This window comes from Perna viridis, chromosome 11 (genome assembly GCF_037379345.1).
Source record: "Perna viridis isolate PV_CMFRI_1.1 ecotype Kerala chromosome 11, ASM3737934v1, whole genome shotgun sequence".
Lineage (NCBI taxonomy): Eukaryota > Metazoa > Mollusca > Bivalvia > Mytilida > Mytilidae > Perna > Perna viridis.
The window spans coordinates 10,959,661-11,536,376 of NC_142455.1; the positions used below are offsets into that span (position 1 = coordinate 10,959,661).

Consider the following 576,716-nt stretch of genomic DNA (forward strand, 5'->3'; position numbering starts at 1 on the left):
TGAGCACTATTTAGTCGCCTTTTACGACAAGCTTAGCGCTGCTGCAGGCCTATTCTTTTAACACCCGGACCTGCACGGGGCGGGAAAAAAAGAGAAACATGCATGTAAAAAACAACAATCTGACAATATTATTTCACTCTAGGATGCTTTCTCTATTTGAAAATACCATTATTTGATCTCTGCATCACTGAATTTGCTCAGAAATTTTTCAATAGAATGTTAGAAAAAAGAAGTTTTTGACAGAATTATCTGCTCTTGAAATGTTCATTTTCATTGCGTTTCATTGGAATTATAACTCAATTTACCAAAGTATGGAAAATCTTGTCCTTTTTCCATGATTCTGATGATGCAAATACTGTCAAATTAAACTTGCAAAATGGTGTTTTTTTTCATACCATGTTTCACCCATTGCCTGATTCTAACAAAGACTGACACTTAAGTGTAAGAATACTTGTTGATGGAAGTAATCAGATTCACACTTAAATGGGTTTTTGGTGAGCAGTTAGTCACTAGGTTCTTGCCTTTTGCTTTGGCCCTATTTTATCCTTTTTCTCCATACTGTTTTTGTCTTTATTTGAATTCTCTTTTTGTAGCTTTGCTTTGCTATTTAAAAGTGAGATTTGAAAGTTAAATCATTGTTTTCTTTCTGTTTGAACATGGATTGCTGAACTTTTTTAGACTTGACACAGTGACTAAGAGGTTCATTACTTTTTTAATGGCCACTGTTACTAAAAATAGAGCATATGGGTCAATTTTCAGTATTTTGCAAGTAACTCAAAAACAGTTGGGTTTAGCTAAAATCTGGCTGGGAGTAAAATTGTTCATCATAATGGCATAGACCTATGCAAAAGTTTCAGAAAGATCCTTGATGAATGAATAAGTTGTGAGTCCTGAATTTCATATTTCCAACTTTGAAAATGTTCACCTCTGAAATAACTGGATGGATTGAAATAAAACTTAGCATGAATGTTATGTTAATTTGTTTTCCATCAGTACACTTTGAAAATTTATGTTTACAGAGTTTTACTTTGTTGTGGAATGTCATTCTCTATGCAGTTGAAATACTTTTCATAAATTCAGAAGGATTTACTTATACAGATTTTCCATATATTCTACTAACTTTGACTGCATACGTATTGTGAATATCTCCATAGTTCCTTGGTTAAAATTCAGAAAGTTAAGGATTTTACGGATCATTTCTATAGAAAACAGTGAAAAATATGGATTATCCTTATGCAGTTTAAACAGATCTGTAAATGGGTAAAAAGTCTGTTTTTTCCTGTATGTATGGACTTGATGAACCTGAGCTAAGGGGCAAATAAAGGCAGGGGGCGTGGCTTATGTGCGTCTACCCAAATATTGGCAAGGCACTATTTCATAAACAGGAAAAGTCTGGTGTACAAGTCAGTACAAAAATTAACGCATTAAAGATTTATGCATTGAAACCAGTCTAAACCAAACCCCATCTAGATTGGTGTTTGGTTTACTCAGGTTGAAAATATGTTTCATTGCCTAAGAGAACAAGTGAAGACAAATGCTCTGGACCTCGTCTTTTATTTGTCATCTCAACTCACAAAGAGCCATATTTCTGGAAGAATCAATATTGCAAAATACATTTAAACTGAAACAAAGTGTCTGGCTTAGATAGGTTTTCAGTTTATTCAGGGTTTGGTTTACGCATGTTTTTTGTTTATTCAGGGTTTGGTTTAGACAGATTTTTATATTTATTCAGGGTTTGGTTTTGACAAGTTTTCAGTTTATTCAGGGTTTGGTTTAGGCATGTTTTTTGTTTATTCAGTGACTGGTTTAGACAGGTTTCTGATTTATTCAGGGTTTGATTAAGAAAGGTTTTGGTTTATTCAGGTTTTGGTTTAGACAGATTTTCAGTTTATTCAGGGTTTGGTTTAGACATGTGTTTGGTTTATTCAGGGTTTGGTTTAGAATGTGTTGGGTTTATTCAGGGTATGGTTTAGACAGGTTTTCAGTTTATCCAGGGTTTGGTTTAGGCACGTTTTTTTTTTATTCAGTGACTGGTTAGACAAGTTTCTGGTTTATTCAGGGTTTTATTAAGACAGGTTTTTTGTTTATTCCGGGTTTGGTTTAGACATGGTTTTGGTTTATTCAGGGTTTGGTTTAGACAAATATTTTGGTTTATTCAGTGACTGGTTTAGACAGGCTTCTGGTTTATTCATGGTTTGGTTTAGACAGGTTTTTGGTTTATTCATGGTTTGGTTTAGACAAATATTTTGGTTTATTCAGTGACTGGTTTAGACAGGTTTCTGGTTTATTCTGGGTTTGGTTTAGACAAGTATTTTGGTTTATTCAGTGACTGGTTTAGATAGGTTTCTGGTTTATTAAGTGACCTGTTTAGACAGGTTTCTGGTTTATTCAGGGTTTGGTTTAGATAGGTTTCATTGTATTATGATCAACACTCATAAATTGTTCTCCAAAAATTTTCACCTTGACCTGCACCCTCCTAATAGGCTGTTCCATTTAATTTTTGAGGAGGGGGGTTGATGGTGGTTTCTAAGATGTTTGATTTCAAATTGTGTCATACACTTTATGTAAATTCTATGGTTTCAGTGGCAGAGCCATGAAGAGAGGTGGTTCTGGGGATGGGTAATGTCCTTTTATTGGAAATTTTTTGGTTAATTTCTTGTGAAATATGGGCAAAAATAAGCGAAAAATAGTCTTTAACCCTGGTTTCTTCTAGATCCTCTCTAGAACCTACCCTTTCAAAATTTCTGAATCTGCCCCAGTAATTATACCTCTTGAACTGTCCATGCTTCTCTAGTATGTTAAAATTTGCATGTACTTTTAACAAAGGGAGGTAATTGAGATAAATCTCTGAATTCCTGAAAATAACGCATGATTTTTTTTATTGTAGAAATTCCTTTCATCAGTCTTGCAATTTCATTATTAATGCTTCTGTCCAATTTCTTTTTGGAGAGTACAGATGAAAGAATTTGTAGAAATAATTACAAAAATGATTGGTTACAGAAATACCAAAAATGATGGGTATGCTAGGGTCTGTATCATGAGTAATTTTGAGAGTTGTGTTTTAAGGTGTATATCAATTCATTTTCTTTAAAAAGTTATTTAAAGTGCAACTTCATTCATCATAACTCTGTGTAATGTTAGGTTATGGTAAGAAAATATGTGTTATTTGGTTGATTGATTGATTGGTTGTGGTTGAAATGATCCATCGACACGGATACTGTATAAGTGCATTTTTTTATTCATTTGTTTTATGAAATTGCTTGCAGATAGAAATTCATAGGGGCAGGCATTATTGCATTAAATTTTGGTTTTTAGTAGAAACAAAAATATCAACACTTAGCAATTAATAAAGCTAATTTTTTTTAATTGTAAATCAACATATTTTCAAGGATGAACAAGAAAAATAATGTATGGCAGGTGTAAAATTTGGTGATTTTAGGGCCAAAATGTTTCTACCAAAAATGGCAGATGCTAAGTTGTGACTGAGTACTGAACCCAGACTATTTATTTTGGCATTTTTTTACATGTAGATAGACTGAAAGTTACATTGGATGCTGTAAATAGCCACAAGTACCTCTATTCACAATATAATACATATTTTAGGATTTGACCTGAAATGAACTGGCTGGGAAATTAGTTTGACAATAGCAAAAATAAGTATTAGAAAAATATATTAATAAACAGTATATACATTTTTTGTCATTTAAGAATTACCTGTTATAGTTTTTTGTTCTATGAAGAAATAACCTCAGTCATATGGTGCACACTTAATAACTTGCATAGCAGTTTATTTTCCAGTGTGGACCACAGGCATTGAGGTTATTTCAAATAGACCGAAAAAATATAACAATCATTCCATATAATTTAATCTTAGTATTAGATTTCAGCAAGTAAACTATTAAGTAGCAGTCTTTTTAAGAATCATGCAAATTCTTTATAATATGATACATCTAAAAAAGGCTACATATTTTTATTTTTGTTATTAAGTTGCTTTATAGGTTTATATGTTGAAATATATAATTATTCATTCCAATCTGACTGCTCTTAGGAGATATTCCACATGGAAAGTCCAATAGCTTCTATTGTATTTGAGTGCCATTTACAGAGTTATCTCCCTTTTGAATTCTACAGCACATTCCATGTAATTTTTATCTCCTATATATCAACAAGGGTTATATGAAAAACCTCATGTTACTTCCTGTTTACTATGATATTTTAAACATAATATCAAAAATAAAATTATGTAGGCTTTCCAACTATGAATCACATTTTGCATGATTCTAATGTGGAGTACTACTTAAAGTAACCCAGTGCTGAGTTCAGAATTAAGCTATTTTGACATCAAATAACTCTATTTGCTTGGGCAAAGAATTATGACATTTTTAGCATGACAAAGTTCAAGAGTGAAAAAAAAACAAAACAAAATGTATTGCATGGAGAACAGTCACTAAATCACTGCAAACAACCTAATTACCATTCCTATCTTTAAAAAAGAATTAATTTATAGGTCAAAGTGAATTGTGAAACTGGGCAATTTGAAATTTTTATTTCTTTGTATTCTGTTGAAAAGATCTATTCTCTTTGGAAATCTTGACAATTTTTATTAGATTGTGAACAGATTTATAACTTTTAAAATCACATCTATTAGATTACCAATCAGACTAGTAATTGCTTCCGATGGAACAAACTTGAAGCTAGCATCTCATATATTTTCCGGTAATGAAAACCTGTAAATATCCAATAAACTGTGACATGGGACTGAATAGCTAAGTAATTAAATTTTTCATTTCATTCGAATTTGTCTCTTTAGTGACAGTATTATGTTTAAATGAAAATTTTAAGCCTGAGATTTTTCATTTGGAATCAATCTGTCTTGTTATAACTCTTAGCTCTCAAAAAACAATGGTTAATTTTACAAAAAGTCGCAAGTGTAAAATTGATTGTAAATATTCAAGTACAATACAAATACTCTAATATTCTACAAAGTTGATGCTAGGTTTTGATCTGGGATGAGGTCACAATACTGTTTTCATTTATGATGTCGCATAACTTATCGATAATTTTGCAATTAATTGGTCACTGAACATTAAAAATTTACTTCAATTTCTCTTTTTGTAAGTATCAGTCTTTACAAAAATCAGACAGGAGGTGATTCATGCATGTCAAAAACCCACCAATTTCACATTTATTTCTCGTTCAGAAACAGCTACAGACCACACAACCAGTTATAGTTGCTTTTGAGATAAAATTTATATAGATTGTACATGAAATTAACACTTTGCAAGAGTTATCGTTCTTGATTTGGTTTGATTTGGTTGATTTTAGTGGAAGGTTAAAGTGTAATTTTCTCAAAAGTACAGAACTAAATACAGAAAGGACTATTGTCACATAAAAACATAGGATATGAAAACAAAAAAAAAGCATCATTTGTTCCGTGGATTTCTCTACACCATGAATCACCTTACCATAAGCAGTGTCTGAATTTTATATGGACTGGTACTTAATTATCGAAGAAATGCTCAGATATTATACTGTGAAAGTACTATTGTTCATGGGATACCAATTTTTGTAGGCCAAACCATAAAATTTGGTTCCCAGCGATTAGGAAATTCCCATTGATTTGTATACTGAAAACTTCAAAACCATGAATTCAAGAATCCACAAACTTGTGTTTCTTCCCTGAACCATGAAAATTGGTATCCACAGATTAAAGTACATTTACAGTATTCTAGCATGAAACATGTCCTCAGTGTTTTTTACAGATTTTCACTGTAAATTGGTTTTAAGATAAAATTCTGAATACAAATGTAAGTAAGCTCAAAATATAAAAACTAGAGAATCAATATGTTTAAGACTATTGCAAGATTCTGTTATTGTGCCCCATGATGCGTCTCGAGTGGACATGGAAATGCTGGGTGTCCATCTGTCGGGGTTTTCCACACTTTTTTTTTGTAATGCTCTTATCAAATAAGTTTGTTTTTGGTATGTAGCCTTATTATGAAGAGTTACATATTAAGTTCGACTTTAGTTATGGTTGAATGATTTTTTTTCCAAACTTGGTAGGATGTATTGTTATGAATTGTAGGATTGCTAACTATTTAAGCAAATTTTGTACACAGGCAAATATTTTTCATGTGAATTTATGTTAATCGAGCTTCACGTGAAATTAACATAATTTTCATGTGAAATTCACTAAACATGAATTTCAAGTGAACATTTCGTGTGAATTTCATGTGAAGGCTCCATTCATCCGAATTTCACATGAACTCTGTCACTTAGTTTATTTGCTCAATTCAGGTGAAAATCATGTGAAATTTGTGTGAAAATCATGTGAAATAATTTTGCCTGTGTAGGAGTTATGGGACTTTAAATCTTAAAAGAAGCAGAGTACTTTTGGCTTCAGTTAGCAATCTTGTTTCACTTCTTATTGCGTCAAAAATTATTAAATATACATGCCGTCTACATTCATACTCCATAGAAAGATAAAATGACTGAAAAATATATTTACCCTTTATTTCATTAGTTTATCAGGTAATTTTTTTTTCAATGAAGGTTATACCAACTCTATTCTGTGAAGTTAACTAATTTAATCATTGTAAATTGACATTAAATTTTTTTATGAGGCACCGCTACCTTGAAGAAGGGAGGGCTTATGAACTACGGAGCTTAATTTGCTATACTTATTTTTTTTGTCAGGTCATAATGGTGCTTAGCTATGGACAAGCTTGTGAGCGGAAATTTCAAAAAAAAAATATGAGGCAATTTTGGTCAACACTTGCTGTGTATCACTGTTAGTTATTATATGGGTAAGTTACATAGATATCCAAATCAATATAGGAATATTTAGGTATGTTTGATTATAAGCTGAAAAGCTGGAGGTATTTTATTATCATGCTATCTGTCTTGTTAGTCTGTTCATCTCAAGTTACTATCCTCAACTCTTGGAGTCTTCTTAAACCTATCCTCAACTCTTGGAGTCCTCTTAAACCTATCCTCTTGGAGTCTTCTTAAACCTATCCTCAACTCTTGGAGTCCTCTTAAACCTATCCTCTTGGAGCCTTCTTAAACCTATCCTCAACTCTTGGAGTCTTCTTAAACCTATTCTCAACTCTTGGAGTCTTCTTAAACCTATTCTCAACTCTTGGAGTCTTCTTAAACCTATCCTCTTGGAGTCTTCTTAAACCTATCCTCAACTCTTGGAGTCCTCTTAAACCTATCCTCTTGGAGCCTTCTTAAACCTATCCTCAACTCTTGGAGTCTTCTTAAACCTATCCTCTTGGAGTCTTCTTAAACCTATCCTCAACTCTTGGAGTCCTCTTAAACCTATCCTCTTGGAGTCTTCTTAAACCTATCCTCAACTCTTGGAGTCTTCTTAAACCTATCCTCTTGGAGCCTTCTTAAACCTATCCTCAACTTTTGGAGTCCTCTTAAACCTATCCTCTTGGAGCCTCCTTAAACCTATCCTCAACTCTTGGAGTCCTCTTAAACCTTTCCTCTTGGAGTCTTCTTAAACCTATCCTCAACTCTTGGAGTCTTCTTAAACCTATTCTCAACTCTTGGAGTCTTCTTAAACCTATCCTCTTGGAGTCTTCTTAAACCTATCCTCAACTCTTGGAGTTCTCTTAAACCTATCCTCTTGAAGCCTTCTTAAACCTATCCTCAACTCTTGGAGTCTTCTTAAACCTATCCTCTTGGAGTCTTCTTAAACCTAGCCTGAACTCTTGGAGTCCTCTTAAACCTATTCTCTTGGAGCCCTCTTAAACCTATCCTCAACTCTTGGAGTCTTCTTAAACCTATCCTCTTGGAGCCTTCTTAAACCTATCCTCAACTCTTGGAGTCCTCTTAAACCTATCCTCAACTCTTGGAGTCCTCTTAAACCTATCCTCTTGGAGTCTTCTTAAACCTATCCTCAACTCTTGGAGTCCTCTTAAACCTATCCTTTTGGAGCCTTCTTAAACCTATCCTCAACTCTTGGAGTCTTCTTAAACCTATCCTCAACTCTTGGAGTCCTCTTAAACCTATCCTTTTGGAGCCTTCTTAAACCTATCCTCTTGGAGTCTTCTTAAAGAGTAATCAAAGGAACCAAGGTTTTAGCGGAAATCAAAAGAATGTAATCCAGGGACAAAGACCAGACATGGAAAACAGACATACACAACAAAGAACATAAAGTAACTAAAATCATACATACAAAGTAACAAAAGCAAATGAGCAACTTGGATTCCACTAAAAACTACTGAATGGAATTGGATGAAACTTGCCCACATTCTTTTTTGGTTGATTCAGTCCAGTTCATAATTTTCATTTCCAAGTGAGTGGCTTGTGGTTTTCTATATGGTTTCTGGAGAGGAGAGTGGAGTCAAATGAACCTGGCAAATATGGCAGATATATAAATCCTGTATTTTTTACATGTACATGTACAATCATGACCAGAATAATGTTTGAATTGAAATCTTGGAAGTTTTATTTGATCACATAATCAAATACTGTGAAAATTGCCTTAAACTTTAAGTGAATACAAATTTACATAAATTTGATGGTGTTTTTCTCATATTAATGCATATGTAGATTTTACAATTACGTTTGTTAGAGGGCATAACTGCATTAACACCTGTTGTTTGAAGCCACATGGGATAAATATTCTAAGACTTCAAAGTTTCTTTTATATTGCTAACAAATATCCAGTATATGAACTAATCCTGCAACAGTAAATATGATCTGTCGTTGGTCACCAATCAGTTTCTCAATCAGTCACTGATCTGTAAAGTTGGTCTTTTAAACCTGTGATTACTTCCATTTTCCAACACGTGACGGCTGATCAGTTGATATATTTTACTAATTTCTTTGTTTTTGGTTTTTTATTTTTACACATGAATTTCATTACATTTCTTTTACATTTCTGTTTTTTCATAATCGACAATAAAATACTAATTATGGATTTGATATTTTAAATTCAAAAGAAATTTAGTGTTGCAATATATTGTATTAGTTTCAATAAAAACACTTAAATTAATATAAACTGATTATTAACATTTTTCAATCAGATCAGTTATCAATCAGTAAGCAATCAGTGGTCATCGATCTGTTAAATAATTGCACAAATCTTTTCATCGACTTTACCAGTAGTTAAGCTGAAATCTGGAGAAAATGTCCATGAGACAGATTTATTGATGTTCAAAAATATGCTAAGACTTGAAATGTTTAGGTAGTCATTTATGAAACATGAGGCTATGGGATTTTTTTTTATACCCCTTGGTTTTTGGGAGGTATAGAGCAATCATTGTGTCTGACTAATTATCTGTACATTGGTCTGTTCTACCGTCCATATTTATTTTTTAACAGACTCCTCTGCAACCACTTATCACTGCCACTTCATATATTGATAGAAGCTGTATATAAGTATGCCATATTTTCAATCTAAATTAAAGCTGATGTCACATTGATCACTGATCAGTTTCCAATCAGTCATCGATCCGTCAAAAGTATCCATTTAAACTGTGATCGTATCACATGCCACAGAGCGGTCATTTTATTCTACGGTTTTGTTGTTTTCTTTGTCAATTTTACACATATTTACATAATGTAATAGATTTAAACATCAGTTTATACTTTAATTTCACATTTCCTTTATTTTAAACAGATCATCCGTCATTTTACATGACAAAACTGCGATCAGATCGGTTACTGGTCATCGGTTGGTTTAAGTACTGTAGAAGTATGACTATCTATGACCTCAAATGGAGGAGGTTTAATTTAGAATATTTTGCAGACAGTTTTTCTAGTTTTTTTTTTAATATTCTTTTTCTTTTTTGTTATTTTCATAGACACCATTTTCCCTTGTAAAGTTATGAAAGAAAATCCAACTTTGTGAAAACTACTGCCACTGGGCTAGTGAAATGAAAAACTTAAAAGGAAGTGCATTTTTTACAACAAAAATTCATAATATATGGCACTGAGTATCTTTATAGAATATCCTTTGGAAAGAAGCCTTAAATTCTACACAAATAAAAATATATATCATGAATCCATATAAAAAGATATAACAAGTGAAAAAAAAATTAACATATTGTCAATTTTATTAAATTCACCTTAAAGACTGCAAATAAAATAGGTCTGTTAGAGACATAAATCTGTCATTACTTGTTACGTTCGTGTACAATTTTCAATTTCTTTAAGCAATTAAGCATATCTTCTCCTTCATTGGTAAAAAACTGGGGAAGATATTGGATTAGAAAACAAGATCTAGCCTTGTCTATATCCATTGATTGAAGCCTAAGTTCTCGATGTAACATACTTTTATTGTAGTTTTGGGACCTTTACGGAATAGGAATATTACTTATTGAATTTGAGAGGAGTCGTACTCGTGTGACGTATTACAACTTATCGACTGTATGCGTTAATTCTACCGTGAATTTTGTCAGGTAAGTCAGACTTGCTACCTTCCTTCGATGGTGAGAACATGCAATATATTAATTTTGTTCTCATGCAATTTTAAGCTATTTACCTGATTTTATGCTTGAAAATATCATTAACTGAAAAAAAGGTTTAGAAATTCAAGTTCAAAGTTCTCATGCATTTTTCAGGTAATTTCCTACCTGTTTATTATCAATGGTATAAAAGGATTCTGAAATTTCTAGTTTTAAATTGCTATGATTAATTGATGAAGAATGAAAAATAGGGATGTATGACATGAAAAAATGCTTTAAAGTTAAAACACTCAGTCGTATGCAACTTAAACTACATGCTGAACCATACATGGCCTTTCAGGTACAGAGTTTTCTTCTGAAGTATGGTTCAGTTCCCTTGTGAATGTTAATTAACAAGCATTTAAATGTATTTTGAAATGAAAGATTTTAAAGGGGCTTTAGTGTTTTTTTAGTTTGGTCAATTCTTACTGAAACTGGACTGGCCTGGAGTCAAGTTTACTTGCCCTTAATTGATATAATGAACAAAAAGAGGGTAAAAACTTACGTAAACCACTTCTGTTTGAATATGACAATTTTCTAGTGGTAGCCTAGTGGGGCTTTGCTTATTTTAACCCCATCAGCATATTAAATTCTGAGCAAATAAGAAACTAATGTTACTGGTTGTAACCACATTTATTTAAAATGGCAATATCGAAAATGAATTTTTTTCATGCCACAAAACTTCTAATCATACAATATCGAAAGTGAATTTTTTTGCTCAAAAGGAAATTCTAGCAGTGATAAATGCATTCACAACTTTAAGAATTTACAATATTAATCATCTTAAATGGGAAGAAAAAAAATTCATGATTGAAAGGCATTAAAAATATAAAATCAAATTTTCATTGCATGCTACCGTAGAATAATCTTCATTCAATAATCTGACATGCTTTACATGAATTGATTTTAAGCAATGGTGTAATGCTGCATAAATGCACTTGCTCAGGCAACCAGATATAAGTAGGGTAATATATTTTTACAAGAATTTTCACAACAATATGTTCAGTTTAAAAGAAGCTGAAGAGCTTAGGTTGAAGGTCTTTTATAGATTTGATATGTTGATATAAACGAAAAAAAAACTTTTCATGATATAGTTCAGAAATTTTGTTTTGTCAAAAAAAATACCAGTTATTTTGGTAATGTTTCGCAGAAATTGGAAAATTTAAGTCTTTTAATGTTTTCTAAAAAATATTCTAAAAGTAATAATCATATAACATGGTCTTATTATATTTTTCTTTTTTGGGAGGGGGAGGGGTTGCCTACCTGTATCTGTTTGTCATTCACATTTCAATGTTCACTTTATTCAAACCTTTTAAAAAGACAAAAATTATGACTATCAAAATCGTTTAAACAAGTAATTTTGAATTTATTTTGCTTTCTTGGTAAGAATCCAATGAAGAATCCATCTTCATGCTACCACCATACTTCTTTCGCACTCTTTTAACTAGTTTAGGCTGGCTGATGCTCTGATCTATATATATATATAAACAGCAGATTTACTTCATAGAATAGATACAAAAATCTCTGCTATCATAATAACGAGATTTATAGGGTCAAGCTATATACACATTTAGAATAATCTCATGGGCAACTCTCTAGAGACTTAGTTCAATATGTCAAACATCAGAATTATCCTTGGAACCGTTCAGTTGTTGCATTCAGCTGAGATCTGATTCCAAGGGAGAAAGGGGGTCAGAATAAACCATAGCAGATTAAGTCAAAGTTCATAAAATATATCTTTCATTAAATTGTAGGTTATATTTTAAGTGGGGTGTATATACATGTTTCTCCCATTCCAAGTTTGTTATTAAAATTCATGTGACTAATTAACCAATGGGTTGCAATAATAAATTTCTATGAGTGATGTCCTTTCATTTTACACTGTCCAAGTTTTCTACAGATTTCATGGGGAAATCCATTCTCCTTCAGTCTATCATTGATTTAAACTTTTTACCACTCTCTATGGAAAAATTTAGATTTTAACATGCTCATTAAAGCTCACGTTTTGAAAATCTAAATTTAACCATATGGGAGAAATCATTTATCTGAAGAAACTATATATGTATTTTGTTAAACTGTTTACAGTAATTACATTCCTTACATGTCTGTATATAAGGCTTCAAGTGTTCCCATTTGGCCATAGCTGTCAAATTTGATACATAAATTATTCCCATTTCACCTTAGTGAAATTTGGAGTGAACTAAGGTGAATTGGAACTTGTATGAACATGAAATTAAGTGCTATATACACATGTACATTATATAAGTAGATCTTTCATTAATGGCCTTTTCATTTTTTATTTTTTTATTTCAAGTTTTTTTTTTTTATTATTGATTGGATACTACATATATGGATAAGAACAAAATTCAAAATAAACATAATATGACTGAGAACTTTGATAAAAATTTGACTCAAAGAAGCACATCCCAATTTTTATAAGCATACAACAATGGAGGTTCATTTATGTACAACAAAGATTGAGCAAAATCCTAATAAAAGCTTGATTCCAGTAGAACAAAATTAACAGCAGACGACAGTTTCAGGCTGAGTTGAGCAACACAATATTGTGAAGGTTCATAGACAATATATAATAATTAGTGAAACTTCAAGATGTGTGATGCTGCATCTTCAAAATGAATGAAGTTCTTCTCACTGCAGTGAGTCTGACTGAAGCTGGCAAAAAGATCTGGTTGTGAGACTAGCATACATGTACCTCAAAGTTTAAATTGTTAAAGGAGTTTTAAAAACCAAACTGCAACATGCTACAAAGCTTTTAAGTTTAAGCAAGTTAACTTTCACTTAAATGATGTTTAGCTTAGCCGGGCTTTAGACGAAAGGGGACTTTAGATTTGCACTCCGTCTGTCTCTGTCATTATGGAAAAAAATTGAAGTTTTCCCACTGTTTTTTCTTAATGCTTACGGATATTGAGCGGATTTTTGGTATGTGAGTCTATCTTGATGAGTTACAGATCAAGTGTACATTTCATTGTGCTCCGCTGATTTTTATTTGAGTTATGGCCCTTAAACTTTGAAAAATTTAAGTTTTCCACATTTTTTTTCTAAATGCTTGCAGATATTTAGCTGATTTTGGTATGTGGTAATGAGTAACAGATCAAGTGTAGGTTTTGTTATGCTTCGCTGATTTTTGTCTGAATTATGGCCCACGAATTTACCAAAATTCAAGTTTTCCACAATTTTTTTCTAAATGATTGCAGACATTGAGCTGATTTTTGGTATATGAGTCTACCATCAAATTAACTTTTCGTTTGGCTTTGCTGATTTTTTCCAAAGTTTCAAAATCGAGGTCATTTCCTCAGTTGTCATTTATACTTGATGATCAAAGGTGGTATTTGGGTCAGTGATATAAACAGTCAATAGGGGACTATGTATTGTTTTGTAATACTCTCAGAATGCTTGTTTAATTATCAATTATGTATGCTCCCAAATAAATATGTTGACTTATTAATGTTAAATTTCCAAAAATAAAGTATATGAAGATAACACATTTACACATTTGTATTATAAGTACTTTGATAATAACGTCATTAGTTTCTATTCAATCCTATGCATATGCATGTACACTCATTAACTTTATTTTAATTAAAAATCATATTACATTTTAAATTCAATTTTTTGTTTTTTTTCCTTTAGACTCTGAATTGTATGCATACTTTAATAAACATGAAATACAAATGATACACATTTGATTGGTTTTTTTAAAAATAAAATTTTTATTCCAAAAAAGTTTGAAAAGTATTCAAATATTTTAAATTAGTGGCTTAAGGTGAAAATTCAACTTTATACTATTTTGCCTTAATCATTATAACAATACCTCATTAGTTTACAGTTTTGTATTGACAACAAAACAATATAAAAATTCTCATTTTCCCTTGGTACTTTTTTACCATTTTTTACCTGTAATTCACAGCTAAGGCAAAATGGGAACGCACCCTCTGTAATACCCTGTTTATTAGTCCCCTTCCAGCAACTTTCCCAAAAAGGAGACTTCGGTTTAGATTTCATGTGTCCATCCATCAGTCTAGGAAATCAGTTTTCCGTCATGCATGAAGATGTATATATTTTTATATTTGATACATTATTTACGATGACAAGTTATAGATTGTACAGGTCCATTGATTGTTTGCTATGTTATGGCCCTTGGACCTTGAAAATTCATGCAAAACTCAGTTTAGTGCACCTTTTTTCATCATGGTTGCAGAAATACAATTGATGTTTAGTACATTGCTTAACCCTGACAAGTTACAGTTCAAGTTTGAATTTCATTCTGGTCCATTGATATATTTATGAGTTAAGGTACATGTATGCAGACTCAGTTTTTCACACCTTCGCCAAATTATGCTTGAAGTTTGCATTCTGTCCTCTTCACCAGATTCTTCTTCTGGTATGGGACTTTGTATTGCCATGTAATACTCTCAGAATAATTATAGCTCCAAATTGATAATATTTTTTAGGCAGACTATCAACCATTTTACTAAGATTTATGTCTATTTTTAGTCTCATGATGAAGCTTAAGTGATTAATGGTATTTCAACTTCCAAAAAAAAAATTGAAATTCCATTTTTTTTTCTTTTTTATTCTCCTGAGTTGCTTGTACTGATATAATTGAATTGATTTAAATAAACCTTGGCATTTATCTATCTGATCTCTTGAATCGAGTCACAAGGGACGAGAATTAAAGTCTTTCAATCAATGATTCCATATTGTAAAAGCAGATTGAATCGTCAAAGTTTCTTCGTGCTAAGAATCCTTCCTTTGTAAGAATTAGAAGTGCAGTAAATTTTTAAAAGATTCCAGTTTATCATGTAAGGTTAGTTTGGTACGCTAGACAAACTTATTTATATCAATCAGTGGATTGAATTTGACAGGGCATGCACAGCTTCCGTGTAAATTTCAATTTATGTCGTTGAAATTACAGATTATTTTGAATTATTGACACTTTGTTATTTGGCTAACTGTGTTGTCAATAAATGTGTGTTTCTCATGATGTCATATTAGAATATAGTTCTTAGTTTGTTTTATTTTATTTGTAACAACCTTTCTGATTGGTTAGTTCTCTTCGAGCAAACTGGGTTATTTTGAATAATATGGCTTGGTACTATGACATCATCAGCGTCAATTGGTCTGCACTCAATGACTCAAATTCTAGTAAACAAAATAATGTTGATTATGAACAAAATATCAACATTGAGGTTGTTGTCCATTAGAAATTAAATGATCAGGTATGTTTCTAATTTTTACAAGTTATACTCAGTGACCTGGTTTGGGACAGTTTACTCTTTTTTAGACCACATTACTTCATATAACCTGTTTAAAAATTAGAAAAATCGTACAATATTCCAACTAAACAGGTTTTGGTTTTAAAATACTCCATTAATATGATTCATATCAGCCCTCTACCACTAAGATGACCAAGAAACCACTTAATCAGTATTTCTGAAAAATAAATTTAGCACAATGCTTTGGATGGTTTATTCCTTGAATGCCAACATCCTTTGATCTACAGACTATTTACCTGTAACATTTTGTTGTTTCTGTGCAAGGAATAGGTGTTAGTGGTAATCACAACAAAAGTACATGCTTATCAAAACGTCCATACTAATTAACAGATAGGTAAATCTCAGGTGACTTATTTCAGTTCATATTTCAGATACTTATTCCAGTTGTCAAAATCTTTTTTTCTTTTTGGCTGTTTCTACTTAAGCATTTTCTTCACAAAATCAGACATATACATGTATAGCACAATAGACTTTTGAATTAGTTTTGTAGTCCAATAACTTGAAGATATTTCAATCTATCATTCTACTTTATGTAGGAATACTAGTACTAGTTACTAAATATGAGGTTTTTGTTCAGTTTAATAAAATATTTGTAATTGCTAAATATATTCATATTAATTAATTGAAACGTTAGAATGATAAAGAATGAAATAAATCATAGTCTTCAATATTAAAGTTCAGAGGTTGAAATATTGTTTATTGATGTTAAATTTCTGAATTTCTTTAATATTTAGGTATATAACTTTTACATTTCTTTGAATAAAAGTAAAAAAAAATATTACAATTTTATTATATTTTTACAAATTTTTAATAATTTAATTTTATTATGTCCTTACATATTTTTAAAAATTTGCCTTTTTCCATATAAAAAAGGTATAAAATGTTCCATTTATCAACTTCACTAATTAATCTCAACAGTTAAATACTTATAAAAAAATTTAATTGTTATAAACACACCTATTGTTATAATATAAACATCTATTGAAATATTTTTGTTGGCATTCAAGGAATAGGTAACATATAAAATGTTGGCATTTGAGGAAGACACCCTTTGGACCATTAAATACAGGTCTGATTTAGTAATGATTTATTAATGAATTAATTTGAGATAAATACTGTAATCTGATTGGTTAAAATAATTTTGCTATATCTCAATGGATAGAAAAATTATTGACCCCCCCCTGTTCACTTAAATTCAGAGCTACTTTTCTCATGTTTAAAGATAAAAATATGTTTAAAAATTAATTTATAAGAATTGACTATGAAAAAAATTTTGTCTATTGAAAAATAACATAAATTTTCGATGTGCATATTTTGTTTATTGCACTTCGCTCAATAAATAATATGCACATGAAAAATTTATGTTATTTTTCAATAGACAAAATTGTTATCATAGCCAATTCTTAAATAATTGTGCAGGAGTTATGTCCCTTTTGAAATACAAAGAAACATCTGCAGATACCTTTCAAATTTTAAAATACAAAATATACCTTAATTTTACACCTCCTCACTGATTTAAGGAAGTATCAAGATGCTGGCAAATTTTGTTTAAAACTGTGGTTCATAGTAAAATAAGAAGGCTGGATTTACCTCCCCTGAATTTTTCAGTTTGTCTGGTAAATTACAGTAAATGAATTTGTTAGAACCAATAATTTTGTTTTTTTTTTGTGTAAGAAATCTGTTTTGTAAGTTGCATGCTTTAGACATGCTGTAGTAATTTAAATCAATGCAACAATATTATGAAATCAAATGATGTTTCCAATACTTTCGTGCATAGAACTTTGTATTTCATTGATTAAATGAAAAGATTGAAAATGTTTTAATTAAGAAAATATTAGGTTTTAGATTAGATTTACTCATTTCAATCATGATTTCTTTTCCTAAACCACGACTTTGTTTGAATCCATTGAGATATTGTAGGTGTTTACTTAAAAATATGATTTTAAAATCTTTAGCAGATGAACTGTGGGTCAATATGTGATTAAGTTATAGGGTTTGTAAGTCTCGATTTAATTTCATTTTCCTTACTGGAATTTTCGATTAAGAACGTGTTGAAATCCAAAGACCGATCTTCTTTTTATTGTTTACTTCGGGGATCTCAGGACGCTACATATCAGGGCAGAATCCTCTATTTGTTGCTTTTCTTAAAACTTTTTTCATGTAGAAATATATATTTGTAATTTTCATCGATATTTTTACATGGAAAAATGTTTAACTTTTAATTTTAAACTCACAGCTTTGTAAATGAAAAAGATTCCATGCAATTGAATGGAAGTTTAGGACCCATTCTCATGAAACCACAGAGTTACATGATGAGACTTGCATACCCTATTGCCCTTTCTTGGTTGGTGTCTATCATTGTCTTTTCTTTGTCCTCATTTGTTGTCTTGAAGTAAAAAAATTTCATACCTTATATTTTGGGCTTCAAAAACATCAAATGAGAAAGGCTAGTGACATAGGTTCATTTCAATTTGTTTTTACAGTTCAATCAAGTCCATTACAAATATGCTGTAAGTAAAAACTAATTGTGTCCATATGTTATTGCTGTTTTTTTTTATCAGAGATTATGTTTTATTTTATTTTTGCAAAATTACGGAAATTCTTGTGTTAGTCATATTTATTTAGGCCACTAATCTTCAATGATTTACTTTTTTTGCCCATCTGTCTGTCTGTCTTGCTTGCACAATTCAGTTATCAAGTTAAATCTTTGATAAATCTATTTGCTTGAGTAGAAAACTTGCATCTGAAGGAGAAATCCCAGTAGATCCCATAGTTTGACTTTGGTCTTGATTTCACATTCCAAAAAAGTTTCTCCTAACTCATATAGCTGTCCTAGTCCATGCCAAGTATATCCCATAGTTTGACCTTGAACTTTACCTGAACTAACCTTCACCTGACCTTGAAATCAGGCAGATGTTTCCAGGACCTTTTAATCAATGTTAATGACTTCTACAAGAGTTAAGATAAGATTTACCAAAGAAAAATTATCCCTTCATTACTAAGTTTAGACTGATAAACTAGAGTGTGGGATCTTAAGACATTAACAATGGAAGGGATCAATATTCTCACAAAAGTTGATACTTTTATTTGTTTGTAGGGACATACAGTGAAACTTGCCTTCACTGACACCATTAGAATGTTAAAAGAGAAGAAATAGTTATACCCCCTCAAACAAAGTTTTGGGGTATATGGGAATCACCCTGTCTGTCCATCTGTCTGTCTGTCCACATTTCTTGTAAGCGCAGCTCCTCCTTAACTGCTCAAGGGATTTTGATGAAATTTTATAGGAAGGTTTGGTATCATATGTAGATGTGCATTGAGGAATATAAAAGGGAGATACTCCAAATTAACTGTTTTACATGATAAAACCTCGTAAGCGAAACTTCTCCTAAACCACTCAAGGGATTTTGATGAAATTGTATAAAAAATTTTAAGTATCATATGAAGATGTACATGAAGAAAGTACAAGAATAAATGAATGCTTCACTAAATGCTCACTAAACACATGCCAAACGAATGCTCCTAGCGTGTGTTTAAATGCACAATAAACGAACGCTCCCAGCGTGTGTTTAAATGCACGATAGACAAACACTCCCGGCATGTTTCTAAACGCATGATAGACGAACACTCCTAGGGTGCATTTAAATGCACGATAGACAAACTCTCACAGCATGCATTCAAACGCACGATAGACGAACGATGAAAAATTATAATATTAATAAAATAGAAAATTGAATTAATGAAAATATATAAAATTAATAATAACAACTAATATAAAAACAACAATTGAATCGAGGAAATAATTAAAGTACAAAAATAAATGAATGCTTCTATCGTGTGTTTAAATGAACGCTCCTATCATGCGTTTAAACGAATGCTTGTATCGTTGTTTAAAAGAACGCTCCTAGCATGCGTTTAAATGAACACTTCTATTGTGCGTTCATCATGCATTTAAACGAACACAAAACGACGTGTAAAAGCACAATAATTGATGCACCAACGCTAAAATGGGAAACACGAACATTTCAAGGAGTGTAATAAAGCAAGGAAGCTGATATTGAAGGACCATAATTGGACTCCAGTTTGCACATGTTTCTGGTTTATTCAGGGTGCAGTTTAAACTTTGGATTAAACGTTTTTGTTCAACAAATTAATATATAAAATTAATAATAACAACTAATATAAAAACAACAATTGAATCGAGGAAATAATCAAAGTACAAAAATAAACGAATGCTTCAATCGTGTTTTTAAACGAACGCTCCTATCATGCGTTTAAACGAATGCTAGTATCGTTGTTTAAAAGAACGCTCCTAGCATTCGTTTAAATGAACACTTCTACTGTGTGTACATCATGTGTTTAAACGAACACAAAACGATGTGTAAAAGCACAATAAATGATGCACCAACGCTAAAATGGGAAACATGAACATTTCAAGGAGTGTAATAAAGCAAGGAAACTGATATTGAAGGACCATAATTGGACTCCAGTTTGCACATGTTTCTGGTTTATTCAGGGTGCAGTTTAAACTTTGGATTAAACGTTTTTGTTCAACAAATTAATTTTTATCATTAATTATTACATATTTTTTTTGCATTATTATTTACTCCCTTTTAATGTTTTGAGCTTTACTTTCAAATGGGGAAAATTGTGGAAAAGGTTTTTATAATTGCAATTTTTATGTCTTTCAACAAAGCGTCTTACCACAGTCTCACCTGTTAATCCATTGTTCTGCTACAAACATTTTTCTTGGCTTTTAAGCTCACCTGGCCGAAGGCCATGTGAACTACTGCCATCACTTGCGTCCGTCGTCGTCGTTAACAATTTTTCAAAGCTCTTCTCATCTGAAACTACTTGACCAATTGGAACCAAATTTGTTATGATTGTTTCTTGGGGTATCCTGCTTAGAACTGATGTGGGGATTTTTGACCCGTCGAAAAACATGGCCACTGTTACTTAAAATAGAACATTGGGGTCAGACAGTAGTTTTTTGCATATATCTCCAAAATCGTTAGGTTTAACTTAGTTCTGGCATGGGAGTAAAAGTGTTCAGCATGATGAGATCTATCTGCGATCAAATTTTCATTTTAATCTGTTACGCCATGTTGGAGTTATTGCCCTTTTTCAAAGTTTTATGCTATTTTGAATGTTATTTCTTTCAAAAATCTTCTCCTCTGACACTACTTGATCAATTGGAACCAAACTTGGTATGAATGTTTCTTGGGTTATTTTGAATAGAACTGATGTGGGGATTTTTAATCTGTTGAAGAACATGGCCACTGTTACTAAAAATAGAACATAGGGGTCAGGCAATAGTTTTTTGCATATATCTCCAAAATCGTTAGGTTTAACTTAGTTCTGGCATGGGAGTAAAAGTGTTCAGCATGATGAGATCTATCTGCGATCAAATTTTCATTTTAATCTATTAAGCCATGTTGGAGTTATTGCCCTTTTTCAAAGTTTTATGCTATTTTGAATGTTATTTCTTTCAAAAATCTTCTCCTCTGACACTACTTGATCAATTGGAACCAAACTTGGTATGAATGTTCCTTGGGGTATTTTGAATAGAACTGATGTGGGGATTTTTGATCTGTTGAAGAACATGGCCACTGTTACTAAAAATAGAACATATGGGTCAGGCAATAGTTTTTCGCATATATCTCCAAACCGTTAGGTTAAGCCCAATTCTGACTGGGTGAAAGTGTTCAGCATGATGAGATCTATCTGCGGTCAAATTTTCGTTTTAATCTGTTCAGCCACGTTAGAGTTTTTGCCCTTTTTCAAAGTTTTTTTGCCATTTTTAATGTTATTTCTTTCAAAAATCTTCTCCTCTGACACTACTTGACCAATTGGAACCAAACTCGGTATGAATGTTCCTTGGTCATGGAAATAAGATGTTGCATTATATTTATTATTTAAAATCAACATTTATTTCCTCTGTTGTCATACCAGTACAACTATTTTGAAATTCATCTCAATGGGGAACAGCTCTTTGGAGCTTTTCATGTACTAAATATAGATCTGTACAGTCACATATCTATTAATGCTATGAATAGCTAGGCTTACTAATAGGTAAGTTTAGCATACATTTTATTATGCTAAACCTTTTTGATACAAGATTAGAATTCATTGAGCTATTCACAATCTGTTATAAAAGATTTAGTTTATGTTATTTTATTATAGGATCTTGAGGTGAAGGATATTTGTACACTTGATTTAGATAGCTGGATAAAACATCTTGTGAGTTTAATCATAATTGAAATCTGCCTATATGGATTCAAGAATATCTTCAAAACTTGTGTTATCTGACCCCCAAATAATTACTGTAAGCTGCAAAACTGATCCCTAAATAATTTCTAGATAAGCATATCTAAATTGACCCACAAATGTTCTGAATACATGTACAAACAGACTACTCTCAAATGAACCACTAAGATATTCTGAATACCTGTCCAAATGAACCACTTAATATTCTGAATACCTGTCCAAATGGACCACTGAATAATCTAATTACCTGTAAAATTGTACCACTGAATAGTCTGAATACCTGTCCAAATGAAATACTGAATATTCTGAATACCGGTCCAAATGTACCACTGAATATTCTGAATACCTGTCCAAATGTATCAGTGAATATTCTGAATACCTATCCAAATGAACCACTGAATATTCTGACTACTTGTCCAAATGAACAACCAAATATTCTGAATACCTGTGCAATCAAACTACTGAATAGCACCAAATATTCTGAATACCTGTTAAACTGACCCCACAACATACCTGTCATGTTAACCTTTAGATATTCTGATTTATTACTTATTTAAAGTGACCCCTGATTTTTCCAGACATCAACATCTTAATTGACCCTTGTGATTCTTTAGGTTAGGTTAAACTGTGCATTACAAGAATTTTTCCCTGTCAATGATAATGTACCAGTAAACTTGAAGGTTGGCCTTGGTTAAATCCCATTTATTCATGCCTAGCAATTATTTCTTAATTGCATGCTTGCTCTTCTTTGATTAATTAATTTCAAAATGAGGAAAGCAAGAGTTTTATGTATGAAAATTCTTCCTTTATTGTTCTTTTTTCACAATGAATGGAGAATCTCAATAGAAACTCTTTTTTTGGAAATGAAATGAATTGCTGTTGTTAAGGCTCTATCTGGCAGCAATATAATCCTCCTAATTTTACATCCCCTATGGCTTTCCATAACATTAATGGTTGTATAAAATTACAAACAAGCTAATTTAATCTGTTTCTGCCAGTAAAAGCTACCATAATGAGAAAATTCACCATTTTCCACAAATTGAATTTATTTAAATCTTGGTGCTAAACAGTTCTTTCAAAGACAAAAAAATGAGAGTTGCATTACTCGTAATTGAGAGGGTTTTCCGAACTTGTAATTGGTAACTTATTAACACCGATACTGTCATAATGGAACCATCTTATGCCTTTCATCATTCGAAATTGTATTTCTATTGGGACTTGAATAATCTGACTGGGATTTTATATTTTGTCAATGACATGAAATGTTCTGTGTGCACATTTATGTTCATGGTTGCAAGTGAAGTATTTAGACATTCTGTTGTATAAATGTTTGAGGGTTAATTTTCAGAGTTTTGAAGTAGAATTTAAAGTGTTTCATAGTGTAAAAAGGTCACAGGTTCAATAAGAAATCTTTACAATCAACATTAATGAATGTGTTGAGTCAACCCATCTTGTACACACTCAATCCTTAAGTATATTAATATCCATGTTGATTTTAAGGTAATAGTTCAAAGGTCAAGGTTACAATGCCAAATTATTACCTTGCCGAGGATGTCACATATTATGTCCATGTTTAAAGTTTTTAGTGTTGACCTAGTAATTAAGTACATATCTGTGTAAAATTCAGGAACTGCCTATGGTAGGAGTGATTCATGGTATAAACATGATGCTTTTTCGTCTACATATGCTATATTTTCACGTAATAGTCACTTTCTGTATTCAGATCTGTATATTTGAGAAAAAAAATTTACATTCACCTCCCACTATAATCAACCAAATCAAACCAAATCAAGAACCATAACTCTTGGCAAATGAAAATTTCAGACACAATCTATTTAATTTTTATCTCAAAGTTATAAGGCTGGTTATGTGGTCTGAAACTCTTATGAATTAGAAATTGAAGTGAATTAGGTAGGTTTTTGACATGCATGCATCACCTCCTGTCTGATTTTTAGAAAGACTGCTACTTAAATATGTTACCAGGACCATAAAACGATACCTGCACTGTAAAAACAAAATGAAATTACATTTTTGACTTTAATTGATTCTTTTTTAAAGAATATACTTAAGAGCAACATCATTGTTCCATTAACACCAAGGATTGAAGTGGCTATAAAATATGTTTGTCCATATTTCTTGTTTCCGCTGTTTTTTTTTTATAAAAAATCCTTTTTGGATAACTTTGCACATATTTACATTGTTTTATGACCAATGAATGCTTTTAAATATGTGGACTATGACAATTTTAATTCGTAATTGTCCTGGATGACCTACATTAATTTCTATATTTAGATCAGTTTGAAATACATCAATGAACTGGTGCTTTATGGGTATTGAAAACCAAGTAATAGATATCACCTTTACTTTACAGGGCTGTTATAGGATTTCAAAGAGGGGGGTGACAAATATTTCAGTAAATTGCAAGTTTTACTGTTGTCTATTACACTATAAACAAATTTCAAAAACACCATACAATCAATGATGCTGATTTTATATCATTCAGTTTAAATGTTTCCTGGTTTTAAGCAAGAAAAAATGATGTAATAGTCATATACAGTGTATACTGTTTTTGAAACAGACAATTTTGCTAATTTTTTTTTTATAGGCAATTTAATGATATGTTGAGCTACCAGTTATTCTATTCTGTCACTCCAGGTTTAAGCTTTTATGATTTTGAAAGTATTTTACTGGTAGTAGTGACTAAAACAAATTACCTGTGTTTCCCTGAACCATTTAAATCTTAATTTTTTAGGTGCCGGCCCTGAAATATTTTTGGCCTAAGGCAAATAGCTTGAAGATTCTGAATGGCTATCTGTTTGATTTAATATTAATTAGATTGATTTATATTGTTGTTCAGATATGTGTTTTTTTTTCCATTTGTGAAATTTTATCCATCTTTCAAAGATGATGAGGCTGTATAAGTAGTTCAAAACCAGGTTTTCTTTTTATAATGGCCTGATATAATAACCACTGGACAATTTCACAAAATTTATAAATGTAAATATAGTGGTAAGTTTGACATCATAAAAGAAACGGTCACTGTGACATCATTACTTATGTTCAATTTTACACGTTTGACTATTTGAAAAATTAACCAATGCATTGTGTTAATAATTCCTCTACCCAGGTTGTGACATTTTAACAACTTTGCAGGTGTTTCTATAAAAGCAGAAGACACTTAACCTAACCACAGCACCTAGTCCATGCTTCATGTTTTTAATGGAGTCCAAGTTGCTCATATATTTTGTTTCTTTGTACAAATTATTTTTGTTATTTCATTTTCTTTGATATGCATGTCTATTTGTACAGTCCTTGAACCGATCCGCGCAACTATTTGATGGATTGACTGATTGATCACTGATGGATCGATGACCGATGACCAGTGATCGATCTGATCGCAGTTTTGTTATATAAAATGACGTAAGATCTGTTTGAAATAAAAGAAATGTAAAATAAATTGATGTTTAAATCTATTACATTTTGTAAATATGTGTAAAATTGACAAAGAAAACAACAAAAACCGTTAAATACAGTGAACGCTCTGTGGTCATGTGATGCGATCACCGGTTTAATGGATCGGTTTGATGGATTGATGACTGACCGGAAACTAATCAGTGATCAATGACCGATCACAATTTTTGTTGCAAGGATTGGTTCAGGTACTGTACCAAACCTAGGATTATTATGCTCTTTTAATTTAGATACTGTTAACATATTAATTTTTGCGGTTCCTAATTATGATTACAGTGTTAATCAATTTCACATATATTTTTCACATTTTAATGTCCACTGTTAAAATAGTGAAAATTAGTATACACGAAAGTTAAAACATCTACAGTATGTAGTACAGTAATAATAATACTGTCTCAATCAAACACTGAATAATCGGAAAACCTGACACTCTTTAAGTAGTAGTCTTTGTAAGAATCATGCAAATTCTGTAATATGTGATATACCTAAAAAAAGGCTACATATTTTTATTTTTGTAATGAAGTTGTTTTATGGGTCTATATGATTAAATGTATAATAATTCATTCCAATCTGTCTGCACTTAGGAGATAATCCACATTGAAAATCCAGCAGTTTCTATTGTATTTTAGTGTTACTCAAAGAGTGATGTTCCTTCATTTTGAATTCTACAGTACATTCATTCTGTATGATTTTTTTGCCTAAGAACATGGGTTATAAGAAAAGCCACATGTCAATTTTTGTTTATTATAACATTTAAAACAAAATATCAAAAATAAAAATATGCAGGCTTTCAAACCATGAATCACATTTTGCATGATTCTTATCTGGAGTGCTACTTAATGTCTTTTACTTTAGATATGATTTTTAGTATATTTTAAACCTGGGTAAACTGAACACCTGTCTAAATCAAACCAATTTTAAAGTCTAAAAGATGTTTAGTTTAAACAGGGTTTACTGTATATATTGCATAGACAAAATCTATTTAATATGCTTGACCGACTTTCCAATTTTTTCCATTGTCAATCATTTTGATTTTTTTACCTGGTTTAATATGCTTGACCGACTTTCCAATTTTTTCCATTGGCAACCATTTTGATTTCTTTACCAGGTTCAATACACTTGACCAACTTTTCACTTTGCCACTGGGAGTTATTTTTGTTTCTCAACAAGGAGAAAATCTATAGCCTTTTTTTTTAAATGAAGAATCGTTCTACATCATCCAATATTAATGTGTCATGGAGGCCTCGGTGTTATTAGATTTATAGTGATTCCATCAAATAAACCTGTGACCTAAACAATGGCGATACAGTCATTCAGTCTGATCGGAGCACCAATAAATCAGTTCCTAGTATATTATTGTTTAGTTGTTTGGTTAATAAAAATTGTCATGAACAGCCTGCATTGAGTTGGAGACTGTCAGTTTTTGGGTAATGAGTTATTCAGCTTGATGCTTTTATGGGTTTATACTCACAAGGAGAGCAGGCGGTACCAATCTGTATGTTTACCAGTGACTGATCTGTCCTGGCTTAAAAAAAATTTTGTAAAAGAGGGGATGATAGGTTCAAGTAAATTTTATAGCTATCATTGAAACAAATCCAAAATATACCATATAAAATTTTTCTTCAAATTTAAAATATTGATTCTACATTTTTTTTATTTTGTTAAAAAATCTTATTTTAGAAAGAAAAATAAGAAAATTCATGTCTAAATATAAATACATATAAAAATGGAAAACTTAGACAAATCAATTCTTGAAAAATTTAACCAATCAGTGGTTAGATTTAACAGAGCGATGACTGATCTCTGAGAAACTGATCAGTGACCCATGGCAGATCGCAATTATAGTTGCTCTGATTATTTGAGGTCCTGTGTATTGTAATACTTGTGTTAGTTATCTGTCTGTCCATCCACTGGTTTATCCTTCTTAGCACTTTTTAGTTCTGCAACCCCGTGTGGGTCTGGCTGTCAAAAGAATAGGCACGATGCATTGCTAAGCTTGTCGTAAAAGGCGACTAAATAGTGCTCAGAACCCTTGCTGAGGGCTAGGGTGCTCTGCCCACAGAGCAACTGGGTTATGTGCCCCAGGGTGGTTGAATGGGGTAACCCTGGCATGCTACATGCTAGGGCCGTCAGGCCATAATAAGGAAAACCTGACTGCAAACCATAGTGGTGCAACATGTTTGGAAAGATGCCACATTCCTCACGCATTAAAGAACCCTTATGTGGTATTCAATAGAAGAAGGAACCTTTGCACTCCACTGCAGGCGGCTAATTTTCTCAACAATACACTCTTTCCCTATTTTTAATGGAAATCGAAATTTCTCGACCCTGTTGTCCTTGTGTCCCATCTCATTTTTCATTTCATTATCATTTCATGTTCATTTTGTCATTCGTTTTATGTTCATGGCCGGTATGCAACTGATATACTGCTGTTTTGGCATTGAAACACCAACAATCAATCAATCATATTTCTGCATGATATACATGTATATTGATGCTGAATCCCTAAACCAAATTATAACCCAAGTTTTGGCAAAGCTTGTACTGCGAACCATTAAAAATTCAGATCAAGTTGAATTACCATGCAATTTGGATTTATTAATTTTATACAGAGGTGTGGTTTTTTTTTAATGTCAAACAAAATTTGAAATTCAGATACACTTTGACCACATGATCAATTTCTTGAGATTATTTGGGGGTTTTGAATAGGACAAATGAAAAAAAAGGATTCATTATGTGATATGAAAAAATATTCAGTAGGACCAGACTAATTTTGTTCTGACTTTTATTTTTTGTTTTTATAGGATTTCAGTGAAAATTTGCTATCTTTTATACCCTGTCGCACAAAGTGGCAAGGAATTGTGTGATACTCTCGGAAAAGTTTAGTGTCCGTCATTCCATCTGTCTTTCTATCCCCCGATGGTTTCTAGATGGTTACTGTAGAAGACATTACATGATCTTTAGCAAACTTTGTATAGTCATTGAGTAACATAAAATTCAGATCAGAATTAAATTTCAGTTTGATCAGATTATTTACACAAAAGGTATGACCATTTTAACTTGTTTTTATCACCAAATTGTTTTGCAACATTGTGGGGTATCATTTAATGTCCCTTTTGAGATGCCTTATTTTTAGAACTGTACTGAAATTAATCTATTTTACTCTCTCAATGTTAGATTTTTTTAGGCCATCCTTTACTTCATGATCTGTTCTGTTTATGCATATATAATCCTTTGGCTTTAATATTAAGCCAGTTATGTGAGACAAACGGCAATTTTTCCGTCATTACTATACAAAAACATATGGTATTGTATTAAAATATCATTGCCTGCTACCAATGATCAAAGCAGCACAGTTGACTTAAAGGGATATTAAAGCCAATATCATATTTATCGTAGAACCATTACAAGCAATCTTTAGACATTACGAAGTCTGTGAAATGAGCAGAATATTGGCAACATCCGTTAACCTTTGAAATGAACAGAGCGAATCAATAGTAAAATATCTTATTTAAATAAAGAGCGGAATTCTATTTGAATTTAGATTGTATTAGTGTCATCCTATTTCGCGGCAAATAATTATATTAAGTTATTTCTCTGTAATCATTTATCACCGATTACAGCAATGTTTGCACAGGGAACTGAACAACTTTATCCAATTTCTGTGTTTGTGATCGAAATACATCAATATCTTGTAATATGGTTAATTGTTTGTGTCAAAATAAACAAGACATGAAGATGTTTACAAGGTAAAATGGTGTAACTGTGGTAAAAAGTTCCGTTTTCTGTTCTTCAGAGTTTTCTTTGTTCAAGCTTTCTTAGTTTGGCTGCGGTTCTTTTGAGTTAACCTTTTGATTTTTATATGTGGAATATATAGCTCTTATATATACCCTTGAACAGCAATTTTGAAAATGTGTTCCTCATGACAATTTGTCTTATCCTTTTGTCTGTGTGTCTGTCTATCTGCTCTCTATTTTAATTAGATTTGGAATGATTTCAGTTATATAATTACTGCTTATAAAATAGACTAAAGATCAAATTTTCTTTTAATGAAATAGTAAAAAGTTTGTTTTTGAATAGAATTCCAAATCTGAATAGTTTGTACAACATTGAAAATATGACTGCTGCAAAATACCCTGGTTCACTATATGTTGTAAAGTTCATAAAAGTACATTTTGAAATTCCTACATGCACTGGGGTCTTACAGGTGCTTGAAAATTGTGGTAAGTAGTTTTAAATGAAAAATGGAAATCTAGGACTGGAAATTTGAGGAAGGTCCTTGAAATTTATTAAATTGTTAATAAAAGTAAAATTTATTTCATTGGTTTTGTTTATATCTTCAGGGGCGGATCCAGGATTTGAGTTTAGGGGGTGTTGATTGAATTAAATGCAGTGCAAAGCGAGGCAAAAAATATTATGGGGTGAAACTGGTGGTAAAATATTTCTTTTCTTACTGATTTAGGAGGGGTCGTAGGTCAGTCCTTTGGTCTGTGCCTAAGCTTGACTATCAACTTCCAAAAATATTTTTTTTTGAAACTGAATCTGAAATAATTTATTTTTTAAAACTGCTCACAATGACAGCATATAAAAAAATCTTATTTTAATTGAAACACTGAAAATGCTTGAAAGTCCTTATAAAAAAAAAGTTTTGGTGTTTGAACTCTGAAACATGGTCGTGAGGTCATTAAATGGCTAAGAACCCTTGAAACCGTTGTTTAAGGAAATGTTTACACTGAAGGAGAACAATCTTGTAAAATTTTTATATCTTTTAATTGCAATTAGAGGATACTAGTATGCTTTAGTATGTAACTTGTTTATGTCAGAATTTATTAGATTTTATGATGTTTACAAGACCTATTCTATGTAATAGTAATTAAAGTTTAATTATTTTTGTGCCATTTTTGTGGTACAAGATCTTAACTTTAAGTAAGCTCCATCTAAAAGTCATTCTGGAGGTGAATTTCCACTGCACTAAGTTGATTTTTAATCCTTTGCCACACATTTTTCAAGGGGACCTTTTTAACTGTTAAAAACAGTACAAAATTAGCAAGCAAAAAGGTAATCGTTTTGCACTTAATAAAATCATGAAAATATGTAATCCCCTAACAGAAGTTTTTCAGTTCATATTTTATTGTAATTATTCAATAATTGTTTTTAAGATAAAAGGTATTATTGCTGCAAAGTTATAAAATTTGTACAAGAAATAACCATAACTTTATATTTAGGTTAACTTTACATGTATGAATAAGTATTATACATGCATATATTTTATGTTGATGACAGATGGCTAGTCCATATATAGCTTTATTGGTTATTTATTGGTGTGAAAATCCTTTACATATTCAGTACTTTAACACCTGCCCTCATCTGTTGTTTTTTGTACTATTCCAACTAAGAATCATGCAGTAATTAAATTGATATTAAATGCATATGAATGTTGTAATGAATGTTGTTGTAGGACAGATTGGGCAGGGCAGGGATATGGTGAATGTAAGGTGGGTGGGATTGGAGGTGACAGGTGCTGGGAGTGGATACTATGGGAGGGAATTTAGAGTGGACTCACTGGGGGACTTGGGAATAGCAAGGGTAGGAATGGAGGTGATGGGGACAGGTGTTGGGAGTGGATATTATGGGAGGGAACGGGGAGTGGACAGAACAGGATATAATGTTAGGAATGGAGGTGAATGGAGCAGGTACTGGGAGAAAAGGTGACATGATTTTAACAAAAATTTGAATTTTTTTAAACAATGTATTTTAAATTTAGGGGAGCAAAGTTGGAATGGGGGTGGAGTACTGCAACTGCAACCCTATGTCTATCCCCACTGAAGTATTAGATGAATTACCTTCAGTAGATTATATTATCTTTGTATTGGACATTTGGAGTATTTATATTGACCATGTAGGTAATTCCAAAGAGCAGCTGTCAGAAAGAAGTGGGAAGGGCTAAAATTTTATTTTTTTTTAATTAAAGATGTCAGGATCCTGGATCGGAATCAAAGATAAAAATTCAAACATTAGATATATACACATCAGCTGAAATTTAAAAAGGAAACCAGGACAAAAATTAAAGTAATAAAAAAGGAATTAAAAAAAAACAACTAGGATGAAACTTTATCATAGCTCCCTCCCTTTAAATAAATATTAAGTAGTCATACCTGCTAACCCAGCTCTCACACAAGGAAATCAATTAAAAATTTAGAATCTCCCACATAATAAATATAAGATTTGTTAGGGGTTCTTGGTTAAAATTATTATATTTATTATGGAAAATACTTTATTATTGAATTTTTACAACAAGATTTTGCTTTTACACAGAAATTCCCCCACATGAAACTGAATGTTAATGTGGGAGAATCTTCATTAATTGTAAGTTCTAAAGGTTAACTGATGTGAGTAGTTGTTCCCTTGGAAATAAAATACTCTGATCTACTTTTATTTATTTTTCATTTACTCAGTAAGTAGACTATATGAACATTTGTACTGTTTATCTAAGGAAAACACTCACATCTTAGAAGTAAATATGATGTCATTGCCATACAACTGGTAGTAAACTAAATGGAACAAATAATTTCCTGTTTCTTTTCCCAACATCCAGACTTCCCCTAAGTAGTTACACCTAATCAATGTTATCAATAAAAAGTAATGATCCTTTATCAATTAATAAAACCACAGGTAAGACTTCAATCAAACCATAACCAGGTAAATACTCGTTATCTCACCTGTATATTGTAATCTAGCCGTCGACATTGGTGGTATGTCTTATTTACGATAAGTCGTGGGCCTATCTCTTTAAGTCCTGGTGGTGATGTGGCAATCGGAATCTTAAGGTCAGGAAACGATTGCGTGTATTTGTTCGGAATTTATTTAAACTTATTGATACCGTAAGTAGTTGAATTTTAAATAGAATTTCGTATTTTAAATTTGTGTTTTAAATGTTTTAAAGTTTAAATTTTGTCATTTTATAATTTTATTGGATTTTTGAAGTGTTATTGATTGTTTGGTTACGACAAAAACATAGTTTATTTTCCGCTAGTATTGGCTTGTATTGTAAAGAGGATTATTGATAGAGTGTTTCATTAGAAACCTAAACATCAAGTTGTTGACCTTTTGGCGTTTTTATCGACAGGAACATTAGTTTCCTTAATTCTTCACAGACAGTTTTAATACTTTTAAGTCTTACCATAGTCAATTTTTGTAAATCTTTCACAGTCATTTTTTTTTAAATTTGTGCAAGGCCTTTCATAGTCATTCTATTTTATTACATTCACAGTCATTTTATGTAGATAGGATCACATTTATGAAAATTGAAACATCAGTTTCAAAAATAGAATAGAGCTATGAAATTATGAAAACTTTGGAAAAAAACCTATTTTGTAGATAAAATATAGTTTTATGATGTAGCATATAAGGATTAAACTTTCAAAGAATATGTGATTTTAGTTGATTCTCATAAATGAGATAGAGCAATCTATGAGGTCTATGTGAACCTAATTTTTTGTTCAAAGAGGGTGTGATCTACTTTATACGGTGGCAGGATGGCCTACCTACATTGTGGTAGGTAGTGAGATTTAAATAGCCAGTTGATTTACTTGGTTAAAGAATTAATCCCTTAGCCAAGTCAAATAACTGGGTATTTAAATCTCGTTACCTACTACAACCCAGGTCTGTCAAATCATGCCCTCCCCCCCATTACCCCCACCTCCATTACCCCCACCCCCCTGGCTCCCATAAGAATATATAAGTATAGTAACATCTATCTACACTGAACTCTGAATAGATTAAAAATGAAGTTATTGTAATAATTTTTTACAATTCCAATGAATTTTTGTCCTATGTATTTACAAAATAATGCAGATTTAAGATATCAACAAAAATCCTGTGTTGACCAAACAACTGCCTAATGAACAAAACACTCAATGTTTTGTTTCAATAGGTTTCACTGTATTATAAGATATTTGTATTGATATATAAACAGGTAAGGATTGTAATAATGACTTACATATTCAGAGCTGATCTTCTCTATTTGTACTGTTAAGTGTGATTATGAATAAATACATTTTTTCTTGGAATTTGTATAAATATTTTAAGTAAGATTTACCCTTTTAATTAAAATTATTTCAATGCATTGCTCTCCTAAGAATTAATTAACATTGTCTGTCTGTCTGTGTGACTATTCACTAATTTGTAACAGTGATCTAAGCTCCTACTGGACTAAAATGTCTGAAATTTAGTCCATGGCCTACACTTAGTATCACTTGTTTTTTTTTAATCACTTTACCATTGGCAGTACCTGATTTTTGTGCAGACTGGTATTTAATTTCTAAAAATTTGACTTCCTTTGAAATGTGTCATTTAAATTTTTTGTGGTTGTTTGCGGATGTATGCTTATCATGACTAATTGTGCTTTTTTAGCTATTGCCATCACTTGGCGTCCATCGTCGTCCATTGTCGTCGTTAACAATTTTTCAAAACTCTTCTCCTCTGAAACTACTTGACCAATTGAAACCAAACTTGGTATGAATGTTCCTTGGGGTATCCTGCATAGAACTGGTATGGGAATTTTTTATCTGTCAAAAAACATGGCCGCTGTTACTAAAAATAGAAAAGACAGTAGTTTTTTCGCATAAATCTCCCAAACAGTTAGGTTTAGCCAAATTCCGACATGGGATAAAAGTTCAGCATGATGAAATCTATCTGTGGTCAAATTTTCATTTTAATCTATTAAGCCATGTTGGAGTTATTACTCTTTTTCAACGTTTTTTGCTATTTTTTGTGTTATTTCTTTCAAAAATCTTCTCCTCTGACACTACTTGACCAATTAGAACCAAGCTTGGTATGAATATTCCTTGGGGTATCTTGCAAGGAGCTGATGTGGGGTTTTTTGATCCGTGGAAAAACATGGCCACTGTTATTAAAAATAGAACATAGGGGTCAGACAATAGTTTTTCGCATATATCTCCAAAACCGTTAGGTTTAGCCAAATTCTTTCAATAGCTGAAATGATCCTTATTTTTAGGACTACAAAAGTCTTCAGGCATGAAATTTGTCAGATGCCTTCTTATAAGAGTTATTGCCCTTGACAGGGGAAAATGACAGGTGTTTTTTTTTACAGTTTTCAGCCAATGTCTTGAAAACTATGATAGATTTAGACTTTCATTTACTGAAATGATCCTTATGATGAGTCCTATCAAAGTTTTCTTGAGTCAAAATTGTTGGACAACTTCTTGTTTAATTTATTGCCCTTGAAAGGTAAAATTCAACCAGGTGAGTGATTCAGGCTCCTGGGAGCCTCTTGTTTATATCCAAGACTCTTGAAGGTACAAAATGGGTGTAACAGCTCCATCAGGAAACAGTAGATACAAATCTGTTTGCTATTTTCAGATATTACTAAAAACTTAAAGAAAACTAATGCATGGTTAATAATACATGTGACATGTACCTACATGTATTTGCTGGAGTATATGGCGCAACTATTTGGCTGTACCTTTGCATAATGTTTAGGGGCCAGCTGTAGCTTGCCCTGTGGTGTGAGGGTTTCCTCAGCATTCGTTGAAGACCCATGAGTGGCCTTGAGCTGACATTTTTCATCCTGATGAGGTTCTTGTTTTTTTTACATATTCACCATATCCATTTTGGTTTTATTGTAAACATTTATTGCTACTGTGCTGTGGAACTGATAATAGCCAGGTCACTAAGTGTACTTTGTAGATAAGAGATTCCCTTATGATTTACATAGTTGCATGTCAAATGATATGTAATTCCATGGAAGACGGCATGTTAGAATACATCAATTAACCCTTGCAGGTTGTAAAGTATTCATTTATTGTCTGTATATAAGTTTAAAAAAAAACAAGATGTTGTTACATCGATTAAAAATTTCCTACTATCATAATTCCATAACTTGGAAAAAAACATAGTAGATATACATCTGGGATAGACAGCCCTAGAACCAAATACAACTTTTTACGACAATTACATAACAAAAAGTGGTTAATGTTCTCTTTAGGCAATGCGACAATATCTAAGAAATTAAATCGTGGCCACTAGAGGCAACCACCAACATCTTGAAATAATCTGCTACGATCTTAGACTAATTCATCAAGAGACAATTGTTTAGGCAAGTATCTGAAATAGCTTCCACAATGAAAATGGATTTTTTATTTGATAAAAATTGAAGTTGTTGGTGTAAATTTGGAAAATACTGTTTTTTTTTTTATTAAAATAGAAAGACATGTATCTAGCAATTCTATTAAGGGTTGGAATTACAATTGTCAAGGAAATTTTAATAGAGCCCATATAATATACTGACAGTGCTAAATTGATTGTGAAAAGACCTTCTCATATTGGGATCTCACTTTATTTTTACAATAATCAAATGTGTATTTTAACTACAATCTTTCTCATGGACTTAGATATGCATAATAAAATTTTTGTATTCAATCTTGCCCTGGATTCTTATTGTACCTCCATGGATAAGGAAACGTTTCCTTGCCTATCCTTGATATACTGTTCTTTGTCTAGGGTCCTTATTGTGTCTTTATGGATCAGAGGGTAATTTCCTTGCCTATCCTTCATATAGGCCATTGCCTAGGTTCCTGTACTTTGTTGGATAGGAGAAAACTTTTTTGCCTATCATTTTTATATTACATTGCCCAGACTCTTTGTATCTCCTTTGGTTAGATTAACTTATTCTATCCCTTCTATCTTATGGTCCATTGCCTAGGCTCCTGTACTGTGTTTGATCAGAGAACTTGATGATGATTTTGGTTTTTAACGACCTTAAAAATACAGGCTCACGGTCGATGTTAGTGGTTAGTAGAACCAACTGGTGTTGGTGGCAGAGCCCCTGAACAAAGAACTCAGAGTATGTCCTGCTAGTGGCTGGGCTGTTGTGTTGATGCTGTGGGTCCGAGAGGGTTTCCCCACTCCAACTGTTTGGGAGTACATCAATGTGTAGAGAACTTTTCTTGCCCATCCTTTTTATAGTCCATTGCCTAGACTCCCTATTGTGCCTCCTTGGATTAACAAACTTTTCCTTATCATAAATTCTGTTATGCTCTTATCAGAGTGGGATGACATATTTATAGGTCTCTGATAGTAGCTGTATAGCTTTTCATTTCATTAAAAAACAATACATATAGATTTGAATGACTTTCAATCTTTATTTATGGGTGTTAGACACAGCTGTTTATTTAGATTGTAAAAAGGTTTTAAAAGTCCATTAAGGTTAATTTTTTATATAGATATGGACAGAGTTATTTACTTCACAATTAATTTTTGTCTTGAGAAAACATGAGGGAAAGCCTTTGGAAATTTGTTCTCGTCTTTCCTTTGTTATCAACTGTTTTTTTTGTGGTTGACTTAGAAATTTACAATTAGCTGCAAGTTATGATGTAATATTTATCATTATTTACCTGGGGCATATCCAGAGATTTTGAAAAAAACGGATTTCCAGAGAGAGAGTTCAAGACCCTGATTTGCTAATTTTTACCAAAAAAATTTTGCACAAAATTAACAAAATTTTTTCAACAAAAAGGAGTGGGGTTGGTATGCTCCTGGGAGCGCCCTGGATCATGCTTACAATCAATTACACAACAATAACTGTAAAAGAAATCAACTACTGCAGAAATTTAAGATATATAGCATATTCTTTCAGGAACTCTCTATTTTAGACCGCCCCCACTGCCCAAGAACCCCTTTGCAAGGTGTCCTTCTCGCAGTACCAATCCAGATTTGGATGCTATGCCTCTGAGAGGTATATTTCCATGTATAAAAAAAATGGTCCAGAGTATTTTGTTTGGTGCCATTTCCAAGAGTGTTCGGTTGAAGGATTACTTTATCAGTCCATGCATTATTCTGTTTTCTTCTGTTTCCTGCTAATTGGTTTTAGACACGCATGGATATCCCTCAAACAATGTTTACATCAAAATTATCATTGTCTGTCTGTCTGTTTGGATTTATGCTCATCAGTCCATCAATCAACTTAGTAAGAACTACTCCTCTAAAACTGTTAAATGAGATTTCCTTGAAACATTATATAAAAAATTGGTTATGTTTATATAGATGCTCATGATAATAAGGAAGATGATGCTTTTTTCAGGACTTAGATGTTAAGTTTAAGTGCTTGTAAGAATCTGGAAAAATCAGATTGATTGATTGATTGTTAACGTCCGAGCAGCAATATTTCAGCTATATTCAGACGTTGAACATGAAATGGATAATAAAATGAACATGAAAAATCAGAAACATGTATGTCAAAACCCCACCAATCTGACAGTAAAACACCGGTATCACTCAGTGATGCTTTTTCTATTTAAAAAAAAAAAAACATTATTTGATCTCTACATCATTGGATGTGCACAGAAATTTTTCAGCAGAATCTTAGAAAAATGAGGTTTTTGAATAAGTTATCTGCCCTTGAAATGTTAATTTTCAGTGCATTTCAATGAAATTGCAACTCAATGGTCCAGCATGATGTAGAAAATCTTGTCTGTTTTCCTTGATTCTGATTGTGCAAATAGTAAATTACACCAACAATATGATGTTTCACCTACTGCCTGATTCTTACAAGGACTTACACTTAAGTATTGTTTAAAGAGGATGGATACCATATTGTAATGACACTCATAAATAAATCTTTTTTTTTTGTGTGTTTTGTTTCAGATGTTAAATTTTATATCGTCAGTATGATTTTCTGAACATTCAGGATTCCAATGATTGTTCTGACTGAGTTACCTCCAAATCTGATCAAACGTTGGCTGATTTGGTAAAATGAGGCTTTTTAAAAGGCCTTAATATCCTCTTACAGAATTTATGGCCTTTAGGTAACATTTTATTATGTCTGGCAAATATTGATAATATTGACATAGCATCTGTAAACATTACTTTGAAGACAGTTAATTAAAAGAAGACTATTATTCTACAATGACACCCAAGTTTAGATAGAACATGACAGAAATTAGATCTGTCACCTAGTAGGAGACTTTTTTTATCAAGTTTGATATCTTGGTACACAGTCGTAGATAAAATGTGTCATTCATAGGAAAGTCTTATATCAAGTTAGTATTCAAGACACAACTTGGAGATTAAGTTTCGTTCCAAAGTTTTACATGTTTTTGTCAGCTTCGTTATTCAAAACACATATTAGAGATTAGGTCTCACTTCTTGGCGATGCATGTTTTTTTGTCATTTTCCTATTTAAACAGATCTTGGTGATTAAGTATCATTTAAAAAAAAATTGTTTGCTTGAAGTTTTTTTTGTCTTTTTTCAAATAAAATTAGGACTGTCAGTTGGGGAGGTGTTATTTCTTGAAGATATTTTTTTGTGGTACAATCAAAGGATTTAGTATCTTGATCTTTGGTACAACTAGATTTTTAATTAATTCAGAAATGTTTTTGCGGTGTGAATTATTTTTACTTTGATACAATGAACATGTTAAAGCTGAATTCTTTGGGACTAAAGGATTTGGTCGGTATAGACAGATTGTACAGGTTCAAAATTATTTGAAAGAGATTGAAATTTGTAGTGGTCTGTATACAAGACTTTCAATTTCTGAACCTTTAAATTCCTTTTTACCCAAAGGGGACAACATTTAAGTCTGAGGGGGGGGGGGTGGCACTATTTGTGGGGCTAGAATATTTATTTCTGGATTTTTGTGGGTCAGAATATTTGATTTCAACCACATCACAATTTCACTGTATGGTGTACCTGGACAAAAGGCAAGAAAGTATTTATTTACAAGGAGGTGTAGGCCAGAATATTTTTTTTGAAAACTGCTATGCACCACCCCCCCTCCCTCTGAATCAAATTTGTTTCCCCAAGTCCTGGTCCTTCAGTTTCTCACAATCATAGTTTATTGAGGACTTTTCATTTTCCTCAAACAGAACTTTGAATTGAAATTTAAAGACATTTTGAACTTATCACACTTGAAAGTTATTTTGAACCATGTGTTGAAATAGATACATGTATGAATAAACTTCTGGAAAAATCTGATTTGGACAGGTTTACAGTTTATTCTGAGGTCTGTCAAATTTTCTGCTGTCATTCTATACATCTGATTTTGGTTCCATTGCAAGATAACCACGCTGATTCTTGAAATAGATGAGGCAACATCAAAACATTATTCTTCGTTTCCTTTGCCTGCGAAATTGCTTTGACTCTCGCTAATTATAACCTATTATTTTTCTGTTCGCAATGAGTTTTTTTGTTAATGAAAGAAAATGTATGGTTTCTGAATCAGTGGTTTGGATAATGTAACTTTTTGACATGTATTTAGACTGGTAAAATTATTCCCTGATCTCCTAATTAAATATTGATAATCCATTATCAACGAACAGCCATGGACATCGTCAGGTTGATGGTTTGATGTGTGTATATTTCTTCGATCAGATCGGGAATTCTATCTTAGATATTGGTTTATTTGTTATCATTTTGTGTTAGGGTAAGTCATTGCCAACTTGACCACAATAAGGGATATTGGTCCATTCATTTTCATTTCAGGATGGGAAGTAAGACATTGCCAACTTGCCCAACATAAGGGATATTGGTCTATTCATTTTCATTTCAGGGTAGGGAATAAGACATTGCCAACTTGCCCAACCTAAGCTATATTGGTCCATTCATTATCATTTCTCTGTTAGGAGTAAGTCATTACCAAATTGCTAAACATAAGGTGTATTGGTCCAATCACAATCATTTAAGACTTAGGGGAAAGTCATTACCAACTTGCCCAACATCATGGATATTAGTCCATTCATTATCCTTTCAGTGCTAGGAGTAAGTCATTGCCAACTTGATCACAATAAGGGATATTGGTCCATTCATTTTCAATTCAGGGTAGGAGGTAAGACATTGCCAACTTGCCCAACATAATGGATATTGGTCCATTCTTTATCATTTCACTGTTAGGAGTAATTCATTGCCAACTTGCCCAACATAAGGGATATTGGTCCATTCATTAACATTTCAAGAATTAACATTCCAAAGTGTAATTTTAAGTTGCAGTTTTTGTAATAGTACAAATGTTACAATAATAAATGAAATGGCATTACATTTCTACAATAGATATTACTATTTGATCCCTTGTGCATGTTAATTTGATTTGACTAATCTATATCTTTAGCAGGGATTAATCTTTCCAAATACGTAAATGTTATATAACTAAAATTCTAAAGTCAGTCCATACACCATAATACTTCCACTGAAATAAATTATCAATTTCTAATGGTTTCTTTTTGTCCCTGGGTATTTTTAATTCAGATTTAAGATGTAACGCCCACAGGAGCAGTTCTGATTTGAGGAGTGAAACCATCAAAGTCTCTTTTCATAAGCCTCAACACTAATTTGTCATTTTTAACTGGCTTCCCAAGTCTCTACTTAACCTCTAACCTGAAGACATGATTATGCTTGTCGTCTGCCAGGCTCACAATATTTGAAATTGTGTTTTGGAATTTAAGGGCATGGTTTGGTTCAAAAAGAAAAAGGAAGACAGGACCTCATGATAAGATATGATTCAAAATGATAGCTCTGTAGAAATATTGTAAACATACTAATTTTTGCGGTATACTAATTTTCACTAATTTTGCAGTGGACAGGAAACAACAAAAATTGTACTTGCAAAATTGACTTTCAACACTATATAACACTAGTCATTTTTATGAAACTGAGAAAATTGATACCCGCTAATATGTCCACTTAATAGAATCCATGAAAATTAGCAACCACGAAAATTGATACCCACTAATATGTTCACTTGATAGAATCCATGAAATTTAGCAACCACGAAAATTTCATTTGTTTACAGTAGTCTGTTGAGACCAAGTCTGCCAGATTTATATAAAAAAAAACATAATTATTGAAAGTGTGGAAATTTATTGAGTATTTGTGAAAGTCATCTTGACATAAAAGTTTTCAAGGGCATAACTTAAAAACTGGTTTGCATTGTAATCATGGAAAGAGTTAACTGAATTTGTACTTTAATAGCACAGCTATTTACTAAATTCTCCTATGAAGAATTTTTTTTCACCGAGTGTATTTAATACCAACAAAACTACTATGGCTTTGAGAGATTTTCCGTCTGTTCATCCTCAGCCATCAGAGATTTGCTGTGTTGCTCTAAAACTCATTATAATGGTGGAATAATTGAATCATCTCAATGAAAGTCCAATCTGATATTTTTTATTTGACAATTTTTATTGGCATACAGCTAATATGAGAGAGTAGCCATCTTATTTATTGGAAGTGTTAGCTTTCAAAAATGTCTTAGTTGATATTTTTCATTTGTCAATTTCACTTCTTCAAGCTAATAAGGAAATTTGTCTTCTCACAAAAAGGGGTTATCTTTGTTAAAGTTATCGATATATCATATTCTTCTTGTCTGCTGCCATACATCAATTTCTTGTATTATTTTCAACATTTCTGCGGAAAGATGAACGGTTGATCCCTTTGAGTGTATTTGGTTACAGCTAGTTTTAGAATGAGAATCTTAAGGTGTTTAAGTATTGACCTAGCAATATTGTAAGAAGGAATATAAAAATTGGAATTGTATTTTGACAGTGAGTAATAGAGTTAACTTCAAGGGGGAGATTAAGGAGGTAGACCTAGGGTAAGGGACTTAACTCCTGAAATCAGTGATATGCTTTTATCATATTCAATTTCACCAAAGCTTATCAAGCTTTCATTTTAAATAGAATGGAATAAATCAAAGTCACTTTAATGTTTACATGAGGTTGGTGTAAAATGCTGAATACAAACATTCCAATGATTTGTAATGAGTTATGTCCCTTATCCTAGGTCTACCTCCTTTAGTAAGTAAAAATTCTGAGAAAATTTTGAACTATTTTGACATTTTTAATTTCAAAAACTTTGATTGGAGTTACTATTGAACTTAAGAATATTCTCAAACTTAAGTATTTTAAAAGTTTTGTGACAATGGTGCCAGATATATTTCTTTAAGTAATTCACTGGATGATTGACAAGAAGAGTTAAGTTGTTACAAGAGTGTCTGTTGAAGATCTGAGATTTCTCCCACAAGTGTGATAAATTCCATCATATAATGAGTGGAGTCCGTTTCTTTATTGTCCAGAAAACTGCCTACAGGGCTTCATTAGGTAATGGATTATCAATCACTGGAAAAGAACATCTGCCCCATTAAACTTTCTATTTCATTAGCTGTAAATATAACAGCATGAAAAAAAGGAATACAATGAAACTTATTTAAACTGAAATTTGAATAATCTAAAAACCTGTCCAAACCAGGCAATATTATTTTTAGAGTCTGTTTTGGTAAGGAATGGATCTGGTTAAGTAGTACTCCAGCTAAGAATCATGCAAAATGTGATTCATTGTTTGAAAGCCTATATATAGCTACTTATTTTTATTTTTGATATTTGTTTAAAATGTCATAGTAAACAGAAGGTAGCATGTGGCTGTTTATCTAACCCTTGTGCATATGAGATAAAATCATATATAATGTACTGTAGAATTCAAATTTAAGGGAGATAACTCTGTAATGACACTAAAATACAATAGAAACTATTGGCTTTTTGATTTGGATCATCTCATAGGAGCAGATAGATTGAAATGAATAACTATACATTTCATCATATAGACCTACAGTCCTTGAACCGATCCGCACAACGATTTGACGGATCGACGACTGTTGACTGATTGGTTGCTGACAGATCGAAGACCGAAGACCGATGACGGCGGACAGATCTGATCGCAATTTTGTTATACAAAATGACGTAAGATCTGTTATAAATAAAAGAAATGTAAAATAAAAGTATAAATTGATATTGAAATTTATTACATTATATAAATATGTGTACAATAGAAAAAAACCCAACAATTAGCGTAAAATACATTGACCACTCTGTGGTCACGTGATGCAATCACCAGTTAAATGGATCGGTTTTATGAAATGATGACTGACTGGAGACTGATTGTGATCGATTATTGATTGCAGTTTTTGTTTCACGGATCGGTTCAGGTACTTTATAAAGCAACTTAATACAAAAAATAAAAATATATAGCCTTTTTTTGAGGTATATCACATTTTACAGAATTTGCATGATTCTTACAAAGACTGCTACTTAAATATAACTTGAGTCTTGGTTAACCGTGCATCTTTCTAAATAGAACCAATTTTGAAGTCCACGGGAGTTTGGTTTAGACAGGTTTCACTGTATAGTCTAACCTGTGTAAACCAAAACCTATTTGTACTGAATTGTCAGTTATGTTTAATTTTAGCCACTTCACAATATATATCATTTTGAATTGTCAGTTGTTCAGCTTTCATTTTTGTTGGGAATCTTAAAGAAATTTGGTTTAGACAGGTTTCTATTTTAAGGAGGTAGACCTAGGGCAAGGGACATCACTCTTACAAATCATTGGAACATTTGTTTAAAGCATTTTACATCAATCTCATCTTTGAATCAAAATAACTCTGATTTATTTCATTCTATTTCAAATGAAAGCTTGATAGGCTTTGATTAAATTGAATATGATTCAAACATATCACTGATTTCAAGAGCTATGTCCCTTACTGTAGGCCTACCGCCTTAATCAGGGTTCAGCTCAGTTAGTTTTTAATGTCATCTTTCTTGTTCTGGAATATCTATACTAGGTTTTAACAAACTATCTACTGATGCATCTTTCAAAAAAAAAATCGTCTAAGGGAAACATATTGTGTTTGATGATCCGTCTTTCATTTTACATACATTTATATTACTGGAAACAGATGATAGATTTGTTTGGATCAAATGATGATAAGTTTTCATTATTTCAATTTACAAAGGATCTGTTATTATAGAAAATCTATATTTTAACACTTTAAAAACTTAGGTATTAAATGCTATTGGCAGCAGCTGGTATTGATCTTACTGTGCAGAGTTTTGATTTTTAAAAGCTGATTGAAAGGGTTTAATGAGAAATAAGAAAGGAGTCATGATACCTTTTAATTCTCTATGATTTCTAAAAATTTTACTTGGATAAAAAGGAAATTTTTATACTATAAAATTGCCCCTCCATCGTTCAGCCCAACCATATGTCTGTCTATCCACAAATTGTCATTTTTAAACTATACCACTGTCCAACCATTTGTGTCTCCATTTGTCTGCTGTCTGTCTGTCTGTCTGATTGTCTCTGTGTGTCTGTCTATTGGTGCGCATATTGCTATTGTTATATCATACCATTGTTCTTTCATCTTTGGTTCAACAATCTGTCTGTCTGTCTGTCTATCTATACTTTATGTCAAACTGAATTATGCCTTGAGAATTTTGGTAATTTTTTGTTTCATTGCTATATAAATAGGAGGAAGCATCCTTTCATTTTTAGTTGTTTTTTTTATAATATTTCTAGAATTATTGGCCTTTCAATGTCATGAAAGGTGGCACAGGGCTAATAATGGCTAATAATGGGCTATATCACAGCTTCATATGAAACAGAACTTAGTGCACCAATTACATGACTTTGACTTACATTGTGTAAACCACATGTAATTTACATGGATACTTCCATTTCATATTGGAATTCTACGCAGCTGTATTCTTAACCTGTCGTTCAACTTGCGGTTAAAACATCTCTCGATTCTAAAGATAAAGTGATATCTTATGACAATTATAGTGCTGTCAGGATGAGTTAGACTTGTTTAGCAACAGAATGTCAGATGCATCGGTCAGTCTCGGAAAACCAATTATTTTATATACGACCAGTTAATAGTATAGCTATCTGATGGAGTCTCCAGGAAATTCTTGTTTGTCGGCTACAGATTGGTTAATGAATTGATAATTAGCCCCTGTCATAGAAGAAATATATAACATATCTAGCTGATGGTATTTTTAGAGGAGTCTGATTTTGATAAAGGAGTTGTCTTCCGAGTTTTGGCATAGGGGTTTGGTGTGTGAGTTGATGAGATTGAAAGGTCATGGATTTGACCTCTTAAGTTAGTTGCTCTCATGTAAGAGAAATAATGTTGTGAAAGGCAATTTGATTAGTTTTTAATATAGGAGTTTTTTAAAATAATTTTTGCATGGAGGTTTGGTATGTGATTGGTTAAGGTCATTAGGTCATTGATGAACTACATATCCATGTAAATATCCATACATCTTCCATAAACAGAAGAAGGCAACTTTTGCCATAGTAGACTGCCTATTCTAGGAAAGTCAATTATCGCAAACATGACAAGTTAATGGTAAAGTCAGGAATGTATAGACTTTTATAGGATAGAATTGTAATGTGACAGTCAAATTTGACAGTGAACCGATCATTCAGTGATTTATTGGAATTTATGTTTTAATTATACAATGTACCTCTTGCAAACTAAGTCTTTTTTTGTTTTTATTTTTAAAAGGGAGCGGGGGTATGTGAATCATCATCTCTACCCATCTGCCATCAATATTGAATGTGCAACTTCTATTATCTGTTGAGTTGATTTTGATGAAAATTTATCTGAAGGTTTGTTAACATGAAGCTGGATTATTACAAAGGGAGATAATCCAACTCAAAGATTTCATTCTGGATTTTTATGTTCTTTGACATTGCTATTTTTAGAACTACATCAACATTTCAATGAACTTTGGTATGTTGGACATCACATGTGGATATCATTATGGTTTGATCCTAGAAAAATGTGAGATAATCAAACTTAAATTCTGTTTTGACACATATAAACACAACAAGTTCAATGGATGTAATGAAAACTTTATATAGAGGAATTACACTACTGCCCTATTTTTTAATGGAGATATTTAAATAGATTTACAAATGTACCAGTTTACATTGATTAAGTAAATAAACGTTTATCTTATCCTGCCAGTAGTTTTTGAGTGTTCATTTCCCATAGTGAAGAAACTATTCTTAGAAATCCAATTGTGACTGATATGAAAGGTGATGAAAGGTTAATAATGATGGTGTTAAGTATTAGATAGAGTCTTTCAAATATATAAAGTTATTTTATGGCTTAATTTGTGTATGGAAGTAAGGGCAATTTTGGCATAAAGGAATAAATGGAGGTTCTTAGGTCTATGGTTAAAGAAGAAGGAAACAAGGTGAAAGGTTAATTTTACATCACTGATTGAAATAAAAATGCTAAAAGTAAAAAAAAAAAAAAATATGACTTGGATATGATGATAAGTTACATAATTTTCAGTCTACTATGTATGTTTCATTTTTATACTGTGACACTTGAAGTGGCAAGGTATTATGTGATGCCCTCTGAAAGTTGCAGGTCCATCCACCTATCTGTCTGTTCCTGGACAGTTTCTAGATGATTATTTCAGATGTTATCGAAGGATTTTTTTCAAATTTTCCATGATTATTGAGTATCATGAAATATAGGCCAAGTTTGAATTTTAGTTTGATTAGATTATGTACGCGAAAGTTATGGCCATTTTTAGTACCATTCTGAGTAAGAATCAGGCAGTGGGTGGCACATCATACTTCTCAATTTGGTCTTTTTTGCCACAGATATATTCAATACATCTAGAAAACAACGGAGAAGCTATTTAAATTTATCCTGAAGCATCTGTAGCGTAAACATTTTTTGGCTGCTTATATAAAGGAAAAAGTATGGGAAAATTTTCCCGCCATTTTTTCATAGTGCATTTCAAATAAATTTGACCCATCAATATCTTAAAAAGGCAAATTTTACAAACGCTTTGATGGTTATATCTGGAGGGTATTGGGTATAAATACTTGGTCAATGCAATGAAATCTCTTGTGTTTTTTTTTTCTTCATGTGCCACACCTTATACACATTTTGCCTGATTCTTAGACGGAGAAGTACTTAAGATGTTTGTTCCTCCAAAGATGTTTTGCGTCTTGGCATGGGTATCATTTAATATCCGATTAGATGCCCTATTTTTCCTGTTGTTGCCTATAGTATCACTAGGGAATATTGAAATTGTATTGTGATGCTACATCATTTATTAAAGAAAAAAAAAAAAAGAAAAAAAAACACTTAAATATATTAGATATCCAGTGGTTTTGTTACTCTGAAATTTCCAAATATAAGCTGTTTCCCCAAGCAAAATTATTTTAAATTCATGCAAAATTCCACAAAATACCAGTTTACCACAGCCTTTTCCATTCCATATTAGCCATTCTTCTCAAATCCAGCATTTTTGAAAAATAGTAACAAAGTCACTATTTTCCTAAAAAAGAGAAAGCAAAAAATAAAAATAAAGAGAGAAATATAGAAACAAAATGACATATGTAGCTATAAATTATAGATAGAAATAAATCATGTTGACATATCTGACTCAGGTTATGTTGAAAGTCAACTTTTTAATAGGTTAATTTTCTAATTTTTTTTTTCAATGGGCGGAAAATGAATGGGATATGTCTGTCTTGTTTTTGGTTCCGAAAATTTTAAAATAAGTTAATGTCAACTGAAAGCAAGAAATGATGGATAACAATTGTAACTACTCTGCCATTTCCACTAGGCTTAAAAATGACTGTGGATGCAGAAAGGGGAGTTTCATCTGAAAAATTTGCTGGAATTGTACTCATAGGCATATTAAAGTTTTCCATCCGCCAGGTTGCGTTTAAAAAAATTAGTTAAATATCACTAGAAATAAAGAATAATTTCTCTGCCAACAATGTTTACGTGAAGACAGGAGCTTAAAATAAAAGTAATGGTGAAAAAATCAACCAATTTTACTATAATTTAGAATCAGATCAGACAAATTCCATACAGATTTTTTCAGCTAGTGCATCCAAGGTTTTTATATAAACACATTTTTTTTTGTTCCTTTTGAAATTCTGTTTTAAAAAAAGATTACAGGATTGCTAGGCTTATTTTTCCTGTTTGAGAAAAATAGATTGAGAGTAATTGGGCCATGTAAAAAAAAAAATCCAACTTTTCAATATTTAAAATTTTTTTTTTTGCATTGGCTATGAGAATCCCTGCCTGCATTTTTCTATCTGATTTCTGATATCTCTTACAGTTTTTGAGTTATTAAAGGTCCAAAGGGCCACATTCATAAAAAATTAACAGTTTTGTATTTGATGAGATTTTTGTCAAAGCAGTTTTTGTATCCATAATGTACTGTAAGTCCCCATGCTTAAGTCTGCCAAAAACTGATGTTGCATCCACACTTGCCCAAAGTGAACAAAGTTTGACATGCTGGGGTTATAGCATGCTGCACTCTGTGAAGCTCTTTATTCTTCTGTGTAATGATCATCAAGACTGAGTAATTAGATGAAGAATAAGAAATGTTTTATTATAGAGGAATGGCACTTGTATCAGTGATGTAGATGACATTTCTTTTAAGTACAGTAAAAACTAAGAGCAAAATCATGGTCTCATAAGACAGTTGGTCTTTATATACAGGTTGACAGGTGGTCACTAAGACAGGTTTGATCATAATGTGCTTCTAACAAAGGAAAACTTTCTTGTCTATAATTTAAAATCTAATGTGGTTTTACGTTAATTGAATTGAGTTTTAAATGTCAGCTTGCAGTTTTACATGTTAACAGTCCACCCCATCATCTTCAGAATGTCCTTTATACAAATATAGTTTTTTAATTTTTTTTTTTTTGAGAGGGGTGGGTGGGTGATGGATAAAAGAAAATATCAAAATTAACTGGACTAACTTGAATAGCAAGAAAATATTGTTGGATAGTATTTTGTGAATTAGATTATAATGCATGATGAGTATATGGTTGTTTATAAGTTTATGGGATTTATTTCTATTTTTGGCAGCTTTATAGTCACTTTTTTATTGATATTGTTAGTTATTGCAGTAACAAAGTCTGTAATATTATAATTTCATAACAATTTTAACAGCTGCTGCAGAAATCACTCAATAAAGCTATCATTAAGTTTCCTGGTTTATTGAATTGTAAATTAAAGGAGTTGAGAGTTTACACGTATAGACATGCTCCAGGGGCAGATACTGGAGTTTTGTTTGGCAGGATGTGCCACAGAAATCTTGCAGTAAAAAAATAATTTTCAACAGTTTTGCAATGAGTATTAGAAATATGTAGTCAAACAAGGTCACACCCCAGACACGCTGATCCTTAATTATACCTGCCCTGTCTGTTCGTCTGGCTGTCTGTCTGTCCATACTTCCTATACTCACCTCTTATCTGTAACTCCTACAGGAAAGTCACATTTTGAATTGATTGTAATGAAACTCATAGAATCTTTATTAGATTTTAAAAGATTAAAATTTTCTCAGTGGTAGTTACTTTTTGTGCCGTGAAATTCCTAATTTTGTCTCTAGATTAGCCCTAATATTTTTTTAATTTTTAGCCCTGAAATTAGCCCTCATTTTTTGCCAAAATGTGCTGTACAGTCTGTGTTTCTCAATCATGTTTTAGGTGTAGGTTTATTTCTATGAAGACTTGGTCACATCATGAATTTTTGTACACATGGGCTTTTTACCATATACATAACCATCTTTCCTTGCCAGAGCTGAACATGAATGCCTCTTCGATACATTGATTTTTAAAACAATGTTAGGAAAATTTGACTTAGATGACTAGTAAGGAGACTCTTACAGTTGACATATTTTGAGAAAAAATGAATTATGTATTAAAATAGCTTGATTGAGTTATATTTTCTAATACAAGTTAAAAAAAAACATGACCAAAAAGTAATGGTTTTCTTCACTGTATTTATTTTCATTGTAAAAGTGAAAAAAATGAATGGATTCAGTGTTGTCAAACATTGTGGGTCAGTCATCGAACATGCTGATTAAAATAGAAACATGGCCCTCAGGACAGTTTGACAACAATCGTACTATAAGTTACAGCGTAAGGCGTAAAGTACATATTAAATAAAGATAAAAATATGAACAAAGAAACAATATTCAGGAATAAACGAGTCTACATTTATGTCACCTTTGACAGGCTATGACTGAAAAGTAACTTCCGATTTTGCCTGTCGCAGTAATGGTATTCGTAGAACTACACTTGAATTACACCTCATCTCACCTTGTAAATGACAGTTGTCTAAATACACGATGTCATTCTTTATACGTACATAATTAACTAATTATAAGGTGATCGCTGTCATAATGAAATAAAAATGTGTTTATATATTTATATTTTTTAGGAATAAGTGTGACTAGTTCTCCACGTAATGTCACGGACTTAACCTAAATTTACCAGCTTGAGCAAGTTATCAGTGGAATTAGGACCTGAAATTGGAGTTAATTAAGCTATTATTTACGGACGTATCTTTTTCATCTCTAACATTGTCTAAATCGGGTAAGTTAAGCTGTCTTAATGTGATAATAAAGCAGAGTTTAGTCTTCATTGTGTAATGTCTGGCTTACTGTGTGTACTTGGAGTGTTTATTTATGGTGGTACATGTAGTGGGTTATTTTTAGCTCCATAAGGATCATTTGATTTTTCAGATGTGGGGAGGGGGAGGGGAGATGTGGGCATGCAATTTATTTGGAATAAAAATTTCTGGCCCTGGCTGTATGTGATAATAATGTAGAGTTTTAGGCATATGTGTATTGATACTTGCACTGTTAATGACTGGTGGTATTATGGTTGTTTTATTCAGTTGAAAACATACCATAATGCATGGCAGATAATGTTCTAGAGCCAAAACAGAATGTTATAGAAATCTTTAAAAAGGGGTTTATCTGCTTGACTTAATGAATTTATTTCACATTTTGAACAACTTAACAGTGTTATAGGACAGAGAGTAAATAAGCATATTGTAAACATGTTTGACAAGAGACATCATTCATAAAAAAAAAAAAAAAAAAAAATTATTATGAAGAATATCAGCTGTTTCAGCTTTTTTTGCTGTTTATAACAAATACACAGGTAACGTTCAGTGGATAGCAATGGTCTTCCCATGATTAAACTTTACATGTGGAAGTTCTTTGAATATATGGAAATCAAAATGTGTTGGTTGGTCAATTTTTTTGTTTCCTTTTGGAATTTCAGAAAGTTAGAACATTAAAATTGTGCTTGGGGCATATTTTGACTAAGCGATTTTGGGTGCTGTCTAATATCAGTCTCCAGTATCATAGTACTTAGGCATTTTTCACTACATACTTCTCAAGAATATCTGCCCATAATGTATGGATTTATTTCAAATTCGGCGCATGGCTCTATATAGATGGGGCATATATCGCAAGTGATTTTCATCGCTATCTAATATCAACTTACTGTAGGAGTTAGAGTACGCCTAAAACTTCATGTTCTCATAGTATTCTAAAACATTCTTTAATTTTACTACTTTTTAACGTTTGTGAAATTCTTAACGTAAAATTACCGTTGATTAATCACATTACATGGGAGTTTACACATTAAGTCATTATTTTACATTAATTACACATTCAGTCACTGTTTTACATTAATTTAACACTAATTGTGCATTTAAGTTTGAATTAACATTCACCTTAAGGTATATATATTGGTGGGATTTGTCAATGTTAATGGAAGGATATTGAGTACATCATTTTTATGTACAGTGAAACTTACCTTAACTGACCTTCCAACTTTGGTCATGCATGAAAGGTGGTCATAATGTCTCCCCACACTTTTGTCCAGAGATAATTGTGTTTTTCCTGTCCATATGTGCATCGGTACTTCTGTCTAGCTGTCTGTCTGTCTGTCTGTCTGTCACACTTTTGTATGTGTAACTCCTCGGAAACTACTGCACCAAATTTCATAAAACTTTGTAGTTGGCACATGATATGTTTATGTATTTGTGCATATTACTAGGATTTTTTATTCACTTAATTTTTGGGGGTTTTATATTCCTTTGAACCTTGGAATGGGATGACATATGTTTTTGCCTACAAAAATAATCTTTAATTTCTGTGAAAGAACTTTTATTAGTGGGTACCAATATTTGTGGTTTAGGGGAAAATTATCAGTTCGTAAGAGTAATCAAGGGAACCAAGGTTATAGCGGTAAACAAAAGAATGTAATCCAGGGACAAAGACCAGACATGGAAAACAGACATACACAACAAAGAACATAAAGTAACTAAAATCATACATACAAAGTAACAAAAGCAAATGAACAACTCGGACTCCACTAAAAACAAGGAGAATGGACCAGGTGCACCGGTAGGGTAAGCGTCCTCTGCTTCTCTAGAAACACCTGACGAGTTGCTCATAAAAAGTGAAGTCCGGGGGGAGGCAAACGAGGAAAGGAAAGCTATGACCCGTTCAATAAATCAGTTTTCATGGTGCTGACTCATGAAGTTTCGTTTCTATTGTTTAATGCCTTGATTGTATGGTAAGGAATTGATTTATCTGTGCTTTTTAAAAAAAAATATTTGATTTAAGTTTCAAACTTGCTTAATTGTAAAAAAGACAACAGACACAAGGAAGTTGGTGTGTCAATCAAGCTATTTGAGTTATTACGATGAATAAATTTCCGTTCTGCTCAATAGGCAAGGCAAATTCTTTACTGGTTTAATTTGATAAAAAAAAAAAACAGCCTTAATTCTGATTATAAAAACTTACGAAGATTTTTGTTGATGTTTTTTTTTAATTTTTTTTTTTAACTGTAAAGAATGACATTGTATATTCTTTGTCATTGTAATTTTATTAGCTAAGAACAGAATTAGCTTCTAACACAACTCTGATTGTTTTTTTTTTTTAATTTGAGTTTTGTTTTTCTACAGTCTATGGCTGCTTAGAAATCAAGATATAAAAAGTATGACATTCAGAGCTATTTGTTAACAGCTACAGTACCTGAACCGATCCATGCAACAAAAATTGCAATCTGTCATCGATCACCAATCAGTTCCTGATCTGTCAAAACGATCCGTCAAACCGATCCATTAAACTGGTGATCGCATCACATGACCTCAGAGAGATCAATATATTTTATGATTTCCGGTGTTTTCTTTGTCAGTTTTACACATATTTACATAATGCAACACATGTAAACAAACATCTATTTATTCTTTTATTTACATTTGTGTTATTTTTAACAGATCATCTGCCATTTAAAATAACAAAACTGTGATCAGATCGTTCACCGGTCATCGGTCATTGATCCATCAGCAATCAATCAATCAATCAATGGTCAAGGATCCGTCAAACTGATGTGCGGATCGGATCAAGGACTGTACATACAGTGAAAAAAGAGACAAAGAAAAAAACAGGAATAGTTTTTGATTTTGTAGAATATATCAAAGGTTTTTCTTTTCTTTTTGAGTGGATAGAATGAAGATGTTCAGGGTATAAATTGTGGTGAAAATCCCCCCCCCTCTCAAAAAAGAAAATTGAAAAATTGTGTGAATATATTTAATTTGTGTATGGTTGTTCTTTTTTTGTAGTGGGGGGTATTTCTTAACTCAATGAAGCTTATGTATGGTCATGATAGTTAACATTGTGCTGTAGTTGACACATCAGTTCCAATAATCCTGGAAACTTTACCACTTTTCACATCAGTTCCAATATTCCTGGAAACTTTACCACTTCTCATAGATAACATAACAGGATCTTAGAAAGATGATCCTCTGATAAATAGCAATAAATTTCAGTCTTAGCACCAGATTTTCTTATCTCCAATAATGTTTATTAGCTTTTTGTAACATGTTAGTTTTCTTATAGGAATTGTGAGTTATGAATTACTACTCAGATTTCTTGAATGGTACTAGCTCTGGTGATAGAGTTTAGATTGTCTGTCAGTCTGTCCATTCTTTGGTGCTTTCTTTTATGTATTCACATGTTGTTCAGAATTAAATTTTTCATGAAGAATAAGATGAATTTGTAATCAATCTTATAAATTTTAAGTGTCAGTCTCTGTAAGAATCAGGCAGTTGGTGAAACATGGTATGAAAAAAAAAACACTATTTGTATTTAGAAAGTTTTATTTGACTATTTACTCCATCAGAATCAGAAAGAAAGACAAGATTTTCCATGTCACTTTTGTAAATTGAGTTTTAATTTCATTGAAATGCACTGAAAATGAACATTTCAAGGGCAGATAAATCTGTCAAAACCCTCATTTTCTAACAATCTATTGAAACATTTCTGAGTAAATTCAGTGATGCAGAGATGAAATAATGGTCTTTTCAACATTCTTGAGTGAAATTATATATTGTCAGATCAGTGGGATTTTGACATGCATGTTTCTGATTTTTTTCCCATTTTGCCTGATTCTTACGAACATTCAAACTTAATTTGACTTTCATGGAAAAAATGTATGAATAAGATTTGACAAGGAGTCAGAATTACATATAAAAAGAAAGATTTATAAAGAATAACTAAATTAGTTGTATCTATTTCAGTTTTGTCTTCTTAGATAATGGAAGGATTTTAAAGGTGTTATTTTGACATGGAAATGAAAAAAAAAAATAGAAATTTTGTACTGCTATTTTCAAGATTACTTTATGTTTTCTACTTGTGAAAAGAAATAAAAATATACTGTACATGCAATGACAATGACAAACCTCATAACAGGAAGTTAATATTGCTTTAGTCTTAAAACAAATCCAGCTATACCGCATACCTATATAAGGCTTCCGTCCTTATATCAAGTGGCTGTGATAAGAAATTTCAGAGAAAATTAGCAAAAAAGGTTTAGGTTGACAAATAGAAAGATGAATTGACAGAAGCCATGTTCACTTAATACAATCCTCAGTTGGGGGTATAAAACTGGGAAAGAAATACCAACACATTTGGTCTTTACCATGAAAACAGGCAGTTTTTATAGCCGTAATTGACCTTTACGATATTACTGCATGTCATCACTTCATGTTTTAACTTCTTTATTGCTTCATCAATGCATTATTCATTCAGATCTTCTCAATAGCAGTGTGCAAGATGCTATTATTGACAACTTAGAGCCAATCCCATAGCGTAAGTACATATATATGTAAACATTTGGCAGGGAAAATTGATGAAAATGTTTTACATTTTTTGGGGTGTCATTATTAAAAACATAGAACCAATTCTAAATTTTAAGTACAAATAGTATGCAAAATGCAGGCAGTCATTATACTAAATATTTAAAGAATTTTTGTTCCTCAGCTTGACAAGTTAAGGTAATATTGTCTGTCTGTCTGTTTGTTTATTTGTTTGCTTGTCTTCAAATTTTCATAAATAGGGACAGAGTAATCAAGGAAACCAAGATCCAGTGAAAATTAAAAAAAAACACACACAAAGAATATTAAACAACCACAATAAAACCTACAAAGTAACAAAAAAAAATAATAAGCAACTCAGACTCCACTAAAAACTGGGAACATGGGATTTTGGCCCATAGTTTCTTAACATTTTCTTATAGCCCTTGCATTTTGGTAGATTGATTGTTAATAATGGTTTAACGTCATATGGCAGATATTGCATGCATATTGGGACAAGATCTATTGACTAATGATAGAAAAAGGCATTTCAAACTGCATGCAGAGTTTGAAATAGTAACCTGCTCACCAGCTATTATTTGACAGGTGTGGCTAATTTTAGCAAAAAATTATATAGCCGTATAGTGAATATATTAAAAAATTTTATTCAGGACTGGCTTGAATTTGAATGAGTTTCCTACTGTGCTCGTGAGCATTTAGAGCACATTGAAATGTAATGATGACTCACAGACTTTGCTTCATCCCACAGATAACTGCTTCTAATATCTTTGCATAAACAAATCTAGGATTTTTAGAATACAAAATACAAGCAGTGTAACAATCCAGCCACCACAGAGTTCCTGATTTGATAAGTGTATGAAAATACATATCGTTTTCATAGCATTTCACCATTAAAAATTGAGCTGAAAAGTTAAATAAATCACCTTCCTGTTTCTTTCATCTACATACTCTTCCATGATTGATATTTTTTTATCTTGTTACTAACTACTTCCCTGCTTCTTACATGCAGGGTAGATCTATGTAAGTATAGCATGGGAAAGAACTAACTGTCTTATGATGCTTCAATCTTCTCATTAATTCAGAACAATCTCAATTCTTTACTTTTATCGCAGAGAATGGAAAAGAATCTTGAATGACAATACATTTATATTTTGAGCCTATAGTATTATGATTGCCTCTACTATAGATAAAGAACAATTGACGCTATGAAGATGTTCCAATAATGCTAAAAATTCCAGATTTTCTTATTAATTCAGTCAATTTTATTGTGGAAGGAACAAAAGACTCTAGAATTGCTATACAATGATCTGTAAGAGTTTTAGCCTTGTAATTGCTATACTCAAGATAATGATTTATCCGATTTCTAAAGGATCAATTCTGGTACTTGAGACTTCCTGTTTCTTTCATCTACATACTCTTCCATGATTGATATTTTTTTATCTTTTAAATTAGAGGTTGCCATTACTATAGAACTTTTGGGAATTTTGAGTTTTAAGTGTGGCTGTCAGTATTTTGAAGTAGAAATTTCTGTCAATTTAAGGATACAGACCCATTGATATTAATTTTGCCTTCACAAGATCCAATCTTTAATTTAATGTGGTACTTTTTTCCTCTTTTCTTTTATATGGGCAATTAAAAAAATGAGATTTTTCTATTGCGTCAATTTAATTTTCACAAAACAGGTTAGGCAGTCTTGCATAGTTATGGTTTTTGTCTTGTCTTTTGGGTCTGGCTGTCTGTGGAATGAAGTAGAGATTAGTATCTCTTGTGGAGAATTGTCTGGGATATGGGAGTAAAAAAATATTTTTTTCATAATGTCTGCAATTTTAAGTGTAAGTGTTTATAAGAATCAGGCAGAATGGAAAAAATCAGAAACATGCATGTCAAAACCCCACCGATCTGACAATGTAATATCACTCAGAGATACTTTCTCTGTTTGAAAAGACCATTATTTGATATCTGCATCACTGGCTTTGTGCAGAATTTTTTTCAATAGAATCTTAGAGAAATGAGGTTCTTGACAGAGTTATCTGCCCTTGAAATGTTCATTGTCTGTGCATTTCAATGAAAATGAAACTCAAAGGTTCAGCATGATATGGAAAATCTACTTATTAATTTTTGGTACAACACTGTGTATGTCTTCAAATACTAGAACTCTATTTTTGTACTGATTTCCAAATTATATTTTTAAAATAGAGGAATGAATGAAGAGTTTCTATTTTTACATCATAACTATATTAAGAAAAAGCATTAAACAGATGATTTTACGTTGTAACACAGCATTTCAAAATCCTGGAAGTAAACAATAAAATGCAGATCGGTCTTCAGATTTCAATAAATTCTTCATTGGATATTCTGGTAAGGAAAATGAAACTATGAAATTAGAATGAGACTTACAGACATTTTTGGATAACTTACTTTTACTTGGCAACCTAACTGCAGAAAACAAACATGTTCTAATATGGTATTAATATTCTTGAAAATTTCAACAGTTAGACTACTGGCACCGGAAAGACAAAAACGATGATCTATTGCAGTGTTGGCACTATAAATGCCTTTGTTCCGGATAATTATTTATCAGGTTTTCCAAAAGATCAATTTCACTTTCTTAATCCTTTCCTTGTCTGTTGTCAAAGGAGAGAACAGTGATTGATATTATCAAATAGATTCTAAGATTGAGTCTGCCCTTCTTATGTTGTAGAGGATTTCACATGTCTTGAGGGTATGTCTGTCTGTCTGTCTGTATGTTAATGTATATGCTTTGTCCATGGGATAAAATGTGATTGATAACAATCTGGAATAAGATCTATCTTATTTGAGCTTTCTCTTGTCTTTTCTGTCTGGCTGTCTGTATGTCAGTCATGTTTGTTTACGACTTATTGTTTTTGACAAGTTTTGGTGTAGGTTTCATAGTTTTTGATGGATCGTGTCTGATTCATTCTATCTGTAGCAGATTTTGTAGCTTTTCTTTAGGGCTTGTATTCTGTCAAAAACTATGTCTGTACTTTTAATCTTTTAAGGAATTGATCAGTTGTTATTTAATGAGTCTGTCCTGTTTGTGACTTTTATTAGTGGGACGGTCTGGTGGTCATAGGTTGAATCTGACAACATTTTGTAAAATTGAGATTATATTAATCCTTTCTAACTGATATTGGTCTTTCTAAAATCCAGTAAAAGTTTGGAAAGATGGGCTGTTAAAATACATAGGTTGACAAAAGATTGATATGTAACTATCTAAGTTGTTTATCTGGAAATAGATAAAAGGAATGGATCTGGTTAAGTAGAAGTCTTTTTAAGAATCATGCAAATTCTGCAATATGTGATACACCCCCAAAAAGGCTACATATTTTTGTAATTAAGTTGTTTTATGGGTCTATATTATGAAATATGTAATTATTCATTCAGATCTGTCTACTCTTAGGAGATAATCAACATTGAAATCCAATAGATTCTGTTGTATTTGAGTGTCATTTACAGAGTTATCTCCCTTAATTTTGAAATCTACAGTGCATTCCATATAATTTTTATCACCTAAGAAGACAGGTTATATGAAAAAATGAATGTTGATTTCTGTTTACTAAGGCAATTCAAACAAAATATTAGAAATAAAAATATGTTGGCTATTTACCCGAGAATCACATTTTGCATGATTCTTAGCTGGAGTACTACTTAATAACAAATGCCTTCAGAGATCACCAAAAGGTCTTATAATGCAAGTGCACCTCTAAGTAAGCTCTGAAAGGCCCAAAAAAGTATTAAAATTCATGGTAACTGAACGAGGACACTTCTTCAAAACAAATTGAATATTTTACTTGCTGTAACGTTATGTCCTGTAAAATATGAAGGTATTGATCAGGGAAAAATGGAAGAATCATGTTGGTATTGTTGTAAATCTGTGACAGTGTCTGCACGAACAAACTAGACAGGATGTGACATTTTTTTTTATTAAACTGTCCTCGTATGTTTTTACTTCAGGTTTTTATTTCTATTATACGTAGAAATGTGCTTTTACTAGTTAGGTACATCATTTTTTTTCAGCATCAATGTAATAAATATTGGTAGCTGTTTTAGAAATTGATGGGTGACTTTTGCATTTCAATATTTCTTCAGAAACACAGGAAATGACTAGAATGAATTTTGTCAACTCCTATTACATTTGAACTTTAAATGTTTTTGAACTACTTAACTAGGTACATTTTTTGTTCTGGCATCCGTGTAATGAATACAGGTAGGTGGTTTTGATAATGGAAAAAAATGATGGTTGAAATTTTACGTTTTAATATACTTCTGAAAATGCAGGAAATTAATTTTGCATGATTTTGTTAAACTCCTTAAAAATATGTTTTTACTAGCTATACATGTTTTGTTCTGGTGTCCATGTAATGAATACAGATACTAGTAGACAGTTTCGATTAATTTAAAATTATGATTGATTTTTGCATATTTTTTTTTTCACAGCAAAGAATTCTGGAAATTTTAATCATGTATAAGCATAATGTATTTATGATATTAATACAACAAATATAAGAGAGAAGATAATTGATTTGTAAGCTTTTCAGTAATGTAAATTTTAAACATTTATTTGTCCATTAAGCTCTTTCATTACACTCTCATATTTACTGTTTTAGATTTAGGTTATACACTGATGTATTTGTTAAGTTTCAACATATTTATTCTTTTTCATGAATCAGGTTTTGTTTGGGCATGAATTTTGTTGCTTGAATTGACTGCAGTATCACAGAAACTTGAATCTACCCAAGATTATATCCCAGGAAAATAATGAAAATCAACTTCTGGATCTCAGGCCAAAGCTTATTTGAACACCTGAGACCTTTATTCCTTGAGTGAGGTGACAAGTTTTTTTTGTTTTTTTTTTTGGGGGGGGGGGATTTAGTTGCCTCAATGAGTATTAAGTAAGACTTGTTACAAAGAGTATTATAATTAACTTCAGATGATTGATTTGGACTTACCTGATGACTGAATGATCAATAACTGATGAAATGACATTAGTAGAGAGTGTTAGTAATCTTAACAATAAACAAGGAAATTTAAAAATTCTATTATTCTAAAGGTATTTGAATCTCAGTTTTTCAGTTAACTAGCATAGGCAATTCATCAGGTAATGGTCATTCTATCAAACAAAGACCAACTCTTTTCTGTGAATTTACCTATTTGATTCACTGTAATAAAGTGTACTATGTTAATCAAAGATGAAATGGTGATATTGTTTCTAAATCACTTCATATGGGCGTTTTCTCTCAGTTGGAGTCCATGATTGCTGTAGTATTCTCCCAAAATGTAGAAGATTTAATTGTCATCTCTTGAAATAATTGCATGTTTATTTCTGCTGAAATGAGGGAAATTGTATTAAGCATTGCTGTAAATCACCACTAATGAAGATTTTCATCAACCAATCGGTTGTTTTTGACTTCAGTTTTGTCTAATTGGAAAAATAATTATCCCTCGTTTGTCAGAGGAGTAAGGGGAAAATGGTGCTATTTATCTTTATACCATTACAGGGTGTGTTTTCTTGCACTTTAGGAACAAGAGATAATTAGTGGTCTTGAGTATTATACCACTGTTTTATCTCGCCAACTATAAAGAATGGACATTTAGTTCTACTAATCAATTTGATGGAAATTTCTTGTTATATACTATAGATGTACTTTTATTCGAGGATACAAATTTTTGTGGATTAGGGGGGAAACACAAGTTTATAGATTCTTGATTTTGTGGTTTTGAGGTTTTCAGTATACACATCCATGGACATATCATTTTCATAGAGAACCAAATTTTGTGGTTTTCCCTGCCCAAGAAAACCATGAAAATTGGTACCCCACGAAAAATAGGACTTTCACAGCATTTAGTATTAGTTAAACACATTTGTGATGCATCATGGTTGACTATTACATAAACATTAACTTATTTTGCCAATTATGCATAGAAGAAAAAATTGAGAAAATAAATTGCTATGAGTATTAATCCCGTCCTTTTGGAAATTATATATTAAACAGTGTGCAAGTCAGGGAAGATAGATTACAGCAAAACTGAATTGATGCAAAATTCTCCAAAATCCTTTTTATGATATTTTGAAAGTCAGAGACCTCTGACCCTCTGTTATTTGAAGACCTGCTCTAGCAACCATGTGAGGTCTTGAGTTGGCAATGGTGAGGCTTGAATTGGCCGTGTTGATGCATGAATTTGCAATGGTGAGGCCTGAATTGGCCATGTTGATGCACAAATTAGCAATGGTAAGGCCTGAATTTGTCATGGTGATGCATAAGTTTGCAATGGTGATACATCAGTAGTTTGGCTAGAGTTGATATTGGTGAGGCCAGAATGGCCATCAGTGAGACCAAAGTTGACATTGGTGAGGCCAGAGTTGATGTTGTTGATGCTGGATTTGACATATGTGAGGTATGATTTGACAGATGAGGCAAGAGTTGGCAATAGTAAGGCCACAGTATATTATCATTGATTAGCTGGAGTTGATATTGGTGAGGTCTGAGTTAGCAGTGACGTGAGACTAGAGTTGGGAAACAAGGCTGTAAAACACTTCTACTAGTTTTTGTTATTGAACTAGTATTAAGACAATGGATAGCAAAGAAAGCCATTAAATCGCTCTTGGAACCCTATATAAGGCTGGTTACATCAATAATTTAACTTTCTCTACAAAATAAACAATTAAAAACCTCTATTGCTAAAATGGCTTTGTTATTTCCGTTTTACAGCAGTCTAAAAAAATAAATTGATAGAAATGCATCCCATTTTACAGTTTGTGCATTTAGGTGAAACAATTCATATTGAAAGCTAATTACATACAGTCGTCTTTTCTTCCGATCATAAAAAAATGGGTGTTAGAAGAAAAGTAATTAATTTCAAACATCATGTTTAATTTGGCTTGTAACAAGAAAATTCATATTGATTTGATGTGTAAAGTGATATTTCTTGTCACAGGGTGATTAAATTTCTTGGTCAATTGATTGATGGGCAATATCATAATTTTTGTCTTGGTAAATTTAATAAGTTAGAGAATTGGACAGGCAACTTTTATACTGTGTTATCAAAGAGACAGCTCATCACAAAAAATGTCAGTTTTTCAAACAGACAATGCAATGTTATGGTTGCCACGTTTCTTTCAGAATTCTTACGTAACTGGACTTTTTACGTTTATTATGCATATGTTACTTTGCATGCTGTTTCCAGCACAGTTTAGCACTTTGAATTGAAATTTATGTGGAATTATCTGAATTTGATTGCATGTATCCTTTCTCGGTTAAATAGTTCTTAGTCACGCCAAGCCCTGTGTGCTTGATGGTCCCTGTTTTTTTTCCAGCTCTAAATGTTTTTCATCTAATTTGCATTTATCGTAATTTCATAGCAGTTCAGAAATTGGCACACAAAGCTGTTTTAACATGTTAAATAGTTTATAAAGTGATGGGGGAATTCCCACTTAATCAATAACACCAAGTGAAAAATAAAAAAAAAAAAACATGAGATGTTTTAAAAATACCAACAGGATAAAAATATGAGCAGTAATATTGTTGCCAACAAAACATTATGTAGATATTGTCCAGCTAGCCTTTAATTTGCTGGGGTTTATATGGGTATTTTGGAATTGCACAAAAATCAGGCATTTTGGGAAAAAAATTGACTAATTTGCCATTTGGGAATCAAAATTATGGAGGTTAAGTAAAAAAAAATTGTGAATATTGCAGGATTTTCATATAAATTTCTTTTAGGGAAAGGTCCTTATACAGGACCCTGCTAATTGCTAGAAAAATCCATGAGTTGGACTGGCCTTATTTTAAAGTTTGACTCACTCCCATACAATATTTTATTCAGAAGAGTTTGCAGTACTGAAGGTATGAATAATGGAAAATTACTCCCTAAAGAGTGGAAGTGCCTTAAATATTTCTCTTTCTTTAATATTTGAGAATCTAAAAAACTAACTTAGAAGTAGGCTGACAATAGTTCTGTTCACAAAGGTTCATATTAGCACTGGTCTGAGGTCCAGGAGTCTTCAATTCTGATGCAGGACACCATTTTCCTAGATCATGTACCTACCATATTTATGCTCACTCTAATTGAGGACCTTTCACTTTCTTATAGAGGACCTTTAATTAAGAATGCAAAAAAGTCCAAGACCTTTCACTCTTGATAGTTAATTTGAACTCATGTTTGCTTAATCTATTGAGAAACTAAAACTGAAATGGCTTGACAAAATTTTTCTATGCTCAAGCAGATGAGAAACTAACAATTGACGTAGACATGGCCTGACTGAGTAGCACTTTACTTCTAATTTTACTTTAATTGACAGCAATTGCATTTTTGGCACAATTCTTTCTTGTGGTAATGTACTGGATTTCAGCTCTGACTTACCTGCCATATATTGGGTACATTCTCAGTTTTCTGGCAATAGATTTAGAATTATAATGCTTATCTTTTTAACTACTCAGGTGTCTTAAAGATTGTTTTTAAAGTAACTTTTATATGCGCTACATGATATTATTTAAAGGGAGATAATTTATAATATTTGCTTTACTGTATGAATAACTTTTCTTCATAGGATGTATCAGGTCTTCATTAAGTGAAATGAAATTAGATTTTCTATCTTATTTACAGTTTAATCAAAGCTCATATGCCTTGACACAAGAGTTTGTGTATCATATTAAAGAATTAAAAAAAAGCTCATATGCCTTGACACAAGAGTTTGTGTATCATATTAAAGAATTAAAAAAAGCTCATATGCCTTGACACAAGAGTTTGTGTATTTAAAGTATGTGCAGAGATATGTTTACTTTTACAGATTTTTACAAATTACGACTGCAAGTTACACTCTACAGACTGTGATTCTTTCCATAGTACTTATGTTAAAAAATAACAAAACTGAGAATTTTTAGCTCACCTGGCCAAAGGCCAGGTTAGCTATTGCCATCACTTGGCTTCTGTCATCATTCATCGTCATCGTTAGTCGTCGTTGTTAACAATTTTACAAAACTCTTCTCTTCTGAAACTACTTGACCAATTTGAACCTTACTTGGTATGAATGTTTCTTGGGGTATCTTGCATAGAACTGATGTGTGATCTGTCGAAAAACATGGCTGTCATTACTAAAAATAGGACATAGGGGTCAGACAGTAGTTTTTTGCATATATCTCCAAAATCGTTAGGTTTAGCCAAATTTTGACAGGGTAAAAGTGTTCAACATGATGAGATCTATCTGCGGTCAAATTTTCATTTTAATCTATGAAGCCATGTTGGAGTTATTGCCCTTTTTCAATGTTTTTTACTATTTTTAATGTTATTTCTTTCGAAACTCTTCTCCTCTGACACCATTTGACCAATGGAGCCAAACTTGGTATGAATGTTTCTTGGGGTATAATGCATAGAACTGATTTGAGGATTTTTGATCCAATGAAGAACATGGCCACTGTTACTAAAAATAGAACAAAGGTGTCAGACAGTAGTTTTTTTGCATTTATCTCCAAAACCGTTTAGCTGAATTCTGATGGGCTAAAAGTATTTAACATGATGAGGTCTATCTGTGGTTAAAATTTGGTGAAAATCTGTTGACCTTTGTTGGAGTTATTGGCCTTTTTGGACGTTTTTTGCTGTTTTTAATATTATTATTTTAAAAAATCTCCTCCTCAGAAACTACTTTACAATTCAATGAAAGTTGTTATTTTTGTTTTAAAGGGCATCCTTAACAAAATGACAGTTTGGATTTTTGATCTGTTATAAAGCATGGCCGCTGTTACTAAAAGTTGAACATTGGGGTCAGACAGCAGATTTTTGCATATATCTCCAAAATCGTTAGGTTTAGCCAGTAGCTTTCTATTGCTGAAATGATCCTTATTATAAGGCTTACAAATGTGTGCAGTGAATCAAATGGAGTCAAAATTGTCTGACAACTCCTTGTTAGAGTTACTGCCCTTAAAAGGCTAAAATTTAACCAGTTGAGCGATTCAGGCTCTAGGGAGCCTCTTGTTTTAGATCACTTTCATAGAATACTGTCCAATGCTAGGATCATTATAAATCTGCATTTGTAAACAGGTGGCAAATGAGGTCAATTTCACTACAATTTAATTTCAGAAGAAACAAGCTTTCTGATGGATAAAGAATTGTGTCCATATTTTGTGATGTGTCGGTAAGGGTATGGTAATCTCAGGATGTAATGAAAATCTGAAATTTGAAGATCAACTTAATGATGCCCTAGATTGCTGACTCTTCCTCAAGGAACCTTACTGTGGTTTGATATCAGTTGAACTGTCATTGTATTATTAAGTCCTCCATGGGAAATTTATTTTTGATTGGGAATTAAAATTTATAAATTATATTTAAACACCATAAAATTTGTATCTTAAAAGATAAAAGTGATATTGGCAATGAATAGGAATCTTGTAGATGTATGAGTCTTAAACATGATTGTGTGGGAACATTGAACGCCCTCATAAGGTTGCTCCATTTCTATAATTAATAATATTGCTGATTGAATATCTTGAAGTCTAGTGCTGAGAATTTGTCCAGATGGCTTAACCAGTCAGATTTGGTTCACTTAAATGTTAAGTATATTTCGAACTACAGCTACACACATTTTATCTACACACCTCCATTGTCCTAGAAAATGACATTAGGTAACTTAATACAGGTATAAATACATTGCTTGGAAAATGATGAAAACAGCACTTTAACGAATGTCAGTGTCACAGTATTAAAACACACAGGATTTTTAAATTCATGTCAATCAGAATGTTCTGTATGTATGCCGGTATAATCCCAATGTCATTGAATGCATGAATTCTTTAAGTTTCTTAAAAAAAGGGAGATAACCATTTTATTTCTTTCTCTGGTGAGATGGGATTGTGAAGGTTCCTTTAGTTAATAAAAAAATCTCTTTTATGACTGTCAATGTCATAGTATTAGAATACACAGGATTCTTAAATTCATGTCAATCAGATTGTTCTGTACATGTACCTGTATAATCCCAATGTCACTGAATGCATGAAGTCTTTTAAATTTCAAAAAAGGGACATAACTATTTTATTTTATTTTTCTAGTGAGATGGGATTGTGAAAGTTCCCTTAGTTGATTGGTAATTAAATCATTTACAATGTATATTCAGATTTTTAAGTTAAAGGTATTGGTGTTTTTAATTGAAAAGAATTTCCTTGATATTATGTTCATTTTATTACAAATGTTACATGAATGAAATGTTTAATATATTTCAATATGCATCATTTGAAACACATGTTCAACATACCATAATTTGCAACATCTATATATGGTATTTTTGTATTGTTTTACTATATACACAAGACATGGTCAATAGTTTTTTTGCCTTATTTCTGTATATAATATTAAAAAATAAAAACAAATCCACACCCAAAAAATACAATGTACAAGAGTATGATGTTCTGTGTGCAACGTTTTATCGTGTTTGATCAGCAGGAACAGCCCTCTTATAACAGGAAGATTGTAATTGTCTCCAAATTAGGCCAATACAAAAAATTGTTTTAATGCAATTATAGCCAGTTCAATTAATGCAATTTTTTAGATGAATTTTTTGCATTGTATAATTACTTTGCAATTTGATATTGATTCTAATAATTTAACCTTGAAATCTTGTTGTTTAATGATATGTATATGTTTTTACGTGGTTTTTATGCATCACTGATTAAGGAGATAGAGTAAAACTGGTAAGGTTAGTTATTGAGTCTTAAGTGTCAGTCTCTGTAAGAATCTGTAAGATCAGGCTGTGGGTTCAAAATGCAATGGAAAAAACTTAAGTGCCATTTGTAATGATGTTTTCCCCTCAGAAAAGGGTCAATCAGAAGGTATGGATGTTATAAGTCATATTACTCTTGCTATAATGTAACAGTTGAGTATAGGATGGTCATAGTTTTGTTGTTTTTTTTTTGTAATTGTTAGTGCATTTAAAAGGTAGTTTGTGCCTTAATGTTCCAAATAGCCATTGGGCAGTGTACAAATGTATCTTTGGACTTGTTTTGAATCTTGAATTACTTGACACATGGCAAGTCTCATCTACATGCTCAAATTTATCTGTCTCAGTTTCTAAACATGTGAACAATTAAAAAGTTAACACAGCCTCACAGAGCTTGCAGCTATTTTGGCAACTGAAGTCCCGTTTTAGATTTTCTCTCAGCTCAGTACGGAAAAACAGTCTTGAAAATGGTGACAATCCCTTAAAAATTCCTGGAAATTCCTGAAATGTTTAGTTTTGAATGGAGTTGGAAACAGCATCCCTAATCTGACCAAGATCTTTTAATTAGTCAATGGTTTTTACAGATTTCACTGTACAATGTAGCCAATTGAGACGGGATCTGTAAATTTGATCTGATATCAGACACATTTAACAAGAGAGGTTGACAACTCCTAATTTAAACCTTCAAGCTGTTATGTAACACTTGAAACTATTTTTTTTTCATACATCATAATTGTCATGAGATTTATTTATATGAATTAAAGTATAAATTTTTAAAAATAGAAAATAATAGCGGTGTAAGCTATTTTACAATCAGTTGTAATGTTAACATCATACATGTCTTATTTTGTGTAGTAATTTAAGTACTTCTCTGTCTAAGAATCAGGCCAAATGTGTGTAATATGTGGCACATGAAGGAAAAAACAGAGATTTTGTTGCTTTTTCCAAGTATTTATATCTCATAATCTCCATAAATAACCATTGAAGTGATTGTAAAGTTTACCTTTTTAAGATTTTGATAAGTCAAATTTAGTTGAAATGCAGCTATGGAAAAATGGTGGGAAAATTTTCCCGCACTTTTTTCCTTATATAATCAGTCAAAAGAAATCAAAGTCACAGATATTTTACGATAAATTCAAATAGCTTTTTGGTTTTTTCTAGATGTATTGAATATATGTTAGTTAAAAAGACCAAATTGAGTATAATGATTTGCCACCCACTGCCTGATACTTACACAGATTTATACTTTAAATATTTCAACTGTATAATAATTCACTCAATAAATTGATGCACTAGCAGATAGAACATTAAAGTCCTTTTTTTAGCTTACCGTTGATCAACAGATACAAGTACATGTAGTGAAACACCTATTTCTTTATCATTATTACAACTACTCATCCCCCCCCCCCCAAAAAAAAATAAATTGCAACATTTTTTCAACCATATTATTTGTCTAAATTACCATACCTTACTTAAAATTCCTCCAAATTCCTTTGCTGAGATTTTATGCATATGCATATAGTAAAATAATTTTCATTTTTGAAGTAAAAAATACTTGACAATCCCATCCATATGAACTAAATACCTTACTTTGAAGTAACACAAAAATACCATTGCTTGGCCTAACACAGAATACATGTACATGTAGTCAGATAATTGTCTCTTTATTTATTGTGTTAGGTGTTAGTCATGTCAAACTGATGATGTTTATTTTCTAATTGAAATTGAAATTTATTTATAACCTAGGACTAATAAATAATTAACGAGACATAATATTATAATGTTGAGAGGCTTTGTATGTTTTTGCTTATTAATGATGGATATAATTCTGTGTGTAGACTCTCTTTGATACTGGAACTTAAGGAGTTTAAATCAGAGTACAAGTGGTTTTTTGAATGTAAGTACATGTATGCTTTGTTGTAGTCAATTTTTACACGCCTGTCTTTCTATATGGGCGTATTGTTATACCATTCTTTTTTGTGTCTTTGCCTTTTTGACTCTTTTCACCATAACTCAATTACACATCCACAAATTTTCATGAAACTCATTCTATTAATGCGAGTTCCATTTTGATATTTATGAATATCGAATTATAGTATTACATGCATGAACATTAGTCCCGTGGCAGATCCAGGGGAGGAGAGTTCAATGGATTAGAACCCTCCTCTTTTGTTGAAAATATTTGTTAATTTTGTACAAAATATGGGCAAAAAATGAATTTAAGATGGCCTGGAATTAACCCTTTAATAAATTTCTGGATTCACTCTATAGATAAAACTTGATTCTCAAGTGTGATTTGCATTAGTGAATTTTCAAAAGTCTCTATTTTCAAAGAGTAATTAAGGGAACCAAGATTATAGCGTAAATCAAAAGAATGTAATCCAGGGACAAAGACCAGATATGGAAAACAGACTAACACAACAAAGAACATATAATAAATAAAATAATATAAACAAAGTAACAAAAGTAAATGAGAAACTCGGACTCCACTGAAAATTTGGTGCATGGACAAGGTGTTATTGTTACTGAATGGAGTTATATAAGGGAGTGCAAATTTTTATCATCTGTTTGGAAATGTGAAATTTCAATCATGGCCTTTGGTTACCAAAAAAACTGTAAAATCTCATCTTTAAGTAAAAATTTTGTCAAGTTTTGTAGCATTGGCATGTATGAAGCTACAATAAGTTTAGTGTTAAAAGATTGCACAACTGAATTTCTAAGTAGGATGGAATGATATATGTTAAGCTGACACAATTACTTAAATACACTAAATTCCCCTTCTTGAGAAAGAAAATTCCAGCAATTTACACTTAAGGTTTATTAAAAAAGCTACAAAATTATACTAAACTATAAGTGAACAGAGTTGTCTCCCTTGTATGTTATGACTGTAACAGGTACTAGATTATTCCATGGGGTCAGATGTCTGGTTAGGACAAATGGAAACGTTTATTGTGTCTACCTCAATAACTATAGCCTAAATACATAATACCAAATACTCATAGATAATAGAGGTGGCCGAGTTCCATGTCCTCAGTAGCTAAAGCAAATCTGTTACCCCCCCTCCCACACACACACACACAATAGGGGGATACTCCTACAAAATTATTGAAAAATTAACAATCTCTCACATAAAAATGTAAGATTTATGGGATGTTTTTGGTTAAAATTACAATATTTCTGTGAAAATAGTAAAAATTTGACTTGGTACATCAAAAACTTGCTTTTATGTAAAAATTTCTCTCATGAGAAAGTGTTGGAGGAGAATCTCCCATATGAACTGTTTAAAAGGTTGACAGTTGTTCAAGATTTTTTTAAATTGATATTTGGTAGGCATATAATTTAAATATTTTGCTCTTCAAAGTTATTAGGGTATAGACAGAGAGGAAAGAAATTTCTTCTTTTATTCTGTAACATAGCAAGTACCATTTTTGGGGGGATTAAATAATTTCATACACAAAAATGGTACATTCTTCTAAATTTCTCTTCTAAATTTGGGGGTTTAAACAGGGGATGTTTGGAAGGGACAACCTAAAATAGTATTGTGACATCATAATTTACGATCAATTTCACACTTACAACTTTTTGTGAAATCCACGTCTGCTGCCATTTTGACAATAACACCAAAGTTTTATACACAGGAAAAAAAGGCAAAATATGTTTTCTGTATGATTAAAAAGAACCTGAAAACATATATTTTTGACAATGAATTAAGTACCAGTCCACATAAAATTCAGACACAGCCAATGGTAAAGTGATTCATGGTGAAGAAAAACCCACCAAACACATGATGCATTTACAGTTTAAATATGCTATACTTACACAATCTTTTCTGCATTCAGATCTGTGCTTTTAAGAAAATCATACTTCATCTCCCACTGTAACCAACCAAATGAAGCCAAATCAGGAAAGATAACTCTTCCAGAGTGCAAATTTCATGTACAATCTGTATAATTTTTATCTGAAAAGTGCAACAACCAGATGAAAAACTAAGACTGGTTATGTGATCAGTAACTGTTTCTGCACAAGAAACAAGACTGAGTTTGGTGGATTTTTAACATGCATGAGTCACTTCTTATTACTTCTAATTACTTCTTAATTCATGAAAAACAAGTAATTTCAAATCATATGGTATTTATATGTTTTCAGTAAGATTTCCAGCATGAAAACAGTATTGTTTTCATATGATGTTTTAAAACGTGGTTTCATGCGTTTTTTAAAAGCACTAAAACCTTTTTTACCATACTGGTCCAAAACATATGTTTCATTATCAGGGTTCTCCATGACCTCTTTTTGCATGGCGCTGCGCCATGTGTTTCTTTCCTTGTGCCATGAATTCAAAATGAGCACTATGTGTTCATTTGGTGTGCGCCATGTATTTGCATCATGCATTGCAAATCGGCACTGTATTTCCCGATTACTTTCAAATAAGCTTAATGATTTCTACTGTTTTTCTAAATGAATAAAATCTCGGCATTTATCTGACACAGAAAAGCAATCCTTAAGCAATCCTTTGCATAACTTTTTTGAAAGGGTGATAGATCAACTCCCAAAAGCTCTGAAAGATTGTTTAATGACACAGATTCGAATGAAAACAATGTTTGACTGTCAAAGTTCTTGTGGTTAAATTATAAAGAACTTGTTTTATGGTATAAACAAATTTCACTAGAGCTGTGGACCTGTGGTCAAGCCTACAGAAGAGAAAACTTTACCTTGGTATAATTGAGTTAAACAATACAGACAGAAAGATTTACCATTGTTGATTGTTAATTTCTGAGTTGTAGCTTGTGCTATATAATAGTACATGTCTCATTCAACCTTATCATACTTTCTTTGGCAGTTTATTTTCTGCATGACAGGACACGCGCCACAATGAAATTTTGTCCAACCGGAGAGTGAGCCATGTGTTCATTTTGATCCATGGAGAACCTGAGTATGTTTTAAAAAGAGTAATCAAGGGAACCAAGGTTATAGCGGTAATCAAAAGAATGTAATCCAGGGACAAAGACCAGACATGGAAAACAGACATACACAACAAAGAACATAAAGCAACAAAAATCATACATACAAAGTAACAAAAGCAAATGAGCAACTCTGACTCCACTAAAAACTGGGAGCATGGACCAGGTGCACTGGTAGGGTAAGCGTCCTTTGCTTTTCTAGAATCACCCGCCATATGAAAACATGTATTGAATTTTACTTGTATAAATCTGGTTAAAGCCTTTACTTAGGTTCATTTCAGCCATGTCACTATTTAATATCAAAGTATAGCACTTAGATAAAAAGTAGAGTTGGGAAGACAAGAATGGTTATATCACCACCTCCCATCTTTGGTATGCAAGTTTTATAAAATATTCATCTGTATCATAAGTTGCATTCATCATCCCTGTGTTAGCTATTAGTGGATTATTTTATCTTTTGACATGCACACCCGACAGGAAGACATTATGTTTCACATTGTATTTTGTGGAATTGAAATTTTCTACAAGGTATGCTTGATTGCTCTAAAAAGCAGTGTAAAATTAATGGGTTATTCAATACCCATAGAAAATTTTTCGATAAATCAGAATTATCAGAATAAACAGTAGAATACCTGGACTTAATGGCCTTGTAAATTTCATAGTAATTCAATAATCGTAAAAAACATCTCTATAAGATAAAAATAATTGAAGTTTACGGATACCTGCATGTTATGGATTAGAAAGAGGATTTTTAATCATTTCCTGGAAAATAAAAATTTTGGAGTACTCGGAGAACATGAAATAAACAAGAAATGTAATTGTAGAACTGGAACTAATTCCGATTGTGATTATGAAAGATGAAATTTGTTATTGTGCTATTACTTGTCTCTCTGGATGTGTAAAATTACTTGTAATCTATTAGGTAAACAATCTGGGAATTGGGTCCATATTAGTTATCTAATCTTGTGAATGAAATTGATTACTTGAAGGTAAACTCCATGTAAGAATCGGGCAGGTGGTGGTATACTAAAAACAATTTGTGGAATATTTTATTGGCAAAATTTATTCAACACATACTGAAAAAATTCTTGACAAATATAATACTGCTATGATAGTGTGGTGAAGAGTTAATTTTTGAATATTTCATATAGTAAAGAAAAAGAAAGAGGAGGATATTGCAAAAGAAAGAGGAGGATATTGCAGTGCAATAAAGTTTGTATGTCTTGTCACATGACCCTGTGAGTTTACAAGAAGGATCCCTATCTCCCATTCAGAAGCATTTAGAAAAAAGACAACGACTTTAACAAAGAAAACCTCTTTATGCATGAACATGGTGACAAGAATATAACACTTTATTGAATTTATGTTAAAATTAGTTTGGTAAATTTAATGCAAAATAGAAAATCTGATAGCTATTAATTAGAAGTAATAGACAAAATAATATGCGGTCCTTTCAACAGTAGAAATTATTTGAGAGAAACTTGCAAGTGCTACTTCAACCAGGATAGAATCTTTCTTCATCATTCAGCGACTGCATTTTAAAAGTATTCAATGGATTTTGGCGGTACAAATTTCAGTAATAATTATATTATTATTTTTTTTATTTTTACAACAGGACTTCCTGATTCTCATACTGAATTTTTGAATCATGGTTTGGCAAAAAAATTATATATATGTTTTAATATTGTGAGGAGTGAAATTAATTATTAGTGGTATCAGTATGATCTTTGTATTTATCCTCTGTTCTTTGTGTCTGATTGTCAGTTTGCGCTTTAATTAATCACACAAGGGTTAGCCTAGATTTCTGACAAATTTGCAAAGTACAGTGAAATCTGTGTATTGTGTAAACTGAACCTGTCTAGGGCATCAAAATGTGTGTTGTTTAGGCTGGTGTCCAGTTCATCAAGATTCAATAAACAGTTAAATTGATGTAGAGGACCTTTAAAAAGTGTCTGGTTTAAAAGATTTTCAGTTTATTCAGGGTTCAATTTAGACAGGTCTTACTGTAATATCAAAAGATTTCACTGTTTTAATGACTTATCTAGCATATAATGAGCATGCATATGGTGAACATGTCAAAGAGACAACCCCCCCCCCCCCATCAGGATGAAAAATGACAGCTCTGAGAAGGCCACCCATGGGTCTCCAATGAATGATGAGGGAACCCTCACACCACAGGGTAAGCTGCAGCTGGCCCCAAAACAAAAATATATATAGGTACAGTGATATAGTTGCTCCTATATACTTCAACAACATAAAAGTATACTGAAGTTTAAAACAAAACAATACACAGGCCAGAAATTCCTGACTCGGGACAGGTGCAAAAATTTGGCAGAGTTAAAGTTCTTTGTTGTGATCACAACCCTCCCCCTTTTAATCTGACGACTGTTGAATACATATTAGTATGTGTTACCTGCACTCTGTACAAAAATTATGATTTATGGTACCACTTATCTCATTTCTGCAAAGTGAAATTATTAGACAGAAATTATTATAATGGTTTATTAAGAGGCATAATCTGCTTTCTATTAGCAAGTTATGTACCAGAAAAAATAAAAGCATGATGCACTGAAAACAATTGTGAAATATGAACATGTACCTGGTATTTTGCAGAAATTGAGTATCTTGATATGATGGATAATATAAAAATAAACGTGTATACTTGCACTTTCATTCCTTTCGAACCTGTTTCCATACAAACTGTCTAATCTAACATTTCTTTGTTAAAAGGTACTGTGCCAGGTAAAACTGCTTTTATTGTGCAGTTTTGTCATTTTGATAATGAAGCAAGCTTGCTGCAACTTTGTTGGTAATAAGAAGTGTAATAAGTGTACCGGCATAAAATCAAGACTGTCGTAAGGCAAAAATATATCTTTTGATAGAAAATTTGAAATTCCTGGTAGCATTTGAAAAGCTCAATTCTAGTATTTAATCATTATAAACCTTAGAAACATAGGAAAAAAGTGTATCCTAATAATTGATCACATGTCTAAACTAAACCCATTTTGGATTGGAGAGTTCATTTTGTTAATACAGGCACATTGTATTAGCTTTACCTGAGGTTCAAAATACATTTATACTTTAATAAGTGTCTGGGTTAGACAAGTTTCAGGTTCAGTTTAATAAAGTTTTTTTAAAAATTTATTCAGGGTTTGCTTTAGACAGGTTTTTGGTTTATTCAGGGTTTGGTTTTAACTAGTTTTTTTTGTTTATATAGGGATTGGTTTAGACAGTTTTTTGTTAATTCAGGGTTTGGTTTAGACAGGTTTTTTTTTATTTATACAGGGTTTGGTTTAGACAGGTTTTTTTATTCTGGGTTTGGTATAGACAGGTTTTTGGTTTATTCAGGGTTTGGTTTAGACAGGTTTTTGTTTATTCAGGGTTTGGTTTAGATAGGTTTTTGGTTTATTCAGGGTTTGGTTTGGACATGTTTTTGGTTTATTCAGGGTTTGGTTTAGACAGGTTTGGGTTCATTCATGGTTCTTTAGACAGGTTTTGGTTTATTTGGGGGTTCTGTTAGACAGGTTTTTGGTTTATTCAGGGTTTGGTTTAGACAGGTTTTTGATTTATACGGGGTTTGGTTTAGAGAGGTTTTTTGTTTATTCAAGGTTTGGTTTAGACATGTTTTTGGTTTATTCAGGGGTTCTGTTTAGAAAGGTTTTTGGTTTATTTAGGAGTTCTGTTTACACAAGTTTTTTAGTTTTTTCAGGGGTTCCATTGAAACAGTTTTTTTTTTATTCAGGGTTCAGTTAAGACAAGTTTTACTGCACTTGTAAAGTACATTAGAAATTAGTGTGTAATTGACAACCGGAACTAGTCCAATTAGTGATTGATTTATCTATTGTGTTTTCAGTTCAGATGACAGATCTCATTGGGACTCATATTGCATGTAACTTTTCAGGTAAACTATCCATGTCATCAAACAGATTCAGTAACATTCTAAGTCATTAGATTTTATTATGCTAAAAATTATGTTCTTTTGTTAATATTTATGAAAATAATTACTGACTGTCTGTTTTTATTTGCTAGGACTTGTGTACCTATAAAGTAGATTAAGTTACCAAAAACAAAAAGATAAATTAAGTATAATTCAAAACTTGCCTTTTGGTCTTGTCAATGTGTCTGTGTCAATTGAGATCTGCAAATTTTAAGACTGTATTTTGATAGCACCCAGTGAATTTATTTTAAGTGTTATACGTTGTACTTTTCAAGTTTTATACATGTATAGCGAATTCGAAGATATAGTTTGGAATACCTTATTGATGACATGAGGTTCACACTATAGAGTTGTCTAACCATGCAGGATTTCGACAAGGGATTGAAGAAGGAGAAAACTAACCTATTGTTGTACATTGTACTGTTTGGATTTTGGCTATCTTTTCAAAAGGGATATTGAATGATTAATTATGGTTTAACATCCTATGGCAGATATTTCATGCATTTCATAACGAAAATGACTGACATTAGTGGAGTCTGAGTTGCTCATTTGCTTTTGTTACTTTGTATGTATGATTTTAGTTACTTTATGTTCTTTGTTGTGTATGTCTGTTTTCCATGTCTGGTCATTGTCCCTGGATTACATTCTTTTGATTACCGCTATAACCTGGATTCCCTTGATTACTCTTTTATACTTGTCTGACTCGCCCATTGCAGGATCTTTATTGTACAAGCTCACAGAAAAAGGATAAAAACAGAAATCATATAAAGAACCTATCTAAAGCTATAGTGTTTATATTTTCATGGATAGGGCATATTTCCTTCTTTTCTTTTCAAGAAACACCCACAGAGATGATTGAATTGAATCAATCCGTGCTCTTGATATAAAAAAAAATATCTTTAAAAGAGTTAAAAGCAATATATTAGTAACACCCAGGTATTACCATAAAAATAATTCAAGCTGTGATGTTGATTGATTGGATTGTTGTTATGGTAATGAGGCAGGTGGGACATGTAACATTACCGGTAATGAGGCTGGTGGGACATGTAACATTACCGGAAATGAGGCTGGTGGGACATGTAACATTATCAGTAATGAGGCTGGTGGGACATGTAACATTACCCATAATCTTTATAGCAAATAAACCAGGTTTGTTCATTGTATTGTTATATTAATGTAACATTACCTGTACTCTTTATAGCAAATAAACCAGGTTTGTTTATTGTATTGTTGTATCAGTTTCAGCTGGAAGGTGCCCTTGCTATTTGATAGGGTATGGTTTCATGGTCAATTTGCTGATAGCATAATCTATTGTTTGATTAATTGATAAGGTGTTTCAGCCTTTATCATATAATGATTTATGGAATATCATGGAATAAAAAGAAGATTAGGGTTTAATGACAAAAAATTTAATATCATTGTAAAACCTGTACTTTACAAATTTCAGACCTTGAAAAGACTTCCACATCTTTTCTAACAATGTCATTAACATGAAGTTAAGTGAACAGTCAAATCTGTCTTACCAACCATCCACATTCAGTGCTAACAGTGTCTTAAAGGACGATTATTATTAATTATAGTATTAATGTATGGCCTTTTCCATATTGGCCCTGGAACATGCCTGAGGTATTAATAATAGCCAAGGATGACTGTAATGGACCGAGGCAACACCGAGGGCCATTACAGCTATCTGAGGCCATTATTAATACCAAGGGCATGTTGCAGGGCCAATATGGAAAAGGCCATGCATTGATACTTTTATTAACCAACTTTATTTCAGACTCTATTATCAATACTTATGATTTCAAATTAATTAAAAAATAAGTTCATATCACAATGAATCAAATATTTATGAAATTAACTCATGAAGGTTTTGTTGTCTTTACCAATAACCCCCCCCCCCCAAAAAAAAAAAAAAAACATGACTTTTTTTTCAGACATCCATTTGGGTTGTTCCTGTCATCGTTCATGGGTTTATTGATACTGTCCTAGTATGTGACCCGGGAAATTTAAAAAAACAAACAAATAATTTGGCCATTTTTTTTTATGTAAAAACCGTGTTTTTAAGTGCATTTTTGTCTGGAATCAAGCTATTTTCAACTGTTGTTGGAACTCTTTTGACAGAGAGCACAAGGTAGGTGAGTAAAAAGAGAAAAAGATATGTACTTTCAAGGTTAATTTCAACACCTGGAATGGCTGGATTTGTGCAAAACAATGAGATTTGACTGCACATTTCATCTTTGAAAATCACTAAAACACGAAAGCTTTCGCCTTTTTTCTTTAGCATTTCTGTATAGAAAAGTATGTGCTCCCGCTTCAAGATTTCATTTTTATTGCCAATAATCCTCCCCCAAATCATAAATTTAAAGCTCAAAATTAAACATACCTAATGATGCAATGTACTTAGTCCCAGCACCATCTTTCAGTAACTTTCAATATCCTAATCTAATTAATCTAATTATTAGGTCACTCTTAATTAAAGTTGTCACTTATTTTGTATGTACGCCATTTGGATTTAGTTCATAATGGCCCCATATTGATGCCCTGTTTTGAAATTCGTAATGCATGGCTGTGATTTCATAATAACCAGCTGTAGGAATTTCCAGTTCGTAATGACTAGTTGTCGAAATTTTTGGTTCATAAAGGATGGGCATTTCTATACATATTGTAGTAAGTTGGTTAATAAAATATACTTATGTAGTGCATTCTATGTAGTATTACCCTGTATATAAAGCCCACCTGTCTTATATCACCATGATATTGCTCTCCCTTTGGAAGCTAGGTTCCTCAAAACAGGTACGACTGTACTTTAAGCTGATAATCAATATATATATGAAATGGATGTCTTGTCTTTTTATTGGAATGTTTCCTTATATATTTATACATTTATAATAGTTTTCTTAGATGGTGTGTTTTCTTCCTGTCTTTATGTTTTGGAGCCATAGTAATGACCAGTTGTCTCATCACTTTTACACTGAAGAGTTATAAGTCTCATGAGCTGACAAAGTTTTGACTAACTACAAAAAATTGATACCCACAAAGAAAGTACTTTCATATCAGAAACAGTGGCAGATCAGGGGATGGGTGTATGGGGTTGTCTGAGGATTGGTTTATCCACTCCCCAAAGGGAATAAAATATTGTTGGAAAATTATCTAACTTTCATTCAAAATTTTGGCAATATTAGCACAGATGGAATTTCCCTCTTTAAAATATCTGGTTTTGCCCTTGAGTAAATAGTGTTGAAAAATATAATACCAGTCACACAGTACAATAAAAACTTCGAAAATTTGATTTTACATAGATCGACTGTGCTAATAGATGTAAGATTGTTCCAATGAAATAAAAAACAAACAAAGAAATATGTAGTTCTGTGTTAATGTATGTGTTAATGTATGTATGTACTTTTCTGTAACATGATCTTAAAAACTTTTAAGTACTTAATTAACGAACACTTTAATATTGAAACATGTTGTCAAATATGCGTCTATTTTCGTATTAAAGGTACTTAATGTCATGAAAATTAATTAGGCCATGTGACAAAAATGTCACCTGTAAGAAACAAAGCAATGTGATAAAGCTTTGTTAAAAACAATATGAAGTTTCCGACCTTTTTTCTTCTTCTGATTTAATCGGCAACTTTTTGCATGATGGTAATTACATGTATGAATTATTAATTAGGTAGTTGTATGGATAGTGTTGTTCCCATTGATCTGTATGAAAACAATTAACCAACATTAATGTCTTATATCGATGGCAGAAGATTATGTCCTTAAACTGTGATTTTTCTGCCCCAAAAGACTAGAATTATTTTTAAAGACTGCTATTTGCATGTAACGTCACACTTTACTTGACCTGAGTATCCATGGGGACAAATCTGGATATAGAAGACCACATTGGCATGTAGTATTTTTATGTTTGTTACATTTGTAATAAATTCCACTAAATCAATGTAAAACATGTGATTTCTATTTCCAAAGAATTAACCCGGAAAACATTACCAAATCCCCAAAACTGTCCAAACCAAAAATCTATTGAAGACCCTTTGAATTGATTTTAATGCATTTTTAATCTATGTCAACTGAAAGCTGTCTAACCCAAGTAGTTCATGATCATGTGGTCTAAAGGGTTTTCGTTAGGACATCTTCACTGTGTATATGGAGCATCTAAGGAGGTAGATCTTGGGTAAGGGATATAACTCTTGAAATCAGTGATATGTTTGTATCATGTTCAATTTCCCCAAAGCTTCTCAAGCTTTTCTTTGAAGCAGCATAAAGTTAATTAGATGCTTACATAAGATTGACTGACTGTTGGGGTTTAACAGTCAGTCAATCTTATGTAAGCATCAAATTAACTTAGATTGACTTTATTCTGCTTCAAAGGAAAGTTTGAGAGGCTTTAAGTAAAATGCTGAATACAAACGTTCCAATAATTTTTAAGTTTCTTTCCAATAATTTTTAAGAGTTGTGTCCCTTACCCTGGGTCTACCTCCTTAAGAGAACAAACATTCTTATATTTATAATACTAAAATTAATATCCTCTGGAAACTATGTATACCAACAAAGTTTGTAGGGTTGTTGACCAAAAGTCTTGTTTATCGTGTAATTTATTTATGTTTGACATGGGTAACTCCCCTTCTGGCATATTTTCTTTCATAATGGTAATAAATAGCTGTTGAAAATTTAGTTTATCTAAAGCTGGCTGTGTTTATTTGTCTTATCAGAAATCTTTTGAAATTTTTAGGTGTATAGTAAAATTTTGGATTAATCATACAAATATTTTAGTTTACCTTTAAATTATACATCTATCTTTCAATTCTATATTGATATTCAAGCTTGGTAGTTTTCATAAATAGTTTTTCCATCAATTCAATAATAAGATTTACCTTGATTTTTTTTAAATCAGAATTAAGTACCTGAAATGCAATTTTCAGTACCCCTTTTTTTTCCATTTTCATCCTCATTTATCCCAAGTTCTAACACCAAGGCTAATCTTTTATAATTTCTTAAAACAAGTTTATCAGTACCCAATCTCACCTGGTTACAGGTCAATAGGTCACACTCACCTAAGTAAAGGTAGATATGGTTTACCTGTATGATTTCATGCTGGAGTGATTCAGGGTATTGATTGACAGGGAATCAATTGCACTGATACTTAGCTTGTACATTTCATTTGGAATACCTTTTCTTTATATAGCCATGTGCTAGTTGGTAAGTTGTTTCTATATTTAAATTTTATATCATTGTAATAACTTTTTATAATTTCTTATATTTTAAGTGTTACACTTTAAAAAAAATTAAGAGATACTCCCATGCTACTGTAGGTTTACATACAAAAGGTGTAGTTTTTACCCTGAAGCTTAAAACATGAATGTCTTCAAAGCACTTTGTTTTTGTGATTTTTATACATGTACATGGAAGTACTAAAAAACCTAAAAGATAAATTAAAATATCCTTATTTGAGTTGTTTACATGTAAGGTCAATAAAAGGGGGTATTTCCTTGTTTGAAATCAACGTGGATAATTGTCTAAAAATAGATTTTCAATTTAAACAGGATGTGAGTTTATGATATATTTGATAACTTGCTTGTATCAAGATTATTTGATCTGTGGGTCATTTATTTTCACCTGTCACTTCAAAGGTAAATTTTGATTTGTGTATTGAATCTCTGCACTTATACTTGATATTATAGCTTAAAAAACAATGTTTTCCAATTGTTGTTAATGACAAAGAAAAAATGAATGTCCCTGCCCTTTTTTCAACCTATTTATTGACAAGTATGGATTTAACCTTATCTAGTGAATGAAGGCAGGAAGGGCAAGTATCTTTTTCTCACAAAACAACAATTAATTTGCTTCCTCTTGGTGTTACAGAATTTTTTTACCTGCTAAATTCATGTCTGAGGTCAGACTCAGGTTGACATCCTGACAATCACTAATTGTAATTTTTTTAATTGCTAAAAAGAAAACATTGAATTTGACAGCTTTTACTAGTATTGTGACACTCTAGAAGTTAATGACTACAAATTCCATTTCATGTGGGAGTAAGATGCAAATTAATGGTAATATTAATATCTCAATCCAAAATGCAAGCCATAGCTAATATATGTTGCAATATGAATTTTACTATCTAAAGCTGGCTGTGTTTATTTAGATGATTCCTTCCATGAAATTTGTGTATTAAGTGTCTGGAATTGGCTTTCAAACATTGAAATATTTGGCAAAATAAAATTAATTAGTAGATTTTCGTCCCTTCCCACCCCTAAAATTTGACAAAAATAATGGATTTAGAACATAGAATGTACCTATACTTAAAATAGCACAAATTAGGCTAGCAAATATCTATTAACAACTAAAAACTGAAAAATAAAATCCTCCTATTTGCCCCATATTTATGAAGGTTGGATGAAAATCTTCCATTTGAGTTTTCTCGGCCTAAATCGCTCATTTTTAAAAGTTGCATTCAGTTATTATAACCGCAAGAGAATCTGAGTATTTGAGAGAACTATATTTATACCCTAACACATGCTACACTGCCCTTTGATGATATTTTGTTCTTTGATTTAGTACTACAAGTCAATGAATAATCTGTTTGACAAGGTAGTCTTTTGTAATTTTTTTTTTTGTTGGTTTTGGTAACATCTTGTAGGTTTAAGGCACAAGGTGTTGTAACAACTCAGGGTTTTATGTTGCCTATACATACATGTACATATAGTTGAAGGATTTGTTTGTTAATTTGTTGTTTGCTGAAGTTTCTCTTCTTACCTTCATTGCTACAAGTACTTGCATTTTCAAATACTCTCCTTTTTTTGTTTTTGTATTTCGTGTCTGTGTGTCTGTTTGTCTGTCCTTCATAACCTGTGTTATTTATCTGATTGTTATGAAACTTTCAAGTAATACATTGTAGTGTTCTAATGAGTGTAGTTCTGAACCCAACATTTCAAGGCCCCTCACATATGTGTACTTTGAAACTTTTTTTTTAATTCTTTGGTTTCAAATTTCATAAGAAATTTCATAAGTCATTTTTTACATTTTGTTTTTGTAGTCTTAACCTTGAAAACTCCAACATTTATATCTTATGAACAAAAGTTTTTTTTTATGGTAAAAATTGAAAGAATTGTAAGGTCAGAGGATATTCAAACTAAGGTGGGCAAGTTACATTTAGAAGTTTACCATTTATTTTTTTTTTTAGAAAGAATGAGAATTTGTTTTATACATATATATTTCATGTTCTTGTATGTCACAAATATCTCAGCTGTCACACTATAAATATTTAAAAGAAATCATGTAATGAACTATAACATGGTATTTAAACAAAGAAGATGATGGATAATATTTCAAATTTTTTTCAGGAATGCGCAATGAGGCAAATAAACCCCAAAATTATATGTCTGTCTCCCTACCTGCTCTGTTTTTATTTGCCTATCCTTAATTTGATGACTGTATTGGCTCTTGCTATACTAAGGCCTAGTTTGTTTCTCCATTAATTCAATGAAACATTTTTTTTTTAAATTTTAACAAATAAAATAATATCCTTGCCTGCCTACCCTGTTTATTTTATTGCTGGTACCAGGAAACATGACTATAATTTTTTCGGACTTACATTATAGTTGGGTCAAGCAAGTTTCTTTACAGGAGAATTCTTCAGCCTGACATGATTCAAGGGTTTTGTGACGTATTGGTCATTGCGGATGTTTTAACACGAACTGTGGTCGTACCTTATAAGAAATTTTTCTCATAATTTACCTCCCTAATAAAGGTCAGATGGTCGTTTCCATAACTAGCGTCAGACAAAATCTTAAAATGTCACTTTTTTTTTTAGTCAATCTTTATTGGAATTTCAGTACAGAAAGCTAACATTTCCAAGTCGTTTTCATGTCAATTTCATGTGAAAAATTAGAAACCTAGCGGCATTTCCATGTCAAAGTCTACAACACAGACGTAAATCCATTGTTTGCCATGTAAGGTTCAACTAATAACCAAACAATCGTTTATTTCTATAGACATTTTCACAGAGACCTGTCTAATTCTATAATATATTATTTCCCTTGCACTTTCCAAATACAATTTATCAGATCTTGTTTTTGCTGCAGAAACTTACAACTGTCTGCAGCATCTCAGATACAATTTGTGTTCAAATGCTATTAAGAATATGTGATGCATGGTTATACGTTGAAATACTGTTAGATTTTGGAAAGTTTATATAGCATTGATATTCTGAGAAATAAATTAAAACTATGATTGTACTTATCCTACCTCTAGTACGCAGAAAAAATTGTAACCCATCTTTCAGCAAAAATTAATTGTTTTATTTCTGTAATGTTATTTAACACTCACATTGATTGTTTTAAATCTTTAAATCCGTATTTGAGATTCTGAATCATAAAATTAAATTAATTCCCTTTCTACTTACCCGGAGTGAATGTTTTTGAGTTGGCCCATAACAGGCGAACAAACATGATTTAATTTAGGTTTTAGTGCATATTGAGAAAAGTAGTGTAAGTGTTTCATGCTGCTTTCCCATTCAGTAAGTAGGCTGTCTTTTGGAATCACCTTGTCTGTCCATCAGAGTTTACGTCACAAAAATTTTTACTCCCACTGGACAGATTAAGATATCACATATGGTATGTGACTTTATAGATGGGTCATACATTGTAAGCCATTTTGGCTGCTCTCTGATATCAACTTCATGTACAAGTGATGCTATAAATAGCACAACAATATGTGCAAATTCATGTTTTGATATGCCCTTAAGATTCATGCGACATCAACTTCAGACTCATGCGACATAAAGTTTCAGTTTGACAACTTTGTTTATATTTTGACCGAAGTACTTTAACCCTGCCACATTTTTTGTGCCTGTCCCAAGTCAGGAATTTCTGGCCATTGAATGTCTTGTTTCATTTTTACTATTACATTTGTAGTTTATTGTTATGTTAATTAAGTATATAGGGGCAATTCTTTTGCTGTATCTGTGTATAAGGATGTTTTGGGGCCAGCCGCAGCCTGTCCTTTGGTGTGAGGGTTTCCTTATTGTTCACTGAAAACCCATGGGTGGCCTTGGGCTGACATCTTCATCCTGGTGGGGTTGGTGTCTCTTTGACATATTCACCATACCTATTCTTGTTATATTTGGTAAAAAAGTATTTTTTTCTATTTTTCTCTTGTGTATAGAAGTTATCAATTGGCCATTGTAATGTTATGTGCTGAAACTTAATTTGCTAATCAAGGTACATAAATGCAGGCAATTTTAATGATTTTACAATTTGTTTCCTGAATAAGGTTTTTAAATCAAGCAACCCAAAATTGCAACTTGAACTTTAGTGATATGTATGCTCTTGGAAAAATACGAGAAAGCTTTTATTTATGGCATGTGGTCACATCATGATTTAAAGTGAAAATTAGAACAATGCAAAAATAATATCTTAATTTTCAGTTCTGTATCTATATAGCTATTCCCTTAAGTTATAATTCATTGCCGGAGTTGTGGAACTTTATGATCAATGAGATGTTATTGTGTTTGAGACAGTGCTTTTGGCTGTTTAACCTAGTAATGAAGAATTATTTTGTTTGTTCTATTTTTGGATCAAAGCTTAATTTTAAGACCACATTTACTTCATGTTATATGGTTCTTTAAGATGAAAATGTGTCTAGATTGTATAATCATTGTGGGGTTCAGCCAGTATAAATTGTAGTCTTCTGTGTAAAGGTTAATATGCTATTTCAAGCCTAAACTGTACCTTGAATTAACTGGCAACCAGTCTAAATCTGACATCCTTTGAGGATCCTTTTTGTCCTATGTCAATAAAACTGATTGCACTGAATATAGAGAAAGTCGAAAAAGGGAGAAAATGTTTAATAGTCAACAGCCCTACAAAACTGATGAAGTCCTTGGGATTTCAGTGAACAGTGAGAAATTTCCAACAAGCAGACACTCCTGAATGACAAATATACATGTATACTGGTTCAGTAAAATGGATATCACACAATAACCTACATATATAAAACAACCATGACAGTCTGACATTGCAAAAAGGGGATGCATTTACACCCAACATGCCCCTTTTGTAATTTATGATATATCAAACTCATAACCTAGTTAAGAAATTACCGCAAGTGCCAGAAGTTGTTCCAGTTTTCAAAAAGTTGCCCCTCCCAGGCCCTCCCCTGCACCCGCCTTACCAAAATTGCCATACAATCCTGACAACTGAAATTTACAGTAATTTTCAGGGGCGGATCCAGGATTTTAGATTGGGGGGGGGGGCACATTAAAAATTGTTTGAGGTTAAATTTTTGAATTATTCTTCTAGAATGGGTGCTATGTAGAAATCTTTTGTGGTAAAATTAGCAAGAAATTGAAGTTTCAACCTGAAACCGCTTAAATCTACTCATGACAACTCATGCTTTGCAAATTTTAAGGTGGGGGGGGGGGGGTTCACACGCCCGCCACACCCCCACCTGTATCCGCCCCTGATTTTAAGATGTTAATTATCAGTTAAGTAGTTAATTCCAATAGTACAATGTTCATTTGATATAAAAAAATTTAAGTTTGAAAAAGTGTCAGCTTTTGCCACCTTTTTCTTTTTTGATCCAGCTGTCTTTACAGTTTATTTTACAAATCTGTATTTAATCAAGATTATATTTCAATCATTGCATAGTTTTTTTAGAGTAATTGTCACATTTGTATAATATCAAATATCTATGTTTCAGGTCAAACAGTATAATTACCATAGTACTGTTAATCCTGTCTAAACCAAACCTCTATTGCTATGTATAATTTTTTGGTAAAGACAGAAGTTTGGTTTACACAGGTTCAAAAATTTTTATAAAGAGACTTTAACAAATGGTGGTTAGGACAGGTTCTGGGCTTATTCAGGGTTTGGTTTTGACAGGTTTTTTGATTTATTTGGGGTTTTGTCAAGACAGTTATTATGGGTTTATTTGGGGTCTGGTTTAGACAGGTTTTTGGTTAATTCAGGGTTAGGTTTAGACTGGTTTTAGAAACAACCAAGGTCTGGTTTAGACAGGTTTTTGGTTTATTCAGGGTTTGGTTTAGACAGGTTTTAGGATTAACCAGGGTTTGGTTTAGACAGGTTTCATTGTTATCGCTTGTTGTATTTGTCCCTTTTGGGGTAGATTGGAACTCAGAATTCCAGCTTCCATCCAAAACAACTTATATGCATGCAGTTGGTGTTGAAATTACACTTTTAGAAATACATTTCATTTTATTATTTCATATTTACCCTCTCTTCTTTTTTCTGAGACATTTGATTGACGTAAAAATAAACTAAAAGTCTTGGGAACACAGTTCATTTTTTTAGAACCACATTAGTATCTTTCTTTTTCGGTTATCACTAATACCCACATTAATTCCTGATGAATGTGATATATCAAGGTTTGAGATAAAAGGAACTGATACTACGGCTCAGGTGTTGTAAACAGATAAATCTTTGAAATGGTTTCAAAACAGTACATATTTTTATCCTTGGTGTGACCAAAGGTTGGAAATGTTTCTGAATTAATGGTGGTAAGAATTTGTGCATCAGTACCTGTAAATCAATGTATTTTTATTTCTTGGTTAATCACTGAATGGGCAATGCATAGAGAAAGTTGAGAAATGCATGAAATGTAAGAAAGGGAGAGCATCCATTTAATTTTGGTAGGGATGCTAGATAGAATTAACATTTTTTATCCTGGTCTTGTATTGATTTTGTGATTTTTTTATGATTTATTTTTTCACTCTAGGCTTTGCTAAAATATAGAAAAAACAAATACGGAAACATGGCCTTGCTGATAAAAAGTTATATAGAGTAATGAATTTATTATATATTTGCCTTACAATTTTGATTTTATTAGTTACCCATTGGCAACTTTGCCAAAGAGGTTTGTAGGTTTGCATGTTTTTTTGCCATGCTTGCAGATATCAGTTGATATTCAGTACATTGCTCAGCCTTGACAAGTTATGCAGTTTAAGTTACGGTCCTTGGGCTTTTGAAAATGAATGCAGACTCAGTTTTCTACATTTTTTCATTAATAAATCATGCATGAAGTTTGTGAACTGTTCTCTTCAACAGATTTTTCTTCCTACATGGGGTCTTTGCATTGCCATGCAATAACTTTCAGAATGATTGTTAAAAAAGTTGAAAAAAAAACCACAGATAATACTCCTTTTTAAAGTTGAAGTTTCCCTGATTAAACATTGGCAATCAATAGATCCAGGAAACTTATGGCTTAAATACTGTATAATTTATTATCAGTTTGGTTTTGTTATGTTATGTTATAAAAAGATGCCAATTTGCTTTAGGTATGTTTTATAATTTTGTCAATGAAAAATCTATAAGTATTTACTGTGGAATCTGTTCAAGGGAAGAGTAATCAAGGGAACCAAGTTCCAGCGCAAATCAAAAGAATGTAATCCAGGGACAAAGACCAGACATGGAAAACAGACATACACTACAAAGAACATAAACTAACTATAATGATATATAAAAAGTAACAAAAGTAAATGGGCAATTTGGACTCCACTAAAAAAGGGGAGCATGGACCAGGTGCATCGGTAGGGTAAGCATCCTCTGCTTTTCTAGAAACAAGCTGAGTTGCTAAAAAAAATCAAGTCCAGGGTAGACGAAAAAGGGAAGGAAAACTTAAGACACATTGAACAAATCGGTTCTCATGGTCCAGATAAATACACCATAATGATCCACTATTCATGATAACAACTATAAAACTTTGGTATAGGTGACTTCAATCTTGTGACAACATAATCCTGTTCCAGAAGCCTAATTGTAAGAAGTCTAGAAAGACACATTTAATTCTAGGGAGAGGGACTGGGTCTGAATTTGAATTTAAAATTTCAAAAAAGGTAAGGTTCCTGTAACCAAAAGATAATAGGATGGGGCTGGGTGTTGGTCAAAATTCTTATGTTACATGTACAGCTCCCACTGTTCTCCATTTCACTATTTTGAGCATTCATTCTGCTCCATTTTACTTGTCTTGGAAATTTTGTCCATGAGGGAAAAAGGTATATTTTTTAGCCTATCCCTCACTCTAAAAGTCAGAAAGTTTGTCCCTAATATGATAATCCAGTGTTCTAGAATCCTGTTCATTCAATTTTTTTTTCATTTCACAAGTATCAATACTTTCATTGATTAAATGCAATCTATTTAAGTCAGGAAATTCAGACAGTATTACTACGTTACATTGTTTTGTTGCAAAAAAATGTTGTAATAAATGCAGTTATTTCGCTGGTAATGTGTAAGTTTTATTTTCTTGATAAAAACTTGTTATTCTTTGGTAAATGTGGTGTTGCAATTTTAGCTCTGAATGATAATATGTTGGTTTACCAATAGATTGTTTAGATATTGACTTTAATTGCCATACGGTACGAGTGAAATTAATTTTATTAGGGCTTGCCGATATAGTGATATCCATATTCAAATAATATTACTATTCTGTTGTGTTAATTTGTTGTTTTCAAAATCGTTTATTTATACTGCTACTCAACAAGTTGATTGTATCTTGGAATCACCTTGTTCGTCATTTTGTCTGTCTGTACAAATTTTCGTTGGTATTATATTGGCTCCAAATACCAGTAGTTGGATTGATTTCATATTTTAAGTGTGTGACTTCATATAGATGGGGTATATGTTGTAAACTATTTTGGGTGCTGTCCAATATCTACTTCCTGTTTCATGGTACTTAACCATTATATGATAATGGAATGATAAAGAAAATTTTCATCACAAAAATCTCGGACCCAATTGATGGGTTGATTTCAAATTTGGTGTGTGGCTTCATATAGATGGGGTATATGTTGTAAACCATTTTGGATGCTGTCCAATATCTACTTCCTGTTTCATGGTACTTTACCATTATATGATAATGGAATGATAAAGAAAATTTTCGTCACAGAAATCTCTGACCCAATGGATGGGTTGATTTCAAATTTGGTGTGTGGCTTCATATAGATGGGGTATATGTTGTAAGCCATTTTGGGTGCTCTACAGTATCAACATGTTGTACAAGCGGTGGTATGCATAGCACAACAATGTGTGCAACTTTGTGTTTTTGTAAATGCAAGTAGTTATACTACCGTGGTCCGTGTGGAGCATTTAAGAGAAATAAAAAAATTTCTAAGTTTCACGAGAAGAGATGTCACAGTTTAACATTGCTATTTCCAAGACAAGCATTTATCATCCATGTGCTCATCAAAATTTTATTATTTAATGGAAATCTTTGGTTAGTGAATATGTTATAATGTACCTTTTAATACATAAAGTCTGCAATCTGTTGGATAATTGATCTTGGTGCCAGAAATTTTTGTACAAACGATGACAAAAATATGGTTGTGAGAATTACTAGCCAGCTATAATTAATTTAAAACAGTGTAGTCTTATAAGATGGTGTCTGTTCCATACCATCTAGTTCTGTTTATTTGTAATAAATTGCTGTACATTGGTTATGAGTTGCTTCTGTATCTGTTTTTTTCTGAATATTCTGTTGTGATTATTATGGTTTCCCTCTTAGATTGTATTTACTTCCATTTTCATATTTCTTTCTTTGAGAATTTTCTTCTTTCTATAGTTAATAAAATGTGTTGAAATTTTTTTTTAGTACAGTGAAACCTGTCTACACCAAAACCTTTTTTTTTTTTACGTCAGAATTTGTTTCTTTTAGACAGGTGTTTTGTTTGTCCATGTTAAGGTGGTAGACTGAGGGTAAGGGACATAACTCTTGAAATCAGTGATTTGTTTGTATCATATTCAATTTCTCCAAAGCCTTTCAAGCTTTTATTTTAAACAGAATGAAATTAGTCCAATTTACTTTGATGCTTACATGAGGTTGATGTAAAATGCTGAATACAACCATTCCAATGATTTGTAAGAGCTGTGTCTCTTACCCTTGGTCTACCTCCTTAAAAGTAGAATAAAACTGGACCTCAAAAAAGTGTCTGGACAAGAAGTATTTTTGGTTTATTCACGGTTTGGTTTACACAGGTTTCAATGTTATATTTTCATAAGTTTTAGTTATTTTAATTGCCAGCTTTCCTCATATTGTATAATGTCAAAGCCATGGATTGCAGATTAATCAACAAATACAGGAGGGAATTAAAAATGAATATGATCACTTATTTTTATGTCAAAAATTACAGAGAAAAATTTAATTCCATTAATTTTCATTTTTAACCACCATGAAGATTTTCTGTGTCTGGGATTATGATGCATTATGGGTATTAACACATGATTTTCTTCCTCAGAAAAACAAAATTCATCTTTTGCATGTGCATGAATTTTCAGCCATCTTTCAGGGGTCTTTATAAGGCCTCATTCCAAATGAGAATTTTTCAAAATCATGTAGATGTTGCAAAATTAAATTTTTTTTCCACCAAGTATAGATTCCCAAACTGTCATTTAGAGTGAAAATTCTTCCTAATATTATCCTAAAACTCTTATTCCCACTTTATCCTAAATAAAAAATCCATGATTTATCAGATACATAAAATGAATGTGCAATGTATTTGTGATTACCTTGGATCATTGAATTTTCAAGGTCAATGGTTGCATGTACCTGTATTTTAAACCAAGACATGTAGATATTTGTATCTGAAATAGGATGTGAGTTGTGAAAAGAGAAATTACTTGCTTTACTTGATTATTCTTTTTCAAAACATTTTGGAATTTCACACATACAAAACTAAATCTAGTTTATAACTTTCTCCAAATATTTTGGAATTTCACTATTATCAAACAGGTGTGTATTGTGCCATTATGATAACATTTATATTTGAAGATTTGAATCTTATTCAATTACAAAAATTATGATAAAGTGCAGAACTACAGTTCAAGTATTTCTTAGATATTAGAAAATGATTTGATCCCACACTTCAATGAATTCTTTGTACATGAATATTTGTCAGTCTGATTAGAAGGTTGTTTTATTTTTCTTTTTTTTTAACCAGTTCACAGGCCATTTCTAGTTTTGAGAATTTTAAAAGTTCTATCCATATTGACGATTTTAATGGATAGGATATTTACATGTATGCACAATCATATATTTAAACTGTCAGCAGTGTATTGTTACGACTAAAATGTTAAAAACACACAGTATATATGTTCTACTGGTATGTTTATTATTTAGGAATTACATGTACATGTATCTACATGTACAATTTTTTGTGGGCTTGGATTAGACAAAGTTAATAAAATTTTGCATTTTAATTTTTTTCAGACACTTAATGCCATGACATCATAGCTAACCTACTCATCTCTACAGTTGGTGCTAGAAATATAAACAATGGCCAGTTTCTTTCGGCGGAAACGAGGACTTATATTTAAATTTGTGATAGGCATTCCTATATTATGGTTTGCTGCTGTTTTACTTATGACATATCAGGGATCACAATCACATGACAGTCGTGTTGATACGGAGAAACGGAACTTTGATAGTCACATTGTTCAACCCCCACAACATGTTCCTGTCGCTGGGGATGTTGGAATACAAGCTCACGATCGTCAAATACATCAAGAGGAACAAAGAAGATTCGCTCAAAAAATGGAGGAGGAAAGGTTAGAAAAAGAGCGGGAAGAAAGAGAGAAAAGAAATATTGAATTGATAGAGAAGCAAAAACGAGAAGAAATTAAAAATAATCCAGTATTAAAATTTGAAGCTGCTGGACAAAAAGAAGAGCTTCCTGAGCGACCCTATGTTGATCCTGATGCACCAGGTATGTTATTATTATAACTGGAAAAGTTAATATCCAATTCGAAAAAAAGCTTTGAGATATTGGTATGTACCAGGTAAGTGAGATTTCCATTGACTTTTGAGAAATTTTGGTCAAAGTCACAGCATCCATAAAACTTTTAATTAATTTTTTTCATAAAATTGAGGTTTCTGGACAATCGCCCAAAGAGTTTATATCTGATACAAACCAAACTTTAGAATATTGTTACATACTAGAGAAGTAAGATCCCTGCTGATTTTGTGGTAATTTCTTTGAAGGTGAAGGTCACAATGACTGAAAAACTTTGTGGTTTCCTGATGATTTCTCTAAAAGTTTACCTCTGATCCAAACCAAATATTATGATATTGTTGCATGCCAGATAAGTGAGATACTTATTGATTTGGAAAAAGTTTTGATCAAGGTTAATGTCAAGTATGCCAAAAAAAATTTCAATTTTGCATAAAACTTAGGATTCCAGATGATAACTTAAAAAGATTACATCTGATTGAAACAGAGCTCTGGGATATTGTTACATACCAGATCACAGGTCACAGTTTTTTCTAAAAGAAACGATTCTCAAAATATTCACCTCTGATTAAAAAAAGTCACAGTAAAACTATTTCTTTCTCTAAAATGTGGATGCAATTCAGCTTGTGCAGCTTTCGTTAATAAATTTCATGATGAAATGTCTTTTAACACAACAATTGACAAGGAGATGGAAATTTTTATTATTCCATAGGTATTTGAATTTATGTCTGATAGAAAATACATGTAATGACATTTCTTCAGCTAATGGTCATTCAAAGAAATTAAAAGATGACAGACTCCATTCCCTGAAGTTTTCTCTTTTAATAGCTGTAATGTTTTTTTTCTCAATTTGTCTTGAGACAAACACTATTTGTATCCAGAAATCAGTGAAGTATATTTTTTTAAGGAGGTAGACCTTGGGTAAGGGACTTATCTCTTGAAATCAGTGATATGTTTGTATCATATTCAAATTCTTCAAGGCATATCAAGCTTTTCTTCAAAACAGAATGAAATCAGTCCAAGTTACTTTGATGCTTACAATCGTTCAAATGATTTGTAAGAGTTGTGTCCCTTACTCTAAGTCTACCTCCTTAAAACAAGATATAATAATATACTAGAATGTAACAAGATTGTAACTGGAGAATTAATGTAAAAAGATCATTTGTGGTGATGGAGTCGTGTCCTTTGACCTATTTTCTATAGTTACATGTAAATACATCCTATTACATCTTATGGTTTTCAAGGGCATAATATTACATGGGATGAAGTTGAATTGGAATCCAATGACTTTGTTTTTAACTAAATACTAAGAAGGGTAAGTGCTTGCAGGGTACCAGTATTCATATTTTCTTCCTTTGTTAGTCACAGCAAGTAAAAAATTAACTTCAGGAAATACAGTTGGTCTTCCTAGATTTAATGTAAATGGTCATTCACTAATGAAATATTTTATAGGTAGTTAATGGGACAATTATCACTGAAACTTTCTATCATTTCATAGGTACTTCAATCTAAGATTGATAAATACCCCCCCCCCCTCCCCTTGGTACCCCTCGGTAGTTACTTCTCAATTCTCTGCTGTTAGGAAGGTTATTTGATGGTTAGTTATCATTTAATTTAGGGAAGATCAACTTATTCCATGAAGTTAACTATTTTACTTGCTATAACTTTTATGTCTTAGTCAAACTGTGAATTTGAATTACCATTGCACTTAAATTTTCTGGTATTAAGGTTATCATAAAAAAATTCTTAGTTTCTCAACCAGCATTTATATTAGGAGCAGGTGTTTTATTATTTTTAATTTTTTTAATCAATTCAATAACTAGGTCGGTTGAGAATCTAGGAACTCTAAGTAAATGTATCAAACTAGTATTTATTCATGAATTTAAAACTTTTTGGTGCATAGATATTTTACAAAACTCTGAAGAAGGCTGAAATAGGCTTTATCTGTTGGCCAATCCTAAAATATGTTTAAATCAAATGTAACAAAACTACAAATATTGATATTCCTGAATAAAAGTACATACTAAGTACATGTATGTCAGATATTTTCCTATGCTTAACAAAACTAATTTTTCATCCCTAAAGTACAAATAACTAGCATGGCATCTGACTTTGTCTTACGATTTCAATCTATCGACAATAAAGTCATGGATGAAAAAAAAAAAACCGGAATCATTATCTAAGCTCAATCATTGTGAGTTTTTGGATCACATCACTTCAAAGAATGTTTGGCAGTTAACTCTGGAATTGAGCTGCTAATGATTACAGGATTGTTACTGTATCATGCAATGAAGTCTTACATCGTTCCGAGCTTTATTGCTGATGAAAGGTGATTTTTTAGTTATAAATATTTGAGGATCCATAGGTTGTCTTGTTAATTACATTTTTGATCGTGCATCTAATGAATCTTGTTCTAATACATTTTTAGTAGGAATGATTTGTTGGAAAATTCAAAAAATTGTGTTTTTCTTCTTTTTTGCTTTTTGTATATGTTGAATTTATTAATAAGTCAAATTTCTATACCTTCCATATTATTATTTTTGGCAAAGTCATTTTCACCATTTTAAGATGGTCAAATTGTATTTTGTCCATTACAAATGGTTGAATATTTTTCAGAATTTTGGTGGGAAGTCATTTGTTTTTTGCCCTGTTGTTCTGTCAGTCTGTCTGCCCATCACACTTTTGTAACATTTTATGAAAGTAGGTAGTTAGGTCAGATATATAGTTGTGCATATTACCGGGATCCACTGAATTTTGTTGGAGTTATACCCTTTGACCTTTGGAACTGGGGGTGGGGGAGCATATGTTTTTGAAGGCAATGAAGTAACTAAATTTGCAAAATGTATTGTCTACCAAAAAGTAAAAATTAAGCACTGAAGGAAGAGTATTCAAGGGAACCAATATTCTAGCAGAAATCAAAAGAATGTAGACATGTAAAACAGACACTCACAACAAAGAACATAAAGTAACCAAAATATATATATAAACTAATAAAAAGTAAATGAGCAACTTTGACTCCACTAAAAATTGGGAGCATGGATCAGTTTGGAAGTATAGAAACAAAAATCTTTTATGACAGTGATCACCTGGAAATGAAGCAGCCATCTTGCTTTCTTTTTTGAATTATAACAGAAACCTGACATATCTAATTTGTCTTCATTAGAGTGCAGGTAGCTGTCATCCGACATCATGTAGCAATGTCAATCTTTTGACAATAAAGTCTTGGTAAATACAGAATCATTATCTAGGCTTGATCGTTATGAGTTTTTGGATCACGTCACTTCAAAAGAATGCTCGGTAGTTAACATAGAATTGAGTTGGTAATGATCAGAGAATCATTAGGGTATTGCGCTATTATTCTTCCATTGTCTCCACCTCGTCACCTTTGAAAGAGAATTTTTTTTATCATTTGAAAGTACAACTCTTTTCACAAATCAGGCACAATGAGAACAATCTGAAACATGCAAGTCAAAAATATTACCAATCTGACAAATATGCTTTCAATCAAAGAAGTTTGCTTAATTTGAAGAGTACCGGTACTATTTGATTTCTGCATTTCTGAAGATGCTGTAACATTTTTCATTAGAATGTTTTAAAATTGAGGTTTTGACACAGTTATGTGCCCCTGAACATGGTGGTTGTATCACTTAATGTTCCTTTAATACCTTATTTTTTTCATCTATTCCTTCATTTAGAACTTTTAAGTTACAAACATGATAGTTTCTTTAAAGAGAAATGTTTATGAATTTATACCTTGTCAAACTAGATAAGTGACCCAAAAATAATTATCAAACTTGCTGATGAGTCACAGAAATAGGATGTTAAAATTGCAACTATTACAAGACAATTAAATATTTTTGGAAAGGTTCAATTGAAGGGTGATAACTAGATTTTCACTAATAAATTCAAGGCAGTAGCAAAAAGGAAAGTCCGCACAGCAAATGGCAGTGTCAGGGTAATACCTGGAAAGCTGGAAACTACCGCAATGGTCCTGACCGATAGAAATGGTTAAGTTTGAGACAATTAGCTTTAATGATACTTAAACAGTCTCTGTCATTAACTGTTTTTGAGAAAGCTATGATGGTATTGCAAATTTAACTTTTATAGTTTTCTTTCAAGTGGGGTGTTGAGATTTTTTCTAGACATACATGGTCTAATTAGGTTCAAGCTTATGACTTTTAATTTTTAAAAACATTTCCTCATCTCTTGGGATCTTTTAAGGCTTTTTGAACTGAATGAATAGTTCAGTTTAGCCTGGTTAGTTAACAGTTTTAAAAGGCAGGATTGAAAACAAACTGATTTGAAGAGAGTTTAGACGATTTCTGTTTTTGAAGAGTTTCAGGTGTATTCAGGGTTCGGTTCAGACAAATTTTACTGTATATTTAAACCTTTTCTCTGATGTAAAGTACCGCATAGTTCTTAAAATGGGTAGTAATTTCTATCGTAATCAATAGTCTCGTACCCAATAAATTCCTACCCAACGACATAAATCTTGTTTATAGCAATAGGAACGTGGATTGTAGTTTCCTTCATTAATTTGTTTGTCATGTTCAGCAGGGTTCACAGCCCTGGAAACTATTGTTCATTTCTAAATGATTGACTTGCTTTTGTCATTTCAAATGTTACTTTGTTTTCATCTTAATGAAGAAATCTCACATTTTGGAGTGAATGATGGAGTTTATTCCATTCGTCTCCTGGGAAAGTGAGAAGCAGCTCAAACATATTGGACATTACAAGGCCAATATGTTTGAGCTGCTGCTGTAACAGGCAAATTGGGCTGGTTTAAAGGATTTTGAAATTTCTCCATGCATTGTCCAGTAAATTTTTTTTTCCTAATCCATCAGAAATTTTGCAGGACATATTGTCCAAAAAATCTTTTGTTTAAAATATCCTATTGTTCTTGAAATAAAAAAAATGATTTGACACAACTTTTTCTACTTAGTGGAGGCAGTGGAGGGCAGCAGTTTATTTCTGTTACAATTTGTTTTCTACAATACATGAAAAAAAAACCAGCCGAAAAGAAAATAAAACATTCATACACATGTACTTAAAGAAAGTGAAAGTAATCTGAATGGAAAAAAAATTTAAGCTTATTATAGTTCATGTTCTGATTTAGAAAACTGTTAGAAAGCAAAAAAAGTCATTGAAGACAAGCTCCAATTCTTAAAGATAACATTTATTATTACAAGAATGATCTTGCCTTTAGTCGTGACTAGCATGATGCTCAGTGCTAAAGCACCCCCATTCATTCCCAAGATAATGAGATTGAGTCGTCAATATAATTGCATGAATTATCTCAATGATCTCAGATCAATATCCTTTTGTTCAGTTTTGTCAACTTCAGCGATCAGTTTAATTCTTTCTGTCACGACAAACTGCATTGATTTGTTGAAATGCAAGTGTAAACAAACCCAGCTCCGCAACAGGTGGTACCATGATTTGAAATAATTTGGAAGGTATTACTAAATTGGTTAATGAAATATTGTTATGATTTTGATCAATGATGTGTTTGATTTTCTTGAAAAATACAGCATGCAGCAGAAAATTATAATGTATGTTTAAACTGTACCCTCTATAATTCAAACACCTATTTAATACAAACAAATTCAAAATAGAATTCAAAACTTTATTGTATATCATTAAAACATCAGATTTCATTGAAACTTTATTAGTTGTTTATTGGTGTCTTTCCCATGCTTACACTAAGTACTTGAGATACAGTGTAATGGCTGGTTCAAGTTTAATTTTATATGAAAATAGTAAATTTTTTTTCAGATTTTGACTGCCATTTGTATTATGAATTTAAAAATATATGAAAACTAGCAGTCTGTTTCAGAAGAATGAAGAAAGTGAGGTCTTAAGGGCCAATCCCGACATGAACAGTATTTCTAGACATAAAAAGTCTACCAGTACAGCTGTTAATTTTAACACTTTTTTTCTTATGATCTACAATAAACATGTCCATACCGAAATCCTGAATAAACCAGTCGTAATCTGAACTCCTTTTAATTCTTCTTGACATTTATACTTAAAGGTGTTTCATATAGACATACTAAACTGGACGTTGGCTTATTTTGAAATCAATACTTTCCACTTTCATCTGTTTTGATCTTCAGTTGACAACACTGCTGGTGCCTTGCATGGAGAAGGATCTGTTCACCTTTCTTTTAAGTTTGTTTTGTGCTGTTAATTTTCTGTGTGTATATTTTAAGTTTTTAATTGTACAGTTTGTTCTTCAACTGTTGTTTTTCTGGTGTTCTTCACATTTTTTGTCCACGAAGTTCCCATGATTTCTATCTTTGTTATAACAACGCCTTTTTCTACTTAATGCGTTTCTTTTATTCATAGTATTTGGGTCACAAAAGTCTTATATGCAAGAGTAATCAAGGAACCAAAGTTCGAGCCATAATCTGGAGAATATATTCCTAAGATAAAGACTAGACAGGGAAACAAAAAAACACAATAATAAAAAATAACAATACAAAGAAATTAACAGTTAATGTTCAACCCGAACTCCACTAAAATCTTGGAGCATGGACCAGGTGCACCGTTAGGGTAAGCTTCCACTGCCTTTCTAGGACCACATACCATATTGCTCTTAAAATGTCATGCCCAGGGTAGAAGGAAGAGGAAAGGAAAACTATTTCATTGTGAACAATTCGGTTTGCATTCAACTTTCACAATTTTTATCACTTGTTGTAACTTGTAATGCCCTCAAGTCTCTTAATTGGGTTACTTTCATTGCATGTAAAACTTCTTTGAAATTGACAACTCTTTTGAAGATTTTTATATTGGATATAGGCCAATTTTGCATCCTAACCTATTATTGTGTCTTTTTAATTGACTGTCCTAATTCAGTAAGATAAAAACTATATCAGCTAATGGAATCTTACATTTTTATCAGAATGTTAAGCAATATCCTAAGACGTTAACTATTTTTGATGGGTGATAAATTTTCAAACTATTTATGATGATATTGCCCCATAAATTGTATTTTCCCCAATTATCCCAAGGTCACAAAGCCCCCAATAGAACATATTAGGTATTTAATATTGGAATTCTGCAACTTTTTTTTTTTTTTTTTTTCAAAAAAGAATCAGACATTAATTGGTTTTGATGTACATAGATTTAGGGACAGCTTCTCCAGCAATGGCAGTAGATATGCATCCAAAGAAACAACTCCACTAGAAGACCTTAATAATACCATTGCATCAATAAATATTTCTTAGAAAGAACACTACAATATTTATACTTTTCTATTTGTCACACTATATATATAGTATTACCAAACAATTTTAAATCTACGCAAAATCCTTCATTCACAATTTTCTCATTATTCTAATTCTGCACAGGCAAAGATTTGCAATCATCAGTCTATCATACTGAGCCTATTATAATGTACATTGACAATATTCATGGCATTTCCTGTGAACTATATATCTTATTGCCAAAGAGTCTGTACAAAATGTATTGTTTTTCACTTGGTATCTATTGTCCTCTGCACAGTTATAACATGCATTTTATCAATCAATTTATTGGTTAATGAATTTTGATCTTAGTATTGTTAGAATCGGTAACAGTGTTTGTGATAACTTCATTTGAGGATCCTTACAGATGTTGCATGCTGTCCTAAAGCCCAGTCAATGATATTGATGTTCCTTTTGTGAAAAGGTGTTAAAAGGTTAATGGAATCTGCACACTCTTGGTCTGCATGATAAATAAATCTGCCTCCCTCTGTCTTCTGCTGCATAGAGTAAAGGCTTCTTCTGTCTTCTGCTGCATTGAGTAAAGGCTCTCTCTGTCTTCTGTAGCATTGAGTAGAGACTGCTTCTGTCTTCTATTGCATTGAGTAAATGTTCCTTCTGTCTTCTGCTGCATTGAGTAAATGTTCCCTCTGTCTTCTGCTACATTGAGTAAATGTTCCCTCTGTCTTCTGGTGCATTGAGTGAAGTCTCCCTCTGTCATCTGCTGCATTGCGTAAAGGCTCCTTCTGTCTTCTGCTGCATTGAGTAAAATCTCCCTCTGTCTTCTGCTGCATTGAGAAAAGGCTGCTTCTGTCATCTGCTGCATTGAGTAAATGTTCCTTCTGTCTTCTGCTGCATTGAATAAAGTCTCCTTTATATCTTTTGCTGCCTGCAATTTGAGTAAAGAAGTTTCTCTTTCTTCTGCTGCACTGATTATTGAATGTATTCATTCTGCTGCATGAAGTAAAAGTCTCCTCAGTCTTATGGTGTATTGAGTATTTAAGTATAGGTACCAGTTTAATCGGTTACTGAATTCATTTTGCCCTTCAATACCTGTTCTTAATTTATTACACACAATAACCATATTTTCTGTCATTCTGTAGCAATTGAACACAAAAATATGATTGAGAGTTTTATTGGTATATTTATTACCATAAAAAAATCGTAAATTTTGTCTCTTGCTAACTGTGGTTAACAGCCATGGCAGTTTACTGCAATGTGATTTGTCTTCATTTAAAATGTTACAAATGGCAGAAAAAAAATCAAAATGAAGAATCGCTTCTATTCTACCATTAAAGATTGTATAAGAATTTATTAATATTGGGTCTGAAAGCTGGCCATTTATCAAAATATTCAATTATCAAATGCATTTTATCTTTTTTGTGTGAACTTGTTGACACTATTTGAAGTGCCAGAAGTGTAGAAGGTCCATTAGTTCTTGTTAACTTGGAATTTACTTATATCAATGTTATATATCGCTTTACAAATTTAAATATTGAATGGAGCTTCTTTGAAGAATAGAATAAATGTATAATTTATAGAATATATGTACAATAAAAATACAAACTTTGCTGGATGCTATATCCACGATTTTCTGGGACAAATATTTGTCTAGGTGTAAATTTTTGGGTTAGACAATTAAAAAGTCTAAACATATTGAATAAGGAAGTTGTAGCATGGGGATTAGATTTGCAGATGTTCTGTGACCCTTTGAAGGGAATATTACCCCATACAATTTCTTGTCATGTTTACAGCATGATCTTATTCTATAACATTTTATTATATAAAGCCCATGTTATTTAGGGCAACAGTTTTAAAAAACTTTGCAAACTTGCTGTTAAATTGTGTTATAGCAATTGTTTCTTTTACAAATGGTCTTTTATTGAGTCTTTTGTTGTTGTCATATTTATTTGTAGGTCCATGAAAGTTAAAAGCTTAGTCCTTAAAGCTGTACAATATTTGAGGCAATTCTTTGGTTGTTTTTGTAATTAGACCTGTAACATTATAAAAGCTGACAAATGTAGTGTCATCAAAGAAGACTATGAAGTGAAACCTGTCTAGACAGAACACTGAATTATCTTGAAAACCTCTCTTAACCAGGCACTTTTATAAGTTGTATATCAATTTTTAAATTCATTAATGAAATCCTGGAAATATGTACTTTGGGTTATGTTTGTGCCATATCAAGCTCCTTATAACCATCCTGAGATCTGCTGAAAAATATCAAGATATTCTGTAAGTCTGAAAGTCTATAGTATTTTGTATAAGTAGAGTTGTGACGGGTACATACATAAAAGAAATCCAGAAATTTGAACCACTGTAAAAATTCAAAAAAATAATAAAATTTGAGGCGGACCCTTTTTGAGTAGGGGTTGGCGGGGATCAGAATCTACAAATTGACTTGATGTGGCCTAATGGAATGTGTTTATGCAGGTTCCACTATAGTACAATTTAACAAAAAATCATGAATTTAATTCTATTCAAAAGTGGATGAATTGAAAAAAGTCAGAAAAAAGTTGGTGTGAAAATTTTCCTTATATTAATAACCTGTTTTTTTCTTTTTTAGGAGAGCAGGGTAAAGCTGTAGACATAGATAAAGAAAAACTTAGTCCCGAAGAGAGAAAGAAATTTGATGATGGATGGCAACGTAATGCCTTCAATGAGTATGCCAGTAATATGATTTCATTACACAGGAGCCTGCCAGATGTTCGAGATGAGGAGTATGTAGTTCTCATATATGTACTCTGATGTACACCCTATTTTCTCTAACTGTAACAATAAGTTTTTGAAGGGGTTTAATAGTCACCTTGTCTGTCTGTCTTTATGAAGCTTGTTATCATACATTGCCTTATTATACCCAGGCTCCAAAGGAGAGGGGTACACTGTTTTACCTTTCTGCTTCCAGTTGTGTCTGTTATAATTGTTTCTGTCACAGTTTTCTTAGCAACTACTAATTACAGCCACTTGAAATTTCAACGCAATCTTCCTGTAGGTATGCCGTATGGTGGGATCTGTTTTTTGAAAAAATTTGACAACTTCTTGTTAAACTAATACTTTGTTTATTTTTTTACTTTATATTTTGAAAGTTGAAAGATAGCAAGTCTACCTTTGGGCTGTTGCCTCTTTGAGCAACCACAATAAAAATCTGGCTCAGCATGTTGGACTTTAGCTGGTACAAAGCAGGGTCTGTGCTATGTTAAATGGTTCTTGCCCTGAAATGCAAGAAATATCTGCCATAAGTCGTTAAACTGTAATCAATCAATCAGTCAATATTCCTCTGTATGTAATATAATGGATGAGATTTTATTCCTTGAAAAGTGAGAGAAATGTGATTTTGCAGTGGATTAAATTTTTATATTTACCTTACCAGTGCACCTGATCCATGCTCCCATTTTTTTATGGAGCCTGGGTTGCTCATTTACGTTTGTTTCATTATCTTTGTTATTTTGATTATTTATCATTTTTTGTTTTGTGTGTCTATATTCCCTGTCTTTTCTTTTTCTTTGGAAAATGTACTTTTGAATTCTGTTCGAATCTTGTTTCCCTTGACTACTTATTTACAAATCTCTATTTTATCTGTTTTTTCAATTTTATTGTATATTTACTTCTGACTGCTGATTTTCACATATAAGTATAAGTCTTTGTAAGAATCAGGCAAGATGAGAAAAATGAGAAACATGCATGTCATAACCCCACCAATCTAACAATAAAATATCTCTCAAGCATGCTTTCTCTATTTGAAAAGACCATTAGTTGATCTCTGCATCAGAATAGAATAGAATAAAATCTTAGAAAAATGAGGTTTTAGACAGAGTTATCTGTCCTTGAAATGTTCATTTTCAGTGCATTTCAATGAAATTGTAACTCAATGGTCCAGCATGAGACAGAAAATCTTGTCTGTTTTCCTCGATTCTGATGGTGCAAATAGTCAAATTACATTACCATAATGATGGTTATTTTCATACCCACTGCCTGATTCTTATAGGGGCTGATACTTAACTACTGTAATGAGTTGACCACAGACAGTATGAAGTTTAGACCTTTAAGCAAAATATTTATTTTAGAATCCAAATTGAATGTCAAACTAAGCATTAACTTTGGCCTAAGAATATTTATCATTAAGGCATGTTTGAAGACCATATATTTTGATGGGCAATAAATAGTCTAGGAGAAATATCATGTCTGCTTTTCTAGATATTAAACCGGAAGATCGACCCATTAGGAATACTTTTAACAATGATATTTTACTTTGATTCTTTATTTTCATGCCTTTATTATTACATGAATAAGGCTGTAAGTACCAGTCTTTTTAAAATTGAGACATTGCCATTGGTAAAGCGATTCATGGTGTAGAAGAACCCACCAAACAAATGATGCTTTTTCAGTCTATATAAGCTTTCACATAGCAATAATCATATTTGTATTCTGCTACTTAAATCGAAAATAACGAGAGTTATAGAATACATTTGTTAGTGTCTATCACTTGCATGACTAAAAATCTGATTTTCAAAGAAATGGTAGGTGTGAATTGTCGAAGGAAAATAAAGGGAACCAAGATTTGAATGGTAATTAAAAAAAAAGTAATGTGAGGATAACAAATATTCAATGAAAATAGACTTACACAACAAAGAACATGAATTAACCAAAAGTTGATTTTTTATAAAAACTGGGAGAATGGACCAGGTGCATTGGTAGGGTAAGATTTTAAAAATATTCATTTTTGATGATTTGATAGATAAATAGACAATAATAGTGCATTGACTTGACATAAAGCTAATATACAGATGAGGTTTAGAACAGCAGGAAAATTTTGAGCTGTGCCAAGCCTAACTTGTAAATACTGTGAAAGTACTTTAATTTATGGACACTAATTTTCGTGGATCAGGAAAGAAACACAAGTTCTTGGATTCTTGAATTCGTGGTTTTGTAGTTTTCAGTACAAACATCATTGGAAACCTACTATTCATTGGAAACCAAATTTCGTGGTTGGACTACCCACGAAAACCACGAAAATTGGTACCCCACAAACAGTAGTACTTTCACAGTATATGGTCAGTGTATTTTGACTATCGGTACTTAGATATAACAGATGCAGTATGAATACGATAAAATGAGAAAGATTAAGAATTTCCTAATTATTTTTTGTTCTTCTCTTTTTATCAGTTTCTTGTTATATATTAGTAGTAAATGTGCACCTACTGGAACTTTGGAACCCATTTTTGAAATGATTTAGAAAACTTTGTGCCACTTCCATATGATGTGAGAGTACACATGTACTATTTTCATCAATATCATCCACCTACTTCTTGTTCATATTGCCACATCATAAGCTTGATACTGTGAAACCCATCTTCACTAAATCCTTTTTTTGGGAATGAAAGATATATTTGGTGTAGGAAGGGGTTTAGATTATTACAGGTTAAAAAAGTATTGGAATTGAAATGTAGGACTTCAGAAGGAATCTTAATGAGATTTATTTCTGGTTTTTTCAAGGTTGGGTTTTACTGTAATTTTGAACCATTATATCCTATATAGACACATTTCTTCTATAGTGTAACCTGTCTTAGTTGAACTTAGAATATACTGAAAATCTGCCGTAACCAGATACCTACATATCAGTGTAAGGATGTCTGCTGCTCATGTTCAACCTTTTTTTCCTCAGATTTTTTTACTCCAGGATTTATCCATTTTATAGCACTAATATATTCTTGCCCATTGACCCCCACTTTCCATTGCATAATTTCATTAAACATACCTTAAAATATTATTTGACAAGTTTTTATGAAATCCTTTAATCAACTGTTATGTATGGAAAATCTAGAGAAGTCTTTTTTCCTGCCAAAATTCATAAAAGCTTACATCTCAAAAACAAGCACACTAACCTATCATTTTATTCTACTTGTATTGATCTAGCATGACAAATCTTAAGATTTCACAGCCCTTTGAAATCCTTGTTATATTTAAGGAGATAGACCTAGGGTAAGGGACACTACTCTTACAAATCATAGGAACACTTGTAATTAGCATTTGACACCTATCTCATGTAAGCATCAAAGTAACTTGGATTTATGTCATTCTGTTTCAAATGAAAGCTCGATAGGCTTGTTAAAATTGAATATGACACCAACATATCATTATTTCAAGAGTTATGTCCCTTACCCTAGGTCTACCTTCTTAAGCAAAGCAGTGAACATCCTTAAATGCATTTTGAAACTGATAAACTGAATACCTATCTAAACCAAACAGATTCAGCAGTGGTTTGGTTAAGACAGGTTTAATTGTATTTTTTTTACAGTCCTTCATAATGAGATAGACCTAGGGTAAGGGACACAACTCTTACAAATCATTGGAGCCAAGGATGCTTACCCAACCAGTGCACCTAGTCCATGCTCCCAGATTTTAGTGGAGTCCGAGTTGCTCATTTGCTTTTGTTGCTTTGTATGTATTATTTTAGTTACTTTATGTTCTTTGTGGTGTATGTCTGTTTTCCATGTCTGGTCTTTAATTGTCCTTGTATTACATTCTTTTGATTTCTGCTAGAATATTAGTTCCCTTGATTACTCTTTCTTTATGATTATCTCTTTCAGGTGCAAGAGTATTAAGTACCGAGATGACTTACCTGACACTAGTGTGGTAGTGTGTTTCCATAATGAGGCTTGGAGTGTATTATTAAGAACCGTCCATAGTATTATAGACAGATCTCCACCACATTTACTGAAAGAGATTGTTCTTGTTGATGATTTTTCTGATATGGGTAAATAATGCATTGTGGGAAAGTTTGGAATTTTTCTTTATGGTAGACTGTGCCTGAACTACACTATCTTTTTTTGTGTGTGAAGGAAGATAATCTGCATTTAACTTTATATGAATGTTTATTTAATTTACTTACTGTAATGTTAGTCTAGTGATGCTTTAAGACAGTTTTTTTCCTAACAGACATAAAAAAAGGTCCTTATAGAAAATGATAAAATTTCGGAACACAATCATGAGGAGAGTAGCTGTCAGTTAATATAACATTGTTATAAATAAACCCTTTTGTTCTAATATTTAAAGCAGGTATGGTTGTTGCTTCTGTGAAATATAATACTTCCCAATTTATACAGGAAAGTGTTGCACCTACCTTACAGAATTCAGTACCAACTGTGCCTGCTGAGTAAACTTGCACAAAAGGGTCTATATTCGTATGCGTAAAGATGATGATAAAAATTTCATGCTTAACTATTTATACACCATTATGATTTTGCTCACAACATAAAAATGATAATTTTGGAATCAAGTTGTTGTACCTTAAAGCAGCTTACTAAATACAAATTAAATTGGTTGTCTGTTTTAAAGTTTTCAACAGTAGAAACTCAGGGTAAAAAACTTAATCAAGACAGATCAAAACTTTCTAGAAATATACACAATTCTGTTTTAATTTAAGTTTGGTTTAACTTTGGTGCTTTGATAATTTAATTATTTTAAATAATGTTTTTTTAGATCATTTAAAGAAACCATTAGAAGAATATGTTGCTAAACTGAAAAAGGTCAAGGTTGTCAGGACAAAGAAACGAGAAGGTCTGATCAGAGCTAGGTTGCTAGGTTACTCTGTTGCCACAGGAACAGTTCTGACCTATTTAGATTCACATTGTGAATGTGCAGAAGGTAGGTGTAATTGACATTTGTACTTCCAGGTCTTTTTGTCTTAGTGGAGGTCATCTCAAACAATATTTGCTATTATTTATATATTTATATCAACTTCGTCTTTTTTTAAGAACTTTTTTCCAAAATGTGTGGGTTATTGATTGACAGATTTTTGAAATAACACTTAGGCTTTTGGGATTAAAATAATAGCTTTTTTTTCTTTTTATTTGGGGGGTGGTAATATAATTTTAAACATTTATTTTGTTAGTTTACTTTTAAACATTTTTTATTGGAAAATTAAACCCCACCTATTTTTCATATTTAGTTACATATCAATTTAATAGCTCAATTCCTAATGGCTTCACTAATAACAATGTATTAAATTTCAGCAAATGTATTCTAGAAGGAGTACATTGAGAAATGAAATATCATTACAATCGTAGCCAGTATATAATGGCAACGTATTGATACACCCTACATGAGGCCTATTCTCAAATGTAGTACACATGTAATGAGATATTTCAAATTTACATTTTATTTTCAAAACAAGTCATCATTTTCAACTATTACCATTAAATCGTAGACATGCTGAAAGTTAGTTAGTGTCTTCATCTTTTGTTGAAAGCATATAATTATTATGTAGTAATTAAAATAAACTATATTAAGAATATACTTGCATTGTGGTCTGGTTTTAACATAATGTTTGACTTATAATAATTTTAAAGCTATAAGAAATAAAATCCTGCTAATGTTTTTCGCATACTGTTAAAATAATATTATTCTTGGGGTACCAATTTTTGTGGTTTTCATGGGTAGGTCAAACCACGAAACTTGGTTCCCAACGAATGGTAGATTCCCATTCATGTGTATATTGAAAACTTCAAAACCACGAATTCAACAATCAACAAAATTGTGTTTCTTCCTTGATCCACGAAAATTGGTATCCACGAATTAAAATACTTTCACAGTATTTGTAAAGTATGGCTCAATATCCTCAATATTCTCTCTTCATTATAAATATATATAACTCGATCATGTGTTCTCATCCCCGATAGTGGAAATATTAGTTTTATACTCTTTTATTTAAAGCTCTTAAGTAGTATGGTATAGTGCCATCTAAATAATGATATAAATAAGCCAGTATTTTGATCAGAAATTGTGTTAAAAAATGTCTCTCCTAAACAAAGAAAAACCAGAAAGATGATAAGAAAAAAAATTTAAAACATTAACTAATTGTTGTACAATCTTGAAGACTATATTTCTTATATCTATAAGTATTTTTAAATTCTTTATTTTAATCCGGATCATAATCCAATGCTCATTTAAGTTGGTCCTTTTTAGGCTGGCTCGAACCCTTACTCGAAAGAATCGCTGAAAATAAGGCTATTGTTGTATGCCCCGTCATCGACGTTATTGATGACGATTCCTTCCGATTTCAATATGGGAGTGCTAAGAGCACTAGTGTTGGTGGTTTCGATTGGAATTTACAATTCAACTGGCATAGCATTCCGGAACACGAAAGAGAAAGGCGACATTTTCAGGATTATGCCCCTGTCAGGTACTTCCTGTCACATGTCTTGTTAGGTCATTAACGAATTCAGTGTATGATTTGTCGAAGTTTAGTTTATAGAAGTGGTTAGCATGCCGTGTTCAGCTTACTTGTAAAAATAACACTTGCAATTTTTTGATATACTCATTTTCTTAGTTAATTGTCATTTACATCTGAACTTGTAGTTGGCCACAGTTCTAGTACATGTAATTAGAAACATGATATGCAGATGGCATGCAAATTAGCTGATTTTTATTATTATTTGTCAATGTTGAATATTGTATCCAAACGAAAAACACATCAAAAAGTCCAAGAATGTATTTCTTTATATAGTTGCTCATATTTTTTTAATCTGGAATGCTTTTTCATAAAGATGTCATTGATATTGTAAATCTTGCTTTGAGGGTTATGCAACCATGATCAATGCATATTTTTTTTACCCTTCATTTTCCTGCCAATTTGTCATTATTTTACTTATACTGCATACCTTCATTCTTTTTCTATCATGTTCCATTCATGTTGGTTCATCTCTGTAATCTTTCATTGTGATGAATAGGTATTTCCTATAGAACCAGCAAAGGTCAAAATCTAGGTCAACCAGACATGTTTATGGTGGTCTGAATTGCTTTTTTTTTTATGGCTGCAGACAGCCAGTTTTGAACTTTCTAACTGGGGTCAAAGTTCAAAGTCTCAAGGTCACTCTAGCTGATATATATTCCCTATTCCCAAAGTGTAAACATTTTTATTTCTTCCAAAGAAAATTATTTGTTTTCCTAATTTATCATATCTGAAAATTTTTTTTTATACATGTACCATATAAGAGTTTTTTTGGTTTTTTTTAGTGTGGAAAATTTTGCATTTTTCTTAAAAAACTGGGTGAGGTTTTTTTTTTGAATAATTGAGGTAATTTTTTGCGGCAGACTGAATTAACACGAAGGAAATTAAACTCTATTTTATCTTCATAAATATTATGTGTGATTTTATTTTCACTCTCCAGCTTTGACCGCAAATATAGCGAAGATAAAATCACAAAAATAACCACTTATATGGTAATCACATGTAAATGAATATACTTAACAGCAGAAAGTACCTGTTTCTATAAATAGGATGGCTGGAGCCTCTATTGGGTAGAATAGCAGAAGGCAAAGAGCATGTTGTAACTCCTGTAATTGACAACATCGGGGATGACGATCTTCAATACGTTTGGTTTAATGCCGATACTATGCATGTCGGAAAGTTCAGTTGGGAACTGACTTTTGACTGGATGCCTATTCCAGAGAAAACAAAACGAAATCTCCGAACAAAAGTGTCTCCAGTGGGGTAATTGAACCCGTAGGCTCCTTCCATAAAGATGTGTCCTGAAAACATGTGGGAGATTAAAGTTCATAGTTATTTACTTTTAATGGCAAAAAAGTAAAACCCAAGCATTTTTTAATAAATTATTCTTACAATTTTGTAGTAGTTTCAATGCTTTAATTTGATATAAATGTTGCCATTATTATTATTATTATTATTTCTTTTTAGTTTTTTAAATTAAATGTTTTTTTAGCTTTTCAAAGTCTTCTGTTAAAAAACATATGTGAAAATGTTAATGAATACTCTATGAACTTGATTGAAAAGCAACATTCAGGCTTTTTTTTTTTGTTTTAAAAAGATTTTTACAATTATAAGTGTAGATAAACACATTACTTCAGAATTTAAAACTTTAGAATGTACAATGTTCATTTCAAGTTCTCTGTACAGATTCTTTAATCTTCTACACAATGACTATAAGACAAATTCTCCCAAGCTAGATGCACAATAGCAAGGTCATATTTCTGCTATATTCTTTCGCAGGCCAGGAACACACTTTTTATAGTAGATTTATGCAAATCGTTCATTATGTTCTTTTTTTTCAAAGTCAGCTCTATGGTTGTCTGATTATAATATATACCCCCCTTCTTTCATGGTATCTGGTGGATGTGGAGTAGATTGTCCTTAGAGTGGCCAATATTTGCTTTTAGTGTAATTAGAAGACAGGTCTTTCATCTTTTTCAGTTTATTTCTTTTTTCTGTTGATTTCAATATCATTTTTTTTATCTTACTGATGACAATGAAAAAATTAGAATAGTGCATTAATTGAGCAGGCTGTGCTTGAATGGTTATACATGCTCACCCTGCAATGTATGAAATATTAAAAAAAAAAGTTTATCAATCAATCAATAGGATCAGATTTGAATGGAATTATAGCTTTTGTTAAAACTCCATGAAATTTAGTAACACACAGAAGTAGATAAGAAATTTATATTAAAAAAGGGGGTTCGAATTCAGAAATTTCTGAATGGTAGGTTGTGGACTATCATTTGCTCACTTTTGCCCAGATTTTATTCTAGAGTATCAAAATATTTGAAACAAAAGTTGGGAGGATGTTCTGACCCCTTAATGTGACCTTCTCCCTGCTATCAACACTGAAACATTCTGACTAGCTTTTTATCTATAAATTTCTAGGATGGCTTGTTCCTATGCTGGCTAGGATTGGTGAAAATAAACATCATGTTGTCACTCCTGTTATTGAAACCATAGATGAAGAGAAATTTACGATCAGAATGACTAAAAACAAAGATATACAAGTTGGAAAATTTGATTGGGGGCTCCTATTTAATTGGATGCCCATTCCGGCTAGTATTAGAAAGAATTTGACTTCAAATACCATGCCGATTAGGTTGGTTTTTCATTGAATGCTTTGGTGGTTTTTCGTATAATCATGTTTATCTGTGTTTGGTGGAGTAACATTGACTACATATATTTGGTGGCATTATTCTGATTACATGTATCTTGAGGAATAATCATGATTGTGCCTATATAATGGCATAATCATGATTATTATCTTTGTGTTGATTAAGCATGCAGGCATTCTATGAATTCAACGAACAAGAATGGAGTTGAAACTTAATCTTATTTTTTTTGGTGGTTTACTGGTTTTTTTTTATAATAATGCATGAACTATATCATGATTGACATGTGTTCAATTATTCTTGGTAATGAGGTTAAAATGTGATAAATGATTAATGATTTTTTTATTTATTTATTACTTTATTTATATTTTTTTGAGGAAAGAAGGTAAAAAGGTAAGAATCACAAGAATTCCAAAAGCCAAAGTAAGGAGTAAGATGGATGACCCACATCTTAAATGAGTAGATTATTGAGTATGGTTTCTAGAACTAGGTGACCACATTTACTTCCTTAAGTATGAGGTATCCAATTTCTATTAGAATTTCTAGCAAATAACAAAAAAGCTTCTTTAATTCCATCCTAATTTTAACAGGTTGGCTTGAGCCCATACTAGCTCGCATTGACCAAGACAAACGCCATGTCGTTACTCCAGTTATAGAGTCGATAATCGACGATAACCTCCGTTTCGATTCTACAAAACATAAAGACATTCAAGTTGGGCGATTTGACTGGAATCTAATTTTCAATTGGATGCCAGTCTCAGAACGAGACAAAAAGAAACTTGTTAATAAGACTATGCCGATCAGGTTTGTTTGTTGCCATGGTAACCACTTTGTGTATATATTGTAGTTTGAAATAGATGGCTATTACTCAGCCTAATAATACACTGAATCCTCTTTTCTAAACTTCAGCAAATTTAACAACTTCACTGGAAACCTCATGTTTTTTTTTGTTGCACCTAGAATAACAGCTTTTTTAACAATATGACTTTTTCTTCTGTCTATTTGTTGATTGGTCAGTAGAAGATTTCTCATGACCTTGTTACATTTTTATTGGTCTCTTAATCTTATTCTGTTATTTAAATCATCACATGACTTTTCTTTTGTCTTTTGATTGGTCACATGACATTTTCTAGACTCTCTGTTGTCACATGACTAATTTTGTCATTTGAGTGGAGTTGCTTGGTCATCTCTAACATTTTAGTAGTCATGTGGGTCTTTTCTTTCATTGATTGGTTATTGTAGATGTATTGTCTAGTTTTCTGTAGCTTAAGGGGATTCCCCCTGATTTGCATGATGCATTTCCATATGTTTCCTTAGGTTTTGTTCATGAGGCAGTTTTTTAGCGAGAGAAGGTTAGTTTTGATGTATATCTTGAAAGATCTCAAGAGAGTCAGTTTATATTTCAGTTATGCCACAATGCATAATTGATGAACATTTTTATCGGATTTACATTAAGAAATAAGACTTTAAAAAAAACAAAAAAACAAGGTGTTTATAGAATGTTGCAGCAACAGGACTGCATACTTTTTTCAGGAAGCTTCTTAATGGCAAATCCGTGAAGACATTTTTTATCCATCTTTGCATTATATTCATTTGAATGTTTAAATTCTTTCAAACCAGGCTGGCTTGAACCATTGTTATCAAGAATAGCAGAAGATCCTCACCATGTTGTGTACCCCCAAATTCCTCAGATTTCTGCTGAAACTTTAGAGTTTATAGCATTTGCTGCTAAAGATATCCAAGTTGGAAAATTTGATTGGCAGTTAATATTTCGGTGGATGGTCCCTCCAGAGCGTGTACAAAAAACACGTAAAAGAATGATTGACCCAGTTTGGTTTGTCTCATTTTGTCATAGTCCTTAGTAGTTGCTCGTAGTTGGTCCTGAAGGGGTTTTGAATAAGTATATTTACTTAAGGTGTTATTTTAATGTAGAATTATTTTGAAGTAATCTTACTAAGGGGGTTAGTCATGCTGACATGACTAAGGGATTACCCCCAATAGGCATGGCAGAATGACTAAACCCATTAGGAATTATTTTTTTTAACTTTTTTCTTCAATTCAAAATAATTCCATATTCAAATGATAAATTGTTATTTTCACTTTGGTGAAACCATGAGATGATGTTAAATGATAGCAGTTTTTCTAAAAATCAGACAGAAGGTGATTCATGCATGTAAAAAAACCCACTGAATTCAGTTTTATTTCTTGTTCAGAAACAATTACTGATCACATTACCATGCTTAGTTTTTTATTTAGTTTTTGTGCTTTTGAGATAAAATTTATATAGATTATACTTGAAATTGGAATTGTCCAAGAGTTATCTTTCTTGATTTGGTTTCATTTGGTTGATTTCTGTGGGAGATGAATGTATGATTGTCTAAAAAGTGCAGATCTGAATGCAGAAAAGATTGTTGTTATGTTAAAGTATATCACATCTAGACTAAAAAAGCATAGTATGTTTGGTGGGTTTTTCTTCACCATGAATCACTTAATCTAAATTCATGCCCGTTTCATCCTAGGATTGTAGGTACCTATAGTTCTATGTATGTTTATTAAAAAATTATAAATTCTGAATAAATACGTCTCCAGCTTTTGAAGTACTATTTCAAACAATGAAAGTCCTTTATTTTCATGGGTACAAATTTTCATGGTGTTTAAGATTCATTGGTTTTTTTTAACATTTTTGTTCTTCAAAGAAAATAAATATTTTTCATTTCCAACAACTGCCCCTTCAGGACCTTTAAAATTAAGATAGCCGATCACATAAATAGGCTTGGAATGCTTTACTCATGCCAGTTCAAATGTAGTTGTCTGCTATAGTTGTCTCTTTTCTTCAAAAACTCAAGTTTTTGTGGGAAATAATTTTTGCCTGTGCTCCAAAGAAGAGTTACACTGTTTAACCCTAGACATTTTGTTTGTCTGTCTGTCACACTTTTTTTTGTAACAATTTTCTCAGAAATTGGTTGTCACTGTGTATTTCCACACAAGTTTATTACGAGTGTCCCATATCATATGGAATTTGATTTCTGGCTTGGTATCACAAACTCCCTGTTTGACGAATTGATTTATATTCAACCACATACCCGATACTCAAGTGTTGCTATGGGATATCACGATTTGTTGTTGACTCACAAGATTTAATCATAATAGTGAAAATTTAGTTACTCAGTCCCTTATCTGAGTTGATTTGCCAAGAACATTCTCTAATTAACAAAATTTTGACACACTGAGAAAGTTGATATCCTGTGATGAAAATGTTTTGACATTATTACATAAAGATGAACCAGTCTATAGGCTGTCTTACCAGTCTGAAAAAAAAATGAAAAAAATAACCTCATTTAGGGTTTACTCAGTAGTAACCATCAAATTTAAGGAGTTATCTGACTTTGATTAAGCATTTTTTTTAATGTTTTATATGATATTAGTTTACAATCTAAGCCAAAGTGTTTACTTGCATCAATGTTTTTTTTATAAATACAAAAGATTTTGTAGTTTATATCAGAACTCGACAGTGAGTTACCTCCTTATGTCTTATGCAGCCACTGAAACAACAATCCAAGCTCTCTGCAATCTTTGCAAACACATATTGCTTTCATCAAGTCTAAATTCTTTTATATAGGTTGGCTTGAACCTCTGCTAGATAGAATTGCCGAGGACCCTCGTCATGTAGTTTATCCTCAGATTCCGCAAATTTCTGATGAGAATTTTAAATTTATTTCCCATAAGTCAAAAGATATCCAGATAGGAAAATTTGACTGGAATTTGATTTTCAAATGGATGGTACCACCAGCATACATACAGAAACTACGAAAATCTCCCGTTGATCCTGTTCGGTAAATCTGAATGCCATATTGTCGTGAACTAACACTGTAGTTGTCTTATTAATATCACCTCTCATGTGGGACTAAAGTCTATTTTCAGAGAATGCATATTTCATATATTTGTGTTTGAAGGGTATTGGTATTCCTAGTTTTGTATGAAGCATTGTAAAAAAAAAATACCCCCCCCCCCACCATATTTTGTGTATTTTTTGTACATTTGATGTCCTGCAGACAGCTGTAAACAGCCAAATGAGTCACATAATCATATAATTATCATATGATAATTTACATATGGTAGTCATAATGTTGATTATCATATTGAATCATATGATAATTTTGGCTTGGAAACATATGATAATCATATCGTATTGAAAAACACATGATAAACATATGTAAACTGAAACTTTTGGATTATCATATGTGGCACTATGAGCTGTGTAAAAGACAAATGTAAAGAAATCTGGAACAAGCCTTCATTACAATCTATTTAGATTAATCCTTTAATTTTGATGTACCTTTAATTGTTTAAACCTACTTTTCTTAAACCTTGTAACCAATGTTTCAAGCAAAATAAGAAAATATTTTCCTTGTCACAGAAGTCGCAATGCAGGGATTGTAATTAACTTTCACCAGCGGAGGGTTCTGGTATTTTCAAAATTGTCAAATCTATGGTCTGCATAAAAAAATCTTCTTAATGAAATGTCAGTTAAAAGGCTAAAGGTCCAGGACCCAGGAAAATGGAATATCAAAGGTCCGAAATCATTTAGGACCTCAGACCCCAGCCCCTCCTAGGCATGAATTCATTTGATTTATGTGTTTGCATATCATTATAACTCATGCAAATTTAGTTCACATGGAATTAACATGAGATAAGCTTTATGTGAAATTCACATGAAAGTAAGATGAAATTCATGTGATTTTCATATGATGTTTGGATGACATTTTATACCAGACAATAAATTCTTAATTCAAACAAATCTCAAATTACTCTTTCACAAAACTTAGATAATTTTCATGAAATTCATGTGAATTCACATGAAAATCATATGAACTTTTTTTCTGTAAATTTTTGTCAAAAGCGTGACATATCAATGTCTTATTATATTAGACTAACTCCTAATAATAAGCTGGGTAGCATAAAAATCAGTCATTCATTATTTTAAAAATTCAAAGTATGTAATTCCTTACCTCTGAAAATAGACTTGTAGTCATCTCACCTCCTAATGTTTTAATTTCACAGTCACTTAATGTCTGTCTATCTGTATGTCTCTCTTCTCTGTCTTCTTAACAACAAGAGAATTGCCCTCAGAGAATATGGCTTGGACCTGCTTAGATCTCCTTATCCAGTATCCACTACCATAATTTAATATTGTAGAATTTAGTGTATGTGACTTAAATGCTTAGTAATATGTGCAACACTAGCCACATCCTAGACAGCTTACATATGTATGTAACAGTAACCCTCATATAACACAAAAAAAACTTTATATGCATGGTGCATTTTCTTTTTAATATCTAATCGATAAACTCAATAAGTATTTTTCTGCATAAGCATTTTAATCATATAGTGTCATTGGATGTACTGGCACTAGCGGCACTTGCGTTAAGAATTTCTACGTGTGAAATATCTAATCCCTTTTCTTCTTCTGCTACAACATGAATACTTAATAGGCTTGAAACTCTGTTCTAATAAAACTAATATCCTATATTATTCCTCCTACGTGAACTAAAACAGTGTCTCAGTGACTCTGACTCGTGTCTTTCTACACCCCCCTTTTTTACAACCCACTGCTGCCTCTAACTACACAGAATAACTGTTCTCATTCCCTTGGTACTACATTTGTAAGCTGAAGACCTTCCAGAGGTAATAGCCCAGTATACAAGGATTGAGATTTTACTTTGGTCTACATTTGCAGTGTAAAATTTGAAATTGAACTTCAAGTACTTGGAGTGAGCAGATAAATTTCTCTTGGACTGTATTAAGATTTCCTTTAGTCTATGTATACAGTATGTAGATGTGGTCATTTTATGATACTAGATCTAAAGTGATAGGAACAAGTGAATGAACTAATTTCAAACCCTTATTATCGTACATTTTTTAAGTTGAAGCATTTATAAAAATGTTGTTTTTTTTTTGTTTTGTTTATTTATTTTGGGGGAAGGGGGAAGTGGGGATTTAATATTTTAAATCTTTATGATGAAGGGATTTTTCAGTATGACTGACTACTTGCATTTGTAAAAGTTTCATTTGTATCACACTCAATCCCTACTCCTTTTAGCTAGTTTTTTTAGCTCACCTGGCTAACAAGGCCATGTGAGCTTTTATCATCACTAGGCATCTGTCATCATCATCCTCCTTGTCTGTCGTCCATTGTTAACTTTTCTTTAAAAATCTTCTCTGAAACCATTTTTCAGAATTTGATAAATCTTAGTGACAATTATCTTTGGTATGTTTACTCCTAAATTTTTATCTGTTATGGTCCTTTGCCAAAAAAACATGGATGCTGTTACTAAAAATAGAACTTAGGGTATCACCATAAATTTTTGTATATACTCAAAAACCATAACAGATATCGTGGGCTCTTTTGCTTGAAGAGATCTATCTTCCTGAAAATTTCAAGATTATTGATTTATTAATTTTGGAGTGATTGTCCTTTCTTTGCTAATTTTATCTTTTTTAGCAGTTTTTGCTTATTATTGAGAAATGAAAGCAGATTGATGCTTAATGTAAAATGTATAGTACTTTGGGTACAAATTTTTAAAAAAATCTGTTGATCCTTCTTGGAGTTTTTGCCCTTGAAAGTGTTATTTTTTACGCATTTATCAGTTTTTACCTCCTATTTAGAAAATGGAAGTAGATTGATAATTAATGTAAATTGGTAACATGTTCAGTATTTCAAGATCTATTTTGGGTGCAAATTATAAAAAAAAAAAAAAAAAACTGTCAACACTTCTTTGAACTATGGCCCCAGAAAGTATCATTTGACCATTTTTCCTGTTTTTGCCTGTTGTCAAAGACACAATAGCAGATTGATGATTAATGTAAATATATATATATATATATATATATATATATATATATATATATATATATATTGGAAAAGATGTTCAGTATCATCTGTACAAATTTGGTAGAAAGCGTTTGATCATTTTTAGGTTTTGCATGCATCCGACTTTTTAGAGCTGTTAAACCAGGTGAGCAATTCTGGCTCTTAAGAGCCTCTTGTTTTATGTACCAGCTAGTCCAAATTGTTTTCTTTTCTTTTAACCTTGTGATCAAGAAATGATTTTAATGGGATATACTTATCACTAACTTGATTGGATGCAAATTTGTTCGTATCAAATTACAAGTGAATGGAATGGATGAGGTTCCCAGTGTCTAACTCATTTTGAAAAACCAAACATACATGTATTACCTGAAGATAAGTTTGATCTTACTTAAGTACCATTCTGTGTAAGAATCAGGCAATAGGTGGCACATCATATTTCTCAATTTGGTCTTTTTTTGCCACAAACATATTCAATACATCTAGAAAACAACTGAAAAGCTATTTAAATTTATCCTGAAGCATGTGTGACGTAAATATTTTTTTACTGCTTATATTAAGAAAATGTGCGGGAAAATTTTCCAGCCATTTTTCCTTAGTGCATTTCAACTAAATTTGACCTATCAATATCTTGAAATATTACCTTATTTTATAAACACTTTATTGGCTATTTCTGGAGGTTATCAGGTAGAAGTACTCGGTTAATGCAATAAAATCTCTGTATTTTTCCTTCATGTTCCATGCCTTATACACATTTTGCCTGATTCTTAAGATGGAGAAGTAGTTAACACTTCGTAAGTTCAGATTTGCTTTATTATATGGAATTTATGCTTTCAACAAATTTTCTATGATCCCTAAATTTTCGGGGATGGAAATCTTGCGTATGTGACTCCTTATTACTTAGTAGCCATGTACTGTTGTGGGTAGTCAATATTTTAAATACATTTTTTCATACTGTAAAAAAGTAGGTACATGTACCATGTAGTTTATACGTATACCAATCATGAAACCAAGGGTCTACTCAGTTAACAAACATATCCATCTTCGCTTTCCCAATTCTTTCATTGGGTTGAACTAGAATTTGTTATAATTTAACTTTATCTACATACACTTGGCAAGGTTTGAATACAACTAGATTTTTATGCTTAAGGTTAGGACTGTGTACCAAAATTTGGCTGTTCTGATTAGCGTGAAATCTACAAAAACAGCCAATTCTGCGTCAGAATTGAGCTTTGTGTCCATAGCTGCAAACTTTTAAAAATGGCTATGAGGGTTTTCACCTGTTATATAGTCCTCTGCAACAAAGAAAACAATTTTCTGGCTTTTGATGACAATAATAAATCTGATACATCTTTGGTCGTAAATTGAAGTTCATATTGCTCTTTGAAACCTCAGCTTTTAAATCTCATGTTGGGGAAATCCCCCACAAATAGTTTCATTTGGCAGGTACACAAATTGTGTAAGAAATTAATAGTATTTATGTATTCTAAGATCACAATCTTACTGGTGACTGGTGATTGGATTTAATCACCAACTTAATCAAGTTATTTCTTTTCTTGAGGATGGGACTGTGTACCATAAAATAGCTCTTTTCATGAAATATACGATCACATGATTTTGTCTTTCATGTGTTATCTATCAACTATTAACTATCAACTTCTTGTTTGTTGAAACAGTTTCTGGAAACTGGTTATGCTTTTTGCTTTTCCTGTTTAGAGCTTTTGCTTCTCTTGTGTCACTGGAGAAAGGAATTTGTCAATCATGTGACAGTCATAACATTTCTGTTTACAAGTTGATTATGTGCTTCGATTCTTATCTTATATCTGTCTTGCTATCTTACATACTGGTTCTGTTATACTGCTTAAGGTAAAGTTTCACAGTTGAATTTCTAGCATCTGGATCAAGGTCAAAATCTTAAACAAAGTCAAAGGTTATGGAGATATTTCCTTTTTTCTTTCCTGAACATGTTACAATACTATATTTACTGTAGAAAAACAAAATATATTTCAAAATATTTCTTATCATGAAAACTAATATTGATCTTTCTTTCTATAACCTTTAAATTCTTTTTATAGATATCAAACTATTTCTTATTCTTGATGGTAGTTTTCTTTTAGTTTACTTTCCTTTTCTTTCTAGTAGAACTTACACTTTTCTTATGCACATTATATAAGCTTATTAGCTTTTTGCCTTAAACATATTTAAGCTTGAGTGATTGCACTTCACATATATTAGTGCTTTATATTTCACGATTTTGTTTTTATTTTAGAGCTATTGTATTACTGTAAGCTTCTTCAGTTCAGTTTTTGTTTGCCATCTGTATTTTAGCTATATTTTTTATCTTTTTTGGCTGGCATGGTGTGTCTAACAGTATATTTTAGTTTTTTTTTTTTTAAGTACTGCTCAACTTAAGAATTAGGCAAGAACTTTCTTCATGCAGACTTCAATGTATTTAAAATCATTCCTTTTCCCTTTTAAGTACTGCTCAAATTAAGAATTAAGCAAAAACTTTCTTTACCCTACCTTAATTAATTATATTCTATAAATTATACTGTTTAAATGGTTAACAACTTTATGCTGCTATTTCATATGTGTTTGAATGAATTACTGAACACTAATTAATTGAAGAAGTAACTGTTACATTATAATGTATCGTGTAGATTTATTACTCTTAAGGATGAACTCTCGTCAATTCTTTTTTCTAAAGTCTAATTAGAACTGAGCTCATATGAATAAATTGTGTTTCACACAATATTTTTATAAATGTCTTTTTGCCAGGTTCTTACCTCATAGCAATACTTTTTACATTACACATTGCCTGGTTCTTACCAGTTAGCAGTATTCTTTAAATTGTATGTTGTATGTTATTCCTTGTAGCCATAACCTTCAGTAACTTAATTATAACTAGAGACTAGCTATTGTTTATTTTAATGAATGTATTTCCAAGTTAATAAGCACATGTTTATTACAGTCTAGACAGTTCTTCCTTAATGAAAGTATTTTTAATTTAATATGATATAATATAAACTCATGATAGGAAACCTGTCCTTAATTCTAATCAAACGTGCCTCGTTATTTATATAATTAGATAAATTTGTCTTCAAAAAGGTAATGTTTTCATTATTGAGTTCATAGGTCAATGTTTCTATATTGAATGGGTACATTTGATAGCTTACTGTAGTTTCAATGATTTATATTTATATTTATATTTTAGAGATATTGTAAATTACTCTGAAATAATTTTTTGTCATGACATTTTGTAGGTCACCAACTATGGCGGGTGGACTATTCTCAATAAGCAGAGAATATTTCACTCATCTCGGAACGTATGACCCTGGTATGGATATTTGGGGAGGAGAAAACTTGGAACTCTCATTCAGAGTAAGAGCTATTCAACAAAGTTCATACATTAATAACTGTTTAATACACCAACGATTTCCACTTTGATACACAATAACTCCAATCTAATTAGCATAAGTTTTTTTCGTGCATTATGATTGGTTAATCACCTACAGCCTACGCAATGACAGTTTTTAAAACAGTGTACATTCCATTTCTCCCATTCTTAGCTGATGATTTAAACTTTATGTGTCTTTTTAATCACCTGGTGGTTCTTAAATTTCTGCGAGAGATTTCCCGCCATTTTGTATTTCCAAGCTTTCTGCAGATTATATAGGAGAAACAGATTCTCTTCAGTGCTGTCTGGGATTACAAGATTTCACCTTTCTGGATAGCTAAAGTTAACTATATCATGTGGGGAAATCTTGAAATCCCCTTGAGACTGAAGTAGAACATATATGTATGCAACTCTTAAACAGACATGGCTACCATCCCTTTTACAAAGTAGAACTGATGAATGGCAGGAAACAGTATCATCTGTTTTATTCCATCCTATTCCATCCATTTTTGACATCAATATTCAAAACAACAATTTTGAAAGAATATTGTTATCAGTTGCACCTTTTAACCTTGAACATTGAAACTGACAACATTGTCACACTGTTCTTTGATTGTCGCCCTTTGCAATATAAATTTTGGGAGTAAATTTTACTGAATGAAAGTCACAAGAGTTTTGTGTTAGTGAGTGAAAGGTCCAATCCCACACGTCAATAAATTCTGGAAAAACAGTGTTTAATCTTATTGTGAAGTTTCTTTAGGTAACCTGGCTTTGATTGAAGGATTGTTTGGTTATTACAGGTGTGTGGTTTACACAGGTTCAAAATATAGTTACTGGTACGAGTGACATTAGAAGATGTTTGGTTAAGACAATTTTGACTTTATTCAGGACTCAGTACAGACTGATTTAACTTAAGTGTTACATGTACAGTCCCTGAACTGTAGTGGTACATGTGCAGTACCTGAACTGTAGGGTACCTGTACAGTCCCCTGAACTGCAGTGGTACATGTATAGTTCCTGAACTGTAGTGGTACATGTACAGTTCCTGAACTGTAAGTGGTACATGTACAGTCTCTGAACTGTAGTGGTACATGTACAGTCCCTGAACTGTAAGTGGTACATGTACAGTCCCTGAACTGTAGTGGTACATGTACAGTCCCTGAACCTATCTCTGCAACTGTCAAACGGATCAATGACTGCTGATTGAATGATCACTGACTAATCGATAACTGATGACCAGTGATCGATTTTATTGCAGTTTTGTAATGTAAATTGACAGATGGGTAAATTTCAGGATTTTCATTGAAACATATCATGTGTAATTCTATATTAAATTACTCTTTGAATTTAAAATCTTAAATCAATATTTTGTACTTCATTAAAAAAACAAATGTTAAATTTAACTCAGAAATGTTATCATTTAGTTTAATATTGGAAAATGAAAAACGTAAACAAGGAATCCATGAAGTATATCATACGATCAACAGGCACATGATGGAAAATGGACGTGATTACTGGTTAAAGAGATCAGTTTGTTGGATGGATGATTGATTTGAAACTGATTGATAACCAATGATAAATAGCATTTATAGTTGCTTGGATCAGTTCAAGGACTGTGTGTACTTAAAATACAGTATGTTGAAAATAAACGTTTTTTTTAAACAAGGCATTCAAACAAATGAAAATAAAATGCTTCTTTACAGCTTCCGCAAATGAATGTGTCCAAACTTAATACTGATTCAACTTATCCTTGCAGATATGGATGTGTGGAGGAACTTTAGAAATTATTCCATGCTCGCATGTTGGCCATATTTTCCGTAAGCGATCACCGTACAAGTGGCGAACAGGAGTGAATGTGGTGAAGAAAAATTCTATTCGTTTAGCTGAAGTCTGGATGGATGATTATAAAAATTATTATTATGAAAGATTTAATTATGATTTAGTAAGTAAACAAGGTGTCAAAAAAGTTAAAAACCTTTTTTAATTGGGCATTGTTGCAACATCCAAATTATGTCTGGTTCATGTAGTAAATTCTATACTTGATGGCTTTAAATTTGCTATGCACGTGCAAAAATGACTTAAAAAAATATCACAGATTACCATAACTTGACATAGTGAATTAGAATGGAAATACCTGCATTTCGTTTGAAGATTTATTGTTGTCAATTTGACAGTCGCATACACATAGAATTGTTTACTGACTTCATGCACTTATGCTTTGCCATTTAGTCATAATTTGGGACCGTCAGATCACTATTTATGCTAAGAAATCATTTGCCTTTACCTTTAACACAGCCATTATTTTTATTATTGCAATAACAACAGGTCAGATATTTTTCAAAGGTAAATGTATCCCAGTAATTTTCAAATTAATGTTTTAAAATGTTTCTTTTCTGTTATCAGGGTGATTATGGTGATGTCACTGAAAGAAAAGAATTGAGGAAGAGACTTAATTGTAAAAGTTTTGATTGGTTCGTCAAAAATATCTATCCTGACTTATTTGTTCCTGGAGAGGCTATAGCATCAGGGGAGGTAAGTCAGTGTGTTGCTGATGAAAAAAATGATTTAAAATTTCAATCTTCTAAATTTGTTGCCCTCTGTAACTGAAAAAACATCAGCCCATTTCTAGTTTTCACTGTAAGGCTTTGATCTTAGTATTATTCAAACCTAAAATTCGTGCAAGAGTCAGCGAGATTTGATTTTGCATACAAATATATTTTGGCTAGAAGCCCTTCAGAATGTCTCATTGATACTATTTTTTTCTTTAAATAATTGTTTTGCAGATATTTACATCTAAATTATTGTTTATATGCTGCAAAAATTTATACATCATTTTACATTCACACCAGACAAAAAAATATACACTGCAGGGATTATATAGTAGGTCTATTCACTGCTGAAATGTGTGAGAATCAAGCTAAAATGAAAAATAATGAATCATTCTCAGAAAAAAACACATGAATTTGACAATGTGGGCACATTGATTATGGTCTATTGAAGACAAATTGACAATTCTTTTGTCTTAGAAGTTTCAGAGAATTTAGAAAAGGAAGTTCAAAGTTACAATAGATTGATGGGGGGGAATAGTGAGTTATCTCCCTTTGATAATGAAATTACAATGCATATCATGTAATTTATACTTTGAATTACTGACCTTTAAAAAGATACGAATGCCATTTCTGTGTTACTGATAACATTTTGAAGAAGATTTCAGAAAAAGATATGTGTGTGTGTGTTTTTCCACTCTGATTCACCCAGTGTTAGATTCTTACAGAGAATACCACTATAGTACAGCTATGCTTTAGAATAAATATTGAATAGGGGATGAATTGCCTTCTGCATGACATTCACAGAACACATAGTTTAAATTTATCACATTCGTGACATAAATAGAAGAAGGAATCTATTAATATATTTCACTGAGTAATAATATGTTTCTAACCATTTAGCTATTGCCATCACTTGGCCTCGGTCATCATCATTATTTACAATTTTCAAAACTCTTCTCTGAAATTGCCAGACTAATCAGAGCTAAACTTGGTATGAATGTTCCTTAGCGTTTTCTAAATAAAACTGATGTGGGATTTTTGATCCATTGGAAAAAAATGGGCTCTGTTACTAAAATAGAGCATAGAGGTCAGAGGAGTTTTTTGCATATATCTCGAAAACTAAGGTTTAGCTAAAATCTGAAAAGTGTTCAGCATGATGAGATCTATTGGTGATAAAATTTTTGTGTTAATCTGTTAAGCCATGTTAGAGTTATTGCCCTGTTTCCAGGAGTTTTTTTTTTGCTATTTCCAATGATATTACTTTAGAAAATATTCTCCTCAGAAACTACCAGACAGGATTTAATAAAAATTGATATGATTGTTTCTTAGGTATGAGCATTAGTTATTTTTATCCAAGAAAAACTTGGCTGCTTTTACAAAAATAGAATGTTGCTTATGGAGCCAGGTAAGCCATTCAGGCTCTTTAGATCCTAATTAATACCTGGAAACCCTCCCAAATTAGGGGGAACTCCAAAATTTTTTTTGAAATGAAGAATTTCCTACATAAATGATTTGTTGGTTAAAATTGCAGTATTTTCTGTGAAAAATACTAAAAATTGAATATTTACATGAGAATTTTTTTTTAAAGTCTCGCACATGAGACAGTGTCAGTGGGGATAATCGCCCACACAAATTGTTTCAAAGGTAAACAGTTACGGTTTTTTAAAAATTTAAAGATATTGTAAAATGTGTTAACTTTGCCATTTGCAGACAAAAGAGAAAGTACCGGTAATATTTCTATGTTTATATATCTTAACAGGTACGAAGTAAAGCCAAACCTATGTGTGTGGATAGCTCTGTGGATTCCCACAACATGCATAAACCAGTCAATATGTGGCCTTGTCACAACCAAGGAGGGAATCAGGTTAGTGCTCATCTTTGGCCCCTTTATTGAAGGACGTAATACAATAAAAAAGTTTCTGCCTCTTACAGTTAGCAATTTTTGCATGTGTACACTGAGATCAAATCCAATTACATTTGCTAAATTTACACAAAAAACCAAGTTCTTTGTTTGTTTTTTTTTTCAATATATCCCAACCAACGAATGCCTGATAATTTAAATGATTTAAGACTGCTAGATGGGACTACTTGACTGATTTATTCATTTGATCTAAATCAATCAAATTGATTGACGTTATTTTCCAGTTTTTTAACATACGGGTAAGCTTTATTTTATTGTGCTGACGGAAAAGGCAACCATGTGTATTTTTAACTTAATCAAATTTTTATGAAAATTCTGGTAATTGAAGAGATTTAAGAAATTTGTAAAATGCCCTTTAAAATTTTGTCTTTGACAAGAAAATTATAACATTGCTAGATTAGTGCTTAGCAAATGTCGGTGGAAGATAAAAAAAATTCAACCCCCTGAACATCCCCTGGGGCAAAAAAATGCTTTTCCTAAATGGTTCTTGTTAAATCACTGTGTAAATACTTAAATATTTATTATGCAATACCTATACATCAATTTTGATATTATGTACCCCATAGACAATGAAAGTTAAACTAATTTGTTCAACTGTTTATTTGTCTATCTGTCTCATTGTCTATTCCATCTGTTTATTTGTCTATCTCTCTCGTTGTCTATTCCTCAATTCATTTACACAAAGTTTGTCACATTTTTCTCAGCTTCTACTGGGTAGAATGATTTTTGATATTCAGATGTGACATAATGAAATGTACATGATGTCTAGTTTTCACTCTTAGAATCACCCTGTCTGTCTGTCTGTTCATCTTAATTGTTCAAGTGTTACTCTTCATGGACCACTTAATGAATCTTGAATTATTAGGCATCATATGAAATATGCATGAAGAAATTGGTTGTTTGATGACTGCAAGGGGAGATAATCCTATTGTAAATGTGTATTCCATGTAACTTCTTAACTGCTCAGTGGATTTTGATGAAATTTTATCATATGCATATGTGCATGAATGATGAAGATGATGCAAGAGGAAATTATCCAGATTAAAGGTTTACATAGCCACATCTCAAAAACACAGTATCTTTCAAAATCGTTTATTTTTTTTTATTGAAATTTTACATAGAAATTATGTTCCTTTTGTATGAAGCTGTTAATTATTAGAAAATAATAACAAGGGAGGATAATCAAATTTAAGGGTTTGACATTACAGTAAGCATATTAATTTTCGCTATTTTTGCAGAGGACAGAAAAGTAGGAAAAATAGTACTTGTGAAATTGAATTTCATCTCTATATAACGCAAAAATGTTTTTGAAACCACATAAATCGAATATGTTTGATTAAAAAACTCTGCGAACATAAGCAACCATGAAAATTGATATGTTTGCAGTATTCAAGTCCAATTAACTCAGCCTTTAATTAATATGAAGCAGGTAATTCTCAGCCTAACAGTATTTCTATATCTGACTTCGGCTATTACACTATTATTTATCAGAACTGATTTTTTTTTCGCTTTTTAGAGGAATTCCACTATTTCAAATCTGGATTTTACTGTAACAATTCTTTTTTTACCGTATATTTACTTTTGATTTTGTCAATTTCTGGTTTGTTTGTAGACCTCGTAAAATCCTATTGTGTTGGTTTTTTCTCTTATAGTACTGGATGTTGAGTAAGAATGGAGAAATAAGAAGAGATGATGGGTGTCTGGACTACTCGGGAGGAGAAAGCGTTATTATCTACCCCTGTCATGGACAGAAAGGGAATCAGGAATGGAATTATAGAGAGGTAGGGTGTTATAAAACTGGAGTAGAAATGGGGGGTTATACATGTTAAAATTTGGCAGCAAGTGTAATTATCTCCCCTTGCCATGCACAGAAAGGAAATCAGAAATTGACTTATAGAGATGGTGTGTCGTACTCTGAGGTGATAAAGGGGATTCAAGTATAATTTTTCCCCTGCCATGAAAAGAAATGAAATCAAGATGATGATTAGGGATTTTTATGGTCTTGAATAGTTTTATTGATCTCTCACAACAACCAATTACAGGGATTCTGTTAGGTGTTGGGGGTAGTGGAAACCAGTCATTGGGATACCTGACTGAACAACTCAGAATCATCTGAATATAGCTGAAATATTGCTGCTCGGACGTTAAACCCCAACAAACAAACAAAACAAACAGATTTGTCTTATTAACAAATGGGCTGCCGTGTTGACACTCTAGCCTACTCCTACCCCATGTGGGTTCAAGAGCATTTTAACACTAACTTTTGGAATATAGTCATCTGTAGAGTGAGGAAATTAAGAACTGAGTTATAGAGAGATATAGTGCTTTTGAAAGTATAGGACCACCTAAGTTTCATGCAGAGGATGATAAGTGTGATTTTTGTAAACCCTCCTAAGTGTAAGTGTTTGTAAGAATCAGGCAAAATGGAGAAAAAATCAGAAACATGCATGTCAAAACCCCACCAATCTGACAATAGAATATCACTCAAGAATGTATCTCTATTTGGAAAGACCATTATTTGATCTCAGAATCATAGGATTTGCTCTGAAATTTTTCAATAGAATCTTTGAAAAATGAGGATTTTGACAGAGTTATTTGCCCTTGAAATGTTCATCTTCAGTGCATTTCAATGAAATTTTAACTCATTGATCCAGCATGATATGGAAAATCTTGTCTGTTTTCCTTGATTCTGATGGTGAAAATAGTCAAATTAAAGTATCAAAATGATGGGTTCTTTTCATACCATGTTTCACCCACTGCCTGATTCTTACAGGGACTGACACTTAGATAAAGTTTACTCAATTTCAATATGAGGGGTGACACTGGCAGATCAGGACATGCTTACCCTTCAGGAGCACCTGATGTCACTCCCGTGTTTTTGTGAGAGTTAATATTGCTAGTCTTTTATGTGTTTTGTTTCTGTTATCATCAGTTTTTGTGTGATCGATTTTATTCGGTTTGCTACATTGTGTATTTGGATTGTCTTAATGTTTCATGGGCTCATGTTAAAATAGGCCATTTTGGGGATTTTGACATACTGCTGAAAACTCTTCTTGGTATTTAAAGCAAAATGAATGATTTAAGTTTGTTAAGGTTGAAAAAGTAGTAAGTAATCCTGCCATAGATGAAAGAGGAATCAAATATATTATGGTCTAAAGCTAAAATATGAAAAATATTATTTGAGAATTCCAGAGAATTTATTTGATTTTCAGGGATTTACTGGTAAATTTAGATTTTAAAGGCAGGATAAACCTTAGAGCAGAAAATTCAAATTAAGCAAATTGTTTTTACAAAAAAACTTTTTGAGGAAAGGAAACAATTAAGATTGAAATTATGGCAATAAAAAATTAGCTTTTTAATCTTTTTCACTTCCTTAGAAAGCAATGTTAGTTACTTGAAAACATTTTACCCTTCACTTTCATTATGGAATGCAGAGTTTTCTGTCTGTCTACCTTATTTCTGGTGATATTATGATTTTGTTTCCAGCTGAAAGATTTTTACATGTTAATTCAAAAAATAAGATGCCATTTTAAAAATGTGTTGATGAATGAGAAAGGACGAAAAAAAAAGAATAAATCATTTAATGCCACATTTAAAAATTATGTTGATTTATGAGCAATAACAAATTATTGCCCTCTAAACAAAGAAAGAAATGTAGAATACGTTATGTAAGAGCATGATACGAAAGAATTTTTTTACCTTTATATTTCTTCTAAAAAGTCCTATTCTTGTTCAAACCAATCAATCCTTCATGCTGTTTATACTTTTAAAAATTACTGGTAAATTATTGCATTGAAGTTTACAATTAAAGTTTAGCCCACTATGTCATAATTATTTATTACTGATCTTTTAAAAATTGACTTATTTGGCTTTACAAAACACAGATTTAAAGATGTGTGTATTAACCTCTTCCTACACCTCAACCAACAAAAAATAACATATGCCTATACGTAACGCCATAATTCCTAGTGAAAAAAGAACAAGCATGTGTATCTATAGACCACGTTAAAATTCACCATTTACATCGAATCTAGTGGACTGGTTTACAATTTTACATACTAGACAAATAAAGGATTTCTGCTGACCCCCGTTGACCTTGATATAATTGAAGAAAAATATGGTTCTCACTGCCTCCATCCTTTTTCTGAAACATCCTGCTAAAATCAATTACTGTGATAGTGCTTTAATTTGTGGATACCAATTTTCATGGATCATCGAAGAAACACAAGTCTGTGGGTTCTTGAATTTGTGGTTTTGAAGTTTTCAGTATACACACCAATGGGAATGTAGACCTATCCACGAAATGCTTCAAAGGTCTTTAAACCACATCAGTGGTAAAACTTTGGAAAACGTATGAACAGCCTCAAAGGTGTGCAACAGTCTTATTTCTGATGTCAGAGATAAATTTTTTCCCATATTAACGTCACTACAGAATTTTGCTCTATAACAGTTGCCATTTACTGCTACACATATAGACTGCGTCTTTTAAAAAATATGAAGAAATTACTGGTAGTCCTATTAAAATTGAAGTAAAGCATGGACGCTCAATTTTATCACTGGCTGATCATTTATGTACATGGTTTAAAGGTGTGTCCGAGGTACAACATTACAACATTTTTGAATTTCTTAATTCTCTTTTTCAGGATAACACAGTATACCATTCTAATACAGGGAAATGTATGGAAGTTTCGTTAGATGGACAGAAATTATTAATGAAATCGTGTACTGGTATTGATAGACAGCTATGGCAGTGGAAGAGGAAGAAATAACGAAGGCCTAAAGTTAGAAATTTAACAAATTAATCATCGGCAAAAATCCAGTCACTCATCCTTATCATAATTCTTGACTTCCTGTCTGATGATATCTGCTCACTAGTAATTCATGCTTTGTGGGCTTAAAATTGCAGAAACATGTCTTAAACATTGTCTTCAATTTTATGTGAATTCAAACCATTGTTTGTTTTGAAGCATGGGTTAATGCTTGAGGTGGGTACTCCTTAAAGTCGTCCATTGACTTTTTTTTTTCACTGGATTTCAGACAACATTTAAACTTATATAACAGCCTCTCTTCAAAATCCTCCCCCTGCTGAACAATTTTTACATGTCTGCCAAATATGTGCCTGGCATAGTCTTGTGTTTTGTGGAAATATTTTTGCAGTGATATATTTCATTTGTAAAAAAATGCAGTACTGTTTACCTCTTTCTGTTCTTTTAGGTGCCATTTTTTTTATTTAACTATTATTTGGACTTTTGTGGTGAAATGACCTTGTATTTCTCCATCCACTTAAAGGTTATGATTTTGACCTTTAATATATAGCCTTGGGGTCAGCACACATTCTTTTAAGAAGGTAAACTGCTTTTCCATTGAAATGTGTGTGATAATATATTGGTAATTAAATGTATTTTACTCATTATAATCTTTGTATTTGCCAACTTGTGTACAAGTCTTGGTAAAAATATGGCAAGATCAGAAAATCTGAAATATATATGAAAAAAAGATATATGAAAGATCTGCTAGTATATTTCTCACAGTTGTCTTTAATCCTATTCAAAAGATAGAGTTAAAGTCTGTAATATCTGTAAAAGAAATGATAGTTCTACTAGTACATACATGTAGAATTACAGGCAGTTGTGCTCATTGACAGAGTTATCTGTCCCTGAAATATTCCTTTTCAGAAAAAAATCCTTGAAGTTTTTCATTTTGCCAGAAAATGTCATACAACAAGTGAATATGTTGACAACCAAGTTTTGCCTGATTTTTACAAGGACTAGTATAACTACTTTATGGTAACTTACCTTCTACAGACACATGAATGTGTTTGCTTATTTTTCTATGCAAGATGTAGATCATTTTATCAATATTCATTTAACTATGTTTTCATGAATTTTTGTGCTATTGAAAATTTGCACATTCCATCTTCGTATCTTTGAAATCGAGGTTAAAGCTTGTCTTTGCTTCTAAGAATATAGTCTAATTTATCTCTTTTGGCATTATCAAAATTGTGTTGTAAATGAATAGCACTTGCTTAAAAATTATTAATGGTATTTTACTGAAAATGTTTCTTTTGATGGGTAAATTTGTTAAATTTAAATGGCATTACATTTTAATCTCCACTTAATATCAATACACACTTTGGTTTCAATTTAAATCAAGTTTAGCTCATAAATGGAGCTTTAATCAGGCCTTGAACCACGTCCATTTGAAAAATACTTAACACTTATCATAGAATTTAACTTTCAGGTTTCTTTGACAATTTTTAAAGTGCAACAAATATGCATTATTTCTAGAAACTTAATATTTTCATATAATTTATTGCAAACCTTTTTAAAATACTGTGTTTTACATAGTTTGCTAAATTGACATATAACTAAATTTGATTGTAAACATTCGCAGTGCCGTTAAGCATATCTTTGATGCGATAGAAGTTGAGTCCTTTGAAACTTCCCTATAGCTACTATAGTTCTCTTAGAAGTAAGCTATTTTTATAAGTATAGGGTTCATAAGTCTCATTCTAGTTTCAGTTTGTCTTCCGGAATTTCCTATGTAGAACGTATTGAAATCTGAAGACGGATCTTTATTTTATTGTTTACTTCCAGGAAATTGAAACGCTGCATCACAATGCAAAATCTTCTGTTTCATGCTTTTCTCAACATTTTTATCATGTAAAAACTCAGTTGTCATTTTTTATCAGTATTTCGACACAAAAAGATATTTTGCTTTCAATATTGAACCAAATGATATGTTAATGACGAATCTCCATGCATTTGAATGGTAGACGAGGACCCATTTTCATGAAACTACGGAGTCACGTGACCAGACTTGCATACCCTATTGTCAAGTACTAGTGCAGAAGTCTGATAGTTACCTATATTGATGTTTGATCATTTTTAAGAGCTTGTGTTTTCCACAGATATGTACTAGAAAATCATGGAGATTATACAATATACTGTACACATATTAATTTTGGTGGATTCTGTCAAATGAACATATTCGTGGGTATCAGTTTTCTGTGTTTCAAAAAGTGATAAGCAATAAATAGTGTTAACAAAGCCATTTCATGGGTACTATTTTTCTCAGCTTTCTGTCCACTACGAAAATAGCGAAATTTAGTACACTGCAGAAATTGATATGTTCACAGAAATTACCACTGTCACCGTCAAGCTATTAGCCTTCAGCTTATGAAAAAAAAAATCTTCTTTAATTAAATCTTTGTTTTTTCTTTTTATTGTACATTTACTTAAAATGACAGCTACACTGTGATGTATATTTGTTTAACATTCCAAATGTTATATTTGTTGACTGATTTGCATAAATTAGCATATATTTACATATTTAAATATTATTTTCTGTCATACATGTGTTCAAGTGAGTATTTTATTGTTGGGCAAATTGAATTTGCTGATTGTTAAGGTCAGTCAAAGTTTAATTTTTGGTTCTCAGCCCCTTGTTCATTTTGAGGGTGCCTCATTACCCATACATTTGCCTGTAAATGAAATAAAAACCAGTCACCTCCATCATATTTTGATCTGGTCACGACTATGTAATAGTATTCTTAACCAGCTTTTGGGACACTATTCTCAATCAGTTTTCATGAAAATGGCCTGAGAACCTAAAACTATCTTTGAATGGCCGATAGTTGTTTTTACATTGTTGTTTGGTGTGTATATGATTTACTCTATATATCAATGATAGTTCAGTCTGTCGGTCTGTCCATCCTAATGGATAGGATTGTTGATCTAGGCACAATGTTGTGTGTCTTAAATGTACATTGTGTATTTCTTTTTGTGAAAAAAATGTACTCTTTAAGGTTTAATGAATACTTCTTGGTCAAAATTGTTTCTCATATACACATCAGGAAAGAACATTTAAGTAGCTTGCCATGTTTTAGACACATTGCTCTTTGGATTTCATGTAGAGGTTTCAATGCTTTTTTGTTAGATCTGAACCCTGCAATTTTAAATTTGAATGAGCAATAACTGATTCTGATTGGTTGGTAGTTTTAAGTAAAACTGATTCTGATTGGTTGGTAGTTTGAAATAAAACTGATTCTGATTAGTTGGTAGTTTAAAATAAAACTGATTCTGATTGGTCAAAGTAAAAGGTCTTTTACTTGGGTCTTCAGTGATATATTTATAGAAAAATAACTCATTTACAATAGCACAAAAGCCAAGTCCTCATGAAATTCAAACAGAGATGTATAATTGTTGGGTTTGTTTTGTTAATGTGCGTTGAGTGTTTCTTGTTCATAAAGAGGTTTTTGTTGTTGGTGTGTATGTTAGTGTGTCTTGTAGAAGAGAATTGATAAACTGTATATCATTTGTTGTGATATTGTTTTGGAAAAAGGGACCCATTCTACTTACAAAGTTACCTTTCTTGTTTCATTGACTTCATGGAGAAGTTTTTTATTCCATAAAATCATTTATTTATTGTATGTTTTGCACTTGTAAATTTTTTTCATAAAATTGATCATTGATTTAATCATCAGTATTTCATCGAGGGTATATTTTTTGGTGGTAGTTAAACATTAGTAATAGGCAAACTAGTCAATTGTTGACATTAGGCTTACATTTGCCATACATTTGGAATAGAATTGTGTTTGTAAACTTGATGTTTTGAGTGAATTTGGAAACATACAAATATTTTCATTTTGTGTAAGTTGGGATAGATTAAATTTTGCTGCGGTAGATGATTTATATAAAAATGATCATAACACATGTGATGTGTGATTGAAGCACCTGTGCAACATGTGATGTGTTGTATGTGATTGGAGCACATATGCTCATGTGAAATTAATGTGCTATTTATAACTAGTCTCATTTATGATGTGTGACTACCATTATATATTCCAAAAGTAAATTGGAAATTTTATCACATGGAACATCTGTTAGTTTGTTGTAGAATGATATATGACCTTCTTTTTTTAAACTTTGATCACATTTCAACAAATGTGACTTATCTCATGTGGCTAGCATGAATTTTAAAACATGTATCAAATGTGACTTCAATTGCAGATGTCAAAGGGGGATTTAATTTGTGTGTATATATAGTCATATTGATACAAAATGCAAGTAGTTTATAGTTGTTTAGAAATCCGAATATTGTTACAATGTTCTGTGAATGATTTAGCACCATAATTATTTAATTGCTATGTGGCCGATTTAGACGTTTTTGCTCATGTGTATTTTGTGATCATTATATTTATCGTTGGTTTGATAGGATTGTAGCCCAATATGGTTCTGTAGTATCTTCAATCCATTCCATTTTAGTGTCTATGAGCTTCTTTTACATTCCATTTCCAATTTTTGGCCAGTTTCAGTGATGGATCCAGAGAGGTGCAGGGGTTTGGCACTCAACTTTTTATTGGAAAGGTTGTCATTTCCATGTGTAAAATTGACAAGAAGTAGCAAATAATGTCCTAGCAACCCCTTTTTCTGATGAACCTCGGCTGGTACCCCTCCCTATCATAGTGTCTTAGTCTGGTTCAAAAGTTTGAGTTGACTTTATATATTGTACTTCACAACCTAAGAATGAGGTGAGGCATTTATACAGGGTAATTATTTCTGAAGAAATGTTTTTAATGGTACTTGTAACCAAGAGAAAAAAATCCTGGTTGTTTAGGAACATGTTTTATAAATTCTAAAATTGTTTTCTTATATTTTGTTTTAGAATTGAAACTAGATCCGTTGAATAATGTCACACATGTGCAATTACTGAATAATGAAAATGCAAGACTTGCCAAATTAAAATAATAAAAAAATTTTCAAAAATGTTCAGATCACCAACATAGCTTGATAACCTGTGGTATCTGGTTTCAATTTTTTATATAAAAACCCATTGATGTTAATTTTTTTTTCCATTTCTGTCTCCATAGTAGGGTATTGTGCCTGATTTTTATGTAGAGCTGTACAATTTATTGTCAACTCTAAAGATAACCTTCTGTTAAATATGTTACTTTTTTGTATGATGTCATTCATGATGGCCTTTTGTTGCTTAAAGTTGAAAATTATAGGGACCAAAAACTTAATCATGCAAAAAACATATTTTTTTTGGTGTAATATTAATGTGAAGAGTGGATGAATGTTACAATGACAAATTATGAACTAATAAACAAAATGATCTGTGCCTTGAAAATAAAATAATTCACAATGAGACTGTTTTTTTTGTTTATATTCCAGCCTTTTAAGACCGAACATATGGTATACCGTACATCTGTCGTTCACACAAATAATAATAATCCCCACATCAGTTCTGTGAAGAACACCCTAAGGAACATTCATACTAAGTTTGATTCTAATTGGTCTGGTAATGTCAGAGCAGATAGTTTTTGAAAGAAATGAAATTTGAAATACAAAAAAAAAAGTCAAAAAAGGGCAACAACTCCAACATGCCCCTTAACAGAATTACATGAAAGTTTGACCACTAATAGATCTTGCCATGCTTGACACTTTTACCCTATCAGAATTGAACTAAACCATACAATTTTGGAGATATATATGAAAAACTTCTGTCTGACCAAATGTTGTATTTTTAGTAATGGCACCACGTTTTTCAATGGATCAAAATTCCCACCATCATTTCTATGCAAAAACAGCCTATAAAGGAACATTTGTTCTAAATTTGGTACTAATTGGTAATGTAGTGTTGGAGGAAAAGAGTTTTAAGAAATTATTAATGATGATGGCAATAACTCAATAATAATTACCAATAATAAATGTGGACAAGACGGATGGACGGACGGACAGGGTGATTCCTATATACCAGGTAACCCCCAAACTTTGTTTACAGGGTGTATAGAAACACATAATTTTTTTAAACATCTTTCTGCATCGAAATTGCCAAATTTTACACCCAAAAAATAACCTGCCATAAGGTATGCTTAAATGCAGAATCAGAAACAATGAAAAAGGAATGACAGCTTCATATTTAAAAAAAATATGCCATCAAAACAAATATCCACCAAAATAAATCAATATTATGTATTACATGTAGCTCAAATGAATTCTTGATGAAGCAAAAACAAAAAAAACAAAAAAACAAAAACAAAAAATGTTGGGTAATTAAAAGCAAAGTTGAGACTGTATTAAAGATATATTTAGATCATCTGCTTCATATGTCATGTTTAGGCCATACTTTTTTATTTTGACGCATTCAAATAATCTCACAGCTGACGCTTCGCTTTAAAAATTTTTTTGGCCGATATTCAATCCATGTACCAAAACACTGGAAAGATAAAGGTTCAATGGAACAAAATACTGGACATTTTAATTGTATAAAACCACAGGCACTTGTTTCTATTATCAAATATGAATAAATTAATTTGAGATAAATACTGTAATCTGATTGGTTAAAATAATTTTGTTATATCTCAATGGATAAAAAAAATATTGACACGCCCCTATTCAGTTAAATTCAGAGCTACTTTTCTCATGTTTAAAGAGGAAAATATGTTTTAAAATTAATTCATAAGAATTGGCTATAATAAAAATTTCCTTTATTGAAAAATAACATAAATTTCCATGTGCATATTTTGTCTATTGCAGTTTGCGCAATAAACAATATGCACATGGAAACTTTATGTTATTTTTCAATAGACGAAATTTTTATTATTGCTAATTCTTTAATATTTCAAAATAATCGGCCATTGATAGAAACAGGCTAGAAAAAACAACGAACTTCCCATCATGCAGCTACATTATTTTTTCTAATAATCCAAAAGATGATTATTTGTTGTTTTTTTTTTTTAATGTGTTTTGTTCCTTGTTACTCCTTATCTAGTAGACATTACAACTTTAGAGTCAGTATTTCTTTTAAACATTGCAATTCATTCTTTAATTTCTGCACAGTACATTCGACTAGTGTCAATTAATCTTTGCAAGGTTCATGTCTGTCTTCTGTTATCTTTTCAGTTTAGTCAAAAGCACTTCATTCTTTCGACATTCCTGTAATAAAGAATTAAACCATGAGATACATGTTATTGGATACAAATGCTTTTCAATCCATTAAAATCAAGTATTCTGAGAATATTGCAAAACAATATATAGTCCCCTACTGGCTGTATATATAACTGACCCAAAGCCTACCTTGGATCATCAAGTATAAATGACTAACTTAGGAAATGACCATGATTTTGAAGCTGTGGAAAAAATCAGCATTGTGGAACAAAATGTAAACTTGATCTGTAACACATCAAGGAAGTCTCACATACCAAAAACAGCTCATTATCTGCAAGTTTTTAGAAAAAAGTGCGCAAAACTTCAATTTTTTTTCCAGACTGACAGATGGACTAACGGACAGAGTGTAAATGTGAAGTCCCCTTTTTTGGGTGTTCAAAGTCCAATAACTCTAAATTCTACATAAACACCCCAAGAAAGAGAGTTTCCTTCTGCACTGTCAAACCATGTACTTCAAAAAAAAGATAAAACCAATCAAAGCCCTTTTTGAATTACCAGATCTTATGTGTGGAAAAGTAGATGGACGGACAGCTATTTCCCATAAAATGCCTGTCTAAGAAAATGCATGTAAAGAAAAATAATGTCCTTAGTCATATTAGCCACTGAACTTCTATATACTGTGGATTCATTTAATTTCTGGGTATCACTTTTCACAGGTAGATGAAAAAAGATTTTTTGTGGGTCAATAAAATAATAAAAATGGATACATGTGTATTTCTGTATTTCCAGTGAATTGATAACTGAAACAAATCTTTTTTGTAATAGTGTTAAAGACAAATATTTTGAAAATCTCTTTCTGCGGATACATTATTCTCTTATTTTTTATAAGCACCTACTGAACTGCATATGAAATGACAAGTTTGTGTTAGATAAAATTCTGTACGCAGGCACTAAATGGATGTGGCCACAGATGAACGGAATGTTGTCGACCATGTTTCACAACAACAGCCATTCCGAATGAAAAATCCAGGTGCAATTGCAGTGTGACAGAGATAGTAAAACAACAATGATATGACGTTTCATAATTCAGATTCAAATAAGTACATATATACACTGATTAGTCGTTAAATTAAGCAATAATAGGGTGACGGGATGTCCATTCTTGATATGGCACATGTATGATGCCAATATTTAAAACATTTCAAATCTTTCTATCTGTGTTGACTTCATCTACAGAGATAATTGTTGGTTTAATTCTTGATTTCTTGGTTCCACATTGCCAGAATAACAGAAATAAATACCCACAAAGAAAGACAAACCACAGTACACATGATACAGTAAAACCTATCTACCCACAAAGAATGATAAATCACAGTACACATGATACAGTAAAACTTATCAACCCACAAATAGAGAAAAACTACAGTACACATGATACAGTAAAACCTATCCCCACAAATAGAGATAAACCACAGTACACATGATCCAGTAAAACCTATCTACAAATAAAGATAAACCACAGTACACATGATACAGTAAAACCTATCCAAATAAAGATACAGTACGCATGATCCAGTAAAACCTATCTACCCACAAATAAAGATAAACCACAGTACACATGATACAGTAAAACCTATCCAAATAAAGATAAACCACAGTACACATGATACAGTAAAACCTATCTATCCACAAATAAAGATAAACCACAGTACACACGATACAGTAAAACCTATCCCTACAAATAAAGAAAAACCACAGTACACATGATCCAGTAAAACCTATCTACCCACAAATAAAGATAAACCACAGTACACATGATACAGTAAAACCTATCAACAAATAAAGATAAACCACAGTACACATGATCCAGTAAAACCTATCTACCCACAGATAAAGACAAACCACAGTACACATGATCCAGTAAAACCTATCTACAAATAAAGATAAACCACAGTACACATGATACAGTAAAACCTATCAACAAATAAAGATAAACCACAGTACATATGATACAGTAAAACCTATCTAGCCACAAATAAAGATAAACCACAGTACATATGATACAGTAAAACCTATCTAGCCACAAATAAAGATAAACCACAGTACACATGATACAGTAAAACTTATATACTGAGAAATAAAGACAAACCACAGTACACATGATACAGTAAAACCTATCTACAAAACCTTTCCTTGACTGTCAAGATGTTCACATTACCCAGGTTCAAAATACATTTACATCAGTATGAAGGAAACTCAAAAAGTGTTTAGTTCGGACAGGTTTTGGGTTTACATAGATTTCATTGTAGTAATACAAACCTCTTTAAATTCTTTGACAGTTTTGAAGTACAGTCTTTGTTTTTCTATCAGGTCTAGATGTTGGTCATTTAGTCTATCTCTCTTCATCTTTTCTTCTTGTTTTCTTTTCTCCAACTTAAATGTTAAGATGTGTATTAATTGGGTGTTTAAATGAAGCATAAATGACTCCTACTGAAAACATACTTATTTCAGCTTTTTTTACGGTGGACAGAAAAAAAAACCAAAAAATTATTTTTAACACTATATAATGCTAATCAAGTTTTTGTAACTGTGAAAAATTGATACCTGCAGAATGTATTCACTTGACAAAAACTGAAAATTAGCAAGTGCAAAAATTAATACATTAACAGTAATGTTTTTCAGAATTTTCTCAACCTCACAACAAAAAAACAGAATTAAAATGATCACCTATGCTAACAAGAGTTGGCAAAATTTTAAATAGTAAAATATAATTGCATTGTTCCAGATTTATGAAAATTATATACATGTAACGGCTGTAAAAATTACATTCAGCAAAAAAGAAATACACTATAGAGATATGTTTCGAAATTAAACCACGAAACATTCTGCAGAAGATATGTTAGTCTGCTTTATTTAGCAATTAAACTCATATTTTTTAAAACAAAATAATTCCATATAATGTACAAGTTGATAAACTGGATTTTCTTTAAGAATTCCTGCATTTCTTAAAATGGTGGAAAGTTTCTCTTTTCGACTTCAGTACTTGAGAAGTTACACTATCACAAGATACCTTGGCTTTGTTCTGCTTGATTCCCTCCACAATCTGCTCAAACTGTTTAAGGAACTGTTCTTTAGAAGACTGGGATGACATAGCTCTGCAATAAGATAATCACATGTCACTAAAGCAATTGTAAGTTACAGCGCATGCAATGATAATGTTCATGTGATAGATTTGTTCTTTTCTTCAAGTTAAACTAGAAGAATAGGACATGTGATGGAACATAAATTGATTGATTGATTGATTGTTGGGGTTTAACACCCAACAGCAATATTTCAGCAACACATAATTTGAATCCTTGCCATGATGGACAAAATTTTTTTTGGCAAAAAAAAACTTAAATGGTAATGATTTTTGTGTAAATAACTCAAACAAACTGAACTTGAAATTTGATCTGTATTTTAAAATACTCAATAACTATACAAAGTTTGAAAACAATCCTTCCTTAAATTTTAAAGTAATAATCTGGAAACTATTGGAAGATGGACATGAAGATTTTCAGAGGGTATCATTTAATACTTTGCCACTTTGTGTGGCAAGGTATAAAACTGAGCAATGCTCATATAATTGATACCCTCAGTTCCCCATTTGATAACATGCATCTTTTGACCAAAGAGCTGGAAAATCAGAAGTGTCTATATTTGTATACACCAAGTTAAATAAAAAACCATCGATTCTACAGAGATATAAGATACTGTCTAAAAATATCAATTTACGATTCCTCACTAAATCGATGGTCTTTACAATGCAGGTCCTACACTTATAAATGCTATAGGAAACCACAAAAACAGACAGATCAAAAATTAATATAGGATGTGCACATAATTAAAAAATTCATTAAATTTCGTTGATTAGTGTAGGTGGAGTAATGGATAACAGAAGAGTACCTGTCTACATAATGAAAGAACAGACAGAAAAACAGATAGTGAAAAAGTACTTTAATTCATGGATTAGGGAAGGAACACAAGTTGTGGATCCTTGAATTCATGGTTTGGAGGTTTTAAGTGTTCACATCAATAGAAATCTCCTTTTCGTTTGGAATCAAAATTTGTGGTTTGGTTTACACATGAAATCCACAAAAATTGGTACCCCTATTACTACATAGTCCCACCTTCCAATCAGGGATATCATAAAGGTAGATGCTTATTAAGGCATTAGCTCATGACAAATTTAAGTATACATACTTTCCAAAATTATCATGAATGGAGTTCAGCAAGTTCACCTGAAATATATTAAAATAAAAGTTTATTTTGTTCTGAAAAAACTTTTCAACTGAGCTGTTATTGTAACAGTTTATTATAGGTCAATATGAGTTTTCACCATAATATTCTTGTACATGTACATATATGTGGTCCATTATAGATGCATTGGCATTCACTGGTGCCATGGAGCTTAATACCTATTTAGATTACAGGATTGTCTCCCTTAGTCAGTCGGCCATTTAAGTATCCTATTTTTTAAAGGGGCTTTTGTTCTTAAAACAAACTGGAAACTTTGTATTTAGGAAAAAACCTCCATAATTTCAAATTTATAGCCATTAGGTGTAGGACAGTTATTAATCTAAAATAGCACTATGACAATCCAAGAAAAATTGTTTTCAATCCTCTTTACATGTCACATTTGCAGGGAGAATTGGTATACTTTTTGTCAATGAAAACCGAATTGTTTTCAATATACTGTAAACCACAAATTTTTTGGGGCTATCTCTTTTTCATGATTTCTGTAATCAATCTGCTTTTGTACAATTGTTCCTCAAATTGTTTTCAATCCTCTTTACATATCACATTTGCAGGGAGAATCGGTATACTTTTTATCAATGAAAACTGAATTGTTTTCAATATACTGTAAACCACAAATTTTTTGGGGCTATCTCTTTTTCATGATTTCTGTAATCAATCTGCTTTTGTACAATCGTTCCTCAAATTGTTTTCAATTCTCTTACATATCACATTTGCAGGGAGAATCGGTATACTTTTTGTCAATGAAAACCGAATTGTTTTCCATATACTGTAAACCGCAAATTTTTTGGGGCTATCTCTTTTTCATGATTTCTGTGATCAATCTGCTTTTGTACTATCATTTCTCAAATTGTATTACAATGTTATTTAAAAAAATATTCGCAACAGTTTAAATTTCAGGTGATAGGTCTTTCCACGAAAAGTAGCGAAAATAAAACTGCCACAAAAATTCATGGTTTAGGGTATGTTAAAGAGCATCTACATACCTCTTTATCAAGATAGAGCTTGGTATCATCTAGTGTATTATATAGGGTGTAGAACTGTTTGGTCTCTTTGTGGGTGGCTGATACTGAAAAGAGAGGAAAAATGCATAGAAATACATCTCTCATCCATCAAATATAAGGTCTACATATCCATATCAGACATGCAAGTTGTTAAAATACCCAGGCTGGAAAGTGAATGAAAAGTCAGTATTAGTTTACCCAGAGAACTAGAGTACTCAAGTGTAGAAAAATTTTTGATCTACAGTACATGTATTTTTAAAAATGATTTCTTTTTCATTTCATCATAATTAAAAATCACCCCAAGATATATCATGTCCATGAAACAACGGAAAAAAGTTTATTCACAAGCATTTACATGTACTGGTACATTAGTTTTATACTGATCATTGCATGCAAGGCTAAAGATGAAAGTTCACTCAAACAGGAATATGTATCAGACAGGCCTGAAAAAATGGGTCAGGGAAGTGAATTCAAAGTGAAAGCAGCCTTTAAATTTGTTTAAAATTAAAATAAGCAATTCAAAAACATAGAAAAAATAAAAAGGAATTATTTACAGTATGTAGATTTGATATGCTGAATTATTTTTTTTTACATGGACAAAAAAAAATTAGCTATCTTACCTTGTCCCTTTAAGCTATTTCCCTTTCTTCAATGATTTTACAAATGTAAGAATATTAGGATAATTAATTGGAAAGAGTGAATAACCAAAATATTATCATGTGTGCTGAAGAACCCCTAGATTTAACGAGTGTGCGGAACTAGGCACAAGTGATCATATTTTGGTTATTCATGATAACCAATTGATTATCCTATTTATTATATAGATTTTCTTCATAATTTATCGATATGTTCAACATGTATTTTGAATTCTGTGAATTGGCCGACTGATATCAAAGTTGTGATGTTTTGTGCGGGAGAAAGTGTGAGAGTGAAATTACTGAATTTATTTCACAATGTGAATTATGGAAATTTATTACACTGGGAACATTTGATAAAACACTGCAATCTATGTAATAAAAATGTTTAAGTGCAATGCTCGGTTGAAGGCTGTGCCTAAATTATATTATTTTTTACAATGCACTTGATACAAAACAGCATGATATAATTCTGACTTACTCTGGCTGTAAAGTTCTATAAATCTTCTCTGATATTGACTCAGCTCTGCCCTTGATGGTACCTCATCAATCTTCCTCTGCAGCACAGCAATCTCTCTAGTCTTCCTGGCCTAGAAAAAAAAAGAATTTGCTCATTACCACTTTGTGTAAGTCCATATAAGAATCAGGTAGGTAGTGATACATCCAAACTTTAAATTCACCAAGCTTTTTGCTGAAATTCCTTCCATTCACATTGAAAATACTCAAGAAACATTAATAACATAGAAGAGGTAGTATGACAATGTTCAATAGTTTTTTAACAATTATATAGAAATTAAAAATAATCTTCATCTTCTGCTTTAAGGTGTATGGTATCTTTACCAATGCATATAAAATACTTTGTGGTGTCAATGTCAATATAGAATCTGCCTGACCTTTACACGTATTTGAACTATGACATACTACAACCTCTTCAGGAATGTCAAAATATGAAAAAAAAAACACATAAATTATTTTGGCAACATTTTCAAAATGCAAATTATTGTTTCAAAACATTCACTTGCATTTTGAGAGAATTTCTTTATACTGTGAAAGTACTCTAATTCATGGACACCAATTTTCGTGGATGAGGGAAGATACACAAGTTTGTGGATTCTTGAATTTGAGGTTTTCAGTAAACAAATCAATGAGAATCTCCTTTTCGTTGGGAACCAAATTTCATGGTGTGGCCAAACCATGAAAACCACTAAAATTGGTATCCCATGAACAATAGTACTTTCACAGCACCTACCAACAACAGTCTAATCTTGTGTAGCTTCTCTCTATCTGCTTCATACTGTTTATCTATCAGAGATGCTCTCTCCTGAAAATAAAAATTATAGAATAAAGTTTTGAGAAGGTACTCTTTTTATGGATGTCAATGAAAACTTATATTACATACAGTTATTTTTACAGATTAAATAAGAATTATCTCAGAATTTTGGATTTCAGGATTGCTATACCACAATGAGAATTGGTAATTCAGATCAATAAGATGACACTTCTACCATAGTCCAGAAAAGTACTTTTTTGTCACAGATGTAGAATTTCACAATAACTTATTTACAATCATCCGTGTAAAGTATCATTCCTAACAATTAATTCTTAAGGTTAAGAAAATTGCTATGATATAGAAATAAGTTTGATAACAGTTACCAGACATACTATCCTCTTAGTAAAAGCCCATTCTCCTCACACACAACAATTTCTTTACATTATGTTAATCCTCACACATTGCAATTTCTTCCCAATCACAGCCCTATCCCCTCACTTACAATTCTTTATTTTAAAACAAAGCCTACGACTTCATTTTTCATTTCAAAAGTATACTACCTTATCTCCTGAATCCTCTTCATCAGCTTGTGACTTGAGATCATCGATTTGAGCTTTCAGTCGAGTCATCTCTTCTTTACAATGGGCTTTGAATTCCTGTTCTTGCTTTTTCAAATTTTCATTCATGGCAACCAAAGATCTTAACGTCTGAAGAATGCTGAAATTTAACATTGAATGATATATATATTAAAAAAAAATGGTGCAGAAAAATTTCCAATTAACAAATTCAATAAAGCAATAATGTTGTTGGAAAATGTTTTTTTTTGGTTTGCCTTTAGGCCATCATAAAAAAATTACTAGATTCTCATCTAGCATTTTTCAAAATCAGGGGTGAGCCGGCAAATTTTACTTTTAATTTTTAATCAATTCAAGTGAAATACGCTGTCAATTTGAAAGAAATCGACTGAAATTGGGAAAAAAAAATAAAAATAAAATTTTTCCGGGAGCGTGAAAAAAGTGAGTCTCTAGAGGATGAGAATCTAGAATATTTGTTTATTTTGCCCTAAGAACTGTCACTTATTTTTCATTTATGATATTCTTTCATGTTCCTTTGATAAACAGCCAAATGATAGAAGCAAGTAAAAGCAAGGAAAACCTGATTAGAATGAGAAACAAGATATTCATGATCCCGGGACAAGGTCTAAAAAAGGACAGATAAACAAAACAAAAAAACAACACTAATTGCTTAGAAGAATACAGAGAGGAATAAATCAACAACCCAGACTCAACCTTAGTGGGAATATGATCCAGGAGCACTGGTAGAATAAGCATCCTGTTTTTCTTGAACCACCTGCCAAGTTTCACACTGAATGTCAAATCCAGATAAAAAGAAAGATGTATACTATGGTATTAAGAACAGATCTTTTCTCCTGTTAGGTAGAAATAGAAGTGCCATTGTTCTTAAATGAAACCTCTTCCAAAACATATTTAAAGTTTAAGCACGTACGTTCATACCAAGATTTTTAAAAGTGCTTTTTTTTAATTCATTAGTATTGTTTGTGACTTTTTCTTTGTCTGCTGTGTTCTTGATATTCACTGCATTGCTTTTCCAAGAATTTTTCTTCCTTTGACACTTCAATAGACACACATTTCTGTAGCTTTAACAATTCAATACCAGACACCATTGTTTAATATTAGGTGAAAATTCAACTTCTTAGAAGGATATTTTTTATACTGATTTCAAATTATCTTAACCCCATTTCATTAGTTATCATTTTCATCCATCCATTAATAATAGAAAAAAAAAGTACATGTAGTTCATATAAAGTGACACGAAGCTATGTGTAGTACGTATCGGATATGGTACATGATTAAAGCCTCTTTCTGATATTCATATTCTTACCTTTGGTTTTCCTCAGTTTCGATTTCGTTTAGTTTTTCCATCTCTTCATCAATTCTCCCACTTCTTGACTCAGCCTGTGATTGTTAACAACCAAAAAGTTATATCTTAAACCATAAATGTAAAATGGAATGAACTTGATTGATGTTTTCTATATTTTTAAGCTCTGACCAAATACATGTAGTCAAGCAAAGTAAAAAAAATCATACATAAAGATAGGACTTTGCTAAATCTCTGGGACATTAGAAAAAGACTAAGTTTTGTTTTGTAAAGGGACTGACTTGGCAAGTAAATGTTAACACAGTAATGTATTTCACATCTACATCTAACAAAATGTCTAACAAAAGAATAATATGATAATTGATTGGAAAGAGTGAATAACCAAAATATGATCACAAGTGCCGAAGAACGCCTAGATTTAACGAGCTTGGAGAACTTGTTCCGTGCACAAGTTAAATCTTTATGCATTTTTGGCATGAGTGATCGTATTTTGTTTATTTACGATTACCAACTGATTATCATATTTACTGTGAAAGTACTTTAATTCGTGAATACCAAATTTCGTGGATTACGAAAGAAACACAGGTTCGTGGATTCTTCAATTTGTGGTTTGAAGGTTTTCAATATACACATCAAAGGAAATCTTCTTTTCGTTAGGAACCAAAGTTCGTGGCTTGGCGTATCAATGAAATCCACGAAAATTGGTACCCTACGAACAATAGTACTTTCACCGTATTATATAGATTTCCTCTATTATTCTTTGCTATTTTCAAGATAAATTTTATATTTTGTGAACAGCAGATTAATATTTGTGTTTTGAAGTTTTGGTAGGAGAAAGTGTGAGAGTGAAATTACCAAATTCATTTCACAGTGCGAAACTATCGATTTTTTTTTTACACTGAGAACATTTGGTAAATCACTGCTATCCATTAATAATAACTTGTATTTTCTTCTTAGGGTGTCATTTCAATTTCAAAGCTAAATAGAAAAATACAAAGCATACTAATATAGCAAAATTTCAATAAGCTGTACATGTAAGTGTTTCAAGGAGTAACCTCTCATCTGCAGCATTTTGACGTTTGACATGTTTTCCATAATAAAGGGTATAGGGACTCCTTGGCAGAGGCATAGATGCCAACCCCTTCTTGATACAATTGGTAAAAAAGAATTGAAATGTCTATAATGTCAGTAATATTCATTAAAATTTATGCTGACATTCCAAATTTGTTTTGGATGCAACGTTAAGATATGTCTTAACTGAGATTAATAACATTTGTGAAACCCAAACCCACTGCATGATGAAAATCCCCAGTGCGTTTTTTTTTCAATGGTCTATGCAATGCCTTGAAAAAATAATCAGAATATGTTTTCTAAACCAAAAATGGCTCGAACTGTAAATGTTTAAAATCTGTTAGTAATAGACTGTTGACCCTAAAACCGTATATTCTACCAGAAATTCACGAAAAATTACAGACAAATCATAAAGGTTGGCATTTATGCAGAAGTCATGAAGTCATGATAAGATACATACCTCTTTGTATTTTGCTTGCGTTTCCAGATAGGTTTTGTGGAGCTCATCATGTTTGGTTTTAATCTGAAAAAAAATTTTTTAAGTACCAGTTGATATAAAAATCAAACACTGCCTATTGTAGAGGTGATTCTGTAGAAAAACCCACTGAGGTAACACTGCTTTTTTTCAGGCTACATATGCTATATTTTACATAATGATAGTCCTTTCTGTATTCAAATCTGCAATTTTCAATTTGCTTGAAACTTTCAAATTTTTTATATTCATTAAATTCTAATACAAACCTCATCCAGTTTAGTTTTTTGTTGTTCCATCTGTTTGTTCATGGCGGCCATGACGCGTTTGTGATGTTGTTCTCCACCAACCCTTTCTGTCTTCTCTATCTGCTCAATCTCAGATTGCTGAAAATATACAAAAAATTCTTACAAATAAATTATTTGATTCCATTGTATATAATCAAAGCCTATACAGAGGCTTAGCACATACCTCTTAGCCTCCCCACACACACACACAAAACACACAATTTGAGGAAGACTCCCACGATATGAGCCCTGTTTCCTTCAAAAAGTGGGTCTCCTGCATGAAAGGTAAAAAACTCCCCTTCCAAAGATTTCTAACACATTATATTTCCAGCATCCTTTCGTGAAAAGTCCTTTGAATAAAATTCTTGTTGCAGTTTCCACCTTTTCCATTATGCTTTTTTAAAAATATCTTATAGTTTTAACATAAATAACAACATCACAAAAAATCTCCCACATAAAATAGTGGAAGATCAACTGCATAACCACTCTCAGAGGTTCACAGGTGTGCTAACATCCACATATAATAAGATTTGACATATAGGATAATCCAAAAGTAACAATAAAACAATCTGTTTCTCTAGTCAACAATTTTGTAAATTTTGGATCAAAGTGATCTTTCAAAATATCTGGTAGGAAATCATATGAAGAAATAATTTTACAAAAAAGAAAGCAATTTTGTTCACTACTTGTAAAAAAAAAATGTGAAAAAAAATGAAGTAAAGAAATTGCATCACTATTCTTAATGAATTCAAATAATAAATTGTGGTTAGACTGAGACTTTACAAACTTACAAGATTCTTGAGGACAGGCAACATAAAAGTCAGGGCAACAATCACATACGGGCCATTTCAGTTCAAATTTTAGCTTCTTCCTGAGCTAATCGTCAACCCTGATCTTGTGCTTCTGGAAATTAATTTCTGATTGTACTAACCTTCTCAGCATATTCAGTATGGATTTGTTGAATCTGAGCGCTCTGCATGCCAACAATAGATCCTACAGCGCTAGCTGTAAGTTTTCCCTGCACATGCAAAAACAAAACCATGTCACTGAACATAAAACATGCAAATTTATGCAAAAAGAAATCCATTTTTTTCTGTTTTTTTTTTGTTTGTTTGTTTTTTTTTGCTTAGACAAAGCTGCATTGAAGATACTAGAAGTAAGAAGGGTGGTGCTTAAAGAGGGTATATTCATGTCAAGAAAACAGTTTACATCTGACCTTGACCTTTGACCTATAAACTTCTAGATTCTTTCAAGATATTCCAATAATGTATTATATGCAGGTATACCACTGTTGGACAATGGACAGTAAAACGTTTGTTGTTTTTTATCTCTGTTTCACTTGACATTTTTTATTCCGAGTTTAGCAAAATTTTAGGCTTGTTGTTTCATTAGAATAACCTTCAGGAATATATACTATTTTGTTTCAATACAATGCAAATAGCATAACATTGGAAATTACTTCATATACAAACTCAGAAAAATACATTCAGGATAAAAAACTCTAAATTCAACATGTACAAACACATATCAAAATTATCATCCACTAAATGCTAAAAAAGAATTTTTAACAAACCAATGCATAATGAAAAAATAAATTTATCACATTTGTAAATAATCAAACAAACAATTCTACAATGCTTAAGTAGCACTCCAGCTAAGGATCATGCAAAATGTGATTCATGGGTAAAAAGCCTACAAATTTTTATTTTTGATATTTTGTTTGAAATGCCATAGTAAACAGAAATTAACAGGTGGTTTTTCATATAACCCGTGCTCTTAGGAGATAAAAATTGTATAGAATGCACTGTAGATTTCAAAATTAAGGGAGATAACTCTGTAAATGACACTCAAATACAATAGAATCTACTGGATATTCAATGTTGATTATCTAAGAGCAGGCAGATTTGAATGAATAATTACACATTACATAGTATAGACCCATAAAACAACTTAATTACAAAAATAAAAATATGTAGCCTTTTTCAGGGTGTATCACATTTTTCAGATTTTGCATGATTCTTACAAAGACAGCTACTTAAGAATTAAAAGCATGATAGTTGGGACCAATAATTCTCATATGAGTCCCTTCTGAACAACCGAGATTTCTTACAAGAGTGTTGAGAAATTCTGTCCTTTGCATGACTATTAAAATGTGGGGAACTGAACTGTCAAAACAGTATTAGCACCAAAAATGATTGGAGGAACAATAATATGTTGACACCTATTGAAACGAACCTTTGAATAAATAGGAAACCTGCCTTAACAAGACATATTTTGAAGTTCCCTTCATGTCCATTCTTGTACATTCAGAACTTTATAATCCAAACACCTGTCTAAACAAGACATATTTTGAAGTTCCCTTTATATCAGTTCTTGTACATTCAGGACCTTATAATCCAAACATCTGTCTAAACAAGACATATTTTGAAGTTCCCTTTATGTCAATTCTTGTACATTCAGAACCTTATAATCCAAACATTTGTCTAAACAAGACATATTTTGAAGTTCCCTTTATGTCAGTTCTAGTACATTCAGAATCTTATAATCCAAACACCTGTCTAAACTGAACATATGCTTCATTCTGAAAGGGGTTCAGTTTAGTCAAGTTTCACTGTAATTATACAATATTGTTCTATATCGATCTTACCTCTTGAACTCCCATGGCTGACATTCCTGACATCAACATGGCTATTCTTTTCTGTAAATAAACAAACAAAATATATCAAAATAATTTTGATCTGGTGATACAATCACATTCCAAACTTCTACAATTCTAATGTGAACCCAACATACCAAAGTTCAATATGCAGAGTCTTAAATACCATACAGCGGGTAATATTTGTGAGGTGCTTATTTTAGTGTATTTTAGCTGTCCTTCTAAAAAGCGAAAATAGATTCCGTGAAAAAATTTACTCTGGACTCACATACTTTGTGTCCCACTAACGGTACCACCAAAATTGTTTGAATTAATGGCAAAATTTACACCTGCCATACCATAGTGCATATGAAATTCTAATGAATTTGGCTTATACTGAAACTCTCACATAAATTTAACATGCTATTTCTGTGATTTTCACAAGAAACTCACTTCACACACCATGGTTTCCATGTGAAAATTCCATTTACATGAATTTCATATGAACTGTGTAAAAAAAATATTCTTAATTCAAGTGAAAATCATGTGATATTCATGTTTTATACCTCTTCCTGAGCCTGTAGATCTTCTTCAGTTGTCTCCCCTCCCAGACCTGCTGCAACAGCTTTCTTCTTGGCACTTTTCTCATTATCCTTGAAAAAAGACAAATTAAAAACATATATAGTACATCAATACAGTTCTATGAAACAATTCTTAAAATCCTCAAAAAAAGACGTATACCAAATATGAGTTAATGAAATAGTATTTTGAAACAGGTTGGATGACAATAATTTAACAAATCTTGAACAGATGTAAGGTCAGACTGGTTTTAAAGTGAGCACAATGCAATTGCTGAAATAATACAAATTTCTCAAAGTTTCACCTGCTTGTTGGGGTGAAGATTCAACAGCCAAAGAATAATATAGCAATGTTTCCTACCTTTTCTTCTTGGTCTGATTTACTGACTCCATATCTCCTACAATAATAGACTCTTCATCAGATCATAGTGGTAAAATTTTAATTCACTTGAAAGTGAGAGCATGATTGGAACTTTTAACATAATAAAGTTGGGTCAAACCTGGTAAAAGTACTAAAAGAATTGTTGAAGTATGGTTATTAAATAGGGGTTATCTTCCTAGAAATCAACAAAATTTTGTACTTAAAAAAAAGTCTTAAAAATCAAGTTTCCATATATGTATTTCATTTAAAAATCATGCAGAGGTTGATTCACCACTAATTTGACATTTTACCCCAAGTAGTCTAAATATATTTAATAAATCAAAATGGTATTATTTATCTGAAACTTATGTGGATTCAGAACATATCAATATTTCAAATAGCTAAAATAAGGCTGGCAAATATCTGTTAAGAAATAATAAAATAAAATCCTCAAACCCGCCAAATATTTTTTGTGAAGGTTGGATGAGAATCCACCATTTACTTGGCCTAATCAATGCAATATTTGTTTCATCAGAAATGCTGTATATTACATGTATGTAACAAATGAAAAATGTTAAGATTCTGGTCAGAAGTTTTTTCTGTATTGTTTTGTAGTGGATTCTGACTAAATTGAAAAAAAAATATCTTTTAAACCTGACTTTCACAGGTATTTTTAACACTGAAAATGCAAATGCTTTCTTTTCTGCTTTATTCACTCAAAATATTTTGTGAAAAAGATATGCATGAATCACTTTTTATCTGCTTATGCATTATTTTTAAGTGGAGCTTAAGTTACAACTTCACCATCTTTCATTGTTGTATTTTTTACAGAGAAAACCATTAGTGATGGTGTTATATCATACCTGCCATACTCCAATAGTGTAGAATGGACTCTTGTTTCTTCATCTCTAAGATTCTCCGCATCTGGTCTACGGTATCTTCTCTGAGGTTTGTAGCTCTCCTATCAAGAAATATGTAAAGTGCAAAAACATAGGCATGTGAAAGATTTTTATAATTTACAATTGAGGGAAAATGGTTGAGTTATTGAGATTCTCAGGCACAAATTGTGTGAATTACAGGTCACACCTTTGCACCTTGAATACAGGTACATAGTATTGCACTATAACACATAATTTTCTTACTCCCAGCAACTAATCATCACTTTAACATCTGTGGACATGGCTGATTGGTGCAGAAGCAGTGACAAAAAATTCTTAGTCCTTCCATATTTTGCAACCTTGACAGGTGTAGAAGCAGTGACAACCAATTTTAAATCCTACTATATTTTGCAACCGTGTTTGGTATTTATCTACAAGCACCAGGAGGTGACAACCAATTTTAATTCCTTTGTATAACATTACCAGGTATCAACCAACAGGCTCTGTTAGCTTAGCATCACTTCACCAGGTATCAACCAACAGGCTTTTTTATCTTAGCATCACTTTACAAGATATCAACCAACAAGCACTGTTATCTTAGCATCACGCCACAACACCAAACCACAGAGTTTGTTTATTTACAGAAGGATATTAGTTTTGTAATTCCTTACCTTGACATTTGCAACTGAAGTGACTGACTTTTCCTTCATGTTATCAAACAAAACATCCTGCAATACAACATAGACAACTTCATAAGGGACAAAAGTCTTACAAATCATTTGAACGTTTGTATTCATCATTTTACATTAATCTCATGTAAGCATCAAAGTGACTTGGAGTGATTTCATTCTGTTTCAGAGAAAAGGTTGAAAGGCTTTGGTGAAATTGAATATGATACAAACATATCACTGATTTCATGAGTTATGTCCCTTACCCTAGGTCTACCTCCTTAAGAGGCTGTCCATGCAAAAATCAGGCAAATCCTATGAAATGAGTGGCACATCATTAACTTTTCCCACCAAATTTTTTTGTTCCAGTGTAATGTTTATATAAATATGTATACCAAATAGAATAATATTTTGTTTTGATCAACAATGGAGGGCACAAAAAAAATGATATTAATTCTTTAGCAAAGCAACCCAATTTTGAACAAAATGAAATGCTATTTCCCTTAATCAATGAATTTTGGTGCTTTTTATCAAATTTATACCTCTTTAATCTTTGCAGTTAATAACAAAAGCCAACATTCAACTTTGAGAAAGGATGCATTTGTGATATAAAATGGATACATTATTTGTGATAACAGAATTTTTCATACGCCATACACTGCATGGTTTTAGTATGGACATCCTCTTCATTCAATTACTAGATTTTCCTCAAACACAAAACTAAGGAGGCACAGGTATCATAATTTAATTTTTTTATTCTATAATTTCATGTGCAAGGATAGTTTTCCCAGAGATGATTTTACGAGGTCTACAAACAAAGCGGAAATTGGCAAAATCAGAAGTAAAAGAGAAATGTAACAGTACAATCCAGATTTAAAATAGCAGAATTCTGCCTGGTTTTTCACTAGAACTAGTTATAACTGTGATCCTTCATGTTAAAAATTGCTAAGTAGTAGCTTTAATAAACCTTAAATTTTACCAAATTGTAAACATGTAAAATATATAATTATCTACAGATAAAACATTGTTAATTTGCAGCTGGATCAGATTTAATTTGCAACTGTATCAGATAAAAAAACAATCTCTTAGTTGTTAATAAGCTGCAGCACAAACAATTGTGAACACAATGTTTTCAGTATAAATTACCATACCAATCACACACAGGACACAGACATGAACATTACAAAAACAAGAAATTGCAATTTTTGACTAATGCAGAACTTTGTAATAAATGTATTTTCAAAAAAAAGTATAGAACAAAAACCTCTGAGCAAAAATATAAAATCAAGAAAATAAAACCTCTGGAGTTTTGTGGTTCTTGTTGAACTGTGACTCTGCAAATGATCTGATATAGTCTCCCATTTCCTCTTTAGTTTCCACAGCTTTCTTCACCAACCACTGCATAACTGGGTAAATATGGATAAAATCTAAACCTTGGATCTGATGAGGCTCTATTCTGTGCGGGCATTTCATTTTTGGAAGTACTGCTACAATCTTTTCAGTTAGGGCACTGAAGATGTAATGTGGGTAAGAATTACTCTAGTCAATCAATGCAATAATGTAAATATGCTGAAAAATCTACACCACATCAATCCACAGTGCCATACAACTTTTATTTAAGGTAGTAACCTCATTTAAACCCTCTCAAGTATTAATAGAGGAAGAAGTCCTCATATAAGTAAACTATACGAATTTAACCTTTGACCTAAGAAGCACTGAGAACCTGATTTAAGTCTGACAGGAAGTTAACCTGAGGAAGGTATACTGGTAACCCAAATGTATAATATAAGTATGTGTACTAACATTCCAGTCAGCAACCAGTAGTGTGGAGTAAGGATCTTACTAGTTTCGTATCTTTAACCAGGAATTATATACATGTAAAGTCCCTGTTTTAACAAAGCAAAATGTTTTTACCTTAGAGCTTTAAGTTTTGTAAAGTTAAGAAGAAAAATAAATCCTATTTAACATAAAACTGTAAAAGGCATGATTATTCTTTAAAGAAAAGCCAATATTCAACTTTGACCTCTTACTGGTTACACCTGCATCATATTAAATACAAACTTACATTATTTTTTTACCTCTTTTCCTGACCTTTAAGTGAAAAGCAAAAGCTCTATGTAAGCCTTGTCATGAAGTTATCAAAAGTGAAAAATTATGATTGCTCCGTTTTTTTTCCTTTGCAAGGCATTAAAATTTGCATCTAAATTTGAATTTTTAATGCAATTTACATAGTGTACTTACATTTTTTGACCAATGGTGGAGTTCTCTTGAAATAACAGATCAACATCTACATCAAAATTACATGTGGTAATACACCATGTCATTCCACCTACAACCTGAAATACCAGTGTCATACAAAATAAAGTCACGTCATTCCACCTACAACCTGAAATACCAGTGTCATACAAAATGTAGTCACGTCATTCAACCTACAACCTGAAATACCAGTGTCATACAAAATGTAGTCATGTCATTCCACCTACAACCTGAAATACTAGTGTCATACAAAATGTAGTAACGTCATTCCACCTATGACCTGAAATACCAGTGTCATACAAAATGTAATCATGTCATTCCACCTACGACCTGAAATACCAGTGTCATACAAAGTGTATCCACGTCATTCCACCTACAACCAAAAATACCAGTGTCATACAAAATGTAGCCATTTCATTCCACCTACAATCTGAAATACCAGTGTCATGCAAAATGTAGTAACATCATTCCACATATGACCTGAAATACCAGTGTCATACAAAATGTAGTCACGTCATTCCAACTACGACCTGAAATACCAGTGTCATATAAAATGTAACCACGTCATTCCACCTACGACCAGAAATACCAGTGTCATACAAAATGTAGTCACTTCATTCCACCTACAACCTGAAATACCAGTGTCATACAAAATGTAGCCACGTCATTCCACCTACAACCTGAAATACCAGTGTCATATAAAATGTAGCCATGTCATTCCAATACGACCTGAAATACCAGTGTCATACAATATGTAGTCACGTTATTCCACCTACAACCTGAAATACCAGTGTCATACAAAATGTAGTCACGTCATTCCACCTACAACCTGAAATACCAGTGTCATACAAAATGTATCAATCATTAGCAAGAGTAATCGAGGGAAACATTCCAGTGGTAATCAAAAGTATATATTCCAAGGACAAAACTAGACAGGGACAACACACATACACAACAAAAAAATAAAATGAACAAAATAACAAAATTAAATAAGCAACCAAGACTCCATTAAAACCTGGAAGCATGGACCAAGTGCAAAAAGTTTTGTTTTTGAACTCTACTCTTTACCTTCAATGTACATTTAAAGAAGTAGAATGTTTAACGGCAACACGAACACTGATCATGTTAATAGGGAAAATTAGGGCTATTCCTCTGATGATAACTTAATACTTATTCATTCTATTGCATTTTTCTTGAAAATTAATAAAGAAACAACATTATTTTTTTCGAATATGTTTTTATATTACCATACATTTAAAAGCAGAAAGATATTTGATTTACAGTAATATGGATTTGATATTATTATTGATATAATAAATGTTTGAAACAGGAGAGCCCTATAGTAACAGCAATGTTTGAAACAGGAGAGCCCTATAGTAACAGCAATGTTTGAAACAGGAGAGCCCTATAGTAACAGCAATGTTTGAAACAGGAGAGCCCTATAGTAACAGCAATATTTGAAACAGGAGAGCCCTATAGTAACAGCAATATTTGGAACAGGAGAGCCCTCTAGTAACAGCAATGTATAAAAAAATATGGAAGAACTTTTTTTTTATATTGAACCAGTATACATTGTTCATTCAGATTTCTATGAACAGATTTTCATTTAATACAAAAATATTTACATCATGTAGAATATGTTTCAAAGCTACTAAAATCTACTGAATAATTTTACTTTGTCAAAAGGTGACAGTCCCTTGATTCTTGCTCTAAAGTAACCAGCAGCCAGTAGCAAGTCCAAAGTCTGTCCAAGCTTAACATCCTGTTCTTCATCCTCCCTAACATCAAACTGAAAAAGAAAAGTGTATTTTCCTATCACTTTCATACATGCATGTGTAAAGGCATCAAACTTTGCATAATGATTACGTAACTTAAAACTACATGTACTTAAGTTAAAAGTGTAACTTGAGTGACCAGGGCCTAATCTAGACATCAATGACTAGAAATTTTTGTAAATTTTGTTTGGAAAATAACAATATTGACATGTTTGTCTATGTTATCTATTACAAAAACTTCTCCCTGTCAAAAACAAATGGGAGAAGTGAGCACAAACAAGGAGAAGTTTTTGCTCATTTCTCCCTACATAGGCCCTGATGACTCTACTGAAATTAAAGACATCAATATTTCAAGCTCTGGAAATCAACTTGTCAACTATATTTAGTATACATGTGAGTATTTTTTTTCTAAACCCATAGGAATAAATCCAACAGATGATCTCTGTTCCTGTAGGCAGTTATAGTTTTAGGAGTTTAAGACCAAACAAATTCAATTTCCTGTGAACAGACCTCTCCCTTTTTCAACACCTCCAACCTTGAGGGCAACAAAGCCATACATGTTGCTCCATCATAACCCAGTATAAGGCTCATATTCAATAATTTTAGTAGCACTCCACATAAGAATCATGGAACATGTGATTCATGGTTGGAAAGCCTACATATTTTTATTTTTGATATTTTGTTTAAAATGTCATAATAAACAGAAAGTAACATGTGGCTTTTCATAAACATTTGTAAGTCTTGTTCATAGGATATAAAAATTATATAAAATGTACTGTACAATACAAAATTAAGGGAGATAACTCTGTAAATGACACTTAAATACAACAGAAACTATTGGATTTTCCATGTTGATTATCTCCTAACAGCAAACACATTGAAATGAATAACTATACATTTCATTATACAGACCTATAAAGCAACTTAATTACAAAAATAAAAATATGTAGCCTTTTTAGGTGTATCACATTTACAGAAGACTGCTACCTAAACTTCAAATGATCCTGTCATATGTTATATGTGTATACAATAAAAACTCCCTACAATGTACAATTTACCAGGTAACCTATCCTATTTATGTTCTTGATGGTGGCAGAAAATATTTGTTTTGGCCTAAGACATGTTAGACATCAAAAACAAAAGGTCATGCAACTACAAAAGTTCATGTGTATGACACTTGCACCCAACATTGTACTTTCAATGGATGTATCAAATAGGATAGGTAAACAAACAAAAGATGTGTCAGTGACTGATTCTAATAATAAAAAAACAGGTTCTCCAACTCACCATCACACCACTATGACCACAATATTTCTAATGTCAACAAAGTATGGTTTATGTTAGATGGTGATATATTAATATGAGATCTGTATCTGGTATAATGATTCCTGAATAAAACATTTTAGGTTGGGTTAACTGATTAAGCTTAAGGATTGATTTATGGCTAAGCTGGCATATTCGGACATTTTTAAGTGGTTGTATATTATAAGAGACATTTTGTATGCAATACAAAAATGTTAATTGAATTGTTGTGGTAAGCCTCAGGAATACGTATTTTGTTTTTGTATGCCTGTGCAGTAACCGGTCGAATCCAAAAGAAACAGGTTTTTCTTCAGTCCAGAATCAGTTCAACTGATAACATGCATTTTTCAGTATTTTTACACAACAAACACATTAAGCTAGACTCCAAAATTGGGCAATCAGATATATGTTCACTATATGATATAACCTCGGCCTCATTTCCATCAGCATCAAGTTGCTTCGGTAAATTTGAGCCCGTTCTTGGTCTTCCTGCAAAAATACTCCCACTAGCCGCCATTTTGACCAAGTCACATGACTTGATCATTCTATTTTTAATTTTTATTGTTTGAAAACCGAATGTTCCTAAACACGCCTTGTGCGATTGGTTTGCTAAAATTAGCATAAGATATCCCTTCACTGATTGGATAAATATTATGGTACCACACTCAGACGATTCGCTAACAGCTGATCAACAAAGTATGCCGACTTCACATTTCATATAAACTGTAAACAATCAAGTGATTCAATACACAAATCAGGAAAAGCAGCTGCTGATACAGAAGTTATTGGTAAAGTATAGATTTATAGCATTTTCTGTACCAATTTTATTAAAATCGTTGAATTTTAGAAAGATATTTTGTTTAAGGTTCAAGATGTTGCAAATTGTTCTTAGACTGAGGTTCAAGGTTTGGTAACGGTCAGTGTGCATATACAGTGCTGAGTTCGTGATATGGGAATGGCAGTGCCTTTATCGAATCATTTTATGTTGAAATGCACATCTGTCGCATGAACATTTTCGTTATCAGATTATTGCTGACTGAAGAAAGTTCGTATTTTTACACACGGTTACTAAGGTTTCAAAATACTGGTATTTTAATATGTGACTATCAGCCTTTTTTGGATAGAGTTTAAAATGCACTACAATAAGAGACTTTTACTTACTTTAACCTATGTACAGTCTTCACAACTAACTTTCCAGTTCACAGGTCTGCAATATATTTTTCAGAAATTTTTATATAGTGACTGTTGGCCTGTAGTAGTTAATTTTACAGGTCCACCTCCATTTTGACAAGCATTGGGCCTCAGTACTGCTTAATAGTGAAGACTGCATGTAAAATTAATGTGAACCCTTTATGCAACTTGCTTAGTTGCTTCAAGCTAGGAGATAATTCTGATTTTTAGTTGAACCAGTGCACTTAGATGCAGCAGGTGCATATAACTTTTGAACAACAGATATTCCTTGTCCATTTTCATATCGCTGGAATAACATTGTACATTGTAAGGTTTAAATACCTTTTTTTCATGCTTCTCTTGTCAGGTATGGTGAGTGCTGCTTTAGTTTTCATAAAAATGTTCTAGTCAACACTTTATTAGAATTAGGAATGCATATTTCTGAAAGTGGTTTTATGTATAAGTTATTGCTTGAGTGTTTCAAATGATCACAAAGTATATTTTGGTTATATTTATTTCAATAGAAATGGCACTAAGTACAATGAAAACCCGAGCAGCTGTGTTGTTTTGTGTTGGGACTTTCTTTTCCATCATACTGAACCTGTTGCAGAAACAGAGAGGAATACCAAATCTTCCAGTAGCTGTAGAATTTTATTTTAGTTATTTGTCATCAGATTGGTGGGTTCATCCTGTTGTTGGTATTGCTGCAGGTTTGTATCAAATACTTGTCTATGTACTGTAGTTGTATTTCAATGACACCTTAAAGGCATTTAAAATATACTATAACTGTAAGGTCCTGAAAATTGTTTGGTTTCCAAAAAATGTCATCTCTTTTCTACTGATTCTTAGATAGTTATGTGCGAGTCCATATTTTGCTGTTACAGTTCCATATTTAGTCAATTAAGTATAAGGAAAAATCTGTAAAATTAGTCATGTACAGAATGTAAATTGTTATACAATCTTATATGTACTTGTAGGTGGGGCATTGTACTAAGTAATTATGTAATGTTTATTTCCATTTTGTAAATATGATAACAGAAACACAGAAAAAGAGAATACAGATTTTTAGATAAAAAAAAATTATAACAAATCTCTCTCTCTCTAAAATGGTAGAATCATTATTTATACCTAAATTGAGATAGAAAGTGAACAGTTTGTGTACATCTATAAAAGAATTTTTTAAAAATATTTTTCAGCAATTATTGGACTTCTATATCCATTTTTTGATGAAAGACTTGGTGAGCCACTGAAGTTTAGAAGAGAGTGGTCCAGTGTTATGAGATGTGTTGCTGTATTTGTAGGAATTAATCATGCTAGTGCTGTATCCTTTTTAAATTAATGCGAGGTTGCAGTAACTGATAAGTTGTCCGTAAACAGTAGTTTTCTGTGAAGTTCCTTCCTGTTAAATGGACATTTGGTCGTGTGGGACATAAAAAAAACTGATTAATAGGTTGCCCATAAATAGCAGTTCAAAAATTTCAAACCATTTGACAGGATATTTTGCCCCTTCATTTGCAAGACTAAACTAAATACCATCTGAACGAAATTTTCAAAGTATTTTTTTTGGTGCACAGGCTGTGGGGCTGTTTAAAATCTTGGTTGCCATCAATCTATAATGAGTATTTCCTGATCAACTTTGCTGCAGTGTATACTCATATGTACATTGTAATTACTTCTATTTCTTCATGGATTTAGAACACAAACTTCTAAGGATCAATGAATGAACGTGTGATGCAGACACTTTTACACTGAGAGCACAAGATTGGAAACTTAAAAAAAATATGACATTGTCTGAAAGTGGCAAATGTAAGAATTTCATTAGAAATATACATTTTTTTTATCAAGAAATTAAGAACTGACCTCGTTTTTTTAGTAACCTTGTGGACATGTACAGTGTATATGTATATTGCAAGTTAAATTCCTTAACTTTTCCATAGAAATTAGATTTTGTAGATAATTTTCAGTTATCCCTGACATTAGCAGCCATGTCTATAGGTCTGTGGTGGCTATTCGACAGATCAGGCAGTGGCTTTGGATTAGGCGTTGCCATAGCAGTTGTTGCTACATTTATTACTCAGCTGGTTGTATATTGTGGTATTTATAGGTAAGGATTTCTTATGAGAATATTTCCCCCCAAAATATTATTAAAGATGTTCTCTGTAAATTACAGAAGTAGGAACCCATTGGATCCTTTTGTGTTAATGGTTGGGTAGTCAATAAGCTTGTGTAACATATACTTCCTTGAGTGGAACAAAATAATTTTTACTTGGAATTGTATATTAAGCATGTTCATTGACTACCCTGCAGTGCACACTAAAGGGTCTATCACATGAAGACACGCAAGCAATTTTCCAGGTTTTTTGTCTGATAAATATCCCCCAGTACTGAAATTTATACATTCCTTCAGAGTTCAGACATGATCTTTACCTTTAAGATAAAATATTAATTTAACCTTTTAAATAAATCTATTTTTTCATCCTAATGTTTCTTTATTTTTTTCAATTTTGTCAATTTCCTCTTTTTTGTTGGCTTTGTAAAGCCATGGCTGTCTCTCAAAAAGGGTTCAAACTTTAGAAAATTCAATGTAGTCATTTACATGTATACAGATTTTTAGAATTTCTTGAGCATATTTGTAATTCATCTATTGGCATATTCATGTATAAAATCCCTCTCTTGTGATGACAATTTATTAGACTTGTATTGTAAACCCAATGTGGCAATGGTCACATTATAACCTAGATAAAGTGTGTCCCACAAAATTCCGAGTAAACCATACCTTGTTAGTCTAAATAACAAAGATAAAGGTATTTCACACCTGTTTGTATAGACATGTAGAACATGTATTACTCAGTCAGATTATCTGTTCAAACAGAAAATAGATAACCTACTTCTATTGTCAACATAAACTGATATTGTTTGACACTTAGTCTACACCTTATGTCAGATTAAATCTTTTAAACTGTTTCTGATTGACAGATTCTACAAAAAACATCTTAGATGTAACTAGCATGTTCAAAGATTTTTATTGCCTTTCCATTGAAGTTGGCACTCAGTTTAAGATGTTTTGACATTACAATCAGAATTACAGAACTCTTTGAGATTTGGTTCAACAAATCAGTAATATTATGGGTCAAAATACATGTACATGTACTGGTACATTGTACATGTATTACAGGTGTAGGTACCAGTCTTCACAGTAAACATTTGATCTTTAGGCTTAAACCATATTTAGAAATTTTTTTACACGTCTATAGATATTGATACCATGTAAGTGAAATTTTCGCAGGCCAGCCAGCATTTTTAACTGCCCTACTAGTTAATCGTGAAAATTTGTTCTGCATTTAATACTCCTTCATTCAGATGTACCTGTATGCACAGTACATAGATACTTCAGAGTATATTGTATTATGGCTTACATGTACTATCAAATATTTCATCATTTGTTGACATCAGTCTGATTTGTTGATATGAAATATTATTTAGTGTAAATACTTTTTAAATGAGATTCTAGAATATGTACACTGTACATTGTACATGTAGGTTAATGCAAGATAATCTTGCAACCATGATATGTCGGTACATGTAGAGGAACCCCATGAAGTTACATGTGTTTTGTGAACCTTGTAATTTATGAAAATTATACTTGGCAGAATTGAAAACTAGGATGCAGTGTTCTAGGATTCCACTTTCCCTTCACTTTAGGCAAATGCAATTTTGTTGTGGGAAAGTTGTAAATTTGGCAAGTAGAAACTTGAATTTTTGAAGAATTTGTAAATTTCGGGAAGCAGACTTTTACTATGGATAATCTTTGGAGTTTTCCACTGGAAACCAAATATTTTCAAAAATTATAGAACACTGAGGTTGTCCTGAAATTAATGCATGTTGAAAATATATAAAATTTGGTTGTCCTTTGGGCAAGTAATATATAACTTACTAGAGGTGTCCCAATTGTTATTTTACCTGCCCTGAGCAAAAAGACAACCTTTAACGTCAGACCCTGTCATGTACTTAATATATTACAGTGCCTCTTGTTTGTAAAGTGAAGAATCATCATGAAAAAAAAATGATGAAGCTGTTTATTATATTTCTGATTAAGATTATTAGACTTTTTAAAATTTCCACCTGTTTTGTAAGTGGAAGGAAAACAAATCAATCTAGCCTTCTGGTAATACTGGCAGTACACTATCATTTTTATTGAAATAGTTGTGAAATGGTTCTATTTGTTGACAAAATTTTTATTTCAAGTACATGTATATCATGAAATGTATACCCATGTCCTTTTGGTTCTAAGCATATTTTTGTCAATCAGTATCAATATTTGATCTGCAACTGCTCACAGCCACTTGATATTTTGTTGTATTTAAATTTTAAATGTAAATCATAAGTCCTGCTTTTGGATATACATGTATTTATAGACTCTGGCGATATCAATGTAATTAAAAGCTGATCTTGGATCACTCAGTTTTCTGTTATTTCACATGCAACTTAACAGAAAACCAAAAGCAATGCAAGATCTGCTTTTTATTAGATTGGGGCAACATTGCTTAAAGAAAATTACATACAATTTGAATTATTTCATGTACATGTATCATTACTATGCAATGTCTTTCAAAACATCTCGCTATTTACAACATCTATTTCACTTATAATTATAGGTACACTAAAGCAGACTTCCTGTTTGTACGATCATGGATGCCTTGTATCTTCTTCTCAGGGGGTGTGACAATGGGAAATATTGGCCGACAGCTTGCTGTGGTAAGATATACATGTTTATGCACCCCTGCATTGAAAAGTTTTCAGATGTTTTTTGTCCAGTAAATGGTTCTACAAGTATAAACAAATATGTTAATGTATTTGCTCTTGTTGATGCTAAATTAATTTAAATAACAGTATGAAAATTGGAAGATAAAAATTCCATGTGTTCATGAAGCCTTGGAGTAAATTTTGAACCTAAAGAAAAAATACTGAATTGAAAAACATAGGTTGACTAGAGATGCTCCGATGATCAATTATTAAGAAAAATTAATTTCTTGATTTTTCAATTTCGGGCGATGATCTGTGAATTTAATCATACACCAACAAAGGTTTATGCATTTTGAACACATTTATTAAAGACATAAATATTCCTCTATTGATTCCAGTTTTGGTTAATAGTATCATCAGACAGGTGACTCCTATTATTCTGATTAATCAATTATGGATTTTTCATTTGATTCCCAACACTAAGGTTGGCATGTTGAAAAACTTAACCCTTTATGTTCCTGAACACTGAAAAAAATATCAGAAATTTTACTTTTCTTTTGCAGTCTGATGAAGAAAAGATGAAAACCGACTGAATACACTTATATCCAGAAATTCCTTCAATGAATTTACCGGTTATATTGCAGAAAAAGGATTTTTTTAAAACCTTTTTTGTTTGAGATGGTTTTGCCCTGGAGTGCAGTGTTCAGACACAAGTCGGGACTTGTGGAAATGGAATTTGGGTCAAAACCATATCATTTGCTATATTTTAGTTGATATAAATCATACTGGAACAGAAATGCAAAACATGTTATGCAGTCCAAGTTCAGGAACAAGTTTAAAAGCAGAGAAGTAACAGATCTAAAATCTAAGATCATCAGACTACCTTCTGGGCATTGTGAAAGAGGAAAAACTTACTATTGACCATGACTCGTTGAATAATGATCCTAATTTGTTAGTGTGTATTTTTTAAACTTGATATTATGTGGAATTTCCATTTATGCAGTATTTTCAGTTACTATAAATTTTGTCTCCCATCACCATACAGCCATTGATTGTGATATTTTGTCTATGCTTTGTGCTACTGGAAGCTGAAATTGAACAAGTACATTTATATGTTTCTGTAAGTATCAGAAGTTTTTTTCAGAAAAAGTGGTAACTATTTATAAAAAATTTAAAGCTCTGGAAGTGTAGTGGAAAAGTCTTTGTTATGTTACAGGGGTTTCATTATTTTATTTGCAATGCAGGTACCTTTGGTTGCATAGGAGGTACATTTCATCATTTTGTTTAATAAAAATGTATGAAATTTTTAAATTCTGGAGGTACATGTACCTTTTAGTAGTTTAGAAGGTATAAGTATCTGGTACCGCCTCTCAATGAAAGGCCTGACATTATGTTAAACTTGTGCCATATTTTACACTTATAACTATTAGGGCAGGGGAAACAAGAAAAATGGTACTGGTGACATGCATGTAGTGATTCAACATCGTGAAATATCAACTTAGAAATCATGACCATATTTGTCATGCCTTCTTGGTTGATTTAGCTATAATTTCACTAACCCGTATTATTAAAATGTACAAGAACCATGGTTTTGAGGATTCCTTAGATGGTTGACATTGAATTTAGTAGGAAGAAAAAAATGGAATGATTAGCATAAGGCAGTCATCATGGTAAACCAATTGTTTAAAGCCTGATCTGATTAAAAAAAAGCTTGAGGGTCTGCAAAAGTTACATCTGCAGGCCATAAATATCTAAAATGTTCTCCAAGATATAGTTTGGGACTTTAGATCATAATGTTAATTGTGTATACTGAAAGTACATCTTAATGTAGAAGTAGAAAACTAGAAAATACTGTATAATGGAAAACCATATTTGATTAAGAATTATGTTTATATAAATACACATGTTCAGATATTTTTTACTGTCTTCCAGACTTGATGAGATATTAAGTTAGTAAAACTTTTGTGTTATAATATTATGTCTTAGTCAAAACTGAAAAGAGTTTTGAGATATTAAAATAGTCAGAACAATTATTGTAGACTTGTACATATACATGTACATCTGTTTATTTTTTTAATTTGCAATACAGTGAAAATTAGCTCCTAAGCATATATGTATGTGATGTTTTTCCAATATTTTTAATTTTGATAAGTACTTTCTTAAATTCATGTGAACAGAAAACTGGACAAAAATAAGTAGGAACATCCGAATTGATTTAATTAAGACCATAATATATTTTTATTTTTCCTTCAAATATGGAACCATTTTTCAAAGAAATAGCAGTAAAAAACTGACATTTTTAAACCAGAAGTTACTAAAAAAAGATAATTGTGAATCAGGTTCCAACAAGACATGGCATATTTCCAGAAATTTTAGTTTGAGAATATTTTCAAAACATTTTGAAAATAAAAAAAAAATAATCAGTTTGGGTGAGGATGAGAATCTAGGATTTTTTTTATAATCGCCTTAACTGGAAGTTTTTTTTATTGATTATCACACTGGTCATTTAGTTTTGGTCTGACAAATTCCATGCTGATTTCACTCTCAAGTCTGTATTACAGTGAACTTATAAAACCATCTGTTTACACTACAGCTCTCATAAATACATGTACATGTATGCATTTTGATGAGAAAATCAGGATGACAAAATATCGGGGGCAAGATGGGAATGTAATCTAGAATTTGTTTATTGCATTAACTCACATTCTTTGAGGTGCTGGGTCATCTTTTAAGGCATTATTTAAGAATCTCAAAAAAAAAATAAAAATACCGAATAAGTATGCATGTACATGTTCAATAAAATAAATTTAAAAAACGAGTATCACTTCACTATTGCATATTATAAGATGGCTGCACCACTGGGTATAGTATTCATGACATAAATACATGTATTCCATTGATATTAGATTCATATTCATCTGTTGAAAGTGGGCTGAATTTAAGGGGAAAATGTTTTCATTATTTTTAGCTTTTGTTTTTTCATGATATATAACTAGTCATTTTCTTGCTCAAATACTGTGGAAAACTATACAGTTAAACAGTATTCCTAACATGTGTTTGCCCACTGTTTGCAAGTATAATAAAGAAATGTCAAACTGAAGAAAAAGCCCAGAAACTTTGCCTCCTAGAAAAGTTCTAATGATACATTGTACATTGTATTTCTTCAATGAATTTATTGACTTGATGGTGATATTATGATTTATGAATGTCTCAGTTTGGTAAACTAATTTTATTATGCAGTATTCCAAGACATAGAGGCATTAAATATCTAGAATGGTGATGAAATAGTAATTGATAAGTTATTATAGTCAGTTCTCATTTCAAGAGAATTTTATTTTGTTTTTGTGTATGTCTCATATTTCCTTCCATGACTGAAATGTAAATGGCATATTATAATGTCTTGGTGAGAGTGTGATTCAGTGCTTTGTGGTTTGGAAGAAGGAAGTTCCTCATTGAGAGTGTGCGAGGATTGGTGGGTATGTGTGCAAGGGAAAATGACTCATTGTTGATGTGTAAGGGAAAATAACTCATTTTTGTGTCTGTAGATTGTGTGTAGGAGTTAGAACAGCAGAGAAAAGGGAGAGAAAATGATGAAAACAAATGTTGAAGTATTTTTTATTCAGTTCAGTTTTAGTTAAATGATTTTTGATTCAGCCGATCCCAACAGAGTTTTATTATCTAGATTAAAAAATCATATTCTGACCAGAAAATTAATCTGTGTTTTAATGCTTCAACTTCTTTAACCATAGAAATTGTTATTGGTTGAAATACTTCAACAATTGTAAATTTGTGATAGTTTTCAAAACTCAAGGAGTGGAAAAGGATCAAAGAGAAATTCATCATTGTTTACATCATAATTTTATTGGGGGGACAGGGAACTTATACAATAAAATACGAAAACTAGAATCATTTTGTATTATTATTCATTTAATGACACAATAGAGTAAAGAATTACATTCATGTACCTCGTTACTGTTTACATGTAGCTTAATCATTCGATTTTAAAATCATAATACATATTTATATTGCAAGTGGATAAGGATCATATGGAGACATGCATGAAGAAGGATGAGGTCTCACCAACAACTTCTTATGTTTCCATTACTTTACATGTTAAAAGGTAATTTTCAAAGTTTCACTGTGAATTCCCATGACAAATGACCTCTTAAAATTGCATACCATTGGAAAGCCTGGAAAAAAGGGTTTTCAAAATCATTATGGTAGTGGTACGATGATCGGAGAAATTTTTCGCACTATTTGCTTGTATAAAAAATGCTGAAAAAAATCCACATTTTGATGTTTTCTTCTAAAACTGACAGTGTGAACTCACACATAAACACTATTCATACACTTTGTATTGTAAATATACAAATTATATAACTTTAAAGTACACATGATTTTCAGCTTTATATTACTACTTTTGATCAGCATTCACACAAGTTATGCACTTACAATGCATATATCAAGTGTCTGTGTGTTTTGGTACTACATAAGGGGGTTGCCACTTGACCCAGAAGTAGTGAGACCAAGTATTGGTATAGCCTTATTCTTGCAATAGGAGATGACCCCCAGCTTAATTGTTTTAATGTCCTGTACAGAGTGTATTCACTATTTCAAAGCTTTACACCTCTGCCAAACTCATCACTAAACCCTGCCTCGTAATGCAAAATTAGTATAGTGCAACTGAAATAACTTTGCCATTTTGTAATTAATAGCAGCCATACTTAGTGAAATATGGCAGAGTCTATAAGCTGTCAGAGTAATATTCTTTGACTTTGGTCAAACAGTTTGTAGTTCTTACAAAAAGTATAGTAGATACTACTGGTACATGCAACCACATCATGGAATGCAGGTCTATGTGTAGGTATACAGGCCATATAGGGCCTTTAAGTGCTTTCCAGAAAGAAAAAAAAGATTGATCTACTCTGATACAGCATTTACTATTAGATATGGTAAACAAGATGTTTTTTACTTACCATTAATGCGCTTTAAGTCTAACTGCAAGATGACTCATAAGTCACAGTTTAGACAACTGATATTTATTAAGTTAAAAAATGGCAAAATATTAAACCATATATCAAGGCTGAGTTGGCAATATGAAATTCAGTTTGGGACTTTGATGTAAGTACATCAATGTGCTGTGCCTTAATGACACCAATATTTTTTCTAGATGGGCACCAAATGTTTTAGGTTTGTAATACCTTAGCAGTGTGATTAGTCTGAGGAAACAATTTGATTTGAAAAAAAATAATTTTCAGTGGACAGATCTGAAATAACATGTGAAGAAAAACCTAAATAAAAAGGATCTGATTTCATTAAAAATTAATAAATTGGAGTAGAAAAGAATAGAATCAGGATAAAATCTAGACCAAGAAATACAGATAGAATTCTTCAGATATGTGACCAAATAAATTAAAAAAAAACCTTCATTCATTGCTCAATGTTCCTATGGAGAACTTGAAGGGTGTGACTTCTCAATCAAAGATATATACATGTACATTTTTGTATTAAGTTTTAGTTGATATTTTTAATAATATTTGTAATGCTTATTTCAGTACTTATTTTTTTTTATTTTTTCAGACGCAATCGTTATAGTTTCGCTTTTTAACCTTTGACCTTCAAGACGCTCTTCTATGGAAACGCAAGCCATCTGATCACAATTCTGTTTCCCGATTGGCCATATTCTAATAATTTAATGGCGTTCGAAATTGCATGCCATGTGTTATTTTCTTGAATGAAATGTAGAAAAATATATTTATTAAAAAGAACAAAATTTTCGTGTGTTGGCTATCCTTTTTTAAAGATAGTACTTTTTTTAAAATGCTAGATATTGATTATACATATCCTACTTTTCAAGTCTGTATAATAGTTTTGGTACGTGACAGTGTGTTGCTTTCCCTATTATGTTTGGTTATTAGTTAAATGATTGACTGTCGCTCTCTAACGTGTGGAGGTAAATTAATTTCGTCCTGTTCACCTCTCAGGTAGTTGTAAAAAATCTCAACTATATTTATATTTTTAAGGATGAAAATCTCTCCTAATCACTCAAATGTTTTGATATTTACAAGAACAGGTAACCAAAGAAATGAAAAGCAACACGATTTTCTGTGAAATCCACGCGATATCTCCATGACATAAACAAGTTAACAACCCTTCAAAACCGGCGTGGAAAAAACACGCCAATTTGTCTGCGTCATGATTTTTAGATCCTGGAGAAAATTTGATAAGTTGAGATTTATCTTTTATATTTGTATTGTTCACTTATTATTACAGCAATTTTAGTTGATAATTGCGATGCAAAAGGGATGAACATAGAGGTTGATTCTTAATTTTTTTTTGCAAATAATGTCAATAGTTTGACGAGGAGGCTGTCCCACACAGGTAGATTAAATATTGTGTCCAATAACCTCAGCGGTTGAATACTTCTTTAGTTCTGTTGGCAAGGGTCCTAACATAGTATGTTCTCTTAGTACAGTGTCAGGGGTCCCATTGTATCACAGTAATTGCTAGAACAAGTACATAAAAAATGCATGATTTCAGTGTTTACTGTACTTCACAAGGAACAAAGTGTAAACTTCAAAACCATATTTTTTCAAGTTTTTTTTTTTAATTAAAAGGAAAATAAGAGACCAAATTAAAATTTTATTTGTTGATTTTGGCCATTTTCTAATTTTTCTTGCGTCATTATAGGAAAACTGCTGTAATTTTAGATTGTACATATGTATATTACTGTGAAAGTACTTATGTTCATTGAGCACCAAATTTCATGTTTTTTTTTTTGGGGTATACCAGACTACAAAGTTTGGTTCTCAACAAATAAGAGATTCCCATTGATGTGTATACTGACAACATTCAAACCACAAATTGAAGAATACACAAACTTGTGTTTCTTCCCTGATCCATAAAGTAAAAGTACTTTTACAGTAACTTAATCACTTTTTTTAATAAAAGGGAACCAAGATTCAAGCAGAAATCAAAAGAATATATTCCAAGGATAAAGACCGGGAAAATAGGCACATACAACAAAGAATATGCAATAACCAAAAAGAAATAAGTACAAAAAAAACAAAAGTAGAAGAAACAACCTGGACTCAATAGGAGCATGTACCAGGTGCACCAGTAGAGTAAGCATCCTATGCTTTTTTTAAGAAACATTTGCAGAATTGCTCATAAAAATGTCATGTCCATGGTAGATGAAAGAGGAAAGGAAAACTATGACACAGTGAACAAACTGGTTCTCATAGTGATGGTACTGATAGATACACTATAACAATCAACAAGTTCATGATGATAAAACTTTAGTAGTGATTACCTCAGTCTTGTAGCAATATAATTAACTCTTTTCTAGAAGCCTAATTGTAAGAAGTTAAGTAGTGTAAATATTTACAAATTTTGCCTTTAGAAGTCATACATCTACATGTAAGTCTATACTTCAGCCCATCTGCTCTAAGTTACATGTACATAATATAGTGATACTACACACATACATGTATGTGCATGTAGAAAAAGTATTTTGATTAATATATGATAAGTTTCCTTGTAAATACCAGTATACATTTACAGATGCAATGAGGTTACTGGTACTGGGTGTTATAGTATTGATTGCTGTAGTAACAGCATCTAATCCACATGGTGCTGATGTAGAAGACAATGAATTTGCAGAGTTTGAGGAATTAGATGAAGGTTTGTAATATTGTTTGTAACCAGGTCAAGTTTGATAAATGTTTGAGTTTAATCCTCTCTACACAATATACTACTAAAGCATTCTAGCAGTATTTTAAAGGAAAGTCTTGAGTGAAATTTATTTCACCAACTGCTCCCTTTAAACTCTGACAATGAAAACCTTAAGTAATAATGAGATCATACATATATATCTGGGCTTAGGAAATCAACATGGACTAGTTCAAATCTGATTTGTACAACATTTGCTTATAAGCATGATAAATCAGCTTGCTTCGGTTATGCGAAGGTTTATCTAGGATACCTATAAAATTAGTCTATAAAATTCTAAGCAAATAAAGTTATTGTCCAAGGTAAAAATAACTCTTCAAATTTCAAAGAAGTTATGTACTTATAGAAAGCCTCTTTTTATCATTTCAATTGATACAAACATCATTGTCATTTGCACAAACTGTTGTAAATGTAAAATCTATTGTCACAACTTGCTCTCCCATACAATGTAGTGAAATTTTGCATACACAACTTTTTTTGTGAAATCAAACATGAACTGTTTTAATAGAAGCATCTTTTGACGGACACATATACACATATTATATACCACTGTCCCACTTTTAGTCTTTCAGTCCACATGGCATATGCTACATGTAACTTGAAGATTCTTTCGTTTTTTTTTTTTATCTTTAAGAACACATGTTTATCTCAAAGAAAGTAAGTCTTGTTTTTCTTAGTTTTTTTTTTTTTTTTTTTTTGAGAAAAAAAATTGCAATTAGAATTTTGTTGAAAATTAAACATAGACAAAAGGGAGACAGTTTTAACTTATTTGTTGTTTTGCTTCCCTTGTTATTTTATTACATTAATCTTTTGAATTTGGACTTTTTTATGTTACAGATGATGGTATGTTTGAGGATCCAAAAAATGTGGCCAGTGATACAAAGGAAAGCAATGCTAAACCAGAAACTACAGATGACGATGATGACGATTCTTCTGTAGAGGTTGGTTTAAAGTGAACATAACTACAGTTAGGGGAAAAAATTTACTTTAATTTCCTCACCAATTAAGTTTGGATGGGATTAATACTACATGTACTTGCACCTTTATCTATCTGTTAGACTCTTCAGTATTCTAGAAATCTTTTTAAGGTACAGTAATAGGTCAGAATTACATTGCAAGGGTTTGCCATGTTTTGTATTGCCCTTAGTAGTATAAAATATTGCCAAATAATTTGCTACTGTTGTGATATCTTTTAATATCTTATATGTAGTGAAACATGTTTATAAATTGGAACCTGATTTTTTATATAATTCCCTCTGCTACTGAGTGGTTTCTGTGTCCGTATACTTACTACATGTACAAATAACAGTGCTCCTTCATTTTGAATGAAACATTATCAGTGATTTAGCTAGCGCTTGCCATTTTCGCCATTGACGAATGATTTTCGAAAGTGGCCAATTTTTCTCCTGCACGATTCGTCACTTGATATTTCGCTCCCCCCAAAAAAAATATCGGTAAAAAAACTCTGATGTTCCCATGACCCCATAATTGACAACTTTATTACCTTTCCCAAGCCAATTAGGGTTTTACAATAAACAATCATGACCAATGTTTTGATTGCATCATCTTTGATCACACCTTGCTTGATCACCTGGTTGAGGCTAATTATCCCGACAAACAAATTAATTAACGGTAATGATTTGTTTGTTGAGCGCTGTGACACGTTCTCAAAGTACTCAAAGTGTCATCGTATGTATTTAAAATGGAAAGACGTTTGGATTTTTCAATCACAGTTCGAATCGCAACTATGTCCGCCATTACGAACTATTTTAGTTCGTCGTCACATGACAACGTACTAAAGGTCAAAAGTCTAAAAATAAGTCAGCTACTACAAATAGTTGCAGTGATCGACTATTAAAGTCAAAATTTAAACCAGAGTGGTCAAAGATATTTCCATGCATATACTACATAGATGGGGCGATGTACTGCCATGACTGCCAAGATGCTGGACTTACCAATACATTTTCTATTGGAAGCAACGCATTCCTAAAAGATAATATACAGAAGCACATCAACACTGCTGATCATAAACGGGCAGTTCAGTTCTTATATGGGTTCCTTTGATTTTAAGATAGCTTTCACTTTGTGGTGCATGGCTAAGGACAGGAGGTTTATGCATTACTGATCAAGTAAACAGTGCTTTACATTCTTAGACACATGCCAACAATAGTAGCTGTTGTATACAATTTTTAGATTTTTACACACGATATGTATGACACAGTAACAAAGTATTTTTTTGCATTTTTTATTCATGAATAGTTGCTAATGTAGAAACTGTATGTTGTTATATATTTTTTATTAATATAAATTATCTGTTATTTATATACCAGTGCTGACATAGAAATAAACATGTTATTATTTATAATATAGTTGTTATAAGTATATGTATATACATGCATGCTGATAAATTTGCGACGCGAAAAGAAAAAACAGTATTGAGATTTAGTCTTACGCAAAAGTGACTAATGGGTTGAAAATCCTGGCTAAATCCCTGCATTATACAATTATTTTGTACATGGTGTAGATCAGATGTGTACAACATATTTTCAAGGTTATTTTCAATTATTCCTTATATATTGAATCCTTGGTTTATTTGACAGACAGAAGATGAAGAGTTTGAACATTTCAACGATGAGGAGGAGTTTGTTGGTTTTGACAAAGACAGAGAAAGTGGCAAGCCAAAAGACAAAGTACCGGATCTCAATTTTCCTGATGTGAGTATAAATATAGTGTGGCTGCTCACAAACACATGGAAGACCAGATAAAAATAATTTATTTTTTATGAGGTCTTTTTTCATTTCTTTTTAGATGTTTCATCCTTCCTTTCATCCATATATCAGTGAAATAAGATCTATAAAGCACCTCTCTCACAACTGTTTTCTGGCTGTTATGAAAAAATATCACACTCTGAAGCAATAAAGAGTTAAAAAATATCACACTCTGAAGCAATAAAGAGTTAAAAAATATCTTCCTCTCTCATTGGGTCTTTGTGAAAAAATGTCCTGAAAACCCCATAAATTAACTTTGAATATCTAGATCCTATGTAATGTTAATAAACGTGTCTGAACTGCTTGGGCAATAATATCATGGATATTTTTGTTATATTTTTGCTTGGGCCACTGTTGTTTTTTATTTTTAGTTTTACGGACTCATTGACCATAATTTTTGCCATTTAAAAAAAAATTTCAAAAATTTGGATTAAATCCAGATTTTTTTTGTCCACTGTCCAAATTTGGTCTGAGTTGTACTTTCTCAGATTGCGATTGTCAATGCATTTGAATAGAACAGCATTTGGCAACTGCATAGTTGAAGAATTATGACACAGATCTATTGCAAATGGGCAACTGGGTTGGCTTGGTCCCTTTTGACCATGACATAATCGTAAAAAGAAATAAATTTATAAAAGAACATACCTTTTTTTGTCTTCCGACCCATGATGAACCATTCCAAAGTCTGTAAGAAAAGAAGAAAATAAAAATAAACCGTCGCTGATTTATTTTTTTTGTTGTTGCCTCCTCCTACCCTTCAATTTTTAGGAATAAGTCTGTAAAACTAAGAATAACAAAAAAACAGTGGTCTTGTAGATGTAGATTATTTTATTTTTATTATTTTTTATTTGACTAGTCTGTCCAAGTTAGAGTTTGAATGTCATAATGGAAAATTTCGTTACAAACTTTTACAAAACTGGACTTTGAATACACACAGGAATGTATACATAATTGAAATTGTATTTACTAATCACTTTGGAGAAAGTTTTAGTGTTTCATGATTGTGAAATTTCATATATTTTGCAGTTACCACATCCTCTGAGAACAAACTGGGACAGTTTTGTGATAGAAATCCTAATGCTAGCTGGTCTAGCTGTATATTTATTGAACTTCCTCCATGGAAAGAACAGCAACCACAAGCTTGCTCAAGCCTGGCTTAATTCCCATAAACAATTACTTGAGGAACAGTTTAGCATTGTGGGTAGGTCACAAAATGTAAATTAGGATTCCATTGTATGCTCTTATTGCAGATTTTTATGTAGGAAACAATGAGGTTCAGTATTCACATTTTTAAGAATCTTTCTTTGGATTCTCATAGATCAAATAACGAAAAATATTCTATGAGTAATCAACGGAAGCAAGATTATGGTGGTAATCAAAAGAATGTAATCCAGGGACAAAGACTATACATGGGAAACAGACATACACAACAAAAAACATAAAGTAACTAAAATCATACATACAAAGTAACAAAAGAAAATGAGCAACTTGGACTCCACTAAAAACTGGGAGCATGGACCAGATGCACCAGTAGGGTAAGCATCCTCTGGTTTTCTAGGAACACCCATCGAGTTGCTCATAAAAAGTCAATTCTGGATTAGTCGAAAGAGGAAAGGACACTGTAAAACATGGCGTAAATCAAGGATAAGAACATATGTGTGTTGGGCGTGATTAATTGCTGTGCCACCTATGATACTTAGATAGGGAAGTAAGTGTTCATCATTTCTCATATACAACTTACACAGGATTCAACCTGAATTTAAAATGACCATGATGACAATACTAGATTTATTTTCTTTTTAAATTCTTTCAAAAGGAATGTAAGAGAAAAATGTGAAGAATAAACTTTTTGTTGTTGTTTGCATTTTACAGTGTACTGATATTTTTATAATTAGTAATGAAATGTTAGATAAAAATACATGTATTACGAATTAATCCTGTTACTTTTTTGAGGGTGTACATTGAAAAGCAATGCCATTATTCGACATTCTAAAAAATGAGCTAATGTTGATTTTTTTCTTGTCAGAGAAAACTGCTTATTTTTTTAAAAACTCATCAGTATTGACCATGATGTCACTGATAAATAAAATTAATACATCCAGTATGATGAACAATTTGATAAAAAGCAAAATTGTACTGACAGCCATGCTGTTGATAATTTCCATCTAATCATCAAAACTGGAGTTCTTCTATATTAAGTAAAACACTTGGAAAACAAGATACAATGTATGACTATCAACTGTAAACTCAGCATTGTGTTCTTTGATAATTGCGACTTTGTCATTTCAGTTTTACATGGAATAAGGATTTTATTATTTTGAAAGAAAAAAATCTTGTTTTAAAATGTGTGCATTTATTATTACAGTTAAAATAAATAATGATAAAAGCATTGCATTAATTACTGAATTTTTTTTACATGTACCAGTTACAAACTGTTTTCATGCTACCATCCCTTTGCTCTCTATTGAACAGGTGATGATGGTACAAGTAAGGAAGCCCAATCTGGTACCTTTATCAAAGAGTCAGAGAATGTGTATGCTTTGTGGTGCAGTGGTAGATCATGTGTTGAGGGCATGCTGGTTGAGTTAAAACTCATCAAGAGACAAGATTTGATCAGCACAATAGCTGGCTTTATGAAACCTGTATCAGACCAAATTGTGAGTAGATTTAAAAGAGCTTGAAGACCATAATTCACACAAAAATGGTTCGGAGGTCTATACATTTGTTTTATCTTGAAAGAAATAAATGAGATACATTTATACAGAACAACGGCAGTTTTGAAGTTGAGGCAGAAAATATCACAGGGAGCTTGATAGGGCAAGATGTGATGTTCTGTCGAGAAGTTCAAAACTGATGTTATTCTCTTGATCGGCAATATCACCATTGATTTGATGTATTATTATTATTGCCATATTTTTTCTAATATCATGGCAGTTGTCTAAGGTAAGAAATTATCAAGTAGTAGGATTAATGGACAAATGATAAAGTTTCAGATATAAGAATATTCCAGGTCCAGTAGTCATATTCACAAAAAGTCATGAACTAATGTAAATCAGGACATTATTATTTATATCTACAGTGACATCATGACTAGGATCTGAAATTACTTCAAACAGCATTTTTGTGATGTGAAAACTTGACCTTTTATCATTTACAACGGATCTTTTTAAAGACCTTTGGTTTTAAATCTCAACTTTGACCTTACGAATACCTTTCTTTCAAAGAATTTAAATATCCTGGTTAACATGTCAAGCTGTAACTTGAAAAATGCTTGTTGTTCAATTAGTGTCAAACTTTACAAATGTGTTAAGATGGTCTAAAGGTCTGTATACATTTTGGAGAAAATTCTAGTTTAAGTCTCTGAGTAATGAGATTTTATGTTAAAAAAGAGAGTCAAGATTTTATTTCTCATCCCATATTTAGGAAATGCCATGTTGGATTTACTTCAGACTTTGCAGTGTTATTTGTTACATTTTGTTTGAAGGTCTGCATACATTTTGGAGTAATTACTTCAAAGTATTCACAGTTGTGTGTTGTAATTGTTTGAATGTGTGTATACATTTTGGAGAAATTCCTTTTTTTTATCTTTTGACTTTTTCATATTTTAGGAGATGCATTTTTTCACATGTTGCACTGTTAACTCCATCACTTGGACAGATGTTTTATATGGCACAGCTGTTTTTCTTATGTGTAAAACTTACTGTAGGACTTGCCTAATTCTTACATTGATCTGTATTTATCTTTTCAGATGATACAAATAGATATGGAACCCAAGGTGATGGACAAGTTTGTATTTGCTGTGGCCCTGAAAAGATCCTGTGCTAAGATTCATAAGGAGATGGTAGATCTTGTAAGTTTTGAAATAGGACAGACCTGCTACAAGTCTATCTTCATTATACACAAACATGACTTGGAAATTTATGTGTTATTCATCTCATTGTAATAGTATAAAGTATTTGATTGCTACATTTAGCAGCAAAGTGTATGCAATATATAAACTAATTTCAATTAATCTTTCTCGTCTGAATATAGCTGATATATTGCTGGTCGGACGTCGAACCTCAACAATCAATCAATCAATCGATAATTTTGAATATTAAGAGAAGTACTTGTATGGGATAGGGGTAGTATATTTTTATTTTGTCTGTCAGTTTGTTCCCCAGTTGATTTCACAAAAAAGTTATATTAAGTATAAGTCTTGTAAGAACTAGGCAAAATGGGAAAAATCAGAAACATGCATGTCAAAAAAACCATTGATCTGACAATATCATTTTACTCAAGGATGCTTTCTCTATTTGAAATGACCATTATTTAGTCTTTGCACCACTGTACTTGCTGAAGTTTCAATAGATTGTTAGAAAAATGAGAATTTTGCAAGAGTTATCTGCCCTTGAAATGTTTATTTTCAGTGCATTTCAATGAAATTATAACTCAATTTACCAAATGATATGGAAATTCTTGTCTTTTTCAAATATAATTCCTCCTGCCAAGAACCCTAGAAGTTCTATGCATTAGGTAAGGAGGTAGACCTTATTCCTGTGGTGCAAATAGTCAAATGGTGGTTTTCTTTCATACTATATTTCATCCACTGCCTGATTCTTACAGAGACTGACACCTAAGTGTAAAGCTGATTGTAGGTGATAACTGCTTAATAGAACATTGTAACATCATTTCTTACGATCTGTTTTATACTTACAATTTTTTGTGAAATATACCATTGGATTGGAAATTCCCCATTGGTCTGCAGTCTATAAAAAGATTATGTTGATCTGAATGACTTGAATTTTTGTTTTGTTTTGTTTTTTTTTTTCTCATTTGGTAATGCATTTTCTGTTAAAAAAACCTCTTCGGTGTATTTGAGCTACCTCATATTTTTATGAGTTACTAACCCTTGTATGAAGTTTTAACACAAGGTTTCTTACAACAAAAGGAAGGTTAGGAATGATTTTTACCGCCACAAACGAAATTTGGGGGTATTTAGAAACCACCCTGTCTGTCTTTCTGTCCACCTGTTTGTCTGTCCAATATTTCTTGCAAGTGCAACTCCTCCTAAACCCCTCATGTTAAGTAGAGATGAGATTTTACTGAAATATCATGGGAAGATAAGGTTTTACATTTGCCATTTGAATCCATTTGAAGCAGGGGTTTTTCTCTTTTTAAGCTTGCTCACTGTATTTCTAGTTATAATTTTTTTTCTTGAGGCTCTTCAAAAAAGTCAACAAAGGATCTTTTTGAGTAAATTTTCTCACAGGAAAAATTGCATTATACGTTTTCATATGTTTTAAAACATATGGAAATATATGTTTAGGACCAGTATGGTAAAAATATGTTTTTGTGCTTTTAAAAACACATGAAGTCATTTGATATTGAAAATCATATGAAAAACATACCATTTTCATATATGAAAGCCTATTGAAAACATATAAATACCATAAATTTTTCATTTGTTTTTTCATGAATAAATTAATTTGTCAGAAACATATGTTTCCATGGTGGTCCTCAATGTATGATAAACATGTGTTTTTCAGATGTTTTCAGAACATATGTTGCAATTTTTCCTATGTACATGTAGACTCTATTGGATGAAATTGGAAATAACCTTATTTTTTAAAAGTGAATAATAAAGTTTAAAGTAAATTTGTCTTTGATATATCTAGGTTACACATTGTGTAGTTTATTATTGGTTGTTGACTGTAACATTGTTTGTTTTTTGATTATAAAAAATATTTTGCAGAGTCAATATACAGAAAAGAAGAATGGTGAAAAATATGATTTAAACAGTTCATATCAAATACTTAGTGAAATTGGAGAAGCCTCTGCAGCTATTCTAGATAAAAAGGTACTGCAATAGTAGGAAAAAAACAGAAATTTTTATATATGGTTCGATGCACATTACAATAAACATGAGCTATGTAGAGCTTTTATACTGACTGGACAGGAAAGTCTTACAATAAACATCAGCTTTGTAGAGCTTTTATACCAATTGAACAGGAAAATTAATTGGAAAGAGTGAATAACCAAACTATGATTACAAGTGAAGGATTACACCAAGATTTAAGGACGTAGACTTGGGGTAAGGGACATAACTCTTGAAATCAGTGAGATGTTTGCATCATATTCAATTTCATCAAAGCCTGTCAAGCTCTCATTTGAAACAGAATGAAATAGATCCAAGTTACTTTGATGATTAGATGAGATTGATGTGAAATGCTTTACACAAACATTCCAGTGATTCGTAATAGTTATGTCCCTTACCCTAGGTCTACCTCCTTAACTAATGCACAGAACTTCAAGGGTTCTTGGATCATTTCAGGACTATATTCACCATATTGATTATCTTATTTATTACAATGATTTTATCAGTGATTTATTGCTTTTTTTTAAGAATAAGTTTTGAATTTTGTGATCAATGTGATATTTGTATATTTGTTTTGTGATTTTTTGGCTTGAGAAAGTCTGAAAGTGAAATTACAGAATTTATTTCATATGCGAATTTAATATAGAATTTATAATGATAGGGAGTTGTTTTTTGGAAATTTCTCAAGGTATGAGAAATTTCATATTCAAAGAGCTAATGTTGTAGACTCTGTTTCTTTCTTTCTTAAACATCATTAGGCATCTGTGTCATGGCAGAAATATTAGCTGTCTGTTTATGACATCAACAGTTGTTATGGGAGAACAACATTAGAAATGACCAAAGAGATTTTATAGACATTGTGATATAAGCACACAACAACTGATCGCCCCTTTCTCTTACAGCAAATCATGGCCTGAGAACTTGAATCTGTCTAGAGATGAGAACTATTTTTCTAAGACCAGTCAAGAAGTGTGAAAATTGATTGAAAATAAGAGAGCAAAATTTAATACATATATATAATAAACCAGTTTATTTTGTGGATACTTACATGTTTTATTATATTATAGCCAGCACTTTACAGTATTGTAGAACTGCCTAATTTTGGTCTTGTTATCTGATGCTTTGTAACATTTATCACTTTAAGAAATTGTCAAGCCTCTGTAAATCTATATATCTAGAAACAGCTCAAGCCAAGGCCTTCAGGATGCAGTAAATATTTTCTGGAAAAAAATTACCCACAGCAAATAGGGTTACCATAGAAACCATGCAAACATATGCGAAAATTTGCAAAAAAGTTAATAAATCAGTTTTTAAAATATCAAATTTCCCGCAAAATATCTTAAATTTTTATTTCATCCCCTTAAACTGTTCAAACTTTTTCCTTTGAAAACCCCTTCCTCATATGGGCATTGCCGGTTAGATTTTGAGCTATTTCACTTTGTAATTCACATATTAAATTTAGCATGGTAAAAAATTGACTTACTTTCACTTTCACAATGAAGTCAAATTGTCATTGAGAAAAGGCCCTTTCAACATTGAAAATATATAGAACATTGCAAAATACTTTTAAAAGTCCCCTGTTTTCAGAAAATGTTTTATCGACAATAGATTCTTCATTTTTAATCACCATAGCAACCACCGGTTTCCATTTATGTCATTTTTCATCCCTAGCCAAAAGTGCGAAACAAAACTAAACTGTGGAGTGCTGGCATAGAATAACAATTAAGGAGGTAGACCAGGGTAGGGGACATAACTAATGAAATCAGTGAAATGTTTGTTTCATATTCAATTTCGCCAAAGCCTATCAAGCTTTCATTTGAAACAGAATGAAATCAGTCCAAGTTACTTTGATTCTTACATAAGATTGATGTAAAATGCTGAATACAAACATTCTGATGATTTGTAAGTTGTGTCCCTTACCATAGGGCTACCTCCTTAATCTTCCGCTATTTAATTTCATGACTAACTCTTAAAAACATTTATTCTTTAAAAAGGCACTTAATTACCATATTGTTTGGTTTACTTTCTCTTTTAAATAGCAAAAATAAATTGCTTGCAAAATAAGTAAGTCTATAATGATTTTGATAAGTAACTTCTGTAAGTATTATGAAAAAGAAGAACCTTGTAATTCACTCTCAGATTTTTGGGAAGAAATACCTATTGGCATTCATGAAGACAAATGAATGCTTTAAAATAAAGAGCCTTAACTTTTTGGTGTTATTGTAATTGCACTTTAGTTTATTTTCATGATGTATGTAATTTTTAAATATTTTTTGTACTCATTAAGAAACTTCATTATTTTTTTTTCAGGTTACCCAGGCATTGAACAAATATGATGGACAAATAGAGTTTATCCACTTTTCTGATCAGTATTGTGGACCTAAGTCTCAGGAGTAAGTGTAGACCCTTTCATGCTAATTTTTTTTAGCAGGTTCATTTGGTACTTCCTTGAGGAACATGCTACACTTTCCCATAAAAATTTGGTTGTAACTTTTTGAGTTTAGCATTTTAATACTTCACAGAAGTACCACTGAGCCTGTTCTGTAAATTAGGGCTGTTCCAGTAAAAGTTTCCTGAAGGTTGTGGAAAGATACAATTCATAAGGGGTACCACCAGGAGAATTAATTTCATTTTTGCAATGCATTAAATTGTGTAAAATATCAGAAATACCCCAACTAAGGTTTAGATATTTAAGTGTCATTTCACCCCCTCCAGGGAAATTTCACTGGAAAAGCCCTGAGCCCTAATGAGTCTATCATTATGATCAAGTAAAACTTTTCAGACTAAATATAATAAATTGCCAAAAAATCCTACTGAAATCAGTTCTGTCTATCCAACCATTCAAACAAAAATTTAGCCAATTGATTGTAAATAGGAATTACATCTTCTTTCAATTTGTTTATTTATTTAAATGGCTCTTATACATGTACCAACTTCTTTGGGTGGGATGGCTGAGTGATTAAAGTGCTAGATTTGTAATATTTGAAGGTCAACTCTGCTCTCATTTTGTGCCACACATTTTCTAAGTTTCCAGGCACCTACCCTAATCTAAGGGGTTTCAACAATTTTCCAGCCTAATACATGTATATCATGTTTCTTTCCCATCAAGCCTTGTGACCATGCAAAAAAGCTCATATTAGCCAAATTATTGTACCTTTGGTTGAAAAGCTGTACAGAGTTTATGTGAATTTTTTGCTTGTTCACTGACGTTAGATAAAATTAACTATGGCATTGAATAATACTCTGCTCTGTTTGTGGAGAGTCCATGCTTGCTCAGGGAGACTATTTTATGTAAATGAGATTAGCTTATTCATTCAGAGTTGTAGTTGAATGTCAGCTAACAGGCATTTATCTTAGGAATGGAGTACAGGGAACAACAGGGAGGCAGAGGAGGTCTGAAGTAATTAAAATTCAGTGACAGGTTAATCCCGATTTTTAAAATGTGGAATAGGCAAATCCACATAAAAACACATACCTGTTACCAGAACATTTATAAGTATTCATTGAAATAGGATAGAACCACTCTTATTTCAATTTGTTGAGAAGTGAATGATATCAGAGTATTTGTATTCAATTTTTTTTTGTAATTTTGTAGTGAGAGCCAAACTGCCAAATTACCAGAAGTAAAACCAGTTCTAACTTTCTGTTTCAATGGTAAGTATCATTAGGGCCCTGCTATGAAAAGTGGTGGTCACTCTATAATGATTGCTCTGTCCTTTCTTCTGTTACAAATTTGTGTCTGGCTGTAACTTTTTTGTATTGATGGAGGCTTTTGATATTTTTCATGTGGGTAGATCACTTAATAATGATGTGTCACGCACCATAGATAGTGAGTGGCCTATGACTTTGAACTTTGACATGAAGGTCAAATTCCTTTTTTTTTTCTGTGACAAACTCATGTCCAGGCAGTAATTTTTTTGTCTTTCAATGTAGGCTTTTGATGTTTGCAATGTGGGTAGATCACCTAAAGACAATGTGTTGCGTATTGTGGATAGTGACCTATGAACTTAAACTTTGACCTCAAGGTCAAATTCCTGTGCGTTTTTTTTTGGTGATAAACTCATGTTTCAAATATATTTGACTCCATACATCTTCCTCAACTGGTATATATTTCTATTGAATATGAGTGCCACATTAAAAACTGAAAATTTTGAGCTGTTTAGCTATTCCCAAATCCATTTTGTATATATGGCTTAATTGCCATGGCAGGGCAGAGAGTTGGATTCCAAGTCAGTGATTTCCATTGACTTTTTACTTCCCGTTTTATGATGAGTAAGACAAACTGTCATTAAATGTTTTATGATGAGTAAAGAGTAAAAGTGACAACTGGTTGCCTGGGAGTCAGAATAATATTTCTGAGTGAGATGATATGCCTTATCTGCAGACTGTGGCTTCTATGAGCTAGCACAGTAAAATCCAGTTCAATCTCATTTGTTTATCATTTCATCTCAATTATCTCAGCTACTGCTTACCAAACTAATGTTAAATTTAAGTATACTCCCAATAAGGCCAAAAATATAAAAAAAATCCTAGATTCTCATCCCCTCCTGACCCAATTTTTTTTCACCTTCTCCGAAAATGTTTTATTATGATTTTTTCCCACTTTAGGCCAATTTCTTTAAAATTGGCAGCATTTTTCACTTAAATTGTTTATAATATTGAAAAAAAATAAAATTCATCCACCCAACCCTGAATTTTAAAAATGCTGGAAGAGAATCTAGGAATTTTTTATGATGGCCTAAATGAGTGCTTTATTGTGTATTGTAATCACCTTGACTATCTGTACATCTAACAAAATATTGTCTTAATTATCTTGACTCCCAATGAATGGATTTATTTAGAGTTAGAAATAGTGGCCTGCCGCCAGCCCGAGACTGGCCATTTTTTGGCAGGACTAGCTAATTTTAGCAAACATCTAGATAGCCATATTGTATAAGTGTTAAAAAATTGTATTCAGGACTGGCTAGAATTTGAGTGAGTTTCCTACCCTGATTTATTTCAAATTGGATATGGGCCTTTATATAGATATAGGGTATATTTTGTATGCACATTTGGTTGCTGTCTGGTATAAACTGCCTTTTTCATATGACTGCTGAGTTCGGGTATAGTGAACATGTCAACACACAGAAATTCATGTGTTAAGCTTATCTTAGAATTTTCAAAAAGTACCATAATACAATGTTTAAAAAAAAAAAGAGAGAGAACAATTATAGTTGATGTTTATCATGTTTACATTGAACAGTGCCTGGGAAGTCTAAATCTAAACCATCTGATATGGAAAATATGCTACCGCTACTTAAACTGGTATTCTATTGTGTGGAGAAAGTCAGCCGTCTTCAACTGGGCAAGGAGGTAAAGTCTTAACTATTTTATATCTAGGTTAAAAAATATAAAAAGGTAAAATTGCAATTATCTTGACTTGCGTATAGCTTAGTGATTTTTTTTTTTATTTTGAAACATATGAACACATATGTTTAAGACCAGCGTGGTAAAAATATGTTTCTTTGCTTTTAAAAATACATGAAATCAAATGTTTCCAAGAACCACTTTTTTCATATATGAAATTATATTGAATACATGAAAATGCTATATTATTTTTATTAAATTGTTTGTCATGAATTCTTATGTTAGAAACACATATTTCCCTCTTTAAATTTTTTAAATATGCTCCTTGAAACCCTAATGAAAAGTTTGCATACTGAAATACATCATATATCTGCCATAGGATGTTATACCACAATCATTTAGTCAATCTTTTACTATTTCAGGCTAGTGCTAAAGCTGCCAAGAAAAGACAGAAGGTTCAAGAAGTGTATGAGAAAGCCACCCACCAACAACGCCAAGAACAAGCTCAATTGAGGAGAGAGGAGAAGAGGAGACAAGAGAAGGAGAGGTTGATGAATGAGGAGGATCCCGATAAAGCAAGGAAGCTTGAGGTAGATAATAACTTACATTGAGTTAGAAAATTTGAGTTAGGGTCATAAGAGCTTAATTTAAGCTAAAAAGCTTTGTAGGGTACATAACAGCTGGAATTAGTCTAGGAAACTTGAGGTAGGGTTTATTAAACCTATTGTAAAACCAGGCATCTTGAGATAGGGTTAATGAGAACTTTCATTAGGCTAGAGAGCTTTAGTAAGGCAGCATTAATAACAGCTTATATCAAGCCAGAAAACTTGAGGAAATTCAGTAACAGCTGGTATTGAGGCAGGGATTGAATTTCTGAATTTTTTAACAAGTATAAATAATTTCTACTAGCAAAATTGAATTTCAACTTGCATTTAGCGAGTATTTCCCCTTAAATTCCATCACTGTGAGGTAGGGTCAATTAGAAACAAGGAGTGCCAACTTTGAGGTAGGTAGTTTAGGATAAGGTTTATTAAAATTACAAATGATTCAGATAAAGCTTACAAACCTGAGATACAAAGAAACTATGTATAATGATAATTCTGTAACATTAAAGTTTCTTCTGTAAGTAACGGTTACCATGTCATGTCATTCTGTGTGTTTCCTTTTTATGATATAAATCATTAGAAATATAGTCTGTGTTATATAGACAGAATTCCTAAAAATGCATCATGCACACATGCAGTAAACAATGAACTTTGATGTGAGAACAGATGTACTTGTAGAGAGTATTTTCTTGCAGGGCATAATCTAGGATTCAGTGAATAGGAGAAGTGACTTCTCCTTTCCTGGAATGATAGGGAGAAGTGAGTCTGGAATGGGGATAAATCATACTTTGCCAATAAAATATTTTATCGCATTGATAGGAAGTTGATATCTCAAGGAAATTCCTTGTAAGCTGTTCAAGACTAATGACTCAGTAGTTGAATTTCCAAGTTTCTTGCCAGGCTTGCAATCATTATATGTGTATTTTATTATTCACTCTGTAAAATTATTAAAATTGGAACCGTAATGTTTTCAATTGTTCTTACTGCCTGAGATTTTTCAATTGAAGCTTCTAACAATGAAAAATGAGGCGTCTCTGGCATTGATCTTCAATTCTTACTCTATTTACTCTTTACACTTCAGTACTTAGCAAAGACTAATTTTACATAATTTTGGACTCTTTTTTTTTAATAAACAATAAAATATATGTTTTAAATTTCAGGAGAGGGATAGCAGAAGAGAGGCTAAGAGGAAACAGCCAAAAATGAAGATGATGAAGGTCAAGGCCATGTAGAGGGAGATAATTGTGCATGACCCTCTCTAAAAAAATTATCATAGTTGACATAATAGTGCATTTGTAGATTCTATATAGTAGGCAGGAATTATTATGTTGACAAAGGCACTCTGTAGATATTTGAAGATTTTTATGCCATTTCCACCATTTTTTCTTTGTGTTATCTTACATATGTAAAAATTCACAATATTGTTTTGTTTTCACCTTTAAAATATTTTTCATGTTCATCTAATTTTCGAATTTCCACTATAACCAGCTGACCTTCCAAATAACTTCTCAGTAATTTCAAGAATATCTTTCGTGTTCATCTTTTTTTTTTTTTAGAATATTTGTTATGGTCAGTTGATTTAGAATATCTTTCATGTTCACTGTTCAAAAATCTTTCATATTCTTAGTTATTTTCAGACTATTTCAATGTTGGGCATACCTTCATTTTATTTGTTTATGTGTAGCATTTATCAATCATACAATCAGAATGGAAACATTAATATATGAACGGCACAAACCATTATGTTTTTGAGGGGGGGGGTTGACTTTTTTTTTTAGTGAGAATGATTTTTTTTCAGCAGCAGTAATTTTTGAAATAATAAATACCTTTTTTCTGTTTATGGCGAAAAATTTGAAAAAAAAAATATGCAAAAAAAATTCACAGTGCATCCCCTCACAATAAAATGGTTGGTGCTTTACAAAATGTATTTTTACATGTATTTTCCCCCTTCATCATGTGATTAAATGTTAAAAAGTCAATAAAACTAATAATCAAAATTCATTGCTTTGTTTTATCTATTTTGTTCTTCATTGAGGTAAAATGATTTATGTCTTCCATGGTTGTAACGGGTAACAGGGAATCAGGGTTCGATTCCGGATAGGGAGCATGAGAAACAGCTACCACATCCAAGGAAGGCAGAGGTGCGCAAATTACCCACTCCTGCTCAAGTCAGGAATTTCTGGCTTATTTATGTATTATTTCGTTTTCAGTTTCAGTTTACTTTATTTTGCTGGAGTATACAGGGGCAACTATTTCGTTGTACTTGTGTTATTTTGGGGCCAACTGCAGCCTGCCCTGTGGTGTGAGGATTTTCTTGTCGTTCATTGAAGACCTATAGGTGGCCGTGAGCTGACATTTTTCATCCTGGTGGGTTATTGTCTCATTGACATATATTAACCATTTCCGTTCTGGTTATATTTAAAACTTCCTCTGCATTACATAGAAATATTTTGTATGTCAGATTGTACAAACAAGTTAAATGAATAATTTGAATATAAAGAGTGGAAAAATGATAAAAGTCAAGACTTGTTTGAAGGAGAATAGATTTCTGCTGTACACGTGATACAATCAACTAAAATTATTAAATGATGGGAAATTGCATCCAAAAATTAAATTTCTTGCAAGCAACAAAAATGTCAATTAGAAATCAATTTCTTGCATAGAATGGGAACAATCTATTTTCATTCTAATCTTAAGATCGTATGTTCATCTCCGTATTGTGGTTGTTTTGTGCAAATCCATACTGAGACTTTGATACTTGCCAGTGTTGCATCTTGAATCTTCATGTACTCATACTGAAGACAATATTGAAATCGGCCAGACTGGAAGTGTTGCTTCTTGATTCTCCATGTAGTCACACTGAATACAGTGTTGAAATTGGCCAGTATTGCTTCTTGAATCTCCATGTACTCATACGGAAGACAATATCAAAATTGGCCAGTGTTGCTTCTTGAATCTCCATGCAGTCATACTGAAGTAAATGTCAAAATTGGCCAGTGTTTCTTCTTGAATCTTAATGTAGTCATACTACATTAATGTGTCAAAAACTTGTATTGTGTGCACACTTGCTACAAGTAAATAGTTCAAATTACTTCGATCGTATCATGCTACGTTGTCGGCGGAGCTTTTTATTTGGTTGTTACAACTAGGGACTTAAAATGGAAAAAAAATGTTTTTAAATGTAAAAACGATAGCATCGGTAAAAGCCTATTGATTTTGATATTTAAGTATAAGATATTGTAAGGTTTTAACCCTTACTTTTTAGAAATATAGATCAAAGCAAAAGCCGGTCCCGAGAGTACGCATATTAAATTTAAATATATAACATAAATATTTGTGTATGGATCTTTATGAAATTGTGTTACAAGGTTCATGAAAAAAGAGCATTCTATATTTAAAAAATAAATACTGGATGTTCATTTCCACTAACAGATGGGTGAATCTGTATAACAAGTGCTTATTACATTTTGGGAGTGAAACTACAAATTATATGTATTATGAACGTGTGTATGCAGTACAAAAATATGCGTATGAGTTTGCAGGTGACAGCTTTGAAAAAAAACGAAAATTTGCCATGATTTTTTTTAAATACCGTCCGAGGGGGGCCAGGGATTTTATGTTTTGACAGACTGCTTTTTTACGGGCTTCAGAAACGTGTTTTTTTTTTTCTTTTTCTACGCAAATTAATTATTTTGCAATATTCAGACTTGAAATACCGAACTTTTATTACATAGATTTTTTTTGTTGTTGAAAAAACTAGGATATGAAATAATCAATTAAAAAAGACAAATCTCGGTAAATGGTTTTGTGGCTTTGTTGTCGATAAGTTACAATATTGTCAGTTAAAATTAGATTTATTCAATTCAAAATCTTTCAGTATAATACAGCGGCGAAATAAGAGATTTCGGGGTTGGAACCCTTTTATGTTTGTTAGAAAATGAGCTAATTCAGTGTGAATTCCCACCTTTTCTTGGTCCGGCTCTGAAAATTACGCGGTACAAGTACACTTTCATGTAGTTTCAAAGGTCTACCAATAATCTAAATAAATGCTGCTTTTTTTTTAATCTTAGTAAATATCTTTCCATTTTTGTTTCAATAGAAAGAAATTATTTAATTTGGAAAAAAAGAGTTCACTTTGAACCAGTCGTCGCATGTTATGAAACAGTGGGTGTCAAGATTAACGATTTTGTGTCAAAGGTCATAACAGCACGGTGTCAATCATACTGTAATTAAATTTAATCCAAAGTTACCTAATCGAGTGAGATGGATTAACCACAATGATATTTCTGGATAATAATCCATCAATTTTTGAATAGGACATTAATTACAAACATGTTACGATTTGAATTAGCAGGTAATTAATGGACATTTGATGGGGAATATAAGTGGGTACCCGAGCTTGGGGTTTTCAGGGCGATGGGTACCATCACGAGAAGGAATATGGCTTGTCAAAGTAATTTCTGTGTAATGGTAAGTTTTTTTTGTTTTTTTTTTTAATAAATATCAAATATGAATAGTCATTCATTTGTAACATAAATATAATATGAAGTAAAAAAAATTAAAAGGGGGGGGGGTTCCGGTGGTATGACCACCTTTATTTTTTTGGTTTGTTTGTTGTTTTTATCTTATTAAAACGTGCAAAAAAGTTAGGCAAATATGAACAAACAATAGCCCAAAGCTTCCTTTTTTTCTAGGACCATCCCCTCTTTTTCTAAATCTCTGGAATCGTTCACATTCGAATCGGTACTCTGCTATAGTAAGTTTGTTGTTTTGTATCTTTTCGCCACTAGACGATATTAATGTAAACTACAGAGACAACATAATTGTTCTCAAAGACATAATGTTTTGATTTTACACCGCGTTAAGATTTCCTTCTTTTGTTACAGGATTTACGCAGAACGGCTGTGATGCAGTCGACCAGAGCTTATAGCATACTCAAACATGTATAACCAAGCTACATCTGAAGACTCTATAGCAAGAAGCGCAACAGAAAAGAGAAAATGGTAAGTCCATACCCATGATACTGTAATTCAGTTTTAATCCATTAATAAAATTTAGAAGTCAACAAGGAGGACAGAGCTAGTACAAAAATTGACATCTGAAGACCAAACACATGTCTAGGAATCTATCCATCAACGATATGCGAAATATACAAGTCCAAGATAAAAAAAAACCGCTATTATTCATTATTATTTTACTTTCAGCTTATGATGTCATTGTCGATATTAAAACAAAAATGACGGTGCAGTAATTCTTGTAAATCGGATACAGCAGACGACACTCCTACAATGTTGCGCATCGTACCCATATTTCGATATCGGCGAAAAACCAGTACCTAGCTGTGGCAGGTTCAAAGTGAACACATGTATGGAGAGATTGAAATATTAGCCAAACAAAAAAAAATTTGGATAGACGAAGGAGAGAAACAAAAAAACAAGTTAATGATAAGGTACCAAAAGTTCATGCACCGGACCTTTTTTTGTTGTGTTTCAATCGCCTAACAAAGACTCTTGTTATTGTTGACTTTATTCTTTTGTTGATGCCATTTATTTTATCGTTGAAGCTTTTACCCATATTTACAGTTTTGTTGCCATTTTCCCTTTGTATTATTTATCTGTGATATTTTATGAAAGTGTTTCTATGACATTTTCAAAAGCGTGTCTGTGATACTTTTAAAAGCGTTTCTGTGATACTTTTTATCCATTATCTGTTGTTGTCTTTTGCATTCCTTTTACTAATGTTAACTTTTTCTTTTGTTGCATCGCATTTATTGTTATTGTTAAACTTTTACAATCCTTCATCCTCCAACAAGCGTATCTATGATATTGGAATATGTTTAGTAGTTTATGGATTTTTATCCTTTTATATTATTCCCTTCTTGCGGAGCTCGGGATGCAGCCATATTTTATCCTGTTTTTGCAGAGTTACCTCCCGTAAAAGCAGGTGTAATTTCGAAGTCTCTCTAATCGCTGTTCGGATTCGGGTGCAGAAAAAAGAGGTATCTCGAATGAAAATGGAATCCCCAGCAGACAAACACAACGATGTTTCTAAAATTTACAGGGTGTTTCATTTTGTTGGAAGGTTACATGGGGATGATTTTCATTTGTATCCCGGGTAAAGAAAATTTATGGCTGGGTCAGTAGAACGAGAAATTCCCTTTTGACTTTCTAGATTTTCTAAAGTATCGACGATATTGGATGGAAAACCTTACGTGTTCCGAATAGACACCTGCTCCAAAGGGAGATATAAATGTTGACAAAATGTTGGTCCGCAAGTCGGGAATACTGTTACAAACTTTAAACTTCCCATCCTTAAGCGCCTCTGGGTTAAGCGTTCCTGTGATAGTTGTTACTATTAGCTTTTTTGTAATAGTTGATACTGTAAGCGTTCCTGTGATTGTTGTTAACATAAGCGTTTCTGTGATATTTGTTTACTCTTTTATGTTTTTGTTACATTTTAAAAAAACCTGTCCTTTGTGTTCCCATGATACACAAATTTAGTTGTTACCATATCAAGCGTTCCTGTGATAGTTGTAACTGCAAGCGTTTATGTGATAGTTGTTACCACAAGCGTTTCTGTGATAGTTGTTTACTTTTTATATGTTATTGTTACAATTCTGTTTAATTTCCGTCCTTGATCGTTCCTGTGATAGGTGTGACCACAGGCGTTTCTGTGATAGTTGTTACTGCAAGCGTTTCTGTGATAGCCGTTACTACAAGCGTTTCTGTGGTAGTTGTTACGGCAAGCTTTTCTGTGATAGTTACTGCAAGGGTTCCTGTGATAGTTGTTACTGCAAGCGTTTCTGTGATAGTTGTTACTGCAAGCTTTTCTGCGATAGTAATAGCGCTCATTTCTAAGAAATCTGTATATGATTAAATATATGTTAAAATATGTATGGTTTATGTAAAAGTTAATATCGTAAAAGAATAATTCAAGTGTGAATGTAAAGATGTGTAAATATGTTCATGTATATTAAATAAAAATGATATAATTGTCCACTTTTTTTCGATTTGTCTTATTTCATTTGAAAAAAAGCAGTTTTAATCAAGAGTTATGGCAAAACACATGGCTACACAGTAATACATACATTTACAAATGGTTCACTACATATTCCTTGTCACAATAGAACAGACGGTGATTTACACCAAAATTATTATTCGGATTTTTTTCTTGTTGAAATACATTCAACGCACAATCGAAGTAGTTGCGTATTCAAGTTGGCCGAGTAAAATTGAACAGCGAGTTGGAAATACTTATAAATATCGTACAAAAGTTTAAATTGACAACAAATGGGCAAAACGAACTCTCTCGAACCCCCTTTTCAAAATATTTGGATCCGTCCTTGCATAGCACTGGGATACATCAGGCATGTAAAATACTAGTATTTAATCAGTTATAGAAGGTAAAAATGGTTGGCAAATTTTTCAGACTATTTTAACCAATATTTTAATTAATTCAACTCTTTGTTCTGCATTGCAAAGTTTAAAGGTATTCGTATAAGCAATTACTTTCAACTTTTACTTTAAGCTCTGCTCGTTTCTGAGATGGAGTTGTACTTGAAATAAAACTATAAAATGTATTAATTTTCAGAGCAGTTGACACAAGAATATATGTAACCCATGCTATACGGTGCTGGCCATGAGCATAACTTCTTGTAGGTTTAAACTGGTCTGGAGCTGGTATGTCAGTTAACTGCTGGTAATCTTCTGTGCATTTGTGAAACCCATAATCAGTTTCTTTATTTCTGTTTTAATGAAGGACCCAGACCTTATTGAACTAATTTTTGGTTGTGTTTAATAGTGTGCTTTTCCCACATGCAGTGTCCAGATTAAAAATAAGTGGAGGATTGTAATCACGCCAAAGTACTTTAATCCCGCCACAATTTTGGGATTGTTGTCTCTGACATATTAACCATATCCATTCTCGTAATATCAAAATATTTAATATTAAAGGTGAAATTTTCTTCAGATCTTTGATTTCAAAAGATCTGTGTGCTCAAAATCTGAGTCGAATAAGCATTTTAGAGAATTCTCATTTTGAAGCTAGGTCAGTAAATATCCTCTCCGCCCTTCAAAAGCATCAAGTGCAAAATGTATATCAACCAATTGTACCACAAAAAATGAACATTTTTATCAAGCAAGGAAAAGAATAGGGAAACAACAACAAAAACAAACAAACAGACAATTTATGTCGAAAAGAAAGGAAAAAATCCGAAACAGAAAGTTCTGAGTATTTTGAATTTTGTTACTTACAGTTAATCGAAAAAAAACGTGTCTTTTTAAAAATTTTTCCCGTGTCTGTGCAGGAACTTGTGTACAAATTTAAGCACATAAATAAGCAGTCATTGTATCTATTAAAGGACGGTAATTCTGACAAACTGTTTTCCTTATTTAACTGCATGACCGTATTAAATTGTTTAATTGTTTGTTTTTTTTTTATCAAAGTCAATACTTTGAAAAGCAAAATTACAGTAGTTTAGTAATCTTGTTTTGGCACTCAGTCATAAAACAGTGCAATTACAGTCCGTCTCGGGTCAGCGTAAGGATACAACTTATACACAAAGAATGTCCGCCGTCTTCCCTAATCTCCTCCGCAAACCTTATAACCACTTCCTGAATTACCGCGTATCACTACGCTATTTTTTTTGGTTGCTTTGCTATCCTGCGTGCGAAAACTTTTCACCAAATACATAAGCACTATTTATTGTACCACGGAATAGTCCCATATTAAGGTCAAAATTGGTAGAAGAGGAGGGGGTTATTACTGAATATAACAAATTAATCGTGCCAAAAGCTTTGAAATAGCAATCCGATTACCACTGCATATGATATTTTGTTATTTAACTTCCACATAAATACCCTAGTAATCAAATATTTGAACATTCAACTTAACGAGTATCAATAGTTTAAGGTTAAATCGGACGTATTGTTTGCTTTGTAATTTGAACCAGTTAAAACAATGAGAAAAAAACATAACACAAATCGTGTGTCGCGTTTGACTCCATTTGAGTGATTTCAATTGAAAGCAGATACAACACCATTTAATAATTTGACATTGGTTGGAATAACGTGTTCACTTCCCAAAATGGTTCTCGATCTTCCAAAATGAGTTCGAATACTAGTAGTAAGTTTTAATGCTACCAATTAATTTAATATAAACCATCATTTCAACATAATCATACGGTATTTCGTCTATAAATATCATTTAGAAAATAAGAACGTTATTCCAAAATAAGTCCCATACACGAAAATCATTTTATTTAAGGGAAGTGTTTGTTTATGAGTCGATCATATGTTTTACACCTTTGGTGGATAAGCATATGAGTAGGCAGCATATTTTTACTCCCACTCAACGAGAGGGTATGTAGTTGTCATGGTGTTCGTCTGTACTACTTTTCTGTTGCACTTTTCCCTGTGATTCCTTATCTCAGCCACTCGCATGTATGTATAGGGTTTGTAAGTCTCGTTCTAGTTTCAGTTTTCCTCCCGGAATTTTAGATGTAGAACGTATTGAAATCCGAAGGCCGGTCCTGCATTTTATTGTTCACTTCCGGGAAATGAAAACACTGTATCACTATGCAAAATCTATCTTCTATTTCTACGCTTTTCTTAACATTTTTATTCAGTAGAACTAGATATTTGTCATATTTTATCAGTATTTTTTTTCACAAAAATATATTATTGAACTCAATGCTATGTTAATGACGAATCTCTATGCATTTGAATGGGAGATGAGGACCCATTTTCATGAAATCACGGAGTCACGTGACGAGACTTACTATTACAGGATATGACGTCAAGCTATGACGTCAACATTCTACGAAACTTGAACTATCGGGAAAGTTGATGACAATTCTACTTGCCCAAATTGAAATCTAAGTTGTCCCTAAGTAAATATATACTAATAAATGGAAATGATTGTCCTCAGAGCTTTTACTTGTCCTGTAGTTTTACTTGTCCAGTAGCTTTAATCACATATCTTTTTTTAGTTTGAATAGTGATGATACATGAATGTGCGTATGTTTTTTTCTTTAATTCTTTATACAATTTATGAATGGTTTACTTATGAGAATCATATTTGAAACATATGAGTATCATATAAGGCATATGTAAAACATAAAAAAACTATCAAGTTAACTAAATAATATATGATTATCATATTAAGGGCGGGTTCAGAAACTTTTAAAGGATGAGAGGGAGGAGTGACCCAGAAGGTCATATATATCGGGGAAGGGGTTCCAAGATATTGAATTTTTGCACAAAGTTTTCCAATAACAGTTCCTTACAACCCTAGTGGGCAATCGAAACTTCTTGGCCATTTCCGCTGCACTAAAAAGATAGAAAGGCTGAGGTGTTCCGATTGCCCTAGTGGGTACAAACTCTGGAACCCACTTCCGAGTCCACCGCAGAACTAATTAAATCTAAATGTGTTTTCAGAGACTGGTTTGAACTTGAAAACGAAACCAAGTCTGAGAAAAGGGAAGATTCATCCCGTGAGTAGCCATGAACCATTCCAAGAGCCAGCACTCAGCGAGGACAAGGTAAATTAAATTATAACCAATCATATGAGTTTTGATTTTTACGGTGTAAAATACACTGAAACCTGTCTAAATGCAAATAAAAGTATCCATTGACACCATTTAAACATGCACAAAACGTTGGTTTTTATTTTACAGAACTACGTGCAAGGTACATTTAGAAAATCTTCGTAGTTTTGTGACGTTTTATATTATTGAGTGTGGAGATACGGAAAATCGCGAAGCACAAGTTGAATATATGTTGTAGGACTTAATGCACGAGACTAATATAGTGCGACTACGCATATGAATTGTATGGTGTTTTTTAAGGCTATACTAGGAATAAAATTGCTCAGTGCAGTGCGTGATGGAAAAGTGAAGAATGCTATTGATCTGATCAAGAGAGATGCTGACACAACTAAAGCCGATGGGGTAAGTCTCCGGTGGCGGAACCAGAAAAGTGGGGTCCATATAGGGGTGGTTAGAAGCAATCATAGTCAATTTTCACCAAATAAAAACATTATACTGAAATCATAACTTATTATTAATTAAAATATAATTTGGCGACTTAAGTTAATTTCAGTGAAGAGTACAATGTACATAAAACATTTAAATGAAATTGGACCGATTTTTCGTCCTAAAAATGACTAGTTCTTGATGAACGAATTCGTGGGTGGGTCTAGAGTTGAATACCATTTCTTCGAAATATAATTACAGACATCAGGTAGCTATATTAGGAGGTTTGGAGTTGTCTTAAAGTAGATAATTCATATTACATGGATTATTCTTTTCTGCCATTTTGCAAAATCATACGGATATAATATTTTTTTTCAATTATCTACTTTTGTTTAAATGATGAAAAAAATAATGTGTTCAAAATAATTTCAAAGAATATTTTTCATAAACATTTGTACGGTAAAATTACTAAATAAATATGAACCGCAAAAAGTCCTTTCCAAAGGGAAATAATTGGCCGGAAAATAGTCTATAGAAATATAACAGAAGATTTAGATTTTTTTTAAAGATTACATAAAAGTGAGTACGGTGACCCATACTTTCTTCTTGAAATATGAAAGAATATCAGTTAATTATTCTTTATAAGAATTTATAAGAAATCTTATCGACCAGATTTTTAATAATACGCGAAATAGTGAAAATTTCCTACAGAATCCATATAAAATGTTAAAAAGGCCTTTTTTGAGGGTCAATTATCTCGAAATCAAATTTCGTGACCTATGTCTTTTAAAATAAAATTCCAAAGTTTGTTCATTCAAGGCCATTATCGAGAAAAAATAGGAAAATCTATCTACAAAAAATATAGGTATAATGTACATTGTCAGTTAAGTGTTGGTATTACTATAGAGCCAACGTCCGAAATGTATTCGGTCACCTTGAATAGGTCAAAGTTCTCTTTAACTTAGTTTTCTTTCTTAACTTCTTCTTTCTTTCTTTCTTTCAAGTTCTTGGTGAACTTTTGAAAGATACTGTGATTACGGTCACAGAAAAGGACTGATGGAATAGACACTCTTGGTAGCCCTTTAAGAGAAATTTATTTAATCAGATCCCAGCTTTTATAAGTTCTGTAGTAAATTGATTACCTCCTGTCAAGATGAAAGTTGTTTAGTCTACATTTTACAGGTAGGTTGGACCGCACTACACCATTCTGCAAGTCAGGGTTTTGTAGACCTTATCGTTCAACTAATGGAGCATGGCGCCACGATAGACGCCGTTGATAATGTAAGTACAGACCGTTGGTTATACAAGTATCAGTCTGAAAGAAACAAGACCGTATGTGAAATATGGTATAAAAAAAACCCCAAAGAATCAAAGGAAAAAGACAAAATTTACCATATCGATTTTGTAAACTGAGTTATAATTTCACTGAAATGCACTGAAAATGAACATTTCAAAGGTAGATAACTCTGTCGAAAACACAATTTTCTAACATTCTCTTGACAAATCTCTGGGCAAATCCAGTAATGAAGACATTAAACAGTAGTCTATTCCAAGGGAGAAAGGATGCTTGAGTGAAATAATATTGTCAATTCGGTGAGGTTTTGACATTCATGTTTCTAATTTTTCCCTATTTGCCTGATTCTTACAAAAACATACAGTTATTAATAAATGAAATGTGACACGCATTTGATTCGCGCATTAGAAGAATACGCTTTTTTCGCGTTGTAATTCGCTCTGTGTATTGATTTTTTATTCAAGTGCGAATTAGTTCCCACGCAAATGGTGTATCCAGTTCATATTCAATAGAAACTGAATAAATGCTTTTTCAACATTTTATTAAAAAAAAACTGCATTCAAGCGACCTTTGAATGCGTGTGTTTTTTTTTTCAAATGAATGCGAACACGAATGTGTCTTTAGTTATTGAAAGCATAATTATCACATATCCGAAAAAGATAAAATCTAACTGGTTCGCACATAAATTTTCATTTCGTGTGAACGGGTTCGAATTCGGATCTGAATCGTATTAAATAAGAGGAAAATCGCCACGGCTGGATTTATTGTTAAGTCAAAATTAAATAACTGAGACCTTATCAAAAATCACTAACAAGTCTCAATCAATGTGAAATCTATTTGTTCATGCACTTCGGTTTCGTTACAGTCAGAAGAAACGCCTTTACACAAAGCTTCCAGGAAAGGCCACACCGAGTCAATTATCGCGTTGATTGCTTTTGGAGCTACGCTTAAGACAGAGAATAGAGTAAGTATCGCCCTGCCATATGTAAACCATAATTTTAATATGGCATCACGATATAACCAATCAAAAACTGACTTGTCCATACAAAATAAGGTATCCACTCTTTCGATGCCTGAGAGACGCCACGATTAAATGGATCCATATTTATGAAAGTAATAAATTGTCATTTTAATTCCAGTTCGAACGTTGTATGTTTTTAGCGCTTCTTTTTGGGACTAGATATGACATTTTCCAAAAAATGTCTGAACAATATCGACGCGTCCTTTTCTTAATTTTGACCATATTTTATTGCAATTTGATTGCAATAAGAAATTAGAATAAAAACATAAACAAAACAAAAAACCAAAACAAAACAAAACAAAACAAAACAAAAACAAACCAAGAAACAAAAAAAAAAAAAAACAAACAAACAAACCAAAGAACAAAAAGGAAATAAAAACCAAAACAAAACAAAACAAACAAAAAAAACAACTACAATACACATCTCATCATTTCTGTTGTCTTATGAACGATGTCAAAATCGCCGTAATTACGTTTTTTACGATAAAATAGTAAAAATTTGACTTGAAATTCTGTACCATACATAAAGCTTGAGAAAGACAACAATAACTTTGAAGAGTCTATTTATGTTCTTGCCTTGTCTGTTCGATGAGGAATAAGTACTTAAACATTTACAAATTGCGGAAGTCGATTAGCGTCAGGTGGAGAATCTTTTTTTACTGGGCTAACTGGTTATGCATCGACTCAGCTAACTGGTTGTATCCACAAAGTTAACTGGATATATTCAATTAGCTAAGTCGATATTGTACAGTACTTATTGCCTGCAGTAACGGATGTTACGCCGAAGTAACACACGAGGTAGATATGATGAAGGTGATATATGGGGGCGATATATCGTTATGATATATCGTAGCTACCGATCACTTTTAGAGGGCGAAGCTAAAAAGGAAAGACCAAAATAACACAGAATGCTTACCCAATAGAACATTGTGATTTTTGTATGTATTAAGTATAATTTAACTAATTAGCTAAGTGGATATAACCAGTTAGTCAGTATATATATTAACCAGTTAGCAGTTGAATATAACTAGCCGTTATAACAAGTTAGTAACTGGATATAACCAGTAAGCTAAGAAGATATAACCAGTTAGCTAGCTCAATAAAACAAAAACAAAGCAAACAAAAACCAAAAAAACAAAAAAAAAACAAAACATCCTGACACTAATTGGTTACCATATGAAATAGTTGTTATAGAATCCAGAAAATAACTACAATTTTGTACGTTTACATTTTTTTCTTTAGAATGGACAAAATCCCTTAGAACTAGCGATTAAAGCCGAACAGGTTCAAGCTGTTGAAACTCTCTGCATGCTTGGAGCGGACGTCATGTTACAAGATTGGGTAGGCATGGATTCTTTAAGCTAGGTTTCTAGATTCCAAGGCCGTAAAATACATTTCAAAAGTATTATATAAAACTATGAAAAAACGAGCATGGGATTCCAGTCATAAAAAGCATGAACACGCTATACTATATTTAAGTGAAAGAAATAGTTTAATATTTCCATGGGTGGGTGCACCTGTAATGAATCAACCGTAAAATGACAATATGACAGTTTCAGTAAATACATACCATATCAGAAGCAAAAACCCTGTTTAGAATTTCCCTCGCCCTCCGAATACCATCACCTTAATATAAAAGTTGATCCTTTCATAATAGCCTTATTAAAGAGTAATCAAGGGAACCAATATTCTATCGGAAATCGAACGAATGCAATAAGGGACAAAGACCAGACATAGAAAACAGACAAGCACAACAAAGAACATACAATAACCAAAATAATACAAACAAATTAACATAAGTAAATGAGCAACTCGGACTTAACTAAAATCTTGGAGCATAGACCAGGTGCACCTGTAGGACAAGCGACCTCTGCCTTTCTAGAAACACCGGCCGAGTTGCTCATAAAAAAAGTCATGTCCAGGGTAGACGAAAGAAAGCTATGACACGTTGAACAAATCAGTTTTCATGGTGCAAACGGATACACCGTAACGATCCACAAGTTCATGATGACGACTATAAAACTTCTGTAGTGATGACTTCAATCTTGTAGAAACATAACCCTGTTCATGAAGCCTTAATTTAAGTAGTCTAGCGCGATACAAAAAGTCTGCGTAAATACAGCGATCTCTGTCAGGGGCGGATCCAGTATTTTAGATTAGGAGGGGTGCACACTTAAAATATTTTATAGGTTAAATTTTTGAAATATTCTTCTAGAATGGGTGCAATGTAAATATTATTTTGCGGTAAAATTAGCGAGAGATCAGAGTTTCAACCTAAAACCGTCTAAACCTACCCCTGACAACCCATGGTTTGCAAATATTAGGGGTGGGGTGGGCGCACGCCCGCCACGCCCCTGCCCGAATCCGCCCCTGTCTGTCATAACGTATGAGCTCTGATATGAAAACTCCATACGCAGGTGCTGAAGGGATGTTGCCACAGATGAAATGAAAGTTGACAATACGGAATAAAAATAACCGCGTTTGTCAGATGTAAAAAAACGAATAAAATGAGAAATGTTAGCATTTAGAATAGACTAGTGACAGGTATGTAGAGGGTAATCCAATCATGTCATCAGCAAAAATTATTGTTGAGCTTATGTATGCTGCGGTTTCTAGCTATTTTATTATTTCACTCCAATTTTCGTGTGAGAACCGATTCACTTTTTGTCATGTCTTGATTGATTAGTAAAATATTGTTGTCTCGATAGTTATATGAACATTTTAAGACGCTTGCTGGAGCTTTTAAATTGAAATCCATTTTTTTCCGGTGGAAAAATAGTTAAAAACACTACTCCCTTATTTTTATACTTCAATTATCTTTATGTATTTTCAGTCTTGGACGATGGGCGAGATGAACTCAGAACAGAAAAAGATCGTAGATATCCTACTGCATCAACATTCACGAGAAGCTGCTTACAGCTATGGGTCTGTTGTCAACTAGAATACTACCGTAATGTTTGTTATAGCACATGAATATATGATATGAAATGAATAATGCAAACTTCGACAAAACAAGTCAAAACGTGGTAGATACTTTAAGATTTAGTATGTGTCTCAAACTCAACGTTGTAGACTTTTAGCTTACCAATACTCATTTGCAATACACATGCTTGTTGTATTTTATGATTTTGAAGTTAAAGTATCCCATTTATTCTCCAAACGCAACTTTTTAAGTTGTCCAGTGCTACATAATCCCAAAAGTTTTTGAATTAACTGTGCTAAATTAATCCATCATCTCAAACTTGGACCAATCAGATTGGAATTGATGGTAGGAGTCCCGCGAGTTGGTAGTGACATCTGTGAGGCCGTATATGTTTGAACACAATTTTTTGAGAAATAAGTCTATGGTTTGCGAAATGCCAGAAATTCGTTATGGGACCAGGTCCAATTACTGCTTGAGTTTAACTTTAGATATAACCCATATCTAACAGGTTATTTTTGATGTATAATTATTTTACAGCTTCGTTATCTCTGAAACTGTCTATATAAAAGCCACTGGTGTCATATCACTAAAGGGGTTAGAAGTGGATATCATCGATGACGAACCAGCAGACGACAATTACTTCCTGTTCATGGGCAAAATGAAAGCGGAGTATTGTGAGGCAATGGAAAATTTGAAAAATCAGAATGATATCATCAGTGACATTTTTGAAATGCGCATGTGGGGAAAGACTAGGAAGTCACTGAAGCTTAAATTGCGCATTGACACAATGCTGAAAAAAAATGAAAGTTTGGTTTTGGTGTCTCCAGATGGAAATATTGGCCATGTTGAGAATGTTGAAATTTTTGAAGAGACTACAGATAACTCAAATCATGTAAGAAGTACATTTTTGTACTTATTTTTGGCATTTCACTAGTATACATGCAGTTAATTGGGATAGAATGTTTTGTCTAGAATAAGCAAGCAATTAAAAAACATCCTTCATGATTTTTGGTGTGATAATATGTTACCGGATGATATAAACATAACTTAAAATTCTAATATTTTTCAGTATGCTGTTGCAACGTTAATAATAAGCACTAAGAAAATCCCAGTGATCTTTTGCATGGGAGTAGAAGTCAAACCGGAAAAGTTTACCATCAACACTAAAGAGGATGTCACAGTTACTCCTCAAGCCGAACCCGATGCTGAAATCAACATTCCTAAAGGTTCATTCGATTCGGATGGCGAACTTTCGTTACAGGTAATTTTTTATATGTAATTTCAATTGAATATTTAACACTTACTAGCTGAACGCATTTAAGGAAGTAGACCTTAAGGGTAAGGGACACAACTCTTAAAAATCATTGGAACGTTTGTATTCACCATTTTACAACAATCTTATGTACGCATCTAATCAACTTGGATTCATTTTATTCTGCTTCAAACGGAAGCTTGAGAGGCTTTGGTTAAATTGAATATGATGCAAACATATTACTGATTTCATGAGTCATGTCCCTTACCCTAGGTCTACCTCCTTAAGAACAAATCTTCGAAAGAATCAGGCAAAACTATTAAATAGTCAATAAAGCATTAAATCACCGTCACTATTCTTGAAGTTGTAGTTTTGCTGAAATTGTTGAAAAAGTTGAAAATTGTTGTTTACAAACATTATCAACCATTCGACGTTCAAGCTGCAATACTTGGCATCCGTTATCAATCTGTTCACGACCTTTCCAATCCTATCCGCAGTCCTATAACCGCTTCCAGATTTACTACATATTATTCAGCTAAAGTATAGGCTCTTCTTTACTGAAGATGTCAACAATTCTCAAAGCATGGGCACTAACAGTATACTCATTTCAAATCCGCGAACTTGTTTCTGTCATACTGTACGAATTTACATAACGGGTTTTGTACCTAGTGTGATAGAGGTGTATGGCTTTGAATATTTACAAAAACTACCAGAGGTTAAAAAATATGAGAGACTTCAAAATCCAAGTCTTGAGTCAAAATACACGGACAGAAACGTGAAAACAACGAAGAAACATAAACGATTGACCGTAACCAAATGCTAGTAAACAGGATAAAAATATCATATACTAGGAAACAAGATATCACACACAAGAAACTAAAGCGCTTTCAATATGAACTCCCATCGGAAGTGAAAGCGAATCGTCCGAAAGGATATATCCATGCCCTTCTTCTCCAGCAGCACTCGTCACATTGCAAGTTACTTAAATTCTGTAAGAGTCTAGCTATAACAATGTAGCTCCCGGACACACTTTGTCATGAGGTCTAATCAAAACTTGCGAAACGATTCACAACTGGGCGATATATTTTAATTTGACAAAGTTTCGTTATGTAACGAATATTTGAAAATGTTCGAAAATAACCTAAAATAAAAAAAAAAATAAATGTCGAAAAGAAAAATACATAGAAAAATTAAACATTTGCTGAATGGTTGATCTTAAGCTTGATAATCACAAATTATAAATCACGTAAAATTAACTGATCAACATCAGCAACTTATTTTAAGATTTTTAATAGTAACAAAATGTATCTCTGTCTAATTTTAAACAGGGGTAGATCCAGGAATTTAGGTTAGGGGGCGTTAGTAGAATTGAAAGTCCACCGAAGCGAGGCAAGAAAAAAAAATTGCGGGTAAAATTGTGAAAATACCCCCCTTTTTTTTGGGGGGGGGGGTGCGTATGCCCGGCACGCCTGCCATTAGATCTGCACCTCTTAAAACCCTTACATAAAGATGATGTGATTAAACATTGCGATGGAAAAAATGTGTTTGCATCTTTGAGAGTCATGAGCACTAGCTCTTTTAGCCTCTCCTCTGTATGTCGAAAAAGCTGCGCCATTGTCGCTAGTAAGTGTCAAGTTTGATTGGTTTTGTTAAAACAGCGAATATACCCTCTGCAAAGGAGAATGGATATCTTGCCACGTTTGAAAGTGTACATCAAAGGCGAAGTACCGACTAAACATCATTTTTACTGTTGAAATTTAGGTAATGGACACTAAAGAAGTTAATGAAGAAGAAAACGCAGGGGACATTTTGATGACAAACGTCATCGATATCTCGATGTCAGATGGCCAACAACCGAAACAAGAAATTGGGCTAAAAATCCCCATACACCACAAAATGGATGAAGGTGATGAAATGGTTATACTTGCCACTTCAAAAGAGTCACCAAATGGCATAGAGGACTGGAAAATTTTGGAAGCGGAGATGGATGCATCTGGAAAGGCTGCAACATTCAAGATTAAACACTTTTCTATGTACGTATACAATGCTGCTTTTCAAAATATGTTAAGTGGAATATTTTTTATATATAAATTGAATTAAAGTTCGACAAATATGCCTCAATTTCACCACTAATTGCCTTCTGACTACAGACAAACCTGCAGGTGTATCAAAAAGAATTTTAAGGCATAGCATCCCCTAGATATTAAAAAGTTAGATCAAAATTAAAGTAAAATTATATCAAAAACTTGGTCAGACTTTTGCAGGGTTAATTTTTCAATTCTGCAGAGAACACCTGAGAATCACTTGACATGGTCTACTTACTTACGCTTACCCTAAAGGTGCACCTGGTCTATGCTCCCAGTTTTTTGTGGAGTCCGAGTTGCTCATTTGCTTTTGTTACTTTGTATGTATGATTTTAGTTACTTTATGCTCTTTGTTGTGTATGTCTGATGTCCATGTCTGGTCTTTGTCCCTGGATTACATTCTTTTAATTACCGCTATAACATGAGTTCCCTTGATAATTCTTACACAGTTTAAATCGTATATTGTGCATAGCCGGGTGTTTTGCTTCTATTGACCAGCATGTCAATGTGGATAGAGTTTACCATCAGTGCATGTGGAACATCTTAAAACATTATTCAGTCTTAGTTAATTTTCGCCCTCTCTGCAGAATTGATAAAATTAAAACAGCATAAGTCAGGCCTGTTTTTGATATAATTTTACATAAAATAAATGTAACTTTCTCATATCTAGGGGATGTTATGCCTTCAAATCTTCTAGATATACAGGATTGGCTGTAGTCAGAGGGACATACGTGGTGAAATTGAGGCCATATTTGTCGAAAGGTGAAAGATGAACCTTAAGTGTTTTTACGTGATCAGTACAAATGTATGCAGTGTTTCACGATAATTTGATTTTGACACTTAACTAAAATTTCCCGTACATTCATAGCTTTTAGAAATTAGCCATGCCAAGTACTAAACCCCGCATTTTAATGTAAACTAGATCGATTCACCAAAAAGGGTTGCCCAGATTATTATAAACAGTGTTGATTCGCGGTAACAATTCATATTCAGGTTATATTAAAATGCTTCCAATTATTGTTTTAGTTATGCTGGCTCATCTAAAGAAAAGATCAAGACAGATCTTATAGGCGTTGTTAGCGCTTTGGAAAGATCGGTAAATAGACAGAAAAAGATTGAATTTTTCCTGCTTACAAAATGGGTTAACGCAGACAATTTACTGGTCATAGTAGAAGGCACTACTCCACGCAAGATGGATACAAGAATACAAAACTGGGTGAAATTGGGCTACAACGAACAGTCATTGAAAAAAAGCAACGAATGTAATGCAAAAAATGGACAACGTTTCATCGTAAGTTTACTATTGTCATCATTCATCAAATATTTTGTTTTGTCATAATATGATTTTCTTGACACAAAAATTGTTCAATTTATGTCATGAAGCGATAATTTTGTTGCCTAGTGATCAACACCATCAGAACATTTTAGACATTTCATCATTTCTATTTATAAACAATATATTGTCCAGCTCAGGATATACAGAATTCACGAATTAAGGACAACTGCAAACACCCACATCCGACAAAAACAAATTCACATATACACATAGGTGCTACATAGGTTTTATTAAGGGGCCTCAGATAACCATAGGTATAGAAACATTGCGCGAAATCAACCGAACAGGAAAAGGGAACCAATAGAGTTCGCATATAACAAAAAACAACAACAACAAACAATTGAAAACAAAAACAAAACAAAGCGACGAAATACAAGAAAAACAAAACAAAAACAAAAACAAAACGTAAACAAAACATAAACAACAAATATCCCCTATAAAAAAACAAAAATAAACAATAAAAATAAAAAGCAAACACAAAATAAAACAAAACACATAAACATAGGCATAAACCAAAATTTTATTCCATATTTTATCATAAAATTGTGATTAAGTGTAGTTATTACTTTTTATTAGTTCACTTTCTCTGGAAATCTACAAGAAGTTTCAAGCGAAGAAAGTTTTGCCCTCATTTTTCAATCCAACCGTGACAACTTCCGAATCTTCAGCATGTGCTTGGAGGATGCAGACCGCCCGTACAGTGGCGTTGTTGACGTCTCCATGGAAACCACAGTAGAGCGAAGCATACTTGTGAAGAAGCCTGGGTTTTTTCCGTGCTGTGGCGGCCGCAAGTTTGTCGAGAAAGAGAAGTGTAACGAAGAAACTATTGTAGGAGTGATGAATTATGAGATTTTTAAACCACCCCCGGCAAGAAAGGGTAAAACATTTTTTTCTTATCATCGATTACATTGGAATCCTCTTCGTTTTCCGAACAGCAAAGATAATTTTTGGAAACAACGGAGATTGCAACATAACAATACATACTAAGATATGTAAATGTAATTACAAGAAATACCAATCAATGAGAGTAGACACCAAGTGCACATATAACCGAAATATCTTCAGAAACACACATTTAGTTGCAAATATAATGTCCGACCCGTAAAATTCAGAAGAAAACTGAGATGCCAATTCGGTCTTCATCTGTTGATAGGATCAGTTTGATCCTATTGAAAATCCGATTTTTCGTTGAAAAAATAACAAGAAAATAACATGTAATCCATTGTAAGCTCAACCATTATCGTCGATGATTTGGAAGTTTGGTTCGGTCAATACAGTGTTTGGTTTACCAAGGTTCAATATACAGGGACTTTAAAAAGTTTAGACAGATTTTCAGTTTATTCGTGGTTCAAATCAGGCAGGTTTCACTGTATTTGATATAGAAAATATTACTAGTAAGCTATGTATGAATCAAGTCATTTGTTATTACATATGTTTTGAAGTATAATTTATAAACAAAATATAACGAGAATAGGTATGGTGTATGATGTCAAGGAGAGAACAACCCCACTGGGATGAAAATATCAGCCTAAGGCTATCAGTTGGTCTCCAAAAAACGACCACGAAAGTATTGTTTATAAACAGGTGTTTGTATTAAAGTAATAGAACTATTTAAAAAGTGAAAACTACTATAGAACCTCTTTTTTTACAGGTAAAACGTCCGAGTCCTCGGCTTTGAGGTTGACGTAATTTTATTCCTACTGTAAATACTTTTTTAAATTATGATTTTTATGATGTAATTATTCACCTTGATCTTTAGATTGTCTGTTCTGTGCTGATTTTTAAACAACTCATTTGGAGAATATTTTTATCCTCCGATGAAGTGTTACCTGTTATTCCATGCTTGTGCATTTATATTGACTCTTACTAAGATATCAATATTTTTATTATGTTTTAGACACCAAGACAACAATAGAACCAGGTGGGTATCTTTTAAGTAAATCATATTGAATTCTTTGATTGTTACAAATTTACGATCTCTATTACAATCTAACAATTTTAAGGATTTTTACGGAGTAATTCCACATGAAACACATAAATTAATCCTTGAGTGTTTCGGGACACTGCTTTCATAACATTCATGTTTCGTTCTTATTGTCTTTGAGCATTTTGAATGTTGTGACGTCACACGAGTAGCATGGATACCATGCCACCTTGACAACAGGGAAAAGAAGCGATATGGAAAAAAGCAAACAAACGAACAAAGAAACAAAACAAAAATACAAAGATAAAACAAAACAAAACATAAAACAAAACAAAACAAAAACAAAACAAAACAAAAAAGAAATTAACTAATAACTTTATTTCAGGAAATAATTTGTTACCATTCAAATTTTACCGTTTACAGATGGTTCTACTCCGTAATGAAAGCTAGACATCTACTTATAACATTTGCTTAAAACATAACTAATTGCTTGAGAGGCTGCATCATGGACATTGGTCACATGTATTGGTTTTTGTTATATTTTACTAATGTATAATGTCGATTCTAAAAATTGTTCTTTTTTTCACTTTTCATAGAGAATCAAGTGTCACATCAAACGCTAAACAAACTTGGATTATTCAAGTACAAAGTAAAAAGTACTTCCAGACTCCGATGTATGTATTCGTAAATGTTCGTATAAAATAACATAGAAAGATCAAATTATTGCCCTTGTAAGCTCAACCTGAATAATGAACCCAATGATGATGGTAGTTGTTTTATTCTTAATGCATAAATTATTACCATTGTACATTGTGTTCATTACCATAAGCAAGTGATAAATTTCGAAAATATTATTTACGTATATCACAACTGGTCCGTTTTGCTCGTAACTGTAATGAAGTGAAAGATTTTAATGGACGCAACAGACTCATTACAGCTTATACATCCGGGATACCGATTATACAAACTTCTGAAGACTTTTACTGTTTTTTTTCTACCGGGACAAAAGTTTGATACAAAACTATAACAGCAACTGTAGCTTCTGAATTGAAAATGGTGTTGCCACGTTTTTTTTTATGGAATTATAGTCTATCAAGCAAATTCTTTCAAACAAAATCCAATGGATTTATCAACCTCCCTCAATAGATTTATTCGTAAAGGATGCGATTATAAATCACTGTCTTTTCTTTTGTTTTCACAAATACAGATATTTGGCTCCTAACTGCAACCCCACGCAAAAAAAGTCATTTTAAGTATCTCACTACATCTAATCTTACCTGTATAGTACTTGATGTTACTGTAGTGCCTGTTTATTCTATTTTCGGTAATTTGAGTGGTACAGTTACTTAACCGAAAAACTACTTTAGGTTTTAGTTACGGGTGTTTCTAGAAAAGCAGAGGACGCTTACCCTACCGGTGCATCTGGTCCATGCTCCCAGTTTTAGTGGAATTATAGTTGCTCATTTGCTTTTGTTACTTTGTATATACGATTTTAGTTATTTTATGTTCTTTGTAATGTATGTCTGTTTTCCATGTCTGGTCTTTGTCCCTGGATTGCATTCTTTCGATTACCGCTATAATCTTGGTTCTCTTGATTACTTTTTGATTTACGTTATAACCTTGGTTCCCTTGATTACTCTTTGATTACCACTATAACATTGGTTCCCTTGATTACTTTATAATTATAATTTTAAATTCCTAGTTTGTACAGTGTATGCTTCTTTATAACTCTCCTGGCCATAGGTCATCTGAGCTAGTGCCATTCCTTGGTGCCCGTCGTCGTCGTTAATAGTTTTCTTAAACTCTTCCCTGAAACTGCTGGACCAATAAGAAACACACATGCATTGTATATATATTTCTTGGTGTATTCTGTATAAAAGTGATGTAGGGACTTTTGATTCGTCGAAAAATGCGGCCACTTTTGCATCAGATGTCGGACGACTCCTGTTAATTTTTTGTTTTGCCCTTGAAAGCTGAAAATGGTGTTTTAGCAGTTTTAGCCAATATCTTGAAAACTATAATAAGTAATTGATGAGCTTATCCTTATGATATGTCCTACTTAAGACTTCATTTGAATCAAAATTGTCGGACAACTTCTTGTTAGAGTTATTGCTTTGAAAGGCAAAAAATTACCAGGTGAGCAATACAGGGTTTTTTAAATTAATTTACATATGTTCAGCTTCAGGTTACGAGATGTAAACACAACAGCTGGTATACTTGGAGCTTTAAATGGAAATTTACGAAAAACAAAAGCTATGTTTTTTTTTCACCTCCGATTGTCATAATTCATTCTTCATCAAGAGTATATGAATGGTTTAATGACACTCGAACAAGAACTACTTTGTCGCAGAGATGCACGTCGACAACAAGAAGGTCATCGAGTTACGAAAACGTACGACGATCAGTGATAATCTGTTTTGTTTATGACTTCATTGACATTTACAACGCAAGCACTTGTGTCCTCAGTTATTATTATATTATCATTTAATTGTGATAAAAAGGGAAAAAAAGTCTTAAAAAAATAGATGTTGAAGAGAAATTAATAACATTTCAAGATGTCATTTATAGATATACCATATTATGATCAAAAATGCAAACTGGTATGAAATGATTTTTTCCATTGATAGATCTGAAAAGGAGTTTTGTTTTAGATTTTAAGAATTTTGTGCCTTTGTATTAATCGGGCACCAGGTGATGCATTTAAAACAACGAACAGATTAATTCATTGATCATATATAATCAGCTTAGTTAAGGTACAAACTAGAAATTATTTGACAAGTTGACAAAGAGAATGCCCCCACTTCAAATATGAATCAGATATATAATCGGTAAGTTAAATTTTCTCCCTTTATAGACCCCCCCCCCCAAAAAAAAAAAAAAATAAATAAATAAATTCCTTCTTACACATCTTCATATGATTCCCGACCTTCCTATACAATTTAATCAAAATCCCTTGATCAGTTAAGGAGTTACTCTGACGATGGGTTAACATGTATAACCCTTTAGTTGAATCATCTCCCTTTATAGTCCTATGGCAGTAACTATACTCCTTCATGTACATCAACATATAATGCCTAGCCGTCCAATAAAACATTTTAGAAAATCTCTAGAGTGGTTTAGTAAAAGTTTTGCTGTGGACAGACAGACAGGCAGGCAGACAAGGTGATTTCTATATACCCCCTTAACTTTGTTTGCAAGGGGTATAACAATTAAGGGGTGATCTTTGTAGAGCGGATACACTTTAATAAAAGTGAAGACGCAAGAACGACCTCACAGAAAAATAAAAGACAAAATTTAGTTACAATAAAACTGAAATTAAAATTTCGATGAATAAAATGGCAGGCCAAATGTTTCGTTTAAAACAAATGCAAAATTAAAAAAAAAAAATCGGTGATTCATTATAAATTAAAGGAACGATTTTTCAGTTACTACTATATTTAATCCATATTATAGTAAAATAAAAAGAATTACAATATACAAAACATACTCGTAATTTATAAAAAATCATAACAAATTGATATTTTGACATATTTGGCAATGAATTTTTAAGCGTGTTTCATTTTAAAGTTTTCATTCCTGTAATAGAGTAGTAACAGATATTAACATTTGATAATTGTACAGATAAAGTAATAATGGACTGAGTTCGACATCGACATTCTCCCAAATTACATCTTATTTGCCTATATTATAACATCTACATTGCAAGTGGGTACACAGTGATAGTGGTGTGCGTCCGTCCTTCCGTTTCACGGGGGGGGGGACGCATTATTAATCCGTTTATCCTACCACACCACGAAATGGATTTAAATGAAACCTTCACATAATCTGTATTACATGTTATCATTGTGCATTTCCTATCTTAGATCCGAACCTATTTATTGGTTTCATAGAGCAAAACATGGACTTTGTCATTCGTTAAAATGGGGACAAGAGGGGACCCATCCCTTATTCCTTACTCCCCCATACCACTGAATGGCATTGGTTGAAATTTGCACAGATATAACATGTTCCTATTTAAAAATTTGACACGGGTCAATTTGGGGTTTTACAACAGCAAAACTTTTATTTTATGGAGACAAGTGGGGACCCATCTCTTATTCGTTACTTCTCCCATACCACAGAATGGAACTTTTCACAGAATCGTTTCTGCTTGGTCTCATTGTGCACCTCCTACTTATGATTTGACCCAAGTCAAATGGAGGTTAAAATGTGTATGTTATCAAATGGGGAGTGGGTATCAAGTAAGTGAGCCTTGCTCACAATTGTTTTAGTTATAATAAATAAAATTGTTATAGTATTATATGCTGATACTTCATTTTGTTGATTAAACTACATATTCACATTGTCTTGCATTTGTTCTGACCAACGTATTAGTTGAATTTAAGTTTAAAAATTAAAAAAAAAAAATTAATTATAAAAAAAAAGTTATAGCAATTTTACGATTCACATGTATTTACCCAGGGCATCGTCCGTTTCACTTTTCCTTGACAGATTCCTAAGCTTCAAACGGTGGGAGTACTTAGAAGCTTTGTTCTTAGGTTGTTCCGTGTTACTCCTTTGCAGGTTTGTCACTCATCTAATTATATTGTTATTTGCATTTCATGTTTTACTTACCATTTGCAAATGTTTATAAAAAAGAACTTACACACATCCCAAAGAGTAATCAAGGGAACCAAGGTTATAGCGGTAATCCAAAGAATGTAATCCAGGGACAAAGACCAGACATGGAAAACAGACATTCACAACAAAGAACATAAAGTAACTAAAATCATACATACAAAGTAACAAAAGTAAATGAGCAACTCGGACTCCACTAAAAACTGGGAGCATGGACCAGGTGCACCGGTAGGGTAAGCGTCCAAAAATGGGCATAAAATACAGTCATTATTATTGACATTATTGTTTTAATTTAAGTTCTTAAATCTTCCCTAACAAGATATAAATAATGTAGCTGTTGAAAAGCGTAACGTGAATGAACCATTTCTAATTTACTGACAGATGTTTGTAATGAAAACTTGTTAGAAGTGTCACCGTGCCTTTTCCTTCAATCAATGTCATCTTATCCGTTTTAACTCATTTTCCACAATCTTTTGCGACGGTTGGCATCTTGCAAGCTGTGTGAAACGGGAAAAAGAAAAAAAAGATGCCGGTAAATGCTATTTGGAAACGAATCGAATTGACACGTGTGTGTACGCAGAGATTTTGAAATTTCAAATTATTTATCTTCTGAAACGTTGATGTCGCAAAACACATTTCTTCATTAAATACATGTTATTGTAAGACAACTGCAGTTGCAGTTATCTTTACATATTTTAATACATAAACGTTATACTCGTTATCCGTCAGTTTATTTGCTAATTTTCAAACTCTTCATGTATTCAAGGAAAACGTTGGTATCTATGATAATTGTAAATACTTCTTTCAGCTTCTTTGTGCTGATTTGTAGTTTCTGTTTTCTGAAAGTTGTGTATGTTTCTTTACTGTATAATATCTGATATTGCTGTTATCCTTTAAACTTATCTCTTAGACATGAGACTAAGGAATACAAATCCTTCTGTTTTGTTGTGCCCAATTTGCACAAAATGTTTTCTAAAGGTTTTTAAGAATAAGAATATACTTGATACGTGTTAACAGCACATTGTTCACGACATCGTTTGACATTTGAATTTGATCCTGTTTTTGTTTATTTTTACTCACCTAAATATTAAAAAAACCAAAACATACAGTTATATATATGTAAATCAACATGACCAATAATTAAAAAATATATATTTCAAATATATAAAAATTTACTTCGAATCTTCAGACCATACTTCGTTTGATTTAAATAGTTAAATCACAAAGCAAATCATTAAAAATTCTTATCATCGAAGGTAAATAAGAATTCAACCTGTGCGTTCAAAATGTATGTCCAAAAATAGCTTTGCTTTCATTGGCAATAAATATTTCCATCGCTTTCGTGTCGTAAAAAGTAGATTGAAGACTGTTAAGGCCATTTTCTTTTGTCAGTAACTGACGGCGAAATTGACCATCAAGGGTGATAACCATTACATTAAATGTTTACCATTCATCGCCGATATGCCACAAGCCCATGAAGGAAGATCATACCTTTCCAATATTTGGTATTAATATTGGTGATTAACCTGCGTTTTAGGTCAATTAATGATACCTTCCAAGGCCCGAATGCACCACCTGACACGGCTACCTTACTTTCTTCTATAAGTTCTATATCGAAAGCAGCATGTGGCAGTTTAAGTTCCCATTCTGTTGTTCCGTCATCACTGATACACACTACTTTATCGTGAGGATAGAAATAATCCGCATACAATAATTTACCGTTTGGTAATAACGTTAAACCGCCGATATCTCTCCAATTTGTTGACATCTGATTCTTTAGGTGAAAAGTAATATAATCAACAGATGTCGGTGTTGTGATATGTAATAAGAATTGTGCTTGTTTTTCCTTTTTTTCGCATCAGGCTTACTTCGCATGGTGATTCCTCTACACATATTTGTCCTAGGTTTTGAACTTTTGACAAAAAGTCCGATACGTTGGCTTCGAAAGGTAAGATGTTTTGACTTCAAATTGTTGCTTTGAACGAATGATGCCAGAAACTTCTCACACGCATCTACTTCAACAACCATTTGCTTGGTGACTAAAAATGCCTGAAGGCTTGAGGCATGATCTTTTACTTTACATAGCATTTCTTGGTTGTTTATAATATTTCATTCTTTTTCTGATAATAAGTCTACAAACTGCTCGATATATTTAGATATTTCTATTATTTCGTGATGATAGCAGTTTCCACACAATGCCTCTTCACATTCCGGGCACCATACTTCTGCAGGTATTGATATGTGTCGATGTGTCAACATGGAAAAGCACTTGCCATGATAACAAATCTGAATTCTACATGAAAAAAAAAACAACAAAAAACAAAGTGGATAAAAATGCTTTCCCTTTTACCTTATCGTGCATTTTCTGGTCAATATCATAAGCGCACTTACAATCGCTATAAAATATTGACTCATGTCACCAGCTATGGATATGCGCGCTTTAAGATCAATTTGCAACTTATGACATTAAACAAAACAATGAATTGAAATTAGTTGAACTAACTTAATTATTGTACATTTATATAGAAAGATAAAATAAGATTTTTTAAAGAAATAAATAAACGTATTTAGTTCTTAATTTAAATATAAATACGTATAAACATGAATAAAACACCAAAAACGTCACATTCATCCAGACAATTAAAATGCAGAAATCGTTAATGGTGACCAGTGTTTTGTATAAAAGAAACTTCTTTGACGAAAACATCACTCCTTCATTAAGGTTGCGCTATTATGGAACGAAAAAATCGTTTTAATGATAACTTATTAATTGAATAAAGACCTATACTTTTTTATAAATAAGATAAGAGAGCAATGTTTACATAGCTACGATGTTAAACGACCACAAAGCCTAAACTGTCACTTACACAATAGCCATCATTGTATTTTTACTATAGAGTTTTTGTTTATATCCCAATTTAACCTGACGTAAGGTTCAAAATTTCTGCTTCATTTTAGGAGTAACCATATAAACACACACACACACACGCACATAAAAGCAGGTATATATCAAATCCGTTTTTATGAAATCTATGGACAACTTTTTCAGCAAAAACTTTTTTTTCTGTATACCATAAAATCACAAATACAAAATGGAACTAACATGTGTAAAGTCGATCGATCATTTCAATGTAATCAACTCTTGATTCTGCGACGACTTTGATAGCTTATCATGATAGCCTACTGGTTCCTTCTCAGAACATATTGGCAGTATTTGCTGATCGAATAGTCACCCATCAGATGATATCATTGAAAAAAAACTGCATTAACTTTTTGCCTCAACTATTTAGGGTTTGATATCTGCTGTTGTATCAAACTACTCTATACCTCTATACACGGACGCAATTTTATGGTCTTTTAAGTCGAATTAATTCAAACATATATGTAGAAGTCGCTTATCAATAAATATAGTTAAATGCTAAATGACTGCCCTAGATGAATGTTGATAAATGGTCGGATAAGTACATACAGAGGATGTCAAATAGATGTTGTTAATAGATATGATGAATATGTCAAAGAGACAACAACCACAACGGGATGAACAAATTCAACTCAAAGCCACTTCTATGAAAGACTAGGATACACTCATACCGCAGGACAGGTTGCAGCAGCTGGTCCCAAAAAATAACATTTTACACGGGTACAGCGAAATAATTGCCCTTATATACACCAGCAACGTAAAAGTAAACTGAATGCAAAACTTAACAAGGCATACTAAGGCCAGAGAGTGGGACAGGCACAAAAAAATGCGCTGGGATATAGTACTTTAACGTAATCTCAACCACCCCTTTTGAAGTCTGAGACGAACATAATGTTTACTGGAAACGAAAGCACGTTTAAAGTACAAAGAAAACATCATATATAGAAACATAATAAATGTGTTGACGGTTGAAATAATCATATATAAACAATCACCATTCAAATGAAAACATGGATTGTGTTACTTCGTATAACTAAGTATAAACTTACTTTATTGTAAGTTCAATTCACAACAAGGTGATTGGCCATAGTCGTTGCATACTTCGTATGTCACTACGTGAAATATTTTGTTTATCGTGTTAAAAAACCGTACTATCAACAACTTGCAAGATAAATAAACACACTATGGATAATTGTATTTTGTTGTCTCTGATCTAGTTAATCGGGCGATATCCCTTGGAATGTCCAGCTTTTATTATGCCTTTCATACCAAATATTGGAAAGTAGCAAATTCGTTATTTAGTATATTTTAATAATCACAGTATTGGACAATTTGTATACATTGTTTTTTTTTACATTTTTCATGATAATTATTAGGTTCACTGATTTGCCCTAACTTCTTCTATAGTTATCTTGATCAGCCACTGTGTCTGATACTATATTACTTTGGATCAAATATCCAGAAACAGATGCAAACCAATTAAGTGTTTTTAAACAATGATTAAAGAACCCGTTTAAACAGAGAACATTCATTTGATTTTCAAAAGGGGGTCGTTTTATTGCAGATATAGTATCGTTATTTCGGCTATGGCTACATTTTATCACACTTGTGTTTTCATAATTCTTTCATAATCAGCTAAGTTCAGATCAGATAGTTTCATAAAACTTTCATTGTACATTACATTTGTCTCCAAATTTAAAAGGTGTATATTTCGATTTAGTCATCATAAAAACAAATCGTTTGGCGCATAAAGGTTCATCATCCCTAACATTATAAAATATTAACATCACCATTGTATTATAAGAATGGTTAAAAGTCTGTTTCGTGTTACGTGATATATAAGCACTTACACTTGCATTGTAGCTTAAAGGTCATTTTGCATTCGTTTAAAATCATTTGACAGTAGTTTATTCCATCCACTGCCTCATTGAATGTTCCCAGATGAATTCCTCTGCATTCATCTAAGGATTTGCATTAAATGTTCTATGTCTATTATATGTTATATGCACATATTTCATCACCTGCGTTGATACATATTTGTAGTTTATTAGAGTGGCATTGTAACATGTATGTATGCATCATGAATTAATGTTACATAGCTGGATTTGCAAAATGTGCTACTAACCTCTTTTAAAACTTTTAACTTCTATACTCACAGCTGCCAAAGAGAGTCTGCAGTCCTACCACAACACTTGTTACTCCCGTAGTGGTATTCAGTATGGATCCTGAAAAATTCGAGAGATCTTCTAGAGACCCTCAATTCAAGATAATTATTAGAATATAATAGCATTAAAACCTTTGATTTTTCAACACTGTATACTTCTATTCTCCATACTCAGTTAAAATCCCGACGTAAACAATTATAAATCGTTGTTTCTCCAAAATAGATGGCACACCTGGATACAAATATATAGTTCTTGGTAAAGATTCCTCATACTTTGTAAGAAATACTTCCAAATAATCTTTCAAATATTCAGAAGAAGACGTTTTCAAAATGCTCGAATTTTTGATCGACAACATATTTGTCCAGTGTGGTGAACGCGTTTTTCCAATGGGAACAAATAGTGCTCCTCTACTTGCTGACCTTTTCCTTCACGCTTATGAGGCTGACTTTATAGGTTATATGATCCAAAAGAAAGAATATCGTTTAGCTATATCCTTTAATCAGTTTCCACTACATAGATGACGTATTATCTTTATAAATCCTAGTTCTGGGAATTCAATACATCGCATCTACCCCAAAGAACTTGAGATAAAGGATACTACAGACACAGTGAAGTCAGTCTCATATCTAGACTTAAACGTAGAAACCGATGGTAAAGGAAAGCTGTTGATGTCGGTCTTTTAAAGCAATTTTATACAAATGAAACTATTTAAGTTAAGTCCGGGTTGCGTAGCTGCATCTTACAACAAACGGAAAAAAACAAACAACAAAAAAAAAAAAAAAAAAGAAACAACAAAAAACAAAACAAAACAAAACAAAACAAAACGGGCCAGTTAAAAGGCTTTTTTTCAAACGCTTAAGATGATTCGGGCTTTATGCTCATTTAATATGGGTAGGCACTAAATTGGTCAAGATTTTACGCCTCGCTAATTCATGTTCTCATTATTCATTTTTGAATGAGTTTAACAGTTCTGTTTTAGTGTAGGAAATGTCGCCAACTTTTCTCGGTGCTTCATATACGTATAGATAATTCAAATTTATCATATAATCCTATAAGATAAAAATATGTTTGTCATAAAATATCATTAAACAATTTTATAATGTCTTTGCCACAAGTACTCTAGATATTTTTTTTACTTTGATCATGCATGAAATGGGGGAGTCTGCCTATGACTATCAAAATACAAAGTTGGTTTGAACTGCAACAGTCGTTGTGAAAAAAATTGATCGTTACGTAATATAGACCTAAACGACAAAGCTTAATATCTCAACTAATCAACACATTGAGTGAAAGTAGAATCATATCGCAGACTGAAATGCACTTGTTTTAAGAAGCAAATTTCATTTATAGATATCACATTCTTTTCTTTAGTACTAACTACAGCATGCCCGCGAAATCGCGATCGATTGAGCAAAGTGTGGGCACATACCTAATTTGATGAATCCAAACAAAATGAGTAACCGTTATCAAGGATCTACGATCATCTACCATACATCAATGGTGTACAGTTTTGTTCAAATTGCTTTAAGGGTTTAAGAGGAGTTGACCATTAACCTTTCTTACTTTGGTACTAATATTCAATATAAGTTTTATTGTATCAAAGTGAGTTTAATATTTGTTTCTTTTTATACTATGTGTGTGTTTTGTACCAACAACGCATACACAGCCAGCAGAACTTTATTATGTATAAAAACGTCGAGAAAATTGCATTTCCATGAACACCCAGCACAGATTTAAAATGTCTGTTTATCCCGCCTTCCCTTTACAATTAAATCAATATTTCTCCAAAGAGTGTATTGTTTGTATGATCAAAATTTTATTGGTGAAACTTAAACCAACAGTTCGCCTGTATCTTTTATTTCGTTTTAAAGAAAACATAACGCAATATGGATATGACGGTCAATTTTCATAACGCATTTAAAATGGATATCAAAGTCTAATTGAATACCTCAAAATTGATTTTTGTTCATTTAACATAACGATTCCGGCTTCATTTTTGACGTAGAAAAAGTGCATTGGCTTCTGAAGACCATCAACTTTTGACAGCAACTGTCGGCATTCTCAACAGTCAGGGGAGATAACTACTACACAATACGTTTTCCAACAAACAACAAAGACAAATCCATTTCTGACCATACCAGAAGGACATCACAAGATCTTATCGTTTTTCTAAATTATCTCATCTGTCATGTCATAACAAACAGCACTATGTTTATCGCGATCTGTGATGTGAATATTGTCTCTAAACGATATGATATAAGAATGTGATGATATTGCAACCGTTGGCGAATTAATTCTAGTCAATGAACCGTTCGAGAACTCCATGACCTGAATACCCTATTCTTTCATCTCCTAACACGTATGAAGGAATATCATATGTTTTGATGATTAATCTGGTTTCTTAGTCATTTAATGATGCTTTCCCACATCACTTTGTCCACTTGATACGGCTTCGTTACTGTCTTATATAAGTTATATTCCAAGCATCATGTGGCAATTTAAATTTCTATTCTTCTGTTCCGTCATTGCTGATACACACTACTTTACAGATATAATAATCTGCACACAATAGTTTACCATTTGATAATACCCCCTGATATTTCTCCAGTCTGTTGACATCTGATTTATTAGATGAAGAGTAATATCATCAGCAGATGTCGGTGATAGGTAATAAGAGCTGTGCTTGTTTTTCCTATTTTTTTCGCGTCAGGCCAATTTCGCATGGAGAGTAGTCCACTTGTATTTGTCCTAAGTCTCGAACGTTTGAAAAAAAGTTAGATACGTTAGCTTCGGAATGAAAGGTAAGATGTTTTGCTTTCAGATGTTTGCTCACAACGAGTGATGCCAGAAATTTTGTACACACATCTACCATTTGCTTAGAGACTGACAACACCTAAAAGTTTGAGGCGTGATCTTTTCTTTTCTATACATCTCTTGATTTTTTTTATATTTCTTCATAAAAAACACACAAACATAAAAAATAAAAAAAGCGGATATATGTCAAAGCCTGTTCATTAAATGAGTGGCTACTTAGTTAACCCCCCCCCCCCCCAAAAAAAAAAAACAAAACAAAAAACAAAAACAAAACAAAAAACAAAAAAAAAACAAAAAAAACAAAAAAAAAAATAAAAAAAAAATGCTAAAATGTGTACATCAATTCTATCTAACGGACTTTTGAATTCGTCGACAACTTCTATATTTTATAACGATAGCCTTGTCTGCTTGTCAAAACATATAAGAACAGTTTCAGGCTCGAACAGCCACCCATTTAACTCTCAGTTTCTTAAGATATCATTGATAGAAAAAAAGAAAGAAACGTTATTTTGTGACGTACTTTTTAAAACATTGAGGACAATATTTATTATACATCTTTAACTTTCGTATTTACACAAATGTGCCAATACGTATTGAGGTTGGTATGATAATATCTTCAGGAAATAGCATGGCAGGAAATGTTCCTTGTATTTCGGTCCTTATAAAATCTCTGTTTCTAAAAAGTTCAGAATGATATGAAAAAAAATGTATACATGTTCAAACCAAAGCATATTCTTCTTTACGGAAGTATTGCTGTTGCATCTGGATGAGAAAAAAGTTCATTTTAATAATAAGGGAATACCTCTTTGATTGAAAAAAACCTGAGTCGTTGTCTACCTTTTTTGATAAAATTGTCCCCACACTTTTGCCAAATATGTGTTTATTTGTTTAAACGACTAAATTCTAGATAATTTTAATTGGGTTAGATTGATGTCTGTGATTTCGTATTGTTCATAAAACACAAAACACAAAACACAAATCTTTAAACATAATTCCTTTTCATAAATTTATCAAAATTGAGTGTTGTTTTTCTCATAAATTATACTAATGGTCGACTGTATTTGTATCAAGCTAAAACATGGCATATTAGATCGAATAGTTTTTACTTCATATGTTTGGAATGCAAGCCATTTTATTAAGTGTTTCAAACAAACACACGGCTATCTGGTTGACAGTTTCATTGATGAGTGAAAGAAAAGTATTTTTTTTCTTTTTAAATTTGAACTTTTTTCATTTTCATAAACTGCAATCCATAACTCCAATTGGACAGTAAACCAATCCGTTGGGTTAGAGAGCAATCAAGGGAACCAAGGTTTTAGCGGTATTAAAAGAATGTAATTGAGGGACAAAGACCAGACATGGGAAACAGACATACACAACAAAGGACATTAAATGACTAAAATCATACATACAAAGTGACAAAAGCAAATGAGCAACTCTGACTCCACTAAAAACTGGGAACGTTGACCAGGTGCACCGGTAGGAAGTCATTCTCTTTTCCTTAAAATTAATAGAAAAACGAAGTTAACGTTGGGAATATTAAAAAAGGGCTATCAACAAATTGAGTTTTATGAAATAAGAATGCTATCCTAGGTGGTTATTGATGTATAGTATGTATAAACACATACACACACACTTATTTATTGAAAACGAAAGTACATTTTATCGCAAAGTGATGTAAGTAAAGCTTAGACTTAGCTATAATAGAAAAACGAAGTCAAAGTTTGGAATATAACAAAAGGCTATCAACAAATTGAGTTTTATTAAATGAGAATACTATCCTAGGTGGTTATTGATATATGGTTTGTTTCAGCACATACATAAACAGTCGTTTGCTGAAAACGAAAGTACATTTAATCACAAAGTAATACTTATACTCAGCTATATAATCTTTTGTGTTAAGGTTGAAAATAATTGGGTACTTGTATAAGTTATCACCATAAATGAATTGTGTATAAACCTTATTTGAATTTCAATACGCAACAAGATAGCCATTGACAATGGTCGGTTATCATATAGTCAGATGACTTGGTATGTGTCGTATATAGTTGTTAGATTACTATATATTTATAGATAGTAAGGTCAGTTAAATACCGTTTCATGAATAACATACAAGATAAACAAGTATATTAAGTAGAATTGTAATTGTTTTTTCTAGGATTCTGGTTCAAATTATATTTAGTATGCTGGTCAAAATGACTACCCTGCTCTACTTGTGATATTGAAAATATAATATATTCATATCAAACACGGGAAAAGGATGTTCCAATTTCTCATGAGGTTCTAAGCAAATATATTTTGTGGCATTGAAATATTCACAATATTGAAAAAGATACATTTCATTTTATGTTTTTCTCAATGAAAATTGGGGCCATGATTTGTGTCTTTCTCATTTTTGCTCATCCATCAAGATTTGTGTGCAGTATTTTAGTCACTACAAAAACCATGCACTTGTTTCCTGTCGAATTATTTTGGTTTGTTCAGCACTTTGCTATACGAGTACCAGTTTGTAAGTCAATAAAACGTTATGCATACATGTGTTTTTAATTTATTATTTGTAAAAAAAATAACAATTAATGTTTATTATGATCATGCTCTCTGTCCATTCATCTATTCCTAGTACTAATCTGCAATTCCTCTAAAACTACATAATATAATTGGTTAAAACCTTCACTTTATCACAAGATGCATACTTGGACGACCAAAGACAATGTCTATGTTTGCATCAGAAAGCCGAAAAAGTCATTCAGGAAGGAAGGAACAACATAAGGTCATCATGTGAAAAATAATTTGTGAAAAGTTCGTTAGATTTCAGGAGCTGCTTTAGATAAGTTACAGATTGACTGATGGTTACCTTTGTAGCAAAACAAACAAACAAAAATAAACAAAAAAATATATAAATAAATAAATAAATAAAAACAAACAAACAAACAAACAGAACACACAACTTTAAGGTACAAAACCCAATTACCAGAACTGGCCTTTTACACTTATTATTATTATAAATATTCAAGACTAAGTTTAAATGAATTTCCTACTCAAAAGGAGGCTGGTAATACGCGTGAATTTAAATTGTGAAAGCAAAATCTATTTTCCAACAATGCAAACTGGTTTTCATAAACAGGTTTAAGTTGTAAGTGTCATTAAATCCGTCAATGATTAAACATAAAGAATTGAAGAAGTAAATAATCTACGTTAACGCTCATCTAACCTACAACACCAAAATCCAGTCAGTTCAAAAACAAATCCTGCAATACAAAAAACAAATAAATGATTACGGTGAGCAAACTTTTATGGCAAACTTAAACTTGTACAATTATCTGATTGAGGACTGTGTTTGATTTTATAGTTAACCGTGTAGAACTATAGAAAAAATATTGATATAAAAATATGCACAAAACTGAAGTGTTTAATGGCATTGCTTTGAGAAACCGTTTAATAGAGATTACCCATTTGATAGTAAAAAAGGGATCTTAGTTTTTTTCAGGTTTTTCTTAGTAGTAATTCTGACGATGACTATATTTTATGTCACCTGTTTACTGTTTGTTTTATACATTAAATTAAAAATGCATTAATTAAAAAAAAATTAGTGATCTTACATCATCACATTTATTTGAATCCCGTTGCCATAGGAACACTGTCTTATACATACTTGCACATAAAACGTCAGGTCAGGTTTTGAATAATAACTTTCATTTAAAGAGAAAACATGAATTTTATTGACTGTTTCATTAATTCCCATAAACTGTTAAACGATCAATTTCGTTACCTAGGGTATATACATTGAATTTGTTTAAATACACGTTGAAAATATTTGTTTAACCGCTTGAACGTAAGTTATTATTTCAATGTAATATTTTAGTTCTTTTAAGGTCGATGAGTGACCGAAATTCTAGCAAAAATAAAAAAAAAAGTTATCCAGGAACAAGGACTCGACAAGGAAAACAGACACACAACAAAGAGCTGAAAATATCCAAAATAGTACATACAAAGTAACAAAAGTAAATAAGCAACTAGGAGTCCACTAAAAACTAGGAGAATGTTTCAGAAAATAATTGCAAGAAGTCTAGCGCTATACAAATAATCTGCGTAATTACGACAAGCTCTGGCATAAAGAGCAATGAAGGGAACCAAGACTCTAGCGGAAATCAAAAGAATGTAGTCCAGGGACAAAGACCAGTCTTGGAACACAGACACACACAACAAAGAACATAAATAACCAAAATAATACAAAGTAACAAAGGTAAATGAGCAACTCAGACTCCACTAAAAACATGGGTAAGCCCAGAGTTGCTCATAAAAAAGTCAAGTCCAGAAAGAATCTAGCTAAATGATGTTCTTTCTTTTAGAGCAGATCAGCTGTAATTCATAATCTTAAAAGTGAAGGAATAGGTCAGCAAGTATAGGAGCACAATTTGTTCCTATTGGAATGCCGACCGTTTGTTAAAAAACGCGTCCACCACATTGGACAAATATGACGTCGACAAAAGATTCTAGAATTTTGAAAACTACTTCCTAGGTATATTTGGAAGATGATTCGCAATTTAACAAACATTTTTTTCTTCATTTCAAAAGGACCACTATAGTTTCTTTACGAACACAGCTATTTTACGGTCTTGTCATCATTTATTTTCAATCAGATAACTGCTGGTAATCCCATGTTTCTTCATTTGTAACCTGTAATTAATTTCTTTATTTCTGTTGTAACAAGGCACTCAGACCTATATGGACAGATTTTCAGGTTTTTTATCGAGTAACCTTTTTCTTCAGTGGTAAGATTTTAAATGGAAAAGGTTTCAATCATGCCAACCCACTTTAACCCCGTCGCGTTTTTTGTGCCTTTTCAAAGTCATTCTGGCATCTGTATGTATTGCTTTTTTTCAGTTTGAGTTTACTTTTATGTTGCTGGAGTATATGGGGCAACTTTTTCGCTTAACCTGTGTATTCTGTGCTTTCAGGGTCAGCTGCAGTCTGCCATGTGCTTTAACGGTTTCCTCATAATTCATTGAAGATCCAAGGTGGTCCTGAGCTGATAATTTTCATTCCGGTGTCATTGTTGTCTTTTTGACTTATTTGCGCAACTTATGAATGAAAATTTTGCATTTTACTTCCTTTATTGATAAAGATTTTTTTAATAAAAACAATCGTAATAGATACAATGCTTTTGATTGTTTAATAAAATCCATCTATTCCAAGATTAGAAACTAATTAAGAGTGTTTGAACTGGAATCTTTTAGAACTTTTGTTCAACAACAAAACATGTCAACCATGAAAAGTTATTGGAAATTTCCCGCCAAAATTCATTCATACTCTACACTATAATAGATCAAAATTTATCAAAATTTATCTATATATAAATATATAATAAACATAATTCAAAAGGAAACAATATTTATTGATTTATTTGTAAGAAAAGTCTATTGATAAAAATGAGTAACGCATTAACGCCACTTGCTCTCGACATTTTATTAGTATTATTTTTTGAATCAATTCATTTAATGAAAAACATACCGTAAAGTCAATTGAAAGCATTATTTATCAAATATTATAAACAGAGTTCGAGCTTAGTTTACTCAGAACTTTATTTTATTCTAGTAGTCCCAACACAAAACTTCAATATAAAATGTTAGCATTTAAGATCTAAATGAATATCCGAAAATAGTTTTAATTCCATTTGCAATTAACATTTCAGACGTTTTCTTGTCGTAGAATATGGCCTGTGGATTATCAAGACCATCTTTTGTCAGCAGCTGTCGGCATTGTCGACCGTCTGGAGAGAACACTACTATATTACAAGTTCCACTGCCGACGACGTACACAAATCCATTCCCGTCAACATCGATACCAGAAGGACGTCTCAAGATGTTTTTGTCCTTAAATTTCCATATGTATTTTCCTTTCAAATCACAACAAACAACGATGCTTTTATCAAAATCTGTGTAGTAAATATTTTTTCCAAATAACGTGATGTAAGAATATGATGATATTTCACCCGTTGTTTTATTAATGTTAGTCAATAAACCGTTTGAGAGGTTAATGACCATAATGCCACTTTGTCTACAGGAACAGAAAAGTTTACCTTTCATCGCTGATATGCCGTACATCCGTGAAGGAAAAGCATACGTTTTGGTGATTAATCTGGTTTGTAAGTCAAGTACTGATAATTTCAATTGGCTGGACATTCCACATGACACGGCTACTTTACTTTCTTCTATAAGTTCTATATCAAAAGCATCATGTGGCAGGTCAAGTTTCCATTCTGTTATTCCGTTATTGCCGATACACACTACTTTATCCTTAGTGAAGGTTTGATCTGCATACAATAATCTACCGTTTGGTAATAACGTTAAACCCCTTATATCTCTCCCATTTGTTGATATCAGGTTTTTCAGGTGAAGAGTAATATCATGAAGAGACGTCGGTGTTGTGATATATAAGAACTGTGCTTGGTTTTCCTTTCTTCGCACCAGGGTTACTTCGCATGGTGATTCTTCTACAGATATTTGTCCTAGGTCTTGAACTTTTGACAAAAAGTCTGATATGTTAGTTTCTAAGTTGAAATTAAGATGTTTTGTTCTCAAAGCGTAATTCTCAACGAGTGATTTCAGAAATTTCTCACACTCATCTACTTCACTTACCATTTGCTTGGAGATTAAGAAGGTTTGAGGCGTGATCTTTTACTTTACTTAGTATCTCTTGGTTCTTTGTTATATTTCTCTCTTTTTCTGATAACTTGTCAACAAACTGGTTAATTTCAGGTAGCTGCCCTTCCTCGACATCGTTTAAAATTTTAATAATGTCTTCTTCGAGTTTATCTAGATGTTCGACAATTCTCTGTTTCATGTTTTCGATTTCGGTTTTAATTTTCATCTTTTCTGTAACAAGTCCTTGTATATTTTGTTCCCTGTCATCTTTTATTTTCTTGATATTTGAAGCAAGTTCATCAAATACATGTTCTATCTCAGTGAATGCATTTGATGACTTTGCATTGTGTATGACTTCTTCTAAAGCAACAATATCCTTGCACGTGCTATGGTTCCCTAAGGTACATTTAAAGCAGCAGAGGCACTCATGAACCTTACAGTACGTTAAGAACTTCTGTCCATGGTTTCCACAATACTGTTTTATTTCATGGACAGAAGACGGGAGTTCGACATATTTAGATATTGGTACTGTTTCATGTTTCTTTAAATCTTAGACAGACCATGATGCTGGTAGCAATTTCCACACAATTCCTCTTCACATTCCGGGCACCAAACTTCTGCATGTATTAACATGTGTCGTTGTTCACATAAACTACAACAAGGGACATCACTTGCCATGGTAACAAATCTGAGTCCTACCTGAAAAGACAAATTGGATAAGTATGCTTTCCCTTTTACCATATCATGCAATCTTGTTACCTTGTCGATATCATAAGCGGCCTTAGAATCGCTAATATATAGATTCTAGTCACCTGCAACGGTATGCACAATGTGTGAGTAATTTGCAGCTTATGAAATTAAATCAAAACTTATTTGAAAGAAATATTTATTTTTTTTAATTTTCAATTAGCCAATCAAAATGCAGAAGACGTTACTGATGACCCGGGGTTATATTTCAGAGAGAATTGTGGGAAGAAAATTTTACTTATTCATTAAGTTTGTGCTATTTTGAACAAATAGACATAGTTTTAAATGCTTAATACATATTCACCTTTTAAAATTGTCTAACAATTAAATGCTTGAATAATGTCAAAAACATATTTTTTTCGAATAAGTTATTGGGAAAATGTTTCCTAACCTACCACGATACACGACACTTGCCCTTACATTAACACAATGACCATCTCTTTATTTTTACTATATAATTTTGTTTTATATCCCAATATAGTGTTAAGTAACATTCACAGTTCTTGCTACATTTTCGGTTGACTAGCAAAGTAACACACACACACAAAACTCCAAAGCAGATATTAATCGAAGCCTTTTTTTTTAAATGTGTGGCAACTTGTAAGCAAGTATTTTTTTCCGTTTATATAAAAACACAAATACAAAATGAAACTAAAATGTGCAAAGTCGGTCGATCGTTCCAATTAAAATAAACTCTTGATGCCACCGACGACTGCAACATTATATCATGATAGCCTACTTAACATTATGTTATTGATAATGCATTGTTTATTCATACGGCGTTGCATTTTAGATATGCAGATTAATTACGGCTATCAGTAAATTTAGAAAATTTTTATACTAAATCTTGACTTGGTCAAAATGAGTCAAGATACTTTTCAAACTATGGTATAAACGTGCATTTATTATATATTTGAAAAGTCATTTGATCGATTAGTTTTTATTGTCCAGGGTAAATCAACACGACACTAAAAACATATATACCAGACAACTGAAAGCTGTAAAAGATGAAAAAAACAGAAACAGAGATCGTTCATTGTCCTTCATCAATAAGTATTTGTCTATTTCCAAATTCATATAATACGTAATTGGAAAAGTATGTCTTTATTGGTAATGCCCTTGTCGGAGTCAAAACGAAACAAATATTGGGATCGTGTCATTGATTAAAGATACAATTTTGCTAACAAAAAATGTCTTGAAAGGTCTCTTTTTACAGTATAAGATGCAAAAGGCAACAAAATAAAATGGTGAATTATAAACTTACTGTGTATGAGGGTAGGGGTCTTGTGACCTACGTTTATCGTATATATGGATGATTTAATGGTATGATTAACAATATGTTAGGTGTGAATCGGTACTAGTATTTTTCAATTTTGATTGGAAGGATTTGTCGAACGCATCTTTTTCCAAAAGAAATTGAATGTATATAAAAACGAATATTATTCAGACTTATATAAAAGAACGACCACGTTAAACGTTATATCATTAAAAGTTTTGTTTTGTATTGCATGTTGTTTAAATAGAAAAATATCTTTACACATTTCAATATTGTCTGACTATACTGAAATATTTTGATAAAAAAATAAATGATTTTATTTACTATATGCATACGATTTCCTATTTAGGAGAATGCTCATGGTCGAAAGTTTTTTTTATCATAAGAGTGGGGTTGAAATTGAATCTCATAGCAAGTACAACTCAGTGTCTTGAGTCATCTTGAGATGTCTTGAGACGCGTCTAAAGAAATGCTTTGGGACATATTGGGATAACTTCAGATCAAATTCATGTGAATTTTAAGACACATTGAAACACATCTCGTAACCAAATTTTCATGTTTAAAAAAGTCCTTATACATGTTGATGCGATTACTTAAATATTTTAAGGCACAGTATCGGTGAACATGTCACATTATATACTGTCCGCCAAAAGTTAAGCATCACCTACTTTTCTGGATCTGGTACTTGTTTCTATTCCATAAAATGTTTAGATTTCATACCGTTAGGAAAGATGAACCGATGGTTTGACATTTGTTTTTTATCAAATTTTCAAAATTCAGATTTGAATTTCAGTGACCGAATAATGTACGCAAACATTAGTGCAAAAATCAACAACACAAAAGGCTATTTAAAGTTTCACTTCAACATGATATGTTTTAGTTTTCACAAAATCACAGTCAAACAATACGTCCTGAAGTCAAAGATTAATACATTTACCGCTGTTTGGCGTATTTTTCATCAATATCGGGTATAACCTCCACGTTTCCGGTGTAAATGTTCGACACGCCGCTTCTGTTTCAATAATATCCACGGGAGTGATGATATGGCTTCTTGTAAAATTGATCTGTCAGCAGTAGCATGACTATCAAAACGTTTTTCACATTACCACCCAGGAGGTCATCGCAGTATTGCCGACCATTCAATGTACCGTCAATGATCTGTAGAAGAAGGTAGTATGAAAAATTAATACATCAATATCATAAATCATACATAATAAATAGTCAATGACATTATGATGAAAACCATTTCTATTTACTTAAGTCAGCCGAACGGAAAACCGGGCAGCACTTAAAATGGCGTTTGTTACCCCTTAACGAACCCCAGCCCCCAATTTTTGGTAGCTAGAAAAAGAATATATTCGTTCTGTAAAAGCTGTTTTGTTTGTTCTGAATATCTACAAAAATGGGTAGGGATAATTGAAACGGGTTGCTAGGGTGATGGACAACAAACATAATATCAATTTTTGACCCTGTTGGCAAGAATAAGAAGGCTAAGAGATCAACATACTTTAAAGCATTTTTCACCAAATATCAAAAACAGTTTCCACTTAGAGCTATATACATGTACATTTGTAGGTAGAATTCATATACATCAATAGCCTTTACTTGAAAATTGCATTTATTTTTTTTTATTTAGGAGTTGCAAAATTTGCACGACCGCCCCAACCACGAATCAAATGGTCATCCACAATTGATAAAAAATGTACATCTTGAACAATAGTGACTAGCTAGCTCCCCATTACGTTTCCCTACCCTTATATTACATGTATTTAAGTTGCAGACAAATAGATTTTCGTTACTGCCATTTACCTTGTAAATGTTGTAAATACATGTACATACATGTGTAGACACGGACTTTTCTTGACAGGAACATTGAACGCTCCTTGGTAGTGATTGTAAATAATGTTAATGCACCATTAAAATGCTTTTGAAATCAATGAAAGTTGATAAAGTCAAACACATTTTTAAAAATTCAGGATTTCATGTTTACCATATTATTAAATACGTTAAAAGTTACATTTTGTCGGGGAAAGAGGTCATCTCAACATTCAAGCTACCTGAACCAAACTTATTTGTGAAAGCAATGAACAATGTGTGCAAAACACAAGTTTGCACAGATAACAAAGATAGACGGACGGGCAGGGGCGTAAAAGGACATGCTCATTTATGTAATGATGTACACTAATTACACTCCAAGAAGAACCGAAAAAAAATTTGTTCTTTTGATTTGTTCTTTGCACATTCACATTTTTTAAAGCAGACAATGTAACATTGACATTTAGCATATACACATGTCTGACAATCGGAAAGAGTAATCAAGGTAACCAAGGTTATAGCGGTTATCAAAAGAATGTAATCCAGGGACAAAGATCAGACATGGAAAACAGACATACACAACAAAGAACATAAAGTAACTAAAATCATATATACAAAGTGACAAAAGCAAATGAGCAACTCGGACTCCACTAAAAACTGGGAGCATGGACCAGGTGCACCGGTAGGGTAAGCGTCCTCTGCTTTTATAGAAACACTCGCCGAGTTGCTCATTAAAAGTTAAGTCCGGGGTAGACAAACAAGGATGAACTGTTTACATTTCTTGAAGATTTATTACTCATTCCTTCTAACAAAAATGCCTCAGATCATATGACCTTTAACACATATCTGTACTGACAAGGGATCTTAAATATTCCCTGCTATTACATTTACACTGACACTTCCTGTCCGTCCTACAAATGTCATATGGTTTGGGTATGCTCCACTGGATAGCATAGCAAAGTCCAAGACCGTGCCTGCCATCTCGACCGCATCTACCTAATTTCCTAGCACATCAAAAGAAGGAAAGGTAGCAATCTCTACAAAATCCGAAATTTCATGTTAGGGTTATTTACCCCATTCGACATGCTACAGTGGCTACAGGCACACGCACAGTACTGCAGTTGAAGACAAATTGTTCCATTATTCTAGTTTGTGGTAGTTCGCCTGTGTGGGCAGGCTACATCTATACGGTTCTGAATTATAATATCTCAATTGTATGCTCATGACTTCAATGCAGAATGCATCCACATATACAAAGTTTCTCATAATGAATAGGAATTTACATAGATAATAATTTTGGGGTAATTTTCATTTAAAGCTGTACAAATCTATGACATCTTATGATGTTCGGATTTTTTTACATAGAAAACTGCTAGGACTGTTATAAAAGAATCAAAAAGATGTACTTGAATTTCTTAATAAAGGTGGCATATTATAAAAAAAAGTACTATTTGTCTTAAACATGGCATTCACTCATATTTGGTCTTCTAAGACGTATTTTTTTCTTGATGTATGTCTACAAATCAAATCTGTAATAAATTGTTAAATATAAGGTATTGAGAATTATTTACGCCTTTAAAAGACATACACATACGTTTTATGTATATGTATTGTTTAGCAGTAATATAGGATACCAATTATTGGAAGACAACTACAAAATTACTTGTACATGGTTTAAGGCTCTATACTTTATATGCACTACTTCATTTATATAGGTAACAGATACATGTATCAAGCTTGTATTAAGGGAATGCTATCTATGCTAATGCATTTCGTTTCTTTTTACTAGGAAATAACTGATACCACAGATCGAAATAACATAATCAAAACTACTAGCAGCATACTTTATCATGTATATTGTTTATTGCAAAATAAAAACTTTCCGAAATAGGTGGGTCAAAATGTTTTCAAGAAGATTCAGTCAATGCGTTTATATAATATATAATATATTTACCTATCCGATAAAGTAGCTTTTGAAGATTGAAGTCGAAGGCCAAGACATTTCGAAGGCCAAGACATTTGTCAATATCTTTTCTCTCATCAGTGGTCATAGTGGCAGTTAAGACCAAAACATGGGTTTCAATTAAGCTTTGAAGAAGACCTACCCTGTCATAATCTAGTCTGAAGTCTAGGCCCTGTTAATCAACAAAATTAATAAATCTTAACAGTTCTATTTAAAAAGAGATGGACATATATATTTATCAGTTACAGAAATGAACTTGCACACCAAGAAACCGGAAACAAGGAATGTGTAAAATAGTCAATATACTGACAAGAAGTAAAGAAAAACAAACATAAACACTCATCACATCTTGATTCAGAATGACATCTGACATTCAGTTTCGAGGTAAAATAGTCAATGTTAAATTGGGTGTACTAAAATGGACTCCACTAGACTTAATTATGGCTTCTTTATTTTTAGAGTAATCCGACACTTACTAGAATGTGTCTTTCTTTGAGAATGCAATTTAAAGCGCTATTACCTTTATTTTTTATGAATTGGCCAACTTATCCTCTTGCAAATCCTTGAAGTATGAAGTACATATCTTCTTACATGTTCCCATATTCCTTTTAAAATAAGAAATATATATATATACTCTTTCTTTGCAAAAGCAACCATTTGATTTTTATTGTGGGGTGGGGGGGGGTGGGGCTAGGATTTATCCTGCCTTTTTAATTTGAGAAAATTTAGGTTAAGTTCCTGCCTTTTTATTTTGCTCTGCCCCGGATCGTTGTGTTGGTAGTTCCCATTGAACTTTTTGAATTTGTTAAACACCATTTCATAATTTGGAATTTTAAAAATTATATAATGAAAAGAAAAAAAAACAATATTTGAGGGTAGTACCCCAAAAAGAAATTTTAGCCTGAAATGAACATAAAGAAAATGTCCTCGATATGTACATTATTTGTCCATAAAAATCACAGAGCAACATACAAATACTGTTTATTCGATTACAAGTAAAATTATATATCTGTGATTGAAACTTAACAGTTCAGATTTATTTTTTTAATGAAGTAGATGTTCTGCTCCAAACAGGACATTGATGGCATGAAACCACTTTTGTTCCAAACCACATATAAAATGTCGAGAATTGTTGAATTTCCGCAACTCATTGAGAACCTGACGAAACGTTTAAATTAGTGTCAAAATAAATTACAAACAATATGAATACCAGTATATACTAACCGATTTCAAATAATCAAACATTTTGTCTGTGTGTTAGCATCCTTAGATTCACTGACTCATACGTTACAGGATGTCAATTGTCGTTAATGAATCAACAGCGAAATATAAACACACGAGACAGAAAAGTAGATGATTATTTTTTCCTCATTTAATTACTTAATTACAACACATTTTAAAGCGGAGGGATGCATCAATCTATTTTCGTGATTTGGACAGATCTAGTTGTGCAGGATGCAAACAGCAGTTCCTAATGGAAATGATTCTCACTATAAATACTTTTTAATTATAGTTATGCAGAAAAATCTTTCGGTTGTTGTGACCAGATTTATTCAGTCAGCCTCATATCTTGACCTATATTTGTACGATTTAATGGTAAACTTTTAACTCTCAACTTTAGCTTTTTTTACCGTTTTTATACTTGAATTTACCTGATGAAAAGCGAGTTGTGTAAGACATCATTGCACATTGCTCTATGAACCACAGGTCCGGGGTGTAATGCACTTTTCTCAGAGCGAGGGTCAAAAGAGGATCTGCAGTCCTACCATAACACCTGTTAGTCCCGTAGTGTTATTAATTCAATTTGGATTTTGAAAAATTAGAAAGATCTTTTGAAGACAATCACTTGAAGACTATGATCTGAATATAATAGCATTAAAACCTGTTTTTTCACCACTGTATACTTTTATTGCCCATACTCAGTTAAAATCCCGATTTAAATACGTTACATATCGTTGTTTTTCTGAAAAAGATGGTACACCTAGACACAAACATATAGTTCTTGGTAGAAATTCCTCATACTTTGTAAGAAATAATTCCAAATCATCTTCCAGATATACAGAGGAAGATGTTTACGATATGCTGGAATTTTTAATCGACAACATATTTTTCCAGTTTGGTGGACGTGTTTTGCAACAAACGATCGGCATTCCAATGGGAACATATTGTGCTCCTTTACTTGCTGACCTGATCTGATCCAAAAGAAAAAAAATCGTTTGGCAAGACCCTTTAATCTCAGTTTCCGCTATATAGATGATGTATTATCTTTAAACAATTCTAATTTCGGGAACTTGATACATCGCATCTACCCCAATGAACTTGAGATAAACGATACAACAGACACTGTGAAGTCAGCCTCATATCTTGACCTATACTTAGAAATCGATAGTAAAGGAAAATTATTGACCAAACTTTGCGACAAACGTGATGACTTTTCATTCAGAATTATCAACTTTCCTTCATCTGTGGAAACATCCGTTCAGCACCTGCGTATGGAGTGTTCATATCACAACTCATATGTTATGCCAGAGCTTGCCGAAACTACGAAGACTTTTTGTATCGCGCTAGAACTCTAACAAATAGACTTCTGGAACAGGATTATGTTTCTACAAGATTAAAGTCATCACTACAGAAGTTTTATGGTCGTCATCATGAACTCGTGGATCGTTATGGTGTACACAACTGCACTATGAAAACTGATTTATTCAACGGGTCATAATTTTCCTTTCCTCGTTTGTCTACCCCGGACTTGACTTTTTATGAGCAACTGGGCATGTGTTTCCTGAAAAAGTAGAGGACGCTTATCCTATCGGTGCACCTGGTCAATGCTCCTAGTTTGCTTATGTTACTTTGTATGTATGACTTTAGTTATTTTATGTTCTTTGTTGGGTATGTCTATTCTCCTTGTCTGGTCTTTGTCACTGGATTGCATTCTTTGGATTACTGCTATAACCTTTGTTGAACAGCAAAATGTCAATTTTGAAGCGAGAAATATGAACTTGGGAGTGAGATATGTCAACTTTGACGTGAAAAGTGTCAAGTTTTAAACTGATAAAGAAGTCACAACAGTACCAGTTTTTTATACAGACACTAGTAAGTAATGGGCATTCTACATGATACATGTCTATAAAGAAGATATAAATTGTACCTAAGCGGACTTGAACTGAAAGTGTTATTGTACATATGTATCATGTGAGTACATGTAATTACTTAATTAACGACAACACAAAGATAGCAGTAAACAAACATAAACGATAATACATTTTATCGCATGCTTACTAGGGTACACTTTTTTTTAGAATCTGAGTTTTTTAAAAACTATAATTGTCTTTTTTGTTGTCTAAGAGCTAATGTGATGTGGGTATTTATACAAATACGTACCTGTTTATTTAAAGCTTCATATAGGAAATTAAAGAATTATCTGACCTGAATCCGTATGTATAATATTTTTCTTTTCCATTTTTACAGGGATGTATCGGTTGCATTTGTTCAACTTTCAAAATGTACTTTTTAGCTTCTTAGTTGCTTTCATCTCTTTTCATATTTATTCATGTCCAGACAAAATCAATATTTTTAAAGTTCTGTTGAAAACGACGGAAGTTATAAAAATCAAACTATTAACAAGTTGGTGTGTAAACAGAGATATATTGTCAATTTGCAGATGTAAAAGTTCTTGTTCCGATGTCTCAGCCATCGTTACCTCAATACATAATATTATATAAGGCTATGCCTATGATATGTGCATTCAAACTACGTTTAAGCTGTACACATTCAATTTGGGTTACCTTTTTGATTTTTCAAATTGTTGGCTGTAGATTACCTGTTAAAAAACCCATTTAGATAAATAATTATTACTAAATAGTATCCATCGAAGTATAAAAAGACAAACCAATGCCTTCTCACTTGCAAAGCGTCTACCTCCGTGTCGACATTTCCACGCCTCCGTCAAAATATTTTTTTTAACCATTTATAGTTCTTACATTCTAAAAAATAGGACGTTGTTGACGCTAAGTTCATAATATAATCTTGACGTTTGTTTTGTACAAATCAACCGAAGTACAGATATAATGAGGTGCCTGGCGTGGTGATATCAGTGATGATGCCGTTTAGGATAGTATACTAATATTATTATTTACGTTGTATAAACACAACCAAAAACACAAGGTCCATGTTCTAATTTGTTGATGAGTGCAAGCTTATTTGCATTATTGCAACTGCTTCTCTTCCATCAAACTTACAAATAAGCATATAATATATAAAAAAGCATTTTTAAAGAGAAATTCCTGCAAAGTCCTTAAAAATATTCAAAGGGTGGATGTGAGAATGCATATTTGGTACGTTTTTAGAACTAATGTCCATATTGTCAAAATTATGATAGTAAGACTTTTTTCAAAATTTTGAAAAAAAAAATTACGTAAAATTCTGCCGATTGTCTTTCAGAAAAAAAAAGAAGAAAATAGAAAACACACGTCCTATTAGTGTGCTCTTGGTCGTGGATAATCTCTTTTTGGAATTCGGCAATTGAGAAAGAGATTATGCTGTGGACTAAGTCTATTACATGTTAAGTCTTTGCATATTTGGTTTTCATGGTATCTTTATGACTTATTTCATTTAAAAAATATCAAATGAAAAAAAAACAAAAAAAACAAAAAACAAAAATCCCAACCAACCGACCCTACAGAATTTTAGAATAGTGCTCAAAAAAGCAACATTATCTTTTTTCGGACTTGAAAATTTCTCATCAATCGACTGACATGCATTAAAAGCTGTCTTACATGCACTGGAAAGTGTTGATTTTATCCCCAAATGTATTTTACTGGGTCACGATTCAGCAAATGCTGCTGTAGGCTATACAACGCTGTAAATAGCGTGCATACTACTGTTTGAATCACTAGGTCATGGATCGACCTTAAATCACGTAATAATGCATTAATTTTTATGAATTTAATGAATGAACGTGGTCACATGGCAACTAATTTCCCCGAATACACAATAACCCACATTCACGGGTTTGACTATGCCCGGGGACTGTGTAAACGCTTTGATGTACATCGTCCATGAGAGACCCCAAATGATGGACAAGGACGTTAAGAAACACCTTAGTCCGTCATGTGTTATACATATGAGTGCAAACTAGGTCTATCAGTATTGAGTATATATGTTAGCACGAAAACGAAAATTAAACCAAGTATAGGAACAGTCAGCCGATTGTCAGCGTCACTAATATCGTGCAAATGGTTGGCTAACACTGTGTTACGAAAGATTTTTTGGAGATTTAAGTGCTTAATATCCACAACGACAGTCGAATTATCTCCTGGAAGCAACGATGTTCTAGCTTTATAATGCAAGAAATGAAGGATGTAACAGATATACAGAAAGTGCTATCATTTTCAACTTTATTGTTATAGTGTTATTTAATTACTAAAATATTTTGTTCAAAATGTCTGCTTTAACTGATAATTTGCAGTCACTTTTTTATTTATCATTTGCAAATGTTTGGAAAAAAGAACTTGAACATCCCAACAAGACATGAAATACAAAGTCACTATTATTGACATTATTGTTAAAATTCAAATTCTTAAATATTTCGCAACCAGAGATAAAAAAATGCATTTGTTGAAAAGTGTAGCTTTCATGAATGAACCATTTCTAATTTACTGGTAGATGTTTGTAATGAATATTCTAGAAAGTTAGAAGTAAGAGACCACACATTGTCTCGCCACATTACACTGTCAAAACTTTATCTTCAATCCATGTAATGTTTTACCTTTTTACCTCATTTGCCACAATCCTTTGCGATGGTTGACATCTTAGTATTTTAACTTGTTTTGTCCATCTTCGGACAGTTATAATGATGTCTGAAACTTTTATTCTAAAAGTACGTAAATCCAATTGCTAATGCATATATATGGAAATTGAATAAATAATACTATGAATTCGATCTTTGAGAAGTGTTTGATATCGAATAATTACATTATTACATTTTTCCCGTCATCAGCAAGCTGTGTGAAACGGAAAAAGGATAGATCTGGTGTGTAAAATGCTGTCTTGGAGATAAAACACATCAACATGTGCACTATTGAAGTTACGAAATTGGTCTAGAGAATTACATAACTATGTGTCCTTATCGGAATAGGTTTTGTTGTTAATTTTCCAGTAGTAAACATGATTTATTAGTAAGTAGTTTTAAAGAAAACGTGTGCTATTTGTAAATGAATCGAAATGAAAGATGATTGTACACAGAGGTTTTGTAATTTCAAATTGTTCTTCTTCGGAAACGTTGATGTCGCAAGATAGATATCATCATTAAAAACCTGTTATTGTAAGACAACTGCAGTTATCTCTACATATTTTAATACTGAAACGTTTACACGTTATCAGTCAGTTTATTTTCTCAAACAGATCGTGTATTCAAGGAAAACATTGGTATCTATAATTATTTGAACTGATTTGTACTTTCTGTTTTCTGAAGGTTGTCTACGTTGTTTATAATGTCTGATAATGCTTTTTACCATTGTTATCCTTTAAGCTTATCTCATGGAAATGAGACTTAGGAATAATAATCCTTCTGTTTTGTTATGACCATTTTGTACAATGGTTTTTTGAATGTTTTAAGAATATGCTTGATTGAGATTGTACGAGTTTACAGCACATTATTCACGACAACGTATTGACGTTTGAATTTGATCCTATGTTTTTTGGTTTTGTTTTTCATATAATCATATTTCAAATATATAAAAAAAATCTTGAATCCTCCTCAGACTACACTTCGTTTAATTAAAATAGTTAAATAAAAAACGCAAATCATTACAAATACTAATCATCGGTAAATAAGATTTTCTCCTGTCCGATTAAAATGTTCATAGCTTTGCTTTCATTAGCAATATATATATCCATCGCTTTCCTGTCGTAAGAAAAGCTTGCAGGCTATTAAGACCATTATCTATTGTCAGCAACGGTCGGCCAAGTTGACCGTCAAGGGAGATAACCATTACCTTAAACGTTTCCGAACCGACGGCAAAGACAAACCCATTTCCATCTACATCGATAACGGAAGGAGATCTCAAGATTGCTTCATCTTTAAATTCCCATGTTTTTTTCGTCTCATATCAAATTAAACAACAATGTTTTTATCGCGATCTGTGTAATAAATATTATCTCTAAACGATTTGATGTAAGAATGTGATGATATTTCACCCGCTGGTGAATTAATACTAGCTAATGAACCGCTCGAGAGGCCAACCTGAATTTCACTTTGTCTACAGGAACATACAATATTACCATTCATCCCCGATATGCCACAAGACCATGAAGGAAGATCATATTTGTTGGTGATTAAGGTGCGTTCTTGGTCAAATATTGATACCTTCCAACGCGGAATGCACCACCTGACACGGCTACCGTACTTTCTTCTATAAGTTCTATATCGAAAGCAGCATGTGGCAGTTTTAATTCCCATTCTGTTGTTCCGTCATCACTGATACACACTACTTTATCGTGAGGATAGAAATAATCCGCATACAATAATTTACTGTTTGGTAATAACGTTAAACCGCCGATATATCTCCCATTTGTTGACATCTAAGGAAACAATGCCTTTACACGTGCTGTGGTTCCCTAAGGTACATTTCAGACAGCAGGGACACTCATAAAACTTACAGTTCGTTACGAACTTCTATTAGTCCATGGGCTGGGAGGGTCCACCGTGCACCCCCCACTCATCAACTTCATGGTATTTTTTTGGTATATTATACCTTTCATTACCAAATTAATTTGTTGCCAAAGAATATTCTCGGATTCTTTTTTCAGTAGAAGCCTATATTTGTACTCAAATGGGTCAAAAAGCCAAGATGTTTGTGACTCAAATGTTTCGGCGTCTAAGCCTTTCTGGGATAGCATGTGTAACAAAACTAAACAATATTAGACATCATCCTATAGCTGAATGTTGCAGCTTTACAATAGTACCAGGAAAGTCTGGGTAAAACTTAGGGTTATGTGGTGAAATGAAAAAAATGTACCCATACCCAGCCGAAAAATCGCTTAAATTGATATATTTTTCAATGTCAAAACTGCTAAAGTATTAATGCTTCAGTAAAAATGGCTTATTTGGTATTTTCTGTTTACTTCTATTACAATTTATACTTCAGAGGTTCTTTTGATGAATTTTGGCGATTTTCGTTGTCAGAATTTATCGAAAAAATGCAAAAAATGAAATGTTGGATTTTTCGTTCAAAAATCACATAAATGTGACCTTTAGAACTTTTTTTCAACAACAAAACATGTCAACCATGAAAAGTTATTAGAAATTTCCCGACAAAATTCATCCATACTCTACACTATAACAGATCAAACATTTATCTATATATAAATATATAATACATATAATTCAACGGGAAAGAATATTTATTGATTTATTTGTAAAAAAAAGTCTATTGATAAAAATGAGTAACACTTTAACGCCACTTACTCTCGACATTATATTAGTATTAGTTTTTGAATCAATTTATTTAATGAAAAACATAAAGTACAGTCAATTAAAAGCATCCGGGACTTTTCATTTATCAAATATTATAAAAATAGATCAAGCTTAGTTTATTCGGAACTATATTTTATTCTAGTAGTTGCAACACAAACAAACTTCAATATTAAATGTCAGCATTTAAGATCTAAATGAATATCTGAAAATAGTTTTATTTCCATTTGCAATTAACATTTCAAACATTTTATTGTCGTAGAATATGGCCTGCGGACTACCAACACCATCTTCTTCTGTCAGCAACTGTCGGCATTGTCGACCGTCTGGAGAGAACACTACTATATGACAAGTTCCCCTGTCGACGACGTACACAAATCCATTCCCGTCAACATCGATAGCAGAAGGACATTTCAAGATATTTTCGTCTTTAAATGCCCATATGCACTTTCCTTTTAAATCACAACAAATAACGATACTTTTATCGCAATCTGTGTAGTAAATGTTTTCTCTAAATACCTTGACGTAAGAATATGATGATATTTCACCCGTTGGTGAATTAATTTTAGTCAATAAACCGTTTGAGAGGTTAATGACCAGAATGCCACTATGTCTACAGGAACAGACAAGGTTACCTTTCATCGCTGATATGCCGTACACCCGTGAAGGAAAATCATGCGTTTTGGTGATTAATCTGGTTTGTAAGTCAATTACTGATACTTTCATTTGGTTGGACATTCCACTTGACACGGCTACTTTACTTTCTTCTATAAGTTCTATATCAAAAGCATCATGTGGCAGGTCAAGTTTCCATTCTGTTATTCCGTTATTGCTGATACACACTACTTTATCCGTAGTGAAGTGCTGATCTGCATACAATAATCTACCGTTTGGTAATAACGTTAAACCCCTTATATCTCTCCCATTTGTTGATATCTGATTCTGCAGGTGAAGAGTAATATCATCAACAGATGTCGGTGTTGTGCTAAGTGATAAGAGCTGTGTTTTTTTTCGCGTCAGGCCAATTTCGCATGGTGATGCTTCCACATGTATTTGTCCTAGGTCTTGAACTTTTGACAAAAAGTCTGATACGCTACTTTCGAAGTTGAAGGTAAGATGTTTTGTTTTCAAATCGTTATTTTCAATGAGTGATATCAGAGAATTCTCACACTCATCTACTTCACTTACCATTCGCTTGGTGACTAAAAATGCCTGAAGGTTTGAGGCGTGATCTTTTACTTTACTAAGCTTCTCTTGGTTGTTTGCTATATTTCTTTCTTTTTCTGATAACTTATCAACAAATTGGTTAATTTCAGTTACCTGCCCTTTCTCGACATCGTTTAAAATTTTAATAATGTCTACTTCGAGTTTATCTAGATGTTCGACAATTCTCTGTTTCATGTTTTCGATTTCGGTTTTAATTTTCATCTTTTCTGTGGCAAGTCCTTGTATATTTTGTTCCTTGTCATCTTTTATTTTCTTGATATTTGAAGCAAGTTCATCCAATACATGTTCTAACTCAGTGAATGCATTTGATGTCTTTGCATTGTGTATGACTTCAACTAAAGCAACAATATCATTACACGTGCTATGGTTCCCTAAGGTACATTTAAAGCAGCAGGGGCACTCATGAATCTTACAGTACGTTAAGAACTTTTCTCCATGGTTTCCACAATACTGTTTTATTTCATGGACGGAAGACGGGAGTTCGACATATTTAGATATTGGTTTTGTTTCGTGTTTCTTTAAAATCTTAGACAGACCATGATGCTGATAGCAATTCCCACACAATACCTCATCACATTCCTGGCACCAAACTTCTGCAGGTGTTAATATGTGTCGTTGTTCACATAAACTACAACAAGGGACATCACTTGCCATGGTAACAAATCTGAGTCCTACCTGAAAAGACAAATGGATAAGAATGCCTTCTTACCTGGCCGATATCACATGCGGCCTTAGAATCGCTAAAAATATAGATTCTAGTCACCTGCAACCGGTATACTTAATGTGTGAGTAATTTGCAGCTTATGAAATTAAATCAAAAGTTATTTGAAAGAAATTTATCTTTTTTTAATTTCAATATTGATAAGTATAACGATGAATAAATTAAAAAAAAACACGCCGCATTCATTCAGCCAATCAATAGACAGAAGACGTTACTGATGACCCGGGGTTATATTTCAGAGAGACTTGTGGGAAGAAAATTTCACTCAGACATTAAGTTTATGCTATTATGGAACAAATAAACATAGTTTTAAATGCTTAATACATATTCACCTTTTAGAGGTGTCTATTAATTAAATGCTTGAATAATGTCCAAAAGATATTTTTTCGAATAAGTTATTAGGAAAATGTTTCCTATCCTACCACGATACACGACACTTGCCCTTATATTAAGATAATGACCATCTCTTTATTTTTATTATATAATTTTGTTTTATATCCCAATATAGTGTTAAGTAACATTCACAGTTCTTGCTACATTTTCGGATGACCAGCTAAGTAACACACACACACACACACACACACACACACACACACACACACACACATTTGATCGATTAGTATTTATTGTCCAGGGTAAATTTTTGATATCGAAAATCAAAACGAAACTAAAAACATATATGCCAGACAACTGAAAGCTGTACAAAATGAGAAACAGAAACAGAGATCGTTCAAAGTTCTTCATGAATAAGTATGTATTTGTCTATTTCCAAATTCATATAATAAGTAATTGGAAAAGTATGTCTTCATTGGTAATGCCCTTGTCGGAGTCAAAACGAAACTAAAACAAATATTGGGATCGTGCCACTGATTAAAGATACAATTTTGCTAACAAAAATGTCTTGAAAGGTCTCTTTTTACAGTAGAAGATGCAAAAGGCAACAAAATAAAACGGTGAATTATAAACTTACTGTGTTTGAAGGTAAACATGGTAGTAGGCATATGACCTACGTTTATCGTATATATGGATGATTTAGTTGTATGATTAACAATATGTTAGGTGTGAATCGGTACTAGTATTTTTCAATTTTGATTGCAAGGATTTGTCGAACGCATCTTTTTCCAAAAGAAATTGAATGTATATAAAAACGAATATTAAGATAACTTTATTCAGACTTATATAAAAGAACGACCACGCTAAACGTTATATTGTTAAAAGTTTTATTTTGTAATGCATGTTGTTTAAATAGAAAAATATCTTTACACGTTTAAATGTCTGACTATACTGAAATATTTTGATAAAAAAATAAATGATTTTATTTACTAAATGCATACGATTTCCTATTTAGGAGAATGCTCATGGTCGAAAGTTTTTTTTATCATAAGAGTGGTGTTGAAATTGAATCTCATAGCAAATACAACCGAGCGTCTTGAGTCATCTTGAGAAATCTTGAGACGCGTCTAAAGACATGCTTTGGGACATCTTGAGATAACTTCAGATCAAATTTACTTGTCTTTAAGACACATTGAAACACATCTCGTAACCAAATTTTCATGTTTAAAAAAGTCCTTATACATGTTTATCCGATTACTTAAATATTTTAAGACACTGTATCGGTGAACAAGTCACATTATATACTGTCCGCCAAAAGTTAAGCATCACCTATTTTCGTGGATCTGGTATTTGTTTCTATTTCATAAAATATTTAGACCTTATACCGTTAGGAAAGATGAACCGATGGTTTGACATTTGTTTTTTGGAAGTTTCAAAATTCAGATTTGAATTTCAGTGATCGAATAATGTACACAAACATTAGTGCAAAACTCAACAACACAAAAGGCGATTTAAAGTTTCAGTTCAACATGACATGTGTTAGTTTTCACAAAATCACAGTCAGACAAAAAGTCATGAAGTCAAAGATTAATACATTTACCGTCGTGTTGCGTATTTTTCATTAATATCGGGTATATCCTCCACGTTTCCGGTGTAAATGTTCGACACGCCGCTTCTGTCTCAATAAATTCCACGGGCCTAATGAATTGACTTCTTGTAACATTGATCTTTCAGCAAGAGCATGATTATCAAAATATTTTTCACATTACCACCCAGGAGATCATCGCAGTATTGCCGACCATTCAATGTACCGTCAATGATCTGAAGAGGAAGCTAATATGAAAAATTAAAACATCAATATCATACATAATAAATAGTCAATGACAATATGATGATAACCCACAAGATTTCTATATACTCAAGGCGAACAAAAAACCGGGCTGCACTTAAAATGATGTTTGTTACCCCTTAACGGACCCCGGTCCCGACTTTTGGTAGCTAGAAAAAGAATATATATGTTCTGTAAAAACCATTTTGTTTGTCCTGAATATCTAAAAAAAAATGGGTAGGGATAATTGAAACGGATTGCTAGGGTGAGGGACAAAAAACTTAATATCAATTTTTGGCCCTGTTGGTAAGAATTAGAATGCTAAGAGACCAATATACTTAAAAGTTTTTTTCACCAAATATCAAAAACAGTTTCCTCTTAGAGCCATATACATGTACATTTGTAGGTAGAATTCATGTGCATTAGTACCCTTTATTTGAAAATTGCATGCATCTTTTTTATTTAGGAGTTGCAAAGTTTCCACGACAGCCCCAACCACCAATCAAATGGTCATCCACTATTGATAAAAAATGTACATCTTGAACAATGGTGACTAGCTAGCTCCCCATTAAGTTTCCCTACCCTTATATTACATATTGTATTTAAGTTGCAGACAATAGATTTTCGTAACTGCCATTTACATTGTAAATGTTGTTAATACATGTACATACATGTGTAGACACGGACTTTTCTTGACAGGAACATTGAACGCTCCTTGGTAGTGATTGTAAATAATGTTAATGCACCATTAAAATGCTTTTGAAATCAATGAAAGTTGTTAGTTTTGACATGAAAAGGGCAAAAACATTCTTGAAAACTCAGGATTTGATGTTTACCATATTATTAAATACCGTGTTCATTTATGTAATGTTCCACACTAATTACACTCCAAGAAGAACTGAACAATTTGTTCTTTGGATTTACTCTTCGAACATTCACATTTTTTGAAGCATACAATGTAACATACACATTAGCACATGTCTTACAATCGGAAGAACCGTTTACATTTCTTGAAGGTTTATTACTCATTCCTTCTAACAAAAATGCCGCAAAAAAAAAAAACAACAAAAAAAACAAAAAAAAAAAACAAAAAAAAAAACACAGTACCGCAGTTGAAGACAAATTGTTCCATTATTCTAGTTTTTGGTACTTCGCCTGTGTGGGCTTTGCTACATCTATACGGTTCTGAATTATAATATCTCAATTGTATGATGATGACTTCAATTCAGAATGCATCCACATATACAAAGTTTCTTATAATGAATAGGAATTTACATAGATAATAATTTTGGGGCAATTTTCCTTTACAGCTGTACAAATCTATGACATCTTATGATGTTCGGATATTTTTACACAGAAAAATGCTAGGTCTGTAATAAAAGAATCAAAAAGATGTACATGAATTTCTCAATAAAGGGAGCATATTATTAGCAAGTACTATATGTCTTAAACATGGCATCCACTCATATTTGGTCTTTTAACATATATTTTTTATTTATGTATGTCTATGAATCAAATCTATAATAATTTTTTACATATAAGATAGTTAGCAGTATTTACACCTTTAAAAGACATACACATTCGTTTTATGTATATGTATTATTTAGCAGTAATATAGGATACCAATTATTGGAAGACAACTAAAAAATTAAAATACACATGTACTTGTACATGGTTTAAGGCTCTGTACTTTATATGCCCCAATTCATTTATATAGGTAACAGATACATACATCAATCTTGTATTTAGGAAACGCTATCTATGCTGATACATTTCTTTTCTTTTTACTAGGAAATAACTGATACCACAGATCGAAATAACATAATCAAAACTACTAGCAGCATACTTTATCATGTACATTGTTTATTGCAAAATAAAAACTTTCCAAAATAGGTGGGTCAAAATGTTTTCAAGAAGATTCAGTCAATGCGTTTATATAATATATAATATATTTACCTATCCGATAAAGTAGCTTTTGAAGATTGAAGTCGAAGGCCAAGACATTTCGAAGGCCAAGACATTTGTCAATATCGTTTCTCTTATCAGTGGTCATAGTGGCAGTTAAGACCAAAACATGGGTTTCAATTAAGCTTTGAAGAAGACCTGCCCTGTCATAATCTAGTCTGAAGTCTAGGCCCTGTTAATCAACAAAATTAATAAATCTTAACAGTTCTATTTAAAAAGAGATGGACATATATATTCATCAATTACAGAAATGAACTTGCACACCAAGAAACCGGAAACAAGGAATGTGTAAAATAGTCAATATACTGACAAGAAGTAAAGAAAAACAAACATGAACACTCATCACATCTTGATTCAGAATGACATCTGACATTAAGTCTCGAGGTAAAATAGTCAATGTTAAATTTGATGAATTAAAATGGACTCAACTAGACTTAATTATGGCTTCTATATTTTTAGGGTAATCCGACACTTACTAGAATGTTATGCCTTTCTTTATGAATGCAATTTAAAGCGCTATTACCTTTATTTTTATGGATTGGCCAACTTGTCCTTTTGCAAATCCTTGAAGTATGAAGTATATTTCTTATATATCTACTTACATGTTCCTATATTCCTTTTAAAATAAGAAAAAAATATATATACTCTTTCTTTGCAAAAGTTAAAATTAGGGAGCAACCATTTGATTTTTATTATGGGGTGGTCTAGGATTTATCCTGCCTTTTAAATTTGAGAAAATTGAGTTTAGTGTCTGCATTTTTTTTTCTTTTGCTCTGCCCCGGATCGTTGTGTTGGTAGTTCCCATTGAACATTTTGATTTTGTTAAACACCATGTCATAATTTGGGATTTTAAAAATTATATAATTAAAAGAAAATATAAAAATATAAAAAAAAAAACAATATTTGAGAGTAGTACCCGAAAAAAGAAATTTTAGCTTGAAATGAACATAAAGAATGTCCCCAATATGTACATTATGTGTCCATAGGACAAACATCACAGAGCAACATACAAATACTTTTTATTCTATTACAAGTAAAATTATATATCTGTGACTGAAACTTAGCAGTTCAGATTTATTTTTTTAATGAAGAAAATGTGCTGCTCCAAACAGGACATTGATGGGCATGAAACCACTTTAAACATATAAATTGTAGAGAATTGTTGAATTTCCTCAACTCATTGCGTTGAGAACCTGACGAAACGTTTAAATTGGTGTCAAATTAAATTACAAACAACATGAATACCGTATATACTAACCGATTTTAAATAATCAAACATTTTGTCTGTGTGTTAACATCCTTAGATTCCCCGACTCATACGTTACCGGATATCAATTGTCGGTAATGAATCAACAGCGAAATATAAATACACGTGACAGAAAGTTTGATGGTTATCTTTTCCCATTTAATTACTTAATTTACAACACATTTTAAAGCGGAGGGATGCATAAATTTATTTTCGTGATTTGGACAGATCTAGTTGTGCAGGATGCAAACAGCAGTTTCTAATGGAAATGATTTTCACCATAAATACTTTTTAATTATAGTTATGCAGAAATATCTTTCGTTTGAAATGTTGTTTGTTGTGACCAGATTTATTCAGTCAGCCTCATAGCTTGACCTACACTTGTACGATTTAATGGTAAATTTTTAACTCTAAACTCTCACAGTTCCGGGGCTGTAATGCACTTTTCTCAGAGCGAGGGTCAAAGAGGATCTGCAGTCCTACCATAACACCTGTTAGTCCTGTAGCGGTATTTATTCAATTTGGATCTTGAAAAATTAGAAAGATCGTTTGGAGACAATCACTTGAAGACTATGCTCTGAATATAATAGCACTAAAACCTGATTTTTCAACACTGTATACTTTTATTGCCCATACTCAGTTAAAATCCCGATTTAAATACATTATACATCGTTGTTTTTCTAAAAAAGATGGTACACCTAGTCACAAACATATGGTTCTTGGTAGAAATTCCTCATACTTTGAAAGAAATAATTCCAAATCATCTTCCAAATATACAGAGAAAGATGTTTACGATATGCTGGAATTTTTAATTAACATATCTGTCCAGTTTGGTTGACGTGTTTTTCAACAAACGAACGGCATTCCAATGGGAACATATTGTGCTCCTTTACTTGCTGACCTGATCTGATCCAAAAGGAAAAATATCGTTAGGCTAGATCCTTTAATCTCAGTTTCCGCTATATAGATGACGTATTATTTTTAAACAATCCTAATTTCGGAAAATTGATACATCGCATCTACCCCAATGAACTTGAGATAAACGATACAACAGACACTGTGAAGTCAGCCTCATATCTTGACCTATACTTAGAAATCGATAGTAAAGGAAAACTATTGACCAAAATTTGCGACAAACGTGATAACATTTCATTCAGAATTGTCAACTTTCCTTCATCTGTGGAAACATCCGTTCAGCACCTGCGTATGGAGTGTTCATATCACAACTCATACGTTATGCCAGAGCTTGCCGAAACTATGCAGACTGTTTGTATCGCGCTAGAACTCTAACAAATAGGCTTCTGGAACAGGATTATGTTGCTACAAGATTAAAGTCATCACTACAGAAGTTTTATGGTCGTCATCATGAACTCTAGGATCGTTATGGTGTACACAACTGCACCATGACAACTGATTTATTCAACGGGTCAAAGTTTTCCTTTCCTCGTTTGTCTACCCCGGACTTGACTTTTTATGAGCAACTGGGCGTGTGTTTCCTGAAAAAGTAGAGGACGCTTATCCTACCGGTGCATCTGGTCCATGCTCCCAGTTTGCTTGTGTTACTTTGTATGTATGGCTTTAGTTATTTTATGTTCTTTGTTGGGTATATCTATTTTCCTTGTCTGGTCTATGTCACTGGATTGCATTCTTTGGATTACTGTTATAACCTTTGTTGAACAGCAAAATGTCAATTTTGAAGTGAGAAATATCAACTTGGGAGTGAGATATGTCAACTTTGACGTGAAAAGTGTCAAGTTTTAAACTGATAAAGAAGTCATAACAGTACCAGTTTTTCATACAGACACTAGTAAGTAATGGGCTCTCTACATGATACTTTGTCTGTAAAGAAGATATAAATTGTACAAAAATCAAACTATTAACAAGTTGGTGTGTAAACAGAGATATATTGTCAAGCCGGGAACCATTAATTCAAAACACAAACATTATTTACAAAAAGAAAAATAAAAAGGAAACAAAATTGAAAGGAAGGTAAGAAAATTATCTTTTTGTGTTGTAATAGCTATAAACAAACCTTGAACTAATATCATGGAGGTACATACGACTATGATATTATATTGAAAAGCGACTTATGGGACGTATATTTTATCAACACAAATGTTATCTACGCTAATAAACCAAAACTACAGTTCTTTGATCAAACTTCTTAATAAAATGAACAAGAATTTTGCACATGTTGTTTCAGCCTTCATTACCTTAATACATAATACTATGTAAGGCTATGACTATGATGTGTGCATTCAACCTACGTTTAAGCTGTACACATTCAATTTTGGGTTACCTTTTTGATTTTTTGGCTGTAGATTACCTTCTAAAAACCCATTTAGATAAATAAATTAATACTAAATAGTATCCATCGAAGTATAAAAAGACAAACCAGTGCCTTCTCACTTGCAAAGCGTCTACCTCCGTGTCGATATTTCGACACCTCCGTCAGAATATTTTTTTAACCATTTATAGTTCTTACATTCTAAAAAATAGGACGTTGCTGACGCTAAGTTCATAATATAATCTTAACGTTTATTTTGTACAAATCAACCGAAGTACAGATATAATGAGATGCCTGGCGTGGTGATATCAGTGTTTAGGATAGTATACTAATATTATTATTTACGTTGTATAAACACAACCAAAAACACAAGGTCCATGTTCCCATTGACACATAGTCTCTTTTGAAATGCAAGTTTATACAAAGCTGATCAAGTGAAATTCATTATGTTATGCTTACATAACATGAAAAAAATCACGAACATGCTTTACCGGGACAGTGTTTTAATATTTCTAATTTGTTAATGAGTGCAAGCTTATTTTGCATTATTGCAACTGCTTCTCTTCCATCAAACTTACATATAAGCATATAATATATAAAAAGCATTTTTAAAGAGAATTTCCTGCAAATTCCTAAAAAAATATTCAAAATGGTGGATGTGAGAATGCATATTTGGTACGTTTTTAGAACTAATGTCCAGACTGTCAAAATTATGATAGTAAGACTTTTTCCAAGATTTTGAAAAAAAAAAAATTACGTAAAATTCTGCCGATTGTCTTTTAGAAAAAAAAGAAGAAAATAGAAAACACACGTCCTGATAGTGTGCTCTTGGTCGTGGATAATCTCTTTTTGGAATTCGGCAATTGAGAAAAAAAGTACTAATGCGCTGAATGTCGAACGAGATTATGCTGTGGACTAAGTCTATTACATGTTAAGTATTTGCATATTTGGTTTTCATGGTATCTTTATGACTTATATCATTTAAAAAATATGAAATGAAAAAAAAATCCCTACCAACCGTCCCAACATAATTTTAGAATAGTGCTCGGAAACGCAACATTATCTTTTTTTCGGACTTGGAAATTTCTCATCAATCGACTGACATGCATTAAAAGCTGTCTTACATGCACTGGAAAGTGTTGATTTTATCCCCAAATGTATTTTGCTCGGTCAAGATTCAGCAAATGCTGCTGTAGGCTATACAACCTGTAAAAAGCGTGCATACTACAGTTTGAATCACTAGGTCATGGATCGACTTCAAATCACGTACTTATGCATTAATTTTCATGAATTTAATGAATGAACGTGGTCACATGGCAACTAATTTCCTCGAATACACAATAACCCACATTCACGGGTTTGACTATGCCCGGGGACTGTGTAAACGCTTTGATGTACATCGTCCATGAGAGATCCCAAATGATGGATAAGGACGTTAAGAAACACCTCAGTCCGTCATGTGTTATACATATGAGTGCAAACTAGGTCTATCAGTATAGAGTATATATGTTAGCACGAAAACGAAAATTAAACCAAGTATAGGAGCAGTCAGCTGATTGTCAGCGTCACTAATATCGTGCAAATGATTGGCTAACACTGTGTTACGAAAGATTTTTTGGAGATTTTAGTGCTTAATATCCACAACGACAGTCGAATTATCTCCTGGAAGCAACGATGTGCTAGCTTTATAATGTAAGAAATGAAGGATGTAACGGGTATACAGAAAGTGCTATCATTTTCAACTTTATTGTTATAGTGTTATTTAATTACTAAAATATTTTGTTCAAAATGTCTGCTTTAACTGATAATTTGCAGTCACTTTTTTACTTATAATTTAAAAATGTTTGGAAAAAAGAACTTGAACATCCCAACAAGACATGAAATACAAAGTCACTATTATTGACATTATTGTTAAAATTCAAATTCTTAAATATTTCGCAACCAGAGATAAAAAAATGCATTTGTTGAAAAGTGTAGCTTTCATGAATGAACCATTTCTAATTTACTGGTAGATGTTTGTAATGAATATTCTAGAAAGTTAGAAGTAAGAGACCACACATTGTCTCGCCACACTATACTGCCAAAACTTTATCTTCAATAGGTTTTGTTGTCAATTTTCCAGTAGTAAACATGATTTATTAGTAAGTAGTTAAAAATAAAACGTGTGCTATTTATAAACGAATCGAAATGACAGGTGATTGTACACAGAGGTTTTGTAATTTCAAATTGTTCGTCTTCGGAAACTTTGATGTCGCAAAACACATATTATCATTAAAAACCTGTTATTGTAAGACAACTGCAGTTATCTCTACATATTTTAATATGTAAATTTTGTATGTGTATATATAATGTACTTCAATGCGTACATTGTACATCAGAACTTATATTGTAAGCTTAAATCATTTACTGTTCATCAAACTGTTGCAATACGTTCACAAAATGTGGAAATCGGTCAAAAATATGCGAATAGGCGCAATAACAATTATTTAAAAAATAACAAATAACGATTTGAATGATAAAATATATTTGTTTGTATATATTGTATAACTGCTTTCAATTTCGTAGGATGACATTTATAAATCAGATGCTCCACAATGTTAATCATCACTGTATACATTTTGTGATCGTCACCATGAACTAATTGAATGTTATAAGGTAATAATTTACTCCAATGGAACATATTTGTACACCGTGTCATAGTTTTTCATTCCTGTTTTGTATATCTGGAGATTATTATGAACAACATTTTTTAAGCTATGGACACTTGCTCTACTGGTGCACAGGATAAATGCTTCCAGTTGTTAATCCAGTTCGGGTTGTTCGTTCACATTTTGTTTCTTGGTACGTGCTTATTTGATTTTTTTCATGTTCTTTGTTGTGACTTCTACAATCGTTATATATGGGTTTGGTTTGCAGTAAATGACGTTTGTTATTGCTGTTAAAAATCTGGATCAGAAGAACAACGGATAAAATAACACCGAAAAACATAACGAAAAATTGATTTGGTCTTGACAAGACAGCATAACATGTAACATGTATATACATTGTATCAGTCTTAAAAAATCAAAAGTACAATCAATGCGACTATATAAGTTCGTTTCCATCTTTTTTTCATCAGATAAAGTAACGATACAGACTACTGAAAGTTTAGTATCATAGTTTTATTCATGAAGTTCCATTGTTCATTTAAAAGGTTATTTAAACCTATACATTAGATGAATCGGAACGATAATAGATCAACGAAAGTTTTGTTCAAATATTAACCTTGAAACAAAAAAACATTTCTTCTTTAATCGAATTGAAAATAGTTTTGGAAAGTACAATGAAAATGGTTTTGAATTTTTGAATGGTATTGAATTTTAGTATGTCTACAGAAATGTTAATTCGTTAACTGATATTTCGTTATCCATTCACGATAAAATAAGTTTAACTCATTGATTATATCAACAAAACTTCAAATAATAGGTATGTGTTGACATCTGCTCTTCACATATTATCATCATAGGTGAAATGTCTTATTTTTGTTGGTTGTATGAAATCAATATATATATATATATATATATATATATATATATACTTTCTACATTGAAACTTTTTTTCTTCGTGAACAATGCACTTTGTAAATAATTGATTTTAACAACTGTCTAATACAGAGAGTTTATAAAAGTCATATTATAATAACCTGCTTTGTAAAGCGTCTGCATGGTGTTAAATATTAATAAAACGACATCGCAAGAAGTAAAATACAATAAATAGAACAGCTATGATTATAGTCGTTACGTGTGAAACTCTATAGGAACGAGACAATATTCCGCAGTCATTCCACTGATTAACTTCCATTGTTGGTGTGGTCATTACCATATACGCCAATATACACTTCAATAAATAATTGCATAGCTATGTGATGACGTTTATTTTATTTAAAATATGGTGTATTTTTTCAACAGTACAGATGACAGCAATACGCGTTTTCAGTATGGATATAGTTGTTAATATAATTCGGACTTAATGTTTTAAAAATTTTCCCATTAATATAAAATAAAACAACAAAACATAAACTATTGTTTCTCACCATGCTGAATATTTTTGTGTATTTAGATATTCTACTTGGGGCCCCGATTTTTAAAATGACCACTCTAAGGCCAAGAAAGTGCAATATTAGACTTCCAACCATCTAGTCCGAATTTCCTCTTTTTTATATAGATATTGACATATCGGGTTGGGTCAGAACGATGTGCCATACAAAAAGTTGGAGATTCAGTGGTACCATGGAGTACCGCCCTTCAACTGGTTCTAACAACTTTCAAGTTGAAATCATGCATGTCACACTAACATGTAGTTCGATTCCGGATGTTTTTTTCCTGATACGATATTTGCTACAAAAATTGCATTTTTGTAATGAAATTTTGATCAACTTCCACGAGAGACCCTGTTTTATTGACATTTTGAATCGTAATACATGTGAGGCGAGAGTAGGCAGAGATTGTTACTTTTGGAACGGAACGGTAGCGGACACGAATTTTTTCAGAGGAATTATGAAATATTCTGTTAGATACAGCTTTTAGGAATTGTGTCTGCTTCGTTCCGAACGAATGGTAACAAGCTCTGTCAACTTTCTTATAGCACCACATCGCAAGTATTATTTGAGTTAGTTTATGTTCTATGTTGTGTTTGTCTGTTTTCCATTTCTTGTTTTTGTCTCTTCATTACACTCTTTTGCTTTTCCCTAAAATTTTGGTTCTGTTAATTAATCTTTAAAGCAAATCTAAACGAAACGAAATGAAGTGAAAAGAAACGGAACAATCTGTTAGAAAATGAACTGAAATCGAAACGAAATGAACTGAAATCTAAAAAAAGAAATTAACTGAAATAGAAACGAAACGAAACCAATCGAAACAAAACAAAATAAATCGAAATAGACATTAAATGAAACAAATGTCCAATTATTATGCAACTGGCATATACACAGTTTTTAGTGACGTTACTGTCTACTTCATTGTAAATAATATTGCATTAGTACATATAATGCTATACATTTTTGTTTATATTTCTGTCATTTCTAATGGTTGTATTGACATTACTTTTCCTATGGCTCCAATCTGGGCATACAATAAAAGCACATGTCGTGATCAAGTCTCATACTCAGTGATAAAACTCTAACTGCAGTCAACAACCAGTGTTTGCTTTAGATTTACTCATTAGTGATATTTGGCACGGACACACAAATTTAAATAATTGGAAGATACAACGGTCAATTTAATGTGGGAATACTCATTTGCTCCTGCATGAATTGATTAGGTAGATTTGTATTGTTGATACACGCTAATACAAATTTAAACTAGAAATCTAGAATAAATGCATGCGTTTGTAAATTGTTGAGAAAAAAGTGTACTGTTTGTTTATGCAAAAACTAATTGAAAAAACAGTGATTATTTATTATCACAATTATTTGAACCATGTATAGGAACACTGTCTTATACATGTCAGGTTTGGAATTTGATTGGAACTAGAAAATGTACTATAACATACTTTGGAGACAGATGCAGCCTGCTCTGTGGTGTGAAGATTTTCTCGTCTTTCATTGAAAATCAATGGGTGGCCTTTCGGCTGACAAGTTCATCTAGATGAGTTTGTTTTCTCTTTGACATATACACCATATTTTGTTTTCTCTTTGACATATACACCACCTCTATCCTCGTTATATTCAGTTGATTTTATCTTTAAGGTCTCATAAGCTGTTTCACCATCAATTTCTTTTTCTATATGTGCTTTGCATTTATTTTAAACGGGTAAAATAAAGAGATTATTTCATGTTTTTAATATAATATCTCAGCCTAACAATCAACAACAGATTGTGTACTCCATCTTCAAAGTTGATGGCGAATATCACAATATCTTGAGGAATACAGCTGTCGAAAGGTCTTATAAATAGTTACGTTAAATGGCGAGATTGTGATTTTATCATTAAACAAAAACTTGATAAAACTGTATTGTTTACTTTGCATACATTTCTATACAATTGATCTAAATACTTATATCATATGTCAAATTGATTTCTGGATTTATTTTAAGTCCAGTGATTTCAAGGGCATTGTTGTTAGCAGTTATACTGCGGCTCAATAGTTTGTTCTACCGTGTGTTCAAATATTGTAATTTATACATGTAAGCTATGCATATTACTTCCATTATTGATCGAGAATATGTTTTTACATATACCCGGAAAAAGAAAAATTTCTCTGTCAAGTTGTATATGTGTTGTTTAGATTGTTTAAATCATATTCGTCCAGAGATAAGCAACTAGATAAGTTTTATTGCTACAAGAACAGTCTTTTTCTATTTCCTGTTATTTATGGTCTTTAACATATTATAAATTCCCACAAATATAGGTATTATGTCTTGGTGTATAGCTCCGCCACACAAAGATATATTTTTGCAATCTTTGGCACAAAAATGTTTTAACGGGAACCTTTCAAATTGAATAACACACTTGCCCCACTTGTTCATGACATAACACAAGTTTATTACTGTTTTTTTTAGTGTTTATTACTGTTTCATTGTATATATCTATATATTGTAAATCAATTCATTTCATGACAAACATATTGTGTTGTAAATCACATGAAGTTTATTGGATACGAATAGAGACAACACAAAAAAGAAACATCAATATAGAATGCTAGCATTTAAGACCTAGATGAATACTTGAAAATGGTTCCCTTCTGATTTGCAATTAATGTTTCACACGTTTTCATCGTGTCGTAGAATATAACTCGTGGACTATCAGAAGCATCTTCCTCTAGCCAGCAATTGTCGGAAGTGTCGACCGTCTGGAGCGAGCACTACTACATTACAAGTTTCCAAGGCAGCGACATATACACATCCATTCCCGTCCACCTCGATACCATAAGGACATCTCAAGATTGTTTCGTATTTAGATTTCCATATCTTTTTTTCCTTACAAATCACAACAAACAACAATGTTTTTAACGAGATGAGTGAAGTAAATATTGTCTCTATAAAATATAATGTAAGACAAAGTTAACATTGCACCCGTTGGTAAATTAATTTCTGTCAATAAACCGTTTTAGAGGTTAATGACCTGAATACCACTTTGTCTACAGGAACAGACTAGTTCACCTTTCATTCCTGATATGCTTTGCATGCATGAAGGAAGAAGTCCACATGTCTTGGTGATTAATCTGATATCATCTGGTCAACAAATGATATTTTCCCATGCGTCTGGTATGTACCACCTGACACCCCTAAATTAGATTCTTCTATGAGTTGTATATCAAAAGCCTCATGTGGCAGGTTCAGTGCCCATTCAGTTTTCTGTAATTGCTTATACACACTATGGAAATAGAGTAATATCATCAAGAAATGTCGGTGCTGTGATAGGTAATACGAGCTGTGCTTGTTTTTCCTTTTTTCGCGTCAGGCCAATTTGGCATGGTGATTCTTCAACATGCATTCGTCCCAGGTCTTGAACTTGGACAAAATGTCAGATATTTTTGCGTCAAAACTGAAGATAATATGTTTTGCCTTCATTTTGTTATTCCCAACGGCAGTTCGACATATTTAGATATTGGAATAGTTTCGTGATTTTTTGATAGCATTGTCAGACAATGATGCTGGTGGCAATTTCCACACAATGCCTTTTCACTTTGCGGACACCATACTTCTGCAGGTATTGAAATATGTCGATGCTCATATATATACAACAAGTGACAGAACTGTCTATGGTAACAACGGTAGGCAAACCTGAAAGAACATTATAGGATTAAAATTCTTAGCTTACTTTTTAAACTATGACAGATAACTCTTTTTTTATTCGCTTCCATGTTTTAATATCTATTTTACTTTTCCATAGAATTAGTAAAGACTAAGATAGAAACTTAAAATTATTTTTATGAAGAAATGATAAGCGGATTGTTTCTTATGCGACCATGTTGCTCAACAGTAAAACTTGCCTGTGAAAAGAAACACAGATAAACAGGTCATCAACACACACATACACATTCATAAACAAATAAAATAACAAAACATATGTTTCGAAACTTATTCATATTCATGTGTGGTTACATTGTACTTTGTTAAAAAAGATTTTTCTTAAAGCACACAAAAACAAAATAAAACTAAAATATTTGAATCGACTGTTAAACCATTCATATTGCATAAACTTTTGATTCCGTCGACGACTTCTGTATTTGATAGTGATAGCCTATTTATGCTTGTAAAACATATAAGCAATATTTCCGGCTCAAACAGTCACCTTGTAAACTCTCAGTTTCTTATGAAAGTATTGATACACATTGGAAAGAAATGTTATTTTGTGATGTAATTTTGAAAACAATGAAGACATTACTCGTCGTAAATCTTGAACTATCATGTTAACATGAAATATGCTAATAAGTCGTTTTGGTCGGTAAAATATTATTTTCACTAAATAAGTAACCGTTACCTTTCCTAGTAAATCGGTTCATTTAAAATCATAGTTTTAGCAATTACAGAAGGATATTGAGAACAAAATATAAACATGTTCAACAAAAGCTTAAAGTTTTTTGGTACCGGAGGTAGAAGAAGTCTTTACGGACAAATCGATTACAACGTAATATTTTGACCACATATATTTATACAACATTGATGATGCAACCAAATAAAAAAAATATTCATTTTAATGGAACACCTCTGGGATTAACTACTATGCAAAATATGTGTTGTTTCGTATGAAATGCATATTTCATGATTTTTTTTCTTTGGTTAGATTAATATCTATAATTACATTTTGTGCATGTATTTGGGTAAATTGACGTCAAGAATAAATAAACACAAACATGTAAACACTATTCTTATGCATAAATTTATCAAGCTTGAGTTTTCTTTCTTGTCAGCATGAAGGGTCGACATGCATCTGCCTTTGTATCAAGCTACGCAGTGCATGCACATGTTTGCAAGGAATATAAAGTAGAATAGTCTTTTTTCATACATACGGAAACTATTTTATTCTTCTTTGAAACTTAAACTATTTTCCCTTCGGTTAGAAACTAAATGGTTTGAAATAAGTAATTAAAAAGTATGCATTATGTATTAGTTCATATATTGTAGCTCCAATAAATCAAATATTTGAATTTGAAGTCTACTGCAATTCAGTGCACAGTCAATTAGTCTGTCGGATTGGAAAGTAGGCTCTTTGGCCTGATTAACTAAAACCATATACATGGGCAGATGACTAAGTATATGACATATTAGTATTTACTTATCTTAGAAAGAAATTGGTAAATACTGTACTATGACTAACATACAAGATAAAAAACCATGTTATGCAGAATCGTATTGACTTTGATTCTTGTTGTAAGCCGATCGAAGGGACCTTGACCAACATTCTTATGATATTAAATATTGCTCAAGAAATTTCACTCACAACGTTACTTGGCATTGGTATATTTACAGTTTTGAAGAGTTTATGTAACATGTTTTATGCGAAATATTTGAGGGCATGACTGCCCCTTTCCCTTTTCTGTTCACCGATTATTGTTTGTGGGTAGTATTAGATTCACTACAAAAAAGCATGCACCCAAGTCATGTTGGATTTCTGACTGTGCCTGTTCTATACTTCACTATACGCGAACCCGTTTTCAATGTAGTGTTTGTTAACATTCACAGTTCACACACACACAAACACACATAATTAAAAGCTGGTAAATATAAAATACTTTTTTTCTGATACTTTGTCAGCAAACACTTTTTTACCCTCTGTATACCAAAAAAAAAAACATAAATAGATAATGAAACAAACATATGTAAGGGCGATCTAGGGCGATCTATCATTTCAATTTAAATACATTATTGATTCCGCCGACGACTTCAATAGTTTATCGTGATAGCCTACTAGTACCTTCTAAAAACATATTTCCTGATCGAATAGTCACAACCATATTTTGTCATTGAAAAAGGCATTAATGGCATAAAAATATTTTACTGTCTTGTTTACATGGAACATGCCAATACATCTTATTTCTTTGGCAAGAAAACATTGTCATAAAAAAATATGGCCTTGCATTATATACATAATGTACAACATAAAGAATAAAATACACATTAAAAGAAAGAACAATTTTAAATGGATAATATTAACGTGTATGATAGAAATTCACTACATAATGTCAAGTTATTGGTCGACATGTTAAGGTAATTATCTAAGTATGTCATTTTAAAACATTCAATTGTAGAACAGTTTCTTATGCTCGATTGTAAATTATTCCATAACAAGCTACCTGACATAGCAAAGGATCTTTTAAAATATTCGTTTCGAGCTTTTGGTATATATAATAAATTTCATTCGCTCTGTCTGTTTCTAGAGCTCACCTCATGTACATATTTAAAAGCATAAAGATATCCAGGTGTTAACTGATGACGTGACTTGAACACCAAACTAGTTTTTCTGTAAATAAAATAATCAGGCATTGGAATCCACCTCAATAAATTAAATACACTAGATGGTGTCATAATATTACGCATATTCAAAATTATACATGCAGCTTTTTTTCTGTAGTTACAAAATCTTATCTATATTTGCCACATTTTTGGAATTAGACCATACAGTGCTACAATAATTACAATGAGAAAAAATGACAGAGTTGTGTACCTTTAAAAGCGCTTCAGGTGACATAAAGCTTTTTAAACGTTTTAAAACACCAATTTTTCTAGATATCTTTCTGGTAAAACAAAACATTATGATAAGACCAAGATAAATAAAAATCAATATTAATACCTAAAAATTTGGAATGCTTAACACTTTCTAATAAATATTGTCTATATTAATATAAATTTTGCGATGTTATGCTAATTTCTGTTGAGTACCAATAAGCATTAATTGAATCTTTTTAAGGTTCATTGTAAGTTTATTACATTGCATCCGTTTGATTGAGTTTACAAGATTTTTTTTAGTTTTTTTTTCAATAACAGCAATACATTTATCATCAACATCTTGAGATGTATTGTCAGCATCTATAGATGCATGAGAATGAACCAAACATTCAGGATAATCGTTTACAAATAGAATAAATAAATAAATTAAGGCACAAAAATAATGATATTAAACTTCGGACCATCATGCATTTCAACTTTGGCTATCGGTCCGTGATTGGCATTTTAAATTTTATTGATTTTTTTTCTGTGTGAGAACTCTGCATGAATGTTCTTTCAAAAATATAAACTCAATCTATAAATTTACCAAAATTAAATGTTGTTTGGATTATTGCCCTAATTATTTATAGGCGAGCACCGAACAAGAGCTTTCGATGTTTTTAATGCACCTATCCAACACATACTGTATATTTTTGGAAAGGTCTTTAATCGTACTTTGAAAATTACTTGGTCGTAAATAGGAAGTGGTCACAATTTTGGGGGATTCCGTGTAAAACGATCGGCAATATTTTTCTTGCTTTATAAACATAACAAAAACTTTTTTAATCACAAGAACATATTTATCTATTTTTTTGTTAACCTCAGATCGTGGTTGATTTGCCCTTTAATGCTTGATATGCCGTTTTTTAACGGCAAAACGCGGGAAAAGGTGCTTAAGCGTTAACTTAAAGATATTACATTCGAATAATCTTGTTTTTATATTCAATGAAAAAGTAGAGGAGCTTTGATGTTTTGATCCGTTAAAGTATTAGTTTGTCCGTCTGTCCTTCTTTCGGTGAGTCCGTCAGTCATAACGTATGATGGCCTAGGTAATGTCTCCGTTTTTTACCGATTTACTTGAAATTTAATGAATGATTAGTAGCAATAATATCTTAGACATTTTTCACATACTTAGAAAATAAGCAATATTTTATTTGGATACACACATGTACAGAACTCATTTTTTCTAAAGTGTGTAAATGTTTGAGGGTTCGGTATTGTGAGCGTGCTCGCTTTATCTTTAAATTGGCCCATTTTAGTAAATATATAACTATGAATATCTTTATTGGAAGCTAAAACAACGCAAGACAAGAAAGGTCTAGGCCACTGGCAAAATAGGTGTCAGACAGTAAGTTTCGCATATATCTAAAAAAAACCGTTAGGTTTAGCCAATTCTTGACATGGGTAAAAGTGTGCAGCAAGATGAGATCTATCTGTGGTAAAATTTTCATTTTTGTCTGTTAAGCCATGTTGGAGTTATTGCCCTCTTTCGACTTATTTTAGCTATTTTTAATGGTTTTTTTTCTTGCAAAATGATTGAAACCAAGCTTGGTATGAATGTTCCTTGGGGTATCATGCATTGAACTGGTATTGGAATTATTGATCGCCGTTACTAAAAATAGAACATAGGTGTCAGACAGTAGTTTTTCTCATAAGGTTTCCAAAACCATTAGGTTTAACCAATCTCGTTTAATTGCCTTTATACGGCAATCAAAATCTTTAGGGATCAAAATTGTCAGGCGACTCCTTGTAAGAGTTATTGCCCTTAAATGTTTTTTTTACAGTTTTCAGCCAATATCTTAAAAACAAATTGAAATATAGAAAGAAACGTTCAATTGCTAAAATGATCCTTATGATAAGTCCAATCAAAATCATCTTGAGTCAAATTTTTGGACAACTCCTTTTAAAATTCACTGCCCTTGAAAGACATACTTTAACAAGGTGAGCGATTGAGGCTCCCGGGAGCCTCTTGTTACACTGTATATACTATGGCCAAATACACTGTTTTTGTAGTCATTTAACCCCTATTTATTGTTAGGGGAAGGGTTTTAGAATGAACATAATTTTAATTTTGTTCCAACGTTTCACTTATTTCGGTTGATTTCTCTGAAATCAATAGTTGATAGCAATTTATATGGTTCCTGTGTGCAATCGGAACGTGTTTTTCTTCCATAAATGTATTTGGACGGATCGAATTTGACAAGAATTTAAAGAAAAAAGGATATTGGGATAATTTGTTCTTCCCTGCTAATGCTACAATAACTCTTAAAAAGGCACAGGCATCTCATATAAACATTATCATTGTGTACATTTATTGAATGATTTTATTTTCAAGGGAGAGTGTCTGACTAACTTTTATCGTCAGAGGGCACAATTGTGTATTTTCAAAAATATGAATACTCATACAAATTTGTTCACTGCATTCCCTAATAACAAAAACAGCAAATATAAAAATAACAATCATGTATATTGCGAATTTCGATATGTCGTTTCAAGGAGTAACCACTCATCAGCAGCATTTGTATTATAGAATAATAATACAGTTAGCAATTTCAAACCACAGGTTTTGATGGTAAAAGAAAAGGTTTAATTTCAACTTTTACTAATATATAAGCTTTGTATAGTTCCAAATAATTGCAAATGACCATTAACTTTTGTACAAATAACCTTTGAACAGATATGACTAACTGACTGGCGTGGAGTAATCCGTTAACAATAAGATAATAATGTTAATACAATGTTAACCTTTTCTCATTATATTATATCAACACAATCTAAAGTGCAAGTTTGTGTTGAAGATTCCCCCCTTCTAACTTACCTGGACAAAAGATCAATATGTCTTATTGTCATCACTTTGCTTCGTCTTATTGTTGTTAATGTTCCTTTAAAAACCTTTTCTCCAAAAACATTGTATGGATTATAACAAAGTGTTTGCACTAACATCCTTTAGGAATTTACTTAAAAGTTGTGTCGATAACCCAGATCAAGCTTTGCACACAGCAGCCGTATAAACCACCAGGGTTCAGTCACCTCTTTATAGATATTTCATAAGAACTACCGAAAAAATACTTAAAAACTAACGTGGTTTTTTTTTCAGCTTAAAAAGTATTAAAATTATCCTTTTCATAGAAGAGGTATGACGACTCCTTATTGAAGTTTTAGACTTAATAATTTGATAAAAAAAGGATGATTTTGTGGTGTTAAGCTTATATCGTAATAACCGTGATAGATACAAATTAATGATCCCTAGGGCTATTAAAGTATCCAAGAGTTCAAAATGTTATATTAATCGATTCCTTATTATAATTATCATAGATAGAGAAACAAATATTCTTAGTATGCTTAGTAAATCAGATTCTCTAAAGCCTACGTTTAATATTACTAGTGAAGTAAAACTGTATGCAAAAAAGAGACAACTTTTCGCTTGAACTACAATTGTATACCTACTATATAATTACGCCAAAACTAAAAGATTAAGTCAAATATATTCTTCAAATATCTTAATTGTTTATATGATAGGAATTTGAATTTCGTCTACAGTACTTGTTCTGGTTATGCATTTTTTCCAATTTTGCACGCATTGCAATGTACATATACAGTGATGTATACATATTTTTCTTTGTCATCAATGTTATATATATTTCTTTGTAAACCTAGGTTTGGAAAAAAAAACATTTTTCATGTTTTGAAATTCTGAGGCAATATGCGTACGGGAAGAGACATGCTTCACGTTTCGTAAAACGTAAACTTAAATTGCATTTATCACTATTGGACATAAATTTAGAACGAATTTGTTATTTGTACTTACACTCGACACAAAACGTTCCAGTGAGTTGGAAATAACCAAAGGAAAAATAAATAAAATAAATAAAATAAATAAATGAACAACGTGAGAAATACGTGGTATATCTATAACGTTAATATATTTTAAAATTGTTTTAAAAAATATTTTTAAATTGTTGGTATTTTTAGAACTCAAAATCTATATCTATGGAGTAAGATATGATTCCGACATACTTTGAAAAGTGTATATTCTTAAAGCTATTGAGCGTACTGGTGTATAACAAGAAAAATATGTTTATGTTCATTTTCGTAATTACAGTTTTGATCGTTTGTGTAAAAGTAGTTAAGATTTTTTTTTATTTATCATATTGTATTCCTGATATGCATAACTAAACCAGAGTGAAGATACGTCAGGTGAACCTTTAACAATGAATTAATGAGGTTATCTCATTGTTTTTATCAACACAACTTCAAATCTAAGGTACGTGTTCACAATGATAAACCCCCCACTTTTTAGAACACAAATATAGAAAAGGTTATTTAAGTTAAATTGGTTGTATGATATTAAAATTCAAGGATGTTCACCGAGTCATAGTTTTCATGTCCTCTTTTACTAGCCTCTGAAAAATGACAATAATTTATCAATGTAATGAACTTGTTTAAAATATTAACAATACGGCATTTAAATGGACACATATTGAGATCTGCTACTATAGCTGAATATAGCCGGGGGCTAGGGCGCTCTGCCCACAGAGCAACTGAGATGTGTGCCCCAGGTGGTGGAATGGGGTACCCCTGGCGTGTTACATGCTGGGGTCTTCAGGCTATAATACGGAAAATCTGACCGCAAACCATAGTGGTGCACCGTGTTGGGAAAGATGTTATGTTCCTCGCACGTTTAAGAACCCTACTGTGTGTTCTCCCGGAATAGGAACCATAGGGCTCCGTCACAGGAGGCTAAATTGCCCGACCCTACCCAATCAAATTTTGTCGACCCCATTGTCCTTGTGTCCCATCCCTTTTTCATTTCACCATCATTTCATGTTCATTTTATCATCAATTTCATGTTCATCGTCTGAATATAGCTGAAATATTGCTGCTTGGACGTTAAACCCCAACAAACAAACAAAACAATAACCCAATACACTTAGATGATTACATATCCAGACTAAAAAGAGACTAAAATAACACACACATACACACACACAGCAATCGCACGGATATATTTTCAATGACTTTCTAGTGTTTAAAGGATGTAAAAATGATATGTTCAACATATTTTTAATAATTTTGACCAAAAACAATACATGGTAAAACTAAAATATTAACTATAAAAACCCTTTTCAAGGAAAGGTTACTGGTGTGAAAATTCTTTTAAAATGGAGATAATTCTCGGGAAAATGTTCCATTGAAATATATCGGGATATCTAGTTTTTTTAATACTAAGTGACGTAAGAAGGATTCTCTAGAGGATCCATGTAAATTATTGTAAAATAAATGTCTTTTTCGAGTCTCAATTTTCTTGAAATCAAGTTTGTTTACCTCTTTTTTACATTACTATTACATGTATGAAGTATGTTCATTCAAGGTCATCTTCATTTATATATTTATAGGGGAATTATTAGGTACTATATGACTTAATATGTCAAATATTCTGTTGAAAATAAACTTTTATTTCTTATGAGACACTTGTGGTGATATTGCCGGTCACAGAGAAACACATAAATGTCGGATCCCATGAAACATTTTTACTCAAATGTCACATTCGGAAGAATATTAGTGATGGATGTATACTTTCCTGTACATTTATGTCTGAAAGTGCTGCAAATAGTTGTCAAAGCTCAAGTTTATACCTGAAAATAATGTTACACGAATTTGCAATCAATAGTTCGTTTGCTTGTTTGTCGCAGGAAAGCGCCTGTGCATTTTCAAGGCCATCTTTTTTCGTCAGCAACTGTCGACATTTTCGACCGTCAGGGGAGATAACAACTACATTACACGTCCTTTTTCCAATGACGTAGACAAATCCATTCCCATCTATATCAATGCAAGAAGGAGCCTTCAAAACAGCTTGGTCACGAAATTTCCAAATAATTTTTCCCTTTAAATCACAACAAACGACGAAGTGTTTGCCCAAATCTGTGTAGTAAATTTTATCTTGAAAACTTGTAAAATAAGAGAATGCTGACATATCTCCAGTTGGTGCATTTATTTTAGTCAATACACTGCTCGAAAGATCAATAACCTGAATTCCTAGATCTAGACAAGAACATAAAAGTTTATTTTGTTTCATTGCTGTGCCAAAAACGAATGAAGGCAAATGGTATGCTCTTGTAAATGATCTAATTTGTAGGTCAAATATTGAAACAATCTGCGGATACCCAGCTCCGACAGAGACTGCTGCCTGCCGATCTCTTTATTGTTTAAATCCTTTAAAATTGTATCTTTAAGGTCGTCAAGATGCTCGATTAGTCTTTTTTCATGTTTTTGATTTGGTTTGTAATTGTTTTCTTTTTCGATACAACTTCTCGTAAATTGGTGATCCGGTCACCTTTTATTTTCTTGATATTTAAAGCTAGCATGTTTAATTTCGGGAAATGCGCTTGATGCTTTTGCGTTTTGTATGACATCTACCAAGCAAACATTATCTTTACATGTGTTATGGTTATCAAGAGTGCATTTCCTACAACATGGGCAGTCATGTTTTTTTACAAGAGTTGTTAAACTTTTCTCCATGAATTTCACAATATCGTTTTATCGCTTGAACGAATGGTGGCAATTTAACGTACTCAGTTATTGGTACTGTTTCGTGATCCTTTGATGACCTTGACAAACTATGATGGTGGTAGCAGTTACCACATAATGCCTCTTTACATTCTTGACACCACACCTCAGCGATTATCAAAATTTGTACATGATCACATATATTGCAATGAGGGACAGAACATGCCATTGTGAAAACAGAACGTTGACCAAACCTACGGGAAAAATAAAATATATTTATAGGTGTTAGTTTACCAAAAGTGTAAGTTTAAAAATGACCATCCATAGTGCATATGTCCAAAATGAACATGTAAATCTCGAACGGAAATTTGGACCATTCTCTTGATGAACATTTTTTTGTTTTAGAACCAAGAGAGGAAAATGCAATAGTATCATAGCAAAGGCGACGAAATTTTCTGCTCGTAACAATTCATTTAACACAACGTAAGAGCTGTAGATATTTGAACTGTCCCATTTTTATTTGAAATTTAATGACACAAGGTTTCTTTCCTGAAATTCATACTTGAAGACGGCAGAGATATTTTAATTGGCATCATTCCACTTGAAGAAATACCCACAGGAAAATACTTAAGGTATATTCAACCACTAATTGCGATGACCGATAAAAAAACAATATTTGAAGTTTTCCATATCTTATCTCACTTATGAACAACAATTTATGTAAGATATCCAGTTTTGTTTTTACGAAACCTGATATTTCAATTCAGTATGCTTTATTTTTATCAGAAAATGGCATGTTCAGTAGACAAAAACTAAACTTAACATGAACAAACCTATTTTTAGTTCATTTATCATTTCAATGTTTTTGCTCTATTAGTAATTATCTTTCTTGGGTTTTAAAAGGGACTATTTACATCAGGTATAAGCTAGCGGATAAATTATTTCCGGATTAGAGTTGTATGTAATATTGATTATCAAAGTTAATTTCAACAACCTGTTTCTCACACGTTATTGCGACAAATAATCAATCCTGTTACATTCCGGTAAAATCAATTGTAAATACAAAAAAATAAATAAAAATGAACCCATTAATTAATGATATTAATTAAGACAAAGGAAAACAATCAAGAGAATCATGATTCACATGTCAATCAACGGAATATAAACCATAGATAATGACTAGACAGATAAGATAAATACACACAACAAAAAAACACGACATAACTAAAATTACAGGTTGATGCAAAAAAAAGAAATGAGCAACATGGACTCCATTAAAAACCTGGACTGTCTGTTATCAATGTTGATTTGATTTAAGTTCGTCAAAGGAGGTTATATATCAATATATGATGAATAACATGGAACACGTGATTAGGTGACTAACGTGACGTATATCGTATAATGCATAACATAAATCCTTGATCAGCACTTTCTAAGCTGTCAATATGTTCTAGTCTTTCGAACGTTTTTAATGTAAGTAATTTGGTTTTGATGAAGTATTCCCTTTAAAATACATCCTTATGCATATTTAATCGCCTTCACTTTGTAAGGACCTTAATAAGTTTGATACCTTACAAAGCAAAGGTATCAAGTATAATAACATCACATTATTTTCTTAAATATCAATATTGTATCAAAGCAAATTTATTTCTTGTTTCTGATTATTCTTAACGTTTTTTGTTTTTGTTTTTTTAGTAACAAAAAGCACACACTCAGCTGGGAAAACTTTGTTATGCATAAAGAACGTAGAGAAAGTTGCAATTTCATGAACAGCCAACACAGAATTAAAATGTTCGTTTACCTCATCTCCTTTTTACATTAGACTCAATGTTTCTGCAATGAGTGTATTTTTGCCAGATCGAAATTTCATTGATGAAACCAACAGTAGCAATGTGAAGTTGGTTACTTATTCGACATTCGTTTGATATTCATTTGACATTCGTTTAACATTCGTTTGACATTCATTTGATATTAATTTGACATTCGATTGACATTAAACTCAATTTCAATAATAATTTCGATATAAAAAGTAATTTCATAGTGGGCGGTCAGGGTCGTATTGACATAAAACACCTATATTCGCAACGACTTTTGCCCCCCTTAACCCGAAGTGTATCAAACAGCCACTATATAGGAGTTGTAGTGCTCGAATAGGGCAACAATAGACACCCAATTGATACTCGATTCCTAGAGATTGAAGTGTCTCACCGTGGCCCAAAATTTGGCGGTCGGGGCGATTTTGACACAAAACTTGCATATTTAAACTTTGCAACGACTTTTACCTCCATTAACTCGAAGTGTTTCAAACAGACACTATATAGGGATTGTAGTGCTTGAATACGGGAACAATCGACCAAATCGATACTCGATTCCTAGAGATTGAAGTCTCTCATCGGAGCTGAAAATATGGCGGTCAGGCCGTTTTGACACAAAACTTGAATATTAATATATGCATCGAGTTTACACCCCCCTTAACCCGACGTGTATCAAACAGTCACTATATAGGGGTTGTAGTGCGCGAATAGGGCAATAATCGACACTAATCGATACTCGATTTCTAGAGATTGAAGTCTCTCACCGGGGCTCAAATATTGCCGCTCGTGGCGATTTTGACACAAAACTTGCATATTTATATTTCCAACGACTTTTACCTCCCTTAACCCGAAGTGTATCAGACAGCCACTATATAGGGGTTGTAGTACAATAAATATAGATTATTAATAAGTTATTTGACCGGATCCCAGTGTTGTAAATTATGTCTTGACCCGTCATTGACTCTTATATCTTAGCTATCCACTTTAGTCAAAGTTACCACTAGAAATTATTGTCAAAGTGTTTGTAAAATTTGCCTTTTTAAGTTATTGATAGGTCAAATTCAGTTAAAATACACTATGGAAAAATGGCAGGAAAATTTCCTGCATTCTTTCCCTATAAAAGCATTTAAAAATATCTCCGTCACAGATGCTTCATGATTTAAAACTTAAATAGATTTTTGTTTTCTGGATGTACTGAATCTATTTTAGACACATGTGACTACATTGGAGGAAATGATGGGCCACTCATTGCCTGGTTTTTACACAGAATGGTACTTAATACTTTCGGGGATTTGCTTTTGAAAAAAATATGTCAATTTAAGCGATTCCGGCGGGGTAGGGGTACATTTTTTTTTCATTGAACCCCAAAACACTAGAGGCTGCAATAAACTTACTTGGTACCATTGTAAAGTTAAGACATTAGGCTACATATTGATACATATATTCGTTTACCTTGTACAGACATGCATCTCAGGAAGGCTTGGACGTTGATCCGATTTCGAAGATTCAGATGTCAAGTTACATGTGTACTTTGGAAATTCAGTTTCAAACGTCTTTTTTTCACTAAAGGTAGACTCAACTTTTACTTCACATTAAAGTTGAATGGGGCTTCAGGATTTTTGTCACTTGACACATCAAAACATATTTTATTCGAACTCTTCATTTTTTTTTACTTGAATTTTTAAATGCTTTGTGAGCAGTGAATGTATTACAATTATTGTTACTACCATAACATGTTGTTCGTAACTTCATAAATGTAGTATCCATTGCCTTAGAATTTAGCATTTCACATATAGTCCATGTGCTGGGAGGGTCCACTATGCACCACCCCATCCAACTCATCAACTTTATGTCGATTATCAGGTACATTTATATCTTCCATTACCAAATCAGATTGCCTGTCGAAGAATATTTTTGATATAAGCCTTTATTTGTACCCACTGGGTCAAAATACCATGATTTTATGACTCAATTGTTCGAGGGCCATAGTCTCCATTGGGCAGCTTGCGGGAAGAAAGATACGTATAGGTATTGTCATGTACCCCAATGTCTCAGTTTATAAGGTTATCAAAACAATTGAGGTAACAATAAGGGTCTTAGAGTAAAATAAAAAATGTACCCCTTCCCCACAGAAAAATCACTTAAATTGAAATATTTTTCAATGACAAAACAGTAATAGTATTTATATTTCAGGGAAAAAATGGCTAATTAGGTATGTTCCGCTAAGTATTATCTGAGCAAATTCAATCTCTAGGAATCGAGTATTGTTGCTCTATTCGAGTACTACAACCCCTATATAGAGGATGTTTCGGGTTAAGGGGTTAAAAGTCGTCGCAAATATAAATGTGCAAGTTTTGTGTCAAAATCGCCCCGACCGCCAACATTTGAGCCCCGATGGGAGACTTCAATCTCTAGGAATTGAGTATCGATTGGGTTTCGGTTGTCGCCCTATTCAAGAACCCTATATAGTGGCTATTTGATACACTTCGGGTTAAGTCGTTGCGAGTATACAAGTGTTATATCAAAACGGCCCTCAACGCCAAATCTTTTAACTGAAATTACTTTTTATATCGAAATTGAACGCTATTGAAATCGAATTTAATGTCAATCGAATGTCAAATGAATATCTAACAAATATCAAACGAATAGCGAATAAGTAACCAACTTCACATTGCTACCAACAGTTCGTCTTTATCTTTAACTTCGTTTTAAAGATAAAGTCAAAACGTTTTAGATGGATATCGTAGTCTTATTGAATATTTGAAAATTGATTGCTGTTCATTTGCAATAAAGATTTCTGCTTTAGTTTTGTCGTAGAGAAGGGTTTTCGAACTCTGAAAACCATTAACTTCCGACAGCAACTGTCGGCATTGTCGACCGTCTGGATAGATCACTACTACATTAAAGTTTTCCACCCGACAACGTACACAAATCCATTACCGTCAACATATATACCAAAAGTACGTCTTAATATATTTTCCGCCTGAAATTTCCAAATTTTCTTTCCCGTTATGTCACAACAAACGGCAATATGACTATCGCGATCTGCGAAGTAAATATTGTCTCTAAACGATGCGATGTAAGACTCTGGTGATATTTCACCCATTGGGGAAACAATTTTGTTCGATGAACCGTTTGAGATGTCAATAACGTGAATATCCTTTCCCCTACAGGAACAGACACGTCTACCTTTCATCGCTGATATGCCGTACACGTATAAAGGACAATGATTTGTTTTGGTGATTAATCTGGTTTCTTAGTCAATTAATGATACCCATCTATGTATGTATCCTCTACCTGACACGGCTACCTTCCTTTTTCTATAAGTTATATATCAAAAGCCAAATGCGGTTGGTCAGGTTTCCATTTTGTTGTCCCGTCATTGCTGATACACTCTACTTGACAGTTAGGAAGGGTATCATATGCATACGACAATTCACTTTTTGATAATAACGTTAAACCCCTGATATCTCTCCCATTTGTTGAAATCTGGGTGAAGGGTTAAATTATCAACAAATATTGGTGTTGTGATAGGTAATATGAGCTGTGCTTGTTTTTCCTTTTTTCGCGTCAGGCCAATTTCGCTTGGTGAATCTTCTACACAAACTTGTCCTAGATTGTGAATGTTTGACAAAAAGTCCGATACGTTAGCTTCGAAATTGAAGGTAAGGTGTTTTGACTTCAAATTGTTGCTCTGAGCGAGTGATGCTAGAAACTTCTGACACGCATCTATTCAACAACCATTTGCTTGGTGAGGCATGATCTTTTACTTTACATAGCAATCGTGGTTGTTTATAACAATTCTTTCTTTTTCTGATAACTTGTCTACAAACTGTTTAATGTTGTTGATCTGCTCTTCTTCGACATTGTTTAAACTTTCAGTGATGGTTTCTTCGAGTTTGTCTACATGTTCAACAATCCTCTTTTTAATGTTCTCAATTTCAGTTTTAATTTTCATCTTTTCTGTTAAAAATTCTTGTATATTTTTTTTTCTTATCATTTTCTATTTTCTTGATATTTGAAGCAAGCTCCTCCAATAATGTTCTCTCTCAGCAGAAGCATTTGATGTCTTTGTGTTGTGTATGACTTCATCTAAGGAACCAATGTCTTTACACATACTATGGTTCCCTAAGGTACATTTTAGACAGCAGGGACACTCACTCGTGAACCTCACAGTACTCTACTAACTTCTCTCCATGGCTTTCACAATACTGATTTATTGTATTAACGGAACACATATTTAGACATTTTTATTGTTTCGTGTTTATTTGATATGTTAGATAGGCCATGATGCTGATAGCAGTTTCCACACAACGCCTCTTCACATTCCGAACACTATATTTCTGCAGGTATTGATATGTGTCGATGTTCACATAAACTACAACAAGGAACAACACTTGCCATGGTAACAAATCTGAATCCTACCTGAAAAAAAAACAAGTGGATAAAATTGCTTTCTCTTTTACCTTATCGTGTATTTTCGGGTCAATATCATAAGCGCACTTACAATCGCTATAAAGTATTGACTCATGTCACCAGCGATGGATATGCGCGCATTATTATTAATTTGCAAATTATGACATTAAACAAAACAATGAATTGAATTGAGTTGAACTAACTTGATTATTGTACATTCATATAGAAAGATAACATCAGTTTTTGAAACAAATATATCAACGTATTTAGTTCTTAATTTGAATACTAATACGTATAAAGATGAAAAAACACAAAAAAAAACGTCATATTAATTCAGACAATTAAAATGCAGAAATCGTTAATGGTAACCCGGGGTTTTGTATGAGAGAAAATTGTGTGACAAAAATATCACTCCTTCATTAAGGAACATATAAAAATCGTTTTAAATGATAACTTATTACTTAAATAAGGCTCTTTGCTTTTTTATAAATAAGATATGAGAGCAATGTTTACTTAGCTACGATGTTAAGACGACTGCAAAGCCTAAACTGTCACTAACACGATAGCCAGCATTATATTTTAACTATAGAGTTTTTGTTGTTATATCCCAATTTAGACTGACGTAAGATTCAAAATTTCTGTTTCATTTTAGTAGTAACCATGCAAATACACACACACACACACACACGCAGGTATATATCAAAGCCTTTTTATTAAATGTATGGGTACTTTGGTCAGCAAAAACTTATTTTCTGTATACCATAAATAACCAATACAAAGTAGAACTTAAATGTGTAATGTCGATCGATCGTTTCAATGTAATCAACTCTTGATTCTGCGACGACTTTGATAGTTTATCATGATAGCCTACTGGTTCCTTCTCAGAACATATTGACAACATTTGCTGATCGAATAGTCACCCATCATATGATATCATTGAAAAACTGCATTAATAACATAACTTATTTGAAATAATTTTGGAGATTTTGAAAAAAATCAAACAAAAAAAAAAAAAACACAACAAACAAAACAAAACAAACAAACAAACAGAAAACTAATCTAAACTAAACTAAACGAACCAAACATAAATCAACAAAAACACAAACTTCTGTTTCTCACCATGCTGAATCTATTTGTGCATTTACATATTCTATTTGGGGGCCTGATTTTAAAATTGACCACACTAAGGCCCGAAAAGTCCAATCTTAGACCATCATGCATTTCAATTTTGGGTACCGGTCTGTGATTTAACTAAAATGTTGTTTTGATTTTTGCCCCAACTATTTAGGGTTTGATATCTGCGTTTGTACCAAACTATGCTATACACGGACGCAATTGTATGGTCTATTAAGTCGAATTAATTCAACCATACATGTAGAAGTAGCTTATCAATTAGTATAGTTAAATGCTAGATGACTGCCCTAGGTGAATGTTGATATAATAGTCTGATAAGTACATACAGAGGATGTCAAATAGATATTGCTAATAGATATGATGAATATGTCAAAGAGACAACAACCACACTGGAATGAAAAAAAATCAACTCAAGGCCACTTCTATGAACAACTAGGATACACTCATACCACAGGACGAGTTGCAGCATCTGGTCCCAAAAATAACATTTTACACGGGTACAGCGAAATAGATGCCCTGATATACACCAGCAACGTAAACTGAACGCAAAACCAAACAAGGCATACAGAGGCCAGAGAGTGAGACAGGCACAAAAAATGCCCGGGGTTAAAGTAATTTAATGTAATCTCAGAACTCTTCCCTTTTTAAGTCTGAGACGAACATAATGTTTACAAAAAAACGGAAGCATGTTTAAAGCACAAAGAAAACATTATATATAGAAACATAACCACTTGTGTTGACGGTTGAAAATAATCATGTATAAACAATCACCATTCAAATGAATATATAGATTGTGTTACTTCGTATAAACTTACCTTATTGTAAGTTCAATTGGCCATAGTCGTTGCATACTTAGTATGTCACTATGTGAAATATTTTGTTTATCGAGTTAAAAACCTTACTCTCAATAACTTGCAAGATAAATAAACCTACTATGGATAATTGTATTTTTTGTCTCTGATCTAGTTAATCGGCCGATTTCCCTTTTATTATGCCTTTTCTATCAAATATTGGAAAGTACCAAATTCGTTATTTAGAATATTTTAAAAATCACAGTATTGAAAAATTGGTATACATTGTTTTTTTCCACATTTTTCATGACAATTGTTAGGTTCACTGTTTGCCGTACCTTCTTCTATAGTTACCTTGATCATCCACTGTGTCTGATACTATATTACTTTGAGCCCGTTGATTAATTAATTGTAGTCAATGAACTACTCGAGAACTCCATGACCTGCATGCCTTATTCTCTACAGGAACAGGTAAATTTACCTTTCATCGCCTAACACGTATGACGGACTATCACATTTTTGGAGATTAATATGGTTTCTTAGTCATCTAATGATACTTTCCAACATCACTTTTGTCGACTTGATGCGGGTTCCTTACTGTCTTCTATAAGTTATATATTCCAAGCATCATATGGCAGTTTAAGTTTCCATTCTTCTGTTCCGTCATTGCTGATACACACTACTTTGCAGCTATAATGATCCGCAAGCATCAGTTTAGCGTTTGATTATACGTTAAATCCCTTATATTTCTCCCGACTGTTGATATCCGATTCATTAGATGAAGCGTAATATCACCAACGTCACGCCAATTTCCAAGAAAAGTAAACATTTTTTTCTTTTTAAACCGAAACTATTTTCATTTCGTTACGTACACGTGGTTTGAAATAAGTATGCACTGCAGTATTGCATGTTTTGCTGCTTTAATAAATCAAAATATTTGATTTTGAAGTAACCTGCAATCCATCACTCCAACTGGACAGAAAACCAGTCAGTCGGGTTAGAAAGTAAATCTCCTTTACTTAAAATTACTAGAAAAACGAAGTCAAAGTTTGGAATATGAAAAAGGGACTATCAACAAATTTAGTTTTATGAAATAAGAATACTGTCCTAGGTGATTATTGATAAATTGTTTGTATAAGTGTATAAGCACATACACAGCTGTTTGCTGAAAATGAAAGTACGAGTTAGTCAAAGTTTGGAATCTGAAAAATGGACTATCAGCAAATTTAGTTTTATGAAATAAGAATACTGTCCTAGGTGATTATTGATATATTGTTTGTATAAGCACATACACAGTTGTTGGCAGAAAACGAAAGCACAAGTTGGTCAAAGTTTGGAATATGAAAAATGGACTATCAGCAAATTAAGTTTTTTGAAATATTGAATACTGTTCTAGGTGGTTATTGATATATTGTTTGTATAAGCACATACACAGTTGTTTGCTGAAAACGAAAGTACGAGTTGGTCATTTTCTTTTGTTACTTTGTATGTATGATTTTAGTGTTACTTCATGTTCTTTTTTGTGTATGTCTGCTTTCAATGTCTGGTGTTCGTCCCTGGATTACATTCTTTGTTTCTTTGATTACATTTTCATAATACTACTGATCCGAAAGAAGTAATTTCGTTCAGGAAGATCCTTTATCTCAGTGTTTGCTATATAGATGACGTATTGTCTTTAAAGAGTAATCAAGGGAACCAAGGTCATAACGGTAATCAAAAGAATGTAATCCAGGGACAAAGACCAGACATGGAAAACAGACATACACAACAAAGAACATAAAGTAACTAAAATCATACATACAAAGTAACAAAAGTAAATGAGCAACTCGGACTCCACTAAAAACTGGGAGCATGGACCAGGTGCACCGGTAGGGTAAGCGTTCTCTGCTTTTCTAGAAACACCCGCCGAGTTGCTCATAAAAAGTCCGGGGTAGACAACCGAGGAAAGGAAAACCATGACCCGTTGAATAAATCAGTTTTCTTGGTGCTGATGTATACACCATAACGATCCACGAGTTCATGATGACGACGATAAAACTTCTGTAGTGATGGCTTCAATCTTCTTGTAGCAACATAACCCTGTTCCAGAAGCCTATTTGTTAGAGTTCTAGCGCGAAACAAAAAGTCTGCGTAGTCCCGGCAAGCTCTGGCATAACGTATGAGTTGTGATATGAACACTCCATACGCAGGAGCCGAAGGGATGTTGCCACAGATGAAAGGAAAGTCATCACGTTTGTCGTAAAGTTTGGTCAATAGTTTTCCTTTACCATCGATTTCAAAATGTAGGTCAAGATATGAGGCTGACTTCACAGTGTCTGTAGTATCTTTTATCAATCCTATTTTTGGGATTTTGATACATCGCATCTAACCCAAAGATCTTGATATAAAGGATATTACAGACACTGTTAGGTCAGGATCATATCTTGACCTACACTAAGAAATCGATGGTAAAGGTAAATTATTGACTAAATTTAACGACAAACGTGATAACGTTTCATTCAGAATTGTCAACTATCCTTTCATATGTGGCAACATCCCTTCAGAAGCTGCGTGTCGAGTATTCACATCACAAATCGTACGTTATGCCAGAGCTTGCCGAAACTACGCAGCCTCTTTTGTATCGCCCTAGACTTCTAACAAATAAGCTGTTGGAACAGAGTTATGTTGCTACAAGATTGAAGTCATCACTACAGAAGTTTTATCGTCGTCATCATGAACTCGTGGATCGCTACAGTGTATCCATCTGCGCCATGAAAACTGATTTGTTTAATGTGTCATAGTTTTCCTTTCCTCGTTTATCTACCCCGGATTTGACTTTTTATTAGTTGTTAGATTACTATATATTTATAGATAGTAAGGTCAGTTAAATACCATTTCATGAATCACATACAAGATAAACAAGTATATTATGTAGAATTGTAATTGTTTTTTTCAGATTCTGGTTCAAATAATAGTTATTATGCCTGCCTTTCTTTTGATATTGAAAATATGATATATTTATATTAAACACCGGAATGGGATGTTTCATTTTGTTCAAAATGTTTACGAATACAGATATTTTACGGTCTTGTCAACATTTACTTTCAATCATTATACTAGTAATCCCTTGTTCGTTCATTTGTGTAACCTATAATTAATTATTTCTGTTTTGACAAGGGACATATTTGGACAGATTTTTAGGCTTTTTATCGAGTAACCTTTTCCTACAGCTGTGATATTTTACAGGGTGATGGTTTTGAAAACAGCAATGTTCTCAACAACAAAACATCTCAATCATGGAAAGTTATTGGAAATTTCTCGCCAAAGTTCATCCATACAGATCAAAATTTATATATAAATATATAATAAATATAACTCAAAGGGAAACAATGTTTATTCATTTATTAGTCAGAACAGTCTATTGATAAAAATGAGTAACGCACTAGCTCTCTACATCATATTACTTGAAATTTATTTTTAATTTTAATTTATTACTGGCTGTTTTCCATGGAACGTATGTATGTATTTTTGACCAATTTATTTAATGAAAAACATACTGTACAGTCAATTTAAAAAATCCGGAACTTTTAAAGAATCATTTATCAAATATCATAAACAGAGTTCAAGGTTAGTTTACTCGGAACTTTATTTTATTATAGTAGTTGCAACACAAACAAACAAACTTCAATATTAACTTTAGCATTTAAGATCTAAATGAATAACTGAAAATAGTTTTACTTCCATTTGCTATTAACATTTTAGACGTTTCCTTGTCGTAGACTATGGCATGTGGCCTTTCAAGACCATCTTCTTTTGTCAGCAGCTGTCGGCATTGTCGACCGTTTGTAGAGATTACTACAACATTACAAGTTTCCTTACCGACGACGTACACAAATCCATTCATGTCAACGTCGATACCAGAAGGACATCTCAAGATTGTTTCGTCTTTAAATTCCCACATTTTCTTTCCTTTCAAATCACAACAAACAACGATGCTTTTATCAAAATCTGTGTAGTAAATGTTTGCTCCAAATAACTTGATGTAAGAATATGATGATATTTCACCCGTTGGTGAATTAATTTTAGTCAATAAACCGTTTGAGAGGTTAATGACCAGAATGCCACTTTGTCGACAGGAACAGACAAGTTTACCTTTCATCGCTGATATGCCGTACACCCGTGAAGGACAATCATACGTTTTGGTGATTAACCTGGTTTGTAAGTCAATTACTGATACTTTCATTTGGTTGGACATTCCACTTGACACGGCTACTTTACTTTCTTCTATAAGTTCTATATCAAAAGCATCATGTGGCAGGTCAAGTTTCCATTTTGTTATTCCATTATTGTTGATACACACTACTTTATCCTTAGTGAAGTGCTGATCTGCATACACCAATCTACCGTTTGGAAATAACGTTAAACCCCTTATATCTCTCCCATTTGTTAATATCCGATTGTGCAGGTAAAGAGTAATATCATCAGCAAATGTTCGTGCTGTGATAGGTAATAAGAGCTGTGCTTGTTTTTCTTTTTTTCGCGCCAGGCCAACTTTGCATGGTGATTCTTCCACATGTATTTGTACTTGAAATTTTGACAAAAAGTCTGATACGTTAGTTTCTAAGTTGAAAGTAAGATGTTTTGTTTTCAAATTGTTATTCTCAACGAGTGATTTCAGAGATTTCTCACACTCATCTACTTCACTTACCATTCGCTTGGTGACTAAAAATGCCTGAAGGTTTGAACCGTGATCTTTTACTTTACTAAGCAGCTCTTGGTTGTTTGCTATATTTCTTTCTTTTACTGATAACTTGTCCACAAACTGGTTAATTTCAGTTAGCTGCCATTTCTCGACATCGTTTAATCTTTTAATAATGTCTTCTTCGAGTTTATCTAGATGTTCGACAATACTCTGTTTCATGTTTTCGATTTCGGTTTTAATTTTCATCTTTTCTGTAACAAGTGTTTGTATATTTTGTTTTCTGTCATCTTTTATTTCCTTGATATTTGAAGCGAGTTCATCCAATATTTGTTCTATCTCAGTGAATGCATTTGATGTCTTTGCATTGTGTATGACTTCATCTAAAGCAACACTATCCTTACACGTGCTATGGTTCCCTAAGGTACATTTAAAGCAGCAGGGGCACTCATGAACTTTACAGTACGTTAAGAACTGCTCCCCATGGTTTCCACAATACTGTTTTATTTCATGGACGAAAGACGGAAGTTCGACATATTTAGATATTGGTATTGTTTCATGTTTTTTTAAAGTCCTCGACAGACAATGATTCTGGTAGCAATTCCCACACAATGCCTCTTCACATTCCGGGCACCAAACTTCTGCAGATATTAGCATGTGTCGTTGTTCACATAAACTACAAAAAGGGACATCACTTGCCATGGTAACAAATCTGAGTCTTACCTGAAAAGACAAATTGAATAAGAATGCCTTCCCTTTAACCATATGCATTCTTGGTACCTGGTTGATATCATAAGCGGCCTTAGAATCGCTAACAATATAGATTCTAGTCACCTGCAACGGGTATGCACAATGTGTGAGTAATTTGCAGCTTATGAAGTTAAATCAAAAGTTATTTGAAAAAAACATTTATTTTTTTTAATTTGAATATTGATAAGTATAAAGATGAACAAATTCCAAAAAAAGTCACATCAATTCAGCCAATCAAAAGGGAGAAGACGTTACTGATGACCCGGGGTTATATTTCAGAGAGACTTGTGGGAAGAAAATTTTACTCAGATATTAAGTTTGTGCTAATATGGAACAAATAAACATAGTTTTAAATGCTTAATATATATTCACCTTTTAAAAGTGTCTAACAATTAAAGGCTTGAATAATGTCCAGAACATATTTTTTCCAATAAGTTATAAGGAAAATGTTTCCTAAGCTACCACGATACACGACGCTTGCCCTTACACTAACACAATGACCATCTCCTTATTTTTACTAGATAATTTTTGTTTTATATCCCAATATAGTGTTCAGTAACATTCACAGTTCTTGCTACATTTTGGGTTGTCCAGTAACACACACGCTTACAAAACTCTAAAGCAGATATTTATCGAAGCCTTTTTTTTTAATGTATGGCAACTTTTGTTTATGACAAGTATTTTTTCGGTGTACATAAAAGACACAAATACAAAATGAAACTTAAATGTGTAAAGTCGGTCGATCGTTTCAATAACAAAAAACTCTTGATGCTACCGACGACTGTAATATTATATCATGATAGCCTACTTAACGTCATGTTATTGATAATGAATTGTTTATTCATACAATGTTGCGTTTTAGATGTGAAGATCAATTACGGCTTTCAATAAATTTAGAAATTTTTTTATACTAAATCTTGACTTGAGCAAAATGAGTCATGCTTTTCAAACTATGGCATAAACGTGCATTTATTATATGTCTGAAAGTCATTTGATTGATTAGTAATTATTGTCCAGGGTAAATTTTTGATATCGAAAATCAAAACGAAACTAAAAACATATATACCAGACAACTGAAAGCTGTAAAAATTGAGAAACAGAAACAGAGATCATTCAAAGTCCTTCATCAATAAGTATGTATTTGTCTATTTCCAAATTCATATAATAAGTAATTGGAAAAGTATCTCTTCATTAGTAATGCCCTTGTCGGAGTCAAAACGAAACTAAAACAAGTATTGGGATCGTGCCATTGAGTAAAGATACAATTTTGCTAACAAAAATGTCTTGAAAGGTCTCTTTTTACAGTACAAGATGCAAAAGGCAACAAAATAAAACGGTGAATTATAAACTTACTGTGTTTGAAGATAATCATGGTAGTAGGCATATGACCTACGTTTATCGTATATATGGATGATTAAGTTGTATGATTAACAATATGCTAGGTGTGAATCGGTACTAATATTTTTCAATTTTGATTGGAAGGATTTGTCGAACACATCTTTTTCCAAAAGAAATTGAATGTATATAAAAACGAATATTAAGATAACTTTATTCAGACTTATATAAAAGAACGACCACGTTAAACGTTATATCATTAAAAGTTTTATTTTGTAATGCATGTTATTTAAATAGAAAATTATCTTTACACGTTTCAATATTGTCTGACTATACTGAAATATTTTGATAAAAAATAAATGATTTTATTTACTATATGCATACGATTTCCTATTAAGAAGAAAACTCATGGTCGAAAGTTTTTTTTATCATAAGAGTGGGGTTGAAATTGAATCTCATAGCAAATACAACTCAGTGTCTTGAGTCATCTTGAGATGTCTGGAGACTCGTTAATACTAAATGTCTTCAGACGCATCTAAAGATGCGTCTTATAGACCCGTCTTCAAGACATGCTTTGGGACATCTTGACATAACTTCAGATCAAATTCATTTGTCTTTCAACAACACAAAAGGTGATTTAAAGTTTCAGTTCAACATGAAATGTTTTAGTTTTCACAAAATCACAGTCAGACATTAAGTCCTGAAGTCAAAGATTAATACATTTATCGCCGTTTGGCTTATTTTTCATCAATATCAGGTATAACCTCCACGTTTCCGGTGTAAATATTCGACACGCCGCTTCTATCTAAATAAATTCACGGGCCTGATGAATTGACTTCTTGTAACGTTGATCTGTCAGCAAGAGCATGATTATCAAAATTTTTTTCACATTACCACCCAAGAGGTCATCGCAGTATTGCCGACCATTCAATGTACCGTCAATGATCTGTAGAGGAAGCTAGTATGAAAAATTAAAACATCAATATCATAAATCATACATAACAAATAGTCAATGACATTATGATGGAAACCCACAAGATTTCTATTTACTAAAAAAACCGGGCCGCACTTAAAATGACGTTTGTTACGCCTTAACGGACCCCAGCTCCAGACTTTAGGTAGCTAGAAAAAGAATATATTTGTCTGTAAAATCCATTTTGTTTGTTCTGAATATCTAAAACAATGGGTAGGATTAAATAAAACTGGTTGCTATGGCGAGAGACAACAAAATTAATTTCAATTTTTGGCCCTGTTGACAAGAACAAGAATGCTAAGAGACCAACATACTTAAAGCATTTTTCACCAAATATCAAAAACAGTTTCCTCTTAGAGGAATATACAAGTACATTTGTAGGTAGAATTCATGTACATTAATAACCTTTACTTGAAAATTGCATGTATTTTTTTTATTTAGGAGTTGCAAAATTTGCACGACCGCCCCAACCACCAATCAAATGGTCATCCACTATTGATACAAAATGTACATCTTGAACAATGGTGAAGAGCTAGCTCCCCATTATATTACATGTATTTAAGTTGCAGACAAATAGATTTTCGTTTCTGCCATTTACTTTGTAAATTTTGTTAAAACATGTACATACATGTGTAGACACGGACTTCACTTGACAAGAACACTGAACGCTCCTTGGTAGTGATTGTAAATAATGTTAATGCACCATTAAAATGCTTTTGAAATCAATGAAAGTTGATAGTTTTGACATGAAAAGGGCAAACACATTCTTGAAAACTCAGGACTTCATGTTTACCATACTATTAAATACCGGCTGGGAAAAGAGGTCACCTTCAACATTCAAGCCACCTAAACCAAACTTACTTTTGGAAGCAATGAACAGTATGTGCCAAACACAAGTTTGCACGGATAACATGGATAGACGGACTGGCAGGGGCGTAAAAGGACATGTTCATTTATGTAATGTTATACACTAATTACACTTCAAAAAGAACTGAACAATTTGTTCTTTGGATTTGTTCTTCGAACATTCACATTTGTAAAGCATACAATGTAACATTGATATTTTGCACATACACATGTCTGATAATCGGAAGAACCGTGTACATTTCTTGTAGGTTTATTACTCATTCCTTCTAACAAAAATGCCTTAGATCATATGACCTTTAACACATATCTGTATTCACAAGGAATCTTAAATATTCCATGCTATTACATTTACATTGACAGTTCCTGTCCGTCCTACAAATGTCACATGGTTTTGGTATGCTCCACTGGATAGCATAGCAAAGTCCAAGACCGTGCCTGCCATCTCGACCGCATCTACCTAAGTTCCTGGCACATCAAAAGAAATTTGGTGTTAGGGTTATTTACCCCATTCCACATATACAGTGGCTACAAGCATACGCACAGTACTGCAGTTGAAGACAAATTATTCCAGTTATTCTAGTTTATGGTACTTCGCCTGTGTGGGCATGCTACATCTATACGGTTCTGAATTATAATATCTCAATTGTATGCTCATGTCTTCAATGCAGAATGCATCCACATATACAAAGTTTCTCATAATGAATATGAATTTACATAGATAATAATTTTGGGGCAATTTTCCTTCAAAGCTGTACAAATCTATGACATATTATGATGTTCGGATTTTTTACACAGAAAAAATGCTAGGTCTGTAATAAAAGAATCAAAAAAAGATGTACATGAATTTCTTGATAAAGGTGGCATATTATAAGCAAGTACTGTTTGTCTTAAACATGGCATTCACTCATATTTGGTCTTTTAACATGTATTTTTTCTTTATGTATAGTCTACGAATCAAATCTATAATAAATTGTTAAATATAAGATAGTGAGAAGTATTTACACCTTTAAAAGACATACACATTCGTTTTATGGATATGTATTGTTTAGTAGTAATATAGGATACCAATTATTGGAAGACAACTACAAAATTACTTGTACATGGTTTAAGGCTCTATACTTTATATGCCCTACTTCATTTATATAGGTAACAGATACATGTATCAAGCTTGTATTTAGGGAATGCTATCTATGCTAATACATTTCTTTTCTTTTTACTAGGAAATAACTGATACCACAGATCGAAATAACATAATCAAAACTACTATCAGCATAACTTATCATGTACATTGTTTATTGCAATATAAAAGCTTTTCAAAATAGGTGGGTCAAAATGTTTTCAAGAAGATTCAGTCAATCCATTTGCATTCATTGAACAAGTAGTGCATCTACAGTCATGTGATATCTAACGGCATATCTATATAATATATTTACCTATCCGATAAAGTAGCTTTTGAAGATTGAAGTCGAAGGCCAAGACATTTCGAAGGCCAATATATTTGTCAATATCTTTTCTCTTATCAGTGGTCATAGTGGCAGTTACGACGTGGGTTTCAATTAAGCTTTGAAGAAGACCTACCCTGTCATAATCTAGGCCCTGTTAATCAACAAAATTAATAACTCTTAACAGTTCTATTTAAAAAGAGATGGACATATATATTTATCAATTACAGAAATGAACTTGCACACCAAGAAACCGGAAACAAGGAATGTGTAAAATAGTCAATATACTGATAAGAAGTAAAGAAAAACAAATATGAACACTCATCACATCTTGATTCAGAATGGCATCTGGCATTAAGTTTCGAGGTAAAATAGTCAATGTTAAATTTGATAAATTAAAATTGACTCCACTAGACTTAATTATGGCTTCTATATTTTTAGGGTAATCCGACACTTACTAGAATGCTATGCCTTTCTTTATGAAAGCAATTTAAAGCGCTATTACCTTTATTTTTATGAATTGGCCAACTTGTCCTTTTGCAAATCCTTGAAGTATGAAGTATATTTCTTATATATCTTCTTACATGTTCCCGTATTCCTTTTAAAATAAGAAAAATATATATATACTCTTTCTTTGCAAATGTTAAAATTAGGGAGCAACAATTTGATTTTTATTGTGGGGAGTGGGGGGGAGCTAGGATTTATCCTGCCTTTTTAATTTGAGAAAATTGAGGTTAAGTTCTTGCCTTTTTTACTTTTGCTCTGACCCGGATCGTTGTGTTGGTAGTTCCCATTGAACTTTTTGATTTTGTTAAACACCATTACATAATTTGGGATTTTAAAAATTATATAATGAAAAAAACAAAAAACAATATTTGAGGGGAGTACCCCAAAAATAAATTTTAGCCTGAAATGAACATAAAGAAAATGTCCTCGATATGTACATTATGTGTTCATAGGACAAAAATCACAGAGCAACATACAAATAATTTTTATTCGATTACAAGTAAAATTATATATCTGCGACTGAAACTTAACAGTTCAGATTTATTTTTTAAATGAAGTAAATGTGCTGCTTCAAACAGGACAATGATGGGCATGAAACCACTTTAAACATATAAATTGTCGAGAATTGTTGAACTTCCGCAACTTATTGCGTGGAGAACCTGACGAAACGTTTAAATTGGTGTCAAATTAAATTACAAACAATATAAATATCCGTATATATCAACCGATTTTAAATAAGCAAACATTTTGTCTGTGTGTTAACATCCTTAGATTCACCGACTTATACGTTACCGGATGTCAATTATCGTTAATGAATCAACAGCGAAATATAAATAAATTAGATGATTATTTTTTTCCCATTTAATTACTTAATTTACAACACATTTTAAAGCGGAGGGATGCATCAATCTATTTTCGAGATTTGGACAGATCTGGTTGTGCAGGATGCAAACAGCAGTTTCTAATGGAAATTATTTTCACCATAAATACTATTTAGTTATAGTAATGCAGAAATATATCTCGGTTGAAATGTTGTTTGTTGTGACCAGGTTTATTCAGTCGGCCTCAAATCTTGACCTATACTTGTAGGATTTAATGGTAAACTTTTAACTCTCAACTTTAGCTTTTTTACCGTTTTTATACTTGAATTTACCTGATCAAAAGCGAGTTGTGTAAGACATCATTGCACACTGCTCTATGAACCACAGTTCCGGGGCTGTAACGCACTTTTCTCAGAGCGAGGGTCAAAGAGGATCTGCAGTCCTACCATAACACCTGTTAGTCCTGTAGCGGTATTAATTCAGTTTGGATCTTGAAAAATTAGAAAGATCGTTTGGAGACAATCACTTTAAGACTATGATCTGAATATAATAGCATTAAAACCTGATTTTTCAACACTGTATACTTTTCTTGCCGATACTCAGTTAAAATCCCGATTTAAATACCTTATACACCGTTGTTTTTCTGAAAAAGATGGTACACCTAGTCACAAACATATAGTTTTTGGTAGAAATTCCTCATACTTTGTAAGAAATAATTCCAAATCATCTTCCAAACATACAGAGAAAGATGTTTACGATATGCTGGAATTTTTAATCGACAACATATTTGTCCAGTTTGGTGGACGTGTTTTTCAACAAACGATCGGCATTCCAATGGGAACATATTGTGCTCGTTTACTTGTTGACCTGATCTGATCCAAAAGGAAAAATATCGTTTGGCTAGATCCTTTAATCTCAGTTTTCGCTATATAGATGACATCTATTATCTTTAAACAATCCTAATTTCGGGAACTTGATGCATCGCATCTACCCCAATGAACTTGAGATAAACGATACAACAGACACTGTGAAGTCAGCATCATATCTTGACCTATACGTAGAAATCGATGGTAAAGGATCAAACTTTGCGAAAAACGTGATAACTTTTCATTCAGAATTGTCAACTTTCCTTCATCTGTGGAAACATCCGTTCAGCACCTGCGTATGGAGTGTTCATATCACAACTCATACGTTATGCCAGAGCTTGTCGAAACTACGAAGACTTTTTGTATCGCGCTAGAACTCTAACAAATAGACTTCTGGAACAGGGTTATGTTGCTACAAGATTGAAGTCATCACTACAGAACATTTTGGTCTCATCATGAACTCGTTGATCTCGTTTTTCTACCCCGGACTTGACTTTTTATGAGCAACTGGGCGGGTGTTACTATAAAAGCAGAGGGCGCTTACTCAACGGTGCACCTGGTCCATGCTCCCAGTTTTGAGTGGAGTCCGAGTTGCTCATTTGCTTTTGTTACTTTGTATGTATGATTTTAGTTACTTTGTGTTATTTGTTGTGTACGTCTGTTTTCCTTGTCTGGTCTTTGTCCCTGGATTGCATTATTTTGATTACTGCTATAACCTTAGTTGAACAGCAAAATGTCAATTTTGAAGTGAGAAATATCAACTTAGGAGTGAGATATATCAAGTTTGACGTGAAAAGTGTCAATGTTATCTACACTAATAAACCAGAATTACAGTTGTTTGATCATACTTCTTAATAGAATGAATAGTAATTTTGCAATTGTAAAAGTTAGAGACAACACAACGTCTTCAATGCATTTCATTTTAACCCTTTTTACTCATTTTCCACAGTCCTTTGCGGCAGTTGTAATCTTGGTCTTTTACCTTTTTTCATGTCTAATATAGGGCTGTTATCGTGATGTCTGAAATTTTTATTCTCTGAGTACGTAAAATTAAGTAGCACGCCAGATAAGGATCATGCAAAATGGGATTCACGAGTAAAAAGCCTACATATTTTTTATTTTTGATATTTTGATTGAAATGTCATAGTAAACAGAAATAAACATGTGGTTTTTCATATAATAAAATTTAATAAAATTTATTCAATTTTAAGATAAAGGAGTATTTTTGTACGTACGTGATACCATCTTATTGCGCCAAATATGAAAAGAAAGTAATTTTTATGTAAAAAAATGTCCATACCTGCTGTATATAGATCATGAGAACACATTTGCCTTGTTCCAGGAGAATAAAAATACCAAAATTTCATGAAGTATTGGTTAAAAAGTACTCTTTTTTAAAATAATTTTAAGCTAATGCGATACCATCTTATTTATCTAAAAAAGAAAAACAAACATTGCATTGTTGATAAGGGAAGCGTCCATTTTTATTACACATGGTACATTGCGAAAACATTCTGACTGGACTGGGAGTATGAACAAATTGAAATTTCATAAAATTCGGGTAATATATACTCACTTTTGAGATTAGAGAGGATTTTATGCTTATGCGATACCATCTTATTGCTCCAAATATGAAAAGAAAATAATTATTATGTGAAAAATGTTCATATTTATTGTATATGGATCATTGGGAACACATTTTTCTTGTTCTAGGAGAACAAAAATACGAAAATTTCATAAAATATTGGTAAAAAGTACTCTCTTTTTTTAAAATAATTAAGCTTTTTCAACCAATGCAATACCATCTTTACATAACATTACATTGTTGATATGAAAAATGTCCATTTTATTATGCATGGTGCATTGCAAAAACATTTTCACTGCTCTGGGAGATTGAAATATTGAAATTTCTTAAAATTCGGGTAATATATACTCAATTTTTATTCTCAAAAGACAAACTATTACCATTAGAAAATGATTGCCATGAAATCATAAATTGTTATAGTTCGGGAAATTTTTCCCCGATCATTCCGGAAGGCCATTCAAATATTTATAGTATTTTATCATATATCAAATAATGTTCGAATGTTTGAAATCAATTAATCCCTACAAGTTTTGATTCCTGACAAAATATTGTCTTTTCAATGTAAAAGGAATATTGATTTTGGCATAGAAAACGAAATTACAACGATATTCCGTAAAATTGATCAACCATAGGAGCTATTTTTATCATCCAATCAGAATACAGAACTGTTGCACGAAGAACGTTGCACGATACACGAAGAACGAAGCACGAAATGCACACACGAAAGGCACACGCACACGAAGCCCACGCTGCACAATACATAATCCCACAAAACACGCACACGAAGCACGCTAAAATGGGAATGTTACATGTTTCAGGAGGTGTTAGTATCGCCAAATACGAAACAATAAAATAGAACCTTAAACTGACATGATATAGATGATATGCTTATAATATAGGACATATAGGAGAAAATATAGTAGCCGTGTCAAATGAAACAATCGGAATGAAAGTATCTTTAATTAACATAAAACAAGATCAATCACCAGAACATCTCACCTTCTTGCTTTTGTATACGGCATGTCGGTGATAGAAGGCAAGCTTTAGGTTCCAGTAAATTAAAGATTTCAGATTTCTAAAAGGCTAGGAAGGCAACTGTAGGTATTTTTGCGGGTTAGTCTGATTTGCTATGGTTTTTACGGGACATTGCTCGCGACATTGTTTTGACGTTTGAATTTTATCCTTTTTTCACCTATCTAAATATTTTTAAAAGTCGGTTAAAAGCAAAATAAATAGTTATATACATGTAAATCAATGCGACCAATACCTTTTTTTTAAAATTCATATTACAAATATATAAATATTTACTTCGAATCTTATTCAGACAATACACCGTTTGATTCAAATAGTCAAGCTGATGCCTTTACAACAATTATAGATACCAATAATTTCCTTGAATACATGGACAGTTTAAGAAATTCGCAAATAAACTGATTGACACAGTGTAAAACTACTTAATTGAAATATGTAGAGAATACTGCAGTTGTCAGGTGTCTAAAAATAGTAGGTTTTTCATGCAGAGATGTACAACAAAACCTATTTCGATAAAATCACATGGATATATATTTCTCTAGACCAATTTCTTAACTTCGTTAGTGCACATTTCGATGTGTTTAATCTACAAGTTAACATTTCCCATATCCATATCTATCTTTTCCCCGTCTCAATCAGCTTGCTGATTCCGGAGAAAATGTAATAATGTAATTATTTGATATCAAATACTTCTCAAAGATCAAATTCATCCGATTATTTATTATAAAAAATATGGTATTGCATTTGTAAAAAAACTTCTCTATTATCTAAAAGTTGAGTAAATCGTACCCTAATTTTATGAAATTTCAATATTTTCATACTCATAGACTGATGAAAATGTTTTTGGAATGTACCATGTATAATAAAAATGGACATTTTTCATATCTACAATGCATTATTTTCTTTTTTATATCAATAAAATGGTATCCCATAAGTTAAAATAGCTAACTTATTTTAAAATAGAGTGTTTTTTACCAATACTTTATGAAATTTGGTTTTTTTCTTCTCCTGGAGCAAGGAAAATGGGTTCACAATAATCCATATACAACTAATATGGACATTTTTTACACATAAACATAGTTCTAGTTTTATGGTCGTTATCATGAACTCGTGGATCATTATGGTGTATCCATCTGCACCATGAAAACTGATTTATTCAACGGGTCATAGTTTTCCTTTCCTTTCCTCGTTTGTCTACCCCGGACTTGACTTTTTATGAGCAACTCGGCGGGTGTTTCTAGAAAAGCAGAGAACGCTTACCCTACCGGTGCACTTGGTCCATGCTCCCAGTTTTTAGTGGAGTCCGAGTTGCTCATTTGCTTTTGTTACTTTCTATGTATGATTTAAGTTACATGATTGTACGGTAAAACACTTTATCATCTAAATTTTTCTTAGAACCTTTCTCCCATTTAAAAAAAAAACTTTCAACATTTTCATACAATGACGATATTTTCGCAATATATGATCTATAACAAAAATTAACGTGATTTTATATCAAAACATTTATAGACATTTAGAAATTGTGTAAATCGAATGTGTTTATCAAAGCATAATACATTAATGTACAAATTAAGCTCAAAACTTAAAGCAGCTATTTTCAATATATTTATACACTTTGTTTATATTCCGTCATTTCGTTTGGTTGTATGAACATTAGTTTTCCTATGATATCAATCTGGGCATACAATAAAAGCACATGTCGTGATAGAGTCTCATACAACTCTTGCTGCAGTCAACAAACAGTGTTCAATTTAGATATTCTCAAAACGATATTTGGTACGGACACACAACGACAAAACGTTTGGGAAAAAACCTCATAACTAAGAAAAATAACATGTGGTATAGCTGTATTTTATCATTTTGTGTTCGTGAACAGTATATTTTTGTAAACAGTCATATATCTCTATAAATGATTTATTTGTGTAATTTGTATATGAATAAAAGTTAGTTTTATCAATTTCAGTGCTTGTACTCTTGTATGTTACTCTTTCACAGTACATTCGTAGTCTGCTATGTTCTCTTTACTCAGATATTCCTACTCCGTTTTTGTTCCTTATTGGTCAGTTCACTTTTTGGCGGGAATTTCTTATCTGGGCAGTTGATTCTACGTTTTGAGTGTGTGAAGAAGCCATGTTGGAATTTTATATATTTATGGTATATTTCTATTCATTTTGAGGTTTGTTTCTTATTAACAATTTAGTATTTATAACATTCAACCCTATCTCAGAGTTAGTAATCTTTGTGGAGAAAGTTGGTGATTGGGTTTGAATGCTTTGTTTGATTGATTCGAGAGTTACATAAATCTTATATAAACTGGAGATTTAAATAATTGTCACTTAATAACTTTATTATAACAGTTAGATTTACATACATTTGATTACACCTAGCATAATTTTGGTGGAATGTATGAGTGAGTAATACATCATTTACATCTTAAAAAACTTAATACTGATTTACACTGTTAAAAATGTAAATATAAGGGATATAACTATTATCACTATATTTATACAGAGTAATGCATCTAATCTAAATGACCTGAATATTTATGATAATAAATATTGGTACTTCAGGTTTATATAATTTTGATGAAATGGAACTGAGGGTCATAGGAGACACAGCATTTACACAAACACGTGAGGTATGTTATGTCCGTAGTATTTTATGTCTATTTGTTGCTTAACGTGTTAAACGCTTTACTTGTTACTGCAGAAACATGCCTTTGTCTGTATTCACATATTGCTATTTTTAGTTATTGGAATAATTCACAGATTTACATTAGTGAGAATTGATTAATATGTGTAATTAACAAATGCATGTATTATACATTGTATTATTTACATGATCTACACATTTTGAATTAGAGTTTAAAGTGGGATATATATGTACTAGAGACTCACCAGAAATTAGTTTTAGAATATATGGAAAACATTGTTATTTTTTTCCTATTATGATCATCTTAAATAATTTATAATTCGCGTATTGATCATGCTGTGTATTTACAATGGTTATTTATTATTACAGGGTATTTTTCATTGTTTCCTATGATTCTGATGTATATGATGCTTAATAAACAATCAGAACCTACTACCTGGGATTTTGTTTTAAATGGTAACCAAAGCACTATTACAGAATGGCGCCCAACGTAAGAAAAAAAAACGATGGTAACAGTAGATTAACTCAGAAAATTTTGATATTTTTTCTTCTCTTTTGGTTAATGGTCAGCAAAGTGGATCTATACTTTGAATTTTCAGTTACTTTACCTAGCACTCACCTGTAATAAGGTGGTAGTATATAAAACACATTGTTTTGTTGAATACTTCCTTGTGTGTTCTATCGATTATTGAACTTTGCATACATGTAGTTCGGTGCGACTCCCCTCAACCCCACTACCATACACACTTGAGGTCAAGGTCAACCGGAAGTTAGTGGTTAGGCACTTTCTGTTTATTTTTATTATTATTATTTATTTTTTTCCTTACTTTGATTTAATAATAGTCTTTCTTTATTCACACCAGGACTTATTCAAGATACTTTTCTTTTTATTTATCTAGTAACACTTGTAGTCATAGGTCATATTTGACTTATGTGACAGTTGTGTACATGTTTTGTATTAGAACTTTGTGTTTATTTTGTTTGTACATGTATATATTTGTCATGTTTTGTCTTGTATGTGTTGTATTGGTTTACTTGAATGTTTTATGTTGAATTGTGCATGCACTTGTACATGAGTGTATTGAACATAATCTAAATGTTATAAAAGTTAAATATTCAAGTTAAACTTTTGATAAATTTAGAATTTACATAGGTACTTAGAAGGGTGCAATGGTGATTGAGTACAATTCCTTATAACACTTTGTCATCTACTAATATACCTGGCCATACCAACCTAATACCTTATACCTGTGCACTTTGTTTGACTTACATCTTTACTATCTGGTCGGTTTTTGTTTTTTTTGTTTGGTTTGGTCTAGGGGAGGTAACTCTTGTTGCTTGGACAAAGGTCAGTTACTATCAGCTGTTGCTTGTGTTGTCTATCAATAGGTTTATCTTTTCCATACTATCTCTTAAAGTAGTAAGGTTGTTCACCACTTTTATTCTATATTACAGTACTTATAATATTTTTGTATTCTTTTGAGACGGATTTGTGAACATAAAAAGCTTTACAATCCAAATCCAAGTCTATGTTTTATATCCTGAAGGTAGGTTATTAGCATATACTTGTACTTGACGTAATTTTTTATTATTGCAGGCAGGATTTGCGTATTTTAAGTATTATTTTTTCCCTCCTTTATTTAAAAGAAAAGTATTTATTGTACACTTCTAGGTTTTTTTTTCTCTTGCCAATTTATTTTGTAGTTAAGAATTAAGGTTTTTGAAGCATTTATTCATCATATATCATCATGTCAGAAGAGGATGATATTTCAGCAGATGATTGTGCGTTTCGTAAGTTTTTGAAGCAAGAGATCAAGTCAACACCAAAAGGAGATGTTCAAGGTATCAAGGATTGGATGCGCAGTTATTTAGCGTCAACTGGTGAACTACAACAAAAGCCAGAACACTCAAACGAGACTTCTAAAACCAACAAGGCAAGGACAATATACCCAGTATGACAGATCCACCCAGAATATTCAAGTTCTCGGGAAACAACAACACAGGAGAGACTTCATATGAACTGTGGCTCTATGAGGTTTGTGGACTACAGTATGACAAACTGTATGACCCAGAGAACATTAACTATGCTGTAAAAATATCGCTAAAGGGTGGTGCTGGAATGATAGCTTTGCATCTTTGACCAAATGCATTTTTACCAGAGATTATACATAAGCTTGACAGTGTTTATGGAGCCGTAGAAAGTAAACACGATTTATTTGCCACCTTCTATCAAGCGAGACAAGAAGAATCAATCATCCGCAAAGCGGTATATAAACAGAAGACAGTACAGAAGAGAGATACCAACAGTATGCTACATTCTATGTTAAGGGTAGGACTCAAACCAGAACTGAAAGGCGTATCGGGACACAAGTACGATTCCATCAAAGATTTAAACGAACTTCGCATAGCACTAAGACAGACAGAGAGATATCATGAGGACAGAAAAAAAAAACTACAAAGAAGCCCCACTCCAGCCAGAGCATTCACAACATCTGCCGAAGATGAGAACCCAGTGAGAATGTTGAATTAAAAGGAATGATACAGCAATTGATCAAACGCTTTGATAAATTGGAAGGGACATACATTGATAATAGACAGAATAAATATTATAGAGAAAACTACAATCAACAACCACAACGTCAGGGAAGGCAATGGAGACGTGGATTTCAACACCAATCAGCATCAACTTCATCAACTGATACAGATAAGGCAAATATATTATGTTACAGGTGCGGCCAAGGAGGACACAAGAAGATAGGATGTGCCAACCCACCCAACAGTCACAAGGATTTAAACAGTCAGAAGCCAATGAAGCAGGGCCGCCAATAGGCTTGAATAGGGTAATAACAGGTCCTACATAAGAAAAGAAAAGTCCGTACCACTTGGACTATTTGGACAGCCGACAGAGACCGAACTAAATGGACAAACTGTTAAAACACTTCTTGATACTGGATCAACTGTATCTACCATCAGCAACAGTTATTACATCACTCAAATGAAAGAAACAAAACTTCAGAATATCAACAGCTTGCTAGATATAGAATGTACTGGAGGACAACAGCTACCATACAGTGGATTTATAGAGGCAGAATTACAACTACTGAATCAGGACACCACCTATTCATGTGTACTACTTGTTGTACCTGGAAGTCATTATAACACACACGTACCACTTCTACTTGGCACCAACGTACTGCAGATAATCAATCACACTAAGAGAATGAGAATTGACCCTTAACAACAACACCTTAGGAGTAGTAGAGAACGCTTCAAGGACTCCTGTGACTATCATGCCAAATACCAATACACAATTTCCTGCGTTCAGAACGTCAACCTAATTGGAAAGATTCAGAAGTAGAACCAGGACTTATTGATTATCAATATGGTTGCATAGGAACCATCTTCCTATAAGTTGCCAATGTGACAACCAGAACTATTAAAATTCCACCGAAAGCAGTCTTATGTGATTTACAACCAGTTACCATCGAACATCAGAAAGATATTTTAACAGCTTCTTCAATACCTGTCCTTGAACAGGTGAAGATTACTGAAAGTGATTTGACAGATAATCAACTTAACGCTGGAGTCTCATCAAGGAGTATGCGGACATATTTGCCAAAGATGATGGAGATATTGGACACACTTCAGACAATTTCTTGACTTTGTTGGGTATTATCGTAGGATTTTCCAAGATCAGCCGAACTTTGACTGAGTTAATGCCTACACCATGAACCGACAAATCCAAGGCAAAACAGCAGAAACTATGGAATTGGGGTAATGAGCAAGACAAAGCACTTGAGAAGCTAAAGCATCACCTATCGACAGCACCTGTGTATTTTTCATTGTTTCCTATGATTCTGATATATATGATGCTTAATAAACAATCAGAACCTACTACCTGGGATTGTGTTTTATATGGCAACCGAAGTACTATTACAAACACTTTAATTAGGTAGATTTTTACTGTTGAATCACAGGAGATTTAAAGTAGAAATGCATGTGTTTGTAAATGATGTAGAAAATAGTTTACTCTTCTGTTTATACAAATAACTTATTGAAAGAAAGTGAGTGATTATACATTATCACATTTATCACATTTATTTGAACTCCTGTATATGAATACAGTCTTATAGAGGTGAGGTTCGGAGTTTGACTTGAACTAACACATGTATCAAAACACGTTTTGGGGCCTGCTGCAGCCTGCCCTGTGGTATTTTAATAGTGTAAAAATAAAGTGATTATTTCATGTATAATGAAATATCTCACCTTTACAATCAAAAACAGATTATTTACTCTTTCATGTTTAAGGGGAACACCACAGTGTATTGATGAATACCCTTTTTTACCGTCTTACCAACATTTACTTTAAATGGCGAAATTGTGGTTTTATCATTCAAAACTATTCTATGTTGTTTACTTTGCATATATTTTGATACAAGTATGTTTTAATATTTTGATCATATGTCAAATTTATTTCTGTATTTGTTTTGAGACCAATTGTCGTAAGAAGTTATACTTCAGCTCGATATTTTGTTCTACTGTATGTTCTGCAGTTTATACATGTAAGGTATGTAGTATACTTCCATTATTGATTGAGAATGTCTTTACATATACCCGGAAAAAGAAGAATTTCTATGCCAAGTTGTATGTGTTTTCTTCATTGTACATTAAGATTCATCCAGAGATAAGCAAACTAGATATGTTTTATTGCCGAAAAATCAGTCGTTATTCTATTTACTGTCATTTATGACATGTAATAAATCCCAACAAATATATTTGCTACGTTTTTGAGTATAGCTTCGCCACACAACGATATTCCTACAATCTTTGAATGAGAATTTTTTAACTGGAGCCTACAGAATGCCTAATAAACAATGTTCTCGACAACAAAAATGTGAACGCAAGGTAGGTTTTATAGATAAATTGTATTTACTGACAACATTTAATTTAATTCTACCATAAAAAAAGTTATTGCAAATTTCCCGCCAAAAATCATGCAAATCTTTACAATATAACAGGTCATGATTTATCCCGTAATATACATATTTTAAGGGAAACAATATTTATTACTACTTTGTAACAGAAATATATTGATTCAATTGAATACCACACTAGTGCCACTTGTTCGCGACATTAACAAAGTTATTTTTTTATTTTAATATGAATTTATTACTGTTTATTCTATATTGTACCCATCTTTATATCTTAAACCGATTTATTTAACGGATAAGATAATGTGAAGTATCAAATTGACTTATAAAACAAAAGAATCATCTATCAAAAATATAAACAATTCGAGCTTTCTTTAATCTGAACTTTATTGAAAAAAAGCAAACATCAATATAAAATATAAAATGAAAGCATCTAAGACCTAAGTGAATATTTTTTACGACTTTTTCTTGTCGTAGAATATGGCTCGTGGCCTTTCAAGAGAATTTTTAGCCAGCAACTGTCGGCATTGTTGTCCGTCTGGAGAGATGACTATTACAGTATACGTATCCCAGCTGACGACGTATACAAATCCATTCCCGTCTAAATCGATACCAAAAAGAACATCTCAAGATTGGTTCATCTTTAAATTCCCATATTTTCTTTCCATTCATGTCACAACAGACGACAATATTTTTATCGCTATCTGTATATTAAATATTGCCTCCAAACGACGTGATGTAAGAAGTTGAAAATATGTCACCCGTTGGTGAATTAATTCTAGTCAATGAAACCCTCTGGAGGTCAATGACCTGAATGTCCTTACTTCTACCATTCATCGCTGATATGCCGTACACGTATAAAGGAAGATAATATCTTTTGGTAATTATTCTGGTTTCTAAGTCAATTAATGATACTTTCCTAGACAAGGGTCCTCCACATGACACGGCTACCATACTTTCTTCTATAAGTTCTATATCAAAAGTATCATGTGACATGTTAAGTTCCCATTCAGTTGTCCCGTCATTGCTAATACACTCAACTTTACCGATTAAAGGATAATAATCTGTATACAATAATTTACCGTTTGATAATATCGTTATCTCTTCCATTTGTTGATATCTGATTCTTCAGTTTAAGAGTAATATCATCATCAGATGTCGGTGTTGTAATAGGTACTATGAGCTGGGCTTGTTTTTCTTTTTTTTTCGCGTCAGAACAATTTTGCATGGTGATTCTTCCACATGTATTTGTCCTAGGTCTTGGACTTTTGACAAAAAGTCCGATATGCTACTTTCGAAGTTGAAGGTAAGATGTTTTGCCTGTAATTTGTTGCTCTCAACGAGTGATATCAGAAACTTCTCAAATACATCTACTTCACCTGCCATTTGTTTGGTGACTAAAATGCCTGAAGGTTTGAGGCGTGACCGTTTACTTTACCAAGGATCTCTTGGCTGTTTACTATATTTCTTATTTTTCTGATAACATTTCTACAAACTTGTTAATTTTGGTAATCTGCCCTTTCTCGACATCGTTCAAGTGTTTGATAATGGTTTCTTCGAGTGTAATTTAATGTTCGACAATGATCCTTTTCATGTTCTCAATTTCGGTTTTAATTTTGATATTTTCTGTAGCAAGTTCTTGTATATTTATTTCCTTGTCAGGTTTTATTTTCCTGATATTTGAAGCCAGCTCCTCAAATGTATGTTCTATTCAGTAAAAGTATTTGATGTCTTTGCATTGTGAATGACTTCACCTAGAGAAACAATGTCTTTACACGTGTTATGGTTTCCAATTATACATTTAACACAACATGGACACTCATGAACCTTACAGTACGTTGAGAACTTCTCTTCATGGTTTTCACAAACCTGTTTTATTTCCTAAACAGAAGACGGCAGTTCAACATACTTGTTTATTGGTATTGTTTCGTGATTTTTTGAAAGCCTTGATAGACCATGATGCTGGAAGAAATTTTCACACATGGCCTCTTCACATTCTGGGCACCATACTTCTACAGGTATTGTTGTTTGTCGATGCTCACACATAGTACAACAAGGAACAGCACTTGCCATAGTAACAACATTAGTAAAACCTGAAATATTATAGCTTAAATATACTTAGCTTTTTTAAACTATGATAAAGTGCTATTTTTTTCGCCTCTAAAGTTTTACCTTTTCATCAAAAAGACTTTGATTAATCTAAAACTTATCTTTGTAAAGAAACTATAAGGAAATCGTTTCTTGTGCGACCATGTTTGCTGAAAGCAAAATTTGCCCCATAATGTATATAGTCGAAATAGAGCCCTCTTTTGATTTGTGTCTCGTGTAATTTGATTTCAAATCCACAATAAGGCGTTAGGAAATATGAATTGTTCCTACTCTGAGAAAGAAACACAGACAAACAGGAAATCAACATACCATACGCCCCCCCCCCACACCTACACATTCATACACAAAAACAAAACGTATATTTGGAAACCTAGACATATTCATGCAATGTGTGGTTACTTTGTTATTAAAACCTTTGTTTCTGCACACAAACACAAAAAACAACATAAAATTGAAATATAAAAATTCGATTCTTATTCGATTTTATCAAACAAACTTTTGATTCCGTCGACGACTTCTATTTGTTTATCTTGATAGCCTGTTTGTGCTTGTTCAAGGTAGAACGGTACTATTTATTTCCTATAAGCGACAATATTGAAACTTTTGAAAAATTCACACCTTTATATCTTCATTTCTAAAATGCGATCAAAGACATAATAAAACCGTCTCGATTTTTTTTTGTATTTTAAGCAGATGATGTTTGGAGTCAAATTTCCCCCTCTTCCCGCGAATGGCACATAATTTTAAGAAATCATAATATTTATATAAAATGGTTTTCAAAAATATAATGCAATATATTTTAAAAGTATAATAATGTTAGAGCCTGAAATTAATAAAATTTTGGGCATCAGCACAATTTGTCCGATTACAGTGTCCGGAAGTATTTACTTAAGTAGGATATACAAAAGGCAAACCTAAAATAATGAGAAATAGTACCGTTCTACCTAAATCATATTAACAATATTTTCAAAATCATTGAACGCAATTTGGAATAATCATTATTTTGTCCCGTTATTTTAATACACTGAGGACATTACTTATTGCAAATCTTTAATTCATGCTATGTGTGGTTACTTTGTTAGCGAAACCTTTTTTCTGTGTATTACACAAACACAAAAACAAAATAAATCTAAAATAAGTGAATCCGACCATTATTATAAAACAAATTATGATTCCTATTCATTTGAAATATGCCAATAAATCGTTCTTGTCGGTAAAATAATGAATCCGACCATTATTATAAAACAAATTATGATTCCTATTCATTTGAAATATGCCAATAAATCGTTCTTGTCGGTAAAATAATATCTTCACTTAATAACATGACATGAAACTTTCCTAGTATTTTTGTCCTTTCAAAATTCTAGTTTCTAGCAATTCCGAAAGGATATTCAAAACATTGTTTTTACATGTTCAAACACAAGCGAAACGTATTTGTTGTCGAAGGTAGAAGAAGTCTCTACGGACAAATCTAGCAAACAAAATAATTTGACCACAAATATCTTTGCAGCATTGTTGTCGCTACCGAATAAAAAATATTAATCTAAGAATTTACTGCTCCGATCATCAGAATCGTGATTGACCTTATTTAATAAAATCATCCCCACACTTTTGCAAATATGTTTTGGTTAATTTGAAATGATTATTTTTTGACAATTTTTTGTTGGGTTAGAATAATGTCCTAAACTACCCTTTGTACATGTATTAGGGTCCTTTGGTGTACTGAATTTGATGTAAAATTTCTTTTATGTAAAGGTCGTACATATCTGTATTGAAAAAAGAACATAAATTCCTATTCATAAATTTATCAAAATATCAAACTTGAATGTTGTTTCTTGCCCAAATACAGGGCATCTACGTTTATATCAAGCTACACAATTCATGCATCCGTTTGCATGGCATATTAAATAGAATCGTCTTGTTCACTTCGGTAAGAAACTAAATGGTTAGAAATAAAGTATTCAAAAGTATGCACTGAAGTATTACATACATTGCAGCTCCAATAAATCAAATATTTGAATTAAAAGTTGACTGCAATTCATTCCTACAATTCGCCAGCATATATATATGGTTGTATAAGTACATTCACAAAAACGAACTGCTTTCCGATTCTCACCTGTATTGAACGTTGAGAATAATTGAGTATATGTACTAGTAATCCCTATGAATGAGTTGTATTCCTTTGTATAAATTTACCTTATTTAAAATTCAAACACAAACTATAATGTTGGTGAGTTTTCACACAGTGCCTCATCTCATTCTGTTCCTAATACTTCCGCTGCAATAGAAAAATGTCGATGTTCATATACATTACAATATGGAGTTGTACTCGGCAATGAAAAACTTTGTGTTAATTAAAACTTAAAGTCACATACTTGACTTTACTAAGCTTATTTCATAACTAAAGAAAAAATCCTTAAACATGTCAACTTGATACATTTTTAAACAATTAAAGCGAGTTGTTTTCTATAAACTATTTCTATATCTGAATTTGTTTACATATAGACTTTGTCTGATGATAAGGAGACACTGTTGGAATCGTTAAAAAATCCTTCGAACAATTAGAATTTGGCATTTGTGAAAGTTGTTCCACTTTTTTTTACATACATGTTTCAATATCAATATATCAGGCTAAACGATGTTATTTCTTTTGGATTAGATAAGCCATAACGTATGCCTAATTAGAGTGATAGGATAGGTCAGCGAGTATCGGAGCATAATGTGTCGCACCTGGAATGCTGACCGGTTGATGGAAAAAACGTCTGAATAGTATATTGTCGATAAAAAATATCCAACATTTTGAATACTTCTTCGATATATTTGAATGATGATTTGGAATTATTAAGAATAAGGTATCTCTACTAAGTACTGCGCATCTACATCTAGATGTACCGTCTTTTCTGGAGTAACTACGATGAGTCAGTCTTAACTGAGCATTGAGAATAGTAGGATAAAGGGTTTAAAAATCAGTCTTGATCTTATTGTATGCTGATACTACTCTACCGCTGAGGGTTTCTAGAAAATCTGTCGAATCCACTTTGAAATTCTACTACTACAGGAGTAATATGTACCGTGGTAGGACTGAAAATATCTTTGACAACTGTGGATACGTAAGTTAAAAGATTTTAACATTTCTCAGGTCCAGGTATGAAGCGTTGTGTGGATTATAAGGAGATAAGAGATCCTGTATATGGACGGTAGATCACAATAAAGTAGTCAATGGTTGGCTTCATCAGGATCTTTGATAATTGGTGTATGCTTATTTTTTTATTTTAATTTTTCCTTCTGTTAAGATTAATTTAATTTGTTTTGATTTGACTTTTATCTCAAACATGGCATGATTAATAATTGTAAAAGTTATCTATAGATAGGCTAAAAAGATCTACATTTTTTCAAGCTTTTCATTACTTTAACACAACTCTACACTAAATCCAAATCACTTTATTAACAGCTTTTGACTATATGAAGTCTACAATTCGTTTTGCTTTGCTTTGTCTTGCTTATGTAAATAGTTAAACATTTTTTAAACTTGCCTTACCTTTTGGCCAGAATCAATGGATGTACTTGGTAAGAATCAAAGTATGCATTTTTCTTGTTTTAATCGTGTATAGTTACTGTTTGCTGCAAATAAAAGTTAAAACCAACATCGGTTAAATCTAAAGATAAAGCTAAATACTGATAACTTACAGCCCAGTTTCTTCTGTTTTATACACTGATTATACATTAGCTTCTGTAGATCGAAATATATATTCATTTGTTCACTCCTTAAGCGAACAAAATAGCTTTTACAATTTTTACTGTTTAATAATTAACACTGGACATTTGACGACCTTGACTTATTGTTTGTGATAATGAATTGTTTACTTATACAGTGTTGCATTTCTAGATGCAAATAAATTTAGCAGCTCTTTAAACTGAATCTTGGCCTGGCCAAGATTCTTTTTAAACTATGGTACAAACGTACATTTTTTTTTAAATCTGAAAAATCTTTTAATCGATTAGCATTAAATGCCCAGTATAAATTTTGAAAAACGAAACTCCAAATATATATATATATATATATATATATATTATACAACATTAAGCTGTTAGAATAAAAAAAAATATAACGAAACAGAGATCTTACAGACCCCTTTATCGATGAGTATTCAATTGTCTTTTTCCAAACTCATAGGATATATTGGAAAGGTATGAATTCAAAAGGCATATGGTCATTAGAAATGAACCTGTTGGAGTCAAAACGAAACTTTGAAAAATATTTAAATCATGCTATTTGACAAAGAAACAACTGTGTTAACAATAAAGTCTTATATTAAAACTACCTACAGCACAAGGTACATAAGACAACACATAAAAATGGCTAGTTTTTAACTTACTGTATAAAGGTAAACATAGAAGTGGTCATGTGACTTACGGTTATCGTATATATATATATAGATAATTGAACTTCAGTATGTAAGTTGTAAACCGATACTAGTATTTTTTAATGTTGACAATATGAATTTGTTTTGTAAGAGAACGTTATAAAAGTATATAAAAACGTTTATTTTATCTTTAATAAATCCTGTATAAAACGCGGGTATGTTAAAGAGTTTTCTTGTACATCTGGCTGACGTCTGATCACGTATACAATACGTGACGTTTCTAGTTTTTTTTCCGGAATTAACCAAAATCTTTGTAAATAACACATAAGAATATTTTAAGTATAAAGTGTAGTCCTTAGTTCTTTTAATCTATAATATTAACGATTGAATAAACCCTCATCTTTATGAAGAATTACAATAAAACTGACAGCATTTTTTGTACCGATTTTGAGCTTGAAACATCAGAGCACCTGTAGTAAACGAATGAGACGTCATGTTTGCATTTACCGAGACATTACACTTTAATCACCGACAAATTCTAAAGTCACACATGATACCAGTAAAACATGTATCCAAATTTTGGAAAGTTGTATCTAAAATACTCTTTTTGTTTGGATATAAGACGGTTGTAATTATGTGCGGGACCGGCTGTGCAGGGGTTCATTCTTCACTGACCTACTAACATACATTGAGCAACTGTTATCAGTTTCAAAAATCTTCATCTGCCGAAATGTGTATTGAAATGATAAATATATTACAATCCGATGGCAAATGAGTAAATTGATACTTGTTAATGTCTGTTTATATAATCTTCTTTTAATAGTTTTAATCAAATTGTAAAGTACTTCTTTTAAACAGACATTATCTAAAACAGGATGCACATTTTGTTTCTTTTCAATAATATTCAAAGACATATCTAATTGTTGTAATATGTTTAATTGATGAAATTTTGCATTTCAACCCGTGTGGCTTTTTAAATGACTTACCAGTAATTTAATTGCCTGAAAGATATGTTAATTTGAATTTTACTGTCTTAACAGAGATGTTTCCCAACTCCAAGCTTCAAAACCATGAAAAGCAGGACTAACCTTACTTATGGTTGATATTTCTATCACTTTGGTGACAGAATGGAGTCTCGAGTATAGAATATTACCAACCTTCAACAGTTTTCAACTGTGAGTGACAAGAAATTTGACATTTTATTTGTAAATAAATATTCCCTGGAACTTAGATGCATGATTTAATTTTGATTTCAAGACCAGTCAGCAAAGTTAACAGAAGTAAGTATTTACTTGCCATAATTCATGTGTACATTATACGTGTACATTGAAATTGGATGTATAAGTGAAATACAAGTAGTTATGTGTTCAATGGAAAGTGCATTGGAAAATAGTTTTGTGCCAAATTGTGTTTTTACTGCATTCTAATGACATATAAATGTTCATTATCATTGCGCATAGTTCGCAACATTACCTAAATGTAAGTAATGATAAATACCTCCAAATTGATATTTTAGATTTCGTTGAGCAGGTAGAAAATAGAATGTGTACGTTGACACAACATGAACAACACCTAAACACAAAATAAAAAAAGACATGAAATAGAGAATTACATTGTAATATATTCCGAACTAACTTTTAATATCAGTCTGTATCATACATTTAGATGGAAAAATACGTGTTAGTATACATTGTATCGTAATAAGTGACCGTTTTATTACAATATCTTTTACCTTATATAGCATATCCTTTATCACACCACTAGACCTAAATTGCACACTTGAAGTATGGTTATAATATAAAGAACATGGTATAGTTTTTTTCCCCACTGTTTCAGATTTTGGTGCTGCAAAAGTTAGTAAAACCTCATATAAATTTGTCAAGAAGTCAGATGTCTGATTGAATTGAATGTATCAGTAAATGCTTTAATCGTGAATGTGTACTTACGCTTAATTTTATTTTTAATTCGATGGAAATATCAAAAGCATTGCACATAAGTTGTATTTTAAACATGGCGCTTATACGGTCGTGGGAGTTACATTTTCGGTGTATTTAGACCTCAAAATTTCCAAATAGTCGGTAAGTGATTGTAAATAACTATCGGGCTTACTTTTGCACATTCCTATAGTAGACCTACAAATATTCAAAAAAGCCACTTTCTATTATCATAACTTTTGATCAACATGTCAAACATATATTGTAATATATCATATTCAATATTGTACGAATAAACTGGAGTATTTTTACGAGGTTATTGTTGTGGTGAGATTCATTTACAATAAAACATAATGTTATCATTTTGGTTATGTCAATATAACTTCAAATGTAATATTCATGTCCGATGACTATCAAAATTTAAAAAAAGGTTTGAACAACAACAGTAATTGATTGCTATGTTTATAAGACATTTAACGTCAAAGCCTGCTGTAATTTAAATATCTCAATTAATCAGCAAATTGAATTAGAAAAATAAAATAAACTGGACTGCATTTGTTTATTTCAAAAATCGAATTTCATTTAATAAAGACATCACATTATTTTCTTAGGTACTAATGTTTCATACATAAGTCATTGTATCAAAGTCATTTTATTTCTTGTTTCTTATTATTTAAGCTTTTTTTAACAAACAGTACACAGTCAGCTGGCAAACTTTGTCATAAATAAAACGTAGAGAAAGTTGCAAACAGTACACAGTCAGCTGGCAAACTTTGTCATAAATAAAACGTAGAGAAAGTTGCAAACATAGATTAAAAATGTCCGTTTATCTCATCTTGTTTTTTTTACATTTAACTCAATGTTTCTTTAATGAGTGTGTTTTCTTGTTAGATCGAATTTAATTGATGAAACATAAACCAACACTTCGCATTCATCTTTAATTTCGTTTTAAACAAGTACAAGTTGTAGTCCAAACGCATTTAAGATGGATATCAAAGTCTAATTGAATATCTGAAAATTGTCTTCCGTTCATTCGCAATAAAAATTTCTCCCTCAGTTTTGTTGTAGAAAAGGACTTTTGGATTCTGAAGACCATCATTTTTTGAAAGCAACTGTCTGCATTGTCGACCGTCTGGGGAGAACACTACTAAATTACAAGTTTTCTCGCCAACGACGTACACAAATCCATTTACGTCAACATCGATACCAGAAGGACATCTCAAGATTGGCTTATCTTTAAATTCCCATATTTTCTTTCCATTCATGTCACAACAGACGACAATATTTTTTCTGCTATCTGTATAGTAAATATTGCCACTACACGATTTGATGTAAGAATTTGAAGATATTGCACCCGTTGGTGAATAAATTCTAGTCAGTGAACCCCTCTGGAGGTCAATGACCTGAATGTCCTTATTTCTACATGAACAAACAAGTTTATCATTCATTGCTGATATGCCGTACACCCATGAAGGAAGATCATATGTTTTGGTAATTATTCTGGTTTCTAAGTCAATTAATGATACTGTTAAAGAGAAGTTTCCTCCACATGACACGGCTACCTTACTGTCTTCTATAAGTTCTATATCAAAAATTTTATTTGACATTTCACGTTTCCATTCGATAGTTCCGTCATTGCTGATACACACTACACTACTATCCGCATACAATAATTTACCGTTTGTTAATACCGTTAATCCGCTGATATTTCTTCCATTTGTTGATATCTGATTCTTCAGTTGAAAAGTAATATCATCAATAGATGTCGGTGTTGTGAAAGGTGATAAGAGCTGTGCTTGTTTTTCCTTCTTTCGCGTCAGGCCAATTTCGCATGGTGAGTCTTCCACATGTATTTGTCCTAGGTCTTGAACTTTTGACAAAAAGTCAGATACGTTAGTTGCGAAGTTGAAGGATAGATGTTTTGTCTTCCAATTGTTGCTCTCAACGAGTGATGTCAGAAACTGTTCACACTTATCTACTTCACCCACCATTTGTTTGGTGACTAAAAATGCCTGAAGGTTTGAAGCGTGATCTTTTACTTTTCTAAGCATTTCTTGGTTGTTTACTATATTTCTTTCTTTTTCTGATAACATGTCTACAGACTGGTTAATTTTGATAATCTGCTCTTCCTCGACATCGTTTAAATTTTTAATTATGGCTTCTCCGAGTTTATCTAGATGTTGAACAATGCTCTTTTTCATGTTCTCAATTTCTGTTTTAATTTTCATCTTTTCTGTAACAAGTTCTTGTATATTTTTGTTCTTGTGAGTTTTTATTTTCTTTATATTTAAAGCAAGCTCATCCAATACATGTTCTATCTCAGTAAAAGCAACTGATGTCTTTGCATTGTGTATGACTTCATCTAAAGAAACAATATCTTTACACGTGCTGTGGTTTCCAATTGTACATTTAACACAACAGGGGCACTCGTGAACCTTACAGTACGTAACGAACTTTTCTCCATGGTTTTCACAAAACTGTGTTATTGCATGGACGGAAGACGGCAGCTTGACATATTCAGATATTGGTATTGTTTCATGTTTCTTTGAAATCTTGGATACGCTATGATGCTGGTAGCAGTTTTCACACAATGCTTCTTCACATTCTGGGCACCATACTTCTGCAAGTATTGATATGTGTAGATGTTCACATAAACTACAACAAGGGACAGCACTTGCCATTGTAACACATCTAAATCCAATCTGAAAAGACAAATTGGAAAAGAATGCTTTCACTTTTACCTTAGCATGCATTCTTGTTTCCTGATCGATATCATAAGCGGCCTTAGAATCGCTAAAAACATATATTAAAGTAACCAGCGATGGATATGCACAATTTATGAGTAATTTGCAGTTGATGAAAGCAAATAGATAAAATAAGTTATTTAAAAGAAAAAAATAAACATATTTGTTATAATAAAGTTACATATATAGAATGGAAATTTTGATCTGATTCTCACTTAGGTTCAAAATGGGTCGGACATGCATAAACTATTTTGATATCTTGTATACATGCTCCATATGTCTTGAAAAAGAAATAACTTAATGCTCATAAGTCTGTATTATGTCATTAAAGTGATCCTATATAACATTTTCTCATCACATATTCTTACCAAACATACATTTATTTGGTTAATAGCCCATTAATTTGGGTCAACCTTTGAGTCTTTCATAGTTTATTTCACACTCATATTTCACCAAATGCATCAAAAATTTTTCCTGAGGAGTATATATTTTAAATCTGCATACCAAGAACTATCATTTAAGTACGAAACATTAGTGGGGTATTCAGTAACTTCCTCAAAAAGAGTATACACATCTTTCCTGTAATCTGCAACATTGCATAGGAGTTATCTCCATTTTCAACACTTCCCATAACAACATATCAACAACAATGTGGTAAGGCAACCTTCATCAATTTTGTTTTCCTGTGTTACTTTGGAAAAAGACTTCACTTGGGGCAATTAAAAGCTGTATTTTCAATTTTGTGAACACATCTGTGTGATGGTGCTTCTGTGTAAAGGCTTTCTTGTATGAAAAGGGACATGCAGTGCTTCTGTAAGCACTCCTGCCAGCCGTGGGTCTGATATTCAGCCAAAACCAAAGGTCAAAAGAATATACAATATGTTACATTTACTATGAACAAATCAGGGCTAAAATCGAGAAGAAAATCTGTAAAATGTGGAATAACGCCACAATGCATTTTCAAGGAATATGCAGTTGAAACAAAGGCAGTGATGCATCTATCAAGGAAAGTCATGTCCAAATCCACAGTAGGAATGGCGTAATTTCACGTATGGACACTAAGTATTTGACACAGGCAAAATTAGATAGATGTTGCCGGAATGCTTGGTCATTAGATAATGAGTGAAAAAGGGGTCCCTGAGGCTACAAAAATATATTCTTCCTAATACCACAGGCAGAAAGGGTAAGAGTAAATCAAGGGAACTAAGGTTCTAGCGGAAATCAAAAGAAAGCAATCCAGGGACAAAATCCAGACATGGAAAACAGATATGCAAAACAAAAAAAAACATTAAGTAACTAAAATAATATATAAAAAGCAAGAAAAGCAAAGTCGAACTCCACTAAAAATTGGGAACATGGACCAGGTGCACAGGGTTGGTGGGCGTCCTATAATAGACTAGGTCAGATAATATAAATGTAAAAAAGGGTGGTCTAGGCTTTCTGCCAAATAACATGTTATTAATGTACTTTATTTTTTTATAGCTGTACCCACACTTCATTGTATACATGCAGTAAAGAAAACAATATTGTATATATAATTTCTATATAATTGACATATGGATATAAAGGGTAGAAGAATAAAGTCACTCTATAAAATAAAATATCATTTATTCCTTTTATCTGTAATTTGTTATTTATTAAAAAAAAATGATGCTGCTTATCCCAAACATGTTAAAGATATTACCCAAAGGCATTACTTAAACGGGGACTATTTTATCGGATGACTACCGATCGTCATGGCTTGTGATACATTCCAGTTAAAAGTTCGCACCTTTCTATAACAGGGAAAGGTTGGCAAGCCGAAAGATTAATTTGTTAACATCTTTTGTGCATTATTATCAGGGTAGTTTAAGTATTGTATAAGTTCAACAATGGTGAGTTACAATTTTGCCACCTCTCTCAAAATAAAGTATCTCATGTGTAATTAAAAATTGGTCGAAGTACAAAGGACGTTAAACATTGTCAGTTATCTTGTAACCATCCATGCACTATATTTTATTTTTATACAATACTTGAAGTAATTTTTTACAAGATAATATTAAAATCAGCCACATAACTCGCAAGACCATAATGGTTCTTTCCACATTATATTTTTTAACATGATAGCAGATGATGAACATGTTCGTGTATGAATGCAGCAAATCTTCATTGTGTCTTCAGAAAAGTATACCGTATTGCTTTATTATAGCATTTCCGGATAAATGATAATGTGAATTGTTTTACATGTACCAAAGTTTCCTTTGTATTTGTTTACATAAATATTATTTACTGCAACGGCTGGAAGTACAAATTTGGCGGTTGTTGCAACGTCACAGTATACAGCAAATACATTTCTGAAATCTTAAGCATATCGACTGAGGAACAACAATTAAATACTGAACACAGATCAACTACATTTCAGTTACTTTGATTATAGACTGATTGAACACTACCTTATGAAGATCATAACACTTAATGTATTTTGTACTAATGATTAAAAATGCTGTACAATTTGGTAACACCGGGCGTTTAGAGATATTGAACTACTGCTTGTGATTAAATTACATTAAAACAGCATTGCATTTTCTGATATTTTCTGCGATAGCTTTTAGCATGTTGAATCTTTACTCAGTCATTTTAAGCCTAACTTCAAACTAGGTTATTTAATTAAATTGTGTACTAAAATAAACATCTGACAAACCTTTTCATCGATCAACATTCAATGACCGGTGTAAATTGTGATATTGAAAACTGAAAGTGGAAATTGAATAAAAAAATATACATGACAAATTAGGCTGTTCAGAATGAAATATTGATATCTTTCATACATTTCATCGATGAGTATTAATCTGTCTATGTCAAATTTTGTATGATAGAATGGGATAGATATTTTTTCACGACACATGCACCTGCTGAAAATATGATAAAAAACTAGAGGAATCATAATAGCGTTCAAATATAAACATGTGATAACAACGTGTTTGAAGAGATCCCTATTTATGACACAAAATGTGATAGACAACAAATTAAATAGATGTGTTCTATACTTACTGTGTTAAAGGCCCGGGTTTAAGGTAAACAGTGGTAATGGTCGTTTGACTCACGTGACGTTTACCGTATATATATATACATAACTGAACTCCACGATGAACAATGTATTAGTTGTGAATCGGTACTAGTATTTTTCAAAGTTATTAATAAGGATTTGATGATCGTAAAAGAAATTACATAATAATTTTCCGTTGGTTGAAACGCATAGAAAAACGTTATTCGTGAATAGTTCAAAGATTCAAACGGTAACTAAACGTATATATTCCAAGGAAAAGGAAGACTAGACAGAGATGATAGACTCACACAACAAAGAACATGAAAAAATTAAATAAGCACGTACAAAGAAACAAAATGTGAACGAACAACTCGATTAACAACTAGAAGCATTTACCAGGTGCACCAGTACAGCAACTGTCTACTGCTTAAAAAATGTTGTTCATACAATGTTATATCCAGTTATACAAAACAGGGACGAAAAAAAATATGACAAGGGAAAACCTATGTTCCAATTGGTGCAAATGAATATCTTATAAAGATCCATGAGTTCTTGGTGACGATCACAAATTTCATAAAGCGATGTAATATATTGTGTAGCATCTGATTTATAAATGTCTTTTTACATACTTGGAAGCAGTTATAAAATATATACAAACAAATATGTTTTATTATTCAAATCGTTATTTGTTATGTTTTGAATAATTGTTATTGCGCCTATTCGTATTTTTGACCGATTTCCACATTTTGTGAACGTATTGCAATAGTTTGTTGAACAGTAAATGATTTAAGCTTACAATATAAGTTCTGATGTACAATGTACGTATTGAAGTACATTATATATATACATATAAAATACGTGTTTAAGACTGTTAGAAACTTACATATTTATTCGTAGTGCTGTTGCTTTGGCAATCTCAATTTTGAATAAAAAAATACTAGTTTTATATATTGTGCATTTCGATATGTTGTACACGTGTTTCAAGGAGTAACTTCTCATCAGCAGCATTAAAATCAAATTTGTAGGAAGATCATAGTCAAAATATTAGTCGTATACAAGAAGTACTCATAACCAAAACTATCGAAAGAGGAAGCCAAATCCACACCGAGAGGTTCTACCATATGCGATGAAAAGAATGAAGCCTCCATGTTTTACGTATTCTAAAATTTGGAATACTGCTAAATTTCATAAATAGGGTACATAAAATATGATATCATTCGGGGTTGGTGAATATCCTCGGGGACCTCAGGTCCACCAGCAGTGGTATCGACTCGGTCGTCCTTAAATTAAAAAAAAAATACCAGTTTTATATATTGTAAATTTCGATATGCTGTACACCTTTTTCAAGGAGTATGTAGGAAGGTCATAGTGAATGTTTTAGTTTTATTAGTTACTGATCACATTACCTGTCTTTGTTTGTTGTGCTTTTGATGAAAATTCTATAGATTGTACATGACATTGGCACTTATTATTCTTGACATGGTTGATTTTTATGGTAAATAAATGTATGATTTTATAAAACGTGCAGATCTGACTATAGAAATGATTATTGTTATTATAGATATACCATATATAGACTGAAACGCATCATTTGTTTGATTTTTTTTCTACACCATGCATCACTTTGGCATTTGCAGTGGCTGAATTTAATGTGGACTGGAACTGAAAACGTCAGGGTTGACGAAAGACAAACTTGCAAGACAGAAAGCAATATGAAAACATTCTGTCCTTATTTTGTGCCGTGAACATGTTTTGCATTAATTCCGTACCAAAAAAAATTAAATTGGAAATAAATCACAACATAATCCGTTCATGGGGTTATTAGAAAATCATGACCAAAATGAGTTATTCGGTAAACATCAAATGACCATTTCAAATATTTCTATAAACAGACCGTATTGGTCATGTACATATTGAAGGCGAAAGTAATTATACTAGCAAAATATACATAGAAATGAATAAATGTGTTATGAACCACTGCACATACATAAATACAATAATAGAGTTTGAAAATATTTTTTTCATTGTTACTGGGAATAAAACCAGTTAATGTCAACTAATCCCATTATATTTAGTCATTTAATTGTCTATATAGTTAAACCGTAAGTACTTTTTTAGAAAAAAAAACGCGTATCAGTATGATACGTTTACGGGTGTATTGAATTCTTTTTAAAACAGGTAGTTTCTATTATCTTAGTGGCAGTAAAATTCCCAAAAGCAAATATATATTGCATAACAAAAATGTGTAGCTATATCAGTTTTTACAGCTTGTAGATCAGTAGCGCAGATTTCAGTGGTTTCAGGAAGTCTATCAAAACACGGTTCGATCATTATCACGGTCTTAGTCAATATCGCTGTCCTGTGGGCAGTCTAAATATCTCGATATTGATCAGTTTATCGACAACTATTAAATCGATATTTAATCTTCTATAAATATCGCAGTTGCTGAGCAGTTACCAATTTGAACTATCGTGACAGACTGTACACTTCTGTAATTCAGACATTGATTTTTATTTAAGGGTCATATGTTGTTTTTTCTTCTAAGTATCTTTTTTTGCAATATTTTCTTAAAATAGATTTTCGTCAAATTTCTTTGTCACCTCATCGAAAGTATTTTTTCTTTTTTAGGTTTTTGTAAAGATAAGTGCATTCACAGAAACACCACAAATACATTTTTTTTATTTTCAATTTGAACAATTATTTTTACCTTCGAAATAGGTGCAATTACATTTGGAAAATATACACACAGTGCAAAGTAGGGTATACATTACCATTATCCCGTTGTAAGAAATCGTTGAGTGTTATTATAAAATGGCGTGACGTATTATAGACATTAATTTTATTTATTTGTTCGCTCCTTATGATTTGTTTAACGTACCTGTCCGACTTTACACGTAGTGGCAGGCTTACAGCTTTGTGTATATCTATATGAAAGAAGAACAAAAGCAAGAATCTTTTGGCTTTGTGGTACACTAAATTAAATAAAAATACATCAAAGGAATGCATAATTACGTGTTTTTGTTTGCATTTGTATAGCATACATCATGTGTTGTTGATTTATCAGATATTTTATCACGAGCATTAACAGACAAATCAATCCATTTGTATGAGATTGTCAATTAATCGAACAAAATTGTGATAAATGGAACTGTGTTTACAACTTGATTTATACGAGGCGCGAATTTCAATTCTGGAACAATTAAATGCAAAAATAAATCATTATAAACATATTTCTGAATCGTACTAAATGGCAGAATGTTTGTGTTAACCTTAATGTAAATAATGATTAATATCTCCACATTGATATTTTAAAGTTCGTTGAGTAGGCAGAAAATAAAATATGTACGTTGACACAACATCTAAACTCAAATAAAAAAGACAAAAATAGAGTATTACATTGTAATACATTTCGAACTAATTTTCAAAATCATATATTCAGATTGAAATATACATGTTTGTATACATTGTATCATTATAAGTGATCGTTTAAACCCAATATCTTTTACCCTATATCGCATACCCTGTATAAAACCACTAGTCCTATGCTGCACATGCTCAAAACACACTCGAAGTATTGTTATACATGTTATATAAAGAACATGATATAGTTTTTTTTTGTTTTGTTTTGTTTTCCATTGTTTGAGATATTGGTGCTGCAGTAGTTAGTAAAACCTTATTTAAATTTGTCAAGAGGTCAGATGTCTGATTAAATTGAATGTATCAGTAAATGCTTTAGTGATGAAATTGTACAAAAAATATTTTTTTTATTCGTTGGAAATGTCACATGTATCAAAAACATTGCAAATAAGGTAAATAAACATGTCGATTTTAAGGTCGTGGGTGTTACATTTTCTGTGTATTTAGACCTCAAAATTTACATATAGTCGATAAGTGATTGTAAATATCTATCCAGCTTTCCTTTCTACATTCCTGTAGTAGACTATAAATATTCAAAACAGCCACTTTCTATCATTAAACTTTTTTGGTCAACATGCCAAACATGTGTTGTAATTTATCATATTAAATATTAAAGTTAAACTTATAAGCTGGAGTATTTTTACGAAGTGATTGTTGTGAGATTCGTTTACAATAAATTATTTATCTTAGTTTGGTTATGGCAATGTAACTTCAAATGTAATGCACATGTCCGATGACTATAAAAATATTTAAAAAAAGTTTGAACAGCAACAGCCGTTGTGAAAATAATTGATCACTACGTTTATAAAACATTAAATGCCAAAGCCTAATATATTTTAAATATCTTATTTATTCAGCAAATTGAATTAGAATAATATAGTAATCTGGACTGCACTTGTTTGTTTCTTATTTGTGTGTGAAATCTGTTATTCCGTCATTGCTAATACACACTACTCTACCATTCAAATAGTAATAATCCGCATACAATAATTTACCATTTGGTAATAACGTTAAACCGGTGATATTTCTTCCATTTGTTGATATTTGATTCTTTAGATTAAGAGTAATATCACCAACAGATGTCGATTCTGTGATAGGTAATAAGAACTTCTCTCCTTGGTTTTTGTAGCATGGACGGTAGACGGCAATTCTACATATTTAGATATTGGTATTGTTTCATGTTTCTTTGATATCTTGGATAGGCCATGATGCTGGTAGCAGTTCCCACACAATGCCTCTTCCCATTCTGGGCACCATACTTCTGCAGGTATTAATATGTGTCGATGTTCACATAAACTACAACAAGGAACAGCACTTGCCATGGTGACAAAGTTGAATCCTACCTGAAAAGACAAATTGGATGAGAATGCTTTCTTTGTTACCTTATCAAGTATTCTAGGTGTTCCTGGTCCATATCACAAGCGGCCGAAGAATCGGTATAAATATAGATGCTAGTCACCAGCGATGAATATGAGTTTGATGAAAATGATTTTTTTTTGTAATTTGCAGCTCATGAAATAAAACGAAAAAAAAAGCAAGGATTTGAAACTAAACTAGTTAATTCAATTATTGAACATTTGTATCGCATAATAAATAGATTATTTGAAAGAAATATATGTCTTTTTAAAATAATTTTTGAATATTAATATGATAGTATAAAGATGAATAAATTACCAAATTTGTCCTATTCATTGATCCAATCAAAAGGCAGAAGACGTTTCTGGCGACCCGGGGTTATATTTGAGAGAACCTTGTGGAACAAAAATATCACTCGGGAATTAAGGTTGTGCAATAATGAAACTAATAAAAATCGTTTTAAATGCTAATTAGATACATATTTATTTTTTTTAAATATCGAATAATCAAATACTTGAATACAGTCTTAAACTTATCTTTTGGATAAGTTATGAGGGCAATGTTTCCTAAGTTACCATGTTACACGACCTCAAAGCCTACCCTTGTACTAACACAATGCCACCACTACATTTCACCATGTATTTATTATATCCCAATGAAGTATTTAATCAGTTCTTGCTTCATTATAGGAATCATCAGCAAAATGACACACACACGCACGGTAAGAGAGAGAGAGAGAGAGAGAGAGAGAGAGAGAGAGAGAGAGGGAGAGAGAGAGAGAGAGGGGGGGAGGGAGAGAATAAAAAAGCGGGTATATATCAATGTATTCTCATAAAATTAATGCCACCTTTGTTAGCAAAACTTTTTTTCTGTTTATAATAAAAACACAAATACAGAAATGGAATTAAAATGTTTAAAATTGATCGATCGTTTCAATTAAAATAAACTATTGATTTCTCCGACGACTTCAATAGTTTATGACAATAGCCTACTAGTACTAGTGCCTTCTCAAAACATATGGGCACAATTTCCGGTTCCAATAATCACCATTACATGATATCATTGAAAACTATATTATGTTACATACTTGGTAATACAAGCAAAAGTGTTTATATATGTTAGAGTTGAATAAGCACCATTGCTGTGCGTATTTAATTATGGTAAGGCATAAGTGACCAATAATGACGCTTTAAATGTGTAACTGAGGGGTATCAAACATTAAAGTAGAGTTAATCAAGCTGCTGGGCGATCCAGTGTAGTGAAATGGTAAATTGTGTCATAGATTTAATCTTCACTGGAATTGCTCTTCATTAACGGCCTTTAGAATCTGTCTTTATCTAGTTACGCACGATATCTTGTGACCCATTAATGTCACGACGACTGTTTCATGTCCTGTTACTACAGATCTAAGCTGACGGAATACATACAAAGCAACAGATACGTTCAGAAAAGGAAAACAGAGGGAATGAAGGTTTCTTTCTGTCCTCTTCTCTTCAAAAGTTTGGTTAAGAACGAATAGCCATCTGAAAACCACGTGTATGGGAGTAATTTCGAGCATGCCTAACACGCATGACTTAGGTGTGTTTTATTCGAAATCTATAAGGCCATGTGGAATGTAAATTTAGAATTGACTGAAAATGACATGTATCGATTGAACATACAGCGTAATAGTAATACGCAAACTCATTTTGCAAAAATTAATTTAATCATTGAATACACTTGGTTATACATGTACCAGGAAAATCTTTTATATTTGGAAAAGTTCGTTTAATTAAATAAGCACCATTGATACACACAGATAGTTGTGTGTATAGAATTATGGTAAGCCATAAGTGATCAATAATAACAAATTCGTTTTTTACCTGTACTTTTGTCGTGACATTTATTAAATCAACAAACATTTAAACAAGATTAAACCAACAACCAACATTTATTCAACTTTCAACCAACACGTCAATCATTTAAATGGTGATACTTATGATGTGTAATTGAGGACTATCCAACAGTAAAGTATAGTTAATCAAGCTGCTAGGCTTTTTTTCAAATTTCAATTTGTAGACATCAACAATTTACATTTAAAGCCAATTCAAGTATACATTAGAATTGTCAACATCTACCATTGACATTTAAGTAGCATGCAAACTCTGAAAAATGTGATACACCCTAAAAAAGTCTACATATTTTTATTTTTGTAATTAAGTTGTTTTATGGGTCTTTACTATGAAATATGGAATTATTCATTCAAATCTACCTGCTCTTAGGAGATAATCAACATTACATATCCAGTAGATTCTATTGTATTTGAGCGTCATTTACAGAATTATCTCCCTTAATTTTGAAATCTACAGTGTATTCTATACAATATTTATCTCCTAAGACCACGGGTTATATGAAAAACCACATGTTAATTTCTGCTTACTATGACATTTCAAACAAAATATCAAATATAAAAATATGTAGGCTTTTTACCCATGAATCACATTTTGCATGATCCTTAGCTGGAGTTCTACTTAAAAGCAAAGATCAATCAACAACAATCAACATTAGTTTTTCAATTTCCAATGTATTCATATATCAACAACAACATCAATGTATCTGAACTGAACTATATATCTGACTGGTATTTTAAAGGTAATCCGGTTCAATCACCTATCAACATGTTCACTATTCGTACATCATTTGAAGCCTTACTGTTTTCACAATGATTATCCAATTACACGGTGCACCAAACAATTTGAAAAATGTTTCAATTGCACCTTGAATTTGGTTCAAGAAAATGTCATTCCCAATATATTACAAATGAACTCCATCATCAATGAACGGTCCTCAAAATTGGGATATCGACTAACATTGCCTGAAAATTTCAATATATACGACCGCATGCCTCTATTGATTCTCTTCCTTGTAGTTCCAATAAAATCTCGATAAAATGCTATGACATATCAAACAAGCTCCATGAATCATATTTGATAAAATTGCTATTGTGAGTTTAATGTGATGAAGTAACTGTCTACAAGGAGTTTGACCAATATCATTCCCACCACAATGAATGACTACTGCAAGCCACAAAGTCTAATTATGCTTTACATGATATCGATTATCTCATCCCTGATTTTCCAAATCATATATACTTTACACCTATTTTATCAAAACATAATTAGAACCAGAAGGTCTCATTTAAGCCAGATGTCCAGCTCGAACTATTGTTGATGAGCCAACCATCCATATATCTTTGAATTGACCTAAAATATTACATCGAATTTATCCTTATGCAACTACTATTTGCAGATGCCTGTAAACGGCCCTTCTCTTTCATTACATTTTCATCAAAACCATCTGCAAAGTATTAAGTAGCTACCCCAATACGCGCCCCGTGCAGGTCCGGGTGTTAAAAGAATAGGCCTGCAGCAGCGCTAAGCTTGTCGTAAAAGGCGACTAAATAGTGCTCAGAACCTACAGAGCAACTGGGATGTGTGCCCCAGGTGGTGGAATGGGGTACCCCTGGCGTGTTACATGCTCGGGTTGTCAGGCTATAATACGGCAAACCTGACCGCAAACCATAGTGGTGCACCGTGTTGGGAAAGATGCCACGTTCCTCGCACGTTAAAGAACCCTACTATGGTATTCGCCCGGAGTAGGAACCATAGGGCTCCGCCACAGGAGGTTAAATTGCCCGACCCTACCCACCTCTCCCTATTTCCAGTGGCAATCAAAATTTCTCGACCCCATTGTCCTTGTGTCCCATCCCTTTTTCATTTCATCATTTCATGTTCATTTTATCATCAATTTCATGTTCATCGTCTGAATATAGCTGAAATATTGCTGCTCGGACGTTAAACCCCAACAAACAAAAAAACCCAATACGCAGGGAGTGTGTGTGATAACCACACGGGATTAAAAACATAAACGGCAATCACCTCTTTAATATTGCCGAAAATTGATAATTAGTCAAGCATTGACAGCCTGCTGACAGAATTACGCATCGTCCATGCATATGTCCCTTACTAATAAGTAATTTCGTATTAGTTCAGTGGGACAAATGTTAGCATTTGCAACTGAATCTATAATTAAAGTCACTGATCCACTATAAAAGGCGTCTTGAAAAAGCTTAGAATCAGAGCAAGACTGACAAATCATCCCTAACGAATGTAGTATTGTAGTATATTATCTCTGGCCATAGGTTTTCTACGGTCATGCCTTTTATCTAGTCTTTGCACTCCGTTGATCATCTTTTCAATAACAATTTTGTATTGTCCAGTAGTCCATGTGATTTTTGATAGCTACTTATGCCCGAAATGTTGGTCTTAACAATAGAATGTACATATCTTTTTGGGAACATTTAAAGCTATATAATTTATCAAATTAATCACAGAACATTGACATTCTTCAAAATGATGTTTTCGTTTGAATTTCTTTCAAAAAAATGAATATAATATTAATTTGTGTTCCATGTGCTAATTACATTTGACGCTCCTATCAATTATTGTACATAGGGTCTAAACATTCCAAAGTCCCGTTGCTACTACTGTGGGATTCGTTTCGGCCTGCAGTACCACCTCTCTAAATTTCTGAAAACTTTGACGAGATATTTAATCAGCAATTAGGTTTCGATGTTTAGCTTTGATATGAAAATTGCAAAATAATGACAAATAAACAATATACTTAAGAAGGGATATAACACACTTTGATTAAGATGTACAAGAGTTTCAGAATTGATACTACCCAGGTAGCACGAACCTTTTCCGAAATATTCTATTTAGACTTTATTGGTAGTTTGCTAAATAATTTTCAGCGGAACATTTTGAAATCGTTTTTAAAACATTTTGATTTTTTTTTCTTCAAAATGTTCTGATAAAGTTTTTGAAATATTTTACCGTTTAAGTTTGAAAAAAGTTTTCAGAAATGTTTATTGGAATGTTTTTGAAATGTTTAAATAACATGTCACTGTAATGTTTTTGGATCTATTTTTTAAACTTGATTTGGATATGTTATAAAAAATGTTTTGTTATATGTTACGAAATAAATATTTTTTTATATTTTTTTCATAACATTCCTGTAAAACATGTTAAAACATTTCCAGATATGGTTTGGATAAGGTTTTCTAAAATGTTCAATAAATAGTTGTAGAAATGTAAGAAAAATATTTTAATATATTATTTTTTAAAAACGGTTTAAAACGAATTTAGAAAATGTTTCTAAACAATTTTTAATTACATAATTAAAATTAAAAAAAAAACAATTTTCTCAAAAATATCAAATATAGAATAAAAAATTAATAGGCCATGAAATTGAAATTCTTATAATCTGGCACTTTAAGACAATAGAGGCTATATGTAATTACATCAGTATTTACAAAGTAAAAAACACATTCATTATACATGTAATACTAGTCTTCTTAATTTGTAATGCATATTTGATTTACTATTAATTCATCCCAGTTTGCTGTTCATTGTCTTTCAATTAACCAACATCGATGACATATAGGTGATGGCATCTCCACAGAAATAATAAGATAATAGTGTAAATTGTGTGTCACATGCTGCTATTGAAATAGTTTAGAGCAAATCTTTATCAGTGTGCGTATAATCTTACACAAGTGCGCAAGGAGCACTCATTATTTTGATTGATTGATTGAGTGTTGGGATTTAACGCCCGAGCGCAGCAATACTTCAGCTATATTCAGGCGATGAACATGAAATGACGATGATGAAATGAAAAAATGGATGGGCCACAAGGATAATAGCGTCGAATAATTTTGATTGCAACAAGATAAAAGGGAGGGATGGACAGGGTTGGGCAATTTAGCCTCATGTGGTGGAGCGCAAAAGTTCCTACTCCTATCGAATACCATAGCAGGGTTCTTTAATGTGCGAGGAATGTGACATCTTTCCCAACATGGTGCACCACTATGGTTTGCAGTCAGATTTTCCGTATTATAGCCTGACAACCCCAGCATGTAACACGCCAGGGTTACCCCCATTCTATCACCTGGAGCACACATCCAAGTTGCTCTGTTGGCAGAGCGCCTAGCCCCCGGCACTATTTAGTCACCTTTTACAACAAGCTTAGCGCTGCTGCAGGCTTATTCTTTTGACGCCCGGACCTGCACGGCCCGTTATTTTGAAGAACTGGATATGTCCAACAAGATACAAGTACATTTCTTTGTTATTAGAAAGTTAAAAACTGTATGCCAAAGTACTTTGAATTAATACTAGTCTGTGTAACCTTATTTCATAAATATAGCTTGTCATTTTACAATTGCCAAGTCACTAGACAACAAACCGCTGTAATGACCCGAAAATTTGTACTGCTCTGGAAAATTAACGTGTTTCTCCGTTTCCGGTTTTGTATAATATTGATTCAGTTGCATATCCGGAATGACAAAGTAAATATCAAAATTTATATCAAACAATTAGGTGTTGACCCCACACGGAGTAAATTTTTAACTTTTGATTATTTTCAAAATAGATAGATAAGTGTCTCAGTGAATAATTTGATATGTTTATATGCCGAACTTTGTGCAAATAGGTGTATTTTGAGCGTCACAAAGAACGTCTCAGATACCAACCCGGTCACTAGTTTTGCCAATGTTTACATTTAAACTTTACGTTAATTCCTGACCACAGTTGATACTTTTGAGGTATATATAAAAGAGGACATCTATCTTCTGAATGGTCTCAGTCTTGTATTCTTTGCCCATAGGCTTATTTAGTTTACCTTAAATTTTCATGATTTTTTTAAAAACTAGACAAGGAGTTTCAATCTAACTTTTGACCATGTTTTTCAATTAAGGAAAGGTCAAAATAATAAGGGGGGAGTTTGGATCAAGCTAATAAAGTTTACAGATTTGATTATAATGATTTTAATGCTTGTCATTTTTACTTTATTTCTTTATAAGAAATGCACATGATCTCTATCTTTTGCAAGGAATAAGGATTACAAAAGAAGCTCATACCTAATGATTTGATGTTCCCAATGAACCAAGATGATTACTTTCTTTTTAAGGTTAGTTTTATGTAGTGATGAGAATATAATTGGACCATGACAAATGATCATGGCATTTGTTAGTCTTTTCGTGTGTCTATTCATTCATTTGACCGCAATATACAATAACTGTTTTACATAAATGAGTAGCAGATCCAGCTACTCCGAAAAAGGGTGGAGAAATAAAGCCTTTGAGTGGGATCACTATTGGTTGTATCATTAATTTTCTCTAAAATCAAAATATTTTCTTTAAAATATGATGGTGGCCACCTCTTAGATCTAGCTCTGCTTTTGCTGAACTTCAATAAAGTTTTAATTATAGACCACATGTATGAAGTTTGGTTCCATGAATATCCACTTCCTGTTAGAAGAGGACATACATTTTTAAGGTGTACATAGCTCTGCTCACCACAATTTCAGCTTAAAAACTCAATTCATGGTTTTTCAAATAAAATCGTGATACAAAACAGCATGTTTTAATCTAGCAGGCAATAGTATTTCCATGATTGACACATACACGTGTTGCAAAACAAATCGAGTAATATGTAACTAATAGTATGTATAATTTTTTTCCTTCATTTTAATTCTATCTACTGTAGATATGTATATCGTGATTATACCATAAATCCTGTACATCTTTTTTTCAGGAAACCAAAGAACAGTAATTGATGCTGCTTGAGATGCCTGAAGATGAATAAGTGAGCTAACAAAACCTATCTTTGATATTTAGGTTAGTTTGTTGATACAGCTATGAAATATGAAGAACTCTACAAATGTCTTATCTCATGTTAAAACTGTTGTATGTGTTTGCGATTTTTGCATTAAAAATATTCATAATTTAGATTGTTCTAAAGAAAATGTCATTGAAAAACATTATAATAAACTTATAGTTGAAAACTTTATTATTATTCTACAAACATATATTTTAACGTTTTAAAAACATTTCTAAAAAATGTCTTTTTAAGGAAACGTTATAATAATATTACAGTGAATGGTTATTGAAAACGTTATTATAACTTTTCTACAACCATACATTTTTACGTTTTAAAAACATTTCTAAAAAATGTTTTCAGTCTTTTCAAGGAAGCGTTTCTAAAACATTTTTACTACGTAATTCAAAACTACTTTCTTGCCAAACAGCTCGTTTCCCCACAGATAGATTGCTTACGCTACTACTATAAGTTCTAGATATGTTTTAACTTTCAATTTTTCAGTTCATTTCCAAAATATGGCTAATCTTAGTAACATTATTATTTTGTTGAAATATGCGCCATATCCGAGACCGTCAACACCAGCGCTATCGGTAAACAGTTGTAATACCTAACTAGACACCTACTCTTTATCAGGAATGTAAGATATGCCGTTATATATAGTGCAGAGAAATGTCCATATTGAAATATCACTTTGCATTTCTTTAGTGATTCGTATAAAATGATAAGGTTTCTTTACTTATTCACAAGCTAAAAATAAATGCCTGCTAAGGAGAGTCCTAGTTCAAAATGCAAGAGAACCATATAAAGATTGTAGCATTTTCAGATTAACCTTTTCCCATTGTCTAATTGTCTACTTTATTTCGAGGAATATGAATTTGCATAAATTCAGTATCATCGCCTAAACATAAATAAACGAACTTTATGCACGGACCTTCTGTTTTGTCCCCGCTATGGGTACACATAACTTTCCACATTCAAAAGTATCCGTGAGGTGTTTACAATTACTTTGTACCTTTCACACGACCAAATAAAAAATCTTCGAAATAATGATCGAGATCCTTAAATCTTTTTACTCTACAGCCCAATGTACAAAAGTTGAGAAGGTTACAAATGTGCTGTTTACATACATTTTTATTCATAAAAGTTTAAATAGCCTTGTAATTGGTTTCATTGATGTGGATTTTTATAAGTTATGTTTAGAATTTGATAATTTTAGATTTGTTCTTCTTTTTGACCTTGGGTGCGCTCATTTACTAATCATTATACTTGTATCTTTGACTATTTCCTGTTTCCTGTTTTACGATGATTGTGTACCACAATAGCATTGTACCAAATCAAAGATAATCAAAGTTTTTATCACATTACACTCTTCCCTATATTGTATTATTATTATTATTATTATTATTATTATTTTTGACTTATTGCTTAAATGTGTGTTTTGATCAATTTTATTTTGTCAATTATTATATGGAAGGTTACTTTTTTCTCTTTGTAGCTTTGTACCGCCTTGTGTTATTTCTACATATCTACACAATCATGTCAACTTCAGAATGAATGTTATTATGAACATAGTGTTATTTGTGGATATTATACAAAATGGTCATCTATCTGTCAGTCAACTGGCGGATAAACAAAATGTGAGCAACTTATCGAACATCCCATAGAAAGCATTCGATTCATTTAATTTGAATGGGGATTTGTTAAGAACAAAAAAAAATTTGTCCTCTCGTTGACAATATTTTTTTATAATACAATTTGCAAAAAAGCACTTGTAACAGTAAAATACTAGTACTTGCAGGGAATGGTTTGAAATATAATATGCTGATGATAAAGGCTAAACCAACGTCGTCTCTGCCTTGGAAGAAGTTGATATCAGGATTAATCTCAAAGACAAGATAAATATTTTTAAATTATTCATCATTTAGTCAGCATTTTGCTTCCTACATTTTTACAGTGCATTTAATGAATTTTACAGTAGAATCAAGGGATGGAATGTAGTATATGCAGGGGATATCATAGGGGAAGGGAAAGGAAACAGAGAAATATGCCACAAGAAAATGGCGATTATTTCATCTCGGAAAAGCTTTGAGTTCTTTAAAAATGCCGGATAAATATAGAAAGTAACGCTGTGTTCTCGCTAACGAGATGTTCATTTCATTGGCTGTAAACTTAGCCGAAACATAACGAATATTGTAATTAGCCACGTGCATAACAGCTTTGTTTTTTTAGGTTAAACCTCTAGATTCGGCATCCTCAATATAATAATTTACAAATAATATTCAAACCGTAGACATTTATTTGAAAATTTAAACAAAGCAAGTACATATATCCAGGGGGTCATTTTTTCTGTAAGTGGAAAAGGGGGTTCAGAGGGTTGGGTCATTTTTGTGCACATGGATTTCAAGGGGGCTCCAAATTTTTAGTTAAGCAGAGCATGACACCAGTCAAATTAAAACATATTTTACCACCATTAAACATTTTATTTCATTGTCACATGCATGATCTCTGGTAAAATGAAGTTCACACATCAACATAACCATCAGGACCTAAAACATTTACAGTTATTAAATCAAATTGGTCCGACTTATTTACTGACGATTCCTTACCAATATCTTGAATCTGTAGAGCTGTGTCTGATTCTGCTTGATTTTGATCAGGCTTTTCCAAAGTATCAAGTTTTGGAATTGAAGACTTGACTTTTTTATTTTAAGAATTCTTTAAGATTCAAATGCTTTTGCTTCAAAGAGTAATCAATGGAACTACGATTATAACGGTAATAAGAAGAATGTTATCCAGAGACATAGACCAGACATGGGAGACAGACGTACAAAGAACATGAAATTTTGTTAAAGTCAAATATACAAATTAACAAAAGCAAATGAGCAACTATGACTCCACTAAAAACTTGGAGCATGGATGGACCAGGTGCGCCAGTAGGGTAAGCGTCATCTGCTTTTCTGGAAACCCGCCGAGTTGCTCATAAAAAGTCAAGTCCGGGGTAGACCAAAGAGGAAAGGAAAATTATGACACGTTGAACAAATCAGTTTTCATGGCGCAGATGGATACGCCGTAGCGATCCACAAGTTCATGATGACAACCACAACATAAAACATCTATAGTGATGACTTCAATCTTTATAGCAACACAACTCTGTTCCAGAAGTTTATTTGTTAGAATTCTAGCGCGATACAAAAACTGCGTAGTTTCGGCAAGCTCTGGCATAATGTAGGAGTTGTTATATGAACTCCATACTATAATGTTTAATAGAGGGGGTATCACATTTAAAAAAAAAAGTTTTTTAAGGGGGATAAGAAAATATGGGGGGGGTCGAGAAAATTTTATATGATTTCAAAATTAGCAGTCCCCCCTCCCAGGTAAATAATGATATTTCCGGAACCATGGCCGTGATGTAAACACGCTTTCAGGTCAGGCATAGAAATTCGTTCTTTTAAGACATTTGGCTGCCTAGCCCATACATAATTTCATATCAAATTGACTCTCAACACCATGAATTGAAGTACCAGCTATAGAATCAAACATTTTTGCTGAACATTATTATATATTTCAACATTTAATGTACCAGTACTGTGTATCACGCCTCCGAACCGTGACCTTGAGTGATTTACCTGTCGAGTTGGCCATATTTATAAACACAATCGTAAACAAAACAAAATACAAATTAAAATGTCCAACACGGAATCAGACAAAGCCAGATTCGAAGCCCTGAAAAACCTTTATAAAGGAAAGGACCTAGCCGATTGCTTTGCCAATCTACATATGACAATAAACAATGAGGTCGAACAAGTAAAAAATGATCTAAAAATAACAAACGAAAGAGTAGATAACCTGGACTCTGGAATATTAATGGTGAACGACCAGATCAGAGAAATTCTTGAGGTTTCGATTCCAAATCTTGAGCAAAAGATCGCCGAGGAGGCCAACGAAAGGCTCCGTTTGGAAATGTGGGGTCGGAAATGGAACTTGGTTATCGGCGGAATTCCCGGAAATCTGCAGGAGGATCCCAGAGCTACCGAATATAAAGTTCGAATGTTTTTCGAGGGGCCGTTGAAAATACCCAAGGAGGATGTTAAAGCTCTGTTATTACAGGCAACGCATAGGCTACCTGGAGGAGATGACGAAAATAGACGTAGGGTCATTGTCCGTTTCGACAACCTACATGATCGGGATGACATTCTTTCTGCCGCAATGTCACCCAAGAAGGGATCGGGTTACAGTGTAGTTCCGGATGTCCCACCGTCCGTTGGAACACTGCGGTACAATCTTCTTAGGCAGTGACGTGAGATGGCACCAGACGAGCAAAAGAGAACATTTCTAGTATACATGAGGGAACCGCCCTTTGTCATGTTAAAACAAAAAACAAAAACAAAGAAATAAATAAACTGTGTTTGATTTGAAAATAATCCAAACTTTATTTTATCATTTAACAGGAGCTTATTTGATATTTGTATGTGTTTTTATTGTTGTAGTTGTATATTGTTATTTAATAATGAATGTGTAAAATAATTGAAAATGGTTATCTTGGGTCCATCTAGAGGTGTCAAACTTTTGTTAAATGTCCCGACTACAAAGCGTGGCTAATTTGCATACAAAATTGGTAGTTAATACGCATGCGTAACCAACGTCCCAGATATTGATACACACTACAAAGCAGCCGGACATGGATGAAAACAAACTTATAAATGTCGGTAAAAAATAGTAGAAAACGATTGCTAGAACAGCATTACTGTGTGCAAATCAAACAAAACTAATTTTACTAAAGCGTACACTTTGCAATACGAATGTCATAAAAAGGTCTGTTTAATCTTAACATGTATTTTGTCAACCCAGCTCTTCTGTTGACATTTTTGTTTCTGTTCTTAATATTCAATCAACGGTACGAGACTTCTTGATGGACACATGTATTTTTAACCGAGTCTTAATACAAGAACATTCAAAGATTTACTACGTTATAATTATCCTCCCATTGTCATTATTATGGAGGCTAATATTTTCTTTCATTTAAGGGGGGGGGGGGTATTTGTGAAAATCATGTACTGTACAACACAAACTATAGGTGGCCTAAAAGACTATTTAAGTAATGCGAATTTGATGTGCTGCATAAACTCATGGTAATAATCACATCCATGCGAAGGAAGGCTGCATTTGGGGGACATAATATTGGGGATAAAATTGATCAAGGTGTGACTGTTTTGCTTGTCAAGTTACTGAATATGTTTTAGATATTTTTTTGCTGGTCGGACTGAAATACTTTTTCTTTTTAATATTTATTTGGCAATATATCCACTTTTTTACGATAATGGTTAAGATAAGTATTGGGAGTTTGAACTGTCGGGGTTTATCATCTGATAAGGTTAAGAGACAAGATATTTTTCAAAAATGTAGACAAAAATATGACATAGCTTTACTGGTTGACACGCATTGTAAAAAAGAATTAGAGACATATTGGAAGTCTGAATGGGGTTATGACGCAAAGTTTTGCTCTCATACAACCAACAGTAGAGGTGTTGCTATTCTTTTTCAGAACTCTTTTCAGTATGAAATTCTGAAAGAATTGCATGACGAGTCCGGTAATTTTCTGATTATTTCTATAAAAGTTCATGATTTAAAATTTACCTTAGCCGTAGTTTATGGTCCTAACAGTGACAACCCTACTTTTATTGATAATTTACAGCAAAAGATAGAATCATTTGGAAACTCATCTGTCATTGTTGGAGGTGACTGGAATGTTCCTCAAAATTATGCCATGGACACAATTAATTATGTTAACAAAAATAACCCTAAATCTCAGGAAAAAATACATCATATGATGGAAGAGTTAGACTTGGTAGACACATTTCGTGAATTACACCAAGATATAAAAAGGTTCTCATGGTGAGGCCCAAATAAAAATCATGCCCATTTAGATTATTTTTTATCTTCGTCAGATTTTCAAGCCATTATTACTGAGTCAGAAATCAGTGTAGCATATCGGTCTGATCACTCCCCCATCCATATTACTATTAACTTTAACGATAACCCTAGGGGAAAGGGAACATGGAAATTCAATAATTCATTTCTTTACGACAGGGATTATATCGACCTAATAAAAAAATCTATTAATGACCTTATTAATCAATATAAAATTGATGATAATGATGATTTATATGAATCTGCATTCAGTATTGATGATCAGCTTATATGGGAAACGTTAAAGATGTCGATAAGGGGTAAAACAATTTCATACTCCTCATTTAAGAAAAAAGAAAGAGACAAAAGAGAGACCACTCTAGAAAACGAACTAGCGAAATTGAATGAAAATTTTGCACAAAATAAAGAATTAATTAAGCAAAAAGATCAAGAATTAAAAGCTATGCGTGAAGAAAAAATTAAGGGAATTATCATGAGAACAAAAGCAAAATGGAATGTTGAAGGTGACAGAAGTACAAAATATTTCTGTAACCTTGAAAAAAGACATTTCACAGAAAAAACTGTACCTAAACTTATAATGGAAGACGAGTCTGAAATAACTAACCAGACAGAAATTCTCAAAGCACAAAAATCTTTCTATGAAAATCTGTAATCGAGTAGGAATACTAAAATATCGGATAGACATTCTGTTTTTTTCGATTCAAATAATCCTTTCATTTCTAAACTTAATCCTGAGGATACTGAATCTTTAGAAGGTAATATATCTTCTGCGGAAATGCTCTTTGCACTCAAAAATATGAAAAATGGAAAATCGCCAGGTATAGACGGATATACGGCAGAATTTTATAAATTTTTCTGGTCTGACTTAAAGTTCTTTATAATTAGATCATTCAATCAAGCATATGCTAGAGGTGGTCTCTCTGTGTCCCAATGACAAGGAGTAATTACATGCCTCCCAAAAGAAGGCAAATCTAAATTTTATTTAAAAAAAAATTGGCGTCCAATCTCATTATTAAATGTAGACTACAAGATTTGTGCCTCAACTATTGCATTTAGAATAAAAAAAGTCTTACCTAAGATTATTTCTGACACTCAGATGGGGTTTATGAAAGGTAGATATATTGGGGAGTGCACCAGGCTGATATGTGATATTATTGAAAAATGCGAGGAAAATGAAATTCCAGGTCTTTTAATGCTCTTAGATTTTGAAAAGGCTTTTGACTCTGTAGAATGGAACTTTATAGAAAAATCCTTGGAGTTTCAAGGCTTTGGTCCATCTATTATCCACTGGTTTAAAACATTTTACAGAAATTCAGAAAGCTGTATCCTTAATAATGGACACCTCTCAAAACGTTTTAAAATTGAAAGAGGCGTACGACAAGGAGATCCGCTATCACCATATCTTTTTATTTTGTCTGTTGAGTTACTCAGTGCTGCCATTAAATTTGATCCGCAAATTAAAGGGATAAGTGTAAACAATTCAGAATTTTTAATCAGTCAATACGCCGACGACTCGTCTTTGATTCTTGATGATGATTTACAGTCTGTTAATAAGGCATTAGATTTAATTGAGCTTTACTCTACTTATTCTGGGTTGAGAGCTAACTTTGATAAAACACAAGCTGTATGGATAGGGGCTCGAAGGGGCTGTGGAATGGAGCTTCCGACAAAAACTACTGTAAAATGGAATCACTCTGGTTGTTTTAAGTTACTTGGGATTCAGTATTCTCTTTCAAAACAAGAGAAATATATTGATAACTTCACTCAAAATATCACTAAGATAAAGAAACTTTTAACAGATTGATCATTAAGAAATATATCACTAGTAAGAAAAATTACAGTCATAAAATCCATGGCTTTACCCGTTTTAGTGCAATCATTTACAGTTCTTCCTGATCCACCGGGGCACATTATTAAGGAAATTCAAGACATATTCTTTAACTTTCTTTGGAATAGTCAAGTTGATAAAGTTAAGCGAACCACGGTTGTGGGAGTTTACGATGAGGGAGGGCTAAAGATGCCTCATATCCTGTCTTTCATGCATGCTTTAAAAGTTTCTTGGATTAAGAAAATCTTGGATCCAAATAATGCTGCCCCATGGAAAGTCCTACTGGCTGATATTTTAAACAATCATGGCCAAGAAAAGTTTTGGTTTTATACTAAAAGTGCACTAAACAATTTTTCAAATAGATTAAATCCATTCTGGAGAGATGTTGTTAATATATGGGCATCTATTAAAGAAGATCCATCCACAGCCCCTGAGCATATAATTTTTCAACCACTTTGGAATAATAGCAATATTAAGATTGGTGGACGACCCATACCTTTTTCTCGTTTTGCTAAACCAGAACTATTTTTTGTAAATGATATGATAAAAGAAGCTGGAATGTTTCTAACCCCACAAGAATTACAAGAAAAATATGATATAGCACTTAACTTTTTAGAATATCACAGTTTGGTGCATGCTATCCCACAAAGGTGGAGAAATTATTTAATTGATAATAGAGTCGAAAGACTTGAAAATATCACAAATAAATATATATCTCTAATTCGTGTCAACCAGAAAGTTGTGAGACCTTTTTATAATATTCTTTTGGAAAGATGTTTTGAATCACCTAAAAAATCTCAAAACAAATGGATTAGAGATCTGGGACTAGTGGAGGATGAAAACTTTGAAATTTACTATGACATTCCATTTAAAACCCTACTTAGCACAAAACTGCAATCATTTCAATATAAAATAAATTTAAGAATTTTATATACAAATAGTCTTCTTTTGAAATGCAAACTCTCTGAGACAGAGCTATGTAGCTACTGTTTTGAGACAAAAGAATCCTTAATTCATTTATTCTTTGAATGTAATATAGTGCGCACTCTTTGGCTCCAGCTTAGGGATGAATTGAGATCAAAATGTAATATTACAATGGATATCACTCCAATATCATACACATTAGGTTATCCCCCTTTTTATGAAAATTGTGAAATATTGAATACGTGCCTCATAATCATTAGATATTACATTTATTTTTGTAGAATCAAAAAAGAAATAATGAATTGGACAAAATGTTTGGAGACCTTAAAATATTTTAGAGATATTGATCTAAAATCATTATATCTATGTTCAAACCGACAGTCTCTATTCACCAAGTTAAAATGGCAATCTATAGACAATCTTTTCAGTCCGATGAGTGAATTTTTACAAGTCATATGTTGTTGAATGAAAAAATAGTATAAAACCAGTTTACCATATATACTTTATGTAACATACATGTTTTTTCTCATACACTTTTTTTTTTGTGTTAATACCATAAAATGTCACTTTTGATCATAATAAAATATATTTGACAAAAAATAATGATAAATTTCTATATCCATTTGAATCGTAAGGGAAAAAAAAGGGGCTATATAGTCAAATTTTGTTTCCTGGATCTTTTTATGTAATATTCAAACCAGAACCTTTTTTTTTCGCCTATTGCATCTTTGTATTTATATAAAATCATATATCATTGTCCTGCCTTTCTATTTCAAATGTAATTCTAGCCCCGACCCCACTCATAAAAATCAACATGGTTACGGAGGCGTATTCAGGTGGGGGAGTGGCGGGCGTGCAAGGCAATTTGCAAAGCATGGGTTGTCTGGGGTAGATCTAGGCAGTTTCAAGTTGAAACTTTAAATTTCTCTCTAATTTTACCACAAAAGATATCTCGTCACCTCGCTCGGCTCGGCAGAATTTTTACTGTGCGCCTCTATCTAAAATCCTAGATCCGTTTCTGTTACTTCTACAAGGTAAGCGGTTGGAATTCCGTTCCTCTATACCCCAGGATGGCATCAAGTCAGAAAATAGCTTGCCAGACAACCTCTAGCATTGCTGGAGTACAACATGGTTTGCTACATAAGCATTGTTTTGCTTTTTATATATATATTTCTTTATTGCTTTTATGGAGAATATTAAAATAGTTTCATGCTAAATGGTTAAAGCAAAATATGATGAAAGCTATTTACAGGTTAGTGAACAGGGGCGGCTCCAGACACTTTGAAAAGGAAGGGTGCAAGCCAATGTGATGGTGATGCTAAGACATTATTTTCCATGTTTTGTCAATTTTACAGATGAAAATGACTAATTTTCTGGTAAAAAGGAGGGGTGCCAACCCCCTCTGATCAATGAACAGGTATTACCAGCACAGTATAATTATCATTCGATAAGATGTCCTAATAATCAGGTACATCATGAACTTATGGTATAATTATCCTCACCTCAACATCTCTCTTAACTAATGAACAAAAAAAATCACAATTTACCGGTCTGTAGAGTTTATACAAGGAAACCATGAATTCAGATCAATTCAATGTAAATTATAGGTACAAGTACATGGCATGATTATGATTAGCTCAAAATTCAACAATAAATCCTTCTTTTTCAAAATTTTTAATGTCTGTGAATGTTTAAATTTTATTCTATTTACCCATGGAACTTGTTTATTTTTTCATTGATTGGTTGTGGTTTCAATGCATATTGCAATAATTTTTTGCATTTCAGGACAAGAATGTTTTACTGTATGAAGTGATTCTGCTTTATACTACTCTACTATTATTACATTTTGAGGCGGTTTCATAGTGCTACCTCACAGAAGCAACAGTTGCTTAGCCAAATAGTTGTTACACAAAATTACTTGTTTGAGAAGCAGTGAAAGATTTAACACTCACTAGTCATAAGTAGAAAACTTAAATACATGTACCATTTATGTTTGCCAATGAGATAGTCGTACAAAAAACCAAGCAAGTAACGATTAAGCTTCTACAAGTGAAATCACCACATGGTTATCAATAATGGGCAAACCACATACCATTAAGCAATCTATAAAAAGGCCCAAAAACAAATAGTGTAAAACTATTTACAAAAGACCATAACCAACCTAATCTACAGAAAACAATTAAGTAATTTTTTAGGTCAGTTGATAGAGTGACAGCTTACAGTGCAAGGGATTCTAGGTTGATGGCTGTTATTGTATACATGTATGAAAGTGACTTACTTTTGAAGCACAACATATTTAAACCTTGTACATTTGTATAAGAAATATGATTTTGAAAATCTTTATTTTCAAACTTCAGCTTCATATCGGCTTTCATTACAGTGCAAGCAGAGATTTGAACAGTATTGAAGATCATCTAAATTCTACATGTATGAATTCTTTTCAGTCATATATATGCCATGGATGACCTGGAAGTATAAAAATCAGTAATAAATATACATAATACTCATATTCAAAGTTACTGTGATTCATGATTCCTGTATTGATGTAGACCTCTATTTAAGTGAACCTTATATTATATGGCTCATTGGATGTTTTTTCTTCAAACAAAACATCCCATAGGTTAAAATATTATGTTTATGTAACAACCTTCATTTAAGTGTCATGGGAACTGTAGTGCTACATTTTACGCGAAAAACACATATGGGATCTATCTACATTATACATGTAGAAATAATACAAATACATTTCTAAAATAAATTGACTAATGAGAGTTTATAGTGAATAATCAAAAGACTTTGAAAGTGGGGGTCCAAGCTATTAATTTCCTCATTTTTGCAAAACATTTCCACATTACTTCCAACATTTTTCAACAAAAGAGGTGGTTCTTACCTTTGGAACACCCCAAATCAATATTATTTTTTTTCTCCAAAAAACAAGGCATAAAATATTGTATACAGAACCTCAAATACCTACACAATCTATTATCATACTTCATTTGAACAGAGCGTCCTGTTATGTATGACTTGTCTGGTAACTTGTATCATTGGTAGGTGAACATGACGGCTGCATCCAAACTTTTCTGGAAAATATCAAAATATATTTCCTTTTATTATGGAAAGAGATACTGAAAATCAACATGAATAGACTTTTATCATACTATCATGACTATGGTATAATTGTACATGTTCATGACAACATACTGCGCAAAAGAAATCTGATGACTGATAAAACTAGTTTCTTATCCTTAGTTACAGATATACAATGTAAGTCAACAGCTTGTATTTATGGATCTATTAAAAAAGTAAAATAAATAGCACGATAAACTTCTTAAAAAAATGAAAATTGTGTCTTATATAAGGTCATACAAATGTATATGTTAATGTTTAGATTAATTTCCAAATCTTATAATTCATGTAGTTTATCTGCAGTCCTACCACAACACTTGTTACTCCCGTAGTGGTATTAATTCAATGTGGATCCTGAAAAATTCGAAAGATCGTTTGGAGAAAATCAGTTCAAGACTATTATCTGAATATAATAGCATTAAAACCTATGATTTTTCAACACTGTATACTTCTATTCCCCATACTCAGTTACAATCCCGACTTAAAAACATTATACATCGTTGTTTTTCCAAAAAAGATGTTACACCTAGATATAAATATATAGTTTTTGGTAGAGATCCCTCATACTTTGTAAGAAATAATTCCAAATCATCCTCCAAATATACAGAAGAAGATGTTTACAAAATGCTTGAATTTTTAATTCAGTGTGGTGGACGTGTTTTTCAACAAAGGTCGGCATTCCAATGGGAACAAATTGTGCTCCTTTACTTGCTGACCTATTTCTTCACTCTTATGAGGCTGACTTTATAGCTGATTTGATCAGAATGAAAAAATATCGTTTGGCTAGATCCTTCAATCTCAGTTTCCGCTATATAGATGACGTATTATCTTTAAACAATCCTATTTTCGGGGATTTGATACATCGCATCTACCCAAAAGAACTTGAGATAAAGGATACTACAGACACTGTGAAGTCAGCCTCATATCTTGACCTACACTTAGAAATCGATGGTAAAGAAAAACTATTGACCAAACTTTACGACAAACGTGATGACTTTTCATTCAGAATGGTCAACTTTCCTTTCATCTGTGGCAACATCCCTTCGCCTCCTGCGTATGGAGTGTTCATATCACAACTCATACGTTATGCCAGAGCTTGCCGAAACTATGCAGACTTTTTTGTATCGCACTAGAACTCTAACAAATAGGCTTCTGGAAGAGGGTTATGTTGCTACAAGATTGAAGTCATCACTACAGAAGTTTTATGGTCGTCATCATGAACTCGTGGATCGTTATGATGTATCCATCAACATCATGAAAACTGATTTATTCAACGGTTCATTTTTTACCTTTCCTCGTTTGTCTACCCCGGACTTGACTTTTTATGAGCAACTCGGCGGTTGTTTCTAGAAAAGCAGAGGACGCTTAACCTACCGGTGCACCTGGTCCATGCTCCCAGTTTTTAGTGGAGTCCGAGTTGCTCATTTACTTTTGTTACTTTGTATGTATGATTTTAGTTACTTTATGTTCTTTGTTGTGTGTGTCTGTTTTCCATGTCTGGTCTTTGTCCCTGGATTATATTCTTTTGATTACCGCTATAACCTTGGTTCCCTTGATTACTATTTTATCCCAAGTTATGTATGGAATGTTCTCATATGACTTACATGTACAATACCATGGAACATTAAATATTATTTTTGATTGCTCTTGGTCAACTATTCAGCAATGCTTGTTTCACTAGAGTTTCCTTGACCTTGTACATGAATTTATTTTTGTTCTCAAAAATGAAATATGGGGTACTGTATACACAAATAACAGATTCTTGTAAGGTTTTATTTGTGTTACCCTATAATCAAGTAACTGTACAACTCATCATGTTCAACAAGTTTGTATCATAGACTGTTTCATTTAAATGAAAATCAACAGTCATTGACTCAACGACAACTATTCATGTCTGTATAAAAATGTTTGTATGGACTATGGAACATGTATACAGTACACGTATAAGGCTTTAGAAAATATTTTGTATACCATATCTCCTGTAATTTGAACTGCACTCATTTACTTAGATTACTGCATATGATTTAAACAAATTATAATTAACAAATACATGGAATATGAAAAACACTTAAGTTATTTATCATAATTTTTCATTATTGTAACTGTGTTCGAGCTGAATAAAATATTTGTATTTTCATCATGGCGGCACTGTAAACAATAATGAATGCATATCATTAATGTTCGTTTTGCAAATCAATTTTTTGATATATAAAAACAAAAAAAATATAGCAAACAATTGAAATAAAAACAAACTGTCATGTTCGAAATGAAAAAATATACTCAAATAAAACATTAATTTAGCGACAAATATGCCGAAGTTCGTAAGCAAGCTGCTGATAAAACAACACAATGGAGAAAATTTTAAATAGTTTGGTGTTTTTTTTTGTAGAAGGTTTGGAATTATTTTAAACTACGAATTTCAGGTTCATTTGTATTCACCTTAATGTGTCACTTACTTTTTGATGGAATATATGTCCATATGTGAGTACACGAAACTTAAATTCAGACGACCCCCAATCTGACAGCATGGTTTTTCACAAAATACCGTTCGGAAGTCTGATTGTAGTTCAAAAGTAATGTAAAAGTCCGAGAATTCCGAACATCTGTTTCCATGGGATGGTATATGGTACATGTACACGGTATACGGTTAGAAATGAGAGACACTCGCGTACCTTATAATATCTGAAATTTTGAGCATGTGTTTTACAAAACTGGATTAATGTGTGAACAGAAGACTGGAGAGTGTATTACTCTGATATTGGTATCATTTCATGGTATTTTGAAAGCCAAGATGTGCCATGATCTTGATGTCGGTTTTCGCACAATGCCTCTACACATTCTGGCACGATACATTTACTGTTTTTGATATGGGTTATGTTCAAATATACTTACATAATATCTAATGTTGTGGTCAAACTGTCATTTGACTATATAACGTATGTAAAATGACGGTTTCGGCCAAGCATTGCCGGAAATAATAACGCTGGCAAGGTAAGATTAAAATGTAATTCACAAAAACTGAATGTGTTTCAGAGGACCACAGCGAGTTAACATGAACAAATAACCTATATCTACGTAAAATAATGCACATGACGTCATGACACGATTTCGTTGATTTGGAAATGCGGTTCTATTTTCAATCTCTAATTGTAAATGTTCCTTTATGTTTTATTTATATGATGAAATAATTGTATTTTATTGTGAAAAATACAAATGTTATATGGTGAGCAAAATATTACGTTTTCCTGATGAGCTCCTCACAAACAAAATAACTTTTTGTCATATTAGAAAGCAGATAATTTCTGGATGTCGGGCTTTATGCTTATTATGATATGGGTATGCACTTTATTTGTCAAGATTTTACACCTCGCTGATGCATATTCTTATTATTCATTTTTTAATAAGTTTTACAGTTCTTTGGTTTTGAGTACTTCTTGTATACCACTAATGTTTTGATAATGATCTCCTACATATTTTCTTTTAATAGTCCTTAAAACACGTGTACAACATATCGAAATTTACAATATACATAACTTGTATTTTTTGTATTTTCGGACCAATTGGCCGATACCGCTGTTGGTGGACCTGAGGTCCCCGAGGGTATTCAGGTTACAGACCACCAATTCAACCAATGAGCATTTGGAACGTACGCGAAAATAGTCCTACGCAGAAATTACCCCTGTTCCTCATAGTGCTGTGAAAAAAGTTCTCATCTTATTTAAAAAATTTAAACAGTTTCTGAAAGGAAAAATATTTCTGTACATTTTATAGGTGAATTTTGCTTCTTGTGATGTGAAGCCTAACCTCCATAATGATTTTTAAATATACCCCTATCTTGTGAAAACACTGGGATTTCCCATGCTATTTATAGACCCTTCACTTCCGGTGACCAGTACTGCACTGCAAGTCTGCTAACCCCACATGCCATTCTGAGGATTGTGAGCTGACATATGTAGAATCATGCCGATATACAGTCCTCTGCAGGTTAAAGTTAAGGTAAAGTCCAGAGAAGCCATTGAATATTGTGAAATTAGCATAGAAGCCTATGGAAAGTGGAATTAGTGGTTTTTAGCCTTAAGCTAAAGCCATGGCAAAATGAAAAGTTTCTTGAAATAGCTTTAAACTACTTGAAGATCTTGTTAACTTTGCCATGAGAGGAATACACTACAAAAATCCTTCAAAATATGCATTTTTTTAAGTTATAGGTCCAAATTATGGAAAATTGGTCTTTTTGGCTGATTTTTATGTCCTACCTTGTAAAAGTGGAGAAAATTTAGTAAAAATATCAAATATTAAACTTTGAGGGCTATATTTACCTAAATATGGTGGTAATAAGCACTTGAAATCAAGTTTTGTGTAGATTTGAGCAAAAATTAGGTTAGAAATGAGGAAAAACTCACTTTCATTACTGCGGTTAAGGCCATATAAGCATTCCCCTTTGAAAACATGGAAAATCCATTATTGAGCACTTTTTTGCTTTAGGTGCCCTTTACTGGTCATATTTTAATGTGAAAACACTGTATTTACAAATTTAAAGCCAAATATATCACCTTTTGTGAAAATTTAAAGATTTAGGATTTTTGACATGTGATCAAGAAAAAGGGGGAGGCATGTCAGAAATAAATTTTTAAAAATAGACCAATTTCTCAGAAAATGATTACTTTTAAAACTATCTCTTCATTAATATTGTTAAAAAACAAGTTGTGATTGATATTTTTTATTTGAAAAGTCAGAAAAAGTTCTTTGCAAATATTTAATGCATTTAAGTATGGTAGAATATTGTCACTTTTTTGCTCACACAACTTGGTTACCCTATATTTAAAAATCAAATATTTAAAAAAATGCTGGTCACATTTCACTGAAACTTTGCAAATGCATTCAGTATGTGTGTAGGAAGATACCTGTATAGTTATTTATTTTTTCTAAGACAAAAAGTGACTCTTTAGGTTACAGACCACCAATTCAACCAATGAGCATTTGGAACGTACGCGAAAATAGTCCTACGCAGAAATTACCCCTGTTCCTCATAGTGCTGTGAAAAAAGTTCTCATCTTATTTAAAAAATTTAAACAGTTTCTGAAAGGAAAAATATTTCTGTACATTTTATAGGTGAATTTTGCTTCTTGTGATGTGAAGCCTAACCTCCATAATGATTTTTAAATATACCCCTATCTTGTGAAAACACTGGGATTTCCCATGCTATTTATAGACCCTTCACTTCCGGTGACCAGTACTGCACTGCAAGTCTGCTAACCCCACATGCCATTCTGAGGATTGTGAGCTGACATATGTAGAATCATGCTGATATACAGTCCTCTGCAGATTAAAGTTAAGGTAAAGTCCAGAGAAGCCATTGAATATTGTGAAATTAGCATAGAAGCCTATGGAAAGTGGAATTAGTGGTTTTTAGCCTGAATTCACCAACCCAGTAGACAGACTTGTCTGACCCCGAATTATATCATATTTTATCTACCCTTTTTATGAAATCTTACAGTATTCTAAATTTAAATATACTTAAAACACTGAAGCTTCATTCCTTGAATTTCATATCATAGAACCTCTCGGTGATGAATCCTCTTTCGACAGTTTTGGTTTGAGTACTTCTTGTATGCCACTAATATTTTGACTATGATCTTCCTATATATTTGATTTTAATGCAGCTGATGAGAGGACACATGTAAACAAAGATTCAATGAATAATTTTGTTTGTTAAAAGGTGTCATATTGAATGTATTGAGAGCATAGAATACAAATTATGTTATTCATTAAAAACGGAAAATTTAAAAGATAAGTAAATGAATAAAAGTCTGAATTATATCATATATTTTTATAGAAAAAAAACGAAATAAACTTATCCGTGAATCAATTAACGGATCATCGGTCACGTGATGAAAAATCAACTGTTTAACGGATCAGTTTGACGGATCGATAACTGATCGAAAGCTGATCAGTGATCGATGAACAATCGCAATTATAGCAGCACGGATCAGTTCAGATATCCTACCTACATGAATGCATTAATTTAAAGCGGGAATACTTTACAATGACTTTTCTAACCACATGTACATTGGTGTGCATTTGAGAATTGGTGCATGTGTTTTGAGTCTTGATTTTTTTAAAAATAAAATGGAAATAGTTTTCTCTTTGTAGTACACTAAAACTTTATTAAAACGTGAGTGATCATGCTTTACGACATCTGTTTGCACCCCTATGACATTGGAATATAGAGAAAACAAAGAAAAACGTCAGGTCAGAGTTAGAATAATAATTTTGATTTGAACCAAAACGTGTATTAAACTAAATTTCATCATTTTACACGCTCAAATTTCGCTACCTAAGATATGTGCATTGCCTTTGTTTTAATCGCTTGAAAATAATGACATTTTTCAGGTATTTAACAGAATATTTTAGGCCTTTTAAGGTATAACAATAAAGGACCGATTTTATACTTCATTTTAAAGTTTAAAGGGATCACCAAAGTTTCATAGGGCAAAACATTATTCAATATACAAAAATACCAATCATAAATTTTGAAATTTCGAAATGCTGAATAAATCATTAGAATCAAATATAAAGGAAAATCTGAATTCCAAACTTAACTGTAAGCAAGAAGTATTCAAAACCAAAGATATCGAAATAGGACACCAATTCCCTCACCAAGAGTTTCTATAATGTACATTAAAAGAAATGACGCCTTTTGGCTTTAGGTTATTTGAAATTTGTAATACCGCAAATTTTTATATAAAGAAAAAGATCTGGTGTACTCCGGAATACGGTCTTATCAGCATTTATTTTCAATTTTGAGATAGTGTTTTTATCCATGAAAATTAATTCCCATAAACTGTGTTGTAGTTTTATATTTTGTGGTCAGTTTTGATACAGATATTTTGTATATTTATATGATATGACTAACTTATGTTTTAATCTGTGGCCAGTGATTTCTAGGTCAGTGTAGTTACCAGTTATACTTTATCTCTGTGGTTTGTACTTCTTTATTTTCAAATACTGCAGTTTATACATGAAAATTATGTAGTTAACTTTCATTATTGATAGAGAATGTTTTACATATGCCAAAAAAAATCTATGTCAAGTTGTATGTATTTTCTTGATTGTTTTTTTTTTTAATTCATCCAGAGATAAGCATCAAGATAGGTTTTATTGCATACAAATCAGTCCTTTTTCATTTCTTGTTATTTGTCGCCTTTGACATATACCTTCCCACAAATATATGTGTTATGTTTTTGAGTATAGCTACACAAAAATATTAATACAGATCTTTGACAAAAGACTGTTATAACTTAAACCTTTCGTAATGCCTAAAAAACAACGTTCTCAACAACAACAAACAAAAATGTGAACGCTAGTTAGGTTTTATAGCTAGGTATACCCTATTTACTGACAATTTTTAGTTAATTTTACCATAAAAATTTATTGCAAGTTTTCCGCAAAAATATTTTCATTATAACAGGTCATAATTTATCTCAAAATATACTTATTTCAAAGGGAAACAATTAATATTCGTTTATAATTTGTAACAGAAATATATTGATCAAACCGAATAACACACTTGCGCCACTTGTTCACGACATCAAATAAGTTGAGTTTTGGTTTTTAACTTGAATTTATTAATTTTTTTTTTTTTCAACGTACTCATCTATTTTATTGAATTGATAACATAGTGTGTAGTAAATCAAATGTACTTTTAAAACAAAATAATCATTTATCAAATATATTTACAATGTTGGACCTTATTTTAGTCTGAATGTTTATTTGATACAAAAACAAAACAAAACAAAAAAAAAATTAAAAAAAACACAAACAAACAAAACAAAAAAAAACCAACCAAACAAACAAACAAACCAAAAAAGAGAATCATCTTTTGTCTGTAACTGTCGGCATTGTTGACCGTCTGGAGAGATCACTACTACATTACGAGTATCCCGGGCAACCACATATACAAATCCATTCCCGTCAACATCGATACCAAAAGGATATATCAAAATCTTTTCGTCTTTAAATTCCCATGTTTTTTTTTCTTTCATATCACAATAAATGACAATATTATAATCGCTATGTGTGTAGTAAATATTGTCTCTATAAGATGTAATGTAAAAACCTAGTGATATTGTACCCACGGGTGAATTAATTCTAGTTAATGAACGCTCGATATGTCAATGACCTAAATGCCCTTTTCTCGACAAGAACACACAAGTTTAACTTTCATTGCAGTGATGCCATACACGTATGGAGAAAGATCATAGGTTTTGGTAATTAATCTGGTTTCTAAGTCAATTAATAATACTTTCCCACACCGGATTCCTCCACTTGACACAGCTACCTTAGTTTTTTCTGTAAGTTCCATATCAAAAGCAGTATGTTTTTAACTGCTATATCTTTGTTAAAAGCACGATTACCTATGTTTTTAGAAGATGTTTACAATGCCTTTATACTGCAGACCATTCCATTAAAATTTCACGAAATTCCTAACGTCAGAACTGGTTAGTGTGATTTGTCTTTAAAGCAAATGGACATTCTTAACATTCCAAATTTCACACTGAAACACTAAATGAAGAAGATCACACATAGAGATAACTATTATTTACACTTCCAGTTAATTATTTATATTCCCTGGGTCGAATAAAGTAGTATAATTGATATACAATCCAAAAAAGATTTGAAAAGTACACATTTGTATAGCATTTGGGTTTTTTTTCCTTACTAACAATGCCTTTATACATTAAAACCTTTCCAATAGTCTTTTACATATTGTTTATATTCCTGGCATTTCTTTTGGGTGTATGAACATTACTTTTCCTATGGCTCCAATCTGGGTATACAATATAATCACGTGATAGAGTCTAGTATTTGCTATAGACGTACTCGTTAACAATATGTGGTACAGTCCCAATAAGATTTCATAACGTTTGCGTTTTTCTTAACAAACTTACAATGACACTATACGTTCAAAACTTAAAACAGCTATTTTCAATATACTTTTACATTTTGTTTATATTCTGTCATTTCCGTTGGTTGTATGAACATTAGTTTTCCTATGGCTTCAATCAATAAATTCACGTGTCGTGGTAGAGTCTTATACACAGTAATACAACTCTTGCTGCAGTCAGCAACCAGTGTTCGCTTTAGATATTCTCATAACGATATTTGGTACGGACACACAACGACAAAAATTTTGGAAAAAAAACCTTATTACTAAGAAAAATAACAATTCAATTCTCATTTGCACCAACATGATTTATCAATTAGGTAGATTTTTATTGTTGAATCACAAGAAATTTAACGTAGAAATGCATGTGTTTGTAAATGATATAGGAAATAGTTTACTGTTCTCTTTATACAAATAACTTATTAAAAGAAAGTGAGTGATTATACATTATCACAGTTATTTGAACTACTGTATAAGAATACTGTCTTATACAGGTGAGGTTTAGAATTTGATTTGAACTAAAACATGTATCAAAACACGTTTTGGGGTCAGCTGCAGCCTGCCGTTTGATATTTTAATAATGTAAAAATAAGTGATTATTTCATGTATTTTAACAAAATATCTCAGCCTAACAATGAAGAACAGTTTTTTTACTCCATCTTCAAAGTTTAAGGGGAACAGCACAGTTTCTTGAGGAATACTCCTCTTTTACCGTCTTACCAACATTTACTTTAAATGGTGAAATTGTGGTTTAATCATTCAAAACTGTTCTATGTTGTTTACTTTGCATATATTTTTATACAAATATATTAAATACTTATATCATATGCCAAATTTTTTTCTGCATTTATGTTGAGGCCAATTGTAGTAAGAAGTCATACTGCAGCTGGATATTTTGTTCTTCTGTATGTTCAAATATTAATGCATGTATGGTATGCAGTTCACTTCCATTATTGATCGAGAATGTGTTTACATATACCTGAAATATGAAGAATTTCTATGAATCCCTGTATAGAAACACTGTCTTATACAGGTCAGGTTTGGAATTTGATTTGAATAAAAACATGTATTAAAACATGTTTTGAGGCCAGCTGCAGCCTGTCCTGTGGTATGATGATTTCCTCGTCGTTCATTGAAAACAAATGGATGGCCTTTGGCTGACATTTTCTTCTCCGTGGATTGAGGCCAGTGATTCCAATATTTCATTGTTGTTAGCAGTTATACTGCAGCTCGATAGTTTGTACTTCTGTATGTTCAAATACTGCAGTTGATATATATAAAATATGTATTGTAGTTCCATTATTGACAGAGAATGTTTTAACATATACCCGAATAAATAATTCTATGTCAAATTGTATGTGTGTTCTTGATTATGATCAAATTCATCTAGAGATAAGCAAAATAGATATTTTGTATTGCCGCACAATCAGTCGTTTTACCATTTTCTGTCATTTATGGCCTTTGACATATAATAAATCCCCACAAATATAGGTAACATGTTGTTTTTGATTATTCCTTCGCCACACAACCATTGTCATGCAATTTTTGAAAGAGAATGTTTTAACTTGAGCTTTCAGAATACCTAATAAACAATGTTCTTGACAACAAAACAAATATGTGAACGCAAGCTAGGTTTTATAGGCAAATTGTATTTACTAATAACCTTTAGTTTAATTCTACCATAAAAAAGTTATTACAAATTTCCCGCCAAAATTCATGCAAATCTTTACACTATAACAAGTCATAATTTATCCCATAATATACATTTTTCAACGGGAAACAATATTCATTACTAATTTGTAACAGAAAAATATCGATTGAACTGGATAACACACTAACGTCACATGTTCACATCAACTAATTAAAATTTTGATTTTTAATTTGAATTTATTACTGTTTGTTTTATATGGTACCCATCTTTATATATATAAAATCGATTTGTTTAATGGATAATATAATGGGAAGTAAATCAGATTGACTTTTAAAACAAAAGAATCATTTATCAAATATATACACAATATTTGAGGCTTCTTTAATCTGAACTTAATTGGATATCACAAGTTACAACAAACACACACACACACACACAAACATCAATATAAAATGATAGCATCTACGACCTAAATGAATATTTGAAAATGGTTTCCTTGTTATTTGCCATTATTATTTCCGACGTTTTCTTGTCGTAGAATATTGTTTGTGGATTATCAAGAGAATCGTCAACTGTCGACATTACACGTATCCCAACTAACGACATATACAAATCCATTCCCGTCTACATCGATACCTGAAGGATATCTCAAGATGTTTTTGTCTTGACATATCCAAATTTTCTTTCCTGTCATGTCACAACAAATGACAATACTTTTATCGCGATCTGTGTAGTAAATATTGTCTCTAAACAATGTGATGTAAGACTGTGATGACATTCCACCCGTTTGTGAATTAATTTTAGTCAATGTACCGTTTGAGAGGTCAATGACCTGAATGCCGCGCCTTCCTCTACAGGAATAGAAAAGTTTACCTTTCATTACTGATATGCCGTATACCCACGAAGGAAACTCATATGTTTTGATGTTTAATCTGGTTTGTAAGTCAATTACTGATACTTTCTTTTGGTCGGACGCTCCACTTGACACGGCTACTTTACTGTCTCCTATTAGAATGTGACAGGTTAAGTACCCATTCTGTTGTTCCGTCATTGCTGATACACACTACTTTACATTCTCGATAGTGAAATTCAGTATACAATAATTTCCCGTTTGGTAATGACGTTAAACCTCTGATTAATTTTCCATTGGTTGATATCTGATTCTTTAGGCGAAGATTAATATCATCAACAGATGTCGGTGTTGTGATAAGTGATAAGAGCTGTGCTTGTTTTTCCTTCTTTCGCGTCAGGCCAATTTCGCATGGTGAGTCTTCCACATGTATTTGTCCTAGGTCTTGAACTTTTGACAAAAAGTTCCATATTTTAGTTTCGAAGTTGAATGTTAGATGTTCTGTCTTCAAATTGTTGCTCTCAAAGAGAGATGTCAGGAATTTCTCACACTCATCTACTTCACCTACCATTTGCTTGGTGACTAAAAATACCTGAAGGTTTGAGGCGTGATCTTTTACTTTACTAAGCATCCGTTGGTTGTTTACGATATTTCTTTCTTTTTCCGATAACATGCCAACTAATTGGTTAATTTTGGAAATATGCCCTTTCTCGACATCGTTTAAGTTTTTGATAATGGTTTCTTCGAGTGTATCGAAATGTTCGACAATGATCCTTTTCATTTTCGCAATTTCGATTTAATTTCCATCTTTTCTGTAACAAGTTCTTGTATATTTTTTCCTTGTCATCTTTTATTTTCTTGATATTTAAAGCAGGCTCCTTCAATACGTGTTCAAATTCAGTAAAAGCATTTGATGTCTTTGCATTGTGTATGACTTCATCTAAGGGGAGAATGGCCTTACACGTGCTATGGTTCCCTAAGGTACATTTCAGACAGCAGGGACATTCATGAACCTTGCAGTATGTTAACAAATTCTCTCCATGGTTTTCACAAAACTGTAATTGCATGGACGAAAGACAGCAGTTCGACATATTTAGATATTGGTATTGTTTCATGTTTCTTTACAATCCTTGACAGACCATGATGCTGGTAACAGTTCCCACACAATGCTTCTTCACATTCTGGGCACCATACTTCTGCAGGTATTGATATGTGTCGATGTTCACATAAAGTACAACAAGGGACGGCACTTGCCATGGTAGCAAATCTGAATCGTACCTGAAAGGAAAAATTGGATAGAATTGCCTTTTCTTCATCTTTATCGTGTTTTCTTGATTTCTGGTCGATATCATAAGCAGTCTTAGAATCGCAAAAACATAGATTGCAGTGCCAACGATGGATATGCATTGTTTATGAGTAATTTGCAGCTTGTGAAATAAAGTAAAAAAAGGAATTGCATTAACTTAATTATTGTTCATTTGTACATTCAGCTAATCAAAAGGCAGAAAACGATTCGTGTGACACCTGAGGTTTATTTGAGGGAAACGTGTGGAACGAGAACATTACTCGGGCATTTAGATTGCATTATCATGGAACTAATAAAATCGTTTACATGCTGATGTAATATATATTCATTTTTTGTAGAGAATCGAATAATAAAATACTTAAATAAAGTATAAAACTTTTATTTCGAATACGATATGGGGGCAATGTTTCCTAAGCTACCATTCTACACTACTGCAAAGCCTGCCCTTACAGTAACACAATACGTATCTCAACATTTTTACCATGTAATTTCGTTTTATATCCCAATGTAGCGTTAGGTAACATGTACAAATCATCATCACAGACACACAAGTTATTTATATCAAAGCCCTTTTCATGAAATGTACGACAACTTTGTCAGCAATTTTTTTTTCTGAATACCATAAAAAAAACGCAAAAAAAGAACGAGTTCAATAGTTTATCATAATGACTTTCTAGTACCTTTTAGAAAGATATTAGCACCCATCATATGATATCATTGAAAACTGCATTAATGGCCTAACTTATAACCTAATTTAGTTAAAACTCCCCACACTTTCGTAAATATGTCGGTTTGTTTAAAAACATTTTCTTCATTAGGTGTATATTTTTACTACATGTATTTGGGTTCATTAATATAAAACTGCATTAATGACAAAACGTATTTTAAGTATTTCACTATACTTTTTACATAAATTATGTCATCAACTCTTTTTTTTTTTTGGTAAAAAACAATTTTATTAAATAACAGAACATGAACTTTTTCCTAGCGATTTGGTCATTTCAAATCCTCGTTTTTTACAATTTGAAAAAAATTAAATATATTATAAGTACATGTTTAAACCAACACCGGAATTGCTAGGTTTCGAAGGCAAAAGAAGTGTCCTCGATACCAATTTCACTGTCTTAGTAATTATATGTTGTGAATGACCTTTTTTTAAAAAAAAATTCTTCCCACACTTTTGCAGATATATGTAGGTTCGTTTAAAATGCACTGTCTTATATAAATGTTTTATACTTTAATTTTCATAAAATTTTAAGATTTTATCCTCAAAAAATTAGAAAAGTTGGATAATTGGGAAGTCCCCGTTTTATTCATTGTATAGTTAAAAATAAAACAAATGTGAAATTTAAGTTGTAAGTTTCAGTTATTAATATAGTGAACACAAAATGTCAGTCTTGATATATCTGTCGAACAGAGATACCAAAGTTTCCAATACCAAAATTTCAGAGAATCAAAAGCAGCAAAAACCTGGAGATTAAAAGCTGCCAGGCTATGTGCACAACAGATTTGCACCTGTAAATGACGACCGATTCAAACAAAGCCATGATGAGCCGTCAGACAGAAATGTCCTCTTGCAGAAAATCAGAGACAGTTGCAAGAGAAATGCAGAAAAACAGCCTGTAACATTTTATCAGTTTTGAAACATCTTTAGTTTTACAAGTTTGAAATACATTGTGAAATAAATATATAAATTATGAAAATATATTATGTAAACACATACATGTACTTTTATCAGGTAGTGATTTTTATTATGATTTATTATTCTATCCATTTCAACTTTGTCAGCATTTTTTTTCCATATACATTGAACCATTAGAACACAAAAACAAAATGGAACTAAAATATGTAAAGTCGATCAATCAATTCGTTAAAAAATAAACTCTTGATTCCGTTGACGATTGTTTATCATCTAAGCCTACTAGTACCTTCTCAAAACATATAGGCAATATTTCCTGATCGAATGGTCACCCTTCATATGATGTCATTGAAAACTTCATTAACGACAAAACTTATTTGAAATAATTTTGGAAAATGTAAATCAAAACAACAAAACAAAAAACACAAAAAAAAAAAAAACCCAAAAAAAACCCACAAAAAAACAATAATAACACAAAAACAACAAAACAAACCACAAAAACACAAAACTTGTTGAATCTATTTGGCCCTAAAAGTCCAATATTAGACTGGCAACCTTCACGTTTTTCAATTTTAGGCTTTTCTAGTTCGTGATTGGCAAATGCACTTTTAACAAATATTGTCGTTTTCATTCATTATGAGAAACCTACATGTATGTTATTTTAGATATATAGACACCAATTCCAACTGATAAAATCAAACTTAAATGTTATTTTGATTCTAGCCCCAATTTTGTAGTCACTGTGTTCGATATCTACTTTTGTATCAAACTACGCTATGCATATAAACATTTGAAAGGTTCATTAAATCGAATTAATTCAAACATACATGATATATGGTCAGATAAGTACATACAAATAAGGATGGCCAATTCATATAGAGAAATAGAGAATGGTTATGGTAAATATTTTAAAAAGACACCAACCACATAGGGATGAAAATGTTAGCCACTTATGGGTTTTAATGAACAGCGAGGAAACACTCACACAACAAGCTGGACCGTAAATAACATTTTACACGGGTACATCGAAATAGTTTCCCTATAGAATCCAGCAACTTGAACGTAAAAATAAAACAAGACATAGAGGCCAGATAGTGAGACAGACACAAACAATGGGGCGGGGTTAAATTACATTTAAACACAAAGAAAACATGTATTTAAGTACATATTAATCACTTGTGTTGAAGGTTGAAAATGATCATCTTTCAATTAAATAGATGAATTAATATTGTGTTACTCCGTGTAAATTTACCTTACTGTAAGTTCAATTCGCAACAAGGAGATGTGCCATAGTAGCAGTTCATAGTAGTCTCATATATGGTCAGGTGACTTGGTATGTCACTATGTGACGTATTTAGTTCATTGATTTAAATGCCGTACTATCAATAACATGCATTATTAACCAACTACCCAAAATACATTGAAATATCTCAAAAACTGACCAATTGATATGAATTCAAACCGGGCATCTACTGTGAAAGTACTTTAATTCGTGGATACCAATTTTCGTGGATTAGGGAAGAAACACAAATTCGTGGATACTTGAATACGTGGTTTGAATGTTTTCATTGTACACATCAATGGGAATCTCTTATTCGTTGGGAACCAAATTTCGTGGTTTGGTCTACCCACGAAAACCACGAAAATTGGTACCCCAATAACAATAATACTTTCACAGTATATATTTTTTATATGAAAAAAGAGGGCCAATATGGATCAAACCAGGGCCAATACGGCATCAGAACTTCCGGTCGTTTGACACCGCCATTTTGAGTAATAATTGGATTTAATTAACTTGGATCACCAGGACTAAAAGCTGCAGAAACACAAAAAAATCTTCCATTTTATACAAAAATGATATTTAAGACTGAATAATGCAAATAAACCTACATGTTCTTGGTAAAACACGAAAACAACTGTTCTACAAATCATCTAGTTGAGTTGGTCAATAAATTGTCAATAAATATGTAATTTCATATTGGCCCTGTCATAGGTTTCGGTCAATCATATTGGCCCTGTCATAGGTTTCGGTCAATCATATTGGCCCTGTCATAGGTTCGGTTTATTTACATATAATATAAAGTACCAGCAGAGGAAAGTTGTATTTTGTTGTAATCGGTCAATTTGTTGTTCCTGATCTAATTATTTTTTTATATATTATAAATCGGAAAGTAGCCATTTCGTCATTTAATATTTTTTTTAAATTTACATAATCGAAAAAAGATGTATGCATTTTTTTGCCATTGTTCATGAGAAAATTGGGTACCCGAATTGCCCTCTCTTCTTTCATACTTATCTGGATCAGTCACTGTGTCTGATACTCTATTACTTTGATCATATATCCAAAAATAGATGCACAAGACTCAAGCGTTTTAGGCGTTGGTTTGAGAATCCGTTTAAACAGAAAACAAGGGGCTCGCTTTTATTCCAGATATAGTATTTTTATTTCAGCTATGATTATATTGTATGAAACCTGTCTTCCATAACCCTTTCACAGTTTTACTCTCATCTCAATGGGTACATGTAAAATGCAGAACAACATCGAATCGAAACGAACGAAAGGTTTCGGACAGCCTCTATGGAAATTCTTCATCAGCAATGTAATGAAATTACTTACTTACTTACTTACTGCCCTTTACGCCACTGGCATGTAGGGCAGCAACGAAGTTCCTCCACTCTTGTCTATCATTGGCAAGTTTCTGTAATGTGCCCCAAGTCTTCTTATGTTCTTTGACTTTTGCTTCAATGGTGCGTCTCCAGGTGATCTTTGGGCGTCCTCTCCTGCGTTTTCCTTTATATGGAATTAATATTAGGTTTGTTGGGTTTTTTGAACCCTAACAGTCCAACTTTTCTTATTACAGTTATCCGATATCAAATACATGTACGTAAAACGCTCATATTAGAACTCCGAAACATCAATTGGTCTCTTCCATGTCGGTACTATTTTTGCCGTACTAGAATAGTGGAAGAACGGTACAGGACTGCAGATGCTTTGGAATTTTCCCCATATTTTTCTTTTTTTATTTATTCCTTAATTAGCTCGCCAACCTTTTATCATCTGCACAAGTCTTTTTATTACTAAAATCTCTGGTTCAGTCTTCTGTTAATAATCCACGTCTCGCGGGATGTATATAGTGATAACTGTGTCTGCCTATTAACAACCATTGACTATAGTTTCCTCAGCAATCTCTCATCACATCCGATTGATATTTTGACAGAAGCCTTATACTATATTGTAGTGTTATATTTTCAGACAAAAGCAAACACCAGCCTATTGTTTGATTTTTTTCAGTTGTTTTTGTTGTTTGTTCACAATTTGACCATTTGGTTACTTAAATTGGGAGCAGGGATCCTTTTGTAAAATTCATAGTTTAAACAATGTGCATAGTTACGTCTCCCAAAAAATAAATTAGCCGTTCGTTGTGCCCTGATTCGTGTCTGACGCTTATAGTTATAACAATTCCAACATTCTCCAGCTGAATCATAGACAGAGGAGCCTGGTTTATATTGTAGGTTGTACATTTGTAGATTGGAAAATGTTTTTTAAGCATAACGCCTAGTAAATAAGCGAAAATTACTGTTTAGCCTGCAAATAGGCTTTCTACTATTCAAATAAACTTTGTCGTAAAACACAACAATAGTGTTCGAATAACGCAAAACTTTATTCCGCAACTGCGTAATAAAGTCTCCTGATTACCTATTCCGTTATGAGCAACATCAAAAACAAGAATCAGGCAATTAGTTTAAAGGTGCCCCCGCCGACCGACGCGCTCATAAGATTGCTGAAGAAAATGAATTATTTTAAACAAATTTCGCATGTTTTATTTAGAGAATGTGGTTGCAGGATAAAAACAATACATGAACATTGCAAATATTAATTTATATTTATTTGTACTCGTTTCGAAAAAGTCATATTAGCTCGAGACACCCTCGGACTGTTCCAAAACCTCGTCAAATAAATTTGACATTTTCCGCCAATATAAATGTATTGTATATACACAGTTGTGAACACAATAATCTTCATGCACAATAATCTATCCAATGTAAAGAGAACTCAATGGAATAAAACTAACGCAAAACCTACAGAACCGAATAGCCATACATTCTTTGGTCCGTCGATTTCATTGAAAAAGAACAAAGAAAGCACTATACACTTTTAATTCTTAAACGTACAGGTACAATGCAAAGTACATGACTCTTTGTTTTATGGTAGCTTCCTTGATCTTATTTAAGATAAGACAAGAGGATCGATACACAATTTTACGTAAGTTGTATCATAACTTCAATATTTATTATCTTTATATGTATGCGTTGCTATTAGCAATATAACTATAGATACTTCAGGTTGAAATAAAACAGGGGACTTTCAAAGTTATTATCTTTCTCAATTTATTTCTCAAATAAAGATACCAAATTTGAAAAGGGGGGATATCAAATATTTTTATTTTTAATGTGTTGTTATAAAAGACGGCTTCTGAGTCCCAAGAGTGTTTTATGTAAAGTCATATAATTCTGGTGACGAGAAAAAATAAATATATGGAATGAACTTTCATTTTTATCTACTTCTAACTCGTATTTTGCAACAAACTCTGATATTCGTCCCAGATATTGTTCATAGAACGTTTTATCTATAAAAAAAGCAGTGTTTACTCCATACCTGTCAAAACAATGTCTAAAACAACCTTACTTCAAGTATAAAAAATATATATATGACACTTTTGACCTGATTCATATATTGCATTATTCTTTGGCGTAGAGCTACGTTATTACTTATATCAAAATTGTTATCCTTGCATGGACCACTGCGCCTGCGCCTGTTTTCTATTTTACGGTTTTTACCGTGATGTTGCCATTCATTATATGGACTTTACTTTTATCAGTTCGGTAATTTTGTCAAATCGACAAAAAAAGTTAATGAGCAAGTTTTGATTGAAGAAAAATTGGGGGGGCGTGGGCCGGGAAGGGAGGGGGTAGAAATGATCATTTCACCCCAAAAAATCTGAATATATTTTGCGACGGGAAACAACATTTACACGTTTCTGTTTACATGTACATAATGCATGTGTTGCTTTGTTGTGTAGAAAGACAAGGGCAGATCTAAGATTTCAGGTTTGGGGGTGCGTAAATAAAATATTTTAGGGGTGGGGAGAGGAATTGTAAAAACAATCAAAATTTCAAGCAAAATATATTTTTCCCGGATTTCAGGGGCACGCACGACCTTGGATCCGTGCCTGAAAGAAGTCATATTAGAACAGTTAATTGTTTACAAAAGTAAATAAGCTAGGTTATCATTCTGTGCATGAAAATTCAACCTCCATTAATTCAAATCAGGATTTCAATTTTCTGTTTAATGTTGTACACAGCAAAGACCTCGGCATCATTCTGTTTAAGAGTTGATATGAGACATTATGGAAAATGAGAATGAAAATGTATCATCTCCTGATGACGCTGTAAGTTTTTTTGTGGATTTTTTTTAAAATAAGAAATATGGAAATTGTAATTTATCATAAACTTATACACATAACATTTGTGAAGAGTGTGCAATAACAAAATTGTCTTTAAGTTTCAGCGGAACGCATTTCATAACAATCCTGCGCTTAGTTACAATAAAAAGGCAAATACTCGATAAGACTGTACTATGGTATGGCCTCTTACACTTGAAAATTTTAAACTACTCAATTTTCAAAAGTCCAACTGTCTAAAGGGAGTATAATCTCTAGAACGGTACAACGTTTTTTTTTTCAAATGAATCATATAGCTTGAAAAAAAAACTAAAAAATTCAAAATAACATACATGTATCAGCCACAAATAAATATTTCCTTTACTTCAGCTTAAACTAGGTTATCAACTGCTATGGTTAGTGAAAAAGAAAAACAAAAAAGATGCAGAAAAGTTGCTAGATGGAGATGCTAACATCGATGTTAGTTGCAAAGATGAGGTAATATTCTTAGAACAGAACATATAATAATGAAACATAGACTAAAATACAAATCATATAAACAATTAATATTCCGGTACAAGTGTACCAAGGAGTAACCTCTCAACAGCTGCATAAAAAAACAAATACTTAAGTTCAATACTCGATGATTAATCATGTACAAAATATACTCAAACGAAGAATAAAAGTCAAAATAGAAAGTCAAATTCAACGCCGACGAGTTCCAGCGGCGGATCTAGGGGTTGGGTGTAGAGGGTTGGATAAATTTTCATGTTCATGTGTAAAATTGACAGAAAATGGTAAATAATATCTTAGCACTCCTTTTTCTGAGGAACACCCGGCTGGCACCTCTCTTTTTGAAAGTGTCTGGATCCGCCTTGAGTTCAACCACAATATGTCAAAGGACCTATGATGACAACATGTACACAGGCAAAATTATTTCACGTGATTTTTACACGAATTTCACATGATTTACGCCTGAATTGAGCAAATAAACTAATTGACAGAGTTCATGTGAAATTCGGGTGAAAGGAGCCTTCACGTGAAATTCACACGAAATATTCACATGAAATTCGTGTTTAGTGAATTTCTCATGAAAACCATGTTAATTTCATTTGAATTTCACATGAATTTCATGTGAAGCTCGATTAACATGAATTTCACGTGAAAAATATTTACCTGTGTAGCCCTATGTTTAATACACATTTTATAAATGTAACTGAAGGGATTAGCCTCCGGCCACGTGTCCGTGTTGTCTTTATCCAATAAAACCAAGTCTTCTTTGCACATTTGCATTTTTTCCGGTTTTGGCTAGCTCATGTTTAATATCACTTGAAACAAATAATATATTTTTGTTTTAATTGTATTTAAGGAGGTAGGGTAAGGGACAAATCATTGGAACGTTTGTATTCACCATTTTACATTAATCTGATGTAAGCACCACAGTAACTTAGATTGATTTCATTCTGTTTCAAAGGAAGCTTGGAAGGCTTTGGTGAAATTGAATATGATACAAACATATCCCTGATTTCAAGAGTTATGTCCCTTACCATAGGTCCACATCCTTAAGACAGAACAGAAAAACAAATATTATGAAGTTCCAAAAAGGTTTGAAAATGTATTTTCCAGCCGTAATGTAAATACATGTAGATAAGTAGCGACCACAAAGTGCATGAATTACATTTTACCTTATTACTGTTCTTGTCTGGGCTTCTAGCCCTAGTGTTGTTCAAAGTTTTTTTCATATTTATTAAGTCTGTGGATCGTCGGATTTTTAGCTTTATTTTTTACTCCGAGGAAGCAACTTTTTGATTTTTATTGGGGGATAGGATGAAATTCATATCCTGCCTTTTTTAATTTGAGATAATAAAGGTCCTGCCATGTCCTACCTTTTCTTCTCCCGGCCTGTCATGTCTTTTTATTTCCTGAAAAAATCTGTCCTGCTTTTTTATTTCAATAGTCATCCTAGCCTCCATCCCACCTAATACAAATCAAATTGTAGTTCCCTTAGCATAGTTTACGATCATAAGGTTGTAGTTAAACTAGTCCATGTCAACGACCTATGTGTACTATTTTTAGAATAGGGATACACGTTTTAGCTGAAATATTGCTGCTCGGACGTTAAACCCTAACAATCAATCAATCACGTTTTACAACATTTTTCTTATAACAAGTTGTAAATAAACAATTGTAATAGTAAAATAATGCTGTTGAGAGAAAAAAAGAGTGCATGAGTGTTTATAGATGTCCCCAAACCATGAATTCACTTATGAATGTTGTTTATTTCAGGCTGGTTGGTTTGCTATTCATTATGCTGCTGCCGAAGGCTACACGGACGTCGTCACTGCTTTGGTAGAAATGGGTGTCAGGATCAATCTCAAAGACAGGGTAAAGATTTATACATGATAAATCTTTTAACGAACTTCACAGATTCAATGAATGTTTTTCGGAATCGATTTTTGGAATACCGAAATAATGCCCCCCAAAAAAACCTTTATGTTGCTTTAATATGGCTATCTGAGTATAAAATAGATATTATTGGACCAATATCGGAGATAAATTCGTTAATTACGGTCATATCCGTAGACATGGAGATTTTAACACCTTCCGTATCTTGAATATCGAATACACTTAAAGGCTTACACATGTACTGTGGTACATGTGGCGTATACAAAAATATATCTCCACGGATATCAACAAAGGAAAATGTGTAGCTCATCAATCAAATTGCAGGATTGCCTGGTATATTTCATTCCAATAGAATTTTACATTATTTCATATTAGAGAAGAATAGGCTCTTCTTATTTTTTAAAACATGGCCATGTGCGTTAAAATGACAGGAGAGTATAATAATGTGATAATGCCCGGGACATTATCACACGATCATGACCTCTTTAGATTCTTCAATGAAATAAACACAATTATATAATTTCTTATGTAGAGGGCATTAATCGATAAACTGACTGCCCTGGGGAAGTCATATTGCTTTCAACATTGATAATGCCCTCGACTGCGGCTCAGGGCACTATCAACTTGTGAGGGCAATATCACTGTTTCGTGGGTTGTTAATGTATCATCAATTGATAATGACCTCTTTATAAGCAACAATTGTGTAAATCCATAAAGTGTATCTCTCATTGGACATTGCAAACAACAAAAAACCAGTGTAGTTGAAGTTCAGCCGAGAAAACACATTTTCATAAGCTGTCCAATCAGGAAAATATACTATTCTTGCTGGTAGTGATGACCTTCACCGAAATACAGCAAGTAAGTTGCACAATACTCAAACACATGGTACAGTAAAAAATAGTGATACACTGAGCCAGAAAAAAAATCCGTTGACAGGTCTTTGGAAAAAGGTGTAAACGATTATCCTGTGCATTTAATGTTCCGGAAATTGGCATTTCTTTTCCAAGAAAAAAGTGATGATTCCGGTAAAAATAAAGTATTAATTAACGTGAGAATAATTGAGGAATATAACACGTTGAACAAAGTACACAGCAATATATTCACCATTGTGTTTTGTTCAATAAAGTAGTCCATCTTCTTCTTTTCATAGTGCGTCTAGTGTATTGTAGATGCACAAAATGTATAAGATCAGACCCTTTTTCAAATAAGAATATTAAATAAAAAAATGTATCTCACATATATTCAAATATTTATAATTCACTACCAGGTAAATTTCCGGAAAAGTAATAAATACAAACTCTGGAAACGTATTATTGCAACTTTGAAAAATTCGCGGAAACGAAATACGCTCGTGCATGAATGATGTATAACTATACACTTGCTAAAACATCCAAAACCGACTGTCCACTTGATATTGCTGATAACAAGAATGACGGTACTTTCAAACAGGCACACAACATAATATCTAAACACGTAGTAGATTATACATGTAAGTATTAATAAGTATTTGTTGAAACTACATTTTAAAATCCCCAGTCTTTGCAATTACATGTACCTTCATACTTATTGCCATTTTCTGTAATAGCGTATCTATTTATTTTCTTTTTAGAATGGTGAGACCCCTCTACACAAATGCTCAAGAAGAGGCCATATAATGTGTATTCTGTATTTAATCGGTCATGGGGCCAATATATCGAAATGCGACAACGTAAGAATAATTCATATTCAATGTAAACAGCTTACATGTCTTATTTGAGAGTCAAGTGGCTTGCAAAATATATATATCATATAGATCGAACATGATATGATAGTCATATGGTTCGGTTTACATATGATTGATGATAGTCATATGGTTTGGTTTACATACATGTATGATTGTTGCATACTTCAGGCGCGGACTGGCGTACCCCCACCCCTAATCGGTTTCACCCATAATATTTTTTGCCTTTCTTTGCACGGCATTTAATTCAATTAACGACCCCCTAAACTCATCCACCCCTGTAATTTGCATGCATGTATATGTATGATAATTACATGTCTTTTTATAGGTATATGTATGTTTCACCGTATATATTAGCAAACTAAAATTAATACATGGGAAACATATGTTAACAACATGTATCCTATGATTAGGATATGATTTACATATGACAATCATGAATCGAGCACCATATGATAATCAAATGTTGCACATGTGGCTGTGATACTGTTTCTCCGTTTTTGTATTGCATTTTTTCTCGAAAAGCTACAAAGGCGAAATGCGTTGGTGGAGTATGTATGGACTATATTATAAAATTGTCGTCAGTGAAAATACGATTTTAATACTTAAAAATTACAGTTACATGTAGAAGTACATTTATGTTTTAGTTATTACTGCTTCTTAAATTTGTTGTTTTGTGTTTTGAAATAAAGATCAGGTTTATGACACATGTCACGTCAGATGTACTAGTAGCATTTTAGACAATTGTTCAATGTTGGATAAGAGAGTATACTATCATACTCCCATTCAACAGGTTAGTGTTATACTGGAATCACCTTGTCGGTCCATCATTCCGTAAGTTCGAATTTCGTTACGATTATAAAGTCTACTTCATTAGTAAGTCAATCGATTTGGAACTTTATAGATATAGCACATACTTGAAACCAACAGCGGTTGTTCTCTGATCGTCGCAAAAATCTGGACATCCGTTAATGAGAATTTTTGTTTTAATTTGAGATAGTAGCTTCATATTAATTATTATATAGATATAGATAGCAGTGATTTACCGAATGTTCTCAATGTAAACATAATCGATAATTCACACTGTGAAATAAATTCGGTAATTTCACTCTTGCACTTTCTTCCGCCAAAACGTCACAACAAGAATATCAATCCGCCGTTCAAAAAATTTTTAATTCATGTTGAAAATAGCAACAAATAATGGAGGAAATCTATATAATGAATAGGATACTCAATAGGTTATCGTGAATTACCAAAATAAGATCACTCGTCTCAAGAACGCATGAAGATTTAACTCGTACGCGAAACAAGTTCCGCGCACTTGTTCTTCGGTACATGTACTAGTGATCATCATTTGGTTATTCACTCTTTCTAATTAATTATTCTATTATTATTTATTTATACTATAAAAATGTAGGCAGATTTTTTAGCGATTGGTCATCTTTTTACTTAGCCAAACTTGGATATTATTAGCAGTAGAAAATCAGTTAAATATGAACAATGAAAATGGACGTGGCATAAATGAATCTTACCGTACTCTTGTATTTAGTTTTCTGATCCCCTGTAATGTGGAAGGTTGCCTGATATCAACTTCCTGTTTGGGGGTATAATTTTTTTTAGCGCATGCAAGTAAAACAGTTTGAATTTAGGATCCACATTCTTTTAAGATCTAGAATTCAGGTATTTGTTAAAAGTTCGATTTTAAGGGTTTAACGAACCGGAAACTGTATTCAAAGTATTAATATCAAAACATATGTCTTCACAGCAAGGTCAGACTCCGTTAGAAATAGCAGTCAAATCTAATAAACTAGAGGTCGTACAACTTTTCATGAAGCTTGGTGCTGAACCAACATTACAAGACTGGGTAAGATATTATCCAAGATACTATAATTTTTTTTCTTGCATTAATATTCTGGTAGATGGTAATGCGCATTAAGAGTAATATTTGACGTAAAAGGAAACGAAAAAATATTTCGTTTTCCTGCACCGAATCTACCATAAATATGTGGAACACTTTTAGCTACCTAAATACATTTGTGGGCAGTTTTATTTTATTTTTTCTAGCGTAGACATGCTTGCGACATATATATAAGTACTTTCTCAAAATAAAATGTTTTTACATACTTAAACCGTTTAAAAGCTAAGAATCAAGACAAGAGGTACTAAATACATTTTGCAGTTTGTCTTGCACTAGAAGTTGTATACTTCTGTCTTTGAAAAACAAATTAAGGAAATCGGTCTGAATCTACATCGATATAGTACTCATAGGGTAAATTTGCCATGTAGAATACCTGTTACAAATCCGCCATATTCAGTGCTTTATCCCGCCTTTGCATGGAAGTTATTACAGAGCACCGTCAACAACTTGCAGATTTGTAATAAGAAGAGCTCGTGCATTGTAATTTGTTTATATCCTTTATAGCAGAAGCTATAATCTAGCGGAGTGATGCGTAATAAGTCAGAGACCGATTCCAGGTCTTCGGAGGAGGTTGAGCCTGATTGCTCTGAACTTCTTGAATGGAGATTCAAACAAAAACATTGTTTTTACATCTTCCTAGGGTAGAAACTTCTCTGCCGTCTTCACTGTAGAATCATAATTAAGAAATAATATTCATTTTTGATGGTGTTACTTTATATTATTACGTAGTAAGCGGGAGATCTTAAACAATTAGCAAACCTGGCAGCTGTGGAAAAATAATCTTATATTCTTAGTATTGTATCAGCATCTTGTGTCTCTGATAAAAGAGAAGTCAGAGTCAATTAACGAATTTGACATATTTATTTTATTTCTTGAAAATGGTATAGAGATAGCCTCACAGTTGTTTACATGTTTCGGTTGACCAAACATACGCACCTTATGAATGTTATTCTGCAATATTGTGTATTAACCCCAAACAGCTTACTATAAGATAAAGGATAATACAGACAATGTGAAATCACCCTCATATTTTGAACTACGCTTACAGGTCAATGGAAATAAAGGAAAAGAATTGACCAAACTATACGACAAACGCGATGGTTTTTCATTCTGTATTGTCAATTTTCCATTCATCTGTGGCAATTCTCTACAGCACCTGGGAAAGAAATTTTCAAATCACACTTACCTCATACGTTATGCTAGATCTTCCCGTAACTATGCAGACATTTTGAACCGTGTTAGACTTCTTAACAACTAGGCTTCTTAAAATTGAACAGAGTTATGTTGCTACAATATTGAAGTCATCACTACAGAATTTTAATGGTCGTCATCATGAACTCGTGGATCGTTATGATGTATACATCTGCACCACGCGAGTCGATTTCATCTCCATGTCATAGTTGTCCATTCTTCCTTCGTCTACCCCAGCGTGGAGCGTCTTAATTCGTTTTGTTTTGTGGATTAGTTGAAGATATAAATTGCGTTTCTTTTTTTTTTCTTCTTTTTCAGGCTTGGGCCATGGATGAATTAGATGCATCACAGAATGAAATAGTTGACTTGCTTATAAATCAACATAACAAAATGCCAGGATTCAAATACGGGTAAGGGATCGATCATTCAATTCATTCCGAAGGGTCCAACAAATGTTTTGCATGACACGAAGTACATAATGTTTTATATACTTTATCGGGAATTATTATGTATTGAAGTTTGAGGACATTGTATAAAAACTTTGTATATCAGTATTTGTACCTTGACGTTCACTTGTTTTTGATTAGCATAGTAACACGTGGCCTAAAATATGTTTAGATATATGTTAAAGGCTAAAAACATTTGAGGTATATGGCAGTTTATATGATAAAAAAGACTTAAGAAAATGGTTAATTTGTTTTCTCTCAATTCCCAGTTTCCGTTGAGTATTCATATAATAAGATAATTAATTGGAAAGAGTGAATAACCAAAATATTATCACGAGTGCCAAAGTTCGCCTAGATTTAACGAGTGTGCGGAACTTGTTCCGCGCACAAGATAAATCCTCAATCGTTGTTGACACGAGTGATAATGTTTTGGCTATTCATGATAACCAATTGATTATATAGATTTTCTTCGTAATTTATCGATATTTTAAACATGCATTTTAAATTCTGTGATTAGCGGATTGATATCAAAGTTGTGACGTTTTGGCGGGAGAAAGTCTGGGAGTGAAATTATGAAATTTATTTCACAGTGTGAATTACCGAAATTTATTACGCTGGGAACATTTGATAAAGCACTGCAATTTATATGATAATTTGTTTTCGTTAAATTTATTTAACCTAGTTTAAGACAAGTGTTTAAAAGTGTTTAAATTTTCAGGTCGATTCTCCAGACTCTGCTGTACATGGAAGAACAGGCTGTTGAGTTAGATAATTTTGGTGTGAGAATAATCCTGGACTCAACGTCACCACTGTTTTATATACATGTCTGCAGAATGACTACAGAATATTCAGATATAATGGAAAATTTAAAGGAAGAACAAGAGACGTTTAGTGACAGTTACGAACTCACAATGTGGGGACATGCAAAAGCTTTGGGAATGGAAATGGAACTAAAAGTAACTGGCATCACAGAATGTAGCGAAAAAATGTTCGCGGTAACTTTAGAAGGGAAGGCAGTGAATGTTGTTAAGTGGGAAAAAATTGAGGATGAAGATATTGATGGCGGAGGGGTATGTATCGTATGTTCTGTCAGTCACGAGGAAATCAAGGTCTCTATTTAAGCTAATATATTTTACACGAATCGTTTATATAATGGAGTTGTCTGATAATTTAATAAGGACGTTTTTGTCGAATGCGTTATGAAATACCAATTTCCGTCTCCCTGTTCACACATTAAAAAGCAAACATCCAATGTCATAATGGAAAAGCATGTCATGGGGTGCGATACTTCAATTTCATAACCCCACAAACGTATGCAAATTAAAATTATCCTTTTCGTGTTTATAAATGAATAAGCATGCATACATGTACTTCTGTATGTTCTTTAATATTCGGAAAAAGAAGCAAGATGCCCTCTAAAACTTAAAAACATTATTACCATCAAACAACATTTCAAACAAACAAACAAAAAAAGAAACTTTGTTTTAAAATAGATTTAATGAAAGAAATGCCGTCAAACTATGCAGAATTTTTTTTCATGTGTATTCATTTCAGCACACAATTGTCACGGTTAAATTCCAACTTGAAGAAAAGAAAATAGCCAGATTTGCAATAGTAAAACAAACAACACCGGAAGTGTTTACCGTGTCAAGTGAGCAGACGACAATTAAATTGCAAATGGAGCCAGACACTTCAATAGATATACCAAAGGGAACATTTGAAAAACCGAGTGAAATTGCAGTAAATGTGAGTAAATGTTTTATTGATCCCCACAGGATCAGAATTTTTAAAAACAATTATCATTCTTCTTTTGTAGGGAAATATTTAAACGCTTTTCCTTTTTACTCCGTTGTTCTGTCATCTCGAGTCTAAGGAATTTAATAATATTTTAGTTGATGCAAGAGAATAAAATAAAAAGCACATCCTAATTGATAACGAACAAACAACAATAACGGCCGCAAACAGACAAATTTCCTCTTATATCAGAGCCATTAAATATCAATTTTAGAAAACCACATGAGGTTTGGCTGTATACAGGATCTACACCGATGACATTTGTTTAAGTTACATTCATTTTGAAATTTAATCGTAATGATGAAATATGAATAAACGTGCAATATTAATCTAAGATTTCATGTATAAGCCAACAGGCATGTAGTTTGGACAATAGCGACCTAAGTTGTACATTTATGACCATATTTGGCAAGATTCAACAGAATTGCCGAATTATTATTTAGGACAAAACCGTGCACCACTGGTAATAGTAGCTGATCTAACGAAAACATAAGGAACGGATCGGAGTTCTGGCTGTATTGTATATGTTAGATAGATTGCAGAAAATTCAAATTCACTTTCAATAAATTAGTTTATACTAAATTTTCAGATTAATCTCGAAAATGAAACTCGAAATGAAGTACATGTATAAAATAACTAGAATCGTACAATGCAAAATGTGAAAATGAAATCAACAGCATTATGAGGGGTTATCAAGTCAAATTTACTTTTTCAAACATGTAAATGATTCTTTTTTTAAATCTAAAGACAATATTCATGTAGTAGAAATACATATAGCAATGGAAATAAAACGACTTGCCGTGTCAAATATCATTAATACTGTGAAACCTGTCTAAACCAAACACCATTTGGATTTTGCCAAGGTTCAAAATACATTTAAAATTATACATGAAAGGTTAATACAGGTTTTACTGTATATTCAAAAGGTTGTAGAAACTAAGGATGTAAACAAAGAGGAGGAGGAAGGTCAAGCCATTCTCATGACAAATGTCCTTGAATTGACCTTGGCAAACAAACAACAACCAAAGGAACCGATTCGTATAGTCGTTCCCGTTCATAGCGATGAAATTGCGTCAGAAGGAGACATGGTAGTTTTGGCGTCACTAGTGGAACAACCGGAAGAAGAGAGCGACTGGGAGGTCAAAGATGCAACAAGGAACCCGGATGGAAAAACTGCTTTCTTTTACGTTGACCATTTTTCTTTGTAAGTATGGCATTGGGGCAGAAAAGAAATGAATGTAATCCACTTTGCTTTTGTAAAAAATATCTCAAGTTATTATTTTTTTCAATTTCGTAAGGTTTAGAATTGAAGCATGTCTTCAAATCTGGCATAATCGTTGAACAGGAGCCAAAAAAGTATAACTAAATATGATATACCGATGTACCGATGTCTGTGAGCCCTTCCCTCAAGAAGTCTCACGCCTGGCGACTCAAATATTAAAAAAATTACCAACTTTTAAAAACAATGTTAAGTTTGTCTTAATTAAAGGAATTCTCCAATTTTCATTGTTTTCAATTTGTCTTGTCAGAAATATGTGACTTTTAACTTTAAAAATAGGGGAGGGGTATATCATAATTATTTTGCTTTAGTGCTGTCATTTCATTCTTTTTTTTTACCTGATTGGCAGTTATTCCATAGCTATGAAGGCAAAAATTATAAAAGACAAAGCGGAAGTGGTGGATGCGTTAGATAGGTCAATTAACAGAAAAAAGAGAGTTGTTATATTTCTGATGACGAAGTGGGTAAATAAGATATCTTCTGAGTTGGTTGTTGAGTTTTCTGGAGTACGATACGTCGAAAATAGGGTATCATACTGGTTTGAAGCCGGATATGACGTGAATACGCTTGAAAAGAGTGACGCATATCCCATACAAGTTGGACAGACTTTTAAAGTATGTTTGTTGATGTTGTTCCGTTTCCTTCCATTCAACCATTTGATCACTCACCTTGTCAACAGGTCTAGAGCTATTGCCCAGTTTTTTTTGTTTGTTTTTTTTTTGTTTGTTTTTGGTTTTTTTTGTTAAACTAGACATCCAATGTTATTTTTAAACATGGGTGTATAATTGAGACCCCAGTTTGATAAGAGACGAAACTATAAAAAATATCTTTAAACGCAAACGAATGCATCTTGAAAACGCTAATACATAAAAAGAAATTTGAAATTATTTATAATACACGAGTTTAAGAAAAAGCATCGGCTAAGGGGATGAGTTTTCATTAAAATTTACTAATTTATCCCTGTACTTACAAAAAAAGTTTTCACTAAAAAAATTGCATGTACACTAAACAATTTTTCGCAAAACACAGGCTTCTAGTCCAAGAAAGAAGTAACTGAAAGGAGAATGACAATATTTGAGAATTTCATTGAAAATTAATAATTAGTATCAATTTTATTAGCCATTCAATGAGTAGCCTATAACAACAGCAATTTAACTACACTTGTAAAAGTTTAAAAAAAAAAGTTTTTTTTTTGTTTTTTTTTAATTTAACGGACCTCCTGTTACCTTTGTAATCACCTGAGAGACCCAATTATAAAAGATTTTGGACAATCAAACTATGTTGAAAATAACAGTTTGAGAAAAATGTAAGTTTCCCGCAGATTGTAATATTCTGTGATAAATAAAGAACGTGATATTGTGTACTTGCCGTTATTACAGATCAAATTCCACGGCAATCTAGTAGACACTTCTGGTGAAGAATTTCATGAAATGACATTCCAAAGCAATCGAAATAATTATCATGTGTTTAATATTGGAATAAATGACAGTGAGGAGCCTCTGGAGGGCAAGCTGGAAGTTTTAGAAATACGAGAGGAAATGGTTACAAGAAAGGAACCAGACGTGGTAAAACAGAAGGGATTTTTATGCAAAAACCAAAAGGTAGAACGCAAGCCGATGACAGATACAAAAGAAACCATAGAAATCACGGAAAGCATTTTTAATTTGAAAGTTGAGCTCCATGAGGAGATAGGTATGTGAAAAATATAAAGCTTTTGTGGAAATTTAGTTCCACTATCAATGAATTTGGCCTTAATGAAGTAAAGAAGATCATATGGTCCTCAATTGCACATTCAAAACCTTAAAGCGTGCATAAACCGACGCATCATTTTTAAATCTAGATAAACACTAAGTCTAATGCCTTGGGAATCGACGGCTGTACAGTGAAATTTCAAAATGAATGATTTTGTGTCTCTCATTATGTTGTGTGCTGCCGTCTGTAATCGCATACTTATCGTTAAAATATGTTTCTTCTGTTTGAAAACGAAATGTGGTAATCAAAATACTTCCGTATGTATATGTACATATACCGCAAGTTTGTTCAACCCAAAAATCCCGAAAATCAGCTTTCTGTGATAGTAATTCTTTTTATAGGAAATAAAATCATTACATTTTATTTGTTGTAGAAGAGCCAGAGGACGTCATCCAGTCAGGTAGGTAATTGACAGATGGAAGGACCAGTTTAGCTCAGTTTAATTAAGATAAGACTGTTAAGTGATCCAGCATATGTTTTGTCTGTAAATAGCTAATATAAATGAAAGATTACCCAATACATTTCCGAGTACATGAAGGATTCATTGCCCCTACATGTGATGAGAATTCATTTTAGGGCTTCAAAATTCATATCACCTTAAAAAACTAAATACCATGAGCAACGTTACACCTTCTTAAAGAATTGTATGGAAGTCCGCCTAGCGATTTAGATGATTTGCACTTACATAAAAAAATATTGACAAACGAATGGACGGACGGACATACAAACGGACAACATACATACCTTTAGCTATTCCTATATTCTCCAAAACTGTATTTGTGTGGGTATCGTATTTGATTCATAAACATTTACGAAGTCGAGGCTGATTTGTCACTTTTTTGGTTCACGTAACGTCACATGACTGTTGAATGTTCTTCCGGTTCAATTTTGTTTGCCTTAAAACATAACATGTTTCGGAAGAATGTTAGCTTACGTGTCCCTATAGAGAATCTTGAATTTGTGGACCCATCAGAGAAATACTAGTATATCGTCATGTTACCTGTTTAGCTATGTAGGTGTATATATATTGTAAGTATTCATGGCGTCATAAGGACCGCCCCTTTTCGGTGAGAAGTGAAAGCCAATGCCTAAGGGATTATTTTTTTTCTTCAATTTAGTATTATTTGATATATATATATATATATAAAGTCTAAAGGAATCTGCCAACCAGCAAACTTAATGGGTATCGGATCGTCCAGTCATGACGATGCAGCACAAACAAAAATAATTATATAAATCTAAAGGATTGTACAACGATACCGATAAAGATGTTAACACACTATAATAAAGTATATAATGGGCAAAATTTTCAGTCAACAAATGACCTTCTTCAGTGCCTTAAATAAACTGAGTGTGTATGAAAGTACATGGTCTGTAAACACAACTCACTACCTAATCAGGTGAATACCTGTGACGTATTTTTTTTTTTTTTTTTTTTTTACCGACAGTAACAAAGATCTTGAACATTGTGCTATAGACACACGTTGTGTGTTCATCTTGAATACTGAACTATAAAACTAAAAATATTTACAAACACTGTTATAAGAAACTATACAAAATAGGAAGAACTTAATGTTTTTTGTTAATTCCGTGTGGGTGTAAAAAACGGAGTTCTTTTATCCAAAATCCCTCCCGCTTCACTCTCTGTAGATCGTTCCAGATCGTGTTTTGTTCCACGATGAAGATTTTCATTTTGTTGAAATCATCGAGGCAGTGGTTAGGTAATCTGAAGTGTTGACTGACTGGGAGTAAAGGCTTTTTTGTTAGGTCGCTCCTGTGTCCGTTCAAGCGCTTGTGAAAAGGCTGTTTAGATTCACCAACATATTGAAGGCCACAAATGGGACAGTGGAGCAAATATATTACATTAGCACTCTTGTAGTGCACGTTGCAAAATATTTTGTAGCATTTCCCCGTGACTGTGCTGGTGAATGATGACGAGTGGTGCATTTGGTTGCAACATTTACACCTTTTGTCACCACAGGAGCGACTCTCGCCTGGAGTCAAGTTGGGCTTAGATATTTCAGCCCTCACAAGTAGACTACGCAAACTGTCTGGCTGTCTGAAAGCAATCATAGGTGGTTCGGGAAAGACTTTGGATAATGTTGAGTTTCTCTCGACAGAGGCCCAGTGCTCACGAATGGTGTTGTGGCTGTTTTTAAGGCAGGGGTGGTATGTTAGAACACAAGGGGTTCTTTTACATTTTTTCTTTGCCTTGTATTGTAACAGACTACTTCTTGGGATATTGTGAATTTTTTTGAACCCTTCTTTGATGGTCTTGATCGTTGTACAATCCTTTAGACTTACATATATTGGCCAAATGTACCGCATGACTGTATGTTTTGAAAGGTGCAAAAGATAACTTGGCTTCTGAAACTTAAAACAATGGACATCAAACTCTTGACTTTTAAGGTTTATTCACAAAGAGCATAACTTAAAATAAGGTTTGTGTTGGAAGCAATGGGATTTTTCTAACGAATGAATTCCTTTTAAGTGGATCGAAAAGATAGCATTTCTCAATTCTTGACAGAAATAGCAGGAGGAATCGCGTAAGGACTTGATTATTTGTAACATTTCAATATTTTCTTTTTCACGGTTTCTTAAGCTTTTTACAACGAATCTGACCAAACACTTCTCTATTAAGCAAAAGTTGTGTTAAGTGTGGCATATGAAAAAAAACGAAAAAAAAAAGCAGAGATTCTATTGAATAATCCAAGGATTTATACCTCATAACCTCCAGAAATTACGGTCAAAGTGTAAAGTTTGCCTTTTTAAGATATTGATAAATCAAATGTAGTTCAAATGCCCTAACCACTCTATATAAGCAGTCACAAAATATCTATCTCACAGATGCTTCTGAATATCTTTTAGGCAAAAAAGACCAAATTGAGAATAATGATGTGCCAAGAGTTACCCGATTCTTACACAGAATGATACTTATAAAAAAAGCAGAGGCTTTTAACGGATGATTAATGCATTTTTTTTTAATCCCAAATATTTTTATTGCAAATTCTTCTGTAGGCCACATAGAAACTTTATTAGGAAATATAAGTGCAAATAAAAGCAGTCCACTACAGATAATTTAACTTAAAATTTAGTAATGTTGTACTACAGAAATAATACGGGAACATTTCCCGCCAGCATTTTTTTCAATGTAACCAATCAAAAATATTTTAAGATGTATAGGAAATCCTAAATATGATTTTTTTGGAAATCTTCAGTAGGCCTCATAGAAACTATTAAAAAAAAGTGTAAATGAAAGTTGTTCACTGGAGATATGAACACTTTGCTTCTGGATACGATCTACAACAGAAAAAGTACAGGAAAACTTCCCAATAGAATTTTCACACTATAACCGGTCAAAAAATATTTCACGATAAGTAGCAAATTCAAGGATATGAACATCGGAAGAGTTGTTTAAGGACATCACAAATGTATATACAATTTTATTGATTGGCTTAAGATATGACGAACAACTCCCAGCCTGAGTTTTAGGCAGAACCATACTTAAATGGTTATAAATGACAATAGGTTGGAGATGGAGAGATTCAGTTGTAACATTGAGTTACTTGGCTCTTTTAAGTCCTTGAACAGATCCACGCAATGATTTGACGGATCGATGACCTTTGATTGATTGATCGCTGACGGATCATTGACCAATGACCGGTGACCGATCTGATTGCAGTTTTGTTATGTAAAATGACGTAAGATCTGTTTTAAATAAAAGAAATGTAAAATAAAAGTATAAATTGATGTTTAAATCTATTACATTATATAAATATGTTTACAATTGACAAAGAAAACAACAAATCCGTATAAAAAAAATTACCTGCTCAGTGGTCACGTGATGGATCGGTTTGACGGATCGATGACTGACCGGAAACTGATCGATGATCGATGACCGATCGCAATTTTTGTTGCACGGATCGGTTCAGGTACTGTAGGAGTGAACATTTTGATATCATTTGATATATTGAAGTAAAACCATCAGCTCCAATATTCCATCTTTAAGCACTTGTTCATAGGACTGGGGTTGTTTATAATTAAAATAATAAAAAGACAGGATGATCCAGGAAAAAAATGTAACAGGGGGTCCACACTGTTAAAAGATGGGGTGTATGCATATAATGTGCTAATTTTACTTTATAAACATAATTTTACAAAAAAATAGGAGTTACTTACTGAACAAGCTTGTCATGGTAAAACCAACACTTTAGAAGTTCAATCATTTTATCTAATCGTCATCTTTATTATCACTTTGTAATTTTTTGTTTCAGATGAAGATGAACACAAACCTGATGAACAAGAACATCGTATGTTTTTTTGAGTTTTCTTTTATTAAAACATATAATCTAATCATATTAAGCAAATGCCATAAAATGACACTTTTTGAAACACTACTCCACTGGCCATGAAATGCTTTAATCATTTATGTTATAAAAAGTAACACATAAGTCATACTTGAACCGAAATGGCGAAATGGCCAAGTATTTTATATGCTTAAAATAATGATTAACTAGTACTAATTGGGAGATAGACTTACTTTTGCATTACAATAATGTTCCACTGAAAAATTGTTTTTAAATAATCTTCGTTTTTTTTGTTGAAAAAAAACAAAATTGTAAAAAATTAAATTACCATTTCAAAATTAACACTTTTTATAGGTCATTCGGTATATAAACATCTGTCACGGTTTGTAAACAAAAAACAAATAGGTGACTAAATAAAGTATCGTCTACCCGTCTACTTCCAGAAAAGCACTTTTGTTTTACTTTGTATGTATTATTGTGGTTAATTTATGTATTTTGTGTGTGTCTGTTTTCTATGTCTGGTCTTTATTCCTGGATTACATTATTTTGATTTCCGCCGTTAGAAACTTGGTTCCCTTGATTACCTTTTATACAATAGTGAATAGTACCTTACGAATCTGCGAGACTTGCGTTAGGTATTCGTTCCGAACGTGTTTGCCACATGCTTCAAGAAACTCAATATTTAGTTATTCAATGGCTTGATATACAGGCTTTTATACTTGAAATTTTTCCGAAAATAAATGTTATTATGACAAGTGGTTTTCATTTGTTTTGCAGAATTTACAAGTTTCGGCTCCAATTTTATGATTTACATGAATGAACAGCAAATATATGTCGTCAAATAACTTAAGTAGCCGTCTTTATAAGAATCATGCAAAATCTAAAAGGTGTGATACACTCCAAAAAAGGCTACATCTTTTTATTTTTGTAATTAAGTTGTTTTATGGGTCTATACTATGAAATGTGTAATTCTTTCTTCAAATCTGCCTGCTCTTGAGAGATAATCCACATTGAAAATCCAGTAGATTCTATTGTATTTGAGTTATTTCCCTTAATTTTGAAATCTACAGTGCATTCTATATAATTTTTATCTCCTAAGAGCATGGGTAATGAAAAACTACACGTAACTTTAAGTTTACTATGACATTTCAAAGAAAATATTAAAAAAAAAATATGTAGACTTTCCCACCATGAATCACATTTTGCATGATTCTTATGTGGAGTGCTACTTAAGTATATCAAACTTCTATATGAATTTACCAGCTAAGATTTTAAACCAAACAAATTTGTTTACAAAATATAAATAAATAAACAATAAAAACTTACAAAAACTTACAATTTTTTTTTATATTTTAAATTAGAAATAAAACATAATATTACATTAAGTGCATAAATAAATTCAAAATTTTTAACAGATAACCTTATTAGCTATTAATTTGACCTTTACGAATTAGTATTTGTTTGTATTCATTTGGGTCATGATATAAGATAAATTGATATTATTGGAGAAGGCATTCCCTTGCATAATGCATACAACAAAGAGAATTTGTAAATGTCATACATGAATGTTCTATTTACAATTTTAGGAAAGAAGTTTCAAAATTTGACAAAGACCATTATGAAAGGTGGAAAGCCTATCAACGTTCTAGCAATCAAGACCAGCCAAAAACGTCGGTCACGTGTGCAATAGAGTATGGGGACATGCTGAACATACTGAAAATCTTGATATCACAAATAATTCGCCGTGTCATGCAACGACTTTTACATTTGTACATTTTTTTTTTGCCGTAATTATCATGCTTTAGTTGAGACAGCGCGTGCATTCCCGTTTGTTTAGATTACTTATACATTTGATATTTCGTTCGGGTGACCATGCACACGTCAATCCGTCTTCACTAATTGAGCGTACAGTTGGAATTCTTGATGAATACTCAATTATCGAAGTTATATATAACTTACCATTTCTTATGTTCTTAAAGGAATAGACGTGTTGTTTATGGACGGATTAGTTTTCATTACTTACACATACTCAATTACCTTGACATTGGTTATATTGTCATGCAGATTCCAATTTACTACGTGCAACTCCGTCTTAAAACCAGGCAGAATCTTATGTTTGGTGATTCATGCATTTCCATATCCCAAATATGTTTTATTGAAAATCCTTCAGTATGCGTAGAAGCTGTACTAAAATATAAAAATGCATATTAAAGTTTACATCTGGAGATATTAACATTTAAACTTTGGTTACGTTCTACTACAGAAAAGTACGGGAAAATTAACTGCCAGAATTTTTAAAACCAGTCAAAAAATATTTCTTGATATGTAGAAGATCTAAGGAAATGAACATCGGAATAATTATTTTGTTTGAAGACGTAACAAATGTAATTGAACAATTTCATTAATTATCTTAAGATAGTATGAATTATACCCTGCCTGTTTACAAAATCATACTTGTTATTCATTGTTCATCATGATCATATTTCCTATAAAATTGTTAGATAAAATATAAAATCAACATATACAAAGTCCATGAATGAACAATACTGTTTTAATCGTTTAAATTGATACCGTAACATTTGAATACTTTGGCAATAATCACGTGTAAGCTTTTGTAAGAATCAGGTAAAATGAGAAAAATCAAAAATATACATGTCAAAAACCCACCAATCTGACCACATAATTCCACACAATGATGCTTTCTCTATTGAGACCATTATTTGATCTCTGCATCACTGTCTTTGCTCAGAATTTTTTCAATAGAATGTTAGAAAAATTAGGTTTTTGACAGAGTTATCTGCCCTTGAAATGTTCATTTTCAGTGCATTTCAATGATATCATAACTCAATGCACCAACATGATGTGCAAAATCTGGTCTTTTTTCCGAGAATCTGATGGTGTAAATAGTTAAAGTTAACTTTCAAAATGGTTGTTCTTTTCACACCATGTTTCACCCAATGCCTGATTCGTACAAAGATTTGCATTTAATGTATAAAATCTACATTCACTAAATTCAAACAAACTGTTGTTTGGTCCATACTACTCTCCGTTTTGTAATTAATATTCTTTTTATTTACTTCGAAATGTTTTAGATTTCTATCCCTTCAATTTTTTAGACATTGCAGCAGCGCTAGGCTTGTAGTAAAAGCCGACTAAGTAGTGATCAGAACCACAGCCTGCCCACAGAGCAACTGGGTTGTGTGCCCCAGGTGGTGAAATGGTGTACCCCTGGCGTGTTACATGCTGGGATTGTCAGGCTATAATACGGAAAACCTGATCGCAAACCATAGTGGTGCACCGTGTTGGGAAAGACGCCACGTTCCTCGCACGTTACAAAACGCTACTGTGGTATTCCCCAAGAGTAAAAACCATAGGGCTCCGCCAGAGGAGGCTAAATTGCCCGACCCTACCCACCTCTCCCTATTTCCTGTGGCAATAAAAATTTCTCGACCCCATTGTTCATGTCAAGTTTGATTAATTTCACGTGAACAGTATTTGGCTGTACATAATCCTACCATGGTCCTTTAATAACGGAAACTTAGCCTTTTTGTATTTAAGCAATATACCATTTGAAAATAGGCTCATTCACACGATTCATGCACTCGTCTTTTGTCACTTAAGTGTCAGTTTTTGTAAGAATCAGGTTAAATGTAATAAGGTCGGAAACATTCATTTAAGAAACCTAAAGATCTGACAACATTATTTCACTCAAGGATGCTTCCTCTACTGGGCAAGACAAATGTTTGATTGCTGCATATCCGATTTGCTCAGAACCTTTTCAATGACATATTGGAAGAGTAATCAAGGGAACAAAGGTTATAGCGGTAATCAAAAGAATATAATCCAGGGACAAAGACCAGACATGGAAAACAGACATACACAACAAAGAACATGAAGTAACTAAAATCATACATACAAAGTAACAAAAGCAAATGAGCAACTCGGACTGCACTAAAAACTGGGAGTATGGACCAGGTGCACCGGTAGGGTAAGCGTCCTCTGCTTTTCTAGAAACACCCGCCCAGTTGTTCATAAAAAGCCAAGTCCGGGGTTGACAAACGAGGAAAGGAAAACTATTACCCGTTGAATAAATCAGTTTGCATGGTGCTGATGGATACACCATAACGATCCACGAGTTCATGATGACGACCATAAAACTTCTGTAGTGATGACTTCAATCTTGTAGCAACATAACCCTGTTGTTCCAGAGGCCTATTAGAGTTCTAGCGCGATACAAAAAGTCTGCGTAGTTTCGGCAAGCTCTGGCATAACGTATGAGTTGTGATATGAACACTCCATACGCAGGAGCCGAAGGGATGTTGCCACAGATGAAAGGAAAATTGAAAAATTGGAAAAAATGATATTTTGAAAGAGTTATCTGCCCTTGGAATGTTCATTTCAGTGCATTTCATTGAAATTATAACTTAATTGACCAAATGATATGGAAATTTGTACCATTTTCTTTGATTCTCTTTGGTGCAAAAAGTCCAATTTTTCATACTTTTCTTCACCCACTGCTTTTTTCGAACAGAGACTGACAGTTAATTCAGATAAATTTGTTCATAACAAAGTATGCTAATGTAAAAGAAATAAACCTTCAGAAACCTGTAACGTTGTCGACACTTCGCTCGCCAATAAAAAAAAACAAAACTGAGAAAATAGTCCAACTTTTGTATTCAACTGATTCTCACGAACATATAACACGAAGCAATTGAAGACCTGGCTTAACCTTATAAGGTTGCATTGTGACCAGACTTGGTCGATAAGAAGTATGTACAAAGTTTTTGAATTTCCTTGTATGGACAACACGGTGGGTGTCTTCAGAAAAGCAGAAGACACTCCCCCTTCCGGTTCACATGGTCCATGCTCCCAGTTTTTAGTGGAGTCCGAGTTATTCATTTACTTGAGTTACTTTGTGTGTATTATTTTGTTGTTTTTTTTCCTTGTACTATGTGTTTGTTTTCCGTGTCCGGTCTTTCTCCTTGGATAACATTGTGTTGATTTCCGCTAGAATCTTGGTTTTCTTCATTACACTTGTAACTGCGTATTGGATTATGGTGTCGACATCTATTGTATTTGACTTTGTGACAGACGGATAGCAGTAGCAGTTATAATTATACAAGATCTTTTCTGCTGCTTACTAGTTGCGAGTAGCGCTTGCATAACATGGGTGAAAATTATCTTCGTACACGTATTGACAATTCATTTCCTCAATCGCGATAATAATATTCAAACGTATATTTCTTACTTAATGACCTAAAGCTCAAGGTGACTTTAAACACAATTTGAATAATGATATGCTTCATTTGCAGATTCGTTCTTTAACATTTGCCTTTAACGTTCACTGTCTGCTTATTTTAGCATTAATGAGGGGTTTTCTTGAGAAAATTTACAGTTTTGCATGAGAAAAAGGTACTGTATATTAAGTGGGGTGTAATGGTTCCCATGGTTTTGCATCTAATAAATAAATGCAGAATATACCTGAATCAGCAATAGATATTATACGAAAAGGGAAATAAACATGCATGGGTCCAAAGGAATGCTCAAAATCGTTGATATAGTACTTATGACTGTGATACTCAATACGCATGTTAATTACTGTTATAAAGAAAACGTGTGGTTTGTCAGCGAGAACAGGAGCAATATTTTGGATGGTGATTCGAACATTTCAAACGGCGTTCGATCTGTTCGATCTTTAATGGAGTGTGCCCTAATTATTGCAAGCGATCCGAGGTACAGGAGTGCAAGTTATATCCATAGTGGGAAGAAATTCTAAATATAAAGATGATAGTGTGGTAATATCAGGATATTTACAAGATAGGATTCAATTAAAGTAAAACATATATGCAGAATAGCTAGATCATGGTCTTACATATGCTTTGTTAGTGGACATAGTTGTTTAGACGTAAACGTGTACAAAAACGTTTAAAATTTACATTATAGCAGGTTTTGGATATATAACTTGTAATTGTAACACCATTGAATTGTCATTACAGTGAAGGAAAGACACAATCTAATCATTTCCCTGATATGTTACGTTTAAACAATTTTTATGACTGATATTGGTCCATAGTTGTGACAAAACGAAGACAATGCGATGTGGTGCACCTTTTTAGAAATCCTTACAGAATTCAATAGTTTCTCTGAACCAAAACTGTTTATTTGAAAGGAAACAAAACGTAGAACATATAAACGTAGAGCCTGGGGATTTTAAAAACGCCGAATATAATTACATTTATTATAGAGTGATCAAGGGAAGCGTGATTCTAGCAGAATCCCAGACTTGGAAAACAGGCACACACAACAAAGAAGATAAATTAACCAAAATAATACATACAAAGTAACAGAAGTATTGAGTAACTTGCACTCCACTAAAAATGGAATCGTGGACCTGGTGCACCGGTAGGGTAAGCGTCCACTGCTTGTCTAGAAACACCCATAAAGAGTCAAATATTAATTCAAAACTACTAAAATACTGTAAACCAGGGTATAGCACCGTCCGTTTTCGCCTTCTTTTTTTCGCGGAATCTGCGATCAATATACTTTCGTAAAAATAAACGACCGTTCCCCAAACCTTATTAGGGACTTACCGCAAATTAAATAGCGAACATTCACGGTTTACAGTACGCCATTCGCGTGTACGCGTGTACAGATATAATTAAATCAATATATATATATCCGTTGCATTGTAAATGTTTAGACACCAAACATTCAACAACTCATCAAATGTCGTCATATTGCGATACATATATATATACATTTCTTATACTGTGTACCAATACTGAAACTATTGCTTTTATTTTTATCTTTGTTTTTGTTTTTGTTTTGTTTTGTCTATTCCAGGCCTGTTGGAGAGTTCGACTAAAACACAGGCACAAACCACCACAACGAATCAGGGAAATTTTGCAGCTCCAGGCTTGTAAATGAAAACGAAATCATCAGTGTAAACAGCCTCTAAATGATGATGTCTTTATAATGATCGAAGAATTAATGAATGTTTGCTTGCTCTTTCTGTTTCTCCCTGCAGAAATTCATATACCACTGAAATGTATATTTGTATATAATATATTATATTTACAGTGCTTGTAATTATGAAGTTCAGGAGAGAGGGTTGGTCTTATATTGAGTAAATGAAAAGAAAAGATGAACTTCCTTGTGTAGCTATCTGGACTACTGAAAATGAGATTCAAACTTAATTTTAATCCTTTGACATTTTAAAAATAAATGTCTGTTATAAAGCTTAAATCTCCTTCTCGATCTCCAGTTCCCTAAGTTTTATATCCGAAAAAGTCATTTATACCTGGATAGTAAAACTTTATCTCTTGATTGTTATCAGGTTACAGACCACCAATTCAACCAATGAGCATTTGGAACGTACGCAAAAATAGTCCTACGCAGAAATTACCCCTGTTCCTCATAGTGCTGTGAAAAAAGTTCTCATCTCATTTAAAAAATTTAAACAGTTTCTGAAAGGAAAAACATTTCTGTACATTTTATAGGTGCATTTTGCTTCTTGTGATGTGAAGCCTAATCTCCATAATGATTTCTAAATATACCCCTATCTTGTGAAAACACTGGGATTTCCCATGCTATTTATAGACACTTCACTTCCGGTGATCAGTACTGCACTACAAGTCTGCTAACCCCACATGCCATTCTGAGGATTGTGAGCTGACATATGTAGAATCATGCTGATATATAGTCATCTGCAGGTTAAAGTTAAGGTAAAGTCCAGAGAAGCCATTGAATATTGTGAAATTAGCATAGAAGCCTATGGGAAGTGGAATTAGTGGTTTTTAGCCTGTCATTGTATGCGTTGTAAAGACACACTTTGCTACTTTGCTAAAACTATACTTTCTATTCAAATAAAGAAAAACCATCATGTCGGGTACTTCTCCGATGTGTTCGTTTAAAAAAGATTATGTTAGGGATTTACACTTTCGAAAGATTGTCTAAAATTGAGGTTTGTATACGTTTTATCATTTTTTCATTCAATTTAGTCAGCTAGAAAAACAAGAGTATTTAAAGTAAGTCCCATTTCGTGGTTATTGGCACTTACTTTAATACTTGAGTGCATACTGTAGCAGTAAAGCTGTCATCAACCTTACATTAACTTATCACTTACTACTGATGCAAAAGAGATGGCCAAAAACTCCATTGCAAGAAACGAAAGATTAAAGCGATTATAAATATGACCGAGAATAAGAGCCTTAAACTATCCGCAAGAAATGACCTATTTCTCACAGTTCTTCGGATTTGGACTAAATTTAATTACAAACATCTGTAGTAAATTTGAAGAACCTTCACCTATCCGTCAGAAATTATATTTCTCTAACAGTTCATAGAGCTCTACGTATTCATAAACCCATTGCCGGTTGCCTGTGCTTAATTCTCTGAAGAACGCATGGATACGATTGAATATAATTTGATAGTTATTCCATTCGGAAAACAAAATTTGAGTAATTATATTTTCTAAACAATGTTAGTTATTGTAAAAAAACAAAGTTACGACTAACACAAAAAGTTAATTTATTATCAAATGTTCATGATTGTTTTCTCCTGTACACGTAAGTTAGTAAGTCGTTTCATATTGATGTACATTTTTAGACATTTACTCCGAATCTAATTTCAATGTGAAACCAAATGCCTTCATCCAACTCCAGTACATTGTAGCAAAGAAGTTAATTTCGGAGAGCATCAAGTTCGATAAGCTGTCAATTGTGGCTGGCTTTGAGATTAAGTAAAAATATCCATCTTTGAGATAGAAGCTTCATATTGTAAATCAAATTTTACGATGACGAATGATTACAGTGGAACATACCCATAATGTAGGAGCTTATTTGACAATATGACAAAAAAAGTCGAAATCACCACGGTTGTCATTTGTAAGAAGTTCAAATGTCCTGTTCCCTATGTATAGGTCAAGGTCAAGTTATGAAGCATAAGGTTGTAATATTGTATTTGGAATTTATCAGATGTAAGTACAAGTATAAGAGGTAAAACATCATTTAATTTGAAGGAATCTGTTTATGGAGGGTGGACACTTTCTTCTATTTTTTTTCATTGTTTAATCCTAAAGTTTAAGCTTTAGCCCACACTATAGAACTTGGTTTAACCCACAATTATCATAAGTTAATAGTAATATTGTTCAGATTGTACCTTCAGTTTTTGCAATAAAAGCCGAATGGTTTTTTTTTTACAAAACTTTCGATGAATCACGTGGAATTCGTTGAGTACCAAAATAATTTTTAAAAGAAATTGTCGCTGAAAAAGTAACATTCGATAAATTTCGTAGAATTCAAATTCTGTGGTCATTTCGAATCAGCACAAATTAAATTTCCCTATAATGATTTTAAAATTCATTATCAGCAGTTAGATGCCTTTATCCAATCAACGAAGAGGAATTTCCAAGAATTAGTAATACTTCGTTAGTTTATTAAAATTGTTATTGTCAATGTAAAATACCTTCACAGTGATGCGTGTATATACATGTATTATGTTTTTCCTCTCTAAATGTGTGTGTTTGATGTCACAGACTTTAAGCTCAGTTGTCACTAATCCAATCAATGAACTGGTATTTACCTTGAGCTATTCCGGTTTTACAAGGTCAGAGGTCACTGTTAACTCGCTGTAAGGAAATAGACACATGTTAACGATTACTTTAATTTATTACATTATTCGGACAAATTCTTTCGTTATTAAAATATTCAATCATAAAAACGTTCTCATCCCCCCAAAAAAAATCACATACACACACACTTGAGTCAAATAAACATGTGTTCCACAGGATGGTCGAAAGTGATTCTTACGTGTAGGTGAACACGAAACTAAGTTTTGTTCGGTCAATTAAAGAAACGTATTGATGATATATGAAAATAGCATTTAGTGGCATTTATTTTCAATTCTTCCGGCATGAATTTGGTTTTTAATAATTACAGATGGAAATACGCTTTATTTTACTCGTTATTAACTATATGTCTCATTTGAGAAATAAATATAGCTGGAAAGCAGTTTTATTCTCATTTCAGCATAACATTTAACAAATATAATCGGTAAATGTTTTATTGCCTGCATTTGATGCATTGGGTATTTAACTTTGCAATGCATTTTGAACATTTTTATCACACAGTGAAAACAATACATGTTATTGTTATTTCGATACATGTACGTGTATTTGTGAAAACACAAATTGTTTCAAATGAAATTGTTTCCAATTTTACATGTAAATATAAATTAAATTGAAAACACTGGTTGTATCAAATGAACGTCATTGAAATAAAAATTACAAATGGCATAAATTATATTTACCTACAAAACTGAAACACTTGTACAGCTCGTCCTATTCACAAGTACATCATCGGGGGAAATCATAGGCAAAAGGGAAGGAAATAAAGAAACATGCCGTAAGAAAAAGGCAATTATTTCCACTCGGAACAGCTCGAGATTAGATAAAAATGTCCTAAAAAAATACAAAATTTACAGAGAATATTACGATAGATGTTCATTTCAATTTGTCTGCTCTTAAAAGATAATCAACATGGAAAATCCAACAGTTTCTTTTGTATTTTAGTTGTCATTTACAAAAGTATCATCCTTAATTTTGAATTCTACTGTACCTTCTACATATTATTTATCTCCTCAGAGCACGGGTTATATGAAAAGCCACATTTTAATGTCTGTTAACTGTAATATTTTAATCAAAATATCAAAAATAAAAATATGCAGGCTTTTGAACCATGTATCACATGTTGCATGATTCTTAGCTGGAGTGCTGCTTAAAGTAAAATATGACCTGGATTTGTTCTTTCGCCAGTTGAAAAAAAATATTAGGTTATCTGTTTATCGCTGTTTTGCTGAAGTGTTAGGTATTTGTTTCCTTTCATTTTCAGTTTTCATTACCGAAATATGTAAGATTTATAAGTACTGCAAAGTTTCCTTTTTCGGCGGAGTGATACGTGACGTCTCGTATGTTGTGCACTAATTTTCATATTCACTCGACTGGCATGAGATTTATTGTATACCAAGATTGAAGGGATTTTTAACCAAAAAAAGCGATAATTGTAAGGTTTTCTCAACCTTTTCATTGTATTTTTTTGAAAGTACACAGTACAGAACAGTACAATACAGTACAGTGTATACAGTGCTAATATCAAATGTTCACTAATACAGTAATTTTTTTTTATAATATTTGAAACCGTGATGTAGATTTATTTTACGTAATTATGATGATTGTTGTGACATTCACATTCTGAAGTTCAAACAGCTTTTAATTATTTGATAAGATGCCTAATTAAAATGTTGCATCATGAGCTTATGATATGATTAATTTTTGTGATTTTATTGTCTATTTCTAGCATTTCAGGCCAAAAATGTTTTACTAATTGAAAAGATCCTGCTTTGTACTGTGCCTGGCCTGGATTTTATCATTTGTCTTTTTTATTTCTTGCATTACTATTTGAATGCTTTGTGTATGTTTATTCTTTTTGGTTGTATGAAGTTTGCTGCATCCAGTCAGAGTTATCTTTCTGTATAGGTAATTACCATTACCTGTTTCAAGTCAGGAATTTCTGGCCTCTGTATGCATTATTTCGCGTTCACTTTCAGTTTACTTTTATGTTACTGGAGTATATATTTCGCTATATATGTTTATAATGTTGTTTTGGGGTCGGTTACAGCCTTTCCAGTCATATGAAGGTTTCCTCGTCATTCATTAAAGACCCATGGGTGGCCTTGAGCTGACATTTTTCATCCCGGTGTGGTTGTTGTTCTTTGATTTTTTCACCATTTCGGTTTCCGTTAAACAGTTGTAGTCTTCGTAAAATGCTTTAAAAATATGACTGCTTAATTCAAAATGTGCTTTTACAAGTATCACCACTAATTTACTTTGCTTTCCCAGTTTTAGATACTATTGCAAACAAGTTACCATTTTTCAAATCTTTAATTTTACTTTTTAAAACGTGCGTAAAAGGAAAAAAAATACCTGAGAATGGATTTCGCGTCTCACATATTCATCCTTTTAACTTATCTGCTACTTTTACAATAACATTTATTTACCATGAATAAGATTGTGTCCGTTTTGATATAGCTTTTCGGTATGTATCGATTATTTTGAATAACAATCTGGAATCTTAAACAAGGCAGAACGAGAAGAATAATGTAAAAACATGCTGGCTCTCGTACATCAAATGTCTGCATGTATCGTTTTTTTCAACAAATAATAATTAGGATTGGTGCTCAGCTCATTTACTTAGGCGTGGTGACAGTAATAATTGTTATTTTATGTTTTGAAATTTTAAAACTTACACATATATGCTACATAATGCATGCAGCATATAAAATACTATTGTGAATACGAATGTGATATATTTTTAATATCAACAAAAAATAGCATAATATACGTTCCTCTGTCTTAAAAGAGCCAAATAGCTAGTTGCGTAATATTTTCATTTAGTATTCTAGTGCATAGTATATAATTTGTTCTGTATAAAAATTATTCTATTGATGAGAAGATGAACAAAGATTCATAAAAGAGTCGTCGTCAACTCTATGAAGAAACTTATGTTCTGTTTTCGTCCAGTTGAGTGCATAGTACGGTGCGTACGATTTGTTGTAGCACGGCGCGTTAGCCTGTATATCCTGATTTTAGTCTACAATTTAATGTTTGTGCATCATGTTGGTTGCGACATTCAAAATCTCTTGAGCAATTCCAATTTGATAATCATTTACTATGAAGTATTCCTCGCGCACGGTCATGTGAAGATTTCTGAAAGCCATCTCCTTGCCCCGGTTCTGTTTTAAGCGGTGGTTACATAGAAAGTCTAGGAAAAAAATGAACACTGTCGGGGGTATAATGACACACCCTTTCTCACTGAATTCATTCTGAAAAAAGTGACTTAGTTCGGTTGGCATCAGGTTTGGCGTAAAAAATTCCACGCTACTTATGGAACAATGTTGAATAATCTTTGAAAAATATCTGTCTTTCGAAATAAGTCTCTGAACACTCTCTGGAATGCTTATATAATGACGCATACTCAACAATATCTTTTCTTGTGTACATTTATTTATACAATTATCAATAATATATTGACATCTGTGGTAAAGTTTAAGTTGATAAAACATCGAGGCCAGAAAACACCAGCCGCTGACACAGTCAGTCTTAGTTTTTATCAAAATATCTGGTAATAATGATTTACACATATGATAGATTTGTCTGTTTTCATATAGTAAATTGAAGTCTCTATATTTCAATATACCATATGCCAGTAAAATTACTATAAATCGTGTCATGATAATAGGGGTATATTTAATTATGCGGTGAACATTTACATTGCGTTCATTTATTCCTTTTGACATACACATCACCTTTATAATTGGTAAAGATGATGTTGTTGAAGCTGTTAATGATAAATCAAATTTAAGTTTCAAACTGAATTCCAAAAACGTCTTTGTATGAAGTAACACATCCCAACCTCTACTGTAGACATCGTGTAATGTATTTAACAGTGCAGCTTGTTCATTATCATCAAATCTCTCCTCAAAGAAGTTTATCTCGGGAATAAAGTAATGCATACAGATGCTATACTGACAGCAATAAATCAACCGCTTCACACATGACAAATAACACTGAATGATATTTTTTGCTGTCCAGAATTCAGTTTCCTTTTCTTCTGACAACCAGAACATGATTGTCTTAATGAAATATGAACATAACAGTTCACCATGTAAAATCTTTATAATATCCGATAAAATAGTCTTCATCATTGCATAACATAAGAACTGGACGTGGGTAAAGGAATGAATTAATTGTTTCTCAGCAATTGAAAACGAAATCCTCCATTCAATGTTCTCATATTTCGACGTTTTATATCCAACTGGTACAAACAAAACGCCATATCTTGTGATATTACTAATGAGGTCTGCACTTGGCCAGGGTCCTCTAGATCTACTGGCCCATCGTTGTGCAGTAGAAATCCATTCTTTACAACGTAAGCAATGAAGGTATTCTGCTTCATAATCACCTTGTTTATACATCAAACATGGCCCATGAATAATTTCGCATTTTCGCTTTCGATATCCACGAAGCAAAGCACTTGATAAGTAAGGTACTCCTCCATCGTTTGTGCTTACTTCATTTAAAAATAAACTCAGATCACTATTACACGTTGCTCCTACATCGACAATTCTTAGCCTGGTAAAACCTAGTTTAGTATAATTTGCATCCATTATAATGCTGATTTTGTCATCTAATGGATCTTTACAAGGCATCTTTTCATAAACTCTGAAATATTTTAAAATGAACATTAAATCATAATCACTACCCTTTAACTCCAATCCTTCGGCTCTACTTCCACTTGGAATAATCTGGAAATCGTCATTGTATACACAAATCTCAACAGCAGAGTAAAGTTTCTGTCGTAACTGCACCACATCCTTTGACCCGAATACTTTACAGAGAATGTCGTATGGATGCATTGTAGTTACAGTTCGTTTCTCAGACGAGACGATAGAACATGGATTCTAAAATTAATATGATAAAAAATATAACTTCCACATTGGGGCTACAGCCTGTAAGATGGTTAGATAGTCCCAACTACCAGGACAAGTTTAGAAAAATAAATAAGTGTATAAACAGAAATGCCAAACAAATGTATTGCAAATTTCAATATGATGTACATGCGTTTCAAACATCAGCAGCAGTAGAATGAAATACATGGGAAGATCTAAATAAAAAAAAACAATCGTATACAAGAAGTACTTAAGACCAAAATTGAAGAATTTGGAAGTCAAATTCATCACCAAGAAGATCTAACAAGTGCAATAGAAGGAATGAAACCTCGGTGCTTTAGGTATCTTAAAATTCTGTAATAAGTATGCTAAAAAAAATATCATATAAATCGGGGTCAGACAAGGCTGACTACTATGTTGTTTGTTAAAAAGTAATAGTTTATCTATAAACATATGTCGCGGTCTCACCCATTCAAGTGTTTCGAAATAACAATATCTAGCATCACTATTAGTTACCATGTTATTTATTTCTTACAACCAAGTCAGACCAGTAAAGATGTACAGAAATATATAAAATAATTTCCGCAATAGATTGTTTATTTTTTTTTAATGGACAATGAGTTTTAACCATTGATCAACTAAAAAGAAATGACTATGATTTTATATTATAATTTGAATGGTCATAAACCTTCTAGCTGATTGGTTCTCTTTTGGCGACATATATTATTTTGTACAAAATATATTGGTACTGGAACGTCATAATTGATTTGTCCGCTTTCCATGATTCACATAATCCCAAATTAAATAAGGTTTAGATTAAAGATCATATCTTTAATTGACTTGGAATAGGTTAGAAATTAAAGTATAAGAATTCTTTATAGTTTTAGACCAAGTTGTGTTTTCATTGCCTCCTTTGGGTAAGTTTATGCTGGTTCAAAACACGAAATGTAAACTAGTCCTCATTAAATTATTTGCATAAGCTTGTCAATTTTAAAATCCTAAAGTAAACAAACAAAATCATTTACATAAATGTTTAATAATTGAATCTGTACAAACACAATACATAAACAATTCGAATAGGAGGTTTCAAATGTGAACTAGAAAGAGAGAATATCTTCATACAAAGTATAGACTACAGAATTAAACACACACACACACACACACACACACACACACACACATATATATATGTATATATATATGAAAGTAAGGACACAAGACAACACACAACCAACTATATCACTTCTAGCATGAAAAACCGAAAGTGACATCAAGTGCTCTAGAAAGGTAAGCATGCCTGCTTTTTTATTGAAAATTTCAAACCTGCATTTTTCTTTCAAAGTAGTTCTCTAATCAAGATGTGTACATCTTATATAAAATATACACGACTTAAGACCACCCTCCAAGTACAAGATAACCAGACAAGCCAGGATAAGTGTTGAATCAAATATTGTACCTGTCCGTTTGTAAATAACTAATGAGTAACAACAAAATAACTCACCTTACTCCCAGGATAATGAAGTGTTTATACATATTTTTATCAAAGACGGAAATTTATAAAAGTACGTTTTCCGTTTTAAGTTTCCATTGTGTAACATCTAACTACGTAAAGTGTTATCGTCGGTTTCACTTTGTTTTCTTGAAATTCAAATTTTCTGTATAAGTAAATATATGTATATGAAATATAATAGGAAGTACGATCAGCATATAATGTTGATACAAAGATGTATATACAAATATGATCAAGTCTAAATTACATCCTGACTCTCAAATCGATGCGAGGCTGCTCACGCAGCAAGATACTAACCCTTTAGGCGCTCGGATATCTATGGAACACCGTTTTCCATTTTCACCATCGAGCAATATCATGGTGTTTCACAAATGTGACTGAAACGTACTACTTGGAGAAGAAAATGCAATGCAACGATAAATTTACTAGCGTTAGAACATTTTATAAGTATAAAAGCTTGTTTATTCAAATACATGTATATAAAAAAATTCTTCGTACTATTAGAATACATGCAACTTACAATTGTTTAAATGTGAGTGAAAGAAAAATAAAATTTCATTTGCAAATGGATCTTGTAAGTCAATGAATTTATATGAGAATATCTTATCATTCATACTCATATGCTTTCTTGCAAAAATAACTGAATGAAACACAATTTTTGCCATGATTGAAAAAGAGGACACAACTGATAAAAACTTAATGAACGTAGAAAAACAAATATTAAGTACTTCTCCATCTAAGAATCAGGCAAAATGTGTATAAGGTGTGGCACATGAAGGGAAAAAACACAGAGAGTGTATTGCACCAACCAAGTATTTATACTCGATAACCTCCAAAACTAACCACCAAAGTGTAAAATTTGCCTCGTTAAGATATCGATAGATCAAATTTAGTTGAAATGCACTATGGAAAAATGGGGGTAAATTTTCCCGCACTTTTTCCTTATATAAGCAATAAAAACATATATACATCACAGATGCTTCAGGATAAATTTAAATAGGTTTTCAGTTGTTTTCTAGATGTATTGAATATATTTGTGGCAAAAGGGACCAAATTGAGAAATATGTTGTGCCACCCATTGCCTGATTTTACACAGAATGGTACTTAAATCATTAATGTGATGCATAAACAAACAACATAACCTTAATATTTATTTTGATATTCCATCGAGAGTGTTTATCGCGAATGAATCATCGTGTCACAGATACTGGTATGGAACGCCATAACTGTCTTTTTTTTTAGAAAATGGCCTACCTTTATCCCTTGCTGCAACTACCGTCAAATAGCATGTACAAACTCGTCAAAGAAGTAATGCATGTTGATGTTTTTAGCCAAACTTATATTCCTAGTAAAAGTTCCAAACTTATCACCCTATGATTTTGCTGTTAAGCATTGGAATAAATATAGTAAGCAGTATATACCTTTAGCACATGAAACAAAGCGCACTAATGACTTCAAACATACACTCAAGTCAACATCAAAATTCTAGTGAATTAAATCTATATTGAAATACTATTAATTGGAAATCTTCTTGTTTTATATTATACCTTTTAGCTGGAATAATTTAAATTCTTATTGTATATTTCTTTCAGATAACACATTTTGTCTATATGAATATGCAGTTACATACTCTAAGAATACAACAAACAATCGACTCATCTTGTCTCGACACGTCTCATCTCGCGTCGAGTTTTGCTTTATTTATATTTGCCTAAATAATTATGATTCCTAAACTACATGTAGGGAGCATATCATTCGTTATTGAATGTTTATCTATGTTATGACGACAAAACGTATTTTCAGTTTTTTCAATGAATATGATTATCTTACAAAAAGAGCAACATCCCTAAAGTGGATATGGGATCATACAGTGATCAGTTTGTGCGATCTTCCAAATCAGATATCATTAATCCATTTCTTCAATATTTCTTTCATCACAAAAGGAAAAACATACCTACATCATAGTGTATTTCTGATATAATAACAATACATCGATAGGCTTCAAAAATTGACAATAATATACGAAATTAACACTCAAAAGACAGTCATGACAGGTAATTACAGAATATCTCAGCCGCAACACACAACACAAAAAATAACAAAGAATAAAGATGAAAACACGAAGTATTAGCAGCTACTGAACAAGCTTGGTTGTATATAAACATACGTTTATGCGATATCTACTGTTCACTGTATAGATAGTAGTGATTTACGGAATATAGAAATTGTCGATAATTTATATTGTAATTCCAGTCTCGGATTTTCTCACGACGAAACGTCACAAAACCTTGCAACACCTATATCAATCCGCTGTTCATATTTTTTTTTTAAATTAATGTTTAAAATTGTAACGAATAATGGACGAAATGTATAAAATAAATAGAATGAGTAATCAAGGGAACCAAGGTTATAGCGGTAATCGAAAGAATGTAGTCCAGGGACAAAGACCAGACATGGAAAACAGGCATACACAACACAGAACATAAAGTAACCAATATCATACATACAAATAACAACTGCAAATGAGCAACTCAGACTCCACTATAACCTGGGCGCATGCTTTTCTAGAAACACCCGCCGAGTTAATCATTTAGAATAATCATTTGGTAATCGTGATTAACCAAAATGTGATGAACGGAACAAGTTCCACATACTCGTTATATCTGCACTCGTGATCAAAGTTTGATTGGACACACTTTCCATTTAATTGGCAGGTCATACAACGACAAATACAAAAAAAGAAACAAAAAAAAAAAAAAAAAAAAGAAAGAAAGAACGACAACGACAAAAAAGGGGTGGGGAGAGCAAACATATCCCTAGACAAATGTTTCGATCGATTGGTTACAAATAAGTGGTTACCGATAAAAACCGACAACAAACAAAAGTTTTTAAGTAAATGCATGCTGGTGTCGGTATAAAATACCGCGAGCTCCTTTGATTTTTACTCCATAGGCTTCCACTTTATGATACAAATATGTTCCAATCTATGACAAGATATTCTATTTTCGTTATCTATTTCAATCGGTGGAGTGTTAATAGCGAAATGGTACAATTCTACTAACTAGGAGTCGACCGATAATGTAAGTTTTATCCTTGCAACATTTTGTACATATTTCTAAGTTTCACATATATACGTCATCCCTTATTTGCTTTATCTTTTCTCCCACCATTGTATTTCTGTTTTTACTGTAGACTACTTTTTTTGTCTTTAATTTGTGGATTAATGTTTTTCGACATGTGTTTTCATTTTAGGAATGTTTATGCATCGAGATATTTTGGACCATCATTATGTTATTGTCCAATGGCGTGTTCGTTTACACGGTATGACCTTACAATAACATCTTTTGACTACCGTTCAATTTTTTTCAACATTCTATTGGGAAAAGCGGATAACGATATCGAAGACAACACGTAAATAAATACTTTATTTTTAAACCCTTTGCACAACCCATTCTTTTTCTATAAGTTTCCCATTTCATCATTATAAATGTACGTTATAGAAAATAGTTCAATGTAATACACGTGTTTTAAAAGAAGAGCTTTAAATGAATATGAACTTACCTTTAACACCAAACATCGTTACTAAACCTATTCTTCATTGTCCTGTTGCAATTAAATTATCTATTTCAAATCTCCATTCCTTCATTACAATATGACTGATCAAAATTCAATAATGACAAATTTACACATGTATAAACACTTTTATCAAAACAAAAAAACACAATATATACAAATGTTTTTCTCTTATTTAAAATCCATCCCCGTCATACAACGTTCTGCAATACACGATAAACCATGTGAAGCTTACTCACAAATGTAATTCAGTAATAACTGCGTCTAAAAATCGAAAGAGTAATCATTGGAAACAGGATTCTAGTGGAAATCAAAAGAATGTAATCCAGGGACAAAGACCTGACATGGAAAACGGACAAACACAACAAAAAACAAAAAGTAACTAAAATAATAAATACAAAGTAACAAAAATAAAAGAGCAACTCGGACTCCACTAAAATCTGGGAGAATGGACCAGATGCACCGGTAGGGTAAGCCTCCTCTGCTCTTTTAGAAACACCCGCTTAGTTTCTCATTTACAAATGAACTCCGGGGTAGACGAAAGGAAAACTATGACACGTTGAACAAATCATTTTAATGGTGCAGATAGATAAATCGTAACGATCCACGAGTTCATGATGACGACCATAAAACTTTCGTAGTGATGACTACAATCTTGTAGCAACAAAACCCTGCTCCATAAGCCTAATTAAGAAGTCTAGTGAGTTACAAAAGTCTGCTTAGTTACGACAAGCTCTGGCATAACGTTTGAGATGAGATATGAAAACTCCGTACACAGATGCTAAAGGGATCTTGCCACAGATGAAAGGAAAGTTGACATTTCTGAATGAAAAATCATCACGTTTGTCGTAAAGTTTGGTCAACAGTTTTCATTTACCTTCGATCTCAGGTCAAGACATGAGGCTTCTTCACCTTGTCTGTAGTATGCTTTACCTCAAGTTCTTTGGGGGTAGATACGATGCATCAAATCCCCGAAACTATGATTGTTTAACGATAATACGTCATCTATTTTAAAAATAACCGTGTCCATATTCTTATCCAAAATCACATAATGACTAGGAAGTTCGAAGGTTGGACAAATGTATAACATTTTAAGAAAAAATGTGTCCATATTCTTATCCTAGCAAAGCTCAATACCAATGCCTTTCGAAATGAGTTGCATGTGTTTAATTAGATAAACTGTAAAGATAAAACGTGTCAATATTTTAAGAATAAATGTGTCAAGGTGTACCATCTTTTTTTGGAGAAGCAACAAATGCTACCGGCGTTTCCTCTTTCTGTTAATATTAAAGTCAATAAATAAACTATAGTATTGCACTTGGGTGCAGAAGGTTACTACATTGATCGTTATTGGCTATCAATCTGCACCATGAGAACCGTCTTTTTTTCAACGTGTCTTAGTTTTCTTTTTGACTTTCGTCTACCCCGGACGTGATATTTTATTTGCAACTCGGAGGGTGTTTCTAGAAAAGGAAAGGATGTTTACCCTACCATGCACTTTGTCCATATTCAAAGTTTTTGTTCGGGGTGTACATTTTATTTTGTTTCTATGTACGTGTTATTTTGGCCATTCAATGTTCTTTCTTGTGTCTATTTTCTCTGTCTCGTCTTAGTCCTTGGAATTTATTCTATTAGTTACTGTTCAAATCTTTGTTCCCTTGCTTACTCCTTCGAATTTGCACAAAAATAATTCTTTCATTATACTTTATTTCATTATTATTCAGTTCAAATACATATCCGTGCTTTTCATATATAAACCACCGTCTTCAAAACTCGATATTGTCAATTTACAAAAAAAAAATAAATAAATAAAAAAAAAAACAAAACAAAGAAACAGAAAAACGTTCTGTTTGCAAACACAACTAATAAACAAATTATGGGTTTCTCTTACACAGGAGGGACTACATAGAGGTAAACCTTTACTTTGACCAGTTAACTACAACTGTATCGAAACAGATAACAAGGTACTCGTCAGTGGACGATGTTTTAGGTAAATGAGTATATATATTAATCCTAAGCGAAATCTATATTTTATATAGCCTAGCTGGCCGAGTGGTCTAGGGCGCTGTGCAGGTGGTGTTGCCATAGATGTCACAGCGGTACGAGTTCGAGTCCCGCGGATGGAACGACCAAAATCAAACATTTGCACAAAGTCCAGCGCCCTAGACCACTCGGCCAGATAGTTTCAACACCAATTCACTTCAATATAAAGAAAAAACACGTCATCCAGGCCTTTGAAATGAAGTCAATTACATATAAAATAGTAGAATCAAACCAAAGTCTTTGCCAAATTCGTCAATAAAAATTCAAATTTAATGACACACAGTTTGTTTGTAAAGTAATGAATTAAATTACAATTACTGTGGTAATATAATTAAATTACAATTACTATGGTAATATAATTAAATTACAATTACTATGGTGATATAATTAATTACTTTCAATCACTTTTGCTGCATAAAAGATAAGTAAAAATAAAATACATTTATACAAAAATCTGATCGAAATTGTCCAGAAGATAAGAAATCAAATTGACTTGAAGTTGTATGAATTCAAAACTAAGCTATTCAGTGATTATATTTTTTTTCTTTATTTCATACTCTATGTTAATTGTAATCAATCTATTGGTTGATATGAACTTATACCTTCTGATTCTTAAAATCAATGTGCGACTAGCTAGCTTCAAACTTCGTTCTCTTTTTGATTACAAGTAGCGAATTTTGTCTGCATTTTGTGTAAAGGGGAAATATCAAGGAGTTCGACATATCGGTTCAACTTGTGAAATACAAATCTTTTAAAAATACACAAACAATATAGATATGTATTATCAAAGTTTTGTTTAATGTTGCTAGGTTGCTTACTATCCTTGTAAAATTGGCAATGTGTCGTTAAGTCTTCAGATTTAGTTTAATAGACAATTGCACTTGCTGGACTGGAATAAGAGAAGTGCGAACAATGTATGTACGAAATTGATAAAACAATACAAAACATCTGCCAAGCGATTATTTTTGTATCACTTTTTCGCCGATTACGCTGCACAGTCATGTACCATATATGAGAATCATATGGTTTGTAAAATATGTATCATACAAATCTATCATTATATGATAATCATAAGTTATTATATGTTTCAAAGCCAAAATTAAAGTGTGATACATAAAAATACATTTAATCGAGTCTAGTAGCATTTGCATTGGTGTGCATATTTTCAATTCTTCCGGCATGAATTTGGTTTTTAATAATACCCTTCATTTTACTCGTTGTTAACTCGATATCTTATTAGGAAAATAAAATATAGCTGGAAAGCAGTTTTATTCTCATTTCAGCATAACATTTAACAAATATAATCCGTTAATGTTTTATTGCCTGCATTTGATGTATTGGGTATTTAACTTAGGATTGTTATATTTTATTGTTATTTCGATACATGTACTTGTATTTGTGAAAACACAAATTGTTTCAAATGAAATTGTTTTTACAATTTTACGTGTAAATAGAAATTGAAATGAAAACACTGGTTGTATCAATTGAACGTCATTGAAATGAAAATTACAAATGGCATAAATTATATTGACCTACAAAACTGAAACACTTGTACAGCTCATCCCAAATACAGGAAACCATAGGCAAAAGGGAAGGAAATAAAGAAACATGCCGTAAGAAAAAGGCAATTATTTCCACTTGGAACAGCTCGAGGTTAAATAAAAATGTCCTAAAAAAATAAAATTTACAGAGAATATTACGATACTTTCCAAATAGAGTTTTTTTCCATGTTAATTAATTAAGTAGCAGTCTTTGTAAGAATCCTAAAAAATCTGTACAATTTGACACATCTCAAACAAGAGGCTCCCAGGAGCCTGAATCGCTCACCTTCTTGAATGTTGCCTTTCAAAGGCAAAAAATTAAACAAGAAGTTGTCCAACAATTTTGATTAAAGACGTCTTTAGTAGGACTATCACAAGATCTTTCCAACAATTGAAAGTTTCTTTTAATCTACTATAGTTTTCAAGATATTGACTGAAAAACTATCAAAAAAAGGGAATTGTAGTTCTAATAATATGGATCATTTCAACTATTGAAAGAATTTGGATAAACCTAACGGTTAAGGAGATATATGTGAAAATCTACTGTCTGACCCCTATGTTCTATTTTTAGTAACGGCGGCCGTGTTTTGACGAATTAAAAATCCCCACCTCAGTTCTATGCAGGATACCCCAAGGAACATTCATACCAAGTTTGGTTCTAATTAGTCAAGTAGTTTCAGAGGAGAAGAGTTTTGTATAATTGTTAAATACGACGACGGTCGACGACGAAGGACAACGACGACGGACGCCAAGTGATGGCAATAGCTCACATCGCCTTTGGCCAGGTGAGCTAAAAAAGGCTACTTATTTTTATTATTGTTATTACATATAAGTTGCTTTATTGGTCTATATGATGAAATGTATAGATGTATATGTCAATCTGTCTGCTCTTTAAAGATTATCATTATGGAAAACAATTTCTGTTGTATTTTAGCCTCTGGTGGCCACCTTATTTAATAAAATGGAGCCCAAAGTGGATTTTGTTAAAGAGGCTCCTAGGTTTGGTGAAAATTGGTCTGACGGTTTTCATATAGTTGGGCAAAATAAAAAAAGTTGGTGGACAACAGACGGCCGACACAAAGTGATGGCATATGCTCACTGTGACCTCGGTCTAGGTAAGCTAAAAGTGTTTTGAGTATTAGTAGATTTTAAACTTATTTTGCTTCGTTTGATTTTAAATCAGCTGAAATACAATGCCATTCGTCAGCCTAAACAGTACTCATGGGAATATCATCTTAATGGCTGTGAGATTTATGTGGGGTCCCAGATAAAAAAATGTGTTTGTGCTACTGGAGTTGAATTGCCCATTTCAAATGTCAGGATTCGTGGAGATTCATTAGCCTATGAATATAAGTGGTGTTCTATGAAATTTCTGACCCCCCCCCCCTGTTCTCCCTGTAAGTAAATGTATTACAGGTTTAATATTTTATTTAGTGTTTATGTTCTTTGTAACTTGTTTTATCGTTGTTTTTTTCTTTCTTCTTTAAATCACGTTCAAATGTGACACAACGCTAAACAATGCGGTACAATAGTAGTATATTTTATTTATATACATTATTTTCTTTCATTTACATCATTAAGACATTTCTACTGACAAACAAATAATCTTTTCAGCACTTATAAGTGGGGAACCACTCAAAATACACTTTCATTAAGCAACTTTTAACCCTCATCTTAAATATTTGGGAGATCTCAAAATACGCTTATTACATGTGATGATATGGTTGACAAAATGAAGTTCAGGAATGAAAAAATAAAATGAGAAAAGTTGATGCTTAAAAATAGCTGACATTATATCACCAACAAAAATAGTTTCATCATGACATTGGTGATGAATAAATTGACATAGCGTCACGTGAATTTCGACTCTACAGTAGCGAGAGAGGAAATTCTTCGTGTTTAAAATCAACGAATGGTAATGCTACAATGTACTGACCAGTGAAAAATGAAGCTCTGTGTACATGTAAAGAACATTATAGTAGCTTTGCTTTACTAATCTTTGTTGCAGGTCAAAAGGGTTTGTAAGTCTCGTCCTAGATTCACTTTCCTTACCAGATTGTTTTTATGTAGAATGTAATTAACTCCGAAGACGGATCTGCATTTTATTGCTTACCCCCGGGATCTCAGATCGTTTCATTACAATGCAAAATCTTCTATTTATTGCTTTTTTGACACATTTATCATGTGAAAATATATATTTGTCATTCATTTGTATCGGTGTTTTTACACAGAAAGATGTTTTACTTTTAATTCGGAACTCAATGCTCTATAGGTTTCAATGCATTTGAATCGTAGATTAGGATCCATCCTAGTGAATCCACGTAGTCACGTGACGAGAATTACATACCCTATATGAAGTAGTACACACCAAATTTAATATGTATAACCAATTGCCAACTAAACTTTCTACATTAAACTATCATTTCAACATTATAAAAATAATTATTTATCATCCCTGCTTCTATAAACAGATTAAAGTTTTCTTTTTTATACCAAAGGACATATTTATTGAGCAACCAGGATTTTAAAACTTGTGGATTCTGGAAATGATTTCAAATAAAAAAACGTAAATATCTTACAAAGAAAGAACTATAACTTTGCCGAAATTTAAAGAAATAAATGACAAAACGTTCGTGTAATTGTTCAATTCGTACAAATAATGAAATAAAATAAAATCAAACATCTTTACAATAACTGATACACATATACACTTGTGCCCCCTTTTTCCAGGCATTAATTCCATAACTCACAAATGTAAAAAATCGACACATATGAAAATGAAATTGAGCTTCTTTCTATGAAGAAAAAAAATATTATACCAAACTATGTCAAATACAAAATAAAGAATTTTTTTGAATTATTGTACGACGTGTTGACTGAAGTATATAAAATCACTTTCATACACCACTATAAAACTCATATGGTCGCTCCCTAAAGATGTCCTTTTTACAAATTGTGGAAATGCAGAAAAACAAAATTACTATTCATTGTATCACATTGATTTGAGCAAACTGCATGTACGTAAAAAATATAAAGATTTTCTTAAAATTCTAGAGAAAAGAAAATACTTCTATTATATTTACACCATTGTAACTAAAATATTGTTTAAAACCTGAGTAAATGCAGCATTTAAAGTAACAACAATTCATTAGAATTATCTACAATTTAGAAACAAAACAGCGTAAAAGTATAAGACTTTAAAAGTATAAATAAGAATGCTTTTAAAATTTTAAGGGAAAACATTAAAGTATATACAGTTTTTTCTGTTTCATAATTACTGCGATCCTGTCCTTCAACAAAATACTCATTTGACCACAACCTGACTCTTAATGATTAAATTAAGTTTTAAAAAATTTTCTTAAAACATTTTTGTTTTAAACTTGTATTGGCTCAGTGACGAGATTAAGCCCTATTAAGCCCTAATTTTTGTGTGTGTTTTGTATCTTTTATCCTATTGTAATGACTTTGATACAGTCTAACGTGTTCACTGTACCTAGACATCCGGGGCAAATTGTGCGAGTCTCGTTCTACTTTCATTTTCCTTATCTAAATTTGCTATGTGGAACGTATTGAAATTCAAAGACTAATCTGCATTTTTTACTTTCTAGATCCTGAAACGTTGCAATACAATGCAACGTTTCTTTTCTTAACAATTTTAACATGCAGAAATATGTATTGGTCATTTTTATCGGAATTTTATACCAAAAGAAGTTTACTTTTAATACTTAACTCATTGCCCTGAAACTGAAAAAATCTCCATGGATTTGAATGGTAGACAAGGAACCATTCTCGTGCAACCACGTTACTGACGAGACTAACACATACCCTGCTAATGCCACAAAACTTAAGACATGCTTAAAACTTTCTTAACTCTGTGACGTTTTCAAATCTCATAACTTTTGGTTTGACTTAAAAATACTCTTTATCATTTAATAAGTTTTTCGTGGCACAGTCTATTTGATGTAACTTTGCAATTAGAGTTGCCTGACATACAGAATTTCTGGCAGTGCAAACAGTTTCAAGACAGAAAATATCACAGCGTTAGGGCGAGATGTGATGTTCTGTCGAAACTTTGAAAACTGACATTGTGGTGTTAATTTACGATGTCACCGTTAATGTCACGTGACAATATCATTGGAAATTACCAGTTATTTCTAGTATCACAACATTAGCCTGCGATAACAAATTTTCAGGAAGTAGAAACAAAATGATATAGTTACCGACAAAAGTATATCATCAATTTAATCAATTTTCTTAGTCACAACTGAAATATAAGGATTTTTTCCAGTATAAATTTTTGCAAAGACCAAATCTAAAATATTTGTCAAAGCTTTCTTTGAATTTGTCAGAAATGAAAATGATCTATAATTATCTCACTTAATTTGGAACTTTAGAATCGTCAAGTCTAAAGATTTCATCATTTATAAAAAAATTTATGGGACCCCATAGAAATTTAAATAAAACCTAACAAAGGACAAGATTAGTTTCATACAGATTGTAAACACAGGATAATATTGCAACGTTCAATGTTAGGGTAACATGAATTTACAGGTTCAGATAATGGTTCACTGATGGGCCCCAAGTATACATTTTAATCGAAATTCTATAATTCAAGCTAGTTTGTATTATAGAAAAAAACGGATATGGTTAAACGTTACAAATGCAACAGTGTATAACCTTAATACAAAATAGTAAATACTTTCAGAGACCAACAAAAGGTCTTCAACAAAACTGCAATGGGCGATAAGTTTTGAATTTACAGTACTGTTTATTCTTTTACTCTTGTTTAAAATAATGAGGTATAAAATTAATGTTCTAATTATTCCATAATTGGAATTCCATATATCTGTTTCGGAATTGGAGCTTTGCAACTAGAACTTACTTCTTGAAAGTCATAAAAACAAGAACGACAAATTGTACTTTGGGAGTAGTTTAAAGAGTTGCAGAGGTAATAATTAGAATGAGACGGTTAAAGGTCATGAAAAGCTCTGGAATGTAAACAAAAAAAACAAAAAAAAAAAACGAAACAATGAAAATGCAGGCAGAAATCTTCAACATAAAAAATACCAAGACACATATTAACATGAATAAGATTAAGGTCTTGATAAACTCAACAAAATACCAAATACTCTTCAGTTTTTAAGGAGGTAGACGTAGGGTAAGGGAAGTTACTCTTCAAATCAGTGATATGTTTGCATTGTAATTAATTTCACCAAAGCCTATCAAGCATTCAACTGAAACAGAATGAAATAAATCCAAGTTACTTAGATGGTTAAATGATATTTATGTTAAATGGTTTATACAATTGGTTCGTAGGATTTATGCCCCTTTTCCTAGGTCTACCTCCTTTAGGTAGGCAGCTAAAAGGGTAAAAAGGGTATGCTTGGCATTTCATACCCAGAGTTACACATATATACAGCTTTTTGATGTGGTAGCTTATATTTCGCACATGCAAAATTTTCTACAGCTGAAAATTTTTATGTGTGTTTAATTTTCTAAAATTTTTGTCAAAAGGGAAATTAAGATACTTAACTTTAAGCTATCACTTATAACAAATACAGAAAGAATAGAGGTTGAGAAGTAACACAAAGAATTTCAGAATAAATTTTTACAAACTTATTTTTATTGAGTTATTAACATCGAGAAAAAATTGGATACTTCACACTTAACTGTAAGTGCCTACCACAGTGTCGTAGTATTATAAACCATTGGGGTCAAATGAAAGCTTCAGTTATATTTTTAAAAAGAAAACCCTTCAGCAATAGACCCTTTGTGTTCAGTTGATGAGCTTGCTCAATATACACTTCCGCAAGGTAGGGTTCCGATAGAACAAAAGAATCTTCCTCACGGAAATGTATATTGAGCATGCTTCGCACATGCTTATTGACTGTCCCAATATTGGCACAAAAGAGTCTATTTTTCAAAACGTTAGTTAGGCTTCACCAAAATATCATTCTATTGGTGCCAACTCACAGTCCTTGAACCGATCCATGCAACGATTTGACAGATCGATGACCGTTGACTGATTGATCGCTGACGGATCAACGACTGATGACTGGTGACCAATCTGATCAAAGTTTTGTTATGTCAAATAACGCAAGATCTGTTTTAGATAAAAGAAATGTAAAATAAAAGTATAAATTGATGTTTAAATCTATTACATTATGTAAATATATGTGAAATTGACAAAGTAAACAACAAAAGCATTAAAATATATTGACCGCTCTGCGGTTTCGTGATGCGATCATCAGTTAAATGGATCAGTTTGACGGATCGATGACCGACCGGAAACTGATAAGTGATCAATGACCGATTGCAATTTTTGTTGCACGGATCGGTTAAGGTACTGTACTTTATATTATGTTATTTTCAATATCAAAGTTTTTATTTGAGTATATGTGAACTTAAAGATAAAATATAGAATCAAAAACCTGTAAGGACACAGGTACCGTGGATAGAAAATTTATACACTGAAGAACAGCATCATGTACACTAATTAACATGTGGTGTGTTTTTATTTACACATTAATTAAATTTCTGAGACACATTTCAAGACAATAAATAATTTTGATAAAAAGCAAATGCCAACAAACTAATGCTTGAACCATACTAGTAGCAAGGCAACACTAAATACAGAAGTATGGTAGCTAATTTCAGGGAATAGAGTTTGTCCTCCTTTGATTAAGAATAACAGACAGTTTAAATCTCCCTGTAAAATTTCCATTTCTTAACCTAATGACATCATCTGGTGATAGTCCTTTAATCAAGGGAAGACCAACTATATTTCCTGAATTTGGCAAGTTATTCGTGGCCATTTTTAAAGTTTTATGTATAATATGTGCTTGTGAAAATATGGTTCCTGGATGAATAATAATCTTTCATATCCACTCTTCTACTTATATTTAAAAGAATACCTGCAGCAATAAAAATATCACTGTCAATTTAAAATTCTAAACATTGAAACCGTCTATATACAAAGGCAAATAACTCTATCCCTGAAATTCAGAGTAACATATGTCGTTTCTAACAATACAAAAATCAAATACATTTAAAACACATAAAATAGATATAACAATTTCTACAGCTATATTCTTCTTGCACCAAATTGTCCATACAACAATTACACATCATGAACAACATCTTAATAAAAATCTACACATGATAACACCCACCTGCCCAATTTTGTGCATTAAGACATCTAACTCAGAAAATAGAAAAATAATGAAAATGTGTGGTTCCTTCCATCATGACCCATATTCTACAACAATTGATCAAAATGTCCTTAAGCATTTCTGTGATATTTAAATTTAAGTCAGTCTGGACAGATGTACAGACATACAGACAGTTACATTCCATAATTTACATATCAAAAGACAGGAATCAATAAATATATCTTTAACCCTATTATCTAAAAGTTAGGCCAACTTAAAAAAAAATCATAGTTTTAAGCCTTTCATGTTATCATCTCTTTTTAGGGTGTTTCATTATGCTCATGTCTAGTTGTTAACAATGTAAAGTTCAGGTCACCCTTATCCCTCCTTTGGGGCAAAAAGAACATATCCCTCCCAATTGATTATCACTAAAATATTTTTACCTTAAAACCAAAAAATTTCTTTTGAATGTTGTGTAAGGGCAAATCTACAGTACTATCAGTCTACATACATGTACATGTACTAAATATGTACATTCCATTCTGTGTTTTTGACAATTATATAATGCATACCAAAGGGAATACAAAATGCCTGAAAAAACATTAAATATATGCAGTCACACATGACATCACCTGTATAAAAAAAAAAGGTTAGATAATGTGACCTTTCTCGAGAAGTGGCCTTGGAGTGTAAATGACATAAAATTTCTTTATTTGTATAAGGTTACAATGATTATAAAACACCTATCCAAACCAGACATCTCTAAGTCACTTTCAAAATATTTATAATCTTTAATTTGTCTTTTCAAAGAAAAGAAGAGGGCAAAAAAGTTATTCTGTTCGCTAAATTCAACTGAACTAAAAACAAACTGAATTTACACCTCATACATACATACATACATATGATTACTTCTGTTTTATTTTTAACTGTAACTGTACAGAACCTTGAACATTGTAAATACTTCAATGAATAAATATGTCATTTTTCATTATATATAAAATAAAACATCATAATGTTTGGTGGTAGACCTAGGCTTAGGGACATAACTCTTGAAATCAGTTAAATATTTGTACCGCGTTCAATTTTCTTGAAGTCTGTCAAGCATTCCTTCGAAATTGAATAAAATCAATCTTAGTAACGTAAATGCTTACATGAGATTTATATACAATGGTTACAACAAACATACCAATGATTTCTAAGAGTTATGCCCCTTTGCCTAGATGTACCTCCTAAAATAATATTAGCACTAGTAACATATATATATGAAGATTTGTTGTAAAATAACTATCATTGTAAAACTTAGCACTTTAGATAAATAATTCAGTGAAAAATTAGAATCATAACAATCAATAGATAAAGCAATCAAAATTTGTATCCCTAAAATAAGGTATATTAAATTCTGCAAAAATTAAAAATTAAATTTGTTGAGGTAAAAATTGGTCAAATTTATCTTTTTATTTAGGAAACCCTTGCAGTTTTTACTTCAATAAAAATAATTTTGGAAATTGTATCAGCTAAAATATTTAATATCCAGATGAGATATCAAAATTGTATTTTTTTAGATTTTAAATCTATATGAAGTTAAATAATTTTTGTTTAATTTCATTTGTTAATTAATAATCAATATCAAATCCTTTCTACAAATAAAATAAACATTTTAAAAATCACATCAAAATTAAAGTTGAGTTTTGGGGCATGGTCCCCTTCCGTCCCTAATAACTCAAAAACCGTAAGAAATATCTGATTGAAAAAATGCACTCTCCAAAATTGCAACACAAATTAACAAGAGGCTTCCAGGAGCCGAATTGCTCACCTGGTTTAGGAGATATCAGCGAAAAACTACTGTCCGACCCCTATGTTCTATTTTTAGTAACGGTGGCCATGTTTTTTAACTTCAAAAATCCCCACATCAGAACTAATTTTCACTACCAAACTTAAACATGTAGGTTTTCATGTATACTGTGTAAATCTTAAAAATAATAGCACTATCAAAAAGCACAAGGCAAGAAAAATTCATTTTCGAAGTAATCCCTGAATTTTCTAACTAATTTCAACAAGGATTCTTTACCTAGATATGTTAATCTGTAGCACTATAAAATAACAAAATGAATCAAATCTATTTTCATAAAAATAACAGGAGTTATTCCCCTTATACCATTCACACACAACAAATATACTCTGAGCAACTTTAAATACAGTGGCATTACTGTGAGGCATGGCTTGACCATGGCAGCGATTGCTGGCAAAATAGGACCCATATACATGTATGATTAAAAAAAAAACATATTATCTTTTGATGGATAAATATAGACCCATTTTAAAAATGCAAAATCCTACATTTGTTTCATGTTTTGCTTCAATTAAGTACAACCATAGCATAAAGCCAATTTCACAAAAAAGCAATATTTGTAGCTTTTTTCTAATGCAAGTTGTTTAGCTAACACAGTAAAATCTATCTAAACCAAACCTAGAATATAAACAAAATCTTTCTAATCCAGAAACTTTTTGAAACGTTTTATATCAGTTCAAATGTCTTTAGAATCTTGTTAAACAAAACATCTGTCAAATGGGACAAATTTTACAGTCTCAGAAAGGGTTTGGTAAAGGCAGGATACACTGTACTCTAAAACTGAATCTTTATTTTACATCTACTTTTACCTTATATCAATATACATGTAATATTACCTGAACATTTAAGTGTAAGTGTTTGTAAGAATCATGCAAAATGGGAAAAATCTTAAAACCCCACCGATCTGACAATAAAAAATCACTCAAGGATGCTTTCTCTCTTTGAAAAGACCATTATGTGATCTCTGCGTCATTGGATTTGCTCAGAAATTTTTCAGTAGAATCTTAGAAAAATGAAATTTTTGACAGCGTTATCTGTCCTTGAAATGTTCATTTTCAGTGCATGTCAATGGCCCAGCATGATATAAAAATCTTGTCCGTTTTCCTTGATTCTGATGGTGAAAATATTCAAATTAAATTATCAAAATGGTGAATTTTTTTATACCATGTTTCACCCACATCCTGATTCTTACAGGGACTGACACTTAATAATATTGGACAACCAACTAAAAAGTCATAATATTTAAACATCAGTTGATTAACAAGAATCATTAGCACTGAATATCCAGAAAGAAAAGATATTTTAAAAAAAAGCCGAGCTTAAGCCAATATTATGCCCTTTAAACTTTGATTAAAAATAGTAAAAATATAAATTTTTCATGTAAGAGTTTTTTTTTAAGGCTTCAATAAGTATCCATTGTCCAAATCTTGAATCGTTTTCTATCAAACTCAAAATTTGAAATCCATTTGCAATAAAAACAGAATTCAAATGCCAGCAAAGATGTCAATGTTGTTTTACACCATCAAGAACAAGTTTGCTCACAGTTGCCATGGTAACAACAAAACAATTAGTTACACATCTTCGTCTTGTATATAAATATCTTTAACAACACTAGGCATATTCTCTTCTTGAATCGGTAAAACAGTCAACATTTTAGAGTGCTCGACACTAATGTTCCGGAGGTCCATCAATAAAAGGAGGTATTTCGCTAAGGCACAACCTCCGCGGAATCGCTTCTTAGATTCATATTCGTTCAATGCTTCAACATACATTTTTTGTATTTCTTCCACAAGATCTCTGTCGTGAATCCCCACTCTGTCAGCTGAAATGAAAAATAAACAGATTTTAAATGAATATATCCAAAAAAATCTGATTCTCATGGTTTGTAGTTTTTCTACAAAATATTGAAGATGTGCACATCCCATTATGGAAAAATTTTACAACGACCTGAAGATGGGGCATATCGAGACATCTTTTTAGTCAAACATTACCCATAGTATGTCTGAATTTCCCTCATCATCATATATAATCTAGCACAAAAATATCTTAAATACGTACATAAGCAAATTTAAAAGAAAATATGTGTGGGTTACAAATAACGTGAAGTATGTATTAATGATACAATAAACTGGCCAAAATGGCTTGGTTCAATTAGTAAAAATTCATATTAAATATCTGTCTAATTCATCCATAATATGTGATGTGCATATTCAATGTGAATATAAACACTGTGCTAAGTTTGAATAAACTTTTTGAGTTACAGACTACACAAAATAAATATCCCATAACAAAACAGCTACTAGACCTGATTTCACCGTTGCCTGGGAGACACATGTAAAAAACACCGTAACTAAAATAAAAAAGATTAAACTTCTTTTACTCCTGAAAATTATCCTAAATCCTCCTAATGCACTTAACTAAGGACCGCTAGAGACAGATCTAATCAACTATATATGTAATGGAACAAAATGTCAGGCCATGACAGTCATATAGTTTGATTTACCAAATGTCAACTATAAAAGATACCTCATGGAACTATCCTAATTTTTTACTGTAAACATAAAGCATTGATTTAGTTATAATGACATTTTAAGTAGTAGCCTAAGTAAGAAACATGCAAATTCTGTAAAATGTGATATACCTAAAAAAAGGCTACATATTTAATATTTGTTATTAAGTTGCTTAAAGGTCTTTATGATGAAATGTATAATTATTCATTCCAATCTGTCTGCTCTAAGGAGATAATCCGCATGGAAAATCCAACAGTTTCTATTGTATTTTAGTGTCATTTATGGAGTTATCTCCCATAAATTGAAATTCTATAGTATATTCTATGTAATTTTTATCTCCTATGAACAAGGGTTTATTTTTTCATGTTACTTTCTGTTTACTATAACATTTTCAACGAAATATCAAAAATAAAAATGTGTAGGCTTTCCAACCATGAATCACATTTTGCATGATTCTTATGTGGAGTGCTACTTAAATAATAAATGGATATAAATTGCATATACAACACAGTAATCAATCCTCAAGGGTAATCCTGAAACTTAAACTGAGTATTGTTAATATAGAAAATCTGATATAGCATGAATTTATGTAGAAATTACACATTATCTTTCGGTAAATCAGAAGAGAGGACATTTTTTTATTGCCTACATCTGCCAATCAATTCCCAACAAGGCCTAAAAATAGGCAAATTTAAAAACATTGTTGGAATACTGTTTATTAAAAGGTAATAGTACCAGAATTTTTTACAGTGCATCCAATGATGATGTTCAGGAGAAAGAATTGACCTTTCTTGGATTAAATGACCTGATGAATTTTCTTAGAAAGCTGGATGGGCAATGGACTTTATATCATTCAACAGCTGGTATTTGAATTGTGTTTGAATCACAATCCTCCAGTTCACAACCTAAGGACGTTCATTAGTGATTTTCACTGAATCAAGACCAACTCTATTTCCTGAACATCATCATTGTATGTGCTGTAATTCAAATTAGTATAATTACTATCCTTTCAGTTCTAACAGAACATACAAAAACATTTTCATTTATTTAGGTGCATGAAATTCAACAAGACATTGCAGGTGTTGTTTTGTGTTATCTCTTTACTTCTTTATCTTTAGTTAGGTACACCTAAGGTAAGGGACACAACCCTTACAAATCATTGGAACGTTTGTATTCAACATTTTACATCAATGTCGTGTATGCATCAAAGTAACTTGGATTGATTTCATTCTGTGACAAATGTAAGCTTAATACACTTTGGTGAAATTGAATACGATATAAACATATCACTGACATCATGAGTTATGTCCCTTACCCTAAGTCTAAACTCCTTACATGTAATCCATTTTACTCTGTTTGCAATATTGTATATGTAGATTGTTTTTATTTGTTGTTTTCCCATTCTGGTTTTGATTGAACTGAATTGCTCCATTATTGATGCTTTGGTACTTTCTTTGAGCCAGTATCTAGGTATATCCCATTAGTACAAACTCCAGAATATATGAAGTTTAATCATACAGCAACCATGCTAACAGTGTTTGTCACACCTATATAAAGCCACATATAAAGTGTGAAACTAATCCATCCATAGGGAGCCCATATTATTACGACAAATTGAACAAATGGATGGACGAGTTATTCCACTATAACACCAACTTATTGAATATCAGTCTTTATAAAAATCAGACAGGAGGTGATTCATGCACGTCAAAAATCCACCAAGTTCAATTTTATTTCTTGTTCAGAAATAGTTACTGATTACATAACCAGTCCTAGTCTTTCATTTGTTTGTTGCGCTTTTGAGACAAAAATAATATAGATTGTACATGAAATTGGCACTTAGTAACAGTTATCGTTTTTGATTTTAGTGGGAGATAAATGTATGATTTTCTAAAAAGTGCAGATTTTAATGCAGAAATGATTATCTTCATTTGAAAATATAGCACATGTAGACTGAAAACTCATTGTTTGTTTGGTGGGTTTTTCTACACCATGAATCACTTAACCATTGGCAGTGTCTGAATTTTATGTGGACTGGTATTTAAGTGGGGATACTTACGGGAAAATATTGCAACAGCTGTAAATAATGCATACTCAGCATTATCAGAGCCAATCTTTGCTAAATCTTCACATAATTTAAAAACTAATTCTGTGTATTCCTGTGGCTGTCCAGCAGCGATCATATTCTCCATTGTCAATGGTGTTCCATTGGCCAGAACAATGGCTTTTGACGTAGGTTCGTAACAACGGCTGGCACGGATAGCCATTACTTCACTAGAGGCACACTAAAATACACAAAAATCATATTCACAGTGAAACCGATCTTACGTGACCTTCAAAGGGAGAGTTTAGTCCTGGGTACGTTTTAATAAAAAAAATTCTCAAATTGAGATTTTCCTAAAATCCTTGAATTGTCCTCAATTGTTCAATTTCAAGTGATCTGCTTGGTTGAAATTTGAGTTAAAGAAGGATTAATGGAAAATCTCAATTTAAGATTTTTTTTATAAAGCCAGCCTCTGGTCACATAAGAAAATAATATGTATGTTTAGTTACATTCTAAAAGAAAAATAGGGTATGTAGGTGGACATGTTCATTTTTTTGGGGGGCACAGGTCAAAACCCAATTGATCTGACAAAAACATATCCCTCAAGGATGATTTCTCTACTTGAAAAGATCGTTATTTGATTTCTGCTTCATTGGATTTGATCAGAAATTTTTCGACAAAATTTTAGAAAAATGAGGTTTCTGACCGAGTTATCTGCCCATGAAATGTTTAATTTCACAGCATTTCAATGATACTGTAACTCAATGATCCAGCATGATATGGAAAATCTGTTTTCCTTGATTCTGATGGTGCAAATAGTCAAATTACACTATCAAAATGATGGGTTTTTTTCATACCATGCTTCATCTACTGCCTGATTCTTACAGGGACTGACACTTAACTTGTCAGATTAAATCAGGTTAAAAATACATCAAACTTGATTTATAGGTATTTAAAATTTTCAAGAGTGTCTGGTTTAGACAGGTATTTGGATTTTTCATGGATTGGTTTACACAGGTTTAACTTTACAATTCTTTCCCATGTGTTATAGTTTTATCTGATCAGTGACAATTGAATAATTTCTTTTACATAAGCGGCAGGACGATAAGATCATTTCCATCCGTGGGGAATCTAATGATAGTTTTCCTGGGTTTTCCTTTGTATCAGCTGATCATAAATACTTGTTTTTTATTGCTTTGATGGCTAAATCCATGAGTTTTATCTGATATTTGATAATAGGGGGTGCTATGTACTTTATATCACACACGGAAGCTGATGGGCTATTATTGATCTATATTTCGCTTTTTATTCTGCTTGTGTGAATATCATTATGTAATTAGTGTTACATGTACTTTATAAACTATCAATCTTAATAAATATCTGGCAGAGAAATAAATCTTCAGTATGCGGTGTTCTTCCCATGAACTTGAAATAAGGCAGTGGGCAGTGGCTTAGCACAGCTTTTTTCCCCAAAAAACTTATGTTGCACAACTTGTTGTGCTTAGTATACCCCATTCTTTCAGAGTTGAGATGAATGTGACGAAATTAAAATTTCAACAGACAGTATTATGGACATGGGATGGACTGACAATACTCCAATAAAACAGTCAGTTTTGATATCACTATATGTTGATGCATTCTTATTAGAATACATTTCAGATTTCACAGTGCTAAAAATAGTAAGTGCTACAAATTTGTCCAGGGAAGAACACAAAGTACTGATGTGTAGAAAACTCCTCACCATCAGATATACATTTGCTGAACAATCATGAGTAGAAAAGCAGATGCGGATCCAAGGATGAGCATGACAATTGTATGCTCCTTAAGGAGGTAAACCTAGGGTAAGGGACACAACTCTTACAAATCGTTAAAACATTTGCACTTACCATCAATTCCATGTAAGCATCAAAGTAACTTGGACTGATTTCATCCAGTTTCAAAGAAAAGCTTGAAAGGATTTGGTGAAATTGAATATGATACAAACATATCACAGATTTAAAGAGTTATATCCCTTACTCTAGGTCTACCTGCTTAAAATTGAAAAAAAAAATTGTCTGCATGAAATCTTGATTTTGGCAAAATGTTGCTGCCTTGCTTTTGCTCAACACATATACCCCCCCGCTTGGTAACAAGAGGTAGTAATTTTACTGTTCCAATATGAACAGTTTATCAAACAGAATCACATTTGATTGCCATATGAACCTACTGCATCAGAATTTAATCTTGTTCAATGATGAACCCCCAAGAAAACCTTTACTTTATTTAGCCAATGAGAATCTGTGAAGAAAAAGACGTGAAATATGAGTATGACATTGTTTTCAGGGTCATGGTCATCAGTAAAGAAAGTGACCACAAGACAAACAAAACAATCAAGGCCTTTTGAAGTAATTTATAAAAATGTAACGCTTGATAATTATAGAAAATAATAATGAAGATGGTTGCTTCCTTTTGGAAAAAGAGTAATTAAGGAAACCAAGATATGAGCGAAAATCAAAATAATATATTCTTATTAGGATAAAAACTAAACAGGGAAAAACTGAAAAACACAACAAAGAACCTAAAGTAACTAAATTAATTCACACAAAGAAACCAAAGTAAATGAGCTACCCAGACTCCAGTAAAAACTTTGAGCATGGACAAGATGTGCCGGTAGGGTAAAACTACCCTTATACATTACCTTGAGCAATATAATCTGATCATCTTTTGACAATCTGTCAAACCCAGGTAAACTTTTCGCAAATTCGACTATTAAATGAGTTATCAATACAGTCATCCTCGCTAAACTTCCGAGGACATTATCTCCAGACTCTACGTTGTTTGTTGGCTCTATTTTCTGAAGGAAAAAAAAAAGATGAAAAATATTACATTTGGTAAAAATGTTGTACATGTGCAAGGTTTTAACTGTTAATAAATTTTGAATACTATTGGTTTTATGCCTTTTGAGTTTCAGATTACACAAAGTAGGTACCCTCCAAGTGTGGTGAACAGAGATACAGACGGATGGATGGAGTTGACTTAAAACGAGTCTGCTTTCCCTATTGTTGAAGAAGGTAACAGAAACAGAAAAGAATCTAAATATGGCTGTGTCTGCATCTACACAATGTTACAACATATGAAAGCAACTGCATTGAATGCAAGTGAATAAAACAATTTCAGACCTAGAGCTCAAAATTGGTCAGATCCAATTATAAGATTAATGGTGATAGGAGTCATGGGAGAACATGACTACATTATGTTAGTATGTTCTTTGGATATCCTGATTCAATCTCCTGCACAGAGATAATATGTTATGTGCGATTTCAAGCCTTACACCTCTGCCAAACAGCTACAGAAATACCCTTTTTTCTTACATTCTCCCTTAGTTGTGAAACAGAAAAGGACCAATTTGTAAATACATTTATCAGGGTTTTCCATCAAGCGCAAATTCAGTGACATGTAACATGGTAAAAGCACAATTTTTTACATAGTAATATTTCCCAAAAATCAAAGGGAGCCACATGGAAGTCAAACAGTTTTCATTTGTTATACAGGGGACCAGCTTGTAAGACACTGTTGAGAAATTTTTATTTGGTTCTCTTTCTACTGTAAATTTTGCCTGATTCTTACAAAAACTTGTTGAGAAAATGTTATGAATATGAGCAAAAAGATTCAGGTATTGCAAGTGAGAAACTCAGAAGAATATTATTGCTACATGACTTATGACATCATCAACACATATATCACAGTTACATACATTCTGACCAACATTTCAACATTTCAGGAGTTTATGCAGGCATGTGACAAGCATAATAAACCTATTTTAAGTAACTGTCTTTGTAAGAATAATGCAAAATCTGAAAAATGTGATACACCCCAAAAAAGGCTACGTATTTTTATTTTTGTAATTAAGTTGTTTTATGGGTCTATACTATGAAATGTGTTAATTATTTATTCAAATCTGCCTGCTCTTAGGAGATAATCGACATTGAAAACACAGTAGATTCTATTGTATTTGAGCATCATTTACAGAGTTATCTCCCTTAATTTTGAAATCTACATTGCATTCTACATAATTTTTATCTCTTAAGAGCACGGGTTATATGAAAACCACATGTTTATTTCTGTTTACTATGACATTTCAAACAAAATATCAAAAATAAAAATATGTAGGCTTTTTACCCATGAATCACATTTTGCATGATCTTTAGCTGGAGTGCTACTTAATATGAATAGTGAAACCTGTCGAAACAAAACCACTTTTTGACTTAAGGAGGTAGACCTAGGGTAAGGGATATAAATTTTGAAATCATTGATATGTTTTTATCATATTCAGTTTTACCAAAGCCTGTCAAGCTTTCATTTGAAACAGAATGTAAGGATATAAATTATGAAATCATTGATATGTTTTTATCATACTCAGTTTTACCAAAGCCTGTCAAGCTTTCATTTGAAACAGAATGTAATCAGTTTAAGTTACTTTGATGCTTACATTGGATTGATGTAATATGCTGAAAACAAACGTTCGAATGATTTGTAAGAGTTGTGTCCCTTACCCTAGGTCTACTTCCTTAAGGGTTTATTTGGTTAAGGTAGGTGTTTGGATTACACAGTTTCCAAAGAATTTGTTTGGTTAAGGATTACACAGGTTCAAAATGTAATGGAATTGATATGAAGATATAAGATGTGTGGTTTACACAGGTTTCTAATTTTTCAAGAGTTATATTGGGGCAGATTTCACTGTATTTTTAGAGTGCTGTGTGATTTCATAACCAAATAATTCCAAGAGAAAACAGAAAATATTGATCTTGTGATTCAGATTCTTCAAAAAATTTCAACCTGAAAAAAGGTTTGCAGCTGCAAAAAACACCAAAACTGACTATTGTATGCCAGACTTATAATCAGTGTAGCACTAATTCTGATGGGAAAGCAATTCTCTGAAATTTTATGCACATTTACTGAAAATGCACAGCTTTTAAGAGAAAAGCATAAAGAGCTCATGTTCAAATTATTTTTTTTATACTTTGATAGACATCAAAAGATAATTTTAGTAGAGTTTTATAAGTTTTCCATGGTGTGTGTATCCTATGCATGATTTAGAAAATAAAGTTCTTTACAGTGTATTTAATCTAGAAAATGCTACATTTTCGTTAATCATTTTTTACAAATAGACTCAGTTTTTAACATGTTACCCATATAAACAGTTGGTCATAATATCAAACTGAAAGCAAAAGGAAAAAATATTTTGCCTCTCTTATATACCATGTTTCACTTACTGCCTGATTCTTACAGAGGCTGACACTTAAATAAATGATCTTTCTTTCATTTCTAGTCTTTGTAATGATGCAAACAAAGCTGCATATCTTCTGCGACACTAAAATGGTCAACATGAACCGCACTTTAAGCTAAGAGCTAAAACTAAATTTACTTATATTTAAATACTGATCCAAGTAAAAACCAGGTAATTACAAGTGATATAGCAATAATGGAAATTTGTTATTTCTCTGATGTATCAAACACACCCCAAGACAAAGCTTTTTGATTACAATGTTTTGTTTTAACGAGATCAAACCAAAAGCCTGGCTTTTAGTAGACACTTTATGTACCAGTCCATATAAAATTCAGACACTGCCAATAGTAAGGCATGGTGTAGAAAAATCCATGGAGCAAGTGATGCCTTTTCAGTCTACATGTGCTGTTTTTTAATGTGACAATAGTCCTTTCTGTATTTAGATCTGTACTTTTGAGAAAACTGCACTTTAACTTCCCACTAAAATCAACCAAATCAAGAAAGATAACTCTTGCAAAGTGATAATTTCATGTACAATCTAAATATATTTTATCTCAAAAGTGCAACACCCAAATGAAAAACTAAGACTGGTTATGTGATCTATAAAGATTTCTGAACAACAAATAAACTGAAGTTGGTGGGTATTTGACATGCATTGAATCACCTCCTGTCTGATTTTTATAAAAACTGCTACTTATAAAGTCACTACATATCAGAATTAATGCATTTTAAACCTGTGTAAACTGAAAACATGTCTAAACCAAACAAATGCTACAGTCTATAATGGGGTTCTGCGCAGTTTGGACAGGTTTCACAATTTCTTACACCTGTCAACCGTTTCACAAAGCTTACATAAAATGTATGTGCATGTAAGTCCCATTGGTTGGTAAAGGATTTATTTGGAAGTAAGTCTTATGAGTACTTTGTGAAAGAGTCACCAGCTGTCTAGAAATGAAAAGTGTCAACTAGTCTAGGAAATGCATAAATGTCCTAACAAGTTAAAGTTCAGCAAAAAAAGTGAAGTCTCATCACTTGCCTACATTTTACATGGACCTGTATTTTAAGATTTCTCCTTGTTTATTAATAACAAAATTGTATTTGTTTCAAGCTTAAAGCTACAATAAACTCTAGACGTTTGACATAACACGAGGTTAAACATGGTTCATGAAATGACCGCAAGTCTGCTACGGCTGGGGTTACATATATGATTGGATGTACTACATGTCTATCGAGGCTATGATTACACAAAATATGTCCTCAGGCTTATTCATTTTTTGTGTAACCCTATTGAACTTAAAATACTAGTTGGTTGAATACTGTGGTCCAATACACAACCCTGTATCAAATAGAGTGATATTAAAACATGTGTACTGCATACATGTGTATACATTAAACTTAAGACTCTGACAAACAGACACACAGACAATCACTTTATGCCCTCAAACTGTCTAGCAAAGATATAAAAAAAAAATTGTTATTCATCATTTTAAATATTTATTTATTTTGCTTGTCAAATTATTACACAATCATACTTTATCTACCATTATTTATTTCTAAGGTGTATCCAGAAAAAAAAACTGAATTCAAATGAGAGTCAAGGCTAACATTTGCTTATTTTTGCTAATTTTTCTCACAAAATTAACAAATGTATATCGAAAAAGAGCTTAAAGGTTGAGGGGAGGGGTCCAATTCCACATGGTTCCACCACTCACACATTTTAAAATAAACAGTTCTTGATGATCAGCTTCATAATGAGTAAACCTTTTAATAAGAGGTCTTGGTAGCCTTTGAGGATCCTAACTTTTATAATCTTCAAGCTTAATTTAAATGCTTGACCAATCAGGCAGTTAACTCTATCTAAACTAAGTTAATGTGTATATTGTGGATATGGTGACCTGAGGCAAAACCTGAGGTCAATATTAGTTTCACTTCAATTATTTTCTTTTGCCCAAAGGTTATTTAATTTTTTTAACAAAAACATCAGGAAGAAGCAACCTTCATGTGAAAACCAGTACCATAGTCTAAAACAAATATGGACTAAATGTCCATAAAATAATGACCCTACCAAAAACTTTTAACAAGAAGCCAATACTGCTATCAAAATTCTAACAAAGTTTGTCTAACCTTGGAGATGTAAATATTTGACAAGAGTGCTCAAACATATCAGATTGTTTAAGGTTAAATGAGGTCAATCTGAGGTCAAATTGTTTTTTTTTTTTTTTGGTTGATATAATATATACCCACCCCAAGGTCGCTATACAGAACATAATTTATGACTATTTGATTAAGTTAGAGTTCTTACCCACATTATTTTTCAAGATTTAAGGTGTGCCAAAAAATCTAATTTAATTTAATTAAAAAAAAAAAACATAAGAATACATTTGAAGAAAAATATGGCCCATTACTGATAGACAAATGACACAAAGACAAGTAATTAATTCTATATAAAAACAGAAAAAAGTGAAGTCACTGGAGAAGGATTCCAAGAGAAATTCAAACAACAATGAAAAATTAATCTATCCCCCCCCCCAAAGAAAAATGGAAAAAATTCTTTTGTTATCAGGTTTCAGACTGTAAAAACATTTTTCAACATTTCACATAAAATATAATATCAACACTATTTTAATCCCTTCCTACATAGAAAACTTCTGAAAAAAATATAAGAATTTGTCATTTACCACACTATTTCATTAGCAGTCAAAACTGTGTATAAGCAATTAACCGATTTCTTATCAACCCCGCTGAGAGCCCCATTTTTTACCTGTGATTACTTATGATATACTGGCTGATATTAAGCTATGAACTCTTTATGACCCCTCTAAAACTATACAAATATTTGTGTTCATTTAAAGGTAACAAGTAGCCAAAAAAGATTTTAAGCTTCCTGAACATCTGTTTTGAATTAATTTGACCTTTTGCTATTCTAATCAGAGGAAAAAATTTCTCACATTGATAAGAGGGGAAAAAAATCAACATTTTAAAGAAAAGGCCACAGATGAATTAAATTGTTTAATGTATAATGAGAAGTAAATATTTACATAACCATATATACAAACACTTTACTCTGCTATCATATTATTTACTATATAGATTGAAAATACACTGAACTATTCATTACAGAGCAGAATATCAAATATCAAGCACTGAGGGAGTTGAAAATTGACTGCCATGACTGGCTGTTTTATTTATTTATTTTTTAAAATATAGAAGGATCAATCTTTTCAGTAAATTAAATAATATGAATAACCACATTTTAATCACAGGCAAAAACATGTCACATGAAATTAAAGATTGACCTCAACTGACATTTGTCAAGGATGCCAATAGACCATTATGCAGTCTTGTATAATATTAGAGGCACAAATAATAACCTAAAAGTCTATTTAAGTTGACCTCATTGTGACCCTAGTTGACCTAAGCATGACCTCAGCTAACCATTTTTCAATCTTGAGCACAGGCTAGTTTCATACATATGGCAGAGAACAATTTGCCAAAGGGCAAATTAAAAGAGAAAATACATACACAAACCTAAGGTGGCATTAGTTGCCTCAAAATAACTTCAGTCTTCATAGCAACATCATAAGGTGACATGATTAACTAAAAATTAAGTTAATTTGGCCTTAATAAATAACTTTAAATAACCCCAGTAGATAATTATGCAATCTTATTTAGATACCAGTCAAGGGTTAGTATTTAAAGTTCAAATGTAACAATTAACTAAAAATCCACTTAGGTTGGCCTCAATGTGACCTCAATTGACCTTTAAGCAAGTTAATGGTAAGCCCAGTTAAGTCAAATATTTACATAAACATCCTTACTGTCCTAATAGTTAAGGATTGACAAGTAGTCATTGTGAAGGTCTTGAGATATCTTATAAAGAGGAAGATGTCACTTTGGTATTTTATATTCTTTTATACAGAGTTGTGTCATATTATTTTCAAGATAATAATGGGTTTCATTTGGAGTATAGAGAACAATTTGCCATTGGGCAAAGTAAGAAGGTCATTGGCCCACTCATATGGGCTAGTGTTTACATTGCACAACTGAATGAAAAATTTACTATTTTTTTTTTAAATGTTAGAGGGATCAGTTTCAAAATGGGCGAGATAAATCATCATAACATAAATAGACAAAAAAAAAATACCTAGGCATCAACAATGGGACATAATCAAATTCGTCAAAATCCAAGTTCATTGTCTGAACCTGAAAAAAGGAATCAAAAAGGAGTAGAAAACCATATAAAATAAAATAAATTTAAAAACTGAAGATAAGGAAATATGAATGTATGAATATAATACAAACAGAAATTCTTAAATCAAGAATAGCCTACCTAAGATGTTTTAAAGGCAAATAAGAATTTTGATACAAGCCTTGCCAATTTCTAATGATTTCCCATTCTCAGAAGTGTCACTTTACAAGCATCTATAATCTGGGGGTTAAATTTTCAATATTATAAAAATTCAGAAACAGCATTGAAAAAATAAACCTTTTCCAATTTTTGTGCATTCTATTTAAAACCTGCTTATTCCATATTATTTTCTCATAAATCTGAAGTGGTGGTAATTTATCTAAAATTAAGTTACCACTCCTACCCCCCCCCCAAAAAAAAAATAAAAAATAAATAAAATCTGCACCAAATGAAAAGATTGATTGAGATATTCCCATCCAACCCTGTAACAATATACATGTAGGTAAACTTGGGTAATAACATATTTAATTTTAATTTTCTGAATCTAACAACACAAATTTAGACAATATGTTAAAAAAAATAAAAACCAATTTAATTTCACAATAAAAGGAAACTATATGTAGAGTGAAACATATCTATACCAAACCCTGAGTAATCCAACACCTGTTTACAGCAGACACTTTTAACAGTACTCTTATATCAATTCAAATGTACTTTGAACTTTTGTAAACTAAACACCTGTTTAAACCAAACCAATTTTAATGTCCAAAATGGGTTCTTTTTAGACAGATTTCACTGTACAACATTATAAAAAATTGTAGTCATTATGCAGTCATATTGTCAATTTATCTAAGCGGAGAAGACAAGAATGCCACTTGTAGCAATGATCATAATTACCTGCCCGTGAAGAATATGAATACCAATTGGCAGTTTTATTGAGCTACCATTCAAATTATATTACATAATAGCTTATAATAGCCTTAATAAGAAACAACACCTCTTAAAAGAACTTGTAAAAAAAAAAAACGGAATCGATTTTCTAATTTTCCGATACTGGGTCGGATTAACCTGCAGTTGATTTCTAACTCTTCCAGCAGCTAGTACATTGCCGTGAATGATTGAAAAGGCATTATAAATAACATAAATGCAGAAGTCTGATTAGGCTAAAATCGATTTTTGCCCGTTGAAAATAGTATTACTGAGACATTGTATTAATTTCTTATTATGGTATTGGAGAGAAGCACACAATCAAAACTTGTAAAGAAATGATAATTTATTCAGTTCAAGGAAAATAACAAAGGAAAGAAATGGGAACCCTACAATGACACCCTTTGGTTGAAACAATTATCTTCGAGATTCCTAAAAAATTTGCCAATATTCACCTGGAAGACAAAGCCAAATATAAGTCACATGTATAAGGAAAGTGGTTTAAGTGGCCAAAAGTAACATGCTTTCAAGAGAAAAATTATTTCAGATAACTTTGCTGAAATATATAAGTTGCTCAACAAGAAAGGTATGCATGTACTAATTAAAATCACTACATAAAATTTTCAGATAAAACAGGATTTCAGATTTTAAGATTGGATGTCAGATTTGGCAGGTTCACCTGTAACCTGATTACACAGGTTAAAAACTTCATACCCAATACCATAGGGGCATTCATCAGATTGTTGCTTTATTCAGGGCTCAGTAAAAAGATATTATAATACAACACAAATAATTAAAGTTGTCCAAATAAATCTATGATATTGAGAAAGATGATTTCTCTTATTTTGCTTCAATTTTCATACCGCTTGACCGATGTGGAAAAAAAAGTTCTCATCACTAGTGACTTTTTTGTTCTCAGAGTTCAATTGGCTTAGACATTGATTGTCTTGGACTCCATCTTGAATCGCCTCCATTGCCATTGTAGTTATATTTCAGTTAAATGAGATAATTTTGGTGTTTTCTTACCTATATAAGAATATGAAGGGATTCGTGAAGATTTGAAGTGAAAAAACCTTTGAAATAATCTGGTTTCTTTTGTTTGGAATGTTTGCGTTTGTGTGACGTCAACATGTTTCCTACGAATCAGAATCATAATGTTTTGTGCACTTTTCATTTTTGGGTATTTTTGACGTTTTTAGGGTATTAGAGAAACAGAATCTACACTCAAGGCTTGTTGATTATGAATTTCTCACATCTCATGAAATAAATTTTATAGTTTGAATAGCTCGGCAAGCTTCGCGATCAAAACTATAAAATTTATTTCTCTCAATGTGAGAAATTCCATAATCAACTCGTTACTGCCGTAGATTCTATATATCTCTCAGGATGTACCTACTATCAAAGTACTATTGTTAGTTAGGTACCAATTTTTGTGGTTTTTGTGGATAGGCTAAACCACAATATTTGGTTCCCAAAGAAAAGGAAATTTCCAATGAGGGTTATAATACTGAAAATCTCAAAACCATGAATCCAAGAATTCACGAATTTGTGTTTCTTTCCTGACCCACGGCAATCAGTACCCACAAACTAAAGTGCTTTCACAGTATTTGATTTCCAGGGAAAGACCACGATAATTTATTCCTGGAATGTTTTTTGAATTTGTGATATATGACAAAATTTTTGAACATGTACTTTATCATGGTATATTTTTAAAATAACATCACTTATTCAAACCAAAATTTCATATTTAACCCTACCACCCCTATAAAATAGAAAATGGTATAATCTTTACAGATTATCACTACAACTGTTACATTGACCTTTGTGCACTTGATGCATAAATCATGTTATGAGCCCAATTATTCAAAGAAAGATATTTTCTTTTTTGTAGCATTACACTTGAAAAAAAAAAATGGTATACAATAAAAAATGGATGGGATGCAGGGACGGTTCAAGGATTTTAGAATTGAGAGCCCAATGCCAACTGAAGCAAGGCAAGAATTCTTTTGTTTTTTGTTTTTTGTTTTTTGTTTGGGTGGGGGGGAGGGGTGATGGTAGCGAATAATATGAAAAAGTTCAAGATCTAAAAATACTATCTTTTTTTTCAAATTTTATGGATAGGTTCAACACATCTTCCCTTGGATCCATACTTGGAACAGGTTGCCTGCCTTTTCAGTTAGAAAGTGTGCAAAGGAAGGAGTTTGGTTAGAACAATTTTCAGAGCTTTAAAATCAATAAAGTCATCTCGGTATTGAACCTGCCTAAACCAAACAAATGCATTCATACAAAAGCGGTTCAGTTTAAACAGTTTTCATAGTATTAAGTAGCACTCCAGCTAAGAATCATGCAAAATGTGATTCAAGGGTAAAAAGCCTATATTTTTATTTTTGATATTTTGTTTGAAATGCCTAAGTAAAAAGAAATAAACATTCAGTTTTTCATATAACTTGTGTTCTTAGGAGATAAAAATTATATAGAATGCACTGTAGATTTCAAAATTAAGGGAAATAAATCTGTATAAATGACGCTCAAATACAATAGAATATATTGGATTTTCAATATCCCCTCAGAGCAGGCAGATATGAATGAATAATTACACATTTCATAGTATAGATCCATAAAACAACTTAATTACAAAAAATAAAAATATGTAGCCTTTTTTGGAGTGAATCACATTTTTCAGATTTTGCATGATTCTTACAAAGACAGCTACTTAACATCTTATTTTAACAAAGTAATCAGTACAAGCCAATAAAAAAATTATAGATATTTCCAATAATGATGATTAATTCACTGTCAAGAAAACAAAGCATTCTAGTTAATCATAGTCTCATAGTAGACTATATTTCATATTGAGATCACCTAAAACTCATGTTAATTTTATAATTATTTCACATTAAATTCATGTGAAATTCAAAGTCAATATGAAATTGTTGGATTAGGAACTCTGTTCATCTAAAATTCATGTTAACTTCCTACAAAGTGAATGTGAAATTATGTTAATAAAAATATATAAAATAACAAGGGAAGAGTACCACTTACTATTGCATTGTTCACTTTATCTTCATCTGGGAATTCATATTTATCCTGAAGGCGGACTATTCTATTAATCAGTGCATGTGTATTTTCTGAAATGTTTTCTATTGGACGATCACTAATAACGGCAAATGGTGACAAAGTTGTAGAATATTTTATATCCCGTTTTTCAAATTCACAACTTGGTCGGCTTTCTAGAGAGTCTGTTTCCTGAGCAACTGGAGGAGGCTTTTCCATTTTTTTCTGTTTGGCTTTCCGTCGAGCATCTCTAGCTTTGCACTGTTCATCAGATAGCAGACCTTTAAAAAAGTTTCAATGAAAACTTTTAGTTACAGTCAGCACAAGTGTACAAAATGCTTTAATCTTTCACAGAATATTCAATTTTTTAAAGAGCAGAGTTGCTCATGACTTGTAGTATTTTTTTTTCTTTCAGTTTCAAAATGCTTCTGTAATTTTTTTTATTTTCACTTTTCTCTGTGCTTTTAAGGTAAATTGTGCATGCATTATGCTACAACAAAAATCCACTAAGATCAGCAAGTATTTGCTATAAACTACCAGCAAATTTTGAAAGTTGATTTGAAGTTTCAAAATGATACAAGTTTTTACATGACCATATTATGTCACCAAGTACTTGTACAGAGAGCCAGAAAGTGTGATTCCTCTATAACCCCACTTCCCCCCAAAAAATTTCCTTTCCAGGAGGTATGATAATTCATTTGGTGTAAATAACTAGCAGTTTGAAATCAGAAAACATTAATCAGAAATTGAGGATTTTTTTCTTTAAATAAACAGAGTTATAAGCAGATTTATCAGTAAGTACAGTTATGAAAAATTACTTCTTTAACTTTTACAGCCTACTCAACAAAATCTGACATCTACAATATCCTTTCATTCAAGATATCGTTTGTCTACCCTGGACTTGACTTTTTATGAGCAACTCGGCCAGTGTTTCTAGAAAAGCAGAGGATGCTTACCCTACCGGTGCACCTGGTCCATGCTCCCAGTTTTTAGTGGAGTCCAAGTTGCTCATTTGCTTTTGTTACTTTGTATGTTTGATTTTAGTTACTTTATGTTCTTTGTTGTATATGTCTGTTTTCCATGTCTGGTCTTTGTCCCTGGATTACTGCTATAATCTTGATTCCCTTGATCACTCATTCATGACACAGTGACATGGTTCTAAGCTAACAGCATTCCGCAACAATAAAGCAATTTCAATTTACAACAAAACTAAATTATATTCTCATTAAAGCTGAACATTTTAGATATTGTTCAAACAAGGAGGAATATTAAAGAGCAGGTGCACATTCTATTTGATTAAGAGGTTAAAAACTTGATAAAGTAGCAACTTAAGATAATTTAGTAATTTTTATTCTATTTGTTCAATAGAGTAATAAAAGAAACCAAGGTTATAGCGGCAATCAAAAGAACGTAATCCAGGGACAAAGACCAGACATGGAAAACAGACATACACAACAAAGTACATAAAGTAACTAAAATCATACATACAAAGTAACAAAATCAAATGAGCAACTCGGACTCCACTAAAAACTGGGAGCATGGACCAGGTGCAATGATTTTTGAAGTTGTTTTCCATCCATGGAAGAATGAAGAATACAGTACTGCAAATGTAATTCCTCGTGTGCTAATAATTACACCCATCATTCTCACAGAATGAAACAATAAAGACAGGAGTGAATCTGCCTTATTTTTTGGCAATAAGATTAATAAATGAATTACAAGTGAACAATTCAGGAAAAGATAACTCTGTTAAAAAGCACCTTTTAGACATACTTCTAATATTTACAGTAATATGAAACAATTTCATGTAATTTTCAATTAATTAAGAAAATTCTTATGTATTTCAATTCATCATATTGTAAAACATGCTGTTTTTAAGTTTTGAGGTCTATTTTTAGACAAAACAGTGACAAGTGAGTTCCTGACATTTTTCTTCTTATACTATATTGAAAAACACCATCGTTGTGAAGTTTAGAGGTATATTTCCAGACAAAATAGTGATTAAGTGAGTTCCTGCCATTTTTTATCTTATGCATAACATATGCACCATATTGTAAAACACCACTGGTGTGAAGTTTTGAGGTATATTTCCAGAGAGAAAAGTGATTTAGTGAATTCCTGACATCTTTCTATTTATGCACAACACATGCAATGACCTAATAATTAAACTAATTCAGAACTTTTTGTGCATGTACATTGTCATTTTCAATTAAGAAAATGTAAATCAGCCTTCCAAAGGTGTACATCCTAAAGTCATAGTGGAATCATTGAGATGAAACATGTCTCTTTTTTAAAATTTTCAGATGACATTCATTAATCATTGTAGTTACTTTTGCTAAAGTATATTAGCCCTCATTTTCACTATAAACTAGATCAGAATACGGTCCTTGCTCTGCAGTAAAACATTACATTTCTTTGAATGGATATGGAAGGTATGGTTATAATGACTTAAGTTCAATATACATTTTTTTATTACCCCAAATTTTTTTTTTAACTTTAAATCAGGAGGATCATACAGTTAAGAACATATGTAACATCTAACATGTAATTGTCAAAGATATAGATCACTGTAGAAATTTTTTTGGTGATGGTAAACTTTTCTGGCCTTGTTTTGGCCCCTAATTATTTCAAAAATTTTATGAGGCCTACAAACAAAGCAGATATTGGCAAAAGTGGAAGTAAATTTATCGTAAAAAAAGAATCGAACGGTAAAATCCGGATTTGAAAAAGCGGAATTCTGCTAAAAAGCGGAACAAAATCATCCCTGTTATTTAATTCAAGCCACAACCCCAAAAATCAACCCTAATGTTCCTTTTGAGGCACATACATGGCACCATTTATCAAAACTAAAGTAGCAATCCCGTTTAAAGAGAGATGTGTCAACAAATTATTACTGAAGGATGGACATTGTCTTTAGCAGTCACTATGCTTTCAGGCACAAAATTTGAAACTTTTAAACTATTAAAGAAGCATAACATTTAGGTTTTTAAACACATACATTCCTGTTTCATTCCAACTTCTCGACATCGTTTTAATCGACAGGCCTGACATTTCCGTCTCATCCACATGTCCATTTCACAATTCCCTCCGTATTTACATGTGTAGTTAGCTCCCCTTGTAATACTTCTGCGGAAAAATCCTGAAAGTAATTAAGCAAAATCGAGAATATCAACAAAATATCATTTGGATGTTTTCAAAACAGCTACAGTATTTTCTACTTTTCTCAAGTTACCATGGCAACAACAGCAAAAGCAAATATTTTGTTTTCCTTTTTTCATCTGTTTGATTATTTTTTTCGTGTCTTCCACATTGCTATGTTTCTTTTATTTTTAATGATGCTATGTTTTCTTCTTTTTTTCTTTTTTTTTCATCTCAAAAGAATTTCTTTGCTGCTTTGTGCAATTTCATTTCATTGCAATAACAGTAACCTTTGAAGAACTATTCTTGGTAAAAATCAGGCAGTGGGTGAATCATGGTTGAAAAAGACACACAAGATATTTCATGAAATCTGATTCAAAATAACATCTAAAATGCAGAAAATTTATTTCTTTTTTAAGTGTCCGTAATTTCAGGTATAAATTATATGAAATGCATTGAAATTTCATCATCAAAAGGAGATAACTCACTTTCCCCCATCATTCTATTGAAACTCTGAACTCACTTTTCTGCAACTTCTTACACTGCTAAGAAGAATGAATTGTACATTCATCTTCACTGGACCATTAAACTATACGTCTAATTCTTCATTTTTTACTTAATATAATTTTTTTTCAATTTGGCCTGATTCTTAGATTCCAGCACTTCATTACAAGCTATGATATGACTGTTTTGAAGGTAAAGTGATTTTATTACTCTTTTAGAGCTTATTTTATAAGCTGTGATTACACTTGTTAAAGAACTTTAGGTGTTCTTTGAATGAATTTATTGTTTCAAATTTAGGAAACAGACTGTTAAATTTGTTGGGTTCACTATATCCATTCTCTTTTCTATAGACCCAAGCTACACATTCATGACAACAGCAGTTCTAATTATTTTTCAACATGCTTTTTTTTTTTATCAAATAATCTTTTAAAGGATGATACCATTGCCCCAGTGACACCAATGTCTTAGTTTTTATTTTGAACAAGAAAGACACAAAATACAAAGCAATTATGGGTTAATTTCCAATAGACAAAGATCAGAAGCATACAAAGATAAATTTTTGTGTTTGGGGACCAAAATTTTTGGTTTCAGAAAATTTTCATAAAAAAAGATACTAAGCTGATTTTTGATCTTACTTCAGTCAAATTTCAGGGGAATCAGTTGACTAAAGACAAAAAAATGGTATGACCTGATGTCGTCTGCTGATAAAAGCATGTATTACCAATGGGTACCCTATACATAGCCTTGAAAGGACAGACATGAAATACATGTATACATAGCCTGTTTCTAGATCACCTGCGATGTCACATTCTTTCAGGTTAACCTGCCCTAAACATCTGATGGCTCAGAATGTTCAAAGAAAATCAATCATTGAAAAAAAAAATGGACATGAAGTAGCAGAAAAAGTAAACTTACAAATTCAAAAGGCAAACAATTAAATTTTGTCTCATCATATACTTTCGATAGAACTAAAATCTTTAAAGAGGAAGTCCGTGCAAAAACCAGGCAGTGGGTGGCATGACAAATTTTGATTTTAAAAATATTTACCCATTTCATATAAAAATTTGCACCCTTTTTTAAAGTTCAAAGTTTGTTTTTGATTAACAATGAAAGAGAAATAAATTACATAGAAAGCATTGAAATTCACTTAAAAAAGGGAGATAACTCTTTAACTTAAGCAAATTTTTGGTTGCTTTGTTAGGGAACTGTAAAATCATTTTATGAGTCATCCATTGCCGATTCAAAACAAATTTGATACTTTATGACATACATAACTTTGGTATATACCTTACACTGGAACAAAAAATTCAGTGAGATAAAATTTATCCTGTGCCACTCATAACACAGTATCTGCCTGATTTTTACAAAGAATAATTAAGGGAACCAAGATTCTAGCAGAAAACAAAAGAATGCAATCCAAGGACAAAGACAAGACATGGAAAACAGACAAACACAACAAAGAACATAAAAAAAACAAAATAATATATACAAAGTAACAAAAGTAAATGAGCATCTCTGACTCCACTAAAACTTGGGAGCATGGCCCAGGTGCACCAGTAGAGTAAGTGTCCTCTGCTTTTCAAAAAAGTCCAGGGTAAATGAAAGAGGAAAGGCAAACTATAACACATTGAAATAATCAGTTTTCATGGTGAGTGATGAATTCAATCTTGTATTAACACAACCCTGTTCCAGAAGCCTAATTGTAAGAAGTCTGGCGCGATACAAAAAGTCTGAGTAGTTACCGCAAGCTCTGGGATAACATATAAGTTGTGATGTGAAAGTTGCATATGCAGATGCCGAAGGGATGTTGTCACAGATGAAAGGAAAGTTGACAATACAGAATGAAAAATCATCACATTTGTCGCAGAGTTTGGTCAATAGTTTTGTCAATAGATTGGTCAATAGATTGATCAATAGTTTGGTCAATAGTTCGGTCAAAAAACAAAGTTGTAATAGGAAAGGTAAATTAGACAGATTTAAGTGTCAGTCCCTGTAAGAATCAGGCAGTAGATTAAACATGGTATAAAAAAACATAATTTTGATAGTGTAATTTGACTATTTGCACCATCAGAATCAAGGAAAACAGACCAGATTTTCCATATCATGCTGGACCACTGAGTTGCAATTTCATAGAAATGAACTGAAAATGAACATGTCAAGGGCAGATAACTCTGTCGAAAAACATCATTTTTCTAAGATTCTATAGAAAAATTTCTGCACAAAACTAGTGATGCAGAGATCAAATAATGGTCTTTTCAAACAGAGAAAGTATGCCTGAATGATATTACAATGTCAGATCAGTGGGGTTTTGACATGCATGTTTCTGCCTTTTCCCATCAAGGAAAAGGAGCATATTTTTTCACTAATCGGTATGTTTGCTTAAACCATTTTACATAAATCCCATCTAAGAATTTAAATGATTTAAGTTTATTTCATGTTATTACAGTTATTATCTTCAAAGGAATTTTTGATCCCTGCATAAAAATCTTTATTTACATTCCAGTGAGTCCAGAAAACAAATTATCTAATATGAGTGGCCTCAGACTTTTATAAATCCCTGTGACCACTGCAGCATGCGAATTTCAAATTCCTTTTTCAATGCCTGCACAAAAGCCTGTTGCCACTACTGCATATTTACCTGATTTTTCATTTATCAATATTGCTGTGTGCAAAAAAGTTGAATTGATATTCTTTTCCACAGCTGTTTAATTTTAATCACAGCAGGTAATTCCATTCCATCATTCATTCACATCAATAAATTTTCTTCTTTTGATGAATTTCACTAATCAAATATCAGTGAAAGGCTGACTGTATCATAGACAAGTTGTGAAAGCAGTACTATACGTTAATGCTACACAAATTTGTATATTAATGCAGGCACCAAACAACTGCCATGATTAGAAAAAGAGTCTAAGAACCAGAGTAAAAAAGGTCATTGGAAAAAGAATAATTAGTCCAAAACAAAATTACTGCAAAACATATTTCCCTCTCCCCTCAAATGAAGATGCAGCCCCACTGGGCCAAGAAAAAAAATCTAAAGCCTACCTTTGCAACCCTCACAACTGAGGGCATTGTAATGATACCCTGATGCTCGATCCCCACAAATTCGACAAAGTTCCTCCTCAATGCTTTTTCCCGGTACGCCATTGCCTTTTAATTTCTTCTTTGCGTCACCATACGTGCTTGAGGATACAACTCGTTCCGAGGTAGGGCCATATTGGCTGTAATCGTTGTTATCCATGATAAGGGGCCCCATTGGACTGAGGACTGATCCATCTATGGAGGTTTGAGGGTTTCTCTGGTCATTAATGTCATCATGTAATACTAAAAAAAAATGGAACATTCCAAATTAGCAAAAAACAAAACATTTAAAATGCACTCATACAGTAGCTAAGGATGCATTTGTAAAGATATACAATACTCAAGAGAAACTAACCCATATTTGTCATCATTGTTAAATGTGTACCATGATTTCATCATGAAGACACAATGTGAAGTTAAGGCTGTTTTAGCAGTTTCCTTGAACTGTGATTTTTTTAAAACTTAAATAAACATAAAAAGTCTTGCTAATCAAAATGTTGACAAACTTTCAAATGAAACTTTCTATAAGTTGTCTTCTTAAGCATCAGCTTAGAGTTAAAATAAACTTAGTCTTCAGTTTTAATGAAACAGAAGGCTTAAGGTATTTAAGGAGGCAGACCTAAGGACATAACTCTTGAAATCAGTGATATGTTTGTATCATATTCAATTTCACCAAAGCCTAACAAGCTTTCGTTTGAAAGAACATAAAATCTAAGTTACTTTGATGCTTACATGAGATTGATGTAAAATCCTGAATACAAATGTTCCCATGACTTGTAAGAGTTGTGTCCCTTACCCTAGGTCTACCTCCTTAATATGCATGTAGCATTCTTCCTTGGATCTCTATCCTTTACATCAGTAGCTTACTCTCTGCTTTATAATTTGTTCTTTTTAAAGACTTATTTCTTTGTATCTTAATCCAACATGCCCCCTTCAATACCCACCCCATTTCCACAAATTCAACAGTATTATCAATATCACCATTTTTTTAACAAGCTCTTTTTTTTTTAATTTCAGACTTTGTTTTCAAAAAGGTTATGACTGGGTTTCAATGATAATTTTTTTTATGCATAAGTATAATAATTAGGCAAGCCTCAACAAGGCAGACCTGATGTCTGTCCATCTGAGGACTTGATGCAAGCTCGACCAGAGATGTACAATGGTACCCAAGAGTTTTTTTTACAATGTACTCAAATGTTTATTTTAGGTCTGTCAATCCACGTCTTCACATGACACCATTTTCATGACGTAACAAATGAAAAACTTAACGATTAAGTGGTGTTCTATATAGAAGAGCCAGTTCTCTGGTCTGATTGCTCTAATAATAAGGTTATATTCTAAAGACAGCATAGCAATTAATAAATATCTTAAGAGTTCTTGGTCAACTTAATAATTTATTTTTGAACAAAATATTGACACTTATAATAAATAAACAAGTTTCTTCTGGCTTTTAATTTACAAGACTCAACTATTAGATATGATTTTAGGAAGAAGACCTAGGATAAGGGACACAACTCTTATAAATCATTGGAACGTTTGCATTTTACATCAATGTCATGTAAACATCAAAGTAACTTGGACTTATTTCATTCTGTTTCAAATGAAAGCTTGATAGGCTTTGGTGAAATTGAATATAATACAAACATATCACTGATTTCATGAGTTATGTCCTTTACTCTAGGTCTACCTCCTTAAATAACATAATAATGACAAGGTCAAATTGCATTGAAACTCAAAAGGAGTAGCAATACTAAGCCTTTTTCCAGTCCTATTATACAACATGTTTTCAAACTCATGACTAAACATTTGACATTTCACGTATCTAATTCAACTATGCACATATCATATGTTGCCGAAGAGAATCTTAAGATACCGCACACTGAAAATACCGAAAAGTCAGAAATTTGGTAAATTTCTTGCAATACCCTTTAAGATTGGTCTGAAATTTGCCAATTTCAACCTTCCCAACAACGAAAAATTTGAAAACAAAATTTTACACAACAGAAAACACTTCACAAAACTTCCTTTTAAATCAAACTGATTAATGCTTTCAAAATTTTAGCGAAGAGGATAATCAAAAACCATCAGGCCAAAAACAATAATACGTCCGTTTCGTGCCACCCTACCTATCCAGGTATTTTGTGCCTACCCTAAACATTGTATGGCCGTTTTGGCTCAAGCACTATTAAAGTCTAGATTGTGTACCCATTAACTCACATTAAAATGTTTTTGAAACATAAAATAATTTCCCTTCTCACCTATCTACCCAATTTTTTGTTGCTAGTAGTGGGAAAACAGACTATTATTATTTTTGGCCTTATAGGTATCAATTTTTATACCGATATACAATTATCATTTTCGTCTTTAAAAAAGTAAAAATTTGATAATTGAGCTATATGTTGCCAATGTTATTGAAACTACAACATCTTAATACTATCAATTTTTCCTTTTGAAATCTAAAATTTTCAAATTTATTTATAATAATTGCTAAATTTAATGAGAAATTATATTATAGTTATAATCATTTTTTTATTCACTTTCCAGTTTATCAGGAAATCATTTAAATAATAAAAAAAAAAAAAAACAAGATCTGAAGTACTGAAGGAGTTGGTAGTTTTCTAGGGGGATTTTTGTCAATCATATAACTTTTAGCCAATTTGAATTGTTCCTTTGTAATATGATGTCTCGATTTTTTTATCTATTTTTATCTTGTTTTTTTTTCACTTTTTTGTGAGGGAGATAAACTTGCCCTGGTTAAATATATTCCTTTTAATCTGTATACAATAATGAAAGCATGGATACAAATTTTATCTTTTTTCTAAATAAATAACCTTCCTAAATCATAGTTGTTGCTGTTGAAAACCAGTTCAGATTTTTTTTTAAATATATATATATATCATTTTCCAATTAAATATTTAAAAAAAAAAACAAAAATTGGTGATATATATTCTTATAAACTTCTGGTTTGATTAAAAAGAGAAAAAGAAAATATATACACTTTAAATTACAGAAATTAAAAATAAAAAAAAATCATTTGATACTTCACATGACAATTGTAGTTTTAATTGTTACAAGGCCATGGAATTTCAGGAAAAGTAACAGAAAATTTATAAATGAGAAAAATGAAATATTTCCTTTTTCTTGCATCCTAAACAGAATAACTATGTTTTGATTATCTTTTAAATAGGACATTTTTGTCTGCTTATCCCTTAGGCCATAATAAAAAAAATATTCTAGATCCTCATCCTCATCCCTTCCTGACCAAATTTATTCACCCTCCCCAAAAAATTTTATCGTGATTTTTGTCCCCAATTTTTGTCCATTTCTTTCAAATTGATAAAAAATATTTAAAAAAATAAAAAATCACTCACCCATCCTCAGATTTTTAGAAATGTTTGATGAGAATTTAATCTTGTCTTGTTCATAAAAAAAAAACAAAAAAAAAAACAAATAGGCCTGGCCCCTCAATTCAGTTTTTACAAAATGACAATTTTTTTTTTGATTTTCTTCTAAAATAGCATTCCATAACAATTCAAATAAATTGATTTTCAATGTCCATCCTGATATGTTATCTATCATATCACCAAGGACAAATTAGCATAATTAATCATTTACCTGCCTCTGTTAAAAACTGGGCAAAATCAACTTCGCCCTGGGCAGGCCAGTAGACCTGTGACGCATCTTCCATGCCAAACATCCTTCGGTTAATATGCATTCCGGTCATTTAAGGACACAGACTAAGTTAAAATGCCGCATACACAACAAAAAAGACGTTATCTGTTTAAAAAATAATCTGTTATGTAAAAAAAAGTTAAAAAAGAACAGATTTTTGATTTCAGCATTCAAATCCTGTATCCCTGAGCCTGTAGTAGTATCACACTTAATTCATCCGTGAAATTTGACTAATATCCAAAGCTTAGAAAAAAAATAATAAATCCTTCCTACAGGAAATCCTTGTTGAATACTGACCCTTGAATTTTTTCGAATTTTCCAAAGTCTTACTAAATGGCACAAATTTATTTAAAAACTTTCCTTCAAATTTTGGGTTTGTGTCTCTTTTTGATGAGTCAAGATTTTTTGTAACTGTTGATCCAACAATTTTATTATTCAATATTAGAACAGTAATTTTTTTTTTTCCAAAATAAGATTACTTGTATAATCCATACACCTGTGAAAATTCCAAATGAAGAAATCTTATAGGTTTCTCAAACTCCTTTAAAATAACTTTTTCCACTTATAAAAACTTGTACATGTACGATAAATATCTGAAGAAATATATAAAACAATTGTTGACAGACATTAGTATCTAATTCATCTTCAACTTAAATTTCCAAGATACTTTTCACATGGTCTAATTCAATACACTAAAAGACGCCCACACTGTTCAACTATTAGTTCCATATACAGATCCAGAAAGAATTTTCACTTTAGCATCCAAGGAACAAAGAAATTAAAAAAAATCCAAATGAAAATTGAGAATTAAAAATTTACTATTACTAAGCCACAGTCTAGATGCAATGGCTATGCGCATGAACAAATGAAATAAAACCTAGAATTATCAATATTTTCAATACATGTTGGTCATACATGTACCATATTCTGACCAACATTCATTATACATGAGATTTCGATTTGCACAATAACAGTAATCGTATATCTATATAAATAATCACTGAACTCTTCTTGACTTAATAATCAATACTGAGCAAACGTTTGGCCAGAAAGTGACCTCTTAGTTGTACTAACGAGACATGTATGTCTCGACCATACAGGTAAAAACTGACCAGTCTGATACAAGCTAGTCATTTAAACTATTGCGTTAAGTAATCTTTCGTCAAAACAATCAGTCGAGCGAAAAATTTTGTATTGTTGATTCATTTACCCTCCATTTACGGATACTTTTAAACATGGATTAAAATGGTCTGAGCAGGTTGATTGACCGTAAGTTTAGCCAGTAATGCAGACTGTAAGTTATTATACATGTACTGAGCAGCAAATGACGTCAGGTTAAGTGGTGGTCAACCAGAGATCGTTGACACTTACAGCTGACCAGGTGAAGGTGTTGATTTTGTATTAAATACTTGGCTACTGCTTCCTGATAAACCAAAGATACATTTACAAGCATTTAAACAATTACAGATAAGCAAAATGGTCTATCAGGAGTGCCAGAACCAGCTACAAAAACATTAAAAAAAATGCACCATCCTCGCCCATTGGTATCTCTAAAAAAACATCAACGATTTGCTCTTTAGCCATCTGATATACAGATAAGACTGATAAACATTTCATGGGTATGTGTCACCTTTTCAACCTTCTTTGTGGAGATCGCCCCTATTCTATAAATCAGTAACTGAGCAAGGAAGTGCCATGATATAAGTAACAAAATTTATTCACTTCACAGTGGAAAAAATGATTGATTTGACATTAAGTCAACCAGTCTTCTGACCATCTGTATTCAGCAAAAACTTGTCTTATAAGTTTTTCCTTTATAGTACATTTGTACATCATATGTACAAAAATAATCACCTGACTCGTGCAAACACAATTTTACTCTCTATAAGAAGTTTTTTTTCAGTTAAAGTCTGACTGCCAAAAAGGAGATAGACGTAGGGTAAGGGACATAACTCTTTAAAATCAGTGATATGTTTGTATCATATTCAATTTCACCATCAAGCTTTCATTTGAAACAGACCGAAATCAGTCCAAATTACTTAGATGCTGACATGAAAATGATGTAAAATGCTTAACACAAACGTTCTAATGATTTGTAAAAGTTGCATCCCTTACCCTAGGTCTACATCCTTAAGGATAAAGAACAGGGACTACTCGAAGATAGGGGTGAAATTCTTTGAGGAATGATCAAACATGATTTCACCAAACCAACAAAAAAGCATAAATTGACAAAATTGGAAATAATTTTGCAGTTAAAAAAGAAACTTAAGGGTAAAATCTAGATGTGTAATATCTTAATTGGAAAAAAATAATGTCTGAAATGATCATACTTAAATTGCAGTTTTTTATTTATTTATTTATTTTTTTTTTTTTTTGGAGGGGGGAGGGAATGCAGGGTCTGCCAGTAGGTTTGCTGAAATAATATGATTTTAGGTCATGTTTTCAAATTGCTGTTGTCTTGACCAACAGGAATATACAATACCTTATAAAACACATGGTGTGTGTCTGCCTCAAAAGATAAAAAATAATCCTATCCTAACTGCAATTGTTGTTTTCATTTGAAAGATTTTGAAAGATTCATATTTTGAATGTATATGGGACATTGGTGAAGCTGATGCTACGTCTCTGTTAAAATATCTGATAGCATTATTGAGTTACGGTTTGACTTGTGGAAGGAAAACAATAACACATCAGTCCAAAGATGAGCGTATAGATAGTCAAAGTCTCTGCGTGTTCATAAATTTTGTACTAACAAAAAAGCCAACCAGAGCCTTAAGAAATTGCAATTTAACAGAATCAGATGGCAGTATAAAATGTATGATAATCTTTCATTTCCTCTTATTGTGCCTTTAAACTCTCTGTAATAGTTTTCATTTACAAGAAAACATACAATAAAATACATACTATCCCCTTAGCGCAAAAATTACTTTGTTTCCATTAAAATGGAGTTTTATGCATGCGCCATTTTTAATTTCATCCTGCAAGTTATTCTTTTAAAAATACAGCATTATTAAAGAACATGATATGCCAATCCCAAAATATGTGACAAATGTGACCAATCTCAATAGCAGACGACATGATTTTCACAAAGCCAACAAAAAATGCAAACACTGCTGTGATTGGAAGTAAAAATATGGCAGAAAAAACACAGAATGTAAAATCTGGATTTGAAGAAACAGATTTTAGTTTTAATGCATAAAAAAATCATGTCTGCACTAAAAACTGGGAGCATCAAGACCATCTACACTGGTAAGATAAGCATCCTCTGCTTTCTATAAACGCCTGCAGAATTGCTCATAAAATGTCATGTCCAAGGAAGACAAAAGAGGAAAAGAAAGCTGAAATGGTAAACAAAAATTTTTTTTTATTAGAATTTTCATAACTATCTTTGAAGTTTTAAGAAACAAATTATTATGCTTTTGCCAATATTAAGACAGATGGCCTATGCCATGAACCTTTAAAATTACTGTCAGAGCAACCAGTACTTAAATTAGTCAATTAGTCACTTAGTTTTAATTGCAATACACCCCCCCCCCCTTGAGTAACCCACCAAATGGTACCTTACTCCTAATTGACATGCATATGTTTATACTTTTATACATCATATGCACCAATTCACAATGTACATGAAAATGCTAAACTATGTAAAACTCAAGTTTCACATTTGCTAATGAAGTGACAATTTTCATTTTATAACATAAGAAAGGCCTTTACTGATAGCCTCTAAGATCAATGACCTGATGAAGGGACTTTAACATTTACTTTCAGTCCTTTAACACCCTCTCCCTGCTAAATAAAGGATGATTTTGAAAAATATTATTCCCAGAAAATTAGCAACATCAGACCAATGCCATGGTTGAAGTAAGGTCTATGATTCATACAAACATGTGGAATGAAAAAAAAATACTTAAACAATATTTCTGACCAACATTTTGACAGATATATCAAATCTCAAAATCACTGGCTACTTGAACAATAAACTCTAGTGATATCATATCAATTTTCACAATTTATTAATTTTTAGCAATTTCACAGTGGACAGTAAATGGCAAAATTGATTTGTTTTTACACTATATAATGCTTATCATTTCGCAATTTTCGCAGAAGAGAGAAAAGCATGAAAAATAGTACCAGCGAAAATGGTTTTTTACACTATGTAACACTATTCATTCTATTTTAAACCATGAAAAATGAGACCAACAAATAACAACACTTGAGAAAAATTAGAAAACAGCAAAAATTAATGCATTTACAGTAATACATACATGTGTATCTTTTCTTTCAAGAGAAAATCTTTAAAAATAGCTAACAATAAAAATATGAGTAAAAACATAGCTTAACAGCCCTTCAGACAAAACAAAACAAACAAGAAGACACCAAGTTTACTGACTAGGTGCTAATAACCTACATACTAACTAATACTTTCAGTCTATAATATAGTAACCTTAAGTAAATGAGAAATACAACTGGGCTTACAGTATACTGTTTAGAGGATTAAACTGACATCTAGCAAGGGAATTTTCATATAGTTCCAGCAAAAAGTAGGAATACCTTAATATCAAAGGAGGTAGTATTAATAATGGCCTCGGATTGCTGTAATGGCTCATGGTGTTGCCTCGGTCCATTTGGCCATTATTAATACCTCAGGCATATTACAGGGTCAATATGGAAAAGGTCATACATAAATACTATAGTATTGGTTCAGTTTTATCCAAAATAATGTGAGTAACAACTAGAAATATTGAGAACAATCTCACAAAGATTCAATTAAAGTTTTAAACATTTAGAGTTCATTTTCTGTCATTTCTAATTATATTAGTAATAATACTCCTTCAAACAAATCAATATATGATGCCCAACCTTCCCATAAAATTTCATCAAAATCCCTTTCAATAGATTAAAAAGCATTGTGCTTACAAGAAATGTAAACAGACAGACAGACAGACAGACAGACAGGGTGATTTACATTGCCAAGGGTATAATAATTCTGCTTAAAGGAATTCCAAAATTCCCTTGTTAAATAATTGTGGTTGTTTTATTTTAATTTAAATCAGAAGAAAAAAAAAAGAAAAAAATTATTGATGTATGCCTATTGACCGCTTTATAATAGGAAAAAATATACTCTCTAGTAAAAAAGAATGTGCATTTAAGTTCTAATCTATCAGTATGAAGAAATATGGATTTTGTAACAGCTTATAATTCTTAATGAACAATTTCATAAAATAAACACTTCATATTCCGAAACACCATACAATAGTTCAAAGCAGAAATAAATATTTTTTCTTCTATTCTTAACAACAAATGTAAGCATGTAATAAAAAAAAACAATAATAAGTAATTGACATTTTCCATGAGTAATTCTGAGGCCCTGAAACATATGTCACAAATAGATCTGTTTAATTATCTAAAGTTAGGCCAAATAAGATTAAACCTCTGTCTCCCATTACCTGACCTTTACCTGACCGGCTCATACCTTGAAACCCCCCCCCCCCCCTTACTGACTTATTTTCTAGTTAACAAACAAAAAATACCACCTAACCAAATGACCCAACATTTTACAGATGGTAGTAAATTTTCTGTTCCCACAAAATCTCGGTGGTTAATCAGATGTTTTTGAAGTTGTTTTCTATGAAATTTGGGAAAAATAAATACATAAAATAAAATTCAGACCTACCAACCTATTTTCTGAAATTTAACAGGAAACACAGGTATAATTTTACTTGGCCTTAGGTCTGAAAAATTATTGTGTAAGACATGTTACTACCAATTGCCCCTGCCCTGCCCAAAAATAGATGATGTAGCCATAAAAGGTAAGTGTTTTTTTTTTATATATTTAATAATGTAATTTTAAGTTGTCTATGTTTGCAACATATAGCCATGCATCTAGTTATATATAAGGTTAACCACGTTACTCATATAACTCCTACAAAACTCAGTCAAGTCCAAATTAATTCCTGAGGAAAATTAAAAAATACTGACAGTTGCAACTCTCAGTATCACATACCCATGTTTTAAAGGAGTAACCTATTTTTAACTGACAGCTGCAACTTTCAGTATCACATACCCATGTTTTAAAGGAGTAACCTATTTTCAACTGACAGTTGCAACTTTCAGTATCACAAACCCATGTTTTAAAGAAGTAACCTATTTTCAACTGACAGTTGCAACTTTCAGTATCACATACCCATGTTTTAAAGGAGTAACCTATTTTCAACTGACAGTTGCAACTTTCCGTATCACATACCCATGTTTTAAAGGAGTAACCTATTTTCAACTGGCAGTTGCAACTTTCGGTATCACATACCCATGTTTTAAAGGAGTAACCTATTTTCAACTGACAGTTGCAACTTTCAGTATCACAAATCCATGTTTTAAAGGAGTAACCTATTTTCAACTGACAGTTGCAACTTTCAGTATCACATACCCATGTTTTAAAGGAGTAACCTATTTCCAACTGACAGTTGCAACTTTCAGTATCACAAATCCATGTTTTAAAGGAGTAACCTATTTTCAACTGACAGTTGCAACTTTCAGTATCACAAATCCATGTTTTAAAGGAGTAACCTATTTTCAACTGACAGTTGCAACTTTCAGTATCACATACCCATGTTTTAAAGGAGTAACCTATTTTCAGCAACAACAGATATTGAAATAGGAAGCCATTAGTCCAGCACCAGGTTCAGTCATGTGCAATACACAAAGAAGCCTCAGGTTTTTTGTAAGATAACCAAGTAGACATTGTATCCAACCATTCTTCAAAATTTCAGCAAAATCCAATCATCCATCTCTGGAAAACTGCCCCATTAAGTACAAGTGATAAACAGGCAGACAGACACAGATCATTACTAAGTCCCTCCATCACAGTAAAGGGATAGGAGGCAAAAACATGTTTTTCCTTCAACAGAAATATATAAAATCTGGCAATCACGCACATGAAAAAATATCGATACATACTACACCTATCCCCTTTTGGTGTTAAATATTTTAAAAATAAAAATTAGAAAAGCAATAAAATATGAAAATGAGTTTTTTTTTTTAATGGAGGTCAAACATTTTACCAATAAAACCCTCACAATTTTTTATTATCAAAGAAAAAAGAGACAGACAGACTTGCAGACAGACAAAAATGATGAAAAAATAGCACTTTCAGTATCACATACCCATGTTTTAAAGGAGTAACCTATTTTCAACTGACAGTTGCAACTTTCAGTATCACATACCCATATTTTAAAGGAGTAACCTATTTTCAACTGACAGTTGCAACTTTCAGTATCACAAACCTATGTTTTAAAGGAGTAACCTATTTTCAACTGACAGTTGCAACTTTCCGTATCACATACCCATGTTTTAAAGGAGTAACCTATTTTCAACTGCCAGTTGCAACTTTCAGTATCACAAACCTATGTTTTAAAGGAGTAACCTATTTTCAACTGACAGTTGCAACTTTCCGTATCACATACCCATGTTTTAAAGGAGTAACCTATTTTCAACTGGCAGTTGCAACTTTCGGTATCACATACCCATGTTTTAAAGGAGTAACCTATTTTCAACTGACAGTTGCAACTTTCAGTATCACAAATCCATGTTTTAAAGGAGTAACCTATTTTCAACTGACAGTTGCAACTTTCAGTATCACATACCCATGTTTTAAAGGAGTAACCTATTTCCAACTGACAGTTGCAACTTTCAGTATCACAAATCCATGTTTTAAAGGAGTAACCTATTTTCAACTGACAGTTGCAACTTTCAGTATCACATACCCATGTTTTAAAGGAGTAACCTATTTTCAGCAACAACAGATATTGAAATAGGAAGCCATTAGTCCAGCACCAGGTTCAGTCATGTGCAATACACAAAGAAGCCTCAGGTTTTTTGTAAGATAACCAAGTAGACATTGTATCCAACCATTCTTCAAAATTTCAGCAAAATCCAATCATCCATCTCTGGAAAACTGCCCCATTAAGTACAAGTGATAAACAGGCAGACAGACACAGATCATTACTAAGTCCCTCCATCACAGTAAAGGGATAGGAGGCAAAAACATGTTTTTCCTTCAACAGAAATATATAAAATCTGGCAATCACGCACATGAAAAAATATCGATACATACTACACCTATCCCCTTTTGGTGTTAAATATTTTAAAAATAAAAATTAGAAAAGCAATAAAATATGAAAATGAGTTTTTTTTTTTAATGGAGGTCAAACATTTTACCAATAAAACCCTCACAATTTTTTATTATCAAAGAAAAAAGAGACAGACAGACAAAAATGATGAAAAAATAGCACAAAATAATCTTCGTAGTACATTACCACATCTATGGAGTAATGAAAATCAGGGCGACATTTAATTTTTAATTTTTACATTTGACCATCCTCAAGTACATGTACATGTTACAAGAAACTTATAACCTTCAAATGTCTGTGTACATATTTCATATGAATTTAAAACATTTCCTGTTAAAACCACAAAAATAGAGTTCTATATCTTGATAAATTTCTTCAATTCTAAGAAAGTTACCAACATAACAGACAATTATACATGAAGGAGACACAGTGGTGGATCAATAAATTTCAAAATGGGGGATGGGGGAGGGGGGGGGTCCTCACTAGCCTAAGACAGGGCCTGCTCCTGTGATTTCAAGTGATTTTCCTAATAACTATAATTTTAAGCATAAAGTGGGGTAGGCCTCATGACACCTCTTGGGTTTGCTAAACATGTATGATAATAGGACCCTTAGATATATGATGTTTCAATAAACAATTGTCTGTTTATGAATGTATATTTAACCAATCAATTCATCATATTTAGAAATGTAGACAGGAAATAAATAACTGGTCAATTTCATATCAATATCAGCTTAACTTCACTATCACTTATCAATTTCAATGAAAATCAATGAAGGAACCCTATCATGAATCAAGAAGGAACTACAAATTGACTTTTTCTAATTAAACTGAATAGCCCCCTAATTCTCCAGAGTAAATACTTGGGTAGGTATTAAATTTCAATCACAGCCATTTTAACACTGTTATTTTGTCTAAGTTAGACTCATTAATATATCTAATGATAAAAACAGAAACATGTTATAGTCAGAAAGTTCATGGCCTCAGCTGTTCTAAAAATAGAACACACTTTAGGCATGTTTAGTAATGAGGATGGGGCTCAGTAAAGGGAAATTTATAGACATCCGTGCAAGTAATTTTAAAAAAAAAATTTTTATTATTGTAATCTAAATAAGATTGTCACTTATAATTTGGGCCTTCTTAACTTCTGAGAATAATTTAAAACTAGAAACAAAATATTCCGAAATTACTTGACAAGTTTGACAAGAACTTGTCAGATGAAAACACAGAACTGAGATTTTAAGTTAGAAGAGTGTCACTTCCTCAAGACTTGTTGAAGCTTTCTGTGTCAAAATTGCCATTTGCTGTATTATAAAAAAACTCACTTTTGGAATTTAAATTATTTGATCTTTGACCTTCTCACTTACTTGGTACACAACAGGACAATTGTACTTGATCACCACAACAAGTCAAATGGCATACTCTAAAAGTTTGCCTGGGCTTGCCTTGATTTTGATCTATGCCAAATTCAACCATTTTAACAGAACAAAATAGTTTTTACCGAAAAAATGAATGGAAATCTCATACAAACAGACAATATTTATAAGTAAAATTTGTTGATGATAGTCAATTTACATATACTAAACTGAATCATTTAAAACTATCAAAAAGTCACTTGAAAACCCCATTCCACTTTAAGGCTCCACAACAGAACAACACTCCTTAAAATACAAGGTGCCCTGGACAGACATCTCCAATCACAATTCTAAGTTGCTGTAGCCTTACACATATGTCTTTATATAAAAGAGGTAAAGTTAAATCCTTTTAAGTTGTAAGGACATTTCTTCAATAGTTCACAGCCAGGAAAAAAAAGGGTGCTTTTTACATTTGTTTTTTTTTCCAAAGCAACAAATAAAATTCTTGTTAAGGAACATGTAATCTAAATGAAACAAGAAAATTACTTTAAGATGGCCTGACATCAAATTATTTATTCTATTTATTTTTCAGGCTCTGAGAATTCACACATTGTTTTTTTTATTTGTATGGTGAAAGCAAAAGTATATCAAGGAGATTTCCTGAAGGCCAGATCAATTGTTCTTAACCTATGATATATATTTTTTTCTGATGGATATAATTAACAGTTGATGCCTAAGTGTAATCTGTAATCTGTATGATCTAGATGAGGGACATGACATGAAAATACATATCATAATCAGGGATGAGAGAGAGGACAGTTGTTTTTTATCAGCAATAAGGGATCAACTCATAAACAGGGATAAAGGGAAGTCAATCCCTGAACAGGGACTTGGCGGGACTTGGAAGTACTAGCTTAAAGATAAAGATAAAGGGGAGTCAATCCCTGAACAGGGACTTGGAAGAACTAGCTTAAAATAAAGATGAAAGGGAGTCAATCCCTGAACAGTGATTTGGAGGTACTAGCTTAAAGATAGAGATAAACGGGAGTCAGTTAATAAACTAAGTTAAAGTAGAATCAACTCATCAACTAGGTAAAAAGGGAGTCCACCTTTAAACTGGGACACAGGGACAACTTAAAGCAGAGGTATAAAGGGAGGCAACTCATTCACAGGGATAGGGAGACAGCTAAAAAGCCTGCTGAGGATGATGCAGATAGTCATGAACACACTGACAGGGATAATGGGACATCACTCAAAAACAGGAATAAGGGGACATTATACAAGAGGAGATTTTTCTAACAATATAGAAGATGTATAGTTCCACCTGTCAAAGGGGATAACAAATAGGGTAATCACACTGATAAATTCTAGATACATTGGCAGATACTGAAATTCTAAAAAAAAAGAAAAAAAGGGGGGGCATTGACTGCCCAAAGAGGACGACCACTCCAGTGACTATGAAGGGTTTGGATCTGTCTCTATGAGATCAACACAGTAAAAAAAAATCACTGCTTCATGAAATGAATTCATATGCTTCCTGCCATGGAAATGGCATGACAGTGATTGTAATTAAATTTGAATATTTTCGTATTGTTTGTAAAAATCAATTTACATTGCTATATTTACACCTCTGTATTTATTTTATAAAGTGAGAAACACAATTTTCTATTGATTGAAATCAAACAATGTTAAAAATTTATGAAATCAGAAAGCAGACTGTTGTGGTATGTTGATCAGACAGACATACAGACAGACAGGCAGGGAATGTAAAAAATCTATATATTCAGAAGCCTTAGACCTTGTCATCCCATTTAACCCTCATTTTTGAATGGCAGTAGCACAAAAATTAAATCAAAATATTTTCATTACTAGACTATAAATCACACTGAATATAAAAGTTCAAACTTCAAGCAACACTGACAAACTTCCTTTCAGCCGTAATGAAATTATATTTACCAATATTTTGCCAAGATCCAATTTAAAGATAAATCATTTGAACAGGGTAGACAAAAACGATGACTTCTCTGGAATAGGGCTGTTTTTAATAAAAGAATGTATTTAAATCACCTTCTCAAGGACATATCAAAATGGTATAAAGTCAAAGTATTGGATATAAACTGTGTTTAAATCAGTTATCCATAACTTATGAGTAAATCTTATGATTATGGTAAAGAACTTCCAAAAAAAGTGGCTGAATCAAAAATGGGTGAATAAAAATGGAAGATAAATGGAAAATGGGGAGAAAAGTAAATTTTATCAAAGGAAAGCATGCATAAACCTAATATTTGAAACCTACAAAATTCGTACTTGAGACAGATACACTTCATGTGCACAAATATTATACAAATCATCCTGAAACACAGAAACTTTATTGGATTAAATGAGAGTCTTTGGAAGAGTAATCAAGGGAACCAAAATTATAGCGGTATCAAAAGAATGTAATCCAGGGACAAAGACCAGACATGGAAAACAGACATACACAACAAAGAACATAAAGTAACTTAAATCATACACACAAAGCAACGAATGCAAACTCGGACTCCACTAAAAAGTGGAAGCATGGACCAGGTGCACCGGTTGGGTAAGCGTCCTCTGTTTTTCTAGAAACACCCGCCGAGTTGCTCATAAAAAGTCAAGTCCATGGTAGACAAATACACAGGTTACAAAACAGTGCAGCTTATCAAAAATCTTTTTTTCCTAGAAGAAGCTGATTTACCATAAAATAAAAAAAATCATCTATGATAAACATTCATTTGTTACACACACGAAATTAAGAGTCCTGCCAATATGAACAAGCAATTAGCAAAGAGTTTACTTTTCATTTAAAAAAGCTTAATAGGACTAAGTTGCCAACTCAAAAAGTGCTTAGTAACATTTCAGCTAGTTTCAACATCTTGCTTGCAAACTTTCTTGGCAACAGGCCTGCTGAAACTACATGTAATTATACTGCCATGTACCAAATAAGAAACCACTCTGAGCAGAGAGGGCTGTGGAATTTTACCCTGGATCAAAATTTTCCCTGCTTTTTTTTTTTTTTTTTTTTTTTGCATTTTACATTATTTTGTTTAAGATTTTAACATTACTTTTCAAGTTTTGTTGCAGATAGTTAAAAAGACAACAAAAGATCTTCGACTTGACAAAAACTTTGACAGCAGAATTTTGCCTGAATCAACCATGAAAATGCCTGGCATAGCCTGGCATTTTCTCTTAAATCTAAGCATCAAAATTAATATATCTGTTTTATTTTCAGTCAATGGAAACATCCATATTATGCCAGGTGTCAATTCAAAAGTTTCAAAAACAACTGATCAATTAAAAATCTTTAACAAAACTGTTTCTCAATATTTCCTTATAAAATATTAAAATTATCAAAACTTTACCTCAAAAGAAACTTATAAAAATTTTAATCATTTTTATACACTTTTACAAACGATAAGCAATATAGCCCTCAATCACTATCATATCAGTATTTTGTTTCATCTTACAATATAAATTCAGAATCATTAATATCTATGTAATATGTATATAATTTCTTGGAAAAAGAGTTAAATCTGTGACAACTTTGAATGAACCAATCAAAACAATTCAATATCAGAACCAAAACAGGAAGTGCAAAAAATCAATGTAAATTGACCCAGAATGCTGTATTGTCACTTTCATGTAATTTATGCACTCCTAGAGGAAGCAATCCAATTGGAAGCTTTTCTTTATTTGTTTGCTTAACACTCTAAACACAAGTAAATGCTGTGTTTCTTTATGCTAATTGAAAGAGTCAAGTGCATCCCGCTCAGTAATTCTAGCTGACAAAACTGCTTACCTTGTCAGAAAACAAGATGCACGAAGATACTGAAAATAATTTCATGCAATTTTTAAACCTAAAATATACGCTGAAAAATCATCAAGGATTTGCTTCTGTAAACTGATGATCACTCAGCTTATCAAATGTTTTTTAGAATCTATTTTAAGCACTGTATGATATCAACAAAAAGGACTGCTGCACTTAACCAGGAAGTAAAAATACTCAAATCCAATTAAACTGATATTTTGCAATGGCAGCATAGCTGCAAATACTTTATCATCTTGTATCATTTATTGTTTCAGATCAAGACTCAAATAAAATAGATTGATTGCATGACTTCTTGTGAAAACATTTAATAATATTGCTGAAGTTTTCACAGACGATTTGTTTTATTGGTGAAACTGAATATCAATAATTTCTTAAATTTCTCCAATTGAACAAGCCTGACAAGTTTCGTAACATTCTGACAAGTGATATTTAAATGTAAGATGTGGAATAAGATTCTTCAACCAAGTGAGAAATAGGATAGAGGAGCTTCTATCTTACTGAAGAATAATTGATTATAAATGAAGACAAAAAAGTGAATGCCAAAAATGATGATGACAAAGAGGAATACATCATGATACCATTATACATCGCAAAATGTTTTTGCAGTCATAAAAAAAAGACACAGATACATCTAATTAAAATTATGAAGCCACATAATCAACAAATCTATACTTTGTAGTGTGTACTTAATCTATGTTATTTTTGTCATAGGTGGATCAGATGGGTATTACCTTTGGGGGTCAGTAATCCAACCCAATATTGTTGAAAAGTTGGGTTAATTATGTAAAAAAAAAAACTTGGTAATCACTGGAACCCTCCTTCCAGAAGTGCAAAATGACAAAAAAATAAACAATAATGAATATAGAAAAACAGGAATATAACACTGGCCATGACAAGTTCCATTGACAATTGAAAAATTAGTACCCTCTTATGTTATTAATTAAAATCACAACCATCTAAATGCAAAGGTATCAATTTCTACATATTCATCATCCATGTACTTTGCTCAGTGGCTATAACAAGGCTCTGCGTCTATTTCTATTCCTCTGTTATGAATGGCTACAGAAATGATACAAATCATTTGAAAGCCTTTTTGACAAATCCTCATTCATTTTGCCAAAATCCCTATTGTGATGTTACAGTTATATAATCTATGTGCACATGAACCAGTCATAAATCCCATAAGAAGGAGCTTCTATAAATCATCAGTTTATAGTTTGATTATACTTAGATAGATGCCGTGACAAGGAGGATGAAGTAAAAGTGCATACTGATTCAGATATTAGCAACACTACCATATCCAGGGTAAGGGTTCCTGCGGTTGAACTTTCCCCCTATTTTGTTGGAAAATTAAGTGCAATTGGCGTAAATCGACCAATATGTGAAATAGCCTGCTTTTCAAAACAATGGATCTGCCTCTAGGCAAAATGGAATCATTAAACTGCATGGTATCAAGATCAGACCATCGGTACCAAATCTCCACTTTTTCACCTGGTCCATGCTCCCAGTTTTTAGTGGAGTCCAAGTTGCTCATTTGCTTTTGTTACTTTGTATGTATGATTTTAGTTACTTTATGTTCTTTGTTGTGCATGTCTGTTTTCCATGTCTGGTCTGTGTCCCTGGATTGCATTCTTTTGATTACCACTATAACCTTGGTTCCCTTGATAACTCTTTCAAAAGGAGGATATTTTTATTCTGTTTAAGCGGATTTAGTTTTCACACTAGTAGTCTGCAAGTGACCTCAATGAGAGATCAACATGCAACATGTTAAACCAGAAGTTAAATTATCTCCTGTTTCATACACATCTAAATATGATGTAGAGACAACTGTTTTGCTATACCTGTGTATAATATTGTTTTTGAGGGTTTACCTGGTACTTGTTTCTTATTGAAGACCCATAGGTGGCCTTGGGCTGACTTTTTTCATCCAGGTGGGGTGGTCTTTTCGACATATTCACTGTATCCATTCTCCTTATATAACCAAAATACAGAGTAACTTTGAAATCCAATGAGCAGTTTAGCAAGACTGAATCATGAGCTGCATTTACAAAGTATTTTGGCAAAGGAACTGACATACAGACAAAAGATTCCTATGTACCCATAAATTTTGTTCGTAGGGAGTATAATTGAATGTAAAGAAGCAAATAGCTAAACAATAGTGGAATAAATTCTTCTCATGCTCAAGGGATTCTCAAACCATCTCAAAGACAATACACAGTAAGCCGACACAAGTCACAATTCAATTTCAAAGAATTTGATGGAACACTTCTATGGAAAACTATATGCATCCAACCATTTTAACCCAGACTCAACTATACAGTTAATCATTCCCAGCATATTTGCAATATTTGCAATTTAAGTTCTGTCTCATGAAAGAATTAATGAACGATTAATTGCTGTTTTTTTTTCATGACAGAAAGTCGTTACTAATGCCAGTTTCTGGTAGACTAATCATTTAGAAGTGTAAGAAATTATGTAATATAGCAAAACAGGATCACAATTTATAGGCCTACTTAAACTTGAGAAGACTGATGGTGTACAAGGGAATTATACATTGAACGAAAAATAGAACCTCATATATATAGTAATTTATAGTTTCATGAAAGCAATTTAAAGAGACAAACTGTTTAAAAGCAATTAGAACAGAATGGTAATTCTAAAGTAACATTCTTTGTAACAAAGAAATTCATTGGATGATGGTGTCAATTCCACGACGACTGTCTCAAACTTTTTATGCAGGCACAGATTTATCTTTAAAGATATTTTACTTTCACAGATATACTGGATAGTTGAATTAGAATGGAGATAAATGCATTGTATTTGAAGATTGTCGTTGACAATCTAGATTTGGCGATGGCAAGTATCCAGATGTGTCTAACTTGATATACCTGGTGTTAATGGAAACCTACCTGCCTAAAGATTTTACTTAATGTCTGTAACATGAAAATCACAATTTCTTGTGGTCACATGACCATAAAAGGAAATCACAAGAAATCTTTGTGGTCACATGACCATAAAAAGAAATCACAAGAACACCTTGTGGTCACATGACCATAAAAGGAAATCAAAAGAATTTATTGTGGTCACATGACTATAAAAGACAACTTGGCATATTTCAATCTGGCCATAACATGCTATGAGAAAATATGGAACTAAATGTGTTGTCATGCTAGGCATACTCCCATTTGTGCACGAAACTGATATCAGAAACCAACCAAGCCACACACTTAATTTAATTTTTGAGACAGAAATTTTCTCTGTAATTCCATACAGTGAAAAATGGGAAAGTTCCACAAAACAGGACAGCACCCATATTTGCTGACAACTGATGCACTATCTATATAAAGCCACACACAAAATTTGAAATATCCAAACATTGGGAGTGGAGATATTTGCGAAAAATTCGGAAGGATGGACAAGGTGATTGCAAAATACTGTAAGTGAGGGTATAAAAATACACATTATTTTACAAATGTGAAGCTTAGTTCCAGCACAAAAGTGATAATAATTGCATTTTGCTTGACCGGTCAACTTATTGTGAGATAAGAATTTTCCCAATCATGTGCATAATGGACAATGATTGAAATAAAGAACTGTGAGTAAAACCTGTCTATGCCAAACCAGCCAAATAATCCAAACCAAATACCGGTGTCAACTAAACCCTGAACGATCTAAAAACCTGTCTGAACCAAACCCTTAACAATCCAAAAACCTGTTGAAACCAGACTCATTTATCAATTTAAAAGTATTTTCCAGCTCAATAAACCAATTATAAAGTCCAAACAGGGTTCTGTTTGGACAGGCTTCATTGTAATATGGATTGTCAATATTTTGTTTTCTCTGAATAAACCTTGCTATATGGCAGCACATCAAGGATAGATTTGTCAACAAATGCAGAGATGAGAACATGGCAAAATAACCAGCCAGCTGAGAAGAATGCACTGTAAAAGAATGACCAGTTGTTAGATTTATTCATCAATTGTGCATTTAATTGGATCATGTCTTATGGCAGATATTTCTTGCATTTCAGCAAGTTCCGAAAAGCTGCAAACTTACGATTCCTCAATTACTAATCCCTGCAGAGAGGCTTTTCAAAATTATCGGACATTGTACAGGTCATATGTTGTTTGACAATCAGATAATGTAGCGTAAACTTTCACTTTTTCCTGACTTTGCAAGATTCTTGCATTTTCTAGCAGAGCTTAATGCAGCCTCTAAAGTAAATTTCAAACATCAGACCCAGTTCAGTGTGGTATTTCAGCACTAGCAAAGGCTGAATTGTTGACCAGTTCAATCATCAATATACTTTACCGACTCACAGAGACAGATTCTAAAAGTGCGGTATAAGAAGGAAGCATCCTATTAAAATAAAATACATGTACCCGGTACATGTACAGGTAGAATATATCCAAAACAATGAAATATCCCTATTTGTAAAATAATTCTTTAATTTCCCTTTGTTATGGCAGACAGGCCTAGACTGACAAGCAGGAGTAATATTATACCTTAATTTAAAATGGTACTAAACCATTCCTCTTAAATGGACAGTAAAATAATCCACTTGCCCAAGTTTTTGAAATCCAGAGGTCCAACTGTTAATGAATGTCATAGCTAAGGCCACAGAAATTTAGTTCATAGATTCACAACCCCACCTGTCTAATTTCAAAAGGCCTGGCACCAACTTCTTTTTTGTTTATACAGGTAAAATTTCTGAAATTTTTAATGTTTGTATCAAGTCAGGCAATAACAATCAACTAAAAGTCAAAACTAAGTTTAAAATTGTTACAAGCCTGGTGTATGTTATCTGAATCTAGTTGACAGATCTATAGAGTTTTAATCCATATAATAGTATATCTATAATGCATGTTTTAAAACATATGCTAGCTAACTCTTCTATGAATTTATTCAGATTTTACAGTTCCTGAACTTCCCCTCCTTTCTTTTAAGTTGTTGACGGATGAGAATCTAAAAATTATCTTGATGTGGCCTAACATATAGTCCCTACACAGATTTGTTATGTAACAAAGCTTAAAGAGATATGATATACTATGGATAAGCCTACAACAAAATGATAGTTAATGCCAAGGTTTGAACCATTAGCAAAGAAAATCCTTTAAAATATCACCAAATACAGTGTGCATTTGGATAAAATGCCAACACCAAGACCGAATTATGTCTTAATCCAATAAGATAAGTCTTTCAATTAATGTTTGTCCATATCTGTACAGAGAAGGGGGTGTCAAACCAGAATTTCAGGTTAGAGGGTACATACACTGAATGAGACGGATGGAGGGAGTTCTGAAAAATCTTGGGTTTATAATCACGACAAAATCAAAGTTTTCAGGAAATTTAGAATTTTAAGTATGAGCAGGGATTGAAAAGAAAAATGCTTAACAGAGTGAAGACTGAAATTATATCATAGAAGCATGGAGACAGTTGAACCCTAACAAACATGTTTAAACCTGTCACATACTGTATGTGCCTGTCCCAAGCCAAGAACCTGTAGTCCAATGGTCCAAGAACCTGTAGTCCAGTGGTTGTCATTGTTTTTTATGTTTTACATTTTTTCAATAGATTAGGTCAATTCTCATCATTTTTAATTTCACTTCAATAAATTGGGGCCTTTTACAACTTTCTTTATGCAATACAGGGACACAGACCCGACATGGAAAACAGACACGCACAACAAAGAACACACAGTAACCAAAATCATTGAAACTTGGACTCCACTAAAAAGTGGGAGCATGGACCAGGTGAAAAAGTGGAGATTTGGTACTGATGGTCTGATCTTGATACCATGCAGTTTAATGATTCCATTTTGCCCATCATTGAAATGTGACCTGTAGAAGTTTCAATTGATCATTGCTCGACTTTGGTGGATGACTCTGTCTCATTGGCAATCATACAACATCCCCTTTTTTATATAGGCAAAATTTCAAGCAAAATTCATATTTTTCAAATTTAAATGGCTTTGAATGTTGGTTAAAACCTCAATTGAATGACAAAGAAACAGGCAACACTCAAGTTTGACTTACTTTGAAATTATTGTAAAAGACCTTTAATTCTCTTCTATGATAGTTTCATATATTTGAAGGTACTGTGGGTGGGAATGCTCTCATCTGTCTGTCTGTGTATGTGGTTGTGTGTGTACATTTGTATGTGTGTGTGTGTGCATCCATACCTGTTCACTGACACGCAAAACTTCATCCATGGTAAAAAATTAAGATACATATAGAATGCTTCTTAATTACAGGTGCACAACCAGTTTTTAGACAAGGATCAGGAGATGTCTTTCTTTCAGTTCAGCTGTGAATAATACACACTTCTGCATTTATAAACATCCAAGCCATTTTCAAGTGCAGGAGAGGTTGAGAGATTCAACCCCTTGTGTTGAAGGAGTTTCCCCCTAATTGGCATGAAGTACCTGTGACAGATGGACAGACACAAATCTCACATACCAGAACTTGAGTTGCTCAGTTGTGTTGCAGTGGTTTTAAAAAATACATAAAAGTGATCTTACCAACATCTTCAGAGAAGTCACCAGTGAGCTGTAACCCTATCATTCATGCATGAAACAGTTCAACACACTGTTATAGCAAATAATATAGTTGATTTCAGGGGATAAAGTTGGCCGGCCTTTAAATGAATGACCATTATCTGATGAAATATGTATTAGGTAGCTAACTGAACAATTAACCAGGAGTTTTAAATTTTCAATGAAACTTTTTTGAAAATACCTATAAAATCAAAGAGAGTATATATTAACTGTCAAGTTTACTACCTGATGTATATCATAAGGTAACAGTCATGGACAATTCTATTCCCTGAAGTTAACTATTACACTTACTGTAAATTATTTCAATTTAAGTATCTTTTTGACTTTTACCTCTACATTATCTGACACTCAATCTTTTTAGTGTGCATTATATATGAGTACTTTGGACTTGACAATCATTTATATAGTATACGGAAATAAAATCGGATTTCAGAGCTACCACTATTTCCCATACGTGTACAAAAATGCTTTGATGTTGTATGTAAGCATTTTATATATAATGAGATCTTACAAACTCAATTTTTTTATGCATTTTTTTTTTCATTTAAGCACCTAAATACTTAAGTTACGGAACACAGGCTAAAGGATATTGTCAAGTTAACATTAACAATAGTATAATAATCCATAAGGCAGGTGTAACCTGTAAGAGGATGAAATTGAATATATAGATATATTTAAAAATCTTCTTATCACTATTTTCTCCATCTTGTGGCTTGATGTTTTTTCTCACTTCTTGTCACTAATTAATGACACTAGCATTACTTAGTGTTCCTACTTCAGACTTCCTGGTTAAAAGTGAGAAAGGTCTACTCTTATTGCACATTTTAAACAAAAAAATGTAATACGAAAATACTGAACTTCGTGTAGAAACTCTGGAAGCGCGATGCCAAACATTTGTTTTTCAATCATTATTAAAATACATGACAAAAAAGACACACACAAAAAAATATGTTGCTATTTTTTCTGAGTAGCAAAATAATTATACTAAATAATATTTGGTTCATTTTTACAGAAAAGTTCCCCAAGATCAGAGATCTTTTTGTTTGCAAGGGGTGTGTCCCTACCATTGGACGGTGGAAATCATAAAATCCACCTGACCTGTAAGGTATTTTACATATGTTGTAGACAGTTGAGAAGTAATGTACAAAACAAAATCAATGATAAAAAGCCATGGTCAAAATAAGGAGGTAGGTATAGATTGAAGGGCTAAATGATCAAATCTACCTTGAATTTAAAGAGATAGACCTAGGGTAAGGGACAAAACTCTCACAAGTCATTGGAATGCTTGTATTCAGCATTTTACATCAATCTCATGAAAGCACCAAAGCAACTTGGATTGATTTCATTCTGTTTCATAAAAAGGTTTATTGAGACAAAAGTGGGTCATGCTCATCTATCAACCTGTATAATTTTTTTTTATGAACACAAAAATTTGGTGGTTAACAAATATAAGCTGCTGCACTACAGTATACGGAACTAAAGTCCAAATTTCTGTATTAATAGTACAGCAACTCAATCTGCACCAAAAACTGGAACTTCCGAATCAAGGATGAACAAGAAGAAGCTAAACCATGGAGGCATACTGGTAGATTGCTCCCAAACATTTTAAAAATCCAGGAAGGCATTTTTGAAACATAAGAAGTCTTCTAGTGAATACTTTATAATAAAGATTAACTAAAAAAATGTCTTCAAACTAGGTTGTACTATAAAATTTTATAAATTCCATAATATTATACATGTTCATTGAGTCCCTTCATGGAAAAAAATACAATAAATCATTCAAGGTGGGAACTACCGGTAGAGTTAAAAGTTTAAAAGTATTGAAGCCTTATGGGAAACCAAGTGTCATATATACATTGATAATTTGAAGCAAGCCTTGTATAAACAACGGATTGCTTTTCAGTCTTCGGTAAGAACAACTTCCTGTTTGACGACAGAAAGGGTTCAGTGTAGTCATGTTTCGCTATGTTCGACATTTTATATATTTTAAGACTACTACTAAGTGGATCTTTCTGCATGTTTAACAGCATTAACCCCTGAAGGCAGATTGGAATTAATTTTTGATAGATATAGCCTCAACTATTTAGGCATTATTTTCTTTTTTAACAGGTTTTTTACTTTTTTAGAAGGTCATGTAATTTTTAAGTGATGGAAAATGTGTAATCTAATGAAAAGTATTTTCAGATAAAGATCTTGTTTTTTTTCCATACAAGTATGTGAAGATTCTGTTATAACCAGCATACAATATTACCTACAGGACCTGGAAGCCTCATTCTAGTTTCGTTTTCTTTACCTGAATTTCTGATGTAGAACATATTGAAATTCAAAGACTGGTCTGCATTTTATTGTTTACTTCCGGGATCTCGAAGCTCTGTATTACAATACAAAATCTTCTATTTTACACTTTTTCTTTACATTTTTTGTTGAAGTAGATATTTGTCTTTTTTATTGGAATTTTTACACAAAAATATGTTTTGCTTTTATATACTGAATCCAACGCTAAGAAAATGACAAATCTCTATGCATTTGAATGGTAGACTAGGACCCACTCTCGTGAAACCACGGAGTCACATGACCAGACTTACAAACCCTATAATGGACTAAAATAATACTTCATGGTGGAAAAAAACAAGGAAAATTGAAATGAATATCTTCAAAAAATTTATTTTACTTTTACAAAAATTTTAATACCATGATAATATTGTTTCATAATTTTTAGAAATGCTTTGAACCAATTTATCTTTTAGCTTTTGCAAAAATGAAGATTAATGGTTCAAAGAAGAAAAAGTATTGAGAGTTGAAAATAAATAAATAAATAAAATAGCTAATATAGTTCTTTTATCCCAGCAAAATTTTTTTTCTTAGAAAAATAGTCCCATGCCCTGAAAATATGTGGTCAATTTAGAAAAGATAGAGAAAGCCAACTGAAACAAGTAAAATGGATCCTCAATTCTAACATTACTCTTCACACAAGCCATTACACCAATGAATTATATCACCTCAAGACTTGATCCTCTGCATGACTTCAGAATAAATATCTTTAAGTTCATATACTGAAAAATAAAAACTCTCCAGGCCATTGCAAACAATATTTACAATATCTTTATTTTATATTTCATTACTAAATGTCTTATAGAAAGTTTTGCAGTGCTTTCATTTTTAAATTCAAATTAAAATTCAATGCGAGTCTCAAAATCAATTTAAAACCTGTCCTTGTACATAAAATTCATTAAAATGCTTGTCATGTAAAAAGGCATACTTCTTAGCATCAGTTTAATGAATAAATCCATCAATTTATCAATAAAATGAATGTGATATGCACTTACACACATAAAGATAAGTAATCTTGCCAAGTTTCATTACATTCTGTTAGATTTATTTTTTTTAATTATGTAACCATGGCATGAAGATAAACCAAATTTTTAACACTAGATGTATTTTCCATCAACACCATGAAAAACTAACACTATTTTCATGTATCATTAGAAATTCCAACTATCTGAAAACTGATTTGAGAGAATCTGGAATATGTGGATCCAGGATGAGGGAGCTGGTCCCTCTTTATACTTGACAAGTTTGGCTGATTATGTAGAAAAAAATTGGTTATTCACCTTTTAACTAGTTAGCCCCCCTCCCCTTTTCAGAACTTCTGGATCCATCATTCTCTAAATGTTGAATTGAATGTGACAGTGCAACACAAATGACAATTATAGAAATGTCTAATTCTAACAGACTGTACCATTATGGACTATAAATCCAAAATCTTAAAAAAATTGATTTAAAACCATAGTTCAGTATATTATATCACACAATATAATCTGCGAGCAATACCTAGACAACTCCTTTCAAACAAATCATCAAAAGGGAAGTTGTTCTCACCTAAGCATGCAATCTAATTCCAAACCTTAAAGATTAATCATGGAAACCAAGGTGATAGCAGTAATCAAAAGAATGTAATCCAGGGACAAAGACCAGACATCGAAAATAGACATACACAACAAAGAACATAAAGTAACTAAAATCATACATACAAAGTAACAAAAGCAAATGAGCAACTCGGACTCCACTAAAAACTGGGAGCATGGACCAGGTGCAACGGTAGGGTAAGCATCCTCTGCTTTTCTAGAAACACCTGCCGAGTAGATCATAAAAAAGTTGTCCATGGTTAAAAACAGACAGACATTCTGACAGAAAAGGGTGAAGACAACAGTTTATCCTTTATCTTTCAAGTGATGGTTCAACAAGCTAGACCACTCCATGTCTGGACCTACACAGCATGGCAGCTGTGATTTATAGTTGCTGAGGCAAAATGCGATGAACAATGTGTTATGGACAGATATACAGAAATGCAGAACATAATCCCTATAAAAATTTGAGAATCATAATGTCATGATAATATGCAAAACTACACAAGATGTCCTTGCTACACACCAAATTTTATGAAATTAACAAGCTGATATCTTATTGCGTTACAGATAGAGAGATGAATGGATTTATGGAGTGGCTACACAGTTGAAAATATTTATTCATTGTTATTTCATTATTTTTTTAAATCAAGGAAGCAGAATTATTTACATCTATCATGACATACACACATACATGTAGAACAAGAATTATACAGATCCATCATGACATACATTCATACATGTACAACAAAACCAGGTCAACATCTGCATGGGTTTAGAAAAAATCCTCCAAAATAAGCATTTATGTGGCAGAGACATAATTATAAATTGATTGACAATAAGATTGCAACATAAGAAAAATCATGTCATGCGCTACCAATGTGATATGACATAATATCACAATCTTGCTTAACCAGTCACATGAATATCAGAAGTTACTCAAACATTAGGGACTTTTTACCCTATCAACAGGGCCTAATTTAGACATCAACAAGGAAAAGTTTTAGTAAATTCTGTTTGAAAAATAACATTGAAATTTTTGTCTATGTAACCTATTACAAAAACTCCTCCCTGTCAGAGACAAATCGGAGAAGTGAGCACAAACAAAGGAGTTTTTGCTCATTTCTCCCTCTAGATTAGTCCCTGCATCAATATGTAATTTATGGACCTATTAGAATTATATTACCTCAGACTGCCTCCTCAATTAATTTTTACCAGTACCTTTCTACGGAACAAAAGTCCTATCAGTACTACATTGTTCATACCAACTTCATAGGTTCTAAAATCTAGCCAACAAAAAAGTGAAAATTCACAAAGGCAGAAGGAAGCATATAGTAAAAAAGACATGTAGTCAAATTCAGACCTGAAAAAGCAGCTAGAATTCACCCAAAAAGCAGAAGAAAATCACGTCTATACCGTCACTGTACCTTAATACAAGATGTATGGTAGCAGTATTGTACCGCAATACAAGACATTTGGTACTGGTATTGCACCGTAATACAAGATGTTTGGTACCGGTATTGTACCATAATACAAGATGTTTGGTACTGGTATTGTACCATAATACAAGAAATTTGGTACCGATATTGTACCGCAATACAAGACATTTGGTACTGGTATCGTAAAAAGTCCCCTTCATTTTATGAGTCAATGATGTCATTTCAAAATGTGAAATATCCCAAGTTGAAACAGCCAACAAAAGAACACTGTGAAAGCACTATTTTTCATGGAGTATCAATTTTCGTGGTTTTCGTGGGTAGGCCAAATCACGAAATATGTTTATCAACAAAAAGGAGATTTTCATTGATGTGTATACTGTAAACCTAAAAACCACAAACTGAAGAATCCATGAACTTGTGTTTCTTCCTGAATCCACGAAAATTGGTATCCACAATTAAATGTTCTTTCACAATATTATACCACCAATATCTCAGACACAATGACTGTACTTTTTGTTTCTATTCAAAGTTAATCAGGTTGCACTTTCCATTGCAGTTAGTGCAATCAGGTTGATGAGACTTTAATGAATCTTTCAAACAAATAACAAGAGAACCCTTTGAACAAATATGACAACTTAGCACAACAACATACAACAACTGCAAAACAGTGAATATTGAGTTGAAATGTCCCGAAGTGATGTCAATACAACTGTTTCTACAACACTTTTAAGCAACCCTGTAAAACATGGTTTACATGGATTATTTAATCTAGGCCATATCACTTCCTGTGAAATGAGCTGACGGGGTAAATATTTTAGCACTATGTCATGTAGATCAGAGTTATTACAGTTAAACACAGGTCTTTTTAAGAAGCAGGCAAAATTAGAAAAATCTTAATCATGCCTGTTAAATACTCTCCATCTGATAATATACTTTTTACTCTACAAATTTTCTTTTTTTGAAATTATCACTATTTTGATCTCAGCATCATTGGAAATGCTTTTGAGTAGAAATTAGGGAATTCTTTTTTTAAGCAGAATTGATGCAACAACTGTTCATTTTCTCTCACATACAGTGAATTAAAGAAAAAATAGGAGAAACTAAAGACAAACCTGCAGACATTAATAAAAATATAAAAGACATTAAGATTTCATGGTCATCTTCATTCAATTCGCTTTTGTGTTTCACACCAATGCTTGCTTAAATACACAATACCAATCATATTTATTGCAAATTTCGTTATTCTGTACAGATGTTACAAAGAGTAACATCTCATCTGCAGCATTAGAATCAAAGATATAGGAAGATCTATATCCAAAAATTACTTGTACACAAGAAGTACTCAAAACCCAAACTACTGAAATAGGAAGCCATGTCCATCACCTAGAGGTTCCTCCAAGCGCAGTGCAGTACAAGGAATGAAGCCTCAGTGTTTTTAAGGAATCGATTACCTTGTTCAGTAATGATTTGAAGAATTATACAATAAAAAGTCAAATGTTATCTTAAGCAAAGTCAAAAGCTTAAGATTTAATTATAAAAAGAATAGGTATGATGTATATGTTAAAGAGACAACAACCCCATTGGGATGAAAATGTCAGCCAAAGGCCATCCATTGGTCTTCAATGAACTGCAAGAAAATCATAATACCACAGGGCAGGCTGCAGCTGGCCCTTAAACATCAATATACTCAAGTAGAGCAAGAGTCATCCATGTCCATGTACACTCAAGTAACATAAAAAATAAACTAAAGGTGAAAATGAAACAAGGCATACTGTGACCAGAAATTCCTGACTTGGGACAGGCGCAAAATATATGGTAGGGTTAAAGTACTTTAACATGATCATAGCCCTCCCTTTTAAAATCTGGCAACTTTGGAAAAAATATTACACAATTAAACACACCTAGTATTAAGGTCAAAAACGTCTGAGTCCCTTGTTACAACAGAAATAAAGAAACTGAAAAAAAATTACACAAATGTACAAACTAAGGACTACTAGCAGTTAACTGAAATGCCAGCTCCAGACCAGTTTAAACCTACAAAAAGTTATGTCGCCATTGAATGTAAAATCAATTCAAATTCTTCCCCTGTGGTGTTGAGAATCACAGTATATCATAAGTCATACAATAAGGAAATAATCCATGTCATGCCAAGAACTGTTTTAAAATATAGTATTTTAATTTCTATGTATAGACCCCTATGAGCAAATCAATGTTAAATACCAAAAAATGCTATCCACAATATCATAGCTGTATGCCTTACAAAAGAACCTAGTAATCACTCAATGTGACCTAACTTCTTGCTTCATCTCTTTGAATACTTTTAAGCTTTGGGGCTAGATAGAGAGTGTCCATGAGGCTGTCATCTGCAAGTACTATTAAATTACAAAATTTATTTTTTTGCCAATTTCACAATTCTAAAATAAACAAAAGATCTTTTTTTTTGGTTGAATTTGAATTCTTGTGTTTTAGGCTTTGGCAACTTTCTGTCAATTTGAATCACAGATTAACAACTACATGGAAAAGATACAAAAAAAAATATAACTCATGTCATTTTGAATTCAAAATTAATGCATATAATTGATAGCTTAAATAAATCTGTTTTTTCTTGTTGTTATTATTTTTATACAGAAAACATGCAAAAGTCATGAGGGGCCTATAACTTATAGCCAGAATAAATGTATTGAATAATTCATCAAGCGGTGACCCAGATACAGTCACCCTAAAATATCTTACATGTACATGTATGCAGATCATTTAGTTAGTTGGCCCTCGGCTTTCTTAATGTAAAAAGCCATTACAGAAATGATCTTTCTTGTTGTAATATCAACTCTAATGTTTTAGTTTGAATTTTTTTTACCTTTAAATTCAATCATGGCAAACATCTGGAAATTTCGCTTAGAAAAGACTCCCTATCCATTTTTTGTTTTTGTTTGTTCTGTTCTTACTTCATTTTTTTTAGTATAGATATCAGACAAATTCCCAAAGAAACCAAAGTTAAAGGAGAAATCATTTGCTAGTTCTAATTTATGCTCAACTCCACTTTTTACTCAGAGGTAAGAAAATATACCTCCATTCCTTCAAAGAGGTAAAGTAAATACCTCCATTCCTACAGAGAGGTTAGGTAAATACCTCCATTCCTACACAGAGGTAAGGTAAATATCTGACTTTTAACAGAGGGGTTAGGAACCCTGCTGGGTCCGATTACCTCACAGAGTAGGTAAAGTTCATCAGCAAGAAATCTTGCTTTCAGGAAACATTTTTTTAACTCAAAGAGATCACAAAGAAATGATAGTCCATTGATTGATTGATTGATTGATTGTTGGGGTTTAACGCCCGAGCAGCAATATTTCAGCTATATTCAGGCTATGAACATGAAATGGATGATAAAATGAACGTGAATGATGATGAAATAAAACAAGGGATGGGACACAAGGACAATAAGGTCGACAAATTTTGGTTGCCACTAGAAAAACGGGAGTTGGGTAGGGTCTCCTGTGGCGGATCACAAAGGTTCCTACTCCTATCGAATACCACAGCAGGGTTCTTTAACATGCGAGAAACGTGACGTCTTTCCCAACACGGTGCACCACTATGGTTTGCGGTCAGGTTTTCCGTATTATAGCCTGACAACCCCAGTGTGTAACACGCCAGGGGTACCCCATTCCACCACCTGGGGCACACATACCAGTTGCTCTGTGGGCAGAGCACCTAGCCCCCGGCTAGGTTTCTGAGCACTATTTAGTCGCCTTTTACGACAAGCTTAGTGCTACTGCAGGCCTATTCTTTTGACACCCGGACCTGCACCAGGCAATGATAGTCGAGGAATTCATAAATTCATAGAAACTAGTAAAGGGAGGGGACTGAGATGTGCCTGCAAAAACATCATTGTAACATTCTATCCCTAGATAGATACCTTTCACATACCATATCATCACCAAACTTTCAGGTTACATGATGATTGAAGGCTTATATAAAATCAAAGGAAAAAATATTTATTGTAATGGAAAGGAAACCATTTAAAAGTGTCAAAATAAAAAGGAATGGAGGAAATACTGATAAGCACATCAATAAGGGGACCAGGAAAGATATCATTCTTTTAAGACAATGCAAATTTGACAACCATCAAATCGTGGGATTATGACCAATCACATCACTGGTTATATTAATACTGGAAAGTATCATATAAAACAAATGCATCATAGAATTGATGTACATATTACTTCCCCTCCCTTTTTTGTCATTACCGCATGATTCAAAACAAACTAACAGTATACCCTTAAAAACAACCAGCTTCATTTTTTTTTTTTTTTAAAGGCATAAAAGATCATCATAAAATAAAGGACTAACAGAATATTATTTTTTTGTGTGTGTACCCCCCTTTTTTGCACAATGATGTACAAATAAATAAATATATTTAATCCTTGTAACCACCTTAGCTAGGTGTGACTGCACTTAATACCTTTCTCCTGTGTGCGTTTCAAACTATCCAGGTCTGTATATATAATTTCGTCTTCGTTACTACTATGTGACAGTTGAGGCGGATCTTCAATCCACACCATATTTCCACTTTTACACATTACACACCGACATACATCCAATTGGACATTATTCGGATATCCAAGTTTACGAATTTAAATTCATTCACCAGCCTTTTCAACTTTTCAATGTATTAAATCCAATTGGAAATTAGAAATCAGTCATGCATGGTAATCACATCCATAAACCGCGACTAGAAACATAAATTTACATTCCAAATCATCCACAATTGATGTTTTTTCTCCTCAAAAAACATAAAATATCAATTTCAAACAATGCACCAAGTTTGCACAGTCTCATTATATAATGAAACGATCCTAGCAAAAAAAAAAAACAAAACCAAAATACCAAGTGATGAATTAATGTATTTATGTAAAAGTACACCAATGTCACATGGAGAAATGAGTTAACAACATATAACCATTTCCTCATAAAACAAGATTGTGCGATAATATAGCTAAGTCAGTCCTACTCCAAAGCTTACAAATGAACGAGATTTGTCAATAAGAAAAAATGTCATCAACAATTTATCAATATCTTCAAGGTTCCCATGTGTAACAAAATCTAAATAATAAACTCAGGGTTCAAGGTCAGGCATAAAATGGCTTCTCTGATATGCAAAGTTGCATTTGGGGTATCCATTGGGGGAATTTGGGGAGTTTTTTTTGGAAATAATATGCAATAATTTGAACACAGGTTATGACATGAAATAAACTTATGGTAAAAAAAAGTAAAATTGGTTCTCGCATCGATTGACTGATTTATAATGTGTCTATTTATTATTAATGGAGAATGTCATTTAAAGACTTGAACTGTATAGCTACACACCAGTACTAGCATTACATTACTGCTATTTAACATACAGTGTATGTAATGTACCACTTTTAACTGCAATTTCTGCATTTTTAATATCTTTTCAATAGCAAGACACCAAGATCAGAGTGTCGATCATAAAATTTAATTTATTCTTCAAAATCCAATTAAACTCTCTTTCTACTACAACTGTCAGCAGATACATTTATAAAAGCATAAGAAGTGCATGTGAACTTTAAAGACAAACTAATTACTAATAGTTTGACATTTAAATTTATTCAGTACCATGCCTTTAATGAAGAATTTCTTGTTGGTTAAAATGTACCAACATGGCAATGTCACAGTGCTAACTGGGAGAAAAATTAAAGGTAAAAACTAGAAAATTAGTTGAAAGGAAAAGGGGGGGGGGTCATCTATTTTTCTAAAAAAAAATATGTTTTTTTCAAAAATTGAAATATATATATGCTTTCTTGGAAAAGGAAAAGGGGGAGAAAAAAAAGTGGCACAAAAGCTTCACCATCTTTACTCCAACTCAGGAACGAAAAATGGCCTATAAACAGCCTTAAGAAAAATGGTAAGGGAATAAGTTTTACAGGAAGTGATTCATTACAAATAGTCAATGAAAAGGCTGTACAGTAAAATAAATTTAAAATATTATTATTTTATTTGGCAGTTCTTCAGATGGAAAAAACTTAGCTGTACACAGGTTCACTCAGGTCCCTAAGTGTTACTTTATCCTGCCAGGTAAGCTGACCAGATTTAATATATTTTATATCTAAGTCATTTGAACTCCTTGAACTTAAGATGAAACAAACAGGAAATATAAGTTTACTTAGAATAACTGAGTAATCAAGTAATAGAACAGAATACTCAACAAAATCTGTCAAAACTGACAAAGGGAAAGAACTCCCAGATTACCACTTTCCAATTAAAATCACATTTACAGGGAATAATTTCCATCTATAAATGTGGTCAAGTAACGTGTCACATTTCTGATAATTCCCTGACCGATGGCGACCTTACGACCGTTTACCCTTTGGTCTAAATATGATCAGTTCCTATATAAATATTGATTAGGTAAAACTATAAGTAGCATTTAAAGTTCTGGATAATAGCTTAGGTCAGGCTAAAGTTTAGTCATATATTACAAGTAATACTGATACATGTATTTAACTGTACTTCTAAGAGAGACATGGGCAGAGGTCAATACAAGAAGTTATTCAGAATTCCACCAAATTTGTACCAAATATTACATAAATGTTGGGTCACATTTTTTTTTCAATAATGAGAATGATGATTTTGGCACATTAAATAGATGAAAATAAATAAAAACTACCTAATTTCAGCACCATTGAACATCTCTAATGAAAACAGGACAGATGGCAAACAAATATAACAATATAAAAATAAGGAGAAAAATTCATATTTTTATACACAACCAAAATAAACAAACCAAATCATATTACAGGTACTAAAGTACTTATAATAGCAGGTAAAATGGTCAATCTTATTATGAAAATGAATTATCTACTGGTAAGTAGAGTAATGCTTAGTTCAGTTTAAAATGTGTATTATTGTTGATCTAATTTGCTTAATACAATTCATTTTTCTACTGCAACAGGGTTAAAAATCTTGTTATGACAAGGTTCACTTATTTTGATAGGGATATATTTGCTATAATATAAACAATGCACTAATTTTTGTTTTTCACAAAATCACATAAAAATAGTTTATATGTATAACACCAGTTGGTTTTATAATTTCATCAAATCTTAGCATAAAACAATATTAACATTACCCCCCTTTTTTTCAGCATTCAACACCCTCCCCTTTAAAACATTCTATAATACATGTACCTGTAATTGCCCCTTCTCTTTTTAAACCACAATACAATATAACATTTGACCATCTTTATTTCTTTGTATTTTACAAACATCCTGCCCCCACAATTTAAGAATTTTGTCATTAAAACTGACCCTCCCGCTTTTGATCACAAAGCAATACTTACATTTACCCATGACTCTAGAGTAGTGACCTGACCCTAAAAAAGAGTTATAGTGTTGGCCATGCATGGTTGTCGTGGTAACAATGGTATCGTCATGCTGACCCTCCCGCTTTTGATCACAAAGCAATACTTACATTTACCCATGACCCTAGAGTAGTGACCTGACCCTAAAAAAGAGTCATAGTGTTGGCCATGCATGGTTGTCGTGGTAACAATGGTATCGTCATGCTGGAGTAACGAAGATGGATAATGATGACGGTGGTTGTTCCCGTGGTACAACTGATGTCAACTGATTCCCTGTAAGAAAAAGAGGTAACAGCAAATGGATTAATCTATGACTATCTAATAGTTAATATGGAGTTTTGGGAATATTTCATTTATTAAATGTTAAGTTTTCATTTCACAGATATGGTTTTACTAAGTAAACAAATAAAATCAGGAATTAAAAACAAATCAGTGGTACATTTTGACTCAAGAAGACTTTGGTAGGACTTATCATAAGGATCATTTCACTAAGTGAAAGTTTCTTTATATCTACCATAGTATTCAAGATATTGACAGATGGCAGAAAACTATAAAAAAGAAAACAAAAAACAAAAAACATCATTTTTTCACCTTCAAGGGCAATAACTCTTACAAGGAGTCATCTGACAACTTTTATCCCTGGAGACTTTTGTAGGCCTTATAATAAGGATCATTACAGCAACTGAAAGAATTTAGCTACACCTAACAGTTTTGGAGATAAAAAAAAATACTGTCAGACCCTCATGTACTATTTTTAGTAACGGCAGCCATGTTTTAGGACTGATAAAAAATCCCAACATCAGTTCTATGCTGGATACCCCAAGGAACATTCATACCAAGTTTGGTTCCACTTGGTAAAGTAGTGTCAGAGGAGAACAGTTTTGAAAAATGGTTAAAGATGATGCATGATGACAACGGACACCAAATAATGTTAATAGGTCACTTGGTTTTCGGCCAGGTGAGCTAAAAAAAAAAAAAAGAAACATAAGAATAAAACTGGATTAAAAACTCAGAAAAAAAAATCAAGACATTTCAAAATTATAAGTTTTTTCATGCACTGTTTTCACACTATATATCAAGTCTGTTGCCTCCCCTAAAACCTACATTTTGACCCCTATCAGTCAGTGAAAAATGCATTCTCCACTGTTTTGAGTTTCAGTTCTGTAGTGAGTACGTTTATGTATTTCATGCTCAGGAGTACAGCAATTTAGGTGGTTTGAATGCACTAAACATCTTTCCCATTCGAAAACCTGGTTTAGGCAATAGAATAGGTTTACAGAATGCCAGTTTCCAAAAATAGCATGTACAGGTACATGTAGTTTTAGGAAGTTGGTTAACATGTGTACAAAGTGTCAAGTTAATGTGACCCCATGACCCCATGTAATACATAAGAGAAGAATATACCAAACACATTGATATGAAATTGTGAAAAAGGGGGGGGGGGCGCACAGGTTAGAAAGACAGGGACCATGGGTTATTGGACCCTTCTGACAGAAAATGGCTCCTACACATAAAAAAATTTATATGATTTGTTTACAAATGGACCCTTAAAATTTTGAAAATCTTTAAAAAAACCTGAAAATGACTAAAATTTTCTCTATCATTCAATATGGTGAAAAATGTCGAAGTCATGTATAAGAAATGTATAGAAGCCCCACTTTGCTCCATGCCTGAAATTGGCCAATCATGGCTTGATACTGAGAAAAATGGTAAAAGCATTCAACAGATCAACCTTTGTGTGTAAAACAAGTTTAAACCATTGTCTTTTCAATTAGTCAGGCATTTTATAAAAAATTTGCATGCATCCTCTAAGAGATTTGGAAAAATATACATGACACAATATAGAATTGTTTAGTTTTACTCAATAACTGATTTTTTCCACTTAATCTTCCTGACTAATATAAATCCCAAACAAAATAAAAAACACATGCTGAAAAAAAAAATGAAAGAATTGATCTGCCTACCTACATGTACAATAACTTGTTCCAGAAGGCATTATAAAAAACACATTTTATTTTTGTATAGCCTACGAGAATTGAAACACAAAAAAATCCAGAAATCTGTATGACAAGAAGTAAACACAGTAAATACGATATCCATTATTAGGTACATTTTTCTCAATGTGAATAAATAAAGACAACTGAAATGGCAAATGAGATAGAAATAAATCAAGCAAGATTTCCTTTGCTAGACATGCAAACTACATGTTAGGTAACGGTGCATCAAGATTTATCGACCATAGTTTGCATATATGAAATGAAACTACTTGTTTCATGTAAATTTTTTTCACCTTAGGATAACAAGACAACCTTGAACATTCATACTGAACTATGAATTTCAGTGCGGAGTTGCTGTTTATTTCATTATTTTTGAAAAGATCATTGTCAATAGGAGAGACATGGGGAATTAGATATGATACTATTGGGAGCAGACAACATTCATCAATTGGTCGTCTGCTGAAGTGCAAAGTTTGTATTAATGCTGTACATTTAATAAAGGCTGCATATGAGGTTCAAATAAGGTGCTGTCATTAGTAATGACACTACTGCATATGTGCATTTCAGCATGGATTCAGGCATGCATGTACAAAGCCCCCCTTCCCCCACCTCAAAAAAAGAAATTGGAAAAAAAGGTTTATTGCAAGAAATCTAGATCTTTCCTCATTGTACCTCCAAAAATTTCAAAAATTCTTGGCTAGCTTCCACTCAGCAAATTATTTTATAAACCCTTCCCCCCTACATGAAATCCTGGATCTGCCCCTACCTGCTACAAACAGAGGTTACATAAAAAAGGGAGGTCGTATTTAACAAAAAGAGACTAAGCATTCAAAATCATTGAATAGAAGGACTTTTGTAAATGGTACATGTTAGATGTTAAGGGAAGGACTAAATGGAAAATTTTATGGAACCAAAATATTTACTGTCACCTTTGCAAGGGCAAAAATATCAATTTTTCACATACACATGAAATTGAATTATATACATGTAAAAGCATATGTCCAAGTAAACTCAAATGCTAGATTTCAATCTGAAGTATAGAAGCGTTCTAAATCCATAGCTACATCAGTTTCAGAAAAAAAACACCAAGAAATGAAAGATTTGTGTTTCAATACTAGAAACTGAGGTGAAACAAATCCTGATTTTGAAATTCCTGCCCCACTTTTCTGACAATTTTTTATGGGCAGGTGTGGAATGAGAATCTACCAATCAAATTTTTTGGGGTCAGGAAGAATTGGAAAGATCAAATTTTTTTTTTTCTCAAATCTTCAAGATCAAAATATCTATTGTGAAAGTACCACTGTTCGTAGGGTACCAATTTTCATGGTTTTCTTAAGTAGGCAAAACCATGAAATTTGGTTCCCAACATAAAGGAAATTTCCGTTGATGTGTATAGTGAAAACTTCAAAACCACAAATTCCATCAATCCACGAACTTGGGTTTCCTCCCTAATCCACAAAAATTGGTGTCCATGAATTAAAGTATTTTCACAGTATTTTCAAAAAGGTCTGAGTCTGATTTTAGAGTTTTTCAGTGCTTGAGCCAAAATGGCCATAAAATGTTTATGGTAGAAACAAAAAATAAGGGTAGGGTAGCAGGAGACAGACCTATTATTTCTTTTTGGCCTTATATTATATTACAAATGAAATAATAAAGGACCACAACTCCACAATGCAATTTTCACCAAAATAGAACATTACATATATTATAAGCAATGCTTATTCCTTTCAAGCAGCTGATGATGTATCCATATCCCTTATATTGTATGTTGTCATATCAAATCCAGGGAAACATCAAACAAATTTGGGCTTAAATGACAACAAGTACTACCTTTAAAAAAAGACAGCCAACACAGCAAAATTTTCTTCTTTTTATTTCTTAAGTAGCATTCCAGCTAAGAATCATGCAAAAAGTGATACATGGGTGAAAAGCCTACATATTTTTATTTTTGACATTTTGTTTAAAATGCTTCAGTAAACAGAAATTATCATTTGGTTTTTCTTATAACCAGTGCTCATAGGAGATAAAAATTGTATAGAATGCACTGTAAAATTCAAAATTAAGGGAGATAACTCTGTAAATGACACCCAAATACAATAGAATCTATTAGATTTTCAATGTTGATTATCTCCTAAGAGCAGGCAGATTTGAACGAAGAATTACACATTTCATAGTATAGACCCATAAAACGAACTTAATTACAAAAATAAATATATGTAGCCTTTTTTGGGGTGTATCACATTTTTCAGATTTGCATGATTCTTACAAAGACAGCTACTTAAGCTTCTACATTTTTTTCAAGAAAATAACATATTACATGCAATTACAAATTTTCGATACAGTTTTTTCGAATGCCACTAAGTTATCAATTTTTGACCAATCGGGAAACAGGATTGTGATCAGGTGACTTGCGTTTCCATAGAAGAGAAGGGCAAAAAACAAAACTATACCGACTGTGTAGGAAATAAAACTAATGAAAAAACAAAAGACCTAAAAATGCTCAAACACCGCCCACATCATATAACAATGACTGTTGAGCAGGTTCAGTTACTATAATTAAAATCACATCTGGGTGTACAAATTAAAGCCTCTTAATGTGGGAAAGCAAAATAATGATCAGCAGGACTGCAAGGCAAATGATAAAACACAGTAGTAGGATATTTTGTTCAATTCAAGCAGAATTTACAACCATCTTTTTCCATCAATCTGGTCATACTCTCATAAATAAAACTGATTTGGTATCATGGCCAGACTCATATTTCAATAAAGACCATCTTTTTTATAAATGAGTTATTTACATGAAGAATCAAATTTCAATCACTATCTATCTAAATAAAGAAAATCTCTATTTTTTTTCAAATGAGAAGCTGATGGGGAAAATATTACCCAGATTAATTAAGAATGTAGGGTTCATATAAAAAATGCTAAAAAAACTACTTCTGAACTTGCATGAGAAAATGCTTTCATTCTCTCTAAAAAAAAAATATACCCTCATCCCTTCAGAGGAATATGGTCTGATGCTTAAAACCTTTCGTTCCTTTCTTCCAAATAATATCCATTCCATCTTGAACACTATATTTAAGTATATACCATAAGAATCCTGATTTCGTTTGTTAAACAAACAGGATGTATTTTCTAAAAAATGTAAACATGTTGTTTGAAAAGGAAAACTAGTTAAAACTAAGGTCAGTTTGAGTTCATCAAGAATACACATTAAAAAAGTTAAATCTTATCTCCAAATCAAGTTGGAATTTTTTATCATTTCTAAAGAATCTCTAAGTTTGCCTTAAGTTGTACCTTATGTTGTGCCACACATACCCCCGGCCAAACCTTTATAGTGAAAAATAGAAAGTCCTCAAAACAGGAAGTTGATAGGGCAGCAATCATAATCACTAACAATATATGTCCCCTCTACATAAAGCCACATACCAAATTTTTAATCAATCCATCAACTAAAGGTTGAGAAAATTGCAACAAAAATAAGATGGACAGAATTATGGACAGATCAATAAACTAAAAGATTAAGACAGGGATTCCAATATACCACCCACTCATTGTGTGGGCATAATAACCATAAACATATTTTAAATGGTCAATAAACAAAGCTGAAATTAGAAAAATCGGAAGTAAATATACAATAAAAAAAAGAATTGTAACTGTAAAACTCTGATCGGAAATAGCGGAATTCCGCTTAAAAGCAGAAAAAATCATCTTTGCCTACAGGTCTCCATCATTAAGCCAAACAAAAAGCATAATTTTTATCTAAAAGTACAAAGAAACAGGACAGACATACAGTGTTATTCCATTTATATATATCCATCATCAAGGGCAAAGATTTAGCATGACCCAAATCAACTTTCAGTCTTAGCATGCTAAGCTCAATCCATGCTGTTGCAAGCTTATACAACATTTGTTCATCAGTTAATTATTATCTATAAGACACCTTGCCTTACATAGCAGAGGTCAAGATTAGGTCATGCAAGTCACCATAAGGTCATGGAGAGAAAAGAGCTGAACACATATGGTAACATCTCTTTAGGTATGTGCCCTGCAAGATAATGGAAAAGTTTCCTCAAATCCTTCCACAACTTAAAAATCAACCAACCAGATCACTAGAAATTGAAGACTTGAAGCAATACTTCCTATTTGAGAAAATTCTAAACTTGAGACTTCTTTAAAAGGGAAGATAACTCTGATTTCTGAAAAGGGAAAATGCAGTCGTTTTTCTACAATATAAACTACAGACTTGACTTCAATACACAGCATCACATAAACAGTTCATAAAATGTTACTTTTAGGAAACACTATTAAATGGGAGGTAAATCCAAAATTAACAAAATTGCTACATGCAGCCATATGTTCACATAAAAAACGTTAAAACATAAGTAACATACAAGGTATGATCTTAACATTTTATGAACCTTGTACCGGTACTATCATGCAAGTTGATGACAATTCTACTTGCCCAAATTTAAATCTAGGTTGTAAACAAGTTAATGAATTTTGAAAAATTAATAAGATCTGGTTATCGTCCAGGCAATTATAATTTGAATTTTTAATTGTCCGAAAGTAAGTTTCACTTGTCCAGGCAATAGGACAACCTTTAACGTCATAATTCCTGTTAATTTTTTAGAATTAAAGTCACTGTGCAATATGCTCAACTATATACTGTAAAAATCCAGCACAATAGGGACAAAGTCAGTATAGTGTCCTCAAATGATTTGTATCCATAGTGTTCCTATAGTGTAGTGTTAAGTACAAATTGAACAATATTCCATGATAACTCCTGTAAAGCAGATCAACTACATCTGGTGACTAACAATCTTACAAAATCTGAACAATTTCCTAGGAGTTGTGTCCACTCACCAATGAACACACTCACAGAAGTCCCCTTCAGCTTTTTGGCGAGTGCCCAAAAAAGTGCTGGTAATACAATTAATGCCTTTGCAGATGCATATACTTTTGTCATTTTTAACCTAAAAATTGAAATAAATATGAATCTTTTCCAATAAAAGAGTGGGGTCTAATTCCCAGTACCCTCCCCTTAATATACCATTCCATGAAATCACAAGATCACAACAACAACAAAAAAACAAATCTGTAAAAAGTGAATTTAATTAAACAATTAAACAGCAATTTCTACTTTTCTATGTGATTTTCTGATACAGTTCACTTGCATGAAAAAAATAAATAAATAAACAAGTAAACTTCGCCAAAACAAAACTGAGTTTGACCTTTAATTTTTTTTTTTTTTTACATTGACTTGCAAGATGTCATTAATGTTGTAATAGCTTTAGAGCCATTGGTGCGAAATGTTACAAACTGACCAAGAATTTAGCTAAAGAGGATAAAAAATGAACTTAAGTATACACCACCCCTGAGGATAAGACAAAAACAAGGTCATAAACTTCACTTGAACCTGTTCTATCTTAGGCATCCGTAAAATGGTAAAATCTCTGATACTGAAATTATTTAAATTGCCAGGAATTGACAAATCTTGCAATCCACTTCAATTTCCACTCTTAATGCAATCAGGATTTTGACAAAAATCAAAAAAACAAAAAAGAACATTTTTCCATAAATTTAAATATTCATAATTCATCAGACTTCAAAAAAGCATTTGTAAAATTCCAATTGGAATTATCATTAACAATGGACAGCTGTTCCTCATGATGTAGTGACAAAATTAAAAAAAAAAAAAAACACTCACTAATTCAATTTTTTTTTATGCATTTTATTCACATTCACTTTTACTTTATAAACATATTACAGGAATATTTTCTATAAATTTAACTGTACAGCACTAAATCAGGTAGAACTAGAAACTGTATACCCATAATTTTTTTATAGAATATGTATGTAAAAACATTTTTTTTTCTTCAAATAATGAATGTTTTGTTGTAATGCTTTTTTTTTTGCCATTTCTGTTTTTTTTTTAACAACTCAAATTAGGGCTCAGTACAATAACTGCAGCCAGGGGTTTAAATTCACCATTATATCCAGTAGATCAAATATCCAACAAAATGTTAAATATTTGTTGAAACAAATCAAATGAAAAAAACACAAACCAATAAAAATTTAATTTAACCAGGAAAATTCTTATTTTCAGTCCTTTCCAGAAATGTTTTTAAATTTTTTTCTTTTTTGGTCATCAGATATCAAGATCAAAATAATAACAAAATTTATGGAAGACGGACAAACAAGCATGCAATATATTCAAGCAAATTATTCTTGCTTTAAAAAAAAATCTTCATAAATGTAGTAAATTGCCCAAATGGTAAGTGCATAAAAATGTATGACCTACATAGTCAGGGCAATATATTCAACCACTTTAATCTATACTTCAATATTCAACTACATTTACGATATAAATTTCATTCTTCTTCTAATCTTTCAGGCAAAACTAAGTTTGACCCCTCTAACCTTACAAAAGCCAACCTAATTCTAACTAAGTAAACTTACTCATGTTTGAAAACTTCCAAAAATTAAGTCAAACAATTCGACCACATTAAAGTGCTGTTGACCACATGCAATTCACAGCTCAGTCATGCCTGACCATGTACAATACAAAACCAAGGCCAATGGCCCCAATCATTTATGTGCTGTTTATCACCCATTATCAAACTGAAATCGCCCAGCAGGTAAAATACAGTTTGTGTTTTATCAAGTTGCTGAACAAATTAGCCAATTTTCCAGTTATTATTCTTTCATTTTATGATATTTTACTTCAATCTTAGTACTTAACCAATAAAAAGCTAAGATTTATCATCTTTAGTATTCATATTTGAAAGTGAGGCTTTTCATAAGAACAGTTTTGCTTGAGATGCCATGAAGCAGGTAATTTTTGAAGGTTGCTTATTTTGGCGTAATTTAGTGGTCTGCCTAAAAAGGGACAAAATAAATTTTGCAAAATTAAGTACTTTGAACGCCTCAAAGCATCCACCAAAAAAGAAAAGCCAAAATGTTTCCTATACCTTTATGCCTTAAAATCATGAAAATTAACACCTGCCAAAATAACCTATCATACCATAAATTGAGCATGTGCCTCTCCCTGGTAACTTTAAAAAATTCATAATTTTTGCCTCGTCCCTTTTTTACTTTCAGACTAGAAAATCTTCTTGTTGCAGCCTGGTCATCTTGAAATACAAGAAATGTCAGGATTTTTAAGGAAGAAAAATTGTACCCTGTCATGTATAATCAAGTTGTCAATTTCACAAAACACTGTAAGTGCAAAATTGATTGTAAGTTCTGACAGAACAAAAAGAAAATATGACATAACACTGAAACTTACAATATGATTGATTATACTGAGTCAAAAGGCATAGTAGAGAAAAAGATCACAGTTCCAGATGTCCTGATTTTAAATGGTCCTTGGCAACTTTGACCCTTGCTAAAGGTTCAAACTGATGGTGATGTGTAAAACATTGAATTGAATTAAAATCGAGTGCACTCAATCAGTAAGCCATCAGGTTGTAATGATGCAACAGAGGTGAGTTTGATCTTGTGATTTGAAATCCAAAGCACTCACCAGTAGACAAGCAAGTTGCAACCAACAGTGCACCAACTAATGGTCAACTGCAACTATTGGGCCACCATAACTCAACTCCACCAGCAACTGGACAACTGCCAACCCAAGTACACTCACCACTTAGCAATTGCCACCCAAATTCACTCACCACTGGGCAAATACCATTACCAGCACACTAAACACAAGGCAACCGCCATCCTCAATTCAGAATTTAGCATTTTTTTCTAGGAAATCAATTTAACAACAACAGCCAAATTTACAAGTTTTATTTTTTTGCTTAGGATAAATTATTTTGAAAAGACCGTATAAAGGGAATGGAGATTCAAGTATCCTCATTTCCTTGCCAAAATTTCAGCCCCAAACAAATTCAGGTCAATAGTTTTACAATAGTAGACTAATAACACACAGGGACCATAGTTCTTATAAACAACTTATATTTTACACAATACATTCAGTACATTGATACAAATTAAATTAATTTATTTCCAAAGCAGCCTCGGGTCATTCCAATTCATTTTGTGTAATGGACTATTAATGGCGAGCCGACAAAGACTGCTACATTATTTATCAAGGCAATTAACGCACCTCACATGACCAAACACGGGTCAATGCCACAGACGGACAAATACATGCATTGTCAATTGATTCACATGAGAGAGTGTGAGCCAATCGTTCACAAATCCCAATTTTAACAGGATTATGACTAAGTGTGAATTTTTGACAGCTAGAGGCTCCGGGAGCTTACTCCGGTCAATGGCATTCAAAGGGCACTTACATGGTTTACTGAATTAAATTTAATGGCACAGTCATAGAATATGTAATCCATAAAGACTGAACTAGAGTTTTAATCCCAATTAAATTTACTACAGAGCTTCAGTTGCTAAAAATATAATTCTGTTTAAAAATAAAAGCAAAGCATACAAAATATGGAGTAAATTAAGGTAGACTATACCTAAAATTCATCCTACTTCTAAGCTAGTTTTAAGTACCATTCTGTGTAAGAATCAGGCAATTGGTGGCACATCATATTTCTCAATTTGATTTTTTGACTACTTATATTAGGAAAAAGTGCAGGAAAATTTTTCCACCATTCTCTCATAGTGCATTTCAACTAAATTTGACCTATCAATATCTTAAAAAGGCAAATTTTAGTAGACTTTGATGGGTATTTCTAGAGGTAATTTTATCAGGTATAAACAATTGTTTAATGCAATAAAATCTGTGTTTTTTTCCCTTCATGTGCCACATTTTATACGTATTTACCTGATTCTTAGACAGAGAAGTACATAAACACATCCCAGAAGGAACACAAGTTTCTAAGAATAAAGGAAGGATGGTATCAGGAGCAGGTTTATGTCAAAAGATAGCACTGTCATCTTATCTCATTGTCTACTTAAGAAAAGTTTAATTGTCAAATATTTTCCTGTATTAATTTTACAACACTGTATACCAGAAGACTTGTGCAATCTCCATATTTTCAGTGATATAGAAAGCCCATTTTTAAAAATGAAGCTTTCAAATATTTTGGGAAGAATTAATGGTATTGTAGAATGAAGTTCTCAGAGCTAAACTGTCATTTCAGGAAACTTTTCAAATATTTCAAGATATTAAAGGGCAGTCTTTACAGTCTGAATTTCATATAACATGCCCCTACATTTCATCTGAAAAGAATTTTATGTAGATACATTGGTTTGAAAGCAAAATTTCAGCAACCCCACTACTTTTTTTTACCAGCATTGGCTGGTGGGCTCGTCCCAATTTTGAACACTGAGAGGGATGTCCATATAATGGTATTTAAGGCAAAATAAACCCATAGCTTGGAAGTACTGAGAGCCTGATTTAGTCTGACAGAAAGTCACATTTTTGGGAGCTTCCCATAAAAAATTCTGTATTTCATATCTTCTCCACTAAAAAGTGTTTATTATTTAGTCTTCATTAATGATCAAATTTCAGATACCTATTTTTCGTTTCCCACATGCCATAAAAGTAGGCCTTTCTAGCCACAAAATCCAATACCAACTCTAAAGTTATATGTGTCTCACTAATTATAGCAACAAGAAATGTCAAAAACCATTTATAAAAGGCGACAAGAGGTAAAAATTGAGAAAAGAAGATTTTTAAATATATGTATATATTCAACTTAGTCCTCTTACATGTTATAGCGGTATCAGGGAAAACAACATTTGGGATGGTTTTCTGTCTAGAAAAAGCAACAGGGGGGGGGGGGGAATAGTGACAAGATTTTTAAATATATCTATATATTCAACAATGTCATTTTACAAGTTACACCTGCCTCATATTAGTGTTAAGAAAAACAACCTTCAACATGGTTTTGAAACAAACGCCTTCATCATTCAGCAAGTCATTACCCCATCTTAACACACTAGTTATAACAACAATTATGTCCAGTTGCAACTAGAAATACTTGAAATAGCAACAGTGAGTAATATGTTGATATTACCACAGATAAAACTGATAGCTATCCCATAGGTCAATAGCCAATGAATGGGTGTTATATAACAAAGTATGACCTTAGAAACTACCCACAATAATATGAATAATTGGCTTGGATTCAATTTCTGTCCATCATAATTATTGAGATCAGAACTTTTGACATCTGATTGGCATGAAATAGACAAAGTCAAAAGGTTGAAATGGACATCTTTGTAAATAACACTGTGTCAATCAAAATGGAACCTTAGAATTGTTAAAAGATAAAAAAAGATTCCGAAAAAGTATACTTAGGGTAGACTTTGGCTGAAGTTTAATTGATGTTTCTCAACCATGAAAAAAAGATATAAGGTTGAAAGTGACATCTTATTGTAATCAGATTGGCCTTGCAAATAATTTCAGGCAGCTAACATTAAGCTGTCTATTATGGAGAAAGGATTTTGTAGGTTCAAATCTCTTTATTGTAGAAAAGTTACATAATTATGTGGTAAAATCCAAAAGCTTCGCCAAATCCCACTTTTCAATATAATTTTGGACAGAACCCACCTATTCCCAACCTGGGATGAGACTTCAAAATTCAGGAAATTTCAGGTATCTGACAACAGCTAAGTCTATTTTTTATATTAGTGCCTAAATCACAATAAGCACATTCCCAATTTTTTTCTGTGTTTCAAGTCATATGACAGAGAAAATAAGAGAAAAAAATAAAAATAGGGCATCAATGGAACATTTAGTGATACTCTGAGCCACCAAATGGTGAAAAAGGGGAATGGCAACATGTTCAAAATGGCTGAACTGAAAAACTGCATGTTAAATTTCACTGAAAATTTACCCTAACCTGTATTCTATGGTAATTAACAAATATGTAAAGTTTAAAGAAAATTCATTGATCCATTCTGGAAACACAGATGGAAGGATGCACAACTTTTCAGAGGGTATCACTTTATGTGTTGGGTAAAAAAAATGAATGGAAGTTTTCTTTCAGATTAGACAAACACTGTACCAAAAATAATTATAATTTTTTCTAAGTTTTTGTCATTGTAATGTTGATTGAGGGACAGACAGCCAGGCAGCAGTACAGATCTATTCATGTTAAACTTCATAAGAAACTTATAATTGGTGCTGTTAAAATAATTTAGTTATCTATTTCAAAAGTTCTCCTCAACCCAATAAGCATATTTTGAGACAAAAGATACTTGAAGAAGAAAAAAAAATGTAGAATAATTTTGTTGAATTCTAGCTTTTAAAAATTATTTATCAGGCAAACAGAGCCTGTATTTGTAGTAAATTTTAGGTTAGAACATAATTATCAGCAATGTTTGAACCAATTATTTCTGTCATTCAGGCTAAATTCAACTTGTATAACAATTAAGTGTCAGTCTTGTAAGAATCAGGCAGTGGGCGAAACAACCCAACATTTTGATAATATAATTTAACTATTTGCACAATCAAAATCAAGGATTAAGGACAAGATTTTCTATATCATGCTGGACCATTGAGTTACAAATTCATTGAAATGCAGAGATCAAATAGTGGTCTTTTCAAATTGTCAGGTTGGTGGGGTTTTGACATGCATGTTTCTGATTATTTCCATTTTGCCTTATTCGTACAAACACTTACACTTAAGACAAAAAAATGAAACACTCAAAATAGAAGAATACAATGATGGAAGAACATAAGGAATGCTAGTTACAGTGCAAGATATACCCCCCACTCGTACAGGAAGTTTATATCAGACAGAACCCAAAATCACTTACAAAGTATGCCTCATCTACATGTATATAAGGCCACAAATCAAATTAGAAATTAATCCATTATTAAAACTGAGATAATTGCAAGGAAATTAAGGCAGATGAACGGATGGTAAATACTAGAAGAATCTGCACCATCATGTTGTATAAAAATCAAGGCTATCAACTAATTAAATGATTAAGTCAATAGAGGTTAGTCAAGTAATTAATTGATCAAAATAAGGAATCCTTTTAACCACTTATTTTTCTTTTTGTGACTAGAAAAAAATCAATCAGTTAATGAGTTTGGTCAAAAGAATTTTAAAACAGATACTGTGAAAGTTCTATTGTTCGTTTGGTACCAATTTTCATGGTTTTTGTGGGTAGGTTAAACCACGAAATTTGGTTCCCAATGAAAAGCAGATTCCCACTGATGTGTGTACTGAAAATACAAAAAACCACGAATCCACTAACTTGTGTATTTTCCCTAATCTATGAAAATTGGTATCCATGAATTAAAGTACTTTCACAGTAGCAATGTCAACTGGTTCTCATAAGTTTGCTCTTTAACTGCTCAATGTTCATAAATGGTGAAATATTAGGAAGTTAGAATGTATTTTTTTCCTACTGCTACATACATGATATAAGACTCTTCTTTTTCTTCAAAATTTGGAGTTTAATAAAGGTCAATCACTAATCCCATATACATGTTCCTTTTTCCATATCAAGTTTTATTCCAAAATTTAATAGTGAATCCAGCTAATTTTTTTTCCCTTAGTAATTAAGTTTCATGAACTGTCCATCCATCTTATCATCATGTAAATCAAATTTTCTGATTTTTTTTTTTACTTCAAAATACTTTAAGACAATGAAGGGACACACACACACAATCTACCATGATTAGTTCAAATATTTTTCAAAGGTAACCATGGAGTATAAAATTTCTTTGTAACTCCTACCTTTAAAATACCAGTATTCGGAGAAAAAAAAACAACTCTAATACTATTTATTTAAAAGTTTTAGATATTAACATCTGCCGGTGGTTAGACCCATACAATTTTTTTTTATTAATAACAAATTTTCATTTATTTCAAGTATTAGTGAACTTTAACATTTTTTCTCCTCCTCCAATAATATTTCATTTAGGGCAGGAATATGCATTGCAATGTAATACTCTAAAGTAAGAAAACTTAGGTTTTCTATTTGTTTTGTTTTTTTGTTTTTAATGAAATAAGAATTTAACAAAACCTTGACCTACAACTCAAAATATTTGTTTTAACGGAGTTACAAACTTCAAAAATTAACCATTGACAAAAAGCATGATAATCGTACAATAAAGACCTTACAAAAAGCATGATAATTGTACAATGAAGACGTCACATTTTAATGTCTAATTTTGCTATTAGATTCTGCAATAAATCTTGAAATTAAGACATGAAACTGTTAAAATGGCTTAAAATTAGCCATAAAGGTGCCAAATTTCTTTTTTTTTTTTTTGGGGGGGGGAGGGGAGGGTTCCAGCTCTTGAATGTCTTTTAAAATTTTGTAGTTGAATTTTATAAGTATTCATTCTTTTACAACAAAGGTGCTAAATACTACCTAAAAATAATTACTTTGTAAATGTTACTTTCTGTCAAAAAATATAAATGTAAGCATATTTAATATACAGTGTATTACATGCATGAGTAAAAAATCTTTCCTTATACCTTATCATACATTTTTTTATCAGACACAATACCTACTTGGCTAATCGAGGATAAAAACTTCAATCATATATATTTCAGCTTGAGGATATGAGATTTAAGGATAAGTTATTTGTCTTTTTAATTGTTTTTGATCTATATAATTTTTTGTGCCTTTGCGTGTAAACTTTTTTTCTTCAAAATTATTAACATATTTAACATATCATATTTAAATAATATATAAATCAATAGTTACATTAAAAATACAATATCTAACAATTTTCAGTTCCAGTTTCTCAGATTACTGGTACAACCATTTTTTTTACTATTACTATCATATGTTTGTTATAGAAATATCTCTTAATTAACAGAATTAAAATTTTTCAACACATTTAATAGTTTGGCAATTAAAAAACATAAAAATGAAACATATGCCACATTCTTCTAAGGCTTAGACTATTTTTGTCCATGTGTTGTTATAGAATGTTTAGATCCTTAAACATGTGCTTTGCCATATCATAATTAATTAATAATAATAATAACAAATAAATAAAAACGACATAAACTTACCCATCATCATTCTAATTAAAGCTATTCCAAAAGTACAAACTAATTAAATCCTCTGTAAGAAGGTCAGATGGCTTGGTCAATCAACTAAATTTCCAATAAACTGTTATCACAATATACATGTATGACAAATGACCAGTCAATGACATACAAAAACAATTAGCACCAATAACAATAAATTTCACAAATACAGTTAAGCACTAAATTATTGTCCATTGTATAAGTGGACGAAACTTCAGGCCAGACCAACGATCGTAGGGTTATTCATCTTTTAGTGACCATTTCCCATATTGACCAAATCTTACCTGTATAAAGATTGGTCAAGCTCAAAGGTGTGTACACACACAAAGGGGTTACTAGGTCAAACTATAGTGTAAACCTTGGTCAATTTCTATAACATGGGGTCACGATCAGGTCACAGGCTTTTGTATGGACATCATCATGTAGATTAATATGAGCTTGTACTTTTTGGTGAAGGTCACACTTGAGTACTCAAAGATATACAAGTATAGTTTTATAATGCTAAGATAATTAGCAGGTATTTGTATTAGAGAAAATATACATGTACGTTCAATATTTTAATGTTAGAAATACAAAAACATACAAATTTAAATTTTGTATACTTGAACTTAAAACTTTATGTAATATACTATATATCATTTAAAATAAGATTAAGTAACTACATGTATAAATATGATGACAATAAAATTACTTGTGAAAAAAAAAACCTATAGGCAATGTACTTATATTATAAGAGGAATAATTGGCAGGTATTTATATTAGAGAGAAAATACATGTATGTGTACTGATACAAAAACAAATTAATAAGTTGATATACATGAATTTCAAACCTTAGTGTAATATGTACCCTTTAAATATAAGATTAATGAACTATGTGTATAAAAATGACAAAGTCAATATTTGTGAATAAAACTTTGGAAATCTTGAGTTATAAACCTATATCAGATGTACTTTTATTTATAAGTGGAATTGAAATAAAAATCACATGTTGGAATGCTGAAGCTGAATTTGTAAGGACATATACACAAGCCATCATAATTTCTATGCACACTTTTGAGATTACAGGGTCTGTGAGTCTCGATTTAGTTTCATTTTCCTTACTGGATTTTCTAATGTAGAATGTATTGACATCCGAAGACCGGTCTGCATTTTATTGTTTTCCCAAGGGACCTTGAAACCCTGTATTACAATGCAAAATCTTCTATTTTATGTTTTTTCTTAACTTTTTTACCATGTTGAAGTAGATAATTGTCATTTTTTTTTTGGTATTTTTACACGAAAATATGTTTTGCTTTTATATACTAAAGCCAACACTCTGAAAATGACAAATCTCTATAGATTTGAAAGGTAGATAAGGACTCATTCTGGTGAAACCATAGAGTCAAATTATGAGACTTACAAACCCTATAGAAAGGTTTCTACATGTATATGAGTATGTGGCACCAGTGATGAGGTTTTGAGTCAGAGCTCCTCTGCAAATTTTGTGATGTCCATGCAATTATTATATACCAGTATATATTGCATCTATCCTCATTTCTATACTTTATTCAACATCAAGTTTTATCACAAAAAGAATGAATCAAATGCTCTATAAGGCATTACAGTAACTGTGGTGGGGACAATGAAAGAGTTTGTGTCTGTAATTCATAAATACATCAACTATTTCATACAACAACTATTTCATCTGAACTTCTCTACCTATATGTACTTTGAGCACCATTTCACTTTTTGTAAGAGAATTGTCAATTTCTGGAGAAAGGAAAGTAATTAGCACTTTTTATAAGGTAGATATAAGAGTTATGTAAGCATAGAAGCACCTTATTAGCTATTTTATTGAAAATATTTTTAAAGTACATGTAATTTTAATGATAAAAAATATCCAGCATTATGCAAATGTGTTCTTTTAAAATAAAAACTTAAAAGAAAACCTGTAAATATAGGTAAGCTTTCACAAAGTGCTGTTCTTTCATACATGTTTAATGAACTTGAATCATTTATTTATTTGACAAAATTTTGTAAACATTATGAATAAACTTCACGCCAAAGTACATGCATGAATAATTTTGATCAATTTTTATGTTTTTTTTTCATTATATTACCAGTATCCTGGATATCAATGGCCATAAATCATTAAACACATTTACTAAGCATTGAGAATTAAGGAAATCATCCATTTAAAAATTTCATCATTAAAAAAAATCATAATTTTAAAAAGGATTTTATTACAGATAAATAACCTTTATTTTCAGATTTTGTCATTTGCCTTTAGGGTGTAGAATAAAAAAATCAGAACACAAAACTCTAAACTCCTTAATGAAAGATTGATAAAGTGATTTTTTAAATCATGTCCCTGGATTGCATTCTTTTGATTACCGCTATAACCTTGGTTCCCTTGATTCCTCTTAAATTGATCCATGTAAATTGCACCACACAGTGTTCTAGGATTCCTATTTCCCGTTACCCAGGGCAAGTGAAAATTGGGCCAGGGAAAGTTTGGTACTTAGATACACTTTCCCGTGGCAAGTTGAAAACTTCATATGCTCTAAGGATTTGTTTGTTAGGAAAGCAGTCATTGCCTGTGGGAAAGTTGATTTTATATGGATTTTTCCTGAGGAAACCTCAATTTCTGAAAAATCCTAGAACACTGCCATAGAATTTTATTTATTTGCTTCATTTAATATTATTATACAAATAGTCATGAATTTTCAAATGTTTCCTGTTTAAAAAAAATCAATAAATCACATTATTACCTAATTATAAGGTTTTATCTTGTTTATTAAATATACACATATTTATCTCTATTTTCAAAATTTATTCAGGACAGGGCGATCTATTGCACTGTCAATGTACTATTGCACGGTGCAATAGTCTCCTTGAGGAGTCTATTGCACTGACCCCATAATAACCTTTATCTAAGCTTATTGATTGGTTGAACTTTTTTTAAGCGCTTCATTGAATTGGAATTTACACACAAAAAACTTGTGTGTAAAAATGTAAATGTGACTCTCGTCTGCCAATTTGTAATCATGGAGCAGTCAATTTCCTATTCCTGGTCAAACAGTTGTCTCTTTGACATATTCCCCATTTCCATTCTTTACTATATCTCATAGACAAATTAGGTAATAAAAAAGTTATTAAATGGGTTGGATGTAATAGACCAGAACATTTGTCCTTTGGTACTGAGAATGATCAAGTGTTCTATTGCAATAGAACACTTGATCATTCTCAGCACCTCAGGACAAATATTTTGGTCTATTGCATCCAACCCATTTAATAACTGTATACTGTGAAATAAATTCGGTAATTTCACCTTCAGACCTTCTCCTGCCAAAACATCTGAACATGAACATCAACCTGCCAATCACAAAGTTTAATATTTATCTTGAAAAATAGCAATAAATATAGAGACAATATAGACAATAAACAGAATGATCAATTGGATATCTTGAATGGCTATAAAATGTTTGCTTGTGCTGAGTATGCATCGCACACTGTTAAATCTAGGTGTCCATCAGCACTCATGGTCATATTTTGATTATTCATTATTTCCATAGTTTTCCTTTCCTCTTTCATCTACCCCAGACTTGACTTTTTAAGAGCAACTCGGTGGGTGTTTCTAGAAAAGCAGAAGAGGCTTACCCAACCGATGCACCTGGTCAATGCTCACAGGTTTTAGTCCAAGTCTGAGTTGCTCATTTACTTTTGTTACTTTGTATGTATTATTTTAGTTACTTTATTTTTTTTGTTGTGTTTGTCTGTTTTCCATGTCTGGTCTTTGTCTCTGGATTACATTCTTTTGATTTCTGCTAGAATCTTGGTTCCCTTGATTACTCTTCCAATTAATTATCCTATTATTATTTAATCTAAACAAAGAGGCGGGTAAAGCATAAAAGTTCTATATATTTCAGACAGAACTGTGAATAGAGTGACAATACAATGTCTTCTGTGGCAAATTAAGTCAAATGAATTGGCCTTGTGATTATCTGAACTTGTAATATGGAAGTTTCAACAGTACTTAACAGGATTTTTAAAAAAAATCACCAAAATTTTTTTTTTTTAAATTGGTAAAAAAAATCCAAAATAACAACAACAGATGCATACAATAGTTTTTAAATTGTTTGGTATTTAATATTGATTTTCAGTCATACTATAAGAATCAAGCAGTGGGTGAAACATGATACGACAAAACCCACCATTTTGAAAATTAAATTTCATTTGACTATTTACACCATCAGAATCGAGGAAAAAAGAAAAGATTGTCCGTACCTTTTTGGTAAATTGAGTTATATTTTCATTAAAATCCACTGAAAACGTACATTTCAAGGGCAGATAACTCTGTCAAAACCCTCATTTTTCTAACATGCTATTGACAAATTTCTGAAATCCAGTGATGCAGAGAACAAATAAAGGTCTTTTCAAAGAGAGATAGCATTTTTTGAATGAAATTATATTGTCAGGCCAGTGGGCTTTTGATATGCAAGTTTCTGATTTTTCCCATTTTGCGTGATTCTTACAAAAACTTACACTTAAGAAAAGAAATATTCATACAGAGAGCATTTTTGATCAATTTAAATGGTAAAAGTGATTTTGGCATATAAATATAATATATTGCTCAATTAATTTAAGCACTGATGGAGAAAAAAATCTTAAAATTGACTAATTGTGTAGAAAAAAAACATTTCAATCAACAAAGGCAGTCTTTATATACCAATTTGAAAACATTTTGTATTAATTCATAAACCACCAACCTTAGACCAAATTGCCTCAAGACAAATTGCATGTGGGAGTTACTACTCAATTATTTCTGAATGCATAACAGTCCACAAAACAAACCCAGGATTGTAGACTGAGGCCAGTAAGGTTGTTACATGAGCTGGCTGAATTCCAAAAACTTACCCTGGGACTGTAGACTGAGGCCAATAAGGTTGTTGTATGAGCTGGTTGAATTGAAAAAACTAACCCTGTGACTGTAGAATGAGATTAGTAAAATATTGTGTGAGCTGGCTGAATTAAAAAAAAAACTTCTTGGTCAACTAAATCATAATCCACAAAAGAAACCCTGGGACTGTACACTGATCAAGGCCAGTTAAGTTTTGAGCTAGCTGAATTCCATAAACTAGACCTGGGACTGTAGTCTCAGGCCAGTAAGGTTGTTGTATGAAAAGGCTGAATTCCAAAAACTTATCCTGGGACTGTAGACTGAGGCCAGTAAAACATTGTGTGAGCTGGCTGAATTAAAAAAAAAACTGCTTGGTCAACTAAATCATAATCCACAGAACAAACCCTGGGACTGTAGACTGATTGAGGCCAGAAAAGTTTAGAGCTGGCTGAATGCCAAAACATGCCATTCCCACTGTTTAAGTAAGGATAGAGCCTCTACTCCTATCATTAACCTTAACTTTTAACTTTGTTACAGCGAGTAATATAGTTCTATCCAATGGAGGGAAGACCAACACTATTTCCTGAAGTTAACTATTTTACTGGCTGTAATTCCCCTGATAATCACCAATAACTGCATATGTTATATGTGATAACTATGATGTCCACATCTGGTTCTCTACAATTTGGTCATCCTATATACCTCTGAGAGATGGCTAAACAATTGTGGTATTACACCATCAAGGAAGTGATATACAAAAGTGAAATAAAAATATTTGCCATATAGCAATTGGTCATGGTTGGATTGTGACACACTGTATATAAAATTTGATTGCTCAGAAGCACGGATGCAATGTTCCATATGTTATTCTCCCATAGCAACTTTTTGTTCCTCCAGAAATGGAAAATCATTAGAGTTCAGCCACGATGGAGGCTAACACTCAAGCAGCCAAATCACAGAGAGTAAAATGCTTCACATAGGGCAGCTTGATATGATCACAGAGATCGAACCCTGAACGGTCAGGGCAAGTATGAACACACCATAAAACATGATACAACTTTGAATTTTGATTATGATTAGACAATCGACACAGAATAAAAATTTGACCAGAATTAGAGTGGTCTTTTTTATAATGACCCCTTATTCCTAAATGGTTCCAGCCACCACATCAAAGAAATTCATTTCCTTTTGATAAATTATCATCCAGAAATCAGAAAAAATGCTTGTTTCTGCCCCAATTATGGCCCCTATTTCTTTATCAGTTCAAACCATAACCCCTAAATTTAATCATAGGTCTTATTTGTGGTATTGTGCCTCAATAGCACTATTTAAAAGAGATCTATTTACTCCTTTTCAAATCATTGTCTGGATCATTAACAGGAGAATTGTTTCTGGCCCCTTTTAGGTTCATAATTCCAACTAATTTCAATTCATAACCAGCAAAATCAATCCAAGCCTTCCTCTTGTAGTATGATATATAGTACAATTTCAAAGAGATCCAATCATAAATAGTCAAATTATTGTCTGGACATCAGAAACATCCTGGATTCTAGCCCCATTCAGTGTTTCCTCAATTCCTAGGATATGATATTTTTTGCCTGATTTTGGTCCCTACTTCCATTTTATGAATACTTCAAACTATTTTAGTTTACTAAAGTTTGGTTACAAGAGAGTTAAACCATGAGAAACCCATCATTTAAAAAAATGATTGATTGATTGTTGGGGTTAAACACCAGAGCTGCAATACTTCAGCTATATTCAGGCATTTAAAATGGAGTATTTTGCAAACAAAAGATCATTTAATGGAAATCTAAGTATTCTACAACCAAAATACTATAAGAGTGTCTGATACTCACTGGAGATTTAATTCTGATAGACTGTCTAGAGGAGAATGAGCAAAATTGAGACGAAGTTTACTCTGTTCACAATGACTTTTCATGAATGATTAGAAATATGAGTACTTGTACCTCAGTAGACAGGAAAACTCTTAAAGGCTGATAATTTTAGCACCAAATGCTAATATTGTAATATATAGATTAAGTAAAATTTTCTTTCATTTCAGAGTAATTTACTTATGCAACCCACGTCTTTTCTCAGGAAATGACTGTAAACTAACAAAAACTTGTGCTAGAAAAACTGTGAAACCGGCAATGAAACTGTAAAACCTGTATTAAGGGACCGACACAGTGTAAACAGATTTAACAAATATAATATGAAAGAAGCTACCCAAGGAATATAAGTCCATACCAATCCCTAATTAGTCTGAGAATGCTTGGTCTGATCAATTCTTAGTCCCACGTGTCAACTTTTGTTCATGATGTTATAGAGTAAACTGAAATAGTTTTGTTTATTTAAGTACAGCTCTACCTAAAAAACAGACAGAAGCCTAATGATAAGTGATTTATGCATTTCTTAATCCAAAATATTTTTGATTGGGAATCCTTCCCTTGACCTCACAGAAACTGTTTTTCGGAAATAAAAGTGAATATTAAAGCTTCCAACTGGAGATATTAAAAAACTTTCAAATTTGGGTATGAGTATCAGAAAAATTTTCTTCCAGAATTTTTACACTATAACAATTATATCATGATATATAGCAGACCCATAAAAACATGAACATACACAGTCGGAAGAGTTGTTTTTCGGACCAACAAATGTATTTGAACAGTTTCATTGATTATTTTGAGAAATGATGAATCACCCCCTGCCTGTTTTTTAGGCAGAACCATACTTTAAAGTTGTGCAGTATTACAGAGAGAAGAACAAATTTGATCAGTAAATCAAAAGTAAGTGATGAATTGTTTAGGGAGGCGAAAAAGATACATTCAATAAGAAACATACTGCCATACGATTTGATTGTATATCCAGTTTGATAAAAAGGATAATAGAGCATTACATATTGTGGGGAATATGTCAAACTAAATTATTGAATATTGAAAACTCCTAATGACTTCAATGAACGTTTATTGCCATCTGAATCTAATTTCTGCCCAAGCTGATGTCACGCTAACGGCAACGTTGACAATGGGATGTACAAAAATGTGGATGTTATTTTCCCGCAATAATTAGAACAAATCATAATTATAAGAATCTCGACAAATATATTAGATGTTTTCATTGGGGGTCAGTACCAGATGACATGAAAGTTCATTCCATTAACACTTCCAATGTAAATCCCTATTTTGTTCAAATTTCTTGAATTTTCTTTTTACTTTTTCTGTTGAAAAAAAAACCCCAAAAAATGGCAAATTCAACTATAGTGATAAAAAGACATATTTTAAAGAAAAAAACAACAAGCAAGCAGGTGAAAAAAAAAAAAACCAAGGGACCTAATACCAAATGGAACAATAAAAACACAACAGACAAAGACTACCTTATAAATCAATCAAAAAAAAATTAAAAGTACACACCATGACACAGATAGGAAACCAAAAACCTGGGATTAGCTAAGACACTCAATAAGGGTGACCAGTTTCAGCTTTAAGTAGGACAAACAGTAGTATGTGTAAAATGAGGCAGGTGTAACCTGTAAGAAGATGAAATCGAATATACAGATATATCTGAAAAAATCTTGTTGTCGTCCATATTTCCCCATTCATTGCTTTTTCTAGGCATCTTGATGGTTCTTGTCTCTTCTTGACTCTTCATGACACCCCTTGTTATTAATAAGCGAGACCAGTATGACATAGTGTTCGTACTTTGATCTTTCAAGCTTACGTCAGAAAGGCTTACTCTTATTGCATGTCGGAAACAAATTAAAAAAATACCTGAATTTTAAAAATATTTAAGATTATATAATAAATACTTTCCAGTGAAGAAGTTACAGAATTTAGTACAGGAAGCCACAAAAGATGTTACTTCCTGTCAGACTGAAACCAGGCTCTCAGCGCTTACATGTTATGACCTACATTTGCATTAATACTGCGTTAAGGACTTCATCATCTATTAGCAACTAAATCAAGAAGTAAACCAATATTTTTCAGTCACCATAATATTCAAAGGCATCCAGTACAATAGCCTTGCCGCCTACACAATAAAGTCAATTTTCAAATACTTTAAATAGAACGCCGACTTGTCAAATGAAATGCATTCATTAGCACAAGCTTAAGAAGAGGGAGATTAGCTAGAAAATAAATCCTTTATAATTGTTATGCAAAAGGAAAAGAAAATAGCTTGTTTTATATGAAACAGGGAGTTAAACCCTGAATAAACCAACCAACCTCTTAACTTGACCTGAATAAACCATTCATTTTTCTCATATATCAACCCTGAATATAAAAGCTGTAAATTAAGTGTTAGTCCCTGTAAGAATCAGGCAGTAGGTGAAAAAACCCATCATTTGATAGCGTAATTTGACTATCTGCTCCACCAGAATCAAGGATAATAAACAAGATTTTCCATATCATGCTGGACCATTGAGTTATAATTTCATTGAAATGCATTAAAAATGAACATTTCAAGGGCAGATAACTCTGTCAAAAACCTAACATTTTTCTGAGCAAAGCAAGTGATGCAGAGATCAATTTATAGTATTTTCAAATAGAGAAGGTAATCTTGAGTGATATTTTATTGTCAGATCAGTGGGGTTTTGACATGCATGTTTCTGATTTTTCCCATTTTGCCTCATTCTCACAAAAATTTACACTTAAAAAATTATCTTGAAAATAAGTAATCTGTCAAAAACTAACCTTGAAGAAACCTGTCATCTGTTGGATGAAAACATATAGAAACCAGTCATCTTATTGTACTAAACAATTAACAAGCCAGTAATCTGTCAGTAATTAATCTTCAAGAAACCAGTCATCAGTCAGAACCAACTTCTCAAGAAACCTTTCATTTGTCAGAACCAACTTCTCACAAAACCAGTCATTTGTCAGAACAAACCAGTAATATGTCATAGCATAGTTTTCCTTTCCTTGTTTGTCTACCCAGGACTTGACTTTTTATGAGCAACTCTGCGGGTGTTTCTAGAAAAGCAGAGGACACACCCTAACGTCGCTCCTGGTCCATGCTCCCAGTTTTAAGTGGAGTCCGAGTTGCTCATTTGCTTTTGTTACTTTGTATGTATGATTCTAGTTATTTTGTGTTCTTTGTTGTGTATGTCTGTTTTCCATGTCTGGTCTTTTTCCCTGGATTACATTCTTTTGATTACCGCTATAACCTTGGTTCCCTTGATTACTCTATCAATGAATAAAAATGTCCAATCTCTCAGAACTATATTCTGAATAAACCATTTTTTGTCAGAACTCAAAACAATAAATTCAATAATTTATTCATTAGAACTTAACCCTGAATAAAAATGTCATCAGTCAGATCCATCTTTAAGGAAATCAGTCATCTATCAGAACCAATCGCTAATGAAACCAGTCATCTATCAGAACCAATCTCTAATGAAACCAGGCATCTCTCAGAACCAATCTCTAATGAAACCAGTCATCTATCAGAACCAATCTCTAATGAAACCAGTCATCTATCAGAACCAATCTCTAATGAAACCAGTCATTTATCAGAACCAATCTCTAATGAAACCAGTCATCTGTCAGAACTAAATCCTGAACAACAATGTCATCTTCATAAGTTAACATTGCAGAAACTAGTCATTTGTCAAAACTTAATACTAAATATTCCACCCATAAGCCCCAACTAACTTAATCTTAAATTAACTGGTCATTAAAAAGTTTTGTCAGGATAAAAAGATTGTTTTATATAAGGCAAAACAAATAATAGTCCAGTTTCCTGCTACCTAACTGACCTTATTTTTGTCACCATCTCTAATGATTTTCTCGGAATTGTTAAAAAATCAAATTTTCTAAGTTCTATTTTCAACATTTCCACTGTTTTTCATCTTCCAGTTTCAGCATTTATACCTATGATAACATGGCCATAGGGCAGTACTTAAATTAAAGACCTAATAAGGCCATGTTGCCCATCCATGTTGTCATCAAATGGAAATAACCCATATTTATAAAGAAAATGAGTTGGTTAAAAAAAAGATAAAAGAAATTGTGTCAATAAAATCATATTACTGCAGAAAAGCAAACACATTATGAACAAAAATGTCAAAGAAATAATTTTTTTTCATGGAATTTTTTCGACCTATTGACCCAGTTTTTTTTCTGGCTGGTAGCAGGAAACAAGATTATTTCTTGATTGGCCTAAGTAGATCAATAAATTCAGGATGATTTCTATCCATTACTTTGCCATAGCTACAAGAAGTAAAGGCTTCAACATGCTTGCAATAGAAACCAACTAAACTAAGTCCCTCCCCCTTTTATTTTAAGGCTTTATTATTGTTTAGGTCCTGGCTACTCCACTGCATTAGCCTAAATGTCTGTTCAAGTTTTTTTTTATGGTTTCACACCAGGATTAACCTAAAATAAAGGATACTAACAAAATAACAAAACTGAAAAATGTCAATGTGAACTTGTTCTACAATTTAATGAAAGCTCCGCATCACCTACTATATAAAGAAGTTATAATAAGTAGCACTCTCAATAAGAATCATGCAAAATGTGATTCATGATTGGAAAGCCTACCTATTTTTATTTTTGATGAATTCTTCTAGTAAACAGAAATTAACTTGTGGCTTTTTATACAACTTTTTTTCTTAGGAGATAAAAATTATATAAAATGCACTGAAGAATTCATCAATAAGGGAGATAACTCTCTAAATATAACTAAAACACGATAGGAACTATTGGATTTTCAATGTGGATAAACTCCTCAGAGCTGACAGGTTGGAATGAATAATTATACATTTCATCATATAGACCTATAGAGCAATTTAATTAGAAAAATAAAAATATGTAGCCTCTTAAGGGGGTGTATTACATTTTACAGAATTTGCATGATTCTTACAAAGACTTCTACTTAATTGTTGGTGTTAAAAAGCAAGGTTTCAATAGCACAAGTTTGTTAGCCTACTAACAAACTAAGTTTGTTAGCATGTAAATTCAAAAGAAGGTGGGGTGGAGGGCTACTAGTGAGAACATAGGTAGTACCTAACAGACTAGTATATGTACTGTTATTCAACCTAATCAAACCTCTGTGATTGTAAACCAAAAGCAGTAGGAGCATACAGGCAGGTATGAAATTGGCAGAAGCCACCATATCAATAAGTAATCTGCATGGGAAATTTTAGAAAAAAAATGGATTTTACATCGCAGATATACTGAAACCACCTCTCCACATTCTGACAAGCTGTTTTTGACTGGCCACATAAATACCAATTTGGGTGTTACACCTCTGGTCAGCACTGAATTAGGCCTAACTCAATCAGTGTGCCAAACCCTCAAAGATTTAAGGATGAAGAAAGGATAATAAATATTCTTAAATGTACGAAAAAAAAACTTGTACTTTTACATCATGAAGAAATAAATGAATAAAACCAATTCATTGGTACCAGTATTACTGTAATGATGTAATGATTAATTCATTAAATCTATTTCAGAGGACGTTTTATTGAATTACATCATAAGAATCCATTACGAGATTTTTATTACAGCAGGAAAATCACTTTGCAACATCTTTTCTCATTACATGTTGAATAGTAATAGCTGAGAAACCGATTAGTTAAAATGAATCTTGTTTTATCAAAAACCATGTCATTATTAAGTTTTATGGCTAAATTCCCAATTTGGATTTTGAAAAGTAAGAATATATCTGTCAACTTATTGGAAGAGTAATCAAGGAAACCAAGACTCCAGCAGAAATCAAAAGAATGTAATCAAGGGACAAAGACCAGACATGAAAAACAGACATACACTACAAAGAACATAAAGTAACTAAAATCATACATACAAAGTAACAAAAGAAAATGAGCAACTCAGACTCCATTAAAAACTGGGAGCATGGACAAGGTGCACCGGCAGGGTAAGCATCCTTTAAACATTAAAGACACAAAGTTCAAGCTCCAGATTTTAGTACTTCATTTAATTTGTTAGGACAAGTTTTTTTTAAACTAGGAACACAATGACCAAATGTCACAAAAATAACTTCTAGCTTCAAGTTGATTAAAATAATGTATAATATATTAATCCCTCACCAACCAAACCCCCACCCACCAATTACAAAATATTAACAAATGGCTGTCAAATTGACAACCCCTATGCTTTGGTTCAAGGGGAGATAAAAACTGTAAACATCATAGTAAATCTATTGCTTTTGAGAAAGGAAGGTCAAGACCTTTGTAGATTTCTGAACAAAAGTCCGTATGATGTAAAATAAAGGTCATCATTAGAATTTAAATGTAATGTATTGAAGGTCCAGGACTTATGCTATTTAAAAGTTACTGAGTCAAAAATGGAAACCAGTTGCAGATCCAGGAGGGGTGCAAGGGGTTGACAACCCTCCTTTTTATTGTAAAATTTGTCATTTTCATGTGTAAAATTGACAAAAAATGGCAAATAATGCCCTAGCACTCCCCTTTTTCTAAGAAATCCTGGCTGGCATTCCTCCTTTTCAAGGCATCTGGATCCGCCCCTGAGGTCCTACATCTCGAACCTACACTAATTGGACCCCCTGAATTTATACTAAATTGGACATGGAAGTCCTGCTTTTATAGTTTTATTGACCCCATGTATTGTTCTGGTCAGACAATTACCTTACAGGGACACTACATCATTATTATAGATAAATCATGAGGCTCAAGAGGAGTGAACCTAATGACCAATGGATAACATCAAAATTATACGGTATATGAAATTCAATCTTCAAATTTAGGCTTAAGGTCAAGACTTGATCATGCAGCAAAAAATAGGCATTTGGGGATTTTTTTTTCTGTATTTGTGCCTAAAAATAAAGGCTGATAAATTAGACAAATAATCAAGGCCATGCCGTTTGAAATTAGAACCATTTACAGATCTGTGACAGCCAAATGTATGTGTCACATACCGGTACTGTATGATGATCTTATGGTGCTCCATTTATATGATAATCATATGATAATCATATGATAATCATAGGGTTATCATATGATAATCATAGGGTTATCATATGATAATCACATGATAATTTACATATGATAGTCATATGATTATCAAATGATTTTGGCTTGGAAACATATGATAATTATATGTTTGTGAAAAACATACATAACTGCAATATATGATTATCATATCAAGCTTGATTCATATGATAATCATGTGTTAATTAAAAAAAAACCATCAGGTTTGATTCATATTCAGAAATCATGTGATACTTTTGGCAGTATACTTTCACTGCTTCTACATCAGATTATCTCCCCTTCTAAGTAGCATGTGGATGGACAAATAGACAGATAACATTTTCGTAATTCACATATTTTCAAACTTAGTTTAAAAACATGGGGTATCCAGATCCTTTAAATGTCCAAATTAATTCTATATATATCATTACAGTATACGCTCCTTAGCTTAATATATAGAGTTTGCAAAAGTAAGAGGTAGGAAGTAATTTTCAACCACTACAACCACTATTCAAACTTTGCACTGAAATATGGACAGGGATCAGCCACAATCAACAGGATTCTTGGAACCTCTGAAACCCCAGAATGTCAGAAACTAGCTAAATTTAACTCATGTTGAGAAAATTCAGTATATGACTTGGCCTGAAACAAATTAAAAAAGGTATTGAAATTAACTTCTTGAAAAAGTTGTGGTCAGGAAAGCTGATCTGATATCAGATCTAATATGACATTGGTAATCACGTTGGAAAAACCAAAACTTTCATGCCACTCTAAAGTTCCAGACCCCCATAATTACAATGTGATTTAACTGTAATATAATGGTGAAAATGTCAGAAATACACAGCCTGTAGTAATTAAAAGTACCAGATGTATGGTGTGTATGACCATCAGACATAGGATCGTCACAAAAATAAAACCACATATAGGCTAAAAAATTAGAGGATTAAATGCTATTATGCATAGGCTCACCTAAGTAGCATGCATAGAGTGATAAGTCTACATTCAAATAATGTAAATACATTTACTGGTAGTATCGTAAGAGGATTCAAGCACAGCCCCAAAAAGTCGGCCCCTCTCCTACTCCACCCCCACCCCCTTGTGATAAAAAAGTTTGGTTTATTCTACAAAAAAAAACTGAAATCAGTTGACCACCCATACCCCCATTTCAAGTTCCAGGATCCACAACTTCAAGTATGTCAAATTGGTTCTTCATGTGAGAAATAAATTGTAATCATTTGATTGAAAAAAAATTACAAGAATTACTGACTGGGTTTATATTTCAAGCATTTCAGGGTGTGAATGATCACCAATCAAACAGACCCTTGCAATGTATTAGTCTGACATGTAGAGCTGGATTTTTATTGTGCTGGCTCACAGAACTAACAGCCCACAGGTTTATAGCATGACTAATCAAAAAGACCCTGCTACACTATAGTGTATGTACAGTATTAGTCTGACATGCAGAGCTGGATTTTTACTGTGCTAGCTCACAGAACCAACAGCCCACAGGTTTATAGCATACCATCCTACTCTGATACATTATTCTGACTTTCAACCAACCAGTTGTCCATCTATGACCTGAATCACTGTGTGCTTGGCAGAGAAGGAGTGACTACCAATAAACAATTATCAGCAACTTCATTACTTTTTCAATTGTTCTTACTTCGTGATACTTTCTATATCAGGCTACTCTCCTGATATTTAAAAAATAACCAGCAATATCCAAAGACAACATTATGTCAAATTGAATATCACATCACCAATTAATAAAATAATGTCAGTTTTGAACGTCTTGACAGAATATCACATATCATCCTACCAGGCTCCCAGTGATATTTTTTGTCTTGTTTTCAATACTTCCATTATTCAGAATGTCTCTGGTGTGACTTGGCCAGTGATCAAACCCACTTTCTACCAAACTTGAGAAGAGCATGCTACTCTGAGTTCAGAGAGGCAGTAATGAAGGAGGTTTTGAAGGAGAAGAATCATTTCTGAAGGTACAAACAAATAATCAAAATGCCGAGGCACTAGTCAAGGAAGACCTCAAACACCGGAATATAAAAAAATATACATGTATAAAAATGGGTCAAAAATAGAACTGACCAAGTTGCCATAAATGCTGTTTGTACTGTTAATGCATTCCATGATATGAAAAACCATACAGAAGTTGTATATACCAAACATCCAGTGGCTGTAATTTGTAGTTGCGGAGGAAATGAGGAAAATATGAAAATAATTTCCCTACCACCCAACTGACATTCTATCAGCTGATCTGAACTAGTACAATCCAGCCAAGAAAACAGCAGCAATATCAAACCGATAACATGTGAAATATAAATGATACAACAAAAATGTACTAAAAAAATACACACAGAAAAAACAGCAAAACTTCACCAAAAACCAGACAGTTGATGGTTAATTGTTACTTTTAAAATGATCTTTAAGTAAAAGAGGGGATACTTATCATTAGAATTTAACTTAGCTGTGTTTTGACGTCTTTCATTACAACCTAGACACATTTCCTATTGGTGTTTTCATCTTACCATACTTTAAAAAATATGACTTCCTGCAGATTTTAGGCTTTTTAAAAAGTTGATCACCCTTTATTGACTTTGCACGATTCTTAGGTGAAGCTGTAAAGCGGTACTTATACAATATGTCTGATATAGTGAAATCTATTTGAATTTCTTTAGGGCTTTTGATTTAGTTTTGTTGAGGCAGGTGTTGGGCTGATAATACATTATTTATAAATGCGTTTTTTTTCTTCATGAACCAGTTTTACAACCTATATTTGTAATTATGGACAAAGGAAGGCCATACAGTTCAAGACAACATAACCCAGGGGTAGCTGTTCAATGAACACTTCCTAGTCGAAAGAACATGTCATGACCAGGTGTTATGAAGTTGGCTAGAAGCATAGTTTGTACAAGTTAAAAAAAAGACCCAAATTGTAGATTATTTCAGAGTTAAAGCTACATGGAGCTGCTACAGGTAGTTAAATGTTTGCCACTCCCCATTTCCCCTGTTTCCTGATAGTAGTCTAAGTGTGTTTTTCCTTCCTCCCCATCCTATCAAAATTTCTGTTTCAAATTAAACTTGATTTGGTGCTAATTATAACCATAAACTATTTATAACTTGACATTAAATCATTAAAAATCTGTTTGGTAATCTACTAATGAGAATAAATTTCTTCAATCTTTAATTTACAAAATACTGATATACCATATAGGCTGTATTTTCGTGGGTGCAAAATTCTGCGATTAGCTCTATCAATAAGGGTATTGATTTTCACGTCTTCATTTTTTGCATCATCAGATTTAATGGAATGAAAGTTATATGTAAAATATATATGGACTTTTTGATGAATTAGACAGGCTTTTATTTTTTTTTTTTGTGATTCCTTGAACCTCGTGTAAAAATTTAAAAAATTGTGAAATTTCCCCTCTTAGGGCAGTAAGCATCTAATTTATCAGTTACTCCGGATTTTGATAAATATGTTAATGTGGCATGAATCTGATATAAAAATGTATATAAAAAAAACATTCAGAAAAGCTGTACTATGTCATGGTAATGACTGGAAAGCATCTTTTTTTAGTGGAATGTATTTAACACATAACACAATGGATATTCTAAATCAGGAACATGTATCCATTATATCTAAAAGAAGTCTGTTAAAAACAGATAAAAATTCCTATGCAAAATCACTCTATCTATAATTCTAAAAAATGTCTTAATCAATAGTAATCAGTTTGAAACTTGTTTGGCTTTGACAAGGTTCACAGTAATATGGCGCTATGAATAATGACATAAAATGACCATGTCACACATCTGAATCTGTGGAATCAGTTTTTAAAGCAAGGAGAGAAAAAGTTCCACTAGATACAAACTGATATTCCAGAGCCATTTGCAAAAAAAAAAATGTGTAATTAATTCATCTTTCTAAACCAAACCTATTCACAAATTAAAAAGTGCCAGTTTTAGAAAAGTTTCACCAGATATATGAAATTCCTGTGCCATTTAGACTTGTGTAATCTAAGCACCACTGTCTAACGCAAACAAATCATCTATTCTTACGTGCCTGGTTTAGACAGGTTTCACAGTGATTAAGATAAAGCATGTATGATAATTAAATATTATCAATGACATGACAGGAAGGCTTCACAATACAATATTTCATAAAATAAGGCAAGTGTGTGTGAAATGACCAATATGGGTAATCAACTTAATGGACATTGCTATGTGTGCAGAAATAAGTGGTAAACTCTGTTATACATCAAGATACTGACAGGCAAACTTCGCCCTCTAATTGTGATTTCCAGTAAAGAATTTTATGTTATTTGTTTTAGTACATTAGCACTTGCTCAATAAAAGTACTGGTTATCAAAGCAGTCTTAGTCTTAACAACTAATCAATCAGGTGAAATGCCAAACATGCACTCCCTTGTCATGAAAAAAAATTGTCATGTGCCAGGCCCTGTCTGATTACATTGTGGACACTCTCTTGAATGTATTTGGGACCTTGGTAAACCAAACAACTGTCTAAACAAAACATGTCTAAACTGAACATCTGTCTAAACCAAACACATGTCTAAACTGAACATCTGTCTAAACCAAACACATGTCTAAATCAAACACCTGTCTAAACAAAACATCTGTCTAAACTGAACACCTGTCTAAACTGAACACCTCTCTAAACTGAACACCCCTCTACACCAAACATCTGTCTAAACCGAACTTATGTCTAAACTGAACACCTGTCTAAACTGAATACATGTCTTAACCAAACACATGTCTTAACCAAACACCTGTCTAAACTGAACACATGTCTTAACCAAACACCTGTGTAAACTGAACACATGTCTTAACCAAACACCTGTCTAAACCAAACACATATCTAAATCAAACACCTGTCTAAACAAAACATCTGTCTAAACTGAACACCTGTCTAAACTGAACACCTCTCTAAACTGAACACCTATCTACACCAAACATCTGTCTAAACTGAATATATGTCTAAACTGAACACGTCTTAACCAAACACCTGTCTAAACTTAACGCTTGTCTAAACCAAACATGTCTAAATCAAACAACTGTCTAAACTGAACACATGTCTTAACCAAACACCTGTGCAAACACCTGTCTAAACAAAACCAATTTTAAAGTCTAATAGGGATTCAGTTATGGCATGTGTTACTGTAAACATTTACATGCTGGGCAGTCTCACCAGTACTGCCAAATCCATGATTAATGTTTCTAATCTTCAACAAGATTCTGGTGTTTTTAGTTACTTCAAACTTCTGCCAATAACCAGGATTCAAATAGTGATGGACATGTGATAATTTCAAGTTATATTAATATGGCCATCAGGGAGATAAATTGTATTGAAAACAGCTAGAGTTGAGTAAATGATACTATCTCTATATGTATCTCAAAAGCAACAAAAGGTTACAGGCATTGTTTTACAAAGAATATGCCCACTCATGATCTGAAAAATGTGAAAACCAATATGGCAACAGGAAGCAGATTGGCTGAAAGAGTAATCAAGGAAACCAAGGTTAAAGCGGTAATCAAAAGAATGCAATCCAGGAACAGACATGGAAAACAGACATACACAACAAAGAACATAAAGTAACTAAAATCATACATACAAAGTAATAAAAACAAATGAGCAACTTGGACTCCACTAAAAACTGGGAGCATGGACCAGGTGCACTGGTAAGGTAAGCGTTCTCTGCTTTTCTAGAAACACCTGCGGAGTTGCTCATAAAATGTCAAGTCCGGGGCAGACAAACGAGGAAAGAAAAACTATGACCCATTGAATAAATCAGTTTTCATGGTGCAGATGGATACACCATAACGATCTACGAGTTCATGATGACGACAATAAAACTTCTGTGGTGATGACTTCAATCTTGTGGCAACATAACCCTGTTCCAGAAGCCTATTTGTTAGAGTTTTAGCACGATACAAAAAGTCTGCGTAGTTTTGGCAAGCTCTGGCATAACATAAGAGTTGTGATATGAACACTCCATACACAGGTGCTAAAGGGATGTTGCCACAGATGAAAGGAAAGTTGACAATTCTGAATGAAAAGTCATCACGTTTGTTGTAAAGTTTGGTCAACAGTTTTCCTTTACCATCAATTTCTAAGTGTAGGTCAAGATATGAGGCTGACCTTAAGTGTCTGTAGTATCCTTTATCTCAAGTTCTTTGGGGTAGATGCGATGTATCAAATCCCCAAAATTAGGATTGTTTAAAGATAATACGTTATCTATATAGCGGAAACTGAGATTAAAGGATCTAGCCAAACGATATTCTTTCTTTCGGATCAAATCAGCTATAAGGTCAGCCTCATAAGAGTGAAGGAATAGGTCAGCTAGTAAAGGAGCACAATTTGTTCTCATTGGAATGCCGACCATTTGTTGAAAAACATGTCCACCACACTGGACAAATATTTTGTTGATTAAAAATTCCAGCATTTTGTAAACATCTTAACTAAAAATCAGAAAAAAGAGACAAAGGGCCAAAATAAAAAATTAGCTAGTCTGTCATTGTCTGACCTAACTACAAAAACCTTCCAAATGAAAATTTTTAATGATGGAATATGGATTTTTTTTACTTTTTTTTCTGGTTTCCAGATTTTAAGTAGTACCTTTTTCTGTCACTTCAAAAGTTGTTATCATCTTATTACTAAGTGTAAGTATAGAAATTATGAAACTTACTAGTAATGGTAGTAGTACTCTAATATACATCTTAAAATTGATCTTTTGAAAATAAAAAAAAAACTACTAACATGTCAGCAGTGGGATGATTCAAATAAGTCAAAATGAAAAAAACATTGCCTAAACGCGAACACATCCAACAGAGACAAATTACATACACAATATACGGAACCAAAATCAAAAATATTACACATAAAAACTTAAAATAATGGAAGAGTAATCAAGGGAACCGAGGTTATAGCGGTAATCAAAAGAACACAATCCAGGGACAAAGACCAGACATGGAAAACAGACATACACAACAAAGAACATAAAGTAACTAAAATCATACATACAAACTAACAAAAGCAAATGAGCAACTCAGACTCCACTCAAACTGGGAGCATGGACCAGGTGCACCGGTAGGGAAACCATGCTTCACAAAAAAAAGTAAAGCACATGTAATATGAACACCCACAAAACACTGGCAGTGACACAAGGTACTATGGAAGGGTAAGCATGTCCTGCTTTGCTGGGTTTACCATTTGGAAATAAACTGATTTGGAGAAAAAAATTACTTTTTCTTCATACTGACCCAATCTTTTATTTGAGCACTTGGGCTAAGGCTGACCATATTTTTAAGTCTGAACCAGCATGATTCATTTGCCACAGCCATACAAAAATACCCAATTTTTTTCAAGTTGAAGCTGCCAAATTAGTTTTACAGACAGACAGATATACAGACAAGGTGATATATAAAATAATAGTTACTTCCAATTTTGACATTGACAGTATCATGTTTATCATCATGACAAGCGAATCTATCAGTTGGACTAAACACTGTTAATGTGCAATGTCCTTTTCATTCAAATCTATAGAAGATAACCTTGATATGTCAATCACTCCAAATGTTTTAAGGGATATTTTATATTTTCGCAAATCTTATCAAGAATGAGAGATAAAAAAATATCTGTCATCATGATCAAAGAAAAAAAGAACAGGTTATCGATAAGGTGATAGCAGTTTAAGCCCCATACAATTAACATGAAGTTACAGGCTGATGTCGTGCTTGGTATACCCCCGGCCATAAAAACATATAGTGGAAGGAGTAATCAAGGGAACCAAGGTTATAGCGGTAATAAAAAAATGTAATCCAGGGACAAAGACCAGACATAGAAAACAGACATGCACAACAAAGAACATTAAGTAACTAAAATCATACATACAAAGTAACAAAATTAAATGAGCAACACGGACTCCACTAAAAACTGGGAGCATGGACCAGGTGCACCGGTAGGGTAAGCATCCTCTGCTTTTCTAGAAACACCTGCCGAGTTGCTCATAAAAAGTCAAGTCCGGAGTAGACAAACGAGGGAAGGAAAACTATGACCCGTTGAATAAATCAGTTCTCATAGGTGCTGATGGATACACCATAACGATCCACGAGTTCATGATAACGACCATAAAACTTCTGTAGTGATGACTTCAATCTTATAGCAACATAACCTTGTTCCAGAAGCCTATTTGTGAGAGTTCTAGCACGATACAAAAAGTCCGTGTACTTTCAGCAAGCTCTGGCATAACGTATGAGCTGTGATATGAAAATGGGAAAGTCCCACGAAGACAGAAGTTTATATCTGACACCAATCACAATCACTTACAACATATGCCCCATTTATATAAAGCCACATACCATGCAAATTTGAACTCAATCCATCCATCCATGGGGAGTTGAGATAAGTATGATGAAATTCAAAATAGACAGAATGATTTAAACAAATGGACAGAATGAGAAGGTGATTCCCTCTAACTGATTGAGGGTATAATTTCATTCCCCATATAAGGATACACTGACTTCCATTAAACTTTGGACTGCCAACAATTCAGAAACCAACTCATTATTATTATTGCCGGACTACAAAGTTGCCTTACATTAGTCAAACAGAGGTAAGTCACCTGACTAATCTATTCAATAACGTATCCCAGAAATGGCAGATTTAATCATTACAAACCTGATTTTGTCCTCTGACACATCCATCTGTCATGTCTTGTGGTTATGTAAGGTACTTTTAAAATTCTCTGAATCCTTATCTTACCAATCTCTTTTGCTCTAAAAATACAAAATTAAACAGTAGTATAGTAAATTATCATTGTTACATGTATATATGACCTAGAAAAAAGGGTCTGTAGGGAAAAGGATGTTGACATTTACTGTCAAACCTGGATTCAGCATTATTTCATTTCGGAAAAGAATAAGCTATTCTTACTGGTTAAAACATAGTCATGTAGTATAAGAATAATGCCCTGTTCACATTCTTTAATACGTGTAGTTGCTTATGTAGAGGACTTTATTGAAAAATTGATTGCCCATGGGAAGTGATATTGGCATAAATGTTTCAGGCAAAATCACTGTCCCGTGGGCATTCAATTTACCATGATAATGCCCTATATATAAGCAATTATTCATAATTAACATGTCTTAAAGGACTGTGATTAAAGTGCCCTGCCGTGATGTAGTGCCTTCTCTACCAATATTATAGTATTATTGCGCAAGGTTTTACATATTGGCTTAGTTATTGGTACAAGGCTAGCCATATTGGACTGAGGCATAGTCGAAGTACATTATGACTAGCCGAGGACCAATAACTCAGCCAATATGGAAAACCTTACTCAATGTACCTTTATTGACTTACTCCAATAAGTCAATTGGCCTAGGCTAATATTAATCTTAACAAGCCCAATGTGACATATTGGACTGGTAAAAGCCGTATAGGATGGCTAAATCTCGTATTTGACAGGTAAGTGGTATAGGATGGCTAAATCCTGTATTGGCGTACTTTTGTATTTTGTATTGTATTAGCAGTTTTGATCATATTTAGGCAAATATTTCATCGTTAGTCAATAATACCTTGTACATACAGACCAACCAGTTTTATATGACCATATCATTGCTCTACCTTGAAAGGTATGACAGTACATCATCAATAAGAAGGCCATCACTCTGACAGACAGGAAGTTTTTATTTGAATAAGACAAAAGTCCAATAATCAGAACAACTTACATTGCAAAAGCCCCAGGAAAAGCTAATACTAATTTACAAGTCATTTCTACCAATCATTCTCAAGTTAATATTGCCTAAATTTTATAGAACACTAAAGGCACAGGCAGGCTCAAAACTTCCAATCTTGATACCTTAAATATGTTGCAAAAGAAAAAAAATTCATATTTTTTAAAGTGTCGTAGAACTTCAATGCAGTGTTATAGGATTCCTATTACCTGGGGCAAGTGAAATTTGGGTCAGGGAAAGTTAGGTAATTTGTTACACTTTCCCGTGGCAAGTTGAAAACTTCATATGCTGTAGGGATTTGTTTTGTTAGGAAAGCAGTCATTGACTGTGGGAAAGTTGATTTTATATGGATTTTTCCCGAGGAAACCTCAATTTCTGAAAAAATCTTAGAACAATGTAATGACAAACTGAATATTTTTGATTACATGGAAAATGGGTTTACCTGAATGACTTTGGACGCTGCATTATCCAGCAGTCTAAGATTCTACGATTATCATTTCAGTGGAAAAAATATCAATTTTCAAACATCTAATTACATTGACAGATTTTCATTTGTAACTTTTGTATCATCCACATTTAATAAACTTCATAATATGGATACCAGCAATCTATTTCATCCAATAAATTCAAAGTCCATTTTTAAGCTAGATGTCATAATTCGGGACTGTTATACAAAATAAACTGTAACAAAAACTTCTTTCTTAAACTCCCAAAATAAGATATACATATAAAGTGTAAAAATATAAACTTCAACTGGTACAAATAAATAATATATATTGATAAACATGTAAGACTCAGAAGTGCGATGGGGATGCCAAAGTGTGATGGTCTCGCTGATCTGCGATGGTCAATGCTGAAGTATGTTGGATGTCTCGAAATTTTACATGCACAAGTGCACACAATGTTATAGAGAAAACTAACTAACTGAAAGGAGAGTAACGAAGGTAGCTAGTATATTGTTGACTGTATAAACAATAGCAGCATGCATCATTACTAATTTGAGTGTTAAAAGTACATGCATTTAATACAGTATCAAAACTTAAAAGATACATTACAATACTCAAGGTCATTCGAGAAACATAAACTGTAGCTATGCGTTACAAAAAATAGCAGATCCTGAAAGTCTTATTTCATGCATAATGAAAACTATAAAAGATATAATTAAAAGATTTACCAGGACAACTTTGTTATCGTATTAAAAATCTAAAAAAAATGTTGCCTTTTTACAACTTTGATATCATGGATTTTTACCTTTAGACAAAAGTAAGACATGCTTTCACAACGAATCATGAAGCGTATTCTATGGTTGGAAGGCGAAATAGAAACTGCAATATATGAGTTAAGAGAGTATTAGAATGTCAAAATTCTGGTGGACCAGACGAGCACGTTTCTCTTCATATTACGTACAGTCCATTAATCCATCTAGACCTCTGTAGCATCAATCATTCTTTGATAACCTGAGCCACAGTGTATAGGATGACACACCCTCTTATACTACATTACATTCATATTTGCAAATTCTACAGGTACTGTTGATCAGTTTTTTATGTAGTACATGTAGTTTATACACTAATACAGAAGTTTTAAAGCTATCCATAGCCATTTTATAGCTAAGCTAGTCAAGAAATATTTTCATTTTAAAGAGTACTCGCCATTCTAAGAGACTGCCAGTTTTATCAATTTTCAACTGGGTGTAGGAAAAAAATCATTAATTTTGTTTTTATAATATCCTTGATAGTTGGAAGTATGAACGAAATGCTATTGGTGGTCAACAATCATGTCTAACCATTGCAGTTCAGCGTGATCGTAAACACACTTTGGCGTACTACCATTGCACTTCCATATGACCATCGTACCTCCACGTCCCATCGCGGTTCCAAGTCTTACAAATGTATGCCCGATTTTTAAATTGAGTTATCTCCCTTTAAAGGAAAATACTGTATATAATGTATTTTTTAATTTTGTTGACAAAATACTTAAGAGACTCAGTCCGTGTAGAAACAGATAGAACCTATGATATAGGTGGCACAGGGATAATTTCGTCACAATAACTTCTTTGTTCCAATGAGATGACAAGAGAAACCATGATTAACATAAGACTGGCAGAATATATGTTCTAAGTAACTAAATTATGAACAGATCAAAGAGTTATTTCCCTTTATTTTTAATTGTTTAGTGCTTTCAATGTCATTTCTTTTATTCTTTTTTCAGGAAATTGCAAACCAACATCCAAATTTTAGAAAACAGGAGTTTGTGACCACAAATAGATGACAATATTTTGAAAACAAAATTTAGCATGTGCCTTTTACTGTCTACCAGGGTTTTCCATTGATTTTCTTTTGACTGATATGTATCTATAGGAATGTACAAAGATAAAAAAATATATACTTAAAACTAGGAGATGAACTTGGGTGCTCTGGAAGGGTAAACAATTTCTGCTTCTTGTCCCCTTCGAAGTTGCTTTACATACAAATATACATAGACGATAGTGAAACCTGTCTAAACCAAACCCAATGCACCAAGTTTAGACAGGTATTTGGTTTAGTGAGGTTCAAAGTTCACTTAACCTTACACAAAGTGATTAAAATAACTGTTTGGTGTAGACAGGTGTTCAGTTTTTTCAGGGTTTGGTTTGAACAGGTTTCACTTTACCACCACAAACCACAAAGAAAGACAAATGAACTAGAGTTTATTATCTGAAAAGCAAGACATGTAAAAATTCAAATCAAGCTTTAAAAAAGTTCATTCAATAGGTAATATGTAAGCTGATCATAGTTTTTAGATTGTGTTTTAATTAATCCTTTTTGGAGGCTGTAAACAATATTTTGAATTCTATAGCACCAATTATACTCAATAAAGCCTTAAGCCAACCATTATTTCAATATGTTTCCAAAATCCACTGTATCTGATTGTACTGTATTGACGATTACTGTAGTCCAGGTAAACATTCGTAATGATATACATCAACTTCAAAATCCAGAAACTGTTACCAGTAAGAAATCCAGGGGTGAGAGTGGTTGTTCCTGGGGATGGAAACCTCCACTTTGTTGGAAAAATTTAATTTGTTGTGAAAATTTGAGCAAATATGGGCAGATTGTTCCCGGTAACCTCTCCTTTCTATATTTCAGGATCAGAACCCCCCCCCTTTTTTTATATCAATTTCAGGATCTGCTCCTTTTATTGCAATGTTTTTATTATTATGAAACATGTGACTGACTTAAATATGCAATAACTACAATCTCTTTATTTCTATTTATAAACACTAAATACTTTCATTTTCGTGCACAAATACTGTGCAAATGTATGTACTAGAATTTGAACTTAGGCACAATGTTTTTTCAGTCTGTACCCATATGATTGTGCCCTAGGCACTAAAAACTAAAACTAGTCTGTCAAATAAAGATAGATATTCAAGTCAAGAAAGTATTGTTGTTCATTAGATTGGTACATTTCTATAGATTTCTGAAACAACCATAGTATACCTGCAGGTATCCACAACAGGATTTCTGACGATACTATATATACCAGGCATTGGTCATTCTTTACTTTAATCTCTTTAAGAGTTTACAATATTGAAGTGGCAATTTTTTTCATAACTGCAACAACTTCAATCACCTTTATGGGTAAAATTACATAATTATATATATTAATATACAAAATAAATTTGTTTTATATCAAAACTGTAATGTACCTGAGTTACTAAGCTTTAAGAAATTGTATTGTAGGGGTAATGATCCACTAGGGCAATAGTGCAACATTATCTTTATATTTACAAAATGGATATGGATACTAGATCCGATTCCTCACTCAGGTAAACAAGAAGTTAAAATTGGAAACATGACAGCTAGAATTTTTTTTTCACAATCACAAACCATTTAATCTGCAGCATAGAACAGTTTAGTTTGCTTAAGTAGCTGTCTTTATAAGAATCATGCAAAATCTGAATAATGTGATACACCCCAAAAAAGACTACATATTTTTATTTTTGTAATTAAGTTGTTTTATGGGTCTATTCTTTGAAATGTGTAATTATTCATTCAAATCTGCCTGCTCTTAGGGGATATACAAAATTGAAAATCCAGTAGATTCTATTGTATTTGAGTGTCATTTACAGAGTTATCTCCCTTAATTTTGAAATCTACAGTGCATTCTATATAATTTTTGAAGGATAGTCATTACATTAGTATGTTACTTACATGTAATTTTTCTGAAATATAATATACAAGACCTTTTTGTTAAAATTGCGATACAAATCTGATCATCAGCAAAGAATCATGATATGCATCAGATTGAGGCAGAGTGGAAACATTACACCCCTTCTGTATCACCTAAAAAATTTTGCTAAATAGACCTTTTTCAAATTCCAGACTTCTAAATTTTGAGCAAAGGGCAGTAACTTTCCAATCCGACAGACTGGTTTACTGTTCAATTGGAGCAATTGACAGCAGTAGACTTAAAATTCAAAATATTTGACTTAGCTGTGGTAAGTACTTAGATTATTTTAAATAATTTAGTTCAAACCATTTAGTTACTTACCAACATGAAAATAGTTAAAGTTCAGGATTCAAAGAGAAATGTTTAATGTTCTTCCTTTTCCCAATCAGACTTCCAACCAGGTTGTCGTGTGTTGGTAGGTTATGTCCCTTTGAAAAACTTTCTAAAATAGCTTGCATTCTGTAAATATGAAAAAGAGCATTGCTAGACAAATTTCTTTGCTATTTATACTAAATATTTTTAATAATGTACTTGCCATAAACTAGAAAACTGTTAGCAAGCTCACAATGAGAATACTACATAAAAATCCTTGGAGTAGTGAAGGTGTAGTTGCACTTAACAGGTTTTACCATGTAAAACTCTTAATCTACATATAATACCCATAATTCCTGTAAAATTTTATCAAAATCTCTTGAGCAGTTTAGGAGGAGTTGCAATTACAAGGTTTTAGCATGTAAAACCCTCAATTTGAATTATTTTCTTCGGAATCCTCAAGCAGTAATTATGTTCCTTCATGCACATCTACAAATGAAGCCCAACTTTCCTATAAAATCCTTTGAGTGGTTTAGGAAGAGTTGTGCTTACAAGGTTGTTACATGTAAAACCCATAATTTGGATTATCTACCAGTGGATTCCTCCAGCAATTATTATGTTCCTTCATGCAGATATCAAACCCAACCTTCAGACAGACAGACGGACAGAGAGATGGACAGAGAGAAGGACAAGGTGATTCATATAAACCCCCACCCCATCACCGAACTGTCTCTGTTTGTAGAGGGTATAAAAATTTTAGGCCGAAACCAGGAGAATTCATCTGTTGATTGATTGATTGATTGATTGTTAGGGTTTAACGCCCAAGCAGCAATATTTCAGCTATATTCATGTGATGAACATGAAAGGGATGATAAAATGAACATGAAATGAAAACAGGGATGGGACACAAGGATAATAGGGTTGACAAATTTTGATTGCCACAAGATAAAAGGGAGGGATGGGTAGGGTCAGGCAATTTAGCCTCCTGTGGCGGAGCGCATAGGTTCTTACTCCTATCAAATACCATAACAATGTTCTTTAACGTGCGAGGAACATGGCATCTTTCCCAACACGGTGCACCACTACAGTTTGCGATCAGGTTTTCCATATTATAGCATGACAACCCCAGCATGTAACACGCCAGGGGTACCCCATTCCACCACCTGGGGCACATATCCCAGTTAATCTTTGGGCAAAGCGCCTAGCTCCCGGCTAGATTTCTGAGCACTATTTAGTCGCCTTTTACGACAAGCTTAGCGCTGCTGCAAGCCTATTTTTTTTATACCCAGATCTGCACGAGGCTCAACCGTTGAAAAAAAATATATATATATTTTTGAATTTTATAAATCATTTTTATTTCTATAGCCATATGTGTTAGATTTCTACCCACAAGTATTAATCATCAAACTTTCAATATTTATTTGTAATATCAAATTATCTTTATTAAGGGCCGAATATGTTGGCAGTAGACTTAAATCTTTCCACAACTTTAAATTGTAAAAATAAAAATTTTTACATTCCTATTTTCATATTCTAGAAAATATATCGCCTCATAACCCTGGGCAATTTATTTTGAATACAAACTCTTTACTCAATTCCTTGATTATTCCCGAGTGTCTATTTCCTTTGTCTTGTATTTGTCTGTTAAGCTAAGCTAGGATTATGCTCTTTTTGTCCTGGTTCCCTTGATTTCCAGTGCTTAAAACAGTTTTGCATGAACTCAATCTGTATTAGACCAATCAGATTCACTGTAAAATCAGCTGACCAGTCACTACAATCCTTTAGAGTGCAAGAAATATTAAAACATAATCCCTTTCGTAGACATTTATCAAATTCATTTAATGCCAGTGGTTGTACCTAATAATACCGTTGGCTAGACATAGTTTCAACCTGTTTTTTTAATAAGCCGCACATCAGTCCTATTGTACGAGCAATTAGAGCTAATAATGGCGTTATTTGTTTGACCCCATCATAATTTGCAGATGACCATTTGGATGAAGATATTCACTATTGATTTGAACCCCTGGTCACCACAGTATCATTTGTCAATTCCAGATGTCTAGAATTACAGCTGTAAAAGGTTATTCAGTGGTCAGATGATAAATATGATTGTACTAATTACTGGGCTATATGAAAGCAGTGATCAATCTCCCAAAGAATAGTAATTAAGTCCAGTGGTTATGATTTTTTTTTTCAATTTTCATTGCTCAGATTACATATTTGAATCTACAGTAATTAGTAACCTTGCAATGAATTTTAAAATAGTCCTACAATGTAATCAGGCTCCAGACTGGAAGAAGACAAAAAAACAGCATTGAGAAGAACAGAAAAGGAATTGAGAAAGAAATGCAACAGGTGTGTACAAGTTGAAAGATAACTGAACAGTGATACAAGCAAATCAAAGTGCTGAGAGCACTGGAGGTTTTTGATTCTTGTAAAAGTTATAGCATGAACAAAATTTCTAAGATTACATGATATTAAATAAAAATGTGATCATACATTTGCATTTTAAATATTACATGTATCACGAACTGTTTTTTATCCAAATATGTATAAACTGAATGTCAATCCATACTTCTCATTCAACTTCACTCACATTTACAAATTTTGTTCCATTTCACCTTTTTCCCAAATTTTTAAACATACTCAAAATTTAATGTATATATACATTCAAAAACTATGTCAACAGAGTATTGTCCTACACTGTAATTATGCTCAAATAAAACCAATTTCAGCTTCAGAAAATAATTTCCTCAACGACCACAAGATTTTCAAAAACTATACATTTTTATTAATTTGAATTTTCCCACCAATTGTACTCGGTAAAAATCACTGCTCTTCATTTCCAGTTAATTAATGTTATCAATGGTACATTTTTTTGCATCTTGACACATTACTGAAATAAATAAATTCCCTAAATGCAAATTTATCACTTACTGTCTTTCAATACCAAAAAGGAGTCCCTCAAACCTTCAGTTGATTTGAAGACTGGATCTTAATTTTATTTGCAGAAATAACATACCATTTTTGGTCTGAATAATTGCAAGAAACACAATTACTGGTTATGAAAGAGGTATTTAATGATATAAAAGGAATAACATTTAGACTATATTTTTGTGTAGTGTTCAGAAACAGTAGGGAAGTTCCAGTAATGGACTGGTGACATAAGGTATTTTAATCCTGATGGATAAAAAATCCAAGAAAGGTTGGTGAGCATGAAGTTATCTAGGGCTTTTATGCAAATTCTGGTGTGGAAAGTGTATCAAGAGGGGAGTGGACCAAGAGGTTGTGAGAGAAGGGTGTCCAGATGAAAAAGGGGGAGTTTCAGGCTATCATTGGTAATTTTTCATATCAAAAAAAATAATAATAGCAGTATTTTGAATTTTAGGGGGGAAAATTGGAAAAATAATCACGTTTTTGGCATTAGGAAACGATCTTATTTAGGCTTTTATTCATATATAAAAAAAATTACTGAATATTGATCTTTTTTTTTTTAATTTCTAAAGGAAAATGCTTTGAACTTTAAAGTTATAATCTAACTTAAATTGACAGATTTCACTACATTACGCAAAGAAAGAACAGGACTACATCACATTACTTAATCAGTCTCCAAATTTATAAGTCATAAAATTTCATGACCATGCTAAATATAAATGCCAAGTATAGATTTCAATCTTTAATGGACAGAAACCATTCAATGACCATTTCAAAAAGCTCTAAATGACTTTAAAGTCACTTCCCATTAGCTGTATCCAAAATCTAGACCAAAAGGTTGCTATAATTTTCTCCCATATAAGTTCACGCAGAGTTTGTATCATAGTTTTGGTAGAATTTCACCTGATATTTTTGAATGGAAATAATGAAGAGTAAATTTCACATTAATTTTTAACTCTATGAAAAAAAATAAATGAAGCCTAATCCCCTCATTGACATTGGTGTGAAGAGTAGCGGTTTGCACTCAAAATGTGGGGTTTGTTATACACCACTGACTGAGATGACTAAGGATTTCTTGAATCCTTGGCTATCATTGTTGGTCCAACATGGACGGTGTAAAACACCGAAATATTTTTACAGTCCCTAGACACAGCCATACCCTAATATAAGTTGTCATGTGACCACTTTCATTCCTAAAATGCATTATCATGTGATCCAAAAGAAGAAGCACTGACAGTGATCACTATCTACAAAATACTTTTTGGGATAAAATCAACACTTTCCAGTTCATGCATGAACTCAACAGATAGATATAAAGTCAACTTACTGGTGACCCTAAAGAAGAGTAATGGGCAGGCTATTTAGGGAATTGAAAATGGAGAATGCCAAAACCGTGAATCTGCCTATATACATGTACATGTATATATATATTTAATATTATAGAACAACCTAATTTACAAAGAGAGTGCAGAATTAAATCCAAATAATTAAATAATAATAGTTGACCTATCTATTATAGGGTTGCTTTATGTGGCAACAAATTTATGATACGACCCTGCCATTGTCATCCTTGTCGTTGTCTGTATACACTTGAACTATGAATATTAGTTGGTTGAAGTTTATAAAATGAGAGCAAGGTTTCAAACCACAAACAAGTACTATCTTTAAAAAAAGATAACGGATAAATTTTCTTCTTTTTATTTCCAAGTATCTACATTTCTTCAAGAAAATAACATATGGCACGCAAATACAAATTTTCGATACATTTTTGTCAAGCATCTGTAAATCTATATATCTAGAAATAGCTCAAGCCAAGAACTTCAGGATGCAGGAAAAATTTTCAGGAAAAAATTACCCACAGCAAAGAGGGCTACCATAGAAACCATGCAAAAATAAGCGAAAATGTGCAAAAAAGTTATTAAAATCAGGATTTCAACATTGAAAATATATGAAACATTGCAAAAATACATTTAAATGTCCCCTTTCTCAGAAAATGTTTTATCGACAATAGAGTCTTCATGTTTAATCACTGTAGCAACCACCAATTTACCTTAATGTCATTTTTCATCCCTAGCCAAAAGTGTGAAACTAAACTAAACTGTGGAGTGCTGGCAGAATAAAATGAATCCAAGTTAATTAGATGCTTACATAAGATTGATGTAAAATGCTGAATACAAACATTCCAATGATTTTTAAGGTTTGTGTCCCTTACCCTATTTTGAATGCTGGGGTTTCTGTGATCATTGTAAGATCTCAATTCTTCATCTAAGGTTTCCCTAGAACTTAAATTTATTGTTCATTCAATATTCCTTGTCCTAAAGATATTTTAAATAATCGAAAAGAAAGATATTGCTAAAATAAGTACTTTAGGTTTAATCTGCAAGAAATTGTTTTGAACTGCAAGATCTCTGAAAAGCAGCTGTCTGCAAATTAGAAATAAACTCAAAATAACAACATTTTATTTGGACTCAAAACTGAGTCTATTATACTCTTTGCTTTACTTCCTGGGCACAATATTGACATTTTTTTTAATAAGCATTTCTCATTATTTTAATCTTGAACTTGATGCATCTTCCTAACTAAGACCAAGATCAACTTGAGGGTAACTTACCTCTATATTCTGTGTATACAGTGATCTCTACATTCAGCACTTATTGCCCATGGATGAAGGAGGATTTAAGGGCCCCACTTTCTGCACTGTATTACATTTTATTTTCATTTATTATTCATATTTCAACTAGGCCACTTCACAACTTATATATTCTTTTTAAGGAAGTAAAAACATTTGTAGTGATAACTTTAAACTTGTAGCAAAATAACCCTGTTCCAGAAGCATAAATGTAAGAAGTCTAGCACAGTACAAAGAGACTATATAGTTTCAACAAGATCTGGCTTAAAGTATGAGTGGTATGAAACTCAATATGCATGTCCTTAAGGTATATAAACACAGATGAAAAGAAAGTAAATGAACTGCAATATTTTCCTGATTTTTTTTTTAATTTTCAAGCATTAGGGCATTTAACATGCATTCTTAAATTCAAGAGTAATAACTTTATAGCTTTGAAATGCAACAATACTGTAAACAATTAAAAAAAATAAGATAAAAAAACATTTGCTTCCTACGGCCAATGACTTTCCTTGCAACAAAAGTACAAGATTTCTACTACTTCATTGATCAAATATAACCATCCTGAGAGCATAACACATTTTTCGAATGACATTAAACAAAAAATAATCAATAAATCTGCACTATTTGAATCAATTCATGAGGAAGTGAAGTACAAGTCTTTTAAAAAGTCATGCACAGAAGATAGGCATTGAAAAAGTCATGCACATAAATATGTGAGGACAAAAATCTAAAAGAACATAACATACATGTACAGTCCTTGAACTGATCCATGCAATGATTTGAGAAATCAATGTCCGTTGACTGATTGATCGCTGATGGATCGCTTACTGATGACCGGTGACCAAACTGATCACAGTTTTGTTAAGTAAAGTGACGTAAGATCTGTTTAAAATAAAAGGAAAGCAAAATAGAAGTATAAATTGATGTTTAAATCTATTACATTATGTAAATATGTGTAAAATTTACAAAAAAACAACAAAAACCGTTAAATACATTGACCGTGCTGTGGTCACGTGATGCAATCAGCAGTTTAATGGATCGGTTTGATGGATCGATGACTGACTGGAAACTGATCGGTGATCGATGACCGATTGCAATTTTTGTTGCACAGATCGGTTCAGGTACTGTATGTCCTAATTTTATCAGATCTAGCATAAAAAATTTATTCAAAATAATCAAAGTCGAAGAAAACGGCAAAAACTTGAAAAAAAAAAAAAGAAACAGTGGTGATTTACATACACAATGTAGACAAAAAAATATAATACAATTACATTGTACAAGAAAACAAAACAGCACACAAAAATCTTAAATACACGTCTGCAATGTGAATTCTCACAATAAAACAATAGTGTCATGACGTAGGTGCTCTTGAAGGGTAAAAAAGGAAGTGTATTTTTGCACCTCTTCTTTAGGCTAAAAACCACTAATTCCACTTCCCATAGGCTTCTATGCTAATTTCACAATATTCAATGGCTTCTCTGGACTTTACCTTAACTTTAACCTGCAGATGACTATATATCAGCATGATTCTACATATGTCAGCTCACAATCCTCAGAATGGCATGTGGGGTTAGCAGACTTGCAGTGCAGTACTGGTCACCGGAAGTGAAGGGTCTATAAATAGCATGGGAAATCCCAGTGTTTTCACAAGATAGGGGTACATTTAAAAATCATTATGGAGATTAGGCTTCACATCACAAGAAGCAAAATGCACCTATAAAATGTACAGAAATGTTTTTCCTTTCAGAAACTGTTTAAATTTTTTAAATAAGATGAGAACTTTTTTCACAGCACTATGAGGAACAGGGGTAATTTCTGCGTAGGACTATTTTTGCGTACGTTCCAAATGCTCATTGGTTGAATTGGTGGTCTGTAACCTAAAGAGTCACTTTTTGTCTTAGAAAAAATTAATAACTATACAGGTATCTTCCTACACACATACTGAATGCATCTGCAAAGTTGCAGTGAAATGTGACAAGCACTTTTTTAAATATTTGATTTTTAAATATAGGGTAACCAAGTTGTGCGAGCAAAAAAGTGACAATATTCTACCATACTGAAATGCATTAAATATTTGCAAAGAACTTTTTCTGACTTTTTAAATAAAAAATATCAACCACAACTTGTTTTTTAACAATATTAATGAAGAAATAGTTTTAAAAGTAATCATTTTCTGAGAAATTGGTCTATTTTTAAAAATTTATTTCTGACATGCCTCCCCCTTTTTCTTGATCACATGTCAAAAATCCTAAATCTTTAAATTTTCACAAAAGGTGATATATTTGGCTTTAAATTTGTAAATACAGTGTTTTCACATTAAAACATGACCAGTAAAGGGCACCTAAAGCAAAAAAAGTGCTCAATAATGGATTTTCCATGTTGCCATAGGGGAATGCTTATATGGCCTTAACCGCAGTAATGAAAGTGAGTTTTTCCTCATTTCTAACCTAATTTTTGCTCAAATCTACACAAAACTTGATTTCAAGTGCTTATTACTACCATATTTAGGTAAATATAGCCCTCAAAGTTTAATATTTGATATTTTTACTAAATTTTCTACACTTTTTACAAGATAGGACATAAAAATCAGCCAAAAAGACCAATTTTCCATAATTTGGACCTATAACTTAAAAAAATGCATATTTTGAAGGATTTTTGTAGTGTATTCCTGTCATGGCAAAGTTAACAAGATCTTCAAGTAGTTTAAAGCTATTTCAAGAAACTTTTCATTTTGCCATGGCTTCATCTTAAGGCTAAAAACCATTAATTCCACTTCCCATAGGCTTCTATGCTAATTTCACAATATTCAATGGCTTCTCTGGACTTTACCTTAACTTTAACCTGCAGATGACTATATATCAGCATGATTCTACATATGTCAGCTCACAATCCTCAGAATGGCATGTGGGGTTAGCAGACTTGCAGTGCAGTACTGGTCAACGGAAGTGAAGGGTCTATAAATAGCATGGGAAATCCCAGTGTTTTCACAAGATAGGGGTATATTTAAAAATCATTATGGAGATTAGGCTTCACATCACAAGAAGCAAAATGCACCTATAAAATGTACAGAAATGTTTTTCCTTTCAGAAACTGTTTAAATTTTTTAAATAAGATGAGAACTTTTTTCACAGCACTATGAGGAACAGGGGTAATTTCTGCGTAGGACTATTTTTGCGTACGTTCCAAATGCTCATTGGTTGAATTGGTGGTCTGTAACCTAAATTTACTATTTTCCATGTCTATAAAATTTGCAGAGTAAATTTGAATGGCCATTTGGCATCTTGTATGAAAATCATATCCAAAGAATACAACTTTTTTCGTGATTTATTTCAACACCGATATGCCAAGTTTCTTCATATTTTTGAAAAACCATTGCCTATGTGTCGCATGAAATGGTGACGGTTACTGAGCAAAGTCTATTGTGACATCTTTAAAATTTGATAAAATTCATCTATAACATTACAAAAAGAATGTAAAAGACTGTCAAACATCTATGATGTTGGTCATACGCTTATCACTTTTTTACCACAGGTACGGTGGTCTAAAGAGCTTTGAAGCATGTCATATTAGAATACAATTTTAAACTTTAGGTTACAGACCACCAATTCAACCAATGAGCATTTGGAACGTACGCAAAAATAGTCCTACGCAGAAATTACCCCTGTTCCTCATAGTGCTGTGAAAAAAGTTCTCATCTTATTTAAAAAATTTAAACAGTTTCTGAAAGGAAACACATTTCTGTACATTTTATAGGTGCATTTTGCTTCTTGTGATGTGAAGCCTAATCTCCATAATGATTTTTAAATATACCCCTATCTTGTGAAAACACTGGGATTTCCCATGCTATTTATAGACCCTTCACTTCCGTTGACCAGTACTGCACTGCAAGTCTGCTAACCCCACATGCCATTCTGAGGATTGTGAGCTGACATATGTAGAATCATGCTGATATATAATCCTCTGCAGGTTAAAGTTAAGGTAAAGTCCAGAGAAGCCATTGAATATTGTGAAATTAGCATAGAAGCCTATGGGAAATGGAATTAGTGGTTTTTAGCCTTAAGCTGAAGCCATGGCAAAATGAAAAGTTTCTTGAAATAGCTTTCAACTACTTGAAGATCTTGTTAACTTTGCCATGACAGGAATACACTACAAAAATCCTTCAAAATATGCATTTTTTTAAGTTATAGGTCCAAATTATGGAAAATTGGTCTTTTTGGCTGATTTTTATGTCCTATCTTGTAAAAAGTGTAGAAAATTTAGTAAAAATATCAAATATTAAACTTTGAGGGCTATATTTACCTAAATATGGTGGTAATAAGCACTTGAAATCAAGTTTTGTGTAGATTTGAGCAAAAATTAGGTTAGAAATGAGGAAAAACTCACTTTCATTACTGCGGTTAAGGCCATATAAGCATTCCCCTATGGCAACATGGAAAATCCATTATTGAGTACTTTTTTTGCTTTAGGTGCCCTTTACTGGTCATGTTTTAATGTGAAAACACTGTATTTACAAATTTAAAGCCAAATATATCACCTTTTGTGAAAATTTAAAGATTTAGGAATTTTGACATGTGATCAAGAAAAAGGGGGAGGCATGTCAGCAATAAATTTTTAAAAATAGACCAATTTCTCAAAAATGATTACTTTTAAAACTATCTCTTTATTAATATTGTTAAAAAACAAGTTGTGATTGATTTTTTTTATTTGAAAAGTCAGAAAAAGTTCTTTGCAAATATTTAATGCATTTAAGTATGGTAGAATATTGTCACTTTTTTGCTCGTGCAACTTGGTTACCCTATATTTAAAAATCAAATATTTAAAAAAGTGCTTGTCACATTTCACTGAAACTTTGCAAATGCATTCAGTATGTGTGTAGGAAGATACCTGTATAGTGATTTATTTTTTCTAAGACAAAAAGTGACTCTTTAGGTTACAGACCACCAATTCAACCAATGAGCATTTGGAACGTACGCAAAAATAGTCCTACTCAAAAATTACCCCTGTTCCTCATAGTGCTGTGAAAAAAGTTCTCATCTTATTTAAAAAATTTAAACAGTTTCTGAAAGGAAAAACATTTCTGTACATTTTATAGGTGCATTTTGCTTCTTGTGATGTGAAGCCTAATCTCCATAATGATTTTTAAATATACCCCTATCTTGTGAAAACACTGGGATTTCCCATGCTATTTATAGACCCTTCACTTCCGTTGACCAGTACTGCACTGCAAGTCTGCTAACCCCACATGCCATTCTGGGGATTGTGAGCTGACATATGTAGAATCATGCTGATATATAGTCCTCTGCAGGTTAAAGTTAAGGTAAAGTCCAGAGAAGCCATTGAATATTGTGAAATTAGCATAGAAGCCTATGGGAAGTGGAATTAGTCGTTTTTAGCCTTTAGTTCAGGTGAGAAAAAATGCATAATCTTTCCTTGGAGCCAGGATACAATCAAAAGATAGGTTTAAAAAAATTGTCTGTAATTTATTTTATACGGCTATCACTATTACCTAAATTGCCTGAATTTTACAAATACTTCAATAAACAATTTGACATTTAAGTTTTGAAATCAATAGTAAAAGTTTATAATTTTATAATCTTAATTTTTACTACATGCTGGGGATGCAGCTGAAAAAAAATGCTAATCAATATTCTCAAGCATGATCTGATAAGTATGGCCATTTCTCATCTTTCCATTAATACATGTATTAGAAACACCATTGATTGGAATGTTGGAAAGAACACAAGGATGTAAATAACTTTCAGTAATTTTACTGTTTACAGTAACAAAAATAACTTGTTTCAGACCATGGGTTAAGCTACAAGACAAATGAGTTAATGAACTACCATTCAGTAGAAAAATGAATGGATATGGAGACATGTAACAATCTAGAGGGAAGGTTCCAGGGTTGGACCTCTTTTTTCTGGAAAAGAAATGTCAATTTGGTGCAAAATTTTGATAAATATGAGCAAATGATAGCCTAGAACTTTGAAATGTTCCGGATCAGAAGCCCCAATTTTTAATAAATCCAATATTCTGTATTACTTCAACTGCCACCAGCAGTTATTGTCTTATTAAGGAATATGAATAAATAGCAGACAGCAAAATGCTCTTAAATCATTTTTCTTAATAAGAAACCTTCTCACCGCTGGTCTTCAACGACTCAAGGCTGTATAAGAAGATTTAGGATGTTAAATATTTCTGTATTTGAAACACCACATGATGGAAATATGGAACAAATCACCACAAGAATTGTATAATATTCAGCAGTTGTTTCTATATTTGTTATGAGTTAATTGACAAAGTGATGCGACAGAAATTCAAATTATTCAATCATGGTAGAAATTTTTGCATCTTCTGACCAAATACTGTGCAGCAGTTTATTTTTGGCCAATACTTTTTATTCACTTTTTTGAATGTGAATTCAATAATACAGATATTTAATTTAATGACTAAAAATCTTTATTTCTTTATTTTACTGCAAAGGGGCTTTATAACAGATTTTAGTTTTTAATGTTTTTTTTCTTCCTCAGATATAAATCACTGGCAGAAATTATTTGTTAACAAAAATATAGATCTTTTACGCTGCTTGAATAATTTTAAATTTCAGAATTTAAAGTGCTATGCAGTAATACTAAGACAGCTAAAAATTAATTCTGATTTTTTTCCCTCATGGATGGTAATCTGTACTATGGTATCACATCTGCATAAATTATTTTTTTTTTTATATCTCGATTTTCACATAAATTTCACCTGAATTTACTGTCAAAATTATGACAGAGTTCACACAAAATTCACGTAAATCATGCCTTCATATAAACTTTATATGAAGTTCATGCAAATTTGTATGAAGTAAACATGAATTTTATGTTAAATTCATCGATCCTGTCCATGTGAAATTTGTGTGAATTCATGTTAAGTTAACATGAATTTCATGTGAACTTAATGCAAATTTCATATGAAGCACAATTTACATGAATTTCACTTGAAGACTTTTTGCCTGTGTACTTGTTACCGAACAAGAAATACTGTGAGCAAGTTCACAAAGAGAATACCCTCTCCTTCAAATGGACTCAGACGACATTATTCATATTCCTTCATGTACATCTACATATGATACCCACTCTTCCTACAAAATTTCATCAAAATCCCTTGAGCAATTTAGAAAGAGTTGCACTGATGTAAAATCCATCATTTGGATTATCTCCCTTAGGAGTATTGCAACAAAAAATATGTTCCTTCATGCACATCTACATATCATACCCAACCTTCCTATAAAATTACACAAAAATCACTTGAGCAGTTTAAGAGGAGTTGCGCTTACAAGAAATGTAGACAGGCAGAGGGATGGACAGAAAGACAGACAGGTGGACAGACAGATGGGGTGAGTCTTATAAACCCCCAAAACTTTGTTTGCAGGGGTATAATTATACCAAATGTGAAATTTTTATACCTGCAATAAAAAGAGCTATATAGCTCATTTGACAGTTTAACAGAGTACAACATGTTTAAGTGTTCAGCAATTCGGTAAATCAATTTACTGGAAATAGAAAATTTCAGTAACTTCCTGATTGGTTATCACTGGTTCAGCCAACATCAATTTGAAATCATCTTTTTCATTACAATGTGACATTTTTTCCAAACACATGTTTCTTGGGAACAGGTTTTAACAGAGACTAATTTTACATTACTGAAGACTTTTATGGGAGTTTTTATTGCATGAGATTTGAGAAAAAAGGCTAAAAAGGAAACCATTGGAAACCATAGATCAATAGTATAAAAGTACACAGACAAACTGGAAATTGATCATTTGAAAGTTGGCTTTTTTAGACTGAATCTAGAACATGTAAAAATCGGTGTTACATAATACACCATGTACAATCAGATTACCATTTGCAGAGATCGATGATAGGATGGTTGACAAGAAAAACCACCTAAGGACCGTAATCTATATACTAGTTCAACCAAGTTAAGGATGTTCGCTGGTCATGATATTTAGCCATTTTTGTCAAATTCTCTGACTCCTCTGTTTTTCATTGCATTAATATTTTTGGCCCAATTACCCCCTTTTCTCTTCCTAATTTTATTAAATACATCTTAAAATGTTACTTCAGAGGTTTTTATGAAACCCTTGTTATTTCTCTAGTGTAATAAACCTACTAAGACAAAACCTATGGATAATCTAGAGAAATTCATTCCTTTCCCAAATTTCAAATGCTTATATCTAAAAAAAATTAGCACACTTGGCCCATCTATTGGGTATTTTTTTCTTCTTATATTGTTCTAGCAGGAAAGATCTTAAAAAGATTACAAAACTCTTTGAACTTTCACTTTTCCTAACCAAAAATAATTTGTCACAATTTTTACTGAATATACTATTGATATTGTTTGTATTGAAATATGACTATTTCTCCTGAGGAAAGTTTCCTGATTTCTCCGAAAAAAAAAAAAAATGGTTAAAAAAATAATCCAAAATAAGATGAACTATTTCACAATTGGTAGACGAAAGGTATGATATGTTGTTTTTGTTCGAAATTACACTTATTGTTTATAATGTATTCTCCATAAAATAATCATTCTAACTACAAATACAGTGTTCTGTAAAAAAGGATGCATATGCATGTTCACAATAAAAAAGGACGAGTTAGTTTTCAAAAAGTAAAACAATATCATGGTATACATGTTGTTCTCAATCGATAATTTAATTGTTGTTTTTTTTTCTAATAAATTCACATGACATAATCCTGAATGAAGTCTTACAAACAAGTACAGCCCACAAAGCAATCTGGTACGGTACGTCTAAGTTTACTTATTGATTATCCTTGTGGCTTAGAACGTTACGTCTAACCAATATAAATAGAGGCCATTGCTTAGTACAAGGTATTAACAGACATAGAGTTATAAATATAAAGAATTTTACTTCCATGTTACAAGAGAAAATGTGTACTTGAATAACTTTAAGTGTAAGTGTTTGTAAGAATCAGGCAAAACAGGAAAAATTAGAAACATGCATGTCAAAACCTCACTGATCTGACAATTTAATATCACTCTAGGATAATTTTTCTATTTGAAAAGACCATTATTTGATCTCTGCATAATTGGATTTGCTCAGAAATTTTCAAACGAATCTGATAAATGAGGTTTTTGACAGAGTTATCTGCCCTTGAAATGTTCATTTTCAGTGCACTTCAATGAAATTGTAACTCAATGGTCCAACATGATATGGAAAATCTTGTCTTTTTCCCTTGATTTTGATGGTGCAAACAGTCAAATTAGAAATTTTTTTTTTTTCATACCATGTTTCACCTTCTGCCTGATTCTTACAGAGACTGACACTTAAAGAGTAGAGTTCCATTGAGTACAAGTACATACAGACAAACCAAATTTGAAATCAGTTTCCATATACGTCTTATACATGTATGCCAAAGATATTTTCACAGCAATAACACGAAACAAGTTACATACAATATATAAAGAGTATGGAAATGGCAAATAACAAACCTCACCAAGATGAAAGATGTTTCCTCAAGGCCATCTATGGGTCTCCATGGAACAACAATGAAACAGTCATAATGTTTGGTCAAAATGCATTATACAACCACTGACATGGATTATCATTGGATATGATCCTGAAGAATTTTCTTCTCGATATCAAATGGCTCAGAAAAGTAAGAGAATAAGAATTCACATATATATATATATATAAATCAATTATAGCGCTTCAAATGATAATGTTCATGGGATAGAGTTGGTCTTCCCATGATAAAACAACAATCACCTGATGAGACTACATAGGCAGTTAACTAAGCAATTATAGCCAAAAAGCATTACCATTACGTGTTAACTGCAGGGTTTCAAATTTATTTTCAAGAAGGAATGGTTCTGGACTTTCTTTCCATATTAAATGAAAAGTCCACATGAAAAAAGTGAATAGTCCTCAATAAAAGTACCTGTAAAACATAAAAGGTCCACAAATTAAGTGAAGGAAGTCTTAAAGGTCCTGTGTCAGAAACTGGGAGTCCCAGACTTCGGACCAACACTAATTTGAACCCCTGTGTTAATTAAAACAAAATCAGGTGTTTATATTTTTTGTATCTTTTTCTGCAGCAATGAATGTTTCAAAAGACACAAAATATGTCAAGGGCAATAACTTACACATATCTGTGGTAACTGAGACAACATGTATAAAATTTAATCTTCAAAATGTTTCTTCAACTTCATTAATTTGTTTATCATCTTTAAGAAAAGTTCCCTGATAACAGGAAATAAATTTGTATGTATTGACAATAGAGATGACATATATTGACAACAGAGATTAAACAGGAAACTTCCATGAAGTAGGTAATATCATGCCATCAGAAAGTCTGCTTCAAGGCCAAAAAGAATGATATATGTTTCCTTTATTTAACCCACCCTAATATTATGTACCATTTTTATCAACCCTAGCACATTTGACGGGTATTTCCAGGTCAGCGCTATAGATCAATTGATTGATTTATCCATTAATTGATTAATTACTGTTTTATGTATACTGTCTACATAAAGTATGTTCTAAACCAGAAAAACTGCAAAGACCCTCTCTCGTTGTGACTCTACCCCAGAAAGTATATGGTCATAATATAACTCCTAACATAATCTTTGTGCTGGATACCCTAAGAAAGAATCATACCAAATTTTATGAATTCAGTCCAGTTGTTTAAAAGAGGAGAAAAAATGTTAACAAAGGACAGATGAGCTAGGGTAATAGGAAACACTTAATTTTTTATTTGGCCTAAATTATGTGGGTATTCCAGTAAGGCAAAAATTGGAATTAAATGTGTTACCCATAACCCTACCTACCTATAAATATACATGTACCTACTCAAATAATTTTGTTGCCATTCTCAGACAAGATTTTTCTTTACTTTCAAAGCAAAAAAAATGTAGCAATACTTCAAAATAGTTCAAAAGCTGTATGCCAAATTTCAAATCATTCCAATGAAGCTTTTCAACTTTTAAATAACATTAAAATACATAAAGTTGGCAAAAAAAATTTCACATCTTCGATCATGGTTATTACAGAATCATATGAACTTTGGGAGAAAAAAAATATTTTCCCTACTTACCTATCCAAAGCCAGGAGCAAGATTAGGTAAAGGAGGTACTTTATTTGTAGTGTGACCTAAATGACCTTGTTGTAATTGTCCTTGCTATCATTGATATGTTGAGTATTGCTATAAGCAAATCAAAGTGCTAAAGCACACAGTCAGTTAAGATCAAATGAGTGACCTAAATATAAACAAAATACACAAAATGGATTCAGGAAGTCACAGTTCACTGGTCAAATTAAAATACAAAAATAAAAGGTACAAAATGGCAAAATAACTTTTGAAAGATTCTGACAAAAATAGTTTAACAGTTAAATATTTCAAAAGCTGTATACCAAATTTCAAATCATTACAATGAAGCTTCTCAAGTTCCACACAACATTAAAAATACATAATGTTGGTAACAAAAGTATAAATAGCAAACATAAGATTTCTACTAACACAGAAGTCATTCCCATGATGAATTCTTAAGTTCACAAAAGAGACATATATTGAAAACATACTCATCTAAATACAGGGTCAAGAACTTCACAGACAACCTTCATGAGTAATATGGACTGAGCGTAATTGTCGTCCTATATTTGTAGAATGTAAGACCGTAACTATGAATGGCTTATATATATTCTGACAGAAGTGAGCTGACATGGAAGTAGACGATTGCGCAAGTGCAGAAGTGTCCTTTTGTCTTTTAATATGTCAAAGGATACAGTTTTATATTTATTTAATAATAATTTGGAAATTATGTGAAGCTCAGTTTGTTGTTATTCTTTCAATTTCTTTATTCACAATTGGGATTTATTCCACTGCTTGTATCTAGAGGCTAATCTAGATTTAACTAACATAAAGTTGTTTTGGGGCAAAATCAGCTAATATAAAGTAAATTTCATATGCATTATTTCGATAAATCATGGTTTTTCTTGTTATGAATTATTTTGAGTTGGGCTGTTACGTATGTCTAATCACTTATTTAGTATTATAGTACTAAATCAATAAATCCTATTTTCAATTCAAGGAATGGGGGGCAATTTGACAGACTTTATTTGCATGGTAAGAGATAAATACTAGTATATTGGCCGTCCACATGTGTTTTCACAAAACAGTTTGTGGGCACACAATGAGCTCTGTCCATCATAAGCATAGGCTAAAATCATATTAAATTCTTCTGTGATCATTTTAGAAAAGATTGTAGTGATTTTTTTATTCTAAAATGAAAGGATACATTCATTATGTCTGAAGAAATTGATGGGTGAAATCAAAAACAAGCTTGTGTAATATAACCAATTTCTAATATATAGCTTTACTACCAAATTACAAGAATTATCTTTAATACAGTAGATCTATGCAACTGCAGAAATCAGACAGTGGCTGAAACATGGTATGAAATGTTATTTGACAATGTGTATTGTCTTCATCAAAATTTAAAAAAAAACAAGATTAGCCATTTTTGTAAAATGAAGTAAAATTTCATTTAAAAGAACTCTGCAACTGAACATTTCAGGGGCATATAACTCTGTCAAACATCTCAACTTTCAAACCTTCCAATGAAACAGATCTGTTTTACTACTTGATGACAATCCATATTTTTCACAGTATTCTATGGAAATGATCCGTAAAATCCTGAACTTTCTGAAATTTTAACAAAGGTACTATGGAGATATTCACAATCTGTAGAGCATAATTTGCAGTCAAAATCCATAGAAAATACGGAAAATCTGTATAAGTAAACACCTCTGATGAAAGATTCCAAAACATCTTCAGTGGTGCAAAGACCAAATAGTGATAATTTCAATAAAAAAAAGACATATTTGAGTACAAGTACATGTACATGTTGGGTTTTTGGCAAGCAGGTTTCAGATTTTTCCAATTTTGCCCAATATTTACAAAGACTTGTATAAAAACACTTAAGTAAAAGTTGTTTTCACAGTCATTTCTCTTCATCTGACAAAAATAGGTCATTTTCACTGGAATGAATAGAAATAATTCATAATCCATTAGTAGCAAAAAAAGCCAATTTCAATTAGAAAAAATTATTAATTGTAATTTCATTAGATGGAACCTTAAGAATTAGAGCAGGGATGTAGTCCATTGATTTATTCAGATGACCTTGAAAGTGAAAGCTTCTCTAAACCAAACCACTGAAAGAATGGTTTGGTTTATACAAGTTAAAAATGTATTAAAATTGAATTGAAAGGAATTCAGAAGAAACTGATTTGGACAGTCATCAGTTTATTCAGAGTTTGGTTTAGACAGGTTTCACGGAAAATATGTAATTAAAAGAGGAAAAAGGAATAAAATAAACTCTCATTTTGACCCTCATGAGTTACTTAAAAAAACAGTAAGTGACCTCAAAGAGTTCTATACACTCTGCAGGCAATTTTAGGAATAATACACTACACTTTGCAAGCATCAATATCCTGATTTGTGTACATTTTCTCATGATGATTAACCTTTTAATCATTTATCAAAACCTGTTGAACAGTTATGGAGTATATTAGTTACAAGAAACACTGACAGACAAATAGGTTTTGGTAAATAAGTACTTGTATGACCTAGAATCCATACCTAGGGAAATTTCTTATTATTTATTTACAAGAAAAGAAACTGGAAACAGAAAATTATCTTTTTATTAGTTTGTTTTCCTCAATTTAAAAGCCTGTCTTCATAAACATTTCATGTACAAAGCTTGGTGTCTGACAAGGTCAGTTTTTTTAAAGGGAATGGGTTAACCATTAATGACCCAGATTTTAACCTTAGGAAGATATAAATCAAAGTACTCCTGTACTGAATCAATCTATATCAATGGTTTGAATTTTTAATCGTCAAATTGCATTCTGATTACGAATGACATTATAAAAAATCACACACCAATTTCATAATGTATCTTAGCAGTGCGCAAGTTTGCGTAGTAGTTAGGTTCAATGTCGGTTTACATGGAACACCTAGATGAATGAACACAAAACTCTCTGACAAAGTGCGTAATTGAACTACAAACAACTGGTTGTCCTTTCCCAGTTTTGAAATATTTTTAATTTATCGACCTCCAAGTCAAAACTGTTTGTCAAATCATTCAAACTTAAGCCGTCACAACCACTGAAATAAGATACATGTCCCTCTCAACTAGCAACATTCCTCAGTTGACAAGCTTTATACCTCAAGTGCTACACAGTTATTGCATAGACACCTATGTGTCATTTAAAGTGATTAGTTTCTTAGGCATCTGTTTCCATGAGTGGCAAATGATAGCATGGAACCCCTTTCTTTATATAAGTTTTTTCTCTTGATCGGATCCACTGCCACCTTTTTGTAAATATTTGGATCCGCCAGGGCCTGCATGAAATATCAGAAGACAGCTTCAGCATTCCGACTATTTATAGCCTTGCAGGGTTTTCATATTTATCTATATTATGCGGCTAAAAATAAATAGACAACTTGAATATACATGTATCAACAGTGAACGACTGATTGCTTAGAAATAAGCAGGCACTGATAAGAGATTAGAGGTCAAATATTTTTAATTGGATCATTGTTACAATCCTAATTAATCAAGTTGTTTATTGGGTTTGTTTATTGGCGTAAATAACATGGAATTGAATTTGCTATATCAGAAATACTTAAGTCGATCTGCAATTGAACCTAAATGGAGTATGCCAAAGGAACTATCTTCCTGCGGTAGTGTAAAAAATTTGCAGATGCTATCATGCTTTACAAATCTAAAGGCTCTGGCGACTGCTATATCAATTCTGATCTTCAATCTTAATTGATAAAAATGGGACCTTTTCAGGATATGTGAATTGACAGACTTATCGTGTGTCTTTACTTGCCACATTACCAAAATTAAAGTTTGAAAATTGCAGAATTTAATCAGCTTCTGATATGAACAAAACACAACGATGTTGCATTATATATTTGGTTGACTGTTCATAATACAAGGTATAAGGCCAAAAAACAATAGTCTTGTTTCCTGCTACCAGCGAAAAAATATAGGGTAGGTAGGTAGGAAAAATTATTTTATTTTTCAAAAAACATTTTACATTGAGTTACTGGGTAAACAATATAGACTTTAATGGTTCTTGAGCCAAAATGGTCATAAAATGTTTAAGGTAGACACAAAAAATAGGATAGGTAGAGTAGCAGGAAACAGACATATTATTTTTCCAGCCTAAGGGCTGTATTTGGTCCCATATTTCACAAAAATATTATATATAAATCTGAAGCTAATACGAAATGTAATATGCACAATTATTTGGATGATGAATTTTATGTATTTGGATTAAAACTTCAATAATTATTAATTTTCAATCTTATGAAAGCGTACTATGTGCTAAAAATCAAAATCTAGAGATATGTCAATTTTTAATTGTTATTCTGCTTTGTTTAGAGGTTTCTTAAGTAGCAGTCTTTGTAAGTATCATGCAATTCTGCAAAATGTGATACACCTCAAAAAAGGCTACATATTTTTATTTTTGTTATTAAGTTGCTTTATAGATCTATATGATGAAATGTATAATTATTCATTCCAATCTGTCTGCTCTTAGGAAATAATCCATATTGAAAATACAACAGTTTCTATTGTATTTTACTGTCATTTACAGAATTATCTCCCTTAGGTATGACTTCCACAGTACATTCTATATAATTTTTATCTTCTAAGAGCACAGTTTATATGAAAAACCACATGTCAATTTCTGTTTACTATAACAATTTAAACAAAATATCAAAAATAAAAATATGTAGGCTTTCCAACCATGAATCACATTTTGCATGATTCTTAGGTGGAGTGCTTCTTAACAAATTGACCCATAGGATACTGAATCTAAACGCAACATTTAAACCATCATAAATGATAATTGTAGGGTGATTTGACAAAGGCACTCAAAAATAGACAACAAAGTAAAAAAAAAGGCCACTTTGAGCATATTTGACAGAAAATAGATTTGCCATTTGCGACATCATATTTTCTCTCTTTGAGAAATGACATCTTAATGAATGTGGTTGATCAAACTTACTTACTAATTAAACCTTTTTAAAAACCTTTGAAAACTTATACATATCATATTTCTAATTTTCAGTGGTACTGTGATCCAAATATGAGTCTTACTGTATATATGTACTCCTTTGTTTTGCTATCTGTTGAAACAATAAATTAAAAGAATAGACAATACCTAAAGCAGGTTTTCAGGTATTTATCAAATTACCTTTTTTTCAGAAATTTTAAGATACTGTATCAATACAATATTACTGCATCAAAACAAAAAAAAAGCAAAGTTTGATTAAAAACATCTCAGAAATACTAAATGAAATTGGAATCATCACAATCAAATACATTACCCATGGACATTGGAATGTGGTGTTTTTAAGGTGTCATCCCACTCAGCGTTTGTAATTTGTGAAATGTGGATCTTTTCAAACCTAGTTCAGGAAGTTGTCAGACATAATATAATTTTTACTATTTTTTTTACAAATATTGGAGGTTGCCCATCTCCTATCCTGCCCTGCATCCAATTTGCCAAATCATGCTGGCAATCCTTTTGGGCTCTTAACCATAGCTTTTAATGACTATATAAGTGTGTAACATTTGTAAAACAATTGAATTACTGACGATCAATGGTTTGTATAAACAACCCACCATCTGACACGTTACTATGAAATAATAATAGTGATTTTCTTTGCTGGACTGAAAATAGAAGGAGTTGGAAACTTTTTTTTCTTCAAAATATTGTTATTAGACCTTTCAAAGTATACCATTTTTGTTCTAAAGCAATTTTTCTTGCAGGGCACATAAGATAGCATTTTCTACTACCTTCAAAAAGTGAGGAGGGGTCTTTCTTCATTACTCATAGCAAGAACAAATTTAAATGAATCCATGATAAGCACATTTTAATGCATGAATTTACACACATAAATACCCTATTTTCTTAAATTTTCCAAACTGATAAGGCCTGGATTTCACCAAAAAATCTCATATGGAGATTTTCCCCAAGCCTTCAGTTATTCTTTTAATTTATTAATTTTAATCCAGTAAAGATTTTTTGTTAGGGAGGGGTGTGAGGATAATCTCAATTTTTATTTGTTTTAATAAACTGGGCCTTAAACTGTAATGTAATCCTAAATTATTCATTTACAATAAAAAAAAAGGTTGCTCAAATAAAAAATATTTGAGCATACATCTATTTCCAGGATCAAATGTGTGTTAGGTACAAATGTATGTATTTCTGAGATGTTAATGTTATAAAATGTTTTATGTAAATTACCAAATCAAATCAGCCATAGCAATGTACATTTCTTCCCCATCCTACATGCCACCCACCTAAACCTATACCCCAAACCTATACATTCATTTTGCAGACTTACACGAATAACAATCATTAGTTAAATTTCCTCATAAGTTACAATTATTCCTATTAAAGGTACACAACTCCAGCATACACTGACGTAGTTAAAATTTACAAATCTCTTCAATAACATTTGAAATATTGTATATCATTTAAGAGTTAATATCATTATTTAACAAAACTTCCTGTTCTATTAATAGAAATATATCAAAATGACTTTTTTCAAAGATCAAATTTATTTAATTGTGTTTCAATTGAAATTAAAACATTGTGATAATGTAGAAGGAAAGATTCAAGAAATTGTGCACATACCAAACCTGGAAATAATAACTGGTACTTCCTCTCAAATAAATGTCATGTTTGTAAAAATCACAGTAAAGTGAAAACTCCTGTCCAATTTTATCAGGAATATAGAAATGTCAGGAAAAGGTCTGACCACCTTCTTTCACAAATATCACTTTTCCTTTTAGTAACAAATATGGTATTGATTTTTTCACATGCACTATGCACTAACTACAAAATAATCATTTACTTACAAGTAGAAAAAAAACTGTGTCGTTTTCAATCTGTTGCCGTGCTGCAAAAGTGACAAAGTTTTCTCCAAACCAATCAATATGCCGAAGATGAGAAAGAATAGAATTTTCTAATCAGATCAAACACAGAGTAGATCGTGTCGTTCTGACCTAGCTAATGTCGAAGGGACGGTGTCACCTAGAGAATCAATGGCTTGGATTATAGAGATATTGGCAATAAAAAAGAAATAGAAATCCATTTGTTGTTTTTTCTTATTTTTTTTAAGTATGGAAAGCAATAATTAAAATGCTAATAATTCTGTTGGAATTTAAAGCCTACAATGAATTTCTTGACTCGGAACATTAATTAACGGATTCCCGATAAATAGTATTGAAATGCTATAAAAAACAAGGTGCAACTTCAAGCTTATATACAAGGTTTAAGTACCATTTTGTACAAGAATCAGGCAATGATGGCACCTTATTTTTGTCATTTTGATTTTTTTTGGTCAAAAAAATATTAAATACATCTAGAAAACAATTTTCCAGACATTTTTTCCATTGTATATTGTAACTAAACTTGACGTATCAATATCTTAAAACATAGGCAAACATTATCAACAATTTGATGGGTAATTGTTTCTAGAGGTTACAAAGTAAAAATACTTGGTAAATGCATTTAAATCTCTGTGTCTATTTTCTTCATGTGCCATACCTATAAACATTTTGTCCGATTCTTAGACAGAGTAGTACCTAATATTGTTTTGGACTAAAACTGGTTTTTGGAATAAGCAGGATTTGAAACAGCATAAATTCGCATAGGCAACTTGGGAACATAGCTTAGAAAGTATTTCGTTGAATCAGTACTCAGTTGACATAATTCTTAGTCTTTCAGTTGATATTTTTAGTCATTCATGAGAAGGTATAAATTCTCAGGGGCAACTTGGGAACTATGTGGACCAAAGGCTTGAAACTTGAACAAGTCAGGGACCTTCCACTCATGCAGGATAGTAAACTGTAACCTTGGTTCACAAGTTGACAATCAACCTTGGATAAAAATTTGGAAAGAGTTATAATAATAAAAGAATAAAAGTTCCAGCAATTTTAGCAATACAGTACAACCTGTCTGCACCAAACTCTGGATAAATCCATGATCTAGGTAAACCAAACATTATCTGAAATTCCTTCATAACAATGTCAATACTTTTTGAACCTTTGTAAACCAAACACCTGCCTAAACCATACAAATCTACACATCTAAAACAGGTTCAGTTCAGACAGGTTTCATTGTACTTTGTAAATTACAATTTAAGTATAAGTTCTGGTAAGAATCAGGCAAAATTAGAAAAAATCAGACATGCATATCAAAACCATACTGATCTGACAATATAATTTCATTCAAAAATGGTTCCTCTATTTGAAAAGACCATTATCTGAACTCTACATTACTTGATTTGCTCAGAAATTTTTCAATGGAATGTTAAAAATTTGAGGGTTTTGACAGAGTTACTTGCCCTTGAAATGTTCATTTTCAGAGCATTACAATGAAAATATAACTCAATTTACCAAAATGATATGGAAAATCTTGTCTTTTTTCCTTGATTCTGATGGTGCAAATAGACAAATCAAACTTTCAAAATGGTGGGTTTTTCATACCATGTTTTACCACTGCCTGATTCTTACAAAGACTGACACTTGTCTACTAACATTGCAACAAATGTAATTACATCAGTTCTAATGCCTGAATCCTGTTACACCTTCACAGACAATTAATAAATCTACTTTTTACCATGTATCAATTTTTAATGAGAAGAGTTTGAACAAGGATAAAGAGTGAAAAAAAAAATAATAAAAACTAGTTTGATAGAATTATTGGTTTAGTGAAGTTAACTAATTAATTGAAATTTTAATTATCTTAATTATTGATTTTCATCAGTTCATACAAAACCATCACTATAAACATCAGGTTTGTAGTAAATGCCATTAAACTGAGCTAATGCAGAATCCAGAATTACTGTGAGCAAAGCGTACTAGTTGATCCCCCATCCCTGCATTCTATTGTGTGTATAAATACTAAAATGAATCATGCAGTACAATACATACAGTGAAACCTATCCAACTGAATCCTGAAAAAAAAAACGAAAACCTGTCTAAACCAGTTACTTTTTGAAGTCCCTCCATATCAGTTTAAATGTATTCAATCCCTGGATAAACTGTATACCTGTTTGAACCAAATAAATCTCTCATCATAAGAGATTCAGTTTTAACCATATCTGTATGCCCAGAACAGGGCAAATATTTTTTCAGTCAAACTTGTTTAAGTACTTCTCTGTCTAAGAATCAGGCATGATGTGTATAAGGTGTGGCACATACATGAAGAAAATACACAGATATTTTATAGTATTATCCAAGTATTTTTACCTCATGACCTCCAGAAACAACCATCAAAGTGTTTGTTAAGTTGGCCCTTTTAAGATATTGATAGGTCAAATTTAGTTGGAATGTACTATAGAAAAATGACAGGACAATTTTTCAGCACTAATTCCCCATCTACAAAATGTAAGCAGTCAAAAATATCTATGTCATAGACCCTTCAGGATTAATTTAAGTTTTCTAGATAAATTGAATGTATTTAAAGGATAAAAGACCAAAATGAAAAAATGATCTGCCACCCATAAAAATAAAATTTGCCCACCCGCCCCTAATTATGAAATAAATATATGTAAGATAAGAATCTAGGATTTTTTTTTATGATGACCTTAAAAAAATTGTATTCTAGATCAACAAGGATTACTGAATATACCTATACACAGCTTAAGAATTGGGAAGAAAATGTGGGACTTAGCCAGGTTAATCCTTAAAGTTTTTGAGTTATCCCCCTTTTGACAAGAAAATTTATTATATATAAATCTATCTTTTTTCAATTATTTTCCAATCTAGTTATTAAAAATTTAAACAGAAACATTCATTAGTATAAATGATAGCTATGTACACAAATTTTAAAAACAGTATTATAACATTCATCAATAATAGCATAAAAGTCAGAATTAAGACCTTAGCCCAAGTTTTGAAAACTAAACAAAATCTGAAACCTCAACATCAATCGCATGTAAGCATCAAAGTAACTACGATTTATTTCATTCTATTTCAGATGAAAGTGTGATAGACTGATGAAATTGAATGATGCAAACATATCACTGATTTCAAGAGTTATGTGCCTTACCCCAAGTCTACCTCCTTAAGAAGAAACTTCATATATCTAAGGTTCATGAAATGATTTCTTTAAGAAACAAAAAGATTTTAAATTAGAGGAGGGCAGGAAGAGGATAAAAACTATTAAAAAAAATTGTATTAAGAACTATTTTTTAACTTAATTTGTACAATTTAGATTTTCATTATTATCTTTTTAAGGGGAGGGCAAAATTGCTAGATTAGGCTCATTTCCATTATATTTGGGCCTCATAGTATATATATCTGAACCTTACAATAATCCTTAAAATAGAATGATAACAGGGACAGTTTAATGAGGTCAACTTGGCAATATCTGAAGTAAATACATGTACATGTATTCAGTAAAAAAAAAAGAGTTAAAAGAGTAAAATCAAGATTTAAAATAGTGGAATTCCACTAAAAATGGGGGAAAAAAATCATCCTGTCATCCCTTTTGACTGCATGATCGTGAGGTGTGTTCACAAGATTATGGATGGACAGACAGACAGACAAGGACCATTACCATGTCTTTCTGTCATACTGCAGTGGGGACAATTGAAGAATTGGACTGCCTAAGCAGACAGATCTTACGTCATTTTACATAACAAAACTGCAATCAGATTGGTCACCGGTCATTGGTCATCGGTCATCGATCCGTCAAATCATTGCACCGATCGGTTCAAGGACTGTAACTTGGACTGATTTCATTCTGTTTCAAATGAAAGCTTGATAGCCTTTGATTAAATTGAATATGATACAAACATGTCACTGATTTCATGAGTTAATTTTGTTACTATCCAAGGTCTCTGCCACTGTGACCCAGGGATAACTTAACTTATTTTGACTCCTCAGTACTCAAAGTGGTATTAGAAAAAAAAATAACTGTGGTTCCACTTGTCAGAGGCACTCAAAAATTCATAAATGTTCCAAAAAGTGCCGATAATTGGCATATGAGATTATGACAATTCAGATCTACCAAATTTGGGACATGAAATTTTCAATTGTTGAAAGATGAAAAGCTTATAATTGTGGTTGAACAGGCTAAATCAGTCATTTAACACTAAACAACAGAAAAAGAACTTCTCCAAACCCATTTACTTATTTCCAGTCATGCACAGGGCCAAATATGGGCTGTATCATACCTAGTCCTTTTTTACAGAACTAGAGTCAGTTTAGGCACAAAGATGGAAAACAAGGTACCCACAGTAAGTCAGTTAAAGCCCAATATAGAAGTTTAATACATTCAGAGTTATCTTTCTTTTCACCCAAACGATGCAAAATTCACTTGTCACCTGCAGAAGTTTTTACGTCCCTAATATTGTTAGCAACTTCTTGCACTCATAATTTCAGTACTGCATATTCGTATATTATATGCATAATTATATATTACTACACCACCTTATGTTGTAGATAGGTGCCATAGAACCGTCAACTCCATCTTAATACCACATCAAAATGTACCTCTGAAGTACCATACTCACATGTTCTACATATGTTTTTGTACTAGTATGAGAGCAGGAAGTTCACATTAAAAGATGAAACAATCAGTTAGCATTGAACTTTTTGTAATAAAGCTGAGACACTTTTTTTGTTAGATGTTGAAAAGTCAGTGGCATAGAATATTTGACAATTAACGATTTTTGAGGACTACAGTATTTGATTTTTATTTAACATTGCAAAAAAATCGGCCCTGAGCCTAAGGAAAGGTCCAGACGTTTTTCATAATATTGACCCTTGACATGACTACACCAAGCTTTCATCTTCTACAACAGAAGAGGCCAACACACAAGATACAGGTGTATGATAGTCAAAATTTTGCAAATAAGTATCAATGGGCTTTTATGAAGTGTTATATATTTACATGAAGACCTTTTCAATGAAATATTCAAGCGATGTGTGATATGTGAGACTAATTGCCAAATCTTATTTTTTTTCCTAGTGTCATAGTTTATAATTTACATGTTTATATGTATACAAAACATGCATAAATGGAATCATTTGCCTTACACAGGAAGTCCATGGATCAAATGACTGGAATGTTTCTAACATTATGATGCATACCTTTTTTAAAACCTTTGGAACAGTTCATACAGTAAGAGTGAATCTTCTCCATTAACACAAGTCCCCTTCTCAAATAAGTGGTCCAATATACCAATTTCTATGATAATTAATCCCAAATAAGTTTCTAATGCTACCAATTACAAGGCTTTTTCTGCCTTTGATTATTGGCCCTATTCCCAATGACAAAAACAGTCTTTTTCCCAAAATTTCCCAACTGAAGCAAGCAGTATGAAAGTTGTCAATTAATTCAACTGTGGGTAGAATGAAAGTCATATTTTATTAATGAGTCAGCAAATCTTTGTCTTAGTTTCTTGAGAGCAATTTTAAGATTGAGGAAATAAAAGCATCTATTCTTCAATTTACAACTTTTTATGGCAGCCTATTTACAATAATTATTTTGAAACTTCTTTTGCCTTTATCCTTCATAATACAATGATTTTATGTTTTTAGTATTTTTCCCAATTGTTAAAAAATTCCTAATCTGAGGCAGGGGCAAGGACCTCATTTGAAAAAAGGCAGAAAAAGCCCTGAATCAATCACCACATTATCTACATGAAATCCATAAAAAAAAATAAAGGCATTATCCAGGCAATATAAGCTTAAGGAGGTAGACCTAGAGTAAGGGAAGTAACTCTTAAAATCACTGATATGTTTGTATCGTATTCAATTTCACCATACCCTTTCAAGCTGTCCTTTGACATAGAGAATGAAAAAAGTCTCAGTTACTTTGATGCTGACATGAGATTGATATAAAAAGGTGAATACAAACGTTCCAATAATTTGTAAGAGTTATGTCCCTTACCTTAGTTCTACCTCCTCAAATCATTTGTTGTTAACTAAGAATCCCTTCCAAAAAGTGTTTCCCTCTTCCTGTGAATATCAACATCATCAAAGCTTTTGTAGTTCTTCCTAAAAGTTTGAAAGAGATAGCCAATTAATAGGCCACAAGCCTAAATCATTGATTTTTTACTTAGTGTCCCTCCCAAAAAAAGTGGTTCCCCATGAAAAATCAATCCCATCCTAGCTTTCATAGCTACATGTACTAAGCTTTCACCAAAGTTTGAAAGAAATCAGTAAAAAAATGGAGGTGCTATTCAGGCAACAAATTTAAATCGATTTTTTACTCAGTTCCTGCCCAATCGGAACACCTCAGTCTTTCTAGTTACACAAAAGAAAAACCTTGGAGGCACTAGGCAGATGGATCTGTCCAAAATTTGACTGTTCCCATTCTAAAATTATAGTTAAACTGGTGGAATTTTTTTCTTAGGTCCTCGCTTCGCACAAAAATTCTTAGAAGAGTTTTTGTTCTTTATTTCTAGTGATATCCAACTAAAATTTTTAGCGTCACCTGGTGGATAGAACTAGTTTGATTTGCGTATGACTACAATTCCGGCAAATTTTTCAAGAAGAAATTCTCCTTTCTGCAACCATTATTTTTTAGTGTAGCAGAAATGGCCGAGTAGTTCCGATTGAGTCCCTGCCCAAATAAGTGGTCCCATCAGTAATATCTAATATTGTAATATCATATCGCAGTCGTATGATAATTCAGTAGCTATATAAATTTAAATTTAAAAGATTTCAAAATCACATGACATTAATTTTAAGAGTTCAACCTATCTTAAGCACTACATATACATATACCAGTATTACATCAACAAAAAACATTTATTAAGACATGTTTTTTGCATTGTTTTTGTATAAAATCCTTGAAATAAATTGTCACATTAATTAAGCATAAAAATACAGCAGGTGTCATGGTGAACTTTCACCTTAATATTACTGATGCCTTTTTTCTTTCAAATTTATACTTGCATTAAAAGTAATTTTTGCACATTTGTAAACATTACGCAGACAAGGTTTCCCCTATTAAAATGATGTATTTTTTTTGTCTAAAGAAATGTGCCATACATTTTTCTTTTGCTTATCTTTTTTATTTAAAGTTAAAACCTTCAAGCACTTTTACCACTTGTACTGTAGTAGCCGTAAGACAAACTTTAGTTAATTTTTATCCATAAACAATTTGCAAGTGTGTTCTATTTCAGCATTGATAACTTTAAAAATTAATCTTTGTTGCTTTCACATGGAAAAAAACACATCTGCACACTGTGTAGCAATTTAATCTAGAAAAAAAAAAAGACCAGCGGTCAATTGTAAAGGGCAAAATAAAAAATATCCTAGAATCTCATCCCCTCCCGACTTAATTTTTTTTCACCATCCCTGAAGAATTTTATTTTGAATATTTTCCAGTTTAGGTCATTTTCTTTCAAAATGACAGCATTTTTCACTTAAGGAGATAGACTTAGGGTAAGGGACACAACTCTACCAAATCACTCCAATATTTGTATTCAGTATTTGACATCAATCTCATATACGCATCGAAGTAACATGGATTGATTTAATTCTTTTTCAAATGAAAGCTTGATAGGCTTTGGTGAAATTGAATATGATACAAACATACCAGTGATTTCAAGAGTTATGTCCCTTGCCCTAGGTCTATCTTTCCTTAAATTGATAATAAATGAAATTTTCCTGCCCAAACCTAATTTAGAAAATCTCGGCATTTTTTATGATGGCCTCAGTATGCAAATCACATGAGGTTAGAAAATGTGGGTTTTTATAATTTTTCTGTTTTTGACATCATCCATTGTTCACTGAAATTTCCACTGGGAGGGGAAGTTAACCCCACCCTTTATAAATAGGAAGCTATAATGCTTTTAGATCTGTCTTTATAAAAACCAGACAGGAAGTGATTCATTTCACCAAATTTACACTTCATTTCTAAATCAGAAGCATTCTTTGTTTGTTGTTGCACTTTCAATGAGACAAAATTTATGTAGAGATTGTACATGAAAAGGGCATTTTTAAAGAGTTATCTCTCTTTGATTTGGTTGATTTTAGTAAGAACAAAAGTATGGATACCTCAAAAATGCAAATCTCAATACAGACCCAGGTTTCATAAAGAATCTCAAATCGAGATTTTCCTCGACTCCTGCCTTAACCCATATTCGAATCACATGAAATTGAAAATTTGAGGACAACTCAAGGATTTAACGAAAATCTTAATTTGAGTCGTTTTTTTTTTTTTTTTTTTTTTTTTATGAAACCCAGGCCAGAAAGAACTAGTATCACATAAAAACATAGCATATATGTTAACAGAAAGAACATTATTCAATTGCAGCTTTAACTTGTTTCTTGCAGGCAACAAGAAAAATGAAAAATATAGACTAATTATAGCATAGGTACATAAATTTAAATATATATTCTTCTTTATTTTCCCATAGTTTAGGCCCAACCAGTTTTATACCGAGGTGGGGGATAGGGTTATTTTGAATAAAAAAAATATTACGAATTTGAGCATATTTACTCAGCAGGGACAGCCATGGACATACAAAAATGTGATTTGATATTTCCCCCATTACTTAACTAAACAATGTTTCATGACTTGTAGAATTTATAAAATTAGAACAGCAAAAGTTAGGCAGTTTTTGATGTAATGAATGAACTTTCTCGTATCTAGATGATATTATGCCTTAAAGAATTCTTCTAGATACACAGGTTTGTCTGTAGTGAGAGTGAAATTAATGGTGAAAATGAGGCCATTTTTGTCGATAGATGATGATGAACCCTCCACCAATGAAATGTCACTAACAATTTATTAATTCCTGCTAGCTGATTACTTGCACAACAATTCCAATCCACCTAGGGATGGCAAAATATCCGACACACAGTTGCATGCTGACTGGGATCACAAAACCGCGGAATGATGAGGAGAAAAACAGGCACATTTCTTCACAACGGAAAACTGGTCGCTGTTACATTGTAGAGTTATCTCTCTTTGTGCACTAATGGTTGGGCTGGTCAATGCAGACAGTGACGGATCCATGGGGGTGGAGGTACGAGAACACAATTAATTCCCCTTGGTATAGTTCCAACTTTGGTAGTAGGTACCTTCCACATTTTTTCATATTTTTACTGGAAACTTATGTGCTGAAGTTTTGCCTCTAATTGGTAGAAAATAGGTTAAAATTACTTGGGATTTTTTTTCATTAATCAATTCTGACTAAAAGTTGTGATTTGGTTCAGTGGAAGAAGGTTAAAATTTAGGACTTTTAACTCAGTTCATTTGTCATGTTTACCCCATCTCCGAATTATATGTATTAATTTCAGAAAATGATGGTAAAATTTTCTACAATTGATATATAAAATCCTGTTTGTACATATCTTTAGGCCAGAGAAGTTTTATTCAGTTTGCACCGGTGGAATTTTTTTAATCTGCTCAAATGTGTATATTGAAATGCACTTGAAAATTAATTGCGGTCTCGTGCCTGGAGGACCCGCCCCTCCCCTTCAGAAAATAGCAATTTTTAAAAAATTGTTGAGAAATTGTTCAAGATATCATCAGGATTTGAGGTTTAATATTTCAATTTTTTTAAAGGGGGCATGCCCCCCAAACCCCTAGCAAATTCGAATCACTTCGTGATACTCACCGGTGATCCTGTCAAGATTTTTTTTTTGCCCCCCCCCCCTTACATAAAACTCTGGATCCGCCACTGGCAGAAAAAAAAATTTAAATGCACACTGCAGAGATTATACAGGCTGGGACTCTAACTCCCTGCTGATATACACTCCCAGATATGGGAGAAAAATGAACGAAAAGTTACCCTTTGTGTAAATAGATGACGAAAACTGACTTTAAATTAATGGGTTGTGAGCTAAAATTATGTAATCCAACTACGACAAAAAAGGTCCACATTAATAAGTTTTCAAAAAAAGACAGATGAGATTGTAAGATTAATATACACTCCCCGAGTGTATGTGTCCCAGTTATGTGTCCATAATAAAGCACATGTAATTGCATTTTGTATATCTCCACACACTTGTAAGGCAAAGTCCATGAAAACAGAGACATACATTTAAAATTATCTATTATATAGAGCATCTTATCTGTCATGTTGTTACTTCATTAATATGAACGCATTACTAACTCCAGTGGACAAATAGCGTTTAATGCGATGATATTTTACATAATCCTGTGTATGGTAAAATTACAAACATACAGTCGCGGATTCTAGGGAAGAGGGCAGTGGTTGGCTTTTATTGGAAATTTTGTCATTTTCATGTGAAAAATTGAATAATATCCTAGTATTGCCCCCTTTTTTCCGAGGAGCCCCGGCTGGCACCCCTCCTTCTAGATCTGCCCCTATTATAATAAACCAAACTTATTTTTACTGGCGAGATGCTCGGAATTTATTTTCACAAACTGCACTAGGTAATACTAAGAGCGCTGTCACATGTAGTGAAACTAAATTCAAGAAATTTAAACAAATCACATAAACACTGCAAAAATTCGGCATGCTGTTTACTCTCACAAACGGATTTCACAGTGGAGTAGACATTTGATTAGACAAGTTGAAGTGTGGTACTGTAATTGAAGATGTAAACTATCATTCAAAGACAGATTTAAGGGGGTAGACCTAGGGTAAGGGACACAACTCTAACAAATCTTTGAAACGTTTGTATTAAGCATTTTACATCGATCTTATGTAAGCATTAAAGTAACTGGAACTGATTTCCGTGATCGACCGTGAGAGGCCTGTATTGGTGTTCAAGGTCGTTAAAAATCCCCAATCATCATAACGTAATTAGTTATATGCTATAATAACCGAAGGCCCGGATCCAGGTCAAGCGCACCAGGCGCATGCCCCCTATTTTTAGGGAAAATGTTGAAATGAAAGATAATCATTAAAAAGTGTGACGGTGCTCGTCCATCTTTACTCCGTCCGTCAATTCCTGTATCCACACCATGATAACACCCATCACTAATAATTATTTGCTTCTTTTATCAAATTCAGGCTGGCGTGAGTCAAGGGGAAGGCGTGAATATTTGGTAGAATGTAGCTAGAATCAAAGTCAACAACCACTTAACAAAATTATGATAAAACTTCATTGAGGAGCAATTTTCCTCTCGTTCTAAGGAGTGGGCCAATATGGATCGGAAGAGGGTATGATATGGTGATCAGCCTGAGTCTGATAAACTCTTTCATCACATATTTGGAAGTGATTTTGGACGTTTTTTTTTTTTTTTTGTCCCTTTCAAAACACCGGAAGCCACAAGCCGATACCAACCAGGATCGATAACAGGTTAAACGGTCCGTTGTCAACATCGTGCAACAATTATGGCATTGTATTCTTCCAATCGTCCCTTGCACTGCATCAACATTCAACTCATATCATTCCTCGAGCAGACCTCTCGGTCTTCATATGGAAGTCTCGTGATGCACGGGCCGATATGTCTGGAAAATGCTATACTGTAATCTGTAATATACCTCCCAGTAATTATATCACTTTTGATAATATTGCACAACTATGTATGGCGAACTTGGATGTCCGAAACAAGTCTTAATTTGCTGCTATAAGCTTGCTTTTTAAAATTGTTTGAGGGAATCGATGTGAGGTGCTGTAGATAACTTTAATGTATTATTAAGAAGACTTTACTGAGCTATTTTGATATAAAGATTTACGAAACGTATTATGATTGTGTGTCCATGAATTGCTTAAACGGATTTCAATAAACAAACACGTGTTGAATATCGTAATTAACGATATGCGGTCAATGAAGAATTGATAATCCTATTTTTGGACAATTAAGGTAAAACGTGCATTACACGTGCGACATGTGGATAATTTGACGGCTCAATATTTTACATAGAATCGTGATAGTTTGATATTCAATTAAAAAGTTGACATTTTTCCGGTTTTCTAGTCTAAATAAATGATTCAATTCATAAAACTCTATAGCACGTATGTTAGCTCCTGACAAAACTGACTGTCATTGCCATTTAAAGCAATGAACCGCTACTTTTGACACGTGACAAGTGACCATCGGCCTTGCCTAATAAAACATCGGCACGCCGCCATATTTGAACTCTCGTTGTTTCGTAAACAGTGCTATTCAAAATAAAACGGTACAATTTCGACCTTGTTAAGCGCGTGGCAAAATGACAGTTTATTTCTGTCAAATTTTATGTGCCTAGAAGCAAATAATGACAGTGAGAAATTTATTACTTAAAATTGTTAACCAGTAGCCATTTATCTCTTTCATAATTCGATAAAACGACAAAAGTTTATTTTATTGAAAGAAACCCTGCACCGTTGTAGTGTTAAGCCAGAAGAAAATTGACTACAAAGTTATCAATTTTGAAGTTGTATTTTAACTTCGAATTATTACTTTGACTATGAAGAAAATAAGTTTTATTACCTATTTTGTCCGTGAACTTTCTTTGCCCGAAAGGTCGTTTCATCAGAAATATTGTAAACTCAAGTTGTTAACTTCATTTGAAAAAATAATAAACACTGCGTTTTAAACTAAATGTTTATGTTTTATGTTTCAGAAGCGTTTCAGTGTATAATTTTTTTAAAATAAACTCTTCCGTTCCTTTAACTAAATTGTACATCCTGTACATAATTATTAAAAAAAATAAGATTTGTCGCTATAGTGAAAATGTAGGTTTGGAATTAGAGCACGAAAGGCGAATATACATATAATACGTTATAATAAAAAGTGCTAGTAAAAAGGAGATTGAATTTTGTTTAAACGGCAACGTTAGTTCTATAACATATGATTTCGTAGTTGCGCAATGTTTTTTTTATTTGAATGTTTATATGTGCAAAACAATTTCATTTTAACATCCAAACAAAAAATGTCGCGCAACTACGAAGTCTGATGTTATAGGACTAGTGGCAACGCTTGTTTCCAGATTCGTTAAGTAATGGTATGTTCTCATGCTCAGTGGTTGTGGATTCAGAAATTCATAGGAGGGGCCCTAAACCGCTATCCTCAATTTTCCCTAAAATGTGCATTGTATTCACTAAGTGATTTGATAATACAATTAAGGCCAAACTAACAAACAAACGTGCTTAATAAAATATTGAACAACATATCGGTTTCTGATTACATAAATATACTAGTAATTTTCATTGCTTAAAAATAAAAAAAAAAAGAATAATTTTTACAATTAATCGCTTTCATAAGAGACCGGGCTATACCTAACCCTACTGGACCTGCCTATAATGTGCTACCTTGTGTTTAAATTATTGAACACATTAGTTTAAACTTCAGTGATTCTGTGTAAACCGAACCCTTCACTGAAAACCTGTCTAAAGCAGGCGCTAAAAGGCTCGGATTAGCCAAGTTTCACTATATCATTATATATAGACATGCTTGATTGATTGGAACAAAAAGGTCGCGAAAAAACTATGGAGATCATTTAATGTATACACTTCTGACTCCCTTCTTTTTAAGAGGGAAATCTAGATTACAAATTTTTAAAGGGGCCCGAAATCCAATTAAGAAAATTAGAAAAGTGGGGTTCAGGATATCATATGCCGATATCACCAGGGGCTTTATATACATTTAGTTCAAGTTTTCACTTACATATATTTTCCACAAAATTAACAGTCTTTTTCAACAGAATTGAGATCCAACCCAGCTACTGACTTTCCATATAGTCGTGAAAATACGATTTTTAACATTAAAATAGTGAACCATCCCAATAGGTCGATTTGTACATGTTTACTTGACGCGTTTTTAAGTTTTTAAATTTTTGGGGTCAAATTCCTAATTTTCTTAATAGGATTTTGGTCTGAAAAAGCAGCGTAACAGATTAATTATGTCACAGCGAAAGTCTCCTTTTTCCCAGTGGTAAAGTGAACATCCCCGCTGTTTCGTATATTGTATAGCACATTGTATGGGAATTAACCATTCTACGGTTAAATTCAACAACGAGGCACGAGAAAGGCGTCTCAGCTTAAGATATTATTTCTGAAAAAAGACATCTTCATAAATTTTACAGATTTTCATATTTAAGCTACACGGACTATTCTGAGACACGATGTAAAATGCTTCAACATTGAATATAAAACATTTTGTCGGTCTTTACTGCATAACTTAGAATTTTACAGTGAGTCCTTCTGTAATAAAACTTCTAACTGAATCAACATTTTGCTTTGTTTTGACAGGCATTTGGACATTGGAATGATATGTATGTAACTATACAGTAAGGGATCTGGGGGGGGGGCTGGCAGTTTTTGTCGGGACATATATTTATACTGATTTTTTTTTTATTTTCTAAGTAGTGGAGGTCCGATCATTTATTTCCAAATTTTTCCGTTTCACTGTAATTTAGATATTTATAATTATTATTTTATTCGTGTATTTTTTAAGACCATAAACAGATGCCACAGTGAGACAAGAAAAAATGAGCGGTCTTTATATGAATCAAGATCTCTGTTGGTACTGCAACTGTTTATTTGACAGTCAAACTGCACTAATCGTACATGTATGTATATTGGGATGAATAAAAAACGCTTGAAACGTTATATTTCTTTTAAAACACAGACAACAGCAGTGCTCTGACTGACAAAAACTTAAATACACGCCTTACATTGTACTTTCCGGCGGTTCATCTGTATGTCAGTTTTACGGTATGTTATAATCAACTGCTCATGATTGGGGCTTTTTAATGATCTTGAATACCAATACAGGCTTCTCAAGGTCAATGTTAGAGGGTTAGTAGAACCAACTGGTGCTGGTGGCGGAGCCCAGCCTTCGGGATACCTGAAAGTCAGAGTATGTTCTACTAGCGGCTGGGCTGCTGTGTTGACGCTCTGGCCTAATCCCAGACCCCACGTGGGTCCGAGAGCGTTTCCCCACTGTAACTGTTTGGGAGTACGTCAACGTGTAGTGTGTCATGATCAATGCACTGATATGTCTGTTTATTACATTATGTTGTAAAAGTCTTCTTTGTTCATTGGTTGTTAAGATCACGTGATGCAAAGGAAACAATTAATATACGTACATGAAGCCTTGTTTCTATTTTTAAATATATTGACTCAATGTTTCTTTTCATATGTATATTCCTTAATTACTCAGCCAATCATAGCGGAAGCGCTGCAGACGAAACAGACAAAAAGAAAATATATTATCTACATATGTTACATGTATATAAAAATTAAGGACTTTCACTCCGCAGGTTCATATATAACGTATTGACTACGTTAAAGTCCATAATGATTAATATTACTCATGCATTTGATGCACTTCTACTCAAAAATATTAACAACGGATGAACCACTTTTATCATTAGCGTTGTTGCAAAGATATATATGTACAAAGAATGTCTTCTTCAAGCCAAGTCTCTGATTAGATATTTAGTTATCTGAGAACTCCTTCTTTTCCTATGAAACACTTTTTTTCGAAAATAATGTTATTAATTGAAAAGTACATCAATGAGGGATGCACATGTTGCTTTTTATTACAAAACATTGTTTTCATTTACAATTATCAAGAAAACAAAAGAGATATAATTTATCAAAAGGCGGCACACGTCTTCCTTCACAATGAAACACCGCTGTGCTTTAACTAATGCTTAAAAACCGAAAAAAGTATATTTATCCAAAGCGCGTTCGCCTTTCTGACGATTCATTAATTAGGAGGTTTATTCCAATACTTTACGGTGTGCCATTACAATGATTCTTACCTGTCATGCAGGTAAAAATACCGATACGCACGCGTAAAGCACGTGCCTTAATTTGTCAATAATGAGTGTCCAATTTTTGTTGGTCGATTGAAGGCCGTATGGGAAGCAAATGCTTGACAAAATGTCCTAAAATAGCGATAAATGGCGAACTTAATGGAACAGTTAAACTTTTCAAACATAAAACAGCAGTGACGCGTTAATACCTGATGAATGTCGTTAATTTCGCTTAAATTTCTATTTTTAGTGGTTTGGCAAAATAGAAAACGTTATTAATCTCTTTTGCTTATTTTAACATTAAGCGCCTAATAATAGGACATTAAAATTATTTATGTCCTTCCTCTCCTTCTTTCTTCCTTCCCTGTCATTCATTTATTTTTTTTCAATCTTTTTATCTTTCTTCATTTTATAACTTTACTTTTCCTTATTTTACTATATTATAATCCTACTTGTTCAAATTTATAAAAATATTTCAACCCATATTTTTTTTATCAAACTAATCAGTTCCTTCCAACATGTACATCTATAGATATGAAATATTTTGATGTATGCGAAGAAATTATGTCCTTTTTTACTTAGTCTTTTCGATGATGCTAATAACTACTGTTACTAGAATTTCAAACGCAGATATTTTTATTAGCCCCACATAAACATAGATTTATTTATCCTTAAAACACATTCTCTTGTGCGTCAAATATGCTACCATTTAATTTACAGTTCTATCTAAGAATCACGCAGAAGCCAATAAGTCCTGTTTTTTCAGTAGAATTTAATCGACTGTTTCGAATAAATCTAAAAGTTTCCAAATCTCAGATACTACTCTTTATAAATATACTTTACCATTGATGATAATATCCTGAAGATTTTAGACTTTAAGGAAAATTAACGAAATTTTTTGACCATTGATGATAATATCCTGAAGATTTTAGATTTTAAGGAAAATTAACGAAATTTTTCGACTTATCACTTTTTTTTAATTTAGCAATTCTTACAAAACTTGTACTTTTAAAAATCTCGAATAAAATGAGTTCATGTATTTGTTAATGACCTTCATTTCTGAATGTAGTGTCAACCTTTCTGCTTCAATTCTCTCTTGTTTTAAATGATGAAAATAAAAAAAAAATAACAAACGCTTTTAGCAATAAATATATCTTTTTGTAGTAAATCCTTTTATCATTTTTGCACTTAAAATTGGATATGCACACTTAAAAAAGATAAAATGCATATTCTACTTTGAACTCTGTAAATTACAATGTAACACTTACATAATTATGCACTCTACTCGAGAACGGAAAACCGTGGATGATTTTTTTTTCGTACGCCTAATGTGTGCCAAATGACAAAGCAAAAAAAAATATTGCAATTCATAAATCGACGGAACTTAAATAGAACTCATAGAATTTTCTACAGAAGTTTTGTTTTTGATACGGCTAGCTTATGTGTTTTTATATGTGTAATTTGTGATTTGGTCAGCCATATACATAAAAGATGGGCTGACCCATGGCTGACCCATATTTTGGTCAGCCGCTTAAAAACAAAGATGTGCTCACTCTCAGTTTGGTCAGAGGTGTAAAAAAACAAAGGACTAACTCTTAGTTTGAGGAGTATATTTGTTTACAATGTACCTTTAGAAATTTGACTATACTCTAGTTGGCATTTGCATGATCTAGCTGGATTCTGGTTGTGTATCTTTCATTATTCAATTATTATCCAATTCATACTTCAACCATAGAACCAGAAAGATATCCGTGAAATCAATATAATCGTATAATCTGAAATACTGCAAAATTATAAAAAAAAAATAATATCAAAGCAAAACAAATGCAAAAAAAAATTAAAAATAAAAATAAAAAATATTTTAAAAAATGTATTTATTTTTTTTTTAATTCCAACAGCCTATCATACAGTTACAGGTAGTTTTCTATCTTACTGCTAGTAAAATAGTTAACTTCAGTACACTGATTTTGTCTTCACTTTGCGTTGAATGACCATCACTCAAAATTAATTCCTAGAATCTGCCTAGGAAACGGAATTCACCCTACAACCATTTCCAACATAATTTTGGAGGACTGAAAAAAAAACAAAAAAAAAAAAAAAAAACAGGACAAAGCTACAAAACAGCTAGACCAAAAAATTTCGTTTGATCACATCTTTAAAGCTGAAGATGCAGTAGAATACAACTTTATAACTGCTACACGCCATTTGGTCATACTGACGTCACACTCAAACGATTCTCGTCTTTGAGCACTGGTGTGCATACTCAAAGTGCGAGACTATCTTTGAGTATACAATTTTATAACAATATAACAAGTTAAATGCACGGCCATAATATTCTTTCAACTTCAAGACAGCTAGTTAACTTTTTTAAGAACCTATAAATTTGAGGGTTTTTTTGCAAAGTTAATTATAATGGCATTTAAAAAAACCTTTAAGTCGTTAATAATGACATCTTCACCTGCAATGTTCAATGACTCGATTGCTTTTTTAAACTTCATCACCATTTTGGACCAAGCTCCATTCAGAGGCAGCCATTCGTTTCCTCTCTTACTAACTGCTGCAAACAGACCTTTCGAAATTCTCGGACATTATTCAAATCAAACGTTGCTTGGCAATGCATTGGAAAACTTCTCGTAAAATCATTGGCTTTTTACCGACTTTGCAAGATTCGATCTTGACATATTTTGTGGAGGAACTGGCTGCAGCGTATAGAATGAGTTCGGAACATCAGGTGTGAGTTTTATGTAGTATCACTGTCCCACCTGTCTTATCATTGCGTGGAATTTTGAACACTCTTTTTGGTGCATGTGCAAGACAGCATACTTTGACAAAAAATTTAAACGCTTACTTCAAAATAACGATTTTCTATTTCCTTTAAGACGGCTAATGATGTTATTAGTAATATTTCAAAAAAGAATTCGTGTAGCCTATTAACTAACGAGGGTATTTATAAACACTTTTTTCTACAATACTATAAATTATAATGGTCCTTAAAAACTTATAAAGGCGTAAATGTGAATTACTATCTGGAATAAAGTACACACCTGCAACTTTCGAGTCCATATGCATCTACATTTAAGAATCGGGTAAAGACGAGGAAAATTGAATGATTTACTGGACATTTGACCGTTTGATTTATATATCATATCCGAGTATTTCGAAAGGTCTGTCTGCAGTAGTTAGTAATCTTGAGAGAAAAGGAAATCTTGACTTGCGTGGAGCTTGGGCGGATCTGTGCCGTTTTGGATTCTTCCGTATTCCCACTTTATTTCTTATGTGTGTTTTAGCGCAATCAAAATTTCGTCTTTTCAGTTAAAATTTGTAGTGTACGTTATTATTTTTTTCTATTTGTCTTTCTATACACAATATTTTTTTTTAAAGAGTGTGTTTTAATTTACTAGAAAATATTAAAACAACCTGAGCCGGGAAAAGGCATACTGAAACTCTCTTCTTTAGCACATAAGCATCGCATTTTAACATTCTAAAATGTTCCACGAATTAATCTGTTTTTTCATATGTAGTTTTTTTACGCTATTACTGGGCGCTATCTGTCTGTCTGCCAATACGTCCATTGATTATATTAACTTCATACGATAACTCAAAACGCTACTATAAGGTATTTTTCTTTTGGCCTTTAGAAAATGTGGATAGGTGTATTATGTGCGTTAGGGTTGCTCCTTCTTGTCTTTTTTGACTGCCTATTTTCATATGCTCTTTTTTAGTCTGAACTCAATTGCTACTTGATTTTTTAATAATATTATTTCTTTTCGTAATCAGGTCAAAAGCCATGACAGCTCAGTGTACAGATGTGTTGCATTTACACAGAGAAGAAAATCTTTAGTTTCGTTTGTCATCTGCAAGCAAGTCTGGGTTTTGTTGTATTATAGAGCACGCTATTTGATGACGTCATACACAGACAAGTCTCGCATTTAAGCACAAATCTGTGGTTTTGGAGTGTGCAAAACTCACGAATCAAAAAGAAACTTGTTTTAGAAGGCTGTTTTTAACATATTTATAATCGAGTCTAATGAGACGGTTTTGCAACTCAAACAAGTAGTTGGCTTATTAATGAAACACTTTACTTGACGGTATACCAAAGACTATAATGTAAAAAAAAAAAACAGTAAAACCTGTATTAACTAAACCTCTTTTGGATTGTAGAATCTATTCGGTTTAGACAAATTTTCTCTTTACCACGGTTCAAAACAAATTAAAATTTATAAAAAGAAACCTTAAAAGTGTCTGGTATATACAACCTTTTTCGGATTTTTCGGGGTTCTTTGAGATAGGTTTCACTGTAATATTTATTTTAACCCAATCCAACCTGAAAATAGATGACGCCATGGGGATTGAAGGCGTTTATGGGAAAGTCAATAGTGACAACGACCATTCCTACCGACGCACCAGATCCGAATAGCCAAGTTTCGTGTTTGTTGATATTGCACCTGCTAAAAAGCTAGATTTTAACCTGACTGTAATCTTAATCTCCTTGTGGTTGTGTTACAACAAAAATGTCAAGGTCAGAAATAACCTCTTAGAAAGATTCAGCCAACAAGAGACAAATTACAATTTCAATAATTTTAATTTAACTAAATAAGGAATGTGTTACAATTTACAGTAATTATAATTACAAAAGTTACTTATCACTATACCGTCTGGATAGTTTGCCAATCTGTCCAACTGTTGATGTCCACTTTTGAATTCTGTTATACAGCAGGAATCCCAAAGTTAATTTAGGTAGTATTAATCCAGCACAGAATAATTTCAAACACTTAGTCCAAGTTGCAAAGGTGTCCTCAGAAGTCCAGTGCTAAAGAATGAATGTACTCACAAAACATCATTCAGTCATCCATCAGTCAATTTGATTATTTCCCTTCTCAGATGTCCAGTATTTATATATAAAATATCATAAAAATCTAGAAATACTAAGAAAGTTCTAGAACAATTAAGAAAACAATTAATCATTATTGAGTCAGATAAACAATACTTGTTTGTTCACAATTCTAGAAAATTCTATTATTGAAATAAGATGTTTACAAATGTACCATTTCTATATTTAGCAATAAAGGTCAAACAGATCAGGCTAAACAATCTTACAATTGTTGAAAATAACAGCATCCTAACAGTTGTAATGTGAAACCGGTATAAGTTGAACTCCTTTTTGGTCACAGTTTACTCAATAGATTCATAAGTATAAAAAGCGTCCAGTATCGATTTTTTTTTTTTTTTTGATTTTGCAGTGTTTAGTATGATAAGTTAGAGAATCGTTGCATTCCCACATTTTCATTGTAATAACTAAAACATTAATTATTGTTGCTGTTGTTTCGATTTTCGCTTGCTTGCATGAGATCTCAAGTTGAATTTTTACGTACATGTTATGTATATTTTATACAAAGGAATAATTTATTTTGCTTGACTTGTCCTATAATTTGGCCATGTCATCAAGAAATAAATAAGATTAATTATGACATAAAATTAGAATAATCTTACCACAAAGACACAGAATTAGGACAAAGATTACAGCATTTCTGGGTTGGAAGATAGTTTCGATCACATCAAGGAAACTCATTTAAGGACTATGTGGTTATTGACAGTATTAAATCGAAAATGATTCCGATATTACTCTGAATTTAAAGAATTCTGAGATTCTGACTTTTTTTTAAATTTTCTTATGGACTAATACCTTTATTGTGTGTAGTTTCTAGCTATCTTTATATGATTTTTAAATTCATGTTTTGGATATTGTCTACTATTTTGTATTTGATCGTCAAAAAACTTTGTTTATTTGTTTGCTTGTTTTAGTCGTTGTATTCGTTTTTGGCAAATTTTTGTTTTGTTCTTGTTCTTGTTGTAATCGTTTTTTAGCGTAAAAATTGAAAACGTGACGTTGCTTTGATCTGTTCAGTCTGAAAAGTTACGCGCTAAGAGAGTTTCAGGGCAAAAAGGGGGAACACGTCAGATATGTATGGTTAATATCAATTTTTTATAACTTTGATCCCAGTTAATTGAGCAATTTGATTAACCCTATTTTATATAAAAAAAATTTATAGATAAATAAATAAATAAATAAATAAATAACGTAAAAAATAATAAATGGTAAAATTTTAATGTGCACGTCTTTCCAAACCGTTGTTTTCACTAACACTTCGTAAGGTTGAAAAAATATAAACTGTTTAACTGACGTCAATTGCAGTTTTATTTTAAGTACATTTCTGAATTCCCAAATATGGTATTGACGTAGACTATTTATCATATAATCACCTACAGTTTTTTAATATATGGACTTTATAATGAATTTCAAATCGATTTTCAAAATGTTAACTTTCGTACTGCGCATTGAAAACAGGATACAGAATTCATCAAAAATTAAGTACACGTGAAATTAAATCGTGTCTTAAGAAATCATACAAAATAAATTTGTTGATTTTTTATACACCTACTCACCTTGTCCGTCCGTCCGTCAGAATTTCGTCGCAATTATCTTCACTCCAAATAGACGGATTAATATGTTTAAAATTGGTTTGCAGCTTTTTATGGATAGGTTATACGTTGTAAGCCACTTCGGTGGATGTGCGGTATCAACTGTCTTTACTAGTGGGGTTATACTTCATACAACAACAGGTGCAACTTAACGTTTTATTTATCTCATAAAACACCAATACAATGTAACGCTAAAATCTCTCATCTGTAATGACATTCAAAAGTTAAGTAGCAGTCTTTCTTAAAAATCAGACAGAAAGTGATTCATGCATGTAAAAAGCCCACCGAATTCAGTTTTATTTCTTTTTCGGAAACAGTTATTAACCAGTCTTAGTTTTTCATTTAGTTGTGCTTTTAAGATAAAATTCGTACAGATTGTACATGAAATTGGCATTTTGCAAGAGTTATCGTTCTTCATTTGGTTTGATTTGGTTGATTTTAGTGGGAGATAAATGTATTATTTTCAAAAAAGTGCTGAATGCAGAAATGATTATTATATTATAAACATATCACAGAGCCATTTCGCTTTATTTTACAATTAAAGTGCAATCTAAGTATTTTAATTTTTTTTCCATTTCAGTAAATTACAAACCAGCATTCGATCTTATGTTTTTAGAAAACATGAGGTTGTGATCCCTAATGGATGATTAAAATAATGGATTTTGCCACCCACTGCCTAGGCCTTCTATGTACACTCTTAATTCATTAATATAATGTTCACAGTTTTAAGTTTATTCAGAATGAGTATTTTAAGAATCAAGACATGTTTTTTTGTATCAAGCCGTTACATTCATCTAAAAACATTTTGTGATAACAGGTGCACACAACATTCATTTGAAAAATATAATCTTTTTTGTTCTTTAATTAACGACAAAAACTTCATCCTTTAGAAACCTAACGGTTTTTTGGTAACATCTTGATTATGAATTATAATAAACCTTACGGAATGCAAATATGGTGCAAGTTATTGTCGCAAATTATTGATTTCCTCATTCATAAAAACGTATTTACCTTCAACAGTTATCACACAAAATCAGTAAATACAACTATACTTTAAGAAATATTAAAATAAGCCGTTTGAACAATGGAATTTTTTTTTTCTAAAATTGCTTGTACGGTTCGGATTCGTTGTTTTCCAATTCACTTCAATAAATACGACAATATACTCGAAGGCAGCATTTGGGGCAAGTTCGATCGGATATCGTCAAGATGTTACATAGAAAACGATTGATCATTTTCTAACTCTCCCACGTGTTACCACTGTTCCGTTAGGATTCATTCGTGTAGCAAATTTTACAAATTGTCTCGTATGTAATTTCAATAAATCATAAAGTGACTCTCAGTCATCATTACTTATTTGAACCCCCGTGACTACTGTTTATTTAGATTTTGTTAAGTTGGAGGCTAAGAACGTCACATTAAACATATAGCGCTAAAACTTAGTTGCGTCGCTTTTAAGTAAACGCACACGTTTTAGATTGAACATACTAGTGACACCGTCTTAACGGTACCCTTTTTGGACTAATTGTTTTGTTGGTTTACACTGGTTCAAAATGTACTGAAACTGATTATATTAATCCTTAATATCTTGTTTACACAGTTCCAGTTTTTCCAGGGGGTTGTCTTTGACATATTTCAGTGTAGTTCTACGATTTTTATATTCCGTCGCATTGTTATACTGAAGTTTTGTCCGAGACATAAAATTCCGTATTCTTTATTTAAGAAAATTATATGACGTCCGATTTCCTAAACTAGTATATGTCTATATATTGCAGCAATTATTGAATATACCATCAGTTAAGATAGCATGCTATATAGTTTTGACAGCATAACATCATTGTGTTGCCGAATCCAGCACCTTTGTTAGGTTTACTTTATCTTTTGTTTTGTTTGTTTTTTTCATAATGTTATATGATGTTGTCAAAACGGGTCATCTGGTTCATTAATTCTTTGATCACTGGAGTCCTGGTTCCGAAATTTCTACCTTAGTTTCGGTGTGTAGTCTTTCCATTCATTTATTTACTTTTTCTTTAAATATTTGTCCTTTTACCGATTTGTTCCACGTTCTTATCATTGTCATCTTGTTTTTTATTTAAGTCTACCTTTCAGGACAGGCAACTTCATTACATCAATAAGATCAACTTGCGGCCATATCTATCTATCGTATCAAATCACCAAGTATCAAAATGTGGACCAATTAGGAATTGGGGATTGTTTTATTTTTACTTGTTTTTTTTATTTTTATTTTTTATGAATATAAACCGATTTTCATAAAGAAAATCTTTCGCTGAAAAAATGAGTACCACACTCAAAATATATACTTAAAAGATACAATAGGGTTGGTAAGTCTCGTTCTAGTTTCAGTTTTCCTTCCGGAATTTTAGATGTAGAACTATTGAAATCCGAAGACCGGTCTGCATTTTATTGTTCATTTCCGGGAAATTAAAACGCTGTATCGCTATGCAAAATCTTCTATTCTATGACTTTCTTAACATTTTGATCCAGTAGAAATAGATATTTGTCATTTTTTATCAGTATTTTTTTACAAAAAGATACTTTGCTTTTAACATTGAACTCAATGCTATGTTAAGGCTAAAAACCACTAATTCCACTTCCCATAGGCTTCTATGCTAATTTCACAATATTCAATGGCTTCTCTGGACTTTACCTTAACTTTAACCTGCAGAGGACTATATATCAGCATGATTCTACATATGTCAGCTCACAATCCTCAGAATGGCATGTGGGGTTAGCAGACTTGCAGTGCAGTACTGGTCACCGGAAGTGAAGGGTCTATAAATAGCATGGGAAATCCCAGTGTTTTCACAAGATAGGGGTATATTTAAAAATCATTATGGAGATTAGGCTTCACATCACAAGAAGCAAAATCACCTATAAAATGTACAGAAATGTTTTTCCTTTCAGAAACTGTTTAAATTTTTTAAATAAGATGAGAACTTTTTTCACAGCACTATGAGGAACAGGGGTAATTTCTGCGTAGGACTATTTTTGCGTACGTTCCAAATGCTCATTGGTTGAATTGGTGGTCTGTAACCTAAATGACGAATCGCAATGCCTTTGAATGGGAGCCATTCTCATGAAATCACGGAGTCACGTGACGAGACTTACATACCCTATATCGGTGTAATTTTTTTTTAGAATAAGTGAACGTCTGTTTCAAATTACCCAAATTGTCGAATGTTAATATTAGTTCAGAAAAACAGAAATATGTCGACACAAAACTCACCGTCGTTGTTAACTATTATTACGTTTGAGGTGACAACAAATGAACGAAAAAATGGGCCTCAATATTTATTAGTGCTTAGGGTTAAACAAGAACAGTTGAAAAAAGATTAATTTTCACATATGTTAGTATAAGTTATGTGTTTACTTGTCACAATTTTAAGCCCTTATTTTAATGGCCATTTCAATTCACGCGATTGACTCTTAATTGTTCCAATGATCAATTTCTTCAAGTATGTAAGATAGCAGTGGTACGCTTTCAACCTTCCGTATTCTTATTTACAAGATTGTGTGACCCTATTGCACTAAAGTCGCATGCATTAAATTAGAATAAATAAAAAGAAAGTATGTGATGTTGGGATGTTGTGATGCCGCTATATGAAATAATGTGACGGTGTCAAAAATTTCAGGTACTCTTCAACTTAACGAATGGTGGACAATTTAGATTATTTTCGGGGCATTGAAAGAGATCTGAATAATAGTCACTTAAACATGATTCCAGGCATAAAACAATTTCAAATTAATAATGTTAAGAACGACAAGTTTGTTTTCAGATATATTTCCGAACGACTTATCTCAACTGGGACCTGTTTTTCTACATGATGCTAACCAGTAAAGAAACCACCAAGGAGCTGTTGACCTTTCACTTATACATCCTTGCGATGTCAAGTGTCTACAAAATCTATTAAAAGTTTTCAATATGGTATTAGCATTGACACATGATGGTCTCTTTCTAACAAACTATTATATGGTTTAAGATAACTGTTCTATCATGATGACATGAATATGGTAGTTGTTCGGTATACTCGTCATGGAAACTGGGAGGAAAAGAAATACAGTCGTGCATCCCCTATTAGAACAAAATAGATATGGAACAATTGGTAACACTTTAATACCATAATGATTATTCAATCATGGCTGTAAACTTCTTGATAAACGTTGCCAACTTCAAATAAGAAAATTAAATTATCTTTAACTCAATAAACTAATGTAGTCACTTAATCTATCACTAAAATCTGAAGAGAAACCCATAAGTTCCCAATTCCCAAACCCCTTATCTGAGTATTTTTCAAATTTGCTACGAGTGAAACTCATGACTTTACTGAAACAAAACAATATCAAATTAACAAATTAACAAATGTTGCATGGGGCAACATCTTGAGTTATTCGATTTCAAGACAATTGGTTTTCTCAAATAGCCAATTGTACAGCTACATATTATAAATTTTTTATCATTGCATTATTTTTATGACCCACGTTTTTATCTTAGTATAATGGATTTACCTTTTCGTGTATATTTCTTTCTCCTATTGATACGTGCATACTTGATAATCAATCTAGACCGGTGAGCAAAAATAGGCATTTTAGATTTTGTATCACGTCAATGATCTCATCTTCATCACAGTTCAAATTTGCCTGCTTGCATGATTCAAAACGGGTCACAGTTGAAGTTGATATGAAAGAGTAATCAAGGGAACAAAGATTCTAGAATCAAAAGAATTCAATCCAGGGATAAAGACTAGATATGAGAAAGTCGTAATTTCATATATCTTTTGACCACCATTTCTTTCCCATAGAAATTGCTGGTAGGAGAATACAAGGCGTTAGCTACCATCTATCTAACCGAGACCCAATGGGCACATGGACAAATGGAAACGAATATTACACCAAATTTCTTTGGCAGGCGTTGACCAAGACATTGTTGAAAGAGGAGTTCTACCCGCCACGCCACTGTGCTGGAAAAAATGTTGACTATCTATAACGTTTACTATTCGCACTCAAGGCCTATTGCGATTTCCTTAGAAACAGTTCATAAGTACTGCACTTGGTTTTAGTTATTAAATGTCTCTTGTTGTGAATTTAAGGAGGTAGACCTACGGTAAGGGACAAAACTCTTACAAATCATTGGAACGTTTGTATTCAGCACTGTACATCAATGCCGTGTAAGCATCAAAGTAACTTAGATTGATTTCAGTCTGTGTCAAATGAAAGCTTGATAGGCTTTGGTGAAATTGAATATGATACAAACATATCACTGATTTCATGAGTTATGCCCCTTACCCTAGGTCTACCTCCTTAAACGAATGAAATGTAAAAAAGAATTTATGAAAAAAAGAATTAAACTTTATTCAAAGTAATTATTTTCCCATAATTGTTTCAATTTATTTAACAATTTGTTGATGTACATTTTCCAGTGTCAATTTCGGAACGAAATGGTAAGGTTATGATGTTGAAGTCTTGAAAAGAATGTGTAAACATATCATTTGCATGTTATTATTGAAGATAGAAAATACTCATTGTCTGGTAAGTAATCATTCACCACCAATATACATCTGTACATACATTAACAAAATAGTAAACACTCATTGCCTGTTAAGTAATCATTTAACACACATATACCAACAAAATCAAAAGAACGTAGTCCAGGGACAAAGACCAGACATGGAAAACAGACATACACAACAAAGAACATAAAGTAACTAAAATCATACATACAAAGTAACAAAAGCAAATGAGCACCCCAGACTCCACTAAAAGTGTAAACATGGACCAGGTGCACCGGTAGAGTAAGTGTCCTCTGCTTTTCTAGAAATACCTACCGAGTTGCTCATAAAAAGTCATAGAAAGATAAGACAGAAAATACTCAGTGTCTAGTAGTAAGTAATCATTTACCACCAATATACATGCGTACATATATTAAAGCAATAGTAAATGTTCATTATCTGGTTAGTAATCATTCAACACTAATAAACATTATTGTAGTCTTGACAATTGTATCTTATGTGTTCAACGAAGGATGACTGTTAGTTACAGTATACAGATTTAAGGAGGTAGACCTTGAGTAAGGGACACAACTTTTAAAAATCATTGGAACGTTTGTATTCTGCATGTAACATCAATCTTATGTAAGCATCTAATTAAATTGGTTTCATTTTATTCTGCTTCTAACGAAAGCTTTAGAGGCTTTGGTGAAATTGAATATAATAATACAAACCTATCACTGATTTCATGAGTTATGTCCCTTACCCTAGGTCTACCTCCTTAACTAGTATTAAAAATAAATGACAATTTACGTTATTCAAGTGTTTTGTTAAACATCAAGGTTGGTGATGAACATTTTTATTAAAAAAACCATAAAATAAAAATATAAAAAAAAACATAATATAAGTTCGTGTTAAATGTATTTCACGCTATTACATTTGTATATATTTAAAAGGGTCTTAAAACTTCCCGAGGATTTTAGAAATGAAAACTTATATTGTTAAACAATAATGTGGTAGTTCCTATGGGGCGACTCGAACAGGTACCACAGTTTCATCTATGGCAACATTGTCGTCTTAGACTATATGGTCAGCTAGAATATATAACAATTCAAACATCGACCGTCAGTTTATAGGCATTGATATGCACTCGTTATCTTTCCGACTGAGCAGTGAAGCGATAACATTTGGTCGCATTTTGAGACATGTATGGATATTAAAATACAGTGTAACCTGTCTAATCCGAACCGATTTTGGATTTTAGAATTGGATCGGGTTAGACAGGTGTTCGGTTAACCAAGATTCAAAACACCTTTAAACTGTTACAAAGAGCCTTTTAAAGGTGTCTGATTTAGACAGGTTTTCGGATTATTTTGGGTTCGGTTTTGACAGATTTCACTGTATATCAATTAGTTATTTAAATAATTTAACTCTCCCCGATTTTACACTTATACTTATGAAATCTTTATCAGGGATTTTGTTGTGTTGTATTATTATTGTATTTATCTTATCTACTTAATATGATACTTCAAATAACAATCCAAATTGATATGATTGGTTTCAGCATAGATGTGCCAAAAACATCGAAATAATGGGAGGTCTGATGAAGCATTTGCTAAGTACCAATCCATATAAAATACATATACTCCATGTGGTAGAGAAACCAACTGAACAAATGTTTTTAAGTCTTCAACTGGTAACTTTCGCCAAAGATCACCTAAAGTTTTAACTCTGTCCATCAATTGAGCGAATCAGTTTTTGTCGTCATGCTTGCAAATATACACTTGATATATGGTACACTTCTTTAACATGACAAAAGTTAAAGATCAAATATGAAATGTTTCCGGTCAGTTGATTGTTTTATGACGACTTGTTGTCTTTTAGGTTACAGACCACCAATTCAACCAATGAGCATTTGGAACGTACGCAAAAATAGTCCTACGCAGAAATTACCCCTGTTCCTCATAGTGCTGTGAAAAAAGTTCTCACCTTATTTAAAAAATTTAAACGGTTTCTGAAAGGAAAAACATTTCTGTACATTTTATAGGTGCATTTTGCTTCTTGTGATGTGAAGCCTAATCTCCATAATGATTTTTAAGTATACCCCTATCTTGTGAAAACACTGGGATTTCCCATGCTATTTATAGACCCTTCACTTCCGGTGACCAGTACTGCACTGCAAGTCTGCTAACCCCACATGCCATTCTGAGGATTGTGAGCTGACATATGTAGAATCATGCTGATATATAGTCCTCTGCAGGTTAAAGTTAAGGTAAAGTCCAGAGAAGCCATTGAATATTGTAAAATTAGCATAGAAGCCTATGGAAAGTGGAATTAGTGGTTTTTAGCCTTTTAAGAATGATGTCGACTCTCAGTTTTCTTTTTTCTTATTAACATATTATACCTGTAGTGTGCATTATTTTCTTTTATTTCAGAAAAGGACTATGTACATCGTATTGCCATGCAACTCTCATAATGCTTGTAAAGTCTACATTTGCTACATTTTAACGTAGAATTGCCCTTCTGTATTCAGATCAGTATTTCTTTGATACTTCATCTCCAATTTAAAATAATGTAAGCGCTTGCAAAGTGTCAAATTCATACACAATCAACATGTATATTATTTTTGTCGTGAAAGTGCCATTACCGAATGACTGGTTATATGTCCAAGACTGTAAAAACTAGCAAAACTGACCGCTGAACAAATTTGTAAGTCTAAAATCTTCGATAATAGAGCAGTTCAAGAGTCATCATCCTGTATACTAAAAATATTGTAATAAAAAAGGGAAAAAAAGAATTTATTAGTAAATTAATTTTTAGATCTAGGTTTGAATTAACCGCTCTTTATGCAAATGGTGTTCTCATTAGCTTCCTAACACCCAGCTTCGTTTTACAATACAAACCATGCTTTCAAAGCCTTGCTAATGGCGACAACCTAAACATTTGTTTTGCGTCCCCCCACCCCCCCCCCACCCACACTTTTCCAGTAGTATTACTGAGGGAGCTATTCTCTAATACATCATGTTATGCTATAATTGTCTTTTTTACTTTCATGCTTACTTGCATATTTATGGACTATTATTTGTATCTCATATGCTTTCACATGTAATTAAGGGTTTGTTTGGTTGAGTGTACCAAGTTGATTAAATGTTGCCACACATTAACGTTATTTTTCGTTAACCTGGAAGATAAAGTATGTGTAGCTCTTTTATTTTCACAATAACGGTGGGAATCAATTTGGCTGTTTCGTAACAATATCGAAAACTGTAAAGCATGAATATAAGTTAGATTATTACATGTTAAATCATCTGCTCGTAAAATAATAAGGCAAGATAGAGACAGCATAATACTTTATTAGCTCCAGAAACATACGTGTAAAAGAGGAACGAAATACAAACAAACAATCATTAGAAAGACATAAATTACATTCATAATTAAGTCAATCAAGCGTTTCACTGTACAATTCTTAGTCATACGACTTTCATTCGTATAACAATGTGGTTGAAATAAGGTTCATCATTTATCTTTAACAAACATGGCATCAACTTCAGTACTAACCTTCCCCTGACCAGAGATAAACCTCTGTATTCAGAAAACTTCAAGGCATAGCATCCCCTAGATATGAAAAAGTCTATGCAAAAACCATATCAAAATATAAACATGAAGATTTTTTTATTAATTATGCTGTCGGCAAACTTTAAGTTTACAGCAGGATACAGAAAATAAAACAAAGCAGTGGAACTAAAGCACAGATACGAAAATGTTTATATGTGCAGTAACTTGCTAAAAGATTAAAAGCTTTTATATGTCAAAGGTCTAAGTACAACGTTGCATTTCTAAAATTGGCATATGACTACTTGACGTACCTGCTATTTGGGACAATGTGTCGTTGTTCTTGGTGCACTTTTGGGCATTGTCAAAGAAAAAAAGACAGATTTTTACAGTTTTATCATGATGTTTTGGTCAGCCACACTTTTGGACATTTATTGAAAATTCGAATTTGGAACTAGGTGTTTCGGTTGGCCACTAAACATTTCATATCTACTTTTCGAATAAAAAAGATTTACCTACTTGAGATTATCGTCTTAGACGTTTTTTTTTTACCTAAATACTTTTGTTTAAACCTACATCAACCGTGAGTTTTATTTATTTGTAATATCACATGTTACTGTAAAAATATAAAAGGTAAAATATTTTGCTGTTAATGGAACAATTTAGAAGTTTATTTAATTTCTCATCAGTACACATATTATAAATCATAGTAAATTGATAAGATAATCAAATAATCATCTCATTAACTTAAATTAATTTTCCGCAGAGGGGTCTCGCTTCTAAATAAAGCACTGCAATTTTACAGAATGAAATAGGTAAAAAAAAGATATCAAGGCATTATAATCAAAAACCAAAATACGAATTTAAGTGTCAGTATCTGTAAGAATCATGCATACCATTTTGATAATTTCATTTTACTATTTTCACCATCAGAATCAAGGAAAAAAGATAAGATTTTCCATATCCTTGAGTTAAATATTCATTGAAATGCACTGAAAATGAACATTTCAAAGGCAAATAACTCTGTCAAAAACCTTATTTTTCTATCATTCTATTGAAAATTTTCAGAGCAAAGCCGATGATGCAGAGATCAAATAATGTTTTTTTTCAAATAGAGAATTATCCTTCAGTGATATGTCATTGTCAGACCGGTATGCATGTTTCAGATTTTTCCCATTTTACCTGATTCTTACAAACACTCACCCGTAAAAAAGGTATTACAATCAAAAATAAAAAAAAATTAAAGATTTCACACTGGATAAAGTCATTTAATTCCAACATAAAAACGAACGCCTCGGTGAGTTTGTTATGATCTTGAAATTATATAAAACGAGTTCATATTTTGCTATATTCAACCTTCACGAGACTCAGTTATAAAACATTTTTCTGTATAGTGTGTGTGTATGTGTGCCTTATTATAATAACAACTACTTGTTCTATTATTAGCCAAGATTAAATGATTGGGTTTTTTTTCTAAAAGCGGTATACATAAACAGAATCACAGGGAACACAACAGAGCAGACAGAATGTGTACTTTTACCGTAGACCAGACGAAACGCGTACGTCATATCCGGTAAACTATCGAAATTAGCGGAGTTAGTCATGGAACTCACAAGTTGCGATCATATCAATGATGATGCTAATTTCGGATCCTTTGGACAATATTCAAAATTACCATATATACAGCACATGTAACCCATTTTAGTAGTACGAATAGTGTAAAATATCAGACTGTAAAGAGATAGACAGAGACTGATATGATTATTGTATTCCATAATAAAATACGATTATACACTAAGTCCATTTTACAAAGCATAAAAACGTAAATTTGAATTTAAAAAGTTCATCAGTTACATTCGATTGAGAGGAACATTTTATAATCTTCCCATATAATATTATTAGTATGGCTTATTCCTTGTGTGATAACGATCTTGGTACATTAATTCACGGGTATTAAGTGTGCATTATGCAACAAATGTCCATATTTTTCAACCAACCTTTAAAAAGCGAAGCAATAAAAAGTTATTACCGATAGTTTGGCCTTGAAATATTCTTGTCGTTCAATCGATTTGTTTTTATGTCAATTTTTTTTTATTTATTTTTATTTTATTTTATTTTATTTTATTTTTTTATTTTATTTTATTTTTTAATTTTTACCATTTTTTCCATATTCGGGTTTTTTTTTCGTGTTTGTCATTAATATTGTAAAAAGTAATTCAAAACGCTCTCATCTCCATACCATACCCCGTTAAATTAGACGCTCATTTATCAAACAGGGAACAATGAAAAATAAAAATGAAAGTTTGCAAAAAAAATGGTACATTTGCAAGGAGAGCACATTAGGGTGATAAGATATTTGATATTTAAGCGATAATAAGATACCTACATGTGCGAATCACTTGAATCAAGAGAAAATGTCATAACTATCACCGCAGATTTATATCATAAGTTAATTTTTGAATCTTGCTAAATTGTGATTATTAATCTTATACCTTTACTCGAAAGTATGAGCAGAAGTTTACATGAATGATATGTCAAGTAAAAAATTGGTTTTTTTTCAATGTCATGAAGTGTCAAAAGAGTTAGTCAGTTTTAACGGCATTGTTAAAAACATCCATTGATGCTCTCACCATTTGGTCTCAGTCTTGTATTCTTTGCCCTATAGGCTACTATAGAATACCTTAAATTTTCATGATTTAAAAAGAGAGGAGCTTCAATCTAACTTTTGACCATGTTTTTCCATTAAGGAAATATCAAAAACAATTTTAAGGTCCATTTTAGAAAAAAAAAGCACGAACTTTCAACTGGTACACCAGAACCGGTCGAACTAAAAAAAAAAAACTTTTTCTACTTTTACTTTGAGTTCATAAAAAGACCCCTTTTCTGAAGCATTGTTTTTCAAGAAAATACTGTTTTTCCTCAAAAACAGTTTTTTGTGTGTGTGTGTCATAGCTTGATATTTACCCTGTACTTTTGATGAAAAATGATAATCATTTGCCAAGAACAAAAACAGGAAAAGGCACTCTATTTTTTTAGCCTCCATGTTTTGGCGTAAACCCGCTCAGGAACATGTAATACAAGACTGATATCATATACATGATTTAAATTAGTCTAGGATTGAATGTATTTAAATAATTAATCAGGATAGAAACTTAATTTCTTTTTTAATACTTTCCAAATATGTCGTCCTGGTCAAATCTCGACATTAGAAATATTTTTTTTCAAATTCATGGTCTGCTATTAGTAGAAATGGACCACTGTCAACAGTTGAAATGAATTTTAGGTACAACTCATAGGTGACAATGATTAAAACACTTAAGCAGTAACACATCTAGAAAAAAAAACGTGTGATGAGACTGGATTTATAGACTGATTCATCAAGACTGCACTTTAATGGTTTTTTTTTATTTTATAACTCAGATTTTATCAATGCTTTTTATAGCATCATGAATAACAAACTGAAGAAATATATGGATATTATGAATGGTAATTTGTCAAAAAAGCATTAACACTTATGTCTACACTAACTACTAAAGAGTACATTGACGCGTGACCTTGTTCTAATTTCGACTACAACGTGTGGTATCAAGCAAATTTAGAGCTTAAAAATTTACTACTGCAAAGTGTAATCAATGGAACCTAGATTCCAGCGGAAATAAAACGAATAAATCACAGGACAAAGACCTGACAGGGAAAACACACACACACACACACACACACAAGAAAGAAAATAAAACAACAAAAATAAAAAATACATACAAAGAAACTGAAGTAAAAGAGTAACTCGGACTCAACTTTAAACTGGTAGCAGGGATCAGGTGCACCGGTAAGATAAGCGCCCTCTGTTTTTCGAGAAACACCCGCCGAGTTGCTCAGAAAAAGTCGTGCCCGGGATGGACGAAAGAAGGGGGAAACTATATTTTGCGCTAATTGTAAACTACAAAAATGTCATTAAAACTAAACAAGTACTATCTTTTTTTGAAAAACAGATAGCCGAGGCTGTAAAATTTGTACTTTTTACTTATAATTTTCAGTTCATTCATGAAACAAAACATGGCACGCAATTTCTATTTTCGATACTTTTTTTGAACGCCACCAAGTTATCAGTATGGCCAATCAGGAAATAGAAATTGCGATCAGGTCACTTTCGTTTCGATGGAAGACAACCTTTAAGGTCTAAGGGTAAAAAGCGAAACTATATCGACTGCGTCGGGATTACAGCGTTTCCTTTTAAACACAACAATCAAATAAACCGTAAATGAACTGTCCCGTACTACCATACATCGTGTACTAAGTTACAGCCAAAGATTAATCCTACGAGGAGGAATGACCCGGCCAGCGAAAGCTATATTTTTATATAGCCTAGCTGGCCGAGTGGTCTAGGGCGCTGGACTTTGTGCAGGCGGTGTTGCCATAGATGTCACCGCGGTACGAGTTCGAGTCCCGCGGAGGGAACGACCAAAAATTTGCATCGCAAATTTGACAGTTCAAACATCGATGGAAAATTTTTCAGACCTATATATATATATATATATATATATACAACGTCTCAGAATGTGACGACTCTATTCGCTACACTGCTCCATCGGATCAAATTGATACAGGGAAGATAACGTAAACTTATAGAAGGGTCTGAAAAATTCCTAGGGCGCTAGGCTATATAACTAGCTGGCCGATTGGTCTAGGGCGCTGGACTTAGTGCAGGCGGTGTTGCCATAGATGTCACAGCGGTACGAGCTATCTATATATATACCACGACAGTTCTAACATCGTTGGGAATTTTTCAGACCTTTCTATATATATATATATATAGATATAGAATGTACTATGTAAAATTATGGGCGATAACTCTGTAAATGACATCGAAATATACTGGTAATAGAAACAATGGAATATTCGATGTAATTTATCTCTCAGGAACGGACCGATTGGAACGAATGATTATACATTGTATCAAATAGACCCATAAAACAACCCAATAACAAAAAATAAAATTGTTCAGCCTTTTTTAGGGTGTATCACAAAATATAGAATTTACACGATTCTTTCAAAAATGTCGTTAAAACAAAATTACAGCGTCACTTTTCAAAGCAACTAACATCTAAGGTTAACAAAAACTGGTCCTTTTCAACAAGCGGACAAGGAAGTTTCAAGCCGCCAGTTTGCAATTTACTAATACGTCTTAAGGAGGAAGACCTAAGGTTACCCTAGGCCTACCTCCTTAATCTATCCCGTCAGTATTCGTTAACTGGCAAATTCAAAAAAACGTAAACAAGCGACTGTCCACAGTCAGGAGATGTTCGTCATTAATGTGTTTCCGTGTCGGTATTTGACTTTTTAGTTTATTTTGAAGAAATATCATCTTTCTGTTGTCATGGATTTTATTACCTTTGTTTACGGGGGATTTCAAAGTATACTTAAAGGTGTATTAACACTTATTGAAGACTTTTTTTTATCCATATAAGTATCAACAATTCTAAGAGGTTATATGCGATGTGAATTTGTGGAGTTTCGCCATTTCTGTTCCGTTTTCTATTAAAGGCTACATCATTTGATATAGCCTACTATCTAAATCCATCACTCAATAATCCATCTATGAAAATGAGTGTTGTAGTCTTATCGCAGATTTTTATAGTGTAATAATCTTTCTATCCATTGGTGAATAGAGGATAAATTTGACGTATAACGATACGGAATAGAAAATGGACGCGGATTTTTCTATCTACAAAAATATTAAACTCTATACGTGCATGTTTCTTTTCTGTGGAAAGTGTTACCAGTAATAAAATAGCATATAGAAATGTATAAGCGTTGTTTTAGTTTTATTATTGTATAAAGTAAATTTAAATCATGTCAACGACATTTTTCCTACGTAACGTCGATTAATCGTAGTTTAACGCACAAATTTTAAATAATTCATTCAAATCAAAATTAATATACTTGGTCAGACTTATGTTTTTAGTTCGACTACCACGCATGGGATATCTTACTTTTGACCCTAAACTAGTTATTTCGTTTTAAAAAATGAATTAATTCAAATTGACGTGTTCTAGAATTAAAGCTTTTTCCAAGATTGACAATAAAATTCCACGCAAATGCAAAATTTCACAGTATGCGGTAGTTAAAGTGAAGAACGTAGTAGTTGATATCTTCATTTAAACGAAAATAAAATTCATTGCGGAAAAGCATGCTACCATTTTCAAATACCGAATAATTTCTGGCTCTTTTGTCTAATTGCAGAAGGATTTTTGAATTATTGCTATTACATTGCAAATATATTAGCTTTAAAAAATAGAATTACTGCAACTTTATGGTTTTAATTTTAATGTTACAATTTCGAATCACAAACGCCTTAAATAAAAATACGGTAATACACGCGTTGAAGGGATTAATTTACGATCATCCCGTTTGAAAGGAACATGAAACAAATTTAAATATTTCGTCGTCGAAAGTATGATTGAAAATTTATGGTGTAAAAATGTTCCCCGTTTTACATGTCCGAAGCAATTTTTCAAAAGTGGTATTGTTTGCCATTAACCAGTGCACGGGTCGCAGCCATAAATACAAGCAGAACTGCTGCTAAGATAGTTAGGAAGTCGTCAATGTATGTCGCTTTATATTGTAGTGAAAGATCTCACACAATAAATTTAAGAGCCGGAAAATGGGATATTCATATTAGAAAGAATGGTAGAAATAAAAGCGTGCGTTCGCCATAGAAAGAATGACATATTGCCTTTCCGGTTTGAAAGACATGTTAATCATGAAGTATTGAACATATAATTTTTTTTATTTTATCGTTTTTGGTTTTTTTTTTTGTGTGTGTTTTTGTGTTTTTTTGTGTTTTTTGTGTTTTTTTTTTGTTTTGTTTTTGTTTTTAAGGGTTTAATTTTTCCGATTATTATATTCTCATTTTTTTCTGTTTTTTTGAAAGCGTTAAGCAAAAAAGGTTGTTTCATTTTTATGAAATGCAAGGTGTTTTCTGTTTTTAATCTGCTAGACCAGAATAGTATTGTGTGAAAACGTGAATGGAATGTATTACAATTAAAAATGGAGATAGGGGTTAGATGTATGAAATGTACTCTGCAAATGTGGTTTACGGGAAATTCACATGAATTTAACATGCAGTTAATGTAACTTAAACGTAAAAATCACTTAACATTAATTTTGTGTGTAAAGATCACATGAAAATAACCGGTAAGGCTAGACTCACAAAAATTCTGTGAACTCGGATTCAAAATTATTGCTGAATACCATGAAAATCATGTGAAATAGTTTTGCCTATGTATTGTGGACGGGGAATTAAAAATGTGGAATGGATAATTGTAACGTTTTACAGTTGTGTATCTTTACTTTAAAAAATTATTCATAAAAAAACTAAAACAAATGTAGCCTGATTTATTAAGTATGATTCTGTCTGAAAACCAGGCAGGGGTTGATTCAATACATCTCAAGGTAATTTATGAAATTGTTCATGCACATTTGTAACGTCCTAAAACAGCTCTTCCAGGTTCATTTCCATGGATCCGCTGTATATCGTGAACTTTTTCTGACTGGTTATAATGAAAAAATCTGGTGGGAAATTTTTCTGTACTTATATATAGAACGTAACCAAATTTTATGTGTTAATATCTCCAGTCGTCAACTTTCATTTGTACTTTTCTTTTTTGAATACAATATATTTGAGGCCTACTGAAGGATTGATTTCCATTAAAAATATTTGAGATTAAGAAATGCATGAATCACTAATCGTAACTTCTGTTTGGTTTTAAAGCAGAGCTGTAATTCGGTATATAAAATTCGGACACTCTGTCTATGGTAAATGGGATTCATGGTGTAGAAAAACTCACCAAGCAAACAATGGTATTTTGGTCTAC

At 32.3% G+C, this 576,716-nt stretch overlaps 12 protein-coding genes, 3 long non-coding RNA genes and 3 pseudogenes across 37 annotated transcripts; 6 read left to right on the forward strand and 12 right to left on the reverse strand.

Annotated features, from left to right (window-relative positions):
* The first annotated feature begins 32,221 nt into the window (after positions 1 to 32,221).
* Positions 32,222 to 136,677, forward strand: LOC148602963 (polypeptide N-acetylgalactosaminyltransferase 5-like). 11 transcript variants are annotated; one of them, XM_088551331.1, is made up of 14 exons: positions 32,222 to 32,379; positions 50,560 to 50,714; positions 55,235 to 55,294; positions 92,144 to 92,639; positions 102,474 to 102,627; positions 106,495 to 106,661; positions 107,387 to 107,551; positions 108,872 to 109,088; positions 121,925 to 122,042; positions 123,815 to 124,000; positions 124,462 to 124,590; positions 126,367 to 126,471; positions 128,181 to 128,309; positions 131,172 to 136,677. In XM_088551331.1, the coding sequence occupies exons 4-14, from the start codon at positions 92,210 to 92,212 to the stop codon at positions 131,295 to 131,297; spliced, it is 1,926 nt and encodes a 641-aa protein (XP_088407457.1). In that variant the 5' UTR covers positions 32,222 to 32,379; positions 50,560 to 50,714; positions 55,235 to 55,294; positions 92,144 to 92,209; the 3' UTR covers positions 131,298 to 136,677. The 11 variants fall into 11 exon arrangements, with proteins under 11 accessions (XP_088407457.1, XP_088407455.1, XP_088407464.1 ...); XM_088551329.1 differs by lacking the exon at positions 55,235 to 55,294; XM_088551338.1 differs by lacking the exons at positions 55,235 to 55,294; positions 108,872 to 109,088 and adding an exon at positions 110,186 to 110,399.
* On the reverse strand, positions 44,098 to 78,494 carry LOC148602964 (uncharacterized). Its single transcript, XR_015916278.1, has 3 exons — positions 78,306 to 78,494; positions 70,844 to 70,982; positions 44,098 to 47,650 (listed from the first exon to the last, which is right to left on the reverse strand). It is a non-coding gene; the product is annotated as an uncharacterized LOC148602964 (long non-coding RNA).
* Positions 136,678 to 138,210: 1,533 nt separating the features above from the next.
* LOC148602965 (coiled-coil domain-containing protein 93-like) lies at positions 138,211 to 160,346 on the reverse strand. Of its 2 annotated transcripts, XM_088551342.1 has the most exons (21): positions 160,234 to 160,346; positions 158,405 to 158,518; positions 156,715 to 156,809; positions 155,773 to 155,983; positions 154,477 to 154,533; positions 153,791 to 153,888; positions 152,928 to 152,964; positions 152,555 to 152,641; positions 152,001 to 152,051; positions 150,285 to 150,371; positions 149,336 to 149,452; positions 149,055 to 149,117; positions 147,527 to 147,600; positions 146,185 to 146,341; positions 145,604 to 145,675; positions 144,836 to 144,944; positions 143,702 to 143,784; positions 142,662 to 142,699; positions 141,490 to 141,574; positions 140,739 to 140,852; positions 138,211 to 138,467 (listed from the first exon to the last, which is right to left on the reverse strand). In XM_088551342.1, exons 1-21 carry the CDS (start codon positions 160,321 to 160,323, stop codon positions 138,423 to 138,425), a joined length of 1,884 nt encoding a protein of 627 aa, XP_088407468.1. In that variant the 5' UTR covers positions 160,324 to 160,346; the 3' UTR covers positions 138,211 to 138,422. The 2 variants fall into 2 exon arrangements, with proteins under 2 accessions (XP_088407468.1, XP_088407469.1); XM_088551343.1 differs by lacking the exon at positions 150,285 to 150,371.
* A 207-nt stretch (positions 160,347 to 160,553) lies between these two features.
* Positions 160,554 to 169,625, forward strand: LOC148602966 (insulin-induced gene 1 protein-like). Its single transcript, XM_088551344.1, has 6 exons — positions 160,554 to 160,594; positions 161,501 to 161,686; positions 162,173 to 162,297; positions 162,914 to 163,080; positions 165,632 to 165,731; positions 166,283 to 169,625. Exons 2-6 carry the CDS (start codon positions 161,503 to 161,505, stop codon positions 166,310 to 166,312), a joined length of 606 nt encoding a protein of 201 aa, XP_088407470.1. The 5' UTR covers positions 160,554 to 160,594; positions 161,501 to 161,502; the 3' UTR covers positions 166,313 to 169,625.
* A 2,025-nt stretch (positions 169,626 to 171,650) lies between these two features.
* On the forward strand, positions 171,651 to 190,023 carry LOC148602967 (PAT complex subunit CCDC47-like). Of its 3 annotated transcripts, none has more exons than XM_088552392.1 (13): positions 171,651 to 171,706; positions 173,283 to 173,402; positions 174,288 to 174,391; positions 176,051 to 176,164; positions 177,245 to 177,419; positions 178,691 to 178,875; positions 179,967 to 180,068; positions 181,953 to 182,057; positions 184,386 to 184,468; positions 185,671 to 185,729; positions 187,318 to 187,427; positions 187,844 to 188,011; positions 189,187 to 190,023. In XM_088552392.1, the coding sequence occupies exons 2-13, from the start codon at positions 173,288 to 173,290 to the stop codon at positions 189,256 to 189,258; spliced, it is 1,392 nt and encodes a 463-aa protein (XP_088408518.1). In that variant the 5' UTR covers positions 171,651 to 171,706; positions 173,283 to 173,287; the 3' UTR covers positions 189,259 to 190,023. The 3 variants fall into 3 exon arrangements, with proteins under 3 accessions (XP_088408518.1, XP_088408521.1, XP_088408517.1); XM_088552395.1 differs by having other exon boundaries at positions 171,663 to 171,703; XM_088552391.1 differs by lacking the exon at positions 171,651 to 171,706 and adding an exon at positions 171,772 to 171,792.
* A 7,028-nt stretch (positions 190,024 to 197,051) lies between these two features.
* Positions 197,052 to 310,293, forward strand: LOC148602968 (uncharacterized). Of its 3 annotated transcripts, none has more exons than XM_088551586.1 (15): positions 197,052 to 197,149; positions 198,463 to 198,566; positions 198,873 to 198,974; positions 200,181 to 200,279; positions 201,158 to 201,256; positions 202,556 to 202,654; positions 204,147 to 204,238; positions 204,774 to 205,128; positions 205,306 to 205,497; positions 207,250 to 207,521; positions 208,599 to 208,863; positions 209,485 to 209,785; positions 210,806 to 210,829; positions 211,429 to 211,506; positions 309,174 to 310,293. In XM_088551586.1, coding segments are annotated over exons 1-15 (2,103 nt in total). In that variant the 5' UTR covers positions 197,052 to 197,130; the 3' UTR covers positions 309,176 to 310,293. The 3 variants fall into 3 exon arrangements, with proteins under 3 accessions (XP_088407712.1, XP_088407710.1, XP_088407711.1); XM_088551584.1 differs by lacking the exon at positions 309,174 to 310,293 and adding an exon at positions 220,528 to 220,679; XM_088551585.1 differs by lacking the exon at positions 309,174 to 310,293 and adding an exon at positions 213,012 to 213,695.
* On the reverse strand, positions 228,523 to 232,051 carry LOC148602969 (uncharacterized; annotated as a pseudogene). Its single transcript, XR_015916800.1, has 2 exons — positions 232,004 to 232,051; positions 228,523 to 230,691 (listed from the first exon to the last, which is right to left on the reverse strand). The product of XR_015916800.1 is annotated as an uncharacterized LOC148602969 (transcript).
* On the reverse strand, positions 244,380 to 247,267 carry LOC148602970 (uncharacterized). Its single transcript, XM_088553137.1, has 2 exons — positions 247,185 to 247,267; positions 244,380 to 246,168 (listed from the first exon to the last, which is right to left on the reverse strand). Exon 2 carries the CDS (start codon positions 246,145 to 246,147, stop codon positions 244,453 to 244,455), a length of 1,695 nt encoding a protein of 564 aa, XP_088409263.1. The 5' UTR covers positions 246,148 to 246,168; positions 247,185 to 247,267; the 3' UTR covers positions 244,380 to 244,452.
* Positions 270,177 to 276,971, reverse strand: LOC148602971 (uncharacterized). The gene is made up of 4 exons (XM_088553240.1): positions 276,656 to 276,971; positions 276,321 to 276,598; positions 271,055 to 271,320; positions 270,177 to 270,601 (listed from the first exon to the last, which is right to left on the reverse strand). Exons 1-4 carry the CDS (start codon positions 276,878 to 276,880, stop codon positions 270,177 to 270,179), a joined length of 1,194 nt encoding a protein of 397 aa, XP_088409366.1. The 5' UTR covers positions 276,881 to 276,971.
* Positions 282,577 to 286,073, reverse strand: LOC148602972 (uncharacterized). The gene is made up of 2 exons (XM_088553149.1): positions 286,003 to 286,073; positions 282,577 to 284,622 (listed from the first exon to the last, which is right to left on the reverse strand). Exon 2 carries the CDS (start codon positions 284,599 to 284,601, stop codon positions 282,904 to 282,906), a length of 1,698 nt encoding a protein of 565 aa, XP_088409275.1. The 5' UTR covers positions 284,602 to 284,622; positions 286,003 to 286,073; the 3' UTR covers positions 282,577 to 282,903.
* Positions 302,116 to 308,210, reverse strand: LOC148602973 (uncharacterized; annotated as a pseudogene). The gene is made up of 5 exons (XR_015916757.1): positions 308,146 to 308,210; positions 307,308 to 307,390; positions 305,966 to 306,047; positions 303,234 to 303,753; positions 302,116 to 302,948 (listed from the first exon to the last, which is right to left on the reverse strand). The product of XR_015916757.1 is annotated as an uncharacterized LOC148602973 (transcript).
* A 314-nt stretch (positions 310,294 to 310,607) lies between the features above and the next one.
* On the reverse strand, positions 310,608 to 315,919 carry LOC148602974 (uncharacterized). 2 transcript variants are annotated; one of them, XM_088551587.1, is made up of 3 exons: positions 315,842 to 315,906; positions 315,492 to 315,541; positions 310,608 to 312,769 (listed from the first exon to the last, which is right to left on the reverse strand). In XM_088551587.1, the coding sequence occupies exons 2-3, from the start codon at positions 315,507 to 315,509 to the stop codon at positions 311,060 to 311,062; spliced, it is 1,728 nt and encodes a 575-aa protein (XP_088407713.1). In that variant the 5' UTR covers positions 315,510 to 315,541; positions 315,842 to 315,906; the 3' UTR covers positions 310,608 to 311,059. The 2 variants fall into 2 exon arrangements, with proteins under 2 accessions (XP_088407713.1, XP_088407714.1); XM_088551588.1 differs by lacking the exon at positions 315,492 to 315,541 and having other exon boundaries at positions 315,842 to 315,919.
* An 11,060-nt stretch (positions 315,920 to 326,979) lies between these two features.
* Positions 326,980 to 329,674, forward strand: LOC148602975 (uncharacterized). Its single transcript, XR_015916714.1, has 3 exons — positions 326,980 to 326,994; positions 327,537 to 327,614; positions 328,241 to 329,674. It is a non-coding gene; the product is annotated as an uncharacterized LOC148602975 (long non-coding RNA).
* A 20,135-nt stretch (positions 329,675 to 349,809) lies between these two features.
* Positions 349,810 to 355,826, reverse strand: LOC148602976 (uncharacterized; annotated as a pseudogene). Its single transcript, XR_015916793.1, has 2 exons — positions 355,755 to 355,826; positions 349,810 to 352,835 (listed from the first exon to the last, which is right to left on the reverse strand). The product of XR_015916793.1 is annotated as an uncharacterized LOC148602976 (transcript).
* Positions 355,827 to 358,656: 2,830 nt separating this feature from the next.
* Positions 358,657 to 378,981, forward strand: LOC148602977 (uncharacterized). The gene is made up of 15 exons (XM_088551803.1): positions 358,657 to 358,766; positions 359,866 to 359,952; positions 360,334 to 360,441; positions 362,230 to 362,328; positions 363,959 to 364,057; positions 365,835 to 365,933; positions 367,497 to 367,588; positions 368,343 to 368,694; positions 369,179 to 369,370; positions 370,345 to 370,622; positions 371,047 to 371,311; positions 372,077 to 372,389; positions 372,823 to 372,849; positions 376,724 to 376,759; positions 378,343 to 378,981. Exons 2-15 carry the CDS (start codon positions 359,911 to 359,913, stop codon positions 378,444 to 378,446), a joined length of 2,106 nt encoding a protein of 701 aa, XP_088407929.1. The 5' UTR covers positions 358,657 to 358,766; positions 359,866 to 359,910; the 3' UTR covers positions 378,447 to 378,981.
* Positions 378,982 to 382,524: 3,543 nt separating this feature from the next.
* LOC148602978 (uncharacterized) lies at positions 382,525 to 387,414 on the reverse strand. Its single transcript, XR_015916388.1, has 3 exons — positions 387,065 to 387,414; positions 386,222 to 386,384; positions 382,525 to 383,797 (listed from the first exon to the last, which is right to left on the reverse strand). It is a non-coding gene; the product is annotated as an uncharacterized LOC148602978 (long non-coding RNA).
* A 1,735-nt stretch (positions 387,415 to 389,149) lies between these two features.
* On the reverse strand, positions 389,150 to 392,787 carry LOC148602979 (uncharacterized). The gene is made up of 2 exons (XM_088553394.1): positions 392,763 to 392,787; positions 389,150 to 391,034 (listed from the first exon to the last, which is right to left on the reverse strand). Exon 2 carries the CDS (start codon positions 391,019 to 391,021, stop codon positions 389,411 to 389,413), a length of 1,611 nt encoding a protein of 536 aa, XP_088409520.1. The 5' UTR covers positions 391,022 to 391,034; positions 392,763 to 392,787; the 3' UTR covers positions 389,150 to 389,410.
* Positions 392,788 to 401,452: 8,665 nt separating this feature from the next.
* LOC148602980 (ecdysone receptor-like) lies at positions 401,453 to 537,688 on the reverse strand. Of its 4 annotated transcripts, XM_088553857.1 has the most exons (10): positions 537,304 to 537,688; positions 514,022 to 514,159; positions 508,431 to 508,528; positions 470,030 to 470,192; positions 433,606 to 433,884; positions 429,917 to 430,057; positions 426,907 to 427,199; positions 416,160 to 416,315; positions 413,498 to 413,723; positions 401,453 to 410,750 (listed from the first exon to the last, which is right to left on the reverse strand). In XM_088553857.1, the coding sequence occupies exons 4-10, from the start codon at positions 470,091 to 470,093 to the stop codon at positions 410,500 to 410,502; spliced, it is 1,410 nt and encodes a 469-aa protein (XP_088409983.1). In that variant the 5' UTR covers positions 470,094 to 470,192; positions 508,431 to 508,528; positions 514,022 to 514,159; positions 537,304 to 537,688; the 3' UTR covers positions 401,453 to 410,499. The 4 variants fall into 4 exon arrangements, with proteins under 4 accessions (XP_088409983.1, XP_088409985.1, XP_088409984.1 ...); XM_088553859.1 differs by lacking the exons at positions 508,431 to 508,528; positions 514,022 to 514,159; positions 537,304 to 537,688 and adding an exon at positions 471,888 to 472,071; XM_088553858.1 differs by lacking the exons at positions 508,431 to 508,528; positions 514,022 to 514,159; positions 537,304 to 537,688 and adding an exon at positions 471,884 to 472,071.
* Between the last annotated feature and the right edge of the window lie 39,028 nt (positions 537,689 to 576,716).

Coding starts and splice junctions, on each gene's coding strand:
- LOC148602971 (XM_088553240.1), bottom strand. CDS start 276,880: ATGATAAGAAAAAAAAATATACAAGAATTTTTAACAGAAAAGATGAAA. Junction 271,321..276,320: donor TTTAACGTTATTATCAAAAA/GTGAATTGTCGT, acceptor TTTTTCCCGTAG/GTTTGGTCAACGTTCTGTTT. Junction 270,602..271,054: donor AGAAAAGTTTAACAACTCTT/GTAAAAAAACAT, acceptor GTTCTTGTCTAG/ATCTAGGAATTCAGGTTATT.
- LOC148602980 (XM_088553856.1), bottom strand. CDS start 467,118: ATGTGTAAAAGTGGAAATATGGTGTGGATTGAAGATCCGCCTCAACTG. Junction 433,885..467,000: donor GAAACGCACACAGGAGAAAG/GTATTAAGTGCA, acceptor ATTTTTTTTTAG/TATTACATGATGACATTAAT. Junction 413,724..416,159: donor ATCAGATTATATTGCTCAAG/GTAATGTATAAG, acceptor TGTGTATTTTAG/TGTGCCTCTAGTGAAGTAAT.
- LOC148602968 (XM_088551584.1), top strand. Junction 202,655..204,146: donor ACGTCATGTTACAAGATTGG/GTAGGCATGGAT, acceptor ATGTATTTTCAG/TCTTGGACGATGGGCGAGAT. Junction 207,522..208,598: donor AAGATTAAACACTTTTCTAT/GTACGTATACAA, acceptor TTATTGTTTTAG/TTATGCTGGCTCATCTAAAG.
- LOC148602979 (XM_088553394.1), bottom strand. CDS start 391,021: ATGCCTTGTAAAGATCCATTAGATGACAAAATCAGCATTATAATGGAT.
- LOC148602967 (XM_088552392.1), top strand. CDS start 173,288: ATGAGGTTACTGGTACTGGGTGTTATAGTATTGATTGCTGTAGTAACA. Junction 174,392..176,050: donor ATGACGATTCTTCTGTAGAG/GTTGGTTTAAAG, acceptor TTTATTTGACAG/ACAGAAGATGAAGAGTTTGA. Junction 185,730..187,317: donor TCTAACTTTCTGTTTCAATG/GTAAGTATCATT, acceptor TACATTGAACAG/TGCCTGGGAAGTCTAAATCT.
- LOC148602977 (XM_088551803.1), top strand. CDS start 359,911: ATGGAAAATGAGAATGAAAATGTATCATCTCCTGATGACGCT. Junction 364,058..365,834: donor ATATATCGAAATGCGACAAC/GTAAGAATAATT, acceptor ATGTCTTCACAG/CAAGGTCAGACTCCGTTAGA. Junction 369,371..370,344: donor CGAGTGAAATTGCAGTAAAT/GTGAGTAAATGT, acceptor TATATTCAAAAG/GTTGTAGAAACTAAGGATGT.
- LOC148602966 (XM_088551344.1), top strand. CDS start 161,503: ATGGCACTAAGTACAATGAAAACCCGAGCAGCTGTGTTGTTTTGTGTT. Junction 162,298..162,913: donor GAATTAATCATGCTAGTGCT/GTATCCTTTTTA, acceptor ACTTTTCCATAG/AAATTAGATTTTGTAGATAA. Junction 165,732..166,282: donor TTGGCCGACAGCTTGCTGTG/GTAAGATATACA, acceptor TTTCTTTTGCAG/TCTGATGAAGAAAAGATGAA.
- LOC148602963 (XM_088551331.1), top strand. CDS start 92,210: ATGGCCAGTTTCTTTCGGCGGAAACGAGGACTTATATTTAAATTTGTG. Junction 92,640..102,473: donor TGTTGATCCTGATGCACCAG/GTATGTTATTAT, acceptor TTTCTTTTTTAG/GAGAGCAGGGTAAAGCTGTA. Junction 106,662..107,386: donor TGATGATTTTTCTGATATGG/GTAAATAATGCA, acceptor ATGTTTTTTTAG/ATCATTTAAAGAAACCATTA.
- LOC148602970 (XM_088553137.1), bottom strand. CDS start 246,147: ATGGCAAGTGATGTCCCTTGTTGTAGTTTATGTGAACAACGACACATA.
- LOC148602972 (XM_088553149.1), bottom strand. CDS start 284,601: ATGGCAAGTGATGTCCCTTTTTGTAGTTTATGTGAACAACGACACATG.
- LOC148602965 (XM_088551342.1), bottom strand. CDS start 160,323: ATGGCGGCTAGTGGGAGTATTTTTGCAGGAAGACCAAGAACGGGCTCA. Junction 153,889..154,476: donor CTTCAGTTGCAAATGTCAAG/GTAAGGAATTAC, acceptor ATTTCTTGATAG/GAGAGCTACAAACCTCAGAG. Junction 152,052..152,554: donor ATCTACAGGCTCAGGAAGAG/GTATAAAACATG, acceptor GTTTATTTACAG/AAAAGAATAGCCATGTTGAT.